Below are 576,716 nucleotides of genomic sequence, written 5' to 3'. Positions count from 1 at the left end.
TTTGCAGCCGGCACCCACGATCAGCTGGCAGCATTTCCAGATGCCCCACGAGTATGTCCCGAAGATGTCCCGAGCATGTCCCGTAGATGTCCCGAAGATGTCCCGAAGATGTCCCGAAGATGTCCCGAAGATGTCCCGAAGATGTCCCGAAGATGTCCCGAAGATGTCCCGAGCATGTCCCGAGCATGTCCCGAAGATGTCCCGAAGATGTCCCGAAGATGTCCCGACCATGTCCCGAAGATGTCCCGAAGATGTCCCGAAGATATCCCGAAGATGTCCCGAAGATGTCCCGAAGATGTCCCGAAGATGTCCCGAAGATGTCCCGAAGATGTCCCGAAGATGTCCCGAAGATGTCCCGAGCATGTCCCGAAGATGTCCCGAAGATGTCCCGAAGATGTCCCGAAGATGTCCCGAAGATGTCCCGAAGATGTCCCGAGCATGTCCCGAGCATGTCCCGAAGATATCCCGAAGATGTCCCGAAGATGTCCCGAAGATGTCCCGAAGATGTCCCGAAGATGTCCCGAAGATGTCCCGAAGATGTCCCGAGCATGTCCCGAAGATGTCCCGAGCATGTCCCGAGCATGTCCCGAAGATGTCCCGAAGATGTCCCGAAGATGTCCCGAAGATGTTCCGAAGATGTCCCGAAGATGTCCTGAAGTTGTCCCGAAGATGTCCCGAAGATGTCCCGAAGATGTCCCGAAGATGTCCCGAAGATGTCCCGAAGATGTCCCGAAGGTGTCCCGAAGATGTCCCGAAGATGTCCCGAAGATGTCCCGAAGATGTCCCGAAGATGTCCCGAAGATGTCCCGAGCATGTCCCGAGCATGTCCCGAAGATGTCCCGAAGATGTCCCGAAGATGTCCCGAAGATGTCCCGAACATGTCCCGAGCATGTCTCGAAGATGTCCCGAAGATGTCCCGAAGATGTCCCGAAGTGTCCCGAAGGTGTCCCGAAGATATCCCGAAGATGTCCCGAAGATGTCCCGAAGATGTCCCGAAGATGTTCCGAAGATGTCCCGAAGATGTCCCGAAGATGTCCCGAAGATGTCCCGAAGATGTCCCGAAGATGTCCCGAAGATGTCCCGAACATGTCCCGAGCATGTCTCGAAGATGTCCCGAAGATGTCCCGAAGATGTCCCGAAGATGTTCCGAAGATGTCCCGAAGATGTCCCGAAGATGTCCCGAAGATGTCCCGAAGATGTCCCGAAGATGTCCCGAGCATGTCCCGAAGATGTCCCGAGCATGTCCCGAGCATGTCCCGAAGATGTCCCGAAGATGTCCCGAAGATGTCCCGAAGATGTTCCGAAGATGTCCCGAAGATGTCCTGAAGATGTCCCGAAGATGTCCCGAAGATGTCCCGAAGATGTCCCGAAGATGTCCCGAAGATGTCCCGAAGATGTCCCGAAGATGTCCCGAAGATGTCCCGAAGATGTCCCGAACATGTCCCGAACATGTCCCGAGCATGTCTCGAAGATGTCCCGAAGATGTCCCGAAGATGTCCCGAAGATGTTCCGAAGATGTCCCGAAGATGTCCCGAAGATGTCCCGAAGATGTCCCGAAGATGTCCCGAAGACATCTTCGGGACATCTTCGGGACATCTTCGGGACATCTTCGGGACATCTTCGGGACATCTTCGGAACATCTTCGGGACATCTTCGGGACATCTTCGGGACATCTTCGGGATATCTTCGGGACACCTTCGGGACACTTCGGGACATCTTCGGGACATCTTCGGGACATCTTCGAGACATCTTCGGGACATCTTCGGGACATCTTCGGGACATCTTCGGGATATCTTCGGGACATGCTCGGGACATGTTCGGGACATCTTCGGGACATCTTCGGGACATCTTCGGGACATCTTCGGGACATCTTCGGGATATCTTCGGGACATCTTCGGGACATCTTCGGAACATCTTCGGGACATCTTCGGGACATCTTCGGGACATCTTCGAGACATGCTCGGGACATGTTCGGGACATCTTCGGGACATCTTCGGGACATCTTCGGGACATCTTCGGGACATCTTCGGGACATCTTCGGGACATCTTCGGAACATCTTCGGGACATCTTCGGGACATCTTCGGGACATCTTCGGGACATCTTCGGGATATCTTCGGGACACCTTCGGGACACTTCGGGACATCTTCGGGACATCTTCGGGACATCTTCGAGACATGCTCGGGACATGTTCGGGACATGTTCGGGACATCTTCGGGACATCTTCGGGACATCTTCGGGACATGCTCGGGACATGCTCGGGACATCTTCGGGACATCTTCGGGACATCTTCGGGACATCTTCGGGACATCTTCGGGACATCTTCGGGACACCTTCGGGACATCTTCGGGACATCTTCGGGACATCTTCGGGACATCTTCGGGACATCTTCGGGACATCTTCGAGACATGCTCGGGACATGCTCGGGACATCTTCGGGACATTTTCGGGACATCTTCGGGACATCTTCGGGACATGCTCGGGACATGCTCGGGACATCTTCGGGACATCTTCGGGACATCTTCGGAACATCTTCGGGACATCTTCGGGACATCTTCGGGACATCTTCGGGACATCTTCGGGACATCTTCGGAACATCTTCGGGACATCTTCGGGACATCTTCGGGACATACTCGTGGGGCATCTGGAAATGCTGCCAGCTGATCGTGGGTGCCGGCTGCAAATTAGTAATATCGTTTAGTTTTCAACTCACAAAAGTGTACCCTTTGCCGAAAAAAAAATGAATTTTCAAAAATTTACTCTAAATCCATCGAAATGAGACATCAAAAGAAAGATAACTTTAAGGTCAATCTAGGAATGAAATTCAAAAGTTTAATTTAGACCTTCAAATAGAGTAATACCTACCCTTTTTTACACAAATATCTATAGCCAAAACAAATCACTTTTATACTGGTTATAGCGATTTTTCCACCCTTAAAATCTTTTCGGAAAACCTTATGCTAACACTAAAATTAATATTAATTAAAATTCCTTAAGCCTAAACTCCAATATTGATTGCAGTTTCCTGTGCGTTGAAGAATTCGAGCATTTTACACACGAGCGAAGGAATGCAAGCAACTTAAGATAATTTAAACAAGAAACAATGTGGCAGAGTTACGACATTAGGAGTTGTTAGGTTGTTAGCACGCTATCAACATTACGTATTTCAAAATAAGCAGCTTATCATAATTGTTCACGATTAGGCTTACTACTACCTAGTTGTGCAGCTATTTTATATGCTTACAAAGCTAAATTGAGAAAACAATGCACAATTAATTAAGTCTTGCATGCCGGGTATATACAGAGGGTCTAACAAGACTTTTAGGTCACGAAAAGGTACATACTAACGATATGAAAAGGATTTGGAGGCGGGCTATTTACAACTGATATTGGTCAGCAATGTAAATAATTGTATACAGAATCAAAATGTTATCCAATGAATATGTTTATGAAGGGGCTTGATAGCGACTTAATAATGATGTTAGGTTGTCCATTTTTGAAATAAATAAAAAAAAAAAAAACATTTAAAATGAAAACTTCAAGTCAAAAGAAATTACCTTAATCCTGTTTTCCTTAAAAGTACCAAAGCGCACCATCTCGAATGGTTGCCCACATCTTAGAACAGGCTATTGAACATCTTAAAACCTTTTTCGCCTTATAAGATGCACAATTACAAAATTGCATGAATGTGGGGGCTAGTATGGTGGATTAGTGGATTATGTAAACGAGCCAGAGCAGATCTGGAAATCTGCAAGGTATCTTTGCATCTAGAACTGAAAGAGCCAACTAAGTGTGTGGTGACTTGAACTTGCTAGAAAGATGACACTCTCACTATAGCCTCACTAGTCGCCTAAACACGATAAGACTGTGTGTAAAATTTAAATGAATTTATGTCGTTAATGCAAATTGGTTGTAGCCTTGTAGTAGGCATATTATGTGCAACCAAGTAACGTGTTAAGAACTTTGTCTGGACCTGGGCTGTACTTTTGAAGACAAACGACAAAAATAGTCGTGTGATATTTTTTGTTTTTGTTTTATATGAGAGATTCATAGATGCCTTTTGATGAAGTCGTGCATTTCTAAAAAAAAGAAGAACTTTCAGTTTATAAGTTGTCATAAAATAGGTGCAACTATTAACTACCCAACTAACAATTTTACTTCCACAAGGTTAGGATCTTTAATTTCTTGCAGCTAATATCTCTAAAGGGCTTGTATTTAGTTTGTGAATCGAAAATTCAAACTTCCGAGGCTTAACTTTCGTTAACCGCTTCCTAGAAACCTAGTGCAAGTGGAATTTAAAAATTTCTACAAGCATTAATGAAAACATTTCGTTTAAATTCCAATATGGCCACATGAAATTCCATTGTAGAAGCACAAGAAATAAAAGCCAATAACTGACTTCTTTTAAATGGCTTTGCAAAAGAAATTGTATTAGAACTGCTTACAAAATCTTTATGAATGCTATGTATTTTTTTTATCCAATTCGAAAATTATTAGACTCAAAAATTACTTAGGTAGGTTTTTTAGTATGGTAGAAGTACCTACAACTTATACAATTGCCTTAAATGCATTTATTATTATAATTCTATATTACCAAAATAATGTCAATAGTATATGAGTCGTGATATTCATTTAAAAAAAAAAAATTACGTTGAATTTCAAATAAACCGCAGTTAAACTGTTTTGCCTTTTTAAACAAATATTCCACAAAATAAATGTGTTATAGTTACTCCATTCTAATATTTGAATTAAAAAATTGTTTAATATCACTTTCAAATATAACGACTTACACAATTGTATGTTTTGCATCTCTGTGTGAGAAAAAAAGAAGTTCAATTTCCGGCGCATGCGCGAAAAGCTTTTAGTTTTATATGTTTGCCTTAGCGAAGTTAGGGGATATTTATTTATATTTGTAGAAGTCCTTTAAGTACAAGCAAAACATTGTAAAAAGCATTTAATTTTATAAGTTTGCCTAAGCGAAGTTAGGCTCCCTAATTTTATTTCTAGAAGCCCTGTGAAAGTGAGTACAAGCTAAATTTTTTAAACTGTCAGGCAAACTCATGAGAATAAGAAATATTTGGATAAGTGCCATTAAGGTGACCATTTTTGGTTTTTTTTTATTCATTGTTATAAAGAAATAAATGAAAAAGTGAATCTTTTCATATCGGTAATTGGTTTAAAATAGTGATATTAAAAATGGTTTACTGACCAATTCGGAGTTCATATTCAAGTAAGTGGAGAAGAAAGGAAAACAAGATTTTAATCTTTTCCACTTATTAAAATATAAAATAGTGATGAACATTTTAGATTTTTTATCTAAGTTCAAGTTAATTCTCTAATTTTTAAGAAAAAGCCAAAAGCCCAAAAAAATTTAAGATTTTTTTTCTGCTTCGGAAAAATGGGGCTTGACGGCATCCGGGTGAAACCTCTAAAGTTTAAAAAAAACCGAATTGAGTAACAAGTTATTCTCTTTCATCTTCTCAATAATGACATGGTTTGACAATCAGTATATAATATTATTTAGTCTTTATTAAATAATTTTTTACAAGATAAAAAAAAACAGAAAATAACCAAAAATAATAACTTTGAAAAAAAAAACACAAATGGTCACCATATTCAACTCATCAGGAAGTTAAATCGAAGCCCTTAGGAAGCTCTGGTTTCAACTAGTCCAAATTTGAAACTCTTTTATTATATACCTGTAGGCCGATGGGTAAAGTACCGGACTATCAATCAGGATGTACGTGGTTCAAATCCAGCAAAATGCGTCAAGTAAGTAAGAAGTTTTTTTCTCAATATAATTGTGTTTGGAAATTTAATTTCAGAAGCAAAACTTGTTGGATAGAAAACAAAGAAGAAAATAAAAAAATAAAATGTAATAGGTAAAAAAAAAAAAAAAAAAAATTAAATGAAAAAAAAAATATTTTTTTTTTCTTTATTCTATTTAAGATATACCTCGTTTAGACTTTCACAATCCTTCGACAAGTCTACTCAGAGCTTCTAAATAAAAATAAAAGCCTGCAACAATAATACACATTTTCAAATTTCAAATGTTGGTTGTTTCTATAAGGCATTAAAGACATGTTATGAGTCTCTCCAATTAACTTGCATATATGACTCTTCTAAGGCCTATCAAGCTTCTCGGGTGGGCCAGATGAGCTTCTCTATGGTCGTATACAAGCAATATTTCTAAAATCGAAACAGCTTCGTTAGACCCTTGTGAAAGTAAAATTGTTAGTTGGGTAAGGCCCTTCATTTCTGGACAATGAAATCTTTTCCCATATTAAGATTTCGATTACAGAGGAAAAAGTAATCGAAAATTTAGGAGAATTCGAAAGAGACCGCTATGTGAACATTGGCACCCCCAAATATAATTTTTTTTTTCAAACCTGAATGGTTTTTTTGCCCAAGGTTAGTCAAGGATAGCCCAACATTTTTTTTGCTTGTCAACCGCTTACCAACCGCTTAAAATCAAAATTTTTTTTTTTTTTTTTGAGAAAAAATTGTTTTTTTTTACACTACTTCTCAATGAACCATGGTTATTCCAACTAATTCCTTCACTGTCAAAATAGACAATACAAAGTCTTCAATATTCCGAAAAAAAGTTACACATAAACCTTAGTGTACACATGTACCTTACTAAAAATTCCAAGATTTTTTTTTTTCAAAAATTCGAACTCTTGTCGTTTGTCCACCTTGAGTCCACCCTGCGTTTAGGAGATATTAAAAATACAAAATTAGCACTGAAAAATTCGATTTTTTTTTTTTTTTTTCAATTTTATTTAAGCCCTATCTTGTACAAAAAAATCTAAATTGCATAGAAAATAGGCACAGTGGTATGTGTAACTTTTGTGTGGACTTTTAAATTATTTAGTGCAAATTTTTTATTTTGAATATTTCTTGAACATAGAATGGAAAAACTATAATCTTAAGAGTATACCAAGAACTCGAACCAGACAAACGAAATGCAATTGGTTTTATACGTCTTTCTCAAAATTTGTGCGTTTTAGACGATTTTTTATTTTTCAGACTTCCTATTATAAACAAATGAATTTGCTCTAAAATATTTTTTTAAGTTTGGACAAACGGAAATTTTGTGTGGACAAACATGGACAAAAAAAAAAACTAATTAGACTAGCTTGACTCAAAAATTTTTAGGTCGCAGGAGATTTACCTTGACCAAATTGAAGTAAAATGTAAAAAAAAATAAATGTTGCTTCTACTTATGTATTTTGAAACCAAAACAGTGAAGGAATTTGTTGGAATAGCCAAAGTTGATTGAGAAAAAAGTGTAAAAAGGACAATTTTTAAACTGAAAAAAAAAAAAAAAAAATTTTGATTTTTAGGAGGTTGGTAATTTGAAAAAAAGTTTTTACTCACATAATTTTTGAACCAAGATTTTGCTAACGAAAAAACTGTGGGGCTACCCTGAGCTTACCTTGGGCAAATGAACCACGGATTTTTACACTCATGATATTTTCACAAGAAAAAAAAAATCAGAATTTTTTGGTTTCTGAAATGAAAAAAAAAAAAATAATAATTTGTATATCTTTGCAAAAAATATGTTAGGGCTATTGTGGACTAACATTGCACAAACGAATCACAGTGCAAAATCAACAATTTTTACACTGAACAAAAAAAAAAATATTATTTTTTGTGTTTTTTTTCCTGGGCTGACCTTGGGTTATCAGATTAGGCAGGTTTGAAAAAAAAAAATTGGAATTTGGGGGTGCCAACTTCACATTAACCAAATTGATCCTTTGCTCAGCAAAATTAATTTTTAAAATCCTTTTATAACTTTCATCGTACAATTTTTTTATAATTTAGTACGAGATCTACATAAGTTTATTTTTATCCTTGTCCGATTTCAAACTTAAATTTAAGATATTCAGGGTTACTTCCATTATTTCTTGGCCTTATTTATTTATTTATTTATTTAGTAGGTACCGTTCTGAAAAATGAAATAAGCCCAAATTTAAAATTTGGTGTTATTTCATTTGGCATTATTTCAAGTGACTAGCTCAGTTATTTGGTGACGTGAAATAGCTAATTCTAAATAAAATAACACCAAATTTCAAATTTTGCTCAATATCATGCTCTTTGATTGCACAGTTACTTGCATAAAATCACACTCCTCCTTTAACTCTATTACAGCTCTAAACTGAAGAACGTCTATTTTCTGATTTTCTTATATTAGTCAGTCAAAAGAGTTTATGGCTCAATCGTATGAACAAATTAACGGTTAAAATGCCAACATTTGCCAACTGTAATTAATGACCAAACGCCTGACAATCAAACTACTACTAGATGGCGACATTAAAACCATGCAATAGTCAAACCTATTTCATGGATCAATGAATGATTTATTATTACATTCAACTTCGACTGACTGCACTCGTGGTGGTGGTGATTCCAGTGTGAAAAATTATCTTAAGCTAGATCAGCTAAGTGGACGCTGCTGATGCTGTACTATTTTGTACACACATCTAAAACAGGTGCATAGTAGACTGTCAGCAGTATCTATATAATTTGAGAGAGCAGCGCCAGACAGGCTTTGCATAAAATTATACAATTCCAGGAAACTATTTATGTGGCCCAGATGCCATGGTTTTAAAACTAAAGACCAGTGGTGTATTATTAACCAACCGCCCGAAGCTGGTTAGAAATTACCAACCATAATTCATGACCATTACATATAATTTAACACTTTGCGATCAGTATTAGTGATCTTTAATGGCTAGCTATTAGGTATGGGTGTTGGCTTGGAACGGAGAGATGCGAGGATTTATAAGACATTAGCAAGGATAAAAAATCCATGCATTTTCTATATGAAGTTGAGTTGACTTTCCACTATAAACAAAAATGCTTTGAGGCATGCTTGTAGAGTCCCATTCTTTAAGGAACTTTTAGAACCGAAACAGAACTCTTAGATTTGGTTGCGAAAAGAATGGACTGTCCTTCCGAAGAACCTATTTGTTTCAATCTTAAGCAACAAAAATGTTAATTTGTTAACTTAATTTCCATAAAACACAAGTTCTTAACTTTTTAAAGGGGAAAGTCCATAATTAAACAGTTTTATCAAAACATTGCCAATATACGCAGACTTTTCTTGTCAAGGATTTGTTCTTTGTTTCTTGTACGGAAGAACATTTTGCAGTTCGTCTACTTCTGCACATTCCCACCAACTTCACCCTCAACTTCCTCTATTTGTTTTATGCTCTGATGAATTCATGACATAGTGCATTTTTTTTTTTATTGCGATAACGGGTAAATTACCCGCGCTTAGACTCAAGGCACCGAACGGGACCACCACGTACATGATGTGTGTTTATATGTAACATTTGACCAATGGCTAAGAAAAACGAAGGACGACAACATTGTTGGTTCTACGAAATGTTTTGGAAGTTCTTTGGTTCTCGCTCGCAATGAACCTCTATACAACACTCACGCCCCCTGCTGAGTGCGCTGAGATGAGGTAATGTCACGCGATAATTCATGTTCTCAGTCTCCGGAGTCCTTATGATATGGCTGCACAAAATATACTTATTTTAGGTATACATAAGGGTAAATATGGTTGGTTTGCTTTAATGGCAGCAGCGGAAGGAAATTTCGTTTTATGATTTATTATCCTTTGTCCTGGTGCACAAGCATACGACAATGTCTGGGATGTGGACTGAAGGAATTTACTCCCACTTCGTCTAACTAGTTTTTTTTCTCACTCTTTTAGATGGTTTGGTATAGTATTTTTGGGCTTCCTGTTCGGACTCTGTTGGAGCGAAGATTTATTTTTAGTTTTGAATATTATGAACTTTTTTTTTTTGTTATAGGAATAGATATGCTTTAATTAATGCTATCCTTGACCGGATGCTCTTCGGTGACGAATATTTTAAATATTTTGTCTTCTTTATCTTTTACAAAATACCATGTCTACAAACTTTAAAATGTGTCTTTTTTTGTATGATAAATCAGGAGGAATTTCTGATATTTATTTAGTGAAATAGACAACGTAATATTAGCAAAAAACACGGTGGGACACTGAAAATACACTCGACGAATTACATATTGTAGGTTGTTCGTATGGTCGAATAATGCATACAAATATTTTTGTTATGTTTTTGGAACGCTCCATTTTTTTTTTTTTAATTTACAAAAAACCATTTTTACAGACTTTACGATGTAATCTACCAATATCTCAGTCATTTTTTTAACAATTCTCAATATGTTATATGTTTTTGGAAAGAAGATTTCCAGACCTTTTGAATGATGTATATAAGTCTATTTTTTAAACAAATTAAGTGTAGGTTTTTATCCCATAAATCTTGAAAAAGTGATTTTTTTCTAAATTTTTTCAACTTTACCCAATTTCTTTTGCAAAATAAAACAAACAAAAAAATAAAGTAAGGTTATATTCTGAAAGAATATACATTTAGGCACAAATTGGCTTATTTTTTTTAATTTGACCAAAACTGCGGAATCTATGCTACTTTTTCGTAAATAGAAAATGTGGCTTTTCATGATGTGAATTGCAAGGTGCACAATAGGGTGTTCGTTATTTTAAAATAACTAGAATTTCTATGCTCCCAGGATCATATATGGTTGAAAATAAACTAATTTTTTAATTTTTTGGCATTAAACGTGTAAAGAGCGATTTTTGAAAAAGTCTGAAAAAAATGATTTTTTTAACAAGCTAAATCTCTAAAATTATATAACAATTAAAAATCTGAAAAATGTTCACATGATAGCTACACTTATTAAATTTGAGCCTGTAAAGTTTAAAATTTTTTGAACAAATGGTTTGGCTGGAATTTAAAATTGATCAAACAAGGTCCAAGAAACCCCATGTTATTCCCATAAGAAACTTCAACCGCTTGGCGGCACGGGTTAGAATTAAGTTAGAGACTTGAAACTTGGGGAATATTTTTTTTAGTTTATTTTCAACCATATAAGATCCTAGGAGCATAGAAATTCTAGTTATTTTAAAATAACGAACACCCTACATATTGTGCACCTTGCAATTCACATCATGAAAACCCACATTTTCTATTTACGAAAAAGTAGTATAAATTCCGCAGTTTTGGTCAAAAAAAAAAAAAAAAATAAGCCAATTTGTGCCTAAATATATATTCTTTCAGAATATAACCTTACTTTAATTTTTTTGTTGTTTTATTTTGCAAAAGAAATTGGGTAAAGTTGAAAAAATTGAGAAAAAAATCACTTTTTCAAGATTTATGGGATAAAAACCTACACTTGATTTGTTTAAACAATAGACTTATATACATCATTCAAAAGGTCTGGAAATCTTCTTTCCAAAAACATATAACATATTGAGAATTGTTAAAAAAATGACTGAGATATTGGTAGATTACATCGTAAAGTCTGTAAAAATGGAAGAATAATTCTGATTTTATTTATTATTAATTTTGCAAGAAATTTAAAAACGTGTTTTTAAAGTTGTTTTTCAAGTTACTAAAACGAATTTGAATGGTTTTATTCCCAAAAGAAGTATGTTATTTATTTTATTTCTTGAATAACAAAGAACTTTTGAACTTTTTTTTTGAAAATTGCTGAAGCGTAATAAAAAATTGGAAACTTATTGCAATTGGTACCTTTGTCGTTTTGAAAAATTAGTTTTCCACAAATTCAAGCAAATTTTGAGAAAATTCGTTAATACTTTTTAAAAGAATCATTAAATAAAAATAATATTTTAATTCAAAAACTGATATTTTAGAAAATTTGTCTTAAATTTTAAGTTAAGGTTACTATAAAATTTTTTACAAGATAATTTCATTGAAATCGGTTAAACCGGTTACGAAAAAATTGGTTTTGTGACGGGTACCGTTAATAAAACGGTAAAATTGTATTTTTGTTTAAAAAGTGAGAAGTTATGTACCACAGCACCTACTTGTTTAGTTTCTTTAATCAAAAAAAAACCTTTTCCATTTTGGTCATGACAAATACCTTTAATTTTGATTTTAAAAAAACAACTACAATTTTTCCTATAGTGAATCTTTCAAAACCCTTAACAACCAAGTTTGAAATTGAGACAAACACATAGTCACAAAAATTTGCAAAATCCATATTTTTTGTCACGTTCTCCATCATCGGAATCATAACTCATCAAATAAAAAATTTTAGAAAATTGAAAAAAAAAAACCAAAAGGGAAAAATAATTATGAGATATAGCTTTTAAACTGCATTTATTTGGTTGCAACTAAAAAGTTATTTTAAAAGGGTATGGTTTTTTTTGTATGGGAGCTGGCTCCCACACCAATAACGATGAGTGATGAGTCATATGTCATTGAAAAGGTATTTTTGCCTTGATCAATTGTTTATATGGCGAAAGTTTCAATTCGCTGCGGGAAAGAAGTTATAGAATTAAATGTCGAACAGGGTAAGAATAGGCAATAGTCGAAGAAACGGCCGTCGAGTTACTAAACTTATAAAATTAAGGGTTCAAATCAAGGGGCACGGTAGTGCCCAGCCAAGTTCTCTAGCAACTTTGGCACTACACCCTTATTTACAGGAAACAACTCAGGCCATTTTCGACCCCCCTCTAACTTCTACACCAAAGATGCTAGAAATTTCAAACTCACTACATTTGTTGAGCTGGTCGAAACCAAACACCTCACAAAATTTCAGCCTCCTACGATGAGTAGTTACTGAGATATAGGGCTTCAAAAATCGCAAAAACCGTAACTGACTCACTGACTCACTGATTCACTGACTCACTGACTCACTGACAGATCATCAAAATTATGGAGTACTTCCCGATGTCGTAGAAACTTGAAATTTTACACGGTGATAGGACTTGTGGTGTATACAAAGGAAAAAATCGAAAATTTGAGATTTTCAATTCAGGGGGCGTGGCATCCGCCCATTTCCGCTGAATTTTCACCAAATATTATAGAGCACTTCTGATAGTCGTAGAATCTTGAAACTTGGTAGAATGGTAGAGCTGGTAGTTAATACAAAGGAAAAAATTTAAAATTTGAGAATTTCAGCCAGGGGGCGTGGCAACCGCCCATTTCCGCTGAATTTTCATAAATTATTATAGAGCACTTCTGATTGTCGTAGAATCTTGAAATTTGGTAGAATAGTAGAGCTGGTAGTTTATACAAAGGAAAAAATTTAAAATTTGAGAATTTCAGCCAGGGGGCGTGGCATCCGCCCATTTCCGCTGAATTTTCACCAAATATTATAGAGCACTTCTGATAGTCGTAAAATCTTGAAACTTGGTAGAATGGTAGAGCTGGTAGTTTATACAAAGGAAAAAATTTAAAATTTGAGAATTTCAGCCAGGGGGCGTGGCAACCGCCCATTTCCGCTGAATTTTCATAAATTATTATAGAGCACTTCTGATTGTCGTAGAATCTTGAAATTTGGTAGAATAGTAGAGCTGGTAGTTTATACAAAGGAATAAATTTAAAATTTGAGAATTTCAGCCAGGGGGCGTGGCAACCGCCCATTTCCGCTGAATTTTCATAAATTATTATAGAGCACTTCTGATTGTCGTAGAATCTTGAAATTTGGTAGAATGGTAGAGCTGGTAGTTTATACAAAGGAAAAAATTTTAAATTTGAGAATTTCAGCCAGGGGGCGTGGCAACCGGCATTCCCGCTGAATTTTCATCAAATATTATAGAGCACTTCTGATTGTCGTAGAATCTTGAAATTTGGTAGAATGTTGGAGCTGGTAGTTTACACAAAGGAAAAAATTTAAAGTTTGAGAATTTCAGGCAGGGGGCGTGGCAACCACCCATTTTCACTGAATTTTCATCAAATGTAGAGATTTTATATTCTACAGCCATACCTTGCAAAAAGTAGTGAAATCACAACAAAAACATTACTGTTAAAAAAAGAGCCAAGTTCTCCTATGTTGAAATTATGCTGGCACAAAAAGTACTGAGATGTAAAAGTGTACCAAGTTCTAAAGTTTGGGTTCAAACTCGTATCAATAAAATTTTGATTGTTTACTTGGCAATTTTTGAAATAACTTTAAAAATCGATAATTAAGAAAAATTGTCAAGAGAACAATCAAAATTTTATTGATACGAATTTGAACCCAAACTTTAGAACTTGGTACACTTTTACATCTCAGTACTTTTTGTGCCAGCATAATTTCAACATAGGAGAACTTGGCTCTTTTTTTAACAGTAATGTTTTTGTTGTGATTGATGTAACATGAAAGATAAGTTAGTAGAAAAAATGAAATAAATTTGAAACTTCTATGTGGCAACCCTTGTAGTATGATCAAATAAGAAAATTTTTCAAATGCCAAACAAAAGCCTAAATAATGAAAAAAAATTAATAATATAATATAAAGAATATAGGATTACAAATAATATTTTTAGTTTTTCTTAGCATTTCCTCAGGGTTGCCGAGTACTTGCCCGTTTGAGGTGGCACCCAACATTTTTATGATAGAAGAGAATGTCTCAAAAAAGATTTTTAGAATTGTTTTTTTTTTATTGAATAAGGTTTCCATATAAAAGCATACAACCTACATTCCTGAGGGATATTCACGATCAAGGTCAAAAAGTCATTTTTGGGAACACTCTAGGACTCTGAATAAATATTAATATAAAAGATCTACACCATTTCCGGGAACGTTTATCTACGTCTAGTTCTATTTTTGTAACATTTGATCATAAATTTTTTATTGTAAAACAAAGTTAAATTTTCAATAATAGGTAGTCCTCTAAATTTTCCACCTCATGATTTTGACCCATAAGCTTACATAGACTACTTCCACTTTCAAGTGTTTACTTTAAACATGCGTAATGTTAGACAATTTTCACATTCCGTTATCCTAAAAGTATCACTTCTTACCGCAATAATTCTACCAATTTATCAAATCTTCAACTGTATACCCATTATTATAGACTAGCAACTATCATCTTAGCTATATCATTCTGGCGCCATCCAAAAGACATCGATTACTTAGAAATACACCTAACGTGTATATGAAACTCATTTACACCTTGAAGAAAAAATAAAATGCACGACTGGGTCGCACGAACTTGCTCTTAGAGTTAAAGTTGCTTAAATTTTTAAGACTTTTTATATAGAAATTTGGAAAAAAATGAAATAAAATCTGAATTCATATTGCCCTCCAAAGTAAGTATGCAGTTTTGATTGATATATTAAGATGCATTTTTAGAAAAAAAAATTTTCAAAATCGTTAGAGCCGTTTTTTAAAAAACTAATTTTTTATAAATAATTTTTTGGAAAAAAAGTTTTAAAATAAAATTGGTATGCTATTTTTTAGAAATTACTAATCAACATCTTACAACAAAATTTCAAAAAAATTCAATGTCCCGTTTCCGAAAATTTGATTTTTCAAAAAAAAAATTTTCAAATTTTTTTTAAAAACCCAAAAATTAATTTTTTGGAAATTTAATTCTTGGTTCATACTTAAATTATATAAATACTTCTTCACAAAAAGTTTCGTTGAAATCGAATAAGCAGTTTCGGAGATAATCGGATTTGAAAAAAAACGGTTCTATGGCAGGTACCGTTAATAATGATTTTTAAACAAAAAATTTTTCATTAGAAGATAGACCTTAGCTTAAAACTACTACTTGAATTTTTTAAACAAAATCGTTGGAGCCGTTTTTGAGATATTTCAATTTTACTAAAATCGGTATATGACAAGTACCGTTATTTTTGGTCCAAAAAAATTAATTCCAAAAACCCCTCTGGAGAGTCGCCAAATAACGCTACATAACAAGTTTGACATCAATCGGTCTGTTTTATATTTTAAGTTTTTATTTAGTTCAATATTACATTTATTATAATCTTAATTATCTGGGCTTAATTTATAAGTGATGTTAACCTTAAGGATGCCGGACAGAGAGAGAGATCCCTGTTTGACATTTATTAAGAAGAAGATTAATTTCATTGATAGTAATTGTTATACATAAGAGTTGCCAGCATTTATATTTATGTTGAATATAACATCCTCCCAGCTTTAAATTCAGTTTATATACAATATTTTTTTTATATATATATATACATAATTCATAAGATAATTTAATTCATTTTGTTTGCTTTTAATTCAAGATTTTTAATTCATGATTTTAAAACTTATTTTGTTTTACTTTTTATAATAATTTACAATTTTCTTAGTTCTATTACTTCTTCGTAGTTGTACAGGGTTATTTTTAAAATTGCTGGTTCTTTGTATATTCTTAGATGCTATATTATTTTTTGAATAAGATAAATCAGTACCATTTTTATTTGTACCTTTTGCAGCATAAGACTTAGAAATGTTTGTGTACAAATAACTAAACTTCGGCTTGTTATAAATTTTTTTCAATTGATTTACATGAACCACTTTATATTGAAAAACAATTTTTACTATGTATCTAACAGTACTTAAGATTTTGCTTACAATACATGGTAACCACTTCTTTGATTCATTTATGTGGTTTTTATATAAACAATCCTCCCCAACTTAATATTTTTTAAAATTAATTTTTTCCAAAGTCTTATACTTTAAAGGTTTTGATTTTTTATACATTAAATTCTTTTTTCTGTTTTTATAATCCAAATTATTATTTTTACATAAATTGTCAATTAATATTTTAGGCTTATAAGAAAAGACTAGATCAGATGGAGTTTCACTAGACATCGAATTTGGAGTATTTCGATGATTAAATAAAAACAAATCGACCTTTTCTTGCAGTGATAAATTTGCTTTCGAGCTCAACAAAAACTTTTTTAAAACGCTTTTTACAATTCGCACGTGTCGTTCCGCTACCCCGTTTGATTGTGGGTGATAAACTGGACTGTGGGTTAATTTGATTTTGTTATTTGAGCAAAATTTTTTAAATTCAAAGGATGCAAAAGGAGGTCCATTGTCAGTGACAATCTCAGCAGGGAATCCAAATATTGAAAATAAATAATGATTGAGTTTATCGATTAAGTTTTTGGCGGAGGTTCCATTCATTATAACAACAATCAAATAGCGACTAAATACATCTACACCTAAAAGTAGAGTCTTACCTCCAAAATAAAAAAAATCTAAGTGTACTCTTTCGAATGGATAAGTACAACTGGGCCAACTGGAAAAAACTTTTTCTTTAGGAACAACAGCAGTAGTCTGACAAATTTCACAACATGCAACAAATTCTTTTATATCAATATCAATTTTCGGCCACCAAACGTATGACCGACACATTTTTTTCATTATAACTACTCCATTATGGTTACTATGGATTGATTTAAGCACCTGCATTCTTAATTTTGATGGAATGACAATTCTTGCCCTGTAAAATATACAACCATTTTCTAAACTAAGCTGATTTTTGAATGCAGCAAAAACTTTTAACTGTGGATTCACTTGTTTTGGCTAACCAGTTTTAATAAATTCATATATTTGAGAAAGTTCTACATCTTTTTTAATCTCAGCTTCAAAAAAATTTATTGAATTTATGCAAATCGTTTCAACATCCGTAGCACTTGAAACTGGAAGACGCGATAAAGCATCAACATATGCTAGTTCTCTAGCAGGCTTATGTTTGATTGAATAACAAAAAGTCGAAAGCGTTATCGACCATCTTTGTAATCTTGCCACAGCTACCGAAGGAGTGGCCCTTTTTGGATTAAATATCTCTTTTAAGGCCTGGTTGTCGGTGTATATTTCAAAGTGTTTACCATAAATATACTTAAAAAAACTTTTTCACAGCAAACATAACTGCCAATGCTTCTCTATGTAACTGTGAGTAATTTTTTTCAGATTCACTTAGAGTACTACTTGCAAATAACACCGGTTTTTCTACTCCATCAACGACATGCAAAAGTACTGCTGCAACGCCATATGGACTTGCATCTGTACTTATTATAATAGGTTTATCCTTATCATATAGTTCCAGAACATTATTTTCTACGATAAGTTCTTTGGATCTAGCAAACTCTTCCTGACAACTTTTACTCCAAACCAATTTAGCATTTTTTTGTAACAAATTGTACATGTTTCTTAATTTCCCCGACAGATCAGGTATAAACCTTCGATAATAATTTAAAAGCCCTAAATATGATTGAAGCTCTTTAACGTTTGTAGGACAAGGAGCTTTTGTAATGGCCTCCACCTCATTTTTCTCAATAATATGACCTAGATACTCGACTGTAGGTTTTAAAAATACGCATTTAGCTAAATTTATTCTGACTTTATGATCATCTAACCTTTTAAGAACTTTAAACAGTTTCTCTTTACATTTTACAACAGACTCTGCTCCAATAACGACGTCATCAATAAATGCCTACACCCCTTCAATGCCTTCTAAAATTCTATCAATCACCGATTGAAATATTGAAGGAGCGCATGAAACTCCAAACGGCAACCTAGTATATTGCAAAAGGCCCTGATCTGTGTTAATAGTCAAGAGTTTTCTCGACTCTGGAGTTAAGACTAGCTGTTGGAAGGCTCCAGCCATATCCAACACACAATAAACTGAACAGTTTGGCAGATTCGCGAAAATATCTTCCACATTATTCAATGGATAATGCGATGAAAGAACATACATAGCATCTTAAGGACTTTAAATTGAATATTTAGGGCAAAGAAAGACTCAAAGTACTACAAAAGACTTAGAAAATTTCAATCTTTGAGTAAAAAGTTACCAGGGGCTCATAAATCCCAGAAAACAGTAGGTATACTGATATTTTTGAAAATATAAAATTGTGGTCTAGCATCTTAAGGACTTTAAATTGAATATTTAGGGCAAAGAAAGACTCAAAGTACTACAAAAGACTTAGAAAATTTCAATCTTTGAGTAAAAAGTTACCAGGGGCTCATAAATCTCAGAAAACAGTAGGTTTTTGGATAATATAAAATTGTGGTCTAGCATCTTAAGGACTTTAAATTGAATATTTAGGGCAAAGAAAGACTCAAAGTACTACAAAAGACTTAGAAAATTTCAATCTTTGAGTAAAAAGTTACCAGGGGCTCATAAATCCCAGAAAACAGTAGGTATACTGATATTTTTGAAAATATAAAATTGTGGTCTAGCATCTTAAGGACTTTAAATTGAATATTTAGGGCAAAGAAAGACTCAAAGTACTACAAAAGACTTAGAAAATTTCAATCTTTGAGTAAAAAGTTACCAGGGGCTCATAAATCCCAGGAAACAGTAGGTATACTGATATTTTTGAAAATATAAAATTGTGGTCTAGCATCTTAAGGACTTTAAATTGAATATTTAGGGCAAAGAAAGACTCAAAGTACTACAAAAGACTTAGAAAATTTCAATATTTGAGTAAAAAGTTACCAGGGGCTCATAAATCCCAGAAAACAGTAGGTATACTGATATTTTTGAAAATATAAAATTGTGGTCTAGCATCTTAAGGACTTTAAATTGAATATTTAGGGCAAAGAAAGACTCAAAGTACTACAAAAGACTTAGAAAATTTCAATCTTTGAGTAAAAAGTTACCAGGGGCTCATAAATCCCAGAAAACAGTAGGTATACTGATATTTTTGAAAATATAAAATTGTGGTCTAGCATCTTAAGGACTTTAAATTGAATATTTAGGGCAAAGAAAGACTCAAAGTACTACAAAAGACTTAGAAAATTTCAATCTTTGAGTAAAAAGTTACCAGGGGCTCATAAATCCCAGAAAACAGTAGGTATACTGATATTTTTGAAAATATAAAATTGTGGTCTAGCATCTTAAGGACTTTAAATTGAATATTTAGGGCAAAGAAAGACTCAAAGTACTACAAAAGACTTAGAAAATTTCAATCTTTGAGTAAAAAGTTACCAGGGGCTCATAAATCTCAGAAAACAGTAGGTTTTTGGATAATATAAAATTGTGGTCTAGCATCTTAAGGACTTTAAATTGAAAATTTAGGGCAAAGAAAGACTCAAAGTACTACAAAAGACTTAGAAAATTTCAATCTTTGAGTAAAAAGTTACCAGGGGCTCATAAATCCCAGAAAACAGTAGGTATACTGATATTTTTGAAAATATAAAATTGTGGTCTAGCATCTTAAGGACTTTAAATTGAATATTTAGGGCAAAGAAAGACTCAAAGTACTACAAAAGACTTAGAAAATTTCAATCTTTGAGTAAAAAGTTACCAGGGGCTCATAAATCCCAGAAAACAGTAGGTATACTGATATTTTTGAAAATATAAAATTGTGGTCTAGCATCTTAAGGACTTTAAATTGAATATTTAGGGCAAAGAAAGACTCAAAGTACTACAAAAGACTTAGAAAATTTCAATCTTTGAGTAAAAAGTTACCAGGGGCTCATAAATCCCAGAAAACAGTAGGTATACTGATATTTTTGAAAATATAAAATTGTGGTCTAGCATCTTAAGGACTTTAAATTGAATATTTAGGGCAAAGAAAGACTCAAAGTACTACAAAAGACTTAGAAAATTTCAATCTTTGAGTAAAAAGTTACCAGGGGCTCATAAATCCCAGAAAACAGTAGGTATACTGATATTTTTGAAAATATAAAATTGTGGTCTAGCATCTTAAGGACTTTAAATTGAATATTTAGGGCAAAGAAAGACTCAAAGTACTACAAAAGACTTAGAAAATTTCAATCTTTGAGTAAAAAGTTACCAGGGGCTCATAAATCCCAGAAAACAGTAGGTATACTGATATTTTTGAAAATATAAAATTGTGGTCTAGCATCTTAAGGACTTTAAATTGAATATTTATAGCAAAGAAAGACTCAAAGTACTACAAAAGACTTAGAAAATTTCAATCTTTGAGTAAAAAGTTACCAGGGGCTCATAAATCCCAGAAAACAGTAGGTATACTGATATTTTTGAAAATATAAAATTGTGGTCTAGCATCTTAAGGACTTTAAATTGAATATTTAGGGCAAAGAAAGACTCAAAGTACTACAAAAGACTCAGAAAATTTCAATCTTTGAGTAAAAAGTTACCAGGGGCTCATAAATCCCAGAAAACAGTAGGTATACTGATATTTTTGAAAATATAAAATTGTGGTCTAGCATCTTAAGGACTTTAAATTGAATATTTAGGGCAAAGAAAGACTCAAAGTACTACAAAAGACTTAGAAAATTTCAATCTTTGAGTAAAAAGTTACCAGGGGCTCATAAATCCCAGAAAACAGTAGGTATACTGATATTTTTGAAAATATAAAATTGTGGTCTAGCATCTTAAGGACTTTAAATTGAATATTTAGGGCAAAGAAAGACTCAAAGTACTACAAAAGACTTAGAAAATTTCAATCTTTGAGTAAAAAGTTACCAGGGGCTCATAAATCCCAGAAAACAGTAGGTATACTGATATTTTTGAAAATATAAAATTGTGGTCTAGCATCTTAATTACTTTAAATTGAATATTTAGGGCAAAGAAAGACTCAAAGTACTACAAAAGACTTAGAAAATTTCAATCTTTGAGTAAAAAGTTACCAGGGGCTCATAAATCCCAGAAAACAGTAGGTATACTGATATTTATGAAAATATAAAATTGTGGTCTAGCATCTTAAGGACTTTAAATTGAATATTTAGGGCAAAGAAAGACTCAAAGTACTACAAAAGACTTAGAAAATTTCAATCTTTGAGTAAAAAGTTACCAGGGGCTCATAAATCCCAGAAAACAGTAGGTATACTGATATTTTTGAAAATATAAAATTGTGGTCTAGCATCTTAAGGACTTTAAATTGAATATTTAGGGCAAAGAAAGACTCAAAGTACTACAAAAGACTTAGAAAATTTCAATCTTTGAGTAAAAAGTTACCAGGGGCTCATAAATCCCAGAAAACAGTAGGTATACTGATATTTTTGAAAATATAAAATTGTGGTCTAGCATCTTAAGGACTTTAAATTGAATATTTATAGCAAAGAAAGACTCAAAGTACTACAAAAGACTTAGAAAATTTCAATCTTTGAGTAAAAAGTTACCAGGGGCTCATAAATCCCAGAAAACAGTAGGTATACTGATATTTTTGAAAATATAAAATTGTGGTCTAGCATCTTAAGGACTTTAAATTGAATATTTAGGGCAAAGAAAGACTCAAAGTACTACAAAAGACTCAGAAAATTTCAATCTTTGAGTAAAAAGTTACCAGGGGCTCATAAATCCCAGAAAACAGTAGGTATACTGATATTTTTGATAATATAAAATTGTGGTATAGCATCTTAAGGACTTTAAATTGAATATTTAGGGCAAAGAAAGACTCAAAGTACTACAAAAGACTTAGAAAATTTCAATTTTTGAGTAAAAAGTTACCAGGGGCTCATAAATCCCAGAAAACAGTAGGTATACTGATATTTATGAAAATATAAAATTGTGGTCTAGCATCTTAAGGACTTTAAATTGAATATTTAGGGCAAAGAAAGACTCAAAGTACTACAAAAGACTTAGAAAATTTCAATCTTTGAGTAAAAAGTTACCAGGGGCTCATAAATCCCAGAAAACAGTAGGTATACTGATATTTTTGAAAATATAAAATTGTGGTCTAGCATCTTAAGGACTTTAAATTGAATATTTAGGGCAAAGAAAGACTCAAAGTACTACAAAAGACTTAGAAAATTTCAATCTTTGAGTAAAAAGTTACCAGGGGCTCATAAATCTCAGAAAACAGTAGGTTTTTGGATAATATAAAATTGTGGTCTAGCATCTTAAGGACTTTAAATTGAATATTTAGGGCAAAGAAAGACTCAAAGTACTACAAAAGACTTAGAAAATTTCAATCTTTGAGTAAAAGGTTACCAGGGGCTCATAAATCCCAGAAAACAGTAGGTATACTGATATTTTTGAAAATATAAAATTGTGGTCTAGCATCTTAAGGACTTTAAATTGAATATTTAGGGCAAAGAAAGACTCAAAGTACTACAAAAGACTTAGAAAATTTCAATCTTTGAGTAAAAAGTTACCAGGGGCTCATAAATCCCAGAAAACAGTAGGTATACTGATATTTTTGAAAATATAAAATTGTGGTCTAGCATCTTAAGGACTTTAAATTGAATATTTAGGGCAAAGAAAGACTCAAAGTACTACAAAAGACTTAGAAAATTTCAATCTTTGAGTAAAAAGTTACCAGGGGCTCATAAATCCCAGAAAACAGTAGGTATACTGATATTTTTGAAAATATAAAATTGTGGTCTAGCATCTTAAGGACTTTAAATTGAATATTTAGGGCAAAGAAAGACTCAAAGTACTACAAAAGACTTAGAAAATTTCAATCTTTGAGTAAAAAGTTACCAGGGGCTCATAAATCCCAGAAAACAGTAGGTATACTGATATTTTTGAAAATATAAAATTGTGGTCTAGCATCTTAAGGACTTTAAATTGAATATTTAGGGCAAAGAAAGACTCAAAGTACTACAAAAGACTTAGAAAATTTCAATCTTTGAGTAAAAAGTTACCAGGGGCTCATAAATCCCAGAAAACAGTAGGTATACTGATATTTTTGAAAATATAAAATTGTGGTCTAGCATCTTAAGGACTTTAAATTGAATATTTAGGGCAAAGAAAGACTCAAAGTACTACAAAAGACTTAGAAAATTTCAATCTTTGAGTAAAAAGTTACAAGGGGCTCTTAAATCTCAGAAAACAGTAGGTATACTGATATTTTTGATAATATAAAATTGTGGTCTAGCATCTTAAGGACTTTAAATTGAATATTTAGGGCAAAGAAAGACTCAAAGTACTACAAAAGACTTAGAAAATTTCAATTTTTGAGTAAAAAGTTACCAGGGGCTCATAAATCCCAGAAAACAGTAGGTATACTGATATTTATGAAAATATAAAATTGTGGTCTAGCATCTTAAGGACTTTAAATTGAATATTTAGGGCAAAGAAAGACTCAAAGTACTACAAAAGACTTAGAAAATTTCAATCTTTGAGTAAAAAGTTACCAGGGGCTCATAAATCCCAGAAAACAGTAGGTATACTGATATTTTTGAAAATATAAAATTGTGGTCTAGCATCTTAAGGACTTTAAATTGAATATTTAGGGCAAAGAAAGACTCAAAGTACTACAAAAGACTTAGAAAATTTCAATCTTTGAGTAAAAAGTTACCAGGGGCTCATAAATCTCAGAAAACAGTAGGTTTTTGGATAATATAAAATTGTGGTCTAGCATCTTAAGGACTTTAAATTGAATATTTAGGGCAAAGAAAGACTCAAAGTACTACAAAAGACTTAGAAAATTTCAATCTTTGAGTAAAAAGTTACCAGGGGCTCATAAATCCCAGAAAACAGTAGGTATACTGATATTTTTGAAAATATAAAATTGTGGTCTAGCATCTTAAGGACTTTAAATTGAATATTTAGGGCAAAGAAAGACTCAAAGTACTACAAAAGACTTAGAAAATTTCAATCTTTGAGTAAAAGGTTACCAGGGGCTCATAAATCCCAGAAAACAGTAGGTATACTGATATTTTTGAAAATATAAAATTGTGGTCTAGCATCTTAAGGACTTTAAATTGAATATTTAGGGCAAAGAAAGACTCAAAGTACTACAAAAGACTTAGAAAATTTCAATCTTTGAGTAAAAAGTTACCAGGGGCTCATAAATCCCAGAAAACAGTAGGTATACTGATATTTTTGAAAATATAAAATTGTGGTCTAGCATCTTAAGGACTTTAAATTGAATATTTAGGGCAAAGAAAGACTCAAAGTATTACAAAAGACTTAGAAAATTTCAATCTTTGAGTAAAAAGTTACCAGGGGCTCATAAATCTCAGAAAACAGTAGGTTTTTGGATAATATAAAATTGTGGTCTAGCATCTTAAGGACTTTAAATTGAATATTTAGGGCAAAGAAAGACTCAAAGTACTACAAAAGACTTAGAAAATTTCAATCTTTGAGTAAAAAGTTACCAGGGGCTCATAAATCCCAGAAAACAGTAGGTATACTGATATTTTTGAAAATATAAAATTGTGGTCTAGCATCTTAAGGACTTTAAATTGAATATTTAGGGCAAAGAAAGACTCAAAGTACTACAAAAGACTTAGAAAATTTCAATCTTTGAGTAAAAAGTTACCAGGGGCTCATAAATCCCAGAAAACAGTAGGTATACTGATATTTTTGAAAATATAAAATTGTGGTCTAGCATCTTAAGGACTTTAAATTGAATATTTAGGGCAAAGAAAGACTCAAAGTACTACAAAAGACTTAGAAAATTTCAATCTTTGAGTAAAAAGTTACCAGGGGCTCATAAATCCCAGAAAACAGTAGGTATACTGATATTTTTGAAAATATAAAATTGTGGTCTAGCATCTTAAGGACTTTAAATTGAATATTTAGGGCAAAGAAAGACTCAAAGTACTACAAAAGACTTAGAAAATTTCAATCTTTGAGTAAAAAGTTACCAGGGGCTCATAAATCCCAGAAAACAGTAGGTATACTGATATTTTTGAAAATATAAAATTGTGGTCTAGCATCTTAAGGACTTTAAATTGAATATTTAGGGCAAAGAAAGACTCAAAGTACTACAAAAGACTTAGAAAATTTCAATCTTTGAGTAAAAAGTTACCAGGGGCTCATAAATCCCAGAAAACAGTAGGTATACTGATATTTTTGAAAATATAAAATTGTGGTCTAGCATCTTAAGGACTTTAAATTGAATATTTAGGGCAAAGAAAGACTCAAAGTACTACAAAAGACTTAGAAAATTTCAATCTTTGAGTAAAAAGTTACCAGGGGCTCATAAATCCCAGAAAACAGTAGGTATACTGATATTTTTGAAAATATAAAATTGTGGTCTAGCATCTTAAGGACTTTAAATTGAATATTTAGGGCAAAGAAAGACTCAAAGTACTACAAAAGACTTAGAAAATTTCAATCTTTGAGTAAAAAGTTACCAGGGGCTCATAAATCCCAGAAAACAGTAGGTATACTGATATTTTTGAAAATATAAAATTGTGGTCTAGCATCTTAAGGACTTTAAATTGAATATTTAGGGCAAAGAAAGACTCAAAGTACTACAAAAGACTTAGAAAATTTCAATCTTTGAGTAAAAAGTTACAAGGGGCTCTTAAATCTCAGAAAACAGTAGGTATACTGATATTTTTGATAATATAAAATTGTGGTCTAGCATCTTAAGGACTTTAAATTGAATATTTAGGGCAAAGAAAGACTCAAAGTACTACAAAAGACTTAGAAAATTTCAATTTTTGAGTAAAAAGTTACCAGGGGCTCATAAATCCCAGAAAACAGTAGGTATACTGATATTTATGAAAATATAAAATTGTGGTCTAGCATCTTAAGGACTTTAAATTGAATATTTAGGGCAAAGAAAGACTCAAAGTACTACAAAAGACTTAGAAAATTTCAATCTTTGAGTAAAAAGTTACCAGGGGCTCATAAATCCCAGAAAACAGTAGGTATACTGATATTTTTGAAAATATAAAATTGTGGTCTAGCATCTTAAGGACTTTAAATTGAATATTTAGGGCAAAGAAAGACTCAAAGTACTACAAAAGACTTAGAAAATTTCAATCTTTGAGTAAAAAGTTACCAGGGGCTCATAAATCTCAGAAAACAGTAGGTTTTTGGATAATATAAAATTGTGGTCTAGCATCTTAAGGACTTTAAATTGAATATTTAGGGCAAAGAAAGACTCAAAGTACTACAAAAGACTTAGAAAATTTCAATCTTTGAGTAAAAAGTTACCAGGGGCTCATAAATCCCAGAAAACAGTAGGTATACTGATATTTTTGAAAATATAAAATTGTGGTCTAGCATCTTAAGGACTTTAAATTGAATATTTAGGGCAAAGAAAGACTCAAAGTACTACAAAAGACTTAGAAAGTTTCAATCTTTGAGTAAAAAGTTACCAGGGGCTCATAAATCCCAGAAAACAGTAGGTATACTGATATTTTTGAAAATATAAAATTGTGGTCTAGCATCTTAAGGACTTTAAATTGAATATTTAGGGCAAAGAAAGACTCAAAGTACTACAAAAGACTTAGAAAATTTCAATCTTTGAGTAAAAAGTTACCAGGGGCTCATAAATCCCAGAAAACAGTAGGTATACTGATATTTTTGAAAATATAAAATTGTGGTCTAGCATCTTAAGGACTTTAAATTGAATATTTAGGGCAAAGAAAGACTCAAAGTATTACAAAAGACTTAGAAAATTTCAATCTTTGAGTAAAAAGTTACCAGGGGCTCATAAATCTCAGAAAACAGTAGGTTTTTGGATAATATAAAATTGTGGTCTAGCATCTTAAGGACTTTAAATTGAATATTTAGGGCAAAGAAAGACTCAAAGTACTACAAAAGACTTAGAAAATTTCAATCTTTGAGTAAAAAGTTACCAGGGGCTCATAAATCCCAGAAAACAGTAGGTATACTGATATTTATGAAAATATAAAATTGTGGTCTAGCATCTTAAGGACTTTAAATTGAATATTTAGGGCAAAGAAAGACTCAAAGTACTACAAAAGACTTAGAAAATTTCAATCTTTGAGTAAAAAGTTACCAGGGGCTCATAAATCCCAGAAAACAGTAGGTATACTGATATTTTTGAAAATATAAAATTGTGGTCTAGCATCTTAAGGACTTTAAATTGAATATTTAGGGCAAAGAAAGACTCAAAGTACTACAAAAGACTTAGAAAATTTCAATCTTTGAGTAAAAAGTTACCAGGGGCTCATAAATCCCAGAAAACAGTAGGTATACTGATATTTTTGAAAATATAAAATTGTGGTCTAGCATCTTAAGGACTTTAAATTGAATATTTAGGGCAAAGAAAGACTCAAAGTACTACAAAAGACTTAGAAAATTTCAATCTTTGAGTAAAAAGTTACCAGGGGCTCATAAATCTCAGAAAACAGTAGGTTTTTGGATAATATAAAATTGTGGTCTAGCATCTTAAGGACTTTAAATTGAATATTTAGGGCAAAGAAAGACTCAAAGTACTACAAAAGACTTAGAAAATTTCAATCTTTGAGTAAAAAGTTACCAGGGGCTCATAAATCCCAGAAAACAGTAGGTATACTGATATTTTTGAAAATATAAAATTGTGGTCTAGCATCTTAAGGACTTTAAATTGAATATTTAGGGCAAAGAAAGACTCAAAGTACTACAAAAGACTTAGAAAATTTCAATCTTTGAGTAAAAAGTTACCAGGGGCTCATAAATCCCAGAAAACAGTAGGTATACTGATATTTTTGAAAATATAAAATTGTGGTCTAGCATCTTAAGGACTTTAAATTGAATATTTAGGGCAAAGAAAGACTCAAAGTACTACAAAAGACTTAGAAAATTTCAATCTTTGAGTAAAAAGTTACCAGGGGCTCATAAATCCCAGAAAACAGAAGGTATACTGATATTTATGAAAATATAAAATTGTGGTCTAGCATCTTAAGGACTTTAAATTGAATATTTAGGGCAAAGAAAGACTCAAAGTACTACAAAAGGCTTAGAAAATTTCAATCTTTGAGTAAAAAGTTACCAGGGGCTCATAAATCCCAGAAAACAGTAGGTATACTGATATTTTTGAAAATATAAAATTGTGGTCTAGCATCTTAAGGACTTTAAATTGAATATTTAGGGCAAAGAAAGACTCAAAGTACTACAAAAGACTTAGAAAATTTCAATCTTTGAGTAAAAAGTTACCAGGGGCTCATAAATCCCAGAAAACAGTAGGTATACTGATATTTTTGAAAATATAAAATTGTGGTCTAGCATCTTAAGGACTTTAAATTGAATATTTAGGGCAAAGAAAGACTCAAAGTACTACAAAAGACTTAGAAAATTTCAATCTTTGAGTAAAAAGTTACCAGGGGCTCATAAATCTCAGAAAACAGTAGGTATACTGATATTTTTGAAAATATAAAATTGTGGTCTAGCATCTTAAGGACTTTAAATTGAATATTTAGGGCAAAGAAAGACTCAAAGTACTACAAAAGACTTAGAAAATTTCAATCTTTGAGTAAAAAGTTACCAGGGGCTCATAAATCCCAGAAAACAGTAGGTATACTGATATTTTTGAAAATATAAAATTGTGGTCTAGCATCTTAAGGACTTTAAATTGAATATTTAGGGCAAAGAAAGACTCAAAGTACTACAAAAGACTTAGAAAATTTCAATCTTTGAGTAAAAAGTTACCAGGGGCTCATAAATCCCAGAAAACAGTAGGTATACTGATATTTTTGAAAATATAAAATTGTGGTCTAGCATCTTAAGGACTTTAAATTGAATATTTAGGGCAAAGAAAGACTCAAAGTACTACAAAAGACTTAGAAAATTTCAATCTTTGAGTAAAAAGTTACCAGGGGCTCATAAATCCCAGAAAACAGTAGGTATACTGATATTTTTGAAAATATAAAATTGTGGTCTAGCATCTTAAGGACTTTAAATTGAATATTTAGGGCAAAGAAAGACTCAAAGTACTACAAAAGACTTAGAAAATTTCAATCTTTGAGTAAAAAGTTACCAGGGGCTCATAAATCCCAGAAAACAGTAGGTATACTGATATTTTTGAAAATATAAAATTGTGGTCTAGCATCTTAAGGACTTTAAATTGAATATTTAGGGCAAAGAAAGACTCAAAGTACTACAAAAGACTTAGAAAATTTCAATCTTTGAGTAAAAAGTTACCAGGGGCTCATAAATCCCAGAAAACAGTAGGTATACTGATATTTTTGAAAATATAAAATTGTGGTCTAGCATCTTAAGGACTTTAAATTGAATATTTAGGGCAAAGAAAGACTCAAAGTACTACAAAAGACTTAGAAAATTTCAATCTTTGAGTAAAAAGTTACCAGGGGCTCATAAATCCCAGAAAACAGTACTGCCGTACTAAGCAAAAAGGGCGCATGAGCCAAAAATTAAAAATTGAGTTAAAGGCATATTTGACATCTTGAAACAATGCCTCATTTATATGTAAACTAAAAACAGCGCATTTCCAATTCCAAGTGGCTCAAAATAGTTAATGAAGATGAGCTCAACAATATTACTCCGCTGTATTCCTCAATAGAAAAATGCATTTATTACTAACTCTAAAAATTAAAAAAAAAATTTAGACACGCATTTGGGAAGCTTGAACAATATATAATTATTGTGTAGGCTAAAAATTATAATTTTCCTACTACAAGTTGCTTAAAATCATTTTTAAATTGAGCACAATTACAATTCTCAACATTTTTCCTTGTCAGTAAAATGCATTTATCTCAAAACTACAAAAATGGATATGCGCCCTTTTTGCTTAGCACGGCAGAGTAGGTATACTGATATTTTTGAAAATATAAAATTGTGGTCTAGCATCTTAAGGACTTTAAATTGAATATTTAGGGCAAAGAAAGACTCAAAGTACTACAAAAGACTTAGAAAATTTCAATCTTTGAGTAAAAAGTTACAAGGGGCTCTTAAATCTCAGAAAACAGTAGGTATACTGATATTTTTGATAATATAAAATTGTGGTCTAGCATCTTAAGGACTTTAAATTGAATATTTAGGGCAAAGAAAGACTCAAAGTACTACAAAAGACTTAGAAAATTTCAATTTTTGAGTAAAAAGTTACCAGGGGCTCATAAATCCCAGAAAACAGTAGGTATACTGATATTTATGAAAATATAAAATTGTGGTCTAGCATCTTAAGGACTTTAAATTGAATATTTAGGGCAAAGAAAGACTCAAAGTACTACAAAAGACTTAGAAAATTTCAATCTTTGAGTAAAAAGTTACCAGGGGCTCATAAATCCCAGAAAACAGTAGGTATACTGATATTTTTGAAAATATAAAATTGTGGTCTAGCATCTTAAGGACTTTAAATTGAATATTTAGGGCAAAGAAAGACTCAAAGTACTACAAAAGACTTAGAAAATTTCAATCTTTGAGTAAAAAGTTACCAGGGGCTCATAAATCCCAGAAAACAGTAGGTTTTTGGATAATATAAAATTGTGGTCTAGCATCTTAAGGACTTTAAATTGAATATTTAGGGCAAAGAAAGACTCAAAGTACTACAAAAGACTTAGAAAATTTCAATCTTTGAGTAAAAGGTTACCAGGGGCTCATAAATCCCAGAAAACAGTAGGTATACTGATATTTTTGAAAATATAAAATTGTGGTCTAGCATCTTAAGGACTTTAAATTGAATATTTAGGGCAAAGAAAGACTCAAAGTACTACAAAAGACTTAGAAAATTTCAATCTTTGAGTAAAAAGTTACCAGGGGCTCATAAATCCCAGGAAACAGTAGGTATACTGATATTTTTGAAAATATAAAATTGTGGTCTAGCATCTTAAGGACTTTAAATTGAATATTTAGGGCAAAGAAAGACTCAAAGTACTACAAAAGACTTAGAAAATTTCAATCTTTGAGTAAAAAGTTACCAGGGGCTCATAAATCCCAGAAAACAGTAGGTATACTGATATTTTTGAAAATATAAAATTGTGGTCTAGCATCTTAAGGACTTTAAATTGAATATTTAGGGCAAAGAAAGACTCAAAGTATTACAAAAGACTTAGAAAATTTCAATCTTTGAGTAAAAAGTTACCAGGGGCTCATAAATCTCAGAAAACAGTAGGTTTTTGGATAATATAAAATTGTGGTCTAGCATCTTAAGGACTTTAAATTGAATATTTAGGGCAAAGAAAGACTCAAAGTACTACAAAAGACTTAGAAAATTTCAATCTTTGAGTAAAAAGTTACCAGGGGCTCATAAATCCCAGAAAACAGTAGGTATACTGATATTTTTGAAAATATAAAATTGTGGTCTAGCATCTTAAGGACTTTAAATTGAATATTTAGGGCAAAGAAAGACTCAAAGTACTACAAAAGACTTAGAAAATTTCAATCTTTGAGTAAAAAGTTACCAGGGGCTCATAAATCCCAGAAAACAGTAGGTATACTGATATTTTTGAAAATATAAAATTGTGGTCTAGCATCTTAAGGACTTTAAATTGAATATTTAGGGCAAAGAAAGACTCAAAGTACTACAAAAGACTTAGAAAATTTCAATCTTTGAGTAAAAAGTTACCAGGGGCTCATAAATCCCAGAAAACAGTAGGTATACTGATATTTATGAAAATATAAAATTGTGGTCTAGCATCTTAAGGACTTTAAATTGAATATTTAGGGCAAAGAAAGACTCAAAGTACTACAAAAGACTTAGAAAATTTCAATCTTTGAGTAAAAAGTTACCAGGGGCTCATAAATCCCAGAAAACAGTAGGTATACTGATATTTTTGAAAATATAAAATTGTGGTCTAGCATCTTAAGGACTTTAAATTGAATATTTAGGGCAAAGAAAGACTCAAAGTACTACAAAAGACTTAGAAAATTTCAATCTTTGAGTAAAAAGTTACCAGGGGCTCATAAATCCCAGAAAACAGTAGGTATACTGATATTTTTGAAAATATAAAATTGTGGTCTAGCATCTTAAGGACTTTAAATTGAATATTTAGGGCAAAGAAAGACTCAAAGTACTACAAAAGACTTAGAAAATTTCAATCTTTGAGTAAAAAGTTACCAGGGGCTCATAAATCCCAGAAAACAGTAGGTATACTGATATTTTTGAAAATATAAAATTGTGGTCTAGCATCTTAAGGAATTTAAATTGAATATTTAGGGCAAAGAAAGACTCAAAGTACTACAAAAGACTTAGAAAATTTCAATCTTTGAGTAAAAAGTTACCAGGGGCTCATAAATCCCAGAAAACAGTAGGTATACTGATATTTTTGAAAATATAAAATTGTGGTCTAGCATCTTAAGGACTTTAAATTGAATATTTAGGGCAAAGAAAGACTCAAAGTACTACAAAAGACTTAGAAAATTTCAATCTTTGAGTAAAAGGTTACCAGGGGCTCATAAATCCCAGAAAACAGTAGGTATACTGATATTTTTGAAAATATAAAATTGTGGTCTAGCATCTTAAGGACTTTAAATTGAATATTTAGGGCAAAGAAAGACTCAAAGTACTACAAAAGACTTAGAAAATTTCAATCTTTGAGTAAAAAGTTACCAGGGGCTCATAAATCCCAGAAAACAGTAGGTATACTGATATTTTTGAAAATATAAAATTGTGGTCTAGCATCTTAAGGACTTTAAATTGAATATTTAGGGCAAAGAAAGACTCAAAGTACTACAAAAGACTTAGAAAATTTCAATCTTTGAGTAAAAAGTTACCAGGGGCTCATAAATCCCAGAAAACAGTAGGTATACTGATATTTTTGAAAATATAAAATTGTGGTCTAGCATCTTAAGGACTTTAAATTGAATATTTAGGGCAAAGAAAGACTCAAAGTACTACAAAAGACTTAGAAAATTTCAATCTTTGAGTAAAAAGTTACCAGGGGCTCATAAATCCCAGAAAACAGTAGGTATACTGATATTTTTGAAAATATAAAATTGTGGTCTAGCATCTTAAGGACTTTAAATTGAATATTTAGGGCAAAGAAAGACTCAAAGTACTACAAAAGACTTAGAAAATTTCAATCTTTGAGTAAAAAGTTACCAGGGGCTCATAAATCCCAGAAAACAGTAGGTATACTGATATTTTTGAAAATATAAAATTGTGGTCTAGCATCTTAAGGACTTTAAATTGAATATTTAGGGCAAAGAAAGACTCAAAGTACTACAAAAGACTTAGAAAATTTCAATCTTTGAGTAAAAGGTTACCAGGGGCTCATAAATCCCAGAAAACAGTAGGTATACTGATATTTTTGAAAATATAAAATTGTGGTCTAGCATCTTAAGGACTTTAAATTGAATATTTAGGGCAAAGAAAGACTCAAAGTACTACAAAAGACTTAGAAAATTTCAATCTTTGAGTAAAAAGTTACCAGGGGCTCATAAATCCCAGAAAACAGTAGGTATACTGATATTTTTGAAAATATAAAATTGTGGTCTAGCATCTTAAGGACTTTAAATTGAATATTTAGGGCAAAGAAAGACTCAAAGTATTACAAAAGACTTAGAAAATTTCAATCTTTGAGTAAAAAGTAACCAGGGGCTCATAAATCTCAGAAAACAGTAGGTTTTTGGATAATATAAAATTGTGGTCTAGCATCTTAAGGACTTTAAATTGAATATTTAGGGCAAAGAAAGACTCAAAGTACTACAAAAGACTTAGAAAATTTCAATCATTGAGTAAAAAGTTACCAGGGGCTCATAAATCCCAGAAAACAGTAGGTATACTGATATTTTTGAAAATATAAAATTGTGGTCTAGCATCTTAAGGACTTTAAATTGAATATTTAGGGCAAAGAAAGACTCAAAGTACTACAAAAGACTTAGAAAATTTCAATCTTTGAGTAAAAAGTTACCAGGGGCTCATAAATCCCAGAAAACAGTAGGTATACTGATATTTTTGAAAATATAAAATTGTGGTCTAGCATCTTAAGGACTTTAAATTGAATATTTAGGGCAAAGAAAGACTCAAAGTACTACAAAAGACTTAGAAAATTTCAATCTTTGAGTAAAAAGTTACCAGGGGCTCATAAATCCCAGAAAACAGTAGGTATACTGATATTTATGAAAATATAAAATTGTGGTCTAGCATCTTAAGGACTTTAAATTGAATATTTAGGGCAAAGAAAGACTCAAAGTACTACAAAAGACTTAGAAAATTTCAATCTTTGAGTAAAAAGTTACCAGGGGCTCATAAATCCCAGAAAACAGTAGGTATACTGATATTTTTGAAAATATAAAATTGTGGTCTAGCATCTTAAGGACTTTAAATTGAATATTTAGGGCAAAGAAAGACTCAAAGTACTACAAAAGACTTAGAAAATTTCAATCTTTGAGTAAAAAGTTACCAGGGGCTCATAAATCCCAGAAAACAGTAGGTATACTGATATTTTTGAAAATATAAAATTGTGGTCTAGCATCTTAAGGACTTTAAATTGAATATTTAGGGCAAAGAAAGACTCAAAGTACTACAAAAGACTTAGAAAATTTCAATCTTTGAGTAAAAAGTTACCAGGGGCTCATAAATCCCAGAAAACAGTAGGTATACTGATATTTTTGAAAATATAAAATTGTGGTCTAGCATCTTAAGGACTTTAAATTGAATATTTAGGGCAAAGAAAGACTCAAAGTACTACAAAAGACTTAGAAAATTTCAATCTTTGAGTAAAAAGTTACCAGGGGCTCATAAATCCCAGAAAACAGTAGGTATACTGATATTTTTGAAAATATAAAATTGTGGTCTAGCATCTTAAGGACTTTAAATTGAATATTTAGGGCAAAGAAAGACTCAAAGTACTACAAAAGACTTAGAAAATTTCAATCTTTGAGTAAAAAGTTACCAGGGGCTCATAAATCCCAGAAAACAGTAGGTATACTGATATTTTTGAAAATATAAAATTGTGGTCTAGCATCTTAAGGACTTTAAATTGAATATTTAGGGCAAAGAAAGACTCAAAGTACTACAAAAGACTTAGAAAATTTCAATCTTTGAGTAAAAAGTTACCAGGGGCTCATAAATCCCAGAAAACAGTAGGTATACTGATATTTTTGAAAATATAAAATTGTGGTCTAGCATCTTAAGGACTTTAAATTGAATATTTAGGGCAAAGAAAGACTCAAAGTACTACAAAAGACTTAGAAAATTTCAATCTTTGAGTAAAAAGTTACCAGGGGCTCATAAATCCCAGAAAACAGTAGGTATACTGATATTTTTGAAAATATAAAATTGTGGTCTAGCATCTTAAGGACTTTAAATTGAATATTTAGGGCAAAGAAAGACTCAAAGTACTACAAAAGACTTAGAAAATTTCAATCTTTGAGTAAAAAGTTACCAGGGGCTCATAAATCCCAGAAAACAGTAGGTATACTGATATTTTTGAAAATATAAAATTGTGGTCTAGCATCTTAAGGACTTTAAATTGAATATTTAGGGCAAAGAAAGACTCAAAGTATTACAAAAGACTTAGAAAATTTCAATCTTTGAGTAAAAAGTTACCAGGGGCTCATAAATCTCAGAAAACAGTAGGTATACTGATATTTTTGAAAATATAAAATTGTGGTCTAGCATCTTAAGGACTTTAAATTGAATATTTAGGGCAAAGAAAGACTCAAAGTACTACAAAAGACTTAGAAAATTTCAATCTTTGAGTAAAAAGTTACCAGGGGCTCATAAATCCCAGAAAACAGTAGGTATACTGATATTTATGAAAATATAAAATTGTGGTCTAGCATCTTAAGGACTTTAAATTGAATATTTAGGGCAAAGAAAGACGAAAGACTCAAAGTACTACAAAAGACTTAGAAAATTTCAATCTTTGAGTAAAAAGTTACCAGGGGCTCATAAATCCCAGAAAACAGTAGGTATACTGATATTTTTGAAAATATAAAATTGTGGTCTAGCATCTTAAGGACTTTAAATTGAATATTTAGGGCAAAGAAAGACTCAAAGTATTACAAAAGACTTAGAAAATTTCAATCTTTGAGTAAAAAGTTACCAGGGGCTCATAAATCTCAGAAAACAGTAGGTTTTTGGATAATATAAAATTGTGGTCTAGCATCTTAAGGACTTTAAATTGAATATTTAGGGCAAAAAAAGACTCAAAGTACTACAAAAGACTTAGAAAATTTCAATCTTTGAGTAAAAAGTTACCAGGGGCTCATAAATCCCAGAAAACAGTAGGTATACTGATATTTTTGAAAATATAAAATTGTGGTCTAGCATCTTAAGGACTTTAAATTGAATATTTAGGGCAAAGAAAGACTCAAAGTACTACAAAAGACTTAGAAAATTTCAATCTTTGAGTAAAAAGTTACCAGGGGCTCATAAATCCCAGAAAACAGTAGGTATACTGATATTTTTGAAAATATAAAATTGTGGTCTAGCATCTTAAGGACTTTAAATTGAATATTTAGGGCAAAGAAAGACTCAAAGTATTACAAAAGACTTAGAAAATTTCAATCTTTGAGTAAAAAGTTACCAGGGGCTCATAAATCTCAGAAAACAGTAGGTATACTGATATTTTTGAAAATATAAAATTGTGGTCTAGCATCTTAAGGACTTTAAATTGAATATTTAGGGCAAAGAAAGACTCAAAGTACTACAAAAGACTTAGAAAATTTCAATCTTTGAGTAAAAAGTTACCAGGGGCTCATAAATCCCAGAAAACAGTAGGTAGGTATACTGATATTTATGAAAATATAAAATTAAGGTCTAGCATCTTAAGGACTTTAAATTGAATATTTAGGGCAAAGAAAGACTCAAAGTACTACAAAAGACTTAGAAAATTTCAATCTTTGAGTAAAAAGTTACCAGGGGCTCATAAATCCCAGAAAACAGTAGGTATACTGATATTTTTGAAAATATAAAATTGTGGTCTAGCATCTTAAGGACTTTAAATTGAATATTTAGGGCAAAGAAAGACTCAAAGTACTACAAAAGACTTAGAAAATTTCAATCTTTGAGTAAAAAGTTACCAGGGGCTCATAAATCCCAGAAAACAGTAGGTATACTGATATTTTTGAAAATATAAAATTGTGGTCTAGCATCTTAAGGACTTTAAATTGAATATTTAGGGCAAAGAAAGACTCAAAGTATTACAAAAGACTTAGAAAATTTCAATCTTTGAGTAAAAAGTTACCAGGGGCTCATAAATCTCAGAAAACAGTAGGTTTTTGGATAATATAAAATTGTGGTCTAGCATCTTAAGGACTTTAAATTGAATATTTAGGGCAAAAAAAGACTCAAAGTACTACAAAAGACTTAGAAAATTTCAATCTTTGAGTAAAAAGTTACCAGGGGCTCATAAATCCCAGAAAACAGTAGGTATACTGATATTTTTGAAAATATAAAATTGTGGTCTAGCATCTTAAGGACTTTAAATTGAATATTTAGGGCAAAGAAAGACTCAAAGTACTACAAAAGACTTAGAAAATTTCAATCTTTGAGTAAAAAGTTACCAGGGGCTCATAAATCCCAGAAAACAGTAGGTATACTGATATTTTTGAAAATATAAAATTGTGGTCTAGCATCTTAAGGACTTTAAATTGAATATTTAGGGCAAAGAAAGACTCAAAGTACTACAAAAGACTTAGAAAATTTCAATCTTTGAGTAAAAAGTTACCAGGGGCTCATAAATCCCAGAAAACAGTAGGTATACTGATATTTTTGAAAATATAAAATTGTGGTCTAGCATCTTAAGGACTTTAAATTGAATATTTAGGGCAAAGAAAGACTCAAGTATTACAAAAGACTTAGAAAATTTCAATCTTTGAGTAAAAAGTTACCAGGGGCTCATAAATCTCAGAAAACAGTAGGTATAGGTACTGATATTGATAAAGGTTTATTTACAAAAAAAATTTAAAAAAATCGTGATTTTACCTGCAAAAGAAGATTTTTTTAATAGTTTTACTTCCAAAAGAAGACATAATTCAATTATACTTCCAAAAGCAGATATACCGACTTTTTAATAAGGAATTTTCAATATAAAGACTTAAGATATATTTAGTTTGAAAACTTTAAATTTATTAAAATCTTGTAAGGAATAAATTTGTAGAAGATTTTTTTGCTCTATATCTTCTGTATTACGAAGTACAGGTTTTTGGCATTTTACTCAAAACTACCTTCAGGTCAGATAGCTGGTTTTGGAAATCACCTCCTCAATTGACGAGCAACTTAAATTAGTTTGAACAGTTTTCGTTTTGTTTGCTTAACAACACCTCCTGTGTGCGTACGAGACTGGTGGGGCGTTTTGTAAACTGGGGCGTATTGTATGGTTTTACCCTATGCTATTTATTTTATTTCTTGAATAACAAAGAATTTTTGGATTTTTTCTTGAAAATTGCTGAAGCGCTCCAGCAAAAATAAAAAAAAATGTAAAACAAATTTGAAAAGAAATTAATCCAAAAACTGATATTTTTGAAAATTTTTCTTAATTTTTTTAAGTTAAGGTTACTCGAACATTTTTTACGGTTGCCGTTAATAACTGTTTAAAAATAGTAATTTTGTTTAAAAAGTGGGAAATTATGTACAGCAGTACCTACTTGTACACATTTATAATCAAAACAACCTTTTCCATTTTGGTCAGCTTATCACAAATACCTACCTTTAATTTTGATCCTGTAGGGAATCTTTCAAAAACCCTTAACAACCACGTTTGAAATTGAGACATACACTACACATAGACAACAGAATTGCAAAATCCATTTTTGTCCCGATCTCCATCATCGTAATGTCTCATAACTCATTGTTAACTCGACTTCGATTTTTGTACAAAACTATAGTAAAAATCAAATACCCACATAAAGCACTTATTCCCAATTTTTTCAAACTCCATTAGAACATTGAAATTTTAAGGGGGGAAATCCCTGTGGACGACACCTTTTTCAATATTTTTTTATGAAAAACTGAAAGCACTTATTGAAATTTGGAAAAAGACAAGATATTACTGACATTACTAAGTATTGAAAAAATTTTTTTTGAAATGAAAAAATAACAAAATGGCGGTTCTGGAGCCTTTCAAAGTTGACGCCTCTAGTTTACGCCTGGCAATGCACAGGTCCAGGAAATCATCTTAAATCAAAAAGGAAATTTTTTCCGTTAAATGATATTAGTACGCATTGCATGAACCTAAATTCATTTTTTTTTTAATGAAAAATAAAAATTAAACGAAAAAAAAACATGTTTTTTTTACAAAGAAGTAGTTAAAAAAAATATTTACTGTACAAATTTTATTCAACTTTTAGGTTCATGTTGTGGCCAATGATTTAAGGAGTAATTTGCTTCAAATTTCAAGTTGATAGCTTCATTAGTTTTTGAGTTACATTGCACGGCGAGGAAAACAACTAGTTTCGAAAAAAATGCGTTTAAAGTTTTCGTTTTCGTACTATGGTAGGTTCGGAGCGCATTGGTATCGGGACTATCTAGGCACTTTTGAGGCTTCATTTAAGGCTAACACCACTAAAAATAGTTTCTTCGGTTGATAAATAAATTTATTACGCAAAAAAAAATAATGCAAAAATAAAAAATTCCAGAGGGATTTCCCCCCTTAAAATTTTGTATGCGATTTGTATTGACAGATTTTTCAATTTTAATGGAGACTTTAAATTTAATGAGGTGTGAAAAAATTGGGCCTTAATGTATAAATTTTGTTAAGCCTTTTCATTAAATTTCAAATAAAAAATGTTAGAAAATTGAAAAAAAAAACAAAACCAAAAGGGAAAAATAATTATGAGAGGTAGCTTTTAAACTGCATTTATTTGGTTGCAAATAAAAAGTTATTTTAAAAGGACAATCTGGGAGCTGGCCCTCAGACCAATAATGATGAGTCATATGTCATTGAAAAGGCATTTTCACCTTGATCAATTGTTTATTTGGTGACAAGTTTCAATTCGCTGTGGGAAAAAAGCTATAGAATTAAATGTCGAACAGGGTAAGAAGAGGCAAAAGTCGGAGAAACGGCCGTCGAGTTACTAATCTTATAAAATTAAGGGTTCAAATTGAATTCACATGAAAGATAAGTTAATAGAAAAAATTAAATAAATTTGAAACTTCTATGTGGCAACCCTTGTAGTATGATCAAATAAGAAAATTTTTCAAATGCCAAACAAAAGTATAAATAATGAAAAAAAATTAATAATATAATATAAAGAATATAGGATTACAAATAATATTTTTAGTTTTTCTTAGCATTTCCTCAGGGTTGCAGAGTACTTGCCCGTTTGAGGTGGCACCCAACATTTTTATGATAGAAGAGAATGTCTCAAAAAAGATTTTTAGAATTGTTTTTTTTTTTTATTGAATAAGGTTTCCATATAAAAGCATACAACCTACATTCCTGAGGGATATTCACGATCAAGGTCAAAAAGTCATTTTTGGGAACACTCTAGAACTCTGAATAAATATTAATATAAAAGATCTACACCATTTCAGGAAACGTTTATCTACGTCTACGTCTAGTTCTTTTTTTTGTAACATTTGAGCATGAAATTTATTTTGTAGAAAAAAGTTAAATTTTCAATAATACGGTCCTCTAAATTTTCCACCTCATGATTTTGACCCATAAGCTTACATTGACTACTTCCACTTTCAAGTGTTTACTTTAAACATGCGTAATGTTAGACAATTTTCACATTCCGTTATCCTAAAAGTATCACTTCTTACCGCAATAATTCTACCAATATATCAAATCTTCAACTGTATACCTACTATTATAGACAAGCAACTATCATCTTAGCTATATCATTCTGGCGCCATCCAAAAGACATCGATTACGTAGACTGCACCTAACGCGTATATATGAAACTCATTTACACCTTGAAAAAAATATATTCATGTTTGGTTATAGTTGGGATGCAAATCTGATCCAAGAAGATTTATCACTACTTTCTCTTTAAATTGGTACCACCTTTAAGATTCAAGAGTGTAGTAATGTCTGAAGTCTGTGATAGTTTATCCCAGGATAAGTTGGTGTTAAAGGCATTGAGTGTTTTGTTAAATGGCAGCTATAGCAATTGAATTGACTTGACAAAGTGGTCGTGATTATAGACGACACAGTTTGATTTCAAACCGAAACATTGAACAAGTTTTTGGATTCATGAGATTTCTCTGCCAAATCAAGTGGTGACATTTTTTTTTTTAATTAGAAATAAAAAAGAGAAGTTATAGGATCAAATGTATTTTTTTACATTTTTGCTTTTGCAAATGAAATTTTCAACCTGCACAAATACATGTTCAATTTATCAGATAGATCTGTTTGATTACCAACTTTTTTTTTGAAAATTGTTTTCGATTATCATTTTGTAACTTAATTGGGAATTTTTCAAGTTTTTGTACTTTATCAAGAGGTCACGAACGAGGAACTAAAAAGACACTTTAGTCCCCAAGAAACTCTTGATAGCGGGTATGTTTCCTTAAAAATATTTAAGAACTAGACATTAGGTACTTTGTTCCATTAAGTGAGAATTTTTGTGAGTTAAAACGAAGTACCTTAATCTTGATCGGAGTTATTTTCTATTATTTTAGTGCTCCAGTTATGCAAATATATTTTTTATTTGTTCGTAATTTTATTCTTCCATTACCGGGTTGTGTGCCGCACTTCCCATTCTTTTGCGGTTTTCTTATTTTATCTGCAGGTAACCGGTAAATAACAAGAAAGGACGACAATTTTTTGCCAAGATAACAATCAAAACAGGAACACTTGAGAACTGAAAATAATACCTCTTAACCAGTAGGTACATAAGTTGTAAGGAAACACGTGTGTGCAGTTGCCAGCACACACAGTATTGTTGTCACTGATCTTATCTTCAGTTAGTAAAGAGTTGAAATGAAATGAATTTAAGGAAGTGACTTCTTCTGCTAAAATGAGTTATTTTAGTTGTAAATGATTAGGGGAATATGATTTAACTGTAAAATGTACATAATAAAGGATCAAATAAAAAGCAGTTTGAGTGGAATTTTGTTGAACATAAATTGACGTTTAATAATTTATCAGCCCTGCAATCTTCCAATTTTGAATTTCATGCAAATTTGAATTCTGAAAACAATTGAGAATATGAATAAATTTGTATAAAAGATTATCACAACAACTGATTCATATAACACTAATCTCACTAAAATTTGATGATCTTAATAAAAATATAAATTTCACGATATACCTAACGACCTTAAAAACAAATCATGTCCCATGCGACATCACCCATTAGACAATTCCCAAGACACTTCTAATAAGACATGTAACAATGTCTCATGAGATATTTCCTGTGAGACATGTCCAATGAGACATATCCCATGACACAGACACATGTCCCTTGAGCCATGTCCCATGAGACATATCCCATGAGCCATGTCTCAGGGGACATGTCTCATGGGACATTTCTAATGAGACATGCCCGATGAGATATGTCATGTTCTCTTTCTTAAATCCTGAAGTTCATGACTTAAAGTGCAAGTTGAGCGGGAATTTCATACTCGTACTTTCTGCTGTTGAATCGCCTGTGTCTTATGCAAAGCAGCCGCTTACAATCCTGATCGGGGATCTGCGCGATGAAGTATTCCTAATTTTGTGCTCACTAGGAAAAATTCCTTGTCATTATTCCTTTCATTTACTAACATGAATTTATTCCAAAAACATTTCTGTTAATATTCGTACTAGAATATTATATAGTAGTAGAGTAACTAAAGCAAATTATTAGGGAACCCGGCCGAACAGCTCTGATTTTGACGATTTTTTTTTCAAACGTATGTAATTAAAAATACTTTAAAGTCTATAGATTAAAAATTGTCGATGTTGCCGTATTGTTTTTTTAAATTAAAATTAAATTTTTTTTGAACAAAACAATTTTTTTGCTTAAATTTCATAAAACAAATGATAGCAAAACATTCTCTAGGTAAACTTAAGGAAAAAAAATATAAAGGAGTAAGGAACAATCTTCCATCGTTTGAGCGATAAATGCAATTTTCTAACATTCTGACCTGAAACACAAAACAAATATTTTGTAAACAAAAAAAAATTTTTCAAATAAAATATGAATTTATTTAAAAAAAATTGTTGGCCAGAAATATTATTAGTTGAATTCCGAATCAGAAAAGGTAATATATATGACACTTTTGAAAAATAATTTAAAAATTACTACAATTTCAATTGGTTTTTGGATAAAAACTGAATTTTTGCATTGAAATAATTGAATTTCTCAAAGACTTTGGCAAATAAGAATTTAAAACTTTTGCTTTTTAACTTTCAACAATAAGGGCTATTCAATGAATAAAAAAAAACTTTTTATTCAAATGTTGAACTTTAAAAAAAAAATAAGTTACATTTTTTTCAAAACGTCTATTAAAAAAAGTTCTTCGAAAATGAAATACTTTTTATATTTTTTCATAAACCGTAATACATATTGACATTTCCTTTTATAATTTCAAATCATAATAAATGTGGCCAAGAAAATTTGAAAAATAAATGCATTTTATATTACGAAAAAGTTTTAACAACGACATGTTAAAATTTTGTCAATAATTTTTTTTTGTCAAAAATCTGAGTTCAGTTACCATTCTTTCAAAAGCAGTTAATTCAATTAACTTAATTTTAAGCCCCCCCCCCCCCCAAGCCTCCAAAATCATGTTACTATTTAGCTGATTTCATCATAATCTACATGATTAACTGAAACTTCTTCGTAAATCGTAGAGATTTAGAGGCAGCTCAAATGATCGAGCCCCCTCCAAATTATAAAATAGTTGTTTGTGTTTCTTTGAGTAAGTGCCTTAGTTGACGTTGAGGTTTGGGATTTTCAGGATTTTAGTCCAATTCAGAATTCTTCAATTAATTTGTTTGTTGTTTTGACGTCGAATTACATCACCGTTAAATTTAGCAAAGCTTCTTATGCCATCACGTCGTATTTTATTGTCTTGAGTATATTACTTTTTTTCAAAAATAATATTTTTCTCAAAGATATTGGAAATACAAATTGTTTATATCTCAATATCTTAGAGCCGTTTGCTGAAACGAAACTTAAGGATTTAAGTTCTACATAAATTCTTATGAGACAGTTTACGCAGAGGAAAAAGCAGAGAATAAGAGTTTAGGTTTTACTTAAAATTTTAAGTTTCGTTTCAGCAAATGGCCCTTAGTGGTCAACAAACTAATGGTTTATTTAAGCAAATTCCAGTTTGTGCTTCTGATTTATATTAAAAAAGGAACATATTATTAAAAAATATATCGCATTAAACATCAAAAGAATTTAATTGAAAATTAGTTTTTGAGACTTTTACGTTCTGCATTTCACTTTTTGAGCATTCACTTGCGTTGCCGATAGTGAAATTAGGAGTTCTACATTTTTTCGCTCATTTCGATTTTCTGATCGAATTCAATTCGCTTTGTTTCTGCTTGTGAACTTGGTATCTTTTTCAATGAATCTCTAATTTTTGGACAAAATTTTATCAAAACTTATATTTTTATTGTTTTGTAATGTTTATTTGTTGTTAATTTAATACAAAATACATAAAACACATAAGGCATGAAATATCATGCCTCTGCGTTGGCAACCTCATTCGCTTTACACTTTATCTAATTCATTTTTCTTTGAAAATTTGCAATAATATCGCCCATGTTCTGCATTTCACTTACCTACAAGTCTCGCAAAATGTGACTTCTTATTTTTTCTATTAAATTCTGCTTTTTTTCAATAAAGTTGCCAATAAAATTGCATCCATGTTCAAAGTAGCAGTAATTTAACTTTAGAAACAAAATAAAAATGGATGATCCTTCAGTTTTGACAGCTCGAAGCATTTTCGAAGTTTTCGAAATCGATCGAAGATCAATTTCACGTGAAATTGAAAAGTGATGCCAGTTCACTTTCGGTCGAATTGCGGAAATATGGGCATTTATACTGAAAAAAGTGATGAGTATTAAGGTGGAGCGATTTTATTTTAATTTTTTATTTTCGAATTGGCATAGTAATAAAAAGTTGCGCCATTTATAAATGAAAAAAACTGTATACTTAAAATTTTTAAATAATTTCATTTTGAGGTGCCCCAAGTCCTCTGAATTCTTAAAAAGGGGACTTTTTGACCTTTAATTAGTCTATATAGAGGAATAATAAAGAGGGGAATAATAAAGTTCAATTTATTTTCTTTTTAATTCATTTTTCACTGAGTGTGAAACTTGAAAAAAATAAGTTACTTGACTTTTTTAAATATATTTTTTAGAAAAAAGTCTTACGAAAAGTATGAACATCGAAATTTAAGAATTCTAGATTTTCAACTAACCGCACCTTTGTTAAGATTTTTGATTGAAATCTCAATTAAAAGTGAAGTAAAACATATTTTTTAGATGATTCAAACTCAGTTAAATACGAATTTAAAAGAAAATCTATACTGAACTTTATTTTTTCCCATTTAATTTAAAGGTCAAAAAGTTGCCTTTTTAAGCATTCAGAGGGCTTGGGGCACCTCTTTGTTGGTTTATAAATGGCGCAACTTTTTATTACTATGCCGAATCGAAAATAAAAAACAAAAATAAAATCACTCCACCTTAATGAGTATAGCTCAAAAACTAGACGTGATAGGAGTAAATCTGTAAACAGTTTTGAATTCAGCACATGAAACAGTTCGAACGAAAAAGTGTTTTTTTTTAAAGATTACACCTTGCTGTTTGTGTAAAATGTTTGGGATACAAGAACTTGGAAAAATAGCTACTTTGAATGTGAAAGGAAACAATAGTACGAAGTTGTCGGGAGCAGTAAAATGCTACTATACGACTTTCAGTACCGCAGCACAGCGCTTTTCTCTCGATCAAAGATGAATAAAAAAAGAGACAAATTTGTAGTACATTTACCTTATCAAAAATGTTAAAAAAATTTTCAGCCCCCCCCCCCAAATTTTTTTCTGGATACGCCACTGGGCAACACCGGCAATTTTTAACCTATAGACTTTAAAGTATTTTCAATTACTGACGTTTAAAAAAAAAGATCATCAAAATCTAAGCTGTTTGGCCGGGTTCCCTAATATTCCCAATTTTTGAGCTTAGTTACTCCACTATAGGTAAAAATACAAATATAAAAAAAACCTTACAGCATTATGTAAGTACCTCGATTTAAATTTAACCAACTTAATTCCGCCAAAGTCTCAACACGATTGAGATGAAAAATGACTACGATATAATTAACGTTTCAACCTCGCTGAATAGAAAAAAAAAAAAGTATCCTTAAGCCATCAAACCTACCAAGTAGACCTCTCGTGAATACAAAACTGGTTTCCAAAGCCAAGTCAATGTGCGCCCAGCTAATTTTATCATTCCCTCTAAGCAGCAAAAATACCCTCAAGCTATATCAACCATGATCAAAGATGGATTTTCCATTTTATTGTTGCCCACTTGTGCCCACATTTGTAAAGAACCTTAGCCCACAATATAACCAACTATACGACAACTCACAATCGTAGCTAAACATTAAGTCCAATACCGGTCCATCGGATGTGACCGCGCTAACTAAAAATATAATTAGCAATCACAAATGTTGTGGCCTTTTGGAAATGAAGTTACTCGTTGTTTTGTATGGCCTCTGATATCGCTGGGAGCTTTATTGCCACTCTATGATCACCATGGGGGAGCACTGGAATCCCGAATCCATATGCCTACACTCTCTTCCCGGCAGCAACGCAACGTTCAAACTCCACCAGAATTGTCGGTGATTTTCTCTATGAGATTGGATAGATATCCGACAGATTGCAATTTGTTGCCGATATACGATCGTAAAACATCGAAATTTGTTGTTTGTTGTTGTTGTTGTAGGTAAGTTTTGCTGCAGAAAGGCTGGATCATAACGAGCTTAGCAATATCGTAAAGCAAACGCTTAGCAAATGTTTGCGATAGAAATGTGCCACAAAGAGGTGGATTAATAGGTGGGCGGTTAGCGGTTGAGAGATTACTACTCTAAGACGGCCAAGTTATGTGGCCCGAAACGAAGCCGAACGGGAATAGGTGGTAATGTTAGTTGGGCGAGGAATGATCAGTGAGTGATGTCTTATTGGGTGGGACGTTGATGTATAATCATGTTGTTAGTGAACCTCTATATAGACTGTCTATGGATACCGTATGGTACCTTACCTTGTTCGTGAACAATTTTATAGGCTCAGGTGTTGTTTGAATAGCAAACAACAAAGAAAGACTAATTATAGAGCAAGTTGAAGTATAAACCTTTGCAAGATTGTTTTCAGTCAAATAAACATTTCAAAATTTTATAATTTTTTCAAGCTTGAATAAAGTACATGATAGAAAGTAGGTATTGATCATGGCAACGAAGCTTTGAGATTTTTGAAGTTATACTTCTTTTGTCGCGTTGTCCTGGATTAAAATTTATTCGGCCATTTTGAAGCTTTAAAGACGTAGATTTGTGTCGCAGATCTGAGTCGAAGATTAAATTCATAGATATACACTAGAGTCCATACACTAGAGTCCTGGATTTAAGTCACAGATTTGAGTGATAAGTTTGAGTCACAGATTTGAGTGGCAGACTTGAGTGGCAGATATGAGTAGCAGATTCAAGTCACAAAATCGGAATCGGGTCGAAGATTTGAGTCAAACACTTGAGTCGCAAACTTGAGTTGCAGCTCGCAGATCTAAGTCGTATGTTTCAGTAGCAGATATCAGTCACAGAACTGAGTGGCAGATTTTACTACATAGAATCGCAAATTTGGGTACAAGATTTGAGTCAAAGACTTAAGTTGCAGATTTGAATTACAGATTTGATTTGAGTTGCAGATTTGCAGATTTGGGTCACTGATTTGAGTAACAGATCTGAGATGCAGATTTGAGTTGCAGATTTGAGTTACAGATTTGAGTCGCAGATTTTACTCGTAGATTTGAGTTGAAGATTTGAGTCTCAGATCTAAGTAACAGATTTGAGTAACAGATTCGAGTGGTAGATTTGAGTTGCAGATTAGAGCCCCAAAGCTCAGGAGAACAAAATAGTTGCATTGCAGGTTGAACCCACAGAAATGAGATTCCACCTAAAAATATTCCAACTCCTAAGACAAAAAAAAAGTGGTTGTCTTTGAAGTCGGTTTACGAACGATAATTTTACGTCAATTTTACGATAACGTCATAAGAAAACAGGTTGTGTGCTTTTGTTAACAAAAAAAATCACTTCCATCACTCAAAAATCCATTTTTTTATATAACAACCTGTAATAAATTGTATACCTACCATCTGAAAGCCTATTATTTCAACTCAATATACTTATATCGATCATGCCCATTCGTCATCCACAAAAAGAGCAAACATTTTTTGAACCCAATGAGTTTTCATCAAAAAAAAAAAAAAAAAAACAAAAATATCAATCTTTTTTATCTTATCACGCCATTAAATTATTTTTTTTCTATGACAACCTATATTTAATTTTATACCATAAAATAGCTTATTATTTCACCTTTAATTTGAGGCTTTAATCATATTTCTTCTATGCCTACGAAAAAAGTTAGAATTTTTTAAAGCCAACCATGTCGAAATTTCAAACTTAGAATACAGGTGTTTTGAGGTATTTCTGGAGTTTTTTAATTTAACATTGTGTAGCTTGTTGTAAATGTACCGTTATGTGTGAATAATCAAATGAAAGGAACTATTATCAGCATGCTCAATAAAGTTAAATTAAAATTTGTATCCGCTCTAGGTCAAAAGAAAGAAAGTGTTGAAAAATAGAACTTTATTTTACCGTTATCTTAAAACTATGACTATAAAATTGATTCAAATTTTGCACAAATATAGTCCTGTTTATTATCTATCTAGGGTAAAAATTGCATTCATTTATCTGTTGAAGAAAAAAAGATAAAAATGAAAAAACGGTTAAAAAAGGTCAAAAAACTTGGGACAAAAAAAAAAAACTTATTTTTCCCGTTATTCGGTCAAAAATCATTTTAACCGCGTAAGCATGCGCACGGTCATAGACTATATGTTCTATAAGTTTGAGATTTCTTAAGGCTGCGAAAAATTTATAAAAATAAAAACACATCCCAAAAATACCCCAAATAAAAATAGGTGTTTTTCAAAAATTCATATTTGGCAACGCAGGGATTTGAAAAAATCCGTATCAGACCGTTAACTTTGTTTTTTATTATCTTTTGAATGACGTTCTTCAAATTGTCAAAAAAAATTCAATACCTATAATCATTACTTTGTCAAAGGTCTACCTCATGTTTTAGTTTTAAAAACACATTTATAACTTGATTTTTAAATTTTTTAGAATTTTTTCAATACTACCGTCAGCGTTACAATAAATTTATCTATTATTTAGAAAATAGCCACTTTTTTTCAATTTTATTTTACCTATATTTACCCTATTAAATGACGGAATTTCTAAAATTCCTTCAATTTTATTCAAGATTTTTGTATCTTTCAAGTGTTGGGGGAAAATGTCGTCACTTTTTCATGGATGCTGCCATGGTTCATCGATTTATAAGACGTTATCACGTCAAAAATGCAAAAAATTGCATTTCAATCAGCCTACGACATTTTAAATATGCAAGATTTTTTTTGGAAAAAAAAAATGACAGAATATGTACCTACCTATACTATATGTATAAATTGGACTAGAATGCATTTTTATTAAAATATCAGTTAAGATATCAAATGTCACTACAAAATTCCACCTGCAGCTCAATTCGACCACAAAACTCATGAAAAAGAGTGAATTTAAAAGAACCAAAAAAATAAACCTAAACCATTTATAACCGTCGTTTTATCTTTCGCATTCGTGTTGACTTGAAGAAGATAATGATCGCATATTATTCTTCGTCCACTTAATGAATCATAATTTTCTCCACCAACTCCATTAATATTATTTTTTTTTTTGTGGTTTAATGAGCCACGCCCTCCCCCAAAAATATATAAAGACGAAACCAGAGGGTGTCCCTTTTTAATCGTTGGTAAAAGAACAAAATAATATATATAAAAAAAAAAAAAAAATGTGGTCATTTGTAATGATTATTCACCACCGGACTCACCACCCGCCATAAGCGGATATACGTCACCAATTAATTACATCGTCTAATTAATAATTTGAATTCTTAATTTATTCATATGCCGCGACGCATTTTGTCGGTTGGTCGGCTTCTCGGTTTGTCCAGTCCATTCGGTGTACCTCAAAGTAATGAGTTTTCTTTTGTATTCTTTATTTTCAACCTCATCTCAAACAGAGAGACAGCAAGCAAGCACCCTTCTCTGCATTAAAATTAAGACTCATCATCAGTGTTTTGTATCTTTTTTTGGTTTGGCATGCAGGCAAGCATATAAGTGAAATATTTTAACGCCTATAAAAGCGAACGCATTAGGGGGTTTAAGTTATCTATAAAAGAAAATGATATACACAATTGTGATTGAGGTGGCATGGCGTTTAGGGTATAATTAACACATAAGTGTGGGTTTGGGTAGAGAATAATAATATTTATGTTTAGAAATGCCATAATGTGTCTGTGAATTCAAATTAGAAAAAATAGTACTGTTTTGCCGACAAACATAAGGCTCTTCGTTTGGTTGTGTATTCTTACTGTTAGACGAATAAAAAGATGCACATTAAAATAAGATGATGTCAACTTTAAATCCCACCCACTTTAAAATACGTTTTCCGCTTAAAATAAGTGGAACCCGCTTAAAAAAAAACCGACAAAATAAAAATTTTAGTTGCAGTTGATAATACTAATTTCCAACCGTGAGAAAGACTGATGGTTAAGCACTCGCTTATATCTACGGAGAAAAAATACCACTAAAAACAAGCGGATTCCACGTTAAATTAAGCGGATTTATGAATGGTTTTTGGCCAATATGACTTTCTTTTTAAATTAAGAGGACAAATCTTCTTTATTTCTTGAATGCACACATTTAAAAGAAATTCACTTAATTTAAGCGGAAAATCTATTTACTTTAATTTAAAAAAAAATGGCAGCCACTAGGGATCGAATTTACAACAGTTAAGTCACTAAGCGAGTGTTTTACCATCAGCCTATCTCACTGTTGGAAATAAGTATAAGCTGAAGGGCTGCCAGAAATCATGATTTAGAATGATTTTCATGTTTTTTAAACTAAAATCATGTTTTAATGTTTTCGTGCCCAAAATCATGTTTTTTTTTTTAATCCAAGAGAAAAATCTTTATAACCTTTTTGTAAACCAACAATCTTTTTCATTAGATGAACTGTTATTTTTAATGGGGGTTATCATGAATAAAAATTTCCCTCGAAATGTTTCCCATGTTTAAAATATGGGAGCGAAAATGATCATAAAAAGTTTCCATCGGAATTTATTGGTATCGGCAATCAATTTTCCAGGGGAATTTAGACATAATTTCTTACGATTTTTTGCTCCCTGGAAATAAATTCCGAGGGAGATTCAGGATCGCACAAAAAATTCCGAGGGAAAAAAATATTCCGAGGGAAACAAAATTCCCCTCGAAATTCACGATAGGGCCCAATAAGTCATTCAATACCTACATAAAGTATATATATATGAAATTAACCTTAAATGAGTACAAATTATAAACTAATTAACGTTTTCAAGTTTTATTTCTGCCATTTTTTTAATTTAAGTTATAATTACAATGGCCACCTTTTGAAAAAAAAGTGGGTAAATTACAAAAGCAAATAATTATTTTTTCCTTCAAAGGGCAATTTTTCCCGAAAAAAAACTATAAACGTTTTGAAGCCAAGATCTAAGAATTCTCCATCATAAAATGAGTTTGATAATTTTCACTTTAAGAATTTTTGCAAAAAGTACCCTGTGTAGTTATACCTCTGATACTTTATACTATTTTCTAAAATGAACTCGAAATAATTTGTTTTATTCCCCCCTAGTCACGATGTGGTTGTTCATTTTCTTTCAAATTTTGCTTTTATTTATAAATCATGTTTTTTGAACTGAAATCATGTTTAATATATTGTTTTTTAATTTTCGAAATGGCAGCACTGAGCTGAAGTCTGACAATAATTTTTACAGAATTAAAGCGAATTCCATTTATTTTAAGCGGAAATCGTATTATTTTAAGAGGAGGGATTTCAAGTGGACGTCATATTACATTTTTTTAAGGTGCCCTTGTTTCTCCGTGTAGTGACCCAACAGTGGTAGGATCAATCCCCAGTGGCTGCCAGTTTTTTTTTTTATTAGAATGTTTCCACACAAAAAAGATGATTTTCCGCTTAAATTAAGTGGATTTCCTTAAAATGTTCGCATTCAAGAAATTAAGAAGATTTGTTTGCTTAATTTAAGACGGAGATCATCTTGGCCAAAAACCATGCTGAAATCCTGGCTTTTCTTGGGTCAGTTGTATAAAAAAAAACTTTGGATTTCTTCAGTATGTACAATTCGATGGCGGAAAGCAAGGTCCCTTAACAAATAATTGGGAGTTAGAAAAATTTCGTTTATGTATTGCAGGTATTATCAGTCCGCATTTCAAGTTATTCTTCATCAAAAATTAACCTTTCTATAATTTAAAAAAATATGTACTCTATCCATCACAGTTAAACAACGTTAAATTGCTTTAAACCAAATCTATACACAATAATTTACCTTCCTCATTGTCACACTAAAAAAAAAAAACCATATGTGCCATTCCAAATCATTGATACCATTTTTTTTTTTCCCAAGTTTACAAACAATTACTAAGTAAATTTATAACCGCCAACACATTTCAAATGACCGTATCAAATAAGTTGCCTTATATCATTCATTCTCTCTCTTAGCCATATTCAGTGAGTTTAATTAATTTGATAATTTGTCTTCGACTTTAACTGTGAAATTTGTAATGCAACCACGTGAGTCAGAGAAGTCTGCTGAATTAGCCTCAGAGAGACCCACACACTGCATAGGCAGGCACACACTCAACAACGATCAACAACACAACTGATCAACCGATGATAACATTAATAAACGACCATGTTCACCAGTCGTGAAGACATGTTACACCACTATCGGACCGTCACATCTTCGTTTCTCTTAGATGTGTTCATTCAAATGGATTTTTGTTGCGGTCACCACTCACCAAAAGCGTTAGTAGCGTTGTTGTCGTCGTCAGCGTCGTCGTCGTCATTGCAAAGGCACGCTTTGCCATGCCTCACTGACCTTATATTCAAGCATTATAATAATCAGCACACAGCCACCACATTGCATTTGGTTGGTCATTATGTTACTGTCATGTGTGTCAAGCATTTGCATCAAATAGAGAACATTTCACTTTTTCTTTGGTTTCGGTTTATTTTAAATGAAATTTATCGAAATAGAAGTTTATCTTAATTTAAATCAATTTAGAGCAGAAAAATGTATTTGAATTTAATTTTGTAATAAAATTTAGAGTGCAAGATAAGCTAATTTATTGTTAAACTCCGACGCAGAGTTTTCGTTAAGATTTTTGTGTTTACTTTGATCACAAACCGATGATATGTAATTAGTAAAATTTTTTTGTAAATTGAAAAATATAAAGAAATTCAGAAGAAATGATATGTGCAAGATAAAGACGGTGGTTAGCATTCACTATCTGTACTCTAAATGCCATCTCTACATGGAGAAAAAAGACCCAACTATAAACAAGCGGAATCCACATTCAATTAAGCGGATTTCCGCGTGTTTTTTGCAAAGATAACTTCCGTCTTAAATTTAGAGGGCAGATCTTCTTAATTATTTGAATGCGCAAATTTCAAAGAAATCCACTTAATTTAAGCGGAAATCCATTTCATTTTTATGTGGAAACATTTTAATTTAAAACTGCTACTATGAACTGCAACTCAAGCTGTAGTCTGTTTATAAATATTTAAATTTAGATTTTTTTAAATTAACAGAATTTAAGCGGATTCCACTTATTTTAAGCGGAAATCGTATTGTTTTAAGAGGGTGAGATTTAAGGTGGACATTATCTATTTTGAGGTTGAACTTTTTTTTCTCCGTGTAGCAATAGAAGGCCCAATAACTCTCATCAAAATCAAAGGCTCCAATATCAAGCAACCGTAATATGGACTGAGCCAATGCTATTCAGATAAATATTTTTGAGTAGCAGACGCATCCATCTTCTAAATGTAAAAACCTCGTCTGCTTATTGTGATTAAATCCAGAGCTGTTAATCCTTTCACTCTATATATCATATCAACGTGCATATGACGGTGGTAAAAGTGTATTAACTAGCTATATGTCGCCCTGTTAAATGCTCAAAAATCGCATGTTGCTATCTTCATCAACATGTCACATACATATTTGTATGTTAGGAAACTAAATGTTGCCTATCTCTATGCTTTCGAACCGAGCTACTTATTGTTAGATATACGTTTGCCTTGCTTTTTGGCTGCATGTTGCCCAAATCCAATCCAGCTACTTTAAAGTTAACATACAGCATGACGCGTAGCTTAGCTACATGTCGCCTAGCCCACATGTGACCAAGTTTTCATATATTTGCATGTTGCCAAACCGTATGTTTTATGCTTGCCTATCTACATGTTTCCAATTGAATCCAAGCTGGCTGCATGTTTCCTATACATGCATGTCTCACACCTCGCCTAGCAGTGGTGACATGGCAACAACAGTTTCAACACTTTTTGCTTTTTGGAGATGCATTCTAAACCCAACTTTTAAACTTAACATTCAAAGTACAAGATAGTAATAAAATCATAATAAAGCATCTCTCAACTGACAGCAATATCCTAGTTTCTCGCATATCTAAAAATAAAGTACTCTAGGGGATTTGTACATATATTAAAATATGTTATCGAATTAATGCACACATAATTCAAAACCTCAACTATTTCGAATGCCGACACCATAACTCGCAAAACGTTAAAGAGCTCTCGCATTGAACAAGTGCAGCAGACAAGAGAGAAAGAGCTCTCTGTGGCAGCATGTCATCCACTGAACACACATGTCGTCACGCGTTCTATAATAGAAAACAGGGCAACTCTAAAGGACAGAAGAACAGTGAATTGCAGCTTGTATTTGTGTGTTCCAAGTTAAATTACCGAGGCACTAGGCGATGAAATGTGGACATGAACATAGAAACAAAACAAAACTGTGCGTAGGTTTCACCCACCATATAGAAAGACATACCTACACCAAACATATGCATGCACCATGCATTCTCGCTCCTGTACATTAAGCGTTGTTCTAATTTCATACAAAACGCGAGATTTGTGTGTTTCTGGTGGCAGAAATTTATTTGGACGACACGCACACAAGACCCAACATGACAATGGTTTGACGTTATTTTTTGGGAGAAATTTTGCAGGTGAATATAGCAGCTAGTCTGAGTTGGTGGTATTATATAGTTTGGTCATCCAGGTGACGGATGGTGAACACGCTGAACGATGCTGTACAAATTATGTGTCCAATAAAGAGAGATACGTGAATAAATTGCCCCAAAAACAGCATCCGAAATGGTTCAATGAACATTGTTCAACCATACATCCAGAACAGGACAGGAGATAGCAGAAAAAGGTCTTTTAAAATTAATTGGACTCATTTAGACAGTTTTCCTAAGTTCTCTCTTAAAGTCATTAGTATAGAGAACTTTATGTGCCTAAATTACAACTTTGGGCATGGAATAATTTTTGCTTTATTTTTGTGTTAGACAATTCCCTAAAAAAAAACCTAGAGTTATTTGGGGTAAGATTGCGTAGTGGGTAAGAGCGCGCACTGCTTATTTCTCGAGTTGTGTCAAAAAAAAAAATTAAAACGAAAAAAGTGACGATCTTCGCGAGTGTGTGCCCAGCTCCATTTTATTTTAAAAGAGGGTTGAAAAAAACCCGGCTAAAAAAAAAAGTTCTGCTGGAAAAGTGTGTGGCGTTCGGCGTGGCAGCATTAGATACCGAGAGTAGCATATAGATTAGATTTTTATTTCGTAATAACATTTTTTCAACAAAGCCTACGACCGCACGTTTTACATTCAGAGATTTGAAATACATTTTCTTACTACTGAAACATTATTTATAAAAAGAATAAATTAAATAGTTTAATGAATTTATTTACTTGAGGGAAAAATAGGATTTAAAACCCTCATCGAGAGAGTAGCATATATTTTTGAATAGTGCATATTTATATTGGATTTTAGTCAAAAATTTGTTAGACTTTAATTTATTTTATTATAAATTTGATAAATAGAAAAAAAAGTACCTTTGTGGGTTAAACCGCTCAGTTCTTTTGTGGGTAAGAGCGCGCACTTCTCCCCATATTAAACTTTTCTTTTTTTAATTTTATTAACACTACATAGGTATAATTTTTAAACTTGAATCTTGAGAAACGAAGGCTGTTATTTATGAATTCCAAAAAAGAAAGGCTCTGATTTAATTAGAAACATTTTTTGTTTGTTTTGTTTTATAAATAAAGTTTAAGTTTTTGTATATGACATTAATTTTTTTTTTCTTTAATATTTTCATTCATATTATTGAAAACTTGGAACTTTTGAAAGAAAGTTTTGTTATCTTAAGTTTTTAGAAATTTAGTTGCCGTAAACTGTCAAGATTCCTATAAAAATTATGTGCACGCTCTTACCCAAGAGTTTGCGCGATCTTACCCTGACTTAGCGGCAAGAGTGCGCACTTTGACTTCATATGGTTTTTGTTTTGAATCATATGAAATAATTAAACTAAAAAACTTTTTTTGTGTTTTCTTGTTAACAAAATATAGGTTTATCAAATGCAAAAAACTTTATGCTGATATCTCTTACAGAATCTTCACAATTTTGCCTTAAAGTGAAAAGTGCGCGCACTTACCCCAACCGACTCTATTCCTCCTCTCAGTTGAGTATTTAACTTAATCCTTAAGGTGAATTTAGCCATTTTTTAAGTTTTATTTCATTAAATTTTTCGGTAAGTAGGTAAGTGTACCGCCAAATACTATGTTTCTTCGAAATAACGATAGCTCCAGTTATATTAAGAAATCGATAAATATCACAGGCTCAGTATAGGTGTCACGAACTAGGTCAATTTAAACATTATCCAAAGTTTGCCCAAAAGTACCATCCCTTGCTTCGATTTATATTAAATTTATATGGAATAAATTTTGGCAGTTCCAATCAATATCAATGGTTGACCCTGTATGTATTACTGCGGTAAGTATCACAGACTAATAAATAATTATATAATGAACATATCACTGATATGTCTGGTACGTATTTTGGGTTATCCCAGTATCTTTCTAAAATTGCTTCCGTAAGTATTTCGAATTGCTCGGAAAGTATCACGGATTTTTCTATTATCATGGATCACTCTCTTAGACAACATGAATTTGTCCAAAAAATAGCGGATTTATTCGGTAAGTATTTTGGAGCAATAGTTTGCAATGGAAAAGGTATCACAAGTTTCTCCGGTAAATATTAACATCTTTATTGTATACATTGTATATCACAGATTTTTGATAGCGAGTGCCTGTTATACATTCGATTTAGTGAATGATCAATTTAGGAAATGTACGTATCACAGGTTGTACAGATAGATATAAAGACTGAAGAGTTGCTTTGGTAATTATCATAGCTTGCTCATGCTCTATTATAAACATAATAAATAACAATATGTATCACTATATTTTTTGAAATAAAGATCACGAATTGAAAATTAGTAGCTTAGATTACGCCAAAAAGTACCGTGACTGGCCCGCCCACATTTTAAATGTGAGTGTATTATTTATCCAGCTTGTACTACATATCACGTGTTTTCTACGTTTATTTTGAAAACTGCTGTCGTGCAAGTATCTGTGATCACAGATTGTTTCGATATGACTGTTACGGGTTATGTTTGTATCCAGTTGACGAGTTTTTATTTACTAGTTTTGTTTATTACGGATTGAACAATTGGATATTACGAATTTGTTTGGAATGTAAAATAATATTATAAATATACAAATATTCACAGCGTAGGGTCACGGATTAATGCAGTTTTGTGAACCTCTAATTACTCCAATAGATATTATAGATTACTCTGGTATTAATGAACATTTGACAGATTGAAATAGAATTTATCAAAGTTCTCCTCCTCGATAAATACAACAATGTTTCAAAGGTCATTATTACGACTCCAGTACGTATCACAGATTTCTTCAAACAAAAAAAAATGAAAGATTGCTTCTGTAAGTATTGAAGCAATCCTTTATTAATAGCCAGTTATTTCGATACATTCCTAAGTTGCTAAATTAATAAACCCAGGCTCGGATTATATCACCTATTGCACCAGTAGTATCACAGATCGCTTCAAAAAGAACCCCGGCTCATCCGGTGATAATCAAAAGTTTTCTCTCAATTTGCCTAAGTATTTCTCTGGATTGTGCTATAACTTCCAATGCAGTATGTTTCACTGTGAAAATATTTACAATAATGAGTAGGTACCTACACATCCGGATATTTCGTAAACATAATGGTGTTTTTCACAGATTGCTTTAGTAGGTACGTATCACAATACATTCTGTCCAAGCTATGGTTATTATCATAGATTCGGTAGGAATCACATATTATAATATAATTATCTCATGGTTTGCTCGTATTTTACGATATGTATAATAGATTAGCCAAGTTTATAGATATCACAGACTGCTCAGAGTAATTTGGATTGTAAGTATCACAGATAGGTCCGTTATAAAATATCATTGATCTTTGTGATAAATAATGTAAAAAATTTCAGCTGAGAATCGTGGACTCCCTGATTTGGTCATGTATCGTACAAAAAATGAGATATCGGGTTTCTCAGAAAGGTATCACAGATTGCATTGTTAAATATTAAAGCTTTCCCTTAGTAGCCTTTTATATATTCTATAGTGTTGCTAAGGTCAGCATCACGAATTCAGTAAGTATCACATATCACAAGCTACTCAGAAGAATATTACCGATTGCTTCGGTAAGTATCAGTGTTATACTCGGTAATACATAAAGTGTGAATTGTTTTGACATATATCACAGAATATCCAGTATTATTCAACTATGTATCACAGATTTTTCTAATGATGTCATGGGTTGGCCCGCCATATATCACGGAGTTATCTGCTAGTATCATGGCTCATGGGTAACCTTAAGTATATCCAGAATATCCACGGATTGTGTTTTATACGTCACACTGTAAATAGTAGGAAGTATCACAATATAAGGATTTTGTAAAAAATATTTTATATTTCACTGCAGGTTTTATCATTATCTGCTTTAATAAATTCTTCTGTTTAATGTGCTATAGGTCTTTTCTAATGATATTGTTTATACAATAGTAGTTATTTACTTTTATTTTAAAAGGGTCAAGGAAGAAGGAACAGTTATCTGCTTTAATGTTCATTTTTTAAACATGTTTTCATTCATAGTAACTTCACATTGGGCGCCATTTTCAATTTTTCTCTTGTTTTCAAAGATCTTTGTTCGGAAAATTTCAGAATCTAAATTAATTCAATACCTGGTGAAATTTTTCTTTGCATTTAATCCTTGAAGCAAGCTATATCAAGCCTTCCATAAATGAGCACCATTATTTAAGCAAACAAATTACCCTCAAGCCATATCGTATAAACGAAGGTAAGTAAATTCGAAAAATTACACAGAAATGAATGTCTACAAATTTTACTTCTTACTGAAGTTACCGCAGAATGTATCTCAATTTTGATGCCAGGAGATGCAAATGCGTTAGCCACACACGAAGTTTCATGCCACAATAATGGTAGAACTGCAACTTTTGCCAACTCATGGTGCATTCTCTACTATAGCCCACCTTAATGGATATGTTTTTTTTTGTACCCTTCGTACCGCATTTGAAATCCCCAGATTACGTAATTAAAGCGAAATCGTTCGATTAAATGGTGAATGTGCCTTGAGGTCAGTTTTAGTTAGCTATAATACAACTTTGAAACAGCCTGTGGGAAACGACTTCAACTTGCAGCAAAAAAAAAACAACTCCTCGCAAAAATTGTCTATTTTTACGTGACGAGAGTGAATTTCAATCGACTGCAACTTAAAGTTCACTGCAAGATGGCAGGGAAATGGAGCAGTATTACCTTCTACTCAGGTTCTAGCAATTAACATACTAATTGCGACCTGATGCAACTCCAGATACAGATATCAATGCGATGAAATAATACCGAGATAACGAAGAATAGCTTAAACTTCATGGTGTAGACATTATTTTCCACCAAAGAATCTGTGGTGCATCGCATCAGCTGCGAGACATTGAGTAAGTACCGCAGAAACTTCATTTCAAAAAGCAAAGTGTAGTAGGGAACGGAAAAGACTTACCGCAGAGACTGCGAATCCAGACGAAAGGAGCAGATTTTAGAAGAAGAAACATCCTTGTGGCGCTGCAGCGATGAGAACTAGTATCTCTGTGTAAAGTTGTGATTTTGATTTGCAGTACTGGAATAGATTTATTGTGCGCGTCCGACACGGTGCAGAGTTCTGTTCGTTTGCTTGGATGATGATGGTGGGATCACCTGCAGGTGTTCAGCAGGAAAATTGTTTGGTTAATCAAATGGGAAATGTTATGGCATAAATTTGAGGGTAATCGCTCTAAGGTGTTGGGAATTATAGTGCTTAGTTTTTGCCAACGGTGCGAATGATTCTATTTTGTTATTTTTCAATTTTAAATTTTGTGATGGCAAAAAATTTCTGATGGTAATTTGATCAATTTATTTAACGAAATTATAACTTCTATAAGAAAATTGATTCTAAAAAAAGGCTTCATAGAAACTCTAAGCTATAAATGCGTGTGTTTGTTGAGTGTCAATATTAAAAGACGAAATTTAATTTGGGTCTAAAAAACCAAAAACTTTAAAGTATTTAATCCACTTCGTTTTTCGTTATCTGACTGTTTGTATACTTTTCCTTATAAACAGTAGTTTTGGTTAAGGCGAAATTCCTTTACCGTTACTGACACACTTACTCTTTCAAGTGAATTTTTAAAAAGTGAATTTTTGATATACTCTGTTCAAAAATTATGACAAAAAAAAACTTTTTTTTTCAAATTACCAACCTCTTAGTTTTTTTCAGTGTAAAAATTGTACTTTTTACACTGTTTGTCAATAAACCATGGAATTTGTTGGTTAATTAGAGAAATGTGTAGGAAGGACAATTTTTACACTGAAAAAAAAAATTGATTTTTAAGAGGTTGGTTATCTGAAAAAAGTTTATTTGTCATAATTTTTGAACTATGAGTGGGCTAACGAAAAAAAGTGATGGAATTGGTTGGAATTGACATGGTTAGTTAAGAAAGGTTAAAAAAGTTCTATTTAAATCAATTTTAATTTTGAAAAAGTTTGGATATGATTTTTACACTAGAAAAAATATTTGTGTTTTTTTGTTTTTATGGTAAAATAAATCAAATCAACTTAAGCTTCTTAACAGGAATGTTATATCCACACCATTAATCAAGTAAAAATTCCAAGTCAAATAAAATTTGATGCGCAGTGCCCACACTAGTGGATTTATTCTTTCCAAATTATAAATTTAAAAGGTCACTGTGGTGTATGTGTACTATTTTTTTTTTTTTTTTTCTAAAAAATTAATGAAACTAGTTGACCTTTTTAACCAACTATAGTTGGGATGACGAAAATAAATGGTGATTTAGCCTGCGCTAACCTTAGCCAAACGAACCACAGTGATAAATACACTGCACAAAAAAAATATTATTTGTGGTTTTTGAGGTGAATAAAAAATATTGCTTCTATAATTTTTAAACTAAAGGTAGGATAGCGAAAATTTAAATTGGGCTATCCTGGGTTAATTTTAACCCTTTGAGGCACACCTCTTTTTTGCGAATTTGGTTTATACTTTTTCATGGCGCTAGAACTTTTTTCGGTCTCACTATTTTATGGAGAATCATATATGAAATTGATGTAGAATTTTCCGAGGAATTCGAATACTGTATTCACAATACAAAAAGACACTTTTCTGTGACCACTTTTCATTTTCGTAATGCCAAATTCGCACCCGTGTGATGACAGAATGTTAAGCAAACAAACCACGGTTTAAAACTAACGTTTTTTTTTACAGGAAAAAAAAATCATATTTTTTTCGGTTTCTGATATGAAAAAAAAAGATTTTTATTGTATCTGTTGAAAAAAATGGTGGAATAAAGAAAAACAAAAGGCTTTCCTGAGCTAACGTGGGACAAACGAACCACAGTGCAAAACCAAAAATGTTTACACCACAAAAAAAAAAATAATTTTCTGTAATAATTTTTGAGGTGAAAAAAAATTATTCTTTTATAATTTTAGAACTACCCAACTGGCACAACAGCTTCTATAAATTGAGATCTCGCAGGTACTACTTTTTATACAGCTTGTATTGAGCTTGCTTCATAATTTAATTGTTTATAGAAGTTCGAACTTGTTTAACAACTTCTAATAAGTTGTTAAAATACTGTTGAAGAAACTTAAACGAAAAAAGCTTTTTTTCGGAAAAGCCTGCTTAATGAATTTATAGAAGCTTTACAGAAATTACCAAGTTTAGTATTTGATTTTTGGTTTTGATATTGAATAATCTAGCTTGGATACTTTTTGGTTTTGACATTGAATAATTTAGCTCAGACATTTTTTTTTACATTTCTGCTATTTGAATTGATTAAGTTTTGGATTTCATTAATGAATTATTATCAAAATTATTAAAATTATTATCAACAGATATACTAAAAACTAATGGAATAATATATATAATTTCAGGTCAAAAGATAAAATTCATGATTTAAAATCAAATTAACAACCAGTTAAAAAAGAATTCTTTTTTGTTTTTGTAGTTTTTTTTTTTTTTAATTTCGATAAGACATGTATTAAAAAGCTATACAAGCTCTTCCGAAGCTATCTGTCAAATCTCAAAGCTTCGGTAGAGCTTCGGTAAAGCTTCGTTTAAGATCCTTATAGAGGGTCAAACTTGTATAACGTGCCCAACAACCTTACTAAAGTTTAAAAGAAGCTGAAATGTAGCTTTTGTAATACCTTAATCGAAGCTGAAATGTTAGTTGGGTAAGGGTGGGATAGCGGACAAAAATCTTGAGCTATCCTGAGTTAATCTTGAGCAATCGAACCAGGCAGAATCCATTGGAAAGCACAAAAGTACATAAAACCATGTAGGTATCCCATTCTCTACACCTACAAAAATTATTATAGACTTATTTTATTCGCAAGTCACAGCTTAAAGACAAGAGTTTTAATAAACTTCTTAAGGGTTAGCTTAAAGTTTGGGACCCATCGCATATTTTTATTTCCCAAAAAAAAAAACGCTTTCTGCTTTGCTTCTTTTAAAACTCCTTTTTTTGACAGGTACCTACCTATTTTAAAATCGTCATACCTTTTTTTCGTGTAAAGGTACGGCCCTTATTTCCTATCAATTTTGACATTTTTAATCCGAAAATCAAGAATATTACAAAATGTTATATTCTTTCCAAAAGTCATGTCTTTTGCACATTTATTTCCACCATCAATTCCGCCCACAGTCAACCTTTTCATTTGTTAATCCAATAATTGCTTTTTAGTTGTGCACTGCTGAAAAAGAAATGCTAGCAAAAATATCCTTGCCTTCAAACGCAGTGCAATATCGCATTACAGCCCACGGCAAGAAAAAGCAAAATAAGAATCCACCAACATTTTCGCATATAAAAATAGATCGTTCTCCCTTTAATACTATATCCCCCCTCTGCCTCCATGCATGATTAATAGCCAACTCACTGGCTCATTTGTGAAGCGATTAACTTTTATGCACATGTCTAATGTACACCCCAGCTTCACCCACACACTCTCCTCGTACTCTCCTTCCAAGATATTCCATCCTGGATGATGAAGCCCTGGAACAGATGAAAATCGCTAGAAATAATAATTACCATGAAGCTCATTAATATCACTCGTAGAGAGGGTACACATATAGGATTTTTGTGTGCGTTCCTGGTTTTTCTACATACAAGTACATTGGCAGATGCAATGAGTTTCCTCATTTTTTTGACAGAACATATAAACTATGAAGAGTGTTGGTGTAGGAGGTGGATATTATGGTGGGGACTATGGTGGAAACTAATGCTCAACGCACTGTCTCATATATATCTCAAGGCGTTGATAATTGATGAAGTAATCTAGCAAGCAACGCATTTTATCTCTTGAATCGCGGTTTATAAACTTTGACATTGAACATGAGAATATGGTTAAACGTCAACGTCACAACTGTCACTTGGGTCATTTTTCACACTCTTTTGCATTTTAGTTAGGGCTTCAAACTGAGTTTGAGACTAAGCATTTGGTGAGTTGTTGATGATTCCACTCTATACTCAGACTGACGAAGATTTTCTTCACTTCACGGCTCCATCGGCTGCCTTTACCACACTGACAGTTGTCTGACAGTTGACAGTTCTCGTCTCATTGTGCGGTTAATTAATGACGCAATCGAAAAATTTACTTTTTCGGCCTCTATTTTTACTCTTTTTTTTTTTGGGGGGGGGAGGGGGAAGTGTTGCTGATTGTGCAACATCACCACAATTAATGGAAGGAAATTGTTTCGTTCTCGAGGAAGAGGTAGAAGAAGAAGCGAGGAAGGCAGGTAGTTGGATTCAAGTTAAAAAAATAAAGTCTATAGTTACATGTAGTTCGCCCATCGTCAAAACAGCATTCATTTGCTCACCAAATTGGTCGTCCGTTCCGTATATATATATAGTCGTTTGTTGTTGGTGTCGGATGTGCAGAGGACATACATTATGGTTGTGTCGAGAAGATACTATCGTGCCCATCACTTTGCCACACAATCCACATCTAGTCGACAGGCTTTGATTAATGGACTTCCAGTTCGCATTTGGTTGGTATACCGACCCTATACCCGGGGCCCCGAATGTGTGGTTTTACCAAGTGGAACATAATATAACCAAGAGGGAGCGCAAAGGCATACAAAGCTGGCTTTTCAAGAGATATACCCAGGGCATTGATGACGACGACGATGACTAGGATGACGACAAAAATGGAGACAACGGTCTATGACTTTATTTGCGAAACCAAGGCGCTTTGTAACATTCGAGCAACAAATGAAAAGTTCTTTTTTTTCGGTTCAATTTCAGACTTCATTTGGGATTCTGAGATATTTTTTTTCCCTAATGAGTCATGAAATCAAAAAACTTTTCAATTTTTTATTATATTTTTGTTTTGGGAAATCGCAAAGAGTGTTGTTGTCTTATGGAAAACCATTGCGCGCCGACATACACAAAGTGAGAAGACACTATAAAGCAGACATGGGCCATAAGGTATTTGCTTATTTTGCGAAGGCAACCAACCGCTGCCTTTAACCACTCAACTTATAACTTAGATCGCAGCTCTCAGCTCTCAGCCAGAGCATCTCATATGCATTGGACGTGCTATTAATCACAACGATTTTGACACCACAATTAAAATCGCTCGTGACATTATGGCAATAGGAAAGGAAGATTATTATAGAAGAAGGGAAGGAAGTCGATGCCAAAGATGGTTGGATGTTGTGAAGATGACGATGGGCGGCTGGAAGGTATAGTTAAATATAGAGTCGCAAAGGTAGAAGTGGGCTATGATTGCTAAGTTCAGTGTTCGGAAAGTTTCTCTATCATTTTGTTTGATTCGACAAGCTATTATAGTTTGTATACGTTTAGTTTAAGGCTTACTTACGCAAATCATCCATTTTGGAAAAAAAGGAGGTCTCCTTAAGGCTATCTGGAAGTGTTTAGAAGAAGCCTTGTAAATATAAGTTAAAGAAGACCTTTATAAGACCTGTTTGAACCGTTCTAAAGAAGCGTTCTATTTTCAAGTGACAGAAGGCTTTCATAAGACCTGTTCCAAGAGGTTCTTGTAAGTATGCAATGTTTTTCACCAATAAATATGCAAAGCTTTTATCCTGTAGATATGCAATGTTTGTAACGCTTTAGAAAAAAACATTGCATTTTTATGTGAGGTTTCAATTAGCTCCCTTTTTCCACTCATCTTTAATATTCGAGTATGGTCTACTGATAAGGTGCTGGCTTGGTATGAAGAGAGAAAGAAAATAAAAAAAATTAAATACAATTCAATTAATTCTTTTTTTTTATGCATTTTCTACAACATTTTCTACAACACCTACAACAACTTCTATAAGGCCTTATTATAACATCCTACGCAAGTAATCCGGTTTGTGCATTAGATAAACCCTCTGCAGAAAGACCTCTGTAAGGACATTTTTAGCTGTTTGTCCCAAGCTATTAACTTGTGGATTACCTGTAAGGGAAAGTCCTATGCAATTTCGGTAAAATGCGCCAAAATGATTTGTATAAGATCTGTCCTTCTTCTAATACAAACCAAAAAATAGCTTGCATTGACCCTTATGAAAGCTAAATTGTTACTTGGGTTGGGGAGTCCTGCCGTCGCACAGTGGTGCCATTGGTCGTTTTTGGCGTCAAAATTCATTTGCACGGCCATTTCTGGACGAAATGCTATGAAATTTGGTATACTGAATGATAATAGTATTGAGAATAAGAAAAAGCTGCCAACTTTTTTTGTATTCAAAATGGCGGCTCCAAAATGGCAGAAAGAATGGGCGTTAAAATAGAATTTTCATTTTCAAAACAGTATATAATCTAGAAATTATGCTAAATTCATAACAAAAAGGTGTCAGATCTTAGATTTAGAATTCATAGATTCATATTCTTTGAAAAAAAATTTTGAAAACAAAGTCCAAAAAATGCCAAAATAGTAAAACACACTTTAAGACCCCTTATTACGCTATTGTTTTTGTAATTAGCACAATTTTGAGATCTTTTCTAATTATGTTTCATAAGAAAATTGATAATAATGCGGATATATGGTTGCCAACTATGTTTTTAAGTAAATATTAGAAAACATAATATAATGAAAAGTTTAAAAACTGAGAATTAATTTTTTCTGTGAACCAAAATATACTTTTGTAATAGATTTTAATGTTCTTAATTCAAATCTGAAGTCGAAAAAAAAACTACGACGTCACGTTTTTGAGATATAAGTAGTTCAATATTAATTTTTATCTACGAAACGTGACGTCATAGATTTTTTTCGACTTCAGATTTGAATTTAGAACATTAAAATGTACATTACTATAAATAGGTTTCGGTTAAGGTTTGCGATTTATTTTTTTAAATCAAAAATAAAGGCTATCGGTTGAGATTTATTTTTTATTTTTTTAAATATCTCTCAATGGTTGAGATTTTTACAAAAAAAAAATAAATGGGAAGGGTAAACCTTTAACCGTTTTTGCAGAAAATAAATCAAAAATGTTTAATTCAAAGGAAAAAGTCGAATATGTCAAAAATGTCTTTATTTTGCAAAAATAAATATGAAAAGAATGTTTTTTCTTAGTTTATGCTTTAAGTTCAACTAAAAATATACTCTCAAAGTTCTTTGACCCAAGATAATATGATAAAGATGAAAAATAAAATATCCTTTATACTGTGATTTGAGTCGCTGCGCTGTTACGACCAATGCAATTTCGAATATTTCAGGAGACCGATGTTCTTATTGATAAATTTGCAGATGAGATTTATTTTTTTCTCTCAGCGATAAATCTCACTGTTTGACCGAAACATAAAAAAATACAAAATAAAGGTTTCTCTCAGACCTTGACCGAAATTTTTCTTTTTTAAAAATAAAGGTTATTTTATGATCTTTATTGAAAATGACAACAAATAAGTGTTATTTAAGAACCTTTCAAAAGGTTGAGATTTATTTCTGATCTCTGCAAGAAAGTAAGAACTTGTACGTAGATATGGGGAACTTTTTTTTGTCTCAGGGCAACCCTTATTAGATCTTGTGGTTGTCTATCGAATGCATTTTAAAAATCAGTCAGCATAATTTGCAAATTCGTTTAGGAATCACGATTTTATTTCATTCTAATTCTTTAAGTTTAACCTCAACCTGTGAAATATTAAGCGTGTGCTAAGTTAGCATTCTGGATAAAAAAAAAACGTAAATGTGCCGACAACCGACAACGAAAAGTAACCGAAATTGTCATCCAACTACATGAGAAAAAATACGAACGCAGTGAGCATGTTACTCGTTTAAGGTTGCTTTAAGTAGGGAAGTGTGGATTTGAACCTAGACCTCTAGCGTGAAAGTCCAACACACTTACCATTGACCCAAAGGCATCGTTAAGTTGTCTCTTAACATGAACCCCAGTTAAAAAACGCGATTTCAAAGAGAAGCCATTGCGGTTAATCTGTCATCTTTGTCAGATGTACACCGCTGACGTCCAGTTTTTTTTTTTTCCTTTGCACACAATCTTCAGTAACTTTTAACCACCTGTAAATTTTTTACACGCTAAATCGATTTAAATTGATCTTATTCTTTCCCTATATTCCAACGGTTTTTCGAATTTTTTCAAAATTCCGAGAAAATCGGTTTTGAAAGTTGGGGTAAATTTTTTTTTCGAAAAATCCCCGAATCTTTGAACGCTCCTGGAAGCTAAACCGCTTGAGAGCAATTTTTGGGAGTGATGCCAAATGATAGCTTGTGTCATGGGCCTACGCTTTGCACATTGTCAGATTTTTAAAAAATCGCCTTCCCTGTTAAACCGCCACATCATGCCTATTTTTTCAGAATCGTGCCTATTTTTTTTTTACTTTTAAGTTCTCCCGGTTTGAGAACGCGTGGACCTACAGGGATGGGAGTTGTACCCATGTAGGTTAGATTCCCCGCTACCTTTTGGCATACAATTTTTTTTTTCATTTTCTTAAAAATTCCGAGATATAGGCGTTGGAAGTTGGGGGCGCTCACTTTCTGCTCACCTCACTTTCAGCTCACTTGCCATATGGAAATTACAACATGCAACCTGCCACATGCAACTTGCCACATGAAACATGTGTGTTTTATGTTTGCCGTACTGCGGCGTACTGCATTTTTAAATACTAAAGTACTGCTTACTCTAAAGGTGAACAGACAGCCCTGCTACCCAGTGTGATCGCGTCATAATCCCTTTGACATTCTTGTCAAAAAGTAAATTTTCATACCCACCCCCCCATAAGAAGTATAACTTAAAAAATTTAAGCTCACTGGCATTAGAAAATTCTTTAATTACTTTAAGTTTTAAGACATTTTAACAAAACCTTACAATACTTCCGTTCTTCATTAGTGATTGCAATAGACAACAACTATGCTAACCAATAATTCTGTCAAACTCATCGTGATTAATTGAACTTCTAATCAATTCATTCATTACCTCATGCCACTAATCATATTGATTAGGTCTATAGGTTTCAAGAAATAGGGGATCAACTTAAAGCAGATGTCAGTTTGGTTTTATGAAAATTGAAAATACTCCCCCTTTTTCAAGTAGGTATTACATCAAAAAAAAATTTGCCTGTCATGTTGGTTAAATTTTGGATGACTGCCCTTTGCTTATCACAAAATGACTCGACTTGATATTTATACGAACGTAACGATTGACCTGGTTTTCCATCCAAACTGTTCTATGTGCCATCTGCTTTGAGGGTTCAAAAACATATACATACACAGCACACCCATCAGGACAGCCATGAGGAAGCATATATTCTTCTGCCAAATCGACCAAAATGACTTGACGTTTTTATCGGAAAAAATGAAAGTGGGTGAGTTAGAAGAGCCGCCCCCAACCGGATATTAGCTTATATTCGTTGTTGTAATGCCAACGTATTCGATTTTTATTAATGGCAGTCAACTTAAACTAATACAAATTAGGCTCACATGAATTTTGGGGTTTGAATTGCCTTACCTCATGTAGAAAATTTCAAAGTCTTTCTCACCCCCTTAGTACTTCCGGAAAATGCATGTTTTCATAAAAGCTAAATTCAAGGATGATTGTTATGATGACGTCAGAGCGAGGAACAAAGAGAACGCATCATCGAGGTTTTGTTGTCATCACCATATGCAATCGGCTAATCCATCAATCTGGCAGCGCTCGAACGGAATACAAAAGTCAGCCTCGGTCGGCTTTATCTGATAGATAGATATTCTCGAACGGGACGGATGAATTGCAATTATATTTTCGCACCTCGTTGAAATCGTCGCGTCATTCATCGCCATCGTACATCGTTCGGCGGAGGAATGGATACGATGTCAGTAGAATGCAAATCAGATGACGAAATTAGCTCTGCATTGGAAATTGAAGTTGAAGAGGATTTATTGCGTGCTGACAGATCGAGTGACAATTTCAATTCTTCACAAGAGTAGGTCCAAACAAGTAAAATCACAGAAGTGAGAAAGAGATAGAGAGACAGTAGGCTCGGGGGAAGGAACTTTGGACAATTTCAAGGAGAGTATTTTACGTTTTTATTCAAGTTATAAATAGAAATGTGTTGATTTTTTTTAATGCGAAAGATAACTATCTATTAGTGGAATATTTAGATAAGCTCTTATGAGTGTAGTCTCTTAATTAATATCTATAAAAATAATATTATAATTGTCATTGACAAGGGAGACGTTTTTTTTTTTATTTTGCTCCTTCCGGTAAGCGGCATGATGAATTTGATTTTTTTTAATTACAAAAAGTGTAAATATTTCAGCGTACAGTTCTAGGCAGGTGTCACGTGCTCTTTAAGACGTTTCATGAGAAATTTACGTCTTCAGCGCAGCGCAAGGCAAGTAGTGAGCTTCACATACGAAGATCAAAGATAGTCTGTTTTAGTCAGAATCATTGAAACGTTAAACAATTTTCATTGAAAAAAAAAATGTAAACTTTGATGGTGTTAAGAATGAAGCTTCTTTTCTACTGCATTTTTAAATACTAAAGTACTGCCAACTCTAAAGGTGAAACGACAGCCCTGCTGCCCAATGGCGATCGCGTCATAATCCCTTTGACATTCTTGTCAAAAAGTAAATTTTCATGGCTCACCGCAGCAAAAACAAGTATAACTTCAAAAATTTTGACTTCTGATGCTTTCAGCACCGTTAATACTATCGGAAAAGTGTATCAAACTTAATAAAACAAAACCCTTGTTGTCAAGTGTACTTCATGAGCTTTACCTGAAAACATGATATATTATAGACTGTTAACGTTTTATTACATGATGGATATCTTCTTAACGATGAGCTTCTTCAAAATTGGAGGATCTACAAGTTTTTGGTGAAATACTTTTCCAAAACCTATATCGCTTGAATGTTACGTGTGTATATGATATTTTCGACATTTGTCCCTGAAAAACTTATGACTTGTTGGTTTAAAGTTCAACTATTGAATAATTATATATAGAAGTGACACCGGGAAAAACATCCGCTATGTTTGAGGAATGGCGCCACAGTCGCTTTAGGATTGTGTATTGCATGTGGCAAGTTACATGTGGCAAGTTGCATGTGGCAAGTTGCATGTGGTAATTTCCATGTGGCAAGTTGCCAGGGTTGCATAAAGCTCACATTTCAGCTCAGCTCACAGCTCAGCTCACAGCTCAGCTCAAATTTGAGCTAGGTACCATAGCTTAACTCATTTGAGCTGAGCTGAAAGTGAGCGCCCCAACTTCCAACGCCTTTATCTCAGAATTTTGAAAAAAAAAAATTTTTGATGCCAAAAGGTAGCGGGGACTTTAACCTACATTTAGGTACAATTCCCATCCCTGTAGGTCCACGCGTTCTCAAACCGGGAGAACTTAAAAGTAAAAAAAAATAGGCGCGATTCTGAAAAAAAAGGCATGATGTGGTGGTTTAACATGGAAGGCTATTTTTTAAAAATCTGATAATGTGCAAAGCGTAGGCCCATGACACAAGCTATCATTTGGCATCAGTCCTAAAAATTGCTCTAAAGCGGTTTAGCTTCCAGGAGCGTTTAAAGATTCGGGGATTTTTCGAAAAAAAAATTTACCCAAACTTTCAAAACCGATTTTCTCGGAATTTTGAAAAAAGTCGAAAACCGGATTGTACCGGAATTTTTTTTTTTTTATGATAAAAAAAGAAATATTTTACTAAAAAAATAGAAATATATTTACTATCAAAAACACTAAGAGAAAAGAGCACGAAAAATTATCTGTCCTATTTATAAAAATATCTATGTGTTAAAATAATTCCATTAATAACTAGAACCAAACATCTTAAGCTATGGTGTTTTATAAAAGTTTAAAATATCTTCATATTTCATTCATTATACTTTCCAAATAAAAATCAATGTATCCTCTCACCCATCACAGCTCAGCTCAGCTCACTTTACCTTAGCTCACCCAACAGCTCAGCTCAGCTCTCCGACAGCTCAGCTCAACCATCAGCTCAGCTCACTTTCAGCTTAGCTCAAATGAAATCTGAGCTATGGTACATAGCTCAAAAGTGAGCTAGCTCAAAATTTGAGCTGAGCTGCGAGCTGAGCTCAGCTCACTTTTGAGCTTTGTAGCAACCCTGCAAGTTCCATATTGCTACTACTAGTGCTGAAGCACACACAATTCTCATAAAATTACCATATCGCACATTTTATGCGCAATTCATTTACTTTAGTTAAGCATATACCGTACGAAATATTAATGTGATTAATTACCAAATCTGAAAATTCTTTTTGAAATAATATAATACAGTAGAAAAATCGCTTTTCGTTTTTTTTTCTTCCTCTTGACTTAACGCTTTAGGATCAATTTTTTTATTTAAAAATTAAAAATGAATATCAAAGGAGTTAAGTCAACTTACACCCTTAGTACCATACAATTAAAAAAAATTTTGACTTAAACCCTTTGTACCGAATCATTTCTAACGGAAGGAGATACGCTAGAGCTATGGCGATAGGACCAAACGAAAGAGAAAAAAAACTGACTGAAGTCCAATAAAAATCCGAAAATCGATTTTTTTGACTTAACAACCCGGCATCAAAGATTTTATCTCAAAAGTTCAATCACTCAGAACAGAAAAACTATTTGATGTACAAATAGGTAACTTTGCAGATTGATTTCCGTTTGTATCCTGGCAGGATTGGCGTAACAGGGTGCAATAGGTAGAATTTTTTAAGGTACCGTAAAACGAAGTTTTTTTGCCACTGCATGAATAACTTTGTCCCACAGATCAAAAACGTTTGATGCTTAGGAATTATGCATTTTGGATATCAAAATGGACACATTGCAATTTTTTTCGTATTTAGGCTCAATAACTGTAATGTTGCACAGCATACCTAAATATTGAGGGCTCAAAAAATTGACAACTTACATGGGCTTTCTCCTGCCAGGGCCCTACTTCATAAAAATTGACAAGTGCAACAGGTGACAATTTTGTAAATGACAACTTGAATATTGCCTTAATCCTGTCCCACAAAAATATTGAAAAATCTGCAGGATTGTTGGGAAATCTGCGACAATTAGCTAGATTTGGGATCATAAAAAGAAAATTGTCATGACAATGACAATGAATTGTCAGGGAATTTTTAAAATTGTCTCGAAAATATGAAGTGACAATTTTTCTAAACACCAAAGTTTTCATCACACTTGAGTTTGTTTAATTTTAGACGCTCGCAAATTTACAATTTACCTACTGCTCTTTCTTTAATTTAATTGGATCAGTATCAGTAAGTAAACAATTGAGTAGGTTGGTCGTTTAGTAGAAAAATATACAACGTTGAACTTTCCGTATCTAGACTTCTAAATATATCCAACTTCATGTAACAAAAACTATAATGGATAATTCGCGTGCCACAAAATCACCCTCTATCTTCGAGGTGATGCCAAACAATTTACACCTGATGCTCACGCTATCACAACAATTTTCTTCATCTCCTCTGTGCACTAACACTACACCTATGTATGGAAACTCTTTCTGTCATCGCAAAGTCTGGACCGATTTTTCTTAAGCTCATCCTCTTATAATCGATTCGATATGGTGTTGGATCTTCCATGCGATGTAGCCATTAAAAGTAGGCTACACGCGCTTAAGCGCCTGTCTAAAAATTATGTTACTCACACTTGCAGAGAGGCCTAAGTGGGTTTTTCGAGATTTTCACTGAATGAATTGTTACCTTTAAGAAGATGAAGATAGAAAATTTGGCACGCAACTATTCTATAAATAGTGACGAATATTTTTAGTCTAAATGACAGCTTCCATCCTGGTTTATCATCACGTTCTCATAAGTTTACACTAACACCAGGCTGGCTGCAACATACACACGCAATCTTTTCCAAACCGTAAAGTTCCACAAAAAGGATAAATTTTCACGGAAGTCCCACGATAAATTTGGATCTTAATTAGAAGAAAGAAAAGTTGGCCTAAAGCAGCATAGATTTTTATTACGTAATGCAAGAATTGCGTGTATAATAGCCAAGTCATCAAGACAATCACACTGCACCACATGGGTTTTCCTTTCGAATGCTGGTGCGGCGCGATGTGCGGTGGCGTGGCGTTTATCTCGGACTAGCGCCACAGATCAACCTACAAACAACATGCCATGTTAATGCATTGTCTATCACCGCTAAAGTCCAGCTTTAGGTGGCAGCGGTATTGAATCTCTCTCTATGTACTATAGAAAGACCATAGACTACGATGACGATGGAACCGATATCCCAATCACGGCATATGGCAGTTTGGCGATGTTAGCTAGGCTATCATAGGTTTTGTATTTTATAGCACAATTCCACCGGTGAAGACAATAATGTACAGTGGGGTAGTTTTATCTTAAAGTTGGAAAAATGTTTTAATATTATCGTCAGGAAAATGGCATTTAAATTGCAGTTCAAAGCTCTGAAAGTTTAACCATCAAATATTTTACATGATTAAGTGAGTGTGAATTATATGAAAAAAAAAACTCATTTCTGATGCCGTAATGATATATTGCACTTGATTCCTTTAACACACAAATTTATTGTACATATCAAAGGCTGTAACGGTAATGCTTTAAGTCAGTTTTTCACTACTTTACAGTGCTGTCTTCTACAGAAGTGAGAAATATGAAAACAAATTTAAGTAGCATTTTGTCTGTAATTTTGTTCCACTGTGTATGAGCGTGACAGACGGCGCGTAGTGGACGCGGTGCGAAAGAACATGCAAACTTTTGTTGTTGTTAATGTTACGGCTACGATCCTAGTCAATGTGAATTACAATATTGTGGCGCACGTAACTTTAGAAAAAAAAAAAAAAAAAAAAACTCAAATAAAGAGTAACAACTAGGTATGGGGCAACTGGTCGTTCATGGCCATTTAATCGATCGACGCATGCGCCAATGTTTTGATCTGCTATTTCAAAATTACATGAAAAATATTAAACAAAAAAAAATAGTTTTTTGTTTGTTTCAGTGTGGGCTCAATGAGACAGGTTTGTGAAAGATATGAGCACGTTTTTTTGGTGATCATAGTTAAAACATAGAGCATGGAATATTATTTTGTGTGGATGTTGATAACTTCGGCAGCAGCGGTGCCTTTTTTATTTGAAAAATTTGTGTTGCTGATAGGCGTTATTTGAAAAGTCTATTTAACAATTCCTGAAGAGCTATTTACTTGCTAAAATTAAATTCAAAAGAAATATAATTGAATAATGTACATAATGTACATTCGAAAGGCTATGTAATAGAAATGAAATGTTACCACTTATCAATAATAATGTTGAATAAATAAAGGCGACATGGCGATATGGCGACAAGGCGACATGGCGATATGGCGACAAGGCGACATGGCGACATGGCGACATGGAAATATCTTATTATACATATAAACTATTGGAAAAAATTAAAAAATTCCAAATTTTTGGGCAAATTTCAACAGGCCGTAATTTCGAAAGAAATGGTCGTACAAGAAATCGACAAAGAAGGAAATTGTAGCTCCAAGTGTCTTGTTTTTGGATTAGAACTTTAAAAATTTTTAACCTCTGCGGTTTTTGAGTGATCGTAGAAAAACCAGCAACAAAAAAATTTTCAAAATTTTTTTAGTTTTTTTTTTTGGTCTACGGGCGTGGAAAATTTTTTTTTTGCTTAAGAACTATAAGGATCGGATGCTTTGTTCATTTAGCTTTAAGTTGGTTTTTTGAACACCTCGATACGTCCACTTCTCGCCGAGATGTCGGTCTTCAAATGGAAAAAGATCCTTTTGTCTTTGATTATCGATATTTCAGCAACCAATGATCGCACAGAAAGTTAAAGATGGGTTTCAAGAACTTCAATGAATTTTCCTTAACGACTAGCCATTGCTTTTCCGAAAAAAAAATTTTTCTTACTGTCACATGAATTTGAAAATGCAACAAAAAAAGGACTTTTGGTGGTTTTTTGGATAATCGAGCGCTAGATCGAAAATATTGAGGAAACCACTAATGTTAAGTATGCCTTTTACAGTTCAATATGGCCACAAAAACCCTACAAAAAATCAAATTAATCCAGCCAGCCGTTTTTTTGTTTCACTCGATCGAATTTTTGAAAAAATTAAAGGATCACGTTTTTTTCTCTGAAAAGCTCAATTTTTTTTCTCATTTTTAATGAGAAAAAAAATTGTTTTTCCTAGCTTTTTCCACATTTTTGGTCCAGAAATTTAAATTTAAAAGAAAAAAAATGAAAAAAAAAAAAATTTCAAAAACTAAAATTTTTTGAATTTTTGTTCTCTTGAAAAGTTTAAGAGAAAAAAATTTTATTTTTTGAAATTTTTTGTTTTTTTTTTTTGAAAATTTTTTTTTTTCCACGCCCGTAGACAAAAAAAAAAACTAAACAAATTTGGAAAATTTTTTTGTTCCTGGTTTTTCTACGATCACTCAAAAACCGCAGAGGTTAAAAATCTTTAAAGTTCTAATCCAAAAACAAGACACTTGGAGCTACAATTTCCTTCTTTATCGATTTCTTGTACGACCATTTCTCTCGAAGTTACGGCCTGTTGAAATTTGCCCAAAAATTTGGAATTTTTTTTTTTGATCCCTTAATTTTTTCCAGTAGTGTATGTAAATATAGATTTAAAATTATATAAAAATTGAGTTAACTTTAATTTTATATAATCTCTTTCATTCAATTTTACCTGTACTATCAATAAGAATTAATTCTGAATGTACACTGTACAGCGATTCATGGATTAAATAAATAACAAATTACATGGGAACTGCTTAGTATTAAAAGCAGCTCTGAACTCCTATTTCAATAGAGAAATAGTAGTTAAAAGCAAGTGTAATTACTAAGCAGTAGATAAATGGCCGCAAAGGAACGCAAGAAGTAAAAAATATTGTAGTAATAACATTAATAAAATGTTCCAGAATAAAATGATGCATTTAAGAAATGTTTTTCTTTTACAGTAAAAAAATTAATTCAATTGTCACAAATTTAAATATCATGACATTTTGCGAGTAACATCCGCTGTTCATTGCCTTCGCAGGTAGTTTAAGTTGTTTAGCTCCTACAGGCATTTAGGTGAATAAACTTTGATATTGCAAGGAGGCGAACTCAATCTAAAATGACGTTGTTGTTTACGAATGCAAAGTGTTTTTTTCTGCGTTGTCCGAATGTGGGAACACCACACCGTGCTTCGAAATATATTTATTTGGAGAGGATCACACTTATCTCCATCGGGGATCAGTTAACATTTTTTGTTTTTTCTTATTTTTTTTTTGTTTTGTTTTAAAATGTATTTGTTACTTAGATTTGCAAACTTTTTTCACACTGCAACTGCATTATAGGCTGAAGTGTAACGACTTTATTTTGCATGTCTTGGCGTAACGTGGGAGCTTGAACGATCAATCGTATGACTAATAGAAAGGTTGAAGGAACTTTTTTATTTGCATGACATGTTGGAAGTTGTTTTGAAACTTTAACTGTTGACAGTTGTTGTTGATGGACGTGGCGGTTAAAAAGTAGGTTTGAAAATTTTTGGGCGCCAAAAGTAAAACAGTACCCATATATCAATTTTTTTGTGGAATTTAACATTGAACGTTGGCGCTATAGCAAGAACTAAAAAGTACAGAAACTCCTTCTTTTACTGAACTGTTCAAATCTACGAAAAAATTCACTTTTACGAACGCAACCATTAAATGACCTGAGCAAAAGTATTTACAAAATATAATTTTTAATAATTTCTTAATTTAAATTTTTTAATTGAAATAATTTTTATTGTAAAAAATGTAAATTTGTCAATATTATGAATAACTCGATTTTTCATAGTTGATTTTATTTTTTTGAGAAATTTAATTAACTATTTTTTGAAATTAATTAATACATTATTGCATTCATGATGAATTTTTGGTCGAATCAACAAGAAAAATTTTATTGTTTTCAATTTAATTAGTAACATGTTATTTCAGAACAAGTTTTTCGTTACCGCCTATCGCATCAATAACACATATATATAAATAATATGTAGATAAATACCTCATTAACTGTTCTTTTGCATTTCAATGAAATGGAGTTTACACTATAGATAAAATATATTTCTTTTTTTTTTTTTCATATCAAAAAGAAAAAAAAAACAAAAAATTACCAAAGGATTACAATGTGAAAATAAATACATAAAGCAGCAACATTCCGATGAAATATTGTGGAATTAATGCACACACTTTACGATTTGTACCACATCTGCTCTGTTGCCACTGTTGTCTGTTGGTTAAAAGTGTTGCCAGAAAGAAACATTTTAATCTGAAATTAATTTTAGAAAGGCCGTACTTTATGTTAAATTTATTTAAAAGAGGCATTAAGAAACATTAATATTTTCAGAGTACAATTTTTCTGGTAATTTATCAAAGACATAAAATTCAATTTTAGAGAGATTTATACATTGAATCAGCTTTAAATAGTGTTATTTAAAAATTTAAGATTTGAAGCAATGAATAGTCAGACAAAAAACATCTGCTAGAATTTAAGGTTAGATTAATACAAAAAAAAAACTTTTAATCTAAAATTTAATTTGAAAATCAAAACTATAACAACATTAAAATAATATAAATAATAATAATAATAATAATTAAAATTAGGTTATAATATAAAAAGAAGATTTTTCAAAAATGCTGTTTTTTTTATTCTTTTTTAACCTGTGGAGAATCGACAAAAAATTCAACTTATTTGACATCAACCTTTCATTAAAAAAAAGTTACACATACGCCACAGTGACTCTCTCAGTTACACAAAAAATGCACAAAATGTACGCTGCTTAATTATAAAAACGTACCTTTTCTGTATATAATTCAATTTGACTGGTAGAGTTTTTGGGAAAATCGAAATATTATCAGGGATCAAAATCAAAATTGTTATTTTATTTTCTCAAAAACAGCTATATTCATTTTGATTAAAAAAAATAAGTCTATGTTTTGAAATAAAAAAAATTGTTTTTGAATCATTGTTGATGGTGACGTTTTGTTGATTTATAACTTTCTAATAAACGAATAAACTTATTCCAACAATCATTATTGTTTGTTTAAATCACTTTAATGAAAAAACTTAGAAAAATTATAAATTTTGTAGTAGAGTAACTAAAGCAAATTATTAGGGAACCCGGCCGAACAGCTCTGATTTTGACGATTTTTTTTTTCAAACGTAGGTAATTAAAAATACTTTAAAGTCTATAGATTAAAAATTGCCGGTGTTGCCGTATTGTTTTTTAAAATTAAAATTAAATTTTTTTTTAACAAAACCATTTTTTTTTGCTTAAATTTCATAAAACAAATGATAGCAAAAGATTCTCTAGGTAATTTAAGGAAAATATATAAAAGGCAGTAAGGGACAATCTTCCATCTTTCAAGCGATAAATGCAATTTTCTAACATTCTGACCTCAATCACAAAAAAAATATTTTGAAAACAACGGCAACACCTACAATATTTTAAAATACATTTTTGAAAAGCCAGAAGCTCATTCTTATCTCTTAAATTTAAATCCACTAAATTTGATCAAGACTTTTTGAAAAAATGGTCCTCAAACTCAGAATTAAAAAAAAAATGTTACTAGAAAAATTTAAAATGATTTTTTTCCAAACTTTTTCTAATAAAATATGAATTTATTTAAAAAAAATGTTTGGCCATAAATATTATCAGTTGAATTTCGAAGCAAAAAAGGTAAAATATATCACACTTTTGAAAAAAAATGAAAAATTACTTCAATTTCAATGGTTTTTTTTTTTTATTAAAACTGAATTTTTGCATTGAAATAATTAATTTTCTCAAAGACTGTGGTAAATAGGAACTTTAAATTTTTGCTATTTAACTTTCAACAGTAAGGGTTATTAAATGAATAAAAAATAATTTTATGTTTAGATGTTGAACTTTAAAAAAAAAATAAGTTACATTTTTTTTCAAAACTTTTATTAAAAAAAGTTCTTCGAAAATAAAATACTTTTTAATTTGTTTCATAAACCGTAATACATATTGACATTTCCTTTTGTAATTTGAAATCATAATAAATGCGGACAAAAAAATTTTAAAATAAATGCATTTTATATTACGACCAAGTTTAAAAAACGACATGTTAAAATTTTTTCAATAATTTTTTTTTTTTAAATCTGAGTTCAATTACCATTATTTCAAAAGCCGTTCATTCAATTAACTTAATTTTAATTTAACATATATGACTAAGCTTCTAGCTTTTAAAAAATGTATATTTGAATATTGTAGGTGTTGCCGTTGTGTTCAAATATTTTTTTTTGTGTTTGAAGTCAATTAATAAGAAAATTGCATCTATCGCTTGAACTATGGAAGATTGTCCCTCACTCCCATATATTTTTTTTCCTTGAATTTCCTAGACAATATTTTGGCATCAGTTAATTTATGAAATTTAAGAAAAATTTTTGAAAAAAATTTGTTTTTGTTCACAAAAATCTTCAATTAAATTTAAAAAATCAAAACGGCAACACCAGCAATTTTTAATCTATAGACTTTAAAGTATTTTTAATTACCGACGTTTGAAAAAAAAGATCATCAAAATCTAAGCTGTTCGGCCGGGTTCCCTAATATTTCCAATTTTTGAGCTTTAATTACTCCACTATTGTATTAAAATAAAATTGGATTTAAAAAAAAAAACAATTAAACATTTTTTTTTTTGAAGATAATACATTCTTTTCAGTGGCAAACCAATTATTAGATACTTATTAAAAAATGGTATCCGTCATACCTATATCAATTTTGGAAAAGTGTAATTTTCTCAAAAACGACTCCTACGATTTTGATCAAAAAATACAAGTATTAGTTTTTCAAAAATCGTTATTAACGGTACCGCTCATAGAACAGATTTTTTAAATCTCCTAAGCTATTTGCTAAATTTCAACAAAAGTTTTTAAACAAAAACACTGACATAGCTAGTTTTTATATACCTAAATTAAAAGTGAAATTAAAAAAAATAAATTTTGGACTTTTAAAAACACTTTGAAATATAGAATTTTCGAAAACGAAACATTGAATTTTTTGAAATTTTGGTTTAAGATGTTCCCAAGTAACAATTTTACTTGCATAAGGTCCATTTTGTTCGATTCGGCAAGCTATAGTTTGTATAGGTTTAGTTTAAGGCTTACTTACGCAAGTCATCCATTTTGGAAAGAAAGGAGGTCTCCTTCAGGCTATCTAGAAGTGTTAAGAAGAAGCCTTGTAAATATCAGTAAAAGAAGAATTTTATAAGACCTGTTTGAACCGTTCTAAAGAAGCCTTGTATTTTCAAGTGACAGAAGGCCTTATTATAACATTCTACGCAAGTAATCCGGTTTGTTCATTAGATAAACCCTCTGCAGGAAGACCTCCGTAAGGCCATTTTAAGCTGTTTGTCACAAGCTATTAGCTTGTGGATTACCTGTGAAGGAAAGTCCTATGCAATTTCGGTAAAATGCGCCAAAATGATTTGTATTAGACCTGTCCTTCTTGTTATGAAAGCCAAAAAATAGGTTGAAAGCTAAATTGTTACTTGGGTTAATTAATAGTTGCTACAAAATGGCATACCAACTTTATTTTAAAATTTTTTTCTCTAAAAGTGGTTTATAAAAAATTAGTTTAACAATTTAAAAAAAAATTTGTTTTCTAAAAATAAAAGAAATTGAACTGCATACCTACTGTTTTTGGAGCTCAATTTCATTTAAAGAGTTACTTTTTTATTAAAAGAACGAAATTTTTTATTTTCATATAAATTTACCAAATTTGTAAAAAAAAAAGACTTAAAATTTTTCGTAATTTGAATTCTAAGAGCAAGTAAGTCCAACCCAGTCGTGCATTTTATTTAAGCTTGATTTTTAGTTAAGGTTTTTTTTGTAAAAAAAACTTGTATCCGGGCCCAGTCTTTATATGTAGGTACTAGGTACCTATAGCAAAAACCTTTACCAATAGAACAAAACAAAAAATATAACAAGTTAGTCTAAGTTAATTTTAATTAGAATTTTAAGTAATAGCTTGTACAAGGCTTACATAAATACAAAATGAATACATACAAAAAATAATTTTCATAAAATAAAGTTACACATACGCCATAGTGAAACTTTAAGTTAATTTAACTCTGAAATCGACTCTCTTTAAAAAATGACATAATATCATATTTAATTCCAATTTATTTGACATGGTAACACTTAATTCACAACAACTTGAAATTCATTAAAAATTCAAGCATTAATAATGTTTGTGGGATTCTTCAACCAATATTCCGTACAGATAGGTAGTTTGCGAATTCGCGCGCCAATTGTAAAATGCATTCGCTGAGTCTGTTGTTATTCTGGCCAAAAAAGCTTACCAATAACCACCAAAAACCCCCATTTTGGAATGCGTTCTGTCACAATTCAATTTAATTCACATTTCGTGTAAACTAGCACTTTACATATACTCGTACGTAAATTTTTTTTTTTTATTATTTAATTTTTAAATCCTATCCCCATATACACACCAACGACGAACGTCCTTAACCGTTTTGTGTGATACCCGAAACTCCCCCTTTGGAGTTTCAATTGCTGTTTGTATACAATAATTCAGCTTTGGCTGGAGAGCTGGAACTTGAATTGGAATTGGAACTGGGAGGAGGAAAAAATTTTAAAATAAAATTTCAAAATTATTTATTCCGTACACAGGCGTTATTTATTGATGAACCACTATGTGGGTACCGCAACCTCAACCTGTTTCTACCACCAAAGACTCCCGATGCCAGTCAGTCGTCTGTTTCTGTCCTTATACCGGATTGGGACTAGCAGCAATATAAACAATAATAACAACAACAACATTGTATTTATTTATTAAAACAAATTCGAAAAACTGATGTTGTGCCTGTCTGAGTGGAGCCTTTAGAATTTGTTGAGGCGTGAACGATAGCTAAGTGACAGACTATAATGGGACATGGATTTTTCATTATTTTATTATTTTTTTATTTTATTTTTTTTTTTTTACAATTTTATTCCATATATTCAATAAAAACAATGGTTATGGGCTTAATATTGTTTTAATTTATTTCGTAGCTTGTTTTGAATTCTAGATTAAATATCGTCCCGTCTACGGTCTACCTATGGGAGTTTTACACCTGGATGAAGTTAGAATATCATGGATGGAATTTTTAAATAAAATAAAAAATATTTTCTACAATTTTCTTTGTTGAAAGTTGGACAACCTGTCACATTTGTCACCTCGTCAGCATGCAAAAATGGCTGAACTGAAATGAAAACACACAACAAAAAAAAAAAAAAATGAAAAAAAACGTTGGGTGTCGTTGCATCGCGTGTAAGATGTCAAAAATTTATCGCTCAACTGAGAGAGAATAGAGTTAATTCAACATGAAAGGTCATGTTAGCGCGCTCACCTATCCAAATCGCGTTGTGTATTTCATTTTATATACCTATGTTGCAACAGCAGTTGGATGATGTTAAATAGATACACGGATAAAAATTTCATAAAAGGTAATTTATCAGCCTGTAGGCCTTTTGAACGGAATTATACTCTCTAAAAAAATGCTAAGACGCATATTATAATATAACATTAGTCTACAAATGTGCGATAACGGAGACAAAGACAGCCCCGGTTTTGAGGGTACCTACTTAGGTATTCAAGACCAATTTATATTGTAATGCCGAATTTCACGATTTGATTTCAGCCTGAAACTATACCGACTTGGACTTCTCTATAGTCAACTGCGGACTACGTTCATACGAGTCGACTAACGCAGAAAAGTTTCGCCACATTGCTGAAATAATTTTCAGTAAATAAAACTGGTCGGCAACGAAAATACAGCTAGAACCAAACCATACTTTTCTAAAGGACTTTTTTATGCTGAGTCCGAATCCGAAGTCAAAATTTCCTTGCCACGTCACGTTTTTGAAATACTTGAATATAAACAGGTCAAAAACGCGTTTTTTTGGGTACATTTGACGTCAAATTACACCACTGTAAAATATTTGTATGCAAATCTTCTTATGCAATTTCAAAACGCAATATTTTACTGTCCTTACTATATTTTACATTTTTTCAAAATTAATTTGTTTCTCAAAGATATTGCAAAAAGAAATTTATGATATCTCAAAACCTTAGTACATATCATAATGAATGTTTTTTTTTTTTATCCAAATTCCAGTTTGCTACTTCTGATTTGGATTTTAAAAAGCAACATTTTTAGGAAAAATGTATTTTTTCGATTAAACATCAAAAAGAACTTCATTGAAAATTAGTTTTTGAGAATATTAATAGTGAAAATAGAGATGAGTATAGCTCAAAAACCAGGCGTGATAGAACAAAACTGTAAACAGTTTTGAATTCAGCACACTAAAGTCAATTAAAATCACCTTACAATGTTCCTGCTCCCGACTTTCTTTTTATTTTTGCCGACCAGTGTAAGTGGTCAACTTTTGTACAACTTCACAATATGTAGGTTATAACCAGCGTACAAGCAAGAAACTTCCAACGAATCCCTATTTCTCAAATAATGATAAGTAGTTTAGACGCTATGATGACATGAATTGAAACTAAGCAATTTCTACACAGATTGTTATAAAGCTCCTATTTTTGACATAGAAAAGCAAAAAATAAGTTAATACTTTATGCAATCTGTTACCAGTTACCACAGGCACTAAATCAAATGCGTCTGTGGATTGAGGCATTCATGCTATAGGAAATAAAATGCACGACTGGGTCGCACGAACTTGCTCTTGGAGTTAAAGTTGCTTAAATTTTTAAGACTTTTTATATAGAAATTTGGAAAAAAAAAAATAAAATTCGTTTAAAAAAAAAATAAAATAAAATAAAATAAAATCTGAAATTAAATTGCCCTCCAAAACAAGTATGCAGTTTTGATTCATATATTAACGTGCATTTTTAGAAAAAAAAAATTCAAAATCGTTAGAGCCGTTTTTTAAAAAAACAATTTTTTATAAATAATTTTTTGGAAAAAAAGTTTTAAAATAAAATTGTAATGCCATTTGGTAGAAATTACTAATCAACATCTAAAAACAAAATTTCAAAAAAATTCAATGTCACGTTTTCGAAAATTTGATTTTTCAAAAAAAAAATTTCAAAATTTTTTTAAAAATCCAAAAATAATTTTTTTGGAAACTTTATTTTTTGGTTTACATTTACATTATAAAAATGCTTCTTCACAAAAAGTTTCGTTGAAATCGAAGAAGCACTTTCGGAGATAATCAGATTTGAAAAAAAAACGGTTCTATGGCAGGTTCCGTTAATAATGATTTTCAAAAAATTTTTTTTCATTGAAATATAGACCTTAGCCTAAAACTAACATTTGAATTTTTTAAACAAAATCGTTGGAGCCGTTTTCGAGATATTTCAATTTTACTAAAATCGATATATGACAAGTACCGTTATTTTTGGTCCAAAAAAATTAATTCCAAAAACCCCTCTGGAGAGTCGCCAAATAACGCTACATACCAAGTTTGACATTAATCGGTCTATCCGTTTAGGCTGTAGCTCCTTATACAGACAGACAGACAGACAGACGGACTTCCGGGACCCACTTTTTTGGCATTGTCTACCATCATGATGTCATAGAAAAATGTTATCTCAACTTTTTTTTTTTGGACGAATGCATAACTTGATATATAGTACCTATATCGCAAGTAAAAATGACAGATCATCAGTCCTTATTTACAGAATGTAGAATGTGCACTTCTGTTAATTTATCCGACTCACTTTAATTGGATAACTTGAGCTGTTTAACCCCCCGTTAATAATAAAAACCTCGATTTAAAGCTGCCAGACTTTTGAATTTGAAATGTACATTGATCAGACGGCAAAAGAGCGATCAAGCCTCTATACATTTTTCGAGATTTTGTAAATAAATAGTTTAAGCACCGGATAATTATTGGCAGAGTAAATGGAAGGTTTACTTTATGATGTTGCCAGCCTTTCATATTCTTGAACTCCATACCTTGTTCAAATGATCACAAATGTTTTAAAGTCGAACTTCAAATACGGGTAGCTTATAGCCGAACCTCGTGACCTCGCATTGCGATGCACTATCGAGGGCTCAATCATTCTCAAATCTAATTCATACCATACATTCTAAAATAATAAAGCCAGTGTCCAAGAAAGAAAGTCTCCAATTTTATACAAATATTGTGATAATCTTGAAGAAAGATGCTTACAACTAGAGGATTATAGCTCTCTTTAAAATCTTTTGCCAAATTCTGGAAGAAGAAATACTGAAGAAGCTTAGATTACCTAAATGTTACAAAAGAAGTCTAATTCTTGGCACGCAGCTTGGCTTTCAGGAAGGAATTTTGTGATTGCCTTCATCAGGTACACAAAGTAGGTACATTTTTCCTTCCTTCTTCTAGAAATTCTTGCTACTCGATAATTGCAAGTCTAAATTTAAGGACATTATACCCTAAGATATGTATGGAGAAGGACATGCCTGTGCCAACTGTGTCCCATATTATGCTTTTTGAGCCAGACTTGCTAACATACATCTCATCATATCAACTATCAAAAGCACCATTCGTATAGCAGCCCAGAACGTCAAGATTGACATCGAACTTGTGTGCTGCAATAAACCTACAATAAAACCAGGATGAGAAGTATGAACATACACAAACAATATATCAAAGCCTGAAGTCATACAAATCTTGAATATAATCTCAAAGCTTCCACCGGGACTATCACGAGCCAAGTAAATTTGTAGTACCCCGTTGTTTAATAATTATTGTCTGGCTTTAAATCCAGGTTCACCACCTAGACAACATTTTCAGGGTCAGAGCCGGTTTTAGGGGGGGGCAGCCTGGGCCGTCGCCCAGGGGCGCAAGAATTGAGGGGCGCCGCAGGCGCCCCGAACTTTTACAAAAGTTATATAAATAACGAAGTCTTTCCAATCGATGTTTTATTTCTTTTTCTATTTTACATTTTCAACGGCGCTCGTATTGTTTGTCCTAAACTTTTTGAAGAATGAAGGCGCCCCCCAATTTTGGGTTAATTTATTTAGCTTCCGGAAGGACAATGGTGTCCAAAATCTTCGTTCATCTTTGAAGAACAAGGCGCCCCAATTTCTTTTGAAAGACTAAAGCAATCCTAATATTCCTCCTACCAATTTAATTTTTGCAAAGGTGCCCCTATAATAATGAATAAGGAAAGAGAAGGGAGACGGACAGAATCCCGAAATTAAAAATCCAGAAAGCCCAAAATCCAGAAAACCCTTAATTCCGAAAACACAAAATCCCGAAAACCCACAATCCCAAAATCCCAAAATCCCGAAAACCCAAAATCCAGAAATGCCAAAAATTGACAGCTTCTCCATTTCTCATAAAAACTACGTTTGTGTGTGAGAATAAAAAAATAGGTCTATTCGTTGTTCCCCCCTCCAGGGCACTCTAAGTCATTTCAATTAACTGTGAAAAAAATCAGAGTTTCTCGGGTTTTCATTTTACATCGAACACCTCAGAGCTTTAGTTTCATCAGCGAACATCGAACACAGAGGAAATAACTCTGGTTGAAAAAGGAGCTACAAAAAACGCTTGACAACGAATTCGGAGCGACCCAGAGTGCCCTAGAGCTCACAACGAACAAACCTTATACTTATAAAGGTATGTTGTTTTCGATTGGCCGTCCGGAAGCGCCTGGAATCATTAAGAAGCGTGCTGCAAGTTTTTTATTCTCCTAGTGAAAAAACAAAAACAAAATATTTGATTTTTCACCAATACAGATATTAAATTTTAGAATTGGGTGGAAGCGATTCAAAGTTTTTTATTGGATTTCATGAATGAGTGAATCATTTTTGAAAAAATATTGTTCAAATAAAACCAACTGTACCTAATCTTTAAATGTATTTAAACAAAAAAGTCAGAGATAAAGGTAGTCTTGTCAATTGAGCCTAAATGACATGAATAATTAATTTTTTTTTTCAAGTTAACCTTTTTAAGTTAATACACTGCACATTTTTAATAAATGCATTAACAAGTATATGAGAGGTAAGACATAATCTGCTATTGCTTTTTTTCGTGATTTTAAAAAATTGTTTTTAGATGAATTTTTTTTTAGAGGCGCCACTTGCAATCTTGCCCAGGGGCGCCGGTAGTGCTTAAACCGGCACTGTTCAGGGTTACTGCCCCATGCAAGGAGTTCGTAAAGCCTCCTAAAACAAAAGGTATCATTGTCTAAATAAAGTGCATCTCAGCCGTTCGGACTCAGCAGTGATTTGTAGGTCTCGTCCATTGTTGCAAACTTATAACCGCACACAGAAATGGTTGAGAGTTGTAACCCTTGTTTCATCATAGAGTTTTTGTGTGCTCAAAGCAATTTTTGAATTCCACTGAATTCATTCCTGGAGCGGGGAAAGAGTAATCTCAACGAAATGATCAAGATAATTAAGTAGGTACAGTTTATCTATCTGAGACTCTATACAAAATGATTAAGGTGACAATATTTTAGACGGATAATCTTTCATATCATATAAACATCAAGTATCATAACTTTTTCTCTTTATCATCGGTAGTCATGATCTCGAATAGGAGTACAAGTCTTCCGCTCAGTTCTTCATCTCAAGGCTCCATACGAGAGGTTTGTCGGATTGACGTCAGATTACGTCAGCACTCAGCAGGCCTCGCGTTAGTATTGGGGCCGGCCACTTTTTCTCGATTGTTTTAGAACATGAGTCGTAGGCTATTGCTTTTTCGAACTGGGTTCTCATGACCTTTTATTTATGACAGTTCAATGACAGTTTCAGCTTAGTAACCGTTAATATCATAACAACAACGATACTGAAGGTTATTTAAAAAAAAAAATTTAAGGACCTGAAATATTTTCTAGTTTTGAATAGTTCCCATAGACATAAGGTACAAGGGCTTTCTAATTTACTTTGATATTCATAATAATAGGAGTATCGTTAGTGTTCACTAATTTTTGAAGTTATGTAGCATAAAGTCTGAGCTTTGAGCTGTATTATGTTTTTTCACTATATGTTATGAAAAAAGTTTCCAGAAAAATTTTCTTACTTCACACACCAATTATTTTAATTTTAAAAAATTGTCTACTTTAAATTTTTTTCAGTGCATAAGCTCAATGCTATTTGTCGCCAGTCACACTCAACACACAGTGCTTCTTATTGAAATTGCCAAAGGAATAAAATTATCAAATTTATGCATTTCACAATTCCAAGGTGGCAAGGACTACCGATCGATATACACGTTCTCTATATAATACCTATTCCAAAAAGTCTGTTCACTGTTGTATAGGAGGTATGGATGCATTGAGCCATTCCATCGTCATCGTCTTGGTCGTCGTCGTCTGTCTAAAACACTACAATCTTGCTTATACATCCAAGGGAATCCAAAACGCACTGACAGATGCAGCAAGAAATTGCCCACTCGTCCGACTTTGCCATTCGTATATATACACCAAAACCGACGGACGACGAAACTTGCATAGAGCCCACTAAACCCACCATAAATATAAATTTACAGCCAATGTACCTGACACCACCGCGCAAACAGAGGCACAGGCACAAACCCAAGCCATTTTCTCGCTGGACACCAAGAAGAGGCAGCAGAATAGCTTGGTGCCAGTTTCAATCTTTAAGTCCATGTGTCGCCCCCTCGCGCATATCGTGCTTAACTCGCCAAGGAAGAAAAAAAAAACATTATAGAAAGCGTGTTTTTGTCTTAAGGCGACATTCGAATTGGTCTCTGGACGTTGGCGGCACTGGCGACAGCAGCAGCCACTATCGCATAGATACATCGCTAACTAACAAACTACGGCAGCTAAAAAAAAAGCAGTTGGGGCCCACTTTGCATATCCCGAACAAGTGCGGAACCGAAACCAAACCTTTGCTATAGCTTGTTGATTTGCGGCCCATAAATGATATGCAAATATTTCGAGCGGAACCGCAGTGCATTTGTAGCATTAAATGTAGACCAGCTAAAGGGTTCATGGTACCTTCTATTCTAGAGCACTACTATTACTAGATCTTGGGCGATTATCCACTATACGAGAGTAGTCAACGAACGTTCGACGACTCGGTGAGGTGCGCCTATTATGCAACTGATTCTCTAAGGAAACCCGGGAACAGGTTCCTCGGTTTTACGACTTCCACTTTGGATTAGGCGGGACCGCCGCGGCTCCGCATCAGGCAGTCTTTTTCTCTGTCTCTCGGTGGCCATCATCAGCACGCAGATACTTTGTGCATTTTTTTTTTTTTTTCGAATCTATTATCTCGATTGGTTGGCCATTTTGGGGAATTTGGAAAATTACTCCCGGCTGCTGCAAGAGTAAAATGCACTCACCCTAATATTTGGCATAGATGTGGATCGGGGAATATCCATTGCATCTCATTAAAATGGTTTTGGCCAGTCTTTATAGTTGGGGCCATAACAACGGAAAAAGAAAAATAGAGGAGGTAAGTTCTCGCTGGGGGAATATGAACCGCAACTTCAGAGTGTTACGGCTCAAGGCTACTACTGGTGAGCCTTTGTTTGTTCGCTACATAGAGAAAAAGACCCTTGCCGAAGTCGATATTATATTATTTGGAAAGTTTTCATAGGACCTTATTTTTTTGTGGTTTAGAAGGCACATGGCTCGATAGAGATAATCGTTCTATGTTTTGGATCGCAGATGGTTCCGACTGAAAATAGCTTGGCTTAGAAATGAGCGGCGGTGGAATGCCTTGAGTGGGCGGAAATTATGTTGAAAGTTTTATGTGAGAGACTAAAATTGCAGGAGCTCGCGGATAACATTTTAGTTTTTGTAGCGCGCGAAGGATAATTTTGTGTGTGTGTGTGCCACTTTGGAATTATTGGGAGAGTATACCCTAAATGATATTGGCGATATATAGTTTTGTGGTAAAAATTCCTTAAGTATCAGTTCTTAGGTGGGTTTGGTTTTCTTCTTTTTGGTCTTTTTTTTTTCTAAAGCTGATAGACAAAAAGAAATTTTGTATCATCAGCTATGCCACAAGGTGATGCTATTCGGTTTAACGACAGTGATGTAGGCAAAAAGCGATTTGGTTTCCATCGCAGTTTGTGCGGTTTTAGTTGAAAATGATTATTATTGAAAATGTATATTCACACCAGAATACATTGTGTGATGGTACATAAAGTTGATGGTTTTTAGGAGGGGTTTTTTTTATTAGGATGTTTTCTAAGTTTTATGAGAAAATTTTTATAGATCATATGCATAAATGTGGTGGAACTATTTAGAAGTACATATTACGAAATGTGACTTTCTTTGAAAAAAGAACAATAAAAAGCAAGCATTCTGGCAGGAAAATATGGAAATACATTTTTAACGTTTATTGTAGAACTTCTGGATAACGCAATAAATAATATTTTTTTTTCTAAGAAGGAAGTAATTTTATTTACATATTTTGAATTTTTGATAAATTTTATTATCAAACTGAGATCGAATGCTTCGATTAGACTATACCTAAATATGAAAAGAAGCGACACCTGTTGTTTTAGTTTATTTTTTTGTTTTTGTAATATTTTTAAAATAAATAGAATTTAAAAATCTGAAGAAACTTTAGTTAACCCGGCCGAACAGCTCCGATTTCGATTATCTTTTTTTTTTAAACGTCGGTTATTAAAAATACTTTAAAGTCTATAGGTTAAAAATTGCCGATGTTGCCGTATTGTTTTTTTTTTTAAATTAAATTAATTTTTTTTTTACAAAACCATTTTTTTTTTGCTTAAATTTCATAAAATAAATGATAACAAAAGACTAAAAGACAATCTTCCATCGTTTAAGTGATAAATGCAATTTTATCACAAGCTGACTTCAAACACAAAAAAAAAATATTTTGAACACAACGGCAACACCCACAATATTTACATACACGTTTTTTAAAAAGCCAGAATCTTATTTCTGTATGTAAAATTCTAAATAAATTTAATGAAGAGTTTTTGAAAGAATGGTCATCAACTCAAAATTTTGGAAAAAATAACCGTTATTAAAAAAATTTAAATGGTTTTTTTTTCAAACTTTTTCGAAGTAAAATATGAATTTATTTGAAAATAATTTTTGGATATAAATGCTATCAGTTGAATTCCGAAGAGGAAAAGGAAATATATATTACAGTTTTCAAAAAAAAAAAATTAAAAATGACTTCAAATTCATTGGATATTTTTGACAAAAACTAAATTTTTGCATTGAAATAATGGATTTTCTCAAAGCCTTTGGCAAACACGAACTTTAAACTTTTGCTATTTTACTTTCAACAATAAGGGCTATTGAATGAATAAAAAATGACCTTATATTTAAATGTTGAACTTTAAAAAAAAAAAATTTTTTAATTTTTTTCAAAATTTCTTTTAAAAAAAGTTCTTCGGAAATTTTTTTTATAAACTGTAATACATATTAAATAAATTTTACATTTCCTTTTATAATTTCAAATCATAATAAATGTGGCCATTAAAATTTGAAAAATTAATGCATTTTATATAACGAAAAATTTTTAAAAACATGTTAAAATTTTTTCAATAATTTTTTTTTTTTTTCAAAATCTGAGTTTAATTACCATTTTCTCAAAAACCCTTTCTTCAATTTACTTAATTTTATTTTTACAAATATGAATAAGCTTCTAGCTTTTTAAAAATGTATATTTTAATATTCTAGGTGTTGCCGTTGTGTTCAAATATTTTTTTTTGTGTTTGAAGTAAATTTGTGAGAAAATTGCATTTATCGCCTTAACGATGGAAGATTGTCCTTCACTGCCATATATGTAGTTGTTTTATTTTAATTGCCTAGACAATCTTTTGGCATTATTAAATTTATGAAATTTAAGTAAAATTTTTGAAAAAAAATTATACATCTTTATTTCTTTAATGGTCTTTTGTACGCTCATAACACCTTCACCAATAAAAACTAAATGCATCTCTGTCTGACTCCACTTTGAAGTTCATCTGAAAACCTGCCTTCATACAAAACATTGTTTAATGATGCTTGGACGATTAGTTCCCTTTTTCATTCTCTGGGGAAGCTTTCGGTGACACAGAAAACCAGACTTGCTCTTCTTAAGTGCTTTGCTTTGTTACTTCAGGCAAGTCAGCAAGTAGTATCAGTTGCAGCGAAAGTTTCTTTATTATTCTATAGCCAGTGTTGTGATAACGCTTTCCACGTAACGCACTTCAATTAAGGCTAGGCGCACACATGCGATTTTCAGTCGTTGCTACTAAAAAATCGCAGTCGCAACAACATATAGACCTATCTTTCTATATGTTTTTGGGACCGCTGAATCCGAATTTCAAGTCCGTTTGGCCCTGTCACCCTCCAGTTTTGAGTAATATGCAAAAAACTCAAAAAAAGGTAGTTTTTGGGGTCTTTTTTACACTTTTCTCAAAACTGGAGGGTGACCGGGCAAAACGGACTTGAAATTCGTATTCAGCGGTCCCAAAAACATATAGAAAGATAGGTCTGGTTTCTGGTTCATGGCACTTTTTTTTTTTTTGTGCCGGTGTAATTATTCCAAGTGTCGCACGTGCGGACAGGTGCATTATTTTCTGTATAATATATCCTTATGTACAGCAAAAAAAAATCGCGAAAAATAGAACCGGGTCCATTTTTTTAAACTTTGCGATTTTAAAATCGCAAGTCTGTGCGCTCTCATTTAAAATAATGTGCTTCATTTTTTGCGTCTAAAAAATCGAGTGGTTGAAAATCGCATGTGTGCGCATGATTTGGCCTCTTTGCGACTGCTACTTTTTAGTCGTTTTCGATTTAGTCGCAAGTGTGTGCACAACTATACTGGTCTATTTGTTCCATTTTAATTTGCGACAATCGCGTCGCCAAAAAAATGGGACAATTTTCAATTTTTAAATCGCGGCTATATTTTAGAAGCATGTGTGTTCACCGGCATTGAAATCCGTGTGATCCATTTTTGCGACTAAATAATCGCGCGACTGAAATCGCATGTGTGCGCCTAGCCTAACTTCCCTCGTCTTCAAGTTTGGATTTCAGATCGCTCCTCCCTTCTCCAAACATTTTTGTTTTCTTCGTTGATTTTTTCCATCGCTCACAGCAAAGCACTGGCACTTCCTTGTATCCGATGAACTATTCATTCAGCTCCTGATGGGAAAAACATTTTTCACAGAACTGCAAGCGATTTGGATGCAGCTGAGTTCTGAGATACTGATTGTTCTAATTTTGAAATTAAAGATTAAAGTAGTACAATGTAACGAGTTGGTGACTAATACTTGCCAAATCCCAACCATGGTACTTCACTAAGCCCAAAGATGTTCGTATTTAATTGCATGAAGTCTCTCTCAAGTTGCAGAAATTTGGCTTTGTGAAGTAGGTATTTCATTCCAGCAATTTACTATGTTAAAGACAACAAATAACCTTATCAGGCACGACTTGCTGGTTCCCAACTCTTGGAACTTCATCAAAACCGCTGAACAGAAGTTGGCCATATTGGGAAATCCTGATACTGAATACTTGGCTTAATATTCCAAAATATACATATTACTTACATTACCTATTCCTTAAAAATAATATTATTCATAAAACTGCCCGATTTATTTCAAAAAAAATTAAATTTAAATTTCACTTTCCTTTACGCCAATCACTCAATATTTATTGCCACAACACCATTAACATCGCCACCGTTGTATCTGAAGCCTCAGCAAATATATAAAAAAAAAAACACCACAAACACACACACATAAAAACTTCAAATGGAAACAAAGCCCAATAACCAGTCATAAAAATAAATCATAAAAACCAATATAACCTCCATGACTCGCTAGCTATAAATCAATAGCTTCCACGGCAGAAGCCATAGCTTTGGTTGTTTCAAATGTAAACATCAACCAACCTCCTAACCCCATATAAAACACCTTACCAACTTACTATACTCTTGGAAAAACCCTTTTCTCCTCGTCCGCTCCGTGCCGATTGGCAAACTATATTGGCAGGTTTCGTTCATAATTTTCAAAGTTTTTTTTTTATTTCGGAACGGAAGTGGTTCCAGTTGATTATTGGCAATATTTTTCAAAAAACCCCTTTCGTCCTTCTTCAAAAAAAACTTTGTGGATTGGGTATTGGGTGCCTTTGTTTATTTACACCATCATCAGACTTGCTGCTGGCAGTTCCTTGAAAATCGAACCCGAACGTCTTGGATTTGATTTTCTGAACTGTTAACTGTCAAGTTTAACAGCACGTCGTATATATATATGTATTGTATAGGTAACTGCCACTTGCACAACAACATCAAAAGCGAAGGACTTGACAAGTCAAACGGGAAGGCAATAAGGATCGGTTCAGTTGGGTTCGGTTGGGTTCCGATTTTCTTGGCATTAAATATGCATATTCCGAATGGAAGGACTTACAAGAGTGTGTTCAGTGCACCGGTAAACATGCGGTGCGCCCGTCCTGTTCGACTCATAAATAAACAACATGTTGGTAAGTTTGTTGTGGAGGTTCCTGTGTACATCAATACCCTACGTATAGAGGAGTTCTCTCCTACTTCGTGTTGTTGCAAGAAAAGGCTTCTTTTGCAGGACGATATTGATAGTTTGTTTACGCTGCACATAAAATATTCCATCTTGATGGTCGTGAGGGTAATAGGAGCACTTTCTCAAGTCGTTTATCATTCATATCGACGAGATGGTTTGAGGTGAGTTGAAAAGTGAAGCTTTAACGAAGGATTATAAAGTCCTTCTTTCGTTCTTATTCAAGAGTGTAAAGGCATTTTTCTGTTTCTGGGTGAATGTATTAAAAGTGATGTATCTACAATAAATCTTTCAGTCTGCATTGAACCATTTTCACACACATATAAGATTATAGAAGAGTCTTGGCGGGATATGGTAAACCATCGACTAAGCAGTCTCTATATCTCTATTTCTGTGAGGTATAAACCTGCTTACAAAAAGAATCTAGGTGAATTCAAAAATGATTTGATTCAGGATTGGTTATCAAGAGGATAATAAATGTTTTTTTCCGCTACGACCGTTGTAGGATATAAATAGACAACTACACTGGATGGAAGGAGAAGTAGGGTGGTGCCAGTCATTCAGGCAGGATAATATTGATGATGGCCTGTTTCTATTAAATTATTCTGTTTTCATTTTTTCTATTTTTTTTTTATTATTTAAATGGAAAAAAGGAAGAGATACTTTTTTTTATGGATATGTTATCTATGAATTAATGAAGAAAATGACATGGAAGAATAGAATTATTTAAAATATATAGTGAATACAATAAATTTTGAACTGTAAGATAAGATACATTAATCATTAAATGAATCTATATTCAGGATGATAAAGAGAAGATATTTTCAAAAAAAAAAAAATATTAGAATTGATTGTTGTACCGGAAAATAAAATCATTTGTCAAATCAAATCTTTAAAAAAATTGGCTTCCTGGAGGAAAGTCTTAATCTTAAAAAAAGGAAGAAGTAAGGTCTTTAAATTAAAAAAAAAAAAAACATGATTTTAATAAGGGTTTTTTTTTTGGTTGAGTTAATAATTCTAGTTACAAGAGCCAATTCATGATCCTCGAATGAAGAATGAACCTCTCTAAACGGTAATCAGACCCAATTAAGATATATGATAACGATTTCAGGGTTTCCATCTTAAACTTGCTTACTATGCTCAAAATTCTTCATCTGGAAAATCAGTTTGAAGACAGGGTCATCAGTATTTTTCTCTCAAAAATTTTAAGCTATATGGCTGTCTTGGAGATCAGAAAGCTGTAAGGCGATAACCGGTCAGAAAAGCTACTTTGCAAATCAGGCTTGATTCGCTTCTTTTCTTCAATAACGAGGTTAAGACAGTGCAAAAGCATAGTTGGCTTATATGAGCTTCGACTTGGACAAAGTCCAGCTCCAATGCTCGTTTTAGATTTATAAGAGAATTAAAAATAAGACAGAGATAATTAATGTAAACAACGCAGTATTCAGGAGATTGTCTCAAATGAATAGAAAGATCACTTTTGGGTCGAGTTTTTATGACCTTTTATCATTTTGGGTTGTTGTACTAAGGTGAATCTTTTTGAAATGGAATCAGTGAGCTAGGGTACGTTCTTATAAATTTTTTTTTTATAAAAAAAAATTATGCATTTCAAGTTATTTTAACCCTCTACTGCATGAATTATGAACGAAGTGATATAAAATTTTTTTTTACAATTTTTTAGTTTTATTACGGGTTGAAAAAAGGTATTACCTACATAGAAATTTTTATTTTTTTACATATATATATATTTTTAGAAACATAAACCATATATGGGTTAGTATGCAGTAAGGCGATTTTCTGCAGAAAATGAATAACCCATATATGGTTTAGTATGCATTCAAGGTATGTTTTTATTACAATGGACTTTTCTAATTCATGGAATTTATTCAAACTCTTTGTTTTATCATTGTAGCAGAAGAACACATTCCAATTTCTACACATTGAGTACGTCTTCATTCCGTAAATTTTACATATTTTGGCGTTTTTTTTTTTTGCAATTCAGGGATATGGTCGATTTTTCCAGTTCGCACAGAATTCAACGACTTTTGCCCTTGGTTGATGTTGTGAGTGAATTGAAGTTTCGGGATAAGATGGGGATGGACTTCCGTGACTTGTATAACTCCCTCACCTTTGTTCAGTTCCATCTCTGCTTTGATCACCTGCCAAAGTTGAAGGTCGTCCTCTTTTTCCTGACGTTGTAGGCTTTAAAGATTTACATAAGTGCTCGGAGATGGCTTGTTTGATGTTAAAAAGAGCCAGGATCTGAAGCTAGATCGTCATCACTTCGAAAGCCATCACCAGTTATAGCATTTACACACTTATTTTTTCTATAGAAAGTCTTCGAATTCGTTTTACAAAAAAAAAAATAAAATCCCACAAAATTGTATTTTTTTTTTTTTTTTATAATTGCAATTGTATTACTATTTTATAAAAGCCATTCAAAGTTGAATTAAAAATGATTGAGGATTTTCCAAAAAAATTTAAAAATCTTAAAAAAAAGTGTATGGGTGGTAACCCTAAAAATGGGCTAGCCATTCGAAATTTAGGCTATGAACGAATATTTTTGTATCAGTAGGATTTGCTCCAAATTTCAAGTCTCTAGCCCTTTTGGTTGATTTAATGACACCTTTTTGCCATTTTGCCCCATTGTGCGATGGTAACTTGATGGTTGTTCAAAGCTTTAAGGTGATGTCTTGATGAAACTTCATGGGCGCGCACAGTGTATATAGACGTTTCGTTAACTGTTATGCCTTGTCTGTGTGCGTATTCAATTTGCATGTGTCCTGGAAGATGCTGATAGCGGTCCCTAGCTATTTTTGATTGTCAATCGTGAAATCCTTGTAAAGCTTAATACTAAGCTGGACTACTTCATTATCCGAGTAGCTGGATATGGTTTTAAAAAATTATTTCTGAAATGCGGAATGTGAACAAAACTGTATGTTGCTAAGAAAAAGTCCATAATGTTGATAATGTCCTCAGTTGAGTTGGTATAGTTGAACTGTCGTTTAATCATGATGCAGCAGACAAAATTGTAGACTTGAGTGTTCAAAAATTCAAATTTAATAATTCAGTATTTCTGTCTTTTTTGTTTGTTCTCCTTCTCAAAAAAGATTACTTTAAGTACCTGATAGGAACATGGTACACTTTGTAACTATTTAAAATTTATCTAAATATTAAATCAATGTCTGATATCATGGGATTTACTTTTTTTGCCTAAAGGATGCTATCAACACACCATCACACTAATCTCCTTTACACTTACGCACCTTAATAAACATCCAGCAACAAAAAAAAAAAAGTTCTCCCCTTTAAGAAAAAAAAAATCCTCATCCCACACATTTGTATCATTTCCCAATCGCTTTTAAAAAATCAAAATCTCTGTTTAGAGCCGGATCTTTGGATGCTTATGTTGCATGCAAATTGAGCATCACAAAAAAAACCCTTTAGCATCATTCTACAACCTCATCTCTATACTCTACCTTCAGTGTGTCACAACTCACAAGATGTAGGTACAAAAAACAATCCCCACCTGATTGTTATCTTTTGCTGATGCTATACGAGCCTCTAAAAAAGGATTTGCCTACCTTCTTTATAATTTTTTCTTCTTTTTTTTTTTGTCTTGTTCAGGAACCAACGCAATAAATCACACCTATCTAAAGCCCACCCCATATGTGTATGTGCAACATTCTCTCTGGTCTCTTCTGTGGTATAAACTTGTACATTCTACAAAGGAAGCATTATGATAAAGCCTCACCTCTCATCGTTCGTCGTGCATATCATCAGCCGGCTTTTGCTAACATCATTGGGGAGGGGTTTTATGCAAAAACGAACCATTTTCAGCCTTGGCCTGGCATCACAGGTGTATCTCTCATCTCTACGTCCGATAAGGCAAGACCACCGCATCTTAACATTAAAATGACATTTAATGCGTATTAAGAAAACCTACACGCTTCTTACGTCTTGACGAGTCTTATAAACGGACAAAAGGCATTTTTTTTTTTTCGTGAATAACAACAACAACAACAAATTTAATTTTTAAGAAAGTGTCATTTACCATGATAAGATGACATTCGAATGAGATCCAAAATGGGTGTGTATGCGATAAATAGTTGACCAGAGAGCTCTTGTTGTTAGCTGTTAGAGGTGTGTGCAATAAGTCACAGAGAATGCAAATCCTTACTTAAAAATGTCACAGTCACAGGTCTGCCCGGAATGACGGAAAGATTTTCAACAAAAATATACATCAAAAGTTGAAATGTTGAAGTCCTGGCGTAAAAAATCTATGCCAGGGGCTTGACATACCCTCGACAAATAAAGTTTTCCCCTCAAATGGACGAAAGACTAAACATTTCTGACATATTAAATGACTAAGTCTTTGAACTGTCAAAACAGAAATCTACTACTTTTTTTGAACCTTTACTGTCATACTAAAGAACAAAAGAAATCCCCCTCTTCAAGCTACGCGCCTGCTTATCATTGTTGAAATAACAAAAATTAACCCACACGTTGCGTTGTATACCTTTGAGATTAAAAGACTCCTTTTAACACCTCGTCCACACTACCTGACATGTTGTTCAGCACAATGTTCGGAATTCAGTTCAATTCGATTCAAATTCTGTCAAGTCCAGGTGTAAAGATTGTATACTAGGGGCTTTGCAAACCCTCATGAGCTAAACAACACCTCTTCCTCAGAGACGAAATACATTTTTTTTTAGTTTCTGACAGTTAATTTGATTTGACAGTTCATTGCAACTCACCAATCTACTACTTTTTCTACCTTTACTGTCATACTAAATAACAAAAGAAATCCGCCTCTTCAAGCTACGCGCCTGCTGCCATTGTTGAAAAGACGAAATCCTTTTTTAATTTTTGACAGTTAATTTGATTTGACAGTTCATTGCAACTCACCAATCTACTACTTTTTTGAACCTTTACTGTCATACTTAGGAATAAAAGAAATCCCCCTCTTCAAGCTACGCGCCTGCTTGTCATTGTTGAAAAGACACAAATTAACCCACACGTAGCATTGTATACCTTTGAGATTAAAAGACTCCTTTTAACACCTCGTCCACACTATCTCACACATGTTGTTCAGCACAATGTTCGGAATTCAATTCAATTCAATTCAAATGTCTGTCAAGTTCTGGCGTAAAGATTGTATACTGGGGGCCTTGCAAACCCCTAATGAGTTAAACAACACCCCTTCCCTTCGAAGTACAATTTTTTTTAGTTTCTGACAGTTAATTTGATTTGACAGTTCATTGCAACTCACCAATCTACTACTTTTTCTACCTTTAATGTCATACTAAATAACAAAAGAAATGCCCTTCTTCAAGCTACGCGCCTGCTTATCATTGTTGAAAAGACAAAAATTAACCTACACGTAGCATTGTATACCTTTGATATTAAAAAGACTCCTTTTAACACCTCGTCCACACTATCTCACACATGTTGTTCAGCACAATGTTCGGAATTCAGTTCAATTCAATTCAAATGTCTGTCATCGCGTTGCGGTACACAACACAACTGTCAGGTATTCGTGATGACAGTAATTCGATCGTTGGCGCATGATATGGCGGCGGGTGAGTCTACTGCTAGAGTGTGTGTGTGTAATTGAAAGGATTAATTGTTTTAGTGGATCGATCGAGTGAATCTCGACTCGAGTACATCTTGACTAATGACAAGCGAGCCCAGATGTGACATATCAGTTGCTGTACGATTGTGGCCAATGAATGCGCGCGCCTTAAGCCGATTATTACGTCCGTCGATGATGATGGTGATGATGACTGGGGACTGCGACGATGCGGTTACGGGGCCAAAAGCCAGATGACACATTAAGCGGTGTGCGTGTTCAACGATATCGGTAATACTCTTGTCGAAATCATATGCGGTGATTCACGCGTTGATTGTCCTTTCACGAAAATGAAAAAAAAAGGGGGAGCACTCAAAGCGGATCTATTGACAGCCGGGAGACCGGTGCCAGACAACAACTAAGTATTTCAGAATGGATTTAACTAATTCTTGTTTTTTTACTTATTTTAACGATTATGTGTACTGACGCCGCTATGCTGCCGCAGCCGTTACCGCTGCCGCCGCCGTAGTAGTCGTCGTCGACTGCTAAATATGGAGCTCTAAGTGTGTTCAATCACAAACAAATTGGCTTGAAGAAAAATGTAGAAACATTCTTCATCATGATGATGAAGCAGTCTCGCTATTGACTTGACATCAGGTGAAGACTGGCTGACTGATGGGTGCATTAAGTCAGAAACAGAAGGCGGTTTTAGAATGCAATAAATGGAGTCAAGTCAAGAAAAATTATGTGCGCGCTAGGTGTATTGAATTGCAACGATGGCAAATTGATTATTATTGTTGATTGGAATTTGACACACCTTGTGTTGTGTGTGTTGTGATTGTGATGCATAATGATGTATAAATGGAATATAAATGTAAATTTCTGACCATAAACGGTTGCTAGCTTTTGACAGTAAAAAATAAAAAAAAAAAAAAACAATCAGATTGTACTAAATTGTAGGTATTTTAACTATACTGGCGATTGTTGAGCAAGTTGTTTTGAATTTGTTGCAAATTTTATTATAAGAAAAAAAGAGTAATAAAACTATCAGTTTTTATCATGTCGCATCACAGCGCAAAGGTATACATAGTTAGAATGGAATTTAAATTGATATTAATAAAGTATGGCGATCGGCCTTGTTCAGATTTTATATAGTGATCAATCGTGGCGTGTTTTGCTGATAGCCGTGTCAATTATGTCAATCATTTGTTGTTAAAAGACAACGCATGCATGAAATTTTGAAAATGAATTTTCGATTAAGTTGTTAATTATTTTATTGATAAACTTGGTATCGCTCCTTTTGAAACAAAAGCCTATGTAAGTTATTTAGTTATTAAACGATACCTTAAATTCATATGATATAAATTTCTGTACAGTTTGGCAAACTCTACAATGTTCACGTTGAATGCCGATAGATTTAAGAAATCTTTAATCTGCAAAAAAGCTAAAGAATGACAGATTTTGACAAGTAGTTTTTTACCAGTCCGGCAACTCTCATTGGCATAAAACCTCAACATGCTATCGAAGCTCTTGAAAATAAAGTATTCGAAAAGATCACTGCAAAGCTATTTCAATACCGAATGATCGTCATTTAGAGAGTGAATTAGCTATGTGCAATTGACTATAGATTTTAGTCAAAGATATACACTCAGTCACAAAAGTAAGTATACACCCCTAACTTTGTTTAACCAAGACCGCCAAAACAAAAAAAATTAACACATTTTCGAAAAAAATTTAAATGTGTTTTATTTCATTAATCATTGCCTACATATGTATTTACAAAAAAAAATTGTCAAATAAACAATACTAACTGAAAAACTGACAAAAAACTAAACACAGTACAAAATTTCGCATTACAAAAGTAAGTATATACAGAGAAGAAAAAACTATGAAAATCGATGTTAAAAGTATAAAAACATAAATTTTTTTGGGAATTAATACATTTTACCCCCTAGACTTGACGATAGGTCAAACTCACTTGAAGGCATTGATTTTACTAGATTTTTTGCAACATTTGGGCCGAATCTTATTCACTCTTCCTATAAGACTCGTTTCAGCTAATCCTTTGAATGCTTCCTTACTTTTCTCACCAAAGGGTCTCACAGATGCACTCAAAAAGACCGAGTTTTGCTTAGGATCGTTACCTTTATTGAAGATAATCAATCCATTTTAGCCTAATTATTCGACACTCTGGTACAGGTTTATCTATAAAATATCTAAAAAAGAATACCCATCCATTGTTTGCTCAAGGAGACCAAGTAACCCACACCAAAAGCTATAAGCAAAAACCCCCATACCATAAACGAATCACTGTTTTTACCAGTACCAGCATTTTGATAGGATTTTGTTACTTTTGTATCTTTCTCCAAATTTTACCAGGTCCATCTGAGTAGTACACTTTGTCTTACGTGCATATGAGTTATGGATGTGGCAAAATTTCTAGAAAACCGAGAAAAGAAGTAGATCCGTAGTAGCAATTTTCTGAAAATTTAACCTTAAATAAAAAAAATACATAAAACCAAGAAAAAGACATAGAATACTGTGCAATAGCTTTTTTGCTTTTCGATTTAAGTAGTTTTCGCGAATACTTTTTGTGAAATAAAATTTCAAAGTCAAAACTTTGAAAAAAATTGTCAAATTTGATGTTGAAGTTATTTTTTTTTTTCCAAATTTGCTTTGTAAGGGGGGACTTTTTTTAAAAAACCTTATAGCCGCATCAATTTTAATTGGAAAAAATTAATAATAAATTAGATTAAAAAAAATTTTATAAAAAAAAAAAGTAAAAAACAAAAGCACTAACTTTACATAACAAATCACCCTGTTCCACGAAACTTCTTATAATAAACTAAAAAAAAAAAAAACAACTTTGAAAAAGAAAAAACATTGTTTATAAGTAATCAGTGCATGATTGTCCAAAAAAGAATGATTTTGTAATTTATTTTAATAAAAACAAAAAAGCACTTTCTTTAAAAAAACATTTTTTGAAGTTCAAAATTTCATTAAAAATATTTAGCAAAAGTGTTTATATGGGCTTATAGAGTAACTACTTATCATGCTTTCTCCATTTTTAGACTTGCTAAATATTTGCCTAAAAAGAAGATTTTGAGAAAAAACTTTAAGATGCGTTTCAAAAAATTCATTATTTTCTTTCATTCAATTTTTAAAAATAAGAAATTTTGTTTTAATGTTTTTTTTTTTTCAGAAGAATAGTAATTTACATAGATAAAAGTATGTAAATTACTATTCTTCGAGAAATTTGTATTTTATTTTTTTTCTCAAATAATTTTGAGTTTTAACAAAAAAAACAAAAGAACACCTTTTTTTAATACTTATTAAAAACTGAATTTTTGCTCTAAAACCGCATGAATAAACAAAAATCAAAGACTTTGAACATAATAAATATGCTCATCTCATCAATTTTAATGTTAAGTTTAGAACTCGTGATCTTTTTTCCCATAACTTTAGTTTAAAAAATAACCTTTATATCACCACACAATATGGGGCTGCCCCACTGTGAGTCGTGTCCCTTCGTTTCGTTTGTGTCGCGTACATTTTACAAAAAACGGCTATTTATACATAACCAAAAAATTCAAACTTTTGATTTGATAACTTAATTTTGTATTGCTTAGTTGCATTTTGCAATAATATGTAGTTACAAAACTAGTTAGCTACTCTCATAACTTGAACTTAATTTCAATTAATGCTTTTAATTGCATTTAGTGGATTTGCCCAGCTTCCATTTCTATTTCAAACAGATAATAAAAATCACTGATTCAGCAAAAAAAAAAAAAAAATTCGAAGGATATCTCAAAGACTCTCCCCCTTTTAAAACAAAACCTCATATCGCAGTTCGTTGACATTTCCCATACTCGTTTATTATAAAAGAACCCATAAACCATGTCAAAATCATGATAAAAATCCATTATCTAAGCATTTCTCAATTAATTTTCTAAAGACTTAATGTCCCAGATCGATTTTACCTTATTATCGGGAAATTCATTAACCATTAATTTATCTATCTTCTGTAGGTAGAATCCTCGCCCAACTTAAATCCAAAACCATAACTTGGACAGATAAAACTAAATCTCAACTTTAGCCCAATGAAACGGAAATGATATATAAATACAGTAAAATGCTTGGTGGTTCTAAGGATAGGCATCAGAAAACCAGCATCAGACATTATATGCGGAATCTTCTTCTTCTTCTGCTGCTGCTATAGAATAATAAACAACAGTTTCTCTTATCCTCTCTCGTCCTAAAACAGAAACTGAAACCGAAACTGACTTGGCCATCATATTTTCCAATTAGAGACGACTTCATCCGTGATAGTGAAGGAAATCCGCTTTCTATATAGTATCTAAATGGTCGACGGACTGTTCGGGCGGACGTCCTTCCGTGTGCGGGTTCTTCCGTCTAAACTATAATCTCATCTCACCTCTCGCTTATATACGACTCGAAAGGACATTTCGCTTAAAAGCTATACAATGTCTCTCTCTCTCCCCAAAAAAACCTATGTCGATGATGGTGTTCCATGAGATCGGATGGACGGGACGTCTCTACATCCTAGATAGGTACATATAGCTGCACTGCGACAATGCGTCCGAAGGGAAATTTGTTTTACTTGTACGGCCGGTAGGTTAATTGGCCGTAAATTAGTACTGAAGTCGATAAGATAAATTTGGTCACTTTTAGAATCGTCGTCGTCCGTCGTCGTGGTCTGGTCGTGTCGGGGTGCAGTAATCTCTCTCAGTAAGATGAACAGAAACAAGGACAAAAAAAAAAATGAAATCTCAGCTTATCCTTACTACTGTAGGATTATGGCAATATCCTTTCCAATCGAATAGCAGGCGTGTAATAGATAGGCAAATTAAAAATAAAAGAAACAAGAAAAAACAAAAATGAAACAGAATACCCAAGCAATGTTGTGCAAGAAGACGCTACCAGAGGAGAAGTAAGAAGGTATCACAAAGAGCATTGTAATCACCGCTTTTACACATGCCATTTAATTTATCTCGTTTGTTGAGCTACAAGATACTCCTGTTGTAACTGAGAGGAGACGACCGGATCGTCTGATCCGACGGACGACCGACACGACGCTTTGATTCGAGGCAATTATTGGAAGCGATTCACAATGCAATTTCGTGACGGTCGGTGATGGTGGTGATGATGGCAAGGATGGAGGAGAGAATTGATACAATCCTTCTTTTAACTTCTTGGAATGGTTGGTATATGACGGAGACGGTTTGTTATTTTTTGTTTTTTTTTCTTTACCTATTCTCTGTTTTGTTTTTGTTTTTTTTTTCTGTCTGAAGTCTGCCACAAAAGCTATATACAACAGCCTTGGATAGACAGATCGACAAATTAATTAATTAATTGCCTTAGAGCACGTTTTGGGTTATTGTGTTGTTGTTGTTGTTATTGTTGTTCTGCATCATCCATGGCCGACCAAATCGAACCGACACTCCTACCGGCGGCGTATATTAAGTCTATGTTAATTAATATGACTCCTATTTGAGTCTCAATTGGCATTGAAGTTTGTAATCAGAGGGTACTTTATGTGTATAAAAGGCCATCGGGAATATTAAAGCTTTTCTGACAACTAAGTGGGTGGATTTTATAATTTTAATTGGATAAGGTGTCAAAAGAAGTAACATACAAATATGTAGGTATGTAAGGTTTATGGTTTGTGATTTGTTATTATATTGGGTGATCAGTGGCGTATCCAGAAAAAAATTTGGAGGGGGCTAGAAAATTTTTCAAACATTTTTTAGAGGGGTACGAAAAATTTTTCTCTCTATTTTATTCACCTTTGATCGAGAGTGAAGCGCTGTGCTGCGATACTGAAAGTGGTATAGTAGCATTTAACTGCTCTCGACGTCGACAGCTTCGTACTGCTGTCTCCTGTTTTTAAAGTTCTTGTTCCGCAATTCGACCGAAAGTGAATTGAAATCACTTTTAGATTTCACGTGAAATAAAATATCATATTCTTCATTTGGATCAATTTCAAAAACTTCGAAATTGCTTCGAACTGTCATAGCTGAAGGATCATCCTTTTTAATTTTGTTTCTGAAGTTAAATTATTACTGCTGGATGCAATTTTATCGGCAATTTTAATGAAAAAAAAAGAAGAATTCAAGAGAAAAAATAAGGAGACACAAATAAGTTATGATAATATTTTGTCTAAAAATTATAGATTCATTAAAAAAGGCACCAAATTTACAAACAGAAATAATGTGAATTGAATTCGATGAGAAAATCTAAATGAGTGAAAAATGCAGAAAGTGAAAGCCTAGAAACTAATTTTCCATTAAATTATTTTAGATGTTTAATTCGAAATATATATTTTTTCGTAATATGTTGCTTTTATAATCCGAATTCGAAGTCCAAACTGGCATTTGCTGAAAGAAACCATTAGTTACATATGTTGACCACTAAGATTTTGAGATATCAAATATTTCTATTTCCAATAGCTTTGAGAAGTATATAATTTTTGAAAAAAGTGTTTATCGAGATTGCATAAGAACTTTTGCAAAATTACACGGTGATGATATTCGACGTACGTATTATATTAAAAAGTGATCTGAAGAATTTCGAATTGGACTTAAATCCGAAAAAAACCACCCAACCCCCAGCTACAGCTAAGGCTCTTACTCAAACAAACACAAATAGCCGTTTCAGAACTTGGAGGGGGCTCGAGCATGTGAGCTGCCTCTAAATCTATAAGATTTACGAACAAGTTTCAGTGAAGCATATACATTACAATGAAATTATGTAAAAAATAACATGATCTGGAAGGCTTGGGGGGGGCTTGAGCCCCCTGAGCCCCCCCCTCAATACGCCACTGTGGGTGATATGCATAAAAAAAGTAAATGCTTTTACTAGAGAGTTTTCAAGTATATACCTACTATTTTTGATATGCATAAAAATCAAGTAAATGCTGAAAATTAAGTATTTACTATCAATCATAGTAACTACTTTTTTGGATGAACTTTTTCAGTAAATACTTTATTCCGTATGCATAAAAACTAGTAAGTACTTTTTTACTTTAGGAATTACTAGATTTTTTCAAGGTTACAAAATACCAACTTGTAAATCTCATAGCATATACTTTTTTTATTTTAACACCGTATATGAAGCCGTGGAAATAATGAATAGGAGTATTAAGTCACATTTGAGGCAATCGGTTCTTGATATTTATTAAAATAGGGTTGTTAATTTTTTTTTCCAAAGGGCAGAATTTGTACGTATTAAATTCCCAAAAAGTCTATAAAAATCGAAGACCGGGTTTTGAATCAAATTATAAACAACTTTATCGTTTTGAAAGGGAAAATGTGAATTGGTTAAGTGAACACTTTATTGGTAAGTAATTTCCAGTAAAATAAAAATACTGATCAGCAAGGTTTTTGCCACAAGAGGTAATTCATTACAAACAAAGAAGAAGAGCTTCCTTCTTTAAAAACCTCGTTAAATATTTCCGATATCTGTTTGATTACCCGCGATATCTTAAGATGAAATAAATCTTTAGCTCAAAGACAGCACTGGTCAACCAAAATTTTCTTTTTTTTTGCCACAGTAACTAAAATATACCTTTCTGAAGGTTTTGGGGTTCTGAGGTCGAATCCGAAACCTGAAAAATTCTATTATCCTCCGTTCTTGAAATATTACCGTTATAAAAATGTTTTTTTTTGTATAACGGTAGTATATATATTTCAAAAACGGATGCTGATAGAATTTTCCTGATTTCGGATTCAACCTCAGCACACCAAAAACCTTCAGAAAAGTATATTTTGGTTATTGTGGCAAAAATCTTGTTGATCAGTGACTTAGAGCGGAATTCATAGTCGTTACTTAAGTTAAGATTTTTTTCAACTTGAGCATTGACTTGAGAAAATATTTTTCTCAATCAAACTCTAAAAGCAATTTGACTAATTTACGTAAACTCTCATCTAAAAATGTATTTTTTTTTTAAATTCGGTATCGATTTGATTTTGTGTTTGACGCGATTTAACGATATAACATTACCTAAAGGAAAAAAAATGATAGCGAATAATTAAAAAAATATTTATTTTAGATGACAGTTTAATCAAATCAGTCAAATTTCATTGTGAGTTTGATTGAGAAAAATATTTTCTCAAGTCAATGCTCAAGTTGAGAAAAATCTTAACTTGAGTAACAATTATGAACTTCGCCCTTATAAACTTTAAATAAAGTTAAGTTTGTTTTTGACTAATTAACTTAAACTTAAGAAATCTCGGGCAATAAAAAACATATCGGAAAGATTTAAACAGCTTTTGGAAAAAAAAATATAGAACCGTTAGAAATTTGTTAGTAATAAATTACCTCACATAAAAATATAGCATTAAAAACGGCCAAAATTACGTTTTTGGTCATTTTATAACGGTAATATTTGAAAAACAGAGGCAAATCAATTTTTTCTGACTTCAGATTCGAGTTCACTCAAAAAACCTTCAAAAATTACTTTGGTTCGTGTGGTTCTTCGTTTAGTGTCGCCCCAGTTTCAGATTTGTATTCATTAATAAATATTTTTATAGCTTCCGCCTTAGCTTTTTTAATAGAGGGTTGCTGTGACTTACTCATAAGTACATTATGCACTTTTAAAATTCGCACAAAAGCTAAGTGCATTTGGCTTATTGACAAACCTTTCGTATTGCTACTCATCTCTACTGCTGATTTACTTTTGACTCACAAAATAGCACGAACAGATGTTCACAAACTAAAATTTAGAAACAGTAAAGGAGATGGGGCAAAATTATATGGGACCTGGGCCATGAGCGTACATTAATGAGACTAGTCTCAAAATGTAGCTGGAGGTTAGTATATTCAATCTAATTTTTTTTTCAAATCGTAAGTCAGGGTCTTGAGATGCAAGGCTCCAAAGTTCGTTCTAATAACCCTTACTTGTCCCTTTTACATGCACATATCATGAGAGCTACATGAGATATATTTATTGATGTTTTTGATGTGAAATGAAAGGTTGTTAATTACTATGTAGTTAAAGACTAACCTTTTAAACAATATAAAATACATATTACACAAAACGAAGAAAGAAAATCGATTGATGTTCGAAATTAATGGCATTTATTTTCAAATTAAATATGCTTGCAATCGACACGTACGCATGTGTAGTTATTAAACTGTTTTAATTTTGTAGAATGCGATTAGAACCGGTTTAGAAGCTTGTTTATCTGACCAAATTATGTTATGTTGGGAAAAAAGTTTTACTTTTCTTTATTAGTTCGCCGTTTCTTTGTTTTGTGTAATATGTATTATATTGTTTAAAAGGCACTAAAACAACCTTCAACCTTTCATTTGACATCAAAAACATCAATAAACCACTTGTAGTTCTCATGATATTTGCATATAAAAGGGAGAAGTATGGGTTATCAGAACGTACTTTGGAGCCTTGTATCTCAAGACCCTGACTTACGATTTGAAAAAAAATTCATAGATTGAATATACTAACCTCCAGCTACATTTTGAGACTAGTCTCATTAATGTACGCTCATGGCCCAAAAACGCCCCATCTCCTTTATAATGGATTAAACCGTAAAACTTCCAAAACAATTTATTTGTAAACACCAAACGAATACAAATAATCTAAAAAAAAGTATTTACTATAATTTTTGGGTGAATTCTAGTATTTACTTGGATGAATTCAGTATATACTAAAAGTATTTGCCTGCTAGCAGGTACTTTTTTTATGCATACGAAATTAAGTATATACTATGAATTTTACCTTTTACTAGAATTTATAGTATTTACTTTCATCTTTTACTTTAAGTAAGTACTACTTTAAGTAGATACTAAATTCATCCAAGTAAATACTAGAATTCACCCAAAAATGATAGTAAATTTTTTTTTTTTAGATGATTGGTATTCGTTTCGAATTTAAGCCTGGTACGTATGCTGCTGAAGCGATACGAAAATTTTCTTACAAAAAAAAGCACAACCAAATTGAACGTAATTCTTAGCTATGCCCGCACATTTGGAAAAATTAAAATCATTTGTCACTAGTATTTAATTGTCCAGGTCATTTTACTTGCTAAAAAAAAAATTTTTTGACTTTGGAGACCTAGACAAATTTTCGTTTAGCTTTAGCAGCGTACTAGGGCTTACAAATAAATTGTTCTGAAAGTTTTACTGTGTAATCCAATACAAATTTTTACTGTTTCTTAAATTTGAGTTTGTGATGTGAACATCTGTTCGTGCTTTTTTTGTGAGTCAAAAGTGAACTTAACAGCAGCATAAAAAAATGGAACTTGAGATAACAATCAGATATTACATGATGGCTCTAACGATTTTCTTTAAAAAATTTAATATTGAAAATATGGACCATAATTAACGGTATTTCCCATAGAACCGTTTTCTAGTAAACGACACCACCAATTTCAATAAAAAAAATATGAACAAAAACTTTTTAGTGGCCTTAATATTAAAATAAAACAAAATTTTCAATAAAAACATTTTTGGATTAAAAAAAGATCGAAATTTTGTAGGAAAAATTTATTTTGAAAACGACTCAATGATTTTATTGAAATTTTATTTTTATTTATCAATTAATATATCTTCTTTTTAATGGAATACCATTTTTATTTTTAAAAAATTTTGAGAACATTTTTATACGAAAAAAAACTTCTTTTTAAAAAAGCGGCTCTAGATTTAAAATTCTTTGTGATGCATTAAAAAAAAAACGTTATTTAACTTTAAGGGGTTATATCTAGTTGTAAGTGCAAAAAAAACCTTCTTTTTTGTTAATTTTTTGTAAAGAGGCATTTAATTATATAAACCTAAAGAATACATATCCCTATAGCAAATTTAATGTATAAAAAGAATTCGCTGTGGATTTAAAAAAATATTGGGTTCCGTTATTTTTGTTGTAGATCTCCTAGACGACCTCCAAAAAAAATGTGTCTGGCGGTGGGCACGATTACTCCGGAACGGCTGGACCGATCGGCTTGAAATTTTTACTGAATTTTCTTTGATACTTTTGTCAGGTAATGAACGAAGGAAAAAGGTTTTTGACAATAATTGGATCTTTTATGCCATTTTAAAGTGTAAATTTTCGTGAAAAAAAAACGATTTTTGTCTTTGAGAAGCCGACTGCATTTGTCTATCCTGAAAATGAATATTTAAGATTTTTCAATTTTGGGTGATTTGTATCAGAGATATCTTGCTCACCGCCAGACAGCTTTTTTTGGAGGTCGGTCGTCTAGGAGATCTACTACAAAAATAACGGAACCCAATATTTTTCTAAATACACAGCGAATTATTTTTATACATTAAATTTGCTAAATGTGCATGTATTCTTTATGTTTGTATAATGAAATGCCTCTTCACAAAAAATCCGCAAAAAAGAACGTTTTTTCGCACTTACAACTAGATATAACCCCTTAAACCAAATTTTATATTATTTTAAAGTTTTTTATTTATATTTTTAAAAATAATCTTTTATGAATTTGTAAAAAGCTTTAATATTTCAAGCTACTTTTGACATAAGAGCAAGTACGTGCGACACAGTTTTGCATTTTTTGCGAATTCCTTAAAATATATTATTCATGGCTAGTAAAGTTAATATACTGTTGGCAATTCAAATATGATTCAGAGTTGAAATTATCTCAACAGTTTTGAAACTTTACATTACTTAAAATAAAAACTTATTGAAAAAAAAAAATTACTATTCATTTACAATAATGACTTATTGATAAAGTTTTTTTTAATTTAACTCTGAGCCCGATAATCGATCATTCTAAACTTTTTGGTAATTGATACATAAAAATTCTGCCATTTCGACAAATATTAACAACCATCCATTTTTAAGAAATACCATGAAAAGATAATATGACTCCAGACTGCTATTTACAAGTTTCACGGCTTCATAATTGCGGTTTTAAAACAAAAAAGTATATACTATCAATTTTACAAGTTGGTATTTTGTAACCTTGAAAAAATCTAGTAATTCCTAAAGAAATAAAGTACTTACTAGTTTTTATGCATATGGAATAAAGTATTTACTGAAAAAGTTCATCCAAAAAAGTAGTAAATACTTAATTTTCAGAATTTACTTGATTTGTATGCATATGAAAAATAGTATATACCTACTTGGAGATTCTCTAGTAAAAGCATTTACTATTTTTTATGCATATCACCCATTGTTGTGAAGTATTCACCGGTTATATTGAATACCCTATTTTTAATAACCGATTAATTCTTTCCCAAAAACTTGAGGCCACGATTTTGTCCGCAGATGTCATCTCAATTGACTATCTGCCTTATTTAAACCGACAAAGCCACTTGTACACTAGTTTTCCAAGGCAAGAGTCCCTTTTAGAAATTGACATCCCTTAAAAATAGTTTTGCGAGGTTTTTCTTTGTTTTTAATAGTCAAGACGTTAATTAAGGCTAGAAAATAAATTAAAAATTTTTTTTTTAAATCGTTAGAGGTTTTTTTATACTTTTTTCTATAAATTCAAATTTTCAAACATTTTTCAAAAAAAAAATATGCATAATTTGACACATTTCAATAAAAAAAGTTTGAAATATTTTTAAAAATCCCCAAAAAAAAAAATTAGAAACTCAACCGCTACTATATAAAAATTTTCATTGAAATCTGGGAAATGGCCAAAATACTATTTAGTGCCTAAAAAGTTGTCCCTTTGGACAGTGAATTTTGAAAAAATAAAATATGTACATTTTTATCAATATATTTTCATATATTTTAGTTGAAATAGAATGGTTATACTATAATGTTTAATTTATTATAAAATAACATTTGCACCGATATGTTTGGAATGATATTTCTATTTTTATGACAGTTTACTTTCTTGCAAATTTCTGTTTTATTTGTACAAATATGTAGGGTAAAAGCGGGTGAGATGGCATACCTTTTTTGTTTTTGTCATATTTTACAAAGTAAACCACATTTCATATTTCTAACAATGCAAAAATGTTCTATATTCAATATCCAACGTATTATTTGGTTTACAGAATTTTATATTTTAAACTTATATTTTTAAATTCATATAGAAAAAAAGTTTAAAAAAAACCATCTCCCCCTATAGGGTGGGTGAGATGGCGCATGAGTTTGTTTTAGGTTTCTATTGCCAAATTCATTGCACAAATGGTTGAACGATGTGAAGGAGTCAAGCACCAATGCATGCCATATAATAGATTGCAACTAGTCGTGTTTTTCATAAAATTTGAGCTTGGCTGAATTACTTAAAAAAAATATTTTGAGGGTGATATGGCACATGCTAATACTATACTCAATTGAAAAATTCTTGTACGGAATGCGCCATTTCACCCGCAAAAAACTGCGCCATCTCACCTTTTTTCGCATAATTAATATTCGTAAGCACCCATAAAAAGCAGATAGAACTAGAGCTCAGATTTTACGCGCAATCCATAACTTATACTCTCTTGTTTGTATTGGTGTATCAAGGGCATCTAAGATCCCAACGACTCACAAAATATCGGAACAAAAAAAAGAGTGAAAAAAAAAATTCGAAAAAAATCATCACATGATTTGCTTTCAAATTTTTTTTATTTTTTGTATCAAAGACAAAGAAACGAATACTGGCTACTTCGATTTAAAATATTCAAAGAAAGCTAAAAATATTTTTCATACATTTTTAGAGCAATAAATGTAAAAGATATTTAAAGTGCGCCATCTTCCCCGCCGCGCCATCTCACCCGCTTTTACCCTACTTTTTCTTCAAGAAAAATGAAATTAAAAAAAAAGGGAAAACTTTTTAGGCACTAAATAGTATTTTGGTCTAAATAACTAAATTTAGGAGAAAGTCAGAAATCTAGTATAAATGGTTATATGACATGTACCTACTATTACTCTTGATAATGGCCCAAATATTTTTTTTTTTATTTTAAAAGTGAATGAGCCGAAGTCCACAAATTTTTTTTTATGAAAGTCATTAAGTACCTGCAGTTGTTTTTGAGAAAAATAAGTTTTTGTATTTTGTAGAAACTTCAGTTTGGGTTTGGATTGTACCTCGAGATAGAGAAATACTGACAGACAGAATTGCAGGACCCCCTTTTTTCGCATTGTTTATCTGGGATATTTCTCAAAAATAAAATTTAACACCCCAATTATATCATTTTGCAAACATTTCTAAGAAAAAACATTTAAGAAAAATTCCCAAGTAAAACAATTAAATTTAATCCTTAAAATTTAAACCAAATTCTAGAACTTGGGACACTTTTTTTGTATATATGTATCAGTGCTTTCTCAGGCCGACTTATTTATTCAAACAAAAGTTAATTGGCTGTTGTTCTAAATAATGAAGGCGCTTATTGTACCAAAAAGAGAAACATACAAAATTTCCAAAAAAAAAAGTGGTAAGTAAATGAGACCTAAAAAATATATAAGCTACTTCGATAAAAACCTCAAAAATTGAGCAAAATAAACCAAAAATATGTATTTTATCGTAGGTATGTGAGTGCAATCTAGTCAACTTCTCTGCGCTCTACTCCCAAAACGGTTCATTTTACAAAAAAATGTTGTAGACATATGTTGTACGACCTCCGAGCAATAGGTCACGAGATATTTGCGAAAAAATGATTTTTGTGACCTTTTGACCTTTATAGCTTTTGAAGCCGACACGATATCAATGTGTATTTTTCACATCTTCATTACAACTCCGTACTAAAATTGTATACCAAAATTCAGCCGACTAGGAATTTTTCCGCAGATAAAACCTCAAATTACTGGACTATATTCAAATTTCTTGTGAACCCTTAAAGCCTAACGTATTTTTTGGGTATTTAACCCTCTGTCGGCATACGGGTGCGAATTTGGCAGGACAAAAATAAAAAGTGGCCACATAAAAGTGTCTTTATAAGGGTGAAAAAAAACATTTTTTTGGAATTGTGAATACAATATTCGAATTCCTCGGAAAATTCTACATCAATTTAATATATGATTCTTTATAAGAGAGTGAGACCAAAAAAAGTTCTAGCGACATGAAAAAGTATAAACCAAATTTGCAAAAAAGAGGTGTGCCTACATAGGGTTAATGCACAGCAAAATAAAAATAACTATAGCGTAGGCTTACATTTAATATTCCCAAATCAATGTCTTTTTGTTTCAACTCTGAGTAAGATCCCAAAACAATCCTTATCGAATCGACTTACACAATATTATCACAACTACATAAATACAATAGGGGAAGGTGGCCTAAAATGGCCCCCCTAAGGAAAATGTCCTATATCTCGAAAAACAGTAGCATTCAAACTTAATTGCTATAGGTCGTTTCAAATCAAAAGTCCCATGGAAAATTGAGCAAAAATAAAAAAAAACTCATTCGCTTACTGGAAGGAAGCATTTATGAGGCATCTGAACTTTTTCTAAAATTACGATAAAATAATGAAGAACAGGGGTCGAACTACGGCATACGTTCGTTAACGTATTGACGCTTTATGTCTCTATCATTTTCTTCTGATTAAATAGAGAGAGCAATAGTCAAAACGTTAACCAGGCAGGTGGCCATGGCACAGAGGAATAAGTAGATGACTTCAGAGCCAGACATCGTGGGTTCAAGCCCAACGGTCGGCTCAGAAGTTTTTTCTAAATCGCCAGCTTAACTGAAGCCACCTGTGCGATAATATGAGACAATTTTCAACTATGTCTCCTCCTCTGTGCCACGTAGTTCTATGTTATATGTTCCTTCTTTGTATCTATCTGTCCTTCTCTTTGTCACTGTCTGGTGTTGTCTCAGCCAAATGGCCTCAGTTGCCGCGCTGATAAGTGTCAGTAGTTCGTACATTCATGTACGAAGTACTATGCATATAATAATAATAATAATAATAACGTTAACCAACGTGTGCCGTAGTTCGACCCCAGTTCTTGATATCCCTATTTTAATTAATTGATCCGTCTGTGAGATTCACTGGGTTAGCCTCAGAAAGCGGAGGCGGCAAGTCTCCCGGGCTTGCATCACTCCATATCCGCAGACAAAACCAAAATACATACAATTATTTAATTATTTATCATTTGAAGGCAGTTGGAATAACTTTTCCGAAGATATTGTTATAGGACTAGATGAAGATGGACCAGAAATGTCCAGTTTATAATAACGAAGAATTATGTCCAGTTTATATGATAGCAATTCATAACTTAAAATTCTATTCACATCTTTTCATTTGTATAATTGGGCAGTAAATATCTTATTTTTATTTTTCAATTATTTTGGAGTCGTCACCATAGAAATCATTAATAAACAAATTCAGATTTTTCGTTTGTTTATTTTTTTCTCTAGCATTTCTTTCATTCAAACAAGCATGATTTGTTGTTATTTTTGAGTTGATTTGTCGCAATAAGCCAATAAAATTGAGTTTTTTGTTTATTTGCTCTCAATTTTATTGGAAGGGAGAAAATAAACTCAGAGTCAGGACTTTTGATTTGAAACGACCTATATATACTTTTCAAAGTTTAATATATTACTCTCACTTTTTTTTCATTTGCGAGTTGAAAAAGTTCCAAAAAGTATTTAATTTTTTTAATTTTCAAGACGTCTACAAATTTCACTGATCGGGTAAAATGGCACACTGTCCAAACATACGTGATTTTAAATGCAAAATTGAGTCAAAGGGCTTCTTTTCCATTTTCTTGGAACAAGTGGTGCTTAATCCCCCCAGATCTTTAATCGAGTCATTCAAAACCCAGTTCATGTTGGTTGCTCGTCTCGTTTTTGTAGTTTTTGCAACTTTGAGTGTTTTGGATGCTTTTTTCCCGGTTTTTGACGGAATCAAGGGCTTTCCTCAGCCCAGGACTTCCTCTCTGTACATCGTTCATAAATAGCAACTATTTTTAGGTACTTTAAAAAAATGAAAATGTGAAAAAAAAATTTAAAATGACATGTGAAATAGGTACGCCATTTTACCCGAGCACTAAGTAAGCCATTTTGCCCATTTTGAGTTTTTTCGATTTAATTTTTACACCAAAAAATTTAAAATCGTTTTAAACCAACTTATTTCAGTAAATTAATAAGAAATACTTCATGCGTACACACATTAACTACTTTTTCCAAAATACAATGTTTTTTATACTTTTTTTTTGCAAAAAAAATTTCACAAAATTTTAACGAGTGTACTTTTTGATGTGGATAGAGACAGTTTGACCTGTCAAATTTCAAAAAATGGCTTGAAGTTCCTGAAATTTCGTATATGTTGGTTTTGCCAGATAAACTAAAGAATCGCGTTCATAAAACTTTCTAATTATTTTCGATTCTACGATTTCTAGCAAGGGGGCCATTTTACCTTAGGGTGCCATTTTAGGCCACTTTCCCCTACATACCTACATAACTTTTGTATCCTAACCTGACCATTAATTTCATTGATAAAATAAAATATGGAGAAAAAATAATTGATCCAAAGCTGAATTCTATAAAAACAAATTCGATTAAGCTATCTATTATGGAATTTATATACATATAAAAAAGAAGATAACAAAAAAAAAAAAAAAAAAAATAGAACAAAACTTAGCCTGCCAATAAATATTTGATTTATTCATACGAAGCACCCAATTCCATAGTCTTATCGAGTATCCAATATCCATCCTGAATTTTTCCCATTTATTTTCCGCTTTATTGGCACAAATCCCTTAATTTACTACCTAACGTCCATATAGTCTCTATACCCTATTGATCATCTTTTCTCTATTTTGCAGGTGAAAAATACCATTAAAACTTTATAAAAGTCTAAGTCTTTGAAGAAGGTATACTTGTTCCGATAATAATCTCATACATAGAATCAACCTGCCACCACTAAGCTTATAGTAAAAAACTTCAAATGGACGACCATCCAACGACGCGTTGGAAGAACACAAAATTTCTTGTGATATTATTAAGAAATTTTTATATGAGTTAAACTAACACTGACTTCTTCATCAATATACTTTTATGGACCATCAGCATTTTTCAAAAAAAAAAGAATTAAAAATTTAAAGAAAAGGGTATCTTTTGAATCTTCTTTGAGTTGATGCGGGAGCGTGTGGGGTTAATTTATTGGTGTTTTATTCAAATATTTGATGGTAATCGGATGCACCCAAACTAATCGCCACATTGATTAACATACCCTCTGAAATATTGTATATAGGTTCATCTTCTTAACGCGCTTTTACAGTTTGTATAGCTACCATCTATTAAAAGGCCGAAAACATACTCTTGGTGACGGAATGGTTAAGTTATTGAACGTTTTAAGAAAATGCATCACAATGATAATGGATATTAAAATGGACCCGGTAACGGCTTTGGGTGATTAAAAGAATTTTATATATGAAAAATGTGAAAGCTTTCTTGCTACCAGATTACTACTTTTGGTCTTTTGGTGGGAAGGTTTAAGCTAATATTGTTTAGACTAGAAACTAGATGAATGAAGAAAAACTCATAATTTATAGTTGAACGTTAACACCTAGGTTTGGGGCAACCTTCAGTAGCTATTGGAAGATTATCCTGCTTTATTGTTAGGGAAATTTAAATGTGTGGGACTAATTTTTTTAAGGTTTTTTTTTTTTTAATATAAAGGTCTTACGTCTTAATAAGTGACAAAAATTTGAAAAGTCTTTGTTTGGTTAAAAAAAAAATTAAAAGATGTCATATAGGAGGAATTCTTATGGTTTCTTTAAAATTTAATTTTTATACTTATTCGTATTTAAGCCGATTTTAAATTATTTATGGTTACGGCTTTGGCCAGAAATGTACATATTTTAGGGGTTTTTAAAAGTCTTCAGTCAAAACATGATAGAAAGTATTAAGAAATTATATGAAAAAAAAAAGAATTTGGTAGATATGAATTTTTTATTTGAAAAATTTAACTTAAAATTATGCTGATTTTGTTTTTATTCTATTTGATAAAGTTATTCCTTAATATTATTTCTAAATAATTGATGATTTTTTATCACCAAAAAAATTTCTGGATATTTATTTTAACTTAAATTTCCAGAATTGTTTAAAACAAATTTCAAAAGTTTCAAAATCGGATTGGTTCCGAAATAATTATCTTAGATAATTCACTAAGACTAAGTCCCTTACTTTGGTGGAATTAAGACAATTTCTTAGAAATTGTAGATAATTAAATGGGTTGGGGTCAAAATTCTGCCGGGGTCAAAATTCTTTTGTCAAAATTCTGCTTTCAAAATTCTGCTTTACAAAATTCTGCTTTCAAAATTCTGCTTTCAAAATTCTGCTTTTCAAAATTCTGTTTTTCAAAATTCTGTTTTTCAAAATTCTGCTTTTCATAATTCTGCTTTTCAAAATTCTGCAAAAAATTAAAAAAGGGTTTGGAAAATGTTAAAAAGCGCGCGCTTTTAAACATTTTCCAAACCCTTTTTTAATTTTTTGAATAATTCTGAAAAACCATTTTTTTGAAAAATTATCTGCTTATTTGATTACTTACCTACATAATTTGTCATTTTTTAAATGCGAATTAATTTTTGTTTTATAAATGAATGAATTTGAAAATATTAAGAAAAGGTTTTTAATATTAAACATTTCCGAAAATAACTAAAAATTTATTAATTTATCAAATAAAGATGAATATTCAAAAATTTGAATAAGAAAAGGAATGTACAACATCGGTTCCAATAAGTATACATATTTTATTTGAAAGAAAGTCAGTATATGCATTTCAAAAAATATTTGCGACACTTAAATAAAAAAATTTAGGAAAGTACCAATGTTGAATTACATTAATGAGGTGTATTTTTCTTTAACCAGAGCATATGCTATAAAAAAAAAACAGAATTAGCAGAATTTTTTTGTTCAAATATAATGCTGGCAGAATTTTGAAAAGCAGAATTTTAAAAAGCAGAATTTTGAAAAACAGAATAGAAAAAAAGCAGAATTTTGAAAAACAGAATTTTCGCTGAAAAAACAGAATTTTGAAAAGCAGAATTTTGAAGCCAGAATTTTGACCCGATCCCTAATTAAATGTTGATTTTATGCGCAATCCCTGGTTTTTGAGTTGATAACACAGGTCTACAAGAAATATTACTGTTAGAAGATGTAAAAAATCTACTTTTGAGGTTATGCTTTATGTGAAGAAAATTTTTTGTATATATAAATTATAACGGTTTCTATAAGAATTATTTTCGTTCTTTCAAAATCTTTTTTAATCTTTTCGATATCTTTTTTATTGTTCGAGTTTTGAGCTTATTGTAATGTATCAAACAGATTTCACGTTTTCATCTCCTTTTTGATAAAAACACACTTACTTCATTCCAAAATTTCTCGGGCAGTAAAAAAGATATTGCAAAGATTTAAACACTTTTTGAAAGAAGGAAAATAGTTTTTATAGAAACCGTTATGATTTATATTTAAAATAAAATCTTCAAATAAGGGCATAACATCAAAAGTGGAAAAAAACGTTTTTTTTGCATTTTCTAACAGTAATATTTCCAAAACGGAAGCTGATAGGATATTTTTGACTTCAGATTTGAGTTCAACACACCGAAAACCTTCATAAAAGTATATTTTGGTTAAAGTGGGAAAAATCTTTTTAACTTCAAAATAAGTCCAAAAACAATTTTTTTTGAACTTTCTAACGGTAATATTTCAAAAACGAGAGCTGATAGGATATTTCTGATTCCAGATTCGAGTTCAGCACACCGAAAACCTACAGAAAACTATATCTTAGTTTTGGCACCAAAACGAAAATTTAATTTTGTTGACCAGTGTAATAAATGCAGGTTATCGACCAAAATTTGAAGCCATTAAAAAATTTAATTTGGATGGTATGGATATATACTTGTAGATTTTTAAACTTCATACAATTAGTTTTTATACCTTGGTATTCAATAGTTTTTTCCTGTTCCAAATTCCGCTACAAATCTGATTTCTTGTATTAAAAGGAATTTTTAAAAAAAAAAAATTCAAAATCGTTAGAGCGGTTTTTTAAAAAAATATTTTTTTATATTATGTACCTATACCTAAAAATGTTCTAATATTTTTCAAAAAAAAAAGTTGGTCTGCCATTTTGGAGAAATATTGAATTTACTTACAAAAAATAAATTTTAAATTTTTTCAACCTTCCGTTTTCAAAAAATTGATTTGTAAAAAAAAAATTGAAATATTTTTTTAAAATCAAAAATGTGTTTTTGAAAATTTTCTTAAATGTTCATAAATTACCTTTACTTAAACGCTTTTGTATAAAAATTTTCGTTGAAATCGAGTTAGTCTTGTACTAGATATTCAAAAACCCAAAAAAAAAAATAATTTTTTTGGAATGGTACCTGTCATATACCAATTTTGGAAAAGTTTAATTTTCTCAAAAACGGCTTTTGCGATTTTGATAAAAAAATCATCAATTTTTTTTAAACCCGTTATTAACTGTACCTCCCATAGAACCTTATTTTTTAAATCAGATTTTCTTCTAAACGATTTGCTTATTTTCAGCGATTTTTTTTTACACAAAATAACATCAAAAATAAAATTTTGAAAAAAAATTTGAATTTTTTTTTTGAAAAAGTGAATTTTCGAAAACAGAACATTGAATTTTTTTGAAATTTTAGTTTTAGGTGTTGATTTATAATTGTCAAAAAAATGGCATAGCAACTTTATTTTAAGACTTTTTTTTCAAAAAATTATTTATAAAAAATTTGTTTTTTAAAAAACGGCTCCAACGATTTTGAAAATTATTTTTCGAAAAATGCACATATAAAAAAGAAATTAAACTGTATCGTTTTTTTGGAGCTCAATTTGGTTTAAGATTTTGTTTTTTGTGTTTTTTTTTTTTTTTTTTATTTATGTTTTATTCATATGTAGGTATAGGTAGGTACACAATACATTTACCAAATTTGTATAAAAATGCCTTAACAATTTTAGTAATTTGAATTCTAAGAGCAAGTACGTGTAACCCAGTCGTGCATTTTATTTTTTTATTTTTTTAAACAGTCATAAGTGTAGCCTATTTATTCTTTATTGAAAACCTTGCGAATAAAAATTCTTTTGTAACTAAATTCTTTTGTAAAAAAAAAAATGTTACACATACACCACAGTGACCACTATGACTCTAATTAAAACCAATGGCCGGGAAAACTACTCTACTGTTTGTTTTTTTTTTTTTTTTTTTCAAGCTCATCATCGGTATATTTTCACCACAAGGTTTTATATGATATAAATATTAAAATGTGTGGTCCCAAAATGTTTGTATTTAAAGTAGAAAAACTTACACTTACCTAAATTAAATTCGGGTTGCAAATCATGATTTTATTTAAGTTTTCGCACTTATTTGAGGACTATTCACGTTATAAGCGAAACATCAAAAACTTTTATTCCTTTAAAACAAGAGCTTTTGAAATAATTAAAAAATAAATAAATCATTATTACGACATGGATACAATTTTTAAAGTAAAGTAGATAATAAAGAGTTACAGCTTAGTGATTTTAAATTTCATTTCTATTTCCTGGTCCATATTACCCGACAGGCCTTCTTTGGCCACAGTTGTTTAAATAAAAAATATTTTCTCTTAATCAAAATACATTAATTTTCTTCAAGAAAAAAAGTCAGAAATATTAAAATTGCCAAATCAATGATTCAAAGAATATTCAAATGATATGCATTTTTCCTTATGAAAACCATCACAAAGTTACGAAAAACTTTATTTCTACCACAAGTTGCTTTCCTTTCCAATTCATTTTATTCATATCAACCTTTGTTGCAGCATAAACTCTCCCTACAATTCTTTTGGTAATTTCTTTTTTTTATTTGTATTCTTTTATTTTTTTGCCAATATCAGGAATCCCAAGCGGTTCCTCTTGACTGCACTTGAACAAGCGAGGTCCATTTAGAAACTTTTCTTTCTTTCTTTCTTTCTTATAATAACCAAACAAAACAAAACTTTTAATGGTTTCTAGATAAAATATGGATTCCCAGCATTATGGTAATGCATCATTGTTGGGAGCCAGTACAAAAATAATGTTTATGTAGAAAAACTATACATATAACAAACCCGCTAGCAAACGGGGCAAATAACAATAAAAGAATAAACAAAAAAAAAATATAAAACGATATACATATTTTGGACCTTTCCCGTGAGCTACTTCATTGGCATAGCGATATATCTTTCTCCAAATAACCAGGCAAGAGAAGCCACAACTGCTGTACAGAGTCCACTCGAATCGGTGCTATGAAACAAGATGAAAAAGCTATTTCCTCGTCAGAGTTCGTCGTCGTCATCATCTTCTTCTTTTTCCATCGTCATCATCATCATCATCGGCATCATAGTTGGTAATCTCCTGGTATGGACTCTACTGACTGGACAAACAATTCATCAAACGGACAAAGCTGAAAGCTAGTCGAGGATCTTGAGATTAGAGAATAGCGGTCTTTAAGTTTTTTTTTTCTTTTTCAATCCGTCCGATCCGTCGCGTCTTCTTAACCAAAAACAATCCGATTTGGTAAATAGAAAGTAGAATCCCGCCTCTCTCCTTTGCCATCAAAAAACGGGCGCACGGCGAAGAACTTCCATATTCGCCCACAATTGATGGCGTATATCGAATTTATGAGATCGCTTTTTATCGATAAACGATCGTTCCGGATAACATTTGATACTCTCTCGGCGAAAGGAGATACTCTAGCTGCTGCCCTGCAAGAAATAATAAATAATAGTTAGATCCGCCAGAATGGCGGCGGCGCGGCGGCGCGGCGGCGCGGCGACCGACAGACGCGACGCAATAGTGGTAGCGTACAAACCTGGCCTCCTTTATAGAACTTAAGGTGCATGCTGATGGTGAATGCTGCTGGATGTAAAGTCCACCGCAATGGGCCGACCAGGGATTCAAAAGCGGTTGAATTTGTTGCGGCCGGATTGTGGTATCCTGGTGGATGCGACGACAATCGTGTTTACGGAAGATACGCTATATAAGCTATTTTGCTTCTGGTATTGAATAACGACGAGCGGGCATCAAGCGGGGAGCGCTTAAGATGTCAGAGATTAAAGAGATGCCCGAGAACGATGATGATGAATGGAATCGGATTTAGTTGCAACTTGCTAAAAATTGTGTGTATGTATATATTTGTGTCCGTCCGTGGAGCAAAATTGTAACGACTGAATGAGAGTGCGGTTTTCAAAAGAAGCCTCAAAGGCTTTTAAACTGTTTTCTTTATAAAGAATCACCTTAAAATCACTGTGTGGTCTTTAAAAAAAAGGATGAATTATTAGTTTTATCATATTTAGAACATGAAGATAAGAAACCAGATACGATAGCAATATTTTACTATAGAAAGTAGATCGATTTTATTTTGTTGATATTTTATGTTTGAAAACGATTTTAAGTATTTTTTGTAAGAATCCGGAATTAGGTATAATTTGAATCAATTTTTTATTTGTTCTCTAGAAAGCCTAGGAAAAACTATCACTCGAAAATCAAAGAACTTATTTAAACGAAATTTTAGACAGTTTACGACAAATTTTCAGAGAACTTCATCTTTCTTTTTTTGCATTACCAACGCACCGTGATATTAAACGTGGTTCGGTTTTACCTTTATTTTGAGTTTAAAAACCATTTCGTGTGAGCGTTTCATTCCAGTCTTAAGCCTAGTACGCAGCTGAAGCGAAACGAAAAATTTTGAAAAATACAAATAAAAAAATTCAAGAAAAAATATCAGAAAATAAGTTTTAGAGCAAAAACAAAACAAATTTAATTTCGTTCAAGATTTCGCTAACGAAATTTTGTATGGAAAATTTCGGTAACGAAATTTTGTATGGAAAATTTCGTTTCGCTTCAGCTACGTTCTAGGCTTTACAAAGCACTTGAAAAATTACAACCATTAATTCTCTAAGGTCCAATTTATTCACTCTCCATTAGATATACTTATTTAAAATCCCCATTAAAAATTAAAAATCTGTCAAATTACATGACATCACATGTCATATCACACTTCTAAAATTTCCCGTTTTTAATGGAGGTTTAAAGTTTAATGGAGTGTGAATAAATTGGCCCTTATTCAATCACAAAACTTCAAGATCATAAACATGAAGATCTATTGCATTGTTTAAGTGAGATTTAGCTTGTAAGGATCCTTGAGTATACTCGTCAAGTAGAAGGTTTGGAAATAGAACTAAGCCTGAAAATGGGGTTATGATGCTCAACGATTAAAAAAAAGAATAAATTTCTCCTGTCAAATATCAGGCAAAAGTTCCGAATGCGAAACAAATTGACACATTTGCTAATAAAAATATCAACTTCGTAAGAACAAATTACTTCTTCAAAACAATCTTCAATGAATTCTTCGACACAACCTGCTCTGGCAAGGTCTTGGAGATTTCCGTTCAGGGTGTCCAATTATGGGGTTGGTTATGTTGGCCTTTAGCCCCGATCAATGATGTCCAATAAAAGTAAGTTCTATTCATAAGAGGATGAACGCAATGGAAGGCATATTTTGGCTATTTTGAGGACCGAACGAAAGTGTGGGTTCATTTCTAGCTAAATGGCGTTCCGTTTGGGTGGCTTTGACTTTCTTGACAGCTATCGTTCGAGAGATGAATTTGCACAGGATGTTAATTAATCGTCGGGCGTAGAACAAAAGTTCTCGCAATCACTTGCAGGCGGTTGTTCTCACGTCAGGATTCTATAGAGGAAATGGTCTGGTTTTGATCCTTCAGCAACTGCAAATCTAAGGAATTTCATTGTAGATTTGCGATTCTGCTGCTGCAAAACTTCTTGAGCATCCCGAGTATCAGCTGTTACAGAGCTTACTTACATATATCGTCGGCGTAAAGCAAAATTGTTCTAAGTCCACTTTTTACCGAAAATGAATGCAGTTTTACTAATTCGAGGGTGCTCTTTCCGAATTTGAAAACCGTTTTTGTCAAAAAATTTTCATTCCGCAGATAATATAATTTAATGGGACATAGAACAATAAAAACAGGGAAGTAGCCTTTTGAAAACGAGCCCGAGTATTCTTAGTTGTTCTAATCATCATATTTTGTTCTAAGTCCACTTTTTATTTAAGGAAAAAACGTACTTGTATAGGAATTGTTCTATGTCCAATTTTAGGTTTTTACTTTTAAAAAATATTTAAAAATAGTATGCATCTACTAAAGAGGTAAACTTGTATATTTTATTCAAGAGAAAAGAACAAACTTTACAAAAAACATAGCTTGAATGGCGAACGAGCAGAAAAATGTCGCTTTACACCAATTTGAAACTTAAAAATCGTCCCCTGTAAAATTAGCTTTTTGTGACTTAGAACAATTTTGCTTTACGACGACGATATGTTGTTGAGAAAAGAGCCTATAATAATGGAAGTCTTGTTCCGATATCCGGTTTGAATGGGTTGATTATTCCGGCAATATAATTTGGCATGCTTAGGTTCGGACTGTACAACTGGATCATTTGCAGGGTAAGTTTTGTTCAATATTGCCTTTTCCGTGTGAGGTAGTAGGATCGTTTTGATAGCAGCTTCAACTATATCAAAGAAGGCTGATTTAGCGGAAGGGTTCGGTATAAAGTCATCTTCAAAGTGAGTTGAGAATTGTTCTGCTTTTTCCTGCAATGTTATTGCTTCACCTTCGTTGGTCCTCTGGAAGGCATCAGGTCAAGATATTATTAATGGTGTCTGTTATGCAACTTTTTTTTTTGTTAGTGTCGAATGGAGATACGGATGTTGGTGCATGAACAATTCGTCCGAATTATTTCTCACGTAAAGAAAAACTTTATTCTGATTTTTTTACAAAAAAAAAAAATTCCACATACGCCACAGTGACCCGCTTTTTGGAATGCAATTATTTTGATCTACCTTCATCTATCTTTGTGGGACAGAAGACTTTCCTCCAGCACTGATAAGGTTGATAGTTGATCATGTTACTATACCGTACTTAAATCAATGTAAGCCCATTGTGAATTTGAAATACTGTACCTAAATAGATTTGGACATGGCTCTAGCCTTCATTATATTGGCCATTCCATTTTAAATTTTAAGATATTTTGACGCTTCTTATAAGGTACTAGCTGACCCGGCGGGCTTCGTTCCGCATTTTTCTAGTATTTATATCAATTTTTGGCTTTGTAATGTGTTAACCTTTTCCAATACAAAAAAAAAATCGGGCCACATATTGATATATGGAGCACAAACATACAATTGTATAAAGTATTAAAAAAAGCAAACCATTTGTTTGACAGCTATTATAATTTTAATTGGGGTGTGCACTAAGTTTTGTTAATATTATAATTAAGGTAGAGCAACATAAATCTTTAGCGGAAAGCAAAATGGTGCTATGTCCTTAACAGATCCTATGGAGTTATAATAATTTTGCTTTCCAGGGGATATGTATGTTGTATGCATGCCACTGTTTTTTTCTGGTATTAGCACGGGTTTTTTGCGTCAAATAGTAAAAAAATGTTTTTAAAAACAAAATCTTATATGTCTCGAACTCCTCTGAATCACTTGCAATCGCTACTAAAATTCTATTTGTGGCTATTTAGGAAATCCAAAAAGAAGCGATCTTTTTTTGTAAATTGTAAAAAAACCGACTAAAAATGAAAAGATTCCGTCTTAATTCTATGCATAGTCTAAATATTAAAATATTTTCTTAAAAAGATTAAATCATTTTAAATTAATGTGGAAATTGTATTAATAAATTGGTAATTGAAACAACTTAAACAAATTTTAAGTTTCAGTCTATCATACCAATTTTCAACTGTGAGATAGCTTAGTGGTAAACAATTTTAATTGAGGAAATAACATTTTAAAGAGTTTAATCATGTTTGCCTTGAATATGAGCTCTTTGAACCCCAAATATTGAATTTGCTCAGCAGCGCCACGTACCAGGCCCAACTATAAAACAAAACCTTTCCGAATGAACCTTATCAAACGCAAACAATTTCATAAAAGTCTATACGGCCGTTCGGACTCCAAATATGGAGTTTAACTATAACTTGACAACAGCGTCAAGGTCTTTCGAACTCCAAATATGGAATATTTGCCTATAATTTGACAACAGCGCTACCTACCGAATACAATTAGAATGGATGGACCTTATCACACAAACGAACTTTGACAAAAATCTGTCAAGTCTTTCGGACTGCAAAAATATGAAATTTGTCTATACATACTTCGGCAACAGCGCCACCTACCGGGTTCAATTTATGAAACAAAACATGTTTCGAATGAATTTTATCAGACACAAAAAATTTCACAAAAATCTTTCCAGCTCGTTCAAAATATGCAATTTTCCTAAAACTTGACAACAGTGCCAACTACTGGGTCCAATCATGAAACAAAACTTGTCTCGAATGAACCTTGTCATAACACAAAATTTCACAAAAATCTGTCCAGTCATTCGACCCCACCTATGGAATTTGCCTACACTGAGGGAAAAACCGCAACGTAAAATGTAATACGTTCAACGTTGATTTAATGTTGAAAAAACTAACATAAAACATCTTTAAATTAAAATTGAAACAAGGTAAGAATTTTTTTTATTTTATTTATTTTTTTTTATTTATTATTACCCTTATTTTCAACAGCGAGATAGCACGTTGCTAAAGCATTCGTCTGGAGATCCAAGAGTTGTAGGTTCGATCCCCAGTGGCTGCCAATTTTTTCTTTTTTTTTTATAAATTGATGCATTTTTTCCAAGTTGAAACAACTTTGGTTTAAAGATGTTTTATAACGGCAAACCACTTTAAACTAAAGATGTTCACTCCGAAAAATAGTTGAATCAACGTGGTTTTCGTTGATTTTAAGTTGTTTTTTCCATCAGTGTATAACTTGAAAACAGCGCCACCTACCGGATCAAATTATAAAACAAAACCTGTAAGGGATAGATCTTATCACATACACAAAATTTCAGAAAAATCTGTCTAGTCGTTTAGGAGAAGGGTCACAAACAAACGCACAGGATACAAACCATAACTCTGATTGATGACACCTTGCATAATGGTGTCATACACATACTTTTGTTGATCTCTTAACTTCGGCACATTGGTTTGCACAAATACTTTTAATTTATTCAACGTATGTAATTGTATTGCCTTTCGCGTAGTATTTCTGATCAAATACATCTTGGTCTGCACGATTTGGAACAACCAATCCTAACTGTGCCAATGCTTTACTCGCAATACATTTTATTGTGCAGTCCATAGGTATGTGGATTTAATGTCACAAGGCGAATAATTTTATTTGTTTCACTCAAAATCAGGCTTTTTTAATTATTTTGAAAGCTTTACAAACTTAGCTTAGTTAAAATTTTTAAAAAGCGAGAGTGTTTTTTTACTCGTACAAATTGACAGCTATGTAAAGATGCGAGAAAAGGTATTATTTTTTTTTATACAAACCATCTGCATATTAATACCTTTCAAACAAAAAAAAATTACCAAAATCGCACCAGCCAAACGCGAGTTTATCGGCCACACACACTAAACGAACTCATTTTTATATATAAGATATCTTGTTGAGGAAGCAATCTTTTTTCCTGAAACTTGGTGGATCTCGAGGGCTCATGATAAAGTTGATGTTCTAGAAGTTTCACAAAAAAATAATCAAATGTTGCTTAGTTATACAATTACAAAGACGGTAACGCAGAAGACATGAACGGCTCCTCTCCGTTACCGTCCTTATATGGTAATAATTTAGCTACTTTTCATTAGTTTTTCATGAAACTTCTAAAACATCAACTTTATCATGAGCCCTTGAGATCCATCAATTTTCAACGAGATATACCTACTGGAAACAAGCGTCAATATGTCCTTTCCGTTACTTTGCAATGGCCCATATCTATTGTAACGTTTTATTCAGGGTTCAGAATAAAACTTATTTCGTTTACTTAATTTCCACCTTTACTTTCCATTCAATGAATGAAATGAAAAACTAAATTTTTTCAAGAAAACGTTCCAAAGCCAATCATATTAATATATTTAATTTTTGTATGGATGTTCCATTCTTTCTTATCCAGCAAAAATGATGTCACACATCTTGAATTGAACTTCTTCAAACAAGTTTGTGTTCCGTGAATTGTTATTTATAACAAAATTTTATTTGCCTAATTATATAGTCCAGACAAATCCACGCATTATTAATGAACTGCAACTGTTGGAAATTTATTCCGTGATACTTATACTAACTACCTGCTGCAAAAGTCATTCACTTTTCATTCAACAAAATTAACAAAATCAACCCCATTATAAAATACATACATACACTGACTTGACTTTCATTCAACAACAAACTGATTCAAACCAATTCCAATAACAACGATAATAATTACAAAAACAACAAAATCATTCTAAACCCCAGCTGTCTAACCCCAATCAACAGACAGACGACCATAACACCAAGTGCAAAAGTACTTCCTCGTGACAACGACCGCTTCAAGAACACACAAAAATGGGGAACAAAACAAAAAATAAAAAAAATACCTACCAACAACAACAAGGAAAAGTGTATATTCAGCAACAGAGAAGGAATCCCTTGCAAAAAAAAAAAAACCTTGAATTAGCCGTCACTGGTGGTGAGCTTGAGCCAGCCATATCGCCATTGATAGCGGAATACCTACATTAGAAAAATACAACACCAAATCCCAGACGAAGAACGACCGAAGACATGACGACACAATATGGAATGGATGTATCTTTTACATCCAAAAGATACATTTCCATGAAACAAACATGTCAAACAAAAAAACCTAAGTGGGCACGCGCCGTATTTGTCTGCGACGAAGCGACGATAGTGATAGATTAGATTATAAAGACTTTCCACAATTCCAGTTTCTCTCATGATACTTATTGAAAAAGAGTGAATTTACTCTCTTAAACTGAAGTTTATGCTCTTATTTAAGTTGGAAAATGGAATATAAATTAGAAATATTACAGATTTTTATATTTTGAAGTTAATGAATGTTTGTTGAAGTTTGATAAGAAGAATGAAGTGGAAGTCTACTTGACTCTCTTTACTTAAGTGTCAAGTGTTTTTTTTTTGTATAGCATTAAAGATAGATTTATCATTATGCATACATAAAAAATTTATTTTTATGATAAGAAATAAAAACATACACCCACAACATTTTTCCATGCGATGCGATTTCATGACCATATTTGCCTGGACCAATTTCCAAGGATTAAAATTATAATTAATTTTATTTTAAGTTTTATTTCCTTTGGTTTTACCTACGTTTCTACGTATAGTGGCCGTCACTATTTTTTAACTATTTTCTCTATATGAATTTTTAAAAAAAATTAATTAGTGTTTTCAACCTTTTTTTATGTTACAGTTGGCAATCCTCTTGCTGCCATTTGTGCTTTTTTACTGATTCGTCATCGTTTTTATAATTACAAATTCTAATATGATATAATTATTTTTTTTTTTGTTATATTTTTTAAGGACACTTGGCAGTCCTTTATATTTTGACGTATTTTTATGTTAGTCTTAATATGCCTTATTAGGTAGGTATATACAGGGTGTCCCACAGTCACCGCCCCAAACGAAAACCATGGATTCCTGAGGTCATTTTAAGTCGAAAAACTTAAGAGGTAATTTTCTCGTTTTCGACCCGTTTTCGAGTTATGACGGTTTTTATAATTTTTGCTCCCTTTTCCTTTAACTGTCTTTATCTTTCCCAAACTACGTCTGATTTGAAAGATTTTGTTTACAACCAATCAAGAATTTATTACAGTTTAAGTTTGTTCAGAAGTTTTTTGGTCTTCTATAGACCAATTTTTCAATTTGGAAAAGCTGCAATATTTAGATATATTAGAATTAGGACTAAATCTTAAATCCGTTAAATATTTTCAAACTTCTTCAAAAGACGAACGACTATCATGTATATCACTGACAACTCCTCGGAGACCTCTAAACCATTCATATCAAATAAGTTGTCAAGTGTCAAAATTATTTCAAGGTTTCTGCAATATGGTTTTAAAATTCACAATTCACTTTATGCTCATTCATCTGTGCTCAATAATTTGGGAGGCCTAATGAGTTTATAGCTGTAACCAGGAAGTGCAAGAAAATCTCGCCCTTATATTTTTAAAAGGGACCAATGTTCATCATAGATTACATTCGTACCACCAAACTGCCTCTTTTAAGAGCGGGCACAATGTTTAGGCACATTTACAAAGTGTAATTTCAGCAACTAAAGTTTTTGCGTTTTCACAAACTTGACTAAAATACTCAACGGATCGTTAGTTTTCAACATATGGGTGTTTTTTTTTTCTATCAATTTAATGGGAGACATTAAATCAAAATTTCTGTACTTTGAATTAGTTTACCGACCGAATTTGAATTTAAGTTTTTAGGACACGAGCAGCTTTAATGAATATTTCTTGCTCCCGATTTTTTCGCGCCAAATTTTTGCCGCCTAGCCAAATGCTCACCTTTTTGCAAATACTTTGCTATAGACCTGCTAACAAAAATGCTGAATTCATTCCGAAGTCAGGTTAACTCAAAAAAAAAAAAAAAATCATGTGTGCAATTCACTCTTGGTAGAAGTGAAACCTTAAAAAATCATTTTTCTTGAAAAAAAAAAAATATAAAAAAACTACAAATTTTTTATACCAGCTGAAAGCTTATTGTCCAAGCTCAAAATATATATATCGATCAAGTCTATGAGGCATCTACAAAAAGAGCTAGAATTGTTTAAACTCGATATAATTTCATCAAAAAAAGCAAAAAAACATTTATTTTTATTTTCTCATGCTATTAATTCAATTTTTTTGTTTGACAACCTATACAAAATTTTATACCATGTAAAAGCTTATTGTTTCACCTTGTATAATGATGTATAAATCTTATTTCAAAGATGTCTACAAGAGAAGTTAGAATTTTTTAAAGTCAACCATGTCGAATTTCCAGACTGAGATTACAGTACTTCCTACACTGGTAGCTGGTCATCGCCAACAGATCTCCACAGGTGTTTTGAGGTATTTTTAATTTTTTTTTTTTTTCAATTTAAGATTGTGTAACTTGTAGCGCACGTACTGTCATGTGTGATATATCAAATAAAAGGTTATGTTATCAGCATGCGTATTAAAGTTAAATCAAATTTGTATATGCACTAGATCAAAAGATATAACGTTTGTTGGAAAAGAACATCTTTTTACCGTTATCTCCGTATTTTTTTCATAATGAAAATATGCCCCAATGAAACAAGGCCCCATCGAAATGAAAAAATGCTCCAAAAATAAATGAAATAAAGTCCCAACTTGTTTTGAACTTTTTTAGAAAAATGAATAAGACCCTAATTTTTCTTTTTCATAGTTAATTTATTTTTGGTAATGAAATATCACCCCAAACCAACAGAATCATATTTAAGGACGGAACTTTTAGAATTATTGTTCCTCAAGGATGTTTCAAACTGTTGTTGTGTTTTTTTTTTTCGGTTATTCTGTTACTTATTAATGCTTTTTTCAATGATCCCTGATGGTTTACTGCACGATGTTTACATTAAAAGGCATTAGAAAGTAACAGAATAGTTGAAAAACTCGCATGATTTTTTCAGCTTTTCTGTTACTTACTAATGCTTTTCAATGTAAAGATATTGCTGCAAACCAACAGAGAGTCCACAATTTGCGGTACTTTGCCAATTCTGGGTCCTTGATAAGCGGAATTTTACAACAGTTTTTTTGAAAGATAATTTAGTATATAGCATATTTATGTAAATTATGAAAAATGAAATAAAGCCCCAAATTGTTTTTAAAATAAAATGAAAGTAAGCCACAAAATAAGTGTTGGGCAGTTGGGCTCTAATTTCATGGGGGCCTTATTTCGTAATGAAATTATGCCCCAAAAGAAAAATGAAACAAGGCCCCAAAAAATGAAATAACACCCCCAAAAATTGAGAAATTTCGTTGTTGTTGTTGTTTTGTGTGTATTTTTTTGGGGCCTTATTTCATTTTTTTATTGGCGCCTAATTTCCTGGGGCCTAATTTCGCGGAGCCACATAATGGCACTGTCTGATAGTCTCTTCATCTTTTTGTATCACAAATTTCTTACTTGTAAGTTGTTAATCACTATACCATAATTATTTCTCATCTGTCAAAAAATTCTTTTCCAAAAAAGGATTAGGTACCTATGTAATGCAATGTAATTAATTCACAATAGACAATACCTAGGTATCATAGAAATTAATAAAAATAAACCATTTTCTTTTCAGCAGTTTGAGAAAAAAAAAATTCAAACTTCATTATTACTGAATTTTTCAAAGACCTAGTTCATCTCAAAAATATTCAAATATTATATTATGATTTCATCTCATCTAACATCTGCGTCTGACCATCAATCTTCATCCATTCCAATTCCAATCAAAACAAAAATTGTGTTTCTGTTTATCATCAAAATTCCGCCATCATCAAACATGTTTTGTTCGAACATTTTACAGTTAACAACAATTCCATTATCAACTCAATTTCAGTTTGTTTACAAAAATAAACTCTCATTCCAATTGGATCTTTTCCAATATTTCCATGAAAATATTCCAATAACAAAATACAATCCACTTCCAAAAGAGATGTGGACAAACTCCTTTCCATAAAAGTGCTCTAAAGTGCACATAAACAATAGCTCTCTCCGAACATAAACAACCCTCAAACAAAATATTCCGGTTGCATTGATGCTGTCCATGTCCAGTAAAGTTGAGAACCAGCAGAGAAGTTGCAAACAAGTCTCTCAAAATTTTGAGTGCTCAATTTGTTATTGTTTGATAGCGAAACGCTAGCGCTACTGGAATTTGCTCTTTCTCATTCCCAGGCCGGTAACACAATTTTCCAAGAGTGTCTTGTCTGGTCTGCCGCCCCCGCTGAGCTAGCGCGCATCAACAACAACAACAACAACACGATCCATACTCTCGCTACTCGCTCTGTTTCTTGTTGGGTTGATGTTCGATGGCGCAAAGTACATGGAATCAGTTTATTGTGAATTCTATTCGGTGTCGGGCCTGTGTCGCTACAAGAGCGTATCGCGTGCAAAGGAACAATAATATCTCACACAAGGAATAGAATATAGATAGATACACAGAAAGTATCTATATCTCCTTTATATACACCCATAATATCTCTCTATCACGGGATACTAAATTAAATTGGTTCCTTATTTTTATATGCATTCTTCTTTTGTAAAAAAAAGGAATTTAGAAAACAAAAAAAAAGGTTGTTATTAGAAATTGTTATTTCCTTTTTTGTAAAACGATGATGAACTCCATTCAATAGTTTCCCCCAATTCTTTTTTTTTACTCACAATTTATAATTCACATTCACATAAATCGTTTATATATTTAACGATTATTTCGAACTCGGTTGGTTTCTTTTTTGTTTTGGGTTTGTTTGTTTGCCTCCCTCATTATTATTATTGTGAATCTTATCGAATCACCAAATCGACGAATATTGTCCTTGTTATTGGAAGTGATAAATTAACGACGAAAATTTATTTTAACTCTTCTGAATCGGGTTAAAATAAAAATACAAAAAGAATACAAAAAAAAATACAAAGTGAAATTAATTCAAAAAGAATTTTGTATTTTATCGAAAAAGAAGAGAGATATGCGAGTGAAAATGTGAAGTTTTAAAAGCAAATCGATGTCCTGCGATAAGGAAAGTGAATAAGAAATTATTTATTTATTGTTTTTTCTTTCTTTGAATGGTGAAATCAATTATTGTGAATTTTTTGTGAAAACAAGAAAAAAAAGTTTATTATTGTGAATACAATTTAAAGCATTTTTGGATTAAAATTAAAAAAAAAATATTTAGTGTTTGGTGTTTATTTCTTCATCATCAATTTCAATTTATTATCACCAGCAGATGCAAATTGTAACGGATTATTATGGAGTAATATCACATTTTAGTAGCTGCCAGAGGATTTTTTATTGATAAAAAGGTTTGAATATGATTTATTAATCATTTATAATATCTTTGATTGTGAATTTTGAATGGTTTTGATTGGAACACAATTTAATGGAGTGTCTCAGGGGAGATTACTAGTTCACTACTTTTTATTTTTAAGTCGAGAAAAGCTGAATCAAGAAAAAATTTTAATGGATCGATCAAAATTATGCGTCTTAGAAGGGTTAAACAGTATCTAACTGATAAACTTACTTTCGTACCTTAGAGGAAGATATTTTGGCCTTATTCCAGAATCAATTGAACTTCTATTAATTTTATTAAGCTAGGTAGATAGGTACTCTTTTGTAGTGAACAGAGGAAAATGCTTAACAAGGAAAGTAAGAAGTTTTTGAAGTGAAAACTTCTTTAGTATCGTAGTGATTTGAAACAAGATGAAACGAAAAAGCGATACGAAAAATCAATTGATCATAACTTTTTTTGTTTTAATAGATAGATGAATGAAATTTATACAGTAGATAGGTAATTAAATAAATTATGATTGTGCAAAATTTCAATTAATTTTATATTCAAAATTCTGAGATAACGATGAAAAGATGTTCTTTTTCTAAACAAGTTATATCTTTTGATCTAGAGCACATAACAAATTTATTTAAATTTAATACGCATGCTGATAATATTACCTTTCATTTAATATATCACACATAACGGTACGTGCTCTACAAGTTATATAATCTTTAATTGAAAAACTTGAAAAATACCTTAAAACACCTTTGTTGCCGATGACCAGCCAACAGTAGAGGAAGTTCCGTAATCTCAGTTTGAAATTTCGATATGGTTGGCTTTAAAAAATTCTTACTTTTTTTGTAGGCATGGTAGAAATATGATTGAAGCGTCATATAAAAGGTGAAATAATAATAATATCAAATTTATTATATGTAGTCTTTTAAAAAATGGATTTAATGGCATTAGAAGAGAAAAGAGATTGATTGTTTTGCTTTTTTTATGAAAACTAATTGGGTTAAAAAAATATTGAAAAGACATGGTCGATATTACTATTTTGAGCTGAAACAATAAGCTTTCAGATGGTATAAAATTTATTATAGGTTGTCTTATAAAAAAAAAGTGATGGAATAAAAAAAAAGTTATATTTTTTCGATTTTTTTAAAATGATTTTTAAGGTTTAACTTCAACCACGTGTGAATTGCACACATGATTTTTTTTTTAATTTAATACTTACTCTACTACTTTTCTTTTTTACATCAATGAACTGAGTACGGAGTTCTTAAAAAACTGAATTGTTAAATTAAGTTTTTACATTTAATATTTTTTTTTTTTTTAATTAAATTATTCCACGCTTCTTTATAAAAAAATCAATAAATCGAAAAAGAAAAAATTAATAGCATGCTCAAGTATCTACTTGTTGTTTTATTAAAAATAAAAAAAAAAATAATTCGATTTGTTCTAGGACCAAATTTTTCTTATTTATAGCAATTAAAACTATATCGCTCATGTACTTGAACACTGTCATAACTCAAAAAAATCGATCTATTATTATCGTTTTTGTATGTAAAAAATTAGTTTCCAAAACAATTCTATTTCTCCGTCAAATTTTAAAATTTAGAAATAATTAAAGATTACTTTATTCCAATAATTTCTGCAATAATAACTCAAAATTCGTGATATTTAAGTAATGTGTATTCAGGGGCTGCGCTACACCAAAATGAGGCGTGTGCGAGAGTAAATTTGCGGGGCCCCTAGGAAAATGATTTTGGACTATCATTTTGAAAAAAGGATCAAATATTCCGTCCAAGTTAAATTAAATTGTTATAATAAACTTATAGGTGTTTTATTTCAATGTAGATGAAAAACAAAATGCACGACTCGATCTCACGAACTTGTTCTTAAATTTCAAATTGCTTTAATTGTTTAAACTTTTTATATAAATAAGATTTGTAAAATATACGTATGTAGATATCAGAAAAAAAATTAATTCGTTCTTCAACGAATTTTTTTTATCCATACAAAGTATTTTTAAAATCATTACAATACAAGGAAAAATTAGATAAAAGGTGTTATGCAAATGTTATTAAATAGGAATTAATGACTCAGTGATGTCAAAATAAAGGTTATAACATCTTCTTTTAAAATTGAGAGGTCTGCCGGATCGAAGCTTGGCATTTCACCCTCAAGCCTGTGGGAACGTTAGAAGTGAAAAAAGCTCCTAACTTTAAACAGGCTGCATGACCTAAGTTCCAATTTCTGACTTGAAAGACCTCTGGTTTTCAAAAGTAGACATTATTAGCTTTAATTCGAGATTAAATTTGCCTTTTTACTCCATAAGTTCAACGGGGCGCAGGGTATTAGATGAGACTTTTTCCTGAATTATTCGTAGTTTTGCATATACTTTGGGTCGTTGTTAACAATCTATCAAGCTTTTTCCAAAACACCGTTTTGTATTTTAATGCTAATTCCTTAACTGTCGACCAACATACCAAAAACGCACTTCCATCGCTTCTAACCTTAAAGCAAGCTGCTACTCCATCATCAGGTCGAATATGAAAAAGTATTCGACCTGATGATGGAGTAGCAGCTCCGAAACGCGTCGTCGTCACAAAAAATATAAAGAGTTGTAAATTTTTAAAATTAAAACTTAAAATAAATAAATATTTATATAAAATAATTGTGTAACTGTTTATTATATTTTATTTAAACACTTAAAATGATGGTTACATATTGTACTAACAATCCTATTAATTTGATCTTTTTTATCACAAACTGCACAATTATTTTTCATACTTTTACTTTTGCACCTCACTCCTTCAAAATATTAATTTGTATGAAAATTCAATAAAAACATAAGGAAGCTCTCTAAGGCCCATTTGCTGAAACGAAACTTAAATATTAAAGTGAAACACAAAGCTCTAAGTTCTGCATAGCGGTTTGCACGAACTTCGAACTGTGTCATAAATTCCTCTAAGTTAAACATAACTTAGGGGGAAGAAATAGTAGAACATAAGCAGTTTATGTTCTACCTAAGCAAATTTTATTAAGAAATTAATAGGGAACATGTGTTGAAAATGCCATTGGGTCTAAAATAGCGCTATATAGATTATTTAAAATTAAGTTTAACTTACATCCAAACATATTTTCCATATTAAATTTCCATATAATGCAAACTTTTTTCAGGTTGTTTTTGGAGCTCATAGTTTTGACATTTCTTCCAACCTATTTCATTCCTTAAGCTTTATGTGACAGATTTATTTTTTGTCTTGCGTCAAACACAAATTTTTATTATTTTGTTATATTGATCTTTTTTCCAAAAAAAAACTTGAAGAACCTTTACCACGCACTTCAACATTTAACCAAATTATTATATTTAATAAAAGAAAAATTCAAAACACATGAAAAATAATTTAATTTAAAATTAATTTGACATTATTTGACATTTGAATTGAAAATCTCAGGGATTTCTCGCATGAAAGTAAATCATTGATAGGTTGAACATAAATATTTTTTAGCAACTTGGAATAAACTAAGTATTCTTTAAGAGCTATGTTCGACCTAGCTATGATTTAAATTTATGATCCGTATGAGCAAATGGGCCTAAGTTTTTCATGAAAATTCAATATTCCATGGTATACCTATATAATTCATTTTTTGATTATTTTTGATTCTTATACGATGTATAAAATATATATGCGGTTAAAAAAATGCAAAAAATTTTCAATGTGGTGCAATGGTACCATTTCAAAAGTGTTCTTTCTCGCCAAAAAAAACACCCTTTGAGCTGAAATTTTTTGATGGACATATTTTATTATTTTTTTCTATGGTATATGAAACGTCCACACAAAATTTTATCAACCTACCACTTTATTCAAGGAGTACTTGGTAATATTCTGACTCTAGCTCTTTGAGTAAAAGACAATTCATAAAGAGTCCAATAACTTTTTACATGATGGCCAAGACATTTTGGTTCTAATTTTATTTGATCGGGCGTTAACAAATACCTCGAAATCATGTATCATACCAATAAAAATGTTTTATTACTTATATTATGATATGCAATAAAGCAAGTGCAACACAGAAAAAGTCTTGTATCTACCCTCCCGGATGGAATACAAGGTGGCCCAATATCTCAAAATAACACTTATATTGAGTATTACCAACGATGTTAATTTCATGCTTTTATCACAAAGTGCACGATTGAACTCTTTTTCAATACTAAGCCGCCTCACTATTGAGCAAAATTGTTCATTTAAAACGGGAAAAGTTTGGCGGATTGTGAATCCCTCCGTATTTTGAAACATCAATGATTCCGCAAAATGTGTTCGAATACGGGATTTCGAAAAGCGAAAATTCAAAAATTCCACTTAATAAGATTGTCCTTTTTAATCATTTTTCAGGAGATCAACAAATTGGCGACGGAAAACAGGGGTCGAATCACCGCACACGATTACAATCATACGTTAACTTTTTGACTATTGCTCTCCCTATTTAATCAGCAGAAAAAGAAAGGGACACATAGCAACCATACGTTAACGAATGTATGCAGTAGTTCGACCCCAGAAAAGTTCTAAGTCCTAAGTTTAAATTGGTACAAAGTGTGAAAAATCAGTCTATATAAATTGCGAGCGTTAGCGAGAAAACAATTTTTTTACAGGAAATAAAGTTTACCCATTCTCAAGCTCTATACAAAAAATTATTTCATCCAAATTTACAAAATTGAAAAGTAAAAAAAAGAGAAAAAAGTTTTTATCACTGAGATTTTGTAAGAAAAAATGTATACATTTCATTATGTTTTAAATTAAATTGGGAATCTTAGAGCAAACATTTTAGATAATTCAAGGTGCAAACTAAATATGTGCTTCACTTTAGAAAAAAAAAGTTAGAAAATAATCTTAAATTGTTTAATTTTCTTTTTCTATCGAGTGGAAACAAGCCAATTTCAATTATTTATTTTTGTTTGATTATTATAAATAAAGAAAAGAGACATGGTTTTTCGGATTTTATTATTACCGAGACATTTTCATTTGGCGCCCGCGGGGCCGTGTGCGGGGACACACTCCGCACACCCCTTCCGCCGCCTCTGTGTGTATTTTTTTTTTACCTTTTATTACTGAGTCTATTTATCTTCTTGAAATCCTTTTTACCTCTCTCAAAATTTAACAAAATTTAGAAATTTTTTTTTTTTAAGTGTTAATAAATTATTTCTTCAAAATGGCATACCATCTTTTTTTTAATGTTTAAAAATTTGTATAGTACCTACCTATAAAAAAAAAAAATTTTTTTAAAATGCCCTAACGATTTTCAATTTTTCTTTCCTGTTCATTCATTATGTGGACATTTTTGTTACATTATTGAAAATGCTTTAATATAATAAAATAATAATTTTCTTTAAGATAAGGCCTACTCTTTAAGACCTACCATAAAAGCAAGTACGTGCTACCCAGTCGTGCACTTTATTTTTTTATGATTTAATATGTATGTACTACATAAAATGTCCCTAACCAATTCCAATATGAAAAAAATTCTGTAACTTCTTCCTCAGAAGAGCTTCCCTAAGTTCTGCAGCAAAATCTTCAAATGGAACTGACCCATTTTATTATTCAGAAAGCCTTGTTTTTTAGTGGTAAAAATTTTTTTTAAATATTTTTTGAATTATTTTAAAATACAACAAGCGGCTAAAAAAGAAGCAAGTTTTTTAAACTTTTCCGTTTAAATAACATTCCTTAAACTGCCAATAGCTTTTGAGCCATTTGAATATTTTTAATATCATTTTTCTATAGTTTCTCAAGCTGAAAATTTTCCAAAAATGATGCAGAAACTTAGACCAACTGTGCTTGTGAGCAAAAAAATGTAGATTCAGAAAATAACGATTTTTAGGAAATAAGGAAAAAGAGCAATTTCTTAAAAAGGCAATATTTAAATCTTAGCTTCAAATTAGTTCCTTCAATTTGACTGCTTGGAAGACTATTAGACAGAAATAATTCATCACAATTTTTCGGAGAAGAAGGGGGAGGTGTTTGACCTCTGTATGAATGTTAACCGGTCAACAATTAGGTACATAATTCGTGTCGATTATTTTTTTTTTTTATCTGAAATTCAACCCTTATAATTTTTTTTAAATTAAATTAAGCTCATATGCTTTCCAAATTTCCCATCCAAATCATCAAATATGTAAATTAAAGTTTGGTTTAAAATAATTACTGAACCGAATCTAGTCTAGCTTTTAGGCTTTTTTCCGACTAAAGGGTAGGTATTTTAATTTTGTTACCAAAATGATCAACCGCGCAAACACAACATATTGAAAAGTCGAACGAGGGTGTTAGATAAATAGATTTTAAAATACAAAAAACAGATAGAAAGTGTGTCGTTTAAATCTGCTCAAAATAACTACATTCACTTAAAATACTTTTGTATGCATAATTATGCAAAATAAAAATAAAAGGGATGATTATGCAATAAACCCTATGCCAACAACACACCGCTCTATAAATTTTATAAATGTAGCATCCACACCAGACAAATAAGAACGTTGTTAAAGGAATTAGTGCGTGGTGCTTGAGCTTGAGCTGCATATTAGGTACATATAGTTGCTAAAATTTTTAAGGGTGGTATCGTCGGTCGTTCGGTGTGTATCTGTATAATGGTTGGTTTTTACAAATGAATAGATTTTTCATTTTCTCGACACACACACACAAGGAAAAAACACAAAAATTACAAACAAATTTTTCTTTCTTGGTTTTGTTTTATTATTCACAGAGAAACACGAAAATTATCTAGTTTACCCCCTTTTTTTTTTGGTTGTGTGTAGAAAACTCAGTTAGAAAAGATATCAAAAATCAACCGAAATGAAAACATTAAACTCGGGTAATGAAGTGTATCTAACAGGGGTTACCTTCTTTAAACACCCCTCCCCCGCATTTATTGTACCGCATATAGCATCACCCTTTTCTTTTTCGAAATAGACGTTCGTTTACGGCTCGTGCTCGGCAACGGTATGGGAATTATTTCAGAGGGTTCTTCTTGTGTTAAAGGGTTTATAATCTTAAATGTATAGGTATTTGTTTGTGTGTGTGTGTGTATGAATTTTCATTTTATATCTCTTTGGTATAAAATATAAAACTCAACGAACCAAACCATTAGATACATCAGAAACCATAGAGACAGATAGATATATCCCTACTTTCGCCAAATAGCTCTTGAGATGAAAAGACAAGCGCATCAAATTTTGGGGGGCATTGATTTTTTTTTTGTACTCTTATTTTTTGTAGAGAAATTTCTGATTTAAATATTCAGTGAACCCGGATAATTGCTCCCCGTGTGAATATTGTCCCCAGGAGAAACCTTGATTTTATACAGTTGGTAAAAGTTATAGCTGAAAAGAAGAGAATCTTGTCGAAAAATTGTGTTATGGTTGCCAGACTTCATTGGTTTTATTTCGCTGAAAAAAATCAATAAAATAAAATAAAATAAAATAAAATAAAATAAAATAAAATAAAATAAAATAAAATAAAATAGAATAAAATAAAATAAAATAAAATAAAATAAAATAAAATAAAATAAAATAAAATAAAATAAAATAAAATAAAATAAAATAAAATAAAATAAAATAAAATAAAATAAAACAAAACAAAATAAAATAAAATAAAATAAAATAAAATAAAATAAAATAAAATAAAATAAAATAAAATAAAATAAAATCAAATCAAATAAAATAAAATAAAATAAAATAAAATAAAATAAAATAAAATAAAATAAAATAAAATAAAATAGAATAAAATAAAATAAAATACAATAAAATAAAATAAAATAAAATAAAATAAAATAAAATAAAATAAAATAAAATCAAATCAAATCAAATAAAATAAAATGAAATAAAATAAAATAAAATAAAATAAAATAAAATAAAATAAAATAAAATAAAATAAAATAAAATAAAATAAAATAAAATAAAATAAAATAAAATAAAATAAAATAAAATAAAATAAAATAAAATAAAATAAAATAAAATAGAATAAAATAAAATAAAATACAATAAAATAAAATAAAATAAAATAAAATAAAATAAAATAAAATAAAATAAAATAAAATAAAATAAAATAAAAAAAAAATAAAATAAAATAAAATAACAAGTAGTGGAATTATTTCTTACTGCCAGAAGTTTTAGACTTTAAACAAAAAGGTTAAAATATGTTCTATTACCTTTTAATAGTCTTTAGGTTTATTGGATTAAAAAATAGTTTAATTAAAACTTTGACATTTTTAAACTTGTGAATAATTTCTTGCAAAGAACAAAATCTGACCCACTGTACATTTAAATTTTATTTAGTTATTATGAGTGGGTTTAAATGGGATTTTATATATTTGATGAACTTATGAAAGATATGCATGGGAAAGATGCATCCAAAAGTCTATTAAATTATGAACATTAGATGAGCTAAATAAGCCGTTAATAAAATCCCATGAATAACCTTAACATGGGTGATGAAAATTTTGAGAACTTTTTTTTTTTTCATTCTCAGTTGGTGGCGGCAGCTGGTATTCGAATGTTTATGATTATGACATTTATAATGGTAATCTTGTTAATATGTGCATATACACAAATAACACACATGAAAGAAAGATCCGAATTATTGATTGACCAAACTGAATTTGCCTTTTTTACTATTTTTGTTTCTTTAGGTAATCTTTTTAATCTTCTCAAGAATAGAAGAAAAAGGGTTAACTACTATTTTTTAAGATTCTAATTTGGAATTGACCGGTTTTTTTTTTTTTTGTTAATTCCATTTCTAAATCATGGTGGTCATAATACGTATCTAATGGTCATTCATTATTATGTTTGTACCTTGTTTGGAATAGATTGATGATATTTGATATCAAAAATTTTCGCGCCATAATTAAGAAATGTATCTCAGGTTTTATTTTTATTTTTTTTTTGTTCTGATGAATGTTTTTTTTTTTTTTTTTGTTGGTTTGAATCGTAAAATCAAATAAAAATAACATAAAAACACTATTCGAAAAGGAATGAGTGTGAGAGAAGAATACATATTTTTCGTAGAATTAGGATGAAATGTGATTTAACATTGACAGCTAACAAGAGGCGGCAGTTTGGTAATTTGACAGACTTTTGATAGATTGTGATCTTGTTTTGTTTGTTTTTCGGTTTTATTATAAATTATATTAAAGGCACTATAGAGTTTTGTTTTTTAAATACCAACATGTCTTAATGAGATGTGAGATGAATAAAAAAAAATATATTTTATTTCTTGCTTACCTAAATTTATTTATAGTAGGTAGGTAGGAAGTTTTTTTGTTTCATATTTAATGAGGACAGTTAAATATTTTAGAGGCAACTTAATTATTGGCTTACAAATTTTATATTGAATTTGATTTTAAAGTTAGTTTAACCGAAATTCTTCTCCTTCTTTTTGAGGATTTTTATAACACCGACAATGTTTTGAATGGAGTAGAACTATAAAAAAAATTGCAAAAACATCTCCTTAAACCCCCAAACGTAGAATGGCATTTGACTAATTCTACAACAAAGAATATATAGAATTAATTTTTTATAAAAAAGAGGTTGTCTGTAAAGCCGGTTTACGGACGATTATTTTACGTGATAACGTCGTAAGAAAACAGGTTGTGTGCTTTTAAAATGAGCCATTTGAAGGATTTATTTATTTCAAACAATCATAATTTACAAGAAAAAGCTAAAAAAAATACCTTTTTTCTTTTCTCATTATATTAATTTTTTTTTAATTTTAAAAGCTCACAAAAAAAATTATACCATCAAAAAGCCAAATATTTCTTCTAAATAATAAAACCATTTTTAATTTTTTACAATGAGCAAAAAGTATTAAAATAATTTATTTAAAACAATCATTTTCATCAAAAAAAGCAAAGAAAACATGTAAATTTATCTTCTCACGCTATTAAATCCATTTTTTTTAACAAAATATAAAATATAAAATTTTTTACACCATCTGAAAGCTTATTGTCTTAGCTAAAAATATATATATAGATCAAGTCTATGAGACTTCTACAAAAAGAGCTAGAATTTTTTAAACTCGATGAAATTTCATCAAAAAACATTTATTTTTATTTTCTCATGCTATTAAATTAATTTTTTTCCTAACAACCTATAAAAAATTTTATACCATGTAAAAGCTTATTGTTTCACCTTTCAAATGATCAATCTCAAATGATCAAAGATGCCCGAGTCGAACATTTGGCACTATTTAAATCCTATTTAAAACCCAAATATTCTTTGTTTAGATTCAATAGGTCATAAATATCACTAAATTTCTAAAGGAAATAACCTCTACTTAAGACCTCAAATAGTCGGTTATCGGAAAAAATCCCATTTTGGGTAGTTACTTAGGACCAAAAAAAATATGATTAAATCCTTTTTAAAACCTCAATATTCTACAAAAACTCATTAAGTCCTATATATTCTACATATTTTCAAAAATTCGATAGGCCCTTCTTTTCTTTCTAGGGTCTATAAATTCTTACTAGGTCACACAAATTCTAATTTAAATATAAATAATGTTCAAAAATGAATATAAAAAATGTATATTAGATATCATGAAAATCTGAAGATATGATTTAGTCCATTTGTTACTATCAAGTAGTTGTTGTTTTGCAAAGATTATAATGGAATTGACGGAAAACAGCAAGCCTGACTGCAAGTATGGAAACATACGAAAATTTAAAATTGCTTACTAAATTTGTTTTTATTAGTTTTTCATAAAAAAAAATGAAATTTCTACAAATTCAGTTCAAAACTTCAGTGAGCTTTAAATTTGATTAAAAAAACAGAAAGATGTTTCTTAAATAAATTTACCAACAAGTCCAGTCATGTAAAAACAAATAAAATGCATGACTGGGTCACACTTCTTGTAGATCAAAATACGTATATTAGTTAACCATTCAAATGTAAAATTTTAATAAGTTACCTACATAAATCATTTCTCTACTTTTTTTTAAACAAAATTCTTTTAACAATATGGATAAGAGCCGACCTCAGTGACGTTTTTTTTATTTTTACAAAAATACTATATTTCTGCTATCCGTATTTTTTGAGAAAAACTAAGAAGAACCCAAGTTTTTTTAAATTTACCGCCAGCATAACCTTTACTAAATTAAATCACAATCATTAGAACCGAACCAAACAAAAACAAAATCATTCGTACCAAATTTGAAGAAAATCCGTCCACCCGTTATGGCTGTTTTTCATGTACATATGGACGCACCGACACGCAACGAACTTACAAACTGACAAACACACCGACGGACGTAATTATGAAAACGACTTTTTTTGTTTTTTTTTTTACTTGTTTTAGAGCCATTATATTAGAATCCCGGAATTTTTCAATATTTTAACAATTTATTTAACGAAGGTATAAGAAAAATCTGGCCGCCTTATTAAGTAGGCACACTCGTTCTTTACTTACTTTATTTTTTTTTACTAAAATATAATTTTTATTTTCATTCACTTCATTTCACTTCACTTCTACATTTCAAATTTCACTTCCACTTTTTTCTTTGCATTTTATTTCACCGTGGTTTTTTTCACTCAATCAAAAAAAAAAAAAAAATAGCCGATACCGACCGTACTCGCCGAATTACCTATTTCGAATGCACTTTAAAGTCACAAGTGCACGAGACAATGGTCAAGTTTGTTGCATGTCTGAACTTGTATTTTTAGGACATAGCTAAAATTTTGAGTTTTAATAGTCTTAAGAGTTTGAAAAGTACACATTTTAAGAAGAACATTTAGTACTTAAAAAGTGTTTGGTGTTTTAATAGTCTCAAACTAGCTTCAAAAGTGTAAGTGGTATCTACCGAGCTTTAAGAGCTTTTTAAGTACATAGTAAGGTCTAAAAATTCTAGACACAAATAGAATATTAAGGATTAAACAAGTCTTTTCAGTTTTAAAAGCCGTTAAATATATGTCGTCAAGGTTTCTAAGAAGATACTGAGTATAGTAAGTATACAAAGTTCATATTTAGGTTTATTTTAAGATGAAAACTACTTAAATAGATTCTATTAAGCAGTTTGAGATCAAAATTCGTACATAAAGTTCGACTCGGGTGCCTACAAGAGAAGTTAGAATTTTTTAAAGTCAACCATGTGGAATTTCCAGACTGAGATTACGGTACCTTCCACACTGGTGGCTGTTCATGGCGCAACAGATCTCCACTGGTGGTATGATGTTTTTCGCAAGTTTCTTGATTTAACATTGTGTGGCTTGTAGTTAGTCTAGCGTTATGTGTGATATACCAATTGAAAGGTAATTGTATCAGGATGATCATAAATGTTTAATCAAATGTCTATCTGCTCTTGGTAAAAAGTTATAACCTGTTGAATTCTAAAATTTTATTTTACCGTTATCTCAAAATTGTGTTTACGAAAATGATTGAAATTTCACACACATGTAGTCGTAATCATGGTCTATCATTACTCCATATATAATATTCCTCTATCCATTAAAGAAAAAAAGGTAAAAATAAAAAACGATGAAAATCGGTTAAAAACGGCCAAAAAACCTGTTTTTTTTTAATTTATTTTTCTCCGTATTCAGTCAAAACTCTTTTAACGATTCCAATTTTTGGCACATATGTATATGCCCTACATGTCCCATATAACTTGAGATTTTTGAACGCTCCAAAAAAAGCTAATAATCAAAAACTACACAAAAATACCCCTAAAAAAGTATGTATTTTTCAAAAATTCATATTTCGAAACGCAGAGTGTTGGAAAAAATCCGTATGAGACGCCTAATTTTTTTCCTTCATCTTTCACCTGGCACCTTTAGAATTGTCAAAAATAATTTCCCCTACCCATAATCAACATTTTGTCATACCCACAACACCTGATCAACGTTCAAACAAAACGTTATAGCGGAGTTCCAGAATTTTTTTATTAGAATTTTTTCTTAAATGCAGTTATCCTTAAATCAGTCTCCTCTATCTATAACAAAAAGAATCAACTCTCTACAACCACACGTTTAGATTTTAGCCCAAATTTCATCTTTCCGTTTTACCCCTGTTTACCCTATTAAATGACGGAATTTTTAAAAATCCTTCATTTGGATTAGGCTTTAGATTATTATCTTTCAAATAAGCTTTAGAAGATTTTTGTATCTCTAATAGTTAATTTTTAATTTAAATTTTTTGCCGCACTGCGAAAGTGCGAGAGTGTAACGCTAGAAAATGGCGTCACTTTTTTGTGGTGGCTGCCATGGTTCATCGATTTATAAGACGTTATCACGTCAAAAAAAAAATCAAAATTAAAAAAAAAAACATGTTAAAAATAATTCATAGGACCGTTTCCATAAAATAAATTAAAAAAAAAAATTAAATATGTAGGTATTTAAAAAAAAATCCAAAAATATTTTTTTGAAAAGTTTAATACTACAGCTACTCAAACGCTTCTGCATGAGATTTCGTCAAAATCAGTTTAGTCATTTTGGAGAAAATCAGAAGTCAAGAAAGCTGTCCTATGACAAAAAAGTTCAAAAAATAGTTAAACTGGCAAAAATTTGCTGAATTTCTTCCAGTTATCCAGAATTAAGTCTAGTCAAAAATGGTGTTTCAAACAGATTCTACCGGAATAGCTATAGTTGAAAATAGGCTATTATAATTTCGATTTAACTGTGCAGTTGGAATTTAACTTGTAACATTTAAAAGAAATCATAGTCTTTTAAATCCGTGGTTCTAATAGGTCAATATTTGGAAATGGCCAAATACGACCACTAGTGGCACTAAACGGCAAACTAAGTACTTAATTTCATGATTGAATTCTGCGCCTCGACTTGTGAAAACGCATAGGTAACACTTTCCCCTTTTCTACAGTTTACAACTGTTTGCATAGACTTCGATTATCTGATATTTTAAAGTTTCCCCTGCTTAAGTTCGAAATATAAAAATGTCATATTCACAGTAATTTATCTGAAAACAGCAAATAACTGTTTTATTTATAGACCTCGTATTAATTTCTGCAAATATATGGCGGTAGTATTTTTCCATCATTTATTGCACATTTAATTAAAATCAAAATATCACGAATTGAAGTTGGTGTCTCTTGGACTTTTGGAGAGACAAATTTGAAATGACAGGTTGGTTATGGTTGGTGTTGAGTTGATATCCGCGACATGTTTGTCTCTTCGTCTTTTTTTTTTTTTCTGCTATGAATTTGACGTGAAACTCGTTCAAGATTAGTAGTTGATAGGATTTTTTTTAAAACTTCTTCGTCTTCTTTAATTTGTAATTTTCTCAGTGAAATCAAAGTGCGAATGAAAAACGGACAAATGGTTTACCGCAAAACAAAAGTCACGGTGTAAATTAATGCATGAGGATTGAGGAATGGTGTGTCGCTGGTAAAGTCGCCCAGCTGCAGCTGCGTGTTAAAGCATAACCGGCAAAGGCAGTGGCATGCGAACGAAGCAGGCGCCAATAAATCAATTATAATTCCACGAGCGTTAAAGTAATTTGCACGTAATGTTTTTTTTTTTTCTTCATCATTTTCTAGCCACATTATAAAGCATACCAAAAATAACAAAAAAAAAAATAAAAAACTTAAAGTATTTTATGTATGATGAATATTTTTATTGTAGAAAATTAAATTGTAAAGCTGTTGGTGTAAACACAACCGTTTGGATAGTTTTTTAATTCCTTATTTAGTTTATAGTTTGATATCAATTGCATGGTGTGGCCTGGCCAGATAGAGCGACTGAAACTGAGGTGGCGGCGGTTTTATTAAGTCGATTTGAAACGACCATGAATATTATATGCACTCAAATGTAAACTACACACGATAGGAAAAGGTATACCAACTTTTAATGTGGGGAGCTTTGATATTTAAATGATTAATTGACACTTTTGTGGACAGTGTGTTGTGAGAATGATATTTCTACTAGAGGAACGCGAGTGCATTGGTATGTTTTTTTATGTTGGGGATTTATAATTTTTTTTATCTAATAATTTTTAATAGTTTTTTTTTTTTTTTTACTGAACTGGTCACGACAGATCAATTATAGAAGCAATATAAAGGAATCGCGCGAGACTATTGATGTCGGTTTTATGAAGAATGACGGGAATTTATATTTTGTCATTTTTTGATGAATCGGGCGACACTTTGATTGTGACAGAAAAAGATAGATATTTTGATTACACACAATGTAGAAACATACGATGCACGGTGAATAAATGTACTTAGAGTATGAGAATTTAAAATGCAACTACGTACACTCCAAATCATTTGATTTATTACAAATTTCATATTGTAGGAACTTCCGGTGGTGTTTACAACAAGTAGGTAATTAATTAATTGTTATGTATTTTCATAACAAAAAATATTGTTTTACATTACAATCAGTTATTACAGTTTTAATGCATTAAAAAAAAAAACAACATTTCTTCAGAAATCTGCAAAAAAATGACAAACGCATTTCCTCTTTTACCTACATTTTATTTTTCTGATGACTATTTGTAAAATAGGTAGTTTTCAAAATAGACTTTTTCCAATATTTCAAAGGTGTAAAAACTTCACTTGCTAACTAAAAACTTCTCCAGAAAATGAAAGTTTAATGAAATGAAAATACTCTGACATGACATAAATCTTATGATTATTTTATAGAAATGAATTTAAAGTTACGAGAAATGTGTAGTTTTTTTTTTTTTTAAGTGGCTTTGTTTTTCAAAATTTAAAAAATGACTAATTATGTACATTCTTTCTTAACAAATTATAGTTCGACACATAAAAATAAAATTAAAAAAAAAAAAATTTGAACCCGATTTCAAATAAATTGATTTTTCAAAAAAAAAATTTTGAAATATTTTTCCAATGCTAAGAGTTTTGAAAAATGTTTAGGCATTTTAATAGCCGTTTTTTATTATCCCACTGCATCCATATAGATCATTAATTAACACGTATTACAACAACTACTTGAGATGAAAAGCAAAATCACAATTCATGATCCTGATGAAAAGCAAGATCTCATGTATAGTTGTTGTTATATGTACATGTTAATATTAATGATCTATGTATATTAGACTGATTCAAAAAAAATGTTTTTTTTGTCCAAAGCATTAGGGTCAATATGGGTAAATGTAAACAGGGGTAAATGAGAACATGGCTCATAACAAGTTTCAGTTAAATCTTTTTGATGCATACATAAGTACAAATCGCGGACGCATGTATTTTTTAACTTATACGTCAAACTCATTGCTGTCAAGAGATAATTCATTCGACGAGCGTATTTTCCGTGAAAGATAATTTTTTAAAGTGTCAAACAAGTCGTTAGTCTTTCAGAAGTATTAAAAATTTTTGCAGATTCAATTAAGTCAGTACAATTTGCAAATACTTTTTAGTTTCGAATTTTGATGTAGATTCTATGTGAAACAAACAAATTTTAAAATACAGGACATTTATGTCGATTTGCATGTGTTTACATTTACCCCAGAATATTTTTCATGATGGGAAAATGTAAACAACGTATTCTGGGGGTAAATGTAAACATATATTTTTGCTGAAATTATTGGTTTTAATAAAAATAAATAGACCAGTGCCAATAATTTTTGAAAATAAAAAAATTATTAGCAGCATATGGGTGGTGGGAAAATTTAGGATAAATGGTATATGAAAGGGGAAAAATAAATTGCCCACAAAAAAATTGGTGGAAAGGGGGTGGGTGGGCGAAAAAGTGGGGTGGGTGTTAAAAATCATGGTTTTTTACGATTTCTGTCAAAACTAGACGTCCTATCGAAAAAAGTCAAATGCAAAAGTTGTAGGTAGTATAAATGTCTTCAACTTTTACTCAAACAATTTTTTTCTATAACCTCAAAAATATTGAAAAAAATGCAAAAATACGATTTTTTTATTTTTTATTTTTATCTTTAACAAAAATAGTTGGATTTTAACAAAACTTGGTTAAAAATTACTTTGTTATGTTTTCTATCTATTAAAAATGTTTTTTAAGCAAAAAGTTAATTTTTGGATTTTTGACGAATATAAACTATACTTTTGTTTTAGAAAATATTGAGAATAATTGAAAAAAAAAAAACAAAAAAACGATTTTTAAAATTGATTTTTCCGTAAACGGCAGTAATATTGGCGAGAAATAATTTTCCATAGAAACCAAATTATACTTTTCTAATGGTCATTGACCTTTTCAATTTGAATCAAGCACTAGAATAGCTCCAACGTGCAAAGTTTTTGAGATATTGAATTTTGAACGTCCCAAACACTATTTTTCTGATTTTTAGCATGCTAATATGTCAAAAACGTGATGTGATAGAATTTTTCTGACTTCAGATTCGAGCTCAGCACACAAAAAACCATTAGAAAAATATACTTTGATTTCTATAAAAAAAAACTTTTTGACTAGTGAAATCGAACAGGGCAGAAAAAATCGAATGCCTTGTGCTTGTGCAATAAATTCGAATTATTCATTTTTTCAACTAAAAATTTATTTTAATTAATTTTTCGAGTCGGTTTTTTTAAAATTTTATAAATGCAATTTTGTAGAGCGTTCAATTTTATACAAGAAAATGATTAAATGTAGCCTTTTTGATGAATCATTAAAAAGTTATAAAATTCCAAACTCAAAAACACAATCTTTCCCATGTAAATCATATGGGAAATAGAAATTTGCGATGCGGCGGTACTTAATGTTAATATTAAGAGCTGTTACACTTACAGTATGTTTTTATCGTCATTTCCAACAATATTTTCGGTAATGCTTTGAACAAAAATACATTTTTTTTTTTGAATCAGTTTTAATGTATATGAATCAAGTAGGATAATAAAAAACGGCTAATGTAACGTCTACTCTGACGTTTTTTTTTTTTTATAAAAATTTAAGTCAAAGTCAAAAATCAAGAAAACGGTTTTATGAGAGGTTTCATGTAGTTCCAAACACATTTATTTGCTGGTGCCCATAGGTTTTTTTAGCCAAAATCATTTTTTTGAACCAAAATCGTTTTTGAGAAAAACACGTATTTTCTATCATCATAATAATCTAGATTCAGATTTCTTTATACAAAAAAAAAATTTTAAATAAAACATGCTTTATCCATTTACAAAAACAAAACATTTTGTTTGATATGTCTTAAAACTTCAAACAATTTGTTTCCATTAGTTTCTTTTACCAAAAAAAACCTATGTTAAACCATAATCAAGTGAATTAAACAAAATGTTTTTTGTTTTTTTTTTTTTTTTTCTTGGAGAAGATGAAAAAACCTAGAAATTATTCACAAAACGTGATAGTTTGAAGAAAGATGAGAAAACTCTCACGATTCATTTCGTAAAACAGTTGGATGAACAATTTTTTGGGGCCAAAAACCATAAAAACACTTGAATTCAACCTTTTTCGTGATCATGAATAAATTTTTTTTTCTTCTTCTTTCTTTCTTCATCTTCTTCCTCTTTTGTATCTAAAGATAGAAAAGATATATTCATATAGTTTTCCAAAGTGAATTTACCCCTGGCAATGAAAATAATGTTAAAGATGAAAGAAAGGATGAGTGAAAGATGAACAATCAGAATTGGAATTGAGTAGAGTGTCTGGTATAACCCCCTTTGGAGCCCAATTATCGCCTGAGTACTGTATGTAATTTACATAGATAAGGGCTCATTATTTCGACACTTTATATATCTTCGTATATCGTGAGTTCTCTTTTGTATACTGTTTTGGCCTAACGCCATAAAGTCTCGAGAGGAGTAGATACCTAGTTGATGTGTGATGATGAAGAACTTCTACTTATGTTTTCAATTTTTTTTTTTATTTAGCTACCGGGTTTTGGTAATAACGAACGAAAAACCATATTCCACGGAACTGTTAAAGTAGATAGAAAAAAAAAAGATACTTGATTTCCATATGCGCTTGTAGCGCCTTATTTTCAAGGGCTTAATCTTTCAGGTAATAGCTTTTTGGTCAAGATGACCAAGCCGACTGGCAAACTGTATGAAGATATTCACAAAGGAGGTAGGTAGGTAATGTACCTACACATAACATCTTTACCTACGTTTAGTATACGAATTTAAATTTCCCATAAAGTCGATTGTGCTATTTCTTTGAAGTATCTTTTCGTATCTTTCGCTATGAAAGGTTATAATAGTATCTAAAGGGTCTGTACAAGAGAGAGTTATAAAAAATGTTAATCGTTTTGTTGCCCCATGTTGGGGCAAAAATGATTGAGATGTTCGGAACTTTATTATCGGCAAAAAAGGAAGGAAATACTGAGACACTTTGAGGTGTGGGGGAGGTTAAAATTGAATTATAGTGCGCCATGGACATAATAAAAGTAGGTATCTTTGTAGACTCAATTTAGGACATCCGATTCCAATTTGTTGGTTGCTTTTTATCAAAGGTTGTCATAATGATTCGTTTTTTTTTCTTATATTTTTGGGGAGGAAAAAGCTGAGGAGAAACTAAAATAGAAGACTTTATTTTTAAGGACGAAGAAGGCAGGATTTTTGTCGTCTTTTAAGCTAAAGAAGTTTATGGTATTTTGGACTTCTTAAGTGTTGTAAACATTTTTTAAAGTATTTCCAATAAATTGAATTTTTTTTTCAGGCAATCAATAATTTTAGTACTTTTGAGTTTCAATTCTTAAAGTTCAATAAATAGAAATGACTATATTTAGTCACTTGTCCCAATAAATCAAATAGCCTTTATTTGTCATCTTTTTTTATAATAATAAAGTAAACAAACAACACTGATAAGTTTGGTTCGAAACAATCGAATCTTGTCGAACAACACTAGTTAAAAAAACTTCCTCCATTTTCAATTAAATTGCAAAGAAAAAAAAAAGAAGAAAAAATCTTCCATCATTTCTCAGTTCAAATTCATTATCTCTTTCAATTAATTACAAAAAGAAGAAGAAGAGAAAAAAAAATGATTTTAATTATCAGTAAAACGCACATTTCCTGGTGTACTGGTTCAAACATATAGAAAAGAAAAATTTTTGCATTGCAAAACTTTTTAATTCAACTTATAACTTTATGAATCTACATACAATTATTATTATTTATTGTGTACAAGGAACACACCGGTCGTTCGGTCATTTCTCTAGGCAATTTTGCAATCTGCAAATCTCAAATTGAAGGCATTTTATATAGATACTATACAAAAAGCAAAACTGTCAATCAATTGCAGAGCAATTCAATAACAAATAAACAATCAGAGTTTTTCTTTTCTTTTTTTATTTGTATTCTTTTCTTCTGTAAAAAAATGTCCTCATTTCAGTATCAAGTACATATACATATAGGAGGAAAATGGAGGAAAATATAATAGAAAAGTCTCTCTAGAATTCAGACCCAGACTGAGTATTGCACAAATGCAATAGATAATCCCAACCCGACCAAACGGCAATCCGAGAAATGACTATCGGCCGGCATCAGTATGTTTTTGTGGAGTGGAATTGAATTGATTATGATTATGCACTTTATGACAGTGGACAAGGAGTATAAAATCAAGAGATTTGCAGCAACCAGAAGAGGGTTAAAATAATTTAATAAATTATGCGTGATTTTTTTTATATCAGTTTGAGCTTGATGAGAAACAGACTGGAATTTTTCCAAACTTCGAAAATAATTTCAATCTGCTATTACATTCAAGATTCAAAATATACTTTTCTGAAGGTTTTTGAAATATTAACGTTACCTATATAAAAAAAAATTTATTTTAAATTTTATAACGGTAATATTTCAAGAACGGATGCTAATAGAATTTTTCTGATTTCGGATCCGAGCTTAGCACCCCAAAAACCTTCAGAAAATTTTATTTTGATTTTTCTTACAAAAAAAAAAAAGTTAAATTTGGTTGACCTGTGCTATTTTTGAGCCGAGGTCATATGTCATACCTATATCTTAAGATATCTCGGGTAATAAAAGAGATATCGGAAAGATTTACAGAGTTTTTGGAAGAAGGAAACTTGTTCTTATTGGCCACCGTCACAAATTTCTTTGTAATGAATTATTACACATAAAAACATAACCTCGAAAACAGCGACTTTATAACGGTAGGTAATATCTCAAGAACGGAGGCCAATCACACTTTCAACACCCCAAAAACCTTCAGAAAAGTATATTTTAGTTCTTGTGGCAAAAACCTTGTTGACAAATGTAATAAACATTGAAAAAATATAACTCTGTTAAAATCAAATTGAACTTCATTTCATTTTAATAAAAAAAAAAATTCTTCTAAGAACGTGCATTCTTATTGAAATAAAAAGATGTAACAAAAATAAAAGGATGTTCACTTAAATTTAAACAATTTTTTTTTTTTCTTTTCTTTTGGACAACTTTGTTTAGGTGCAAGAATCTGAGAAAATTTGTCTGCTTTTTTTAGACGGCAGTCTTCTTGGCATAAAACCATGTAGAAATCCGCTTAATTTAATACAGATTCCATTTAATTTTACTATGTCTTCTTTCTCCGTAAAAGAACAGTTTTCTTGGTTTTTGACATTCGCATAAATGACTTAGGTAACCGATTTCCACGAATATTTTTATGAAAAAAAAAAATTATTTTAACAAAAATAATCATTTTTTTCCAAGCGGAATGAAGTTTTTAGTTTAGTTTTTAAGGTATTTCCCTTTTAATGGGGTACCCACTAATTTTTGACAATATATCGAAACAGACAAATTAGGTAGGTACCTATTGTGTACAGTGTATATCAATGCATTTTGTAAACAATTGCAAAATCTCAAAAACTATCCCTCATCTAAAATGTCATTTATGCCAACAGATTCATATTCAAAAACTCAATTTCAATTAATTTTAATTTTGAACATAGGAAAATCTAGTTTAGCCAATTATTATTTTCCTATATATGTAGTTTACAAAATTATAAATTGTTCATGCCACCGAATCATTAATCGATGACAATCAAAACTAAATAAATAAATACTATCGTTGGCAATCGCATTTGTGTTTTATTCTGTGTCTCCTCATATACATACTTATTAGTTATTACCCTCTCGTTTGCACGCACCCATGTCATCAATTAATCTATCTATGACTTATTTGACGAATGCACGGATCGATTTTAAGTGAATTTTAAAAGATACACACGCAATAAAATGAAGCAAAAACTAATAAAAATAAAAAGAAAGAAATACAGTACAAACCCAAACATTTGGATATGGTCAGAAAAAATTTCTACATAAAAAGTCGCTAAGTTCATATAAACTCAGCGAAAAGCGTACAATCAAACAAGGATTAGATATAATGTAAAGCTTATAAGTACAAAAGTCTTAAAAACCATTATAATAGACCCTTAACTAATTTTCGCTCAATTTCTATAAACTTAGCGAAAAATCTAAAATAATTAAAGTTAAAACAAACAACAATTTTCTATTTCTTACTTTCAATGAACAACAAATTTAAAACATACTTTTCAATGGAATTGAAGCAGAGCAATTCGCTCATTTAATATAAACTTAGCGAAACAGAAGAAAATCAACGAAATCTAAACTAATTTCTTTAACAGTTCGAAACTGAAAGGTTTGACTAGAAAGATTCTACTGTACAATAAAAAATAAAATGCCTTTTGCAGTTATGCTCTGCATGATTTTGTATGAATAATATTTTTACATGACTTTACGGTTAAATGCTTGAAGTATTTTTATACCTATATTTTTTCAATATGATTGCGGTTAAAAAAAATGCGTGGTATGGTAATAATTATTACAGGCGTGCTATTAGTGGGTAGGTTAGGTTATAGATGGATTTTCTAAGAATTATTTTTTATGTTTATTCAATGTGTGCATTATAATATCCGTCTTGTTAATAGCTTCAGGCAATACTATCCGAAACCTACACTCATTTACGCAAAAAAAAAAACAATGAAGTAAAAAAAAGGTGAATTATACATTGCCTTCAGCTCAAACATCAAATCACTCGTCGAAGAATATTTGAAAATCAATCTTGTACGAATCAATTGATTTCCATTAATAAATTCACCTGGAGATATGGCTAGTTAGCTAGCAGCACTATTATTCGGCACTCCCCTTATTCGAGAGAGAGAGATATGAAAATATTTGTTTCGACTTATTTTTTTTTGTATCATTTTGTGTCAATTTTTTTTTTGTTTTGTTTTCCTTTGTCGCTTAAATAAACATACCTGTAGTATTCAAGACTGTCGATCTGAGCGACAGATCAACTCAGTCGCATAATAATAGAGGTGTTTTTTTTTTTGTATTTTGTTGTTGTTGTTTTTGTATATGTAAGGCAATTCTGGAAGAAGGTCAGGTTTAGTGGTATGCAACTCAGATATAATTATTATTACAAATGCTGACAATGATGTAGCAAAATGTCGAAGAACGAAAATTGTATACTGAATGATTTATGAGTTAAATCTTGACGTACATAAAAACGACCCACATAAGTTTTATGAATAAGAAAAATATAAAAACTAATGACGTTTGACATACTGTAAAGGGGCACATAAACCTAGTTTTTGATGATAACTGCTCTGCCACGGAGACATTTTTTTACGATTTGAATTGTTTGGGAGAAATTTTAAGGATGCAGTAATTTTTTTGATAATTTTTTTTCCTCAGAAAATTCTTATCAAGTAATATTTTTTAATAAAATAACTTCCATCTGACTAAAGAATAAAAAAAAAACTAATTTTTCACTAGAGTAACTTTTACTTGATAAAAATTATCTACAAAATATTTTTTTAATGACTTGAAAATTTCCAAGACAAAAACCTCAAAATTCACATTTTTTTAACGACTTTTCGCTTCACTTTCTTTTTTAAGTGTTTCTCGGTAAATCATAATTCTTATTTTTTTTTTATGAAAATTATAATTATTTTTTTTAGTCATAAAAAAACAATAAAAACGTAGACAGAAAAACAAAAAAAAAAATCAACGGTAATAAAATAACAAAAAAAAAAACATGTCATATTTAATTCATGTCCTGTCCATGTCCTTTTTTTTTGTTGTTGTTTTCTTCTTCTTTTATTTCCTAATGGATTACACTTACCCAATTGTTGTATTAGGCAAAAAGGCCACAAAATAAATGTGATTGTGCACTGCAACTAGAAAATTAATGGGGTGCGACGTGATGGAACTGCATATTATACGAGCCAAGCATATATACAAAACATAAAGACATATGAAAAAAAATATCATATCCGCTATAGAAACAATGCCCCATAGGAAAACCTATGAAAATCCTTTTTTGTAATAATTTTCCTTTTGACCCTAACAGACAAAAAAAAATCTTTTATGATATTTTTTTTTTTAATATTTTCGATATGGACTTTCCCTATTCACAAATAATAATAAAAAAAAAGGAAACAGAGAAAGTTATTGTAATTATTATTTTTGGTATTTTTTTTTATTATTGTAGTAAAATTCTCCAAGGGGCGTATGTCAGTTATTAGGAGTGCAACGAACGGGTCAATTGTGGACTTTTCATATTTTTAATAAAGGCCGTTACTAATCGGGGCGACGAAATTTTTATATGAAGAATGTAGACAAAAAAACAATCATCAATTGAAAATGTACAAAATTCTCCACAGTTCAGTTTATTTGTCGTATAAATATCGTTTTAATTCCGTTTGTTGATTAAACAGTAACTCAGAAAAGGGTACAAATTTAAAGAAAAACAAAATCAAAACTATCACAAATATTTTTTTATGCACAACAAAAATGTGTTCAAGCTTTTAGAAAATACAATTTTTACAAAAAAAAGCGGCAAATTAACGACAAATTAAAAAATAGTCGTTGGTCTAGAAAAAAAAAACTCTTTTTTAAAAGATTTTTACTCAGTTTTCGTCAAGTTAGCATCACATTAAGGAATTCCAAAAAATTGATTGACAAACTTTTTACTATCACACAAAATTCGCGACAGATTAGCGGCAAATTTTAAACCAACCTTATACCGAATGACAAGGTACAAAATATTACAACTCATGAAGTTTTTATAAAATAATATAACAATGAAGAGCTTTTCGGAAATCATAACCAAAAACACCTACATATGTAATTACAGAAAAAAATTAGCGACAAATTAACAGCAAATTATGTATAACCTTAAATCTGAAATAACCAACTTTTAAGAAGATTATTATGTTGTTTGTGTCAAACTATCAAAATTTAATAATTCAGTAAAAAAAAATAAGTCGCTTTTATCCACCTTAGTTTAATTTAGTTCAATTTTCTGAGTAACGCAGAAAACTTTTAAGAAAAATAACACAAAAATAAAGATAAATTAGCGGCAAATTATCGACAAATTTTGAAATGACTGACAGTTGCGTAAATCCGTTAAAAAACCTATTTGTATTATGACAAAAAGTCAAGCCTATTTTTTAACGACCTTTGGGCGTTTTCATATTCAGTTCCGCTCCTGTGCGTATCCAATTGGGATATTAAGGCTTTGATATAATCGTTGATTCTATCTATCAATATTTTTGTACCCTCTTTTAAGTGATGATGTGCATTTTTTGGTTGTCCTTTCATGATGATGTTTTTTGTTTTCGTTATTAGGAAAATCCCTTCCCTTGACATTGATAGTGAGAATATTGTTTGAGGACGAGGACCATACTCGTGTGTGACGTATATTTTTTGAAGGTTAAATTTAATTGATTTAGGGTGTTCGTATATAAAAAAAAAATTACAAAAATCTAAAATGCACCCATGCGATGAGTAAGGGTATATTGTTTGTAATTGTTTAAAAAAGTAGAAAGTAAAAAAAAAAACCCTCCAAATAACTACAAATTAAATTCGATTGATCATGGGGATTATGTGGTTTTTTCCTCATATATAACGATACATTTATATGTGCGTGTATAGAGAGAAAGATTATGTATGCCAGTCATTGTGATGGGAGACACACAGTCTTTGATCAAATCATTCGGGGAAGTGTGAAAATAAAAAAAAAATATAAAAAAAGGGAATGAGAGGAAGCGTAAAAAAATGTCACGCTTCATGACAGGATGTGTTATGTCTTGTGTGTGTCGTGTCGGCATAGAAACGAATATGTTTGCTATTAAATAAGAAAAAAAATAAATAAAACAAAAAACCAGAAACCAGAAACAAACTTTTAGGGGATTTATCAGCTTTTTTTTCAATGCGGAATTCTAAATTTAATTTACAAAAAAAAAAAAAAATCCAATGAAATCATTTCTACTTAAAAATCTTTTGATTTATATTGGTTTTGGTTTTACAAATGGAGAGTTTTTTTTTTTAGTTCATAGACAGAACTTTCATCTAGTTTGTGTGTCTTCTTTTCTTGTTAATTTGATTAATTTAAATTGTAAAATCATGTTTAAGAATTTTTTTTTATTTTGTTGGATATTTGTTAAACCAGAAATACATATAAACTAATTTTGAGATAAATTGACAAATAAGTTGATTTGATGCAAGCATACAAGTGGTAAAAAATGGTTTGGAAAAACTACCTATACATTTTATATTTATATTTTGTCTGTTTTTAATTTTTTGAAACTGTGTTAAAAGTTGTACAAAAAATTACTGACACTTCTTGACATATTCGTTTTGTACATCAGATATTTTTTTACTCACCTAAAGTCGCTACATTATGTTCCAAAATATGAACAAAATTGAAAAATATTTTCATAACTTCTATAAGGTTTTATAAAAGCAAAATTGTTGGTTGGGTTGAGCGACTTCTCTTCATTTATAATTTTGATATTTTGTGTTCCCTAGGGTGGGTCAAAGAAATCGAAATTCTTTTTACTTGCGATATAGGTACTATAGGGCAAGTTTAGGATTCGTAAAAAAAATCGAACTCGAGATAACAATTTTACATGACATTACGATGATGGAGAATGCCAAAAAAGTGGGTCCGGCAATTCTGTCTGTCTGTCTGTCTGTCTGTCTGTGTGTCTGTCTCTATCTGGAGCTGCAGCCTAAACGAGTGAAGTGATTTTCTTCAAACTTGGTAGTTAGCAGTTTTTGGTGATTCCCTAGAGGGAAAATTGAAATTTTTTTTTATGACCAAAACTAACGGTACCTGCCATATAACGGAAATAGAAAAGTTAATTTTTTTCAAAAACGGCTCTAAAGATTTTGATTAAAATTTTTGTGTGTAGTACTACACATAAGAGCCAACTTTCTAAATAAAAAAAATATTTTTTGTACCGTTATTAACGGTACCTGTCATAGAACGGGTTTTTTCATTTCTGAATATCTCGTACAACATTAACCCGATTTAAATTAAAATTTTTATACAAACGTGTGTAAGTAAAGATAATATTAAAAATTTAGAAAATTTTCAAAAAACGCATTTTTGGTTTTTTTAAAAATATTTCAAAATTTTTTTTTGAAAAATCAATTTTTTGAAAACGGATGTAAATTAATTATTTCTTCAAAATGGCATACCAACTTTTTTTTTGAAAAATGTTAAAAAATTTTTATACATAAAAAATTATTTTTTTAAAAAACGGCTCCTACAATTTTCGAAAATTTTTTTCTAAAAATACCTTTTTATACAAGAAATAAAATGGCATATTTGTTTTTTGTTTTAAGATAATTTAAAACGGAGTTTAATTAATTATAAAAACAGATTTAATTTTTTTATACTACTTATAAAATTTCTTCAAAATATCAAATTTTAAATTTCTTGAATAAAATGCTTTAACATTATAGTTTTTTTTAGCATAAGAGCAAGTACGTGCGACCCCAGTCGTGCAATTTATTTTTTTTTGACTTTGTACTTTACTAAATCGCAATGCAAGAAAATAAGATAATCTTTTTTATCAAAAAACAAAACCGACTTTCATGGATCAAAACTGGGTTTTATGGTTTTTCTAATAGTTCCTATGGCTATAACTGAACAAAATTGAAATAGGACCACATTGCAGCCACCAGCTTTCCTATACAAAAAGAATTATCAAAATTGGTTCACTCAGTCCAAAGTAAAAAAAAAAAAAAAAAAAAAAAAATACAGGCGAATTGAATACCTCCTGCTTTTTGGAAGTCGGTAAAAACTGTTGAAATCAGTGGGCATTAGTTTGGATACGAATATCTTCTATACCTACGGTTAAATCAATCAATTTGATGTCAAGAAATAATTATTTGTAGAACGTTTAAGCCCCTACAAGAATATATCTTGCTAATTTGAAAATAATGATTTTTTAGTGAATTGGAAAATTTTTAGGGTTGGGGTCAAAATTCTGCCGGGGTCAAAATTCTTTTGTCAAAATTCTGCTTTCAAAATTCTGCTTTACAAAATTCTGCTTTCAAAATTCTCCTTTTCAAAATTCTGTTTTTCAAAATTCTGTTTTTCAAAATTCTGCTTTTCATAATTCTGCTTTTCAAAATTCTGCAAAAAAATAAAAAAGGGTTTGGAAAATGTTAAAAAGCGCGCGCTTTTTAACATTTTCCAAGCCCTTTTTTAATTTTTTGCAGAATTCTGTAAAATCATCTTTTTGAAAAATTATCTGCTTATTTGATTACTTACCTACATAATTTGTCATTTTTTAAATGCGAATTAATTTCTGTTTTATAAATGAATACATTTGAAAATATTAAGAAAAGGTTTTTAATATTAAACATTTCCGAAAATAACTAAAAATTTATAAATTTATCAAATAAAGATGAATATTCAAAATTTGAATAAGAAAAGGAATATACAACATCGGTTCCAATTAGCATACATATTTTATTTGAAAGAAATTCAGTATATGCATTTCAAAAAATATTTGCGACACTTAAATAAAAAAATTTAGGAAAGTACCAATGTTGAATTACATTAATGAGGTGTATTTTTCTTTAGCCAGCGCATATGCTATAAAAAAAAAAACAGAATTAGCAGAATTTTTTTGTTCAAATATAATGCTGGCAGAATTTTGAAAAGCAGAATTTTAAAAAGCAGAATTTTGAAAAACAGAATAGAAAAAAAGCAGAATTTTGAAAAACAGAATTTTCGCTGAAAAAGCAGAATTTTGAAAAGCAGAATTTTGAAGCCAGAATTTTGACCCGATCCCAAATTTTTAAAAGTAAAAAATATTTTTATAATTTTTTAAAAAATTTTGACCTCGAATATCTTTAGAATAATTAGATTAATGAAAAAAGTTAATAAGACCTTTTTTGTGGAACAATCTATTTCGTACAAGAATATGTCTTGCACGTTCCATTATTTATTATAATTTTTCAATTTGTTACAAAATTAAGAACAAAAAAGAACAAAAAAGAACAAAAAGGCTTCTTAATGAGCAAATAATTTTATTCATCCCAATTTAACTACTAAACTCGAGTTCGAAATTAAATAAAATGCACGACTGGGTCGCACGTACTTGTTCTTGTAGTTCAAAGCATCTTTATCTTAAATATCTATTGGAAATTTAAGATTTTGTGGAGAAAAAAAAAAATAAAAACAAAAAAAAAAAATCGAAAGTTAAAAAAATTCAATTTTTTAAATATTTTTTGAAAAACTTTTTTTTTAAATTTTTTTTTACATTTTACACTTCAAAACCTATGATGTCTGTAAATTTTGAAAAAATTGACTTATGCTTTGATGAAATATATGAACTTAAAAAACATGTCAATTTTTGAAAAATGGCAACGCCATATTTCCGCTTTCGGCATTTTTTTTGAAAAACTAAAAATGCAGTTTTGTTAGAATCAATAAGAGAACTGCGCACACCAAATTTAAACGAAATCGTTAGAGCCGTTTTCGAGAAATTTGAAATACCTCGAAAACGTTATATGGGAGATATGCGTTAAATTGGAGATATTAAAAAAATAAAAAAAACTAACGCACAGACCGACGGACGGCATGACGAAAACCATTTTTTTGATCTTCTCCATCATCGTAATGTTGGTTTTGATTAAAACCTCGATTTTTTTTTCTACACGAAACCAATACTTGCCCTATAGAGAAGTAAAAAAAACTTCACTAAAAAGTCAAAATTGGACGAAATTTACGGAAGCTTTGATTCATAATCAAGTCCGAGAAATGTTTTTCTCTCAAACCCATAGCCTTAAGATTATTCCAACGATAAAAGCTTTATAAATTTAAAATTTCAATACGAGTGTGTTATAAAATTAACTTAAAACTTGTTAGCTTTTCTGTTTGTTACCTTAGTTCATAGTTTCGTACAAAAAAAAAAAAAAATACACTTTAAAGAAACATGAACTACAAAATATTATCTATTCATTTTGGTTATTCTCGAATTCTTCTGAAATTTCCTAAACTTTTTCCTGTTTAAATGGTAAAATCAATTTCTTCCGAATTCCAATAAAACTGTCACCATTCGTGCAGAAAAAAATATTTATGTTTATCACTACTTCCCCCACAACTTTGACATTAAACGTATGTATTGGCAAAAAAAAACAAAAAAAAAAAAAGAGTACCGTCGTAGAAGGCGTCTTACATGCTGTGAACATGCGATTTTTCTTTTTTTTTGGAATTCGACGAATACGTTGGCGACAAAATACAAAAATCGAAATAATTTACTGGGTCGAGTCGAGTCAGTTTCGGTTTACTCAAAGGAAATCCAATTGTCGTAATCACTTTACCATCACCCCGCCATGTTGTCATGATTATTTTGGTTTTTTTTTTTTTTTTTGAAGGTCCAAAAAAATCCCAAAAATATATCAATGTATCTGGAGCATTATATGAGATTAAAAAAATGTGTTTTTATCTGGATGACAATTTCAGAGTTATTTAAAGTTGATATGGCAGCTGCTGCTGGCTACACCACACAAAGTGAAAGATAATAATGTAAACAGATCTTTAGATCTTTGAAAAAAAAGAGTCATCTTAACGAATCAAGTAGACAAAACAATAATTAATGAACACTGGAGAGTATTCTTGAGAAGTTATACCTACCGAAAAAAAAAAAATAAATAGACAGAAACACATGCTGGGTCTGAAATGCGTGATCTCTCCCTATGACGTCCTACATGACTGTCTATTCCCTTTTTAAATATCTACAATATCTACAGCTTGGTCAGTGTGAATGAAATCTATCATACTATCGGAGAAAATGATCGGGTGTCTAGTTCAACTCACAGTCCAACCTGCTGTGGTAGTGTCTTTATTCGAGAAGATTGAGATGGATTGGTCCGAAGATAGATATGGGTTTGGGGTTCTAAACAACATGTAGGTACATTTCTACTTGGAAAAAGGGAAAACATCTTTCCGATCTTTTCAGTATTGTTTAGATTTTTTTTTTATTTTTTATCATATTTCACTCAGTTTTTTTTTTGTAAAAAAACTGTTAGTTTTAAATTGACCGTTAGAATAAAAGAAAATTGTTTTTTTAGTTGATAAATTACACTGATGGTAAAAAATTATGATGTGTTTGAAACAAGCGTGAGACTATTTTTTTTTTGTTTCTAGAAGATCATTATCTTAACAAAGATTTTAAAATGATATGTTGTGACATTTTTATAGATTGTACAATGGTGACAATGACTGACGCTTTTGTGTGTCAGACCTCTCATTGAGTGATAAATTGTTCCAATTGGATATTTTACATATTTATCTGATATTTAAGATTCCACGTATAAAGACATCTGCCCGTTTCCGTTCAAGATTTGTTGTTGGACAATTTATTAGCTAAACTCAAGAATTTTATATTAATGATGTATAATAAGAATTTGAATTGAAATTGAAAAAGTGTGAAAGGAAAGTCAAAATTTGATAAGGCTTTGAGAAGTTACCATTCGAGACCTTGAAGTCGGTGTAATTTGATACATTTAATATGATAAATGTTCGATTGTGAACATTCCTGACCCAAATCTGATTAAAACATAATTATAAAACGATTTTAAGAAGGTTTGTGCTGCTTTATCACGAATTGCTTCTAATTCTTGATCAAGTTGTAAATACCAATCATTTGTAAACTAACCCAACTTTCGAGCGAAATAGGAGCAATCTTTATCTTCCTTCTTCGTTGTATTAGAAATTTCGTTTAAAAAAGTTCAATTAAATAAACTTTATTCGCATTTTCTTTATGTAGACCAAATAATAACAGTTTAATATTTACACTAAAAAATTGTAAAATTTAACAAACAACACTGGTCTGCAAAGAAATCTTCCTTTTAATTTAAACTATACTTTTCTAAAGGATTTTTGTGTGCCGATTCCGAATCCAAAGTCAAAATTGGCCTAGCACTTCACGTTTTTAGGATATTCCCGTTAGAAATCTGGAAAACCAATTTTTTTTTTTTGCTGTTTTCGAAGCAATATTTTGGCGTAATGTAAACTTTTTCAACTAAATTTGTCACGATTTATAAAAAAACTTATTTTTTTCTTTCAAACTTAGTTTCAATCACCTCAATATCTCTTTTCTTATTCGAGATATCTTAATTTAAGTAAGTTAAGTAGGTTTGCATATCTTACCATAAAGAAACTGATCATTAAAAATTCATATTTCTTTCTTCCAAAAACAAAAGTATACTTCTCTAATAGGTTTTAGTATGCTGATTTTGATCCGAATTCAAAAAATTTCGATCAGCTCCTGTTTTTGAGATATAGTAGTTTTTTTTTGAGATTTTCTAACCAAAAAACTTGATTTTGTGATTCTCTAACGCGTATATCTCAAAATCTTGATTTGCTAGATTCTTTTTTACCTCGGATTCGAACTCAGCACACCAAAAACCGTAAGAAAAGTATACTTTTGTTCTTAGAAGAAACAAATGTTAAGATTTAGAAGACAGTGTATGGAATGGTTTATCACAAATAAGATATTTCTAAATAAAAATAAACTTTACTTTCAATTTCAACAATTAAAAAGTTGGGTGCCACAGGGTTCTTCTTTAACTTCGATTTATATACTCTTACTCATAAAAATGACCTTCTAATTCAAACTTCTTATCCTTTCAATTATTTCACTAATGAACCAAGGAGGGTATTAGGTACAATTTTCTATTTGCAAATCAAATTCACCCTCTGAAAATCAAATGCTTGAAACTTGAAAGTTGAAATGTGACTGTAAGCTCCCTGAACATAAATTTACTTTGTTTTTGGTAGGTATTAAAAATTCCAATAGGTACCAACAAATAATGAGAAAAAAGAAAACCATAATTATTAAGCTTTCAGCACTTGAGATCATAATCATTTAATGATGTGTCGAAAATCAACTCTACTCTTTTATATCCTCCATACATCCTCCTCTTCAATAGCCTTTAATCAAACAAAAAAAAAAAGAACACAATTTTCATGTTATTTTTGTTTCTCTTTCATAAATTTTGTTAAAACCGAATATTTCCACGAAATCGAAGCCACCTTTACCAGACATTGCGGCTTTTTATTATGATAAGAGGCTGGAATTTTTGGTTCATTGTTTAACAAAAAAAAAAAAAAAGGAGTCAGGCACAAGAAACGAGGGCGCACACAAAATTAGTAGTGTTGGTCAGCGATGGATAAATCTCGATAAGAAGAACTCTTGTAATTTGAGAAGATTCACACCTCAATGCTCAACGTGTGGATAATAATGGACCGATAATCTTTTTGACTGAGTTTGCTCACATTACATCCTCGTGTCCAGCGGGATATCGTTTCAGAAATTATATCAAATATCACGACTCACGACAAAAAGTGTGAAGAAATCTTTAACATTTAACTAACTCATTGGGTGGTTGCTTGCGTTTGGTCCCAAGAACTAAATTATTTGTATCTTTTTCCAAAACTGAATTCAATGATTTTGGTTAAATTTTTGTATCTTTTCCTTAAGACTATAATTTTTTTTTATTTTTGTTAATGAAAATGGAAGAATTTATGGTTACATTGTTATGACACCTATTACAGGAAACCAAACAAAAAAAAAAGGAAAAAAATCTGTCAAGGAATGCAGTAGTTGTAAACATTGTATTTGAATGTTATGGTTACAATTTATTGCTCCCGAAGAAGAAATCCAAAAAGAGACAAAAAAAAAATCAAAATTGTTAAGAAAACTTCATAAAAATGTAACGTATTCATTGAAGTGAAGTGCTATAAAAATTCATCACATCATGCTGACATTTATATATCCCAAAAATACTTTGTTGAATTTCAAATAGTGTGGTAGATAGGTAGGATTCTTATTTTTGGAATGAAGGTTTTTTTTTATAAGATATATGATGTGTAATTATTATGAGAAAGTAATTCTTGTATTTCATTTTGATTTGATTTCATATTCATGATGTGTATGAGTTGTAAATTTTAATAAAGATGTTTTCAACCCATTCTTGCAATAAATTTTTTGAATTTACATTTTTTTTTACAATTTATGGATATTTGCTTTAACGGTTGCTGAACAAAAGAAACACAAAATTTAAAGACTACCTATAGTCGCCAATAAATACATAGGTATTCAAAAACAAAATAAAAAAAAATATATTCTCTTTTGAAGGACTTCAATTAAATCATGTTTATTGTTATTATTATTATTATTACGAAAAAAAAAATACAATTCAAATTGAAATATTGATTCCTTTTCTAAAAATTGCATTTTAAAGTTTATTTTTCCGTTTTCAACTCGTTTTGATACTTTTTAATATTCTTTGTATCTATAACATGTTTTACATTTTACAATAAGTTTTCTGTCAATATTTAATGCATTTCTAACATAAAATATTGCAAAAAATATAAAAAAAAAACATGAGAATTTAAGGATAAAATATGTATTAAATATTCAATAGGGGAAGTGGGGGCAAGACCGCCCCTTTAGTGTTGAACCGTCTTAAAAACCAATAAAAAACATCTTTTAATTAAAATAAAGTGTTTATTCATTAACTTTAATGTGTTTTGTAGGAAATCTTATCATTAAAAAAAAATTTTAAAATACTGAACAAAAGATAATACGTTTAAAAAAATAAAACATCTAACAAAAAACCGCCCTATCAACTTCTGTTGATAATAAAACCGTTTCAAAACAAAACAATTTTCATACCCTGTGAGCCTAACTCGAGTTTTATGAGCTATAGTGCAAGAACCGTGCCTTGTACAAAAAAAAACTGTTGAGGTATAAAATGTAGATAATTTAAAGTTCTACATTTTTGCCACAGCACTTTTTTCGACTTAAATTATAAAAAAAAAAGTTATGATAAATACAAGGGTTTTTTGCTCCGAAAAACCCTGTTTTGTTGAGTTCAAACTGTAATATTTTTGAAGTTATACTTCTTATGGGAGGGTGAGTATGAAAATTTACTTTTTGACAAGAATGTCAAAGGGATTATGACGCGATCACCCTGGGTAGCAGGGCTGTCGTTTCACCTTTAGAGTAGGCAGTACTTTAGTATTTAAAAATGCAGTACGCCGCAGTACGGCAAACATAAAACACACAACACGTTGCAAGTTACATGTTTCATGTGGCAAGTTGCATGTGGCAAGTTGTATGTGGCAAGTTGCTTGTGGCAAGTTGCATGTGGCAAGTCTCGTGTGGCAAGTTGTATGTGGCAAGTTGCGTGTGGTAAGTTGCATGTGGCAAGTTGCGTGTGGCAAGTTGCATGTGGGAAGTTGCATGTGACAAGTTGCATGTGGTAATTTCCATGTGGCAAGTTGCCAGGGTTGCAAAAAGCTCACATTTCAGCTCAGCTCACAGCTCAGCTCAAATTTGAGCTAGCTCACTTTTGAGCTAGGTACCATAGCTCAGCACATTTGAGCTGATCTGAAAGTGAGCGCCCCCAACTTCCAACGCCTATATCTCGGAATTTTGAAGAAAATGAAAAAAAAATTTTTTGATGCCAAAAGGTAGCGGGGACTCTAACCTACATTTGGGTACAACTCTCATCCCTGTAGGTCCACGCGTTCTTAAACCGGGAGAACTTAAAAGTAAAAAAAAAAGTAGGCACGATTCTGAAAAAATAGGCATGATGTGGCGGTTTAACATGGAAGGCGATTTTTTAAAAATCTGATAATGTGCAAAGCGTAGGCCCATGACACAAGCTATCATTTGGCATCACTCCCAAAAATTGCTCTCAAGCGGTTTAGCTTCTAGCAGCGTTCAAAGATTCGGGGATTTTTCGAAAAAAAATTTTACCCCAACTTTCAAAGGCGATTTTCTCGGAATTTTGAAAAAAATCGAAAAACCGGATTATACCACTATCGGGTAGCTGAGAATATAAGCTTTCATATGGCACCACTCCCCTGTCTCTAGATCAAAGCGTTCGAACGCCTACATCGTGAAATTTTTAAGAAAATGAAAACAATTTTTTTGATGCCAAAAGGTAGCGGGGACTCTAACCTACATTTGGGTACAACTCTCATCCCTGTAGGTCCACGCGTTCTTAAACCGGGAGAACTTAAAAGTAAAAAAAAAAGTAGGCACGATTCTGAAAAAATAGGCATGATGTGGCGGTTTAACATGGAAGGCGATTTTTTAAAAATCTGATAATGTGCAAAGCGTAGGCCCATGACACAAGCTATCATTTGGCATCACTCCCAAAAATTGTTCTCAAGCGGTTTAGCTTCTAGGAGCGTTCAAAGATTCGGGGATTTTTCGAAAAAAAATTTTACCCCAACTTTCAAAGGCGATTTTCTCGGAATTTTGAAAAAAATCGAAAAACCGGATTATACCACTATCGGGTAGCTGAGAATATAAGCTTTCATATGGCACCACTCCCCTGTCTCTAGATCAAAGCGTTCGAACGCCTACATCGCGAAATTTTTAAGAAAATGAAAACAATTGTTTTGATGCCAAAAGGTAGCGGGGACTCTAACCTACATTTGGGTACAACTCTCATCCCTGTAGGTCCACGCGTTCTTAAACCGAGAGAACTTAAAAGTAAAAAAAAAGTAGGCACGATTCTGAAAAAATAGCCATGATGTGGCGGTTTAACATGGAAGGCGATTTTTTAAAAATCTGACAATGTGCAAAGCGTAGGCCCATGACACAAGCTATCATTTGGCATCACTCCCAAAAATTGCTCTCAAGCGGTTTAGCTTCCAGGAGCGTTCAAAGATTCGGGGATTTTTCGAAAAAAAAATTTACCCCAACTTTCAAACGCGATTTTCTCGGAATTTTGAAAAAAGTCGAAAAACCGGATTGTACCGGAATTTTTTTTTATGATAAAAAAAGAAATATTTTAGTAGAAAAATAGAAATATATTTACTATTAAATTAACCAAGAAAAAAGATCACGAAAAATTATCTGTTTTATTTATAAAAATATCAATGTGTTAAAATAATTCCGTTAATAACTAGAACCAAACATCTTAAGCTATGGTGTTTTATAAAAGTTTAAAATATCTTCATATTTCATTATACTTTCCAAATAAAAATCAATGTATCCCCTCACCCATCACAGCTCAGCTCAGCTCACTTTATATTAGCTCACCCAACAGCTCAGCTCACCGACAGCTCAGCTCACCCAACAGCTCAGCTCAACCATCAGCTTAGCTCACTTTCAGCTCAACTCAAATGAGCTGAGCTATGGTACATAGCTCAAAAGTGAGCTAGCTCAAAATTTGAGCTCAGCTGTGAGCTGAGCTCAGCTAACTTTTGAGCTTTGTAGCAACCCTGCAAGTTCCATATTGCTACTACTAGTGCTGAAGCACACACAATTCTCATAAAATTACCATATCGCACATTTTATGCGCAATTAAACGTTAAACCGTACGTTCTGAACCGCACAACATGAGTAAATTTCACAGAATAAATTGAAAACTACATGGACGTAAGGAGGATGAAAGAATTAATTTATTGTTCACTTGATAAAAATGTAAAAAAACTAAGTGTGGATTAATTACTTCATAATAGAAATTAAAAATATCAAATGAAATTCATTTACATATACTGAATGAGAAGTATAACTTCAGTCGCGTGTACATGTGTACACACACTCTTTTTTTTATCTAACTTCAACTTTGGAAACTTTTATACTTTTTTGAAAACTGCAATTCCGGGACAAGTTTTAAAAGTAATAAACCAGAGTCACACAATACAAATTTTTTTTGGTCTTGTTGCTCTGAAATAAAAGTAAGAAATTGAGTTTTTATGAAACTCGGAACTGTTAATTAATTTGCAAAAAAATGGCGTGTGAAATAAAAAATATTTTTATTAGTTAATTGTTTTTTATTGTTAGGCAATGTTTAAGTAAACGATTTGTAAAAAACAAAAATCAATTATAGGCAGAGGAAGTAAAATACTGTTGAAAAGTAGGGTTTTTTCGAAATTTCACAAGAACTGTAAGTATTTGGGATGAACAAGTTACCAAATTCTGAGAGATCTTAAGTTAGCCTATCAGACCATTTCGTTTAATCCATTACTTTTTAGACATCCTGTATATGCAACAAAATAATAAATAAAAAAAATATGCAAACAAATTAATTTAACTTTTCAATAAATAAAGAATTTCAATATGAACTAGTTTGGCTACAGTTATTTGTGTAAGCAGTTATTTTTGTATAATAAAAATACCATCAGAGTGAATTACTTTTACCATAAATATTGAAAATAGTAGGTATCAAATAATGCCTCAAGCTCCCATTTGACAAAAAATTGAAAAAAAAAACAAAAATTTCGATTTAATTTTTCTTTTTTCTTCTTAAATTTCCTTTTTTATTTTTATTTTTTCTGAATATGAATATAAAAACAGCATTATAATGAAGAAAACAAAACAAAAATCAGCCAAAACGTTTAAGACGTTCTCGAGTTTTTGCCAAAATTACGCACGACAGTTTTTGTAAAAGACAGATTTACTTGAAAACTGGAAATTGCTCTGCTGACTTCAAAAGCAAATTAAAAAAAAAAAAATATTTTTCAGATGAGTATCAATATATCTATCATAATTTCATAGTCACAACCCAAGCACAAATTTCGTGTTGACCTGTGTAATCGATCTTACCATTTATTTTATATTAAAAGCCCTGCTAATTTAATATTTTTTCATACAACATAGTACAAAAACCGTCTTGCCCCCATATAGACGGTCTTTCCCCCACTTCCCCTATATGAAGTAGATCTATTTTCAGATTTAAAGATTTATCTTAATTAATAAATAACTTCCAATTAATTTTATTAATTTATTTCGAAAATCTTAAAAAGTCATGAATAAGATTTTCTAGTTAAAGTTTTTATGTTCCTTGGACTGATTTCCTCCAAAATCAGTATTTTCCATCAAAAAAGTTTTTAAGCATTATGATATATCCGTTATATTTATTTTGAATTCAAAAGAACTTTAAACTTTGTGATATGTTCTCTCCAGAGAGTAAATACCAAATAAAATTCACTTAGAGAAAATTATTGAAATTCTTTCTCATTCTTGGAATATTTAAATATAAAAACTAAACTGAATTCGTTTACGAGTATACCTAGCATAGCTACCTAGATCTACCTACTTATTTCATTTAATATTAATTAGTTTTTCTTTAAAGATTTCTCTCTCATTTTTTATTATTTTTCCTCTTTTGTATGTGATGGACCACCCGTGTGTGCATTTGGATGCCAACAAAATTAAAAACAAAATTAAATTTGTCATTTCCCATTTATATAAAGAATATTACCTACAGACCTACATTAAATTTAATAGCACTCAAGTCTCGGACATCATCGTGCGTTGCCTTCAAAATTTCTCATCATCAGTTAGCCCAACATTGCGCATCTTCTACTCTCTTATAAGATACCTACAATGAATGAATAATAAATAAATCTCATCTTTTTTTTCTCTACTGATGTAAAAAAAAAACAGTCGATCTAACCTATATAATACTCTATGCTGTTTTAGGTCAAAAAGAGTGCACGATAAACAACAACTTGTAGCATGACAAAAGTACAATCTATCTACAAGTTGAATGAAAAAAAAAAACGCATTTTTATTACGTGTCGGTCGCATCCGAACATCGAAGTGATTTATGCACTTTTTGTGCCTGACATTTTTGAGATTACAAAAAAATGCTCTAAGTTGAATAAATAATACGATTCCCATTTTCTTAAGTGACAAACAACAGATAAAACGTCTTTTAAACCTGCCAAAAAAAAAATACTAAACAGCCTTAAGTAATGGATGGTACATTAATCAATTTGACAAATACATTCAGTTTAAGTTAAATTGTTTGTCAGCTTTTTATTATGTCGGTCGTGCCGCTACACAGTGCCGCCGATGAAGATGAAGTTTATTGGACATTATTTATCTGTGAGATAGAAATGGTTTGTTTTGTAAGTTTGAAATAGTTAAAACAAAAATTCAGTGAACTTTGGATGAACTTTGTGAATTAAATGATCAAGTTGCATGACTGATAAATAATTTTTTGCTTTTTAATAATTAGCACAAGTCAAAAAATACTCTTTAAAACTGTTGAAATTTAGTCTTACGCTTTGATTTATGTACCTATTAAGTGTTTGTGATTTGGAAGTCTTCCGGTTTTCAGTTAGGGTGAAGTTACGGTGCAATAACAATGCAGTTTTTAAAAAACTAGTGGTATCGAAAAAAAAAAAATTCTGGATCTACAAAAATGATCATTGTGTTCAACAAAAAATTATAGGTTTTTGAAATTTATATGGATTCTTCTGATCTTGCAGATATGCACTCAAAGCTTCAGTTTTGGAATGCATCATTATTAAAAAAAAAACTGGATTTTAACTGGACTTTAACTTCCCAATGGCCCAACCATATAGCTCCGTGAAAGTCATAACTGCGACCTTAAAATTTTTGAACCAAACTTGTCTAATTCATTTGTCCACCATTTGTCCATATTTTTCCACTCAAAATGTTCGTTTATCCACCCTTCCAAAAAAAATTTAGAGCAAATTCTTTTTTTTTATATAGGAAGTCTGAAAAATGAAAAATCGTCTTAAACGCTCAAATTTTGAGATAGGCGTATAAGACCAGAACAGCAATCGTTTTGCCACCTCGAGTTCTATATACATTACAAATTTTATCGTTATTCAAATCTCCGTTTAGGAGATATTCAAAAAATCAAATTTTCAAAATTTCCAAAAAAAAGTACGCATACACCACAGTGTAACTTCTGAAAATTACAAAATTCATAAAATCCCCAAAAAGTACTTATTTTCAAAAATTCAAATTTCTGTCGTTTGTCCACCTCAAGTTCTTTACGTTTACCAAAAATCGTCGTTTGTGAACAAACGACAGATAATTGAATTTTTGAAAAAAAGTTGTTTTTTTTTTGGGTTTTGATGGGACTTTATTTTCGACTTTTTTTTTTATTTTTCAGACTTCCTATAAAAAAAAAGAATTTTTTATAAAATTTTTTTGAAGGGTAAACAAACGAATATTTTGGGACATGGACAAACGGTGACCAAACGAATTAGACAAGTTTGGTTCAAAAACTTTGAGGTCGGAGTTCTGGCTTCACGGAGCTCCCATACTAGAACCCTCAAGACTTGAGTATATCATACATACAATTTAAAGACCTATCCAAAAATACCAATTATTTGGCTATTTCTCATACCAAAATTGCTGGGGACTCTAAAAACCTTTTTTTAAAATAATTCAACGACTACGTTCCTAAAATCGATCGGAATGTTTTTTTGTAAATAAAGAAACATAATCAGAAAATTGTGGCTATCCCATAGATTTGCAAATCTTCGGCTTAAAATCTTTGATCTTTTTGAGCTGATGTTAGAGTATGGAATGTGCCTTATTAGAAATGTGTACTCATTTTTTAAAATAAACTATTTTTTTTTTTATTTTTTCTTTACAAAGCACACATTTTTTTTTTTTGTTTTTTTTTTTTTCTATAATGTCTCAACATTAAAAATGCATGTCCCAACCTACCAACAACCGCCATAGTCTGTGTAATCTTTATTTTATTCCATTCAAAATCCAACACCACACCTGTAATATTGAAAAAAGGAGAATTACTAAATCAAATCACGCTTTCCTTGTTCAATTGAATTTATTAAATAAATAATCAATCGGATGTTTTTTTTTTTTTTTTTTTTAAACCATAATAAATTTGCGATAATGTGATTCGTTCCACGACAAATGACAGAGAGAGAATCAAGCAGGTACAATGTAAAGCTATAGAATAGAGTACCTATGATATTTATAACCACCCCAAACCTTCTAATCCCCTATATAAAATATTGTTGGTGTGGTTTTTTTTAAAAGTAACTCACAACAATTTTACAACAACAGAAGTCAAGAAAATAAAGTAAAGAACAAAAAAAAAAAAAAAACACAAGTTTCGTGATTAATAATGGAACGAACGTGATTGGAATTCATTCTGAGCTCATAATAAATATACTTTAAACCAGGAGAAAAAGGTATAGATACTTATAGTATGTCAAACGATTATAGGTGAAGATGGGCGACAGCTCTACAACCATGCCTAGGAAACATAGCTACTAAAATACTAAGCTACTTCTTCAAGTATATTATCATCATCTAGAGAGAGAACGGAAAATACCCTCTGGAGTATTTTATTTGTGAGCCTAGTTAACCTCCTGACACACCTTAGAATCGAGGCATTAAACGTTCAAGCTTTTCCATACATCCCAGAGAGAGTGAGAGAGAACAATGAAGTCACAATAAACTGATTGTAGTCATGCCACAGTAACATCATGGCACCTACTTAGAATAGGGTTTATTAATATACAAATATTTTTTTCTTTTTTTTTTCTTATTTAGGTTCCTACAAAAAAAGTATCTACACAGACAAGCTAGAGACATGAAAAGCATTATTATTATTATTTTTTTTTTTTTAGATAATGGTGTCTTGGTTTTTTTTTTGGTTCCTTCTCGTCTTCTTCCAGAGGCTGCTCTGGGTGAGAGAGTTTAACAATAGGCGGGTTATCAGGCTTTGTCGGTGGCAGAGATTAAAAGATACACTTTATGAAATATGTATTTTACGTTTTTTTTTTTTTTTTTTTTATTTTTTTGACTTAGTTATAATTTAAGAGATTTTTTGTTTAAGATAGACTATATCTCTCTGAGAAATGTAAAAAAAAAACATTTGCTACTGGTTAAAAAGAGATTTGTTTAAGATGATTGTTTGTAATTGATGCACATAATCAATGAATCACTTTTAACCTAAAAAAAAAACATTTTGCATTTGCATATGGAAAAGGTTATTTTTTGTTCAACTAAAAATAGGTACCTAATAGTTGAACAAAAATTTAAAAAAAAACTCAAAAAGCAATAAATGAAATGGCTTAGTCAAATGTGAGTTAATCGTTCACACAGAATTTCTATGTAGGTACAAATTTTGGCAAAACAATTTATCAACACTTGGTAGGGTCAAAATTTACAATGCTATTTTTTAATTACATCACTGCCTCTCTCTAAAATACTAAAATAACTTTCGAAAATTTGCGAAAATTTTAGAAAATTACTTACTTTATTAAGCTTTCAAAAATTAAATGCTCCAATTTTCTAAAGATACTTCATTAAATATTCAATCAAAAATCAGGGTTATAAAAATATCAATTGAAAAAAAAAAATGCATTTGAAATAAAAACAAAAAAATATTTACTGAAAATTCAAATTTTTTATATTAAAAAACAAAAAAAAAAAAAAAAAATTATTTCAACTGAAAAAAATTAGCATTAAAAAAAAATATTTAAAAATAAAAAAGTTTTGCATTAAAAAAAAAAAAAAAAACAATGTTATTGCAACTGAAAAATATTTGCATTGAAAATAAAATTTTTATTGGAAAAAAAATCAATGCAATTGTATATTTTTTTTTTTTAATATTCGACGAATTTCTTAAAATTTTGGTTTTCGACCATACATTAGTTATCTCAACTATATAATATTAAATCACTGATTTACTTTACGTAATTGATATCCTTCGTCGGTGTAAAAGGTTCAGCTTCGTCGTTGGTCCACCTCGAGTTCTTTACGTATACCAAAAATCGTCGTTTGTCCACCCTACGTTAAGGAGATATTCAGAAAACTAAATTTGTACTAAAAAATTCAAAGTCCCATAAAATCCCTAAACATTACTTTTTTTTCAAAAATTCAATTTTTTTTTATTATTTATCTACCTCGAGTTCTTTACGTATACCAAAAATCCTAAACGTAAGCTAGACAAAAGACGATTTTTGGTTTGTATCCATTTCTCGAGGTGAACAAGCTATGGCCGATTGAATTAAAAAAAAAAATAAATAAATAATTTTGGGGATTTAAGAAAAAATTATATTTTGTGTGAGAGTTGCTAGAAACAAAAAATAATCCAGTCAAATAAGAGTTTCACCTCGGAATGAATGCTAATAGAAATTTTTTTTTGCTCAATACCTTCGTTTTGGCATTCTATAACATACCTCAAAAGTCTAGAAAAATCTCATGTCCGCAAGTCGCGATTTTCAAGGTCAAAGCGCGTAATGGAGATTTTCAAAATTAACAATAATAGTGCTTCTTGCAAATCAATTTTCGAAATTTTTATGGGACATCCTTTCATTTTGTTCTTCCTCCCTTAAATATAAATTTTGTAAAATTTGGTCCAGTTTAAACACGCTGGTCGCTACCACAATTCAAAGTTTTGAAAAATGCACCAATTTTTTTTTTTTTTTCTCAGAAAATTTTAAAATATGTAATCAAAATTAAGTACTTTATATTAAATCTTTAACTGTTTTGAAAGAAATTTTGATAAAAATACAGCGGAATAAAAATTAAGTTTAATTTTGAATATTGTTGAATTTGACATTTTTTTTTGTGTTAATCTGTAGAATAACTAACTGAGTGATCTTTCTTAATTGAAAAATTCAATGATTTTATCTGATCGTTTATGAGCCTTATATCTTTATTCGACAGACAGTTAACTGACTGCTTATTAGAAGATTGAAAAATCGGGTCTTAAACGTACTTTGTATTGGAACAAAAAAAATTTTGTTGAAATTGATCTTTTTTTTTTTACTTAAATCTTTAGTAAATGGTAGCGACCCCTAAATTTTAATATTAAAATCGGAAAACAATGCAATGCAAAAAGCATTCATATCTATGACAAAATGGTATTTTTTGAGAAAAGGGGAAATTTTGGGATATGCACTAAAAAAACCTTCTGGTACAATCTTGGAATTAGTGCTAATAGGCTAATTTTTTTGTTTATAAAATTTTTCGCCTCAATGCTCGACTTCTTTTTATTTAATTAGGTAAAGTTCCTTAAAATAACAGTTGAATTAGATGATCATTTTCTAATTAGTTGTTCACTCCAATTATTTTTTCAGTATTACCATATTCTTCATTTTATTTGTAGGTACTCATAGTGTTTTCTTTAATTCGACACTTTCTCATCTTGATCCCCATTTTTTTTTTCGTGCTGCTCCTGTCATTAAAAATTACCATTACCTTGTATTTTCTTGAGTTAAAAATAATCGAATGTGACTTTTAATTTTCCCTCTTCCAAAAAAAAAAGGGAAAGTAAGTAAAAAGAAACATCAAAATTGCAAATTTAATTTGATACAAAAAAAAGGATCAAAAACATTGGAATTACACTCAACCGCACTCAACAAAAAAGATGTCAATACAAAAACTAATAAAACCAAAATAACATTGCGCACTGGAAACAAAGCACTCGGTTTTTTGATGACACTTCCCACAATTTTTGCTAAAACCAACCCGTGCCTATACATATTAAGACAGATTATAATAATTGCAAAAAAAAAAAATAATTCCATCTCTTGGAATTTGAGTCCAAGTTAAGGAATGTTATATATAACACAGAAATTGCCCCTGAATAGAAATCTTCAAAATGTTTAGTCCCTATTATATAGCCTTAAGGCTTTGTTGACAATGGTAACATCTAATAAAACCATTGTACAATAGTAACCATGTCCGTCGGCCGTCCTATGAAATAAACGATTTTATGGTCCTCTCTAACCAAACCGAAAAAATTTATTTAAAGAATTCTGTATTTCTGAATGTGAACATAAGAACCATATCACACCGCATTGTGTATAACATTTGTATAGGTATGCCATTTGCCATTACAAAATCGACACTAGGGAAACCTTTCATTGTTGTAATATTATAACGACTGTTGTAGTCATGACAGGACACAGGACACATGTGGTATAAAGTCCAAATACTCGTCTACGTCCTATATCCAATTTTAAGCTTTCACATTTTATTCTTCTCTTTTCTTCTTCTCTTTTTTGGTATCAAGCGGTATGATGTTATTTTTACTGACCACAAAATTTAATGAATATTATCTTGATTCTTCTTGATCCTTAAAATGACAATCATGTGTGTGTGTATTACACACATGTATTGTATACATTGGGTAATCCCAGGTTTAGTATGTGGATTTTATATGTTTGAAGCAAAAAGGATATAGAGGGGGCCCAAATATTTCACCACCCTCGTCTTTTAATGGCTTTTACCTGTCACAATACGCCTATGAAAGTGTAATTTTCTACGAACAAAAATCGCATTACGAACAAAAAAATATACGACGACTACGATGACGATGAAGAAGAATAAGAAAAAAAGAGGGATGTTGCTGGAATAATAGATGAAGCCTCATCGCTTATATAGAAAACCAACAACAAACCATACAATGCCAATCACCCAACATACATTATATATCTTTACCTTTGGATAAATAAAAATCATAATAAAAAAAAAAGGAATAAGTACTCCCGTGTGCGTTAGAGGGTTGAATTGCCTGCGGCATAAACAGTGGTAAGCAAAAATATTCATTCGCTCTGGTAGGTTTTAAAACATGCATAAGGACATCCACTGTAAAGCCGTTGTGTAAGAGACGTGCACTGTACACATCGGGTTTTTCGGTTAGACGGATTCGCTTCTGGGGCCTGTTTCAGAGCTAAGTACAATCAAGTACAGCAGCTTCTCCTACTAAAACACCATTAAACCATATTAGTTCTGGTCCAGATAGTGCAAATGTTGAAAAAAGTGTTTCGAGAAGTCCAATAGGCTACACCAATTAATATTTAAAGCCGTTGATGTAGTTGATGTAACAGATGTATTAAGCTGTGAAATAGGCCCATGAATAGGCTCCGGAGTCAGCTGTCATATAGACGACTTCTATCTATATCATTCACATTCCATCATGCCAGTGCTATTGAATTTAGGCCCAATAACTCTAATCAAAATTAATTCAAGAAAGGACAAGAACGAATGATATTTACCGAAATTCTTTTGAGTAAGTGATTTCCACATCAAGTTTTCTGCTGAACGAATTCGTTTGAAAATATTGAAAATATTTCAATGCTATTAAGCAATGGTTTCAATAACTTTTATCAACCACAAAGTGCAAAAGTGAGCGATATTCACACATACCTTTTTGAGCAAAAGACTTGCTCATCGGATCCTCTGTTGAACGGAGTCGGCTAAGGCTCTACGTTGCCGTTACCAAGCTAACGCGGCTATCCGATTAAGGTTGGTTTAGACCAACAGTTTTTTTCAACCAATACTATCAGTGACCAAAGTTTATATCTTCCTTGGCCAGAACCACAATTAACCATTCCACAAACAAATGTTATGGGTTGGTTACGATTAGGGTGGGTCAAAAAAAAATCGAAATTCTCTTTTTTGATTTTGTACTCAGATTTCTAGACACCTCTAGAATATACACACCAAATATGAGCTCTTTATATTAATGAGAAGGTCCTCCACTTTGCAATTTTCCATTTTTACATCAAGCTTCTACTAAAAAAAAATCATTTTTTTATAAATCGACTTTTTAGCAAATTTTTTTTTTATATTCTTGTAGGAAATTGAACTTTCTACGAAAAAGGCCGTATACACTTTTTTTGTTTATCTAACCGTTTAATATGAGGTCCAAAAATCCAGAAAATCTGTAAAAATTCGCTTTTTGTTCTTAATTTTGTAACAAATTGAAAAATTATAATAATCAAATGTGCAAGACATATTCTTGTAGGAAATAGATTGTTCCACAAAAAAGGTCTTAGTAACTTTTTTCATTTATCTAACCATTCTAAAGATATTCGAGGTCAAAGTTAAAAAAAATTATAAAAACATTTTTTACTTTTAAAATTTTCTAATTTACTGAAAATTCATTATTTTTAAATTATTCTTGTAGTAAACGTTCTATAAAAAATTTCTTGACATCAAATTGATTGCTTTAACCGTTTAGAAGATAACCAAATCGGAATGCGTACGAGTCTACTATTGAAATCAGTCTGCAAATGGAACAATCCGATAAAAACTTCGTTTCCAATTACAGGCCAATAGGTCCTTTCAATAAAACCAGCAAAAATATATGAAGAAGTTATACAAAAGATGCCATAGAAATTCGGTTGGGAATCACTTCCCTCTGCTTTTTCTCTTCTGCTACTACATTTCTGCGCGATATTTCTGAAGAATTCAACAATCATTGTTCCTACGACTGTTGGATGTTTTTTGGATGTTCAGAAAGTATTCGCGCAACGTATACCACTAATCCATTATCTTAATCAGCTGAGACTTCTTTCGCAAACAATATTTAATATTTTTATCGGTCTCTTAGAAACTTCTTCGTACAAAAACCTGCAAACTGGCTATAGTGAACAAAGTCGGGATTATTAAAACCTGTCGCTAAGTCTAACTTCATTTTTCTCGGATCCGCGGAAAGTATAGGCCAAGTTCACAGAGTCTACCAATCAATACCACCAAATCAGAAAACTTCTCTGTACCGTAATCTCAGTTTGGAATTTCGACATGGTTGGCTTTAAAAAATTCTAACTTTTTTTCTAGGCATCGCAGAAATAAGATTGAAACGTCATATGAAAGGTGAAATAATGAGCTTTCACATGATATAAAATTTTGTATAGGTTGTCATTGAAAAAAATTGATTCAATAGAGCGAAAAGATAAAATTATATGTTTTTTTTTTTTTTGCTTTTTTTGATGAAAATTGATCGAGTTCAAAAAATGTCTAATAGACATGATCTATATATAATATATTTATATACAGCTGAAGCAATAAGCTTTCAGGTGGTATAAAATTTATTATAGGTTGTTATATCAAAAAAAAAATGGATTTTTGGGTAATGGAAGTGATTTTTTCACTTTTTTTTCATAAGAAATTATTGTTTTTAATAAATTATTTCAATACTTTTGCGCATTGTAAAAATTTCAAAATGGTTCTATTCCTTAGAAGAATATTTGGCGTTTTAATGGTATAATTTTTTTTGTTAGCTTTTAAAATAAAAAAATGAATTTAATGAGAAAATAAAAAAGGTAATTCTTTTAGCTTTTTCTTGTAAATTATGATTGTTTGAAATAAATAAACGCTTAAATTGACTCAAGCACACAACCTGTTTTCTAACCACTTTATCACGTAAAATCATCGTCCGTAAACCGGCTTTACAGACAACCTAATTTTTTTTTTTTTATTAATAGTAGGTAGGTATCCGCAAAAATAAAAAAAAATGGTCGTAATTTTTTTCACCACAACTGTTCATTTATATCAAGAAACAACAGATTCACAGAACTCCATATTAAAGAATTGCGACTTAAGCTTTAAATACGAAACTTAAATCAGCACACAGAAATTCATTCCGAACAAAAATTCAAAAAAAAAAAAAAAATTTCTTGCAACAAAAGATTTGCCAACCCAGAAGAAGAAAGTAAGCAAAAAAAAAAAAAAACACCACTGAGGGTGATATTAAAAGACCTCTGGGGGTAAAGCTTAAGGGGAGTTGAAAAGGAAATAATAATGGAAGTGTCAACCCCATAATCTGAAATCACACAAAATAAAAATTTCTGTTAAAATCCTTGCAGGCATTCATTCATTTCGTATATAAATTTTATTCTTATTTCATTTCATTCCAGTTTTTACTCTGTTTTGTTGTCTCTCTTTCCTCTTTCTTTTTCCCAAACCCTATGAGAGTATTCAGACTAAAAATAAACCAATCTAATATTTACTTCACCACCCCCTGGTGGGTTATTTGTAATTTAACTTAAGAAGATGAAATCATGCAAAATGGAATGAGAGATGGGATGCGAAGGCGGGCGGCCGGCGGCGGGTTGTCTTTTTCCAACCAGCAAAACAGCCAGTAGTTGATTCCAACCCCTCTATGCAACAACCCTCTTTAGAAATTTAGTCTTATTGTGTATAAATGCACATTCTCTATCTTTAAGATGACAAAGAAAAGAAAAAAAAGTCGACTGAAGAAAATCCCATCTATAAGAAAAAATGCGTAACCAAATCAATTTGTAATTTGCAATTGAAGTTGAAGATCCTTTTTAAGCTTTGTCACCCGGCATTTTCTTTTCCTGGGGATTTCAAAATTTAATAAACTGTTCATTTGAAGTTTTTTTTTGTGAATTTCTAAATAATATAACCCCATTGCAAATTGGACAGAAAACCCAAATTTAATAAGAAAAAAGGTACACCGCATTTTATCCCAAATTATGTCATACACGCTTCAACAGTTGATTATACCTATCCTTTTTAATTTTACATTTTGTTTGTCCTCTTTTTGCGAGATATTCGTTTGAAGTTGCAGTTATCAGTGAAGAAGAGTACCTACCTTATTTTGATTTTCCCCGAGTCCAGAGCTACCAGAAAGGAAGTCAGATATAAAATCAAGAAAAAGTGCAAAAAGTATAGGCCCTAAAATGCAACCCTGTGGGACACCTTCATTCGTATTAAACTAATTTAATAAATTATTATTAGAATGTCTTTTCAATTTTTTAAAATTTTTATATTTTTATATATGTTTTCCTAAATAACAGATGATGTCCTAATATTGGTTAGAGAAAGCGAAAAAAAATATAGCTAAATCTATCAAAAAAATGTGTTTGAACGGATGTTTTTTGCTCATTTCCTAATTTCTTTCTTGCGGATTATCCTTAATCTAATCTAAAATGAAATATCTGTTATTTTTTTATCCCCGCATATTTTTATTCTTCATTGATTTTGAAGATCGAAAACAATAGAATTGCTGGTACCTATGTAATATTCCTTGATAGAGAAAAAAAGGGAACAAAAATTGGTTGACATATGGTTCTATTCAGAGATAGCTCATGGTGAATTATTATTTCAATTCGAGTTTTTTTTTCTGCGGTCGTAAGTATCTAACTTCTGTTCGGGAAGAAAAAAACGCCTCTCTCTTTTACTGGGGCAGCTGTTTATCCGGTCTTTCGTCGTCTCGTAGTTCTATAATAGCCTAAAGGATTTTTTTTTTGTTGTGTATTTCATTTCTATCAATGGCATCCTTTTAATTCCGATTATAATCAATGCCTGTTATCTTTAATTTTGTGGTTTTGACATAGCAGGGGTGAAATTCTAATTATTATGATTTTGGGATAAAATAAGCAGTTGGTTGGGGATTAATATGTTATCTGTCATATACGGGCAATTTGTATGCATGCCGAATAAATACAATATTGTTATTATTATTTTTTTTTCTTTAATGTAAATGTTGATTTTTTTTTATATGGAATAATATTTGGCATGATTTTTGATTGTTTTTGTTTTTTGCCTTAAAGCAAACAGGGGAGGGTACCTATCTTTAGAATGTTTTATAGTGAACTATTAAATTTGTAATAATGTGTGTCACCTTGACATATTTATAGCTGTTTGTTTCTAGTTCGTAAACATTTAAATTGCCTTCGTTTGTAATAAATTTAGTTTTTGAATTTAATGACTTTTGTAAACCGAAATAAATAGAAATTTTGTCTTAAAAAAATTTTGATAGGTAATTTGTCTGGGATATGACAGAGTGAATTCGTATTCCCTATCAATAAAATAGAATCAGTGCAAAGGATAGATTAATGTCTCGGTCTCAATATGACTAAACAAAGTGTTGCCACTGTCTATTACTGTTTTTTTTTTTTTTCAAAGTCAAGTCAAGTTTTTTCGGAACATAATTATGAAATAAAATCAAACATTTAATAAGAAGAAAAAAAAATTGGAATTTCAGTTTTATTTCAATACAAGTAATTTGAATCGTTTATTGACTAAAATAAGTTTTTCTTCATTTAAGTACCTAGTACAAAAACCTAATTTATTGTTTTCTTTATTTTCAGGTATGTACCCAAAATGGCGAATTAAAAAATCAATTATTGTGCGGTAAGCTTTGATTTGAGTGTGGTTTTATTTTACAATTCCAAATAAAAGTTTTTAAAAGAAAAAGTTGGATATAGAATTATTGTTGTTGTAAAATAGAGCAATCTTATTATACGTTAAAAAATGACTGATAGGTATGTACCTACATTAGGGTGGGTCAAAAAAAAAATGGATTTTTTTTTTTTTTTTGATTTTGTACTGAAAATTTTGTAATGAAAAAAGTTATTAAGACTTTTCTTATGGAGCAATTTGTTTCCTACAAGAATATGTCTTGCGCGTTTGATTATAATAATTTTTTTAATTTGTAACAAAATTAAGAACAAAAAACGAGTTTTTAAAGATTTTATCGATTTTTGGACCTCAAATATCTATTAAACGGTTAGATAAACGAAAAAAGTGTGTTGGGCGTTTTTTGTAGAGCGTTCAATTCTCTACAAGAATATGTAAATAAAGTTGCTAGAAAGTCGATTTATAAAAAAATGAATTTTTTAAAGTAGAAGCTTGATATAAAAATGGAAAATTGCGAAGCGGAGGACCTTCCCATTAATTTAAAGAGCTCATATTTAGTGTGTATATTCTAGAGGTGTCTAGTAATCGATTTTTCGGAGTACAAAATCAAAAAAAAATTGGATTTTTCAGCCTGTTACAATTTTTTTTTTCTTTCTTTGACATTTTTGCTGTCTATTCTTTGTGGATAACTATACTCATTTTGACTTGGAATTTTAAAATTTTCAACTTTGTTTTGTTCTTGTGTTGCCATCGTTTCCTTACTTCAAATTTTCAGTTATATATTCCAATTCCAATGATTTTAACGAAGTGTGGATTAAAAAAAAAAAACTGTTTTAGAAATGTTTTTTTTTTTGTAGAATTCAACGTGTTTTTTTTTTTTGCACAAATGATGGAAAATAAAAATGCAAATTGCGAAAAAAGTTGTATGGTTACTTCTTATGTTTTCAGTAACATGACGAATGACATAAGATCTCATGCCTTTTACAGTTGAGTCTTTAGTTCAAACAAGTTCTCGACTAATTTGAGTTAAATATCCGATTTTCCGAACCAGTTTTTGATATTTGTATGGAAAATAGAAAAAAATTTTGTACAATTGTAACAAGTTTTTCGAAAACACTTAATTCAACATTACTTACTCGAGTCTAAGCTTAGAGACAGGAATTAAATTCTAGATATTTATGAATGTATATCTTAGTATTGTAGGTGTTAGGTACCGTTCTGCTCAAATTTCTTGTTTTAATTTTGAAGTCGATTTATGACAAAATTACTTAGCTGAAATTGCTCAGAAACGGCTCCAACGATTTTGTTTAAAAAAATCAAATTTTTTTTAGAAAAATCAAAATTTCGAAATCGTGACATTGAATTTTTTTGAAATTTTGTTTTTAGATGTTGATTAGTGATTTCTACAGAATGGCATACCAATTTTATTTTAAAACTTTTTTTCCAAAAAATTATTTACAAAAAATTTGTTTTTTAAAAAACGGCTCTAACGATTTTGAATTTTTTTTCTAAAAATGCATGTTAACATATCAATCAAAACTGATTTGATTTCAGATGTTGTTTTATTTTTTTGAAAAACGAATTTTATTTAAAAAAATTTTTTTTTGGTTTTATATGCCTACATTTCCCAATTTTGTATATAAAAAGTCTTAAAAATTTAAGCAACTTGAACCCTAAAAGCAAGTTCGTGCGACCCAGTCGTGCATTTTATTTTTTAAAGATTAATGATTCTTATCTGGGATCCTTGTCTCCAGATTGATTTTTAGAATTTGATATTTTTCTCTATCAATTAACGAGTTATTATTCTAGTACCCAGAACCAAGTGATGTTCAATTTTTGACACTTCTCAAGCTTTGTTTCGTACAAAACACTCACTTCTGATACTTTTTTCTCGTAAATGCAGTTTACACTTTACAATCATTATAAAATAGGTATATCCCACAAAAACACACAATTTTTCGACAACAGTAATTAAATCATTTTCAAATCGAGACCCCCTTTCACCCTTCCCAATTTGTAATGACTTTTTAATTAATGATCCAATTAACACAACATTTTATAAACACTCATTCTCTGGATGTCAATTATTTCGACTTTTTTTGTTAAAATATTTTCCGAATCCACTCTAAATTAATATCAAATTCATGCAAATACATTATTATTATTTCCACTTTAGATCTTTATACAAAAAAAAAATAAAAATAATAATAATAAATATAATACAAACTATTTTTCGTGGTTAAACCACATAAATGAAAATTAATATTCCCATGCAAACAAAATATAGAAAATATATTTCTCATAATTTACTAAAAAAAAAAAACTACAAAATATAAAATGACATTATCAACCAAATTAACCTGAAATTAATTTAATTGCAAACTGAATGAGTTCACCTCAAATTTATTGATGAAACAAAACATACATAAAAAATAACCGACAAAATATTATTCAGATGGCCAAAGCCATACCACCACATTTTTATATAAAATAATAATATCTCATTTACAATAAATTATTATATTTTTTACCATAGAAAGACTCTATAGTAGTTGTTGTTGTTGTTATTGTTTTAAGAGTTTTTAAATAGTATAATTTAGTGAAATAACAATTATTGAAAAATAATTGTTCAACTCGACCGCCTTCGGGCGATATACGAGAATGTACGCCAACAACAAAACGGCAACAGTTGATGAGTGCAATTAAAAAAGAGAAATTGTATGTCGAACATGAAATACGGATACACGAGTTATTTTATTATATTTCCATTTGGCCTCAGCTGCAGAATTGCATTTTGCAGATATTAAAATGTAGACAGAGGTAGGTAGTACTTCACAATCACAATATTATTTTCAGTGCAAATCATTAAGTTCGATACATTTTTTTTTTGTTTTTTTCATTTTTTGATATCGGAAAGGGTTTGAGGTCTTTATTGTACGTATAGAGTACATTTACATTGAGCCAACCCATATCGAAATTAATAATGAACTTTTCCAAATGGAAAATTTGTGGCTGGCCTAAGGTAAAATAAAAATCGAGATTGCATTCAATTAATGAAGGTATTTAATTAATATATCTCAAAAACTTCATAATAATTATTTTACTTTTTTTTGTTTGGTTCATTTTGTTTGAGTACTCTGAAAAATTCCTTGTTTGCAAAAAAAAAAAAAAATGTGTAGGTATATTGTTACGTTTGTCGTTGTGTGTCGGTTTGGTAGATATTGGTCGTTCTGTCGGTATCCCAAGGATACGAAAAATGTAATATATTTTTTGTTGTTATATGTTCCAGATACAAGTTTTCTGGTTGTGAATGCGTTCATTACGGGATTGCCTACGCATACATTAATTCGAAAGTCAGAATAAAAAAAAAAAAATATAAACCATCGACGACAGACTACAAAAAAAATTCCATTTTGGACCAATTTTCAATGATTTTTAATTTTTTTTTTTGTCAGTTGGTTTTATGGAGATATAGACCGTTCGTTGCTTTTGTGTGGGTATATGGTAACAGATAATCGAGAATTACGGTGTTTTTTTTTTTTTTTTTCAAACACATACAATCAATGTTTATGTAGGGGGGGTTTATTGTATGAGAAAATAAATTTATTGGATTAATTACGTTTAAGGTCGTACGTGGATGTCAGTTGCAAATACTTTTAGGTTACTACCAGGGCTGGCTATAGAATCTAATTGATGTTAATATAGGGCGCGATGTGAATGAATAATTCATGAAATATGGTAAAAAAAAGTTACCAATATTTTAATAAAATATTATTGAAATTTTTTTTTCTATTCGTTTTTTTGACTGTTCTTTCTTATATTTAGCAATATTTTTTGAAAATGATCTTTAAAAATTGACTACTCAATGTATAAATGAGTATGCACTCAGCTCAAAAATGTATTTATTCATATCCATAAATTACTGGAACGACAAAAGGTTGGGATTGTTTAATGTACTGAAAACTGTACTGAATTATATAAAAAACTTTAAGTGAACATTGTACTTAATAAACACAAGTTAGAAATTCGCATGTGGTCGATTAATATTTTATACTAAATGTTTTCATCCCATAAACGATAGCAAAAAAGATTTTTTGAAAATTGTTCTAAACATTGTACTGAATAAAACCTAGCCAGAAATTCCCATATAGTCGATTAAAACTGTAAAATGTACATCTCATAAAATGAACATCTCCCAAAAATGTATTAACTTACTGAAAGTACTAGTTGTGATTGGTGAATGTTGAAAATTGTACTGAATTAAATAAAAAAATTGTAATGAACATTGTACTGAATAAACACAATACAGAAATTCGCATGTTTTATAATATATGTATTCATCCCTTAAACTACAGCAACGATAGAAGATTTTATTGAATAAATGTTGAAAATTGTACTGAACACTGTACTGGATAACCAAAAGTCTGAAATTCCCATGTAGTCGATTAAAACTGTAAAATGCACATCCCATAAAATATTGAAAGGATGAATGGTTTTAATGAATAAATGTTGATAATTGTAATACAATAATTGAAAATTCTATTGAACATTGTACTGAATAAGGACAAGTGTGAGAGATTTCAATGGAATCAATAAAACTGTAATACTACAAAAATATTTCTTGGGTAAGTGTACACTAAAAAACAATAATTGCAAAAATTACGAAATACTTTTCTACAAGATTTGAAATAATGGTGATTAATTGTAATAAATGCACTGCAAGCAGAGCAAACCTGTGTCAGAATTGTGTACTTACAAACGTCTTTAATCAGTACCTACATCATGTACCTGAGTACCTCAGAAGGTAACCATTTAATTATGTATGGATGACAATATTGAGTACTTAAGGTTCTGTACTAAGTACTGAATATTGTGCTGAGCACCTCAAGCTGCAATTGTTGAATATTTATGCATTGAGTCTTTATCTGCATATATTAAAAACTCGTTTGCCAACACAGGATAACTGAATAATTAAGTCGTTAAAAACAATGTTCATTTGTGTGCTGTACCCATTTTGTTTAGTACGTTTCTAGTACAATATTTTTTAGAACGTACGATATTGTTCTCAAGTTACAACAAGTATGACTAAACTACAAAGAATAGACTAATTTAGTGGCAACCAATAAAAATAGGATTGCCACATAGAAGTTCCTATTTAAAATAAAATATATATTTTTTTTTGCTTATAGAACTAAGTACTATTCTCCCAAATACAAAAAAAAAAAAAAAATAGGTTATAATAAATACTTAAACACTACTGTACAGTACATAGTAATACCGATTACTATTCGATCCGAATTAAGTGCTCTAGTTGCTATATCGATGATTTGAAACCTTGATCTTGAACAAAAAATAATTCTTTATACAAACCAGTTTTTTTTGTTAAGCCTTTAATATCTTTTGAATGAAATCACAAATAATATTTAACTTCTTTTATTGGCCTAACCAACAATTGTAATGAACTAATCCATTCACACTGAGACCTTATTTATCCCATGATAAGTTATATGAGCTTAAGACACTTATACAGATGAAGAAAGACGTTAACAGAGATAATAAAAATTCGTTTGACAGACAACAGCTTATTTTGCTGAATGAAAAATAAAAGGAATAAAATAAAACGAAATTATATGCAAATAAATAATTTACTTAATGACATTTCTGTCAGAAAATGTTTCAGTCATTTATAAGTACCTAGAGTGACCATCATAGGTAGATAAATGAGGGAAATTGAAATTATGTACTATGAAAGGAAAATAATGAGAAAGATTGTTGGGAATGCTTTTTAGAACGTGAAATAGAAATTCAAATTTAATTTCCAATTAATTTGAACAGACCTCCGATTTGATTGGAGCAAATTTTTAATATCTTTTAAATTTATTTGTTCTTGAAATTAAGAAAATTATTTTTTTTTTACATAAGTAAATCGTGTTTACAGTAAAATTTCGGTCAAAATAAAGTTCAGTTACCTTCAAAAGTGTTTGCCTAAAAAAAAGTTTAAAAAAAAATACAAAACAAACGGTCACCCTAATTAGATTAACAAAAAAGATCTAAATGATAAATTTGCTCTCTGTCCATCACTTTCAATTTATTTAAAATAAAATACAAAATCATTATTTTACCTCTATGTATATTGTATACATTAAAATAAATAACCCTTATTATCTTTGTTTTTGCAGAATAGTCGTGCTTTGTTTTGATTAATTTTATTTCATGTAAAAAAAAAGGACTTATTTTCGTTCAGATTGTGTCATCATTGTGTCAGATTAAAATGATTTAGCACGTTTGCGAAATAAATCAAAAAGCTACCAATATAAAGAGAGGTAGAAGTTATGTAGTATAGAGATACACAAACTGGTGTTAAATCAAAAGGTGGGAAAATAAACACAGAAATTGATCCAAAAGTATCTCTGCAAGAGGACCAACACAGAAAATAAAAGCACAGAAGGAGGCTGTAATGATTTTTATGAAATAAAAAAGACAAAGAAATGAGATAAAAAAAAAAGAATTTTCAAAGTAATTAAATGCGCCTACAGGCGATTTTGTATCAAATTGAAAGCCAGGGTTGGATTTGGACTTAATGGTGTTCAAAATAAAATTGAAATTGGGGCTTATACATACATAGCTTCAAATAACTATTCTTTTTAAATTTTAACATTTTGTAATTTATGGAAATTTAATATACATATTAGGTACTATTCGAAAATTAGGCTCTGAGAAACCAGAATTGCGACCTCAAATTTTTTGAACCAAACTTGTCTAATTCGTTTGTCCACCGTTTGATCATGTTTGTCCACCAAAAATTTTTGTTTGTCCACCCTTCAAAAAAAAATTTAGAGCAAATTCATTTTTGTATGTAGGAAGTCTGAAAAATGAAAAATCGTCTAAAACGCTCAAATTTTTAGATAGATGTAGGTATAAAACCAACTGCAATCGTTTTTCACCTCGAGTTCTATATAAATTATACATACCAAATATTATCGTTTTTTACCCCCCGTTTAGGAGCAATTCAAAAAACAAATTTTGTACTGAAAAAATTGAAATTCCTATAAAATCCCCAAAAATCATTTTTTTTTTTCAAAAAATCATACTGCTGTCGTGTGTCCACCTCGAGTTCTTTACGTATACCAAAAATCATCGTTTGTTTAGAAGATATTCAAAAAAACAAAATTTGTATTGAAAATTCAAAGTCCCCTAAAATCCCCAAAAAATATTTTTTTTTTCAGGAATTCCAATTTTTCAGTGCAAAATTTGTTTTTTTTTTTTTTTTAATTAAAAACGATTGCAGTTGGTTTTATACTTCTATCTAAAAATTTGAGCATTTTTGACGATTTTTCATTTTTCAGAATTCCTATAAAAAAAAAGAATTTGCTCTAAAATTTTTTTAAAGGGTGTAAAAGGGAAAATTTTGGGTTAACAAACATGGACAAACGAATTATACAAGTTATACGGAGCTTGAAAATTAGGTGCTTTGTAGGGTCACATTCATAACACTGGTTTACAAAATAAAACTTTTTTTTTGTTGCCGGAACCAAAATATACTTTTCTGAAGGTTTTCGGTGTGCTGAACTCGAATCCGAAGTCAAAAAAATTCTAGCAGCTCGCGTTTTTGAAATATTACCGTTAGAAAATGCAAAAAAAACGTTTTTTGACTACTTCGGACGTTTTTTTTTTCATGTAAGAAAATTTTTTAAAATTAAAATTCAGAAAAGTATATTTTGGTTCCGGCAACAGAACCCTTGTTAACCAGTGTAATACATTTTTAATATAAGGTTGTACCTATTAAAAACCCATTTCACCAATTTTTAAAGTTGAAAATTACGATTGAAATTGTCACACCCGTAACAATGGATACGCCCTTAAATTGTATTGCAATACAAACATTTTTTCAAAGAGTATCAACAAAAATTAACGTTTTTAAACAAAGCATGTTTTAGAGGTATGCATGTTCATACCTAGTTAAAAACAAAAAAAAAATAAACAGAGGTATTTTCGCTTGATATAAGTGTTAAAAATTTTTCAGAGAGAATTTAGAAAATTTATAATGCTTTTTATATTAATTTTATTCAATACATTGATTTTTTAAAATCAAAAATAAAAAAAAAAAACATTTTCGGCTTTGTAAAATCGTATTTTGAGTTTTTTTTTTTTTTAATATGGTCATATTCATAAAACTTCCATTTTGATGATTCATTCTATTGTAATAACCTTCATGACTGGGTCTCTCTTACTTGCTCATATAGTACCTATAAGTTTCTTAATTTTTGAAAACTTTTGTATTGAAAAATTTTGTTAAAGATAATTTGTTTTATTTTTTTTTACAAAAAATTTTCTCTTCAAAGTAAAAAAAAAATTGTACAAAAAGTTGGTTCTATTTGTTTTTTAAAACTAAATGTATAATGACAAAAAATATTAAAAAGGTTGGTAGGTATACAAAAATTAATATTTTTCAGAAATCCATGTAAATAAGCAAACTTGTATGTTTTGAAAATTGTGTTACCTCCTACTTAAAAGTTACTTTAAAAAAATTTTGTTGCAATCACTTAAGTGATTCGTGAGAAAATTAGAAATTTAAAAATTTGTTGCTATAAAAGATGCCATTAATATTGATTTAAAAAAAAAAAAAAAAGTTTTTCTGCCAGAAGATAGACCTTATTTAAATAAGCTTATATGAATTTTGTTTTAGTTTTTATCATAACCGTATTAATAGTTAAGAAAATTCAAGTTTTCCAAAAGCCTTATTTTCGTCCTTTGGAGTGTCACAATTCCCAAACAATTTCCAATGAAGATTCAAGATTGGAAAATAGATTTCGAAATAAAATGTACGTCAAGCTGTTAAACAATCAATCAAGATTGGCTTAACTTCGATTTTTTAATTGGAAAAAAGTGAAAACTGCTCCCCTAATATAAAAAAAATATCCTCAACTACTAAACTACTAGACCTAAGCTACAAAATAAACTTGAAACTGCCTCTTTCTATCATTCCTTATAAGTAAAGAAAAATTGTTTAACATAAAATTTAAAGAAAATCATTGAAAATCCTACAAAAAAAAATAAAACAACAAATTGTATTTAACTTAATCCTTTAAGCCTCATCTTGGCCCATAATGTATTCGACATATGATAGGTATACACACACAAATTTAATGCAAACGCCTTGGATTACCCTCTCAATGACCCTCTATTTGTCCTCCATTATAGTACATTTCATATACATCTACTCATACTACACTATAACACACTCAAATGCACTTGCCATCATTATTGACAATATTATATAGATATCAATCCCCAATAACACTGTTTTGTGTTCGAAAGGATACTTTTCCACACATTGAACTCGCACTCTCGTATATCTTCTTATTCACTCTCTCTTACTCTCTCTCTCTCTCTCTATCTATCTCTTAAGAACTTAACAATGTGTAGCGGTAAGCTGCTTATTCCACTTGATTACTTTGCATACAAACACGCGACTCTAGCCTAACCGACACACTAGGCAAGGAGTACGAGTATCTCAACATAAACCCTATTTCATACATCAGAAAGTGCACTCTGTGAGTACACACAGATGTGTACTGTACACACATGGAGCTCTAAAGATACCCACTCAAGACCGTCCGAACAAACCTAGCTGTATGTGCATAAAGATATCAGTTGACTATTAATATGAGGGTTGCAGGGTTCAGCACTTTTGACTGACGGGCTGTCTACTTGCCTTTAGGGCACCTTTGATGGATTGCCTTGGCTTCAAATTTTTTTATTTGGATTATTATTTCCAAAAAAAAAAAAATACAAAAAAAAAGCACGAACACACCACACCACCGATATTTCCAGGGGGGTTAGAAGCCTAAATATCAATAAAAAAGGGTGACAAATGTCGTCTATCAGTCAAAACCCATATTATATATGTTTGCATATAGAAAAAAGGGGGCGCAATTTCTATTTCCAGACAGGCAGACATAGATGAAAAAAAAAATCGAATAAACAATATAACAACAATCTCTCTAGGATCAAAAAGGCGCATTTCTTTTTCGAATCAAACCATCCATATCGTTCACAAGAAAGAAAAACACTTCATGAGGAACAAAAATAAACACCCACCCTGTAACAGGCGCTCACAAAGCGCCCCCAACCCAACACCACCATCAAAACTGCTGTCTTTTGTAAAAAGCTATAAGGTCTTTAAAAAAAAAAAAACAAAACAATCCAGACTACAAAAATATTGTATTCGAGCCAATGTAACGGTTATTACTCGTTGACACATTATCGCCACTTTCTCAAGTGACAATTTCAATTGCTGCCGCACATTTTCGTTGTTGCTCTGTTCAATGTAGGTTGTTGGAGGAGGAAAAGTGAATGCGAGAGAGTATAGTAGGTGGCGCTGTTGGCTGTTTATAGATATTTGTATCTTTTACTTCCCATATATGACTTTTATTTTTATAAAGACGGCAATTTTATCACCCAAACTTCTTGTGCATGCAATATTCGATTTCGACAGACAACTAAAAAGATACACAATCGACCCTTTATTAGTTTGAAGTCTATCTTTCTTTTGTTAAAGAGTGTTTGTTGTATATTGTGTATCTTTTTTTTCTCTCTCGATGTATCTTTTAGATAATTTTATTTTATTTTATTGTTTGTGAACTTGTTTTGTCAAATTGTCTGGTCGTGGGCTTATTATATTATTTTTTTTGCACAAACATAGCTGGTTTTTTGACACTTTTCAAAAGGAATTAATCTCAATCAGGAGTGAGAAAGGCAAACTGTCAAAGATTGTATCTTTTTATTTCCTTTTGGCTTATAAATTATTTCTTTTCTGTTTTGTATTTGGGTTTGCCTTATCCTGTCTTTTATTTGTTTGTTTGTTTTATTTAAGCTTTAAGCAATGAATTTTTTTTATAGTGTGAAAAAGTTGACACACAGGAGAGTAACAAAAAAAAAAAAAACAAATAAATAAAAAAAGAAAATCTCATTTTTGAGTGACAGAGTGGCGATGGAATGAATTAAGATTGTTGTCTGTTGAGATAAAAACAATAACAACAACAATAGCAAAAAAATCGAAATGGGACACAAATCAATCGAATAGAGGATTGAACGATAAATTGGCAGGCAATTTGCTGTTGAAAGTTTTGTTGTTTTTTTTTATTTGTTTTAATGCTTAAATTGAGTTTGTAATATTATAAGCAGGAAATAAGTATCTAAAGATTAAAAAAGATAGGGGAAGGTGGCCTAAAATGGCCCCCCTAAGGAAAATGTCCCATATCTCGAAAAAATGTTAATATACTTTTCAAAGTTTAATATATTACTCTCACATTTTTTTTGCTTTGCGAGTCAAAAAAAATTTCAAAAAGTATTTAAATTTATTAATTTTCAAGACGTCTACAAATTTCACTGAACAAATTTACCCGGGTAAAATGGCTCCAAAAATACGTGATTTTAATTGAAAAATCGAGTCAAAGGGCTTCATTTCTATTTTCTTGAAACAAGAGGTGCTTAATCCCCCAGATCTTTTTATATACGAGTCATTTAAAACATTGTTCATGTTGGTTGCTCGTCTCCTTACTGTAGTTTTTGCAACGTCGAATGTTTTGGATGCTTTTTTTTCCAGATTTTGGGCGGAGTCAAGGACTTTCCTTAGTCTAGGGCTTTCGCTCTGTAGATCGTTTATATTAAGCAATCATTTTCACTATAAAAAAAAATGAAAATGTGAAAGTAAGTATAAAATGGTGTGCCATTTTACCCGAGTACTAAGTAGGCCATTTTGCCCATTTTGGGTTTTTTGAATTTAAACTTTGTACCAAAAAAAACTAAAATCGTTTTAAGCCAACTTAATTCAATAAATTTATAAGAAATATTCATGCATTAATTTTTTTTTCCAAAATACAATGTTTTTTTATATTTTTTTTTGCAAAAAAAAATTCACACAATTTTAACGAGTGTACTTTTTTGATGTGGTTTGAGCCAGATGGACCTGTCAAATTTCAAATAATGGCTTGAAGTTGCTAAAATTTCGTATATGTCGATTCTACGATTTCTAGCAAGGGTGCCATTTAACCTTAGGGTGCCATTTTAATCCACTTTCCCCTACGTGGATGACTAATTCACAAAAAAATAAAACTTTTGTTTTAAGTCAGTTTCTAATTTTATAATTTTTATTGAGACTTTAAAAAATGTTGAATATTTAGAAAAAAAAAAATCAAAAAGGATTAACTAACATATTTTTTTTTTTTGTATCTTTTCAGGTAAAGGCATATTTTTCTAACTTTCACGTAAGTATTCTAAATCTATTTGTTATCTAAATGAAATTTAAATAAAATCCCCATTAGGTACCTATACTCATGTGCAATTTTTTATTGCATGCAACATTTTAATACAAAAAAACTGGTTCTATATTTTTTTTTTTTTTAATAATAAGCCTTTCCGTGTATATCCATTACAAATTCAAATTAAAATCAAAAGTTCAAACCTTTTTTTATGTCAACAATTAGAGATATCAGTTGTGTTTTTTTATGAGAATAAAAACTTGCATTGGTAATAATTAAATGCATGAATGCTACTGTGCATATGGCAAACTACTGACACTCTTTTGTCCATAATAGATAGTTTCATTCAATTTTTTTTAAATTCTTTTTCTTGTTTTCTTATTCATTTTGTTTTTTATATAAAAATGCAATGGCGCCTATTTGTTATAGCTATGAGCTTTGACCGATTGTTTAATTGTTTATGAAAATATGTACAAACAGATTTTAATTAAATGCTTTGGCAGCAAAGACAAAGACAATCTAGATATGTTTTTTTTTTTTTTTTAAATATTTTTTTGTGTCTATAAAAGCCAATTAGTAGGAATTTCTGAGTTATGCGATCAAAATGATATTTTATTATGAATGGTTGTCTGTCTTTTTCCATAAAATGCATTGATTTAATTATTATTTTGAAAAGTTTATGATTCGTGTTTAAATGCATGATTGAAAGGGATTTTATATAGGCTAATGGGGTTTATCTTTTGAAAATGTTCATTTAAATTTTATTATTTAAAATGTTCATTTTTACAAAGTAAAGATAAATACAACCCACTTCTTTTTTATTTGCGTGAACAGTACATTTTTTTTATATTCTAGAATCTAGACATACAAATTAAGGAAGATGAAAATTTGGCATAGATTCAAATAGATAGTTGAACTTTTTATCAAACTGAAAAGCTGAAAAAATATTTATAACATACCTTTCTAAATAAGAGGAGTAATATTGACAGAAATAAGTTTATAATTTTTCTTTAATCTTCTGAATGAGGACAATTTACTGTCTCTTCAAAAAAAAAAAAAAAAAAAAAATAAAACACCCTTACATCCAAAATTATTTTATGAAAACTCTTTATACTTGCTTTCTATCCCAAATGCAACATTTTTACCATATTTCATTAGGGTGACTCATCAATAAAAAAAAAAAAACATGATATTCTCATAGACACTTCATGATTCTTGCTTCTAATCTCGAAAGTAACATAATTGCTAAATTTAAATTCAATTAATGTTACTGAGTTTTTGCAAAAGACCAAAATTTTCTCTACACATCAAAAAAGAATGGAAAATCCTGGAAAATTCTTCGGAAAATGTGGTACCTAACTCAAATTAATCGAGCACTCAGGCCCAATTTATTCACTCTCCATTATTTTTAAAGGCTCCATTAAAAATTATAAAACTGTCAAATCGCATACAAATTTTAAAATTTCCCTTTTTTAATGGCGACTTTAAATTTAATGGAGTGTGAATAAATTGGACCTTAATTATTCAATTCGAATGTTTTTGAAAAAAAAAAAATTAATTTTTTGAGAAAATCGAAATTCAAGCTAGCAGAACACGAATTTGTATGGAAAATGAGATTTTTTTTGAAAATCTCGGAAAATTCTTCGGAAAATGGAGCACTTAATTGAAATTAGTTGAACATTCAATTATTTAAGTCCAATTTTCTCAAAAAAAAGTGGAATTTAAAAAAAAAAAACCAAAACCAAGTTAACAGAACATGAATTTGTATCGAAAATGAAAATATATATATTTTTTTTAATGGAATATCTCGGAAAATTCTTCGGAAAATGGGGTACTTAACTTAAATTAGTCAAGCACTTAATTATTCAAGATAGTTAAATTTTTTTTTTTCGAAAATCGGAGAAAAAAAAATTAGGTATTTTTTGATAAAAAAAAGTTGGAAATTTTTTTTTATTCGTAGAGCACTTAATAAGCACCTTAATATTATACCAAACAGTAGACCAAGTCTATCTGTATTTATAAAAATACACAAAATTAATCAATCCCTCGTGGTCTGTTTACTTAAAAAGTCTAAAACTAACCAATTATTAGGGGAAAGTGGCCTAAAATGGCACCCCAAGGTAAAATGGCCCCCTTGTTAGAAATCGTAGAATCGAACATAATTAGAAAGTTTTATGAACGCGATTCTTATGTTAATCTGGCAAAATCGACATATACAAAGTTTTAGCAACTTCAAGCCATTATTTAAAATTCGACAGGTCAAACTGTCTCTAACCACCTCAAAAAGTACACTCGTTATAATTTTATGAATTTTTTTTTTGCAAAAAAAAAGTATAAAAACATTGAATTTTGGAAAAAGAAGTAAATATACGTATGTATGAAGTATTTCTTAATAATTTAATGTAATAAGTTGGCTTAGAACGATTTTAGATTTTTGGTATAAAACTTAAATTCAAAAAACCCAAAATGGTCAAAATGGCCTACTTAGTAGGTACTAGTGTACAGTGAAATTTGTAGACGTCTTGAAAATTAAAAAATTTAAATACTTTTTGGAATTTTTTTAACTCGCAAAGAACAAAAATGTGAGAGTAATACATATATATACATATATATAATATAATATTAAACTTTCATAAGTATAAAGCATTTAAGTTTGAATGTTACTTTTTTTCGAGATATGGGACATTTTCCTTAGGGGGGCAATTTTAGGCCACCTTCCCCTACGATTTTATCGAATTTTAAAAACTTGCTTTCAACTACAAAAGTCCAAATATAGAAAAACTGATCATTTTTGAAAAGGTACATTCCTGTCGTTTCTTGACTTTATTTTATTAGTACAAAGTTTGGACGTACTGGCTTCCTACACGAAATGGCCCTTTATTAAGTAAAAAAAAATTAAAATCCTCAATTTTTGAACTTTTTTTTTTCATTGATTTTAGGTTAGAATTTTAGTCAAAAATAATTTTTAATTTTTTTTACCATCTTAACTTGATAGAAAATTTAATTTGCTATGAAAAGTGTATTTGAACCATTTCAAAGTTAGGCTTGGTTTTCGAGTTAGGTAATTTAAAAAAAACTGAAAACCGACCAGTGTTGCCGTTTTCTCAGAAATGCACCAATGGATTTAGTAGCACTTTTGGCTGGAGTATTCTTTTATGCCAAGGAATCATAATCAGCAATAAAAACGAATTTGTTCCATTCAAAAGGGGTTATTCAATAGACTAATACTGCTACATTTTAAAAAGACTTTTTGTAATAAAAATTATTTCCTGCGGAAACCTTTTATAACTTAATTTTTTTTTCACTATGAAAACTCAAAACTTTTGCAGCTTTCGTTCTTAAGTCACTTTTAAGAGATCAGTATAGATTTCCCTAGAAAATTATTTGGAATAACCAAAAGTTCATAAAATCTGCCCACAGAAAATTTATCAATATTTCGCCTTTCTCAGTTGGCGTAAGAAAAGTTGGATCATTAAGAAGAGAGTTCCGGCATATACCTACATATTTTTTTTTTTTTTAATATTCTAGATAGATTTCTAAATGTTATTGCTAGATTTAAAATTTCTAAAAATAAGATCTTCCTTTTTCAAGAATCACGAGAGCTGAGTCACCATGTCATTCCCTCACGCTTTTCAATATTATTAGGTACTTCCCATATGGAGTTACCATACCACAAGTTGAATCACAACCATGTGAATACATTCAACTCCTTTGTTCAATGCCTTGCACAATCTTCCTCCATATCGACCATATGAGTGACACCATCTTCAACTTCATCTCGTAAACCATCAAAATTGATTTTTGCTTCATTTGACATTTGCATCAAGTCCGTCATCTTAATTAGCGTCAAAATGTGTAATGGGTAATGGGTGTCTCTGTCTATACTTTAAAGTAATATAAATGAAGACGACGAAGAAGATGCAGCACAGGCACACACCCCATATCATCAGCCAGTTGGCCAGCGTCATAATTATCAGCATCGTATTTCATTCTATCCAAAAGACCCACATAATGCATACGCACATACAAGTGGTATGTTTTCTGTTTGTTCAAGTGAATTATGTTGGTGCTTATTGTATAAGGCTCAGGAGCATATAGCCCGCATTTATGGTAAATTGATACTTTGTCAGCGATTAGTCCGGTCCATATGTAAATACATTATGAGTCAGTTCGTTTCAGTTGGCCTTGAATATTGAATGCGTATAGCATGACAACAAATCGTTCAATTAAGACAAACGCACATACACATTGTTGAAAAATTCATAGAATATTCATAATATGTGAGGAGATACAAATCGGCACGTGGTTGCCACTTTTGATTATTTGATATTGAGTTGTTTAATTTGTAAAATGGTCCAACGTTCCTACGTCTGTCTTTAAGGCCCAATTTATTCACACTCCATTGAAATTAAAGTCTCCATTTAAAACGGGAAATTTAAAAATTTGTATGTAAATTGACAGATTTTTTATTTTTAATGAGAATTTTAAATATAATGGAGAGTGAATAAATTGAGCCTAAGCCTCTTTTATACTAAATACTTTTAAAACTGGGAACTTTGATCGCTATGTTCATCTGTTCCATCATAGCTTCTAAGTTGCTTATTATAATTTGAAAACTGAGGTATCGTTAGAAGCTTCTCGCTCGTCTGCTTGTTATAAGCTTTATTATCAAATTGAATATAGCGCCCTCTAGACGAAAAATCATGAACTATTTTTTTTTTTTTTGTAATATTCAGGACACTGTAAATATTTTACCACTAGATTACAACTCCAAAATAATTAAAATAATAAAAAATAAGTTAAAAAACAAGACTTCTCAAAAATCGAGATATTTTGGTATTATGTTTTCTTATAGTGGCAACCATATTTATTGGTGGCTTACACTGAAACTATGATTGCTGACAGATACATCATTTCTCCACTAATAGATTTATGTCGAAACGTTTCGAATCGAATTAAAATTGAATAGAAAATAACAGAACAAAAAAAAAAAAAAAGATATAATATCTGATATTAATACCGCTCTTGTTCTACATGATGATACTTGAGCATCCATATCGATATGCTCCTCAATTTTTTCTGTGCTATGGAGAATCGGGATTGGTTTCACTTATAAGCTGGTTTGAGCTTACAACTTCAAAGAATGAGGACACATTATGTTGAATATGCGTTGGGATGACAATTAACCGGGAACGACATTGATTGGGATGAACGGGAACGACACCATCAACGACGATGAGGACAAATCGAAATGCGTGTTTCATGTTGGATTTTGATGTTTATTTTAATTTTTATTTTTTTGTCTTGTATGGGATAGAATTGTGCCATATTGAATGACAAGAGGGGGGTGATTATTCTATTTGTATGTCTTAATTTCGTTAACGAATCTAAAAATAGTTGAGATAAGTTGACGAAAGATGTGTAAGGTTTTTTAGAAAGGATTATTTTGGGATTATAAGTCTCTGGAGACATTATAGGGGAAATCAGTAGAAGAAGACTGTTTTTTAATTTAGTTTTGTGAAGCTGCATTCATTGCATTTTATTGTAGTTATGTTAATATCAATCGATAAGAAAATCTGGTATGAGATAAAAAAAAACAGTCGCAAGGTCAATCTGATCATATTTCAATAATTTGGTTAAATCTCCAAAACTAAGAAACTTCTTGAGGGTTTCAGGATTTTCATCAGTTCCTGCAGATCTGAAAGAGTTTGCGGATAAATAATCAAAATTTCCAATCCTAAGTGCCAAAGGAGTCTTTAAATATTAGAAAATGTTCAAGAATTTCCAGAAGAATCCAAAACTTATAAAAGTCTTAACATTCCACCTTACAAACCTAAACTTTAGGGGAACATCAAAAATACTTAAATTACCTGTGCAATAATAAATCACAATAAAATGTGTCACTGAAATGCCTCTTCTCACAAGAAATTGAATATAACGACAAAGCAATACTCTTAAGTGCTTAATACCTAAAAAACACATACAAAATTAAATTATTTGCATAATTTACAAATTTAAATGCAGCTCCTTGAAAAATGAAACAAATAAAAAAAAAAACAAAAAACGAAAACAAAGATTAAGATAAACTGCCCTTTAATTCCAAACCCAATATTCTCTTTCGTATTGCAGTTTTGCATTTCAATCTTCCTTCCAATTTACTCTCTAATTAGATGTGTATCTCTCTTTTCCATCTGCCGCAATTTTTCTTACGTCCGTCTGTGTCGTTTGTTTCAATATATATATTTTTTTCTTATTTTGCTTCTTTTTAGGACTACCAACAACAGGCTTTTCAAATAAAAAATCTGTATAAAGTACAATGCCAGGATTAAATGACAAAACACAAAGACACCAAAAAGTACTCTCAACGAATGGAAAAGGATAAAACACAAAAAAAAAAAAAAATTGAAAGCAACAGCAAATCTTTTAAGAATGATGTGTCAAATGCATTTATTTCCGCATTAACATTCCAAGTGAGCATTTGATGCTTTGCCAAAAAAATTAAATCGCACTTATAAATAGAAAAAAAAAAAAATTATCCTCATCATCCTGAAAGCAGGACCGAACTTAGAATGAAGGCGTTATAGGTGCCTTATTCAGGAGGCAGTTTTGTGGGGGCGACAATAAGAAAATATATTTTTTAACATAATTTTTTACAATAAATAAATGTTAAGTTATTTAAATAAGTATCTGAAACTATTATGACAGTATAACAGTTTTGTTAATACGGGCCTGGAGGACTTGGAGTGTACTTGAAGGATTCGCATTTTGTTCCCAAATCACAAGAAAATCACTGATTTTTACATGCTTTTTGTTTTGAGAACTGTTATAACTGTTATAAAGTTATATATCTCATAGTAAAATCTTCTTAATCTTAGTCTTATAGGTACACATGACCCCATTTATTTAGCATAAAACAAACACGTCTAGAAATATGTCAATTTATAACAGTTATAACAGTTGTACGGCTCCTGTTTAAGTAACACGTTAAAAGATTTTAACGTAAAAATGTTTTCTAGCTGAAAAATTCGGTCATCTAAGGATGTTTTAGAACTGTTATATCTACACAACTGTTATAGATAACTGTTATACAAATACTTTTAACATGCATTTTCATAAAATAATCTCTTAAAAATTAACCTTCCCTTAAATCAGGTAGACAGTAAAGCATATTAAACTTGTCAATCCATCCCTGCTTGCATCATACTGTCGAAGATCTTTCAGAATCGCTCACAGATATGTGTTATACATTCATACAATTCAACCATTATTATAAAAAATCAAATAACATCTACTTATCCCATTACGTAATATGCTACGTGGTATTATTATATTTCACATTATTATCTTCATTCCGAGACAGAACGGGTAATACTATTGGGTATAACAAAAGGACGACCTGCAAACACTTGTCCCCTGGATGACAGGCTGCAATCCTTTTGCTGCAGCATTCGGTTTCTATAGAGCAAATTGTCACACAAGAAAAGACAAAAGACCTGAAATAACCATGCCAAATGGTTTTTCTTTGCTGCTTCTTTTTTTTTACCATCTCTCGAATATAAATATATCCAGAATGAGAAAGTGATATAAAAAGATGCAATAAAATTACAAAAAAAAAATAAAATTTATAAGATACAAACGAGAGATTCCTTTTCATTCGTTTTGCTTCCGAGGCGGTATCCATTAAACGTGAGGGTATTTCACTGTGCAAAAAATTTGAACATTTTTGTACATGTAGGAACAGCCGGTTTGTCTGTGCTGACGCATCAGAATCGTCTGCCGCGTTGCTTGTTACTGATCACAAGCGGTAGATATACAGATACTTCAAGAAGATACATTTTTGCAAAAAAACATAAATAAATAAATTATTTCAAACGTGTTGCTAATTAAGTAAATTTACTTTGCCTGGTCATCAGTTGTTGCTCTGCCATCGTTTTATCTAAAAAAAAAATCACACTTAGGGTAGGGCCTCTAATCCTAGTAGCAGCGCTCACAGAGAATATTATCGGCACTGCATTCATGCATCCATAGCGTAAAATTCCAATCTAGTTCGGTGTGTTATCCCTGTCGCTTGTCTTTGCCTTTTTGCTTCTTTTTTCATTAAAAGAACAATGAATGCGTATAAATCTTAAACCACAAGTCAAACTGGTATAAAGTTTTAATCTAGCGATCAGACGAGACAACTTTCTCACCAAATTGTGCGAACATAATATTGAGAATTTCAACAGCTGTGAAATTCAATGTCATATACCATTTTTAGGTAGTCTTTAATTTGCATTTTAAGACCATTCTACATAATGAAACATACATAATTGGAATGGATGGAAATGCTTTAATTGGAAAATAAAAAAATACTAGGAAAAAAAATCAATAAATAATAATAATTTTAATATTTTACAAGAGGAAAATGTTACGCATACACCACAGTGAACTTATCTATTTTAATTTCTACTTTAAAATTGTTGTCACTCATTTTTTTTAACTTTCTTATTATCAAATTAGTTAAGGAGATACAAGTAGTCTTAAAGACAATTTTTAAACATAAAAGAAGTGTTCAATATCTTTCCGATAACTTGATAGAATTAAAAATGCGAAGATCCGAGGAAGCTTACATGCTAAAAAAAAAACCATCTCGCAAAAAAAAGATCAAAATGGATTCAGTTGGTGTTGTCTGAGTAAGAACACTGTCAATTAGTTGTTAAAAATTATTTTCAAAAAACACATTTTTGGATTTTAAATTTCAATTTTTTTTGAAATATTAATATTTTGACAACGGGTTTGAAATCGTTTTTCAATATTAATTAATTACGTCTTCAATAGACATGCCATACCAATTTTGGTTTTTTTGAAAAATGTTAGAAAATTTGAATATTCCTATTTCCTTTATTTTTGAATGACATAATTAGGTTTTTTAACTTTTTTTTCACTTTTTAAATAAAATGCACGACTGGGTCGCACGTACTTGCTCTTGTATTATATCTATTGGAAATTTAAGATTTTGTTTAGTGTCGAGAAAAAAAAAATCAAAAAAAAAATCGAAAGTTTAAAAATTAAATTAAAAATTTTTCTTTTCAAAAATGTTTTTAAAAATATTTTTTTTCTTTACATTTTAAGCCTGAACTACATCAAAACACAAAGTCAAAAAAGTACGAAAAAGTAAACAAAGCTCAAAATATAAAAATCACATGTATATTTACCTGACATCTATTGGAAAAAAATTAACTAAAAAAGCTCTTTTGTTTTTGAAGTTTTGAAATTTCAAATAAAAAAAAATTGAAAAAGTAAACAAATTACAGTCAACTCCATCTAAGTGGAATTGTCACAGGACATGAAAATTGGTTCGAGTTAGAGGGAAATTCGACTAAGAGGAATCTATTTAATCTTTTTGCTGCAGGCGGTTTCATTAAAAACGGTTAAAAAAATTGATTTAGAGGAAAATTTGACCTAAAGGAAGTACGACTTATAGGGAATCGACTGTATTTGAAATTTCAATTGTTTGTCAAAAGAGCTTTTTTCTCGCAAAATGACAGGAACTATGTGATCGAAGAGCTACCTTACGGAAAGGATATAAAATATTGTTTGAGTGTATTTGTTTTTAAAACTTTGTGAAAATTGAAAGCTTGGTCTTGTTCAAGCTTTTTGAATGGAATACTTTTTTAAAATGAAAGAGAGATATACAAACAAGCTACTAGGGGGAAGAAGAAAAAACATCATGTTTACTTTTTTGTACTTTTTTGACTTTGTTTTTTTTTTTTGTAGTTCAGGCTTTATACTTCAAAATGATGTCTGTAAATTTTTAATAAAATTGACTTATGCTTTGATGAAATATATGAACATAAAAAATATGTCAATTTTTGAAAAACGGCAACGCCATATTTCCGTTCTCCGCATTTTTTGAGAAAACTAATAACGCAGTTTTGTTAGAATCAATAAGTCTATTATGTATACAAAATTTAATCAAAATCGTTTTAGCCGTTTTCGAGAAAATAGTAATAGTAAAAAGTAATAGTGTTTTAATTAATTTAATGTGACTCTAAAATTCAACTGACACAAGGCAATAAACATTCAAAGAATTGATTTTTTAAGTAAAAATTTTGAATTAAAAAATTCAAAAAAATTCTTTAATTTTGCTAAGTTTTAACATTAAAGTTAATATACCGTTATTGTACCTACATACAATAACGGTTCAAAAACTTATTTATATTTACTATTTTTAAAATTGGACCCATTTTTCTACACCACACGTGTTTTTTAGTGAAAATCTTTAGAGCTTTTAAAAAAAATTTGAATTTCTCACCCAAAATCCTAAACCACCACTTTGTGGTGGTGGTGGTATTATTGTTTCAATAATAATCATTTTTATCAAAAAAAACGAAACCTACTGGGTCGAAACTGGGTTTTTCTTATAGTTTCTATAGAAAGAACTGAAATGGGACCAATACAAAAAGAATTATCAAAATTGGTTCACCCAGTCCCAAGTTATGAGGTAAAAAACTTTTAATTTCGTGCTTAACTAATATAATGCTTTTTCAATGAAAATTTGTATAAAAAGTCGTTTATTTTGGATTTAAAAACAAAAATACTTTTTTACTGAAAACTGACTGAATAATTTGTTTTATTTGGTTTTTGTATTTTGTATATTTTTGAGTTGAATAATAAATTTGTTCAAAGTCATCAATCAATTTTGTTTTTCTAAAAGTTTTGAAAATTTCAATATTGATTTAATTTACATAGAAAATTACAATAAACAAATAACTAAAAAAAAAAAACATTTAAAAAATTATTTTTAAAAATTATATTTCTTAAATTTTATAATAACCACATTTCTAACTCATTTTTTTGTCTCATTCTTCAATAATTCATTAAATTTTCCTTAAACTAGTTTCCTTATGAAATTCACCTCTGTTCAAAAGTCTTTATTTTTGTATTTCTATCTAAAAGTGAAAGACATATGGACTAACTTACGCGCGTATAGAAAAATTTATGGGCTCAATCAACTGCAAATGTTTATTTTATCACGAGATACCGATATACTTTGTTGATGAAGACTATGATGATGATGATGCTGTGTTTAACATTGGCATTGGCAATGGTGTAAGAAGCCAGAAGCCTCTTTCCGTTCTTTTCTTGATCGTTTGTTAATTTAATTTTATTAAAAGCGTGCATATTATCCAGCAAATTGCCGAGAGAATTCAGGATTGCATCTTAATAAATTCTTCTTATATAAAATCCCATCATGGGTCGTTTAACCAAATGGGCCTCTGTGCAGATATAATAGCTTTTCAAGTAATTTTACGATTGCTAGGCTGGATGTTTTTTCTAAACGTTTATTTCTTTTTTTTTTTTGTGTATTAATTTCTACGCTCGCGATAATTGAATGATTAAGAGCACATTTGCAACATTAAAAAAAAAAGACTCTCCTTGTGTCGGTAGGTTTGTCCATCGTCGTCGTTGTTGAATGGTATAACCAGAACCAACAACATTTTACTATCATCATGGTTGTCGTCGTCCCGTCCTTAGTCGTCCAGTCGAAAAGTAAATATTTATCCATTAAACAGAACGTGCGCTTATATTTGAAGCCAATTCTCATGTCTAGTCCCTTTGCGAGACTAAGGTGTTTACATTTTAACCATCCACCATAAAAAGCGAGGGGTGGAAACAGTGTGTTTTTTTTTTTTAATTTTATTAATCACAAAAAATAAATGTCCAATAAACTTAACTTATATCCCATTATCAATTTTGATTGTTATTTAGGTGCTTAAGTATTTTTTCTGTTTGAATAAAACGTCATGTGCGGCTTTTCCCGACACGGCTGACCGTTTAAGCGCACGTTTACAGTGGGGCAATTTAACAGAAATAATAACATAAATTTAACAAATTTTTTTTTAGGAATTTTAACCATCATGACAAGGTCATTTTAGGTCAGATTTAACATGACTTTTGATTAGATTGAAAATTACTTCAAAAATTTTCAATTCCAAAACCGGAACCTAAATCTTCTTTTTCTTAACAAATTCTAAGAAAAAATTTTATTTTGATCATTTTATGTCATATTTCATTTACAAACACTCCACTGTCAAACATCGGCGGCTCTAGCAAAAGCAATGATTAATAGCGCCATCTCTTCAATTTCCTTATCAACTTGAGGAGGTTTTGAGAAAATAAATAAATTATCATTCAACTTGGCTTATCACTCATCACTCACACTCGACACTGGATGGAATTGTTTGTGCAAATGCCTGAAAGGTTAGATAGATGAATGAATCGAATCGATTTTTTTTTCAGTTTGAAGAAGATCTCAAGTGGTATTCAATCATTATTGTGTGCCAGATTTCTGACACTTTTCGTTCAAAAAAAATATAAAAATAAATAAAATTTAAGATATCAGTTCCTGAAAAGACGGTAAATAGAAAAGGTACTTGTTCATATGAGTGATGATTGTCTAAGCGCCGCTATATAGATATGCTCTACCGTTTACCGCCTCCACCATATACCACCTGGGGACATGTCAATAAAAAAAAAAAATAGATAAATCATAAACAAATATAAATAATATTTTATTTGAACAAGACAGAGAATTATTTTTAGGGTTTTGATTGTTTATTTTAGAAGAAATAAAAATAAATACAATACAAAAAAAAAACTTATAAATGTGGAACATTGTTTATGGGAAGGGTACAAAGTACAATGGCTTTTAAGATATTTTAGTATTAATAGGGAAATCCTTAAACCACAAAGAAGTTTTAAAAAAAAGAGATAGAAAAATGTTCCTTTGTTAACTTTTTTTCAAGAAATCTTGGATTTTTTTTAGCATTTTCAAAAATAGTCCTTTGACTATAGTTGGAATCAAAATCCCGAAAACCGAAAATCCTGACATTCAGCAATTTAGAATATCCCTAAAATCGAAAATTCACAAACCAAAACCCAAAATTCCGAAAACTCAAAATCACGAATGGGATCCCGAACTCACGAACGGGATCCCAAAAAATTATATAAAATGAAACATTTGCTCAAATTTTTCATTTTATTGATTTTTTCAGGATTTCGGGATTCCATTCGGTATTTTTGGTTTTTCGGATTTTGGGTTTACGGGATTATGAGCTTTCGGGTTTTCGGATTGTCTGAATTTTGGGTTTTCTAGATTTTAGACTTTTGGCGTTTTGGGTTTTTGGAATTTCGGTTTTCAAGATCTTGGCCCCAACCCTTTTTCATTTTTTATAATTTTTCCAGATTTCGATTCCGGAAAAATACCCTGAAGTTAAGAGGTAAATGCGTTCAATGAAGTTTCAGTGAACAGAAAATTTTAAAGTATTTTTTAACTTTTTTTTTTGTTTTATTTTCGGGATTTTAACCTTTCCGGATTTTGAGTATTCCGGATTCTGGGTTTTCGGAATTTTGGATATCCTGGATTTTGAGTTTTTGAGATTTTGGATTTTCGTGATTTCGGGGTTTTTGTATTTTTGATTCTTTTTCAGGATTGTGTTCGCTTCACATTTGACTGTCCCTATAAATGAATATCCAAAATCCACAAAACCAAAAATCACAAGAACGCGAAATTCCAAAAACCTAAAATCCCGTATGGTATTCCGAAAAATTATATAAAGTGAAAAGTTTGCGCAAATTTTTCATTTTAGAGAATTTTTCAGGCTTTCGGAATTCCATTCGGTATTTTTGTTTTTCCGGATTTTGGGTTTTCGGGATTATGAGCTTTTGGGTTTTCGGATTGTCTGGATTTTTGGTTTTCTAGATTTTAGATTTTAGACTTTCGGCATTTTGGGTTTTTGGGATTCGATTTTCAAGATTTTGGCCCCAACCCTTTTTCATTTTATATAATTTTTCAAGATTTCGATTCCGAAAAAATACCCTGAAGTTAAGAGGTAAAGGCGTTCAATGAAGTTTCAGTTAACAGAGTATTTTTTACTATTTTTTTTGTTTTTTTTTTCGGGATTTTAACCTTTCCGGATTTTGAGTTTTACGGATTTTGAGTATTCCGGATTCTGAGTTTTCGGAATTTTGGATATCCTGGATTTTGAGTTTTTGAGATTTTCGTGATTTCGTTTTTTTTTTGAATTTTTGATTCTTTTTTTCCGAATTCTGGGTTTTCTGGATTCAGAATTTCAGGATTGTGTTCGCTTCACATTTGACTGTCCTTTTAAATGAAATTCTAACGAAAAATCTATGGAGTTAGGTGTTGGGGTAGGATATTTTGAAAAACTGGATTGAAAAGTTACAGTTTCGGGCAGTTTTTTTTTTTAGAAATTAAAAAATTTAGACAGAAATCCGAAAACTAATTTATAGAAAATTCAAAATTCCAAGAACCCAAAATTCGGGATTTCCGGATAAGTTTTTTTTTGGAATTCCAAATTTTCGAGTGTTTTGATTTTCTTAAGTTTCTATGTAATTTTTTGGAAGCTTGGCCTTTCTGTTCTTTCCCAAAAGACTAAACATGACGCAAACTGAGATAGGAGTAAATATTTCCCGTCAAGAAATAATTTGATTGATTTTATCATCATCTAATGGTATTATTTAAGGATTGCATATATCCTTATCTTGTGATTTGTAGTTTTCACATAAAATTCTTTTTAACATCAAAACACAAAAATATTTGCCTCTGATTCTCAAACGCAAAATAATTCAAATACCACATAGCTAGAACTCAAAAAAAAAAAAAAAAAAAAATCCAAGCTATTCCTTTCTGAAATATCTTCATTTTAAAAACGAAATTAAAAACACACACTTTTTTTTTAGTTGGCTTTTTAAATACAAAAAGTGTAATCCCAAAAAAACCCTTTCCTTTTTGGAAATAAAAAAATAAATTAAAACTGCAAAAAAAGAAAAAATTGGAATGTGTTCATTCAACAGAAATTTCACATTCCTCTTGAAATTCTCCGACAATTTATCACGAATATTCAACCTCGTAAAAACTCAAAGCCTTTTTTTTTTATATACCTACTAGCTTGCTATGAAAACCCAGGCCAGGGCCAACACCGTACCAAACCTATACTAACGTATAGTCGTAAGTTCTATCCTCTTTTTCGTATCTCTAATTCCGGTTGAGTTGAAAATTCCTGACACAGTTTTGCATGCATCAGCAAAAATTTTGCTATAAAAATCAAAACGGATTCCAGAAATGAATGTGATGGGCTTGAAAAAAAAAACTTTATAAAACACATAAAAAAATGAAAAAAGGATTCAACGCATTTGAACCTCGATTATTCTGAATGACTTTGGCTAGCGGTAGTGATATTGGTTGGTGGCTGGTGGTTATGGCAATGAGCCAGCAAGACTGACTGACTGAAAATTGATGATGAACAATTTCTAAAGTATTGTTTTTACTGTGATTGTTTTTCACAAGGATATCCGTTTTTGGTTAAAAATTTGATTATAACTGAATATTGTTGGGGTAAAAACTAGAACAATAATCTTTTGGCGCGAGATTTAAAATGAAAAAAATTGAATGAATTTACCATGTTTTCAATGCAATGACCAAGTTGTGATACAAAAAAAAAAAAAAAAAAAAAAAACACATTCCCAGTAATTCTATATCTTGTTCTGTGAATTAATAAAACCACAAAAACAATAAAATTTATATCGCAACATAGCGCCAATGCCATGGACTGAAATGAAATCGAATACGAACAGCAAACAATTTGTTGAGAGTGTATGTTGTTTGTGGTTATAAATATTTCAATGCAAAACACTCTCCTAGAAACTTGGTTTTGGTTTAGACAGACTAATGTCTGCGGGTCATTTAAACACCATCGAGGAGAGATTTCTCTCTCTCAAAACACAGGTGGTGGTATAAGTTTGCAATTTGTTGCAAATGAATGTAGTTGAATATAAGTAAGCTACTGCACTAAAACAAGTTGTATCTAGTATCCAAAGAATGATTTAAAACGAATAGAAGGCCATGGCAGAGGGCAAAAACGTAATCAATGTCGATTTAAGTGGACTTTAAAAGAGGTTTGTGGGATCTATGTGGTTGAATTATTATTTGTCCTTGAACAAATTTAAACTACACAGGATGACTCCTACTTAAAATAAATAAATTGTACAACGGAATTGCATGTTCTTGATATTAAAGTTAATAATACAAAATAAAGCAAAACTTAGCCATTGAAAGTTGTCATTTTAAGAAAAAAAAATAAATGTTAATGATGTAATTAAATTTTATTTATTATTTTCAATTAAAAACAAAATTATAAAAAAAACGAAATTTTAGAAAACCTGAAAAATCGTCAAAAATTGATTATTTTCCAAAAATTTGATTATTTTTCATAAATTGGATTGTTTTTCAAAAATTTGATTGGTTTTCAAAAATTTGATTTAGTAGAGTGTTGCCGTATTGTTTTTTAAAATTAAAATTAAATTTTTTTTTAACAAAACCATTTTTTTGCTTAAATTTCATAAGACAAATGATAGCAAAAGATTCTCTAAGTAATTTAAGGAAAATATATAAAAGGCAGTAAGGGACAATCTTCCATCGTTTAAGCGATAAATGCAATTTTCTAACATTCTGACCTCAAACACAAAAAAAATATTTTGAAAACAACGGCAACACCTACAATATTTTAAAATACATTTTTAAAAAGCCAGAAGCTCATTCTTATCTCTTAAATTTAAATCCACTAAATTTAATCAAGACTTTTTGAACAAATGGTCCTCAAACTCAGAATTAAAAAAAAAAATGTTATTAGAAAAATTTCAAATGACTTTTTTCCAAACTTTTTCTAATAAAATATGAATTTATTTAAAAAAAATGTTTGGCCATAAATATTATCAGTTGAATTTCGAAGCAAAAAAGGTAAAATATATCAAACTTTTGAAAAAAAAAAAATGAAAAATTACTTCAATTTCAATGGTTTTTTTTATTAAAACTGAATTTTTGCATTGAAATAATTAATTTTCTCAAAGACTGTGGTAAATAGGGGTTATTAAATGAATAAAAAATAATTTTATGTTTAGATGTTGAACTTTAAAAAAAAAATAAGTTACATTTTTTTTTCAAAACTTTTATTAAAAAAAGTTCTTCGAAAATGAAATACTTTTTAATTTTTTTCATAAACCGTAATACATATTGACATTTCCTTTTATAATTTGAAATCATAATAAATGCGGCCAAAAAAATTTGAAAATAATTGCATTTTATATTACGACCAAGTTTAAAAAACGACATGTTAAAATTTTTTCAATAATTTTTTTTTTCAAAAATCTGAGTTCAATTACCATTCTTTCAAAAGCCGTTTATTCAATTAACTTAATTTTAATTTTACATATATGACTAAGCTTCTAGCTTTTAAAAAATGTATATTTGAATATTGTAGGTGTTGCCGTTGTGTTCAAATATTTTTTTTTGTGTTTGAAGTCAATTAATAAGAAAATTGCATCTATCGCTTGAACTATGGAAGATTGTTCCTCACTCCCATATATTTTTTTTCCTTGAATTTCCTAGAAAATCTTTTGGCATCAATTAATTTATGAAATTTAAGAAAAATTTTTGAAAAAAATTTGTTTTTGTTCACAAAAAACTTCAATTAAATTAAAAAAATCAAAACGGCAACACCGGCAATTTTTAATCTATAGACTTTAAAGTATTTTTAATTACCGACGTTTGAAAAAAAAGATCATCAAAATCTAAGCTGTTCGGCCGGGTTAACTAATATTGCCAATTTTTGAGCTTTAGTTACTCCACTAATTGTTTTTCAAAAATTTGACTGTTTTTCAAAAATTTGACAGTTTTACTTAATTTTTTGTTTAAAAATTGGAATACATATTGGTTATACGAATAAAACTTAAGTTTATAAAACCAGTTGTCATATTGCAAATGCAAACAAGATGACACCCAAAAACGTAAAAACTGTTATAACTCGAGAATGAAAACCGATAAGCAATTATGTTTATCGAATAAGAATCCGATCAAGCCAACTATCATAGCACATGCATATCATCACAGGACAACTCATCACGAACATCCCATCATGAGAAAAGTCATCACAACGTAAAATTATTTGAATGCTCTTCTGTTGTCTTTTAAAATTAATAAAAGGATATTTTCTCTTATTTTTGACAATTTGCCGATAGCTTTAAATACAAATCTTTGATTTGTAAATAGCAACGGAATGCAACACAAGCAACAATTTATTAATTTTTGAAAAGCTTTTTAAAAATACAAAAAAAAAGTTAAATCTTACTCAAATACGGAACTAAAATCGGTTGTGATATAAAATTAGCCATGTTTTCGTTAGATTTTGACAATCGAGTTTGTTGTTGCAAATTTTGGCCTTCTATTTAAAGCCTCAACTACATTCACCACTTTTTACAAAAGTAAAAATATTTTTTCCTCACTTTTTGTGAAAAAGAATGTACCTACAAATGTTTATGACAAAAAAAAAAAACTAGGGTTTTTGCATTCTTTTTTTAAGTTTTCTATTCGTAAAAACTATAAAAAAAATACTTTTGACTCTTGTACTTTTTCACTTTTCGAGCCAATTAATTGAGCTTAACTCACTTCAATGCATCTTACACCTATTTTAACATGATTTTTAGAACTCCTTGTCGTTTAAGGCCAACCCAATATTAGATCTCGAGTGGTAGTCTTGTGAATGCTACTTTTTATGTTTTTTTTAGTTGTAACCGTTACTTAGTTCCCTAACTCTCATCTTTTTGGAGTTTCTCATTGATATCAAGAACTTCTTCCAGATAAGACTATTGAAAAACAATACCCCCACCACCTGTTAATAAATTTGCTGTCATCTACGAAAACCTGATATTCAGAATTGTAAATTAATACTGTTGGATTTATTTCCTGAGCATTTTTCGTTCTTTAAGTGGCCATTTTCAAGGTAAGCAGCACTCTTTTTTACGTTGACATGTCGCAGTTCCTGACCAGTCCGGCTTACATCAGAAGGCTTGACAGATACTTCTTCCAGCTCTGCGTTACATGCTTTCCCTAATTTAATTAATAAACACCGCTTGGACTTTACCACTTCACAATAAAGTTTCCTTGTCACGTTGGTAGTTTTGTTCAGCAGTTCCTACCATTGAATTCACTTTCAATAGATAAGTTTTTACTGAAAACAGCACTCTCCACTCCTCATTTTGAAGTCTTTTGATAGCCATCTACAATTTGGGAAGCTTATAAAATGACAATATTCCAAATGATCGCTGAAAATCGAATTATTTAAACGTTACCAAAGAACTTTTCCGCCAGAATGGTTCTTTTTCCATTTTTACAAAGCTTTTTTCAATTTCTTATACTTTTGTCTTAACATCTAAGAAACCTATTTTTTCAGTGTCTTCATCATCTCCTCCAGTTCATATCTAAAACTGTTCATAACTCAAGCGTTACTACCCGCGACTTTAAATTTTTATACTCATTTCGTGTAAGCTCTTAGAATAAGTACAGCCATAAGCCGTAAGCCGATCATTTTTAAGCGTTTAAGCAACAGTACCATGAATAGCTGTGGTATTACCGGGGTAGCGTCTATTATATAAAAAAAACTACTTTCGTAACGCTCGAAATTTTTCGAATATTTTCACAAGCTTACGGCACTGTTATGCTCCTATCTTCATTTACTGGTCTTCTTTTACTTTACCTACTGTAATCTCCAGTCTTCCTACTCAAGGACTTGCATGCCATCTTCATGAAAAGCTCTTAACTTTCATAAAAATTTAACAAACATAGAGCGTTATTCAATCACACCAAAAATTTTCCTGGTGAAATTCCCACCACAATAATGAAAATCCATTAAAAAATACAATATGCCTTCCTTTCAAGCATCACAAACTAAAAAAATAAAAACAAACCGGAAGTAGAAATGACAAATATCAACAAAAATAATGATTTCCCACAAAATTGAAGAAAAACAAGGTGTTTTGTGCGTTACAGCTTAAGATTTCTATGCCCCGTGTGACAGGCAAACATCCTCATTTCTGGCCCCAGCAAAGTAAAAAAAGTAAACGCATCACCGATCACCTTTTATACATTATTATATGTTTATTTTCCTTCTCTGTGTATTTGAAGATTCAAGATGCCTGCATCTTGAAGCCTCTTAAAAGAAAAAAAAAGATGCAAACATGCATTTCGATTGGATTAGGTTGTCAGAGTTTAGCTCTATCAGCAGACAAAAACAACGACGTGCCTCATGCTACCGGAATGTACGCGAGTACCTATAGAAATATTTATTGTGTGCCATTGATGTAGACAGAGACACCTTCCGGTGCGGTGTGGTGCGGCGGCCGAGCGGTAAATTTAGACGAGACGCACCTTCCATCAGTGTTCAATGGTGACAATTTATTTTTCTTAGACTTGGTGATTTTATTTTTTTTTTGTTATTTTCTTCTTTGTTCTGTCTTAAAAAAGCCGCTTTAACTTCAAACGATCGGGATCAGACCTTCAGACCTCCTTGGAAAGAAAAAAAAAAAAAAAAAGACCAGATGATGAATTCATTAAAAATAATATAGGTACGATCACTTGCGCAGCATGTTAATTCGTTTTCAGTGAATGAAAAAATATCGGATGTTAACTCAATAAGTCGCTGCTAGAAATGGCTATTTCCACACCTAGGAGGTTTCGATATATCACTATGTATTTGACAGTCAGCAGCTAACTTGTATTGGAATTGGTCGAGAGGTGAATATTGAAGTTATTCCAGGAAAAAGTGAAAGCATTTAGGTATACTTCGGTTAGAGACAATATTTATTCAGTTGTTGCATTGCAACGAAGCAGAGAATTTAGTTAAATATTTGGAAATTGTAACTTTGGGTAGGGTATAAGAAAATAGACAATAAAAAGGCTTATTTAAAAGTCAAAGCATGTGTTTGTGGCATTAAAACTACCTAATTGTAGGCTTTTATGGTTTCAATGGAAAATGAGAAAAAAATGGGAAAAACTTTGTTTAACTTCAAAGACAAATAGATTACTTGTATGAAATTGATGGGTAAAGATATGATTACCTTAGCTGCTCAGCAAATAGAAGATTAAAGCGCTTACATAAGCCATTAGCAGAATTTCAAAAAGAACTAGTTTAAGTAGGTGATGGACATTTCGAGGATTTACTGGAACAAAAACCTTTTAAATATTGAATAAATCTGTTTTAGAAAACTTTATCAACAAAAAACTTTTTTTACTTTGAAATAACTCAGGAAAATCTAAGGAAGTTCTTTAAAAATATTCAGAACGAGAAAATTTTTCATTACATTCATTTATTTTAAAATATTAAAGAAATAAAACTTTTATAAAAATTAAATCAACCCCTTGGCGAAGCAATTTTGTTCTTACAATAACCATTTCAAGAAAAAACGTTAAATAATTTCAAACATGAAGAATTCTTGAAAGTTGGGAATGCAATGAATATTTCTTCAGATTGAAAGTGCAAGACATAAAAGAGCCTCAAAATCAGAAGTTATAATTCTTAAGACTCGGTAAGTGACTATTAATCTATAATTTGTTGTTATGTTCTTGCGATACAAGTCAGTAACAAAATATTTGTGATAGCTAGTTAAGATTGTATCGTCGAAGGTTTTTACAAACAATTTGGGTAAAATTTAGAAAAACAACTCCCTGCAGTTTTAATTGATAATAATTATTTTTGATGCCTGCTTTTTGGTGCTCCAGTGTTTTCAATTTCAATTTTTGTTGTCATTTTCTTAGCATTTTTGTTTTTTTCGTATAAATACTCTGCTATTTTTTTAATAATAAGGCGCTATAAAAATTGGCTCAATCTTTGTCAGCAAAATAACTAGAGCATTTGACAGCTAAAAAACACCCCAGCAAAACTAAAACTTTTCTGACCAGTGATCAGAGATGATGGTACCCCTCCGAGTTCGGTGTCAAAATTCGGTAACATAGAACTTTATTATTGTTCTCATAATCTGCTCTTGGTACTCAAAATGCATAATTTAAATCTGTTTAAAAATATTTTTTTGAGTTTTTTTTGAGAAAATTCTGCCAGTTAAGTCTCATGAACTGCTTTCTCAAGCTTGGGAGCCATTGTTGTCCTAGTGCTCTAGCTATTTCAGTTCTAGAATATTCTCTTAAAAAAAAACTATTTAACCAAAAGAAAGTACACAGGACTGCCAAAATAAGATGGGTTTGTGTTCAAATCCAGCCTCCAATACCTAGGCCTTGCCTTTTCAAAGAGTTGTCGTGTCAAAAGTTTTCCTTAGTTTTTATATTTACTTAACATTATTTTTGCAGTTTAAATCTTCAACTTAAGAAAACTGTCCGTTCTTCATCCTTATTTCCATTTTGAAAATTGTGGTTTTAAGATTTTAAAGTTTAATTTTTATGCGTAAAATTTTATTTATAATGTATTTGTTATAAAAAAATAGACGAATTATACTGAGTTCCAGTAGTAGAATTTTTTGAGTAGTAGAATTTCTATGCAGGGTGCAGTTTTACTACGTCAATGATTTTGTTGTGCTTTCTATTAAAATATAGTCTGGACGTCTTACGTCTATTGAAATATGTATGATCGATTTGGTTGCAAGTTCGATCGTCAGAGGACAATTCACTGACGCAGAAATCTGTGGTTGTTAAGCACAACGTTCTAACTAGTTGCAAAGGCGATAAGCCTGATACCTACCCTTTCTCTTTCTTCTGTCGTACTGTCATATCAAACAAATTTTCAACTTCCAATTTGAGCATAGAAGTTATCCAAGAAATTCATTATTGTCATTTTTTGGACATTGCTTTGCTTAAAGATGTTTGCGAGGAGCTAGTAGAAGCTTTCTTTGAAGAAGTCATCTTTTTCTTCTGTAGCGGCTTGTTCGTCAATAATCCTTATATGGAAGAACTTGAACTTGACCCGAACTGAAGTAATTTTTTCACTCGGGAATTTATTTTTAATCAATCTCTAAACGAAAATATGATTCAAGCTACCATTGAAAGGCTTTTCCCAGTCGCAATATTCCACCCATTTTTGCCATGGTAATCCTGAAAGTCTGTTTCGTAGTCATTTATAGAGGGCTTCTAGAAGGGGCTTTTCCTCCTTGCGTGGTTTAAATAATGTGTTCACGTTGCGAGTATATAAACGAAAATCGATGTTCGATTTTTGTATTCGGAGATGAACGTACACAAGTTTCAGGCCGAAATTTCCATCGACCATCTAGTTGCACCAATAAAAGGTGACCTGTATATACTTACACTGTTCCAAAACTACATACGACTTTGCGCACAATGGCACCTTTTAAAGTTTCACCTATTATAGCTTGGAACTGGCTTGATATCTTTTTAATTTCCTTCATCTTTTGTCTTCAACAATTCTCTGCTGTTTTGTATGTGGTTCTACTATGTTGTAATAACTAATCATTGAAATGGATTTCAGCTATTTAAAGTCTAAATTAATCGGCCTTATCACGAATTCCATTCATATCGAAAATTTTCTACGATTCCCGAAAAACAATCACGGAATCCGTTCATAGTGGAAAATTTCATACAAATCGTCACTTCAATCGAATTTTGTGATTGTTTTTTTTTTTTTTCGGGAATCGTAGAAAATTTCCGACACGAAAGGAATTCGTGATAAGGCCGAATGCTGAAATATCTCACGGTAATGCATAAAGATTACGGTCACTGTTGTAGTAGATCCCAGTTGCGTTATCAAAGCAGAACTGTTAGGTAAGGTTTGGTAAATAGGGTAATGCACAAGCAGAACTGTTGAGTTTCATAGCTCTTTGACAAGTCTCATTGGTCTTTATTAGAAAAACTGATTTTTCTAACCATGTTTGATTTAGACTCTCTTGATTTTGTGAAAACTTAAACAATATCGAATCGAGTTAAAAGAATTTTTATAACAGATTCAGATAAACTAACAGATGCAAATGGTTGAACTTAACTGCACGAACAGTGCAGTATAAGTGCTCTTTTAGCTTTGAAGTGCCAGAAAGTCTCAAATTTCTCGACTTATTGAACTTTTGTTTGGCAAAATCTACATTACCTACTATTATCGAATAAAAATTCACGACCGTCATAGTAAAAGTCTTACCATTTCGGTAATAATTTTTAACACGTTTGCCAGGTTAATTTAACCTTGTTGACAGTTGTTAAAAACCATGTATGTTTGAACTGAAAATTAAAATGGCTCAAAATTCTAACAAGAGTCTTAAGGCGACTAAGTTTAAAAGCCTACATCATCAATTAAAATTATTCTATTTTTAAGAAAAAACCAATTTATCTTAACCCGAATTGAAACAAATGTCATTCTTTTCTAACTTTTATTAAAATTAAAACATTTATCTCGAATTAAACAGCAAAAGAACTTTATATTGTCAATCTTATCCAATCTAACTTGAAGTCATAAAAATGTTTCATTAACATTTTTTTCCTTTTGCATACAAAAAAAAAAAAACAGAATCTTCATTTGCAAAATATTGCAGCCATTTCCCATAAATCATCCTAAGCTATATTTTTTTCCTCATCAAGAATTCGGGACTTATTTTTTTCTTCTGTCATTTTTAACTCCCAAAAACAATATAATAACTTAAGGTTGCCTAAACAGTAAGAGTGTCTTATCTCACCGACAGGAGCTATACAGGACATACCTTCCTTCCTTTCTTCAATATAATAAAAAGAATTATATCCCAAAAGTAAAATACCGCTTAAATACCTACACAAAAAAAGGAACAAGTATTCAAAAAAAAAGGTAATAAAAGATCCTACAACCTGAAAATAAGATAAAACAAAAAAAATGAAATAAAAAAAAATATTATTATAAATGTCTTTCTCCTGCGCGTGAATAAAAAGAAATAAGTAGGAAGAGAATTATAACTGCGTTGCGCTCTCTACACGAAATAAAATCACATCTCATATTTCTATATGACAGGATAAAAGGACTTCACATAGGTACCCATTGTTTCCCCCCCAAAATCTCCTCAAGTTTATATTGTTTTGTTGTTGTTGTTGATATAACTCTTATACGCGCTGTGCTACTTCTTCTTCCTTTGTCATTTATATTTTTATTTCGGTTTTTGCACTTATTTTCCTCAAGAGAGTTCAACATTCGTAACACGGCACACGGGGCCCATTGTTATTATTATATGAGAGAAGATTCAAAAAGTCTGGATGATGAAGATTTCTTCCAGAGTTTCCCCAATTTATTTCTGCTGTTTAAACCACCACAGGAAGAACAGTATATACAACACTCCTCTCTCAGTCTATGGCCTCGAAATATATAAACAAACACTCATGTCACAAAATTTCTTTAGATACTCCTGTGACTTAATAGGCTCTTGCGGCCCTTCAGCACACCAGTATCCAGAAGTTGTTTCCTCCTTCAAAGACCCAAAAAAAGAATAAACCGAAAAAAAAACCCAACCCAAAACATTATACCTATGTCATTTTGATGAAGAGCACGGATAAGCAGGCCCGCAAATCTTGTTAAGATACGCCTAATTCCGTTGCGTTGTGGATGGCGTGGCGTGCGTATTCAATGGAGACTCAATTCGAGGCCCCTGACTCACTTCACAGTTGTGTAGTGGTCTCTCTCTTCTGTTGATGCAGCCAGCACACGTGTAATCTCTTGAACGGATCTAATTCGTGTCCGAGTGTTGTTTTGTGTATTACGCGCGGTATTCCAAATGCCGAATGCCGCCACCGTTACCACTGTATAGTTTTTGTTTAGCCTAATGTCAGTGAAATGAATTCATTTATGGGCATTGTTATCGCATAAGTAGCTGCTGCACGATTGTTGCTGCCAGCCACTGCTGTTGGCCATATCGCTATATGTGTGCTCCTCTCTTGCTCTTGACAGCAGCCGGCAGCGGTGGTGGCTGGCGCGTTATAACGTTGCAAGAACTTCTTTAGAATTTATCCGGGGGAATAGCCAGAGCCAGCATCAGCCCAGAGCAGAGCAGAGTAACAAGTCTCACAAATGGAGTTGCAAATGTTTGTTTTGTGTTTTTGTATTACTTCCTTCCTCTCCTTGTATATTCCTTGAAAAAGAGAGATGAAGTCACCTCCAGTTAAAATTTATGTGCCTTAGATAAGATGTCGGCGCAACACAGGAGCTCTTCAAACATGGTCAGGCCATTGTTTTGTCTATATAGTAGATAGTGTTTTGTTTTGTTTTTTTTTTTTTTTCTATTTGACCAGAAAATGAGAAATGGCATCTGTGCGGATAGGTACATAACAATCCTGTATAGATATATTTTCTGTTTTTATACTTAAAATTATTCACAATTATTTATAGTTTTAAACTTTCACTAGGCGGCTGCTTGGACTGGCCAGGCCCAAACAACACGGCACAGCTGCTGGTCTATCTATAAAAGGACACTTAGTTTTAGTCTAATTGAATTTTCGAGTCCATGTCCATAGATGTCGAAGTGTCTACAACTGCATCTATTTACAATGATTTATGGTGAATTTCACCAGGAGGCAAAGCATTAGCTGTATTTGAAATGTGTTGTAACTGAATAACAATTAATTCTTGTTCATAAAATCATTTAGAAATTATTATATAGAAGTGATAGATAGTTTCCAGCGCCAAATTTCAAAATATATTTTATTTTTGGCAATCAGATGTCCTAAAACAAAATTGCCAAAGGCAATGGAGTTTGTCGTAGATAATTTCTTCGGCACAAAGCCAAAACCGCGGATATGCATTTTTTCGACTTTTCACTTTAATGCGTCATTTAATTTGTTATCTGCCCCTCTATTCCATCTGTTGCCTACGAGCGTAAACTATCAATGTCGAGTTTTCATGAGTTTCCAAAACCTTGAAGGTCTTTTTTTCAAAACTAAAATTTTGCAGATTCGTGGATTTACTTTATGCCCACGGTTTGTTTTCCAAAAATTTACCTTTTTAAATTGTACTAATCTCCTAATAAAGTTCCTCATATAACAAAGAATTTTTAGGGCCAATTTATTGAGCCTCCATTAAATTTTGAAATTTATCGCTTAAGTTAACTTTAAACGTTAAACTATTGTCGCCTTTAAGTATACATCATTAAAAATTCATTAAATTTACTCTTCTTTAGTTAAAGTCCTTACTTTTAATGGAAACTTTAAATTTAAAACTCTGTTAAAAATATCCTAGGGATTTTTTATTTTGTTTGAAAAATAATCTGTCAAAAGCTACAATTTTGTCAAATCAAATAGATTTGAATTGGAAGAAAAACGAAAAAACTATGACCCGTAAGTATTTTGCAGCTGAAAACGCCAGAAAATGCAAGAGATTAACGATATACCAGTGGTAACCAAAGAATGCTACAACCTACAATTGAAACCATGAGAAGAAGAAGGAGTTAAGTGAAATTTTTAATTTTTTCCATCGGTGTCAAATAACAACTTAAATTTAAGTGTTATCGGCATTCATCTCGTGTCATTGGTTTAGAAGTAAGCTTTATATCTCTTCTTCACACAAATGCATGTGTGTATACCTACAAAAAATTCTAGTCTGGACTTTTTTCATAATTGTGATGTTTTTTTAATAATTCTTTAGCTCATTTGACATTTTTCAAATAAAATAATAATTCAAATAAAAAAAATTAATGAAATGACATTTGACACTAATGGATAGTGAATAAATAGAAATTCTGTTTAAAACCTCCATTAGCTCTTAAAATCCCTCTTAAAAGGTCGAATTTGGTGTTTTAACTAAAACTACTTTTAAATTTAATGCTCAATTAGTTAATGATGCCAAACTTCAAAAAATCCTTAAAAGAGACTGAATTAAACGAAATTGGTTTTTAATTTTAAAATTCCCTTTTTTAATGGCGATTTAAGTTTAATGGAGATTAATGATTTTTTTTATCATGTATCGAATCAAAATTTATTAAAGAATAGCAATAAACGACTAATCTGAACAGAAAAGCCTGCGACTGAAAGCTGAGTAAATAAGCAACAAACGCTAGAACAACTTTTTTGGGTCACTCCAGATGTTTAAGTGCAATGTATTAAAACATTTTAAAAAAATCGAGTTTTTAAAGAAAATTTCTGAAAAAAAAAAACTTTATTACTGAAGGAAAAAAATCAAAATCTATCGAATCCTCATAGTTTTAAACTTTTTATGTTCAAAAAACTTTCTGGCAAATATAATTTTCTTCAAGATTCCTATCGATATGTAGGTATCCTTTCAAAAAAAAAATTGAAATTTAAATATTGTAAAAAACTTGAAAAAAAAAACTATTCAAAAAAGAGAAAAAAAAACAAAATTTTTGATGTTTTTTTACTAAATGGTCTGTTTTTATCATTTGAGCATTTATAGATATTGAACATGTAAAGGAGAAAAGAAGATACTTTATCTTTCAACATAATGGTCACAAAAATTGAATACGGCTAAAATTGGATAAAATATGGACTTTCAAAATCTACTGCTTTTGGAAATTTAATTATCTACAAAAAATTACTTAATAAAAATTTTCAAATTCGGCTTGCTTTTCAAGTTATAGACAAAAACTCAAAAAGTAACAGAAAAAGTCGAAAATATTGATCGTTACAAAAATGGTCATATCTTTATAGGTAATTAATCCATAGATTTTAAAGAAAATTATCTTTTTATCTTTGCCAAAAAGTTTGCTGAACATAAAAAATTTTAAACTATAAGGATTCGATAGATTTTGATTTTTTCTTTCAGTAATAAAGTTTTTTTTCTTTCCTTAAAGACTCGATTTTTTTTTTAAATTTTAATACATTGCACTTAAATATGAAACATCTGGAGTGACCCAGAAAAGTTGTTCTAGCGTATGTTGCTTATTTACTCAGCTTTCAATCGCAATTAGTCGTTTATTACTCAAGATATAGCCCGAATACTAAGTAGACTAGAAAAAACAACGACAAAAAACTTTGAAATATTTATCATATCTTGAAAACGTATCCATCGTAATTTTTTTTAAAGTGATTCCCGAGTCCCTGAGGGCAAAGTACGTAAGTAGGTAAAAAAAATGGGATTGAGTGTCCATTTTGGCTGTAAACCAGTGTTATTGAAGAACAACTTAATTTTTTTTTTTGTCGTCAGTGTTAATAAACAGAAAACCAAAATCCTTTAAAATAAGAATTAAAAATTTTTAAATTTCTTTGGTTTCTTGTGTATGTTTAAGCTTTTGCAAAAACAAGAACAAAAACAAAACGCTAACAAATAAACAAAATATAAATAAAATTTGTTTAAAGTCCTTTTCTTAATTTTTTTTTTTTTTTTGGTTATACAAAAAAGGGATTTTTTTTTTCACGGTGTCACTTCTATATATAATTATTCAATGGTTTTAGTTAATCTCTTTTGCGAGATTCACTGAAGTCCTAACTTAACATTTTGTTAGTAACTTCCACCTTATATCATTAAATTTGTATTAAATTTAGACTTAAAATTCGGCTTTGACTTGATTGATGACGAAATTAATTCTTCTGGAGTCTGGATACTGTCAAAAATATAAGATTATTTTTAAAAATTATAACATTTATTAGGAAACAAGAGTAGAAATGAATAATTAATTGTTCTTCTTTCATTATAAATCGCACAACTTTATTTCAAAACGAACTACATTATAACACAAGTCTTGGGCGTTTACACTCCCAATTATACAACATCGATCTGTGCCAAACCATGAACCCATTTTATCCCAATTATAAAGAAAGCTTCTGCAGAACAGAGGCGCCTCTGTGTAGATCTGTGATCACTTTTTAATATCCAATCTCCAAATTCAAACGATTATAATCACAGAGGGCTTTCATGTGCAGATTAAACGATTCAAAAAAAAAACCTTTATATTACTTTGAACAACCGATTCCCAGAAACAATAAATCTCAATCAAAGTAATAATTTTCTTCTTCTTAAAAAAAAAAATGAAATAAAATTATCTCCACACCATCAGGAAGATTGCGCTCCGATTGGGATATGAAATGATTTTGTATGATTTTTTATTTGGTTTTTTTTTTGAGTACGAGAATGAGTTATTCTTCGATGAATCATCCTAATTGGATTGCTGGTTTCAACCTTTCTTACCCTCCCCTTCTTATCTTCTCCTCCTAAAATAATCGATCGTTTTTGATGCTGCACTCTATAATTTTCCAATATAAATAATAAAGAGTCACGGTTTTGGGGGATATGACTTGGGTTTGGTGTTCTGAATGGTGATGGTGGTGTAGCACGTCTCGCGGTAGAGTGAATGAACAAAACGACACTGTCTACTGTCTGCTCAAATAAAGGATCAACTCTGGATTCTGGGATATGAAGAACAAAATTGAAAAAAAAGAAGAAAAACACTCAAAAAAAGATTTCTTGACAGTAAAATAACACACACAGACAATCCGAGAGACTCGAACAAAACTCTACTCAAACAGAATCTTTTTATTATTTATCCAACGAGGACGAAAAGGAACAAAAAAAGAAAAAAAAAACAAAAATCTTGAACTTCATGATGGTGGAGCAGTATTTTTTTTATTTTTGTTTGGAATTGGCACTGCACCAGCACAGAGGAAGGAATCATCTCCTCCAAATCCAAATCACAAACAAAAGAAACGAAAATTCAAGAAAAAGTATAAAGTGCTCCTCGGGCATGATTTGGCTTGGCGTGGCATGTCGGTCGTGGCGTCGTCGTCGTCGGATATCTCTTTCGAGAAAGGTAAACAAATCCGAATCTAGAAAATATTTTTTTTTATTTTTTATTTTTTTTTTGTTTGTATCCTTTTTCTCCTGGCAATGTCGCTTCTCGGTACATTAAATTGAATAAGAAGTATGAGTGTTTTTTTGATACCGCCCGGTGAACCATCATTAGGGTCTAATGTAAGGACTTGTCGTCCCGTGAAACAAATGAGATTTTGGACAGCTTCACAATCATGGTTCGTGTTTTCTATCGGGACTGTGTCCGATCCTGGGGCATGTTTGGACTTTTGATAAATGTGATAATTATTACCGTTTTTGGCATTCCGGACAAGTGTTTGCATCCCAGTTTCGCGGGCAGCCAAATTGGATGCCGATGGGGACTTGCAAAAAAAAAAAAAAGAAGAAAATAAAGTAAACTTTTTCCTCATCCCAAAATGATGTCCTTCTTCTCATTTCGGCCAAACTCTTCTTGTCTTTCTCCTCTCTTTTCTCTCTCTCTAGGGATGGATTCATTATGTGATCTGAATAATTTAATGAGTTAAAGAGGGATTTTGGGTTTTCTGCTTTTTTTTTGGGGAGAACCTTCTGGCGCATTATAAATGAATGCATAATGAACGAAAGGAATTACAAAAGCATCGCCCGAAAAAATAAAAAAAAAAAGAACACAATTTTTTTTGTCGGTATAAGGATTTCCAATGTTGAAGAAAGTAAAATATTTGTTTAATGTTTCACGAGTTTCTTTTTTTTTCTTTTGTATTTTGTTTTTTTTTTTTCCTTTTTTTTCTTCGTGAAGAAGGATCGAAAGGATTAGCGTGTGCGTGTGTATTATAGTGTAGAGGTATATTGACACTTTTAAGTGGTATAAAGACCGTGAGGCTTCAGAAGATTAATGTTTATTGATTTTAAGACGGTGAGATTGTTCAACAAAAAAAAAAAAACTTCAAAAATTATTGACCGCCAACGATTATATTCAAATATAGTAGGTATATGTTACGATGTGTGCATAAAGAGTTGTTAAGTGGTGGTATTTATTCTTGATTTTTTATTTTTTTTTTTTTTTTTTTGTGAAAAAAAAGGTTAATTGATGCTCGTGAACTGAGTATTTGCATGTCTGAGATATGCCGGTAAAATTGATTCCAATGTGTGAATTGGAAGAAATTAAATATTCATCGGCAATAAAAAAAAAGAGGAAAAAAATTGTTAATTCAGTATTATAGTCGCTGAAATCTTGAGTTTGTTTCCAATTATTTGTAAAATGTACCTATGAAATATAAAACTTAATGAAATTTATAAAGATGAGAAACAAAATCTATGTTTTGACAAAATGTTCTATCACGACATGTTTTGTCACAATTTCTTTTAGAAAAGTGACAAAAAGTTGTAACGTATGTATTTAGTTTTAAAATATATAAATTAAAGACTATACAGCAACTGTTGAAATGTAACTAAATATCTTCTAAATTTTTCGACTTTGAAGCAATCAATTTATAATGATTTTCAACATAAAATGCTGCTAGTTCATTCTTCAATAAATTGTTTTCTATATGAAAAGGCATATAGCTAATTTCTGGACTTCTGAAAAAAAAAAAAATGTTTGTGAAATATAATCATGTGACACATGTTTTTGGGTTATTTTTTTTTTATGTTGAATTTAATAACCTAAAAATAAAGTCAATACGATTGCTCTAAAAAAAGTTATGGCTGATTAAAAACAATTGGGCTTCGTGAAGCTAAAACTACGACCTCAAAATTTTTTAACCAAACTTGTCTAATTTCTTTGTCCACGCAAAATTTTCTTTTAAAAAAATTTTAAGGAAATTCTTTTTTTTTTTTTATAGGAAGTCCAAATATTATCGTTTTTCCACCCTCCGTTTAAAAGCAATTCAAAAAACAAATTTTGCACTGAAAAATTGAAATTCCCCTAAAATCCCCAAAAATAAATTTTGTTGAAAAATTCAAACTACTGTCGTTTTTCCAACTCGAGTTTTTTACATATACCAAAAATCATCGTTTGTGGGTGGCTGTGGCTGTTTAGGAGATATTAAAAAAAAAAAAACAATTTTTTTATAGTAACTCTCATACAAAATATATTTTTTTCTAAATTAATCAAAAAAAATATTTTTTTTTTTAATTCAAACGGCCATCGTGATGATGATTTTTGGTATATGTAATGAACCCGACAGCAGTTTGAAAAAAAAAAAAAAATGATTTTTGGGGATTTTAGGGATATTTCAATTTTTCTAAAAAATTATCTTGAGTGAAAGGGTATTTTTTTAAAAGATGATGAAATTCGGAATTAGCACCACAAAAACTGGGAAAAAATGGTTCCCCATTTAAAATTGGTAGAAATGTTTCATTTATAAGAGAAACCAAGAATCTTAGCAGTCTATAAAAATATTTCAGTATAAAGGGTGTTTTTTTTTTCTGAAATAAGGAAAAAATGTTGATAAATCCAATAAAATCAATGGGATAAATGGTTTCCCTATGAAATTTATGAAAAAAGTTGTCTTTGTCATGGGAATTATGAATAAAATAAGTCTAATTTTTTTTATGCGAAAGGGTGTTTTTTTTTTAGGTGTAGTGAAAATGTAGGTTTATTGAAAAAATTAAGTAATAATAATGGTACCCTATTCAAATTCAGTAATTATGTTACTTTTTAAATTGGAAGTAAGAATCTAAAATGTCTATGAGATTATCAAGGTTAAAAGGGTGTTTTTTTTATTGAAAAAAAAAAAAAAATTAGTGTGTCACAATAATGAAATTTAAAATAGAAATCAATTACAATGAGTTTTTGTAAAATAATTTTAGGTAAAAGGGTGTTTTTTCTCGTGCTTGTTCTGTTGATCTATTTACCTCGTATAAATACCTGAAGGTGCATACAAAATTGAACAAACATTGTCTTTAAAAAAAACTCTTACCTGTTATAAGGAGACATTTAGTAGTATAATTCATAATTCTGATCTCTGATAATGGCCGATAAATGGGGCATTCCATGAAAAAAAAAAAACTGTACCTAATCCTTTTTTTAAGTTGAAAGTTTGAACTCTTCAGAAAATTTTACTACAAAACTAAGTCAGGAATAAGTTACTTCATCCATTATGAGTAGCAGTTTTTTCTTCTAATCTTTTAAAACTTAAACAAAATTTAACTTCATGATATCGACAGCATATCTTCACTATTCGCTTATTCAGCAACTTTTTCCAATTTTTTTTTCTTTTCAACTCAACTTGTTCTTGAATACCTTACCAGTCACCCCTATAATAAATCAAATCAGTTGTCAACAGATAAAGATTATCCCACAAGAAAATAATTAACTCGAAAAAGGTTCATGATTTTGATAAATTTTCAAAAACAAAACAAAAAAATTGAATTGAAAATCCTTAAACAACCTAATTTCTATTAAAATTTCTTAAAATATGTTCTCATTTTGATGATAAACCAAAAAAAACCACTCCAAAAAAACACATTCCACCCTAGCCTCTTTTTGACAGAGATACAAAACTCAATTAATCAAAAATCCTTTCATCTTCAATTCTCTTTTTAAAACTTAAAAGAGTGATATAAAATTATATTCTCCTCAACCCCTCTCGATGTGTATACCTTCCAAAAAACGACCACAATCCTTAAGAGAACGGGGGATGGGGGAGATAAGATATAAAATGAAAAATGAGAGTTCACTTAATCTATCAAAAGACGAAGCCTTCACGTCTACCACCCAGCCTATAACTCAGCCTATAAATTACATTTAAAAAACTTTTTTATCTGCTTATAAAATACTTTATATCCCGTCGATCTGAAAAGTCTTGAACGAGATAATGAAAACGATTTTCAAAAAGAAAAAGGGATTAATTGGTCCCTTTTTTTGTTCTTGCTATTGCTTCGGTCGTGTTGAAGATCTTATTTTATAGTTCAAGGACCAAGGACATTATTTCGTTATAAATTTTTTTGTTCTTTTTCGAAAAGTTTTGTCCTGTTCCATTAAAATTTTGCAACAAATTTCCCGTTGACATGTTTACGATATTTTATCATGTTTTATTTTTCTCTTTTTTTTCAGACAGTGTTTGTATACAACAAGGACATCAAACAGAATACAAGGACATTTTGGGGATTGCCCCAAGAATATATCTATCTCTACTCCCACACCAGCTATAAAGTTAAAAGAAAAGTAGCACTTCCGAACGAAGAGAGTGTTCTTAAACGAAAGTCACACAGGACGTGTTTGAGACTTTCAACAAACAACAAAAAAAAAAGGATACAAGCTAAAAAAATAAAAATATTGGAAAAAGAAAACTGATCCTTCCCAATTGAATTCATACTGTTTCTTCCCTCCTTTTTCTTCGAACGAAGTATAAAATAAAGTTTGAACATTTTTGGTTTTGGACTTTTGCACAAACACATTTCATCCTGTGGCGTTTGTTCAAAGAGCTTCCGTTTCGTTGTTGGTGTGTATTTATCCTATCCTTGGCGCGATATAATAGAGAAAGGACATGATAAATTGAGAGTCTCATAAAAATTTCAACTAAGAATTTATGTAATGTGTTGTTGGTTACAAGACGTCTAAACACACCAAGGACAAGTATAGTACCAACAAGAAAAAAACGATACAACACCCTCTCGCTGCCGCCGGTCATATCCTTTCTGACTACTTCTTCGGTCTTTTCTTGGTCTTGACATCGTCTATATCGTCTACATCGCCGCGTGTGAGTTTCTTTTTAGCCCCAGCCAAGACTAACACTTTGCGTGTGTCTGTGTGTGTATAAGTTATTTTTATTTCACATTCAGTTATATCCGCCATGATAGTCCTCATCGTCGTGTCCTTATAAAATATTCAGTAAAAAATTTTTTTCGTCTGAAGTTGAAAAATTGCAAAGAGGATATATCTCGTTTGGGAATTGCACACCGTCAAGTGCACCGCGCGTATTCTCTGTCACGGTCAACTTGGAGGAAAGTAACCTAAATAATTGAACACATCTACATCAAGAGGGAATACTCTTCTTCTTCAGACAGAGAAAAAAAAAAAGGACTATTCTGTATATCTGTGTGGCTTGGATAAATAGAAAATGCCATTAGCCATTCTTGCTTTGGCTGGAATCAGCGGTCATTCGGTTCGTAGTTGAATAGTAGTCTCGATTTCTTCCTTTTTGTTCGTCCTTACTTAGTGTGTCGTATAGTCGGTGTATGTGTGTGTGTCGTCGTCATACTATTTGTATATGGATGTAGGTCTGAAGACGGATATAGAGTTTAAAATGCGGAAAAATTCGAATGTTAAGTGTTGTGCGATAAACGATTTGGAAATGTCTCAATATCGGTTGAATTTAACGAGGATACATGTCGGTCGGTCGAAACGACGATATCCTGCGCTTGGATTAAGCCAAATTTTATTGGTTTTCTGGATATATTGTTGCTTGGCTGTTACTGTAAATGGTGAGTTGTTTTTTTTTTCTTCTATTTTTTTAAATTTAGTTTTATAGAATGGCTTAAACTATAAAGTCTGAATATATAGTAGTTACACTAACACATACATAAAGTTTAGTAGATTTAATGGAGTTTTTTGGAGACAGCATTTGTCTGGATTACTGGAACAAGTGCTTTTGTAGCTTTTCAGCTATATGTAAACGTATAGAATGTTAGGACCTTAGGACTAACTGAAATTTATTGAGTGTGTGTTTAAGCACTGAGTCAAGCTAGAAAATGAGAAAGAGATAGAGGTATATATCTTTTTAGTTCTCAATATTTAAGGTGAAACTTATATAAAATTTTTACTTTTAAAAACTTCAAATTTAAAACAATGTGATATTTTATCTTTTTTTTTTAATAACATAGGTACAGTTATGTTGGTACCACTGAAACGATAAACGATTTAGGGGGGGGGGGGGGGGTGACACATTTTCAACTTTTCACAATTTTCTTTAATAAGTTGACATTAAAAAAAAAAATCACGAAAAAAATAGAAAGGCAAAGGACAAATAAAAATTCGTGACTTTTGACGTCAGTCTTTTGAAGTTTCAGTTGTATGAGCACATTTATGAATTTTGAGTGTAAATTATATTCGATTTATTTTTGTTAAAGTTCAAATATAAATAAGAGATTTACCGAATGCCTGTTGATTTCAGGAAGGAAATAATTTGCTTTAAAAAACGCCTAAAATGCAAAATCCTGAAAATTCATCCACAAAGACAATCCAGATCTGATTTTTGTTGATCATTCTAGGTTGACAACCGTTAAATGGAAAAAAAAGTGGATGCCGCAATTCTGTTTTGTGTGTCTATCTTTCTGTATAAAGCTCGAACTACAGCTTGAACCACTGGCACTGATACGATTTTCTTTCCTAGATTGAGGGAAAATTGAAATTTTTTTCAACTAAAACTAACGGTTTTTGTCATATAACCAAAATAGAATAGTTAAATTTTCAAAAAGGCCTTTCTTTAAAGAAAAATTTATAGGTAGGGTGAAAAACTACTAAAACAATATTTCTTGAACCATTATTTTCATTTATTTCTAAATATCTCGGAAACGGCTTGGTTGAGTTTAATGAAAATGTCTATGCAAAAGCCTTTAAGTTATTTAATTTTAAAATTTTCAAAAAAAAAATTTCTTAAAAAATATTTCAAAATCAATTTTTTTGAAAACGGGTCGATGAATTTTTCCGAAATTTCGTTTTTAAGTGCAAGAGTTTTTGGCTAAAATCCTGTTTTTGGTGGTGTTCGTGGACGAGCTAAGCAGTTTTATTGGTATCAAATCAAAAGTAAAACGCACTTTCATAGCATTGAAATTAGAAGAAGATGGTACTACCTTTAATTTGACTTCCATATCGTATTCTAACTCTATGAGATGCACAATGCACTTTACCACGCCAATCGTGCCAGGATGCGGACGGGAAGACCTGTGTTTTTTTTTTTTGAAGTGAAAACTTCTTTAGTATCGTAGTGATTTGAAACAAGATGAAACGAAAACGCGACACGACTTCAACTTGTTACAACTTTTTTGTTTTAATAGATAGATGAATGAAATTTGTACTGTAGATAGGTAATTAAATTATAATTGTACAAAATTTCAATTAATTTCATATTCAAAACTCGGAGATAACGGTAAAAAGATGTTCTTTTCCAACACACGTTATATCTTTTGATCTAGTGCACATACAAATTTGATTTAACTTTAATACGCATGCTGATAACATAACCTTTTATTTGATATATCACACATAACATTACGTGCTCTACAAATTACACAATCTTAAATTGAAAAAAAATTTAAAAATACCTTAAAACACCTGTGGAGATCTGTTGGCGATGACCAGCTACCAGTGTAGGAAGTACCGTAATCTCAGTCTGGAAATTCGACATGGTTGACTTTAAAAAATTCTAACTTCTCTTGTAGACATCTTTGAAGTAAGATTTATACATCATTATACAAGGTGAAACAATAAGCTTTCACATGGTATAAAATTTTTTATAGGTTGTCAAACAAAAAAATTGAATTAATAGCATGAGAACATAAAAATAAATGTTTTTTTTGCTTTTTTTTGATGAAATTTCATCGAGTTTAAAAAATTCTAGCTCTTTTTGTAGATGTCTCATACACCTGATCGATATATATATTTTGAGCTAACACAATAAGCTTTCAGATGGTGTAAAAATTTGTATAGGTTGTAAAGGAAAAAATGACTTAAATAGTGTGAGAAGATAAAAATACGTGTTTTTTTCGCTTTTTTTGCTGGAAATTTATCGAGTTCAAAAAACTCTAGCTCTTTTTGTAGATGTCTCATAGACTTGATCGATATATATATTTTGAGCTAAGCTTTCAGATTATATAAAATGTATCTAGGTTGTCATATAAAAACCATGGATTTGAAGGTGATAGAATAAAAATAGGTAGATTTTTTCTATTTTTTTTTTTGCAATAAAAATGATTTTTTAAGGTTTCACTTCTACCAAGTGTTAATTGCACACATGATTTTTTTTTTTTTTTGTAAGGGGAACATTATATACAATATTGTCTCAAACTATCTACTATTCGATAGCTCAGATTAACTTGCCGGACACGACCCCTCCTCCAAGAAAGCAAAGTTAAACTCGGGTAAAGAAGAATATACGAACTCTTTTCAATTATCAATTTTAATTTTATCCTTCATTTGTGTCAAAAAGGTCTTAATCACTATGTTCATATTGATATTACCATAGCGAAATAAAACGGTATATCACAAGTTTGGGAGGTGGTCTAAGGTTTTTTAACAGTGCTCAAAAGTTTTATGCCAAATAAAAACATTATTTTCGACATTTTACAACTTTTAAAATTGAACAACTGCTCATAGATAAAATATTTAAAAATTACGTTTAAACGAAAACCGATATTTTTACTTGCGATATAGGTTCTATATATCAAGTTATGCATTCGTACAAAAAAAAAGTTAAGATAGCATTTTTCCATGACATTACGATGGTATTTTGGACCAAAAATAACGGTACTTGTCATATACCGATTTTAGTAAAATTTAAATATCTCAAAAACGGCTCCAACGATTTTGTTTAAAAAATTCAAATATAAGTTTAAATACAAGGTCTATCTTTTAATACAATTTTTTTTTTGAAAATCATTATTATCGGTACCTGCCATACAATGTTTTTTTTTTTTTTTTTCAAATCCGATTATCTCCGAAAGTGCTTATTCGATTTCAACGAAACTTTTTGTAAAGAAGCATTTATATGATTCAAGTATAAGCCAAAAATAAAATATCGAACAAAATTTTTGGATTTTTAAAAAAATTTTGAAATTTTTTTTTTGAAAAATCAAATTTTCAAAAACCGGATATTGAATTTTTTTGAAATTTTGGTTTTAGATGTTGATTAGTGATTTCTACAAAATGGCATACCAATTTTATTTTAAAACTTTTTTTCAAAAAAATTATAAAAAATTAGTTTTTTAAAAAACGGCTCTAACGATTTTGAAAATTTGTTGTCCAAAAATGCATCTTAATATGTATATCAATCAAAACTGCATACTTGTTTTGAAGGGCAATCTGATTTCAGATTTTATTTTATTTTTTTAAAAAACGAGTTTTATTTTTTTTTTCCAAATTTCTATATAAAAAGTCTTAAAAATTTAAGCAACTTTAACTCTAAGAGCAAGTTCGTGCGACCTAGTCGTGCATTTTATTTGACTTAGTATGAATAGATGAATAAGTTTCGAGAACTTGAGGAAATTTATTCTAAATTATAAAACAAAATTTTGTACCAGTTTTCAGCCCCTATGCAGGTTTTGTTTAAACTTAAAAAAAGATCCCAAACTAACTGTACTAAGGAGCAAAAAATTGGATGAACACATTAAAATGCTGACATTTTCCCCATCTGAAAGGCTTTTTCAACGAAAGATTTAATAAAATGGAACCTTTATTTTAATTAAAATGTATTATAATCTACCCTTACTGTAGTATTTTTTTTTTTGTTTTTATTTTTAAGTTTTATTCAAAATATATTGAAAAATGGCCAATGAAAAAAACCAATGGTTTAACTTTTCCAAGTTCAATCATTTTTAGGTCTTAAATAAACAAATTAAATAATAAAAAAAAACCCTAAAAAAAAAAACGAAAAAAAAAATTCAACCATTTAGTTATCAAAAATTAAACCTTTTTCTTGCTCTGTTTGTTTTATCCTTTATAAATTTTTCTAACCCTTTGAAACCTTACTCAAACTTATTATTAATAATATTCATCTATCATTTCCAATCTTTTATATGAGATCAATTTGTATTAACATATGAGTGTATCCTTTTCATACCAAATTCACTATTTGAAAAGTAAAAAAAAAAAAAAAAAAAAAATACAAACGGACAAGGACATTATTTGTGCATGAATAAACTATTTCATAAATAAATTTCTAAGTTTTTTTTCTTTTTCTAGATTTTTTTTTGTTGTTTGTTCTCCTATTTTTGCAAATCGAATTTCAACTTCAAAGTATTTTTTGCTTATGAAGTAAATGTATCTTTATTTATGCTCTTGTATATTTATTCATATTTTATCTAAATATGAAATATGGACGACACACCATACCACCAAAAAAAACCGGATGTTAGAAAAAAGTAGAAGAAGAGCAAAAAAAACCTCCCCAAACTTACATAAAAGGACGATTTTATGCTCCGTTTCACATACGAAATGTCGTAAATTTGTGAATTTAACATAGAGAGAGCCAAAGAACGGACGGACGGTATTTTAATATGTAGGAGGAAGTAACAAAAAAAAAAAAAACCAAAGAAAGGGCAAAAAGCGGGTGGTAGATTTCCCATCGAACATCAATGTAAAAATGTGTATGTGCGCTTTGGTAATTTCAAATAAAGCTCCTTCTAACCATGTGCAAAGCAGCATTTTCATTTCTCTGTGAAATTTTTGAAAGATCCTGGATGTTGGTGACCCTGTGTCTCGATGTGTATATGTGCGGTCTGTGTGTAGGTTACTCCCACTACGACGGTCTGTGTGTCTGAATAATATGGTCGTCCTGGGAATTCTAGGAAATATTTTCTCATTTAGTTCCTACTATACTACACTCTTTTTCGTCTGGTTTAATATACAATTTCCTTACATTAGATACTCGTACTTATTCTCATACTTTACTTCTTGCTGGATGTTGTATATGGTAGATACTTCGTTTATATGTGCGGCTAACTAGCATGTAGCATATCACATCCTTGTAGGTATAGTAAAAAATTAAAGTGATATATTTTGGGATTCGGATACTTTTCATATAGTACACGTATTTGTGTCTAGCATACGAAAATATACACTTTTTTTGTGTATGGTAATTTGAAAATGTATATTTTCCTTATGATTTTCTCAAAAGGTTTTTTTTTTTTTTTTGTACATATAAAATTGTATCTATTTTTATGAGAAACAGTATTTCTTTCAATGCAATTGCTTCTATTTTTGTATTTTTGTTTTTTTTTTCTTTTTTTTTTATGATCATTTTTGGGTTTCAAGATCTAGTTTAGTTGATAAAAGATATAAAATGTATATTATGTTTTTTTGTGGTATGACCGCTGATGAACTAATGAACAATAAATAGAGCTATATTATGACTTTTATGAAGATACTTATTTTTTTTTTTTTTGATTTAGATACAAATAGACTTTGAATCAAAGAGAATATGTTTGGAAGTTTTATGGGTAAATTAGAGATGATTATTTGAGTGTTATATTCCCATATTGATAGATTAATAGATGAATACTGAGCTTTTGATGAAGGACATTTTTTTTTTATTTGATTTGATTATTTTTGAGACCGACTTTTAAAAACTTTCAGAAAGACGACAGCTTTTTATCGTTTACGATCCCTTACATGATTTCTTTAGCTATCTACCTTGATTGATCTTGACCTTTGAAAATTCGGTGTTCTTTGCCGTCTCCAATCTGATACTCCAGTCAAAGCGTCGGAAAAAAGGGCCTCACCTTGCGATGAGAGGCACTGTCTGTTTTTATTTCATGGATCGATGGGGGTATATTTAAAAGGCTTAAACCCAATTTCTCACCACCTGATCATTCTTTTTAGCGGAGTTATTCACAAAAATGCATTTTTTGGGATATTTTACTTCTAAGCTAATATCTTTGCTCCAGATTGTCGTAGACCAAAAAATAAACATACATTCTCTTCCTTATAATATTTTCTATTGTTGTATGTAATTTCATTGTATTTGAGTGAGTAAATATAAAATGGCAGCCATTTAAAGTCAAATTCTTGCTGTTAAAAAACACATTTTTGTCATTATTTCGAAAAAAGCTTATATCATGATTGACATTTTTCTAACCTATTTTGTAGTCCTATTCATGTCCTGCATTTTACAGAAAAAATCAGTTCTTTATCATCAAAGATGGCCGAGCAATCGATAAGTGAACGCATGCAAAACCGGTGCGAAAACACCCAAAAATATCATTTTTTGGGAATAACTCGGCTTCAGAATGTCCTACGACAAAAAATAAAGCTATTGATTGTTCGTTACAACATTTTCTATCAATTTAGTGCACATTCTTTTTGTTGAAACAAATAAAAAATAAGTAATATTAAGTCAAAGTCGTTTTTTTGTTTAGCAAACTCTTGCCTTATTATTTTGCAAACGGTGCAAGTATTGGCTAAGAAAATAAAATATTATTGTAGTCCTTTAAATTATCTACAATTCAAAAAAAAATTTAGCTTTCTACGACCCACGGGAGCCGAGTTATTAAAATTTTAAGAAAGCATTAATCCGTACGAAAATTCAAAAAAATTTCCCTTGTTTATGATTCGAATACTAGTTCTCTGTGAGAGGGGTTGTTTTCATTGTTTCTTGTTATAAGAGAATTTGTCTTATGTTTGTTCGTTGGTCATTTGGACCTTTTTTAAAAAATTAATTACTCGGCTCGTGTGGGTCGTAGAGAGCTAATTTTTTTTTTAAATTGTAGATAATTTAAAGGACTACAATAATATTTTATTTTCTTAGCCATTACTCGCACCGTTTGCAAAATAATAAGGCAAGAGTTTGCTAAACAAAAAAACGACTTTGACTTAATATTACTTATTTTTTATTTGTTTCAACAAAAAGAATGTGCACTAAATTGATAGAAAATGTTGTAACGAACAATCAATAGCTTTATTTTTTGTCGTAGGACATTCTGAAGCCGAGTTATTCCCAAAAAATGATATTTTTGGGTGTTTTCGCACCGGTTTTGCATGCGTTCACTTATCGATTGCTCGGCCATCTTTGATGATAAAGAACTGATTTTTTCTGTAAAATGCAGGACATGAATAGGACTACAAAATAGGTTAGAAAAATGTCAATCATGATATAAGCTTTTTTCGAAATAATGACAAAAATGTGTTTTTTAACAGCAAGAATTTGACTTTAAATGGCTGCCATTTTATATTTACTCACTCAAATACAATGAAATTACATACAACGATAGAAAATATTATAAGGAAGAGAATGTATGTTTATTTTTTGGTCTACGACAATCTGGAGCAAAGATATTAGCTTAGAAGTAAAATATCCCAAAAAATGCATTTTTGTGAATAACTCCGCTAAAAAGAATGATCAGGTGGTGAGAAATTGGGTTTAAGCCTTTTAAATATACCCCCATCGATCCATGAAATAAAAACAGACAGTGCCTCTCATCGCAAGGTCAAATGACGCTTTGACTGGAGTATGATGGGGGTTGCATTATTTTTTTTCCAATCACTTGAAGATATCAAATATCTCCTAAACGTAGGGTGGACAAATGACGATTTTTGGAATAAGTACGTAAACAACTCGAGGTGAACAAATGACAGAATTTTGAATTTTTGAAAAAAGTAATTTTTGGGGATTTTTTGGGACTTTTAATTTTTCAGTACAAAATATGTTTTTTTGAATATCTCGATGTGGACAAACGATTGCCGTTTGAATTATTGAAAAAAAAAAAAATATTTTTGGGGATTTTGAAATTTCCAGTAGATAGGTACACTGTAGTGTATGCGTAATTTTGTATGGGAATTTAAAAATTTTTTTTTTTCTTTGATTTTCTCCTAAACGTAGGGTTTTTTTGTTTTTCTCCTAAATGATGATTTTTGGTTTGCATCTATTTTTTCGAGGTGGACAAATGATGGCCGTTTGAATTAAAAAAAAAAAAAAAAAAAAAACATTTTTGGGGATCTTAGAAAAAAATATATTTTGTATCAGAGTTGCTATAAAAAATTGTTTTTTTTTTTTTAATATCTCCTAAACGGAGTGTAGACGAACGATAGTTTTAGGTAGGTATATGTAAGTGAACTTACTACAGCGATTAAAATTTTTGAAAAAATTGTTTTTTTTTGTGGTTTTAAGGGAATTTCACTTTTTCGGTGCAAAATTTGTTTTTCGAATTCCTCCTAAACGGAGGGTGAAAAAACGATAATATTTGCATGGTATGAATTAATTCAGCTTGTTTTGTCTTTTGTAAATCAATACCTAACTACTTCTAAAAATACAAATTCGGTTCGGAAAGGGTACAAAAATTAAATAATATGAAAAATTACCTAATAAAAAAAAAAAATCTCGGTTATTTATAAAATATTCTCAACAATGTTATACCATTTTGAAAAGAGAATTGAACACACCAACTTTTAAGGCAACTTGCCGAAACATTGTAGTGCATTTTTTTTACACTATGGCTCATTGAAATAGAGTCATGTAAAATTTTTTAGTACTAAGTTGGGTAAAAAAGTAATATTTTCTTTAAAACTGATACAGCTGAGTTAAAATTTTTGAATGCATTTGATAGCAGGGTTATTCAAGGTTCCGTAACAAAAGAAAAAATTGAGAAAACTTATGATTTGTAGCCCTAAAACATGAAAAACAGGGTGACTATTTTTTTCGAATACCCGCATAACTCACAAAATATATTGCTGCGATTTTTTAAATTATTTTTCTGAAAACTGTCACCACCTACCCTATTTACCGTTTTACGTTGACTTTTGGGACACCCTGTATAGAACTTGAGGTTGGTTTTATAGGTCTCAAAATTTGAGCGTTTTAGACGATTTTTAATTTTTCAGATTTCATATGCCTATAGGTATTACCTACCTATAAAAAAAAAGAATTTGATCTAAAATTTTTTGAAGGTTGGACAAACGAAAATTTTGATTTGACAAACATGGACAAACGAATTAGAAAAGTTTAGTTCAAAAATGATGAGGTCGCTTCACATGAGCCCAAGTATAGGGGCATTTAAGAGAGAAAACTCATTTAAAAAAATCTGTCATCTTTGTCTTAGCCGACACTCTCCAGTTTCCCTGAATCGTCTGCAATATTTTTCCTTCTTATAAACCTGAAGAACACATAATATTTTTACTTGCGATATAGGGCAAGTTTAGGATTAGTAAAAAAAATCGAACTCGAGATAAAATGACATTACGATGATGGAGAATGCCAAAAAATTGGTTCCGGAAATTCTGTCTGTCTGTCCGTCTGTAAGTACCTCGAACTACAGCCTAAACTACTGGAGCGATTTTCTTCAAACCTGGTAGTTAACAGTTTTGAGTGATTCCCTAGAGGAGAAACTAATCCTAGAAACCTAACGGTACCTGTCATATAACGGAAATAGAAAAGTTTACTTGATTGAAATTTTTGTGAAAAAAAAAATTTTTTTCTACCGTTATTAACGGTACCTGCCATAGAGCGGTTTTTTTAATTTATATCTCCTAAACAACAAAGCCGATTTCAGCCAAATTATTTATACAGAAACGTTAAAATAATTATTATATTACTATTATTTAAAAAAAAAAACTTTCAAAAAATATATTTTTGGATTTTTAAAAAATATTTCAATTTTTTTTTTTTTTTGAAAACTGGTTGATGAATTTTTCTGAAATTTCTTTTTAATGTGTTGAATAATATTTTCTTCAAAATGGCATACCAACTTTTTTTTAAAAATGTTAAAAAAATTTAAAGGTACATAAAATATAATTTAAAAAAAAACGGCTCTAACGATTTTCGAAATTTTTTTTCTAAAAATTCTTTTTTATACAAAAAATACTTGGTTTTGTGAAAAAGTCATTTAAAACGTTGTTTAATTAATTGTAAAAACAGATTTTATTTTTTTTTTACACTACCTACTTATTTTTACTACAATTTTTTAATTTTACCTAAAAAGCTTCTTTTTTTTACTATAAGAGAGAGTTCGTGCGATCCCAGTAGTGAATTTTGTTTAAATAATCACTTCCAATTCCAGACTCTGAAAATAAAATATTTTCTGCAAGTTCGTAATAAAGATTTAAAAACTGAGTAGTAGACCTAGAACCAGAATTTATTTTCCATTTGCCTTGCTCTAATTTCCTTGTTAATGTACCTATACTATGCATTAAATATGTCTAACTTTTCATCTTAAAATAATACATATTTAAATGATTAATTTCATTGTTCTCGCCTCACACGAACCATTGTTAATTTAATTACATCTCAATGACATTGAACATCGAATGTAAAGAAGTGTTGTTTTTACACCAAATACAAATACCCACATAACCATCATTTCCATTCTTGTTTAACAACTCTCTACCTCATTGAACACACATACATAAGAAAAAGCAAAAAATCTTATACCTATTTCTATTAAATCGATTGTTCCATTAAACATATAAGAGAGCGGGACTCAAAGGGGAAAAGCAAACAAAGAAAAATTAAATGGAAAACCGAAGATTTATCCCATCGCCATCTCCACTATAACATCAAATCCCAATCAATTAGATTAAATTAATTGAAATATCCCTGGCAAGAGAGCGTGACAAATAGAAAAAAAAAATATGAGAGAATGAGAAAGGGAGATGTACCAATTAATCCTTACCGCAGAATAGAAAAGACTTAAACTGGACCTGAATCTGGTTGTGGTTGCGGCTGTGTGGTGGCAATGGCAGGGCCCAACGTCCATCAATATGGTCAATCATTCTTCTAATCCTACTTCATGGAACAACGAACCGCTTCCACTCATTCTCTATCCTCCTCGTCCTCTGTCCGGGTTACGTTATTGCATGCCAGATTATTTCTGAATAACAAGATGAATTTCACTTCAGCGTTTTTATTCGTTTCGTAAAAGCGTCTCTCATTTTGTGTGGCATATCGGAGAATCATCGCACAAATTCGTTTGTGCGTATCCTTTTTTGTGGGAACTTTTACCCCAGAAGAAAAATATATACACGAAACAAAATCAATATCAACTTTTTTTTTTCTACTACTCTCTCATCATTCTCATCGAAGTTGTAGAAGTCGTTCTCGTTGAGAGGGAGATCAATGAAAATCTAATCAGAATCGACGTGATAAGTCCTCTTCAATTTTGATATGTTGCAAATGTCAGGAATATACGACTATACAACAACTACTCTCGATAGAAATACGATTGGAGATAGCAATCTCGCATTGACATTTCAATTTTCTCTCGTCTCAGCTTTTCGACTGGCATGGCAATATTTATGTATGTATGGCGAATGGAAAATACCTCCATCGACTGATACCGCATGGATGAAGAAGATATAACTCTCCTCTTTTGCATGCAATTGAAAGTTTGAAATGACGGGAATGAAGGACATACAGAAAGAAAAAAAAAACAGGATAAAACATCAAGGCTTTTTTTTCGAAAAAAAAAAAAAAAAATAGAGGAAATTCATGTCCTGAAGCAAGAACGGTGTTAGTGGCGGTTCGGATCACATAACCGTTCGTAATAAATTTCTTCAAAAAAACATAGAGGTACCTTCACATCCATCTCCACAATGGAACGGATTCTCTATGATGGAAAAGGTTATTTCTCTATTTTTTTGTACGTCATCATTTTTGGGTCTAGATGATATTGAAAAAGTTGAAAAAGTTGACGATGTCTGCTTGTTGTTTTTGTTGTTTGTGGCGGTTATGTTCACTGATGGAATACAAAAATAAAGCAAAAAACAAACATGCCATATGAAAATATCCTGGATGAATCTATCATCAAAAATGCACCTGGCCACCACAAAGAAGATTCAAAAAAAAAAAAAAAAAAGCCTCTTTTTGATCCTTGCAACAAACCATCAGATTGGTATTCAAATTTGAAAAAGTTTTTATCTTCAGCAGACGTGAAGCTGTCTGTGTTCTCAGCGGTCAATGAATATTAATTTTGAATAATTTGAAGAATGAAGAGTTGCTTCTGTATAGGTGAGATTTTTTTTTGATATTATTCTAGCAATAGGCAGTGAAACTTTGTGCTAAACGGTTTTAATGAATTTGTAATTCATATTGAAGTTGAAGGACTAAAGTTCTATCAGATATTTCTACATGTTTACTGCATTAGGTTTTTTTTTTCCTTAACTAAACTTTAAGTCGAGTTGTTCTTATTAAAAGTTTTGAACTTGGTGAATTTTAAGCCTTAATTTTTACTTACGATCTTTCAGAGTTTAAATATTTTAAGAAGTTCTTTTTAGTCCTTTTCTGTGGACAAAAACAAGCTTACAAAAAAATAAATAAAAAGTGTGTTCATCTAAATTAAAATGTATTATTTGGTAAGATTTAAAGAAATAGTTCCGAAAAAAATAGGTCTCCGAAGTCCGTCTGCCTGTTAGTCTGCCTGTTAGTCTGTATGTCAGACAGGATGTCTGTCAGGTTTTTTTAAATTATTTTTTTTTTACCCAAAATAACGGTACCTGTCATATACCTATACTGCTTTTGGAAAAGTTTTACTGTCTCAAAAAAACGGCTTATACGATTTTGATCAAAAAATTCAAGTATTATTTTTTAGACATTGTCTTTCTCTTAAGAAAAAAGTTTTTTTTTTTTCGAAAATCGTTGTTAACGATACCAACCATAGAACCATTTTTTACTTGCGATACCTATATATACAATATATCAAGTTATGCATTCCTACAAAAAAAAAAAGTTGAGATAACATTTTTCCATGACATTACGATGGTAGACAATGCCAAAAAAGTGGGTCCCGGAAGTCCGTCAGTCTGTCTGTCAGTCTGTCTGTCAGTCTGTCTGTCGGTCTGTCTGTATAAGGAGCTACAGCCTAAACGGAATACAGCCTAAACGGAATTTTGGAATTAATTTTTTTTGACCAAAAATAACGGAACTTGTCTTATACCGATTTTAGTAAAATTGAAATATCTCAAAAACGGCTCTAACGATTTCGTTTAAAAAAATTCAAATGTTAGTTTTAAGCTAAGGTCTATCTTTCAATGAAAAAAATTTTTTTGAAAATCATTATTAAGGGTACCTGCCATAGAACCGTTTTTTTTTTCAAATCCGATTATCTCCGAAACTGCTCATTCGATTTCAACGAAACTTTTTGTGAAAAAGCATAAAATTTCCAAAAAAATAATTTTTGGATTTTAAAAAAAATTTTGAAAATTTTTTTTTTTTAAATCAGATTTTCGAAAACGGGAATTTGAATTTTTTTGAAATTTTGTTTTAAGATGTTGATTAGTGATTTCTACAAAATGGCATACCAATTTTATTTTAAAACTTTTTTTCCAAAAAATTATTTATAAAAAATTTGTTTTTTTTTTTTTAAAACGGCTCTAACGATTTTGAAAATTTTTTTTCTGAAAATGCATGTTAATATATTAATCAAAACTGCATACTTGTCTTGGAGGGCAATTTAATTTCAGATTTTATTTTATTTTGTTTTTTTAAACGAATTTTATTTTTTTTCCAAATTTCTATATAAAAAGTCTTAAAAATTTAAGCAACTTTAACTCTAAGAGCAAGTTTGTGCGACCCAGTCGTGTATTTTATTTTTTTTTCGAGTCGACGAAATTTTTTAAACGAAATCACTTGGATTTATTTTCATGAATCAAAAATAAAAATTTGAAAAAATTTATTTTTGGATTAAAAAAATTTTTTTTTTGAAAAATAAGATTTACGAAAACAATATTGTGATTTCATTGGCTTTTTGGGATGATTTTACAGTCCCTTCGAAAAAAAAAACACCCTTTCACCGAAATTTTTTTGTATGAAAACTCTTTATTCTTGCTTTCTATCCCAAATTCAATGTTTTCACCAAATTTCATTAGGGTGACCCATCGTATTTGTTTTCACTCAAAAAACCACCATGATATTTTTATAGACACTTAAGATTCTTGTTTCTAATCTTAAAAGTTAAATAATTGCTAAATTTCAATAGGGTACCACTAATATTACTCTAGTATCACAAACTTTATCAAATATACCCATATTTTCTCTACACCTAAAAAAACACCCTTTCACATGAAAAAAATTTATTCCTAATTCTCATGGAAAAGAAAACATTTTTAATAAATTTTGTAAGGGTAACTTTTATACCATTGATTTTATCGGATTTTCCCTATTTCCCCCCAAAAAAAAAAACACCCTTTAACCTAAAATATTTATATAGACTGTTTAGGTTCTTGGTTTCTGTTATAAATTAAATATTTTTACCAATTTTCTTTGGTGTAACAATTTTTTTCCCAGTTTTTGTGGTACCTAATAATTCCGAATTTCATAATTTCTAAAAAAAAAAACACCCTTTCACTACACTTTCAATTTTGTACACTTTATAGATTCTTAATTCATATACCAACCAAAACTTTTTCATAATGTTTTAAAAATGAATAAAATATAAGTCAACTGTTATGATACCTTTCTCACATATAACTCAGCCCATCAAAAAAAACACCCTTTTACCAAAAATATTTTTAAGAACTTGTTGAATCCTTTGTCCTTGCTTTATCATAATCCCGAATTTCATCAGTGTAACATGTCTTTTACATGGGTTTCGGTTATATTTTATCTGTTGAGGTAAAAAAACAAGCACCCTTGTTTTTAGTCATCAATAACTTTTCTCAAAGCAATCGTATTGACTTTATTTTTATGTCATTAAATTCAGCATAAAAAAAATACCTTACAAATATGTGTTATATGATGATATTTCACAAACAATTTTTTTTTCACCATATTTTTGAGCTTCACCCCCTGCCTCTTGTCCGCGAAAAAACACCCTTCCATCCACCTTTTTTTATCCTTGGTTCTTATCCCAAAAGCAAGCTTTTTGCCAAGTTTCATGAGTGTAACAATTTTTTATTTTTTAAATGCCTATTTTACCTGTAGGTTGGTACTAAAAAACAAATCTTAAAATCATGTCATCCAATTTTTCAGACACTCTTTTACATCTACAAAAAAAAAAAAAAAAATAGCCCAAGTCCAATATCGAAGTTATTCATCATCAAGTCTCACATAATTGACAGATGTCAAAACATTAATCTGTAAAAACATTTTGTGCTTTATCAACATTTTTTTTTCCAATTTTCTTTACAATCATATTTTTCTCTCTCATTCTGTCTCTCTCTCTTCTGCACTCAAAACTAATTTCCAATTCAATATTAAGTATATCCATCTCTCTGATGCAGACTGACATCTCATCAACCACAAGAGTGTTGATTATTTCAGTTCAAAGGCACTCTCGCTGGCCCCAAACGAAAAGAGGGTAATATAATTAAATCAATTCATTGGCGCAAGCACAAATAAATCGCCCCTGGGATTGATATAGAAATGGAAAAAAGTAAAAACCAAAGATAGAAAAAAAAAAAAAAATGATAGAAAAAGAAGTGGTAAAATAGGAAAATACAAACTTATATTCCCTAATGATAGATATGGGAATGTCATGCCTTATGCCTTCTATAATAGTGCTCTATAAGCTCTTGTATAACTGTGGTGTACTAAGGGATATAGTGAGACTTATAAATCGAACATACACACGGGAAACATTAATCCCCATCGAATCAAATCCAATTAAACAGTGTGCGAGTCAGCCATTATTTTTATTAAGAATAAAGACCGACCGGACCGTTTGGTCTTCAATGCTCTTTTTGAGGATAGGGCCTTTTACCACTCTATAGCCTTGGGCTTGAACTGCTCCTCTATTATAACTGGAACTTTTGTTTACAAAAGAAATTGTGTAGCTTGTCAATTTGTGAAGAACGATAAGGATAATATTTGTTGTGTTGGGTTGTGTTTTGTGTGTTGGATTGTGGGTCTCGTTTCATAAATATGAACTCCATATTCCATATGTACCGTTAGTTAGGGTTATAATTATTATTTTCCATGAAATAACTACATGAAAAGCTGAACGAAAACAAACACATGTATATTCCCTGAAGAGTTTTTTCTGGGGTTAGAGTATAGATGGACATGGGCATTGGGCAGAGGCATGGGCATTAATTAACATGAAGCAAAAGTTATGTAAAGAAATATTTCTCCAAAGCTATATCCACAATAGAGAGAATGAACTAACAAGGTTTTAAAAGAAAAGAACGAAATGAAGTCTGGGTTTAGGAGGCATGTCAAATTAGAACAGAATTCAAAACATGAAAATGCAAAAGGCTGACCATTGAAAATTGGGAAAAGGCGTAGGCAAAAGTTCCGACTTTAGATGTTTTGAAATTATTGTTGGAAACATATTAAAATTAGAAATGCATATCATATAGAATATAGGCATGCTGAAGGTAAAATTAATTTTTTTTTTTGTGTTAATGGAAGATTGTGTTGGTATACTTTTATACCTGTCGCAGAAATCTAATCCATGTTGAAACTTATTTTCCCTTGTTTGAGTTGAAATATTGTATCAGAAATGTGTTTTAAGGTATTATTTTAAATGACCTATGTTTTTATGAGAACCACCTAGGCTTTATGTTCAAGATTGAGTTTTGCTGTAGGTATTCTTTAGATTCTTTATAGTTTCTTCATATGGTAATCTCCCATTAACTTAAATTCTGTGTAGCTTTGTTTTAGCTTTTATATGCGTTTCAAATTTTATAATGTTTATGTCAATGGCAAACATCTGCAGTCGAAGTCTAACCAGAAAATTTTTGTCTTCAATTTTACATCATGTTGAACTTTTCAATGTTATAAATTTTGAATTTTGTCCAGGTAAATGTTTCTTATTTTTGATGTTAACCCAGAGGGCCAAAAACTTAAACAGCATGTAAAAACTATTAGCTTTGGAGAAATTTGACATCAAAAACATCAATATACCTCTTGTAGCTCTCATGATATTTGCATGTAAAAGTGACAAGTAAGGGTTACACTGGTCGGCAACGAAAATGGATCTTGAACCAAACCATACTTTTCTATAGGACTTTTATGTGCTGATTTCGAATCTGAAGTCAAAATTTCACTGGCACGTCAAGTTTTCGAAATATTTGAATATTAACAGGTCAAAAACGCGTTTTTGTGGTACTTTTTGCGTTGAATTTCATCACCGTTAAATTTTTTTCGCAAAACTACTTATGCAATATTCAAAAGCCATATTTTATCGTCTTAAATACATTTATTTTTATTTTCAAAATTATTTTTTTCTAAAAGATATTTGGTATAGAAAGGTATGATATCTCAAAATCTTGGTGGTTAAGGTAACTTATGGTTTTTGAAGCAGATTTGAAGGAAATTTCAGTTAAAAAAATAGCAAAATATTATGGAAAAATAATATTTTTAGATCAAATGTCAAAAAACATTTCATTTAAAATTAGTTTTTTTGACTTTATAGCTAAAATTGTAATGAGCAGAGCTCAAAAACTAGGCGTGATGGAAAAAATCTGTAAACTGTTTTGAATTCAGCACACTCAAGTTTATTAAAATCACCTTACAGAGTTCTTGCTCCCGACTTTTTTTGTTTTTTTGCCGACCAGTGTTATTAGAACGAACTTTGGAGCCTTGCATCTCAAGACCCTGAATTACGATTTGAAAAAAAAAAAAAAAATCATAGATTGAATATACTAACCTCCAGCTACATTTTGAGACTAGTCTCATTAATGTACGCTAATGGCCCAGGTCCCATATAATTTTGCCCCATCTCTTTTTGATTTATGTTTTTTTAATGTTAATGACCCCAAATAACCTTACCGAAATAGTTTTGTTTCCGTTAAATATTCATAAACGAAGTAAGTTCTTTTTTGCTCAAAAAAAGTTTGTTAAAAATCATCAAAAAATACAGTTTAATTAAAGGCTGATAGATAACAGTTTTTAAGCTTTATTTTTAAACAATTATAAAAAATTGTACTATTAGAGGCCAATGCAAACAAATTGATTTCATTGTTTGGCTAGCGATATAAAAAAAAACATTATGAGTCACTGTGGTGTATGTGTAACATTTTTTTTTTATTGAAACTATTTAATAATTATTTCAATTTTTTTCTTAGATGACAAAGTAAAGAAATAAAATCATCATGGCTTACTTTTACAGAAGTAAAAAATTTTTAATGATTTTTAATTATTTCAAATTAAAATAAATATCGATAAAAAAATTTTAATTGCAAAGAAAAATATTTTGCATTAAAAAAATGTAGGTAATGGAAATAAAAATTTTCTGCAGTGAAAAAAAAAATTCAATGCTTAATGTAAGCATTAAATATTTTTACTTGCGATATTCTAGGTACTATATATCAAGTTATGCATTCGTACAAAAAAAAAGTTGAGATAACATTTTTCCATGACATTACGATGGTAGACAATGCCAAAAAAGTGGGTCCCGGAAGTCCGTCTGTCTGTCTGCTGTCATTCTGTCTGTATAAGGAACTAGAGCCTAAACGGATTAACCGATTGACTCCAAACTTGCTATGTAGCAGTTTTTGGAGACTCTCCAGAGGGTTTTTGGGAATTAATTTTTTTGGACCAAAAATAACGGTACCTGTCATACAAAAATTTCGGAAAAGTTTAATTTCACTTAAACGGCTCCAACGATTTTGTAAAAAAAATTTTAATGTTAGTTTTTAAACGAGGTCTATCTTTTGAAGAAAAAAAAAATTTTTAAATCATTATTAACGGTACCTGCCATAGAACCGCTTTTTTCAAATCTGATTTTCTGCAAAACTGCCAATTGTATACAAAAGCATTTATATACTTAAAATATAAGCCAAAAATAAAATTTTGAAAAAAATAATTTTTGGATTTTTAAAAAAAATTTGAAATTTTTTTTTTTGAAAAATCAAATTTTCGAAAACGGGACATTGAATTTTTTTTGAAATTTTGTTTTTAGATGTTGATTAGTGATTTCTACAAAATGGCATACCAATTGTATTTTAAAACTTTTTTTTCAAAAAAAATATTTATAAAAAATTAGTTTTTTTAAAAAACGGCTCTAACAATTTTGAAATTTTTTTTTTCTAAAAATACACCTTAATATATCAAATAAAACTGCGTTTTTGTTTTGTGGGGCGATTTGATTTAAAATATTGTTTTTATTTTTTTGAAAAATGAATTTTATTTTTTTGAAAAATGAATTTTATTTTTTTTATACACCTACATTTCCCAAGTTTCTATATAAAAAGTCTTAAAAACTTAAGCAACTTGAACTCTAAGAGCAAGTTTGTGCGACCCAGTCGTGCATTTTACCTATTTTATACCGCATGTGTTTAAATTTTTCATAAAATATTTTTTTTTTTTTTTAATTTAAAAATTTGTTTAATTAAAAGGTGCAATAGTTATGACAACTTTTAACTTCTTATGTAGTTAGTCACTTATTGTAGAAAATTAAAAAAAAAAATAAATTTATAAAACACATCCATTAGTGTTTTTGGTGAACGAAAAAAATATTTTATAAACTGGTTGCGATAGAAATTTTTTTCTATTTGGTTTTAAAATAGTAATAAGCGTAGCTATCAACCATTTCAGGCTTATCCATTTTTAACCGGACACTCTGTAAATAAAAATTCATGTAAAAGTTGCATGGAATTCTTTATAAAATAACATGATTCACTATTAAATTAAAAACTCTCACTTTTCAAATCAACATGAACCAATGTCAAGTTAATGCTAGTTATCATGTTGAATTTATGTGAAAATCTTCAAAATACAAACCTTGCCATAACAAAAGAAGTGTTGACTTTTTTCTCTAAGTTTATTTACTCCTTAAAAAAAAAAAACCCATTAAGATCCAAATATTGACAAATTAAAATGATTTTGACCAAAATTTCTCTTTTTTACACTATTGACTCTAAAATTATGCAAGATATTATTATAAGCCTTCAGTATTGCCAACATTTCATCCATAACAATGCAATCAAATCTTTTTTAAATAATTTCAATGGGTACATTTTGAAACTCTTAAATTGCTTTGTTTTTACTTCTGATTCTTTACAAAGTATTTTAAACTGATATCCATTGTTAGAAGAATCGTGTTTCTGGAAAAAAAAATTAATCATTTCATACTTTAAAGGCAAAAAAACATCAGACAATACAAAACAAAAACCTCAATATTGATGCCCAGGTTAGAAACCTTTTCCACTAGGTATTGTAAATAAAAATCAAAGTACGTTAATTTATGAAGCAATACTTACATACATTCAAAACCACAAATGAACCTTTAACCTTCTATTTATCATCCATTACAAGCCTATATGCTATGCATTGCCTATTTTTTGATGAAAAAAAAAAACCAATTACAAGTTACATAAAAGCCCAAAAAAAATATTCATTACAAAACTCACATAAACGTTTTTTTTTGGAAAAAAAAGGTTTCACATTTCAGAGAAAAACACAAAACAAAAATTACTTCTTCTTCAAGGTCTTTTGTGTAAACAATTTTTCAAATTTAACTTCTAAAAAAGGGCTCGTGAACAAAGTTAAAAAAAAAAAGAAAAAAAATGTAAGGTCTCTCATTGAATTACCTTCGAGCATTCAAATTTTGATTGACACCTCTTATGTCGTAAAAATCAAACAAAGCGAATTAACTTTTCTAATACAATCATTGGCTGTTGAGATGTGATGTGCTTCAAATTCAATATTATACAGTCACTCAAATATTCGATATACCTACACGTCTGACGTCTTAGAAGTAATTTCAAATGTCAAATTTTTATATTTCCGTATATTGACACAAACGGACGGTTCTCCATCTTGAACTTGCACCAATTAACCGTGAACCTTCTATAAGTGGCCCGTTGTGTATATTCAACATTTTTCGTAACCACTTAGTGATTCAAAAAAAAAAATAAAGACTATTGAAGACCGTGAAGAAAAAATGCCTGACATAAATTACCATGCTGCAACTAATTGCTTCAACACATCCAGCGACACCAACCCCGAGGCTTGAAACGGTTAGACGTGCAGCAGCAGTGGCATAGTGTTGCATTTTTAACTGCTTCAATTCTAATAGCTGTCATTTTTCTCACATGAACTTGACAGCCAGCTTCTTTAAAAACGGGTCGCCTTTTGACGAATGGATGGTATTTGGAGAAAATGGAGTGAAAAACGTTACACCTGTGCTGGTTGACACTTCAGCAGCGGGCAGATTGGTGAAATTAACATTACTTCGTGTTAGCGTTGTGCGCGTCACCCATCACTCTGACTGACATATCACTGTCATAATTCTTCGCGTTCGCGTCCAGCATCATTCGCATCGGTTCGGTACGAAGGCAACAACAACAACAACAACGAAAATACTTATGCCTCGGATTGATGTGGCGGCATTCTTGATAGCTGCGACAAGCGACTGACATATGACACATAGGTGGCAAAAGAAACAAAAAAAAAATAAGAGAAAAGAGTTCGCACTGACTCAACTATCATCGTTGACGTTGTATCTTCTGTGTGTTGTTTGCCAGCGGCACCTTGACTTTGACTTGTAGCCTTATAATGCTGTTCGCTTCGAATTGGACTTTGTTGGGCTGTTTTGTGCTTGTTGCAAGAGTTGCAAGAGGCCAACAATTTATCACCTTTTATGGAGCACAAATGAGTTTGCTTGCCACATGTCGAGCAGGTTAGCAACTAGCAAGAGTCCACGGCACAAATGTAGCACTTGTGAGATCGATGCACGTTTTTTGGGTGCACCTCACAAGACCCAGACCGGATTCTGGATGGTGTAGATAAATTTTAGCTTGAAAGTGATAAAATCTCTTCATGCGTTCTTATATGTATGGAAGGAATTTCACGCGACCGGAATAGAATATTGTTATAAGGCAGAAGTTAGTATTTAAAGGCTCAAGGGCAACATACTAATAAAGTATACCCAGTAACTAGAAAACGGGTATAACATAGACATATAGGAAAGGTTGTTTTAGGACTGGCTTTTTTATAAACATGTTGCTGGAGCATGTTGTTAAGCTAGATAAAAGGGTTTTTGCTTTGAAAATATATACATCTTGTTGTTCTTTAAATTATAATTGCATGACATGTGGATTGTGTTTTGTGATGAATCTCTGTATATGGTTTGGAAGGAATTTCCTTGTGTGATACAAGTTTTTTTTTTTTTTGTTGAAAAATTCGTTTTGGCATTTGTTGTTCTTTTCATACCTATTTGAGACTTGGTTTGTTTATAGAAGTGTGGACAAAATCACGATAATTACTTTTGATAATTTTGCGTTGAAATGAATCTTTCTTAGAATTAAGAGCATAAAAAGAATAATAGAAATTCTGTATTGACGTATGTATCTGCAGAAATAAATCTATTTCAAACGATTTAACGAATTTTGGAGCTAAAAACGATATGAAAGCCTGGTATTTAAATTGGAACGGGTGTGACACAGTTACATCATTTTTAGTTCCCGCCTTGCGTACTAATCACTTAATAGGGTATTCATTAGATTCACGTTTTCAGTTGTTAATATATTTTTTAAATAACATTTTGCAACTCTGTTTTTCAACGTCAGAAACTCTATAGATAAAAATGTAACGGGTGTGACGTTAGAAAGTTTTTTTGAATGAATGATTTTTTAATGAAAAGTTGTGAATATCGTATTCAATAAAAAGAAGATTTTATTGTTTTTCCACTAAGCATATATTTGAAAGAAATTTATAGAAAATTATGTTTTTATACCAATTCAAAAATGTAACGGGTGTGACATTCTTTTGTCAAAAATCAAAATCTTAAAACAATAAATAATATAATTTATAAAGGTCAGATTCTGAGAATAAATCAAAATAATGGACTCGAAATTTTTTTGAAAATTATTTTTCAATATTAGATAAAAATGTGTGTCCATCGACAATACAGTTAATATAGGGTTTTTAAAATAATGCTTGCGTTGAAAGCTTTTATAATGTTATTTTTTCCCATCTTTTGCTCAAAAATGCACGACTGGGGTCACACGTACTTGGTCTATTAGTTTTTATAATTAATTACTCACCGTTTTAAATGATCTTTTACACAAAACCAAGTATGCCATTTCATTACTTGTATATAACAGAATTTTTAGAAAAAAAAATTCGAAAATCTTTAGAGCCGTTTAAAAAAAAAAATAATTTTTTATATATAAAAATTTTCCAACATTTTTCAAAAAAAAGTCGGTATGCCATTTTTAAGAAAATATTATTCAACACATAAAAACGAAGTTTCAATAAAATTCATCAACCCATTTTAAAAAAAATTGATTTTCAAAAAAAAAAAATATTTTTTAATAATCCAAAAATGTGTTTTTTGAAAATTTTATAAAATTTGTAATTATATAACGTTCATTTTAACGTTTCTGTATAAACATTTTGGTTGAAATCTGCTTTGTCGTTTACGAGAAATTCATAAATTAAAAAAACCGTTCTATTGCAGGTACTGTAACGTTACAACGAATATTTTTTTTTATTTCAAAAAAAGCTCTTTTGTAAAAAATTTTATTCAAAATCATTTGAGCTTTTTTTGAAATAAATTCACTTTTCTATTTCCGTTATATGACAGGTACCGTTAATTTTGGTCCTAAACCAAAATTTCAATTTATTATCTAGGCCTTTTTTGTCATTCGCCATTATTGTAATTGTTATCTTGAGTTCGATTTTTTTTACGAATCCTAAACTTGCCCTATAGTACTTAAATACATAAAACGAATATCCGATATAGCGAATTTCGATATAACGAACGGTATTTATGAAGTGAAAACTTCTTTAGTATCGTAGTGATTTGAAACAAGATGAAACGAAAACGCGACACGACTTGAACTTGTTATAACTTTTTTGTTTTAATAGATATGTAGATGAATGAAATTTGTACTGAAGATAGGTAATTAAATAAATTATAATTGTACAAAATTTCAATTAATTTCATATTCAAAATTCGGAGATAACGGTAAAAAGATGTTCTTTTCCAACACACGTTATATCTTTTGATCTAGTGCACATACAAATTTGATTTAACTTTAATACGCATGCTGATAACATAACCTTTTATTTGATATATCACACATAACGTTACGTGCTCTACAAGTTACACAATCTTAAATTGAAAAAATTGATAAATACTTCAAAACACCTGTGGAGATCTGTTGCCGATGACCAGCCACCAGTGTAGGAAGTACCGTAATTTCAGTTTCAAAATTCGACATAGTTGGCTTTAAAAAATTCTTACTTTTTTTGTAGGCATGGTAGAAATGTGATTGATACGTCATATAAAAAGTGAAATAAGCTTTCAGATGATATAAAATTTACTATAGGGTGGATTTAAAGGTGATAGAATACAAAAAGGTAGACTTTTTCGATTTTTTTTTTTTTGCAAGAAAAATGATTTTTTAAGGTTTCACTTCTACCACGTGTGAATTGCACACATGATTTTTTTTGTTTAAGATTAAACATTAACATCTCAAAATAACTTTTTTTCATTGCGTCGTTATAGTTTGATATGAAGTTATTGACATGTTTACTTTAGATCTCAACTTAAAGTGGGACAAAGTCGTTCATTGATTTATTTTCTTTAAATAATTTTGTTAAAAATAGCAGAACCATTTAATATCATATAAGCTGTGAAAAACGTATTTATAAATAAATTTACCAATCAATTATTGGATTTTTTTAAATGAAAATTCGATCGAGTGAATGAAAATCGAACATTATATCATTCGTTATACTGGACCTCCACTGTATATAGCAAGAATAAAAATTATATAAATATGAAATTATTAAATTAAAAAGGAAAAGTATTTAAACACCATCAATTAATTTCTTATACGTTCACTTTAATTTTTTGCCTGTTAGTGGTCAACTTGCGTTGAATCACACTAAAGTCAAACATTCAAATAAGGTTTTTTTATTACAAAATACGTTAATATGACTTTCCTTGCATTTGATTACTTACTCCTTAATATAAACACAGCTTGAAACACTATTTTTCCTAGAAGCTTTTAACAATTTCAAGTTAAAACTAATCTGTAATAGTGACAACCACTTTGAATTGTATTTGAAAAAAACGATCCATTAGAATGCATTTTTTAAACTATACCTCCACTAACAATAAAAATCCATCAATTTGTTTACCGAAAATCCGGTCATTTACACTCCCTCGCTCGCACATCAAAAAGGGGGATGACCTATGTATGTGTCCCACGAAAAACTAATAGAGCTACAACACACAACTTGCACCAAGTTAAAAAATAAAAAAAATTGAAAAATCTGTCTACATCAGTCTGGGCCAATAAACTTGTCACTTTGTTGCCTTTTTTGCATCTGCTTTTATGTGAGTATTGGTGCATGTACTTGTGTGACACTGTCTGTCTAGTATCAAGGCAAAATGTTACTCAACCGCTAAAACTATTGTTTGACTTTGTTTCATTTTTTTCTCTATGTTGGCCGTCGTCGCGCGGTTGCTATTGTTTTTCTTATTCGTTCTTCATAAAAAAAAGGGAACTTTCCTCCACAATTGTTTAAACATATTTATTTATTTTATTGCTTGGTTTTTATAGTTGTTTCTCTATTTCTATGAATTTTTTGTTTTCTTTTTCTTTTTGCAACACACTATCGAAGCATGAACGACATGTACATTGGCGCGTAAGTAATATGAATCGGTCGCGAAACTATACAAATAGGTACAACGCTCGTTTGATACTTTTGCTTTCATTTTTTTTTTTCCTCGAGAGCATTCACTTTACTTTCTCACAGGGTGACATATATTTGGACTTTTACTTTAGAAAATGTTGCTCGTCTTTCATTATGTTGTTGAAAATTTTCCTAATTTTGATTACAGTCTGAAAAATAATACATATTTTATTCATAATACTTACTGCAGACAGATATTGTGAATTGTAAAATAATAGAAATCTATTTGAGTAATAATAAAACTAAGAGCTAGCTTCTTCTCTATCAATAATTTGAAAACCTAATATACATAAAGTTTGATACAGTTCATTGATATATAAAATTTAAGCGTTTATATTGAAATTGACTAAAATCCGGAGATTTTCACAGCCCCAGAAAACCCTATACACAAAAAATTTAAATAAAAAAAAAACAACACTAATAGTTCCAAAACTGAAAATTTCCTCTGAAAACCAAAACTGACCGAAATTCGATAAAAATAAAAATTTATTTTTGGCTAAAAAAAATTAAACTTTTAAACCAGCAATTCCTTAAGCAGAATATAAACAAAAATCTTGTGACACCAAATTCTTATAAAGCGAAGTCTTAAATTTTGAGCAACAAGAAATGCAAAAAGTCAAAATTTTGAAAAAAAAAATAATGTAAAAAAAAAGTTTTGTGTAATTTTTCAAGAACTCGATTTTGGATTTTCTGTTTTCGCATAGTATTCGTACTCTTTCAAAGAGTTTTCTTTCAAAATAAAGTCTTATTGGAGTTTCGGGTGTGCTACATGTTGGTTATTCTAAATTTTTGATATTCTGGATTTCGGGTTGTGTTGTATTTTCTTAAATTTTGGGCCTAATATATCGTTGGCTTATAGTGAAAACCTGCTAAATTTCAGATAGCTCCACATTTAAATGATTTTTTTAATTGATTAAAAACAACAAAAGTCCTGAAAATTTATCCAAAACATCTGAAATGGCAAAATGTGCGAAAAGTCACGAAATTAAAAAAAAAAAACCAAGATTGTAATTATTGAAAAAAAAAAAACCGAACCCAAAATCTTTACTGAACTCAAAATCTTTACCAAACACAAAATCTTCTAACTGCAAAGTTCCAAAAAGCTTTAATTTCGAAATTGAAATTTTGAAAAAAACTAAAATTTTTATCACAAACATTTTTTGTATAAGTTTTTGGTATTTCGATTTTGGAATTTTCGGGATTGTTGATCTCCTAAAATTGGGATTAGATTTTTCTTTGGTATTATGGATTTGAGGTTTGAGGTTAATAATGATAAAAAAAAATTTAGAAACGTAGGTAAACTGTATATAAAAACCACGTAAATCTCCTAACTCTTCAATGTAGAAATTGTTATGGAAAATTACCTAAATGTTTTCAAACTTTTGAAATCCAACCTTTGTTAAAACAAGGTTTCAAAATTTTAAACACCAGAAAGCCAAAAGTCTCGAAACGTCAGTATTTTAAGCCCAAGTTAACATTAAAATCCAATATATTAATAGGAAACTCCCAAAAATGTTAAGCCTTAAAGACTTGGACACCCAAAATTTTCTGCTTTCGAGATTTTGTGGTATTCGTGTCAGGGATTTTCATTATGAAGATTTTAAATCTGTGAATTTAAACTTTGGGGATTCATGTTGTCAAGACTTCAGATTTTAGGTTTAAAGCTCTATGGCCCAATTTATTCACTCTTCATTATATTTAAAGTCCCAATTAAAAATTAAATCTGTCAAATTACATAAAAATTTTAAAATTTCCCGTTTTTAATGGAGACTTTAAGTTAAATGGAGTGTGAATAAATAGGCGCTAGGATTTTTAGTGTTAAGATTTTAATTTAAGGGATTTTCATTCTGAAAATTTTAAGACTATGTTGATACCAATGTATTTTGAGGGACTTAAATTTGGAAATGTTGTTTTTGCAATTTTAATACCAAATTTTTTTAGGTTTTCTGAAATATGGGTTTTCGGTTTTGGGCCTTTTTTTTTGCCTAATTCTAACCTTGGAACTAGAGAAAGTTTTGGCGATATTTTTTCCAGGAGATAACCACCCTGTTAAGCACTTTCTCGCTGCTACTATCGTTACCCTCTTCAATGTGCAGCATTAATGTTGATCTATTCCCTCAACCATATGCATCCCTTTGGGTATTTATTGTTCGTGATGGTTGGTGAATTGTGGTTGCTTCTAGCGTTTTATAACCCTCAAACTCAAACATTAGACTGCAATACACGAAAAAAAAAACAACACAAAAACTGACAAAAAAAAACTCTATAAGATTAATAGTGCCACTTTGTGAAATGCATTTTTGACCCCCAAATAACTTTCAACCTCACACTTCAGTTTAATCCATAGAAAATACCCTTTTTTTTTTTTTCTTTTACAAATGGCATGTGTCACTCAAAAGCAAATATGAATAAATATTCCCCCGGATTGAAGCTCAAACGAAAAAAAAAAAAAAACGAATAAAAATGCAAACTACGCGCGATATATCCTTGAAAATACATATATAAATATGTGTGCGATTGTGTATTGTATTTTCGATGTCCTCTCTCCAGTTGAAATCTATGAGGCTTTGGAAAAGCTTTGGTTATGTATCTATATAAATCTCCCTCTAAATGCGCTGTCATGCATAACAAATTTCCAACCGCGTTTTAGGTATATATTTATTTTTTTGGTTGTATCCCTTTTTTTTTTGGTAGATCAGATTTGTTTTTTTTTTTTTACCAATTTTTTGTACCTTTCACTTTCTATAGAATGTCAAGAGTTGGGGACAACCCAAATCAAGCCGCCAGAGAGTTAAAGGTTGGCAGTCTTCTGTCTATATAACTTTTTTTTTCTCCTTCTTTCGGCAAGAAAAAAATAAATATATTTACCGCCACAAAACTGTTTCGCATCGTGCAGACAAGTGCTAAACTACACCTTTTAAGGATTTCATTCGGTCGTTTCGTTGCTTCCTTATGATCCTAAAATTACCTTTGAAAAAGTTTTTCCTTCCAACCTAAAAATAGAATGTTCTCCTTCAGTATACTCCCGCGAGGAGTTAAAACCCTATGAGTAGGTAGGATAGGAATGAGCAAAAAAAAAAAAAAAATAAGGACGATTTCTAACAGACAGTTACCCCAAGACAGTTGTTATGTTGTGGCCTCAGATATTCATGATTGGCAATGGGGATTCGCGTCAAACTTTCTTTCATTCCCCAACCCTCGAAAAGAAGTAAGCTTAGGGAAAAATACCATCCTTCGACGCTTCGTTGCTTAGATGAATGTTGGGAAAGCAAAAAAAAAAAAAAAAGTATACTTATAGGAGCCCCAAAAGGTATGCTCTACCTAAATCCCCACCGCCACCGCCGACTCTATTCAAGACTCGAATACATTTTCTAAATTGGATTCAGCTTGTGCCATGTTACAATGCTTATTCTGAAATTATAGGAGTCACTAGGGGGAACCCCGAGGAAAAAGCAGGACACAAAACCAAAAAAAACTTCTAGTTCAGGTTAAAGTATATTTATTTTTCAACTGCGACGTGTTTTCTCATTCTTTTTGCTTGAATGAAAGTTGTACGCAAGTAAAATCATCATCCCCCTTCTTATACCTGCCAACCTTTATAAGAAAAAAAAATAGGGAGGCAACGCCCTTTTACGAGTATCAGGAGGTTTTAACCTTTTGTATGAAGAAAAGTTTATTCCAACATGAATTTGTGTTGTTTGGTATGAGTGTGTGTTTGTGTGCGTGAATAGCATTCACAATCATGCACTTGAATTTGAACTTTAGAAAAGGTTTTTTTTTGTAATCCTTAAAGACATGACGAAATTTAGAAGCTCAAAATGCTTTTGCTTCCAACAAAAATTAAGTGGATGGAGAGAATGATGAGTGTTATTATTATAATTTTTTTTTTTTTGAAAAATGGAAATGAAAATATTCAATTTGGTTAATACGAATAGAAAGCGGTGCGAACAATGATGCATATTTTTTTTTTCAAATGAAATTGCTACCATTTATCAGAAAAATACCAGCACACACCTTGGTTAAAAAATGAGAAAAGTATGCAACAATTTTTTTTTATTATTATTATTTCCTTAGGTACCTACAGAAATATATATTATTTTATTTTTTCTTTAAAATGAAGGCAATAAGAATTATTGTAATGGTTCTTATCATAAAATTTAATCTTCTGAATCGGAGCATTTATGAAATAGGTGTACATGTATGGAAGTTCCACTCTGTTGATTTGAATTTAAAGGATGCTGAAGTCAAATTCGAGAAGTTATTAAATTTATTTTCGTTTCAGCAGAATTATTTTTGATCGTTCAAAATTTTAAAAGTTATTGCGGCTTCCACCTGAATAGAATTAATATTTTATTTTTCTTAACTGATTTGTTGTTAATCAACAAAAGTCTAGTGAAAGGAAATCTTTCTATTACCTTCTTTGTATTTCATCTGAAATAAGGGCATTTTTCGAATGTAAATAGCTTGCCACGTACATATCTGACAAATTTTTGATTTAACTTAGTTTTTGGCCCCTGTATATGTATTTTAGAAGAAATACAGATTTTTACATTTCAATACACTGTTTAAAGAAAAAAAACGAAATATATTTTATATTTTTCTTTTGGACCTATACGTTTTGTAGGGCATATTGAATATATTACAACTGCATACTTTATTTTTCAAAATATCTCCAAAATCTGGATTTAGGGATGAAAATCGGTTAACGAGTGTGCATTACGAGTGTACCCAGATCTAACCACAAGGGTACAGGGGCACCGTGATGAACTTAGTCTCCAAGCTTAAACCTTTTTAGAGGCTTGAACAGAGGTTGAACGAAATATCTACTATTTTAAGCGTCTTATCTTTGAACCAAAGCAATATAATAGGTAGCTTTTCCGACCAGCTTCTGTTTGATCATTCGTTATTTAGTGTTCGAAAACTGACTAATGTAATCCAATCGGCTGCGTGATTTTCTGGCCAAAACTCATGGTCTTACCTTGAAGGTTTTTGTTTTATAGAAATTGATCTTTGTGAAGAAAATATAAAAGAATGATTACTGCGCTACTGATGCCCAATTCTATCCACTTCTACAGCTATTGACATTTTAAAATATCTCGGTAATGAACTTAGATTGTTGTATGACATAGTGCTGCTTATCCCAGAAACTTATTGTTGAACGAGCACACTTGGCAGAAACATTTCTGTCCGTGAATATCAGTATTGACCACAAAAGGTTTAAAATCTCCAACAAAAACATTAACACCTTTTTTGTTGCTTATCTATCACATAAAGTTCCTTACGAAATGTTTTAATTTTATCTTGGATTCGGTAAATTTATTAAAGCTAAGAACCATTTTTTTTTTCTGAATATTGTTTACATGAAAACGAATAGTTGAAACCAACACCTGAACTTCACTATCAAGTAAAATTCAATTTCAATGATACTTTTACCAATTTTAATGAACTCAACTCAAAATTATACTCTTGAGACAACATCTGTTTGGTATAGATTCCTTAATGAATTCTTAATTATTAACAATCAATAAAACATGATTATATTCATTTGAAGATAGAGAAAATAACCCTTGGTATATAGATCTTCTATTCAAATCCTTGCATAAAATCAAACTAAAATTCAATTCCCCATAAAACCACTGAAGCGCATACAACAACCAAAACCACAATTCAATCAAAAGCTTTAAATAAATTATTTTGTTTTTTTCAACAAAACACCATCCTTTTTCATTCAAACAAAACTACTTTTCGGTTAAATTAAACAATAATAATACAAAAGGACTCTTTGAAGCGTGCCAAAAACACAAATTCAATTCAAGACTCTTACACTTTCTCTCTCTCTCTATCAGTCTCTTTATAATATAATAATCCTACTCAAGTTTTTGTGCCGCTATACAACACATATCATCTGAGGAAACACTTGAGCCCAAAAATGTCGTATTCACTCTCCTCATAAATGTCCTGTGAAGATGAAGAAGAGAAAAAAAACTAAATAATTAATTAATCATGAATCAGTTTTTGGTTGTCTTGGTTTCGGTCTATTGAACCAAAAAAATTAAATTTTGAAACTTCGATTGCATTCTTCTTCAGATGGTACATCTTCATCCCTTTTGAACCCTCAATTTGCAAATCCTTTTTGCAATTTTCATAGCATTTCCATTCAATCACTTTCAAGGATACCAAATTGAAAATTCCACAACCATCATCATGCAATACACCATTCACTCACTCACTCAAGGTGCTGCACCAAATCGAATTACGTCAGAGATAAGGATAAGACTCTAGACATTGCTGGCTGAAGCCGACAGATGAGTCTCTCCGATCAAACGCAAAAGCAAAAGGACCCTGCGGTTATAATAGATTATTATTATTTGCGAGTGGGAAAACATCAAAGAGAAAATCACGCTAGACGCAAGCAAGGAACTGCTCTTATTCCAAAAAGATCCAAAAAGATAGATGAAGACATTAAGGAAGAACGAAAAACGAAGATGAAAAAAACCTTTATGAGAAAATGATGGAATAAAGTTCCATTTCCCCATCTCTTGAGCCTTTAATATGATTTCCTCATCGCGTCTTATATCCTTTAAATATGTTTTTGGTTTTTCCATGGATTTTTCGTTTCGTTTAACTAACCGACAATACCATGCGTCGAGAATGTCTTCGTCTGCGTCATCTTCTTGCTAAAGATTGAAGCAATATTATAAATGTATGAGCGTTAAGGTACTTAGGAAATCTTCTCACATACAGCACCCAAAGAGTATCTTTCCTGCTGGTTTTCTTCTACTCTTTCGAATGAAGGTAAGGGTGTACCGTTCCATCAGAATGCTTGCGTGTCCTTTCCATGATGAGTTGTGGTGTAATAGTGGGAGAGAAGGCCAACAACATATACGAATAAGAAATGAGCTTCAAGGCTTCAGGGGGCATAAGAGCGTTTATCGCTGCTTGAAGCCACACTGACAGCCAGGGTCGTGCGGGTGCATTAAAGAAAATAGAAAAGATAGGTAATAGGCTTGAGTGCTTGATGGGATGGATGATGTTGTTGTTGTTGTTTTCGTCCTTTTTTGTTATTTCAACTGGGTTATACTTCAGTGACAGTGAGGTGGATGGATATGAAATTTTTCCCAAATGGTATGAGGTATTATTTTTGTTGTTTTAAATTGCCTTAAGGTATATTGTATTATGTATTATGAAACACTCCAGTATACTGGTCACCTTTTGGAAACAAATGAAAAACGCCTGTCAGACACATTTTGCCTTTGGACAGAATGGGGAGATATGCTCTGTAAAGTAATTGGATTACGGTGATGGCCTTCAGGTAAAATTTATGTGTAATTTTGAGATATAGGTGAGGTGTTTTTAAGATACTACCTCTTATAATACCTTCTACACTATACTTTACTGAGGTTGATGAAGATTGACTTAATGTTAACTGCTTATGATGCATTTTGAAGAGTGTTGTGATTTGTGTATATGTGTTTTTGGGGAATAATCAGAAAATAAGTTATTTCGACGTCATAATGCAAAACTTGACAGTTGTTAGAGGTGTTATCTTTTGTGTTTATCTGACAGTTTTCTCAAAAATTTGTCAGATTTAATTTTTGAGAGACATTTTCACTAGTTTTTCTTATCCAGAAATATGTATAATAATCTTTCATGATAAATTTTGACTGGCATTTTTGTTATTCTTCTTAGTTTCGAATATTGAAAATTTTAACTTAATCTCTAGGTTCATAGAAACAGACTTGTTTTTGATATTTTGTAGGTATGAGCTACTTGCTTGTGATAATTTTCTTCCTCATTCAAGTTTTTGATCTTTTCCCTTGTTGCCTTCTAATAGAGGCTTCTTGAATCTTGAAAGTCTACAATTTTCCATTGTTCTTGATCTTAATCAAGCTTTCTCAAATGTTTAAAACCAAATGCTAGCTACATTAAATCTAGAATTGCATTAGGCGATGCGACTTATTTAACAGCATCCTTGAAAGAATAATGCAGAACACTCTAACGTCAACAAGAGAAAGGCACCATCTTTAAAAGTCCGTGCAGCTGTAGCGCATTTATAAGCATTGATGCAGCAAAAATGGGCGTAAAGGTCAATGAAGTAAAATCCAAGTATATGCTGTTCTCAGAAAAGGCCAGTCAACAGCGACGTATTGGACAAAACTTCCAGGTTGCAAAGAACTTCTTCGACCCAGGTTTAAACACAGACAACAACCAACCGCTGCTATAGTTTGGTTTGAGATAGAAATTGACCAGCAAAGCCCTATCTTAAACAACTAAGGTGGCCCTATACAAGGCTCTTATCATCGCAGTCTTGGGGCCCAATGCCGCAAGAGTGAGTTTTTCTCATTTACACTCAATTCACACTCATTACCTGCACAAAAAAAAACAGAGGCATCTTTTTTAGTCCTTTTTTCGGTTATCTTGTAACCCCGCTTAGACCTGAAGGTCCCAACTAACTATTTTGCTTCTATAAAGCTTTATAGAAGCAAAAGAAGCATGTATAAAGCTTTACAGAAGCAAAATTTTTAGTCGGGGTACGGCTACGAAATCAGCATGGAATTGTACTGCACAAGTGTAAATATGGAATGAGTAAAGTTATTTGAGGTTTCAAAGCTCTTAAGGTAAAAAAAACGCATAAGGTTTCAAATATACAGGGTGTCCCAAAATTTAACGTCGAAACGAAAACGGTTTTCTTCAAAACTCATGCAACTGAGTTAAAATTTTTTATTGCATTTGTTAGGGGGAATATTCAAGGTTCCGTAGTAAAAGAAAAAATTAAGAAAACTTAAGATTTGTATTCACGGCATATGAAAGACCGTCACAGGGTGACCTTTTTTCGATTTTTTTCGAAAGTCCATAACTCACAAAATAGGATAAGATTTTTTTTTTATTATTTTTCATATAACTGTGTTCACTTATCCTATCTACCGTTTTTGTTTCGACGTTAAATTTTGGGATACCTTGTATAAAAAGTAGCTCATATTCGATTTCGAGATAGGCCAAAATGAATACAGATATTCTTAATTAATCATATTAATGATCCAAAACACGAATTAAAGTTCATAAGCCCATACATGTGAATCATAAATCTAAAACAATATTATCCCTTAATTTGTTGTTCATCCACCTACATTTTGTTCATTTTCTAAAAATCTCATTCCACAAACCATACTATCCTATCTCTTTGTATATCTTTTAAACTAATTTACAACTTCCGATAGCACCAGGAACAAAAACTATACCTATCTATAATATAAAAAACTTTTCCAATTTATGACTTTCAAAAAAACACCCCAAAGGCATATCATCTTTTAATTCTTGTAAAATATGCCAACCCACACTCAGTATACTCCCTCATGGATGCCAACAACAAAAAAAAAAAAAATGTCAAAATTTGTGCAAAATCGTTTTTGAAATATCTGATAATTTCGCCAAAGGCATTTATTTTCTTTTTCGTTTCGCCTCATTTTTTTCTGTTGTTGTTTTCTTTCGCGCTGCTTTTAATCATCATCATACCCTCATAAAAAGCTACACCCCCAAAAAATTTATTCTAATGATATCTCATCCCCTTCAATATGGTCACCCACACCATAACACAAAACATAATCCCCCTCTACCGCAATGTTGTTAGCGATTAATTTTGCCAGATATCAGAAATTTTCGTTTCGTTTTTTTTTTTTTTTCTTTTTTGCTTAGCATATTATCCTTGCTGGCAGGATATCATCAGCTAAAAGTTCTCTTCTCTCTACCTACCGTTAAGATTATGAGGGGTAAACACAACAACAAGACAGGAAATTGTTATATCTCGCTATGCTTTTGTAGAAAACTCACATACACTTTCACATAGAATTTTTGCCCCGCAGCGAAAAAGCTCGGTATTTATCCTTTTCCAGGCAATAAAATATGATGTTGTAGTCGTGTTCCATTTCATCCTCCACCTTCACCATCACATTAGTTCAAATTCAATCTCTTGTCTCGAATAGAAAATTAATCCACACCAACAACGTGCAACTAGCAGCAGGAGCAGCAGCAAAGGACGAAAAGAGAAGGAGCAAAATTAATCGAATTAATATCGAAACAAATCAAGAGGAAAATTTCATAATAATTCACCCTGAGAGCAAGATAAAGTTTTTGCTTCCTTCTTCCGGGTCGAAACCTCTAGATTTTTTTTTTATCTAAACCAAGTTTTCTAAAACCAGTTTCCTGTAGGAATATATTGTTAATTATACTTTTTCTTTACGTTGTGGTTTGATATGGAAATAAAGTCCTTTTGCCTTGAGGATAGTCAGAAAGACTATTTTACCTTTTACACACAAACACACATTCATATATAATCACCCCTTTTTAAAGGACATTTGTTCGCAAATGACCGTTGCTGCTATAGAAAACAATAAAAGTCTTTGCAAAAACTGAGCCACCCTTAAATTTTTTGCTGTCTGCATCTATAACTGTTTCCAACACAACACGCAGTAGTAATTAGTCAAACCCTTCGGTTAGGCTAAAGAAACGTGAGTTAGGGCGTCATCAGGGTTTCAGTATTATCTAAAGAAAAAAAAAAAAGTGTGTGTGATGCTATAACAGCCCATTTAGACACATCGTAAAAGGGGTGGTATGTGGGTGTTTTTGGCCATCTGAAATACTTGGACATGGACTATGTTGTAGACCCTATTGGCAATTTTATCTCATTCTTTCTCTCCTCTTCCTGTGTTCTATTTGTGTCGACCAAAACCGAGACCAAACCAGACCACGTAGAAGCAATAGTCCTTTTCCGCAGTTGTAATTGACACGTCGTAAATCATTTGCTGATATTAAATCGATGATGCCACGCAATAACAAAAGCAAAGAAGGAAAAAGGAAATAACTGGACTAAAAAAAATAAAGTAAAAAAAATAATTGAAAAGGAAAGAAACAATAGAACAAAAAGCTTTTTCTCAGTGGCGTACGTTGAGTAGCCGGGGCCCCGGGGCAAGACTAAATTTTGGGGCCCCTTTGATATTTGGGGGCCCCTTAGATACAAAAAAAAAAGTACGTATAAACCATACATTTTTTTTTGTATGGCTTATTTATTTTTAGGTTTATTTTAATGTTTTAATATGTTCGTAATGCACTTTGCTATACTTACTTAAAATTTCTATCATAAAAGTAGTAAATACTTGTACTAGGGGCCCCCAAAATAAATATTTAGAGACCACTAAAATAAAAATTTGTTTAACTTAGAATTGATAGTTCTTGGGGCCTCTGTTCTGAAGTAATATGTACATGTACACATTTGATTTTCCAACAGCAAACATAGTTTATTTCTTTTGGGGCCCGTGAAAAATTATTTTTGGGGCCTCAAAATTAAGTGCTTAGAGGCCCCTAAAATATAATTTAATTTTTTTGGAGCCAAGAATTAATAGGTATTGGGGCTTATAATCTGAAGTAATATTCGGAATGCCACCAATAACGTAATGTTTTTATTTTGGGCCCTGATGTATTTATGTTGGGGCCCCTGAATTGATATTTAATTTTCCATTTGATTTTTTTGAACCACTGAAGTAATAGCTTTTGAGCATCCTCAAATAATATTTGTCAGATGAATAATTTTGGGCTCTTTAGTTATAGATTTTGGGGCCCCCAAATTAATATTTGATTGCCTCTCAACTAACGGGGTTCCTGAAAAATTATTTTTTGGAACCCTTCATATAATATTTTTGGAGCCCCGAAGTCATATTTTTTGGGGCTCCTAAAGTAATATTTAGTAATCCATCAACAAATGTAATTTATTTTAAGAAAACAGTTTTTTTTAATTTAATTTTTTTTGACGCTCTGAAGTAAAGGCTTTTGGGGCCCCTGGCCTGAATTTGTTTGCTTTTTTGGGGCCCCTAATGTATTATTTGTGGTTACAAAGATTTTTCATGTAATATTTTTTGGGGCCCTGAGATAAAATTATAATTTTTCTTTTAAAAAAGCAGTTTATTTTTTTGGGGCCCCTGGGGTAACCTTTTTATTAAATCAATATAAATATTGAGTGGCTACCAATGACGAATGATACTGAATGACATAATTTGTCTCCCTTGTATCCGAAGTGATTCAAATACATTTTAATTTACTTCGTAACTCAATTTTTGCTAACAGTTTCCTTCTCTGCATTTTCTCCAAAGGGGGCCCTGGGGTCGGTTGGGGGCCCCGGGGCGCCGCCCCTCTTGCCCCAAGGGAGTGTACGCCCCTGCTTTTTCTATTATGATATGGTTTAGGGTGACCATTTGCGAAGAATATGGTAATATTTTAGAGTAAAAGGATTTCACAAAACAGACAAATCTGGGAGTCAGAAAACTTTTATTAGTTTCCGTTTTTGAAATGAATGAATTACCGAATAACCCTTTTTTTCTGAATTCGGATTCGAGTTAAGCACCTTTAAAACCTTCAAAAAAGTATATTTTGGTTCCGAATACCAAAAAATAGTCTAATTTGTAGACCAGTGTATTTACTTGTATTTTAATTATTTATTTTGTTTACAATTTTTTTCAATAAAGCTTACACTGAGCTTTAAAAAATATTTTGTTTTGTGTTATATTTTCTAGTGAGAAAGACTGTTTTAATGAGTTTAATGAGAATTGGAAAAAGTTTCAGTAATGTGAATCCCTCCAAAGTCCGAAAACGTTTTGTCTTAGGTAACACTGATCTGCAAAATTTATCTTTTTTTTTTCTCCTTCAAATAAATTTTTTGAAATTATGAAAGATTTGAATTTTTTTTTAATCTTAATCTGGTTTCAGAAAAATTCTAGCACGTACCATTTTTTTTAAAATGATTTTTTAAATACCTAAAAAACCTAAAAAACGTGACGTGCTAGGCCAATTCTGACTTTAAATTCTGAATCAGCATACAAAAATCCTTTAGAAAAGTATAGTTTTATTAGAAGGAGGATTTCCTTGCAGACCAGTGTAATTAGTTCACATTATCAAGGGACTACTATATCACTTCTTAAAGGAATTTCAGTAGTTCCCAATGAAAATAAAAATATAAAATTTATTTTATAATTAATTTAAAACGTTTTTAAATGAATTTACCTGTAAACGAAGTTCGCCATTTTTTTAAGAAATAAATACTCAAAATAAAAAAAAGGAATTTCGAAAAAATCATCGGTCCATTTAAAAAAAAAAATCATTTCTCAAAAAAAAAAAAAGAAAAAATTTTGAATTAGTGAAAAAAACCGAAAGTGTGTTTCTTATTTATTCCTTTATAAGAAATTCTGAATTTAAAATAAAAAAAAACCCGTTCTATGGCAGGTCAAAAAAAATGTATTCCAAAATTTGGGTTTTATATGCATCATCACACACAAAAAAAAAGGGCAGTGCTGGGTTGAAATAACGGGACAAAAGTTGTTGGACACTCAATACTACTATTTTTTTCTAAGGTGTTTTTACTACAGGAACTCAGAAATCACTTTAAAAAAAATGTATGGACAGGTTTTCGAGAAATGATTTTCCAAATTTTGTTGGGCTACATCTTGAGCAATAAATGACTAATCTGAAGAACTGGCACCTGAAAACTGAATAAATAAACAAGAAACACTTGAATCACTTTTTTGGTCCAATAAACGAAAACATTTGTTAAAAAATCAATTTTTTTTTTTCAAAGAAAAATTTCGAATTCTCGTTTTTTTCTGTTTTCTGACAGATTACAATATACTTTTCTCTAAAATCTATGGATAATTTATCATAATAAGTGCCTCTCGCTTAAGTGCCTAACCCGCATAAGTGCCTTTGTTTTTTAAGAACCAAAATTTTAAGGATTTTTTCATATAAAATTAATCTTTTAAGTACCTTTCGCTTAACTGCCTTCCCCGCTTAATTGCCTGGCTTTTCAAATACTTAGAATTGAATTTACTTGCAAAAAACTCTTTTAAGTACACATTTGAAACAAGTTTGAACTGCAAGAAAAACTTCGGTTTCTAAACCGCTTTAAAATTCAAAAATTCATCTAAAAGTAGAAATTAACTAGTTAGCTATTTTAAACTTTCAAAGTAATTTTGTTTTGTGAAGATTATGTTTTTAGTAATCAAACGCTTTTTTTTTTTTAATTATTAAATAATTATAGAGATAAGTGCATATGAGCACTTAAGCGGGTTCTTGAAAGTACCTTACCCGCTTTAGTGCCTATCTAAATGGGGCATTTAAGGTGAGGTACTTATCCGGGTTTTACTGTATGACCATTTTTGTAACGATAAAAAAAATAGACTCTTTTTGTTGCTTTTCGAGTTTTTGTCTTTTAATATGAGTTTTAAGGTTTTCGCGGTTGTTAAGACATGACATTATTAGGGTTTTTCGGATTATCCGCGTTATATATATGTAAATATAAAGTGAGTTCACTACTGTACTCACCCCGAACGTTTCGCTTCAAATTGCAATGAGCGTGGTCACCGGGAAACTGCCAGCGAGATGTTATTAGCGATTTTGGCTACGCAAGTTGTAGCGGGGCGTAGGAGGTTCCTTGTTTTGTTGCAGGCTTGCAAGTTGGGAGCAAACCGTACTCACTGTATCCTTGTTGGTGTGAAGCGGCAATTGTATGGAACGTGACGAGTTTATTAAGGGGTCCCACGTACGAGAAAGCTTAAAACTGTCGTCCCGATTGAAATTTTGATGTCGTTTTATTTCAATCGCTTCACGAACCAGGCGCGGTATATAGTGAGGCTCTTTTGCTAGAACCTTAGCTTGATCGAAATGGATCCAGTGGTGTTCATCTGGATGATCGAGTATATGCTCACATATGGCAGACTTTTCCCTTTGTTTTTTGCTAACAGCGCTAATGTGCTCTTTCAGGCGTGTAGCAATACTCCTCTGAGTTTGTCCTACATATGAAGAACCGCAACTGCATGGTACTGCATATACTCCGGGTGTTTCGAGGGGAAATTGATCTTTTGGTGATTTTAGGTAGCTTATCACCTTTTTGGGTGGTAAAAATATGGATTTTACACCATATCTCTTTAAGATTTTTCCCACTCTGTCGGTTACACCCTTTACATAAGGCAGGAAAGCTTTTTTGTCGAGTTGGCACTCTTTCTTTTCCTGTGAAGAAGATGGCTTCCACGATCTTTGCTTTTTACTATAGCCATTCGCTTCTAGGACTTCGTTTGTCTGTAATTTGTTGTAATTTGTCTTTTAACTTTAAAAGGAAGCCGAATTAGAAAAATCAATCAATAAAATTTTGATTGTTCTCTTGACAATTTTTCTTTTAATTACCGATTTTTAAATTATTTCAAAAATTGCCAAGTAAACAATCAAAATTTTATTGATACGAATTTGAACCCAAACTTTAGAACTTGGTACACTTTTACATCTCAGTACTTTTTGTGCCAGCATAATTTCAACATAGGAGAACTTGGCTCCTTTTTTAACAGTAATGTTTTTGTTGTGATTTCACTACTTTTTGCAAGGTATGGCTGTAGAATAATTGAAAATCTATATATTTGATGAAAATTCAGTGAAAATGGGAGGTTGTCACGCCCCCTGGCTGAAATTCTCAAACTTTAAATTTTTTCCTTTGTATAAACTACCATCTCAATCTCTACCATTCTACCAAATTTCAAGATTCTACGATAATAAGAAGTGCTCTATAATATTTGATGATAATTCAGCGGATATGGGCGGATGCCACGCCCCCTGAATTGAAAATCTCAAATTTTCGATTTTTCCCTTTGTATACACCACAAGCCCTATCACCGTGTAAAATTTCAAGTTTCTACGTTAACGGGAAGTTCTCCATAATTTTGATGATCTGTCAGTGAGTGAGTGAGTGAGTAAGTGAGTCAGTCAGTCAGTTACGGTTTTTGCGATTTTTGAAGCCCTATATCTCAGAAACTACTCATCGTAAAAGGCTGAAATTTTGTGAGGAGTTTGGGAATATTTCATAAATAACCGAGATAAAATTTTTTTTCTTAAGAAATCTGACTTTTTTTTAGGTAATTTTTCCATATTATTTAAGTTTTTGTGTTCTGAAAGGTTCTGAAAGGGTACAAAACTTAAAAAATATGGACAAATTACCTAATAAAAAAGTCGGATTTCTTAAGACAAAAAATTTTATCTCGGTTATTTATGGAATATTCTCAACAATGTTATACCATTTTGAAAAGAGAATTGAACATACCAACTTTTTAGGCAACTTGCCGAAACATCGTAGTGCATATTTTTTACACTACGGCTCATTGAATTAGAGTCATGTAAAATTTTTTAGTACTAAGGCCCATTTGCTGAAACGAGTCTTAAATATTTATGTGAAACATAAACCCTTAAGTTCTACATTACGGTTTGCACGAACTTCAAACTGTGTCATAAATTCCTCTAAGTTTAACATAACTTAGGGGGAAGAAATAGTAGAACTTAAGCTGTTATGTTCTACCTAGGCACTTTTATTTTATGAAAAAAGCAAGAATGTCGCTCAAAAATTGGTGTCGGTAGTACAAAGGACATGAATTATTATCAATTTAATAAAAATAAACTTACATTCATTAACTTAAACCATCCACAGATGGTACAATTTACACCACAGTTTTTTGTATGAGGCACTATTTTGCTGTCATATTTCATTGACTAATTTTGACACACCAGCACATTTACACACACACACGAATAATTTTTGTTTAACCAATTAACACTTATTTTTGGCTCAAATATACTTTTTTACACTTTTATTCCGCAAGATAAAGACACAAACTTGAAAATTTAACGATATTGTTGTATATTAATTGCTAAATTGCTCAAAATCTATTTAAATTATTTGACGTTTCTATTGATTTGACTTTTGAATTTGAAGTTCTCAGCGATTTATATCATGAAAGTAAATCATTGCTAGGTTAAACATAAATATTTTTTAGCAACTTAGAATAAACTAAGTAAAACACAAGAGTTATGTTCGACCTAGCTAAGATGAGAATTTATGACTAGTATGAGCAAATGGGCCTAAGTTGGGTAAAAAATTAATATTTGCTTTAAAACTGATGCAGCTGAGTTAAAATTTTTGAATGCATTTGATAGCAGGGTTATTCAAAGTTCCGTAACAAAAGAAAAAAATGAGAAAAATTAAGATTTGTAGTCACGGCACATGAAAAACCGTCACAGGGTGACCATTTTTTCGACTTTTTTTCAAATGTCCATAACTCACAAAATATATGGCTGCGATTTTTTTTATTATTTTTCTGATAACTGTCACCACCTACCCTATCTACCGTTTTCGTTTCGACGTTAACTTTTGGGAAACCCTGTATAATCTTTAATTGAAAAACTTGCAAAATACCTCAAACCACCTCCTTCAGCAGTAGAGGAAGTACCGTATTCCAGTTTGAAATTTCGACATGGTTGGCTTTAAAAAATTATTACTTTTTTTGTAGGCATGGTAGAAATATGATTGAAGCGTCATATAAAAGGTGAAATAATAATGTCTTTTAAAAAATGGATTTAATGGCGTTAGAAGAGAAAAGAGATTGATTGTTTTGCTTTTTTTTATGAAAATTAATTGGGTCTAGCTCTTTTTGTAGATATTGTATAGACATGGTCGATATAAATATTTTGAGCTGAAACAATAAGCTTTCAGATGGTATAAAATTTATTGTAGGTTGTCATATAAAAAAAGTGATGGAAAAAAAAAAAGTTATATTTTTTCGATTTTTTTAAAATGATTTTTAAGGTTTCACTTCAACCACGTGTGAATTGCACACATGATTTTTTTTTTTTTAAATAATATATTTTTACTGACTTCCCTAAAATATTTGATAAGTTTGATATTTTTTTTTTATTCTGAAATACCTTTTCTTACAAAGCCTCTAAAAGAATACAAAATTCGTCATCACTCTACTATTCTACAGTCTACACCACACATTTGTAAGGCTACTGTAAAAATTCAAATAAAAATAAATTTACTTTGCTTCTAAAAAAAAACTAACAACATTAAACTACCAATAAATTGTATTATATTCTAACGGCATTCGACACGTATCCTTACACACCAATTAACTTTGCTTGAATTAAACTCCGTTCTAATAATAATATTTCATTTGCCTGATCCCCAGCCAACTTCGACAACGACCTCGATAGACCCAACCAAACCAAACCAACTTACCGACCAAAAAACAACACAAACAACAAAAATTTTACAAACTAAAACGACCAATTTAGATACAACAACGTAAAAATTTGCATCTAAACAGGATTGGCTTTTGGTCTTTCGGTGTTTCATTATGGCGACAAGTTAATAACGCTGGTGAACGCAAATTATGCTTCATAAATGGACTACAAGAAAGAAAAAAAAAAATTAAAGCATTTGGTTAACTGACTTGGCTGGCGCCCACTTTTCGCAACTTACTCCTACTTCATCGACTTACGACGACCGACAAAAACGACGACGACACACCATAGTGGGATTCAAGGAGGAATTCCAAATTCCTTGGTTGTTGTATAGAACTGGAGCAGTGCGCCCGAAGCAATTAACTGCAGTGCCACCCGGATTTTTTTTTTTTTTTGTTATTTATTAAACAGAAGATATACTCTCGTAGGTACTTTATCTAAGGGCAATTTATGGAGGTCTCAAAAAAAAAACTTGTATCAAGGCTAACACGATATTTGACAATTTTCTTAAATACATTAAGGAGTTTGAAAGAAAAAAATGCTAAATTCGCAAGTTTCAATAGTTTTTTGGTAAAATCTTCAATTTTGTGAAAAATAATAAAATTTGGCCCCAAAAAAATTTTGTCCAAAAATATATCTCAAATGTCTACCTTTTCACTCTTGAGAGCTATTACATGCGACCATGTTGTCAACTTTCTTTTTTTTTTGTATCTTTCAATATCTATAAACTTTGTGGCATAAAAAAGTGATCGATTTTGGCACTGGAGACAGATGACAAGAACTGCATGGGCGCAAATGAGTTCATAATTTAATCACCAACGCTGTCGAGGTCTTGAAATTGATGGGAAGTGCTTAAGTTAAGATTTTTTTATGCACATATTTTTTTTTAAACGACCTATAAAAGTAGACCAAATGAACTAAACAGATTGCAAATAGTTCAGTTTAAGAGATTGTTGTTGTTGTGGTGAGATAAACTTTCTTCTATATGATATTGAGTATGAATGAGTTGAGTAGTAGGCGACATTAATTACCGTAAACATTTTTTTACTGTTATAAAACTTGAAAGGCTTGGCCTGTTATGCTATTTATCAACTTGGGAAAGGCTAATTTTATGGTGATGCTGTGTGGAGTTTGAAGAATATTTTTAAAGTAAAGTGCAACATACGCAGAAGTAAAAATAAACTCTTGTTAAGTGATACAAAACTAAATTTTCTTGAAATTCGTTAACACGTCATTAAAATTTCTTAATTGCAATTCACTAAAAATCGACTTAAACGGTCTTAATTCAAATATACTTCGATCAGATATCTACTTAAATCCCAAAACGATTGAATTACTCTTTTTAACATGGATTTCAGCTGTTGTAATTTGAACTTTTCGATTAGGACCCATTTTCACGAATGAACTTTGCAAAGTATTTTTTGGTGTCAAAAAAGTATTTTGCATTGAATTTATGATAGACCAGGGTCGATCATTTTTGAAACCAAAAAAAATCATAGTAGAATTAAACCCATTGGAAAATTAGGTGCATATGATGAAAATTAAAGGAAAAATAAATTACGGTCGAGCCGAGTTCGGGAAGTGGGTGGGTTGAGTTTTTAATGGTAAAAAATGGTATATCTCGATTTCCGGCAAAACTACAAGTCCTATACAAAGAAGTTGTAGGACAAAGTTGTAGGTAATAAAAAGATCTACAACTTTTTTATCAACAATTTGTTCACATAACCTCAAAATTTATGTGAAAAATTAAAAAAACCGAGTTTTTGGTTTTTTATTTTTATCTTTTTCAAAAACAAAAATTTTTCTACGAAATTTGGTGAAAACTTACCTTATTATATTCCAAATACACTGTAATTTATTTGATTTAAAATATTTATTTTTTAACCTTTTTTTTTACTTAATACCAAAAAAACACCCTAATTTTCAATCGAAAATTCACGTGTAAAAATATCAGCTTTTTTCAAAAAATCGGTGGGTATCTTGTTCGTTAAAATCTCTTCTTTTCAATAGTGTAAACAAAAATTTACATTAGTATACCATAGTACATGTTCTCGGTAAAAGCAAAAAGCAAAAAGCTTTAATTCGAAAATTTTTTTATCATTATTTAAAATTTTGGACTATTTATTAAAATTTACACTTAAATTACTCAAAAACCGTAACATTAATCAATATTACATGAAATCCTACGTTTTTTGAGTAATTAAAGTGTAAATTTGAATAAATAGAATAAATTTTTCGAATTCCAGCTTTTTTCATATTTTGCATTTTACTAAAACATGTTCTATAGTATACTAATGTAAATTTTTTTTTACACCATCAGAAAATAGACATTTTAACAAACGAAATGCCCATCGACTTTTTGAAAAAAGCTGATATTTTGACACGTGAATTTTCGATTGAAAATTAGAGTGTTTTTTTGGTATTAAGTCAAAATAAGGTGAACAAATTTATATTTTAAATCAAATAAATTACAGTGTATTTGGGACATAATAAGGTAAGTTTTCACCAAATTTCGTAGAAAAATGTTTGTTTTTGAAAAAGATAAAAATAAAAAACCAAAAACTCGATTTTTTGAATTTTTCACATAAATTTTGAGGTTATGTGAAGAAATTGTCAATACATAAGTTGTAGATCTTTTTATTGCCTACAACTTTGTGCTACAACTTCTTTGTATAGGACTTGTAGTTTTGCCGGAAATCGAGATATACCATTTTTTACCATTAAAAACTCAACCCACCCACTTCCCGAACTCGGCTCGCCCGTAATTTATTTTTCCTTTAATTTTCATCATATTCACCTCCTTTTCCAATGGGTTTCATCCTACTATAATTTTTTTGTACTTTTTAATGTTTTTGAAGGCATCGGCACTGGTCTATGAAGTTAAAATTATTGCAAATATTCTCTCAAAAACCCAAAAATCAAGATGGCAGTACTTTGTGATTTGAACTTGAATAGAGAAAAGGACCTGATTTCCCTAGCACATTCAACAGTCTGAAGATATACCCACAACTTAATCAATTTTTGAAATGTCTCACAAATTGATTAAAATAAAATGAAAATTATGAACTGAAGATTGATGTTTTTCACAAAAACTCCTGTAGTGGAATAACTTAGACAGTTTTATTAAAATTATAAGCAATTTTTATTCTACCAATTCCATAGTCCCTTTGGGTAGTGCGGAGGGGAGAGGTGACTTGTGAGCTTCTTAGTCTGACACTCTGACAGAAAGATAAATCGGTGGCGGTCAGATAAGACACACTTGAAAAATGATTATAACTCCGAAAAGAGAGAGAGAAAGAAAGTCGTTGAAAAGTGATAACACGTCTAAAGCCTACCATCGAACGAAAACCTCCCTCCTTTATCAGACTTTAACCACTGTATTATACCATAACACTGTACGCGTCGCATTTGCCATCCCAACCCATCTCAACGTTAGACTGTCATTTATCTTCCTGAGGCCGCCTTAATTATTTCTTCCTCCCAAACCAACTTTATACCGTTTTTCTAGACGTTGTGGAGTTTCTCGGCTGACAAAGTATTTTGTTATTATTCTTTCCTTGATCCCTTGCTCTGGAGATGGGTTGGAGTATAGAAAGTGCGAAGTATGTGCAGTGTATGTGGTGAAAAAAAAAAAAATCTAAAATGGACATTTTTTTCTTCCTTTTTTATCTAGGACTAGGATTCACTAGGGATTTTCCATATTTTCCTTTTATTTTTTTTTTTTTTTGTTTTATCTTTGTCTTCTCCCTCGTTTCTTTGCGAGACAAATCATGAAAAGCGCGAATGTTAATTTGTTACGTGCTTAGCAAGGTTTTTTTCCTTTTCTTTCTTTTTTTTTTGTCATGTAAGTATATACAGTAGCCGCCAAAAATAATGACCTGTCAAGCTCACCTGAAATGAACGATTAATTACTTTCTTCCGTTCTCTTTTGATCTGAAATTCTTGTGCGCGCTTGTTGCTATAAGGCTGCGGGCGCGTGAGATCCTTTATGATATATAAACATAAAAGGGAAGGATAAATCAAAATCTTGATTTATCCCAAAGGCTTTGGTTGTGGAGAGAATAAAAATACAAACACTCCCCCAGAGTATCCATATCCGGATCCTTATTAGAATTATTTTTTTGTTTTTTTTTGTATTTTCATTAATTTGTGCAAGGAATTCAACTTGATATGGGGTTGATTTGTTGTTGTTGTAGTGTATGACTAGGTTTTTAAGGGAAGCTATATAGAAAATGTGTTTATTCAGGGATTCTAATTAAGCTACTTCCTACAGGAAAGTTGTGGAATGAAAACAAAAACAACAAACAAAAAATTACAGTTGACATACAAACAAAAAGGAAAAAAATTAAATGAATTATCATGGATAAGTATGTTGTTATCTAAAATTTTCTCTTCCTTTCGACTTTCGGTGCGTTTTAGCATAAAATTTGTCTAACTTCCGTTATGGATATCAAATGAGTTTAGACTTATCATTTCAGAGTTTAATTTACATATTAACAAGGCAAAAAGGTAACAAGAAGTTTTTTGCTTAATCTTATAGCGACCAAGATTTGTACATAACTTTTGAGTTAGAAGTTTGACAACAACTTTTTATACACATACAAACACACACAAACATATTCCAAAATAATATATACGTTCGATAAAAAATGGGAGTTTTGTGAACTTTGGGGTATGTTTTTGATAAGAAACTTTTTGAAAAGTTTCCATGATTAATTAGTATTAAGATTAATTCTTCTAAGAAATTCAATACTTCGAGAATGAAAAATTAGGTCTTTCTACACATTAAGTTAATGAGAAATTTGGGGGCCGGCGGTTGAGTAGTATAAGATATGAAACCATGTTATGGAAAGGTTAGATTATTTAATTCGATTTTTTTAATTTTAAGTTTTACAGTTTGTCTGGTTGTCTGTAAAATCCTTTTACGGAAGAAAATTTTACGTCGTAAGAAAACGGGTAATTTTATTTTCGATAAAAAATTTAAAAAAAAAATGTCAGCAAATTTATTAGGATAGGTATATGTGAGTAATTTTACTTACAAATTTTCGAATTTTCTAAGGAGGATTCCACAAACTGCCATGGTGATTATTTTTATACCTATGTTTAGGCTTAACTTGTTTCTCATAATTATATTATTATCTAACAAATCAAAATATTTGCTTAAATTAATTATTATTATGTTTACTTAATTTTGTTCTCTTTTTTTTTCAGGTACGTACGAAATATTCGAATTTGAGAAAATAATTATCTGGTAAGCTTTATTTTGAATTAGCTAGAAAATAAAAAAAAGTATTGGTAAATTTCTATATTCTTCCTTCTTAAAACCTCTTATACAAAACTGTTCACATACATATAGTTTTGTCCTGCCATGTTACAAAATTTTTTTAATGTTTGTGAAATTTTCAAATCAGTTTTTAGATGATTATTACAAGTCATTCGTTTAAAAATAAATTCTGGTTTAACTATGTTAAAAATCAGTGAAAAAATTATTGGCAGTAATTTCTATTTGACAACATGGTACCTTCTTGTATCTTGTGGCACTTTTTGAAATAAAAAAAAATGTTTTTATAAAAAAAACCGGTACGAATAATATTTAGTCGAGGAGAGCCATCGATAGATATTTTATTAGAAATATTTCCTGCTCAAAAACTTTTTTATTAGAGAAAGAAGTCAAAATAAAATTTAATTTATTGAGATTTAATTTAATTTATCAAAAATTAAAAAAAAAATAAATTTTATTTTAGTAAGTATTAATTTATTTATAATGAACTCTATATGCTTTGAATTTTATTATTTTTATCAAAAGCATTTGATTAGATGTTCTAACAAACCTTGATGCTTAGATAAATTAAATTCAATAGCATAGCAAATATGTAAACTAATGCATTTACAACTATTCCATTAAAATCCTCTATTTTTTAAAACTTAAAAGCTTTGAAGCTTTTTTGACACTAATGACAAAAAAATATGACTTATCCAATGACTTATTAAATTCAAAGCATAAAAACACATGTGCGTATGGCCTACAAAAAAATCAAATCCAAAACTCATTTAACACGAATATGCATCCATATACACATTTAACACACTAAAAACAAATACGATACACTATAATATACACCCTCTTCCTGTCAGTTTGTGTTGGCGCATCACAAAATCTAATTCTATTGCACACATTATTTTCAAAAAAATACCTCTCACACTCAACTCATAAATAAATAACGAATGTGTAGATACAAATTTCTAAAACAAAAAAAAAAAACAAAAATAAAGCAAAACACAACCATCCAATTTGCATTTATCAAAATATATCAAAACGCACAAAGAGAGGCAGAAATATTTCTGTGTCAAAATTCAACTATAAAATAAAACCAATTTCCATCCGCACAGAGAATATAATTGCCATTAAGGCGAAAAGGCTAATTAAACATTTTAAATGTATACTCAATTTAATTTATACGAACATCGTAGTCCGCTACAAAACGTAACTTATGTATTCAAATTCATTTTAAAAATTCATCCCTAATGCTGCCTGCCTCCTCAAATAAATAAAATAAACTTGAAGCATTAGGTACTTGTTGTATATATGTATATTTAAATTGAAGTGGAGGAGGGCTATGTCGATATGGTGTTCTAGAGAATTTATATTTCAGGAGTTTGTTTTTTGCTGAATCATAATTTTAAAGTAGGCTACTAGAGTCTCTAGGTCTTGCTGACAACATGACTTTAAGACTTATAGATGGTTTATTTTCAAGGAATAATGTGTATTTTTGAATCCTTCAAAAAATCAGAAAAGAAAAATTTTCTTCTACACAAATTCTAGAGAAAAAAAATGTTACTCATACACCACAGTGACCCCTTAAAAACATTAACCCTGAGCTTTGTGGATTAAATTTTTTTCTGAATTCTCCTAATTTACCTTAATAAAAAACAGATAATCCATGCCACACACTCAAATTTCAGTTGCTGCTACCGTGCTCCGCGCTACCAGCATCCAACTGCAACAGTTCACAGTTCTTCAACTTGATACAATTCCTGGACTTTGGCCAATATTATAAAGAAGTGGCGGCATTTGTTTGGGTGGGCCACTCAACTTAGCTTGTTTTATTTTATTGCTAATCCAAATCATTAAATTATAGGACTGACAATAACAAACACAAGAGAGAAAAAAAAAGCTTAAACCTCATGGGATTGTGTGTCATAATTTGTTACAACCATGTGGAGATTTGGAGTCTAATTTTGTTTTTTTCCTTTATTTTCTTGCCCGATGATTTATGGTTTCACTAGAAAACAAAAAAAAAAAAAAAGATTAAAAGGGGTAAAGTCGATGAATTCTCTAAATTGGGACAAATTGCTTGTGAATTGAGAATTTATTTTCGAATAAAAAATAACTAATAAATCTGTCGAGAGAGAGAGAAAGATAGGAAATGGAAGTCATTTTCTTTATATGTTTTTGGAAAATGAATGAATTTTAAACAAAAGTAGAAAATCTGATTTGATTGATTTTCATGTTTTTTCTTTAAAAAGAATTTATAGGGAAAATCTATATAAAATATTTGTTTGAACTTTTGTTTGTTATATATTTTCGAAGCTTACCAGTGGCATAATATAAAGTGACAGATTACAAATTTAAATGTGTTAGCTGTCAACGTTAATAAACAAACAAAAATGTTAACATTTTTTTCCATTTTCTTTCTTTTCAAATTTTTGAATGAAAAATTAATTTGGTTTTGAGAATTCATAAAATTGACAAATTTATTGAATTGGATTTAAAAAGGTGGGTTGAAGATAAATTTGAATATTTTAATAACGAATGGGTTGGTAAGGGGTTTTTGAATTCAATTAAGAAAACAAGTTGTCATAAATAATTTCAACGAATTCACTCCAAAATACTACCTAGTTGTATATTTTTGAGTGTTTGGAGAATTTTCAAAAATGTATTTTGGTACATTTAATCCATAAAAACAAGCCTTTTAGATCGGCTAGTGGCAGATTTCTTTCTCGACTGGTAACCAGTCAATAAATAGAAGGTGGTTAATGAATATATTTATAGCATAAATTTGATTCTGCTGTCATATATCAGAGTCGTTTTCGAAAAAAAGTAGAGTTTTAAAAATGATTATGGAATTTAAAAAAATGGGATTTTTTGGAATTAGTATTACCTACTTTATGCGCTTGTAACTCAAGAACGATTTTATAAAAAAAAAAAAGGATAATATTTTTTGGAGATTTCTGCTTATTTATACCATAAAGGATACAAAAAATCAAAATTTCTACAGATATTTCAAATGATCGTATATTTTCGTTAAAAAAAGGTCATATTTGAGTTGTTTAAAATGCGATTTGAATTAAGTATAAAGTCTTTTTTTTTTTATTTATTTAATGTGGACCTGGACAGTGTTTAAATTTATAAAATTTATAAAATTCAATGCAAGAGCTGAAAAAAAAAACAATATTCGAACGTAATAAATATATCCGGTCATAAAGTCTGAAAAAACTTATTGTCAAAAATTGATTTTTGAAATGTAAAATTTAACTTTTCTTATTTAATCCATATTTTTTTTTAATTTTGTTTTTTTTTTTTTTTTAGAATCACCAAAAAATCTTTACTACTTAGTCTGAACCAAATTACATTACATTACATTACATATTAATCTAATCAGAAGATAAATCTACGGACTAGACACACACTACAGCTTCGGAAACTTAGTCCATTTTGCTGATACAGCACAAGACATTAATACAACAAAGAGAAAGACAAAGAAAGAAAGAACAACAGAAACACATATAACACATAACTACGTGGCACAGAGGGGGAGACATCGTTGACAATTGTCTCATGTTATCGCACAGGTGGCTTCAGTTAAGCTGGCGATTTAGAAAAAACTTCTGAGTCGACCGTTGGGTTCGAACCCACGATGTCTGGCTCTGAAGTCATCTACTCATTCCTCTGTGCCATGGCCACCTGCGTGAACCAAATAGCTTCAAGGGTTTGAGTCAAAATTGCGAGATCACATTTTTTCGCATTCTCCAAAACTTTATGTTTCTTTTTTTTATTTTTAAAGCCCAAAACCTCAATGAGAATTTTTTTCGAAAGGTATAATCTTTACTTACACGCAGAAAAATAATGGACCTACCGAGAAGTGGGTTAAATAAAATGTGTTAAAAATAACGTAGTCTCTGTTAAAAACTACGTAGTTCTCGTTGCTAAAATCAACGAAGTCGCCTCGGTAAAGTTAAATTGTTTAAAATTACCATTTAAGGAGGTTATTTTAACCGATAAACTTGTTTATATTGATCAAAAAATTGGTTAAAATTTAAGATTTTATTAAAATTTAACCGAGAAAGTGCGTAAGATTAAACAATTTTTAATAACCGAGTCGACTCGTGTAATTTTAACCGGGGTTAGTTTGTAGGTGCTATATTAACAATCTTCTCTGTTAATTTTACACGAGTTTTACCTTGTTTTTAACCGATCATTTTTCTCCGTGTAGGTACCTATATTAATTAAATTGAAGGTAAGTATGAAAACAAAAAAAAAAATTGAATTCCCATTGACTAGAAATATTGTAAAGTTCAAGTATTTATTCACTTATAAGAAAATTACTTTTTCCAAACCTACTAACATCAAAGTTCGACTCAAGATAATAATACAAGCCTCCATCTACCCCCACAAATTGTATTATATTCCCACACGAATATGATTTGTTTTATTACCGCAAAGCCACTTGTTTAATCAAAAGCTCATTGTGCACTTAAGAAAATGGATTATACATAATAATCTTGATGCTCACAAACAGGGTGACCCAATTTAAATGATATCTTCGTAAATTCGAATAATTCAGACTTGATGGCTTGTCAAAGATAAAATAGTATTTTTCTTTTTCTTTTGATTGAAATATGTAGTATATTTTCGAGTACTCTATATGAATAAATGAAATTGCATTTGCAATAGCTTATCGCTAAGTTCATTAAGGTTAATTAAAAAAAAAAAAAAAAAAAAACAAAATTGTGAATTCCTTGTTAATTTAGTGTAACACTTCGAAAATTTGTTCACACAATTCAATGACAATCAATTAACTTAATTATTCATTTTAAAAACAATCAATTTTTTAAAACGCTCGCAACGGAACCACCTTGTATAAAAAAATATTCTACAAATTGACCATGTGCAAATGAAAAGCAGTCTCTTTAATCTCCCTGGTCTAGATAGATCTGGCGCCACCAGAAACACTAGCGACAACAGACAACGACGACGACGGTAAAACAAAAACTCAACAAAGCTAACCATGGATCATTTTTCACTTGCCTTTGACAGGGTCGTGAGATCTCTATAATCAAAGTGTTAATATTAGGAAGGCAACAGTACAACAGTGCACTAGCTTTGAGTAAAAATGCTTTTTTTTAAGATTTAATGAAAACGTTCGTTTTGCGTTCGCCATGAAAGTATAATAATAGTTGCGATGGAAAATCAAAATATGAGTTGCATGTGTTATTTTTTTTTTCAAAATAGGTGACATTTAAATAATGTCTGAAGTAATTTGACCAGCTTTAATATTATCGATCTATGAAGCTGTGAAATGATAAATTTGACTTCACTTTAACGACTTTTTCAAATGTCCAAATATGACAAAAAGAAAACTAAATAAATTTTCATGATTTGTCTATGATTGGTTTAAGGTTTTCAAGTTTCGATAAATAAAAGTTTTCAAAAAGAGTTAAATTTTGAAAAACAAAATTTCATACCGTTTTTGGATATTTTTTTAGATTTATCTAAATTTTAAACTGTATTTTCGATAGCTTTTCTAAACTGATCTCAAGTATAAGAAAACATTTTTTTTTAAACAAAGTAAACTTAATTTTTTTGTAGAGAATTAAATGAAGTTTTTAAATATATCCTTGATTTTTTTTAAAGTGATCCGTTGTTCAGGTATTGATAGTCAAAGTCAAGAGTATGATTTTTGGTTTGTTGACTGATTTTGCCGTTTATAAAAATCTTACAGGTTTGAAACAAAATTAATCTTAAAGCTAAATAAATTGCCTTTCTAAAAATAATAAATAATTTTATCTGAAAAAAATTTCTCACTTTTTTAAAAGAAAAAAACCAAAAACATTGGAACTGTTCAAAAAATAATGAGTTTTCAGTGAACTGGAAAATTTTTACAAATATAAAATGTTCTTATAATTTTTTTTAACTTTGACCTCGAATATCTTTAGAATGGTTAGATTAATGAAAAAAGTTATTAAGTCCATTTTTGTGGAGCAATTAATTTCCAACAAGAATATGTCTTGCGCGTTTGATTATTATAATTTTTCAATTTGTTACAAAATTAAGAACAAAAAACAAATTTTTAAAGATTTTCTCGATTTTTGGACCTCAAATATGTATTCAACGGTTAGATAAACGAAAAAAGTGTATAAGGCCTTTTTTGTAGAGCGTTCAATTTCCTACAAGAATATGAAAAGAAATTTGATAAAAAGTCAATTAATAAAAAAAATAATTTTTTTTTAGTAGAAGCTTGATGTAAAAATGGAAAATTGCAAAGCGGAGGACCTTCCCATTAATATAAAGAGCTCATATTTGGTGTGTATATTCTAGAGGTGTCTAGCAATCGATTTTTCGGAGTACCAAATAAAAAAAAAAAGAATTTCAATTTTTTTGACCCACCCTAATGTACCTAGTGTAAAATACGTTTAAATTAAAGATGAAAAATCTTTGAAAAATTTTAAATTGTTATCAGACTTATTATCTAGTTGAAAAATAGTGGCTGGAGGATTATGTTATGACTTGACCAGTAATATAAGGAAAGCAACATGGACTAAGTGGCTGGAAAACTAATCCGAAAAATAGTTAAATCAAAGCGATTTTTTTTTTTGTTAATATGAACAATTACCTTCTTTAATGTAAACATATCACACAGCAGCGCTGCAAGTATGAAAAAGTGGATTTCGTTTCAAAGACCATTTCCTAAAGAAAAGTAATGAAAACCTCTCAACTAAGAATACACAAAATATGGCAATTTTTTTTTACTATAAATGGGGCCTCCAAAATGGCTGACAGAATAAGCGTTTAGATAAATACAATTTTCTTTTTCAAAACAGTTTAGTTTACTTAAATAAAAAAAATTATAAAATTTGAAAACAAAGCTCAAAAATTGCAAAATGCTAGGTATTTCTTTACTTTTCATTATAAAAAATTAATATATAAAAAAATATTAATTTAAAAAAAAAAATATAAATACGCAGCAAAACTGAATATTTAATGTGTCGTTGAGCGGAAAAAAATGGACGGGCTATTGATTTTTGGGGCACTACTGAAGACCGTAGTGAGCTGGCTAAGCTTTTACCTAATAAATACATTTTCAGTTGTATGAAGGTACACTTTCTGATAAAACAATGAAATAAGCATCGTTTGGTATTGTTGACTTTAATTTTGTCTATTTTTTTCCCGGTGAGATATAGAAATTGCTAGCTTTAAATATTTTTCTTGTAGGCGCATAAATGCATAAGTGTGCCTCTGAGCTCAGCTATGTATACGATCATGTCAAATCGCTTTTAAACACTGACTAATCATGCAATTTACCGTAGTTTATAGTAAAAAACATTAAATACAGCTTTACCATGTATGACCTGTAACAAAATACACTTGATTGAGATCATGATCATGAACCGCTCTCAAGCTCATATAACACTGGCATAAACATAAGAAGTGGTAATAAAAATGTAAATTCAAAGATCCATAGATACCGCATACTCACACATAACACAATAATAATTGTATCTGATAGATTAACTTTGTCGATATTATAATTTTAAAAGCTTTCCGAAAAGAATTCGTCATTCTCGTGCATTTAATGTCCAAAAAAAAGAATGTCAACGGGATCATAAAATCCAAAAGATACATTTGTATCTAATGGAAAGAGTTTCCCTTATCTTAAAAAAAAATAAACCAACACGATTTAGAACTTTAAAATCCAAAAAAAGAAAAAAACATCATATATAACTATCGTTGTGTCGGTCGTCGTCGCTACCATAAAAATCTAACACGCAGTGTCATAAAAAAACCAAAAACCAACAAAAAAAAAACTGAAAAAAATCAGGATGATCTACGCAATAAAATGAGTGCAGCCACAAAGTGGATACGATATGGTGTACCATTTATGCATATTTGAATGAGATAACACGCCTCCACCCTCATATTTTTCTACTATCACAGAAGATGCACTTCAAAAATGTATCTTTTGTGCTTTGTACCGTTTGCTCTTTTCATCGGCAGGCGACCCAAATTTTGTCTAACACTCAATTAGGATTTTTTTTTTTTTGTCTACAACTTTAGAGATACATTTTATCTATCTAGTTTTCAATGCGCTTCGATGTTGTCGTATAAATTCATTTTGAATATGGGGGAAGGGGATCCCTTTTTAATATGGTATAGATAAAAGAGAAAAAAGTGTGAAGGTGAAGTGTAGTTCTTTTCTCTTAACATTTATTTTTAAATTTTTTAAGTGCGACGACGATGAAGAACGCTGATGATTGTGGGTGTGAGAAGTTCTCGTCCTCACTCATTAATATAACCTGAATTTGAAATTCTATTATTTTGTTTCCATAAAAAAGAATGAAAATACCAGCACACCTTTCCGACATATAGAAGATATCCACTTTGAAAATAGGTACTCACGAAAATGTATACTTTTTGAAGGCGCTTATGTCAGATACAATTAAGTAATGAAGTTTAAAGTTACTTTGGCAGGCAGCAGCGTAGGCAGGGGGTCCATTTCAAATATATACAAAATAAATACATATATAACACGCCTTTCCTACTGTGTTGTGTTCCTTAGATTTTTTTTTTGTTTAGTCTTCATCTATTTTGACATTGAATAGGATGAGAAGAAAAGAAGAAGATGGGTTTTGAAGGTGCTTTAGGATTGATTTTCCTTTCAATATCTTGTTCCAGTTTTTCTTTTCTTTTTTTTTATAATTTGAAATGACAGAACAAATGAAAACAAGATGGAAAAATGCCTTTAAGCAGGTTAAATATATGTAGGTATATGTAGAAGATGTGAGTTTTTTTTTTTTTTTTGTAAACAAAGAAAAGATGAAGGTAAATATTTCAAACAAACAAGCTTTTTGTGTATACAAATGTTGTAGACATACAGAGCTCATCGTTTGTTTAATTAACAAAAGCTTTAAGACTATAAACTTTGACACAAAAGATAACTGTATACAAATTTTCTTTTTATTCTATATAAGATATGTGTCTGTAAACAGTTTTTTTTTTGTTTTGAAATCTTTTGAATTTTCATTTTTTCAATTTTTGAAAGAAAACAAAATAAATGTTATCTACCATTGATTTCGAAAAAGCAAAGCGTAGGTTGCTTTGACTTTTTGTTTAACAAAAAATTATAACAACAAACATAAAAATCCTCATTTTTTTTTTTAATTTTTCTATTGTGACAAAGTTCACATGATTATAGTAATTTTAAATCGAAACTTATTAAATTTTTTTATTTATTTGACAAAAATAAATGGTTTTTTTCCTCTTATTCGGATAATTGAAATTAAATATTTGGGACAAAGTCTAAATCTGAAGAAAGGAGCAATAATAAAATAGCCTGACCCTAAAAGCCATTTAAAGGTAAAATAAAGAAAATAACTTCGAACTGATTCTATTCTGTTAATACAGACTCCTTTAATAACTTTCAATATTTTGAACCGTTTTAGCATATTCTTATAATGGGGACAATAAGCAATCTCGTGGATAGCGTGAAAGTAACAGAAAGCTTAAACTTGTTAACTCTCTATAACCCAGATTTTTTGAGTTAACTTGAAAATACTATTCCCTTATTCAGCGTTTATACAATTTCAGGAATTTGCAAAAACTAACATCGCAACTAGATTTCTCACCGCCAAAATATGGGTCATAGAGAAAAATGTACCAGAATAAAAGTTGTAAAAAGTAAAATTATTATCAACAAGTTTTTTCTTTAATCATTTGTGTCAAAAATCCAAAAAAAAGCCAAGTTATTCAAAAAATGGTGACGCAGTCTCAAGAATTTCCCGAAAAACTTTAAACTTTCAGTGACCTCTTCTTCTACCGTTCTATAAAGAAAATTTCACTATTAACCCTTTCGGTACCAGCGTTACTCCCATGTAACATATCTTTAAAAATTCGTAAAAAAATATTCCATTAAATAATTTTTTAGGTTTCGATGGCTTAATTGAAAGATAATAATGCCTAATTACTGGATTAGTACAAAAAGGGGCTGAAATCCACATTTTTTTTTTGCAAAAATTTTTTTTTTTCTATATCGTCATAATTTTGAAAAAAAGATATAAAAAATGTTAATCCAGAAAGTGTTTTGTGTTTTGGCTTAGAAGAAGTAGCATACATTATTGTTCTCAGTTGTCCGACTTTTTTTGGTGATCATATGCAGTGTATGTTACTTACATGTAACATGAGAATAACACATTAGTTTTGCTATTTATTATTTTGGAACATAACTTTTTGCTATTCATAATTCTTAGTTGTGATATTTTTGACACGACAGCATTTCTTAATATTGATTTTCATAGCTTGGGTTCGAAAGGGTTACATTTTTTTCCTTTTCAAATTTATTTTTTGTACATTCCGGCTGCGACTCCAAAATTTTTGAACCAAGCTTTTATTTGTCTAAAGTTTGTCCATATTTGTCTATTCGGGACAACAATTTTGAGAAGCATTTTTTTTTTTTTTGAATAGGAAGTCCAAAACATCCAATTCAGAGAATTTAGAATTTTTCAGTACAAAATTCGTTTTCTTAATATTTCAAAAACGTAGCGTCAAACAAACGAAAGTTTTGAGTGGCCAAACGGTGGACAGATGAATTAGGCCCAGTTTTGGTTCAAAAAATCGCAGTTCTGAAGAAACTGTCCTTTGGGATACCAAGGAAAAACCATACATTTTGTATTTAAGATTTAACAATGATGAATGATAATGAAAGAGTTGAGCCTTAGATTATTGTGTGTAGACACTTGGGTTCAAGTCTATTTTGGACCATGTTTTTTGAGAAATATTCTACAATAAATCATGCTGTTGATTGTAAATGACATTTCTACAGTAAAAAAAAATGATTCAAAAATCATTAAAATGCAGTATAGTTTAATTTCGAAAGCTGCTGTACACTCACCGAAATCCATGGTTTTGCCGAGGAAAATAAAGTAAAACTCAGCTAAAATGATAGGACAAGCTCTTTCCAAATACAATATTGTTGATACCTAATTTAACTTGTGAACTTGAAATAATTTGATAAAACAAAATGAATTATGTATGTACTCACAAAAAAATAATTTCTTAACTCTGACTTAAATAGCTTTTACAAAGTTATAGCAAATATCGGCTTAATTTTGTTATCGCTTTTATAATAGTCGCTTATTTTTATAAAAAAAAAAATCAGCATATATTTTTTTACCATTTTCACGTTTAACAATTAAATTTCCATGTTCAATCTTTTTTAGTTCGTTAGAGCATATTCCACTCTAAAAATAAAAAACAAAAACCTCATTTTTTCACCTCTCAATTAACATGGTTGACTTAACATTCTGTGGCAATTAACTCATTAAACATTATATCGCCACTACACAATCTCCATGTCAACCATACTCTGGACGTCTATATTAAAAGCCTTACAGCAAGGTAGAGGTATACACCTCAGTACCAAGTGCCCATAGCGCACAATGTTCAGCGTTCAGTGTTCATGCTTTATAATTGGCATTGATTCGCTTCCCCATCATCTCCGGCACTCTTCGAAAATTGTTATCGTGTCGCCTTTTGATAGTTTAATGTGCACGAAGGTCAAAGATCCTAGTTGCTACCACTACCAACAACAACTACAATTACTGGCAATGGAAAGATTTTAACCTAACCTATAAATAGCAAAAAAAGAGGTAGAAGAAAAGGTGCGTTTTGCACCACACAGAGCTCACAATACTCGCTCATTTCCTTCAAGTTGTGTATATGAGCAAAAGTTGGTATCGTAGCCCACCTAGAAGGATTATTTTTACCTCACCTCCTTCTTGCTTCATGCAACACGTACCAAACGTCTGTGAATATACATATCTCTATTTGTGTGTACTGCTCCTGAATAGAATAGAAAAAGGGGGCCTGGTTGATTTGGAACCTATCACCGACTGATTAAGCACTACGAACACGTCCTTCAGCAGTCTTATATACCGCTCCATCACCAACTTGCGAATAATGAAAGGAGGCATGGTTGTAAGTTTGCCGTTCAACTTTATATGAGGATATACAAAACCAAATCCTTTGGCTTGATGAATTGTGTGGTGGTAGTGACACAGTCTCCTTGGTATTGCTATATACGCCTTCGAGTTGTTGAAGAGCTTAATTAGCATGCCTTGATTACCTTGTAATTACACCGAAACGACAGAGAATTTTTAATTAATATTTTGTCTCCATCACTACCGCCCTAAGCTGTTTTCTTCCTTTGCCACCGTCATGCTCCCTATCTTACTCTCTCTATAAAGCAAGCAGGTGCCTCATATCGAGCCCCGAACACATAATAAGGTCGTCAAGATCTGACAAAGTTATACACAAACTTTCAATATGTGGTCCACAATGACCTTTCTCTTCCCTCATTTTCATTTTCATGTCTCTGTATGTGCCTTTAAGTTCCAACGCATACTTTTTCAGAAAAAAAATTTTTTTCAATGAATTTACGACTTGAGGCTGAATCATAAAAAATCCATCGATGTACGACACGTAGGCTTGGAGCTTCTCATGGGCCGCGCGCGTTACCACAAAGGCTTTTGTTTGGTTTATTTTTCTGTTTACGTTCAACGTCATTTCGTCATATTTACGAGCGTTTCAAACAGACGCGTATCTTTATGGCTATATGGCAAGCGTTATAGAGCTCAATAAAGTAGAAACGAAAGTCATTCTCATCACAAAAAGGCAGTAAGAGAGAGAGAGAGAGAGAAGCGGGAGAGGCAGGATGACTTGTCTGGAAGTATATATCTATAGCCACTTGACGTATAGTTAACCCAGCCAGCCAGGCATATACCGTTTTGCGTGAATGGAATTTTTAATGTGAAAATAATTAAAAAATATGTAGGTACACCACCTAGCAGCTAGCCTGAATGGCAAAGGACTCTTTGAGCCCTCTTGGTTGTTGTTGTGTGTTGGTTTCAGAGTCAAATTCAGATGCATATATAAAGCTTGTGAGGAGCTATAGACGAAGAAGACGCGCAACGACATTTTGTGAAGCTGATGTTTATGAGTGGGTCCCCGATGCGATTCGATGGATGGATCGATGTTTCAGATTGTTCCCCTGGATATTATTGTGTTGTGGGTAGAATATTGGCACACCATCACAACGTCAGAGGTGAGTTTGCCTACGTAGACTGTTTTTTTTTTTTCTACTTTTTTGTATTTTTTTCTTTATCAAAACTCCTCCATAGACCATTTCGATGAATTGGCGATTTTTCATTCTTGGAAGTGAGTTCAGTTAAAGCCATATACGAAGTTCCATCGCACAGCTTGAAACTAGCTCGAAATAATTGATTGTTCGCGCCCGCTCATGTGCTTATAAGCGCCAGTGGGTGAGTTAAATAAGTATTATCATGAAGATGGTATAACATCTCATAACCACCTTAGCCATAATCTTCTTCTTCATCATCTTTTTAAGTTGCAATATCTTACTCTAATGGTTGGGTAAAGATTCATAGAAAAAATTAAGAACAAGAAATTTTGATAAAATCTGACAAAAAATAGTTTTAGGACCTCGGGCTAAAAACTTTGAACATGAGTTTGGCTTTTTTAATTAACATATAAGTTTATAAGCCCATTGAGCTTATAAACTCTTTGAATTTATCTAAAATAATCGAAAAAACTCCTGAAATTTAATGAGGTCTCAAAATTTTTAAGATGAATCACAAATTGTTTTTAAGACCACAAATCAATTGTAAATTCACACTATAGCTAAGTCAAAACGTTCTATAAAATTCTTGTAAAATTTTGATATTTTGACCAAGGTCTTATGACCCATTCAGATAAGTAAAAAAAAATTCATTTTGATCTGCCCTCACATTTTCCTTAACTTTTTTTTAAACCTCTGGAAATAGTTTTTAGAATGTTTTAGAAGATGTTAAAGTATTACGACTTTTTTTGTACTAGCTTTATGACCCAAAATTTTGATCTGTGCAAAAAGTTCAAAAGGTTTATCGCAAGCATTTGTGGTCGTGTCTCTGTGACATTTTTAACGCAAGGAAATCAAATGAAAATGAAGTTAAAAAAAAAAAAAAAAAACATTAAAAAAGCCCTGTGGGTCTTGAAATTTTTGGTAAAAAAAGTACTTTTGGCTATTATTGAAATAAATAAATCTTTACGTCTCAAGAATTCCGAAAGAATTTTAGATTGTGTTCTTAACATTTCACAAGGCTCTAAATTTCTTTTTCATGAACTTTTCTTAGAAAAACAAAGTAATGGCAAAAGACGATTCTTCTTATAATTCTGTAGCAATTTTACTTGAAGAAAGTAATGATCGAAGTTTAATCTCTAAGACCCTAAACCGTTTTTATTACATTAAAAATTCTGTTTAAAATGTTCAGAAAATTTGTGTTGAAGAGCTATATGGGTCTCTGAGTTTAAAATATGTTAGCTTAAAATTCTATGTGCCAAAGCCAAAATTACTACAGAAGTGCTTTTCTTAAGACCATGAGCCACCAAAAAACTACAAAAAATGTTAATTTTTCTTTAAAAAAAAATGTATCTACAGGTCTCGCGATTTTGAAAGACTAACTGCACTAGGAAAAAATATAAAATATTAACTTTGAGGTCCTAAAACCTGGAAAGATCTTTACTCTGGGGTCTGATAACCGCGAATAATTTAAAATATGTATAAATCAGCAATAGAAATGTTATTTAATGTTTAGTTTTGGGTCTCAAAATTCAAAAAGCATTAACCTCTGGGTCATATGACCTTTTATTATTATTTTTACCACAAAGTTTAAAAAATTCTAAGTATTTAATGACTTCAAAGTGTTCTATTTTTTTAACCTCTTGAAACGTTACGTTGCTTTTCTTTAAATGAGCAAGTACCTTAAACCAAGTTGTGTTCTTTAATTTTCTATAAAATTTGAAAGTTCACCACGATTGTGGCGCGCGATATATGCGCCAATAACCAATTCATTATGGAAGTCGCAGATTATTATTTTTTTTTTTCTTCTAAGGTGATTGGTGGTGGTGGTTGTGGTTCGCGCCTTGTAATCCTAGGATTCATACACAGAGCAAATTTATATCTCGAATAAAAAGAGCAATGTGATTTTCTTGGAAAAACTTGTGTGGGAGATCGAAGAGGATGAGTTTCTTATTTTTAGATAAGTTTTTTTTTTACCTTTTTTTTCGAAAGATTCAATTTGGAAGTTTTATTGCATCTTTGTGGTTTGATTGCTTGTTCTCACGATGATGCTCTCTTGCTGTGCCGAATGGACGCTGTGTGATTTTTATTTGAGTCAATTAATTTAAAAGACCTTCTTCACCTTTGTAGATATATGTACTCGTATGTTTGTATTATTATACCCGAATGGTCTTAGAGCAGATGGTTTGCAATATTACTATAGGTAGAACCTGAGTGCTTTATTGAATAATCGATTTATATAAAGATAATGGAAAATGAGAGTTTTATTGAAGAAGTGTAGGTACATAGTAGTATTAAGATGGTCGGAAATTGTTATTGAAATATTGTTGAAGTTACAATATCTAATCAGATTCACCTTTTGGATAGGAAACTCATGAGAATCCCCACTGATAGGGAAATAAATGGGCATAAATGGAATTTTGATTCCAACGATGGGGATTCCAAATATAGAAATTATTTTCGAGTGTATTTTTAGTTTGCCGGTTGAGGAAAACAAGTTTATACGAAAAACAACTTTTTAAGGATTCAAAATCAAAGAAATATCAAAAACTTAAGTTCGTCCGGGCTCAAATATTTATTTTTTTTTAATTTTAAAATAAAAAAATGGCGGTCGCGAGCATCGATTTTACTCAAAAAATTCCTACTATTGAGTTTTCAACTGTTAAAGAATATTAATAATGGATTTTCAAAAATTTAGTTTTTTTTTCAAAATATTCTTTAGAAAATCCATCACATTTCTAATAAGAAAAAAAAATATGGACACCAAGTGCCGTAATACCTTTCGTATAAATTTAAAACCAGAAAATTTCGAAAATCTTGTCTAAAAAATTGCTTATGTGTAGGTTTTCGATGTATTTTTTTAAAACTTATTTGTTGTTGTTTTTTCAAGCATAGGTACTTAGTATTCGAGTTGTATCTTGAGTATTAAATGATCAATCTGAACAAAAAACCGGCACCTGAAAGCTGAATTCTGGCCTTCTGGGTCACTTCAGATATTTAAAAAAAAATTTCGACCTCATTTGTTACTTTTCAAGCTTTTGTCTATAACTTGAAAAGTAAGCCGAATTTGAAATGATAAATATTTAAGCAGATTTTGAGAGTTATTTTATCAATTCCAACAACAATTCAACTTTCAAAAATGTAAATATCTATTTTTATTTTTATAGATAATAAATTATAAATTATTTCGGTTTGAACAAAATTTTTTGAAAACACATTATTTATATTTTTTTTTATTTAAATAAACTCAAAAATAGACTTAACTTGTATATAAAATCAAATCTCGCAAACTTTAAATATAACTTTAAAAATCTGAAATTATTCTGATAGTATTCTTGAGTCCAGAGAAAATCCTTCAAATAAAAAAAAAAAAAAAACAATTGTAGTTCACAATTCTCTGCGTCCATCATATCATCCGTAAAGAAACTATCTCAAACCTTTTAAGAAAATTCTCATTTAAATACCAATATCAATTTTAAATGATTATTCACACCACCCATAAGTGCTGATAAAAAAAAAATATTAATATTCGATCCCCTCTAAAAAAGCATTTAATTTTAAATAAAAATAAAAAATAAAATCAACAAACAAACTACCCGCCACTTTATTAATGGCAAATAAAAAGTCATCCAATAAAATACATAAATTGTCTGATAACACATTAACAGATAGTAAATATAAGTATAAAAAAACTATAAGAGTTGTCAGCATCTCAGTAAAAAAAAAAAAGCAACTCACATGTCCCAACTCATTCATATTTAATGTTCTCAACTGAAAGTGTAAAGTGCTTTCCATTTGGTTATGGCTGGTGACCTCCATTTAAAAGGAACAGCCACTCAAAGACCGGCTCCCAGAGAACTGAAAGTAATTTCAAAACCGAAAACTTAATGGGCCCCTATTTTAAATGGCGCTCCTTCTTCCATTAGCCTAAGCAAGTGGATGTACAAAAAGACAATCCTTTAGGTGGTCGATATTCAATGGATGTGTATAGAAGTAGGTATTTTCAAAACAGATGCTTACTTAAAGTATCTATCTCCCCCACGTAGATATCTAGCATCCACTCATATCCAAGAGGGAGCTATTAAAGTCAATCAAAACATTTCATCGCCTCGTTGTTTCTTGTTTATTTTAAATATTCAAATCGGTTTGAAGTCTGAAAGTATCTTATCATATGAAGCCTTAAAATTAAGTGAAAGCGCCCGATATGCGCAGTCAGTTTTGACAATAATTCAAGCTTTGACCCTATCCAGTGGTAGAGGAAAGAATTTAAGTCTAAGAGCCAGTGATTTCATACCCTGAATTTTTGACGTGATAACGTCTTATAAATCGATAAACCATGGCAGCATCCACGAAAAAGTGACGCCATTTTCTTCCGTTCCACTTGAAATTTTTAGCAGTGCGGCAAAATGTTCAATTAAAAATAAACTATTAGAGATACAAAAATCTTCTACAGCTTATTTGAAAGATAATAACCTAAAGTTGAATAAATTTGAAGGATTTTAAAAATTCCGTCATTTAATAGGGTAAATAGGGGTAAAACAAAATTTTCTATTTTCTAAACGCGCCGTTGTAGAAAGTTGATTTCTTTTTTAATCGATAGATAAATTTATTTTAAAGTTCACGGTAGTACAGAAAAAATCTAAAAAATTTTGAAACCAAGTTATAAATGATTTTTTAAAACTAAAACATGAGGTAGATCTTTGACAAAGTGGGTACTGATTATAGGTAGGCAAATCTTTTTTTTGACGATTTGACGAACCTCATTCAAAAGATAATAAAAAACAAAAATGGGGGTTTGATACAGATTTTTTTTTTAAGTCTGCGTTTCGAAATATGAATTTTTGAAAAACACCAATTTTTGTTTAGGTATATTTTTGGGTAGGTTTTTATTTTTATAAATTTTTCGTAGCGTTCAAACTTATAGTCTATGACCGTGCGCATGTTTGGGAAAAAAAATTGGTATTTTAAAATGATTTTTGACTGAATAACGGGAAAAACAAGTTGTTTTGTCCCAAGTTTTTTGACCGTTTTCAAAGGTTTTTTGTTTTTATCTTTTTTTCCTTCAACAGATAAATTAATGAAATTTATACTTTATGTATAAATAATAGGCAGGACTATATTTGTGCAAAATTTTAATCAATTTGTAGTCACAATTTTGAGATAACAGTAAAATATAGTTCTATTTTTCAACACGTTATTTCTTTTGATCACAAATTTAATAACACTTTATTGAGCATGCTGATAATATTATTTTTCATTTGATATATCACACATAACGGTACATTTACTACCAGAAATACCTCAAAATACCTGTGGAGATCTGTAGTTGCCCATGACTAGACCCATGACCATTGTGGAAAGTACCGTATTCTCAGTTTGAAATTTCGGCATGGTTGGCTTTAAAAATTCTAACTTTTTTTTTTGGGCATCGCAGAAATATGATTGAAGCGTCATATGAAAGGTGAAATAATAAGCTTTCCTATAATATAAAATCAAATATAGATTGTCCTAGAAAAAAGTTAATTTAATGTCAAGAGAAGATAAAAAAGATTGATATTTTTTCTTTTTTTGATGAAAACTGTTTGGTGAACGACCACGACCTGTTTTCTTATGATGTTATCACGTAAAATTATCGTCCATAAACTGACTTCACAGACAACTACTTTTTTTCAGAATAATTCAGAATGTCAAAAATCATTAAAAGTAGGAAACAAGGGTTGCCAAGTCGTCAAAATTATAAAACTTCTTAGCTCCTAACCATTTTTTTTCTTCAAAGTAGGTATTCACAAAAGCTTGAGTAAGGTAGCAACCTGTTGATTCTTGGAGCCCCCAATCAAGTTTTTAATCTTAATAGCTATACCTCCATAAATCCACCACTGTACTAGGGATTAAAATTCACCTTAAATTTCATAGTATCAATGCACGTCTCGTCAGTTTTATTGTGACCTTTTTAATCTCAAATAAAATACTTAATTTTATTGACGAAATTATTCACTTGATACCTTCAATGTTAAATAAACATAAACAATCCGAATTTGATAACCTCTCTTGTGGGTTTAAAATTTTTGTTTTTTGTTATAGCATAGGTATCATTGAACTTGTGGTCCATATAACAGTTAAGTGGTACTCCCAGCTCATACACAAGTTATATTGTAAATAAATACCTATAAAACCATCATCAATGAGTTTTTATCCTTGGGATTTATTATTGGTTGATTTGAGTCTTGAGTCAACTTAATCGTAAATTTTTCATTGACACTAATTGATTTTTACTTTTTTCTCTTTCTTCTTCTAAAATCTATTTTAGTCGTGTATTTTGTAGATATACGACTTTTCATCAAAGATGACCGAAATTTTCCTTTTTTTTTGCCTTGTGTCCGGGCGGGGTCCATCTTCTTAAATATAAGAAGCTTATGGTTATCGAATAGGATGGCAATCAAATGTTGAAGAAAGTCGATAAAATACTGTTTCAAGGATTTGTGTGTTTTCTGAGAGTAAGAGGGGTAAGAAAGGGGGGGGGGGGAATAAAATGATTCTTAAGGATACTTTGTTCTACCTTAGGAATTTTATTTTTGCTCCTTCTACCTAAAGAGGATATAATAAAATGCCTACCTATTCACTTTTTCGTTTCGAATTTATTTATGGTTGCTGTTCTGTTGTATTATTATAGGGGAGGTGTTTTTTCTTCTTACTCATGGAGACCAAAGTCAATGATAATTTTCTTCACAATTCAACTTGAATTAAGGTGGGGTGGAAAGTTAGACTTCCCACTCTGACTTTTTACGTGGAGTGTTTCAATTTTTATGCGAACGTTGTGAAAATATTTTTGCCAACTCTTTTATGACATTTATTTATTTCTATAGAATTTATGTGAAAAAAAAAAAAATAAAAATATAGGGAAAAGGTGATTTGATATAGGATTATTGTTTGACTTGTATAATGCCTTCAATTTATTTCGATTTCAATAAAAACAATAAGGTGCGTGGAGTTATTGTTTTTTTTTTTTTTTCTTTTTTATTACAACACGTTTGGAAATTTATATCTAGGATTTTGGATTTGGAAGAATTTGTTTTAATGTTTTCAATCATTTGGAAGAATCGCACGATTAAATGATTTTATTTTTTTTTTATTTTATTTTTCTATTTTTTTAATGAAAAAAATAGAATTATTTGGTCTTTAAAATCGAATTGTAAACTTATTATTTTCTTAAGTAGGTACATCATTTCAAAATGGAGTCTTCTAAAATGTGATTAAGTTAGTTTTCGAGTGGATAGAAAAATGCTGAATTAAAGTTTTCTAAAAATGTTTTGCAATTGATCATTCCTTATCCAAATGTTTTTTTTTTTTTGATAAAATATACCAAAGATTTAATTTTTTGTCAGCATTCTGTTTATTTCGATCATCAGGGAATTTATTTATCAAATTAACTTAATTCCTCTTTGACTAAATAAATTTAGTTGAATTTATTTTTGCAATATATTTTAGAAAAAATAAATAAAAACAAGCTTTTCAGTTTTAACACATAATTTTATATAATTTCTTTCGTAAATTTTATTGAATACATAAAACTAAATTTTGATTTGTTTCTTTTTCTTTCCAGGTACGTACAAAATCATAATTTTATGACATGAAAATACTTTAAGTGGTAAGCTCAAAATATCTAGGTACTTAATAATATAAATTTATTTACTTATAAAATCCAACTCACTTTGGTACGTGCATGATAATTAATTTTTATGTAAAAAAAAAAAAAAACTAAAAAGAAAAACAATGTTTAAAACTCCATCCACCAAAAAAAAAATCAAAACAAAATTTATAAAATCAAAAATTTCTCTTTGTTGATATTTTTGGATAAAATAAACCAATTACAATTATGATACCTGTTTAAAAAAAATTTTTACCTAAAGAACATAATTTGCTTTCCATGTCTACTTTCAATTTTTGAATTGGTTTCGTGTCGAAAATTTTTTTTGAGGCTTTAATCAAAACCAACATTACGATGATGGAGAAGTCCGAAAAAGTGGGCCTCGCAATTCCGTCCGTCCGTCTGTGCATCTGTGCGTCCATCTGTATATTCTTGTAGGGGCTTAAACGTTCTACAAAAAATTCCTTGGCATTAAATTGATTGCTTTAACCGTTTAGAAGATATTCATATCCAAATCGCAATGCATACGGGTCATAAGAAAACTATTGAAATCAGTGAGCATTGGTTTGGATACGAATATCTTCTAAACAGTTAAAGCAATCAATTTGATTCCAAGGAATTTTTTGTAGAACGTTTAAGCCCCTACAAGAATATATCTTGTTAATTTGAAAATAATGAAGTTTCAGTGAATTGGAAATTTTTTAAAAATATAAAATGTTTTTATATTTTTTTTTTAACTTTGACCTCGAATATCTTTAGAATGGTTAGATTAATGAAAAAAGTTAACAAGACCTTTTTTGTGGAGCAATCAACAAGAATATGTCTTGCGCGTTTGATTATTATAATTTTTCAATTTGTTACAAAATTAAGAACAAAAAACGAATTTTTAAAGATTTTCTCGATTTTTGGACCTCAAATATCTATTCAACGGTTAGATAAACGAAAAAAGTGTATAAGGCCTTTTTTGTAGAGCGTTCAATTTCCTACAAGAATATGAAAAGAAATTTGCTAAAAAGTCAATTAATAAAAAAAATATTTTTTTTTAGTAGAAGCTTGATGTAAAAATGGAAAATTGCAAAGCGGAGGACCTTCCCATTAATATAAAGAGCTCATATTTGGTGTGTATATTCTAGAGGGGTCTAGCAATCGATTTTACGTAGTACCAAATCAAAAAAAAATTTCGATTTTTTTGACCCACCCTAGTGTGTAATGATTTAAGCTATTCTAACAAAACTGCATTTTTTGTTTTGTGGAAATATGGCGTTGCCATTTTTGTTTTTTCCAAAACGGACATTTTGGCTATTAACGTATATTTCGTTGATGGATTTGATGATTTTAAAAAATGTTTTTTTTTCAAAGAATTTTTTTTTTCATTTTTTTTTCTGGACCTATTTTCAAACCTTCATTAAAAGTTTCAACTGTCGATTTTAACCAACTATGTAACAACTCAAAGTCAACCTTTTATGGTGGTCTAGCTTTGAGATACACGCTCTTAAAATACTTTTCGAATTTGTTTAGAGGGGTTTGCAAATTCTCGCAAATGATGTGCGTTAATGTTCAGCAATTTTTATTTGCGATAGGTATAGGTACTATATTCTATCAAGTTATGCATTCGTAAAAAAAAAAGTTGAAATAACATTTTTCCATGACATTACGATGGTAGGACCCAAAAAAGTGGGTCCCGGAAGTCCGTCTGTTTGTCTGTCTGTCTGTCAATCGGTCGGTCGGTCAGTCTGTCTGTCTGTCTGTATAAGGAGCTACAGCCTAAACAGATGGACCGGTTAATGTCAAACTTGGTATGTAGCGTTATTTGGCGACTCTCCAGAGGGATTTTTGGAATTAATTTTTTTGGATCAAAAATAACGGTACTTGTCATGTACCGATTTTAGTAAAATTGAAATATCTCTAAAACGGCTCCAACGATTTTGTTTAAAAAATTAGAATCTTAGTTTTAAGACAAGGTTTATCTTCTAATGAAAACATTTTTTTTGAAAATCATTAACGGTACCTGCCATAGAACCGTTTTTTCAAATCCGATTATCTCCGAAACTGCTTATTCGATTTCAATGAAACTTTTTGTGAAGAAGCATTCATATAATTTAAATTTTGAAAAAAATAATTTTTGGGTTTTAAAAAAATTTTTTTTTGAAAAATCAAATTTTCAAAAACGGGACATTAATTTTTTTTTGAAATTTTGTATTTAGATGTTGATCAGTGATTTCTACAAAATGGCATACCAATTTTATTTTAAAACATTTTTTCCAAAAAATTATTTATAAAAAATTGTTTTTTTTTTTTTTAAAGGCGATAACGATTTTGAACATTTTTTTTTCTAAAAATGCATCTTAATATATCAATCAGATTTCAGATTTTTTATTATTTTTTTTGTAAACGAATTTTATTTTTTTTTTTTCTGTACCCATATAGTAGGTACCTACAATTTCAAAATTTCAATATAAAAACCCAGTCGTGCATTTTATTTACTAATGTTTACAGTGCCGCGAATTGGGATTTCCTGAAACTTTGGTAACTTGAGCGTTCACGCTCACAAAAAGCCGTTCAATCAATTTAAGATTAATATTTATAAAGTGTGATTATAACAAGAAATAATATCAGATTTTTTAATATATCCAATAGTCGTCGTATTATAAAATAATATTGTTAGAATGCAATCAGTTATAGTTGGTTTACACAGTGTTCATTAAATATTTTTTACCATCTCCAAAAAACGAGCTTATTTCTATATCAACAAGAAATTTACTAAAAAAAACTGTCTTCTTTTAAAATATTGAAAACTAAACCAAATAAATTTACGTTGCAAAATGGAGTCAAAAATACTTTTTGTCACTTAAATTAATGAGAATCAACAAGAACGAATAAAATCACTGACCCGAATTACCTTGTTTTTTGTTATTTAAAATATATCGTCGATGCAATCCAATTTTCAAAATTAGGCTAACGATTTTGTTATTTCTCATTTTATTCTCTATTCCAGACTCCTTTTCAAAAAATGGGAAACAAAACATAAACACACAACATAAAACAACAAATTTATTAAATTTTACTCTAACTTTGACATAAATATTATGATTGTGTCTATTTTGTGGAAAGAGAAATAAAAGATTTTGTTTTATTTTTAATAAAGACACAAATTGCTAAATTCTGTCAAATAGATTTAAACAGTTTATGATTTGAGACTTTCGTGTTTTGCCAGTTATTTGTAAGTTATATTACCTATAGTATGAAAAAAATTTCTTTAAAAAAACATCAAACATGTTTTTTTTTTCAAAATTATGATAGGTATTAGGATTGCATCTGCAGGTTATTTAAAATTTAGATTTCATTTTTGTATTTGTTTTTTTTTTTTTTTTGAGAAAACTGAAATTTATGGTTTCTTTTTTACTTCATGATTTGTCATATCTGCTGCCCATAACTTAAATAGACTATAACCTCCTACCACCTTTTTATTTTTGTCTAGATTTGGAAATTGATGATTCCATTGCTTGTCTCATAAAACCCCAAATTGGCCATTAATCATCGAGATTGCATCAGACTAAAAAAAAAAAAGATCATTGCCCGTCTTAAACAAAAAAAAAAAAAACACACAAATAAAAAAATATTAAAAAATGAATTTTCTTCAGAATATTTTTGTATAATATCTCGCTTGAAGAGTGTTCTCTTCATGGAATTATATTGTGATCGCGCACGCCTCACAAATGATAACCTCATGCGTGACCCAATCCATAATCAGCTGGTTGTCCGCTAGATGATTAAAAATTTATTATTATTTATGGATACCCCGTATATGGGTGTTCACTGTTCATCAGTGTTTTTTTTTTTTTTTTACGATTATAAAACTGACGTGCTTGACGCGCTTTTCAATATATCGCCTCGGTTTTCAGAGTATTGTTCAGCGTTCACAATTGAATATTGATGATGAAAGCGAGAATGCGTGTGTGTGGTATAGTGAAAAAGAAGTCTTCATCCTTTCGTTGCAGTTGTCGTGATTGTATTAACAGGATAAGGGGGTGTAAAGGGGGGCAGTAAGTAAGTAAGAATAATTGATCAATCACGCATATCATGACACTGGCTGCGTTTAATTGACTTTAAATTTATGTTTTTTTTTTTATTAAATATTTTCTTCGAACAAACATTCTCGATTTGAGTATGTTTATACTTTTATGGTTTTATCATTTAATTTTTTTATTTTTTAAAGGTATAAAATGAGGGGAATTATGATTGCTGATGGATGATGGGGGTATTTGTTTGATTGATGCATAATCATTGAATGATTAATTGTGTGTATGTGTGTGCTTCGTGATTCTGTTTATTGTAGGAGATGAGTTCTTTTTAATATTTATATATTTTTTTTTTTTAACTTGTACACCGCGTGTGTGTGATATAAAAATTCATGGAGGTAATAAAAAATATATTATGGTCAATGGACTATGTTATAATATGCAACAGGGTCATGCATTTTATTGTTTATACTTATTTTAATGCCAGGGAGTATAGATAGAATGGAATGAATATTCTATAAAGATAAGTAATTTATAAAAAGTATAATAATAATTCCTGACTACTTGTAAAAATGTTGAAGGGAGTTGTATTTTGCTTGCAAATTACATTGAATTATGTTTGGTTTAGACAACATGGAACTGTTTTTAAAAGGCTTCGTTGATCCAAATAGGTACTTTAAGAAGATTTTTTTTTTCACTGTAAGTCATGAAATAACTTTTTAGAACCAAGAAACTGTTAAAGACCAGTGCCAATAATAAAAAAAAATTTTTTCTAGCAACAGATGGGTGTTTGAAAAATTTAGGATAAATGGTGTATAAAAGAGGAAAAATTTCCCACAAACAAATTGGGTTAAAGGGGGTGGGTGGGCAAAAAAGTGGGGTGGGTGTCAAAAATCGTGTTTTTTTTACGATTTCTGGCAAAAGTAGACCTCCTATCGAAAAAATCAAATGCAAAAGTTGTAGATACTAAAAATGTCTACAACTTTTACTCTTAGCATTTTTTTATTATAACCTCAAAAATATTGAGAAAAATGCAAAAATAAGATTTTTTGTTTTTTTTTTTTTTTATTTTTATCTTTTACAAAAATAGATGAATTTCAACCAAACCTGTTTTATAATTACTTTGTTTTTTAACTTTTTTAAATGTTTTTTGAGCAAAAAGTAAATTTTTGGATTTTTGACGAATTTAATATATAAAAATAACATTTTTTCAATCAAAAAAGTTACGGAAAAAAAATTTTGATTTTTTAAAAGTTTGGAATGCAGTTATTTAGATATTTAAGATTATGAAGAAAACCTTTACTTTTGTTTTAGAAAATATTGAGAAAATTGAAAAAAAAAGAAATATTTTTTCATATGAACCCAAATTATTATAATTTTCTAATGGCTTTTGACCTTCTTAATTTGAACCTAGCATTATAATGGCTTTAACGTACAAAGTTTTTGAGATATAGAATTTTGAAGTTCGAAAAAGATTATTTTTTTTGTCATGTTTTGGTACTGGTCGTTTGAACTCGAAATTTTTGTACAATTCTAGATTTTCTTGAAATTAATTTTTTATCAGCCTTTTTTTGATTGTATTGAATTCAAATTCGCAATATTAGAACCTTCTTTTGCCACTTCCACGAGCTCATCTGACAAATAGAGGTTTTTTCGGGTAAAATCACAGGTTTCATAAATCAAATTACAGCTTTCACCGGTTAATCAAAAGACACTTTTAAACAAATTTTATTGATCGCTACAGGATTGTAAAAATATCAATTGAAAAAGAAAAAAAATGCATTTGAAATTTGAAAAAATAAATGCAAATAAAACAGTTTTGCTTGTTTACTGCAACTGAAAAAAAAAAAAAATTGCATTAAAAAAAAATTTATGGAAACTGAAAAATTTTTGAAAAAATATTTAGGTAGGTACTGCAAATAAAAAAAAAATTGCATTACAAAAAAAATGTTATTCCAAATGAAAAATATTTGCATTGAAAACCAATTTTTTTATTGCAAACAAAAATATTTTACATTAAAAAAAAATAGAAAATTTTCTGCATTAAAAAAAATCAATGCAAAATATGTGCATTAAAATTTTTTTAAATATTCGTCAAATTTCTTACCATTTTGGCTGTTTGACCATACATTAGCTATTTCAATTATATAATATTGAACAACCAAAATTGTAAGAAATATTTTTTTTCAGTTGCAATAAATATTTATTTTTTTTAATGCAAAAATTTTGTATTTGCAATAAATATTTTCTTTTTAATTTGTAATGGAAAGCAAATGCATTAAAAAAAAATGATTTTTTCCAACCCTTGTTTAGAGCAAATCGCGTATTTGAAATGTACGGGCACGCAGTATTTTAAAGTGATCAGTGTGACCATTATTTACACAATACCTAATAAAGAAATATAAAAAGCACTTGGTGCTTAAAAAATGCATTCAAACATTATAAACAGTATAAAAACCTTTAAACCAAATTAATTCTTTAAGGCTTTTAAAGTTTAAAAATATTGTTTTAATATTAAAGTTTATCAAAAACAAAATTATTTGACTTTATATAATTTTCAAATTGCTTTGTTCCACAAAACAGAGCAAATTCCCAAGAGTCACATGCCCATCTATCATACTTCATATACATTCCATTAATCCTTCCATTCCATAAATTGCCCAAAAGTCAGTTAATAATAATAATACAACCCAGCCAATCTTTCACAATGACATCCATTCATAAACGCTATATGGTGGACAACTTTCATTATGCCTTGCTATTTATCTCTATAGCAAAATCTAGCCTCTTTCTTCCACAAAGGACGCCCAACAATTGTCAGCTAATGGAGTAGTAGCACACACTAATCCAACAAAACTGAACGCAATTTATCAGAGAGAAACGAAAAGATTCAACATCAACATCATAAGAACGCACAAGAATACCCTCAAGGACTTGCTTCTTGATTGCATATACAATAGAGATTTATACTAAAAACCTCAGCCCAACATATCATTCTTGCATGATTATTGTAGATGAATTGCCCGGAAGACATTCCTTCACATCACAAAATCATCAACCAAACCAAACCTAACCAAACCAAAACCTAAATGCCAAATACACACAACAAGTCTCATGTCCAATCCAGAGGCAATGGCATCGAAAATTTCAATTGAATGCCAATGGAATATAATGACCGCACCATCATCATCATAACCACATCTACATATATATGAATGAGGCTCACTTTTTTGCTTGGACAGAGATCACTCCTTTCTGGCTTCTAGATTCCTTTTGTTGGGTATATCATGGGTTCCTTCTTATTTTTTTTTTTTTTAGAAGGAACGAAGCCTTAAGTATTTTTGTAGGGTTTGAACGATAAAGGAGTATAGAAACGGGACAATAGAAAATCCCAGAATAATAATAACAAATAATGTGACAAAGCTATAAAAGCAAACACATAATTTCCAGATCCTTATGTTCGCTGCCTCAAGGAATATGGGAAATATGAAAAAATAATTCCGGTGCTGGGGTTTAAATATTTTGAATTTTGCGAGAGCTTAGTTAAACGGTTTATTTGCTCAAACCATTTTTTTTCTGAAAAGTTGATTTAATCCAAACAAAAAAAACTGTTATTAGTTGATGAAGAAGTTTTAAGACTCATTTGGGGTTTTTAAAGCACAAAATATTTTTGTTTAGTTAAATACTCGACTTCCTAGAATTTTTTTCATACAAAAGGTTAGTATAACCGTTAAATTAAAACTAAGTAAAATTTTCGAAAAACACATTTTTAAGAGTTTTTGTTTTTAATTCAAGTTTTTTTAAACTGTTTTTGAAAACGGGCCAATGAATTTGGTCAAACATTTTTTTTTTTCAAGTCGAATTATATTTTCCTTTGAATGGTTTACCTAATACATTTTTTCGAACAAATGAAAAAAAAGGAGAAGTTTTACAAAATTATATTTAAAAAAAAAAAACGGCTCCAAATTAAAAAAAAAATATTTTTTTCTAAAAATAAAAAAAAATAATGGCATGCTTTTTCAAACATAAAAATCATTTACATAATTTTTTTTTATTTTAAAAACGAATTTTATAATATTGTTTTTTAATTTAAAATTTGTAATCATTTTTTGAAAAGCTTTATACAGCAGTTTTTGGTAGTTTTAGTAGTTTAAGTTTTAGTACGATTAGGACCAACTTTTTTTTGCGCCCCTGATGTATCATTTAGTGGTCACGACTCACGAGGTACGAGTCACAAATAGACATCAAATTCCTTACCCTTAATCTTTCAACAAATTTTTAAAAAAAGTAGGCTAACAATTTTTTAAAAATTAAAATTTTTGCTTAAAACAAAATTGGAATTTTGTTTAAAAAAAATCAAGTTTTCGAAAATGGGAATTTGATTTCTTTTTTTTTTTTAATTTTTGTTTTAGGTGTTCATTAATAATTACTACAAAATGGCAAACCATCTGTATTCAAAAACCTGCTTTTCAAAAAATTCAAAAAACGTATTTAGAAAAAAATAGTTTTTGTAGTTAAAGTTTTTTTTTTTTTTTTTTTTTTTTTTTTTTTTTTTTTTTTTTTGTTCTAAAATAGAAGGAGGTTAAAGTCATTTTGTCTTTACAAATTGCATGATTAACTCAAGAATAAGACAATTTGCGTTTTATGCACTTTAAGATTTTTCAATAAAAAAAAATTACTCATACGCCACAGTAACCTTCTTAGTTAAACAGAAACAGATCATGAAACCTAAAAAAATGCCTCAATAACTTCCTGATTGTTAGACAGAAATAAATAATTGAGAACTTACTTTAATGACAACCATGGATACATCCTGAAAAAAAAATTTAAACTTCATCCAAACAACAATAAATCAACCCTCTTTTATTACTAAAGTCATCATAATTATAATTAAATTTGATATAAAAAATTCTTAATCAAAACATAACTAATTTTCTTCATTTTTGTTTCCATTTAATTAAGAAAAAGCAAACATATTTATGAATTCCAAAAGATACAAATTAGCATTTTACATAGTAAGAAAAAAAAATTAATATCTCAAAAGACGACAATTTACTGAGAGCCACTAAATTAGAAACAACATTTTTTTTTTTAATAATAACAAATCAACTTGGAAGTCCTTGAAATAACTTAGTTTAATTTTTTTTTCCTTTTTCCTGTGACTTCATTGTTAGTTACAAAAAAAAAAATAAATAAACAAGTGTATCCTAATAATTTTTTTTTTTTTTTTTGCGAAATGAAAATTCTTCAATGTTTACCCAAGAGCTTCTTCGAAATCTAAATCAAACAAAAAAAAAAAAACTACACTGAAAAAAAATATAAAAATAAAATGGTTGTCAAAATATCAACACATATGACGAAATGTAGGTAATCCTTTTCAAACGTATTAGGATAAACTTTATAAATTTTGCAACATTTTCAATACTTTAACTCCAATATTTTTTCTCAGTGTAAATACATATTTGAATATCTTATTAGTTTTTCAGCTGGGGTTCTTCCCTAATGACTTTCGATTTCGAGCATCTTCTCTTCTCTGCGGTATCGTTCTATCTTATGTTTGGCGAAATTTATTGAAAAGAAAATTAAAATTTTCCCAGAAATTTTGCCTCCCCTCCCCCCTCCACAAAAGAAGCAACAAAAAAGAAAATAAAAGAAAACCCCAACCTTTTCGCTCGTTCGCGTAGGAGTTTTGTTAGAAGAAAATATGCGGGTTTTGTAGTAGATATTATATTTCAAAATAAACCATCTTTTTGATTGCGTTGTTATTGGCTACAGACCTTTATGGCTTTTTGTCCTTCTTTAAGGCAATAGAGATGGCGGCAAAAATTGGTTGGTGGTGGAGCTGGGTGGTGGAATAAAGGACTAATAATTAATTTTTTTTTTATTATTCTTTACTGAATTTTGAATAAAATTCCGCGTAGCATAACGTTTTGAAAACGAAAACGCAATGCCTCGAGAAAGTTAAAAAAAAATGAATGAAAAAATAAGCTCTCCAATAATAAAAGGTAGAAGGAAGATCCTATCGAAATGGAGAGGGAATACACACCAACAACAACGAGATGGAAGAAGTAAAAAAAAATCCTCTTACCCAAAGGAAATTAATTTTGAGAGCTGAAACAAGTCATGTCGTCGGGTTTTTTTTTTGGTTGCATGCCCATCCCCTTTCCTCAGCATTGGATTAGTAAGGATAGAATGATGATGGGATGCCTCTCGCTAGAAGATACAATTTTTTGGGATAATATTTACAGGCTCTACACAATAACTGAAGGATTTCAATTTCTGGTGGTATTTCCTTGTTCGTTCTATTTTTTTTATTTTTTTTTTCAAATTGTTTTTTTTTTTATTCCGTGTTCAAATGGAATTGAAAAAAAAAGTCAGATGCAAAGTCAAGCGGATGGAAGAGCGGACACAGAAAGAGAGTTGGTTGGTACACAAGAAGGAACACGTGCTCTCTGTCAAAGGCACAAGCTGCCATTTCCACAACACACAGAAAATAGTCCAGATTCCATTCTCGAAATACCTTGGGGATGTGATATTATACACATGCGAGTGTGCGTGAGTTTTGGTGGATGTGTGTTTTGGTTTTTTTTTTTTCAGTCCAATTTCTAGGGAATCTTATATTTTCGTATCATAAAGCCGAATTCCACTGATGCTATCTTTTTTTTCATTTTGTATACAATTTTTTTTTTGTTGAAAATATTTTTGCCTTAGGTCGTCGCATCCGGTTTTATATGGCTGAGAAACTTTTTTATAATTTTTTTCTTTAGGGATGTTGAAAAGTTGGACACTTGAAGTTTCGTTTTTTTCTTCTTTTTTCTATTTCTGGGGTTTTTCTAGAGTTGCGATTAGAGAGATTAGAGACTTTTTTTTCTTCAGTGAGTTTTATTCGGTAGAATTGATTCGATTATATACGAGTATATCTAGGTTTTGGACTCAAAATGATGTATGTATTCAACTGAAAAAAAAAAAAATATTTTGAAGAATTTTTTAGATATTATGTAAGTTTAGAGTAAAGTTTTACAATCATGATAAAGAATTTGTTCATTTATTAAAAAATAAAAGAGGCGTGATTTAATTGAAAGGAATTGAACTTTTTTTTTTTTTTTTCTTATCAAAAAAGTTTCAAATAACTGCAGGTTATATTTTGAAGTGTGTGCGAGTATTATTTAAAAGTTTTGATCCCAAAGTGAAATTATTTTGCAAAAACATATGTGCTGAGGAGGTCTAAGTTTTTTTTCAAAAGAAAGTGAGAAGTCTTAAAGGAAATAAAACTTATTTATTTGAGACCGCTTTAGGGCTTTTGTAAGGGATGGTAGAACTTTAGTTTAGGAGAAGGGATAAGAGTCACTTATCTCTTGGAATATTGTTTTATTTTTTAAATCTTTAACGATTCTTAAATATTCAATATTTTAGTAGACTCGCATTTGAAATTGGCGAAATAAAATGGATTACAATCTTCATAAGGCTGAAATAGTTTCTTTAGTTAAAGATTCAATCAGCGCAACTGGTATTAGTCTATAATCTCGTCATAGAAAGACCTACCCTCATAGAACTATCTTAGTTTTTCATTTGATGTCTTAATCCGTTTCTTTTCTTCATCAGGGGGTGAAAGCGATAGACGAATGGTTGGAGCTTTTCACGTGAATTATGAAAAAAGGAACAAGGCCCAAATAGTTTTTAAATTAATATGAAATTAAGCCCCAAAACTAATGATAGGGCCTTATTTCATTGGGGCCTTGTTTCATAATGAATTTTTGCCCCAAAAAAATAAACGAAATAAGGTCCCAAAAAAATACAATCACACTCCAAAATTTGACAAATTTCGTTATTGTTGTTGTTGTTTTGTGTGTTTTTTTTTTGCCGTATTTCCCGAAACCTAATTTTTTGGAGACAAAAAAAAAACTATCTAAATTTTAATTTTCAAATTGAAAAGAAACAGATTATAACTCAATTTGCTTGTTGTCTAATCACATTAATTTTATTTTCTAACTGAAAAAATGCCTGTTTCATATTTCAATGAACATCATCATCATCATCCATCTGCCCTTAAATTAATTTCTTTAAATTGACTTTGCAAAGATATGAATCTAAATTTCTGTGCTTAACAAAAAATCATCTTCAGTAAAAAGTAATATTTTTAGCAACGGAAATGTTTATAAGTGAGTTTTTTTGACTAATGTATCCGTTTTCAGAGGGAATTTTGGATAAAACAGAGAAGAGCAAATAGCGGACAAAAAAATTACTAATAGACTGTCACAGTCTGTTTTACCACACAAAAAGAACAGTAAATATACACGGCCATTGCCAGTCAAAACGACCCTTTAATATCTCCATTTAATTAACTTCATTACTTCGCTATGGTTCCCTAATGTTTTACTGTTCAGGATACAGCAACATGTTTATATAGCTTATTCCGCCGATTCTCGCTCGGTCATTATCCTTGTTTATCAAAAGTTATTAGCAGAACCTATAGCCAACAAAAGTCCAAAGAAGTTATGTGTCGCATAGTCGTCGTCGTCGTGTCGGTGGCGGCAATGTTGTTATAAAGTCCATACAGGGATGAAGGAAAAGAAACAAATTTATTATAGATATATCCTGATAACATTAAAAGCAAACTGACATCGTAAAATATTCACCACAAGTTATGATGGTCCGAAGAGGGAGCTCTGGAAATATACATATAGGAGCACTATAAATGTACAAACGACAATGAAGACTTTCAAAGGACAAAGCAGCAAGTTCAAGTTATAGGTTAGGTTTTGAGTTTGACAATTCCCATTAGAATTTAACGACCATCATCGCGCACGGGTTAAAAACGCTATATAAATGAAACAAGTTCGGCTTGAGGGAAAAACAAAAAAGGATTTCAAAGGGAAACAAAAACAAAGGAAATAACACACATCGAGGTCCTTCTTGGACAAAACTATAAAAACAAAAAAAACTTTGTTAAAAGAGCAAAAAATATTAGCTTCTTCGGATTCGATTGCGTTTCGCTATTTGATATGTTGTGGATGGCTGGGCTTTCCCCCTTTCGCTTTTTTCCCTCGAGGGGGTTATATAGAAATGGTTTTTGAAAAGTTTGCGTGCAATTTGAGTGTACACAATGCACTTATCGATTGTGAAAAAGGTCAACAAGCCGTGAAGCAAACAAAGTTCTGCTTCTATACGAATAGCACTCTTCTATTTTAATGCAACTTCAAGGAAGCAATATTTATGGGCCATGATTTTTTTTTTTGCTATACCTATGCATTATAAGGGAAGGACTGTGATCGGTGAATAGTTACTGGTTACTTTGAACAAAAAAAAAATTAATATTTCGAAAGAATAACTATAGTACATATGAAAAAGTCTTCCTGAGTTCAGATGTTATGAACATACTCAATTTATGAAAATATGAAAAAGAGTAGGGTATGACTTTTTAAATTTGTTTTGACATTGATTAAGTAAGAATATGAAGTTTAATCTATATTTTCTGGAAAAAGTTTAACAATTTTTGCTAAGGGAAGGTAAAAAATAACAGGTTCTTGCTTTCAAGTGCTTTACGCCTTTAAAAGTTATGGCTACAACATGTGTATGAAATTTAAAGTAACCGACTAAGATTAAGATTATTAGTTTACAAATAAAAAGTAAAAAAAGTGCTTGGACATTTATACTGCCGTTACATTCGTATAGATTTTAACTCAGAAAACTCGAAAATAATGTCTAAAAAAATGTTTATGTATAGGTTTTCGAGATATGATTTCTCAAAGTTTTTGTCGTTGTTTTTTTTTAAAGAAAAGTATTAATCTATCTAAACAGAAGAATCCCCACCTGAAAGCTGAGTTAAACAGCAAGAAATACTAGAATAACTCTTTTAAGTCACTTTAGACGTTTAAGTCCAATCATCAAAATATTTTTTTAGAAATTGATTTAAAAGAAATTTTTGACAAAAATAAAATTAGGTATCGCTCAAAGAATATATCAAAATCTTTCGAATCTTCATAGTTTTAAATTTCTTTTTACAGTCATAAAAATATGGCAATCCTTGCAACGGTAAAAAAAATTCGACTATTTTTGTTATTTTTCGAATTTTTTTTTCTATTGAACATGTAATGGAGAAAAGATGATAGTTTTTCTTTTCACATGATGGTCAAGAAAATTAAATGCAGTTAAAATTGGATAAAATATGGTCATTAAAAATATACTGTTTTTCTGTCTTTTTACAATTTTCACCTGATTTTTCAGTGAAAGAAATTTATTTATTCATCGTTAAGGTTTCAATTGAAATAAAAATATTCTAGATAGTGAACCAATTCAAAGCATTTATTTAAAATAGTAACTGAATTATCAAATAGAACTGGACTACACATTCAAATAAGAAGGTCACTATGGCGTATACGTAATTTTTTATTTAATGCAAAACTTCTCTAAATGGCTTAGTGTTTTTTTTTTGTTACGGTAGGCATATAACTACGGCTAAAGCATTACATAACAATTTCAGATATGAATATTGTCCTGTTTCATATTTTTCAGACCGTTTTTGAACTTATTTTTTATTTTAATATTTTTAATTATTTTTCATAAAGTTAGCAAAAGTTTTGAATTTAACTTCGAAAAGACACCATATTTCCATGTTCGATTTCATGCGATTAAAATAGCCATTAACCAGTGGATGAGCAAAACAAATCCCGCGATTAAGATCCCTCATTATAAGATGTTAACGACTTGATGAACATGCATACATTTTTACAACAACGCTCTTAACCCAATCGAACTATAAAGCTCTTTTTGTTTGAAGGTCAACGAATGAACTTCAAATTGTTCCAAAGCATCTATCGCAACTCATTTTTTTCTGGAAGAAAAAACGTAAAATAACTCCTAGCTAGCATTTATTTTTGGATTCTATGTAGGATTTTTACTGAAAACCCAATTGTATTCAGTACATAATCTTGGCTAGAATTTACTAAGCAACTTGGTGTTATGAATACATTTCAATTTTTGTTAATCTTGTTTCGTTTGATGAAATTATTAACATTAATCAGTACAAAGTTTAAGTCACATAATATATTAAAATCTGTGTTCAGTACATAAAAGCTTGTATTGTACAGTACATTTACATAATGTTTGTATTGAGAACCTTAATTTCTGTCCTCGGTACATAAAGTCTGTTAGGTATACTTTTAGGCTTGTATTCAGTACACAGTTCTCTATTGAGTACCTAAATCATAATTATTTGTCTGTACGATTTATGGTTTCCTCTCAAAAAAAACCAAAACTATTCACTTTTCTGGTAACACTAAAATTTAAAATTTATTGGAAAATTGATCGATTTTCTATTGACCTTTTAAGCCAGGTTCTCGCCCAAGTCTATATCATTCTGAACCTAAGATTTCATTTGTTGCTTTTATAATTATTACTCTTGTCAATTATAGAAAGGTTATCTTTGAAAATCAAATTCAAAAGTTCAATTTTAAGACTGATTAAAGGTCTACCAACATCATCATCATGGGCGGACGCGCGCCTTTTGACCTTTTTTGAAATTACCATTTTCCAAAAATTATAAAAGGGCATGTCAATTATTTGTTTCCCCCAATAAACTCATTAATCTTTTTCCAAAAAAAAAACCCACAATTTAACAAAATCTCAGCCAATCATTCACCCAAATCAATCAAAATATGTAGTATAAAATAGAACCCAACCTTAACAAGTTGCAAATTTATTCATTTAACTTGATGCAGGAGGGACTGGATTGTTGTCTCAAAGGTTAAACGTCATTTTGTTACCATAACCAAAACGATATTCGAATAACTCAATTTGCTTTAAACGAATTTTCCCGTCAGAGCGGTTTGAGGGAATTCGCTCTCTCCCTCTAACTAAATTGCCAGACAATAGACTATTTTAAAGTCTTCAATTAGCTCCACGTGATAGGGAAGGATAAGTACACTCTGATGTCACACGCACATCCTCTTTCTAATGCCAGACATGTTAACCACCCATTGCATATCGCCAACTCGATTAGTTGACATTAGGCACATCCTTACTTTTATACTCGACTTGAAACATGCATTGTGTACATGCTAAAATGCATGTACCATCACAAAGTTATAGATACTTTTGAATCTACATATACGATAGATAGATAGAATAGATACGTACTTAGGCACTTTGTACTTAAAATAAAATTTGAGGTGAGTCTCATTTGGTATGCGTGCGTGGTCTGTAATTACAGAGAGTGAACCTTCACTATAATATAACTGCTGCGCGCTTGCTTCTCTAGTCTGAATGTAGTTAAAACTTGCTTAAATGTCATGTTGTTTGCGTCGCTTGTCTAGGCTCTGTGGGAATAGGACGATATAGCTTAGGCTAATATATTCATTCATATACGAGTATATCCTCTCTGCTTAGCTCCAGTGTTTAGTGAATGTACTGGCTGCTGATACACTACTCAATCCACTAGCAAAGGTTCCAACGTTGTTTCCTTAATAGAGGAGGAATATAATGTGTGTGACAAGCTATTTGTTGCAGTATATCAAAAGCTTTATAACTTCCCATACTACTCGTATAGCAAATTGTCGAAGAGCGACACAACGCCAATGTGATGGCGACATTTTCCAAAACGACGCACGGCACAACCAACAGCAGCGAAACCAAAGTCGAAATGCATCGCAATCCTGGTGGTTGCCTCAACGTTGCATCAAAATTGCAAGAGTTTCGTTTCGTTTTGAGAGAAAAAAGAAGAGGAAGTGCTGCTCGGCTATTTGATTTACATATTTTTCCCTCCAAGAAGGATATATATTTTGTTCATACTTGTGTATCAATGAATGAGTTATGTATATGTGCTAAAGTGTAATCATGCATAGTAAATTGACAGAGGTTATACTTATTCAACGCAGACTTTGTTCATCAAGTCTTAAATTGAATTTTCTCGAATTTTACGATGGGGAGGTGGTGTTTTTTTTTGTCTGTTGTCTGTTTCGAAAGCGTCCTTTTCAAAGATGGAGTGTGAATAAGTGACAGATTTGGGGAAAATTTAATTTAATGCAAGGAGTGCAGGTTATATAAATTAGTTTTTCTTTGAAATAGAGTCTTGTATGCACATTTCATACAAAAAAGAATCAAGCTCGAAGAAGTATTTATTAGAACAAGAAATTGCAGTAAAATTTTCGAAATTATTTTTGAATTTTATTCTCAGAGTTTTAGACTTGAAGTGTATACATTTCAGAAAAAAATCGGGTCTCCATGATCCAATATGACTTCCCTTTCCATTCGGACATATTCAATGCACTTTCAGAAATATATCTTTCTGAAAATGTAATGTATTGACAATTTTCATCAAAAAAAAGCAAGAAAATCAAACTTCTTTTTCTGCCATTGTTTCGATTGTTTTATATGAAAACCTATAATAAATTTCATATTATCTAAAAGCTGATTATTTCAGCTTTAATATGACTCTCCAATCATATCTGTACGATGCCTACAAAAAAATTAAGAATTTTTTAAAGCCAACCATGTCGAAATTTCAAATTGAGATTACGCTACTTTCTACACTGGTGACAGCTCATCGGCAACTACAGATCTCCACAGGTGTTTTGTGGTATTTTTATGGTTTTTCAATTTAAGATTGTGTAGCTTGTAGTAAATGTACCGTTATGTCTGATATATCAAATGAAAAGCTGTATTATCAGCATGCTCATTGCTCAATAAAGTTAAATCTGCTGTAGTCTGTAGATCAAAAGATAAAGGTAACGTGTCAAAAAAAGAACACTATTTTACCGTTATCTCAAAATTGTGTACTCGAAATTGATTGAAATTTTGTACATAATTCCTGCTTATTATCTATTTAAAGTATAAATTTTATTTATTAACCCTCTGTCGGCACACGGGTGCGAATTTGTCAGGACAAAAATGAAAAGTGGTCCCAGAAAAGTGTCTTTATAAGGGTGAAAATACATTTTTTTTTTAATTATGAAGACAGTATTCGAATTCCTCGTAAAATTCTACATCAATTTCATATATCATTCTCTATTATAAAGTGAGACCGCAAAAAGTTCTAGCGCCATGAAAAAGTATAAACCAAATTCGCAAAAAAGAGGTGTGCCTATAGAGGGTTAATGTGTTAAAGAAAAAAGACCAAAAAATAAAAAACGGTTAAAAATGGCAAAAAAACTTGTTTTTTTTTTCGTTATTCAGTCAAAAATCATTTTAAAATTCCAATTTTGCACATTCAAAATGTCCTATAATTTTGAGATTTTTTGAAAGCTTCAAAAAATTTCTAAAAATAAAAAACCAACCAAAAATACCCCCTAAAAAAACCAAGAGACTTGAAATAAAATCCGTATCAGACCCCTAACTTTTTTTTTCATTATATTTCGAATTATATTTTCAAATCCTCAAAAAAAAATTTCCCCTATCTATAATCACTACTTTTTCAAAGGTCTAGAACATGTTTTAGTTTTAAAAAACCGTTCATAACTTGGTTTTGAAATTTTCTAGAATTTTTTCAATACCTTTGTCAGCCTATAACAATAAATTTATCTATCGATTAAAAAAAAATTCAAATTCATACAACGTCGCAATTTCGTTTTACCCCTACTTACCCTATATACTGATTGAATTTTTAAAAATTCATCGAACTGACAGACTTCTTCGAACTGATTTTTTTGACATCATAAATACTGGTTTAATAGTTTTTCTGTCTAAGTTCATTATTTAAAGACATTCGTTATTACTGAATTTATATATAAGAACAAAATCATTTAAAATGCTGACAAAGAAAAAGTAATAAAAACGAAATTTTGTTTTTCTTTTTATTCATATTTTATCGATCAATAAAACCCATTTTCGACTTCGTTAGAATCTCAAAAATCATATTCCATCATATATCACGTCTTCATTTTAATGTCTCAATTTTCAAGAAAACAATTTCAATCTAATTTGTTATAACGTATACCTACTTCCCATTCTCATCCTTTTTTTTTCAACCCTCTCTCCCTTCCATCAAACTAAAGCCTTTTTTTTGTCCTATTATAGAAAAGACAAGCAACGGATTGTCAAAATGAAGGCACTCCCAATCATAAATAAGGAAGAAAAAAAAATAAATCTCAAGACATACATACATCCTTCAACTATCTCTCCCACTCGAAAAAAAAACCCCAACTCCATTATTCCCATATTATCAAGACAAAAGGGTAAAAATAAAAAAAAAAAAAAGGATTTTCATCATAAAATAAAAACAAAGTAAAAAAAAAAAAAATTGCACGTCATTTTGTTTAAAAATGAAACACTTTGTTATAATAGAATACCATGAGTGGAGGAGCAAGTAGATGTTATACATATAGAATAACAAATATAGGGCTTCTTTATAGAGAAGAAAAGATCTATCTTTGTCGAGTATCTCAAAAAGGATATTATAGAGCAAAAACAAAATTCCAGTTGAATCAGCTACATTTTTTGTACTATTTTTTTTTTTTTTTTCAATGGAAGAAGATGAAGGTTTAATTTCACATTCAAATCAATAAAAATAAAATAAAAATCACGTTTATATCTTTCAGGAAGGTTAATTTTCTTTTTTATATTTTTTTTTTTTTTTTTTTTTTTTGAGAGAGAGAAAATGTATCATGGAAAAATAAATTGATTGATTTCTAGGAATAAAAAAAACTTCAAAAAATCCTTCTTTTTGTCTTCTTTCACTTGAATTCGTATATCTTTATTGATATCAAATTGAAAAGGAAACAAGTTTTTCATTAAAAAGTAAATAATAAAAGAAACTTTCAAAGAAAATATCTATCCCACACAACTCAACTTGTAAGTCTATTTTTATATAAATCCAATTTTAATGGAATTTTTAAGTCACATGTTATCGGTGTTCAAAATACATTCAACGACGACAACGATCTCGACAAATGACTACAAATGTCATTTTGGCTTGGGTCCCTAAATCTACAACTTCCCTTCTACCTATGATGGCTTTCCCCAAAAGAGTAGATATATATTTTCACCTCTCTAAAACATTGACAGGTTTTTTTTTTGTTCGTGTATCCCTAAAATAATCGGATCCATACAGACAAAAATGCTGTATTTCAATCTTTCAGCTGTCAATATGGAGAAAGGAAAAAAACAAATACAAATTGCCATTTTCACTCCCATTTAAAGTGACACATTTGGAAATAGGAATCTCGCACCAAATATAAATGAATATAGATTGAGTCTGAGAGTCAAATATATATTATAAAGATGTGTTACACAAAAAAGCTAGCAACCAATGGAAACAAATTTGGACTGTCACTGATTAATTAATGACATTTTAAATCTGAAAAATAGGTGCCTTAGAGGAAAGGAAAATATAGCATCATCAACTAAAGCTTGTTTATTTGGCAATTCATACTAATAGAGACTATTTTCTTATGGAATAGAAAATTCAAAACTGTAAAAATAAAGCGATTTGGCAAATTGGTTCGTTGTAAATTACTTTTTTCTTTAAAAATATAGTTCACATTCAGTTTCATCCAACATAAATTTGAAATACTTTAAGAAACCATTAGTCATGTAGACTGTTAGGGATCAAAATAATGTGGGTTGCTACACCGAAAAAAAAAACCAATATCAATTTAACATTTTTTAAATATCAAATTAACATTTTCTAAATATCAGCCAAAAATGCTCTATAAAATGTGTTTTATGATATTTAAAATGTTAAAACAACATTTTTATTATCAGGATGATATTTAAATGTCACATTTTGGAAATTTTGTTTGATATTTTATTATCATTTTTTCATATCAATTTCTCATTCCAAATTATTGAAAAAAATTATATAAAAAATTTTTAATGTGTACTAATTTAAAGGCGCTTTGTGTTTTTTCGAAGTAAAATGTATGATTTACTGAGAAAATTTGATCGGCACTAAAATTTTACTTCACATAGTTTCGGAGAAAATAACAAAACATTTATATCACCTATAACTATAATAGGAAAAATAATATCACCATTATTTTGTAAAGAATATTCCCTTTCAGTAATGTTTTGAAAAAAGAAAGAAAATTCTTAAAATATTAAAAATAATACAAATGAAAAGGAAAGAAATAGGTTTCATTATAATAAACTAAAACGTAAAATCTAGTCAACATTGATATTTTAATTGTAAAAGTGAAATTTTCACTATCCACTTTAACTTAAAAAAATGTTAAAATGATATTTTAATTGTCAAAGTGAAATTTTCACTATCCCACCTGAAATTAAAAAATGTCAAAATGATATGATAAAATATCAAAATTGATATTTTAATTGTTGGACGACTTTTGTCACTGAAAAATGTTAATTTGATAGCTGTTATTATCAAATTTTTTTTTCGGTGTAGTGGTGCAGTGAATGTAGTGCTTGACCTAGAGGTGTGGGTTCGAATTCCTTTTTTTTTTCTTTTATTTTCTTTTAATTTTGGCCATTCCAATGCTTTTTCTGTTATTCTGAAATAGGAAGAATTTTATTTTAATTGAAAAAGAACACATTTTTTTAAGTTAATATATCGATCCGACGTATCTCCGCATATCAGCGAAGCACTTTACCAGTAGACCATGCTCGAACATTAAAGATCAGTGGAAAATAGGGAGCTAATTGATACCATATTGAAATGCAATGCTTTTTTCGAATGCACTAGAAACACTGCATACTTTTAAGAAAAAAAACATTGCATACTTACAAGAAGAAAATATTGCATACTTAAAAGATAAAAACATTGCATACCTTCTGAAGGTGCAGGCCTTCTGTCACTGGAAAACACGAGGCTTCCTATGAACGGTTCAAAAAGGTCTTAAAAAGGCCTTCTTTAACTTAATTTACAACGCTTCCTGTAAACACTTCTTGGAAGTCTTAAGGAGACCTCCTTTTTTTCCAAAATGGTTGACTTGATAAATTAACACTTTCTAATTTATCTCGGACATTTATAATAATTTCACCGCGTGCTTATTGTGTTACAACTGAGCGACAATTTTTTGTTCACACTGTTCGCTTATGGAACTCTCTTCCTCTTGGGGTGAGAAGGCTTTGTTTTGGTGGCGGTTTTGATTTGGATCTTTTCATATACTTGGCTGGCAACAATTATATGCGTTAGGGCTACTTAAAACAATAATAATTAAATTAATTAAATTTTTGTTTTTATTGCTAAAATTTAACTATTTACTATTTTATTGTAATCTTTGTAAATGTTAGTTAAATCGATTAATAAAATATCAAATATAAAAAAAAAAAAATTGTTTAATCAAGCCTTAAACCAAACCTATACAAACTATAGTTTGTCGAATCGAAAAAATTGGACCTTATTCAAGCCAAATTGTTACTTGGGTATACAGGGTGTCCCACAGTCACTGCCCCCAAAAAAATAACCATGGATTCTTGATGTAATTTTAAGTCGAAAAACTTAAGAGGTAATTTTCTCGTTTTCAAGTTATGACTGTTTTTCCCTTAACTAGCTTCATCTTTGCCAAAGTACGTCTGATTCGAAAGATTTTTTTTTACAACCAATCAAGAAGTTATTACAGTTTTAGATTGTCCCAAAACTTTTTTTTCTGTGGGCAACCGTTTCTTCGTAATTTTGCATCAAACCCAATTTTCTTCTTTTTTTAAATTGTTTTTTTTTTTTTTTTTCACTTAAGCTATAACGTTTTGTTTGCACGTTGTACACGTGTTGGGGCTATGAAAAAATTATGATTTTGGGTAAAGGAAATTTTTTTTGACAATAATTCTAAAGATGCCAAGTGGAAGATGAGGGAAAAAAAATTAGGCGTCTGAAACGGATTTTTTTTTCAAACACTCTGCGTTACGAAATATGATTTTTTTAAAAACACCTATTTTTTAGGGGTATTTTTGGGTAGTTTTTTATTTTTAGTATTTTTTTGGAGAGTTCAAAAAATCTGAAACTTATAGGACATGTAGGCCTTGGCTATGCGCATACATGTGGAGTTCTAAAATGGTTTTTGACTGAATAACAGGAAAAATAAGTTTTTTTAAAAACAGGTTTTTTGACCGTTTTTAACCGATTTTCATCGTTTTTGATTTTTATCTTTTTTTCTTCACTAGATAGAGAAATACAGCATATGAAGGGTTGATAGAATATAACGAGGACTATGTGTGTGCAATTTCAATCATATTTGTAAACACAATTTTGAGATAACGGTAAATTAAAGTGTTGGAATTCAACAGGTTATAACTTTTGATCTAGAGCACATAGAACATTTGATTAAACTTTATTGAGCATCCTGATAATATTATCTTTCATTTGGTATATCACACATGATCGTACATTCACTACAAGCTACACAATGTTAAATTAAGAAACTTGCGAAAACACTCAAAACACCAGTGCAGATCTGTTGCGCCAGAACAGTCACCAGTGTAGGAAGTACAGTAATTTGAGTATGGAATTTCGACATGGTTGGCTTTAAAAAATCCTAACTTTTCTTTTAGGCATCACAGAAATAAGATTGAAGCTTCATGTGAAAGGTGAAATAATAAACTTTCGCATGATATAAAACTTAATATAGGTTTTCATTGAAAAAAATTGATTCCATAGCAAGAGAACATAAAAATAAATGTTTTTTTGCTCTTTTTGATGAAAATAGATTGAGTTCAAAAAATTCTAGCTCTTTCTGTAGATGTCTCATAGACCTTATATATATATATATATTTTGAGCTAAGACAATAAGCTTTCAGATGGTATAAAATTTTTTATAGGTTGTCATTAAAAATAAATTGATTCAATAGCGTGCGAAGATAAAATTATAGGTTTTTTTGCTTTTTTTGATGAAAATGATTGTTTTCAATAAATTATTTTTATACTTGGCTTTTAAATTGCATAATTTTTTAAAAACAAAATTAATATGAGAAAATAAAAAAGATATTTTTTTTTAGCTTTTTCTTGTAAATTATGATTGTTTGAAATAAGTAAACGCTTCAATTGACTCATTTTAAACAAAAGCACACAACCTGTTTTCTGACGACGTTATCACGTAAAATCATCGTCCGTAAACCGGCTTTACAGACAACCTCTTTTTTCTTAAAAAGTTTTTAAGTTTTTTTTTTCATAAAAAAGACTACTGAAAGTATTAAAAAAAATAAACAAACTGAGTGAATTAAAAAAAAAATTAATAAATACAAAATTAATTCAATAAAATTAAAAACTTTTGTGGTTTAGAAAAGAACAAAAAGATAAAGCTCAGAAAAAGGTGAAATTCATTTAAATTAATTTTGTAATTAAAAACTATTTTTTTTATTGCACTGTTTATGTTTAAAATGTAAGAGCATTTTACGCCTTTTAAACAGATAGAGAAAATTCCTAACGTCTGATCCTCTCGAAGACAGAGATAACAGGAAACTATGGTTTGCAGTTTCTGGACCAATATTTTTCTATGTTAATCTTTATACAAGTTTAAAAGTTTAACTCAGTTATTATTAGCTAAATAAAATTTTGCAAAGTAAACACAAAAAAAAATGTTTTCTAAAGATAAAAAAATTTTTTTATTTTTAATAACTGTACCTACACATTATTGACCTACTACTTAATTATTTGCAGATGTTTCTGAAACCTTTATTTTCGTTCTTGTTTTATAAAACTTAATTTTTTATCACTGGTCAACAGTGCTTTTGTTGACTAAGTATATACGTCACTGAGTTCTATGAAGTTCTTTTTCTGGTATCGAAATAAATATTCGGAACTAAATTCGAAATTAAGTAATGTTAGTAGTGGCAGATAAATTCAACCAAATTAAAATTCGGTTATGCCAACTTGTGTAATTTTTCGCTCTGTTCTTGTAACAATTTCTGGCCATTAGATTTGCTTCTTCTTTCTACTAACCTGCGGTTAATGGTCAATAATGAAGTTCTTCCTATATTTGTGATGTCAATCAACTCTACAGTAAATTAAAAAAAAGCTCCCACTTCGTCTTTTATCTTCATTCAAAAACTCACTTTACTCGCTTTCCTGATTAAATATGCCTGAGAAACCAAGTACTTAAGTGTTTTTTTTTTTTTCCTTTGAAATAAAAACTAAAACCCTCTTCAATTAATTTTAGTTTTGTTTCAACTTGATTCCTTAAAAATCCTATAGCAACCATTTATTTTCCCTACTTTGAATGCTTCATTGCATTTATTTTCTTATATCTTGCAAAACCATTTCGTACAAAAGTTCCCAAAGTTGTATCCCTCTTTTTTTTTAAATCCCTTTTAATCAGTTTTCGGAAAAAATGCAAAAAGTAGAAAAAAAATATCCTGCCATTGAATTTCCTTACCGTATCTAAATCTACCTCTCAAGACATGTTCTTTATTATATTTCACTTGCCTTCCAATTTACTAATCTTTTATTCCATCCTTATACCAGTCACAGAGATAGAGAGTGAGTTATGTTAATTGAAATTGTCGTATAACTTTTAAGAGTAAATTTTTATTCCATTTCCTTTTTTTTTTTCTTTACAAAAATAAAAAATAAAAAACTTTATATTCACAACACTTTAATTTATTTTCTATGTTTGTTTTTTTTTTTTCTATTTCTACAATTTTAGCTCAATACCGTTCACCACGTATAACCGAACATCCAAGTGATTTAGTAGTGAAAAAAAGTGATCCGGCCACACTGAATTGCAAAGTTGAGGGCAAACCCGAACCGACAATCGAATGGTTTAAGGTAAATTATTACAATCCTTTTGAATTTTTTTTTTTTTTCGATTTTATTTAGTACCTATAGTTCCCCCCATCAACCTTTACATATAAGGTAGACCATTCCCTCCGCATATCCTTTATTCATTCCACCCAAAAAAAAAAAAAGGTCATCATCATCGTCGTCTAGTAGTAGTAGGTATATTGGATATTAGCAATAGCATACTCTCTGCTGAAGGGATGTAGCACGTTCGGTAAGGGTCGTGCTAAAACATCTATCGAACCGAATCGAACGAGGAGAATGTTCAAATAAAATGATCCACAGATGAACAAAAAAAAACACAAAAAAAAAACAACAAAATAAGTGAACAGTAAACCGATGAACCGGAAAATTGTATTTTCAGCTTTTCATCCACCTATAGAGTCGTCCTAGATATATAGAAACAGGGGGATGAACAAAAAAAAAAACTTCCAATTGCTAAAACACAGACTTCGTAAAAAACCTGAGTTTGATACCATAGAAAGGACAACTTTTTCTATCCAATAAAAAAAAAATAACAGAAAAAAAAGGAAGAACTACAATTGAGTCTGGTGGATACCACAAAAACACCCACTACACCTCACGCCTACTACTACCTATCCTTTCCTATCCTATTTTTTTTTTCCTAGATAGAAAAAAAAATACAAAAATCCTAGTGAGAAGAAAAAAAAATTAACTCTAATAAATCTTTTCCTCCACTTCGTTAATTTTATTATTTTTTTCTTTTACTTTGTTTTATTTTTTACTAACGTTTTTTTTTTGTTTTTTCTTCTTGTTATATGTTTTTTTTTTGTGACGTCTTGTTCTGTGGGATCCTGATGATGTTTTATAACAAAACAATATTGAAACAACCTTAAACCTGGTCGTGGCCACCACTTTCGGAAATCATCATCAACATCATCTGTGGATTTTTTGTTAAAACAAAAAAAAAATAAATAAAAAACCAAAAAAAAAAAAACAAATAACTATCCACCAGGATGGCGAACCTGTCAAGACGAACGAAAAAAAATCACATCGTGTCCTTCTGGAGAATGGAGCCTTATTCTTTTACAGAACGGTACACAGTAAAAAGGAACAAGATGGCGGTGTTTATTGGTGTGTGGCGAAAAATCTTGTTGGCAAGGCCGTTAGTCGAAATGCTACGTTACAAATAGCAGGTGAGTTTTAAACTAATTTTTGCTATTGTTTTTTTGTAAAAAATTATGATGATAGATTTTTTGTTGTATAAGACAGTAAAAGTCGCCAAAGAGGAGCTGGTTTGTTGTGTAAGAAAATTTAAACAATAAATTGACTTTAATTTCTTGTGTGATGGCAAAAGAAAAACTTAAGTAATAAAAATTACCAAAATGGGATCACGTTTCAAATCTATTTAACTTATCTAATTATAAAAAAAATATATAAAACAGTTCAGACCGAAGTTTTGAAAACAGTAAAAATAACTATTAAAAATAACTGAAACCCATTTGTTAAACTGACATTTTTTTATCGAAGTTGCTTTATCTAAACTACCAATGCTTGGTTTTCAATCGTCACATACGAATAGGTTTGTAAGAGAACACAAAATAAGTTAAATTCTTTTTATTTCCGTACAAAATTACGCTAGTTTTTTTGGACAACAAGTGCCGTTATACTTTTCATATAGATTTAAGCCCAGGAAACTCGAAAATCTTATCTAAAATAATGTTTATTTAAAGGTTTTCGAGATATGATTTTTCAAAGTTTTTTGTCGTTTTTTTTTTATCATACTTAGTATTCGGGCTATAATCTTGAGTTATAAACGATCAATCTGAAAAGAAAACCCACACCTGAAAGCTGAATAAATTAGCAACAAACACTGGAATAACTTTTTTGGGACACTTCAGATGTTTAAGTGCAATGTATGAAAACATTTAAAAAAAATCGATTTTTGAATTTTTTCAAAAAAAAAAAAAAAAGTTCTCACTGAATTAAAAAATCTAAATCTTTCGAATACTCATAGTTTTATATTTTTTATGTGTAGTACACTTTCAAAGATAACAAGATGATTTTTTTTTTAAATCTATGGATAAGTTATAAAGATATGATAATTTTTGTAAAGAACTCTTTTTTGTTACTTTTTGTGTTTTTGTCTACTAACTTGAAAAGGAAGCCAAATTCGAACATTTTTTTAAAGTAATTTTTTAAAGTAATTTTGAAAATTAAATTATTGTAAAAAAACATAAACTATTTAAAAAAGATAAAAAATTACATTTTTGATGTTTTTATTAAATAATCTATTTTTATCCTTTGAGCATTTATAAATATTAAATATTTAACTGAGAAAAAAAAATACTTTATCTTTCAAGATAATGATCAGGAAAATAATTAAATACTGCTTAAATTGAATTAAATATGGACTTTCAAAATCTACTATTTTTTGAGCCTAGTGAAGTTTTTGAGTTCTAACTGAAGCCTAGTGAAGGCTACCCCATTTTTTTTGTTTTTTGTTTTTCAATGATATTCTAACAAGCATTTTTGATTCTTTCTTTCGATCTCAAATGTAACATAATTGCTGAAGTTTTGGTTTTCTGTGGACTCTTTAGAGTTCTGATGTCAAATTCGATGGATTTGGAGAAAATTTTTGAAAATTCCGAATTTTTAGACAAGGGGTACTCCTTGGATAATTTTCGAAAATCTTAAAAAAATAAATTTGTATTTTTTTTAACTGAATGCATAGGATTCTATATTATGGTACCATTATTATTATTATTACTTATTAGTTTTTGCAGTCAATCCACATTTCCTCTACATCCCGAAAAACACCCTTTCAAATTTAAAAATATTAGACTTATTTATTTGTAATTCCCATGGCAAAGACAACATTTTTCATAAAGTTCGTAAGAGTACCATTTATGCCATTGATTTTTTATTTACCCTCTGTCGGCACACGGGTGCGAATTTGGCACGACAAAATTTAAAAAATAACAATTTTTTCAAAAAAGTTGGTGCAAAAAGTCTGTATATCTTTGGAAAACAATATTCGAATTCCTCAGAAAATTCTACATCAATTTCATACATAACAAAGTTCTAGCGACATGAAAAAGTAAAAGCCAAATCGTGTGCCTATCACGTCACAAAAAAGAGGTGTGCCTACAGAGGGTTAAAAAACACCTTTCCTGCTAAAATATTTTAATGGACTGCTTAGATTCATTTTTTTTTTTTTGTTCATATTTGAAAAACTTAACCAATTTTCATTGAAATATCATTTTTTGCACAGTTTTTAGGGTACCTACTAATTCTGAATTTCGTCTTTAAAAAAAACAACAACATTTCACCCAAAATAATTTTGCAGACTTTATTATATTCTAACCTATTCCTTATAAAAAACGAAACTTTTTCAACAAATTTAAAAAATACCTAAACAAAATTTTCCCAAAAAAACACCCTTTCAACAAAAATGTTTTTCAGAACATCTCAACAACTGACCCCAAATATTATCAAAGAAAGATATTCATAGTTTCTTTTTTTTTTGCGGTGATTTTACACAAAGTTATATAATTGAGCCCGCTGTAATCTTTATGACGACTTAAAACACACTCTAATTAAAATTTTCCTCAGTAATTTTGTTTTTTTTTCTGTGCAAAAGAAATGCTTAAATTTTTAAAGATTTAAAGTAGTTAAAAAAAAAACTTAATTTCAACAAATTCTTCAAGCGAAACCAATAAAATTTTCTCAAACCGTTTGTGGAAAAAATAAAATTTCAAACGAATACTTGTTCCAAGTTTTGTCTTTTCATGTTTTTGGCCTTCAAGTGTCTTCTTAACTACTTTTTGAAGGATTTATTTTTTTCTATCTTTATTTGACATAAAATTCTTGACAACTTGCCACCCAAGTCTACCACCCAATAAAAAAAAAACCCCATACAAAAACTTTTGTTGCGTATCTTCTTCGTCTTCTTTATAGAAGAACAAAAATAAAAGTTAAAACAAATTCCTTACTTAACATTCCTCTCGTAAATTGAACTCGTAAATCCACCCGTCGTCTTATCCCGAAAGCCGAAACAGCACATATATACACCACATATATGCAAATTGCAGAAGCCGCTACCACTTACGTTTTATATGTATAAATTTGGTACTTAATATATTTTCCCTTATCTTCCGCACTAATTGCCCGAAAGTCTCTGTGTGTGAAGGCACCATCATCATACTACACCGTCATTGAACCGCACCGCCTAGCCTTGCTGAGAAAGACGAACGACAACGATGGCGGCGGCAATGATGATGACGATGAGATCCATATGGGAAAGAGAATCCCTTCAAGGATTTCTCATATGTTTTAAAGATGGAAATGGAGAGTTGTTGGAGTTTAGGTTGTATGTTTCTGTCAGCATTTCGAACTTATGCGGAACAAATTACTCTCACAATTGTAGTCGTCGTCGTGTGTCGTCTTTTTGGCGAAGAATCGCTCCCATCACACTTGAAATCTCCAGACCCTCTAATGTATTTGTAGATTTACATTTATACTCCTACTCCAGACCTAATGCGGCGGCTAATTTTCACCTATTAAAAGTATCTATATAAATGATACTGTAGGATGGATGTGTTTCGGTGTCGGGCTGTGTTTAGAGTTCACTTCCTTGGAATTATTTTATGGCCACCATCCGAATCGGCTATAACAGCGAGGTATCTAAAAATAAAACCCAATCGAGATCGAGTGTGGTTTTGTTGGTGGAAGAATTTGGCATTCGCACATCTATACGAAACGAAGTAGAAGACCAAACGACTTCACAAATGATGGAAAGTAATTCCATTGGGAGTCATCAAACCGTCCGAAATGCCACCGCAATGAGACATACAAGAGCACATCTCACATAAAGATATAGGTGGTACTCTGTGGATACTGCCAATTGGATGCCGCTGGAATGGATTCTTCACTTTTGCAGCCCAGCAATCACCCGAAAATCCAATCTTATGGTTATTTTTAAGTCTGTCCAAGTGGGTATATATATTCTGGTGATGGTGGTGTATAGGGCTGTGAAAATACAAGATATGATCTGTCTAATGGAACTAAGTTAGTTCGGTGGTTATTATAGCGACGGAAGATATGGAACGAAGGAGGAAGAAACTGAAAGCCACAGATGAAGTAGACATTGCAATTGCATTCCCCAGGTTGTATTACAGAGAAAATGCGTGTGGCAGACGACAATTTTGGAAATGGAAATTCTTCGACAGTACTGTGCTAGGTTTTTGGGAAAATTGGAGGGTTTTCTGAAGAACAAGGCTTGATAATTAAATAATTGTTTCAGAACCGTTAGTTTCGAGATCCAATTCGGAAACGAAGTGATTGCAAGGTTATATATATTGTTTAATCCAGTATTTCTGGGCTTTTCTGTTGTATTTTTTAAGAGTAACCAACTAGTAAGCTCTGCAAGTCTTTTAGAAACTGCTAATTGAATGACTGATACCCAAAATTCAGAAAGAAAACTTGGAAAATAAATGAACTAAACTAGCAAAAAACACTCTAAGAAACGTAGAAACATATGATTCACGAAAATAACAAAATTATAACCCGTTTAAAAACATCAGTTTACAATAAGCATCAAATGCGAATCAGTGAAACTAAAAATTCAGCGTGCCTATCGATTTGGAAAATCAACCGTCTAACCCGGCTTACGAACAACCTTTATCAACAAATTGGCAGAGATTTCGAAAATCAACGCAAGATCCCAGCATTTCAGCGCAAGAGTCAGACAATCCGAAAAATTAATGGCCGAATACTTAACTCTAGGGATGACTCCAATATTTGTTGAACCCAAAAACTCAAAGAGTAACCTGAAAAAATTTACGGGGCAAGTTCGGAAGAATTGAAAAATCAACGGGCTAGTCTAGCTAATCAAACACGAAACCACAACTAAAGGACCCATAAAATTATAGGATAAACTTTTTAAGCCAATGCAAGATCTCATAAAAAAAAAAAAAAAAATAGGAAAAGCTGCTCCAAGGTTATAGCTTGTGGCGGGAAAAAAATCAGCTTCGTGAAAAGATCATTGAGAGTTACGTTCATAAGGCCTTAAGTATCTTTTATTCCAATCTTGTATAAAGTTAAGTTCAAGATTTCCTTGAAACAAAAACCAGTTCTTGCCTTCAGCCTTGTTATTGAAGAATTTCTAGGCTTTTTTCAGTAAAATGCTTGATCTATGCTTTATTCAATGCTTCCTCATCATGGGGATAAGCTTGGGCGTGGCGGAGGAAATTACGGCGAGTACTTGTCTAATGTAACTAAAAGACTCGGATAGCTAGTTAGGAACTGGGCTGCGGGGAGAGGCTTGTTGTTTGAGGCCGAGTTCTATCCTGGTATCCTGGACTAAGCGCCACCTTGTGTTAGTAAATAACATCTATATGGTTTTCCTAAGACACGTGCTAAGACCGATAGGTTTGATGCTGTTCTCCAGCAAAATCAGCTAAGAGTAAACCATTTGTTTAACACTGTGTAATGCACTTCTTCCCTAGGGAAAGGGAAAGTTCCCAAAGTTCCATGGCCGACATTTCGTCGACAATAAAACGTTAGAATAGAAGTATTATCATAATTTTAAGTTATTTTAAGACTGAAGTTATCCTAAGACGGCAAGTTGTATGTACAGCCCTTTAACGTACTGTTTAGGTTAGTGCTTTGGATCTTCAAGCCGAAAGTTTTGGGTTCAAATTCAGCTTTTTGAAAAGAACTAACAAAGTTTCCGAAAGCTTAAATTTTTCTCAATTTTTAGAAACTATCCTGCACGCTCACACTGTAAGTCCCTAGACTTTGGTTTTTATAGTGGGCTTGTTGCGTCAAAGTAGTTTTTATTTTAACCAAATAGGATGTGAACTTTATGATTGGAAAGAAAAATTTTGTTTTTAATTCAACTTATTTTTTTTTTCACCGACTACAACTGGATATTTGATTTTGTAGCTTAAAATCCATTTAATTTGGTACAAATTTTAAACCCATCACTGTGTTCATGTAATGTGTATCGTGCGTTGTCATTTCGTTCCGTTTCAAAGAGTGTGTCGAAATTGGATGTCGGGCATACTGTCACATGCATATGGCCTCAACCCATCAAATCACACAAGAAAAGGATTTGCTTTGCTGAAAAAATGTATAAAATTTTTGAAAAAAAAAAACAAAACGGTACTTTCCCTACACTTTCTTATGTACCTATATTCCATTTCTGCCAGAATCAATTGCAGTCAGAAATTTTCTGACACATGTCAGATAAATCTATTTTTGGTAAAGCTGACAGCAAGTGACACAAGGTGACAGTTGTTGAAATGCTTTGATTGACTATATGTGCCTCGCACCAAAGGGATGCGAATTTGGATACCAAGTGGCACATTGCTCACTTGTTTCAAGATATTCGAGATCAGCTGCAGGAAGTTGTACTCGCATTTCAAATAAACAAAAACAACAATCTATACGAGGGGCGACAACAACGAACGAACTATGACGGAAGACGTACGACGACGACGACGACGACGACGTGCATATGGTATTTTCCACGCTCAGCGCTGCCGCTGAAGCGCGTTAAATGTGAAAACGAAAAAAAAAATGTTTAATGCCACAGCGAAACATTCAATTTACCAGCATGACAGAGCATAGCAATTTCGCAAATAGCCTCCGTGCATAGATTTTATTTCACAGAAGAAGGAAAAAAAAAACTCAACAAGAAGAACAAAATATCTTCTCTTGTGAACAGTTTTTTTTTTGTTATTGTGAACCTATCTTTTTGTATCTTTGGGTTGTGTTTAAAGTTTTCATTTCCATGCAAAAATATTGGGAGGATAGAATTTCATCGCATGCATCCGCCCGCGCACTATATACAACTAAACTAACTGCTGGTGTGTAAGAAAATATTGTTTTGTAGGCAGAAGAAGGAGGAGGTGCAGATGAGATTCCTGTGATGCATTTTCCTTCGAGCAGCAGCAGCAGCATCATCATCATCACCCAGCTCTCTGGAAGACATAGACCGTTCGGCCTCATAGATTTCAAGCCTTTCAAACTGTCTTATTAGAGGTTGTTCGAATGCCATTAATTTCATCCCTAAGGGACTACTGTGTCTACTCTATGGATGGATGCGATGTTATGTTGTGTACCAGTTTCTTGTAACAATGTGTCGGTGATGTTGCTCTGGAATCTGACAAGTTAGTTGCACGGAATGGAAACATGATTTTTTTTTTGTTGTTGTTGTTACTGGCTTTTTGAAGTTGCATCTAAAGGCTTTTTGTATATATTTGAATTCCGTTGGTTTGGTGAAGCGAATAGCAGAATGCGATATTGTATCTTTTTTTTTTTTTTTTTTGCTAAGCTGATGCAGTGCGGTGAGTTGAAAAATATAGAATAGTGCATGTTACAAGTCATCGGTAACGAAATGCATCCAAACATAAACTATACACTCCTCTCTTTTTGAGAAAATGAAATAATTTGCCAGTGGCACTATTTTGGAAAAAGGATTTATTATCCGTAGCACGAGAAGATGCTATAATAGAAGGTTGCCATGGTGTTACGGTAAAAATGGGGGGATGATGATTGTTTCGTTTTTTCAAAAGTTGAGATTTACAGTTCGCGGAAGTTCAATTTAGCTTTGGGATGAATTTCAACCAAAAAGTCAGGTATTACGGAAATTCCTTAGATACCTACACAAAAATGTGAGGTTAAATTTAGCATTCTTTTGATGAAAATATCCAAAAAAAAAATCCAAAAAAGCAAAGAAACATCAAAGTCCTCTACTGACCTTATAGTTTTTTAATTCAAATACGAAATTTGCACAAGTAGCTATTATATTGTTGATTGTGACTTGGAAAACGTAATTAAATAAGTTCACAAACTTCAGAAGAAGAAATATTTTTTTAAATGTAAACGCAAAATATGTTGGGGAAGTGCATTTTTTCGTGAACTTTAAACCTTGAGGTACTGAAATCTTTGAATACTTTCGAGCAGTGCCTCACGATAAAAAGTTAATACTAGAATATCTTGTTGCCTTGAAGGTATCCTTTCAACGTTCGGACATTGGAAACAGGCGAAAAAAATCTTGCCATTCTTCCAAAGGTTTTATTTTTTCTCGAATTTCTGATGAGTTTTTCTATGAAAATTCTATAAAAAAACGAAACGAAAACGATAATTCGTTTTTAAAAAACCAAAAAAAAAAAAAAAATGGGCGACAGATACTTTCTTTTTTTCAAGTTTTATGAAACAAACAGTTCGTACAAACGAAAACGTTTATTTGTTCACGCGATACAGAATCTCTTTTTCAAAAACTGTTAATTTGAAAAAGGAAATTTTGTAACAAAAAAAAAAAGACAATAATTCTCTTTTAACAATGAAAACCCTAAAGAATTCGAAGTCAGAAAAATTCTTTTCAGATATTACCATGCCAAAACATCACAAAACTAGTGTTTGGACGTTTAAAATTCAATATCTCAAAAACTTTACACGTAAGAGTTATTCTAATGCTAAGTTTTAAATTAAGAAGATCAAAGGCCATTAGAAAAATATAATTTTGTTTCTATGGAAAAATTATTTCTCGCCAATATTACTGTCATTTACGGAAAAATCATTTTTTTTTTGTCAACTTTTCTCAATACTTTCTAAATTAAAAGTAAAGATTGTGTGGAAAAACTACATAATCTTAAATAAAAGGTGTTAGGTAATCTAAATAACTGCATTCCAAACTTTTCAAAAATCGAAAATTTTGTCGGTAACTTTTTTGATTGAAAAATAGGCTATTTTTTTCTAATTAAATTCGTCAAAAATCCAAATATTAAAATAGATAGAAAACATAACAAAAGCAACATAAAGCTGCTTCCTGTGGAGCTACTTTTTTTTCAAGACTCACAGGTATAGAGATTCACTGCAGCTAGATTTGAGCGACAACTATGGTTATTTGCACTCAGTCATTGCCGTCTGAAAATTTGAATTTTTTTTGACGTGATAACGTCTTATAAATCGATGAACCATGGCAGCCACCACAAAAAAGTGACGCCATTTTCTGCCGTTCCACTCTCGCACTTTTGCAGTGCTGCCAAAAATTTCAATTAAAAATTAAAAATAAACTACTAGAGATACAAAAATCTCCTATAGCTTATTTGAAATATAATAACCTAAAGCTTAATCAAAGTGAAGGATTTTTAAAAATTCCGTCATTTAATAGGGTAAACAGGGGTAAAACGGAAAAATGAAATTTGCGCTAAAATCTAAACGCGTGGTTGTAGAGAGTTAATTCTTTTTGCTATAGATAGAGGAAACTGATTTAAGGATAACTGCATTTAAGAAAAAATTTTGGAACTCCGCTATAACGTTTTGTTTGAACGTTGATCAGGTGTTGTGGGTATGACAAAATGTTGATTATGGGTAGGAAAAATTTTTTTTGACAATTCTAAAGATGCCAGATGAAAGATGAAGGGAAAAAAATTAGGGGTCTAATACGGATTTTTTTCCAACAAAAAACATGAATTTTTGAAAAATACCTACTTTTTTAGGGGTGTTTTTGGGTAATTTTTGATTTTTAGCTTTATTTTGGACCGATCAAAAAATCTCAAGTTATATAGGACATGTGGGCTGATCAATGCACATACATATGCAAAAAATTGGAATCGTTAAAAGAGTTTTGACTGAATACGGAGAAAAATAAATTTTTAAAAAACAGGTTTTTTGGCCGTTTTTAACCCATTTTCACCGTTTTTTATTTTTATCTTTTTTTCTTTAATAGATAGTAGTACAGGAAAGTTAGTAAAAAACAAGCATATTGTGGAACGAAATATAGAACGGCTGAATTTTTCAAATCTGAAAGAGGGATATTAGAAAAGCTTAAGTCCTGGTTTTCGGGACGCCACCCCCCTGGCAAAATCCGCCATTTTGGAAAACGCGAATCGCTCTATATCTCCAAAACTATTTATCCTCGAGAAATGATTATCAGACCAAAGTTCCTGGAAATTTAATTATCTTTTTCTTTGTAAATTGTAATACATTATTTTTCTGAGCGGGAAATAGTTTTGAGTTTTAGTAGTTAATAGTTTTTTATAGGTTTTTAGGGAAAAAATTCATTTAATAGCATGAGAACATAAAAATAAATGTTTTTTTTTGCTTTTTTTGATGAAATTTCATCGAGTTTAAAAAATTGTAGCTCTTTTTGTAGATGTCTCATAGACTTGATCTATATATATATATTTAGCTAAGACAATAAGCTTTTAGATGGTGTAAAAATTTGTAAAGATTGTTGAAAAAAAAAATGGATTTAATAGCGTGAGAAGATAAATGTACATGTTTTTTTTTGCTTTTTTTAATGAAATTTGATCGAGTTCAAAAAATTCTAGCTCTCTTTGTAGATGTCTAATAGGCATGATCTATATATATATTTTGAGCTAAAGCAATAGGCTTTCAGGTGTTATAAAATTTATTATAGGTTGTTGTATCAAAAAAATGAGTTTTTGTGTGAAGTGATTTTTTCACTTTTTTCATAAGAAATTATTGTTTTCAATAAATTATTTTAATACTTTTTGCTCATTGTAAAAATTTAAAAATGGTTTTATTATTCAGAAGAAATATTTGGCTTTTTAATTATATAATTTTTTTTGTGAGCTTTTAAAATAAAAAAATTAATATAATGAGAAAAGAAAAAAGGTATTTTTTTTAGCTTTTTCTTGTAAATTATGATTGTTTGAAATAAATAAACGCTTCAAATGGCTCATTTTAAAAGCACACAACCTGTTTTCTTACGACGTTATCACGTAAAATCATCGTCCGTAAACCAGCTTTACAGACAACCTCTTTTCTCTTAAAAATAGTAGGTATCGTTACCTATCGTACATTTCAGAATGCAAAAACCTCTTTTTGATACAAACTGTATGGCATGTTATTGAAGCATAGCATAACACATTACAACATCTGCTTTTGTTGAGCTCACTCTTATCCTTGAAATTTGTGTGGGAATTAAAAAATTCTTGTCTGTAAAACCTATTAAACAACTCATATATGATAATGTAATAAATTTTTATAATACCATCATATTACTATTCCACATGCATTTAAAATAAACATAAATTGTATGCATTATCTTTAACAATACCCATATAATTAATAGTATTAAATTTTTACTACCAATTTATACAAAATGTCTACAACGTATAGGTACTAAAATTCTAAATTGCACATCTGAATAAAGTATCTTTAACTTTTATATTATCTCTTCTTCCTTTTATTATTTGATTTCGTTTTTTTTTTTTTTATTTTCTTTTTCAATTAAAAAGTCGTAAGTAAGTAGTTGCCAATAAATTGCCAGAAAAGGAAATCCCAAGATCAACTTCATAATGATCTTAATGCAATCCAATGGATCAAAGAATTACATATACTTATAGAGGTATAGAGGTTTTAACGTTTAAAGTTGAAAGAAAAACAACCGACTTTGGCGCGACAACAACACCACACCGACCGGAGAAGGTTGGAAGACGAACAAAAAAAAGAAGTATCAATTTAAACAGATACATTTATTTAACCAGATGAATCAACAAGAGAGATACAATTTTGTACTGTGTTGTGTTGTGTTCTTCTATTTGCAGACTGGCTATTGCCATAAAAATCGTGCCTCAGTCAGTCAGCAGCGTGGCGATTGAAGGTCGCGCACACTTAAAGCATTTATGCAGGTTTCAAATGATGCTACCGCTGATGGAGATAGTAAGGGAGCTGGTGGCAGTTACCAGTTAAATGTGGTATCTCCAATGACACTTCATTCATAATAAAAAGTGGTTGTCTGTAAAGCCGGTTTACGGACGATGATTTTGCGTGATAACGTAATAAAACCGGTTGTGTGCTTTTGTTTGAAATGAGTCAATTGAAGCGTTTATTTATTTCAAACAATCATAAAATAATGCAAGAAAAAGCTAAAAAAAATTACCTTTTTTTCTTTCCTCATTACATTAATTTTTTTTATTTGAAAAGAATAAAGCCAATTTCAAATTTTTATAATGCGCAAAAAGTATTAAAATAATTTATTAAAAACAACCATTTCTTATGAAAAAAGTTAAAAATATCACTTCTATCACTTTTATACCATCTGAAGCCTATTATTTCAGCTCAAATTATTTATATCGCCCATGTCAGTGCGACGTCTACAAAAAGAGCAAGAATTTTTTGAAGCCAATCAGTTTTCATAAAAAAAAGCAAAATTTTCAAATTTTTTTTATCTTCTCATGCCATTTAACTAATATTTTCTTTAACAACCTTTTTTATATCATAACAAAGCTTATTATTTCACCTTTCATATGACACTTCAATCATATTTTTATTATGCCTACAAAAAAAGTTAGAGTTTTTTAAAGCCAACCATGCCGACATTTCAAACTGTTTGAGATTTTTTGAACGCTACAAAAAATTTAAAAAAATAAAAACTCACCTAAAAATACCCCAAAAAAAGTATTTCGAAACGCAGAGACTTAAAAAAAAATCTGTATCAGATCCCTTACTTTTTTTTACTATCTTTCGAACGACGTTTTTAAAATTATCAAAAAAAAAATTTCCCCTACCTATAATCACTACTTTGTCAAAGATCTCCCACATGTTTTAGTTTTAAAAACCATTTATAACTTGATTTGGAATTTTTTTTAGAATTTTTTCAACACTATTGTTAGCCTTACAATAAATGTATCTATCGATTAAAAAAATTCAACTTTCTACAACATCGCGTTTAGAAAATAGCCACTTTTATTCAATTTTGTTTTACTCCTATTTACCCTATTAAATGACGGAACTTTCTAAAATCCTTCATTTTTATTCAACTTTATTCAACTCGATTATCTTTTTATCAAGGATTATTACATAGAAAAATCCTTGATTAAAAGATGATCAAGTGTGAACAAACTGGCACTAAGGCCCAATTTATTGACTCTCCATTAAACTTAAATCGCCATTAAAAAAGGGAATTTTAAAATTAAAAATCAATTTCGTTTAATTCAGTCTCTTTTAAGGATTTTTTTGAAGTTTGGCATCATTAACTAATTGAGCATTAAATTTAAAAGTAGTTTTAGTTAAAACACCAAATTCGACCTTTTAAGGTCCAATTTATTCACACTCCATTAAATTTAAAGTCGCCATTAAAAAGATAAATTTTAAAATTTGTATGCGATTTGACAGTTTTATAATTTTTAATAGAGCCTTTAAAAATAATGGAGAGTGAATAAATTGGGCCTAAGAGGGATTTTTAGAGCTAATGGAGGTTTTAAACAGAATTTCTATTTATTCACTCTCCATTAGTGTCAAATGTCATTTCATTTATTTTTTTTATTTGAATTATTATTTTATTTGAAAAATGTCAAATGAGCTAAAGAATTATTAAAAAGTCCAGACTAGAATTTTTTGTAGGTATACACACATGCATTGTGTCTACTTCGCACAGATAATACTAGATCTACTAGATTATATTCTCCACTTCAAAACTAATCATTTTTGAGATGCTGCATAGTACATACATAACATACATAACATCGCAATGGAAGCCATGAGAAGAAGAGATATAAAGCTTATTTCTAAACCAATGACACGAGATGAATGCCGATAACACTTAAATTTAAGTTGTAATTTGCAACCGATGGAAAAAATTAAAAATTTCACTTATAACTCCTTCTTCTTCTCATGGTTTCAATTGTAGGTTGTAGCATTCTTTGGTTACCACTGGTATATCGTTAATCTCTTGCATTTTCTGGCGTTTTCAGCTGCAAAATACTTACGGGTCATAGTTTTTTGGTTTTTCTTCCAATTCAAATCTATTTGATTTGACAAAATTGTAGCTTTTGACAGATTATTTTTCAAACAAAATAAAAAATCCCTAGGATATTCTTAACAGAGTTTTAAATTTAAAGTTTCCATTAAAAGTAAGGACTTTAACTAATGAAGAGTGAATTAAATGAATTTTTAATGATGTATACTTAAAGGCGACAATAGTTTAACGAGGCCGTTAACTAAAGCGATAAATTTCAAAATTTAATGGAGGCTCAATAAATTGGCCCTAAGTGTTTAAAATCAAATATCAGTTAAATTTTATCAAGAGAAACCTTGTCTTTTTTTCAAATCGTCAAGTGTCAAGAATTAGGACACCCTTTAAACGATTAAAAGGTCAATACCATCAGTGAACGAAAAAATCGGACCAAATATTGCATCAAGGTTATCCAAATAACTTCAAAAACTGCTAGAAGTATAAATGCCTTGTTTGACAGAAATGAGTTTTAAGCCTTTAAAATCTTAAAAAAATATTCTTTCAACTGCTACCAGCTCCCTACCATGACAATGTTATTATTGCTTCAGCTGCTGGTACTCTCCTCAATAAAAATCGAAAGTAGGTAACTTGACTTATGGTTTGGCTTTAGTCGCGGCCTCTGGTATATCTACTTTATATATATTTTTCGTATACTTACAACTTTTAAGGCGACTCTTACACAGACTTAAAACGAAGATATATTGCAATGAAGGTTCATTTACGGTCGTTTTGTGTTCCACATCAGATGCATGCTCGCGCCAACATGCACTTATTATGTTAAACGACACGTGGTACGTGCTAAGAATGGCTATAACCATTCAAAAACGAGGCACGGTTTTGAATTCGACACCACAATTATTATATTGCAGAGGCGTCATCAAAAATTATAATGCTGATGGAAGGAAACCAAGAACTAAATGAGAGAGAGATGGTGTCATTTGATGGAACATGGCCAGACCGGAAATTTCCATTGCTCAGAGGGACTATCTGCGGAAGGCTTATGGTCTCCAAATGTCTGTGTACTTACCAGCTAATTGTTAAACATATGAAAGTGCGTAGGTATATATAATTTTTGTGTGTTGTCATAATTGTGGTGTTCTGTTAAACCGCTAAGGAAGAATTTTATTAATGTTTTCACAAAAAAAAAAAAAAAAACAATGAAGGCGTTTATAATAACATACCCCCAACCGACCAAATAAAAGGGTTATAATGCCTTTAAGGCGGATATGAGAAAAAATAAAAACAATAAATACGGACCGTGAGATTCACATCATTCGGTGGTGAATATTGTCTGTTATTATTATTTAAACTGTTGAAAGCCTTACAAAACATAGGTACAACTTGAAAGCATGTTTTTTTTTCAAACAGATACTCTCTGATCCCTGGTGAAAAAAAAAACGCCGCAGGTAGATAATTTGCATAAGCTATCGGGTTAAAAAAGGGAAAACCGATGATGTGGTGTTGTGATCCGTTCAAGGAAAACAACCTTTGATGAGATGACAGAAAAATTACTATGTTATTACGGAAATAAGGGTACCGTTCAGTTTAAATCCTTGAAGGGGATTTATTGATAAAAGATGCATCTTGACCATTGAACGTTGTTGTTAATTGTGTTTGGACGATTTATTTTTCATTGAAGAAGGGACCTATACTTAATAAGGTGCTAATAATAGTTTCAATGTCTTTAGTTAACAGCTACCCATCAATTCGATGACAATTTACACTTTGTTTGAAATGTCGAAGAGAAAAGTTAATTTCAAAATTTAAGTTCGTTAAGCGCTCGCTATTAATATGTTTTTGTTAAACTTATATTCAGTTGACCTCAAAAATTACATTAGTATCAAATTAATAGACCCAGTGCCAATCCGGTTTTCAGAGGGCAAAAGTTGAAAAAATTACACGGTGTAACACTCAAAATATACGCGGGCGGAGACCTATCAGGTTTTGTAGAGCTAGTCGCACTGATTACGAAACGGTATTTGAAAATCCCCTAACACCCTCAAAATCTGGAGTTACGGGCAAAAAATGGTTTTTTGGACCTTCACCCATTGAAAAAATTCTAGCTTCGTCAATTTTTTACCCAGTTTTCTGTGTGAGTAATTTTTTTTTACTAAAATTCACAGTCTGGGCAAAAATAGTATAAAATGAGTTTTAAAAAATTTTGTTCCCCTATTTTTAACTTTGAAATCGATTATTTCAAAAACTATTGGTTATATTATATTGATTTAAAAATTAGAATCAAATGTACAATTTTGCCTTTCGGAAATGGTATAATTTATTACTGTAAGTGTTGCCGTTGTTTTTTAATAATTTTTTTTTTATTTTGAAAAAAACCCCTCCCACCTAAACGGGGAGAGATAGACCCCCCTCCCAAAGAAAAAAATGTTTGTATTGAGCTCCTCTACAAATCCTGGCGCCCAAGTTATCCTACTACGTGCCGAAACAACATTTTTGTTCTATACCTAAAAGTTCGAATTTCTGTATCGGGGTTGAAATCGAAATTTTTTTTTTCTAAGCCAATTTTAAAGTGATTTTGATAAAAAATAATTCAATTGATTGGGTTATATATATTTTTATAGAATATATTTTTAAAATAGCATGTTGTTTTGAAAACATATACTTTAAATTGATGCCGAAGTTGGGCAAATGACGAAAAAAATGTAATTTTTGAACTTTGACAGCTTATAAATTCTAAGTGGTTTAACCGAGTTACATGTTTTATACATTGTTGAAAAGGTATATTTATCTTCTATCGGAAACTGTAAAAAAATGGGTAAAAAATTGACGAAGCTAGAATTTTTTCAATGGGTGAAGGTCCAAAAAAACGTTTTTTGCCCGTAACTCCAGATTTTGGGGGTGTTAGGGGATTTTCAAATACCGTTTCGTAATCAGTGCGACTAGCTCTACAAAACCTGATAGGTCTTCGCCCGCGTATATTTTGAAACCTCATTTTTGTAACACCGTGTTATTAGCAACATAAGGGTGGTGGAACAATTTAGGATAAATGGTAGGTGTATGAAAAGGGAAATATAAAACAAATTGGTGGAAAGGGGATGGGTGGGCGAAAAAGTGAGGTGGGTGTCAAAAATCGTGTTTTTTTTACAATTTCTGTATAAAGTAGACCTCCTATCGAAAAAAGTTAAATGCAAAAGTTGAAGATAGTAAAAGTGTCTATAACTTTTACTCAAACCATTTTTTTATATAACCTCAAAAATATTGAGAAAAATGCAAAAACACGATTTTTTTACTTTTATCTCTTACAAAAATAGTTGGTTAAAAATTACTTTGTTATTTTTTCTATCTATGTTATTTTTTTTTTAGCAAAAAGTTAATTTTTGGATTTTTGATGAATTTAATTTGAAAAAGTAGCCTAATTTTTCAATCAAAAATGTTACCGAAAAAATTTTTTGATTTTTGAAAAGTTTGGAATGCATTGTTTTTAGACTAAAACCTTTTATTTAAGATTATGTAGTAAAACTATACTTTTGTTTCATACAAAAATTAAGAAAAATTGAAAAAAAAGAACAAAAAACACGATTTTTAAAATCGATTTTCCGTAAATGAAAGTAATATTGGCAAGAAATATTGTTCTCTAGAAACCAAATTATTTTTTTCTAATGGCCTTTGATCTTATATAAATTAGAATCTAGCATTATAATGGCTCTTTCGTGCTAAATTTTCAAGTTATAGTACAGGAAAGTTAGTAAAAAAACAGGCATATTGTGGAACGAAATATAGGACGGCTGAATTTTTCAAATCTGAAAGAGGGGTATTAGAAAAGCTTAAGTCCTGGTTTTCGGGACGCCACCCCCTGGCGAAATCCGCCATTTTGGAAAACGCGAATCGCTCTATATCTCCAAAACTATTTGTCCTAGAGAAATGGTTATCTGACCAAAGCTCTTGGAAATTTAATAATCTTTTTCTTTGTCCTACATTATTTTTCTAAGCGGACAATAGTTTTGAGGTTATGTTGTTTTAATTTATTTTTTTTCCGGTTTTTTTAAGTTTTTATTTTTCCCGCTAATAGTAACATAATTTTTTAAACAGTTAAAGTTTTAGACCATCAAATTACCAATAATTTGGTGTATTTTTGAAAGTCATGCGATGTATGAGTCGAAAGTTATTGATCTGAAAACTATAGACTAAGTACAGGAAAGTTAGTAAATAAAACAGGCATTTTATGAAACGAAATATAGGAAGGCTGATTTTTTTAAATCTGAAATACCTAAAGGTATTGGAAAAGCTGAAGTCCTTGTTCTCGGGACGCCAACCCCATGACGAAATCCGCCATTTTGAAAAACGCGAATTGGCCTATATCTAATAAACTATTGGCTTGACCGAATAAGTTACGTAACTAAAGTTGTAGGTAATATAAATATCTTTTCTTGTGCATTCACTGTTTTTCAGCGAGGACAACACTTTTGAGGTTATGTTGTTTTATTTTTTATTTTTCGTTTTTTAAAATTTTTCTCAGTCTCTATGATAGAAACATAATTTTTTACCATGATGAAAGTTGTAGAACATCAAATTTGCATTATTTTGGTATACTTTTGAAGATTATATTATATTATATTATATATATTTTTTGCAGATGGTTTTGTTTTTTTTTTTTTATTATTAAAAAGGAGTATCATGGCAGAAAAAAGGCAAAAACTAAACAATAATTTTTTTTTGAAATTTTTTTGTTCACCTCAATAGTGTCAAAAATTTTTGCACGGTTTTAACTATTTAACGCAATTCACACACGGCCTAAAACATTATGTTTCTAACACATACTGAGAAAAATTTAAAAAAAAACGAAAAATAAGAAATAAAACAACATAACCTCAAAAGTGTTGTCCTCGCTGAAAAACAGTGAGTGTACAAGAAAAGATATTTTTATATTACCTTCAACTTTGGTAACTTATTTGGTCAAGTCAAAAGTGTAGCAGATATCTATAGACCAATTCACGTTTTTCAAAATGGCGGATTTCGCTAGGAGGTTGGCGTCCCTAGAACCAGGACTTAAGCTTTTCTAATACCCTTATTTCAGATTTGAAAAAATCAGCCTCCCTATATTTCGTTTCACAAAATGCCTGTTTTGTTTACTAACTTTCCTGTACTTAGACTATAGTTTTCAGGTCAATAATTTTCGACTCATACATCGCATGACTTTCAAAAATACACCAAATTATTGGTAATTTGATGGTCTATAACTTTAACTGTTTAAAAAATTATGTTACTATTAGCGGGAATGATAAAAACTTAAAAAAACCGAAACAAAATAAATTAAAACAACATAACCTCAAAACTATTGTCCGCTTAGAAAAATAATGTAGGACAAAGAAAAAGATTATTAAATTTCCAAGAGCTTTGGTCAGATAACCATTTCTCTAGGACAAATAGTTTTGGAGATATAGAGCGATTCGCGTTTTCCAAAATGGCGGATTTCGCCAGGGGGGTGGCGTCCCGAAAACCAGGACTTAAGCTTTTCTAATACCCCTCTTTCAGATTTGAAAAATTCAGCCGTCCTATATTTCGTTCCACGAAAAAGTCTATCTTTCCTGTACTATTATTGAATTTTTAACTTTGCAAAACACTATTTTTGTGATGTTTTGGCATGGTAATAACTTAAAAACGTGATGTGATAGAATTTTTCTGACTTTGGATTCGAGCTTAGCGCACAAAAAAACATAGAAAAATATACTTTTATTTCCATAAAAAAATCTTTTTGAATAGTGAAATCGAACAGGGCATTCGTTTTTTTCTGCCCTGTGCGATGCCGATTTCACTAGTCAAAAAGAAAAATTTTGTTTTTATATATTTTTCCGACTTCCAAAAAGGGGTTTTTATGTTTGTTCCCTCATAACTTTGGACTGATTGAACCAATTTTGATAATTCTTTTTGTATTGGAAAGCTGGTGGCTGCAATGTGGTCCCATTTCAATTTCGTTCAGTTATAGCCAATAGGAACTATGTATTAGAAAAACCATAAAATAGAAAAATGATAAAAAAGATTATATTATGTTAATTTTAACCTTCCGGAAAGTTTCTTTGTCTTAAGTCCACTTCGGAGGTTTCTTTTCGTGGAGCTGAAGTGTCTTAAGCTGTCAAGTAAGTTTGTCAGTAACAATCTTGTTTTTTAAAACTTTTTAAAAAATCAACTAAAAAGAATTAATTTTTCAATTAAAACTGCATATCAAACTTAAAAGATGAATTTTTCCACTGACAGTTCAAAGTGAAAAAAAAAATACATATAAAAGAATCAATCATCATATACAAAATATGCAAAAATCTTGAATTAGCATACAAATCCGCCTTCTGGGTGCCATTATAAACTAATGACAGAGCAGACGATAAATACCAAACCCTTTACCATTCAATATGACTCACATCACATATATCCCATTTCCATATATATATCCACTCTAAATGACATCCCGCGTTCCACAAATCACCGCTCAGCGCCATTGAACTTAATACCCCAAGCAAATAATATTCATTAAGCAAAATGACAACACTCTCGCCAGCCCCACATAAATGTTGGTTTGTTTGGTGTGTGCATTCAAGCAACAACACTTTGTCTTATACACTTTCCACGCCTAATTAATTAATAAATCCATAAAAGACTACTATACTACTACCACCCCTGGAGGACAAGCAAATTAGTACCAATCAGCAACCCAAAAAACTGCTATTTTTTTTTTTTTTTTGAAAAAAATTAAAATTAATTATTTTTACAAATTTTCCACCAAAGATGGCTGCACTTTTGTATATATTCTCTTGAAGTTCCATAAAAGTAATATAAAGAAAAAAAGAAACTTCTCTCCAAAATAAAACAAATAAATAATCCCAAAGAGTTAATGAAATCAAAACCCATAGCTTTTACAACAGGCATCCGTCCACAAATTGCACATCATCATCAAGCCATCAGCTTTATCTTTTCAAAGCTGGAGATGAGTCCCAATCCAACTCTTCGAAAACAGCATCAGAAACATTCTAAAAGTATAAAAGAAGAAGTTGCAAAAGTATCTTTTGCTCGCTGCTGTCTGCGGCATGATGATGGCGTCAGTTCCTCATCATCATCATCTGGTGAAACAAAAATGAGAGATCTCTGGAGGACTGACACAATCTGGTGTATTAAATGTGTGGACCGCCCGCGGTGGCATCAATCAACAGCAATTTAATTCAACAAAACGCTGAGTATAGAGCCCCAACAATATTTCTCAGACACAAAAGGCATTCCTCTCGTAGTAAGAAGGAGTTAAAAGTATATCTCCTCAGATGTATCCGTTCCATGGCACTGACACTGGCAGTGCATATCCGATATTGAGAGATACTTTTGTTTTATGATGCTGAGATATATGTTCTGTCGAACTGTCCGGACATCTCATCTCATGCCAGAGATCATGGTCGCTGATGGTCGTGGTGGCTGGTGAACTCGTTGTTCGTTCAAGTCATCGTCGGTCTTCGGTCGTCTTCTTGGCTAATGGGCAACAATTTAGCCAACCCACCGGCTGGGTTGCAACTGTCAGTGCAGCGCAGTTGTTTTGAATTTTCGTTTGCCTTCGTTTCGACACAGTTGGCAGCAATTTATTTCAATTTGTGAAAATCTGACGATGATTTCCATTCATTTGTGTGCCACAACGACCGATGATGATGACGAAGACGGCGACGGCCAAGAGATTCAAATACAGGTCAGTTGAATAAAAAAATTAATATAACTAGGTATTCACTGGCCCAGAAGAAAAAAGCAGCAGAAGAAGAAGGAAGCAATGCCAGGAGTCGTGGCTATAACACCGCATATGGCTGGGAAGTGCAACATCACTCCGTTCGGTCGGTGTTCCATTTGCAGATGTTGTTCACAAAAAAAAATAAAAAAAAAATAAAAAAGTGGATTTAGGGCATAAGTCGGATGAGAGTCTTCTTCCCATAACTACCATCAGGAGGTCGAAGGCAAGTTACCATCCAGATGCAAGTAACTGATAGTAAAGTGTATCTGTATTTATATGGCTGGAAGCTTTTAACTGATAGATATGGGGGTGTTGCCATTTCTTTGCAAATTCTGTCTGCTTTATTCTCTACTATATGAAAACCTAACTGATGGTTGTTTGCATCTAAAAAGATGTTGCACTGATAAAATAGGGAGGAATTCCGTTGCTGCTCTCTTCCTGAGTGCATAAATTTAATACAGTTTTATTTTATGGGAAGAATTTCATCATTTTTGGCTCGAAGAGAAATAATTCATTTGATATTGAGTTGCAAATCATGTTTGTGGTATGGTTTTCAATTTGAAATTTTAATATGATGAGAAGAGAAAGAAGAATTTCAGTTTGAACTGTACAAAATTTTTGTGCAGTCGTTATTATGGTTAGAGAGGTATATGAGAGGATTGAGAGGTATTTAGGCGATGGAAAAAATTCAATTTGATTTGGGGAAGAAGAGAAATTTTTGTTAGATGAATAAAATAGAAGGTATTATGTGAAGGTTTTGAAGTTCATTTAAAATTGATTTGTTCTGTATTTGAGTACTAGGATTTGAACAAATTGTGTTTAACTGTCCTGTAATGATACTTGTATTTGAAAAAATACAATAAAGAGGCTTGTTGTCAGTTCATAGTTCAGCTTCGGGTTAAAATTAATTTTAAAGAGTGACTTTAGAGCTAAAGCTTGGATTTTCACTAATTAAATAAAATTTAATCATGGATCAAAGATTTGAAAACTGATATTGAAACAAGTTCAGTGCTGAACTTGGTACAACAAAAATGAATTTTATTATAGAAATTCGTATAGAAGCTTCGTTGAGAAGCACGAAAAATTGGCAAAGACCTAATAAAGATTGTTGAGGAAAAAAGTTTCAAGACTTTGGAGTTGATTTCTTCCAAACGATATATCGTCTGTCTCATGAGAAAACCTCGTAACTCCCAAAATCAAAATTTTACAGGAGAGACGAAAGAGTAAACAAACAACAGAGTAGTTGGGAAGAAACGCGCTGTGCAAAATTTGAATTTAAGTCTATTTAGAGTTTTCGGAATGACCCCAAATTTTCTGGGTTGCTCCGCTGACATATTTTCTAAAGAATGGCATTCAAAAGTCATTTTTGAAAAAAGTGGAATACGAGGTTTTCTCATGAGACCGACGCTATATGTATAGCTTGAAAGGGCATCAATAGTAGATAATAAATATGAAATTTTTTTTCAAAAAACCATACCCGGAACTTGCTATCACGATTCTTATTTTCGAACTATAAAGTGTTCTTTTAAACAAAACTTTTTTCAGGGAAGTCCGATTGTCTTGGTTTAAGTTCCATTGGATGCAGAATCGAAAAATAACCTAAGATCATGTGCCATAAGCAAAGGTTGATTTTATACTATTGATGCGCTTTCAAGCCATATAGGTCTCATTCGTATCGATGCTGTTTTTTTTTGTTGGCATTCTCCTTTGACTCTGAAAAAATAAGGTTCTTTTTTTGTAAATAGTAAAATATATCTTTTTAATAGAATCTTGTTATCTCACTTTCTTCTAAACGACTGACCTGATTTCAAACAATATTTTTAAATAGAAGTGTAATATACCTATTAAAATTTTAAAAACTCAAAATAAAAAAACTTTTTTTGGATTTTCGAAATATGCAACACTTATTTTGAAAACGGGATTTTTTTTGAAATTTTGTTTATAGTGGAGTCAAATTAGCTTTATACCTCGGAATCCAGGGAAAGTCGATGCATCTGAAAAACGAGTATAGGACTGCATTATAAAAGGGTCAAATAAGAAAGTTAAAAAAAAAAATTTCACCGCTCTCGATTACAACAGTTTTTATGGACCGTTAACTGTCATTCCGTATGCAAGCGGTTAATCGGAATTGCTGTCTCATTTTAGATTTTGATCAAACTTTGTAGGGATGTTCTCTAGGACTGTAAGGAAGCAAATCCATGATGATTTAATTTTAAGTTGCGTGGTTTCCCCGCTACCCGCATTCGAACTTTTTCAGAAGGTCATTTTTATGTTATTATAACTTTGCGTCTACTAAAGATATCTTTTTGTTTGAAACGCCATTTTAAAGCTTAAGAATAGTAATTTTTGAATATATATTAAAAAATTACGTAATAATTATCCCTGAATTAAAAATAATTTTTGAAAAACTGGTAATTTTGCTGATTTCTCATGGTTTTTGACTGGCTCCAGAACCTTGGCTATTATATGTAGGAAGCTTATACTTACCAAATATTAAATATAGATATTTTTCAACAAATTACATCTAAAATGAACTCGATGGCTGTACTCCTTATGCAAAAATTTTAAGTTCAAAGTTTTGAGTTTTTTGAAAAAATATTTTTTTTATACTATGATTTTTTACGATTTGACTAAAGATAGAAACATGACACTAACAGTGTGTTAAGTTGAAACTTTTAACTTTAAGTCCTCTAAATAAAATTGTGTTATTTTCATATCTTCTTAGTGTACCGCTTGTTTGAAAATTCGCAAAAATGCTAAAAAGCCAAAATAACCCTTACTTAAGGCTATGATTGCACTATGTTTGACATAAGATAGAAGCATGAAATTAATAGTATATTTAGTTCGTACTCTTAACTTAACACACTGTAAGTTTCACATTTCTTCGTTTAGTCAAATCGTAGAAAATGACAGTATAAAAATTAGCTTTTTTAAAATACTCAATACTTTGAACTTAAAATTTTTGCATAAGGAGTACAGCCATCGAGTTCATTTTAGATGTAATTTGTTGAAAAATATCTATATTTAATATTTGGTAAGTATAAGCTTCCTACATATAATAGCCAAGGTTCTGGAGCCAGTCAAAAACCATGAGAAATCAGCAAAATTACCAGTTTTTCAAAAATTATTTTTAATTCAGGGATAATTATTACGTAATTTTTTAATATATATTCAAAAATTACTATTCTTAAGCTTTAAAATGGCGTTTCAAACAAAAAGATATCTTTAGTAGACGCAAAGTTATAATAACATAAAAATGACCTTCTGAAAAAGTTCGAATGCGGGTAGCGGGGAAACCACGCAACTTAAAATTAAATCATCATGGATTTGCTTCCTTACAGTCCTAGAGAACATCCCTACAAAGTTTGATCAAAATCTAAAATGAGACAGCAATTCCGATTAACGCTTGCATACGGAATGACAGTTAACGGTCCATAAAAACTGTTGTAATCGAGAGCGGTGAAATTTTTTTTTTTAACTTTCTTATTTGACCCTTTTATAAAGCAGTCCTATACTCGTTTTTCAGATGCATCGACTTTCCCTGGATTCCGAGATTTTACAAATTTTATGCCTAATTTGACTCGACTATTAAGTATGTCAAAATAATAATAACAATTCCATAAAAATAGCATTCAAAAATGTATTTTTATTTTAAAACAAAACGGTTCAAACGATTTTCTAAAAACTCCTTCTTATACAATTAATTTAATACCGCGTATGGAGATCTAAACAGTTCATGAGGATGTTTTTGCAATTTGTTTAATTTTTAATTTATATAAATTTCGTTTCGTTTTTAAAATTATTCTCTTTTTTATAATAATGAGCTTTTACATTTTAAGCAATTTGTTTTATATATGAGAAAATAAGTGCAAAACAGTCATGTATTTTTCTTTTTTTATTATTGGCGAAATGATAAAAAAAAACGATGCTATTTTTAAGAAAAAAAACGTTGTTTTTTGAAACCAAACGATATTTGTTGAGTTGGATTCCTTTGATATTCCAACCAAATAAATAAGTTCTCTAATTACTGTCCTTATTTGATTGACGTGTTGCTCTTTGCTCATCAGTTGATGGATAAGCGATATACCTATAAAAATTATATATACCAAATTTCAAGAAGATCGGTTGGTGTTTAGAGGTTGAGCACTTTGGTCAAGTTTTCTCACATTTTGAAATTTTTTCTTTCTTTTAAAAAAAGTGACCAAAGTGTGGAATCTCTAAATATATTGTCTTCTTAAAATTTGAAATATATATGTTTTATTTTTTATATCACTAAGACTCGGGGCGTCAGCGAAGTCAAATGAAAACCAAAATTTTGGGTAAATGAAACTCCCTAACATACATTCAAATTCAAATTTCTTTTTGTCCACATAATAGGTACATACATGTTTTTCTTAAATAATAACGAAATTATTGTTACATATTATATTTTATTTATTTTTTTTTTAAGAAAAAAATTCCAAATGTTTCTTTGTTTGATCAATTTATATGCGCAAAAAATTCTCCTTTACGTAAGTCTCCATTTTCGTTTATTCGCCTGTCTAACCTAAATTTACCATTATACCGTATTTTCAATTAAACTCATGTTCGCTGGTTTAATTTGTCATGACTAATAAAACCCATGTTAATGTGGTAAAAGAAAAAACTATATTCATCATACGATAATTAGCAAAGTTTATATCATGTCAAACATTGAATTCAATTCCCAAAACCGCATGAGAAAACTTTTCCAATTAATACCTTTACCTTACAAACCTACATATACCCTCAACGTTGTCGGAAATATAAACAAACAAAAATTAAATCCCAAAAACAAACATTATAAACAGAACTAATGTATACCTACATAAACAGCTTTATATCGAAAGCAAGTTTACTCCAGCTGATTTTGTCAAAATATCAATATACACTAAATATCCCCCCCCCCCCCCCTCCCTCTCCATTCATTTATCCTTAACGTAAATACAACTCTGGCGCTTAGTATTATAATCAAGCAAAACAAACATAAAGTATGTTTTCCATCATGAAATACATGTCCTAAGGACATTTCTCGAAAAACCATGTCGCAATTATTATTTTGGGACCTTTTTCATATCCCAATAGACCTTGTTTAGCGTTGATGGTCGTTAACGATTTTTAGATCCCTTTTGGGGGGTTTTAAGTTTCTTATTTTGATATGCGTTACCAGAATAATCAATTGAAAACCCTAAAAACGGACGTGCATTTCCCCAGCCCGGACCTATCGCACAATTAAAAATAAAGTATGCAGAAGTTTTGTACAAGTTTTGTACAGTTTTGTACAACCAAAGCCGAGTTTTGTACAAGCCCGAGTCGAACTTTATGTACGAATTTAGTACTCAATATGCTTAACAGATTCCATTCAAGTACTTTTCATTTTAAAATAAACCTAAATATGGACTTTTTAAACTTACTAGCCTCAGTAGCTCCTGAGAAACCTGCACGACTGATAAATAACGAATGTTAAAACTGAAAATACTAGTTTAATCCTAAATATTCTGTTTGTGTCCAGAATTTTTAGACCCTAATATGTACTTGTAAAGCTCTTTAAGCTTGATAGAAACTATTAACACTATTTAAGCTAGGTTTGGACTATTAAAACACCAAACAATTTTAAAGTCCTAAATATTCTTCATGTGTCGAAAATGTTTAACTCCTCAATTTGTACTCTTAAATCTAGGGTGAGGCTATCAAAACTCCAAATAGTAGTAAAGTTTTAAAAGTACAAGTTCAGTCAAGAAACAACATTGCCGTGTGCAATTCATTCGTCATTCGGCGTGTGCGGATCGGTGTCGGTTCAAATTTTGTTATGATTTATTGAAAAAACGAGGAAAAATGTGAAAAAAAATTTGTTTAAAATAAAATAAAAAATAAGTGGAAGTGATAGTGGAAGAAAATAAAATTTAATATTTAAGTGAAAAAAAAAAGATTTTCAATCTAATGGTCGGGACAAAATAAAAGAAGTCGTATGAGTGTAACAACAAAATTCTTTTACTAATTACAAATCAAATGATTTTTGAACATGAATATGCATGCATACGATTTTGGTGCTTCGCGTCTTCGGTCGGTCGGTTTGTGTCAGTGTGTCGTTCGTGCGTTCATCAATGCCTACAAGAAGCTTAACTTAACGAATGGACGAAGTTTTTGAAATTTGTACTGTAAATTGCGAATTTTTTTTTTTTTTTTTTGTAATATCTCCTTTAGAAAGTGCCTCTCATGCCTACAGTTTTTTCAAGTTATTGCAATTTTCTCGAAAACGGGTATATACGAATAGTTGAAATATGGCAACTAATTTTTTTTTTGTAAAAAAAAACCTCACTGAATTTCTACCAATTTTGTATAAAAAATAAATAGAGTTCTGATAAAATTAGAGGGTATATATTTACGGTGACGGTGAAAAATTCGTTGGATTGTTTTGAAAACATTGGTTTAAAAAAAAAATAAATAAATGAAATTGTTAATAATTTTTGTATCAAGATTTCTTAAATTATTTTATGGGAACATTTTCGTTAAAATCATTTAAGTTGTTTGCGAGGATGTCAGAAATGAAGAAATCGGTTTTATAATAGGTAAACTGTTAATAAATTCTAAAAAAAAAATTTTTCAATCAAAATAGTGAGAGCTATTTTTTAACATTTTAATTTTATTTTGTAATATTTAATTCAACATTTTTATGTCCTTAAAACTGTTGAAATTTAGCTGAATTCTTTCTTCTTTCATAATTATGTTGTTCCTTATTCGAAAAAAGTTTTTCTAACGTAACTTTTCAACCTGACAAACACAAGCTAGAACTAAACAATTGACGAAAAGATTTAAAAAACGAATGGCTTATTCGAAAAATTAGTAAAACCACTGTTTTCTTGTTTTCCGTATTTAAAATATTGAATACAAAAATCAGAGAATGTGGAAATACAGAACAATTACGGGACAAATTTTAAAATACGGGACATTTATACGCCCCGGGTTTCTTAAATAAAAACCCGGGACAAGCTATAGAAATACGGGACTGTCCCGGCTAAACCGGGACGGATGATCACCGTATATATATTATTTACCTATTTAAAATTTTACATTATTGGAATGATTCTTATAACAACTAATATGTCGGGTATTTTATTTGTTTTTACATTGCTGGACTTGTTGGTAAATTAATTTAACAAACATTAATCTTTCCGCTATTATTTTTTAAACATTCAGTGTTTTATGAGGATACAATACAGTGACACAGTATTGCAACTAATACTTTTTTTTATTGATTACGCATGAAAACTGACCTGTGAATTTTTCTTACTATGTCTGGGACCACCGCCGCGGATGAATTCTAGCTGCAAGACCCTTTAACGCAATAAAGTCGCATTTTTTTAATGAAAACTATTAAAAACAAATATTAAGTAAGCCTAGAGAGAAGAAAAGGGCCTATAGAATTTTTGGAAATATAAGTAGAATAAATAGGACTTAATGCGTTTTCGTAGAATATTTAGGTTTTAAACAGGCTTTAATGAAATTTTTTTTGGTCCTAAATAACTACCCAAAATGGGATTTTTTCCGATAACCGACTATTTGGGGTCTTAAGTAGAGGCTATTTCCTTTAGAAATCTAGTGATATTTATGACCTATTAAATCTAAACAAAGAATGTTTAGTTAATATTTAGGTTTTAAATAGTGCCAAATGTTCGACTCGGGAGCTTACAACGAAAGTTATAGGTAAGTGAAAGTACCGGGCTGGGGAAACGTTTCCCCAGCCCGGACATTTTCCAAATTGAAAACAAAATAAAAAAAAGTATGCAGAAGTTTTGTACAAGTTTTGTACAGTTTTGTACAACCAAATTCAAGTTTTGTACAAGCTTACAACGAAAGTTATAGCCAAGTGAAAGTACCGGGCTGGGGAAACGTTTCCCCAGCCCGGACATTTCTCAAAATTAAACAAAAAAAAAATTTTTTTTAATTCTACAATTATCTATGAGTTTTGTACAACAAAAATCGAGTTTTGTACAAGCTTTGTTAAATAATTAGAGCTTATTTTAGTTTACACTAAGTACACTACGTACCTTGCCAGCTATACAGTGTGATTCAGGAGTAATGTGCCAAAAAGGTAGAGCGTGTAGGTAAGATTGAGACAAGAAAAAAACTGTATGAGAAAGGGGGGTCTATTCCCCCTCGTTTAGCCGGGAGGGGCAATTTAAAAAAAAAAATGATTTATTTTGGAAAAAAAATATTAAAAATCAACGGTTTTACTTACAATAACGTGCTATGCCTTTTTGTAAAGTCAAAACCCTAGTCTTAAAAAAAAATTTAAAGAAAGCCATTTTATGGAACAGTTTTTGAAAAATTAATTTTCAAAATCAAAATTTTGAAAAAAAATTCGAAAAAAAATTTCAAACTAATTTTTTTCAAAATTTTATATAATTAAGTACTAATTTAGTTTTTAAAATTCAATGCTCTTATTTATTTTTAAACAAAAACAGAAAACCGAATTCAAAAATATCTTGTCATTTTCGAGAAATTAACAAAAAACCAAAACTACTTTTTCATTAAAAAACCTCTTTATTTTCTGTTTTTACGTGGCTGGACTTGTTGATAAATTAATTTATGAAACATTAACCATTCGCCAACTATTTTTAAAATTTTTAAACATTCAGACTTAAATAAGGATACCATAAAGTGATACAGTATTGGATTAACCCTGAATTGATCAAATTTTTTCATTGATAACACCTGAAAACTTACCTGAGAATTTTTCTTACTATGTCTGGAGTGCTCGCCGCCCATGGATTCTAGCTTTAAGGGTTTTTAGGCAATAAAATTGTTTTATTTGAATGAAAAACAATGAAATAAAACTTGCGCAAGCAGTTCAAAATAAAAAAAAAGGACCTTTAAAATCATATTCTTTGATTTTTAAAGGTTTCAAGAGAATCATTTTTTCCTAGATAACATTGGAATTCTTTTCCTTCGTATTTGCCTTTTCTTATCATCGATTTATCTTTTGGATTTACATTAGTATTTGTTATTCAAGTTTTACTAAAAAATTGCGATTTTATTGCCTTAAAGCTTTTAAAGCTAGAATCCATGGGCGGCGAGCACCCCAGACATAGTAAGAAAAATTCTCAGGTAAGTTTTCAGGTGTTATCAATGAAAAAATTTGATCAATTCAGGGTTAATCCAATACTGTATCACTTTATTGTATCCTTATTTAAGTCTGAATGTTTAAAAAATAATTGGCGAATGGTTAATGTTTCATAAATTAATTTATCAACAAGTCCAGCCACGTAAAAACAGAAAATAAAGAGGTTTTTTATGAAAAAGTAGTTTTGGTTTTTTGTTAATTTCTCGAAAATGACAAGATATTTTTGAATTCGGTTTTCTGTTTTTGTTTAAAAATAAATAAGAGCATTGAATTTTAAAAACTAAATTAGTACTTAATTATATAAAATTTTGAAAAAAATTAGTTTGAAATTTTTTTTCGAATTTTTTTTCAAAATTTTGATTTTGAAAATTAATTTTTCAAAAACTGTTCCATAAAATGGCTTTCTTTAAATTTTTTTTTAAGACTAGGGTTTTGACTTTACAAAAAGGCATAGCACGTTATTGTAAGTAAAACCGTTGATTTTTAATATTTTTTTTCCAAAATAAATCATTTTTTTTTTAAATTGCCCCTCCCGGCTAAACGAGGGGGAATAGACCCCCCTTTCTCATACAGTTTTTTTCTTGTCTCAATCTTACCTACACGCTCTACCTTTTTGGCACATTACTCCTGAATCACACTGTATAGCTGGCAAGGTACGTAGTGTACTTAGTGTAAACTAAAATAAGCTCTAATTATTTAACAAAGCTTGTACAAAACTCGATTTTTGTTGTACAAAACTGTACAAAACTCATAGATAATTGTAGAATTAAAAAAAATTTTTTTTTTGTTTAATTTTGAGAAATGTCCGGGCTGGGGAAACGTTTCCCCAGCCCGGTACTTTCACTTGGCTATAACTTTCGTTGTAAGCTTGTACAAAACTTGAATTTGGTTGTACAAAACTGTACAAAACTTGTACAAAACTTCTGCATACTTTTTTGTATTTTGTTTTCAATTTTGAAAAATGTCCGGGCTGGGGAAACGTTTCCCCAGCCCGGTACTTTCACTTGCCTATAACTTTCGTTGTAAGCTTGTACAAAACTCGGCTTTGGTTGTACAAAACTGTACAAAACTTGTACAAAACTTCTGCATACTTTATTTTTAATTGTGCGATAGGTCCGGGCTGGGGAAATGCACGTTAAAAACGGGATATAAATATTTTCTTTAAAATATCCTTCGAAATTGACAAAGGTGATTGTGACTTTTAATGTTGCTGCCATAAAAATAAAAAAAAACCGTTCTGCACGACACATTGTTGAATTTTAATTTAATGGTTGACTGAGTACCCAACTCCCCCTGGTGTGATGTGGGGGATAAAAAAAAACAAAGATATTTAAGTTAGATACTTCGTGTCCACTTTAAGATTTATTGCGTGATTTTCTTCTTTTATTTTTTACGAGAGACACAAAAAAAAGATAAATGGCCAATCTATAAAGCGCAGATAGAGGAAATTTTAAATAAACATCACTTCCAAACGTGCAAGAGATTAAGTGATGAGAAATACTAACAGAAAAGATCTGTAAGCCTGCTGCCATCATCATCATCATCAAATGTATCTTGAAGATGCGTCATCTTGAGAAGATCAAGATGCGATGATTCTGTTGCTGCTGTTGCAGCAGTAGCATCAACTAGCAAATATTGAGTGGGTGTGCTTCATGAGTTTATTTATCCACAGTCTTCTTCTCTGTTTGAAATAGGAAATGACTATTAGTAAAAGGGGGGGGGGGGGGGGGGTGGGGGGTGAATCATTTTTAGAGTTCTTGTCTCGTTAAATAGCTTTAGAAGTACCCACCTACCATTCTAGTCAAACACACAACGACAACAACACAAAAAAATAAAAGACAAACAAACAATCTCACCTAAATAACATCGCACCTGCCAACCCCATTCAGACACAAGTCGGGCCCCCCTACACACAAATCTATTAAGCCTGTCTTTTATGGGTAGAATCGTTCGTTGTCGTCGATTCTGTGTGCAACAAAACGCATTCGAATGTGAAAATTAAACACAAACATTTGAGTTCTGACATTCTGAGTGTATACTAAGTGTGTGTGTGTGCACAACGGCAAATAAAGAATATATCACACATTGCTATTAGCAAGTGGTTATAGGATGAATCTCTCCCTGCTTGAAGGGTGTCGGATCGGTCTTTCACTTTAAATTGAATTCCAACGTTTTGAGACAAAAAAACCAAAATAAAGATTGCAATCCATTATATGAATTGAATATTGCCCAAGACACTTTCTTGGAACGCATTTACAGTTTCGATGAATGCGTTTTTGATAAAAAATTGTTTATGACAGTGTTGATGCAAGCCCTGAAGGGGTCAGAAAAGAGTCACACACAACGCATGTCACACTCGAGCCCCCAAAACTTGATAGTCTACAATATTAACACATCCTCTTGGTTCGCAAAATGGTGTTTGTGTGGAGTTATTTTGTCCTTTTTACTGCCAACTCAAATAAACGACAAAATAGACAGTGGGATAGATTAGCTAAAAAATTGGATAAAAGTGCAAAAGTGCAAAAGATGTGCAAGTGAGAGGAGGGGATCTATTTCTGGCGCCTCTCCAAACATATACTCTTCAACTGCATCGCTATCAAAACATACAACACCTACACCATCATCAATTGCATCAGACTCTTTACCGAATAAACTCCCAACTACTACCACCGCTACCATCGCTGTCACCACATCCACCACTACTACCGCTGCCACTGATTTCTTTGCTGCCTCCATCACTACCCCCGCCACTACCACCGCCGCTGCTATCCACACCAAATTGTGTAACGTTGATGCTTCTTCTTCTGCTACATTACCTGCCCCCATCACCACCACCACTTATTCAACAATTTCCTACACTGATTTTAGCAACAACAATTCACCGATCGGCAAACTACCTGTCGCTATAACCTTAGAGATGCTTTATGCTGAAATGGTGCAAATCAAGAACTACCACAAGCTTCAGGTCGATGAAATGATTGCTAAAATTAATGAAGGTCAACAAAAAATCGTCACACTGGAACAAAAGGTAGACTACCTAGAACAACAACTTCTCTCAAACAGCATTGAAGTATATAATGTTCCAACTATAAACAAAGACATGTCACACATAGATTTTGCTGTTGGTATTTTTCGCGATGCGTTAAATATAAATGTAAATGAGACTGACATCGATCAATGTTTTGTGAAAAAAATTAAAAAAGGTAATTCTCTTGCGAAAGGCGATTTGAAGAGCACCAATATTCTGCATGTCAAATTTATTTCTCATCACTTGAAAGAGAAAATTATGAAAACTAAACGAGAGAAAAGGGAAAAACTAACAACTAAAATTTTTGGAGCACACGGTAAATGCGAGAATGTATACATCAACGATTGTTTAACACAACAGAGGCGTCAACTTCTTAATACTGCGCTAGCACTAAAAACTACGAAAGGAGTCAAATACGTTTGGACTAGGAATGGGAATATTTTCATAAGGAAGAATGAGGGTGATAATTCAGTAAGAATTAATTATATTTCTGATTTTGATAAAGTATGAATATTGTAAATCCTATTATTTCTTCAGTTCAAAATATTTGTGAAGTTCCAGTTTTTCGTAGTTTTATTGATAATTGTTTTTGTATACACCAAAACATCCGTAGTCTCAGGAAAAATTTCTCTAATTTCTTAGCTCACATTGAGTCACTTAAAAAATTGCCTTCTATAATTGTTTTAACAGAGATTTGGGTTTATGAGAGTGAAATGAGTCTCTATAATATACCGGGTTATGCGTTATTTAGTTGTTGTAATGAATCTTATTCGTCAGGTGGTGTTGCAGTTTATATTGATGAGAGTTTTGTACATCAATTCTCAAAAATTGAAATATGTAGCGCTGACGTTGTAAAGTTGTCGTTTTGCTATCAAAAAGAAAACTATACAATGTTGTGTTTATATAGATTGCACGGGTTTAGTAAAAGTTTGTTCATAGAAGAACTCAGTAAAATTCTTTGTATAAACAAAACTTGTAATTTAATTTTAATTGGAGATATAAATATTGACATCTTAAATGTGGCAGACAAAGATACTGAAAATTATTTGTTTCTCATGGCTTCGAATGGATTGAAGGGTATTATAAATGAGCCAACCCGCGTAACAGAATCTACAAGTACTTGCATTGACCACATTTTTTCTCGTTTTAAAGTCAACACTCAATTTAAATTTTTTGGTAGTGTTCTTGACCTGAACATAACTGATCATAAATCTATAATTTTATTCAATGAGTTAGTAAATAATCTGAGTTATACTTCAGAAACACAAACAAAAGAGCATTATATCACCGATTACTTATTACTGCAGGATATTTTGAAACATGAATTTTGGGAAGGGGTTTATTCGGGAAAGGACCCATCCACTTGTTTTGCTTTTTTTAACTCAATACTGCAAAAACATTTAGAGTCATGTACTCAAGTATCCATTAAAAAATCAAATAAAAATAAATTTCTTAAACCTTGGATGAATAAAAGTCTCCTTAAGCAGATTAAGCAAAAGAGCAAAATTAGTTTAAAGCTTAAAAAACATTCAAATAATGAAAATCTAAAAAAGTATTATCTTAAACTGTGTAAAAGTGTCAGCTCAAATATTGAAGTAACTCGTGAAAAGTACTATTCTAACTTATTCGAAAAATCGAAGGGTAATATAAAAGAAGAATGGAAAGCTGTTGACAGCATTTTAGGAAAAACAAGGAAACCTAACGTTATAGAATCTATTGTAGTCAATGATGTTTCTCTAACAGATTTAAACTGTATTTCGAACAAATTTAATGAATATTTTACAGAAATATCGAATACATTAAAGCCATCCATTAGTTCTACTGGTAACTGTAACTGTTTTATACAAAATCGCCTGGATGCTGACTACATACAACCTAATTGCTTTGCTTTTAGTCCCATCTCTTCTTTTGAAACCTACAAAACTATTTTATCTCTGAAAAACCAAAACTCTTGCACTTCAGATGGAATATCTAGTAACTTACTTAAAAAAATTGCATTTTATGTCTCTGATGTTTTAAGTTACATATTTAACTTAAGTGTTGAACAAGGTTGTTTTCCAACTCAGTTTAAGTGTGCGGAAGTTATTCCCCTCTTTAAAAAGGGTGATCGAAAAAATATGCTTAACTACCGACCTATCTCTATTCTTCCAACTTTTTCAAAAATATTTGAAAAATTAATGATCAAAAGAATTACTTCTTACCTAGATAAAAACAAATTTTTCAACGAAAATCAATTTGGTTTCCGCTCTGGTAAATCAACTGAAGATGCCATTCTTAGGCTATGTAGTCAACTTTATAGCAGCTTAAATAAAAATAAATCTACAATGGCTATTTTCATCGATATGACGAAAGCATTCGATATGGTTGACCATGAGTTATTATTAAATAAGTTGTATAATGCAGGATTTAGAGGAGTAATTTTTCAATGGTTAAAATCCTACTTGAATGAAAGAGTTCAAAAAGTTGTTGTTAACGGTACACATAGTGAAGCCCGATTTTTAAAAAGTGGAGTTCCACAGGGATCTGTACTCGGTCCTTTGTTTTTCCTTGTGTATATAAACTCAATTTTTGAGCTGCGATTGAATGGCCTTTCGACGGCATTTGCAGACGATATATCATTTACCTACCAGTCAAATTCGGAATTAAATTGTGTTTTGCAAATTGAAGAGGATCTTGAAGTACTAAGAACTTGGTTTTTTAACCACAAGTTAATTATAAGTGAAAAAACGAAGTTCATGAATTTTAAAACAACTGGTCATCGTGTTTGTAACTATAATTTATTTTTTCATGCTCCAAGCTGTAGACAATTCACATTTCCAATTCACGATTGTGGTAAACCTAATTTCCAACATAAATATTCTTGTTCCGATTCTTGTTTCAAAGTTGATTCAGTGAATAGTTTCAAATATCTGGGTGTTACAATTGATTCTAACCTTAATTGGAAAGACCATAGTAACAACATCAAAAATCATATGATGCTCATAACGAGAAAAATGTATCTTTTAAAACCATTCTGCTCTAGAAAGGTTCTAACTTCAATTTATTATGGTCTTGCACATTCTAAACTACAGTACGGGTTATCTAGCTGGGGTGGTTCCTATGCAAATACTTTTAGACCTTTATTGATTGCTCAAAAACATCTTGTTCGAATTATTTGCAACGAAAATCGCTTAACAGAAAGTTGGCCCTTATACAAGGAATTGCGAATTCTACCTATGAGACATCTTTATATTTTTAAAGTGCTAAAAGAATTTTTCAAACAAAGTGGTAATATTCCTAGTCGGAACTCGCAGTTATACAATCTTAGAATAAACAACATGCATCTTGTAAATGAACCTACTGCCCACAAAACTCATTTCTCTAACTTTTATACTGCCACAGCACCAAAATCGTTTAATAAATTACCTCTGGTTATCAGAAAAACTCAAAACTTAAACTCTTTCTTGAAAAAATTGAAAGACTGGCTTTTCACTATTGACTTAATTTCTATTGAAAACTATTGTTAAAAATTGTATAAAATTGTATCATAATATTAATATAAGTACATATGTATCATTTTGCTTCTTTTTTACGAATTATTTTGATGAATTGTTTATTTTTCTATATAATTTGTATCATTTTGCTTCTTTTTTACGAATTATTTTGATGAATTGTTTATTTTTCTACATAATTTGAATTATCACTAAAATATTTATTGAATACCTTAACTTATTGAATTATTGTTTATTATCATATTACTGATTGTCACCCCACAACAGTTTCCTATTATTGTAAAATTTAATTAAAAAATGTATCATTCAACACTAACTTTAAGTTAAAGAATGATAGCTATTATTTATTCTTTTTAACACTATTTTGTTTTGCACTATAAGTTTAAATTGTAAATGGAAAAAGAATGAATAAAAATGTTTTTCTAATTCTAATTTTCTAATTCTAAATTTTGAAGGACTTTCGCGTCGTTCTTAAGGGAGACGGACAGAATCCCGAAATCCAAAATCCAGAAAACCCAAAATCCACAAAACCCTAAATCCCGAAAACCCAAAATCCCGAATCATTTTATATAATTTTTCGGGACTTCGGGATCCCATTCGGTATTTTGGATTTTCGGGATTCTGGGTTTTCGGGACTTTGGGTTTTCGGGATTCTGGGTTTTCGGGAATTTGGGTTTTCGGGATTTTGGATTTCGGGATTTTCGTTTTCGGGATTCTGACCCCAATCCCGTTTTTAATAACTGAGAAGTCCATTTCTTCCCATATGAGATTTTGAACGATATTTAAAAAAGAGACTTTGTGTTCAAAAATAACAGTAAAAACATAGGTTCTTTGAAACTAGTAGAACTTATTTTTATTATTCACAAAGTTTTTTCAGTATTATATTTTTAACATAAGCATTTCTCAGAATATTTTTTAAATTTTGTCTACTTTTTTAAGCAAAACATCCTACTGTTAAATGATGAAATAAAAATATAAAACTGAGCAAACAAATGAACAAACAAAAACAGATGAGATACTTATTGGTATTGCAGTTTTTTTTTTTTTTTTTTGCATCATCCTTGGTGTTGTTATTGTCAAAGAGAGTATAGTTATGGTGATTTCACTTCTTGTTGTTGTTGTTTTTTTGTTATTTGTTTAACATATTTTCATTGTGTATGGTGTTGTCAACAAATGTCTCTATCATATTTTTTATTATTTTTTATGAATCAAAGGGTTTTGTTGATTTTTTATGTATTCGAAGAATTTTAGAGTTCATGTCAAGGAAGATTAATGATGTGTAATATTCATCTGTGGAAGAGAATTGATACCCTTTGGTCTGGTTTGTATTTTTGTTTGTAAAAATAAGATATTGATTGAATTGTGACTAATTTTGTAAAGGCTGAAGGAAAAGTTTTGTTGGAATTGTTGGAGATGTATTTTTTTTTTTTGCCACATTTCTGAAGATGCGTTTTATATAAAGAAGCGTAGAAGTGGTTTATTGAATCATATTTGACTAAAGATTTTATTTATGTAAAGGTAAGCTTTGGGTTATAAAATGCAGAAAAAATTTCAAAACATAGATGCATAAATTTCAATATTATTTAGTTCTAAATAAAAAAACATCTTTTTTAAATGTCTTAATCCCGAAAAAACTACGCCATTTAATTTCTTGTATAACATAGAATTTTTTTTTTAATTCTAGTTACCAATCTAAAAAATATTTTTTTTTTCAAATTAACCCTAGTTTACCGCACGCAAAATAATGCAATAACCAAACTTGGGGGTTCGCGCGAACCCCAAAGCTTTTATGCACCTGTAATTGTTCATTATCAACAATTTGATGCATTGTCTCTTTCTGTTATTGATTAAGGTGACAGTTGCGGTGTCTTTTTATGATAACACGTATATATAACAGGTATATTTTTGCCAAAATATACCTAATAAAAATTGTTGAAAATAGTCCATTTAAAGTCTTGGGGTTCGCATGAACCCCAAGTTTGGTTTGTGACTTTTTTTTCAGAAAAAAATTCCAGAAAATTATATAAAACCGCTTTTATGGAAAAAAGACAAAAAACGTAAATAAAAATGAATTTCGTTCACTGAGTTTTCATCCCAGGTCGAAAAAACGATTTAGAAAAAAGTTAAGCATGCGTTGGGGTTCGCACGAACCCCAAGTTTGGTTTGTGACTTTTTTTCAGAAAAAAATTACAAAAAATAATATAAAACCGCTTTTATGGAAAAAAGACAAAAAACGTAAACAAAAATGAATTTCGTTCACTGAGTTTTCATCCCAAGTCGAAAAAACGATTTAGAAAAAAGTTATAACCATTTAAACATGCGTTGGGGTTCGCACGAACCCCAAGTTGTAAACTAGGGTTAAAATTTTCAAAAAAAAAATCATATATGTTACGCTTAGTAAATTATTATTCGAACAAAATTCAAGAAAATTGGTAAAATATTTTTAAAAAATCCATGAGGGAAGGTTTAATCATTTTAATATTAAGGCTACCTACACTGAGGGAAAAACCGCAACGTAAAATGTAATATGTTTAACGTTGATTTAACGTTGAAAAAACTAACATGAAACTTCTTTAAAATAAAATTGAAACAACTTAAAATTTTTTTTTATTTTTGTCGGACTTCAGCTTTTGTAGCATTTTATCACCCTAATTTCCAACAGTGAGATAGCACAGTGGTAAAGCGTTCGCCTAGTGACTCAAGAGTTGTAGGTTCAATCCCCAGCGGCTGCCAATTTTTTCTTTTTTTTTTAATAAATTGATGCTTTTTTTCAAAGTTAAAACAACTTTGATTTAAAAATGTTTTATAACGGCAAACCACTTTAAACTAACGATGTTCTACTTTGATTTTAAAATTTTCGTCTTCAACGCAAAACCATTCCGAAAAATAGTTGAATCAACGTGGTTTTCGTTGATTTTAAGTTGTTTTTTCCCTCAGTGTACTCAGATGCTTTTGTAGAAAAAAATTTCGTTTAAATCGGTTAAGTCTTCTAGGTGAAAGTCAGAAATTAAGAAAAAGTCTTACCATTAATGGTCCAAACTTTAAAAATTGGTCCAAATTTTAATTGGACCTTTTTTATTTCTGGGCGACAAGTTTTTAGAATGCTGTGCAGCCTCCCTCTCAAATTGAATTTCTAGATCCGTGCCTGCATGTATACAACTGTAGGAATGTTTATTTTACTCGATTTTGTTAACTATTTTCTAGTGGTCGATACCAAGTTAATAACAATAATAGTAATTTATAATTATAATTTTAAGTATGTTTGTTTGTTTGTACTTTGTGGAGGAACTAGACAAATTATTAGGGAACCCTGCCGTACGGCACCGAGTTTGATGATCTTTTTTTACGTTGGTAATTAAATTTCTATTCATTGCCAATTTTGCTATATTGTTTTTTTTTTTTATTTATTTAAAATTAAGATATACAAAAAAAAACAATTTCACAAAAAAAAAACAAAAGTTCGGACCTGGGGTTGCGACTAAGTTTTTCATATAGTTTTTGGGTCGCTGAAACCGAATCCGAAGTCCGTTTTGCCCCCGTTTTGTTTTCGTGACATTTTTTGAGGTTATCTCAAAAACCTGACGTGAGATAACCTCAAAAAATGTCACGAAAACAAAAAAAAAATTTCTCTGATCTGGATATGCGAATATGTTAATCATATAGTTTTTGGATCGCTGAATCCAGATTCGAAGTCAGTTTTGCCATATCGCGTCAGGTTTCTGAGATATCCTCAAAAAAATGTCAAAACCAAAAAAAAAACAAAATTTCTTATCAGGGGTTGCGTCTAGGTTTTTCATATAGTGTTTGGGTTGCTAAAACCGAATCCGAACTCTATTTTTCCGTATCACGTCAGGTTTTTGAGATATCCTCAAAAAATGTCAGATAAGAACTTTTTTTTTTGAGATAGACATTTTTTGAGGATATTTCAAACACCTGACATGATACTCCAAAATAGAATTCGGATTCGGTTTCAGCGACCCAAAAACTTTATGAAAAACTTCGTCGCAACCCCAGATAAGAACTTTTGTTTTTTTGGTTTTGAGATTTTTTTGAGGGTATCTCAGAAACCTGACGTAAGAGGGCGAAATTGACTTGAAAATCCCCTAACACCCCCAAAATCTGGAGTTACGGGCAAAAAACGGTTTTTTAGACCTTCACCCATTGAAAAAATTCTAGCTTCGTCAATTTTGTACCAATTTACTTGATTTTAAGTATACAAATAGGATTTAGCGTCTAGATTTTTAAAAATTTATATTTAAATATTGTAGGTGTTGCCGTTGTGTTCAAATATTTTTTTTTTTTAATTTCTATTTGAAGCATATTTGTGAGAAGATAGCATCTATAGCTTAAACGATGTGAAGCTGTTCGTCACTGCCAAATAGTTTTTTTTTTTCGTTTATAACCTACACAATCTTTTCATAATTTTTTCAAGACAACCCTGTGTTGCCTTGTTTTATTCAAACTCCATAAGCATAATACAAAATTAGTTCTTAAAATATGAGGTAGGCACTTTAGCACATGTTTATTAGTTCAGAAATGTAATACATACCTACTACAAAATATTGTGTAAACGAATTACGGGATTTCATACTATCATCCATTTAACTTCGTTTACTCATAAAAATAAAAGGAATTGGATTTTCAAAACTTCTATTACTTGATTACTTTTTGGTACTTGAATAGGTTCTGTCTGTCTGTCTGTCAGTCACTTTTCTGTCAGTATGTCACCTTGTTTGCAGATGGGTCGATTCTATTCAAACTTAAAATGTAGCAGTTTTTTGGAGATTGTGCGCTGAGTGATTTTTAACCCTCTACTGCATACGAAGCCAAATATGTTTTTTTCTGTTTGTATGCACTTTTCTCTTCTCTGTCACAAAAAAAATGGTAAAGATTAAATACAATCCTCTTCTTTGTGTTTCTGAGAACCCATAGGGATAGTTTTTTTTCGTGTGTCCGATACAAAATAAAGGTGTATTTTATGATAACAGGAGAGTCGATCAGTCGTGTGCATTGAAATCGAAAGTGTAGAATATATTCATACTTTAAGTGTTAATTACTGCGTTTGTTTGGAAAGTAAAGTGGAATTAAAAATTTATTTTTGATCGATTGTCTAATTGTGTATGCTATGAACCAATTTTTATTAAAAAAAATTATTGACCTGGTCTTGGGAGGGTAAAAAGTACGGAAGCCATATTTGGCTTCGTATGCATTAAGGGATTGTAAATCTACACAAATTGTTAAATTTTTTTGTTGGAAAATTTTGTTTCTTTACATTGTTGTTTTGCTATGTTTTACTTCAGAAATGGAGCCCCTTCGCTTTTAGAGACATTTTTCTCATGTAAACCCCATTTCCAGCGGCGTAACCACAAAAATTTTAGGGGGAGGAGGGCTCACCTATAATATTTTTCAATCATTTTATTACTTTTTAGATTTTGTAAGATCTGGGAGTGGGTGAAAATGTTGGAGCAAGACTTACTTCGACAGTGGAATGTTTGTGAACACGAAAAAATATATATGTATAACGGACAAAAACAAATTGCTTTTCTCGGTTCCATGTCTTAAAATAAGCCAAATTTGAACTAATTCTTAACCTTTTGTAATGGAATGTATTTATTTTACTTTATTTTGTTTTTAAATGATAAATATTTATCTTTTGATATTTTTAGTTTTATTCTTTACATGATCTGAATAAATAAAATTAGTCAAATTTCTTACCCCTAATGTATACGAAGCCAAATTTGGCTTATAAACAAATTTTTTAAACAATTTTTTTTTAATGACAACCGTTTTGAAACAACCCAATGAACCCATGTAAAGCATTTTTTATTTTTTTCGTCCGCTAATATTAATTCATGCAGTAGAGGGTTAAAAACATTTTAATTGTAAATCAAAAATAAAATTTTCAAAAAAATAATTTTTGGATTTTTTTGAAAAAATAGAAATATTATTTTTTGAAAAATCAAAAAAACTTTCAAAAATTTAAACAACTTGAACTCTACAGTTAAGTTCGTTCTACTCAGTCGTACATTATATTAATATCAAAGAAAAAAAAAAGACATGAAGAAAATCAAGCCTTCCCACTCGTTTTTGAATTTTCATTTAAAAACCTAACCACTTCATAACATATTCTACCCACTAAACCATAACTTAAACCATGGCTAAATTAAAAACACGACATTTATTGCCAATCAAAAAAGCTACTATTTCTGCAAACCAACATACATATTTGCCCCATTCATAAAACCCGTATTTTAATTTACTTGATTTTACCAAGTCCAAGTCCCTATTTAATAATAAATACGAACCTACAACACAAATTCGCAAGTTTTCCCATTTTTATGAATTCTTCCTCACAGCTTGCATACAAAGTTTTTCAATTACGAACAAAAAAAAAAAAACAATTTATATTTTGTATACTGTACATTATACAATGTGTACACAAATAATATAAAGGAAATGCAAGCAATAAAATAAATTACAATACAACACAACACAGTTGTGGCTATTTTCTCCATCCTAATGATCCAAATATTAACATAATTTCCTTATGTCTCTGTTAACTTCTGTGTGTGATCCTTGCAAAATAATAATATTTCTTATTCACTAAGTGGTCTCTCTTCTTCTTCTTCTTTTGAATCTTTGTTCAGTCCACGCACACATCAATTTGCGGATGTTCTTTAAGCACGATTCTTCCAAATCGGGGCTTCCAAGTTCGTTCTTTCCTTCAGTGCGGAGACATTTCCGCAATAGGAATGCAAAACCTGTGTTTGTTCTGTCACTAGCTTAAACGCGCTTTAAAAAAAAAAAAAAAAAAAACTGAAAAAGGCCAGACGCACGTTTCGCGCGCGTGCCAGAAATGGTAAGTTGGTATATAGCTCTAATAAGGGATCTGCTGGGTTTATACGCAATAGCAACAATGTCGTCAAGTCTTCCAAGTTAGTTATGAAAGACAAAAAAAAAAAAATACTATACAATCTCAGAGAATTTAAATTAAAAACAAAAATTGTTGGCCCTTGTTCTTAACCGTTCCTTTCTCTTATTTTTTTTTTTTTTGCAGTTTTGCGAGATGACTTCCGAGTTCAACCAAAGGATACGCGGGTTGCTAAAGGCGAGACAGCTCTCTTGGAATGTGGACCACCAAAAGGAATTCCAGAGCCCTCACTCATCTGGATGAAGGTAAGTCGAAGTCGGCATCAGAATTGGTAGCATATTATAGCCCTTCCCCATTCATTATACAGCTTTCAAGTCCTGCGACACAAAGGGAATAGGGAATATAGCAAACAAATAAATCTGCCTTATTTCTTTAAAACAGGGGGCTACAGAGGGTACATTATTTTCTGAATGCCACTTGATGTTGTGGCCATGGACAGTATTCACCTGTTTTTCTCTCTCTCCCACACACACACAAAGATATAACCTTTCTAGGACAAAAGTCACAAAAGAATACAAGGATCTTGGCCTCAAAATCCAAACCGAAAAGCTTCACTCTTATCCACGTGTATTAAAGAAAATATTTGCGGGCGGGTTGGTGTGGTTAGTGTTTATCTTACAAGTTGTAGGGGCGGACTTCTTGCTGCTAACTTCCACACTGGGTTATATGGGGGCTTGGGAGAGTGAGAGCTGAGAGACTGTGTATCTCTGATGGATACCTTTTGAGACTTACTATGACTTAAGTGCATTCCACTTTATGTGAGCTCTCTGGCTTGGCTTTGGCTTTGGCTTGTTGGATTCGTCATGAATTATTTATGCTGCCAGTTGGAGAGAAGACTTGTTGGACGGTTGTGTTCCGTTCGGTTCGGTTTGTTGGTTACTTGGTTTTCAATCTAGGACGGACGGTGTGTAGGAGGGGTATTTCTCAGGGTTTTATATATTTTTTTTGTTTTTATCTTTAATATGGTGGCGCAGCAGCTATAGCGATATTAAAGAAGCTTTTATGGGGCCTTTACCATGTTCTTACGGTTTGTTTGACTTTTTTTTGTTTACTTGAAAAAAATGTTTTGTTTATTCGGTTCTGTATTGTTTTGAGTTGTTTGCTCTTTGCACAGTGCATATAGTCTCAGTATGTGTTTATATAAATTTTTTGTAAGATGAGATTTGGAAAATGGTAATTTTGAACAATTACACCTTTTAATGGTGTGTGGTTTTAGTGAAAATTGTTATTTGGATTTTGAGATGGTATCTTTACTAAAAAGGTAGTGGGAGTTTTCTTTTATGTTAGTTTTATTGTCTGAATGACATCATCATCAACATTGTCAAGTTTTGAGTTTGAAAGTGGCAGTGTCAGAGTTTAGCTTTTGAAAGTAATTTTTTTTTTTGTTGATGTAAGTTTTGTAAAGAAAGGAAGGGCTTTGTTTTCTTGAATAAAGAAGACATTAAAAAAAGATGTGAAGATTCTTTTTGACATAGACGTAGACCACACAGATTGAGATAGTAAAAAGTGGGTTGGGGGTCAGAAATACCTATAGAAATTCGTATTCAAATTAAGATGTAAATGAGGTATTTATCACATCTTATCATTTATTTATAGTTTGAAAGTTGAATGATGTATCCGATGGCAAAAGATTTACGAGTTTATTATTTCCTTTTGTAGGAGTGGTAGGTTTTATGTTTGTAAAGAAAAAATCAAAATTTATTATTTTGATTAAATATGCAATTGAAGGGTCCAGGGGAAAAACAGCACTAGTTCATTCCAACTCATTTCGAGAAAAACGCATTTTTTAATTTTGTTCTACATACAACTTGGTACTAAAAGCACACAATTTATTTATTTTTTCAGCAAGGCTTAAATTTGTTCTAAAAAAGTGAGATGCTATCAGATAGTGCGTAGTAATTACTACAAGACCTCATCATTAGTTTATTTTTGACAAAAAGTGTACATGTGCTGTTTTTCCCCTGAATCCTTCAATTTTAATAATGATTCCTTTGCTATCCACTTTTCTTCCACTTTAAGAAGCTTAAGTCTGTCTAAAAGTCTATTAAGGAAATTCCAAAACGGAAAATAAAGCAAATTTTGGACGTGGAATTATAATTGTCTAAGTATTACCGCAATGATATAAAATTCAAAAGTCTGGCAGGTTTATATCATGGCATTCTATACGTTCCTTACTTTGGCGGACACTTTGAGGTAGAATCAAACAAAATTAATCTCATAAATTGTAGCTAATAAAATGCTAATTTGTTGCGCAAACCAAAAATTTGTAGCTAGCATAGTTTTTGAGTTATTGAATTGTCCGCCAAAATAAGTCTGAAGTTAGCGGACAGAATCTGAAATGATTAAAATTAATGAGTTAAGTTGACCTCCAAATTTGTAGCTTTTTAAATGCTTTTCAATTCCATAAACTTGGTTTTGTAGCCTCAACAGTTTTTTTGAAATTCAAAATGCCTAAAATTGTAGCTAATTAAATGCTACTTTGTTGCGCAAAAATGCTAAATGCTAAATGAGACATTTTAAAAAAATCACTTTTTTAAGTTTTTTTTGCCATTTATTGTAGCTTTTGATTCCATTATTTTTGATATCAACTCCAATTTTGTAGCTCAAACCGTTTTTAAAATATTCAACATTTTGTTTTAAAAAGATAGCTCAAAAGTGACCTTTCAAAATCTAAAAAAAATGCGAAATTAAAAAAAAAATTTTTGCACAAATTTGAAGGACCCTAGACTAAGACGAAATCCAAAAACCTCGATTTTGTAGCTCGATTATTTTTTTTTTGTTATTCAATATTCCGCTAAAATAAGACTCAATTTCATATGTCTAAATTTTCAAAAAAGTTGAATTTTTAAATTTTTTTCTTTTATAGAAATTAAAGCTTAGCAAAACAAAATTTGTTGCGCAAAAATTAATTTTGTAGCTCCTCTCAGTCATTTTCTATTTCAATTTGAAGTATAAAAAGTGCACTTCAAAACTTATCAAGAAGCAAAATCGACTTAATTGTTCTTTTTCCTTATTTTTTTCTCAGCAAAAGTTAGTAAACAACTTCATTTCAAAATGAACAAATGCTATCAGTAATTATTGCAAACTAATTTTTAGCTCTCAAAACAGTTAATTTTGTCAGAAAATCATTCATAAATTTTGAAAAATATCTTTTTAAAAGAATTTTTGGGAATCCGGCAAATAAAAAACTTATTCTTTAATTTATAAATCAATTTTGCATACTCATGGAGGTCGTTAAATATAATCAATTTTGCCAGTATTTGAAAGCTACTTGAATCTAAAACGGCTATGTCTAACTTAGAAAAAAGTTTATGTTCCTTAAAAACGTTGAAACAAGAGCGCACATCTGGATTTAAATGGATCGAAGTAAATCAAAGCAATTCCCAAAAAGTGCTCAAAACTCTTCTTGAAATGTTCTAATCCCCCAAAATCCACAAATTACTCCAATTTTTTTTTATATTTTTGAGCATAGCTTAAGTGCTTATAGGAGTTAATTTAAGAAATCGCCTATAATAATAATAAATTTTTAGAAACCACAACACGTTTTTTTTTCTTCCTTTGAATAGATTTCTCCTTAACTCTCTTAATAAACCACCTACCGCATAAGAATGAAGAAGCTTTTTTTTTAAATTATTATCGTTATTATTATTCTTATTAAATATCATTTTTTTTCTCTCTTTCCTCTTTTTTTCTATATTTTTCTATTTTCACCCATCATCATGGTCTGGCTGAATTGGCACGTCCTCTTAACACCTATTATATTGGGAAACATAAAACGCCTGCTTTGTGCGCCGCTTTGGATCATCATCACACAACACATCATCTTCCAACATCTTCACATTTTCTTCTTCATCATCGTGTCGGTCGTCGTCATCATAATCATCAACATCATAATCGACAACACTGTATTTTCTATTCTCTTGGATGATGTGTTGGGGGACCAACCAACCAACCAACCAACCAACAAAACCCCATCCAACCACTATAATAATACTGTACATTAGGATGGAGTGCCACTGGATGACTTGAGGGGCAAGTCTTATGGAACCACATCACGTATTCGTATTGTAGATGGTGGCAATTTATTGATAAGCAATGTCGAACCAATTGACGAGGGCAACTATAAATGTATAGCACAAAATCTAGTTGGAACAAAGGAGTCAAACTATGCCAAATTAATTGTACAGGGTGAGTTCTTATAAAATACATATAAATGTAAAAAAAAAAATTCATTCACTTCATATACAATCGCTATTTCTTTGTAAACAAAAAAAAAAGAAATATTTTTTCTTTCTTTCTTAAGTTGATCTTTTAATCAGTGCTTTGAATATAGAAATAGGATTTCAACTACTATGATATGGGTCTCTCTAATATTTAGCATGATTAAGCACCGACTTCGTGAATTCACATTCGCTTAACATTATTCGAAATAATTAAGGAGTTAAAAAATGGTATCATAATTTTCCATTTCGCTATAGTCTTGACATTAGTAACGCAAAAGAACTGATAAATTCTCTAACTTTATGAAGTCTCTGGTATAAATACTTAACTTCTGTTGTCCAATCATAGTGCGGGTTGTCCCATACCTCAAGTAAAGAATCGGGGAATCAACATCAAGAAAGGTCTTCGATTTCCAATTAGCTTCATCCATCGTAGGCTTTCGAAAGGCACTTTCCCACGTAAAATATTAAAATCAAATTTATTGATTCTTTATATGCATGACAAAAAATAACAATAGTGCCAACTTTTACCTAAAAACAAAATTTGTACTGTGGAAATAACAGGTGCTTTATTTTATTTTTATAAATTTGACCGCCATTTTTAACAATTTTTCGCTTATATTTGAACCTTCTTTTAATAAACAAATTAGGAACCATCATGAAACAAATACGAACAAACCCGTTTTCCCACTGTTCTTGTTCCCACTCTTTCACATGCACATTTACAAAAAATCCAATAAATATATACAAAAAAAATAGCACGTATACGTCACAGTGTACGTTGGAAACGAACGTGAGAAAGGAGGACATTTTAGCATATGCATTTAAAAACATGCATGTACATTGTACAACCTCGGAATTATTGCTAATAGGCCAATTTTTCTGTTTTAATCTTCGTTTGAGGTATTTTTTATCTAACCTCAAAAATCTAAAAAAATCTTACGTCCGCAAGTCCCAATTTTTCAGGTCAAACCAGGATAGGTCCAGATTTAAAAAATTGTATTATATTTGTGTACCTCTAAAAAAAAGCACCCTTTTACAAAAAAAAAAAATTAAAAATTTCTTTTTTTCGTAATTCTCATGACAAAGAAAACATTAGACTGATTCAAAAAAATTTTTTTTTTTGTTCAAAGCATTGTTAAAAATATTGTTGGAAATGACGAAAAAAAAATACTGTAAAAGTTTCAGCCCTTAATGTTAACATTTAGTACCGCCGCATCGCAGATTTCTATTTCCCATACGATTTGTATGGGAAAGATTGTGTATTTGTGTTTAGAATTTTTTATCTTTTTAATGGTTCATCAAAAAGGCTTGACAAAATCATTTTCTTTTATAAAATTTTCCGCTCTACAAAAAAGCTCTTTTTAATTTTTTTGATTTACTCCCGCGTTTCGAAGTTATTCAACTTTAAAATATAAAAAGTAATTTTTTCTCATTTTTTACGATTTTTTGACGAAATTATTAGGTTTTTTCAAAAAATTTGGCAAAATTTTCGAATATTTGTATTCTATGTTGTTAATTCCTCCTTTTGTGACCTTTTTTAGTAAAATAAATTTTACTTTTTCCGTGGGCTATAGGTCTTTCTTCAATATACTTTGTTAGTACTAGTCGACGTTTCGGGTATGCTTATACCCTTCTTCAGGACTAATATTAGTGAAATATATTAAATATATTTTAACCTCTTAGGTTTCTAACTTCTTGGAAAGTTGTTTGTTTTTGTTTTTAAATTTTAATATTTCAAAATTTCAACAATTGAAGTCTTGAAAAAGACTTTCGTTTTATCAAAATTTCAAAATAATGAAGTTTAATAAATTTCTATTTGATAAGAAATTCAAATTTTTATAAAAACAAAAACAAATCTTACCTAAAAATTCTAGTCAAAAAAAGATAAGATTTAATCTAAAATACTTCTTTGGACAAACTGACTATAAATATTGCTAAGTCCCTCACAATCCGATCTCCTGTTAACAGTATTATCTGTATCTAAAATATGCAACATTTCTAGCAACATTCTCTTACTATAGTGTTTTTCTGTTTGTAAAATGTCTACATTATTGAAATCAGGTCTATGTCCTTCATCTAAACAATGTAAAGCTAACGCTGTTTTTTGGGACTGTCCGCTATTTATATCTGATCTATGACCAGCTATTCGATTCTTAAGTTTCTGCATAGAAGTGCCTACATAGACTGAAGGACAATAGTTTGTTCCATCACCTAAGCATTTTATTTTATATACAATATTCGATTTTTCATTTTTGGAAAATTCACCTTTTAAATTCGAGAACAATGAAGTTCTTAAAGTATTTGCCGATTTAAATGCTAAGCGAACGTTGTCTTTATTCATTATAGGAGCATTCAACATTCTATTGGAAAGATTTGGAATATATAAAACACTTTTGTACGAAAATTGTGTAACATTTGTTCCTAAATTTGTTTGAACCAACGGATTAAATTGTTGGTTCAATAATGTTCTTATTATATTCAAAGGAAATGAATTTGAAAGTAAAGTATCCATGATGATTTTAATGTTCTTATGACGAAAGACAATGTCACTGATATCTAAAACTCTTTTAATAAAATTTTTAGCTGTATTAATAATTACTTGTTTAGGCTGTTTGGAATTATAATTTATAAGACGACCCGAAGATGTTGGTTTTTTATACCAATCGAATATCAATTTATTATTTTTTCTTATAACCATCACATCAAGATATGGAAGTTCTCCATTTTTTTCATACTCAACAGTAAATTGAATGTTTGGATGAAACGAATTTAAAGCAGTTAAAGTAGTATTAACATGACTAGATTTCAGGATTATAAAAATGTCATCGACATATTTTGTTATTATTTTTGGCTTATCTAGAATTTTATCAAAAACGTCATCTAATAAAGCTTCCATAACAATATCTGCTAATATTGGAGAAGCTGGACTTCCCATCGGAACTCCTTGTTTCTGCTGATAAAATTTTTTATCGAATTCTAAATAATTGTTGTCAATCACACAAAAACGTAACACTTCCAAGAATTTAATTTTTGGAATTCTTGTGTGATTTTCTATGGTATTCCAACTTTTTTCAACTAATTCTAGTACTAACGGAATTGGAATGTTAGTAAATAAAGAAACTACATCAAATGAAACAAGAATGTCATCTTGTTCTAATATAATTGGAGAAACTGTTGAAATAAATGACGAAGCATTTTTAACATTATATTTTGAGTTAAGAGTTATATTATTTAAAATTTTAACTATATACTTGGATAACTCATAACAAGGAACACTGAGCGAAGAACAAATTGGCCTAAGAGGTACATTTGGCTTATGTATTTTAGGCAATCCATAAATTTTTGGACTATTTGCAACATAAGTCGTCATACATTTTTTCTCAGATTCATTAATAAATGTATTTAGGAATAAATCTTTAACAAGTTAAACTTGTTAAAGATTTATTCCTAAATACATTTATTAATGAATCTGAGAAAAAATGTATGACGACTTATGTTGCAAATAGTCCAAAAATTTATGGATTGCCTAAAATACATAAGCCAAATGTACCTCTTAGGCCAATTTGTTCTTCGCTCAGTGTTCCTTGTTATGAGTTATCCAAGTATATAGTTAAAATTTTAAATAATATAACTCTTAACTCAAAATATAATGTTAAAAATGCTTCGTCATTTATTTCAACAGTTTCTCCAATTATATTAGAACAAGATGACATTCTTGTTTCATTTGATGTAGTTTCTTTATTTACTAACATTCCAATTCCGTTAGTACTAGAATTAGTTGAAAAAAGTTGGAATACCATAGAAAATCACACAAGAATTCCAAAAATTAAATTCTTGGAAGTGTTACGTTTTTGTGTGATTGACAACAATTATTTAGAATTCGATAAAAAATTTTATCAGCAGAAACAAGGAGTTCCGATGGGAAGTCCAGCTTCTCCAATATTAGCAGATATTGTTATGGAAGCTTTATTAGATGACGTTTTTGATAAAATTCTAGATAAGCCAAAAATAATAACAAAATATGTCGATGACATTTTTATAATCCTGAAATCTAGTCATGTTAATACTACTTTAACTGCTTTAAATTCGTTTCATCCAAACATTCAATTTACTGTTGAGTATGAAAAAAATGGAGAACTTCCATATCTTGATGTGATGGTTATAAGAAAAAATAATAAATTGATATTCGATTGGTATAAAAAACCAACATCTTCGGGTCGTCTTATAAATTATAATTCCAAACAGCCTAAACAAGTAATTATTAATACAGCTAAAAATTTTATTAAAAGAGTTTTAGATATCAGTGACATTGTCTTTCGTCATAAGAACATTAAAATCATCATGGATACTTTACTTTCAAATTCATTTCCTTTGAATATAATAAGAACATTATTGAACCAACAATTTAATCCGTTGGTTCAAACAAATTTAGGAACAAATGTTACACAATTTTCGTACAAAAGTGTTTTATATATTCCAAATCTTTCCAATAGAATGTTGAATGCTCCTATAATGAATAAAGACAACGTTCGCTTAGCATTTAAATCGGCAAATACTTTAAGAACTTCATTGTTCTCGAATTTAAAAGGTGAATTTTCCAAAAATGAAAAATCGAATATTGTATATAAAATAAAATGCTTAGGTGATGGAACAAACTATTGTCCTTCAGTCTATGTAGGCACTTCTATGCAGAAACTTAAGAATCGAATAGCTGGTCATAGATCAGATATAAATAGCGGACAGTCCCAAAAAACAGCGTTAGCTTTACATTGTTTAGATGAAGGACATAGACCTGATTTCAATAATGTAGACATTTTACAAACAGAAAAACACTATAGTAAGAGAATGTTGCTAGAAATGTTGCATATTTTAGATACAGATAATACTGTTAACAGGAGATCGGATTGTGAGGGACTTAGCAATATTTATAGTCAGTTTGTCCAAAGAAGTATTTTAGATTAAATCTTATCTTTTTTTGACTAGAATTTTTAGGTAAGATTTGTTTTTGTTTTTATAAAAATTTGAATTTCTTATCAAATAGAAATTTATTAAACTTCATTATTTTGAAATTTTGATAAAACGAAAGTCTTTTTCAAGACTTCAATTGTTGAAATTTTGAAATATTAAAATTTAAAAACAAAAACAAACAACTTTCCAAGAAGTTAGAAACCTAAGAGGTTAAAATATATTTAATATATTTCACTAATATTAGTCCTGAAGAAGGGTATAAGCATACCCGAAACGTCGACTAGTACTAACAAAGTATATTGAAGAAAGACCTATAGCCCACGGAAAAAGTAAAATTTATTCTATGTTGTGTTTTGGTTTCACAGATCCTTTTATATAACTCTCAAACCCCTAATACTATCATATTAGATTTCTTCAATAAATTCGAATTATTCATTTTTTCAACTAAAAATTATTTTAATTAATTTTTCGCGTCCGTTTTTTTTAAATTTTATAAATGCAATTTTGTAGAGCGTTCAATTTTATACAAGAAAATGATTAAATCTAGCCTTTTTGATGAACCATTAAAAAGATAAAAAATTTTAAACACAAATACACAATCTTTCCCATACAAATCGTATGGGAAATAGAAATTTGCGATGCGGCGGTACTAAATGTTAACATTAAGGGCTGAAACTTTTACAGTATTTTTTTTTCGTCATTTCCAACAAAAATTTTAACAATGCTTTGAACAAAAAAAAATTTTTTTTTTTTTGAATCAGTCTAGAAAACATATTAAAAGAATTTCGTAAGGGTACCTTTTATACCCTTGACTTCAATGGACTTATCGCGGATTTTTCCTATTTCCCAAAAAAAAAACACCCTTTCACCTAAAATATTTGTATAGACTGTTTGAGTTCTTGGTTTCTGTTATAAATGAAAAATTTTTACCAATTTTCATTGGTGTAACAATTTTTCCTAGTTCTTGTGGTACTTATTCCAAATTTCATCATTTCTTAAAAAAACACCCTTTCACTAAAGATAATTTTGTACACTTTATAGATTCTTAATTCTTATATCAACCAAATCTTTTTCACCGAGTTTTAAAAATTAATAACATTTAAGTCAGCTGTTATGATACCTTTCTCACGCATAACTCAACCCATCAAAAAAACAGCCTTTCACCAAAAATATTTTGAAAAACTTTTTGAATACTTTGTCCCTGCTTTATCTTAAATCTTCATCCCGAATTTCAAACGACCCTTTGCTTTTGCAAATTGATTTAGACAATTTGTTTATTTGGTGTCAGAAAAATAACTTAGATCTTAATGTTGAAAAATGCCAAGCAATCACATATTCCCGCAAACGACTCCGTCCTCCACCACGTGACTATTTTATCAATGAATGTATTGTTTCAAGAGTAACAACCATTAAGGATTTGGGTGTAATTTGTGATAATGAACTTAACTTCAGATCCCACTATGACAATATTATATCTAGGGCTAATTCTGCTTTAGGTTTCGTCAAGCGCTGGTCTAAAGAGTTTTCTGACCCTTACGTTACGAAATCACTTTATACCACGTTTGTGAGGCCTTTACTTGAATATGCTAGCCAAGTCTGGTCCCCTTATCACCAAGTCCACATCAAGAGAATTGAAGCAGTACAGCGTAGATTCCTCCGTTTTGCCTTAAGAGGACTTCCGTGGGTTGATAATTTCAACTTGCCCCCTTATCAAGAACGTTTGCAACTCATTAACTTACAATCTTTAGAAAAACGTCGCGAAGTTGCCGATGTTATTTTCATACACCAAATTTTATGTAATGTAATTGAAAACTCCACCCTCCTCGAGCAAATTAGTTTTAACGTAAGTTCCTATTCTCTCAGAACGACCCCGCAATTTCATCAAGCTCTTCATAGAACTGATTATGGCAAAAATGAACCGATTACGAGAATGTTAAGGAATGTTAATAAAAATTGTAATATTTTTGATTGTAATAACAGCAAGATCACACAAAAAAACCTACTATATGGTATTTCATAGCCCTCTTGGACCTAAAGATTAGTAAAGATTAGTAAATAGTGAAATAGTAAAAGAGAAACTGAAACTGGACTTTTTATTTTTTTTACTGATCTAACAAGTGCATAAGCATGCTTTTTTATTTTATTTATTGTTTTTTTTTCTACACTTTTTTAATTTTTTTACTTATTTTTAAATTTTAACTTTATTTAATACTTTATTTTAATTCTTTTTCTATATGGTTGTATGTTTCCCCATGCTCCCATATAGTTACATATTTATTTTTACATTTTGTATCTGCTTGTAATAAGCAGCCCCGCTCTTATCTCGTGTTTATTTTTTTTCTTCAAAAAACTCTAATTTAAGTGCCGATATGACTAGCCACCGCAAGTGCCATCATACTCGGTGTAAATGGACCCCAGCGCGTGCGGTATCTGGGGGGGAAAGAGGCGTGGGATAATTTAATTTAATTTAATCATCAGTGTAGCATGTTTTTCTCATGGATTTTGATTATATTTAACCTGTTGAGGACAAAAAACAAGCACCCTTGTTTTTAATCGACAATAACTTTTCTTAGAGCAATCGTATTGACTTTATTTTTGTGTCATTAGATTCAACATCAAAAAATACTGTAAAAACACAAACAATTTTGTTCACTATATTTTTGACCTTCACCCCCTCCCTCTTGCCCGCGAAAAAACACCCTTCCACTCAACTTTTTTTTATAGACTTTTTTTATCCTTGGTTCTTATCCCAAAAGCCAAGTTTCATGAGTGTAACATTTTTTTTTTTTTTTCATTTCTTGATTACATGTACTTTTTACCTGTACTAAATATGCATTAACATTTTGATGCCATTTTTATGCCAAACTCTTTGAAAGCTTTTGAAATACCTAACAGATTAACATTCACCAAAATGGTTTAAGGATTATGTTCTATAATGCTTTCCAGGATTACCTTTTTCAAATAAACTTATTTCTTAAAAGAATAATTTCTTTGGTACACTCGGGCGTATACGTACTTTTTTCTATTGAATTTTGCTCTATGGATTTTTTTCAATCTGAAACCCTAGAATATATTTTTTAGTTTGTGGAATTTTAATGAGAACATGGCTCCTAATCTAAATTCATCAAAGTTTATTTTGGGAGCAATATAATTCCCAAGTAAGAATAAATAAATGTTGTCGCCTTTCGCAATTATCTGGCTTGCTCCAATTCAATTAAATTTTGTATTAACTTACCTAATCTACTTCACCCAATTTAAATTCTTAATTTTGTAGCCCAACTTGTAACAGTACACACACACACATTTAAACCACACACAGTTTGTGTAAATTTTAGTGGAAAAATGCATTGCAAGTTGTGTCTTCTTAAAAACCGATCTACCGCGCCGATACCATAATTCCATTCGAATTAATTCCAATTACTATCACCAAAAGCATCTCTCTCTACTTCTCCACCAATATTATAGAGGTTGTCAGAAATCCGCAAATAGAAAGTCCTAAAACATGAACGAAAATTCATTCCGAAGAATTGCCGCAGAAGCATCAGCCGTAGCAGCATCCTCCTAATCTGCATAAAATCCCCATAACACCAAAAGCCTGCAGTCTTCTATATAACTCAGTATCATGTTCCGGATCTCTTCGTCTATATACAAGGTTTGTCTTTGAAAGTTTCCACTTCTATAATACGTGTAAGTAGTTTTTGGGTAGGACCACACCGCTGCTGCCGCCATCGAGCAACTTTTATGTCGCGTCGTTTGTCGCCACCATATAGCCTCGAATTGTCAAATATCTTGATAATCGCGAGCATTCTAAATTCTCAGCATGAGATGGCAAACGGTAGAACGGGCGGCGGCGCAGGCTGGTATAGTTGAGGTGCATCCTCATGAGTGCGCTTAGGAACTATAATTGAATTGATGTTGCATCTCCTGAGATACTTGAACTGCGGCAATGATGTGGAAGGAGCGCAGCGTGGCAAGCGGATTCATTTGAGGCGCACACAAAGCACACACAAATTGAAAGTATCTCTTGCATTCCAGGAGATGATTTAATTACTTTTCTCACCGAATTCGATTTGTTCGATGTGTGGCAAAAACAGGAACCATCCGATGAGGATGATGACGCTCCTCGTCCGTCGTCGACGTTGCTGGATGGTTGTGAGAAATCAAATGTCATGGTGATGGTTTCCTGTGTGCACCATGTGTGCGCGCCTCTGTTTTCCATCACTCGACTCGCACTGGACAGACTTGACAGATAGACACAAAAGAGATGCAAATTGAAAACAAAAAAATAAAAAACGGAACAAAAAAAAATTGGAGTATAAACTCCTTCGTCTATTTACACTCGACCTGGTAGAGCACTTTGCATTTTGTTTGATTTGAGCGCAAAATTGGTAAAAAGTGTGTACACAGCCGGAACCAGTCTCTCCCACACACACACACACAAACATTTGATTTAACAACAACAACAACAAACCCGCCAAACTCTTTCTTTAATGGCGGCTTTCAAAGGTGAATTTTGCCAGTTTAATAACGTAAAATATTTTAAAAATTCGGCACAAATTCGGAAAAAGGGCAGAACAGCTAAAGTTTCAGTAAAATCTAAAAGCGAAAAAATACTGTATACCAAAAAAATCAGGCCGGAAGCTAAAGAAGGTCCGAAGTTCCTATCAATTCTTGTTCTGTTTAATAGTTCCTCGGAACTGATTTCATGGGTTTTAGGTATCTACTAATTTTATTAAATCGGAGACTTATGTTGATGATACGTGTTCCAAATCCACGCTACGAATGCGAATATGTTCAGTCACCAGGCAGGTGAATAGTCGAAAAAGTTAGTTTTATTTGCAGAAACTCGGATCACGAGGAATAAAGGGATCCAAACTTACTCGTCAAAATCACTCCCATTCACCAACTACGAAGCTTCAACCAGGCACCTATATCCGCTGTTTTTTTTTTTTTTTTTTAAGGTGCCCTTCACGGGATAAGATACTTTTAGTTCCTCTTTGAAGACAAAGTTCAGTAGTTAGGCAAGTGGTCATGGCTACAATTTCTTTAATTCACGGGTCGGTAACGAAAATAGAGCTTGAACCAAAACCCACTTTTCTAGAGGATTTTTGTGTGCTGAGTCAAAATTTCACTGTAAAAATTTCACGTTTTTGAAATACATAAACATGTCAAAAACGCGTTTTTTTTTAAATATTAATTTGATGTCGAATTACATCACCGTTAATTTTTTTTTGCAAAACTACTTGTGCAATCTTAAAACGAAATATTAAAACTCCCTAAAGGTATTTGGACCAAAATACTTTTTGATGCCTAATTAGGGTAAATTTTGAAAAAAAAAATGGAAATTTTTATCAATATATTTTCATGTACATATTTTAGTTGACATAGAATGGTTATACTTGAATCTATTATAAAATAACATTTGCACCGATGTTTTGAATTATATTTCTATATTTATGACAATTTAAACACAAAGTGATCAAAACCAAACAACTGCGTTACTTTACTGCAAATTTCAGTTTTATTTGTAAAATCATGTATAATTAAGTTCTCTGATATTCCTATTTGAAACTATAGGAACAACGAATGTCTTTTATGAAGTTAAATCATGGAAAAATTAATTTCAATTAATAGTTTATATCATTGTGTTACCAAAAATCAGCTTTATAACTTTAAATACCACTGCGTTACCAAGATAAACCACAATGTTACCGTGATTTGCAAACAATTTAATCCAAATTTGGGTTTCAAACTTGTAAATGTAAATAATGTTAATTTAATAACTCAATATAGTTTTTCTACTAATTTGTCCATTTTCTTTAAGAACAATGAAATTCAACCAAAGGGACAACTTTTTATGTACTAACTAGTATTTTGGCCCCATTACATTTACACCTAAAGTAACCTGCATTGCAACCAAAGTAAAGCTATATGAACTTCTTTTTCTAAATACCCAACCTGATCTCTTTGCTCAGGTGATTCCCAAGTAGCCACTTTGGAATATGTTCAGTCGCCAAGAAACTGATTAAACCTTTTAACCCTTTCCGACCCAGCGTTACTCTCATGTAACATTTTTTTTTAAATTCGTAAAAAATATTAAATTAAACAATTTTTTACGTTACGATGACTTAATTGAAAGATAATAATGCCTAGTTACTGGATTATTACAAAAAGTTAGTCAAATATCATACCTTTAATTTTTTTTATCGGTTTTTTCTTTTTTGCAAAAAAAAATTTTTTTATATATGGTCATAATTTTGAAAAAAAGATATAAAAAAAAACAAAATCATGTGTGCAGTTCACACGTGGTAGAAGTGAAACCTTAAAAAAATAATATTTCTTGCAAAAACAAATCGATAAAATCTACCTCTTTTTATCAAATCAATCCATATTTTTTAAACGACAACCTATAGTTAATTTTATATCATTTGAAAGATTATTATTTTACCTATTATATAACGCTTCAATCATATTTTTACCATGGCTCCAAAAAAAATAAGAATGTTTTAAGCCAACCATGTCGAAATTTCAAACTGAGATTACGGTACTTCCTAAACTGGTGGCTGCTCATCGGCAACACATCTCCACAGGTGGTTTGAGGTATTTTTCAATTTTTTTCAATTTAAGATTGTGTATATGTGTGTTAAATCAAATTTGTATGTGCACTAGATCAAAAGATATAACGTGTGTAGGAAAAGAACATCTTTTTACCGTTATCTCAGAATTTTGAATAGGTATGAAATTAATTGAAATTTTGTACAATTATAATTTATATAATTACCTATCTACAGTACAAATTTCATTCATCTATCTATTAAAACAAAAAAGTTATAGAAAGTTGAATGTTCGTGTCGCGTTTTCGTTTCATCTTGTTCAAATCACTAAGTTTTCATTTCAAAAAAGAATTCTGGGTTTTTCTAGAAGAAATTTTTCGAAACTTTTTGAGTAAAACATAAAAACTAACATTAGTTCACTTTTACATATATTTTAGTTTAATTTTAAGCAATCAGTTTCACTTTAGAAAACAGGTAAAATTCACCTCCATCCTGAATGTCATGCATCCATGGATGTTGAGAATGGCGACATGAAGGATCCCCAATTAAAATTTCATTTTCGAATGCACTTTGCAGTTGTTTTATGCTTTTTGGTTGTTGTTTTAGAGGGGGTCGCAGGGAGAAGGCTCCTGAATAAGTTTCTGGATCAGTTAGTGCGGGTTTTCATGTTTGTTTAGATAAATTGCCGTCCTATGAAGGAGACGACAACGACGACGAGGTGAACAGTGTGTCTCTCTGTAAAAGAATTTTTTTTGTTTTTTTTTTTATTTTTTTGTTGTTTTTTCTATATGAGAGGGAGTGGTAGGCGCCGTTTGATGATTGAAAGCTACACGGGATATATTTCATTTACTAGATATTTCCCATTTAATTTAAGTTCGTTTTTTTTTTTTGTTTAGAAAAAAAAAAAAGAGACGGGAGGTTGAATTTTTTTTTTTTTTTTTGGTTCGTTAATTAACGTTGATTAGTTCTCAGTTTTGTTTATTATTGATGTCGAATCTCGAATGGATAAGGAGTGCTCTTGTGGGTATATTTTTTGTTTTCCTATTAAGGATTGAACTTTTTTGTAAATTGAGGTGAGATGGACTAATAAACAAGTTCACTTTGAGTACCTATGTGTCGTGTGAACAGCGAGGGAGAAGTTAAAATGTTTATTTAGGTTAGTTTATATGATTTTGAATGAAAGATGCAAAACGTTTGATGAACTTTAGTCAATCGATTTTGGATATATAGAGTGACAGATGCATGATAGGTGCTTGAGATAAGGATAGAATTAATATGGGAGTAGATTTCTGTTGGTCCATTGTTACCTAAGTAATTTCTGATCTGTAGAATATTGAAAAACGGATAATTTTAAAATACAATTTGCAGTTATTTTTTGACGTGATAACATCTTATAAATCGATGAACCATGGCAACATCCATGAAAAAGTGACGCCATTTTCTCCCGTTCCACCTGAAATTTTTAGCAGTGCGGCAAAAATTAAAAACTTCACTTATTTGAAAGATAATAACCTAAAGTTGAATACGAATTAAGGATTTTTAAAAATTCTATCATTTAATAGGGTAAATAGGGGTAAAACAAAATTGCAAAAAAGTGGCTTTTTTATAAACGCGACGTTGTAGAAAGTTGAATTTTCTTCTAACCGATAAATAAATGCATTGAAAGGCTGACAATGGTATTGAAATTTTTTTTTTAAATTTCAAAATCGTTTCTTTCGTAGACCTTTGACAAATTAATGACTATAGGTAGTGGAAATTTTTTTGACAATTTAAAAAATGTCATTCAAAAGATAATAAGAAAAAAAGAGGTCGAATACGGATTTTTTTAAGCCTCTGCGTTTTGAAATATGAGTTTTTGAAAAACACCTACTTTTTTAAGAGTATTTTTGGGTGGGTTTTTATTTTTAGAAATTTTTCGTAGCGTTCAAAAAACCTCAAACTAATAAAACATATAGTTTAGTTATGTTATATTAAAAACTTCACTTATTTAAAAGATAATAACCTAAAGTTGAATACGAATGAAGGATTTTTAAAAATTTTAAATCATTTAATAGGGTAAATAGGGGTAAAACAAAATTGCAAAAAGTGGCTATTTTTAATACGCGACGTTGTAGAAAGTTGAATTTTCGTTTAACCGATAAATAAAATGCATTGAAAGGCTGACAATGGTATTGAAAATTTTTTTTAAATTTCAAAATCATGTTATAAATCGTTTCTTAAAACTAAAATATGAGGTAGACCTTTGACAAATTAATGACTATTTTTTTTTTTTTACAATTTAAAAAAATGTCATTGAAAAGATAATAAGAAAAAGAGGGATCTAATACGGATTTTTTTAAGCCTCTGCTTTGAAAAACACCTACTTTTTTAAGGGAATTTTTGGTAGCATTCAAAAAACCTCAAACTCATAGAACATATAATTTAGTTATGCGCATGAATTTGCAAAAAACTAAATGATTTTTGACGGATTAACGAGAAAAACAAGTTTTTTATCTCAAGTCTTTTGACCGTTTTTAACCGTTTTTTATTTTTATCTTTTTTTCTTTAACAGATAAATGAATGAACTATATTTTTGCAAAATTTGAATTAAAATATTTATTTTAGATGACAGTTAACTGAAATCAGTCAAATTTCATTGTGAGATTGATTGAGAAAAATATTTTCTCAAGTTAATGCTCAAATTGAGAAAATTTTTAACTTGAGTAACGACTATGAATTCCGTCCTTATTATCTTATTATTTTTTTACAAGAAAGTTGACAGACAAATAATTTTTAGATCATTTTTTTTTAACAAACGCACACAACCTGTGTTCTTATGACGTTATCAAACTAAATCATCGTCCGTAAACCGGCTTTTTTACTAAATAACAACCCAAACATCATTTTAAAAAACATAAGTTCAAAATCTAAAACTAGGTTAGTTTATGACTTTATGCCTAGAGGGCGCGGTTTGAGAGACCGTTTCATAACCCATAACTTCCGGACAAGCAAGAAACTCCTAACAATGTTTAATTTGTCAAATTATGATTATAAGATTTGAAGTTATGACGGAACATACATACTCAATTATCTAAAAACCGTTTAAATACATTGCAAATTTTTCTTTTAAAAAAATTAAATGATAAATAAATAATAATCTTCTATAGTCTTTTAAAAAATACACAAAAAATTCCTTAAATTGTATTCAGTTTAAATTTGATAAAGTTTTTCCACCCTTTAGCGAATTTACTTTACCAAACTACTGAATTGTATTTTCTGCATAACAATATCATATTAAATTTCCAACGTTAATTTAATTTCTTTTGCAGTGAAACCATACTTTAAAAAAGAACCCCAAGATAGCACAATGCTATCTGGACAAACTGTTCGTTTCCAATGTCTCGTTGGTGGTGATCCACAACCAAAAATTCTTTGGAAAAAAGATGACGGCAACATCCCAACAGCAAGGTACGTTTTTCCATTTGAAAAAAAAAAAAAAAACTAAAAACCATAAATTAAAAACGTGTTTCCTAACCTCCATCTCTCATTTTCCATTTTACATTTACACAGAGCCCGCATCCTTCAGGAGGACCTTAGTCTAGAAATAACAAATTTAACAATTGGCGACGAGGGCATTTACATCTGCGAAGCACAAAATAGCGTCGGACAAATCAGTGCACGAGCCGAACTCATTGTTCATGGTAGGTGATGTTTTTTTTTTTAGTTTTTGTTCTTCTTCCTCCTGTTATGTGTTATTTTTTTTTATATTAGCAAAAAACTCTAAAAACCATAAGAAAAAACATAGAAATGTATAATATTTTTGTTCTGTTCTTCCTTGTAGCTGCACCAAAGTTCGTGTTAAAACCACAGGACAAGAAAATCGGTCTGAATGGTGTGGCACGTTTTCAGTGTGTCGCCGATGGTAATCCACCGCCATCCGTTTTCTGGACAAAAGAAGGCTCATCCATGCTAATGTTTCCAAACAATTCCTATGGCCACTTGCATGTCTCCAATGAGGGTACATTGCAAATAAATGGCGTACAAAAGGACGATGCCGGCTATTATGTGTGCTCGGCATTTAGTGTTGTCGATTCCACGACAATTCGTGCGTTCTTACAGGTAACCAACAACTATAGAATATTATATGGATATTTCTACATAAAATTTGTATATGATTGTATATGTGCGTTAGGGATTTTATTACACTCAGAGAAAAATATCCAATTTCAACTGAATGAGATAACATAAAGTTGATAACTCAGTTAAGCAAATTAAATACCTTATCGCTAGAGAAATTCTTTTCAGTAAGTCGAAATCTATAGGCAATTTTATAAATAAAAAACTGAGCAGAAATCAAAAACTTGTGCAAGAAAAATTAAAAGAAACATCAAGAATTCACGTAAAGCAGAATTTCCTTTTTCTATAGAACTAATACCATTTTTAAAATAGCAGACATAAAATACATAATTTCATTTCGGTGGGAGACAAATGGAATGAGTGCAACAACAACAGAATTGTTTTTGCACTCATTGTTTCTGGCTGGTTTGACAAATTCAACTGGGTTTGAATTATTAATTAGTTTCCAATATTCAATGTCTCAAAACTGAAAATTATCTTTAAAATTGTATGACTTATGAAGGACAAAAATTGAAAGCTTGATCAATCCTACTCAAAGAATTCTTTGAAGTAGTCACAAAAGATTCTTCTCAAAGCTGTCTTGAAATAATGTTTTCCTAGTAGAGTTTTGAAAAGTTCTTTAGAAAGGATACTCTGCATACCCAGAGTTTTGCCTTAGACCCTGAATTTTTTTCAAGAATTTATCAGGTTGCGGTCAAAATTCTGCCGGGGTCAAAATTCTGCTTTACAAAATTCTGCTTTCAAAATTCTGCTAAATAGCAACTATTTTCACTTTAAAAAAATTAAAATGTGAAAAAAATTTAAATGACATGTGAAATAGGTATGTCATTTTACCCAAGCACTAAGTAGGCCATTTTTCCCATTTTGAGTTAATTTAATTTTTACACCAAAAAATTTTAAATCGTTTTAAACCAACTTATTTCAGTAACTTAACTTCTTTTTCCAAAATACAATGTTTTTTTATACTTTTTTTTTGCAAAGAAAATTTCACAAAATTTTAACGAGTGTACTTTTTGAGGTTTATAGAGACAGTTTGACCTGTCAAATTTCAAATAATGGCTTGAAGTTGCTGAAATTTCGTATATGTTGGTTTTGCCAGATAAAGAATCGCGTTCATAAAACTTTCTAATTATTTTCGATTCTACGATTTCTAGCAAGGGGGCCATTTTACCTTGGGGTGCCATTTTAGGCCACTTTCCCCTAATAGCATCTAAGCCACATGCTATGAAAAAAAAAAAAAAACAGAATTAGCAGAATTTTTCTGTTCAAAAATATGCTGGCAGAATTTTGAAAAGCAGAATTTTGAAAGACAAAATAGAAAAAAAGCCGAATTTTGAAAAACAGAATTTTCGTAAAAAACGCAGAATTTTGAAAAACTGAATTTTGAAGCCAGAATTTTGACCCGATCCCGAATTTCTCGTCAATGATATAAATCAAGTGTGATTGGGAAGAATTCTGGACACCGTCTACGATTATGAAGACATAATCAAATAAGAGCTTAACTGCTGCTAAACTGCTTCAACAAAATGATGATAAATACCAAAAACCAAACTGTGACACACAGATGTTTCATAACTCAAATAAAGCAAGGAAAGGGAAGTTTAGAGCAACGAGGGACAAAAGGAAGCTGCAAGGATGCAAAAAAATTCTGATTCTGATCAAAATAGTGCCAAAAAGTTTTATATAAAATTTTAAGCACCTGATTACTGAAGCATTAGAACATTAACCATCGAAAGTAACCTACTCCAGGTTATTCATGCAGTGTTTCCAGCTGTTCCTCGATAAAGAGAAAGATAAAGCAAAAAGAGAATCATCTCACAAAGTCTTTAAGGGTCCATTTCTGACACCCAACTTATAAAAAATGAAAAGAAAACTGAATTTTACACTCCAAAACAATGGCTATTATTATGTTTCTTCAATTCTATTCTAGAGATTGTATCTTGTCAAACAATTAGTTTTGCAAAAACCGAAGGTTAACTACTGGAAAGAAGCTTCACTGAAAACATCTTTGAGGTATTCGAAAAAATTTCCCGCTATTGATATCCGACGAAGAATTATACAAGGAAGACACTGCTTCTTAAGTTTGACAACACAATTGTTTTGATTGGGTACAAAACTAACTATTTGGAAGACGAAAGCGCTTGCCTTATAAAAGGCTTGTTTTCCTAAACCTTGTTTTTGACTTCAAATGGATAATTGGTAAAAGAAGATTGTCAATACTGAATTCTTTTGAAGAAACTAATATTCCGTTTGTGTGAAATGTCAACGAAAAAGAAGATGCAATAACGACTGATGTACCAGAGAGCTGCGTCCCTCATCCTAAGACCCTTAGATAGTTTAAGCGATCTTTCTAGCATTTAATTGAGACTTCGAATAATATTTAATCACTGTAGTGATGTTGGGAGCACTTTTTTAACAATTCTATTATACTACTAAACTAGGATTTCGGAGCTTGGAAAGATTCCCAGTTCGGTTTGTTATAGGGGCCTTGTTTCACGATCTTTAACTACAAATAAATTCAAAGCAGATCCATAGCGATGAGATTTCATAGTCTTTTCGCGAAATGGATTTTCCAGTTGAAGTTGTACTCCTGGTTGATTTGGACTTTTACTTACTACCAAACATCAGAATAAAAGATAAATATTCAAATGAGTTTCCGGGTAAAGAACTGAAGAAGTGTCTAATCGTTAAGATATTTTAATACTTCGTTAACGTCTGAGGGGTCTTGGTCAACCAGGTTAGTTACAGACACATAACACCTTTGAAGAAATGGAACACTTTATCAATTAACTTAAGAATAGGGTAACGGTTAGATAGAAAATCTTCAAGACTAGTCTGAAATTCTGCATAGTTTAGATTCTGTTCAAAAATATAAATTGACAATTCTCCCGGCTAACAAAATACATAAAGGAACTGTTCGGGTTATAAGATACTAGACCCGATTCTCTAACGTATGTTTTGACGTTTCAAAAAAAAAATTCTAACTTATTTGGTACAGCCTTTGAGCAAGATTTCACCCGAAATTCTAGCTTTAATAAAAGCCCAATCTAAAACCTCAAAAACAGGATTGATATAATTGGTTTAAAAAATTTTAAAATTTTTCTCTGAGTGTAGATACACAACTAGTATTTGTGAGATAAATAAATTCATTTCTCGATGAATGTGTTTGCCTGCCATGACATGGAAATGAATTCATTTATACACCAAGAATCGAGACCGAAAAAAAAAGAAGAAAAATACCCTCTCCAACCGGTGTATACGATGGAGAGATCACTGAGCTCTCTATGAATGGGAAATAGGATATCCTTCGTCATCATTGGAGTTGTCCCGGTCTCATATCATAGTACTCGTATTTATAGCCCCCAAAGACACCTCGCACATATACTCTCTTAACATATAGTCATCCCGCATCCATACTCCATAGTTTGGTTGGGATGATATGAAAATTCATTTATGCTAATGAACGAATAAAATTTCCATACTCTACCCAGGTGACGTCGGTAGATGATACTCCGCCGCCCATTATTCAAATAGGCCCATCCAACCAAACACTGCCGAAGGGTAGTGTTGCTATGTTACCATGTCGAGCGACAGGAACTCCAATGCCACGAGTCAAGTGGTACAAAGATGGTGTACCATTACAGAGTGGACACCGTTTCATGATTGTCCAGGGTGGATCGCTAAGGATTGATGGTGAGTACCTTATTTCTTTTTTTTTTTGTTTTCGCTCGTTTTCCTTTTCTGTTTATTTTTTTGTTTTTATTTTTTTTCTGTACAAGTCTCCTGTGTGACATCCTTTTGTGATGTCCTTTGTAATTGATACTATGTCAATTAAATCTCCATACAAGTGTTAACGATTTACATTTTTATATCATTTTTTTTTTGTCTCTTTGTATTTTGTTGCAGACCTACAACAAACAGATACAGGCTTGTACACATGTACCGCTTCATCGGAGAGTGGTGAAACATCGTGGTCGGCTACTTTAACGGTGAGTACTTTTATTAAAATACGTTATTAAAGTGATAATAGTCTCTCTTTCGAAAACAAAATGGTTTTTGTGGTTTTTTTTAAGAACTTGAATGAAAATGTGAGACAGTAAAACATTTAGGTGTTTGGTTATAGTAACGTGTTAAGTACTCGTTACTTTCATTAATTATACTAAGCATATCCTTGCGTGTATTTTCTTTTTGCTCAAGTCAAATCACCTGCACCTCATAAACCTATCCTTGAAAATGTTCTTTTTTTTATTTATATTTTCATCCTTAAAGGTTTCACTATTGTTATTTTGTCTATCTTTCGTCAGCAAATAAAAACCCAAAATGAGTAATAAAAATTCGCATGCCATCAGTCTAGTCACTCGACAGTATACTTTCTCTTTGTCGATATATATTTTCACAATAACCCAAAAGCCAAAAAGGATTCGAAATTTATTGTTTCGTCCTTTTCATAGTGTATAGCATTTTTTTTATTGCCATGTTAAGGGCTTAATAAACACTTCAAGGCATTCAGTATACAATATTCATTTGACTTGTTATATTTTTGCACCCGAGTTGGATTAATAATGAGAGTTGTTGCAAAAGTGAAAACGTACTTTACATCAGTTTATTATTATTTATTTTTTTATAGCTTTGTTTTCTTTTTTTTTTTTAATTAAAATATGATACCTGAGTAGAATTTTTGTGAATATACTCGTATGTTGGAGTATCCTGTCGACATTGTTTTAAAAAATCCAAGGACAAATTTGCCTCTTTTTGATTGTAACTCTATAGAATATTAAAGTTTGATGCTTGAATACACATCATTACTTTAAAATTAAAAATTGCTATGTTAATAATAAATTTGTATCAAAAATTCATAATTCATACGAATAATAATAGTTTTTCCGCAAGGTAACGCTGAAAGGGATTTCTGAAATTTCAATTTTTACATTTTTCGAATACTTTGAAGAGAAAAACACCATTTTTAAGGAAAAAATTAAAAAAAACTTTTAACGAATTTGCAAAACAAAAAACCTCTTTCGCGTTACTTCGTAAATAGTTTACAAAAATTGTGTTCAAATTCAAAAGAATTTGTGCAGTAGTTTTTAAGCTAGCACCGACTTTGCAAACATGAGTGAGTTGTGGGTACATATATGCTTTAAATTTTCAGAGAGTGTATTGGTCTTCCATAATCACAAGAAAAAGTGCTGCTTAGTAACGCATTAAAAAAATTTGCATTAAAAAAAAATGTATGGCAACTGAAAAATATTCACATTAAAAAAAAATAATAATTGTAAGAAATTCGACTAATATTTAAAAAAAAAAATATTTAATGCACACATTTTTGCATTGAATTTTTACTTGCGATATAGGTACTTTATATCAAGTTATGCATTCGTACAAAAAAAAAAAGTTGAGATAACATTTTTCCATGACATTACGATGGTAGACAATTCCAAAAAAGTGGGTCCCGGAAGTCCGTCTGTCTGTCTGTCTGTCTGTCTGTCTGTCTGTCTGTGTGTCTGTCTGTGTGTCTGTCTGTCTGTCTGTCTGTCAGTCTGTCAGTCTGTCAGTCTGTCAGTCTGTCAGTCTGTCAGTCTGTCAGTCTGTCTGTCTGTATAAGGAGCTACAGCCTAAACGGATGGACCGATTGTTGTCAAACTTGTTATGTAGCGTTATTTGGCGACTCTCCAGAGGGGTTTTTGGAATTAATTTTTTTGGACCAAAAATAACGGTACTTGTCATATACCGAATTTAGTAAAATTGAAATATCTCAAAAACGGCTCTAACGATTTTGTTTAAAAAATTCAAGTAGTAGTTTTAAGCTAAGGTCTATCTTTCAATGAAAAAATTTTTGTTTAAAAATCATTATTAACGGTACCTGCCATAGAACGGTTTTTTTCAAATCCGATTATCTCCGAAACTGCTTATTCGATTTCAACGAAACTTTTTGTGAAGAAGCATTTATATAATTTAAGTATGAACCAAGAATTAAATTTCCAAAAAAATAATTTTTGGATTTTTAAAAAAAATTTGAAAATTTTTTTTTGAAAAATCAAATTTTCGGAAACGGGACATTGAATTTTTTTGAAATTTTGTTGTAAGATGTTGATTAGTAATTTCTACAAAATGGCATACCAATTTTATTTTAAAACTTTTTTTCCAAAAAATTATTTATAAAAAATTAGTTTTTTAAAAATCGGCTCTAACGATTTTGAAAATTTTTTTTTCTAAAAATGCATCTTAATATATCAATCAAAACTGCATACTTACTTTGGAGGGCAATTTGATTTCAGATTTTATTTAATTTTTTTTTTTTAAACGATATTTATTTTTTTCCAAATTTCTATATAAAAAGTCTTAAAAATTTAAGCAACTTTAACTCTAAGAGCAATTTCGTGCGACCCAGTCGTGCATTTTATTTTTTTTCAATCCAGAACATTTTTTATTTGCAGTTAATTATTTTTAATGCAAAAATTTATTTTCAATGCAAATATTTTTCAGTTGCAAAAACATTTTTTGTAATGCAAAATTTTTTATTTGCAATAAATATTTTTTTTAATGCAAATATTTTGCAGTTGCAACAAATATTTAATTTTTAATGCAATTTTTTTTTTTTGTTTAACCCTAGTTTACCGCACGCAAAATAATGCAATAACCAAACTTGGGGGTTCGCGCGAACCCCAAAGCTTTTATGCACCTCTAATTGTTCATTATCAACAATTTGTTGCATTGTCTCTTTCTTTTATTGATTAAGGTGACAGTTGCGGTGTCTTTTTATGATAACACGTATATATAACAGGTATATTTTTGCCAAAATATACTTAATAAAAATTGTTGAAAATAGTCCATTTAAAGTCTTGGGGTTCGCATGAACCCCAAGTTTGGTTTGTGACTTTTTTTCAGAAAAAAATTCCAGAAAATTATATAAAACCGCTTTTATGGAAAAAAGACAAAAAACGTAAACAAAAATGAATTCCGTTCACTGAGTTTTCATCCCAGGTCGAAAAAACAATTTAGAAAAAAGTTAAATATGCGTTGGGGTTCGCGCGAACCCCAAGTTTGGTTTGTGACTTTTTTTCGGAAAAAAATTCCAGAAAATTATATAAAACCGCTTTTATGGAAAAAAAAGACAAAAAACGTAAACAAAAATGAATTTCGTTCACTGAGTTTTCATCCCAAGTCGAAAAAAACGATTTAGAAAAAAGTTATAACCATTTAAACATGCGTTGGGGTTCGCACGAACCCCAATTTGTAAACTAGGGTTAAAATAAATATTTTTTTTTTTCATTTCAAATGCCTTTTTTTTCAATTGATATTTTTGCAACCCTGTCTTTTTTCAATGAAGCCTTTTTTCTACGAAGGAGAAAGCGAAGAAATTGGGTGCCGCAAATTCTGCTGTCTAACTGTCTGTCAGGTCTATCTGTATCTATTTTCGGCTGCATCCTAAACTACTGAAGAGATTTTCCTTGAACTCGGTAGTTAAGGGTTTTGAGTGATTCCCTAAAAGGAAAATTGAAATTTTTCTTTGTCCTAAAGTTGAAGATACTTACCATATGACCAAAATAATAAATGTTGTTTTTTTTTTTCAAAAACTGCTCTAAAGATTTTTTTAATAAAACTTAGGTATATCGCAGAAGAGGCTCATGTTTTGAACTAAAAAGAAAATATTTTTCCAACCGTTATTTGGGTTGCCATAAAACCGTTTTTTTTTTCTTATTTTATTTTCTCAACTGATTTCAATAAAAATTATTTAAAAAAAAGTAGGTTTTAAAGTTTAAAAGGGTTTAAAAATGAAATGCACTTGATGGCTCCACACAAAATTTAATAAACAAGACATTTTAGTATAAGTCAAGGAAGATCTGTCTTTTCGATACAAAATTTTGCAACATCTTGGCCACTTAAACAAAAGATGGTTGTTTTCATACATTTTTTTAAGGAATCTAAAACAAAATTTGGAAATAGTCGAAACTGAATTCAAGACTCCCACGGTTTAGATATTTAAATAATTTTTTTTTTTTTGGCCTCCCCTCCTCTTTGTAATGAAGTTTTTTATTGATATTATTTTCCCAAGGTCTTCAGTTTAGAAAATCAAAATTGCATTTATAGCCAAAAGCATATTAATTTGATTTTTCAAGTATTCAAAACCTAAAAAAAAAACTTTTTCAAAAATCTAAAGGACACTTTATAATTCAGTTGTGTACACACTGAGTAATTTCTGTCCAATAAATACCTACCTCAAATAAATAAATAACTTAAACCCACAAATCTTTTAGAAATCCATGTGTGAATCCTACAAACTTTTCACTGATTTATTACATTTTTTCTGTTTATAACAAACAAAAAAAAAAAAATATTTAAATTTGCATTTTTATTGCATCTCATAGAGTGAAATGCCTTTTCAATTTATGAAACAACCCAAAGTACCATCGCAATTCTCTGCCATAATAATAGTCGACTGTGGTGGATGCGGAATCCCAAACGCAGAAAATCCTCCCATGATAACCGCAAATACCGCCTGCGGACATATCTCAACGCCCCCGGGACATAAACTATGATTACACCTACCCATAGATAGTTTATATGGTGGTTTAATTTGCATTCGAAGTTATTGCGCACCGCTGCGTTGTTATAGCGGTGGTGCTCTAACTATGCGGTTCACAAAGTGGTTATAGTATAGGTACCATATGCGTTTTCTTTTGCATTGCAGGTCATAATGTTCGCAGAGCGTTTATTGCGCACACAGTGCGTTTTAAGTGCTGCATACCATATGTGTGTGCTTTATGACAAACACAAATTGGCACTTGTAGCACCTACATACCATCATGCGCGCACGCGCGTAGGAGTTGAATTTTTACTTCAGGACATTCAAATTTATCAGGGGCGGATTTAATTGTAAAGCGCCCTGCTGTCAACTCAAAGGAAGTTTGATTGTACAAATCATGTCAATTGCGATAATCTGTATAAGCGCAAATACATAATCTTTTTGTCAAAATATAGATATTTTTTTATATACATAGTGATCAACTATCGAACTCAATAATTTTACGAAAGACTCAACAATTAGGAAAATACATAAATAACGATTTTGATCAATATTATATATCAATCATCGATAAAAGCGATATCGATTATCGATAAAATCGATATCGATTATCGATAAAATCAATATCGATAATCGATAAAGTCGATTTCAATAAATTGATATCCTAACATTGAAATAAAAATACGAGAACCAATTCAATAACTTGGTTACTAGGAAATGACTCTCTGTCTGAAAATTGTTCTCAAGACTCAGGTGGGAGCTGATAAATCATCAAATAAAAACCTAGCAACCAAATCAAATCATAAAATATTTTTAAAGAAAATAAAAACCCAATACATATTTCAGGGTCGAGCGTTTACCAACAATCCATCCCTGAATCGATCATTGTCGAGGGAAAAACCTGAAGCGGTCTTTTCAACTCTAATCACACTAACCGATTGCTGCCATGTATGTTAAGTCGAAAGTTTAAATGGCGCCTCAATTTCAAAACGCGCAAAAAACTATCTTGCAAAGTTTTGTTACCAAATCAAAGATACAAATTAACCCAAGTGCTTATGAGCGATTTTATGACCACAAAGTCATATATAGCTAAAGATTTGTTTACGCATCTACAACATTTACCCGCAAACATGCACTTTAGCGATAACCCTTGCCGCCTCGTCTTAAAAGTAGAAGCGATTGTTGTCTTTCCTTTGCGACTTTGGTTGTGCGCACACGCGTTTATTATTATTTTTTATGAGATGCAAACTTTATCTTCATATAAACACATCATTTATTTGTTTGCTTATAATTAGCACGATGGTGTTGGAATTGTGCTCAAATAAATTTCTCTCTCATAAAGATACAAATCCAAAAAAATCGAAAAAAATAAAAGATGCCATTCACTTTAGACAGACAAAGTCAGTGCAACTGTCAACTACTATTTTTGGAATTGGCACGCATATAAAAACTCGCGTTAAAAATCGTTAAAATTCTCCGACGAAGATGCATTGCATCTGAAATTGTTGTGGTTTTGTTTTTCACAGGGCTCTTTTTTTCTCACTGACGAAGACGATGATGGTCGTGAAATCTAATTTGATCTGGCAATGAAGTTCAGTAGACGTTTTGTATGCATTTTTTTTTTGTTGGCTTATTTTTATAGGCAATTTAACACGCAGTTATTTTCCATATTATATTGCTTTTGTATATTAAACGCTGAAGAGGGTCTACACTTGCAACAAATTCTTCGAAATAGCTTTAAAGAGTTCAAAAAAGTTGTAAAAATATTTATGCCTTCCTTTCGATGTGCGGTTGGTAATTTAGAAACAATATGATTCATGGAATTCTTATAAAGTCTTGACGTTTTTAAGGGGAAAAATTGTTGCAATGACCGTGAATACAACGCTAAGTGATATTTTCGTGTGATTGGTCATTACTAAAAAACATGTTTTTTATTATTATTAACCCTTTACCGCATACTAACCCATATATGGTTTATTAACTTCATATCGATTTATTCCCGTTATATTACACCAAATGTCAAAAAGAAAAAACTTTAATAAAACTATGTCTATTTTTTATAATTAACCGGTTTTTATTATCAGTAAGAGAGTCGTGATTCTGAAATAAACTCATTGTTTCAAGAGCATGTCTAAAGTGCAAATCAGTGAATAAAAGTGTGAACTTTTCAAGTGTTTTTTTATAATAAATAAGTAAGTTGCATCCAATTAAAAATAAGTTTCGTATGAAATTATTATACTTTTATATGTTTACGAAGTTTGTTTTTTGTTTTTTAACAATTTTTGTCTTTTTTTTGCGTTTTTTTTTAAAACACCATATATGGGTTATCATGCGTTGGCGACTTACATTACTGATTTTTGTGGGAATTTTTTTTTTTTTTTTGTAAAATGAATTCGAAGACTTTCTATGGAAAAAATAAGTGTGATAATGCTAAAACTGGTGATGGCTTTCGAAGTGATGACGATCTAGCTTCAGATTCTGACCCTTTTTAAAATCAAACAAGCCATCTCCGAGCATTTTTGCAAATCTGTAACACCTACAATGTCACGAAAAAGGGGATGCCCTTCAGCTTTGGCAGGTGATCAAAGCAGAGATGGAACAAAACAAAGCTGAGGGAGTTATATACAAGTCACGTCCAGCCCCATCTAATCCCGAAATTTCAATTCACTCAAAACAACCAAGGGCAAAAGCCGTTGAATTCAATGCTAACTAAAAACATGGACCATATCCCTGAATGGCAAACAAAAACACCAATATTTCAAAATTGCGGACTGAAAACGTTTTGTGTGCGTGTAGAAAATGGAAGGTGTTCTTCTGCAACAATGATAAAAGAAAGAGTTTGAATAAATTCCATGAATAAGGAAAGTCCAATGTAATAAAAACATACTTTACAAAACATACCTTGAATGCATACTAAACCATATATGGGTTATTAATTATTTGCTGGAAATCGACTTGCTGCAAACTAACCCATATATGGTTTATGTTTCTAAAAATTTATATATATGTAAAAAAATAAAAAAAATTATGTAATACCTTTTTTCAACCCCTAATAAACCTAAAAAGTTGTTAAAAAAATTTTTATTTCATTTCGTTCATAATTCATGCAGTAGAGGGTTAACTTTAAATGGAAAATCATTACTAAAGTGAATTTTTTCCATTTTGAAATAGATTTTTAAGAATTTTCTCCAGTTAATTATACGTAAAAAAATTAATTTTCTCCAGTTTAATATATTTATTTTTAGTCGTTTTTATTGCTCTTTAGTCCAAAGCAGAGGTATTCCATAAAGAAATTAATTTCAAAATCTAGTCTAGGTGGAAAAACGATGGCCGTTTGAATTTTTGAAAAAAAAAAATTATTTTTGGGGATTTTGAAATTTTCACTGTGGTGTATTTGAATCTTTTAGTACAAAATTTGTTTTTTTTTTTTTTAAATCTCCTAAACGTAGGGTGGACAAACAATGATTTTTGGTTTGTATCCAACGATGGTCGTTTGAATCTAAATCTGGTTTCAGAAAAATTCTATCAGGTACCATTTTTGTAAAAATGATTTTTGAAAAATGTGAGTACTTTCTAAAAAATCACCCTCTTAGATTCATTTGAACTTGTATAAAATTAAAACTATTTGTCGCATTAAGCTCAAATTTAGAGGAATTATGCTTCATAATATGACCTTTCGATTGACACCAAATATGTTCTTTTACGTTTATGTTTACTCATTTTTTAAAATACTGATTGACAAAAAAAGCATAGACATTTCGAAATCATTAATTTTTTAGTAAATCCTACATGAACAAAAGCACCTTAATTAAGGAAAATGTAAAATATCAATGCCCATTATATTTAAAAAGTCAAATATGTAAAGAAAAACCAAAATAAAATACATTAAACAAAATTTTTACGTGTTTTGTAATTTTATCTACTATTTTTCTATTTAGAAATATCTTATTTGTAATAAACCATTCGATAAACTGCCTTGTAAAGCTTCAGATTTGTTTCTCCTAGAAACAACAGTACACTTTTCTTATAGTTTTTGATGTGATGAGTTAGAATCCGAAGTCAAAAAAATTCTATCACGTCAGGATTTTAAGATATTCGCATTAAAGTATCACAAAATCAAGTTTTTTTTTTATAAAATCTCAAAAAAACTAATATATCTCAAAAACCAGAGCTGACCAGAGTTCAGATTCCAAATCAGCACACTAAATTAAATTAGAAAAGTATACTTTTGTTCTAAGGAGAAAGATATATTAATTTTTAGAGATCATTTTCTTTATGGTAAGATATGCCAAACCTACTAAACTTACTCAAATTAAGATATCTCGGAGAAGAAAAGAGATATTGAGAAGATTGAAATTGAATTTGAAAGAAAAAAATAAGTTCTTTCATAAGCCGTATCAATTTTAATTGAAAAAGATTATATTATGCCAAAATATTTCTTCGAAAACAGCAAAAAAATGGGTTTTTGAGATTTTCTAACGAGAATATCTAAAAAACGTGACGTGCTAGGTCAATTCTGACTTTAGATTCGGAATCAGCATACAAAAATCCTTTAGAAAAGTATAGTTTTATTTAAAGGAGGATTTCCTTGCAGACCAGTGATATTTTTGAGTGAAAACTTCTTTAGATGAAACGAAAACGCGATACGACTTCAACTTGTTATAACTTTTTTGTTTTAATAGATAAATAAATGAAATTTGTACTGTAGATAGGTAGTTAAATAAACTATAATTGTACAAAAATTTCAATTAATTTCATATTCAAAATTCGGAGATAACGGTAAAAAGATGTTCTTTTCCAACACACGTTATATCTTTTGATCTAGTGCACATACAAAATTTGGTTTAACTTTAGTACGTATGCTGATAAAATAACCTTTTATTTGATATATCACACATAACGTTACATGCTCTACAAGTTACACAATCTTAAATTGAAAAAAATTGAAAAATACCTGAAAACACCTGTGGAGATCTGTTGGCGATGACCAGCTACCAGTGTAGGAAGTACGACATGGTTTACTTTAAAAAATTCTAACTTCTCTTGTAGACATCTTTGAAATAAGATTTATACATTATTATACAAGGTGAAACAATAAGCTTTCACATGGTATAAAATTTTTTATAGGTTATTGAACAAAAAAATTGATTTAATAGCATGAGAACATAAAAATAAATGTTTTTTTTGCTTTTTGGATGAAATTTCATCGAGTTTAAAAAATTCAAGCTCTTTTTGTAGATGTCTCATACACCTGATCGATATATATATTTTGAGACAATAAGCTTTCAGATGGTGTAAAAATTTGTATAGGTTGTTAGGGAAAAAAATGGATTTAATAGTGTGAGAAGATAAAAATACGTGTTTTTTTCGCTTTTTTTGATGGAAATTGATCGAGTTCAAACAATTCTAGCTCTTTTTGTAGATGTCTCATAGACTTGATCGATAAATATATTTTGAGCTAAGACAATAAGCTTTCAGAGGATATAAAATTTATCTAGGTTGTCATATAAAAAACATGGATTTGAAAGTGATAAAATAAAAATAGGTAGATTTTTTCTATTTTTTTTTTGCAAGAAAAATGATTTTTTAAGGTTTCACTTCTACCACGTGTGAATTGCACACATGATTTTTTTTTTAATGATTTTTAAGGTTTCACTTCAACCACGTGTGAATTGCACACATGATTTATTTTTTTTACAAAAAATATATACATACATTAGGGCCCATTAACTTTGATTTTCTGAAAATACAATTTTATTCAATCTTGAAAAATGTATACAAAAATCTAAACAAAGGGATACATTTTGCATTATCTATTCATGAATTAGTGCAATAACTTATTTATCACCAAACTCGATCGCAAACAATATTCAAATTAATATGAAAAATTCGTTTCAATGAGCTATAAATTTCTTTTATGGAATATATATATTCCAAAATTGCAAGTAAAACAAAAAAAACACCTAAATCAATCTATCAATTCCAGTTCTAAATTATTTATTCATATAGTCTATCGTCGCGTTTAAAAGTAAAAAACCATTATTCATAAACAAAAAAATTGTATCTAATATAAGAGCCTTCTCACATTAATATTAAAAAAACGAGTTTTATCCTCAATGAAAAGGACTCTAATTCAAAAAAAAAAAAAAAATGTATATTAATACGCTAATGGATAAATTCATGTTAAAAAAAAAAACAGAAAATAATGTTCTTAATATCTTTTCACTTTGGTATTAAACTTCAAGCTCCATTAAGCCTTTTTTCATATATATATTCCTAGATTTATATGTATATTCACAAAAGCCCCTCAGTTAAAAATACCATAGAAACAGTATTTATGTATGTATTTTTTTCGATGGAATATTATGCCCATCCAATGAATCACATTCACATCCTTCATCCGTCTCATCATTTTGCCGAACGCAACGTAACGCAAAAAAAAAAAAAAAAAAAAACAGACAAATTTAAAATTCAAATTTTTCGAATATAAATTCCCGCTAATTGGTCACGGCTGTGTGAAGGCTGTAAATTCGTAGCAATACTTACGTAGGCATAAAAATAATGGTGGCTTGGCCCACATCCTCCTCATCATCGTCATCGCCATTGCCATCATCATCGTCATCGTACCGGTCGTCGTCGTTGTCCAAAAACTCCCAGAGCATACACACATTATTCCACATGTGATGTTTCCAAATGGCTATAATTACCCCTTTTAACCATGGTAACTTTTGGACGCAATTTCCTCTCCCAGAAGTGTTTGTATATATCCTTTTTTTCCCTCGAGCCTGATTTTGTCGTTTAAAAAAAAAGCAAAGAAAAAAGAGGTTTTTGATCGAGTAAATTGGCCTTTAATGCCGTGCGCCCATCATTATTTTTGTCGTTGTGCGGAACTCTTCATGATGGTCTCCATACTCATCCTCCTCGGGACAACAGGATTGTCACTCAATCTTTTTTCTTGCATCCATGTCAATTTATGTCAATTTTGCTTGAGTAATTTATAACTTTTTGGGGTCCTTGCGAAAAAGACTGACTGACTGACTGTGGTGCGCGGTTTGTTCCAAAATATGTAGATAGGACACCAAAGAACCCTCTCCACACTTAGTCATTAATCAATTGACTAACATATGTCGTTCAAAGTGTGTTTTTTTAAATATTGTTGTTGTTGCTTTTCGTTTCGTTTCAGGTTGAAAAAATCAGCTCATCAGTTCTGCATCGATCTCCGGATCCGAGTACATATCCAGCACCGCCTGGTACACCAAAAGTGCTTAACGTTACGCAAAAGAGCATTACACTACGCTGGACACGAAGTCAAGAGAAGCCTGGAGCTACCAGTCCTATAATCGGGTAAGTTGTTCGGATTTTTTTTTTTTTGTTTCTTCTTATTTTTTTTCTGGTAGTTTGCTTATATAAAAGGACGTAGTTAGCAAAACATTCATGTTCAATTAACCAATATTCTGTATGGAACACTGCGAGATTGAACTTTTTTTAAGTGGTTTCTACAAGATATATAGTTGTTGTATGTACGAGTTTCGGAGTCGAGTAGAGACCTGTTACAACAACTGCGGAAGATATTTTACCAAATGATTTTGTAGCATTTTGGGAGAGAGAGAACAGATGGTCAGCTAAATAAGGACTTGTGACATTATGTGCACAAAATCACAAACAGTTCGGTATAAATGAGTTGTACAGAAATTCCAGTAGATAGAGACTTTTTCGCTTGGTAACTTAATTCGCATTTGAAATTCCTTTCAAAGAAGTCAATAGATTCAGCTACATGAATTGGTTAACAGTCTGTTTGGCAGATATGTTCTTAGGCAAACAGATAAGCAAGTTGAAAGAAAGTTGAAGATTTGTATCACCTTTCGAATTTTTGGTGGCAGAGCTGTCACATGTGACCTCTAGGCAAAGACAAAAATTGTGATTCAGTAGTTGATGAGCCATAATGAAAAACAACTCTACTTCCACTTCTGTCCCAATCCCTGCGAAAAGAAATTTCTTTTGAGTTCTTTAATAGACTTTGTGGTGAGTTACGTTGGCCTATCACAATTCTTCCCCTGGCTGAAGTAATCCACTTCGAATACCGAAATGTCAGCCAATTTAGTGAATGCAGAGAGCAGAGCTTTGACTCTTCTCTATCTCTTGCTTTTGATGCAATCCCCACAAACAAACTTACCACTGTAATCTCTTAGAAGTAAGTGGTGAGTTAAAAATTGTGACCCTCACTCTTTATTCCGTTTTTAGGTTCGCATTTGTATCAGTGAAACAGTCAGTAATTCCTTAAATATCCGATAGGAATTCAATCATATGTCCGTAATTCACGAATTTAAAAATAAATTTTAAGGTGTAAACTCCGTGGTGAACTGCAGCAGCTACAGTCATCCGATCCGTGAGTTTGAAACAGTGACCTACTACTACGATGTTATTTTTACGGGAAGAAAAAAGTTACTGGCTGATCCGGATTATACTCCTAGGCTCGATCATTTTTACGGGAAGAGGGGTAGTAAAACGCCCCTGCATCTCTTATGGATCCTATGGTAAGTTTGACCCTGGTTATAATCCAAGGTACCTACTACCAATTTCAGAAAAGTGTTACTTACGTTCCACTTTTATTCCAATTTCTGCTAAAAACTTCTGACGAACTCTGTGGTGAGTAAAAGTTCCTTACGATTTTAACTATCTGAACTAAGAAATCCTACCCCTATCATTCTGAAGAAACTCTATTTCAGTTGAAGTAGCACTGGGATGAAGAGATCTATTTCGTTTTCCTTTTCACTCACTGTTAAGTCTATCCCCAGCTCTCTGGTGAGATTTTTTTGTATGGATCGCAACTTTCAACCATACCGTTGGGAACCGAAGTGGTGAATCAACCTTATTTCATTACAAGTAAGATCATGACACACAACTCTGCGTCGCCTTGTTTCTCACTACCTGTCAATCCATCTTTAATCGATTCGTGGTGTGTTTTCAGAAGTTGACAGAAACCGACACTTAAGTCTTTGTTTTTTTTTTTTACTTCTTTCTCACTCACTGGCAAGCCACCTATCCTCAGCTGTGTGGTGAGTTTTATGATAGAAATCGCAACTTTCTGCCATACCGTTGGAGACCAGAGGCCTTATAACTCTGAGTCACCTTTTTTCTCCCTGTCAAGCGACCTCTAATCGGTTCGTGGTGAGTTACAGAAATGGTAGGAATGGAGAAATCTGCCCGAGTACTGGAGATTGAGCTAAGGCTTAAGTCTTTATTTCGAACACTTTCTCTTCAACTTTGTGGTGAGTATTCTATTAGGGATCGTTAGTTTCTACCATTCCTTTGAAAACCGAAATGGTGAAATGGTGATCTCATCAAATATAGGACAATGATTCGCCACTGGGTGTTGCCTTCTAACTCCTGTGAAGCCACCTCTTGTCAGTTCGTGGTGAGTTCCCAGAAGGTGTAGAAATAGATAAATTTGCTCGAGTACTTAAGGTGAAGGGATTTGTCTTTACTTCGACTTCTCTCTCAGTCTTTGCCCAATGACATTTCGTAATCTCCGTGGTGAGTTTTTTGATCCGTCAGGGTCCCTGAGGTAAGGGTAGGAGATGTGAAGTGTACGTTAAGTTTTTATTGGTTTTGAAAAATAGTGGAACTCCGTTTTTTTTTTGAACAGACAAATCCGTCCAGAAACTCAATTTCAATGGAAATAGAGCCTTAGATCAGTGCCTTGACTTTGTTTTCTAGTTTAACGAAGCAAACAAGGTGTGGTAGGTTTCCAGGTCATTGGTTTCCTCTTTCGATATTGACGTTGATATACTGCTCTGTTGGGGGCGAGAGATGAAAAAGAAACTGATTTCAATAGAATCGCGATTTTCGATTGACCATTTCATGTCAAGCTATTTCTCATCGATTCGTGGTGAGTTTCTAGAATTCACGGGAACCTGTATATTGCTGGTTGATAGAAAAATTCAATCTTAGCTCAGAGCTATGACTAAATGATCTTTTTCAACTTCCCCCTGAATCTCAGCACCAAGAACCTCACTCGAGCTTTATTGTAGATTCTTAGATCAGTTGAATACATCTTTATTTGGACATTTTCTTGTTAAACACACTATATTCCCCCAGGTGAACCCCATCCTAATCAATTCGTCGACTTACGTTCATTATGCAAATTCTTTCCACACACACAGGGGACCTTGCAAAAAGAGTTTGATTACATTTTCTGATGCTGCCAAAAGACCCATACACGGATATGGTTGACCATCTCCAAGAGGCTCATGAGATTTTGGTCCCAAAGGTCTCGCTGCGGCATATAGATACTCTATTATGGTGATGGTAAAGCAGCAGCCTCTTAATCAAAGACCGCAGCAGAAGCATCTCCGGCGTATAATAGATTCTCTTAACTCTCCACCAGTTCCCCCCCTTACCCCCTTTTTCGCTTTAGGGTTAATTCATTCGGAATGTGCACTGGACCGTGCGTTGGTGCGCTGGTTGGTGCCTATGCCAGAGCTACCGCACTCTCTGATGCTTCTTGTATCTTTGCAAGTATCTATTTTTTTTTTTTTACTCTCGACTCCTTAAGGCTCTTAGCATTGTGTTCATGGTCATTATACTTTATCATTTGTACATATATAGGTTATTGAATGCGAAATGTATCTGAGAATAAGATTTTCTTCTATTTTTTTTTTCTTTTCTTTTTTTTACTTCTATCTATTCGTTTGGATACTACTTGGTTTTTTTGGCCTTTCGGGAGGCGCAGCTATACGGTGGAGTATTTTAGTTCGGATCTTCAAACAGGCTGGGTTGTTGCCGCACATCGTATTCCTGATCAAACAATAACGGTAAGTTGTGTTATTTTATTTCCTTTATGTTATATAAAAATTATTCTATCGTACATTGAAACATTTGCGTGTTTTTTCGACTCAGTGAATTTGTATGTAGGTTAATTTATTTTTTAAAAAATATGCACAAGGTCTCTACAGTGGGTTGCTAGGCTAAATAGACTGGACACTGATATACATATGTACATAATTTTTTGTAGTTAATTTCTTCATCGTGGACTTTTTTTAAGTGGTAAAAGGCAATTGACAAGTGGCAATTGACAAGTGGCAATTGACAAGTGGCAATTGACAAGTGGCAATTGACAAGTGGCAATTGACAAGTGGCAATTGACAAGTGGCAATTGACAAGTGGCAATTGACAAGTGGCAATTGATAAGTTTCAATAAGCAAGTAGCAATCGAACAAGTGGCCTGTGGTGGGTGGCAAATGTCAAATAGGAAGTAGCAAAAGGTAAAGAGCCAAGTGAAATTGGTCACACAGACTTTGACAAATTGCAAATTGTAAGTGGCAATGAAAAAAGATAAAGAATCACGAAGTGTCTCAATAAGAACACTCGTTTAATTTTTCGAATAAAGACACTTATTTTTTCTTAATAAAATTTCCCCAGTGCGACGACGACGCACACTGGGGAAATTTGTATGGCAGTGCGGAAAAAAATCAATAAAAACTGAACCATTGAATCGATTTCGACGAAATTCAGGGAAGCGAGTTTGTAATTGCGTTATTGTTATTATTCATGTCCATTCACTGCTACGCCCCTTTAAAAATTTTTAGAGAGTAATAAAGAATTCAGATTTAAAATTTACTTGTACTTATAGCATTTTTTTATATTATTGGAACCACCTTAACGATTTTAACTACATTTATTGAAAAAGAATAACTCATTGTAGGTACTGTTATCGAGGTCCACATTCACGCAAAATAAAAAAACACGAATTATAGTTAAAAACGTCAAAGCAAATAATTTGATGTCAAAGACTTCTTTGTAGAACGTTTGAACCCCTACAATAATATATCTTGCTTTTTTGAAAATAATGAATTTTCAGTGAATTAGAAAATTTTTAAAATGTTTTTATAATTTTTTTTTTTAACTTTGACCTCGAATATCTTTAGAATGGTTAGATTAATAAAAAAAGTTAATAAGACCTTTTTTGTGGAACAATCTATTTCCTACAAGAATATGTGTTGCGCGTTTGATAATTATAATTTTTCAATTTATTACAAAATTAAGAACAAAAAACGAATTTTTAAAGATTTTCTGGATTTTTGGACCTCAAATATCTATTCATTGGTTAGATAAACGAAAAAAGTGTTTGAGACCTTTTTTGTAGAGCGTTCAATTTCCTACAAGAACATGTAAAGAAATTTTCAAAAAAGTTGATTTTTAAAATAATAATTTTTTTTAGTAGAAGCTTGATGTAAAAATAGAAAATTGCGGAGCGAAGGACCTTCCCATTAATATAAAGAGCTCATATTTGGTGTGTGTATTCTAAAGGTGTCTAGCAATCTATTTTTCGGAAAACAAACTAAAAAAAAAAGAATTTCGATTTTTTTGATCCACCCTATACAAATTTTTCAAGTGTTTATTCTTTTAAGACAGCTATTACTTTCTCACCTAATTCTGATTCTGATTCTTCTTAATAAAGGAAGGAGTCAGATGATCTATATTTTTTAATAATGATTTCAATTTAAATCTATCCTTGAGACATTCCATAAGCTTTCTGCTTAGATATTAGTATGAAATGCTAAAAAAAAATGCCATTTTTAATAAAATGTATAATAATAAGACGCATAATCCCTTTTCACACGTTTTTAATTTGGCACCTGCTGGCACCCAAATTTGGCCTCTATCGAAATATAATTTCATAAGAAAAAATTTTTTTAATAGTCTCTAACTGCAGGCAAATGCATATCAGGCGAAAAAACATAGAAATATCTAGGTGAAAAAATATATAGAAATAACTGAGTTTAAGTTTTTTTTTTAATTTTTCGAATGTCACAGTGAAATATGCCACAGTTGCAGCACTTTCCTATTCATGATTTAAAAATAAATGGTTTTTTCGTGTAATGAATCAACTAAGAAGAACAGTAAAACAAGAAAGATAACCCTGATTAGAAGGAGGATAACTATTTCGACTTCAACTCCGACTCCTGGAACGAGGACCAATCATTTAACTAAAAAAAAAAAATAATAATATAATTTCACGGAAAAAAGCCATTTGGTATCGTTATTCTGACTTAAAAAGTATTTTCATGATATAAAACACACCGATGCTATAAGCGTATTCGAAACGTGACGTCATAGATTTTTTTGGCTTTTGAATTTAATTAAGAATATTAAAATCTATTAGAAGCGTATATTTTGGCTCAACGAAAAAATAAATACTCACTTTTATTAAACATTCTAATTTTTCATTTTATCATTATCATGTTTTTTTAATATTTACTTTAAAACATAATTGAAAACAATACCTATAACCCCAAAGTAAACAATTTTTTTTTTTCTGAAAATAAAAGCACAGCTAAAAAAAATCCATGAAATAAGAATTCTAAAAGTGTGTTTGACTTAATTTGGAATTTTTTGGACTCTGTTTTCAGAATTCCCTCAAAGAAACTTTGACATGAAAATCAGGTTAATTTGTTTTGTAAAAAACGGGTTAGTCCACTGTAGTTATATGTGCTGAAAAAAAGTATGTTTTTTTAGCTGCGTTCCTTTGGGAATATTTATCTACTGCTTAGTACTTCAAACAACTTTGAACTACTTTTGCTATATTGAAAAAGTAGTTCAAAGCAGTTTTAAATAGTAGATAAATATTCTCAAAGGAACACGGTTATTTTTTTTATTTAATTGAAATAAAGGCGGCCTTGTAAAAATGGACACACAGCAAAAACCAAGCTTTTTTGTATATTTTCACTTGAAATTTGGTACAAATCCTTAAAATATCATTCCACACACTGTACTTCGTATACAGAATTTTGAAAATATGTAATAAAATTTAGGCATTTGGCTAAAATTCTTATTATTTTTCTTTCCAAAATAATATTTTAAAGGTTTGAATCAAATTTCAATTTAAAATATTCAAAACTGCTTGATCCGTACCGATTTTTACAAGGCGCGTACAAAAATTCCCTAACAGACGCCATTTTAAGATATTTTTTTTTATGAAAATTTTTGTAATTACACCTACAAAAATTTTCTACGACCAGCTATTTTTCAATTAAAAAAGTCCTTAGAAACTCAACTTTTTCCGACACCTTCATTGGCTCCTTAAAATATGTTACAAATTAGAATCAAACTTAACTGAAGACTGCATATTTTACCGTTCTCAAATTTTTAGTTTTGCACCTTCAATTTAGAAATTTTTTTTTGGATTCAAAATAACAACATCTGCAAAATATTTCACGTTCCAAAATCGCGAAAGATTGTTAGGGTTTAGATTAGATAGAGTGAAGGTATTGGGCACCTAAAACGTTCCATTTTTTTTCCATTCATACAATTGAGCAAAAAAAAATCAATATTTACAAACAAAGTCTATTGTTTATGCAATATCAAAACCCAAATAAACTAAAAACTCTTTGTGCAACCCACTGTATAGATAGTTTTTGTATATTTTGTTTAGTTTAGTTTTTCATTGGTATGGTATCCTTCATTTAGAATACAACTTACTTTCCGCATGACCTGCCAATACCTCGGGGCATAATTTAATGCATAAAAATATTTAGATATGCACATAATAAATTTTTGCATCTATTAGATGCATTTATATTTTGTGCTGCAACACAGTGAGGCGAAAAAGGTCCTTGTTTTGTTTTATTTTTTCTTTCTATTTTGTTTAAATTGAAATACGAGAGAAAAAGAAATAAATATATTTTATTTTTTTGAATTGCAATTTTTTATCTACCTTTGTGAATGTTTTTTATATTTATACAATTTTTTTCATCCAATCCAACAGATATCAGGATTGAAACCGGGTACTTCGTATGTGTTTCTTGTTCGTGCTGAAAATTCACACGGTCTATCAGTGCCATCTGGGCTGTCGAATGTAGCAAAAACTTTGGGCACAGATTCGGGTGTGGTGCCACCAGGAGAATTGTCAGCTGCTAGAGATGTATTGAGTGGAAAGGTGAGTTACTCGAATTGCTCCTTTATTATTATTATTTTTTCTTTTCAATTTTTTGTTATTTATTTATTGTCACTATTTTTTTCGTTACTTAAAAACAATATTTCACTGTGGTTGTAGTTGGGCAATTTTTTGTTTGAGTAGGTATTTTTCTTTGGTAAATTGGGAGATCGTGATGCTGACAAATAAAAAAAAAAAACTAACATTGTAAGAGAGAGAATAAATATTTTCTTGAGCCTTTTTTTTTGGTTTTATTTGTTTTGTGCAATATACTACTCTTGTCTTATTGATTTATGAATGCAACTTCTGTTTAAAAATGGCTTTAAGTGAAGTAACAATGTTTAAGTGGCGTAACCGAAAGGTTTGGCGTTAACATTAATCAACAAAAAAAAAGGCTCTAATGCTGTGCTACCGCACTTAGATTTAAGTCTTTAGACTCTGTGCTAGTCATAATAACAATTGAAAACAAAAAAAAATTAATAAACAAGCTGTCAAAGTTCATTTTGAAGTCAATTTTGTAATCTTTTAGGCAATTATTTAGGCTTTTTAGTAGGAATTTTTATAAGGAAAAGACACTTTATAAATTAAAAGTTTTCGGCCATTATAAACAATTACAACTAACAAATAATCATTCCATATCTTTCAGTGAATTCGAAGTTTTTGCCTAGAAATGTTCCAATATTAATCACTTACTTACGTTATAAAACTTTGTCATAAATTGTTTTAGATGTGATCGTTCACTGTGGCGTATGCGTAATTTTTTTTCAAGATTTCGATTAATAATGATGTTTGTATGGCTATCCAACAAATGCTTTTGTTAATCATTGAAAGCCATAAAATAGGGATTAGCTGACTTAACTGACATTGTTTTGCCCCTTCTATTAGATCAGAAAATTATATTGATTTCGAAATGAAGACAATCTCCGAATAAAAAAAAAATACTTCGATTGCAAATAATACAACAACCCGAACTCCTACAAACTTTTGGTTTTCAGTTATGAATAGAGTCTAAAGAGCCCTTTCTTTTGAAAATTCCGAATTTTTAGACAAGGGGTACCCCTTGGATAATTTTCGAAAATCTTAAAAAAATAAATTTGTAATTTTTTTAGCTAAATGCATAACGATGTTCTCTGTGATCTCATATTAATCTGCTAATGGAAACATTATCAAAAAAAAAAGTTTTAAAAATTTTATGAAAATTGAATTTTATTCAATTTCGTTTTTGACATGATTAACTTCAAATACTTCGATATCTGTAGTTGGTTGGCATTTGAAGTGAGTTCAAGAAAAATGCTACTTTTTTTAGAGTCAAAATACATAATTGGATTAATAAGACCGTTTGTTTTTTTAGTTATAAAAGAAAAGTATACACTAAATTAAAACAAACCAATTGCATTAGATGATAATGCATTTTGAAGTTACGTATTATTTCGCAAAAATAAATTTTTTCTGATTTCGAAACGAAAAACTGCTCATATAAAATCGGTTTAAAACAAAATACCTTTAATGTTACCCATATCTCACCTCCCAATCTGCTTCCTGTAGTATTCATATGCAAAAAACTGAAAACTCTTTAAAAAAAATGTTCAACAATTTGAATAATGTATTTAAAAACACAATTTTTTTTAAACCATTTTATGGTCTTTACTTTGGTGATTACTCATCCCTTTGATTCAGAAAAGGCGTAACATTATTCATAAACCCCTTCTGTTCCGACAAAGCATTTTTTTATTTTTAAAATCGAATTGCACCTTACGGGGCCACACATCACACAGCAATATATTATATAAGAGCTATTCAACTTACATACTACTTTGCTAGATGCCCCCACTTCACCACACATTACCACCGTTTTTTTTTTTTTTTTTTTTTTGGTCAAATCACCTAATTTCCATAACAATCTCATCAACATAATGGGAGTAATAAAAATCGCCCTCAAAACTTATACGATATCATGTAAGACACACATTCACACCGGTCGGTCGTTCGTCCGACAACAAGGATATACTCGGTATATATTCAAACTATTCCTTATTCTTCCGTCCGTCGTCGTCGGTCGTCCGTTCGTCCTGGATAAACTAAAGGAGCCAAGAATGAAAATGAATTCATGCAAAATTTCTCGTAAAACTATGATGACTGAGACTGGAGGTAGGTACAAACATTTAGAAAAAAAAAAAAAATGGAAGGAGTTTCGAGAGAATTTTAGGTCGCGTGAAGCGTCTACTTGTCGAGAATACCCCGACAGACATATCCTGCCTTGTGGTCTACTATAGTCATGCTATAATGTACCTTACCTTTTCTTTATTCCTTCTATATGAACAACGACCGACTACTACGACGACCAACGTCGTCATCGTCTTCCTTTGGAGAGCAATAAATAATGGCTCAGTGCATACGACACATCAACGGGCAATAAATTCTCATATAGAGATCGTTTTGCATATACGATGATTGAGTACCGCATGCATGGCTGAGCTAGCAGAGCACTGGCTCTGGCTTGATGACTTGGTTGCCTTGGCACTGACTGGCTTGCTTTTCCAAAGGGTAGCTGGCCATGAAAATCGTTCGGAGTAAATCATGATTGTAAGCTTGATGATGTCAGCACATATGTGTTCGCACATGTGTGTGCATCGGACATGTTTCGGGAACACCTGAGTGCAGATATTAAAGTTTGATTTTTTTTTTTTTGGTGGAAGGAACAATGTCATTGTTATATCTATCCTGCTCTAATTGAGTTTGAAATTTTATTTATGGTTACCAATTTTGTTGATTCATTTGTTATGATTTCTTCTATGTAATTGAAAAAAAAATGACTACTACCTTTGTTTTGCGATATATTGTTTTAAGAAAGCAAATATTCAATTTACCTCGACAAATTGTTAATTTTACCATGGTATATTTTTGATTTAACTGAGATAACTAGTTGATCTTACGAAAAAATACTGTCAATTTTGTCGAATAATTTGTCAAATTAGCAAATTTTTTCGTTTCAAGAGAATTTGTTAAACTGAACATATTTTAGATATTTATTTTTATCAGTTTGTGTTGATAATGTACTTCTATATTATTAAAAAAAAAAAAAAACAACTGATGATTGCCTTTTTTATTGAATAAAAAACAAAACTAGTCAATTCAACTCAAAAAATTGTTGATTTTACCACCACATCTTGTTGATTTAACTGAGATAACTAGTTGATCTTACGAGAGCATAACGTTAATTTTGTTCCAAGAGAATTTGTTAAATTGAACATTTATGTACTTTAGATATTTATCAGTTTGAGTTGATAATGTACTTCTATGTTATTAAAAACAAACAACTGATTATTGCGTTTTTATTGAATAAAAAAAAAATCTAGTCAATTTAACTAGAAAAATTGTTGATTTTACCACGCCATCTTGTTGATTTAACTGAGATAACTAATTGATCTTACAAGAGCATAACGTTAATTTTGTCGGATAATTAGCAACTTTTTTGTTCCAAGAGAATTTGTTAAATTGAACATTTATATATCAGTTTGAGTTGATAATGTACTTCTATGTTATTAAAAAAAAACAACTGATTTTTGCCTTTCTTATTAAATAGAAAAAACTAGTCAATTTAACTTGAAAAATTGTTGATTTTACCACATCATATTGTTGATTTAACTGAGATAACTAGTTGATCTTACGAAAAAATACTGTCAATTTTGTCGGATAATTTGTCAAATTAGCAAATTTTTTCGTTTCAAGAGAATTCGTTAAATATAACATATTTTAGATATTTATCAGTTTGAGTTGATAATGTACTTTTATATTATTTGAAAAAAAAAAAAACAACTGATTATTGCGTTTTTTATTGAATAAAAAAAAATCTAGTCAATTTAACTCGAAAAATTGTTGATTTTCCACGACATCTTGTTGATTTAACAGAGATAACTAGTTGATCTTACGAGTGCATAACGTAAATTTTGTCGGATAATTTGTCAAACTAGCAACTTTTTTTAATTCCACGAGAATTTGTTAAATTGAACATAATAACCCGTTGATTTTACCAAGGCAAGTCGTTGATCTTTTCTGTCTAATCCTTTGATTTAATTTTATGAAAATGAAAGAGAAATTTATACATATTTACTTGCTCAAGCCGTTTCAAGTTAAGTGCGGCAACCATAAATAAAACTTAGCGCCGCAACCGCCACGTCATTCATTTACGTTAACTTCCTGTTTAATCAACAGACATCTAATTTTCACCATCAATTGCAAACAAAAAACAGAAAAAAAAGGATACACGTTGAGTATAACCTCAAATCAAAGATAATCATTAGACTTGTAGATACTTTATAAAAGGTGCACTCGAAGAGATCCGTGTGTTTTGATACTTTACCATCGTAAGATCTGCGTGGTTCGTATACACACAATTTGTGCAACACAATATGAGCATCACAGCTTCCACTATATGCAGACAGATCTTATTCCTATGTACCTATCAACTAAACCACCTTCATTTTAAGGCCTAGGTTACACTGACAGTATAAGTAAGTTGCTGGTTGGTTGCATTGCAACAACTTGCATCTCGGCTGTATAGTTTGCATCCGTTTTGCACACGATGATTCAGTGAACTGAAAGTCTCGCTCGTTTACAACTCTGCGGTGAATTAATTTAAATATATGAAGGTGCGCGATGCCTGCCAACGATAACTTGCGACAAAAAATACAAATTTGTATTTTTTTTTTTTTTTTTTTAAATTTTTTGTTTACATCCGACATTTGAGCCAGGAGCAGGGTGTTTGTATTGCATCAGCTACACATGCAGTTTGCTTTACAACGTACCTTATACCCTGTTTCCTGGCATCGAATGGTGTCAAAAACATGACGTGTAATGTGGGTAAGTGTGGTTTTTATGATACACGATACACTCGAGAGAGTCACTTTTTGGTATGGTAGAGATGGATGCTAGAACGCTAGATAGGGCTCTTTACCATATCAGCGCGACCGTGGGTTGTTTGTTGCAAGGTAGTTACAGGCGCGACGTGTATCTAGTTGAATGGAAGTTGTAATAAGCTGGTGGCAACGTTGAATGATGATGATGGTCCCTTTCCTTAGATATATATGTATACCAGGAAGCCATAGTGGCGATTTTATATGTACGAATGTGGGATTGTGGTAATGAGAAATTCATATTTTATAGAATACACATATTTGTTGCGAGGTGTTTAATTAAATTTATATGACAACCAACAGCTTTAGATATTTATCAATTTGAGTTGATAATGAAGTATTGGAGGATATAGTAGGTTCTCATATGGTGGTATCAATGAACTGAATTTCCTACCTTTTTTGAAAATTTAGTTAAGAACTTTAATTAATTTAATAAAAAAAAATAACATCTGCAATAAGAACAAAGGATTTCTGATACAATTCTGACATCAAGTGTTCGTGAAACGGTTTCTGTTGTGGAATCAAGTTACTTAGGCTTATTTTTGAATCAGTTGAGTCAGTTGAGGCCGTGAGAGCTATAGTGGCCAAACCGAATTTGGAATTTTTTTTAATAGATACAAACTAATACTGACTTTTAAAAATATTCTGTCTTTTTTTTATTAAGAATATATCTATTGGTATTCCATTCATTTAGATATTTTCAAAAAATTATGTTTAAAACTATAAATACTATTTACATCCTTTCAAGATGTGGATGTGGAACTTCAACGACAAAATATGATAAGCTAATTAAATTCTGATCTTGACAGCATTGTTCAATGGGGAATAAGAAATCGTGTAATATTTAATGCATCAAAAACACAATGCTGCTTACTATCATTAAAACGGAACTAAGAAACTTTCCATTCTCGGTATGAGTGTAACAAACCACTTTCTGTGGAACGAACACATATTCGATGTCGCCAAAAACGCTGCGAAATGTTTAGGTTTTCTCCGAAGATGCAAGAAATTCTTCTCATCTTCTGATCTAGCTGTAATCTATAAAGCTTACATTCGACCAAAACTTGAATACAATTGTCACATCAGGGCAGGTGCTCCGATAACGTATTTGAGTTTCTTGGACAGAATACAAAAACGTGCTTTCAAAATGTTAGATGATAGATCGATAACTGAGACAATTGCGTCCCTAGACCACCGACGTAATGTGTCATGTCTCTCCTTGTTTTATCGCTATTTTTATAAACAATGTTCAGATGAAATAGCTAGTTGCATTCCTCCCCTGAAAAAATTTAACCGTAATACTCGCGCTTCTAAGAATGCTCATCAGTTTGCCCTTGAGCCCAACTTCGGACGTACCGTCAAATACAGAGATTCTTTCTTTAGCCGCAACACACGAATGTGGAATATATTACCCGCCTCTGTTTTTCCCTGCCATTTTAATGTCCAGAGCTTTAAAACTAATGTGCATCGGTTTCTCCTTTTAAATCCCTCCCTATTTTCCTGAAGCTTGCACTGTGTTTAACATATTAAGGGTATTTAACTCCCTTTAGTGCGCGTTAATTATAAAAAAAAAAGCCTTGTGCCCCTTGGGGCCTGGGCTACTCATAACTTGAAGAATAAGCACAAACTTAACCAAATTTTATTTCATGCATATAAATTGTGGAAATACTGAAGTAAATGCTTGAGCATTCCCTCTCAAAAATCTCTTCAGACGTTTACTTTCCACAGCGCAAAAATTAAAATCCAACTACACATTATATTGTTCCTTGAAATCTATGGTATACAATTATGTGTACATTAGGGCGTTCGTTATTTAGGTTTTTCTTTCGAAAATCAAGTTCCTAAGTGGAAAAATTGTTTCTAAATAATTAAAAAAAATCGTCTAATTTTTTCTGATTTTGACACTAGATGGCACCCCAAATGGGTTAAAGTTTTTTATCATTTGAAATAGGTATGCGTTGACTTATGAGCCCATTTTTTTAGATATAGACTTCAATCAAAATTAAACAACGTTTTCAAAAAGGTATAAACCATTTTTCTGGGACCAGTGGTTTAGTCAGGACATACATGTTTTTTTTTTTTGTTGTATTTTATTTTTCATGCTATTTCATATGCTTGTTTTAATAAAACATGCTTGCTTTAATATACCTAAAAAAACCATGCATGCCCTGATTAAAAACCTGGTCCTAAAAAAAGGGGTTATAACTTTCTGAAAACTTTGTTTAATGTAGGCAAAAACCTCATCAAAAAATTTTGATTGAAGTCTATATTTAAAAAAATGGCCTCATAAGTCAGCACATACCTATTTCAAATGATAAAAAACTTTAACCCTCTTGGGCCCCCATCTTGTGTCAAAATAAAAATCTGAAAAAACTAAAATTTTTGTACAAAAACTTTTAAGTAACTCTTATATTAATTTTTTTTTATTCCAAAACAATAAAAATTTTGAATTTAAAAAGAGGTTAAAATTTTATTTTTTTGAAAAATCAAATTTTTGAAAACAGAAAAATGAATTTTATCAAAACTATGTTTTTATGTGTCAATCAGTATTTTCTTTTTTAAGGCAAACCTACCAATTTTTTTATACATAAGAAAGATTAAATTTTTTTTTTTTCTTAAAATACTTCATTCTTCAAGAATTTTAATGGTATACGTACATTAGGGTGGTTATTATTCGGGAAATGTAGTTTAATAGAAAATATTGAGAAATAATTTCCCTATTTTTTTTAGATTTGCTGTGACTCTCTTCATCTCCCGGATTTAATGTGAAATTTTCATGTCTAACATTTCCTTTGATAGTAGTATAATTTATTTTATATCCATTTACGAATTGTACTGGGAAACTAAGCAGTTGAAAAAGAATCGGCAAAAAATAAAGAAATTTTTTCGCTACTTTGAACTAATTGATGTCCATCCACCGTGAAATTTATGAAACAAAAAAAACAATCGGTCCTAGCGAGGTATTTGTCGGAACGAAAATTTAACAGATTTCATACGAATCGGAGAATTTTTACCTATCGGAAGCACACCTCGAAGCATGATTCATATGAAATCGTAAAATTTTCCGCTCCGACGGAGGCGCAGGGACATAAGTCCCCGATACACAAGCCCCGAATTTTTTTCGGGCCTAATGTCCAACTTTACTGGATTATAAGTCCCGAATCGATTTCGTTATATCCCACCCTACTGAGACAGAAGTCCTAAATTTTTTTTGTCGAAAATGGGACATAAGCCCCGAATAGAATAACAACTATTTTATATACATATTTTTACTATAAATGTTCATATAGGTACTGAGTAATCAAAAAGATTATTTTTTCTTGCCATTAAATACACCCAAGTGAAATAAGGCAGCTTTTCAAAAATTGGCATAGTTCTAGTTTTCAAAAGAGAAATAAAGCCAATTTTCAACATTTGGTTTCATTTGTGCCTCGTTTGGCTTCATTTGTGCCAAATAATTTCAATATAATTTGTATATCATTCCAAATTTTCAAAGAATTAGTTATTTTTGTTCCAAACTGATGCTTGTGTTATAACTCGGTAAACCCGAAACGGAAAAAAAATTCTCACATGCGAATCGCGCCAATTTTTATTTGCACACCTCAAAATAAATTCTCCCGTGGGTTGTACAAATTAAAGAGATATGCATGTGAGAATTTTTTTCCCGCTTCACCCTGATAAGAACTCATATCGGTTATCAATCACAAATTTCAATTATTAAACTTTCACTTTATACCTACATTTGTTTATATTTTTCCACGATGGTATTTCGACTAACCAATAAATTTGCAAACTTTGCTTTCGGTCCTTATGTCCCGGGGACCTATGAAAGGTGCATATTGACTTCTTTGTGCTACATATGAATCTTGTAGTATTCAAAACTGCTGCACTCCAAAACTTATACATGGTTTAGAAAAGGTTTAGTAATTATCTTAACAATTTAAAGCAAACAATTTGTTCCACCTAGCTATTATTAAAAATTTTCAAAATCTTTTCTTTTCCTACAAAAACAATAAAACCAACAAAAAATCGCTTTCAATTACTTAGTTTCTATCATAAACGAACAACATAAATTGACAACATCAAATTCCATCATCATCTCTGTTGTTCTCTCTATTATCATATCCTTCTCCTTTCTTTTTCTTTTCATCATTTTAAATAAAATTTAATTGAAACAATTCAAGTCACAATAGGAGTAGATATATTTTTTTATATAACAAAAGTACATTCTTTTGCTTCCATCTATGAACTTAATAAGAAGTGAAAATGTACAAAATTTTCAAATAAAACATTTTCACTTTCATCAACAAAGAATACACACATTTCTTGACAAAACAAAGCACCTACAGGGGAAATTACAAAAGAAAATAAGAATCATAAGAAAATAAAAAAAAAAAATAAAATATAAAACAGACAGTCACTACCACCCTCCCTTTCTATACGCAGGAAATACGCTCGTTCGCCAGAAATCCTTCAAAAGGGCTGGTTGTTGGCTGAATGTTGACTAAAATTTCATCGATCGATATTTTCCATCAGGATAAAAACTCCTGTTTTATACCCTCCTCATTGACAAAGAATCTTTGGCGATATGCCTTGAAAAATCATCATCATCTATGTTTTCGACTCGACTCGACCTCTCTCCACATCTAATAGACAACAACTTGCAACTTGTGACTATCACTATACATGGCCCCCACACACCATCATGAGCAACCTTTATCCCATGTTTATAGAGGAACCATTGGGGGATTGCTTGCGTTATTCCTTGAAAAAGGCCACCACACTGACGTGGCAACATTACAACGATGACGACACGGGGCGACCGACGACAGTCTGAAGTCATCAAAAAGGAAAATTGTTATGACTTCTTGACAGTTCGTGTATATCTGTGCTTCCTGACAAAGTCAAAAGGTTGCAAATGAATGGAAAAAAAAAATACAAACTTCAAGAAAAGGGAGGGCATGTAGGAACATAAAAAGCAGACATGGATGAGGTTCAAGGGAGCCGTTGAATGGGAATATAAAAAAGGAAACACACGAAATCCAAAGCTTCTCCTATTCGTCGAACATGCATAATTCTGTCAGGCAGAGGGGTTGTTTGCCTTCTATTCCTCGTATGTTGTTCGTCTTGGGGGTAATCTACGATCGACGAAAGAAGAATAACGCGCAACTGGTTTATACGAACGATACGAATGAATGCTTGTTGACTCTTCGGTTGCCAACTTATTCACCGGCCTGCTAAGTATACTTTGTTAAAGGGGTGGGTTACCTCTTCCTATCCCCTCATGGCATATTTTCATTTTCATAAAATAAGGATTTTTACTATGTCCTTTGCGTATTATTATTTTTTTTCTTCGTCTCCTTACTTTACACTTCTTGTTTTATTTTCATAGATAAATTTTCCATTTCGTGCAAAAATAAATAGCGTACCGGTAAGTTTTTTTTTTTTTGCTAGCGCTGAGTATGATGGAATGGTTATTGTAAGATATTAAAAATGAAATTTCTTTACACAGATAAAAAGGGCAAACACTGGAGAACGAAAGTTTTAGGTACCTACTTCAGAATAATATGATAAATGTGTTCCTTTTGGAAGTTTCTGTTTTTCAAATGCGACAAAACAGTAATTTTTTTATTTTTTTCTCTTTGATTTTAATTTGAAAGTAATGGAAGAAATCTGAGTTTATTATGCTTAAAGAAATGTTAACATTTATTATAATGCTTCAAAGATTATAATGGCACTTTTATAATTTCATTTTAAATATAATTATATATGCATAATCCGAGAGCATAAACGGAAGCACTTTAAATTGTAAAAAAGTGCAAAGATTTTCAAAGGTTAAGGCTTTTTTAATCTGGTGAAATAATAATTTCAAGGAGGTCAACATGATTTCTAGATGCTCTTTGACCCTGGTTTACATTAAAATTGTAATAGAGAATTTTGTATTAACATTTTAAATTTTGTCAATAGAAAAAAAAAATGATACGTATACGCCAAGGTGACCGTGCGAAAAAGTAGCTAATGCAAGTCGTGCAGCTTAAACGGATATGGGTCGATTTTCTTCAAACAAAGTTTGTAGTAGTTTTAGGATATACAACAGATATTTTGGAATACAGGACAAAAAATAAAGGACCCTGTCATAAACCAATTTTAGAAAAGTATAATTTTCTCAAAAAAAAAGGTTTCAACAATTTTGTTAAAAATTAGGAAGGTCTATATTTTGATGACGATAACGGCCATATAAAGCAGTTTTTTTTTCTATTTCGAATTTCTACCATATAGCTTTAATATAAATCAAAAATAAAACTTTGAAAAACTTTGTTTTTTGGTTTAAAAATTAAAATTTTTGAAAATTAAAAATTGAGTTTTTTGATATTTTGGTTCTAATGTGTTGATGAATTAATAAATAAGTGCTATTTATTATTTAAAAATAAAGTCACATAATTAACCCTCTGTAGGCACACCTCTTTTTTGTGACACGGATGCGAATTTGGCTTCTACTTTTTCATGTCGCTAGAACTTTTTTATGTCTCATATTTTATAAAGAAAACTTGTATGAAATTAATGTAGAATTTTCCGAGGAATTCGAATATTGTTTTTACAATTAAAAAAAAAATGTATTTACACCATTATAAAGAGACTTTTTTATACCCACTTTTTTGAAAAATTGTAATTTTTTCATTTTTGTCGTGCCAAATTCGCACCCGTGTGCCGACAGAGGGTTAAGTATGGAATTTAGAACTTTTACGTAAAGGTTTTGACAATCTGTAGTTATTGCATAAAAGGATATAGGACTCAAAGTTTCCATCAAAATATAAAATGCAAGACACGAATATTTTAGTCAAAAAATTAATTTTAATGTGAAAGACTAACCTAAAGTTAGTCTTTTACATTTTTACTACTGACTTTAAACTTTACAAGAATTTCTAAACAAGTTACAATACCAGTTAATTTTAAAGAAGTTTGACGAAAGTAGCGGTATTTTTATACTGAAATAGAAAGACACCTTAAAAATCGTTTGATTCCTAAGGGCCACTTGCTGAAACGAAACTTAAATAATTTAAGTAGGTAGAACATAAATTCTTATTTCCTACTTTTTTCTCAGCGTAAACTGTCACTTAAATTCTTTGGTTTCGTTTGAGCAAACGGCTCTAAGTCTGATTAAATTCTGACTATTACTGACTATTACTCCATCAAAATTACGGGAATTTCACGTTTTTTTTAAAGATTTTTAACCTTTATGGCAGATTCAAGGTCCGTAAAATGTTTGACGATTATATCCTGTTAATAGTTATGGTCAGGGTTCCGACTTTACTTCGATCGAAGTGAAAAAAATAAAATCTACTTCCCTACTTCTCTTTTTCAGGATCTACTTCTATTCCTTGATTGAAAAATATTTTTCAAATAATAAATTTAGAGAAAGGGATTTAACTTCAATTTTAAATCTGGTCGAGGCATTGAGAAATAAGGCTCAACTGAAATCTCAAAAGATGAATGGAGGTCAATTATTCTTCGAATTCAAAACATAAATAAAGTTTATCAAAGTAATTTTGACTGATTTTGAAGAATTATTGATCAAAAATTTGTTAGATTATGCTATATTAACCGTTTTACCCCAAAGCACCGTCACAACCACTAGATGAGAAAGGTTTTTTGGAAAAGATCATAATAAAAACAGTAAAGAAAAATTATTTTGTTAAAAAATAATTTTTGTAAATAAATGTTCTGAAAGTTTAATTTTAAAATCTACTTCCGAAATTTTGGATCTACTTCACTTTTTTTTCAAATTTGCTTCGAAATTTTGTAACTGAAGTCCGAACCCTGGTCATGGTACGCTAATATGTATTTGAAACTACATTGTTTTCTTTTGTTAACAAATAACAAATCAAGTAATATTATTTAGATTCAGATTTTTTAGTTGTTTAAATTGTATGTGTTTCCCATTTTTTTTGTACGTATTTAGAATTTCGCTCAAAATTTAATTGAAAAATCCATATTAGTAAGAACCTTTTGAAAAAAAACAAAGATTTTCATTAATTTTTTTTTATTTTTCAAAGGTTGTGTTATGAGTAGTGATGGGAACTATCGAATAAAAACTATCAAACTATCGATAGTTTTAAAATATTCATTCATTCGATAGTTTTTAATCATTCATTCATTTAGTTACTATTTTCATTCGAATAGTTTTTTCATTCGATAGTTTAGTTACAATTTTCATTCAAATAGTTTTTTTTATACGATAGTTTTGTCATTAAAATAGTTTTTTTTTTTTATTTGATAGTATTTTCTTTTGAACATTATTCTTATTCGATAGTTTTCTCATTCGAATATTTTTTTGTACGATAGTTTTTTCATTCAAATAGTTTTCTTAAACGATAGTTTTTTCATTTGAATAGTTTTTTTATACGATATATTTTATTCGATAGTTTGTTCGATAGTTTTTTTTCGATAGTTTTATTCGATAGTTTGTTCGATAGTTTTATTCTATAGTTTTTATTCGAATGAATAAATGAATGAACTATTCGATAGTTCAAATCATTCAGTTACTAACTATCGATAGTTCAAATTATTCGATAGTTCCTATTGAAGTTTTTTTTTGTTTTTTATATTGTATGTTAAAAATTAGCGATCTGAGAATGAAAAATTCAATAATTTTTTTTTTAAATAAGATGATTTTCAAACAATTTTAGTAAGATTGAAGGTTTATGAATTGTCCAAAAAAAATTGCTTTTTCGCCAATTTTTTTTTTTTTCTTAAACGAGAACTTTGGACAAAACAAACGTTTGAACGTTAAATTCGAAAAATCGAACTGATGTTCTTTCACATTTCAATACCACTGTACTGAGCATAAATAACATGATGAATGATGAATTCCTCAAGTGCGTTGTCAAAAGTTCCATCGAATTGATTAAAGATTCGAATATAATATCAACAACAACAAATAACGAACAGAAAAAAAAAACAGCAACTTCAAAAATCTTGAAATTTAAATCAGTCAAATGGATGATAAAAACAGGATGCGCGGAGTAAGCACCATTCAATCTTAGACTACTTCCCATCCTTAGGAATGTCTGATACTGTCTTATATGTGTATTTGTGTTTGTATATTGAAATACCTTGTTTCAATCTCGAGGGATTTTCTTTCTTCACATAATCTCTTACCTCCATAGATACTTTCGTGTAAAAAAAATATCAAATATTCTTAAAGGACTCACTGTTTTTTTTTTTTTTTTTTGTTGTAAAATGTTTAGGATGAAAAAAAAAAAACAATAAAAACAAAGAAAATACATAAAATGTAGTCAAGTCAATAAAGAAGCTTAAACTTAGAAAGAGAGACAATTTCCTCTTCTTGTGTGTCAAATGATGCACAAAATTTCAAATTTGCTATCATTCAAGTGGAATTTTTATATACAAAAAAAAAGTATATATAGAAGAAATACCTAGACATATTCAAATTGTACAGAGAAAATCAGTAACATCCTTTTTTATTTTGCTGTTTAGAAAATTTACAAAATTGCCTTCGATAGGAAATAATGTACAGAACTGTGCAAGAAAATTTCTTAGGACTAAAAAGTCCTTTGAATTTATAAAAAATTCAAAAAAAAACAACAAAATATCTCCACAATACTGTATAAATTCTAAATACATGAACTTCTTTTTATCAAAATGCATCAAGTGCAGCGGATATTCACTTAAAATTGAGCTTAGAAGTGAATTGATTTCGTTTCACTTTGGATATTTAACGAAGAAAATCTGTTGAAGCGTAGTTAAGTTGATATTCCAAAGGATTTGCTGAACAACATCCAAAAGGAACAAAAAATACAAAAACTACAACACAAGCTGTCTTTGAAGATGTATTTTTCCAAAGATTGCAGCTGGCGGAAGATGCTTGTAAACAGAAAGTGAATATTGAACTGAGTGTCTTGAAGGCGATTAGGATAACGAGCAAGCAACTGAAAATATACTTTAAAAGAACCTTATTCATTCGTGTATAAGAGGATTGCTTAAAAAAAAAATATCCTTCAAAGGATTGTATAGTAATTGGAGAGAGAGAAAAAAAGTGGATTTGTTGCTTCTGATGAACAACTTAGAACATAACGAAGTGGAATCTTAGGATATTTCAAGGACCACAATAATACTACCTACGTAAGCCGATAAGTTAAAGTTAAGGATATAAAAAATAAAGGTCTTTAGCATCTAGATAATTGAAAATGTTTGAATATCAATTTTTTCAATTAAAAAAAATAAATAAATCCATTTAAAGAATATAAAAAAAGCAATAAAATCAAACCAATACTTAAAAAAAAAAAGAAATAACCAACCTTGTCCTCTTTTGCTTAAGTGTTTTTCCGCCACTGTTATAAAGTGAATTTCAGTGAAGCTATTTCGACCTCCGAAAGTGTATTATGTAAATTTAACTTTTCCCAACATCGATGTGCTAGATAAGGAAAAAGTTTCAAAATTGAATATCCTTTTTGAATAGCAAAAATGGTGAACTTTTATTATATTTTTTTTTTTTTTTATTTTTTCAAGCCCAAACTTCTATGAAAATAATATAAAGTTTCCTTTTTTAAATGAAATAAAAAAAATATATATTCACAAAAAAGGAGACAAAAGATACAAAGTTGAAGTGAGAAAAACAATGTTGGATAAAATTAAATGTTCAAAATATTAATGAGAAAAAGAAAATAAAAAAAGGATATTATTGCTTTGGATTGGTTGGTTAACAAAGAGAAGAAAAAGAATTGCGATTGAATTAAATATTTAAAAAAAAAAAAGTTCAAAAGTTAAATAGAGGAAACGACGCGTTTTTTTTTTGTTAATATAGTTTATTCGGACAATACTTGGAGTTTGTATTGGGTACATTAGCATAAATGGATAGGAAACTATATAAACTTTCAAATTGAAAACTTTAACTTGATGAACATTAACTTTCTTCAAAAAGTGTTATTAAAGGATAGAGCACGTCTTGCCAAATGTTACAAACTTTCTTTTATTTTGTGAAAACTTATGCTTGGGCTATTTTTTGTAAGTGGTGCAAACCCTTTCATTTTGAAAAATTAAATAATATTGATCTAACAGCAGAAACGAGCGGAAAACACTGGCAAATGTCCTGAAACATATTTCGAAAAAAGTCAAGAAACTTCCTTGCAAGAATAACGTGGAGCACTTTTATACTTTGAGACTTTTATACTTGACAAAAAATGAAAAAAAAAAAATTGCTAAATTTTTAAATAAATCCAAAACTATTTAAGAATTGTTAATATTTAAAAGCTTTTTGTATTTTAAGCAAATTTTTGAAATAGTTTGTATGTGGCAGGTTTTTGGCCATGCAAAGGTACAAAAACGGGACTTCAAATTGTCGCAGAAATCCAAATTGCAAACAATTCCCTTTGTTTGCTTGTTTAAGGTTTTATAAGCAGTGTTGGAAGAATATCAATTGATAAATCATTTTTATCAAAAAACAAAACCGACTTCCATGGATCAAAACAGGGTTTTGTGGTTTTTGTTATAGTTTCTATGGCTATCACTAAACGAAATTGAAATGGAACCACACTGCAGCCACCAGCTTTCCAATGCAAAAAGAATTATCAAAATTGGTTCACTCAGTCCAAAGTTATGCGGTAACAAACATAAAAAAAAAAAAAATTACAGACGATTTGAAGTCGGTAAAAATCAAAATGCATTTGAAATTAAAAAAAAATATTTATTGCAAATAAAAAATGTTCTACATTGAAAAAATATTCGTCGAATTTCTTACATATTTTTTGATCATACTTTAGGATCAATATTAAAGTTGAAATAGCTAATACATATAAGTATATAATATAGCCAGTAGTAGTAAGAAATTTGACGAATATTAAAAAATATAATATAACATTGTTGAGAATATTTCATAAATAACCGAGATCAAAATTTTTGACGTGATAACGTCTTATAAATCGATGAACCATGGCAGCCACCACAAAAAAGTGACGCCATTTTCTAACGTTACACTCTCGCACTTTCGCAGTGCGGCAAAAAATTTCAACTCAAAATTAAAAAAAAAACTATTAGAGATACAAAAATCTTCTATAGCTTATTTGAAAGATAATAGCCTAAAGCTTAATCCAATTGAAGGATTTTTAAAAATTCCGTCATTTAATAGGGTAAACAGCGGTAAAACGGAAAGATGAAATTTGGGCTAAAATCTAAACGCGTTGTCGTAGAGAGTTGATTCTTTTTGCCATAGATAGATGAGATTTATTTAAGAATAACTAAATTCAAGAAAAAATTCTAAAAAAATTTGAAAGTAAGCTATAACGTTTTGTTTGAACGTTGTACACGTGTTGGGGCTATGACAAAATTATGATTTTGGGTAAAGAAATTTTTTTTTGACAATTCTAAAGATGCCAGGTGAAAGGAGAGAAAAAAAATTAGGGGTGTGATACGGATTTTTTTCCAACAGTCTGCGTTTCGAAATATGAATTTTTGAAAAACACCTTGTTTTTAGGGGTATTTTTGGGTAAATTTTTGATTTTTAGCTTTTTTTTAGCGTTCAAAAAATCTCAAACTTATAGGACATGTATTGGCCTTATGCATACATGTGCAAGAACTTGGAACCGTTTAGTGAGTTTTGACTGAATAACGGAAGAAACAAGTTTTTAAAAAACACGTTTTTTGACCGTTTTTAACCGATTTTCATCGTTTTTTTTTATCTTGTTTTCTTTAATAGATACAGGAATAAAGTAAATGAAGTAATGATAGACCATGACTACGACTATATGTGTGCTCAGTTTCAATCATTTTCGTAAACACAATTTTGAGATAACGGTAAAATAAAATTTTAGAATTCAACAGGTTTTAACTTTTGACCAAGAGCAGATAGAAATTTTATTAAACTTTTATGAGCATCCTGATACAATTACCTTTCATTTGGTATATAACACATAAAGGTAGACTACTACAAGCTACACAATGTTAAATCAAGAAACTTGCGAAAAACCTCAAAACACCAGTGGAGATCTGTTCTGTTCGTAATCTCAGTCTGGAAATTCGACATGGTTGACTTTAAAAAATTCTAACTTCTCTTGTAGGCATCTTTGAAATGAGTTTGATACGTAATATGAAAGGTGAAATAATAAGCTTTAACATGGTATATATTTTGTATAGGTTGTTAAACAAAAAAATTGATTCCATAGCCTGAGAACATAAAAATAAATGTTTTTTTTCGCTTTTTTAATGAAATTTGATCGAGTTCAAAAAGTTCTATCTCTTTTTGTAGATGTCTCATAGACCTGATCGAAATATATATTTTGAGCTAAGACAATAAGCTTTCAGATGGTTTAAAATTTTGTATAGGTTTTAAGGGAAAAAAAATGGAATTAATGATGTGAGAAGATAAAAATTCATGTTTTTTTTTTACTTTTTTTGATGAAAATGATTGTTTTCAATAAATTATTTTTATACTTTTTGCGCATTGTAAAAATTTAAAAATTGTTTTATTCTTAAGAAGAAATAGTTGGCTTTTAAATTGCATAATTTTTTGTACGCTTTTTTAAATAAAAAAATTAATATATTGAGAAAATAAAAAAGGTATTTTTTTTAGCTTTTTCTTGTAAATTATGATTGTTTGAAGTAAAAAGTAAACGCTTCAATTGACTCATTTTAAACAAAAGCACATAACCTGTTTTCTGACGACGTTATCACGTAAAATCATCGTCCGTAAACCGGCTTTACAGACAACTTCTTTTTTTTAACTTTAAGATAAAATCCACTTTTACCATAAGATCAAGTACGTGCGACCCCAGTAGTGCATTTTATTTTTGATTGCAAACAAATTTTTTTTTCACCTAATATTTTTTTCAAATTTGTAATTTAAAACAAATGCATTGTAAAAAAATGATTTTTTACAACCCTATTTATAACATAGCGTTAAATTTAAATTTATCTAATATTTTTACGTTTTATGAGTCGCTACATGATTTTTTGCAAGAACCGATTTGGTTTCTAGGAAACTGAAAAGCTTTAAATTAGTGTAAATGAGTAAGACGGACTAGCTGTGTAATATGTTTGTTTCATACTGATAAAGCGAACGCGACATTTATTATGATTTTCATCAAAAATAAATGAACGATTGAATAAATTTTAAAGTATCCGGACCTTATTCTAAAGATGCCTTCCCATTTATTTCACACTTATTTCTTTTTCGTGTGGTATTTATTCTTATTAATTTATATTTCACTCGAAATAAACCATTTAATTCTGTGAATATAGAAACATTTTTAAAGTTTCTAGAATAGTTTTCACCACATAAATCATCTTCAAGACAAAAACCAAACTTTTCACTTTGAATAAATTACAAAAAAATTAGATGAATTTACTGGACGCAATGCGATGGAGCAATAAACTATTTTATTCGAAAACAAAAGAAACCCTCTGTGAAACAAGAGAGAGGGTGAAAAAAAAGGAAATTTTCAAAGGCGACTATTGAATAATTACTTGCTGAAAACAATTTACTACTTGGTTGCCTCTAAAAACTATCTCTCTGTGACTTTGAAGGCTCTATGAGAGGTTTTCAAACGGAGCGCGTAATCTTCTTCCATAATATTGTGCTACCACCAAGAGCCACCATGCCACCACTTCAGGCTGCCTCTTGCTCTTACTATAATATACTTTGATTCACTATGAATTATTCATTAAAATTATGCCGGGAGCAAGTGAGGCGCTCGGATCGGTGAGTTTGGTGTGTGGCATTTATTATTGTGAAGCGACTTAAAAAACTCCAATCAATTTGTAATTGCAATCGTCGTTCTATTTCAGTGTGTGTATGAATGTGTGTTTTTCTATTCTTACCAGCAAAAAACAAATTATAATAAACCAAGTGTCCTGCTGTGTGGTACACAGTGGAGTGCAAAAAAAAGTTCTGGAAAATGAATTTCAAAAGGTTGGTATTTTTTAGAAAATTATGAAAACCGGAAAATCACAATTCCTAAACTCAGATTTTAAAACCCTGGAATTCTGAAAAACCAAATCCCAAAATTTCGAAACTCAATTTTCTAAAATCTCACACTCCAAATCCAAATAATTTACAAAACCCAAAAGTTGAATCCCAAAAACCCGAAATTCAGGAAATCAAAATATCGAAAATTCCGGAACCCGAAATTCAAATAATTCTTAAAGCCTTAAATTAAAAAAAAAAAAAAGAAAAATGAAGTTGTTTTGTAGAAAAAATTCTTGAAAACCCCAAATTAAGCTTACCCAATTCAATTTAATTCTGAAAACCCAAAATCTAAAAAGAAACTAGAATTTAGTTTTTCAAAAAACTGGAATTCCCAAAAAAATCAAAAAAAAAAAAAACACCCACAAATCCCTAAAAATAAAAACACCCACAAAATACATGAGTGTGGATAAGTTCATAAAATAAAAATTTCCAGAATTTCAAAAACCCCGAAATCCAAAATCCAAATAATTCCCCAGCCTAAAAGTAATAAACTTAAAAAAAAAAAACACTTTCGAAGTTATTTTGTCCATTGGTCTAAAAAACTCTTAAAACCCCAAAATCTAGCTTACTCAAAATACGTGACATAAAAAAAAAGTATAATCCGGAAAACCCGAAATCTGAAAAATAGAAATCTAGAAACCTAATTTATTCAAAAACCCATATTTCCGAATTCTTAAACTAAAAAAATCCCAAGTTCAAAAGCTCCAATTTCTAACAAACTCAAAAATAAAAAAGACTTAAAATTTTGAAAACCCTAATTAAAAAAAAAATTAACTCAGAAATCAAAATTAAAAAAAAAAATAGATATTAAGAAAAACGGTTAAAAACCGAAAATCTAGAAAACCAAAATTTTTAAAAACCTCTTAAACCTAAAATCCATGAAATCTTGAAATTCAATCTTCATAATACCCAATATTTCAAAAACCCTAAAAGGGGATAATTTTTTACAGGATTGGTGCAAATATATTTTTGCACGATGCTGTAACTATTACTGCATTCATGTGTACATTATTAACCTAGATTCTGTGGCAAACAACATAATATCCTAGAGTGGCAATGTGCTGTGTAGACCAATATTTAGCTTGGCTAACCGAGTATCCTATCTCTGTGTGTGTCTATATGTATTTAGACAGCTCAGTGAGCCCAGCGCAGCGCAAGCATCCTTTCTCCATTTTGCTTCTCATTTTAATAATTTTTGTTTTTTTGATCAATGTTTATATTTCTATCATTGCAGGTGGTAGAGCTCATCGATGCGGCTGCGATTAATTCATCGGCGGTCCGCCTTGACTGGGTAATGCACGTCAGTGTGACGGAAAAATATGTTGAGGTACGTTTTTTGTTGTATTTGTAAAATATAATGATGGTTGGTTGGTTGGATGCTTTGGTTTTTGTGGTGGTTGGTTTTGAATTTTTGAGCTTCCGGCAAATTGGAGATGAAAATTGAGACCACCATCATCATCATCATCAACCATCGGACATATAGAATGAGAGAGAGAATTGTAAAATTAATTAACATTTCGTTATGATGCTTTAGGGTCTGTATGTACGATTTCGTGACATTAGTGGCAGTTCGCAGAAATACAACATCATGACGGTGCTGAATCCATCGATTGAATCGCATGTTGTTGGTAATTTAAAGAAATACACCAAGTATGAGTTCTTCCTGGCACCGTTCTATCAGAGTCTAGAGGGACAACCTAGCAATTCCAAGTTGGTGCAGACATACGAGGATGGTGAGTTCAATTTTTCTTTTTTTTTTTTTGTATTACTTTTTAATGATGTGATTTTAATTGAAATGGTACATTGAACGATGTATTTGATTTAATGAGATTCCCTTTAGGGTGTAAAACGTTGCAATAACAACATGTATTAGATCTAATTATTGTTTATTTTGTTTATGTCATGTTATTTGATGGAAATATCTTTGTTGATTAAATTCAATTTTTTTTTTTTGTAAATAGAAGTTTACCTAAATTATAGGGTCTTGTAAACGTGTCACTCACTAAATTACATTTACGTGTTACATACAAAATCACTGCAAATTTGCAACGAAATAAAATTCACATCTGCTTTGGTTTGGTTATAATGTTGGTCACTGTGGCGTATACGTGTTTTTTTTTCAAGAAACTTCAAAACTCATAATTTTTTCTATAGATAACAGTTTTTTGATTAATACTGATGGGGGAAAATGTCTCTAATATTTATATTTAATACAAAATGACAAAACAAAAAAATCATTCAGTGCACATGCAAATCAATTTTCTTGAAAAAATTGATCCTTGAATTTGTTCTGGACCTTGTGGGCACCATCATTGGATCTAGTAAATAAAGATATCCTAACGAAAAAGTCCGGAAAAGCGTTTATTTCTGTTGGTTTTAGGGCGCAGCGTTGCCGTATCCGTAAAAAATTTTAATCTTTATTTAATGATCTGTTCTGTAGACCCAATTTTTTTGTATGTACAAATTTTGCAAATTTTAATATTTTTGAAGAAACTTAAATCATGTACAGTAATAAAATAAAAATTTTGCTTTCATTATCAAATTCGGGATCAAAATTTTAACATTTAAGAAAAGTTATTTGTGGCAACTAAATTAACACTGTGAGTTGAAGCTTTCTTATGAACATTAAAATTTCCGATTTCGAATGTTGTAAAAATTTTAAAACAACATGTCAACAAAATCCCGAATTTTTTAGTTTTTGTTTCTCCAAACGAAAAATTTTGGACAGAAACGATATAGTGCGCCTAAAAGTATACTTTTTCTAATATCTATGTGCCTCTTTGATAAACTGGGTTAGATCATGCCAATCGCTTCCCTATTTTGTTTTCCCAATGTTCTGCCTTTTCTTTAGTTAGTGGAGTTACTAAAGCAAATTATTAAGGAACCCGGCCGAACAACTCTGATTTTGATGATCTTTTTTTCAAACTTCCGGTAATTAAAAATACTTTAAGGTCTATAGGTTAATAATTGCGATGTTGCCGTATTGTTTTTTTAAATTAAAATTAAATTTTTTTTAACAAAACCCTTTTTTTTTTCTTTGCTTAAATTTCATAAAATAAATTATAACAAAAGATTCTCAAGGTAATTTAAGGAAAAAATATATATGGAAGTTACTATAAAGCGATAAATGGAATTTTCTAACAAACTGACTTTAAACACAAAACAAATATTTTGAACACAACGGCAACTTTTACAATATTAAAAAACACATTTTAAAAAAGCCAGAAGCTCATTCCTATCTAAAAAATTTAAATCCACAAAATTTAATGAATAGTTTTTGAAAAAATGGTCCTTAAACTCAGAATTTTGAAAAAAAAAGTTATTAAAAAAATGTATATGGTTTTTTTTTCAAACTTTTTCGTAATAAAATATGAATTTATTTTTAAAAATATTTTGGCCATAGATATGATTAGTTAAATATATTTGATAGTTTTGAAAAAAAAAATTAAAAATTAATCCAATTTTATTGGATTATTCGCTAAAAACTGAATTTATGCATTGAAATAATTGATTATCTCAAAGACTTTGGCAAATTAGAACTTTAAAATTTTGCTATTTAACTTTCAACAATAAGGGCTATTGAATGAAGAAAAAAAAACTTTATATTTAAATGTTGAACTTAAAAAAAAATAGTTAATTTTTTTTTTCAAAACTTCTATTAAAAAAATTTCTTCGAAAATGAAATAATTTTTAATTATTTTCATAAATTTAAATAAATATTGATATTTCTTTTATAATTTCAAATCATAATAAATGTGGCCTAAAAAATTTGAAAAATAAATGCATTTTATGTTACGAAAAAGTTTTAAAAAGGACATGTTAAAATTTTTTCAATATTTTTTTTTTTTTCAAAAATCTTAGTTTTATTACCATTTTTTCAAAAATCCTTCACTCATTTTACTTAATTTTAAATTTAAAAATATTTATAAGCTTCTAGCTTTTTAAAAATGTATATTTATATGTATGTTAAAATATTTTTACTTGCTCAATAGGGCAAGTACCTATTGGTTTCGTGTCAAAAAAAAATTTGAGGTTTTAATCAAAACCAACATTACGATGATCGAGAATTCCGAAAAAGTGGGTCTCGCTATTCCGTCCGTGCGTCTGTACGTCCATCTGTACACATTTCCACAGCCTAAACGGGTGGACGGATTTTCTTCAAATTTGGTACAGATGATTTTTATGGAATTCTAAAAGTTGTTTTTTTTTTTGTTTTTTTATATCTCGCTTAGAAAGTGTACCTCCCATACAAATTTTTCAATGCAAACCAAATAACTCAAAAACGGCTCTAACGATTTTGATTAAACTTTGCAGGCGTAATATTTGAAGCAATTGTAATTAAACTGCATTTTTAGTTTTTCTCAAAAAAGTGTACCTCCCATACAAATTTTTCAAAATTTTGCCCTAAATGTCGGCTCTTCCCCAACATAAACATTCTGTACATAGTTAATACAGTAAAAATAACTAGAGCTTTCTTTCATTCCGAATACTAGAAGTTTTATGCAAAACGTTTTACAAGCTCGCTTAAAAGACCAAGATGCACTCGAAACCTTATACTATGAGTGCATATTTCGGACATGTGAACATGCATTTGCATATAAATTTCTAAAAACCAGACTTAAGACAAGAAAAATCTATCCTAGCAGCAGGCAATTTGATAAACTGCATTGTTATAGCACTTTAACCTCCCAGGTCCCAGGACAGAACATCACATGCTTACAATTTGAATACGTTTCTAAAAATACCAACCATTTTTTTGCCATCACTCACACCCAAAATCTGCTACCAGCTCTCGGACAAAATAAAATTTTTTTAATAGCTAAACTTTGAGTGAAATAAAATTTGCCGAAAATTTGAACTTCTGAAAATCAGAAAAATACCAATACCTTGAAAATCAATAGGTACCAAAAACTACATTTCTCCCTAAAATTAGTTCAAAAAGAGAGATAATATTAAAATTTAGGCACATTATTAGGTAAATGAAATGTATTAAATCCCGTTAGATCACTAACGACATTACACAATTTCAAAAACCGAAATCCACCGCCCTGACTCATTCCAAATAAATCCACTCAAATTACATTTCATTTACCCGTATGCCAGCCAACTGAAGCTTATAAAACTTTCTCATTAATAATATGTATATCCAACCTCAACAAAATGCCACAAACATTGAAATTCAATAGAAAATAAGTTGTTATAGGTTATCCCAATTCCTCTTTTCTACCAAAAAAACAAAAAAAAAAAACAGCAACAAAAAAAAACTAAATACAATGAGCCACCACTTTGCCAACAGATGATGTTGATAATAGACCCAAAGCCCATTACAATATTCCAATATACACTCCCAACCAATATCCAAATCCTTGTTTCACTTTTTCATAGCAAAAAAAAAAAAAAACAATTTCGCTTAGCAAAATATTTCGAAACAAAAAATAAACACAACAAAAAAACAAACAATTTCAACAATTTAATGATGTGCTTCGAAACAACTCTTGTTTGCAGTGCCATCCGCTCCACCGGATTCCGTCCTTACCGGGATGTTGAACCTAACAGCTGGTTGGGTACGTTGGTCACCGCCACCACCGCAACATCACAACGGCATTTTACTCGGCTACAAAATTCAGGTACGTACTATAAAGTTTTTTTTTTTCATTTTCAACATATTCACCATTTATATAAACCACAGTGGTGTTGAGGGTCAATTTACACGCCCAAAATACCACCCACTCATTAAAAAAATTTCTGAAAATAACTGCAATTAAAAAATTGTTCGTATATGTTTTGTATAGGTAACAGCAGGAAATACGGCTAAAGTCCTAGCCAATATGACACTGAACGCCACCACTACATCAGTCATGTTGAACAGCCTCACAACTGGTGCCACTTACAACGTCCGCGTGGTCGCATACACTAAAGCCGGCGAGGGACCATACTCTCAACCAGTAAGTGTTCCTCTTTATTTCATCCCTTTTAGGAGAATGAAAGAAGGACTTAACTCGAAACAAAAGCCCTCCACACAAAAATAATTCGTTTGATTTGCAGAAATCCTTGGTGATGGACCCGGCCCATCTAATCTCGCCACCACGTGCACATCCTAGTGGCTCAATGAATGGCATCACTGGTCCCAGTGGCAATGGTATTGGTGGCAGCGGTGGTATAGACGGACATGGAATGGATCCACTTGACGATATAGCCGCCACCACCCACCGGAAGTCGACGAATGTCGTCCACGAGACCTGGTTCATGGCACTTGTGATCACAATGCTGGTAGCCATACTCATCTCGGCGGCAGCTGCAATGCTCTTCTTCAAGCGCCGTCATCAGTTGACAAAGGAATTGGGCCACTTGAGTGGTAAGAAGAATTTTCGTTTGTTTGCCGGAAATTTCTTTTCTTTTTTTACTGCTCTCTGTTTTCCCCTTTTTGAAAATCTCTTCTGGTTCTAAAATTCCTTGTGTATTTGTATTTCTGCAGTTGTTAGTGCCAACGAAATCACTGCCCTGAATATCAATGGCAAGGACAGCTTGTGGATTGATAGGGGTTGGCGCAGTGCCGACACCGATAAGGATTCCGGTTTGAGTGAAACCAAATTGCTATCGAATCCGAACAGCCAGTCGAATTATACGTCGGACGGTGGAACGGACTATGCTGAAGTGGATACGCGTAACATGAGTACATTCTACAATTGTCGCAAGGTAAGTTGAGCGGAAGAATCTCTAGATTTCACTAGAAATTCTGCCTGTACCGCATACAGCAGACACTTCTTGGTCCTTGTTTTATGTTTGTTCGTTTTGCTGGAAATAATTTCTAGCTATATGTGGTTTTTTTCTTCGATTCTCTTTTATGTGTGCTATTTTTTTTTTTTTTGTATTTTTATGCAGAGTCCTGAAAATCCAACGCCATATGCGACAACAATGATCATTGGAACATCGTCCACGGAGACTTGTTTAAAGACGTCATCATCGAGCAATGACCAGGATTCGGGAACACATAGTCCGCATTCGGATGCGGCTCCACCGCAATGTTATGCGGCACAAAACAAGCATAACTATCATCAGTATCCACCAGGTAGGTTTTTTGTTTTCTTTCATTGAAAAAAAAAGGATTATCATCAATTTTTGAAAGAAGTGGAAGAAGAAAACTCGTGCACGTTTGAGAGGACAATTTTATGTTCTTTGTTTTTGGGGGATTTTAAGTTGTTTTTATTTTTATTTTTTTCTGGAGATATGCCAATGTTTTGTATCCTTTCTAGTTTTTGTTTTGTTTGTGAGGTAGGTTCGATGAAAAAAAAAAATTGGAATTTCAATCGAAATCGGAATAAAGATGTTAGAAATTTTAAAACAATAGAAGCACCAGTTCTTAAAAACTAAACTGTCTGCTGAAAAGATTTATTTTTTTAAATTTTATTTTTTCGAACTAGTGGGGGATTTAATAGTTTTTTTTTTTTAGTTTCAGAAGGTAGTAGGACAGTAATAGGATATTAGTTATATTACAATCAAGTACATTATCAATAGACAAGTAAAGTTCGTTAGACATTAGCACCTAATTTCTTAAAAGAGGAGTTAAGAATTCTTAAACGCTTCGGGAATTCTTCTTTAAGAAGGATTTAAGTTCATATTAACAAGAGTAAACACCGTTAGTGAGTTATCTGGGAGAGGGAATTAATAAGAAATATACATATAATAAAGAATGAATAGAATTCTAAAAATAAAGCTATAAATTACCGTAGACAACAAAAGTTTTTTGGAGGTTTTTGGAGTGCTGAACTCGAATCCAAAGTCAAAAATTTTCTATCAGCTCGTGTTTTCGAGATATTCTCGTTACAAATTTTTTTTTTTGGTATTTTTTAAGCACTTGTCTAGCTTACAGTGGATTTGTTTCAGAAACAAAAAAATACTTTTCCAAAGGTTTTGAGCCCAAAATCAGAATTTTTATATTAGTGGAGTAACTAAAGCTCAAAAATTGGCAATATTAGGGAACCCGGCCGAACAGCTTAGATTTTGATGATCTTTTTTTTCAAACGTCGGTAATTAAAAATACTTTAAAGTCTATAGATTAAAAATTGCCGGTGTTGCCGTTTTGATTTTTTAAATTTAATTGAAGATTTTTGTGAACAAAAACAAATTTTTTTCAAAAATTTTTCTTAAATTTCATAAATTAATTGATGCCAAAAGATTGTCTAGGAAATTCAAGGAAAAAAAATATATAGGAGTGAAGGACAATCTTCCATAGTTCAAGCGATAGATGCAATTTTCTTTTTAATTGACTTCAAACACAAAAAAAAAATATTTGAACACAACGGCAACACCTACAATATTCAAATATACATTTTTTTAAAAGCTAGAAGCTTAGTCATATATGTAAAATTAAAATTAAGTTAATTGAATGAACGGCTTTTGAAAGAATGGTAATTGAACTCAGATTTTTGAAAAAAAAAAATTATTGAAAAAATTTTAACATGTCGTTTTTTAAACTTTTTCGTAATATAAAATGCATTTATTTTCAAATTTTTTTGGCCGCATTTATTATGATTTCAAATTATAAAAGGAAATGTCAATATGTATTACGGTTTATGAAATAAATTTAAAAGTATTTCATTTTCGAAGAACTTTTTTTAATAAAAGTTTTGAAAAAAAATGTAACTTATTTTTTTTTTAAAGTTCAACATCTAAACATAAAATTATTTTTTATTCATTTAATAACCCTTACTGTTGAAAGTTAAATAGCAAAAATTTAAAGTTCCTATTTACCACAGTCTTTGAGAAAATTAATTATTTCAATGCAAAAATTCAGTTTTAATAAAAAAAAACCATTGAAATTGAAGTAATTTTTCATTTTTTTTTTTTTTTTTTCAAAAGTGTGATATATTTTACCTGCTTCGAAATTCAACTGATAATATTTATGGCCAAAATTTTTTTTTAAATAAATTTATATTTTATTAGAAAAAGTTTGGAAAAAAGTCATTTTAAATTTTTATAATAAATTTTTTTTTTTATTCTGAGTTTGAGGACCATTTTTTCAAAAAGTCTTGATTAAATTTAGTGGATTTAAATTTAAGAGATAAGAATGAGCATCTGGCCTTTTAAAAATGTATTTTAAAAAATTGTAGGTGTTGTCGTTGTTTTCAAAATATTTTTTTTTGTGTTTGAGGTCAGAATGTTAGAAAATTGCATTTATCGCTTAAACGATGGAAGATTATCCCTTGCTGCCTTTTATATATTTTCCTTAAATTACCTAGAGAATCTTTTGCTATCATTTGTTTTATAAAATTTAAAAAAAAAAATGGTTTTGTCAAAAAAAAATTTAATTTTAATTTAAAAAAAAAAACAATACGGCAACACCGGCAATTTTTAATCTATAGACTTTAAAGTATTTTTAATTACCTAAGTTTGAAAAAAAAAATCGTCAAAATCAGAGCTGTTCGGCCGGGTTCCCTAATAATTTGCTTTAGTTACTCTACTACACATATAAGCTATTGAGTTTTCGAGATATTTCCCTTATAAAAACTCAATAATCGATTTTTTTCTATCTAGTTTTTATGTACATGTTTCGCTAGCTTATAGTGGTTTTGTTGCAGAAAATCAAGAAACTTTCCAATCTAAGGAGATAATTACAAACCATCTCCTTCGAAATGAACACATAAATACGGTTGCCAAAAACTCGGTTAAATATTAAGGTTTTCTCTGAAGATGCGAACGGTTTTTTCTCTCTGGCTTTTGATTAACATTTTTCCAAAGCGTCCCTCTTTTTAAATACCTCCCTATTCTCCTAAAGCTCGAATTGTATAAAACATAGGGTAGTCTAACCTCTTAAGTGCACACAGATAAAAAAAAAATAAATTGAATGGAACTACAACTGGAGATTTATTAAAGTATTCAGTGAAATGTTTTTGACTGTTTTCGTCGTTTTTTCGTTTTAGTTTAAGACCGTTTAAGCGCCAAAGCAATCAAGCTTTGCTGTGCTTCAGAAGATGGTTGCCCTTTAACCATTACTCATTTTATACCCTTTTTAACGTTTTTAAAATGATTTAAATTTTTCTGGTCGGCTATTAACAGTGTGCATTAAATTATTAACATTTCATATGTGTAGGTCTAACTTCTTTGACTGACTGCCAAAAAAGATATTTGTAGGTACATAGGTTAGCAAAGTCGAAACATGCAAAAATTCACTTCTGGAGGAACTTTTTCTGACCTCTATCTATTTTTGATGGTCGCTTTAAGAAGTCGGATCCAGGAATTTTTTAAAGTTTTTTAGGTGAATACCTATTTGTTTCCTACACCAAACAACTGATTTTGAAATTATTTCAAAAAAAATTGTTAACAATTTAGATCTTTACAACACAGCATTTAAAGTTTGGTGCTTTGAATACATTTCAGCGTTACCACTTGCAGAAAAAAAGTGGAAATAGAGATTTGAAGAAAAAATGGAAGTAGATTGAGAAAAATCGAAGTAGATTTCAAAATATCCTTTTCTTTATAAAAAATCTAATAAAAAATAATAATTCTATCAAATTTATTTAAGTTAAATAATTAATTAGTAAAAACAACTAATTCTAAAAAATTGAATTCTTTCAAACTACATATTTTCGGTATAAATATATTTTAATATATTATTTTATAACAAGTTTTAGTCAAATATTTGGTTTTCAGAAAAAAAGAAGTAGATTTGTTCTAAATCCAATTTTTACCAAAAATGAGTTAATGATGCAGTTTTACTAATTTGAGAGTGCTCTTTCCGAATTTGAAAACTGTTTTTGTCAAAAAAATTTCACTCCGCAGATAATAAAATTTAATGGGTCATAGAACAATAAAAAAAGGGAAGTAGCCTTTTGAAAATGAGCCCGAGTATTCTTGATTGTTCTAAGTCCACTTTTTATTTAAGGAAAACACGTACTTTTATAGGAATTGTTCTATGTCCAATTTTGGGTTTTTAGTTTTAAAAAATATTTAAAAATAGTATGCACCTACTATTGAGGTAAACTTGTATAATTTATTCGAGAGAAAAGAACAAACTTTGTAAAAAACAAAACTTATATGGCAAACGAGCAGAAAATTGTCATATTAAACTAATTTGAAAATTAAAAATCGTGCCGTGTAAAATTAGCTTATTGTGACTTAGAACAATTTTGTTTTACGGCGACGATATGTTGATAGCTTGAAGTAGATTATAACATAGATTTTAAAATGAAGTAGATTTCGATATTTTTGTGATGGTGCGAAGTAGAAAGTAGATTTTAATTTTTTTTTTTTTGAAAAAATATATCTACATCAATTGACGTAAAGTGCATACAGTGGTAGCACTGTCGAAACTTAAAAAAAAAAAAAATTTCTAGAATTTTGCCGACATCTGTCTTCTGAAGACGTAACGAGCGCACGAAAAAAATTATTCATCTAAGAAGATTTCTGCATGGTATTTATTTAAGAAGACTTCCGTCTTAAATTAAGCGGAAAAGCTTTCTTAATTTCTTGAATGTGCTAATTTAAAAGAATCCTTTGCATTAAAAGGAGGAATCTTTTTATTTTTATGAGAAAACATTTTAACTAAAAAAATTGGCAGCCACTTGAGATCGATCCTAAAACTCTTGAGTCACTAGACGAGTGTTTTAGGGCGATTTTTTTCACTTCAAGTTGAAAACAACTCAAGGATTTTTATTTTCAACTTGAGAATTCGATTTTATTCACTGAAAGTTGACGGTTTTAGCTTTCAGTTTTCAATTTTCAGTTTTGATTTTCTCAACTTCCGAAAATATCAGAAATTTGCCAAGTAAACTTGAGATTTTAATTTAACATGTAATTTTTTAGTTTTATTTTTGTGTCAAATGTTTTTAAATTAAAAAGTAAAAACATAAAAATTTTTGTTGTCTTCTGAAAAATTGACCTAGTACCTAGTAGTTTTTTGGTTACCAAATGTATAATGAAAATGAAGAAACTGATGAGCCTTGTGTTTTAAAGGATGTCAAAACAACATCATGCCAAAATCGTGTCGGGACCCTTTTTTATTTTGTTAAAATAAAAGTATTTTCGAAAAAGAAATGCAATCGCATAATTTTTTTTAAACACATTATAATGTATCTAGGTTTGTATTTAGTTGGAAAATTTAAAATAGATAAAAAATGATGTGTGTTCCAAAAACGCATGTTTTATCTTGTTGCTTTTTTTTTCTCCCTTAAAAACATTTGCTTCGTGGTTTCTTTTCGTGCTCTCAAAAAGTCTAGTTTTTCTAGTGCAAATGAGTTCCAAGTTTCCGCCGAGACTACATTGGTTTGATGTAAAATATGTGCAGCTTATCACGTATATGAGACCATTAATTTAAAAAAAACTTTTGATATTTTACAACTTTAGGATTGAAACAAGGGAGTTAAGAAAAAAATGATTGAATTAAACAAATTTTCAAATTGTAATTTAAATTTCGTTTTCCCAAAGTTGGTTGATATTGAATAAAATGGTATATATCCTAAAAATGAAATGAATAAAATTACAATGATTAAAAAGACTTACAAAACTTTCCAAACTTGCATTTAAAATCGGAAGATAAAATAATTTGAACCTTAACAAACAGGGTTCTATATGGAATAAAAAGAGTCCAAAGCTGTTCAAAACAATTATGTTTTAAAATCCGAAATTAGGTTGGGTTGCATTTTAGAGACGAAATCGGATAATTTTATAGGGGGATAGGGGGGAAAAAGTAGTAATCTACACTGAACCAAATCCTTACGTAAGTACAACAAAAAAATTCGTTGAGCCAACGAAAATTTAATTAATTTTCAGCCGATGAAAAATTTAATTGGCTCAACGAAATGGCTTTTATACGTTAATGAAGAACTTCATCAATTCGTCGCCCTAGTATTGAAGTGCCGTATACGCCATTTTTACATTTTTGGGAAATCGCATTTAAATGTTCGGAAGATAATTGCGATAGAACTAACCGCTGGTATTTTTTGATATTTTAGTATGATATATTATTAAAATGTGTCTTTTATATACATGTTATTGGACATCTGCAATTCGTTTAGTTTTCAAAATATTTAAATTTTTGTCCAAAATGAGTTTGCCGTATACGCCATGAAAATCAGAAGTTTCTTTTATTCATAAACACGTACGTCAAAAAAAAAATCATAACGTACGTCAAAACAATTCTCAAAATTTTCTTGCATTGCATGAAAAATTTGACGTAAATGCCAAAATGCAATTTGGCGTATACGGCACTCCAATACTAGGGCGACGAATTAACAAAAACTTTCGTATTTTAATGAAATTTTTCATAAAAATTTTTGATCGAGAATTAATGAATTTTTACATCACTTTACGAAATTTTTCCATCAATTAACGTAAAATTTAATTAAAACTTTCGTAAGCTAACGAAGTTTTTCGTAAATTTTATGAATATTTTAATTAAATTACGAAAAAATATCCGTTAGCTAACGAAACTTTTCGTTGTATTAATTATTTTTTTAGTAGATTATTCTTACATTCTTTTCGTAGAATTACGAATTTTTTCGTTAATTTAATATTTAATTGGACTTGTTAAATCATTGATTTAATGTAGCTTTTTATGGCTTTTAGTCCAAACAAAAAATTGGCGTTTGTCCCGTTGGAACTCACTTGGACTCATCAGTTGACTGACTTATTGTGAGACACCTTGTCAATACGCAAATATTGTTAATATTCAGCTCAACTTACATATATGAGAACTATATCCAGCAAGATTAAATTTTTCATCATTAAAACAGAAATGCCCCCAAGTGTACGTTTTTTTTTTTTTGTAAGGCAACGATTTTTTTTCGTTAACTGATGTATTTTTTCATAAGCCGATGAAGAATTTTCATAAGACAATTATTTATTTTCCTAATTTTATGAAGATTTTCGTTAGTTAATGTTGAATTTCATAAGTTAATGAATTTTTTCGTTACTTAATTAAAACTTTGATAAAGAAAGCTAAAAATTCTTATTTTTATTCTTTAAAATGAGCATGAAATGTTTCGTTAAGTGATGAATCTTTTCATTAAATTGGATTTTTTGGCACTAGATAGGGAGAAAAAGTGTATGAAACGTTTTCATTAATTGATGAAGGTTTTCATATTACGAAAAATTACATATTTTCGTTGAGCCAACGAAAGTTTCGTTGGGCCAACGAAAATGTAGTGTATGAAACGATTTTCGTAATTTTACGAAATTTATTATTTTCAGTGTAAATGAAAACTCAATAAATTAAAACATTTCCTACTAAATTTTGATAAAGAAAGCTAAAGGATTTTTACTCAATCTAACTGTGGTTGACACAGCTCTATTTCTTTCCTTAAGTTCAGTTACCAGACGGGAACTTATGTTAAGAGTTAAAAGGGTTTTAATTCCTTTTTTTGTTTAATCAGTCATTGCTCCAAAAAGGGTATATTTCTCGTCGTCAGACAAAAGTGAAGTTCTAAGGTACCTATATATAGTTTTTGTTACCCAACTATCTCAAATTGTACATGATTCGATTTCACCCACTTACAACCAAAACTATACAGAAGCACTCAAAAAGCTTCAAAAAGGCATTACGATCTGAAACCACTTTTGTATACATAAAATTTAAAATTCCACAGAGAGTACTCTAAAGTATAATCAATAGGGAATTACTGTTTTTCAAATTAGATTTTTTTTTCTGTTCATTTTTTTGTTTTCATTCAGGGATTTGTTTAAGTACTTTGGTTTCTATTTAACTTTGAACGCAGTGGGAATTAGGATAAGCCATTTGGTTAGTTAGTTAGTTCGTTTTATTTTATTTTTTTATTATTTCTATCTACGAATGTACATTTGAACAAGTTAAACCACAAAGTAGATTTCTTTTCAAAACTAACAGAGAGAGAATTGTTTTGTATTTTTTTTATCGGTTTTTTAGAATTTTCACTCCCACCACCGGATCATCCACCGCCAGTACCACAAAATATTTGCTATCAACCTGGTAGCCCACAATCCAGTAGAAAGAGTTCAAAATCTGGTGGATCTGGAATGTCCACACATCAAAGGTAAGATAGATAAACCAACATTTTTCAAAAATTCGAATTGTCTAGTATTTTTGTTTCGGTTTTGTGTTGAAATGTTTTTTTTTTTTTTTTTGATTTTTATTTTACTTTTGTTTTACTTGGGAAAAAAAAACAGTGCTCTCAATTCATCAATTCACAGTAGTTCCTCTGGTGGATTCTCAACATGGGGTGTAGCGCCACAAAATCAACATTGCGGACCTGCTGCTAGCAATGCTGGTGGAGTTAATCGTCAAGAGAACTACTATAATAATCCTCTGCCATGTGTTGGAGTTGTTGGACATCCAGGTGGTCAAAGTCGATATCAGATTACACCAACGGGACAACATCCACCACCCTTGCCACCATACTATCCACCTGGACAAGTTCCGGCTGGGATGCCAACGAGAAATATACATATCCATTATCCACCACCGAGACATGCTGTCTCGGATTATCAGCCAACGGGGACACAAAATTCAAGGTGCTCGAATGGAAGGTAAGTGTAGATTGACAAATTTAAATATGTAATGTAATCTGGGACAAAGTTAATGAAGGTATTAAAAGAGTGAGGAAAAAAAGAGAAAACAAAAAAGATTACTGTAATCGTTGAAAGTAGGTAACTCAAAATGATGAGAATCAACAAGAACGAACTATATTTCGAGTATTTGAATTATGTATGAAATTTTGTTTTGTGAGCGGAAGATAGTCTCAGATAATTTGACTTGCACTCTGAAGAGCATTTGCTGTTCCTATTTGAATCCGAAATGTTATTTGTTGGCCAAGGGCCCAAATTCATTTTTGTCTAAGATTTCTTCTAAAATCACTAAATTTGATTTCTGCACGAAATTTCTTCTCGCTAACCGAAAACCTTATCTGAATTCTATTTCTTATTGAAATATAAGTTGTCAATTGAAGCCCGAAAGAATGGTGAATATCCCAATATTATTTGTTAAATTTCGAAATTTCGGGCAATTGCCAAAAACAGTTCTATTTGTGTCCGTTTGAAAACCAGAGAATTTTTTTTCAATTTTATTTGAGTCGAATATTTCCGCTGACTGCTTCATCTTGTGAATGTGATAGTTCTATTTGAAACCGAAAATTTGGCTGACGAACCGAAATTTTCATGTTTCCCCGAAACATCAACTGACTTTCGGACTCAATTTTGCTGTGATCGAAATTTCAGTTAAAGACCTGAAAAACTCCCAATTTTATCTGTAACCAAAATTTCGGTTCATTGCCGGATCCAAATTTTTTGAGCCTCCCAATTTTATTTGTGACCAAAATTTCGACTGATAAAAAGATCCTATTCTAATTGGACTGAGAATTCAGTAAACGAACGGAGATTCTTCCAGTATTAATTGTGACCGAAATATCGGCTGACTTTTAGAACCAATTATGATAGTGATCGGAATTTCGTTTGAATAATTAAATTTGTAATTGTGATAATTCTATTTCTGGCCGAAAATTCAGTTGACGTTCGGAAAATCTCTCAAATTTATTTGTACTCGAAATTTTGGTTCACTACCGTATTGAGTTTTATGTGTGCCAGAAATTTTGGTTAACGAATCAGGCGCCTCTCATTTTTACTTACAATGGAAATTTTAGCTGTTTTGCTTGATGCAATTCTACTTGTGACTAAAAATCGATTAAAAGGCCTCCGGACTCAGAATCGAAGATTCGTTTTATAAATTGTATTATTTTGCAATAAAAAGTAGCTTTTTGATTAACTTTTTCTTGTTGGAACAATTAAAGAAGGTATTTTGTCATATGGTTGAAATTATATTGATTTTTTCATATAACAACACATTTAAAAATGTATTAGAAAATGAGTAATTTTGATTTGTTTTTCACGAAATGATTATTCAATAAGAGGGCCAAAAACTGAAAAATCCGCTTAGACGATATTCTAATTTTATTCATTACCTTTAAATTGACATATATATCATATGTTTTTTCCACTTCAGTTTCTCACAAACTATGCAAGAAAAAAGTAGTTTTGGGCTATTTTGCAAAAACTGTTACTGAAATATTAAAATAAGGTATGAGCAAAATTAAAAAAATTAAAATGTGGCTAGACCATATTTTAGATGAAATGTCAATCATTCATTAGAAAGTTAGTTTTTTTGTAATAAGTTTTCTGTGGACCTCACAAACTGTGCAGAAGTTTTCCAAATTTTCTCGTTTTTCTCAAAATTTTGTACGGAGGCCTTTTAACGAACGGAGGAGATCCTTATTATATGCTACCGGCTGATTGGACCCAAATTTGGGGTTGACAGCAAAAAATCTCCCAATTTTGTATGTATCTAAATTTCGGTTGATTTCCGGACTTATTTTTAATTCTGATGGAAAATTCGGTTGACGGCCGAAAAATCCGATCAACTCAAAATGCCGGCTGATTGGCGAACCCGAATCCATTTGTAACCTAAAATTCTGATCCAATTGTATTTGTGGCAGATATTTCGGCTCTCGAAGAACTTACCCAGTTCTGTTATTGACCGCAATTTCGATTCTAGGCCGGAGGAACTGCTAGTCTTATTTGTGTCCGAAATTTCGTCTGATTTTCGAATCCCATAAAATTTGTTATCAAAATTTCGGTTGATGCCCGGAGAATCTTTAAAATTTATTTCAGCCCAAAACTTCGTAATAATTCTATTGCGACTTTAATTTGGGTTGAAGACCAAAGCATCTCCACTTTTTTGTATTTATCACTGGGAACTCGGTTGACGAACGGTCATTTTATTTTCGCCAGAATTTTATTTGTGCTATATTTAATGCTTAATTTCGGTTGACTGCTGAAATCCTGACCGAATTCTATTTGTGATTGAATTTTCGGTTGCTGGCTGAAAAAGCTTCCAAAATCTTCAAGATCTTACCTAATTCTATTTATGACCGAAATTTCAGTTTCACTTTGTAGTAGGTTTTCGGCTGATTGCCGAAAACCTACTATTTTTGAAAATCTCAAAGTTTCTACCTAATTCTATTTAGATGACCAAAATTTCAGTTGTTCTTTAAGGTAAATTTTCTGCTGAAATTTCGGTTAAAGAGCGGAAAATCTCCTTATTTTATTTTATTCCTAAACTCGATCTGATGACCAAATTCCCCTATCAAATTCTGTTGACGACCGAATAATCTTTCAATTTTGCTTGACTGTTTTGACAAATTTGTTTGTGATCGGAATTCCGCCAGACCAAATAATTTAATCTCCGAGAACTCTATCCCAACATTATTTGCGACCGAAATATCACTTGACAGCTTAAGGACCTTATCTCAATACAAACTAATTGGCTCCGAAAATTTCTACGGACTTTGCCCCAATTTTCGCAAAATACAAAATGGTACATTCAATATTTAATACAATTTTATATTCCTTTTTTCAGATCCTGCAACAGCTGTGATGCCCTATCATCCCCAGGACAACCCCTGCCACCGCCATCCTCCACCGAATGGTATCAGCCCCTGCACAGCAACAATTCAAATCCCCACCAGCCTCCCATCTATACATGTTCCTCAGAGTGTTCCGATCATTCAACCCGAAACGACCGACACTCCCATCACAATAATCATCATTTGATGCATTCATCACATCACTCCCAACACTCCCAGCCCATGACACACAGTCACACCAGCCATCACAGTCATCATTCATCATCGAATCATCGGGATCATCAAAATGACACAATGCGGTCGGACAGCAGCCAGGAGAATAACCCCGGCAAAGTCTACATGATGAATCGATGCCAGGCGGCATTCCCCGAAAACGAGGAATCCGAACGAGATCGAATGTTGAAGCAATGTTCATACGACACAACCGATGTAGAGCATCGAAACTGCAGTGATTGTTGCAGTAGTTCTCGAGAAGGCGACACATGTTCATGCAGTGAAGGTTCCTGTCTATATGCTGAGGCTGGTGAACCTGGTCCACCACCGCCAACAATAACAGCACAGCAACAACAGCAGCAGCAACTAGCTATGGCAAAGTAGGTCCTTAAAATTAAGCATGCAACTGCCATCATCCTCCTCCTCCCCCAAAATGAGACTTAATTGTGTAGGGTAAGCATTAATTTCTATAGATTATAAGATTCTTCGATGACAAAAGAGGAAACGATATAATAACGACAAAGATAAAAAAAAAACTAAAAAAACACAATCAGAAGGTAATAATTTCTTCATTTCCGCTTTCAAAATGATAAATAACTGCTATTCTCAACTATGGGCATTGGGCACACACAATCACTAGTTGAAAGAAAAAAAAAAAAAAACTTTGGTGAATAAAACTTCCTCCCGCCCAAACGCCAACCAACTAGCGCCATAACTAACTTTTTGAATTTAAATACATAATTTATTTGGCGCAAAACCCTTTTATCCTGCGGAACTTTATTGTTCTCCTTGTTTTTTCTTCCACTCTTTTCATATTAAGTGAATTCAAAATGAGTTGTTCCTCATTTTAACCATCACCACAACGAACGTTATTCGGAACTATACCATGGCCGACAGAGGATATACAACATGGACGACGAATTCTTGAAATTCGCGTGACAAATTCACATTTTGTTGATTCAACCTTTACAGCTACCCAGGCTAATGTTGTAGCCCGGCCCCCATCATCATGATGGCAAAAATATTATCGTGAAAGTTTTAGTAGCTTTGTAAACAATTTTTTAACTTGATAACGTTTGTGGATAAGAGAAAACGGGTTTAAGGTATTTTTTTTTTGTTTTGTGTTTTCTAATTTATGAATAAGGACGGCTTTTGTTTTCGTAAAATAGTGTTTTTGAGGTACATAAACGAATTGATTGTTTTGGTTGTCAAAACGAGCGAACACACAACAACAGGTGAAGGCTTTTGTTCGTTTGTTTTTTGTTGTAAAGAATGGCTAGGTACCTAAACGAATTTATATATAGCATGTGATAAGAGCAATTTTTGAAGAAAAAAACCCATTTAAGAGGGAGTTCATAAATTAGGTCCTTGTAAATTATTAAATTGAAGGAAAATACTTTGTTTTTTTTTTGTTTTTAAATAATAGATTTAAAGTCCTTTCCCTGTAAAAAGTAACAATTTTTTGGACATGTATTAAGGATAGATTTATGAGAATAACAGAACATTTTATGGGATCATCTGAATGAAGAACTCATTTGGCCAGGTTTAAAATATGTATGAGATTTTATTTGTATTGTTTTAGTTAATCTGACAACGAGGTGTTAACGTTTAGACGTTGCGATATTTATTGTTGTAAAACATTTTAATTTTTTAAGCTGATCTTCTAATGGAGGTCTAGCTACCACTGATGAAAATTAATAGTCGGTTAATTTATAAATTTTTATATTTACGAATCGACAACACAACTTATCAGATCGACCGAAAAGTACCTACTTCGTGGATCATTGTTTAATATGTACACAAATCATTAGAATCATTCATCATTCGTGAGTTAATTTTTCTACTGACCAACAATAAGCATTGGAAGAGATTGATTTTTAATTTTCAATGTGCATTGACTACTGAAATGGCAGTTCGCTCTTTTGAGACATTCGATAATAATCGATACTTTAACAGTAATTAAACATTCAGTGTTTGTACTTTTTTTAGAATTTTTAGAAAAATGACATTTTTACATTCAAATTTTGACATTCAAAAATTTTGCCGTATTATCAAATTAAGAACTCAGATAAAAGAAATTACATTTCATATAAGAAAATCAGTATTGACAAGTGAATAGTTCGTCTGAGATTAAAATATCGATATTTCTTCTTAAATCGATATATTTTCTGTTATCGATTTTAATTTCAAAATTTTTGCCCAATGTCATCGATAGATTAAGTGTTTTATATTTTTTTGTGATGTTTAAAGGATAATGCGTGAGGTGATATTTGTCTATATGTCAATCCAGCTACATTCTTAAAGTTAGCAAAACAAATGTTTAAATGTAGACCGATTAAAATGTCAGTTTATATCGATTTTTTAATGGAGTATATAGCTGTTTTAGTACATTTTTTTAAACTGAATAATTAAAAATACAACAAAAATATCCAATTTTAAATTATCGTATGCAATATTTTTTTTTTTATATCTCAACGAACTTATGCAAAATTGATTTTTTACAGAATTGATAATTTTCATAAATATGTATCCATCATTCGGGGTATTTTTACCTCCGAATTGCGAATTCGAACTCCTCTAAAAAAAAAAACGGAGAACAAAATATCAGCTAATATTAAGTGCTATCTGCGTACTAGGCTTAATAAAAGAATGGAAAGAGTCCCAAAAAAAATTTATTTTTATTACACGACCCCTACTCATGTCTGTCAGTTTAACCTTCAACAAGAAAAAAGAATCGAAAGTGTCCATAAAAGAATGTCATAGTGGGAGAGAAAGGGAGGTTAGCATAAAAGTTAGTGGCACATACATTTTTTTTAATACCTACTGTTCTCACCTAAAGTATGTATGAACTTTATAGATTCCTAATTTCTTTGTCAAATACGATTTTTTTTAACTCATAACGATGGTTTAAAAACTCAAAGCTTACAGCTTTACAAGCTATTGAGGTTAAAACATCAATACATTTCACGTCTCCAGCATGTTAGAAATAAAACTTAAAACACATCAAGTTTCTTTAATTTCAATAAATTTTAAACCCAATCAGTTCTCTTATAACTTAAAGAATTTTTAATTGATATCTTCTCAAAAACATTACTTTTTTGCATAAAAATAAACTCTCCCCCGAAAAATAAAAAAGAAGTTCAAATTCAGGTGCAGAAATTATAATGGCATTTAAATGAGAAACTGTCTGGTCCATAGAGTATCCATCCCTAACAGTTTTCTCCTTCTTGTCGAACAAACCAAAAAAAAAAAAACTAAGATCATTATAGACAAAAAACTAGACGACTACTATTCAAAAAATCGTTTTCTGTTCAAGGAGCACATAGTTCACAGTTTCAGATGCATTCCTTCAATTTCTCATACAAAAAAAAGATGAACTAAAAAAAAAAACAAATTTTAAGAAGAATCTCCATTGCTGCATCATAGCCGTTTCGCTCTTGGTCCTCCATATAACGAGAACACAACCAAACAAAAACTCATTTAATGTTTTCCTGTTTTTCATCCGCCGTCGCCGCCGCCGCTGGCCGCTGGCCGCACTACGCTACTACATTATACGACTTTGTCGAGAGGACTTTTTAATGATATTTTCTGAAAATTAAAAATATAAAAAAAAAAAATGTACTAGACTATTTGTACATACTATATAGACATAGAGCAATCCAAAGCGAATAGACAAGTCCATTTTCTATATTAAGAGAAAGAAAGACACACGTACGTGCTATTTTTTGGTTTTAACTAGAAAATTTGTAATCTGTATCTGGAAGTTCTTTTAGAGTAAATTACAACAAAAAGTAGTAGAAAAAAAAATATAATAATAAAAACACAAAAAAGAACCATTCAATTGGAATCACAAAGAAAAAGATGGCAAATTACAACAGGGACACGTTCTATCGTTAAATTTTCAAAACAATGTAAGGATAATCACCATCACATCAGGAACTACGACATACTATACAATACGAACAAAAAAAAAAAAAAAACAAAGGAAATATAAAAATTAAGCTCGTTGGTCGTCCTCGGAAACTTGAAAAAGAGTGAACAAATTACACCCTCATCACGCAGTTAAGTGACTTCAACTGTCTATACCTATACTACGAGTATTCTACTACTATAGGTATTCCTGATGGTTGGCTATCGATTCAATCAGTGCCGGTCTGAGGGTAGTTATTTGATCAATATTTTTGTTTAAACTTCTAATTCTGTTTGAAAGTATTTAGTTTGTCACTTAATGAACTCAAAAACTCCTTTAGCTTAGTTTTTTTTAGTACTTTAGTAAATTGAACTAGAAGAAGACTAATTTTGTTAAGTATTTTAACTTGCAAATATACTTGGAGTTAAATACTGCAGTTTGTAGCTATCTTTTTACTGTACATTCAATAAAAGCAATTCAGTGGCTAAAAAGTAATTTACTTTAGTATTTCTTTAATTGTGGTTTTAGTCTTTCAGTAAGTAGAGAGTCTACAAGTTACACAATCTTAAATGGAAAAACTTGAAAAATACCTTAACATCTGTGGAGATCTGTTCCCGATGACCAAATACAAGTGTAGGAAGTACCAACCGTAATCTTAGTTTGAAATTTCGATATGGTTGGTTTTAAAAAATTCTTCCTTTTTTTTAGGCATGGTAGAAATATGAATGAAGCATCATATTAAAGGTTAAATAATAAACTTTCAGATGATATAAAATTATTATAGGTTGTCATTTAAAAAAATGGATTTATTGCTGTTAGAAGCGAAAAAAGATTGACTTTCTTGCTTTTTTGATAAAACTGATTGGGTCCAAAAAATTCTAGCTCTTTTTGTAGATGTTGTATAGACATGGTCGATATAAATATTTTGAGCTGAAACAATATGCTTTCAGAAGACACAAGATTTATTACTTAATTAATTTAAAGGTGATGAAATAAGAAAAGGCAGATTTTTTCGATTTTTTTTTTGTAAGAAAAATGGTTTTTTAAGGTTTCACTTCTACCACGTGTGAATTTCACACATAATATTTTTGTTTTTAATTGTGACCAAATGACCTATAAATCTATACAAAAACACACACATTCTGAGTGGAGGTAAGTCACTGCTATACATGCAATGGCAAACAAATCAGTACGAAAAAATACATTAAAATGGCTGCAGTCAATTGACCTAATGGCTTAAAAATTAAAATACATAGGAACCTCAATGTAAAAGACTTCCTGAAGCCCTTTTAAGAGCCATTATAAATAAAAAATACTGAACCTTATGAACTTTGACCCAGTTAACTGTTTTCATTTGATGTACATAGGTACAGTAAAAATATAAACACTTACTGCTGATTGCAGATTTTTTAGTTAAGTTATTTTCTTACAGTATTAACTTGCGTTAAAAACGAAATCAGTTAACAGCGATTGACGTAACTGCGTTAGCAATTAATATTAACTATTTCAATAAATGTAGGTACAGTCAAAATATTAATTTTGCAGTTAAAGCGTTTTTTTCACAGTTTTAAATTGCAGTCTAAAGTAAATTCAATTAACTGCGAAGTGACTGCAATACCAAATTAACTTTTGCAACCAGATTTAACATACGGCATTAATGCTTTCATTTAATGTACACTTAAACATTGTACTTCGCTGCAGTTAAAATTGCTGTCAGTTTACTGCACTGAAATGACTACATTATTATTTGATTTAATTCTACCACAGCCAGTAAAAATACTGCAGTTAATTACTTACTGAATTCATTGGTAGTACAATTAAAATACATTTAAGTACTCTATGGGCACAGGGACAGCTAATTTTTCGCAGCTTTTAATTACGGTCAAAACTTATCGTTGCATTCTCTTAGAGCCAGTTAAAAAAATACTGCAGTTAATAACATTTAAATCAGTTTACTGGTTTTTTTTTAACTGTAAAATGTCGAAATATCACTACTTTCTGTTAACTGCTTATTTTGCGATCAAAGAAAGTTCATGGCACTATTGAGCTGCAGTCAACATTTAAAGCAGTTAACTGCAGTACTAATTGATTGTATTTTTTACAAGGATACTGCTTGAACTTAACTGTACGGAGTTAGTGATTTTTAATAACTTTTACACACCTTTTAAATTCTGTTTCGTCAAAATGTGTCGCCCCTTTTCGCCTTGTTCACTAAATGCTCCAATTTTCCAATTCATCCACCAATACTGCTGGTATTTATTTCTGGTGTAGTATGTTGTTGGAAATGTCTGGGTGTAGAAATACAGACAGTCCCAGTGGTGGCACACGCTGTCTACCCCCAAACTAATTTAAAACGTTTTTTAAACAATTAAGGGATGTGAATGGATATTCAAATAGAAACAAAAACAAAAAGTGACGAAAGTAAATACCAGCCACCTACAACACACAACACTTTACCCATCATCATCATGTTGTCTGAAATTAGTTTGCATGCAGTTTTTTTTTAATGTAAGTATAACGCAAAACGGTTTTTAACCCCCAAGGCAATTTTTTTGTGTTGTTGTTGTTTAAAGGCAAACGATAAGGGTTAGAAAACAACCCAAAGAACACACTTTGACAGTTAATTGGAAAACAATATAAATACAGAAAAAAAAAGTAGAAACACACGCATGCAATGCCGCGTGACGCGACTGCTATATAGATAGAGTGTAATTCAACACCCTTGAGGCACACAGGTCAAATTTGAACTTAAAAATAAAAAAAAAAAAAAAAACTGTGTTTGTAACCCTCTCGTTGACTAATGAGGTGAACAAATGCATGAAACTGTTGCTAAATGGAGGGTGGATCCGAATTCACAATGGAAAAGGGTTGAAAAAAAAAAAAGAAATGTCCACTAATTGCATAGTGAATTTGGTTACCGGGTCGGGTATGGCTATACACAATTGCACAAACAACAGAAAAAAAAAAACGCGCGAAATGTTAAATTTGAATGAATGTAATTATTGTTTCAGTTTTTTTTTTTGTTTCTTCTTCTGTTTAACAAAACAGTCAGCATGGTGTTTTTAATGTTTAAAGAGTTTTCTATTAATAGCAGGAAGACCATCCCTTTTCCGGTTGTTGTACCTATAACCCTTTATACTTTTTTTTCTATGTTGGCATAACCGTTTTTCAAATACGAAACACTTCTAATGCTGTTTCTTTTTTTTTTGTTTTATTTTTGTTGGTGTTGCGAAAGTCAAGCAGAAGAAACGGAAGAACCTTTTGAACATTTTTTTTTTCGTTTTTTGAAAGTGGGATACTTCTTAGAAGTGCTATAACGTTTAGTTTTGATTGGTAAACTTCAAAAGGGTTAAAGCCAAAAACAAAAAAAAAATATATAATTAAGGGTTTTTGTTATATTGGCTCGTGTTTAGCTATAATGATCAAAGTCCTTTTTTTAATAAAGAATCCTTCGATATCAAATTATATTGGGGAGGCAAGTATAAAAGAAATTTAAGTACTCAATAGAGGATTTGAATATTTACAAGGTTCAATCATTCGTGACAAAAGAACATGAACCTAAGGGATAGTTGCTATCATAGCCAGTATTACGTTGTCTAATTTACAAGTAAAATATGGCCAATAAATGTATTCCAAAAGTGGCATTGGAAATAATCTGTGGTATTTTCAAGGCTTAATAAAATCATTTTAAAGCTTGACCGGGGTGTGGCCAAGTACCAAATCAACGAATAAAAATGACCCTGGTCTAATTCAAACAAATCCAAAAGTTTGACACATTTGAATGCGTATTTTTTTTCCCCAAAACATCCTGAATTTAATAGAATCCTAAAATAGACTTCAAAAGAAATTGTATCCCGACAGAAAAAAATAACAAAAAACCTATTTCAAGCTCTATCACAACCATTGTATTTTTTTTATTTCCCAGTTAGTAGTTTACCTTCCAGTTGAATATAAAAAAAACTCTCCAAGCCCATGAAAAAACATTTGTTTTCCCATGAATAGTGTTTGTCGAGGTACTATATCCGGTCTATTTCATCTTTATGACCTTTTTCCTAGTTTTTCATATTAATTTTTATGATCCTTCGACATGGAATCTATAAATCGGGTAGATATACAACGTGCGAACTAGCAGAGATATAACAAGTACACATAGGTACAAAAAAAGAACACAAAAGAATTCTTCCAATTGGTCAAATCAACAGGATTTTTTTTTGCAACACTATACTCGTATAGTGACTATCCTTGTTTTAGATATTTGACTTTATAGGCGAAGTCAAAATTCTCATATAAATTTTACCCAGGACTGAGGCTATATAGAATTTTCGATTTGGAAGAAATCGCGGTTTTCAATTTTTTTTTTTCTGTAACAAACCTGAATTGGTTTTGTCTGTATTCTGACTAAATGTAACCATATCCTATATAAAGTCTCATATTGCAACATGAAAAAACAAAAGCAATCTTTTATACTTCTACCTTCTCTTTGACTATTATAGAGCTTTGGCTTTGTTCAAATGAAAAATGACTCAACTCTCAAGGCAATAAAAGTGAGAACATAACGTTTGAGTTTTTTTTTTTTTTTTTTCTTCCAAAATGGAGATAGATAGATGACATAGGTACACACATTCAAGCCCCTTAAAAGCTACATAATATTGAGGAATTTTAGGGCTGTTGACCAGTGAAGCATACAGGGCATAGAGGCAAAAAAAATTGCCCTCGACCGTTCGTTCATCCATCCACTAAGAGTGTTTCTGTTTGGGGAGGGGGGTTTAACTATCTATCATCCCTTAGCTTTGCAATATTTCGTCGAAATTGAAATGAAATAAAATTTTATTATTTATTTCTCCATTTCGATGATAAATTGAGGAAAGAGAAATCACTTGGGTAGATCTATGAGGAGGAATGGAGGAAAAACGCAATTCTCAAACTTTGAATGTTTTGACCTATATTTTTACTTGGGGTTTTGTTTGACTATGATTGCTTTTATTATACCAACAACCCCAACTCCGACCGACACGACGACTATTCGAAACGTTTATACGAATGCTATAATTGCGTAAAATATTCGATTAACATTTGTTTCCGGTTCTGTTTGAGTTTTTTTTTTTTTTTTGTGGGGGGGAGGAAGAGGTTTGGGTACAGGATAGTGTTATAGAGAAACGCGTGGTATAGTACCTAATAGTGTGTTTAGCGAACCGAATGAATTGAGGGTTGATTTTATTGCCAATTGGTTATGGATAATGGACTTTAAGGGTGTCCTTAAAGGAAGAGACTATGGATGTTTTTGTGTAGTATTAATACGTTAAGTGAATCGCAATATTTTCATCCATTGTTATTAAACGATACAATCTTTTCGAAAGTTCAACAATTCAACTTCAGAATGAGAGGTAATCTGTTATTTTGGGACCGTTTCAAATCCTTGAAAATATATATTCGCCAAATTTTTTTTTTATCCTTTGATTATTGCCCATTAAAATAACGTCTTTAAATGAAAAAAAAAAGCATAAATGACTTTTCTTGAAAAAAAACTATTGCAATCACTGGTTGTGATTTTGTTAAATGTAATTTAAAAACAACAGCAAAAAGAAGTTATAATAAAGAATTTACTTGTTCAAATACTAACCAAAAAAAAAAAAGTTCGACAACTGCCATTTTTAAATGAGAAAAAAATTGAAAAAAAAATAAATTAAAATAAATTCCAGAAAAAAACAGGGTAAACTTTTTTTAAAAATTTAAATTAAATATTTACCTTAAGAAAAAAATGAAGAAAATTAAAAAAAATAAGGAATAAAAGTTTTTTTTTTAAATATAAATTTTCTAAGTCAAGAAAAATAATATTGTTCACACACAAAAATACGTACTGAGACAACTCTTAAAATTAAGACGAAAAATAAAAATAAAGCAAAAAAAAATAAGACAAAAAATTAAATTAAAGTGTAAAAATGCATTTTGCAGCAATCACCATAACTAAAACTAAATTAAAATCAAATGTATATACAAATATATTTAAAGTTGCAATGAATTACAAAAAAAAAAAAAAAAAAAACAAATAAACAAAATAACACAAAACGGTTAGTGGTTTAATTTTAATTTTTTATTGCAAAAATTTGGAAATTAATGTAAATGTAAAATAAAAAAAAAACATTGTAAATTTAAAAAACAAAGCAAGTGTGTGGAGATAAAGGAAAAGCTTTTTAGTAAAATTGAGAAGATTTTCTTTGATACACCATTTTTTTTTTTTTTTTGTTTTAAAGAATTTTAATTTAATTTTTTTTTTTTTTTTGTTTTAAAGTCAGCAAAAAAAACATGTTTTTAATTTATCTTAAAATTTTGAAGAAATAATTTGCTCAATTAACAACTGCTATTGAAATTATCTGAATTTTTGACAAAATCTTATAACGTGTAGAATGTTAATCTTATGAAAAAATAAGAATTTGAGCATATAAAAATGATATATCATTTAATAAGCAATCAAAGACGCTATAGTTAGAGCCTAAAATAGCCTCATTAAACCTAATGGTTTACAAGATATTTCTTTGCAAACATAGAAGATTTAAAAAATAGTAGGCTGTACAAAAGTTGAGGGCATTCTTATTATATTGCATGTTGGCTTATTAACCTTAAGGAAGTACAATTTTACGATCTTAAAAATATACTCGATCCACCATTTTGATTAAAAGAGGTAAAACTTACAACTGAATTGATAGAACTCCATTTTATGGAAATTAAATTTGAGACAAACTTCCAAGTTGTTCAACACGATTCGAATTGTTCGCCTTTGAAGAGATCAGAGAATCCTGTAGATGTGGAACAATGCTTTTAGGGGGCTCGGAAGATTATTTTTGCGCTAATAATCAAGATGTATCAATAACGTTTTGTCGAAATACGAAATAACAAGTTGGTACTTTTTCTTCTTCGAAAAGAACAAACCTTTTGGCTAAACTTGCATCAAATTTTTTGTTTCCCATTCGAAGTTCTATTTCTCACCTAAAATTCTAAACTAACGGTTAGCCGGCTTACCACAAATCGATAAGATTGAAAACCTTGCTCGGAAGAATGCTTGCTTTCACCTTGTTCACTTTTTCTCGTCTCCACTTCCTTTAGCGTATCTTCGATCATATAGAGGTCATCTGCCAAGATGGCTTCCCCTGGATCTATGGCTGCTATCAGAAGAACGTCTCTGTTCCCCACATTTCTCTGAAGCTTAAGGCACAGAAGTACTTTTTGATTATCCCGTCTTAAGAGCTTATTAACAGCATACTTGGGTCGCTAAAATTTACGGCCCAAATTTTTCGTCTCAATACGAATTGATAGACAACCTTTAATATTTTCTAATCCATACAATATATTATTTAAATTACAATTTGAATCAATATAATTTTCAATTTTTAAAACTTTGAAATCAGCAAAATAATTACATTTTCAAAAAATACAAAAATTTAAGCGATTCGCAAAAAAAGTGAAAACTTCAAAACAATAAGACATTAGTCATGATTTTATTCTATTTTTCTGTCTCCACATAACTTGCCATTGCAAATACTACAACAAAAGATGTATCTATCGAATATCATTAAACAACGATTATTTAAAAAAAAAAATGTAACAAACTATTCTAATCCATTATTTTTTAATTTAGAAAAAAAATAAAAAAATTATTTAATCCTAGTGTAGTAGATCCCAGTGTATATGTAAACATTTTCATTTTTAATTTTGTTAAAAAAAAAAAAAAGAAATTGTTTTTAAAATTTTATCAAACAAGCATGAAAAAAAAATCCTACTTCTAAGAACATTAAAACTATAATGTACCTGTGATATAACATATTTCATTTATTATTAACATTATTATGTTTTTTTTTTTGTGTCACAAAAATTATGTAAAACAAAAAAAAAAATAACAAAACTTCAAACTCACTCAGAAAGAAAATATGAAAAAAAAAGTTTTAGTTTTGTGTTTTGTGATAGGCGATAAAATTAAAAAAAAAAAAAAAAAAAAAAACTATTTAAGTCATTAATATTTATAATTTTGTGTGAATCTTATTCTTTGTTTATTTTTAACAATTTACTCTTCAAATTCTAAAAAAAAAAACATTTTTCACTTTCACTATATAGAATATAAGTTAAATAACAAAAAAAAATAATTGTTTTCGTTAAAAAGAAATTAATTTGTTGCATAGTATTTAAAAATAACTTTATGATTTATCATTAACATTAAGCTTAAATAAAACAAAAAAATAAAACAAAATCTAGCTAACTAATATTATGTATTTAGAGTAGATATTATTAAAAAAAAATTCAATTTTTCTGTAAATAATGTAAACATTTGTAATAATACCTAATTTAATGTTTAAATTTTATATTTAAGAAAAACTGTAAACAATTTTCAACAAAAAAAAAACTTGTAAATAATAGTAAAAAGAAATAAATTACTTATTAATTTGTCATTGATGACAATTCTTTAATAGCAATAGAAAATAAATACATATATAACTCATTGTAGAAATTTATACGTATCTGGTATTGAAACCTAAAAACCAAAACAAACAAAAATGCATAAACAATTCATGAAAATAAATTTTTAGAAACAACCACACACAAGAACAAAAATTTAAAAAAATAATATTAAATTTTAAGATCATTGTGAGAAAAATTATTTGGTACTATAAATTCAAAATAATAAATTTAATGTAATTTAAAAAAAAAAATAAATATTTAAATGAAGAAAAATTAAAAAAACTAGTTATTCAAAAATTAATAAATTTAATATTAAAAAGAAAGAAAAAAAAAATAAATATATATATGTAAATCATATAATAAAATATTACAGACTGTATAATTTTTATTTAAATTAGAATATAACGAAATAAAATGCCATTTATATAGCGAATAAAAAAAATGATTTAAAAATTAAAAAAGAAAATAAAACATTTGTATAATAATTTGTAAAATTATTAAAAATGCATAAAATAAACGAAAAATTTTACATACAAATCGTTGAAGTCTATACTTTTGACCTTGAATCTTATAGATATTCCTGGAAGATATAAAGCTATGTTCAATCATTCAAATAAAGTGAGTACCTACCTGCGAATTAATTATCTAGAACTGTCTCTACAAAAAGGGAGAACTATCTTACACTCAAAATTGAAAATGTTAAAATTTTCAAAAAAAAAAAAATCCGAAGATTTTTATTTTCATCAGTTCGGATTTTGGAAGCAGTTATGTTTGGTCCAAAACCTCCAAAAAAGTTTTGAATTAAAGAAATTAGTTCTTAGTCAACAGGTATTTTCTTTTTTTGCATTTTCTTCAAAAATTCTTGCCTAAAAGAATTACGTACATCCTAGAGACATCGGAGCATATTCATGGTAGTTTTTAGACCCCAGTTTATCTTAGACTGTAATTTGAATAGGATAAACTCCAGTCTTTCTTAGAAGCAGCTTAGACAGTGTGTATGAATATGGACCATCAAAGGAAAGGTCTCTTTAAGCTTTATTCAGAACTGCCAACCAAAAGTTTCTTGGTAATCTGATTGCTGAGTAATTTGCAATCAAATTTTTTTTCTTTTACTTTCGGAAGCATGTATTTTCGGATCGAATTCCCGACAAAAATTTTAAGATATGAGTTCACAGTGAACAGGCTCATGCACTCAGATTAAAAAATTAAATTTTTTTTAAGATTTTCGAAAATTATAAAAATTTGGAATTTTCAAAAATGTTCTCTAAATCGATCGAATGAGACATCAAAAGAAAGGCCTCTTTAGACTCTATTCATAACTGAAAACCAAAAGTTTGTAGGAGTTCGGGTTGTTGAATTATTTGCAATCGAAATATTTTTTTTTTCTTTTTTCATCATAAGCAGATTTTTTCGGATCAAAGTCCCGAAACTAGTTTTGTTGAACAGATATGAGATCACAGTGAACAGGCCTATGCATTCAGCTAAAAAAATTTAAAAAAATTTTATTTAAGATTTTCGAGAATTATCCAAGGGGTACCCCTTGTCTAAAAATTCGGAGTTTTCAAAAATTTTCTCCATATCCATCGAATGAGACATCAAAAGGAAGGCCTCTTTAGACTCTATTCATAACTGAAAACCAAAAGTTTGTAGAAGTTCGGGTTGTTGAATTATTTGCAATCGAAATTTTTTTTTTTCCTTTTTTCATCAGAAGCAGATTTTTTCGGATCAAAGTCCCGAAACTAGTTTTGGTGAACAGATATGAGATCACAGTGAACAGGCCTATGGATTCAGCTAAAAAAATTAAAAAAAAATTTATTTAAGATTTTCGAGAATTATCCAAGGGATACCCCTTGTCTAAAAATTCGGAGTTTTAAAAAATTTTCTCCGAATCCATCGAATGAGACATCAAAAGAAAGGCCTCTTTAGACTCTATTCATAACTGAAAACCAAAAGTTTGTAGGAGTTCGGGTTGTTGAATTATTTGCAATCGAAATATTTTTGTTTTCTTTTTTCATCAGAAGCAGATTTTTTCGGATCAAAGTCCCGAAACTAGTTTTGGTGAACAGATATGAGATCACAGTGAACAGGCCTATGCATTCAGCTAAAAAAATTAAAAAAAAATTTATTTAAGATTTTCGAGAATTATCCAAGGGATACCCCTTGTCTAAAAATTCGGAGTTTTAAAAAATTTTCTCCGAATCCATCGAATGAGACATCAAAAGAAAGGCCTCTTTAGACTCTATTCATAACTGAAAACCAAAAGTTTGTAGGAGTTCGGGTTGTTGAATTATTTGCAATCGAAATATTTTTTTTTTCTTTTTTCATCAGAAGCAGATTTTTTCGGATCAAAGTCCCGAAACTACTTTTTGGTGAACAGATATGAGATCACAGTGAACAGGCCTATGCATTATGAAAGGCCTCTTTATACTCTATTCATAACTGAAAACCAAAAGTTTGTAGGAGTTCGGGTTGTTGAATTATTTGCAATCGAAATATTTTTTTTTTCTTTTTTCATCAGAAGCAGATTTTTTCGGATCAAAGTCCCGAAACTAGTTTTGGTGAACAGATATGAGATCACAGTGAACAGGCCTATGCATTCAGCTAAAAAAATTAAAAAAAAATTTATTTAAGATTTTCGAGAATTATCCAAGGGATACCCCTTGTCTAAAAATTCGGAGTTTTAAAAAATTTTCTCCGAATCCATCGAATGAGACATCAAAAGAAAGGCCTCTTTAGACTCTATTCATAACTGAAAACCAAAAGTTTGTAGGAGTTCGGGTTGTTGAATTATTTGCAATCGAAATATTTTTTTTTTCTTTTTTCATCAGAAGCAGATTTTTTCGGATCAAAGTCCCGAAACTACTTTTTGGTGAACAGATATGAGATCACAGTGAACAGGCCTATGCATTATAAAAGGCCTCTTTATACTCTATTCATAACTGAAAACCAAAAGTTTGTAGGAGTTTGGGTTGTTGAATTATTTGCAATCGAAATATTTTTTTTTTCTTTTTTCATCAGAAGCAGATTTTTTCGGATCAAAGTCCCGAAACTACTTTTTGGTGAACAGATATGAGATCACAGTGAACAGGCCTATGCATTCAGCTAAAAAAATTTAAAAAAAATTTATTTAAGATTTTCGAGAATTATCCAAGGGGTACCCCTTGTCTAAAAATTCGGAGTTTTCAAAAATTTTCTCCAAATCCATCGAATGAGACATCAAAAGAAAGGCCTCTTTATACTCTATTCATAACTGAAAACCAAAAGTTTGTAGGAGTTTGGGTTGTTGAATTATTTGCAATCGAAATATTTTTTTTTCCTTTTTTCATCAGAAGCAGATTTTTTCGGATCAAAGTCCCGAAACTAGTTTTGGTGAACAGATATGAGATCACAGTGAACAGGCCTATGCATTCAGCTAAAAATTTTTTTTAAGATTTTCGAGAATTATCCAAGGGGTACCCCTTGTCTAAAAATTCGGAGTTTTCAAAAATTTTCTCCGAATCCATCGAATGAGACATCAAAAGAAAGGCCTCTTTAGACTCTATTCATAACTGAAAACCAAAAGTTTGTAGAAGTTCGGGTTGTTGAATTATTTGCAATCGAAATTTTTTTTTTTCCTTTTTTCATCAGAAGCAGATTTTTTCGGATCAAAGTCCCGAAACTAGTTTTGGTGAACAGATATGAGATCACAGTGAACAGGCCTATGCATTATGAAAGGCCTCTTTATACTCTATTCATAACTGAAAACCAAAAGTTTGTAGGAGTTTGGGTTGTTGAATTATTTGCAATCGAAATATTTTTTTTTTCTTTTTTCATCAGAAGCAGATTTTTTCGGATCAAAGTCCCGAAACTAATTTTGGTGAACAGATATGAGATCACAGTGAACAGGCCTATGCATTCAGCTAAAAAAATTTAAAAAAAATTTATTTAAGATTTTCGAGAATTATCCAAGGGATACCCCTTGTCTAAAAATTCGGAGTTTTAAAAAATTTTCTCCGAATCCATCGAATGAGACATCAAAAGAAAGGCCTCTTTAGACTCTATTCATAACTGAAAACCAAAAGTTTGTAGGAGTTCGGGTTGTTGAATTATTTGCAATCGAAATATTTTTGTTTTCTTTTTTCATCAGAAGCAGATTTTTTCGGATCAAAGTCCCGAAACTAGTTTTGGTGAACAGATATGAGATCACAGTGAACAGGCCTATGCATTCAGCTAAAAAAATTTAAAAAAAATTTATTTAAGATTTTCGAGAATTATCCAAGGGGTACCCCTTGTCTAAAAATTCGGAGTTTTAAAAAATTTTCTCCGAATCCATCGAATTTTTTCATCAGAAGCAGATTTTTTCGATTTTTTTTTTAAAGATTTTCTAAAGTTATACAAGGGGTACCCCTTGTCTAAAAATTCGGAGTTTTAAAAAATTTTCTCCGAATCCATCGAATTTTTTCATCAGAGCAGATTTTTTCGATTTTTTTTTTTAAAGATTTTCGAAAGTTATCCAAGGGGTACCCTGTGTCTAAAAATTTGGAGTTTTCAAAAATTTTCTCCGAATCCATCGAATGAGACATCAAAAGAAAGGCCTCTTTAGACTCTATTCATAACTGAAAACCAAAAGTTTGTAGAAGTTCGGGTTGTTGAATTATTTGCAATCGAAATTTTTTTTTTTCCTTTTTTCATCAGAAGCAGATTTTTTCGGATCAAAGTCCCGAAACTACTTTTTGGTGAACAGATAAGAGATCACAGTGAACAGGCCTATGCATTCAGCTTAAAAAATTTAAAAAAAATTTATTTAAGATTTTCGAGAATTATCCAAGGGGTACCCCTTGTCTAAAAATTCGGAGTTTTCAAAAATTTTCTCCGAATCCATCGAATGAGACATCAAAAGAAAGGCCTCTTTAGACTCTATTCATAACTGAAAACCAAAAGTTTGTAGAAGTTCGGGTTGTTGAATTATTTGCAATCGAAATTTTTTTTTTTCCTTTTTTCATCAGAAGCAGATTTTTTCGGATCAAAGTCCCGAAACTACTTTTTGGTGAACAGATATGAGATCACAGTGAACAGGCCTATGCATTCAGCTAAAAAATTTTTTTAAGATTTTCGAGAATTATCCAAGGGGTACCCCTTGTCTAAAAATTCGGAGTTTTAAAAAATTTTCTCCGAATCCATCGAATGAGACATCAAAAGAAAGGCCTCTTTAGACTCTATTCATAACTGAAAACCAAAAGTTTGTAGAAGTTCGGGTTGTTGAATTATTTGCAATCGAAATTTTTTTTTTTCCTTTTTTCATCAGAAGCAGATTTTTTCGGATCAAAGTCCCGAAACTACTTTTTGGTGAACAGATATGAGATCACAGTGAACAGGCCTATGCATTATGAAAGGCCTCTTTATACTCTATTCATAACTGAAAACCAAAAGTTTGTAGGAGTTTGGGTTGTTGAATTATTTGCAATCGAAATATTTTTTTTTTCTTTTTTCATCAGAAGCAGATTTTTTCGGATCAAAGTCCCGAAACTACTTTTTGGTGAACAGATATGAGATCACAGTGAACAGGCCTATGCATTCAGCTTAAAAAATTTAAAAAAAATTTATTTAAGGTTTTCGAGAATTATCCAAGGGGTACCCCTTGTCTAAAAATTCGGAGTTTTAAAAAATTTTCTCCGAATCCATCGAATGAGACATCAAAAGAAAGGCCTCTTTAGACTCTATTCATAACTGAAAACCAAAAGTTTGTAGGAGTTCGGGTTGTTGAATTATTTGCAATCGAAATATTTTTGTTTTCTTTTTTCATCAGAAGCAGATTTTTTCGGATCAAAGTCCCGAAACTAGTTTTGGTGAACAGATATGAGATCACAGTGAACAGGCCTATGCATTCAGCTAAAAAAATTTAAAAAAAATTTATTTAAGATTTTCGAGAATTATCCAAGGGATACCCCTTGTCTAAAAATTCGGAGTTTTAAAAAATTTTCTCCGAATCCATCGAATGAGACATCAAAAGAAAGGCCTCTTTAGACTCTATTCATAACTGAAAACCAAAAGTTTGTAGGAGTTCGGGTTGTTTTTTTTTCCTTTTTTCATCAGAAGCAGATTTTTTCGGATCAAAGTCCCGAAACTAGTTTTGGTGAACAGATATGAGATCACAGTGAACAGGCCTATGCATTCAGCTAAAAAAATTTAAAAAAAATTTATTTAAGATTTTCGAGAATTATCCAAGGGGTACCCCTTGTCTAAAAATTCGGAGTTTTCAAAAATTTTCTCCAAATCCATCGAATGAGACATCAAAAGAAAGGCCTCTTTAGACTCTATTCATAACTGAAAACCAAAAGTTTGTAGGAGTTCGGGTTGTTGAATTATTTGTAATCGAAATATTTTTTTTTTTTCTTTTTTCATCATAAGCAGATTTTTTCGATTTTTTTTTTAAAGATTTTCGAAAGTTATCCAAGGGATACCCCTTGTCTAAAAATTCGGAGTTTTAAAAAATTTTCTCGAAATCCATCGAATGAGACATCAAAAGAAAGGCCTCTTTAGACTCTATTCATAACTGAAAACCAAAAGTTTGTAGAAGTTCGGGTTGTTTTTTTTTCCTTTTTTCATCAGAAGCAGATTTTTTCGGATCAAAGTCCCGAAACTAGTTTTGGTGAACAGATATGAGATCACAGTGAACAGGCCTATGCATTCAGCTAAAAAAATTTAAAAAAAATTTATTTAAGATTTTCGAGAATTATCCAAGGGGTACCCCTTGTCTAAAAATTCGGAGTTTTCAAAAATTTTCTCCAAATCCATCGAATGAGACATCAAAAGAAAGGCCTCTTTAGACTCTATTCATAACTGAAAACCAAAAGTTTGTAGGAGTTCGGGTTGTTGAATTATTTGCAATCGAAATATTTTTGTTTTCTTTTTTCATCAGAAGCAGATTTTTTCGGATCAAAGCCCCGAAACTAGTTTTGGTGAACAGATATGAGATCACAGTGAACAGGCCTATGCATTCAGCTAAAAAAATTTAAAAAAAATTTATTTAAGATTTTCGAGAATTATCCAAGGGGTACCCCTTGTCTAAAAATTCGGAGTTTTCAAAAATTTTCTCCAAATCCATCGAATGAGACATCAAAAGAAAGGCCTCTTTAGACTCTATTCATAACTGAAAACCAAAAGTTTGTAGGAGTTCGGGTTGTTGAATTATTTGTAATCGAAATATTTTTTTTTTTTCTTTTTTCATCATAAGCAGATTTTTTCGATTTTTTTTTTAAAGATTTTCGAAAGTTATCCAAGGGATACCCCTTGTCTAAAAATTCGGAGTTTTAAAAAATTTTCTTTAAATCCATCGAATGAGACATCAAAAGAAAGGCCTCTTTAGACTCTATTCATAACTGAAAACCAAAAGTTTGTAGAAGTTCGGGTTGTTTTTTTTTCCTTTTTTCATCAGAAGCAGATTTTTTCGGATCAAAGTCCCGAAACTAGTTTTGGTGAACAGATATGAGATCACAGTGAACAGGCCTATGCATTCAGCTAAAAAATTTTTTTAAGATTTTCGAGAATTATCCAAGGGGTACCCCTTGTCTAAAAATTCGGAGTTTTCAAAAATTTTCTCCGAATCCATCGAATGAGACATCAAAAGAAAGGCCTCTTTAGACTCTATTCATAACTGAAAACCAAAAGTTTGTAGAAGTTCGGGTTGTTTTTTTTTCCTTTTTTCATCAGAAGCAGATTTTTTCGGATCAAAGTCCCGAAACTAGTTTTGGTGAACAGATATGAGATCACAGTGAACAGGCCTATGCATTCAGCTAAAAAAATTTTTTAAGATTTTCGAGAATTATCCAAGGGGTACCCCTCGTCTAAAAATTCGGAGTTTTCAAAAATTTTCTCCGAATCCATCGAATGAGACATCAAAAGAAAGGCCTTTTTAGGCTCTATTCATAACTGAAAACCAAAAGTTTGTAGAAGTTCGGGTTGTTGAATTATTTGCAATCGAAATATATTTTTTTTTTCTTTTTTCATCAGAAGCAGATTTTTTCGGATCAAAGTCCCGAAACTAGTTTTGTTGAACAGATATGAGGTCACAGTGGACAGGAATATGCATTCAGCTAAAAAAATTACAAAAACTTTTATTTAAGATTTTCGAGAATTATCCAAGGGGTACCCTTTGTCTAAAAATTTGGAGTTTTCAAAAATTTTCTCCAAATCCATCGAATGAGACATCAAAAGAAAGGCCTCTTTAGACTCTATTCATAACTGAAAACCAAAAGTTTGTAGAAGTTCGGGTTGTTGAATTATTTGCAATCGAAATATATTTTTTTTTTTCTTTTTTCATCAGAAGCAGATTTTTTCGGATCAAAGTCCCGAAACTAGTTTTGGTGAACAGATATGAGATCACAGTGAACAAGCCTATGCATTCAGCTAAACAAATTTTTTAAGATTTTCGAGAATTATCCAAGGGGTACCCCTCGTCTAAAAATTCGGAGTTTTAAAAAATTTTCTCCGAATCCATCGAATGAGACATCAAAAGAAAGGCCTCTTTAGACTCTATTCATAACTGAAAACCAAAAGTTTGTAGAAGTTCGGGTTGTTGAATTATTTGCAATCGAAATATTTTTTTTTCTTTTTTCATCAGAATTAGATTTTTTCGATTTTTTTTAAAGATTTTCGAAAGTTATCCAAGGGGTACCCTTTGTCTAAAAATTTGGAGTTTTCAAAAATTTTCTCCAAATCCATCGAATGAGACATCAAAAGAAAGACCTCTTTAGACTCTATTCATAACTGAAAACCAAAAGTTTGTAGGAGTTCGGGTTGTTGAATTATTTGCAATCGAAATTTTTTTTTTTTTTTTTTTCATCAGAAGCAGATTTTTTCGGATCAAAGTCCCGAAACTAGTTTTGGTGAACAGATATGAGATCACAGTGAACAGGCCTATGCATTCGAAAATTATCCAAGGGGTACCCCTTGTCTAAAAATTCGGAGTTTTCAAAAATTTTCTCCGAATCCATCGAATGAGACATCAAAAGAAAGGCCTCTTTAGACTCTATTCATAACTGAAAACCAAAAGTTTGTAGAAGTTCGGGTTGTTGAATTATTTGCAATCGAAATATTTTTTTTTTGTTTTTTCATCAGAATTAGATTTTTTCGATTTTTTTTAAAGATTTTCGAAAGTTATCCAAGGGGTACCCTTTGTCTAAAAATTTGGAGTTTTCAAAAATTTTCTCCAAATCCATCGAATGGGACATCAAAAGAAAGACCTCTTTAGACTCTATTCATAACTGAAAACCAAAAGTTTGTAGGAGTTCGGGTTGTTGAATTATTTGCAATCGAAATATTTTTTTTTTTTCTTTTTTCATCAGAAGCAGATTTTTTCGGATCAAAGTCCCGAAACTAGTTTTGTTGAACAGATATGAGATCACAGTGAACAGGCCTATGCATTCAGCTTAACAAATAAAAAAAAAAATTTTAAGATTTTCGAAAATTATCCAAGGGGTACCCCTTGTCTAAAAATTCGGAGTTTTCAAAAATTTTCTCCGAATCCATCGAATGAGACATCAAAAGAAAGGCCTCTTTAGACTCTATTCATAACTGAAAACCAAAAGTTTGTAGAAGTTCGGGTTGTTGAATTATTTGCAATCGATATTTTTTTTTTTCTTTTTTCATCAGAAGCAGATTTTTTCGATTTTTTTTAAAGATTTTCGAAAGTTATCCAAGGGGTACCCTTTGTCTAAAAATTTGGATTTTTCAAAAATTTTCTCCAAATCCATCGAATGAGACATCAAAAGAAAGACCTCTTTAGACTCTATTCATAACTGAAAACCAAAAGTTTGTAGGAGTTCGGGTTGTTGAATTATTTGCAATCGAAATATTTTTTTTTTCTTTTTTCATCAGAAGCAGATTTTTTCGGATCAAAGTCCCGAAACTAGTTTTGTTGAACAGATATGAGATCACAGTGAACAGGCCTATGCATTCAGCTTAACAAATAAAAAAAAAAATTTTAAGATTTTCGAAAATTATCCAAGGGGTACCCCTTGTCTAAAAATTCGGAGTTTTCAAAAATTTTCTCCGAATCCATCGAATGAGACATCAAAAGAAAGGCCTCTTTAGACTCTATTCATAACTGAAAACCAAAAGTTTGTAGGAGTTCGGGTTGTTGAATTATTTGCAATCGAAATATATTTTTTTCTTTTTTCATCATAAGCAGATTTTTTCGATTTTTTTTTTAAGATTTTCGAAAGTTATCCAAGGGGTACCCCTTGTCTAAAAATTCGGAGTTTTAAAAAATTTTCTTCGAATCCATCGAATTTTTTCATCAGAAGCAGATTTTTTCGATTTTTTTTTAAAGATTTTCGAAAGTTATCCAAGGGGTACCCCTTGTCTAAAAATTCGGAGTTTTCAAAAATTTTCTCCGAATCCATCGAATGAGACATCAAAAGAAAGGCCTCTTTAGACTCTATTCATAACTGAAAACCAAAAGTTTGTAGGAGTTCGGGTTGTTGAATTATTTGTAATCGAAATATTTTTTTTTCTTTTTTCATCATAAGCAGATTTTTTCGATTTTTTTTTTAAGATTTTCGAAAGTTATCCAAGGGGTACCCCTTGTCTAAAAATTCGGAGTTTTAAAAAATTTTCTTCGAATCCATCGAATTTTTTCATCAGAAGCAGATTTTTTCGATTTTTTTTTAAAGATTTTCGAAAGTTATCCAAGGGGTACCCCTTGTCTAAAAATTCGGAGTTTTCAAAAATTTTCTCCGAATCCATCGAATGAGACATCAAAAGAAAGGCCTCTTTAGACTCTATTCATAACTGAAAACCAAAAGTTTGTAGAAGTTCGGGTTGTTGAATTATTTGCAATCGAAATATATTTTTTTTTCTTTTTTCATCAGAAGCAGATTTTTTCGGATCAAAGTCCCGAAACTAGTTTTGTTGAACAGATATGAGGTCACAGTGGACAGGCCTATGCATTCAGCTAAAAAAATTACAAAAACTTTTATTTAAGATTTTCGAGAATTATCCAAGGGGTACCCCTCGTCTAAAAATTCGGAGTTTTCAAAAAGAAAGGCCTCTTTAGACTCTATTCATAACTGAAAACCAAAAGTTTGTAGAAGTTCGGGTTGTTGAATTATTTGCAATCGAAATATTTTTTTTTCTTTTTTCATCAGAAGCAGATTTTTTCGGATCAAAGTCCCGAAACTAGTTTTGGTGAACAGATATGAGATCACAGTGAACAAGCCTATGCATTCAGCTAAAAAATTTTTTTAAGATTTTCGAGAATTATCCAAGGGGTACCCCTCGTCTAAAAATTCGGAGTTTTCAAAAATTTTCTCCGAATCCATCGAATGAGACATCAAAAGAAAGGCCTCTTTAGACTCTATTCATAACTGAAAACCAAAAGTTATTTTTTTTTTCTTTTTTCATCAGAATTAGATTTTTTCGATTTTTTTTAAAGATTTTCGAAAGTTATCCAAGGGGTACCCTTTGTCTAAAAATTTGGAGTTTTCAAAAATTTTCTCCAAATCCATCGAATGAGACATCAAAAGAAAGACCTTTTTAGACTCTATTCATAACTGAAAACCAAAAGTTTGTAGGAGTTCGGGTTGTTGAATTATTTGCAATCGAAATATTTTTTGTTTTCTTTTTTCATCAGAAGCAGATTTTTTCGGATCAAAGTCCCGAAACTAGTTTTGTTGAACAGATATGAGATCACAGTGAACAGGCCTATGCATTCAGCTTAACAAATAAAAACAAAAAAATTTAAGATTTTCGAAAATTATCCAAGGGGTACCCCTTGTCTAAAAATTCGGAGTTTTCAAAAATTTTCTCCGAATCCATCGAATGAGACATCAAAAGAAAGGCCTCTTTAGACTCTATTCATAACTGAAAACCAAAAGTTTGTAGAAGTTCGGGTTGTTGAATTATTTGCAATCGAAATATATTTTTTTTTTTCTTTTTTCATCAGAAGCAGATTTTTTCGGATCAAAGTCTCGAAACTAGTTTTGGTGAACAGATATGAGATCACAGTGAACAGGCCTATGCATTCAGCTTAACAAATAAAAACAAAAAAATTTAAGATTTTCGAAAATTATCCAAGGGGTACCCCTTGTCTAAAAATTCGGAGTTTTCAAAAATTTTCTCCGAATCCATCGAATGAGACATCAAAAGAAAGGCCTCTTTAGACTCTATTCATAACTGAAAACCAAAAGTTTGTAGAAGTTCGGGTTGTTGAATTATTTGCAATCGAAATATTTTTTGTTTTCTTTTTTCATCAGAAGCAGATTTTTTCGGATCAAAGTCCCGAAACTAGTTTTGTTGAACAGATATGAGATCACAGTGAACAGGCCTATGCATTCAGCTTAACAAATAAAAACAAAAAAATTTAAGATTTTCGAAAATTATCCAAGGGGTACCCCTCGTCTAAAAATTCGGAGTTTTCAAAAATTTTCTCCGAATCCATCGAATGAGACATCAAAAGAAAGGCCTCTTTAGACTCTATTCATAACTGAAAACCAAAAGTTATTTTTTTTTTCTTTTTTCATCAGAAGCAGATTTTTTCGATTTTTTTTAAAGATTTTCGAAAGTTATCCAAGGGGTACCCTTTGTCTAAAAATTTGGAGTTTTCAAAAATTTTCTCCAAATCCATCGAATGAGACATCAAAAGAAAGACCTTTTTAGACTCTATTCATAACTGAAAACCAAAAGTTTGTAGGAGTTCGGGTTGTTGAATTATTTGCAATCGAAATATTTTTTGTTTTCTTTTTTCATCAGAAGCAGATTTTTTCGGATCAAAGTCCCGAAACTAGTTTTGTTGAACAGATATGAGATCACAGTGAACAGGCCTATGCATTCAGCTTAACAAATAAAAACAAAAAAATTTAAGATTTTCGAAAATTATCCAAGGGGTACCCCTTGTCTAAAAATTCGGAGTTTTCAAAAATTTTCTCCGAATCCATCGAATGAGACATCAAAAGAAAGGCCTCTTTAGACTCTATTCATAACTGAAAACCAAAAGTTTGTAGGAGTTCGGGTTGTTGAATTATTTGTAATCGAAATATTTTTTTTCTTTTTTCATCATAAGCAGATTTTTTCGATTTTTTTTTTAAGATTTTCGAAAGTTATCCAAGGGGTACCCCTTGTCTAAAAATTCGGAGTTTTAAAAAATTTTCTCCGTATCCATCGAATTTTTTCATCAGAAGCAGATTTTTTCGATTTTTTTTTTAAAGATTTTCGAAAGTTATCCAAGGGGTACCCTTTGTCTAAAAATTTGGAGTTTTCAAAAATTTTCTCCAAATCCATCGAATGAGACATCAAAAAAAAGACCTCTTTAGACTCTATTCATAACTGAAAACCAAAAGTTATTTTTTTTTTCTTTTTTCATCAGAAGCAGATTTTTTCGATTTTTTTTAAAGATTTTCGAAAGTTATCCAAGGGGTACCCTTTGTCTAAAAATTTGGAGTTTTCAAAAATTTTCTCCAAATCCATCGAATGAGACATCAAAAGAAAGACCTTTTTAGACTCTATTCATAACTGAAAACCAAAAGTTTGTAGGAGTTCGGGTTGTTGAATTATTTGCAATCGAAATATTTTTTGTTTTCTTTTTTCATCAGAAGCAGATTTTTTCGGATCAAAGTCCCGAAACTAGTTTTGTTGAACAGATATGAGATCACAGTGAACAGGCCTATGCATTCAGCTTAACAAATAAAAACAAAAAAATTTAAGATTTTCGAAAATTATCCAAGGGGTACCCCTCGTCTAAAAATTCGGAGTTTTCAAAAATTTTCTCCGAATCCATCGAATGAGACATCAAAAGAAAGGCCTCTTTAGACTCTATTCATAACTGAAAACCAAAAGTTATTTTTTTTTTCTTTTTTCATCAGAAGCAGATTTTTTCGATTTTTTTTAAAGATTTTCGAAAGTTATCCAAGGGGTACCCTTTGTCTAAAAATTTGGAGTTTTCAAAAATTTTCTCCAAATCCATCGAATGAGACATCAAAAGAAAGACCTTTTTAGACTCTATTCATAACTGAAAACCAAAAGTTTGTAGGAGTTCGGGTTGTTGAATTATTTGCAATCGAAATATTTTTTGTTTTCTTTTTTCATCAGAAGCAGATTTTTTCGGATCAAAGTCCCGAAACTAGTTTTGTTGAACAGATATGAGATCACAGTGAACAGGCCTATGCATTCAGCTTAACAAATAAAAACAAAAAAATTTAAGATTTTCGAAAATTATCCAAGGGGTACCCCTTGTCTAAAAATTCGGAGTTTTCAAAAATTTTCTCCGAATCCATCGAATGAGACATCAAAAGAAAGGCCTCTTTAGACTCTATTCATAACTGAAAACCAAAAGTTTGTAGGAGTTCGGGTTGTTGAATTATTTGTAATCGAAATATTTTTTTTCTTTTTTCATCATAAGCAGATTTTTTCGATTTTTTTTTTAAGATTTTCGAAAGTTATCCAAGGGGTACCCCTTGTCTAAAAATTCGGAGTTTTAAAAAATTTTCTCCGTATCCATCGAATTTTTTCATCAGAAGCAGATTTTTTCGATTTTTTTTTTAAAGATTTTCGAAAGTTATCCAAGGGGTACCCTTTGTCTAAAAATTTGGAGTTTTCAAAAATTTTCTCCAAATCCATCGAATGAGACATCAAAAAAAAGACCTCTTTAGACTCTATTCATAACTGAAAACCAAAAGTTTGTAGGAGTTCGGGTTGTTGAATTATTTGCAATCGAAATATTTTTTTTTTCTTTTTTCATCAGAAGCAGATTTTTTCGGATCAAAGTCCCGAAACTAGTTTTGGTGAACAGATATGAGATCACAGTGAACAGGCCTATGCATTCAGCTAAATAAAATTAAAAAAATTTTATTTAAGATTTTCGAGAATTATCCAAGGGGTACCCCTTGTCTAAAAATTCGGAGTTTTCAAAAATTTTCTCCGAATCCATCGAATGAGACATCAAAAGAAAGGCCTCTTTAGACTCTATTCATAACTGAAAACCAAAAGTTTGTAGAAGTTCGGGTTGTTGAATTATTTGCAATCGAAACATATTTTTTTTCCTTTTTTCATCAGAAGCAGATTTTTTCTTATCAAAGTCCCGAAACTAGTTTTGGTGAACAGATATGAGATCACAGTGAACAGGCCTATGCATTCAGCTAAAAATTTTTTTTAAGATTTTCGAGAATTATCCAAGGGGTACCCCTCGTCTAAAAATTCGGAGTTTTCAAAAATTTTCTCCGAATCCATCGAATGAGACATCAAAAGAAAGGCCTCTTTAGACTCTATTCATAACTGAAAACCAAAAGTTTGTAGGAGTTCGGGTTGTTGAATTATTTGTAATCGAAATATTTTTTTTTCTTTTTTCATCATAAGCAGATTTTTTCGATTTTTTTTAAAGATTTTCGAAAGTTATCCAAGGGGTACCCTTTGTCTAAAAATTTGGAGTTTTCAAAAATTTTCTCCAAATCCATCGAATGAGACATCAAAAGAAAGACCTCTTTAGACTCTATTCATAACTGAAAACCAAAAGTTTGTAGGAGTTCGGGTTGTTGAATTATTTGCAATCGAAATATTTTTTTTTTCTTTTTTCATCAGAAGCAGATTTTTTCGGATCAAAGTCCCGAAACTAGTTTTGTTGAACAGATATGAGATCACAGTGAACAGGCCTATGCATTCAGCTTAACAAATATAAACAAAAAAATTTAAGATTTTCGAAAATTATCCAAGGGGTACCCCTTGTCTAAAAATTCGGAGTTTTCAAAAATTTTCTCCGAATCCATCGAATGAGACATCAAAAGAAAGGCCTCTTTAGACTCTATTCATAACTGAAAACCAAAAGTTTGTAGAAGTTCGGGTTGTTGAATTATTTGCAATCGAAATTTTTTTTTTTCCTTTTTTCATCAGAAGCAGATTTTTTCGGATCAAAGTCCCGAAACTAGTTTTGTTGAACAGATATGAGATCACAGTGAACAGGCCTATGCATTCAGCTTAACAAATATAAACAAAAAATTTTAAGATTTTCGAAAATTATCCAAGGGGTACCCCTTGTCTAAAAATTTGGAGTTTTCAAAAATTTTCTCCGAATCCATCGAATGAGACATCAAAAGAAAGACCTCTTTAGACTCTATTCATAACTGAAAACCAAAAGTTTGTAGGAGTTCGGGTTGTTGAATTATTTGCAATCGAAATATTTTTTTTTTTCTTTTTTCATCAGAAGCAGATTTTTTCGGATCAAAGTCCCGAAACTAGTTTTGTTGAACAGATATGAGATCACAGTGAACAGGCCTATGCATTCAGCTTAACAAATATAAACAAAAAAATTTAAGATTTTCGAAAATTATCCAAGGGGTACCCCTTGTCTAAAAATTCGGAGTTTTCAAAAATTTTCTCCGAATCCATCGAATGAGACATCAAAAGAAAGGCCTCTTTAGACTCTATTCATAACTGAAAACCAAAAGTTTGTAGAAGTTCGGGTTGTTGAATTATTTGCAATCGAAATATTTTTTTTTCTTTTTTCATCAGAATTAGATTTTTTCGATTTTTTTTAAAGATTTTCGAAAGTTATCCAAGGGGTACCCTTTGTCTAAAAATTTGGAGTTTTCAAAAATTTTCTCCAAATCCATCGAATGAGACATCAAAAGAAAGGCCTTTTTAGACTCTATTCATAACTGAAAACCAAAAGTTTGTAGGAGTTCGGGTTGTTGAATTATTTGCAATCGAAATATTTTTTTTTTCTTTTTTCATCAGAAGCAGATTTTTTCGGATCAAAGTCCCGAAACTAGTTTTGTTGAACAGATATGAGATCACAGTGAACAGGCCTATGCATTCAGCTTAACAAATAAAAAAAAAATTTTAAGATTTTCGAAAATTATCCAAGGGGTACCCCTTGTCTAAAAATTCGGAGTTTTCAAAAATTTTCTCCGAATCCATCGAATGAGACATCAAAAGAAAGGCCTCTTTAGACTCTATTCATAACTGAAAACCAAAAGTTTGTAGGAGTTCGGGTTGTTGAATTGAAGCGTTTGGATGAAGAAGGGGGTAAGTGACATTTTTTCGATTTTCGGTTTTTTCTGAAAAATAAGGATGCCTTGCGAAAACTTAAATTTCCGTCTAATCTACGTCACGCTACGATTAGTATTTTCTAATTTAGCGCTTTCATTTTTGGTATAAAGGGGTTACTTACAACTAAAAATCGTATAATATGAGTGGAAGAATGGGGTAACAGCACTTAACTCCTTTTTGGGTGAAATAAAAAAACCAAGACTTTTTCGTCCGAGAAAAAAATCGCATAATATGAGTGGAAGAATGGGGTAACAGCACTTAACTCCTTTTTGGGTGAAAAAAAAAATTAAAGGAACAAATGATGTTCATACCAAGGGAACACCACTAGTTTTATGAAAAAGCTTTATGGGAACCATGCGAACAGAAAACAACTATTCAAAATAAAAAGAAAAAAAATGAATTTTGTTACTTAACCCCTTTGTATTCTTAAAAATTCAAAATACTTATATCTAAGTTTTTTTAAATATACCGAGCTACTGTTTTGAAATAAAAGTAACATTGCTAAAAAGCTATTATTTTTCTTGTTTTATTAGTTTATTCAATTTTATTAAGATTGGAATACGAAAAAAGTTCTCAACAAAAAATTTTAAGTCCTTATATCTCGAAATGTTGCAAATGTCACTTACCCCCTTCTTCATCCAAACGCTTCAATTATTTGTAATCGAAATATTTTTTTTTCTTTTTTCATCATAAGCAGATTTTTTCGATTTTTTTTTTAAAGATTTTCGAAAGTTATCCAAGGGGTACCCCTTGTCTAAAAATTCGGAGTTTTAAAAAATTTTCTCCGAATCCATCGAATTTTTTCATCAGAAGCAGATTTTTTCGATTTTTTTTTTAAAGATTTTCGAAAGTTATCCAAGGGGTACCCTTTGTCTAAAAATTTGGAGTTTTCAAAAATTTTCTCCAAATCCATCGAATGAGACATCAAAAGAAAGGCCTCTTTAGACTCTATTCATAACTGAAAACCAAAAGTTTGTAGGAGTTTGGGTTGTTGAATTATTTGTAATCGAAATATTTTTTTTTCTTTTTTCATCATAAGCAGATTTTTTCGATTTTTTTTTAAGATTTTCGAAAGTTATCCAAGGGTACCCCTTGTCTAAAAATTCGGAGTTTTCAAAAATTTTCTCCGAATCCATCGAATGAGACATCAAAAGAAAGGCCTCTTTAGACTCTATTCATAACTGAAAACCAAAAGTTTGTAGAAGTTCGGGTTGTTGAATTATTTGCAATCGAAATTTTTTTTTTTCCTTTTTTCATCAGAAGCAGATTTTTTCGGATCAAAGTCCCGAAACTAGTTTTGGTGAACAGATATGAGATCACAGTGAACAGGCCTATGCATTCAGCTAAATAAAATTAAAAAAATTTTATTTAAGATTTTCGAGAATTATCCAAGGGGTACCCCTTGTCTAAAAATTCGGAGTTTTCAAAAATTTTCTCCGAATCCATCGAATGAGACATCAAAAGAAAGGCCTCTTTAGACTCTATTCATAACTGAAAACCAAAAGTTTGTAGAAGTTCGGGTTGTTGAATTATTTGCAATCGAAACATATTTTTTTTCCTTTTTTCATCAGAAGCAGATTTTTTCTTATCAAAGTCCCGAAACTAGTTTTGGTGAACAGATATGAGATCACAGTGAACAGGCCTATGCATTCAGCTAAAAATTTTTTTTAAGATTTTCGAGAATTATCCAAGGGGTACCCCTCGTCTAAAAATTCGGAGTTTTCAAAAATTTTCTCCGAATCCATCGAATGAGACATCAAAAGAAAGGCCTCTTTAGACTCTATTCATAACTGAAAACCAAAAGTTTGAAGAAGTTCGGGTTGTTGAATTATTTGCAATCGAAATATTTTTTTTTTCTTTTTTCATCAGAATTAGATTTTTTCGATTTTTTTTAAAGATTTTCGAAAGTTATCCAAGGGGTACCCTTTGTCTAAAAATTTGGAGTTTTCAAAAATTTTCTCCAAATCCATCGAATGAGACATCAAAAGAAAGACCTCTTTAGACTCTATTCATAACTGAAAACCAAAAGTTTGTAGGAGTTCGGGTTGTTGAATTATTTGCAATCGAAATATTTTTTTTTTTTTCTTTTTTCATCAGAAGCAGATTTTTTCGGATCAAAGTCCCGAAACTAGTTTTGTTGAACAGATATGAGATCACAGTGAACAGGCCTATGCATTCAGCTTAAGCCTCTACTGCATGAATTATGAACGAAATGAAATAAATTTTTTTTTAACAATTTTTTAGCTTTATTAGGGGTTGAAAAAAGGTATTACATAAATTTTTTTATTTTTTTACATATATATAAATTTTTAGAAACATAAACCATATATGGATTAGTATGCAGCAAGTCTATTTCCAGCAAACAATTAATAACCCATATATGGTTTAGTATGCATTCAAGGTTTTGTAAAATATGTTTTTATTACATTGGACTTTCCTTATTCATGGAATTTATTCAAACTCTTTCTTTTATCATTGTTGCAGAAGAACACCTTCCATTTTCTACATGTACACAATACGTTTTCAGTCCCCAAATTTGACATATTGGTGTTTTTGTTTGTCATTCAGGGATATGGTCGATGTTTTCAGTTAGTACTGATTTCAACGGCTTTTGCCCTTGGTTGTTGTGAGTGAATTGGAGTTTCGGGAATAGATGGGGCTGGGCTTCCGTGACTTGTATATAACTCCCTCAGCTTTGTTTTGTTCCATCTCTGCTTTGATCACCTACCAAAGCTGAAGGGCATCATCTTTTTCGTGACATTTTAGGTGTTACAGATTTGCAAAAGTGCTCGTAGATGGCTTGTTTGATGTTAAAAAGGGCCAGAATCTGAAGCTAGATCGTCATCACTTCGAAAGCCATCACCAGTTTTAGCATTTACTTTTACACACTTATTTTTTCCATAGAAAGTCTTCGAATTAATTTTACAAAAAAAAAAAAAATTCCCACAAAAATCAGTAATGTAAGTCGCCAACGCATAATAAACCATATATGGTGTTTTGGTAAAAACGCAAAAAAAAGACAAAAATTATTAAAAAAACAAAAAACAAACTACGTAAACATATAAAAGTATAATAAATTCATACGAAACTTATTTTTAATTGGATGCAACTTACTTATTTCTTATAAAGAAACACTTGAAAAGTTCACACTTTTATTCACTGATTTGCACTTTAGACATGCTCTTGAAACAATGAGCTTATTTCAGAATCACGACTCTCTTACTGGTAATAAAAACCGATTTATTATAAAAAAAATAGACGTAGTTTTATTATAGTTTTTTCTTTTTGACATTTGGTGCAATATAACGGGAATAAATCGATATGAAATCGATAAACCATATATGGATTAGTATGCGGTAGAGGGTTAACAAATAAAAAAAAAAATTTTAAGATTTTCGAAAATTATCCAAGGGGTACCTACCCCTTGTCTAAAAATTCGGAGTTTTCAAAAATTTTCTCCGAATCCATCGAATGAGACATCAAAAGAAAGGCCTCTTTAGACTCTATTCATAACTAAAAACCAAACGTTTGTAGAAGTTCGGGTTGTTGAATTATTGGAAATTGAAATATTTTTTTTTTTTTTCATTCGGAAGCATATATTTTTGAATCAAAGTTCCCAAACAAATGTTTGTTCACAGATATGAGATCTCTATGCATTCAGCCAAAAAAATTAAATTTTTTTTTTAAAGATTTTCGAAAATATCCAAGCCTGAGAAAATAAATTTTCAAAAAATTCATCCAAATCAATCGAGTAAGACATCAAAGGAAATGCCTCTTTAAGCTCTATTCATATCTGAAAACCAAAAGTTTCTTGGTGGTCTTTTGATTATTCTTTATAATAAGGTAGATACATATATTCAATATGTACGCATTGTACACCCAATATCAAAGTTCATTTATGTGAACATTTTTAACATTCTAGTAAAAATTTCTAGCAGTTATAGTTTGTTTGCAATCAAAACCTATAAAATGTTAACACAAATTTATTTTGCTATAAAATCAAGCATTTTTGTAGAAACATCTTCCTGTTTCAGATGTTTAATGCTAAATGGTCTGTCATAAGAAATTCTCGTTAAACAACAAACAAGCTTGTAGAACTATCACCTTGATTAGGTAGGTACTTGTTCTTTAATTGAGGCGTGATTTTGAAATAAATAAAACTTTAATAGGTGGCACCTACATACTTTAGAATTATGTCTTCCTATTTTTTCGTTCCACTTGAAATTGATTTGCAGGTTTAAGGTTTTAACTCCACCTAAATGTTTATAACTAAAGTCGGATAAATATCGACGGGAATGTTTTATAACTTGAAATCCAGAACAAGGTAGTTTTAGTTATTAAATTGAAACTATGAAAATGTTATGACCGTTAAGTCGTAATGTTTTATCAACAAGTTGATTTGCTTCGAAAAAAACATAAATACGAGTAAGGTGCGAATTCAATAAACTTTCATAACTTCTTTTTTTAACTTTTTTTCAGGTACCTATATATATCAACTTATCAGTTACGCACCTTAAACTTTTCTACTCCGCCCATTTATTTATCAAAATCTTTTAATGACATCAGCCTTTAATTCAATAAGGATATGCTTCTATTCCACAACTGTAATAAAAAGCAGATAGGTATGTAAATTATTAACCATATTTTGTTTGTTTTTTTATAATCAAGTTATCAATGGGGAACATTACTTCACCTGGCATAGTTAAACTATCCTTCCTTGTTTTTTTATTGAATTTGATAGTGGTTACGATTTTTCCCTATCAACATCTTCCAACTTACATTATACGTGCAACTAAGGCTGCCTTAAGAGATTAAGAGCTCATTAAAAGTCTCTTTACGATTGATGATGTTAACACTTTTATGGATCGTAAATATACTCCGCGTTGATAGCCATGTTTTAACAAAATGTGTATCACGTCCTGAGTGATTAAGTCCAGTTAATACACACTTACTAAGTGGATTGGCCTGAAAGTAGGTAGCCTTTTAGTTTTATTATAGTGTGTACATATACAAATAAATAGTCGTAAAGATATAAAATGTAATTTCGGTTATCAAATGAAAAAAAAAAAAGGTTAAGTAACCAGCTTGTTGAGATTGAGAAACGTTTAGTTAAATTAAACATACTTTGTAATAGTACAGGTAAAATAGTACATAAACTCAAGAAATAAAAAAAAAAATTGTTATACTCATGAAACTTGGCAAAAAGTTTGCTTTTGGAATAAGAACCAAGTACAAAAAAAGTCTATAGAAAAAAGTTGGGTGGAAGGGTGTTTTTTCGCGGACAAGAGGGAGGGGGTAAAGGTCAAAAATATACTGAAAAAAATTGTTTGTCGAATATCATCATATGACACATGTTTTCAAGGTATTTTTTGATGCTAATTCTAATGACATAAAAATAAAGTTAATACGATTGCTCTAAAAAAAAGTTATAGCCGATTGAAAACAAGTTTGCTTGTTTTTTGACTTCAACAGGTAAAATAAAACCGAAACCCATGGGAAAAACATGCTACACTGATGAAATTCGGGATGAAGGTTTTAAATAAAGCAGGGACAAAGGATTCATAAAGTTCTTAAAATTATTTTTGGGGAAAGGGTGTTTTTTTGATGGGTTAAGTTGTGTGTGAGGAAGGTATCATAACAGCTGACTTAAATTTTATTAATTTTTAAAACTTGGTGTAAATGTTTTGGTTGGTATAAGAATTAAGAATCTAAAAAGTGTTCAAAATTATCTTGAGTGAAAGAGTGTTTTTTTTTTAAGAAATGATGAAATTCAGAATTAGTACCACAAAAACTAGGAAAAAATTGTTACACCAATGAAATTTGGTAAAAATGTTTCATTTATAACAGAAACCAAGAACCCAAAGAGTCTATACAAATATTTTAGGTTAAAGGGTGTTTTTTTTGGGAAATAGGGAAAAATCCGCGATATGTCCGATAAAATCAATGGTATATATGGTACTCTTACGAAATTCATTAAATATGTTCTCTTTCCAATGGAAATTACGAATAATGTAAGTCTATAAAATTTTTCTATGTGAAAGGGTGTTTTTTTAGAAGTAAAGAAAATATGGGTATATTTGAAAAAGTGTGTAATACTAGAGTAATATTAGTGGTACCCTATTGAAATTTAGCAATTATGTTACTTTTAAGATAAGAAACAAGAATCTAAAGTGTCTATAAAAATATCATGGTTAAAAGGGTGTTTTTTTGAGTGAAAACAAAAATGATGGGTCACCCTAATGAAATTTGGTAAAAACATTTATTTTGGGATAGAAAGCAAGAATAAAGAGATTTTATAAAAAAAAATTTGTTGAAAGAGTGTTTTTTTTTGAAGAGACAGTAAAATCTGCAATTGGTCACAAAAAGCCAAGATTGTCGATGCATGTGAAAATTAAGATTCAAAGCTTAATACCTCATGTGGCCTAAAAAATCTTATACCTTATAGCTTTGATTAAATCCTTAACAGATTTATTTGATACGACAAAAATGATTCCCCAAATTTTCAAAAAAAAAAAAAAAGTTGTAAAAAAATTGAACAAATCATTACACAATTTTCTTCCTAATCCTCGGAACCGGAACCTCTACAAAATCGATACAAGAATTCTCATTCATTGTGAACCCAGACCCAACACCCGAACACCTTATTACGAAAAAGTTACATTTAAATAAATCAAATCAATCAGAACGAAATCGTTTTTGTGAACACTCTTCTTTTTGGTTGGTAGGTATTTTTTTTTTTTTGTATTTTATTTTCGTCCTGGGAATTCCACGTGATGAATTGTTCAAATTTGTTTGAATTTCGTTTTTTGCTCCATGATCTCTCTGCTTGCTGTCGTTATGTGTTGGAAAAGTGAATCGTTTTTATATAATTTTTTTGGGGGGCAGCATTCAAGGATATAAATTGAACAATATTTTTTTTTATACCCCAAATACAATAGATGGATGTCGAAAAGAAGATGGTGGGAGAGCGAGCGGTTGTGTAGTAACAAATTTAATTTCACGTCCTTTTTAACGACATCATCACTCAAATGTTTTATGAGGCCAATATGGGCCAGGTGGAAGATGATGGTGTTTTTTGAATTATTGATGGTAGAAAAAAAAATATATAGTTAAAAATTTTATTAATACCTATAACAACAACAAAAAAAGTCATGAAATTTTGTGGTATTGTTTGATATGTATTTGTTTTGAAAGTTATATACCAACATTGTGTTGAGTTTTATACTTTTTAACGATTTAAGGGATTGTGTTTCCATCAGAGATATTAGTGTTGCTGATTCATATTTTTTTTTTTCAAAAAGTCGCGTCGGTCGTTTCCGGTTGTAAAATACGAGTTTTTTTTATGTAAAACTTTAACTGTAGGATAATTTTGCTTTTTGGGTTTCTTTGAAATTAATGTTGTCAACAAATGGATTGTGTTGTTTTCTTTTAGGATTTTGATAAAAATAAGACCAAATTAAAAGAATGCAAATTTTAATTGTTTTAACCAGCTACCCTTTTTTATATAAAATTATTTCAACCATTGATTGAGTCCATTTTTTATTAACAGATAACTTTTTTACAATGTCAAAAATGTAATAGACTTAAGAAAGAGTATTTTGTAAGGAAAAACAAAAACATGTTAAATTCCTAAAATTTGGTCTGGGCTGTCGACCTATAACATAAGTACGGCGCGGCGCACAGTGTGTCGAGCCCATACAAAAGTTTATCATAAATACTTGCAGCTAAGTTTTTGGAGTTTTGATATTTTTTATTTGTGTGTTTATGGCAGGAATAGAAAAAAAAATTACAAATTAACAAATTGAACAACCTATAACTTTTTTTTTGTATAATTTATGAAATTAACATTTTTTGAAGAAGACACTGGTGAGCAAAATTAATTTTTTTTTATATATAAACCAAAATATATTTTTCGTAAGGTTTTTTTTCGAATACGAAGTCAGAAAAATTCTATCATATCGCGTTTTTGAAATATTCCCGTTAGAAAATCTGAAATGTCGTTTTTTAATAGTTTTTGAGGTTATGTTCTTGAACGTGGTGATTTATTTTAAATAAATTTGTGACAGTTTCTAAAAGACCTAAATGTTTTTTTTTTTTAAAGCCCGTTTAAATCTTTTGAATATCTTTTTTTTACTTTGAGAAAACTTAAGTGGAAGTCAACTTGTTTTGTTTATCTTCTCTATAAAATAAAATCGTGTGTATATTTGCGTTTCATAGCAAATCTCGAATAGTTTTTTGTCAATCGCTTTCAAATTTTGAAATGACGTTTTATTGGCATTTTCGTAACTTCTTATATCGGCGAGGTTGGTGAATACGCTATAATACACAGTAGAGTTCGGCTGGGTCAAGTAATTATATTAAAAATTTAGTATGCAGAAAAATATAATTTTTTTCTTGTTGAAAACAATATGTAAAATATTTTTAATTACATATACAGCTTTTTGTTACTTGTTTATGGTTAAAAATTATTAAAAACATCGATATTTTTATTTTTGTGATCCCCTTGAAGCTGTTTCTCAAAAAATGAATTATTTTGAGTATACTTGACTGGTAGCACATAAATGTAAATATCTCTGGTAATCGCAAACAGAAGCAGACCAGACTTTGCCAATATTAAGTATAGACCTAAGGCAAAATAATATAAAAAAATGATAGATATGATTTTCAATGTTTTTTTTTAAATTAAGTTTAAAAATTAAAAATTTTTTTTTGGCTATTTATCACAGAAATTTTAATACCGTAACATGGGGTTACTTTGCTCCGTTTTTTGCACTATTTTTAGAAAACCTCTTAAAAATGGTAGAGACATTTTTGTATCTATTTGTTTTTTTCTTTTAATTCATTGATAAGACATGAAATAATGCATTAGTTCTAAAAAAAACATTCAAATAACAGTAAAAATATTTAGTTTTTTAAGTTGAAAAGTGGGGCAAAGTAGTCCAAGGGACGGGGTTACTTTGCTCCACCTGAAGTTTTTAACTATACTGCCTGTATTTAAAGAGCTGGAGCAAAGTTAGTATTGTATTTTAATAGCCCTGGATCAAAGCTTCAAATCTGTCTGAAAAAAATTTGTAGGTACACACACAACTCTTTTTTTTACAAAAAAACAAAACAGCCTCTTTTATTTCATTAAAACTGATTATAAATAAATACGAATTTAAAGAAAAAAACAGAAAACTTCATTAATTTAACCAAAATAAGTTTAAAATAAACATGAATAACAATTTACAAACGAAAAAATAGTTCACTTTTAAAAACAATAAAAACATACATAGAATTAAAAACACATTTAATTATAAAAATAAATTGCTCCTGGGGCAAAGTAACCCCAAAACAAACAAAAAACTGCTTAGTCACATAAAAAAAATGCAATAATTATTATTTATTTATTAAACAAACAAATGACAAGCGCAGAGTAATAACAAAATAATATCATAACTAGAATATTTGTTCTTACTTTGTAAATTATCACACAACTGGTTTTACACACCAAATTTTTCACCACAAAAAAAACACGAATTTCCTACCTCAAATTCACAGGTCAACTGCTTCTTAAAAACTGCCGGCAGATGGTCCGTTGCAACACGTGGCACATGTATATATGTGTGTGTGTACATTACAGTAGCTTCGATATAGAGAATCTAACATTTCTGAGCGTGAATCAAGAAACTAACTTTTTTCGTCAGTGGCGCAAAGTTACCCCCGCCGGGGCAAAGTAACCCCATGTTACGGTAACTCATATATAATTTTATAAGTTTAAATTTTTTTTGTTGTACGTTTTACAACAACACTCAAATAAACAAAATAACATTTACAAAATTTTTCAAACATTCACCAAACGTGAAATATACGCTCTCAAAGCTTCGCATAAATTTCTCAAAATATTTTCGATTTCCGAGGTAGGTACTCATGTTTCGGATCATATTTTGAATACATAACCTGGGTTATTTTGTAAGATAAATATGTTTTCATATGAGTTGACACTTCTAAATTATATTTTAATAGCAAAAATATTAATTTTTGACAAAAAGAAAAATGATTTATCATAAGGGGACGACACACTGTGCGGCGGCGTGTACTTAATTTTAATAAAAATTTTGTTTTTCTTGAATTACCAAACTAGACAGTTTGGAAATTGCGCTATTTGTTTTTGAGTGCGGTCACAGCAAAAGTTTAAGGTTTTTAAGTCTCATTTGGAAATCTTTCAGTATATGAACGGAAGAATCCAAAGAAGGCAGAGAAATCTATACTCGCTTCGCTACAATCGTGTCAAAGAAGCTAAATTTTTCAACACAACATAAGTCCCTGTTCAACCATTGCGGTTAAAATGTGACGTTTCGTAGGTATATGGTATGGTATGAATAAAAAACGAGCTACAGTTATACTACCTATGCTATATCTTTATTACTTTGGTCCTTCAGGTAAGTATAGCTAGGCAATATATTTATTCTAAGCGCTACGTTAGGTAACCTTATTTATATAAAACCAACACATTATGTTAAAAGGTATAAAAACAAAAGTGTTCATAAAATCAAGTAAGATACCTATCTACCTTACCTTATAGGCCTTTTTATTAAATTCTTTAATTTTGAATTTTATATTTTGCTATAAAACTCTCCAGCCTTAAAAAAACAACAGACAAAAGGAAGAACCCCATGATATAATTCAAGATTGGTTCATAACCTTTTTTTTTGTCGTATGACATTGCCTAATGTTGAATCCAGACGTTGCCATTGTCATCAAGCTCCCCAAGCACACGCACCAACATTTCAAATTTCAATTATCAATGCTAGCGTTAATGTTAGTGCAAATAAAATTTAGGAATTAAAATAAAATAGAAGACAACCTACCCCCCCGCTTTACATGCTATATAATACGAGTATAGTGTAGTGATAGTCATAGTCAACTTAAATTAACGGCGTCATCTGCTCGAACAGGAGTCTTTTTTGAAGTCCTTTAAAATTAAAAGTTTAATGACACACTCATACAATAGCACAAACAAAAATATCCTCAGCTGCTGTTGTCTTTTATACTTATATTGCCTGAAAGAAATCATCCCTTTCTTCTGCCATAAACGCATTTGACTATAGTAATTAACATAAAGTTTGGGGAGAGATAAAAATAAGGGTTTTTTTTAGACATTGTGCCCTATAGCGTTCCTATAAGCAGCATAGGTAAGCTTTCAATTAAAACTGTAGCACGTAAATAATGTTAATCCATAATCGAAAGAAAATGTTGGCAATTATTTAACCATGTTAGCAGAAGCACAAACATTCTAACAAACAAACCTACCTACCTCGTAATTACAGACCCCGGCCTCTACCTTTGTACTAGGAAAGCCTATACTAGCTTTAAAGTCAGCTTTTTATGGCTCGGAAAAAGGGGTGCTCGTGCGCTTTTTATTACATGAAATCTGTGGATGCAAAATGCTCGTTAAGCTTTGTTGTCCTCCTTGCGTTATAGCTTAGGAGAGGACCGTTATTTAGGCTTTATAAATGGTTCACTATACCTGCCCTAGAGAGGGTATTTTGTTTAAGGGTGCGTGTCGCATGCTATAACGCTCTTGATATAGGTAGGTAGAAATAAATACAAAAAGTATCCTACGAAGTGGAGGAGGTTCTTATTATTGTTGATTGAGGCCTTTGCGGGGCTAAATTATTTGTCATTAAAAATGCTATTACATGTAAATAGATTGGGGAGGTACAAAAAAAAAACGTAAACAGTGTTTTATATGAATTGCAAAGGATTATTACTTTATAAAAGCGTTGACAAGATGCTTTTTAAGTCAAAGAAATAAATAAAAGTACAAGATTCCATGGCAGGATTGACTTTATATACCATTTATACAGTGATGACAAAAGCGTTCATGTTCATATGTTTTGCGTTTTTAAGAAAGCCGGGTTCGACCTAGGCCACCTGAACTTAAGCTCTGAACTTAGGAAGCACTAATTGGTCAGAACCAAATATGTAACCTAACTTTTTATGACACATCAATCAAAGCCAAAACTCATTTAGCAATATCGTCACGTGAGTTCTTATTTGTCCTATAGACCATTTTTGCTGAAAATGAGTTATAGATACCATCTTATATTTTCGACCACGCTCTTTCGATTGCTGCAATCAGAATCGTCCTATCTCTTTTAGTTTTCGAGATAAAAAAAATGATTTTGTCCTATAGACCAAATTTTTTCGATGAAATTTATGCTTATTTGTCCTATATACGTTTTTGTATGCAGTAGGACAAATACTGGCTTTATAATTATGCGAAATTTGTGCTTAAATGTCCTATATCCAATGAAGTTATATTTTTCACACAAAATGACTTACGTCCCTATATTAGCTCCGCCTAGGAAGAGGCAAAATACTCAAATTTGTAAGTCTTTGCATTGCCAAAATTATCGTTGCTTAATGCTAAGGTAACCATCTTTAATGAAAAAAAGAAGAACATCATCCATATTGTCCCGTTTCAGCGTGAACCAAATACACCGCAAATTGTGTTCAGTTTTAAAAAGAAATATACATTTTTCTTGAAATTTAAAGTATAAATTGCACAAAAGGAAATCAGGTTATGTTTAAGACATTTTAATTGAGTTGTTTCTAAACTAAAACTCTTGTATAATATTTTCGTTTACTTTTTTAAACTCAAATACAAAATTTATTGAGTTTCGATTTCAATAAAAATATTTGGTTTCCTACTTTTTCTGTTTTTGTGTCCTATATCCAATACAAATTCCACTGGAGAAAAAATTTTTAGCTTTTGTTTTTCATGCTTTCGTAACTGTATGGACAGGTGTCCTATGTCCGTTTTACTACTTTTTTTTTTAAACTCAATTAAATAAATATTGCAAAACCCTAACATGCAGATTGCTTTATGTAGGTTGGGAAAATATCTAATCTTTCAAAAAACATACAAATTACTGTGATTAGGCTCAAAAAAATAAGCAAACCACCACTTTGAAGTTTAAAAACGCTCTCCTGAAAAGTTAAGTTTTTGGTTTATAGGACAAATAAGAACTCACGTGACGATATGTCAAATTTTTTTATGGATTCGACAGTTCGTTTACCATATTTAGCACTTTACCATGGTTTACCAAGAGTCTACACCATTCCATGAATTGAATACTCCTAATACCTAGTTTGAATGTTCTCCAACAAAGCAAAACCCAAAACAAAAACTCTACAAACAGTATTTTTCTGATTTGGGAATGACTTTAAAGTAGTTGTAACCCTTAACAACGTCAAGTTATTATAAAGGCTCTCCCAAATCAACGAAGGCCGACGATTGGGCTTGTAAAGCCAGAACTAAAATTGGCGGATCGTCGGATGAAAACGGAGGGGAACAGCGCTCGCAACCGCACTCGACGGATGAAAACTTGTCGAAAATACAAAGAAAACAACAACAATTGACAGTAGCTTCCGACTCCATCCGCCAATTATGGTTCTGGCTTAAGCAATTTGTCTTTGTCTTTTTCCTTTCTATCATAACTGTTTATTAAATAAGAACAAGAAAAACCCAACCAATCAAATCAAATCAATTCTGAGGAAAACAAACGCATACTGTGGAAAACATACGCCACTCTTTTTCTCAGAATTGAAATGTCAAGTTTTTTTTTTCGACACTGACATTTGGCTTAAAAGCCCAATTAAAAACGTTGTGAACGGTCTATTTGGTTTTCGAAGTTCATCTGTGAATTTTTAGTTACACCACCAAAATATGGTATCATTTTTCATGAGGTTGAAACAGCATTTTTCGTTGTTGGGTTGTGAAAATTTGTCTTGTACAGCATCTTATGGGAGTCCACACCAAAATAAAAAAACGCAAACGGCAGCGTGTTTTTATCGTCAGTCTTTTTTGGATTGAAAAAAAGAATTTTATGTCGTTTTCTATTGACTTTTGAGATTTTTGTGTAAAATTCTCAGATTTTCCACTGCAAATAGAATATGAAATCTAGTTTTGTAATTGTGTGCGAAATCTGTGCGTATAAAAAAAATAAAACAACAACAAATGTTAAGACAAATGTCAAACAGAGGAGTGTGTGTGAAAGTGGGTGTGTTTGTATGCGTGAATCTTGATAAAAATCCAGAATCAGATTCTTGAATCTTAGATTCATTTTTTTGTCATTTTTTTGAATCTCAAGACGCAAATAGATCATGAAATCTGAGATTTGTCCACTATTTCCCCTCTTCACCCCCCCTTTCAGCTGTCAAATTCACAAATCGTCAATAGAAAACGACATTAACCGTGTTCAAGAGAATGTACTGTGCTTATGTCTCTTGAAGCACTTCTTTTTTTGCAAGATAAGTGGGATCACTTGCGCAATAATGTTTAGATTCATGAATCTTGTATATTCCTCTTCATATACATGAGATCCACATAAATTACAATCATCCATGTTGTAAAAAGCATTCACAGTAGGTAGGACATAAACAAAAAATAATAAAAGTTATACATACACACACACACACACATTAGATTATACCTATTTACCGCTAACTAGATATGTATTTAATACACATGTCTGTTCCTGGGTTTATTTTGGTTTGATTTTTTTTTTTCTTCTTTTGAAAAATCGACGAAACCAACGTCCGAATCAAAATCCATTCAATTAATCGTTATCAGCTGTTGGCCAACAATAAATTAGAAACAACAACAAATCAAAAATAATGGCAACTAAATGCAATGATAGCTTTCAAATACACAATTATTCATTTGCAGCAATTGAAGCGTTTATCCTTGAAGTAAAAAAATATCCGATCATCTACAAGGAACAATCCAAAGACATGGATATGCCATGGTCAATGATTGTAACCACGCTTTTGGAAAATGGGGCTGATTATACTCTTACTTTATCGCAAAGAATTTATTGGGGTAAGTCGTAAGCTTTAAGGCTAAAAAGCCAATTCTGGCAATTGCAGTGTTTCCATAAGCAGCTTTTTCCCAGAAATACCGAGCTCCAAAACATAACATGATCTTATCTTCAATTTTCCATCCAGAATTATTTTTATCATTGTTACCTACCTACACTACATCCTTTCTGAGGACTTTGATCTTTCTTCAGCTTTTTCTACGATTGTCGTCATTTCGAATGGTTTCAAAACTTTCTCATCTTACTGTTTCACCTTAAAGTCTTCACGTTGGCAATCGAATTGTTTCATTCCTACTGAATATAGGTGTAATTGCATTTGTTCATGGTGTCCTATAAACTGAAAAGTTAGGGAACCGAATTCTGGACAGGAGGTCAGGGAATGTCAGAAAATTTGGAAAACGGCGATCTTTGACGATAAACTCCTTGAAGATGTAAATTTATCTGAAAAAATAAAGTAGCTTAAAACGGGCAAATGGATTTGGTCGTTCATTACTTCGATGAAACTTTTCGAAAGGGGTGCGGTTTTCAAACAGTTATAAACTTCTCCAAGTGTCTATGAAGTGGACTCGCGATTGTATTTTTGGGACCTTTAAATTTTTTTAAGACCATGTTTATTACGTCTCCAATACTCACATACATCCAAAACTGGGTGTACTAAATTTCCTTTAAATATTACGGGGTTCGATACCATATTTGAGGAGCTAAAACATTTCTTCACTTAAAAGATCTTGCACAAACCCTTTTTAACAAAATATCATAATATTATTTTATATATTTATCCATACAAATAGGTGTGGAATGATAAATCTATATAATATCAACTCTAAAAACTGCTTGCAGCACCATTTGTACGTTAGATGATTAAAATATTGACACTTCAAGAAATGTTGTCATTTTTTTTGGGACAACTTTTATTAATGTTTAAAAAATAACACAATTTAAATTTTTTGTAAGAGATGTACCAATTTATAAAGGGTATTGTGTATATCGACGGTTAAACTTCATAACCTCGTAAGTCGAAAAATTAGAAAAAAATATTATTAATGCAAACAATTCAGAAAATTCAAAGCTATCTTTTGGTATATTCAGTTCAACAATGTTGTTTTGAACATTTTTCAGGAATGACGAAATTCAAAAGCTCGTATTGATAATATCCCATACAAAAACAAGAAACACAACATATTGTTTTTTGATTTCTGAAAAACTTGCAAAAACGACTTACGAGGTTATGAACTTTAACCGTCGATATGTAGTGTTAAGAAAAGAAATACTCAAAAATAATTAATTTTTATGTGTTTTTAAGCCATTTGATTTTCAGTTTATAGTTATGGAAATGTCCGGGAACGCTTTTTTTGGGTTTATTAGATGCAATGATTCGTACCTACTATTTTAATTGGTAAATGAGAAAAAAGTTTTAAAGAAATCTTATTTTGATTAAAAAAAATGCCTGGACATCAAATTTTCCACATCCATGACTTTGACCCATATGCCCTGGCCAACAGGGCCAGGGCAAATCTCTGTACGTTCCGCGGCCATGAATGAATTTGTTATTTTTTGATGTAATTAAGGTTTACATATATTGTGCAGAAGTTTTATCCTTGTGACGTACTTCAAAAACGGATAAAATGCATTTTTGCATTTAACACTTTATATACATAGATTGTCTCATTGTTATAACTTAATCGTGTATTTTAAGTGCAAAAAATGATACTCTGTCATTTTCCCTGATTCTGAAGACCTTTAACTTGAATATCCAACCACTAGAACACAAACTATAAGCATTTTAACACAACAATTTCAAGCCTATTTTGAGAGTTTCGTTGTTCAATTTTTTGTTAGTTTGAACTGTTTGAAAACTTTCGAACAAAATCTTGAAATGGTTGTCTAAAAAATCTTATATTATGAGTTCTATTGGTCGGATTTTCAAGATTTATGTCTTCAGACTCAGCGAAAATGACAGAGCATCATATTTTATGTTTCAAATAAAAATATAAATCAATTTGTCCTTCATACATTGAACAATGCATTTACAATACTAATACTGCATTATCTTGCATTCTTAATCCAATACAGCGAAACGTCCATAGTAAAAGTTTTTCCTATGTTATAATTCTTTCATTTGATACCAATTTCATTCATGGCCGCTCAACGTCCAAAATGCAAATTCTCCTTTATCAAATATGTATTGTCCTTATGTTTCTAACTTTCTGCATACACAAATTACAATGTAGTACATTTAAAATTTATCTATTTCATTTTAATTCAGAGATAAAAAGGTGTTTTCACAGACATTACGAAACAAATCTAATGAATCCAGCTGTCATTTGGCGGGAATATTGAATATATTTGATTCGAACTCCATAATTGATCAATTCGAGGCGAGTCGAAAAGGAATATTATATTGAAAAATAGTGAGCACTATGTTGTTGTCTCTAGAAGATTTGGGCGATTGCGTTTTCATTTGGGTCGTATGTTTCGACCCTTTTAACTTGTTTCTCTTGACTTTTGCACGTTACAGTACCAGCTTAGTCGAAGAAGAAGAATTAGGATTTTTTCCCTTCTTTTTTGAACAAGCTTTTACTCATGCTTCATCTCATCATTAAAAATAGGAGGTTTTTACTTTTCTTAGAGAGAATATACCGTGGATTATGGATGTGGATGCGTCACATCTTGACTAGAGACATGGTTGGAAGATATTTGGGTCAAAGTGCGCTAAGCAAAAATCCAAAATACTCTTGGTTGGATTATCTTAAATTCGTTGAACCATTCATTCAACTGGGGTAAGTTCACTATCAACAATAAAAAAAGGACACTCTGTTTAAAAATATTATTTTAGTGAAAATTCCTTCCATTATGACGCTGATTTGGATCCTTTTATTCATTTGCAAGTCTTTTCAACCGAAGAAGTAGCCAAAACGGTATATTGCGACTACATGGTTTATTGGAAACAGTCTCAAGAAGAACTGGGTGCTGATACATATTATATTTCAATCTGTGTTCATACAGTGGAAAATCTTGGTCAATTCTTACAAAATATAAATGGAACTGAAGACAAGGCAGAGGTTGCAATTCCGTCCGAAAACACTGATTCGGTTTCACCAATTTTATCTACAACACCGAATGATATGACTCCGGAGGAAGTTACAAATTTTATTGAAGAACAATTGATGTCTTATTTGACTGAAGACACGGGTTATGATGATTTCCTAAGCGGTTATATTTCAGGCGTTGAAAAACATAACGCATAGGCATTTTTTTTTTATATTTTAGACTAAGGATGGTTATGTTGATTTTGTTAAGTTTAAACAATAAGAGTTTTTTTCATTAAATTAATCCAATTTTTATAAATAAAAATTATTTTTTTTTACAATCAACTTGATTATTGTATTTGTTTGAACTTTGAAGTACAAGTCGAATTGTGTTTAGAACTATAATGTTTTTATAAGCAACATACGAACAGTTTAAAATCTCGAGTATGGAATAGTAAAAATTATAGAATTCGAACTGGGTGACAATCAACTATCACCTTAGCCGATCGTATAGCGCTAAGCTTCATGAGTACATAGTAGCCGGCGTAAGACTCCACCACGCCAAGGCTTACGCTTATGGAGGTGGCAAAATCGAATTATATGCTGCAATCGAAAAGAAAGACAACACGGATAAAATGTTGATGTAGCATGATACTTTTATATTTAGAATCCACTCTTACCTCACAAAATGACATCAGATTAAGCGTAGAATCACTCTGGCCAATCGGTGTTTCTTTGGGTTAAGAAGGCATTTAAGAAGTAAATCCATCTCTCAAAGTACCAAGGAGGACTTATAGAAGACTAATCATCCTAGTTCTGCTGTTTGGGCCTGAGGAATAGACAAGAGCGGATAAAAAACCTTCTGAGTTGCTTTGAAAGAAAGATTCTCCGCGTAATGCTCCAATCTACATCGGAACACATAAAACTTTATGTTAATCTCTAGCTTCCTTCCACCTTCGTATATTTCAAAATACATATAAAATTCTACTTTGTTAATTTCAACTGCACTTCATTAAACGCCCCAAAGTATGCAATTTCGTGATAACACTAGAGATGATAGTAATGTTCGAACTTCGAAGGCAAATGTATGACTATACCACCAACGATTATAGTTTTGGTGATAATCGTTTCGAAAATTTCTTCTTCAAACAAAATTGATTCTTAACTGGTGGAACAGAATGATGTAGCTGTGGCTGTAGCTTGTAGCGCTGTCAAAGTTAAAAAGTTTAAATTTAGTACATATATTGGTGCCAGAATACGTAGCTGTGGCTGTAGCAATGGGCACGTTCAAACAGTTAACATAAAGCTATCGGATAGCTTTTTGTTGTTGTAAACAGTGTTAAAAAATAGCAAAGAAACGAACCATTTTCTGTCAAAAAATAATCTGAAGGTATCCGAGAATTTTTGGTATACCTCAGGTATTCGAGTGATCAGCTGATAAATATTTGGCTATTTTTTATTTTGATTTCTATTCGCGCGATTATTCAGCTTGAAAATAAAATAAATTTGCAAGAATTAAAGTTAAATCGATTGTGCAAGTACTATGCAACAATAAAAAAAAAACAGGAATTTGATCAAAAGAAACAATTTCCTCTTTTCAATATTTTCATTTTTTTTTGTAGCTGCTTTGGCAAGCTATCTGGATAGCTTTTCGTTCAAAGAGATATTCCAGATACGGGTATCCCAGATAGCCTATCCGATAGCTGTTTGAACGTGCCCAATAACTAGGAAATTAGCAATGACTTTTGACGTTTCTAATCGGGTTGTTCAGTTAAATATTGCAAATCGCACATGCCATTTCGAATTCTGTTCATCTTTTCTACATTTTGAGCGAAATTATTTGACATCTTGTACCAGGGTGATTTTCTTTGCTACAAGCGAATTTGCATTCTGTTCCACCAGTAAGCCATCTACATTGAAACACAAAGTGCAATTATCGACGGAAATCATGATTTCGGATAGAGGGCCAAAACCATAGATTCCGTCGCATCCGTTATACTGACGGATTTACCTGATATACACATTGTTATGATAACCGACCCATAAACCGCATCCTTCGAGTTAATTACCTATAAAGAAGTTAACTTCTAACGCGTGTACATAAATTATACACAGAGCCGTTTTAAAAAAAAATATTTTTTTATAAATACATAATTTTATGAAAAAAAAAATGTTTTAAATAAAATTGGTGGGTACGCCATTTTGTAGCTTATGTTAAACTACACTTAACGCCAAAATTTCAAAAAAAAAAGTCACGTTTTGGAAAGTTTGACTTTTCAAATAAAAAAAAAAAAAAAACACTTTTTTTCAAGATTTTATTTTTGGGTTATATTAAAATTATATAAATGCCTTCGTTCAAAAAAATAAGTACTTCCGGAGAAAATCTGATTTAAAAAAAAAATTTATCTAACGCTAAAGACAGGGGCCCTATTTTGTAAAACGATTATCGTCGAAACTACTTCGTTTTCGATGAAATGCTTCAACTTCAACGATAATACTCTATACTCGTTAATCTTTACGACTGCCATTTACCTATCGTTGTATTACGTAATAGACCCCCAGGTACCGTAAAAGATTTTAGAAAAAAAAATTCATGAAAAGATAGACCTTCCCTAAAGACTAAAATTTGATTTTTTCAAACAAAATCTTTGGAGCCGAGAAAGGGTGTTTTCATAAACGTCTGCCTAACTTAGGCCTGCGTTAGTCGTGTTCATAAACTCAGATCTGCGATCGGACTAACTTAGTCCAACTGCAGTTTTGCTGTTCATAAACGTCAGTATGTCGTCAACATCGGGCAGATTGCGCAGCCAAAATTTTATTGCTGCAGAACTCAAGGAGAAATTTATTTGACTCTTTTTTGATTTTTTTTTGTTAATAAATGTAAATATTGTTAAAAAAAATTAAAAGCAAACATATTGATTAGGGTGGTGCAAAAAATGTTTCTTTTTTCATTTTGCGAAAAATTTAAATTTTAATGACACAGAAAATTTCGAAATCCTGTTTTTTGAGGTAATGAGTTTATATTAATTTTTTTCGTATTAGAGTGGCTCTAAAAAATGTTATCTTTCTACAGTTGCTTGAAGAATTCCAAAAAAATCAACGTGGATATTGTTTTGACCAAATTATCGAAGAAAAAAAAAATTTCCATTAGGGTGGTTCAAATTTGTTTTTTTAATTAATTAAAAAAAAAATTATTTTTCACTGCAGAGAAAGTTTGTAAAACATGGTTTATGAAATAAAATGTAAAATTGGGGTAGGTATTTTCGAATTAGGGGGCTCAGAAAAATGGTATATTTAACATTTACGCTTGGAATTCAACCAAATTCAATTTAATTAATTCAGCATGAATTTAATATTACTATAGCAAAAATGCACTTAACAAACTTTCTGTGCACTAAAAATCATTTTTTTTTTTCAAACGCATAAAAAAACTTTCTTGAACACCCTAATTAAAAATATTTTTTCCATAGATAATTTGTTTTAAATGTGAACTACTCGGTGTTTTTATTATTTTTTTTTTTAGAAGAAAGTATTTTTTTTAGCCACCCTAATGTAACACGGTTTACAAATTTTTCGTGTTATAAAAAACAATATTTTCGGGAACTGAAAAAGAAATATTTTTTTGCCTAAACAAAACTCATTCTGTGGTAATTTTTTTATATTTTTTTTCGTTTGACGTTTATGAACACTCAGTGACTGCTGAAAATTGTACCAACGCAGGCCTGCAAACATTCTGCAGAAGTGGTGTGTTCATTAATGCAGCAAAGCAGAAAGACGATTGGACTGACGCAGATTTCCGACGTTTATGAAAACACCCAAAATTCAACTTTATTAAAATCGCTATATGACAGGTACCGTTTATTTTGGTGCAAAAAAATTATTTCCAAAACCCCCTTGATGATAATCGGTCCATCCGTTTAGGCTGTAGCTCCTTATACAGACAGACCATATTTAAGTGTCTTAAAACCTGCTCGACAAAAAAATAGGGGGTGCACAAGACTGACTATAGCAATGTGCTTCCTTAATGAAAATGAAAAATTAACTACTTGTACAAATTGATTAGAATTATACGCATATTTATTTAAAAAATATAAAAGTACATTAATCTTACAAAAAAAAAAAAATTTTAAAGAGCATCAATTAAAGCAAGAATCATCAATCTCTTAACTTTAGATTTCCTAGCTGGTTCCAATGGCACAAGTTTTTCATACAACGACATAATATACTGATAATCCTTATCAATAACCGTTTCAAATGGCACAAGTTGTGACGAATTCCTTTTAGCTTGTTTTTCTTTTCTAATCACCGATGGAAGATATCGAATTTGTGGCTGTGGTTGTTGATATAAATTAGGACTGTCAACATATTTCACCAATTGTGACTCATCAATATCAGCATCTTGTTTAAACATTGCTTCGAGTCCCATTGGCAACGGTGGAGAGAAGCATCTTTGAATTTCCATACAAACGGAAATGCACATATTTTTGGCATTCATTGATTCGGAAAACTTTCTTAGCCAAAGAATGATATGATTGCCAGGATCTAGGTGGATTACTTTTGTTTCAGCTGGTAGAACTTCCAAGCGAATGTTTGAATTGATTTGTGAATCAATTTCCTGTTGGTAAGATAAGCCTCCACTGTGAATGGAATTGTAGTTAAATCATAGTAAAATGTATCTAGATCACAAGAAACTCTTACCAATGTCTAATGTGGGGATCTAAGAAACTCATAAACTCAAGCCATTGATATCTCATAAAACGTAAAATTTTGGCGCTCTTCAATCGGCTTTGACTTTGTTCTTTTATATAAATGTCAACCATCCATTTCCAAAGTTGACGAAAGCTTTGGTCTAAATAAATTGGAATTTGATTTCAAGGTTAGGCACTAGGACAATTTTACTTACTCCAATATTCAAGATTTATTAGAGCAATCTTTTGATGAGTTGGAACAACTGTATCCAATAAAGCTACAGTTATTCTTGTCCATGCAAATTCGACAAGTTCCTTACGCAAAGTTAATACTTTTTTTGACGAGAATATAATCGGGTATTTTTGGATTTCAGAAATAAAAGATTTAACAGCCAAAGGGGAATAATTGTGGATGTGATAGCGATAGCTTTCGATTGAGTTAAAAGAATTGGCTTCCATTATAACTTGGGTGGATAACATAACAGAAAAACATTAATAAAATATAAAAGTGCAACATGGAGGTGAATTTAAAAAAAAAAATTCTGATAAAACTGCAACTGAATGCAAATGCTAGACTTTCAAAATAATTGGAATTTGGAATGAAGTCGGTTAAAATTAAAATATAGAAAGATGGGTAGTTTAGATATACACTTTATATAACACACACAAATAAAGCGAGAGAGCTAAAGCTAATACAAAGCGTATGTATGTTGCAGAACGTTATCAACATGTTTCTTGAAAATTTGTACAAGTATGCGTATTTTGAATCCTTAACATTTTGATCTTTCTATTGTGAACTATCACCAGTGCTAACACTTATGTCGTTTTCCTTCACTCTATTTGGGAGTACTCCAAATTTTAACTCCTTTTTCTGGAGTGATAGTGATGGAACATAATGAGAGATTTATTTTGTAATTGTGTGTGTAGTGTGTGTGAGAAGACAAAAATGGCTCATTTCCTTGAAGAAAATAGTGATAGCAGGCGTAAGGAAAAATTTGTATGAATTGAAAAAAAAAAAAAATTGCAGTACCTAATGTTTTTTTTACTTCTAAGAGGGCAATTATTTCATGCAAATGCTTCATGGTATATTTTGATTTCGAATATTGAGATAATATCAAAAATATTAACGTCAAAAATATTAACGTCATTAGTCATTAGTCTAGTACAACAACTACACATTCCTAACTCCTCGAGTAGAAGATCATGTGTTAATTCTAGTACTAGATCTACTCATGAGTAAACTACCGACTCCAATGGAACGGGGCTACTGTCTACATGAAGTGGTAACTGGTTATTAGTTTATTGATTTCTTTTTAGAAATAATACAACAACTGTCTGGGTAAACAATTTAGATAAAGTTGATGACACATTTTGTTTACTTTCTAATCTGTCAACTTCACAAAAAACATAGGTATCACTTTTGGCTTTTTTTAAATTCTGAAAAAAAAAAAAAATCATAGGTTTTCTTGTAAAAACCAATGCGTTTTTATTTTCGTGACAATGTACGTTCAAGGGTTAAATTTTAATTACATAGGGTCTAATGGGAGGCGCTCAAACACACATTCGTTTTCAACTTTTCATTTTTTATCTGTTACGGCCATATTATTCACTCTGGATTTAGTTTGGATTTAAGTTAATTTTAAATCCAATCCATTAAATCTGAATTTCATAAATCCAAGGATTTAATTTTTTGTTCATATTATTCACTCAAAAAAAATTATTTTATTCATTTTATTTATTCAATAAATTTTGTATAATTTGCATTTATCTTTATTTTTCCTTCACAAAATAAGTGAAAAAACAACTGAACACTGTGAAAATTAATTTTACATCTGGATTTATAAAGTTAAACAGACCTCCAGAGAGCAGTTTAAATTTGTTTGGATTTAACGAGATTGGATTTAAAAAATTGGATTTAAGATTGGATTTAAGTAGTGAATATTATGAAATTGGATTTATTTTTGACATTTGACATTATTTACATCCAGATGTATTTTTTAAACTAGTGAATAATATGGCCGTTAGTGTCTGAAAAATAAGTCAAGAAGAACGTAACGTTCTAGGCTTAAAGAAATATTTTTTTTTTTAACTTTGTTGATAAGGTTTACTTATAGTACATTTTTCATTATGCATCTGATCGGTTTTTTCAACCTAATTGACACATACCCTTAGCTTGATTTAATAATTGTAAAAACAAAAATATCCCATCGGCCCAAAAGAAAATGGGATTTTTTTTATCTGGCACAGGATTTTTTTTGTCGATGAAGAACACTGGCTGAAAAATTCCTTTATTCGGTTTTCAATTTTATTTAGGAAAATGTTTTAAAAGGTGTAGAATAAACGAAAATAATGGAAGAAATAAAATTGACGGAATATAATATGATAGAAAATAATATTCATAATGGTTGTTTTTTTAATAACAAAAGAATTTTAAAGAAACACTGTTTTGCATTTTTCTCTTTTCAAACAAAATTTTAAAATGTAAAACTTCAAAATCATAAGTGTGGGTGCAAATCGGTGTAAGTCTGACTAACAGGGCTATTCTGGGCAACCTCACTGATGTCTCACAAGTCACAATAACCTCATAACTCCAGTTAAACTCGATTTTGTGACTTTTTCGTATTCTAACGAAAACCTCACAGTCACAAGAACCTCATAAGGTGTGGTGAGTTTGATTTTGTGAGGTTTTTCGAATTCTGGCGTACCCTCACAACTTGTGAGCCTCATAAAAATTGTAAAAATTGTGATCTCCTTCAGAGCAGGTCACAACTCACAAATTACTAGAATTTTGACATTTTTTATGTCCATAAAATGTTTTGAGAACAAATAATTTTAGTTTTTTTATTTGTTAGTCAATAAAAATGGAATTAGACCTAATTTTGTTGTATCTAGTCATAATCCCATATGACTTTCTTAATAATTTATATCTTTTCTGTAGGAAACTCAGGACTATCGTCACAGTAGCTTTTGCTGTATCGAAATCAAATTCTCATTGAATCTGGAAAAAAGCCTTCAATCAGGTTAAAACTATCAAGAGCAAGTGCTCTCCTAAACAGTACGAGACGAACAAAATAAGCCCAGAGTGGGCAACGTTATTTTTGACCCAGCATTAGGATTTCATGCGTGAGACTCAAACACCGTTGAAAGAAAGAATTTACAAACTAGCTGCCAGTCCAGTGGACTGGTTGGTTACAAGAAACACAAAGCTGTGGAAGACATCGATTCTGGTAAGCTATTTTTTTTTCTAGATTCTATGGTGTCTAACTAGCTTATTAAATTTATAGACAATTGTCCACCATCTGTGCTGAAGAAGCTTTCCAATAAACAAAGTAATGCTTAAAAACCTGCGTCAAGCCACCGAAGTTGGTGTCAATCGCAAACAACATAAAAAGACTATATAGCAAAACGCTTAAAAGCAGCAGCGGCAACATCATCGACAAGTGCGCATACAACAATTACAACAACTTCAGTATATCAGCCCCAAACACCAAATATAATAAACAGAGTCTAATGACGTCCGCAGTTGAAGTTCCTTAGCCTAATTGGCAATTTTTAGTCATCACAGGTAAACCCTTAATTTAGGATTTTTAGATCATACTATTTTCAAAAGCTTTATTTTTCTTAGGTTGACACAATAAATCAACAGCCCAAAATCAGCCTCCAGTTGACCACAAGATACAAATAAGGCCAATTGTCAATGATTCAGGCCTTTAAATCATTCCACACTACAACGGCCAACTCACAATCATCACCCACGGCAACAGTAGCAACATCAGCAATAGCAACAAGAAGCCAATGCCAAAGCATTAGCGTATGCACTTATGCAGCCATAATGCAACTACCAGACCATAAGCAATACCCCAAGTTCCGCAAACACTGTGTGTCTCAATTTTGTTTTTACCGATCTCAAATTCACCAAAAGATCACCAATCGCAGACTCTGTTGAAAAATTTAATTTGTTTTGATTTACAAAAATCTTTCCTAAAATCTAGAAATTAGAGATTTACATTTTTTTAGAAAAATTATTTTATTAAAACGCATCTTACAATAAAAATAACGTATGAATGCAACCAAAATCATAAATTTGAAGTGTTTTTTCTCAGATACGTGGGTTTGCGCCATCTACTAAATGGCAGGCGAACTGGAGTTCAAAAGACAAGCGTTCAAGCTCCATTTGTCTTACAAGCATATTAATATACACGACCTGGTGCAAGTGTTGATTCCTCCGTCACCGATGAGAACAGATGGAGAGTTTTTTGTATACTCTTAAAGATGGGGACACAAAAACTTTGTCACGACAGCCAAATAATATTTCTTGTTCTTTCATAAACCGCTCGCCAATTCTTAATGCAAAGAAAATGGGCTCAACATTGAGTACCTTCTCGAATACAAAGAGAATCAATTGCGTATGTGTAGTTTTGTCTTAAAATTGAAAAGAAAATATTATATATTCTTTCAATAAAAAGAATTAATTCTCAATCTTACCTCATACAGAGGATGCAACAAATACTCGAACAGTCATTAACCTTCCATCCAATCACAATATATCACAACACTATTGTCGTATACTCGCCCATTTGCAATTGCAAAAAATCACATCGAATATCTGAGCATCTAACAGGAACTCAATGACGTTTGGAAACAAATGTGCGAATGTGATTTCCCATGCAACTAATATGGCCTTGAAAGCCCAAACCAAGAAGAAATTGCCTTTTTAGATTACTCCATATTCCTGCATTAGATTGGAATGATGATTTTGTATAAGTTAATTTTGATTTGTTTTTTGGCTTACCTCATTTTTTTTTTAACAAAAGAAAATGCAGCCCCAGCAGATTTAGTAAAGAAAATCCTTTTTTTTCTAAACAGGCGGATGCGGGCGTGAATGATCCATTATACAATTCTAGTTGGTTTGATATTCCATTTTTTTTTTGTTTGCTGAAAAATATTAATTTTAAAACTTAAGGTTCATTCGAAATAATATAAACAAGGGAGAAATTACTTATTTTTTTTGGCAGTTCTAATAATTACAGCCTACTTCGGGTTGAAATTTTCGGTCTGGTAAATAAGGTGTATGGATGTTATTGTTGATGACGAAATTTGTCTACGTCGAAGGTTGTATGGTATATTCAGTTTGATAAAAAAAATAGCCATTTATTCATAAGTGAAATTGAATTACTTATATAAATAATTTGGAGGAGGTTGTAATCCATTAGTTGGAAGTGTTGTTAGATAATTTTTATATTTCCTGCATATGTGCATGAAATATGCTTGGTTATTGAGTCCGATTTGTGAGCGTGTTTTGAAGAATTCTTTGTCAACATTTATGCGTTCGTATTTAAATTCCATGTTTGCCTTTGTTTTCCAGCTTAATTCGTCTGAACGTATCAGATTCTCTGTACCAGCAAACCAGAGAGATCAAATTTTTGTAGTCCTTCATTGCCACCAAGACGGACAACCAATTTGTCGTCCTTTTTTTGACAAGATTGCGGAGTTTTGTTGCTTTGGGTGAGAACGAAATAAGTTTCGGGCTAGCGATTGGTGTTGCGGCACCTTTGCCGATACTTTAAGTCAAAGTGGCAATCTTTTCACATTCACTCTTCAGTTGATCAACCTAATATGGACGCTTTGAGAGCCATTGTTTTCCTAAAAGTAAAAATCTTCATTTACAAAAAACGGAGAAGGATTGCATTCACTTATTGTGCATGACTTGATTTAAATGCAATCAATACTACTTGCCGTTGTAATAGGTAACTCATGCCATCCGATGCCGGTGATCCAAACACTTCCAAACTTAAATCTCATCTTTTGATGAGTTTCACGTTCTTTTGAGTCTCTCTGACCGCCTGGTACAGGTTGGGGTCCATCTCGACGAATGTCTTGAACTGCGCCAAGTTTACACTTTTCTTATAAACAAGTGCAATTATATCATAAAATGCAAAAATTAAGTTGGGATTGTTAAAAAAATTATTAATTTCTTGAGAGTTTATTAATTCTAAAATATGTGAATTGAATATTGTTTTTTTTTTATCTGACAAATCAGCTGGTTGTCAAAATAAGAAACTCACCTCTATCGTGGTGAATTTGTTGTGAGGTTTCTTATGAAGTTTTTCGCAGAATACGAAATTGTGACAACCTCATAAGAAACCTCACAAAAAAAACCTCACAAAAAATTGTGACTTGTGAGCATCACAACTCCAGAATAGCCCTGTAAAAATGTGGAGTCAATCCGGGATACTCCGTAGTCCTAAAATTACTCTGGAGTAATTTTTTGTTTACACTTTTGTGGCGTGGAGGAACACAAAACCTTCAAAAGTGCAAAAATAAGTACTTAAAGGGTACTCTCATTGGAGTGAAAGAAAACGACATTAAATATTCCTAATCTTGATTTTTCTCGCAAATTGAACGGGACACCCTGTATATTTATAATAAAAAAAAAATCAAGTGTCATTTCGGCCTTACCTTTCAAGCCTGGTACGCTGCTCGTGCTAAATTTTAGCTCAGTTAAATTTCCCATACAAGTTATCGATAACTTGTATGGGATCCATTTTATCTCGGCTAAAAATTTTCGATAATTTGTATGGGAGCTAAAATTTAGCGCGAGCAGCGTACAAGGCTTCAAGCAAGAAAACGGAGCTCAGAAAAGACACTCCGACCTCAAAGCGCGTAAAACGAGGTTGCACTCACACATTTGCAACTTTTTGTGTATGAACATGAACACAAAGTCGAAGTAGATATCGTATTGAAAATACAAATACATATGCAATCGGCTCCGCGGTGATAATAATTTCCATACTAATTTGAGCCGCCGCGGCGCGCCGTGGGACCCGTTTCGTAGTCGAGGTCGGACTCACGTCGGAGCTTGAAGGGTAGCAATAGTTTGTAATTGTGAATAGATCACACTTTGTTCATTCACACAATAAACAAAACAAAAATACCACTACACTTACATAACTATATACAAATTTGTATCTGATGCTGTATAGGCTGTATATATATAGCACATTGCTTATTTACTCAACTAACGGTACAATCACTTACATAATTGCATAAAAAGATATTAAACCAACAAGCACCAGGCAACAAACAAGATAGTTCAATAATTATAAAAATATAATTTATCTTGTTTAAAGTCGCAAAATAAAATAAAAATATATCGTCTTTGTTTTAGCAAAACAAGTAAAATAATAAAAAATGTCTGCAATCACAAAATTAGATGAAACATTTTTATTAGAAGAAATCGAACAACCAGCTATGAAGCTGGACTCTTCCCAACTTGCTCGTGAAGTCAAAAAATATCCAATTCTTTACGACAACAATTTGCGTCGTGAACAAACCGCTATTTTCAATGCATGGGAAAGTGTTTGTTCCGAAATGGTACCAAGTTATTATAATATGACAGAGAATGACAAACTTGCTACAAGTAAAGTATCTTCTGATAAACTTTTTTTGAAATAAGAAAAATTTATTAATTTTCGGAATTTTGGGATAGGAAAACGCTTAAAAGATCGCTGGGGCTATATGCGATCTACATTTCGAAGAGATATTTACACTAACAACATTGATTGCCACAAAGGACTTGATTGGATACAGGAGATACAATTTTTGGTTCCAATATTAACAAGGTAAGAACAGGAAATTTAAGATAAATTTAAATTTTATCAAATTACCTAGGTACCTAGATACTTTTTTGCTAAGAAGTCGACATTCGACAATCTCAGAGAATTCACCTTCAACTTTTAAAAGTTTAATATTTACTGATAGTCGAGTCAAATTAGGCATAAAATTTGTAAAATCTCGGAATCCAGGGAAAGTCGATGCATCTGAAAAACGAGTGTAGGACTGCATTATAAAAGGGTCAAATAAGAAAGTTAAAAAAAAAATTTCACCGCTCTCGATTACAACAGTTTTTATGGACCGTTAACTGTCATTCCGTATGCAAGTGTTAATCGGAATTGCTGTCTCATTTTAGATTTTGATCAAACTTTGTAGGGATGTTCTCTAGGACTGTAAGGAAGCAAATCCATGATGATTTAATTTTAAGTTTCGTGGTTTCCCCGCTACCCGCATTCGAACTTTTTCAGAAGGTCATATTTATGTTATTATTACTTTGCGTCTACTAAAGATATCTTTTTGTTTGAAACGCCATTTTAAAGCTTAAGAATAGTAATTTTTGAATATATATTAAAAAATTACGTAATAATTATCCCTGAATTAAAAATAATTTTTCAAAAACTGGTAATTTTGCTGATTTCTCATGGTTTTTGACTGGCTCCAGAACCTTGGCTATTATATGTAGGAAGCTTTTACTTACCAAATATTAAATATAGATATTTTTCAACAATATACATCTAAAATGAACTCTATGGCTGTACTCCTTATGCAAAAATATTTTTTTTATACTATGATTTTTTACGATTTGACTAAAGATAGAAACATGAAACTAACAGTGTGTTAAGTTGAAACTTTTAACTTTAAGTCCTCTAAATAAAATTGTGTTATTTTCATATCTTCTTAGTGTACCGCTTGTTTGAAAATTCGCAAAAATGCTAAAAAGCCAAAATAACCCTTACTTAAGGCTATGATTGCACTATGTTTGACATAAGATAGAAGCATGAAATTAATAGTATATTTAGTTCGTACTCTTAACTTAACACACTGCAAGTTTCACATTTCTTCGTTTAGTCAAATCGTAGAAAATGACAGTATAAAAATTAGCTTTTTTAAAATACTCAATACTTTGAACTTAAAATTTTTGCATAAGGAGTACAGCCATCGAGTTCATTTTAGATGTAATTTGTTGAAAAATATCTATATTTAATATTTGGTAAGTATAAGCTTCCTACATATAATAGCCAAGGTTCTGGAGCCAGTCAAAAACCATGAGAAATCAGCAAAATTACCAGTTTTTCAAAAATTATTTTTAATTCAGGGATAATTATTACGTAATTTTTTAATATATATTCAAAAATTACTATTCTTAAGCTTTAAAATGGCGTTTCAAACAAAAAGATATCTTTAGTAGACGCAAAGTTATAATAACATAAAAATGACCTTCTGAAAAAGTTCGAATGCGGGTAGCGGGGAAACCACGAAACTTAAAATTAAATCATCATGGATTTGCTTCCTTACAGTCCTAGAGAACATCCCTATAAAGTTTGATCAAAATCTAAAATGAGACAGCAATTCTGATTAACGCTTGCATACGGAATGACAGTTAACGGTCCATAAAAACTGTTGTAATCGAGAGCGGTGAAATTTTTTTTTTTAACAGTCCTACACTCGTTTTTCAGATGCATCGACTTTCCCTGGATTCCGAGGTATAAAGCTAATTTGACTCCACTATGAATACACACTGAAAGGAAAAAATTGTTATTGTATGTATAGGTACCTACTATATTTGAAACCAAAAAAAATCATAGTAGAATGAAACCCATTGGAAAAGGAGGTGAATATGATAAAAATGAAAGGAAAAATAAATTACGGGCGAACCAAGTTCGGGAAGTGGGTGGGTTGAGTTTTTAATGGTAAAAAATTTTATATTGATTTCCGGCAAAACTACAAATCCTATAGAAAAAAGTTGTATTACAAAGTTGTAGGTAATAAAAAGATCTACAACTTTTGTATCAACAATTTTTTCACATAACCTCAAAATTTATGTGAAAAATTCAAAAAACCGAGTTTTTGGTTTTTTTTTTATCTTTTTCAAAAACAAAAATTTTTCTACGAAATTTGGTGAAAACTTACCTTATTATGTCCCAAATACACTGTAATTTATTTGATTTAAAATATTAATTTGTTCACCTTATTTTGGCTTAATACCAAAAAAACACCCTAATTTTCAATCGAAAATTCACGTGTCAAAATATCAGCTTTTTTCAAAAAGTCGGTGGGCATTTCGTTCGTTAAAATGTCTATTTTCTGATGGTGGAAAAAAAAATTACATTAGTATACTATAGAACATGTTCTCGTAAAATTCAAAAAATGAAAAAAGCTTGAATTGGAAAAAAATTTTTATCATTGTTTACAATTTTGGCCTATTTATTCAAATTTACACTTTAATTACTCAAAAAACGTAAGATTTCATGTAACATTCATGTTTGTATTAGAAAAGCTAATTTTCTCACTAAACACATCGCACTAGTATTACAAGACTTCAGTAACTCGAATTTTTTTTTAGCTTGAGGTGACATCATATTTTACACAATATTTATATTTATATAAGTATCTCATATTTAAAATAATTGCTGAATAGTTAATTGCATTATTTTTTATAAAGGAACTTGATAAAAAAATTATTTTCTTTATAATTTAGAACAGTTTGTAAATAAATATTTTTTCTCTGATTCAGCGAAATTTTTTTTTGAGTTACAACAGTCTTGTAATACGAGTGCGTCTTGTTTACATATTCCATAGATTGTATAGCATTATAATTATTCTCTTTCAGTTTTACCATTATTTAATTTTGTAGGTCTAAGCTTAAATATTTAACTTTTTATTAAAATTGTGTAAGCACTGCTATTTTCGTGTTCACAGCAGCTGTACATTGTTTTTGTCAACAACACTAGTCCTTAAGGGCCAAAACCACCAAATACTCAAAGATTTGGGTATTTTTCGGCTTTTTTATAATTTTTGGTTCGTCATTTGTGTTTTGATGTTCTTTGGGCCATAACTATAAGCAACTCTGTTAAAAATCAAAACTGCTGGGTTTTACGGACAGTCGTCCTCTATTTAAACGACAATGTTATTGACAGGCTACAGGTCTTTCTTTTTATTTTTCCTTGAAGTCACTGAGGTGCGTTCTTTTTCTAACAATAGTTAACTATTGTTAACTATCGTTAACTTTTGTCGTTCCTAAACTACAAAATAGTTACGATTTGTAACTATTTGACAGATGAACATCGTTCCTAAACTCGTTTTGAAGTGTCAAATAGTTACAAATCGTAACTATTTCCAACTCACCTCCATGATATGAGTTGAACATTCATGAGATTGTTGATGTGTCAAAGTATATGTTTTGTTTACAAAACAAACTCAAAGATTTTTTTTCTTTTGGAAATAAGCGGAAAAAATGAAAATAAAAAGAGAGTTTTTTAATTTTTTGATGAAAGATAATTTATTGTGAATAAAAAACAATTTTTTTTGTTATAATAATGGAAATAAAAGTATTCTCAAAAGAAATTTAGCTGGTGCTTTGACAGTCTAACAATCTCTAACAATAAATCGTTCCTAAATGATTTGTAAAAAATCCAACTATTTCTAACAATGGCACTTCAACAATAATTTTTGACATAACAACGATCGTTGACTATTGTTAGAAAAAGAACGCACCTCTGTGCTTCACCCCTATTCACTTCCCCTTCCGCATATCGCTCATTTACTTAAATACTGTCATAACTAAAAAAACTGTGTTTTGAGAAAACGAGTTTTAAATTTAGTAGGTCTGTTTAATGAAAAAATCTAGGACAGAACAGATCAGAGCAGCACAAGTTTGTGCTGTCAGAACAAGAAAGAACAGAAAAGTTCAACTTCATTTTTAACAAGATTGACAGTTGTCTAAATCAGTTGCAAAATTTTAAATTCAAAAATCATTTCTTGAAATGATTTTTAACCAAAATATATGATTTAGTAGCACTTCTAATATTCCGGTAGTTCCTTTTTTTTGTAATTAAACAAAAATTCTTAAGAAATTCACTTTTTTAAATCTTATTTTCTCTTATTTTTATCACAATCAAACAAACAGCTGACAATTACACTTTTCACTCACTTGCACTACCCCAAAAGTAGGAGCAGAAAAACTTGAACTTTTCTGTGCTGAACAAATTCATGAAACATAAAATGACAGATTGTAAAACAAGTTGGGGCTAGTTTTTTTTCATGAAACACAAAAACTTTTACTTTTCGGATGTTTTCTTTTTTGTGCGGATCAGATTCATTAAGGCCTAGTATCAATCTAATTTTGTATGTAAAAAGCTAGTTTCTAAAACAAAACGAGTGCTCCTTCTCCGTCAATTTTTAAAGTTAAGAAATGACATTTTGCTGGATTAAAGATTACTTTATTCCAATAACATCTGCGTTAATAACTCAAAACTCGTGATTTTAGAGTTATGACAATATTCAAGTAAATGAGCGATATGAGCATATTAGCATATAAGCTATTGCATAATGAGTATTCCGACCAACAAAAAATTAAATGTCTTTATAAAAGTTAATATTCAGTTAAAAATTGCAGTATTTGCGAGGGTTTTTCCAATTTTTCAAGTAGCCTTAAGAATAATGTATGTTTATTTTTTGGTCTACGACAATCTGGAGCAAAGATATTAGCTTAGAAGTAAAATATCCAAAAAAATGCATTTTTGCGAATAACTCCGCTAATAAGAATGATCAGGTGGTGAGAAATTGGGTTTAAGCCTTTTAAATATAACCCTATCGATCCATGAAATAAAAACTGACAGTGCCTCTCAGCGCAAGGTCAAATGACGCTTTGACTGGAGTAACAGGTCTACAAAATTAATTTAAAACAATTGAGGCGCTCAAATTTGTACAAAAAGTGCTGTAAAATAACTGGGTACTCATTTCGTATTTTTTAAAACCATTATCATCAAAACGAAAATCGTTAGAGATATCGATACCAACATTCATTACTCTCCGTTACTTTATCACTAGCCTTGTTTTCGTGAGAGTTATGTAGAGTTAAGCGAAAAAAAGAGAACGTTCCAAAGTCAATCTGACTACCACACTTTTTGTCTAGATGTTGCATTTATGCCAACTTATTTTTACTTGAAGAAGAGGTGAAATTATTCTCAATAAGTTTTATTTGTTGAACTCTGATAAATTGTACTCGCAGATAATCGAAGTCTCGCAAAAAAGAGCTTATATTGGCTGTCTATAGTTATTAAATTGCATACTTTCAGGTGTTTAATAAGTAGTTGGTTTTATAAAGATGTCTGCCCTTAAAATCGCATTCTTATTTTCTTTTATTGAAACTATTTTTTTTGTTGATATTTTTGACCTTTTGCAGTTTTTTTTTTTTTTGTTAAACTTTTTAAACTTCTTTTGTATGTATACTATGTATAATTTTTACCTAACTTATTTTTTTTTCAGACCTATTGAAAGATCAATCTGTACAAGAAGTCGTGCTTTGTCCAAAAACACACCAATTACAAAAATTGCAACAACTTTAAATATTTCATTCAAATCAGATACTTCTTCAATTTATATTTTCAACAAAGTAGAAGAAGAAGATCACACTTTAAGTAAATCACAAACAGCATCAAGTTTTATAAACAAACCATCTGTAACTGAATCTGATCTAATTAACAATCCATCATCAGTTGAAACTGATTTGATCAGCAACCCATCATCTTTTACAAATGAAACTGATATTTTAAACGACTCAGAATTGTTTGCAAATGAAACATTCAGCTCGATTCCAGATAATATTTTCTCTTCTGACTCAAGTATCTCTGATAAGTCAACTTTGGATACATCATCAATTTCAACAGACATTTCCGATGACGATAAATCTCATAACGATTTAATGGTTGAAACTTTCATGTCTACATTCAGTTTGGACTCAAATTTAACCCCACCCGCTGATCCAGATCAAATGTTTTTGTTGACTTTGTTGCAAAACTATCGTCTTGTTCGGGAGGAGAACAAAGAATTATTGCAACATAAGTTTTATACCTTTTTAAGGGATTAAAATGATCAAAATTTGAAATGCACTTAAAAGTTACTGCAGTTATACAATTCTAAATTGGTTTTATAATAAAAAAGAAATTTTATCGAATGCAAGTTGTTAAGATTTGGATATTGAAAGGCGACAAGACGATAGGTTGGCTTGTTAATGGTCTTCCTCTCATTAATTAAATGCTAAACTCAGAAGAAAATCAATTTCATGAGAAGACTTACTCTTTTACAGCTTTGAACTAGGTTTTAACATTTCTTATATTCACCCTTTTCAATTTATTGTTTTTCAAAGAAAACATCCCCCCAATAGTATTTCCCACTCACATTACCTCCGTTTATGTCTTTTGTTAGAAAAAGAATGTTAATATCTTTTTCAATACCTAAAAAAGGGGTTAATCTCCATACAAACTTTATACATGTACATATCTACTTTTCTTCATAGATATTTATGTACCCATTTATAGGTATTTTTTAAGAGCATACCCATGATGTGGAAATAACATTCCATCGGTGCTTAAACCTCCCCCAAAATAAACAGATGATACAGTCAGACATGAACACAATCAAAAATTGTAAAGAGTGTAATAAACGAGCTCCCCTGCTCCCAATTTTTATCACTCAATCTGGGAAATTTCAAAAAGAATTATTTTTTTGTACTGAGATTCGAAAAGCAGACGATAGACCGACCGTCTGTCTAGAAATCCTTTTGGGAGAAAAAGCTCACACGTCAAAGAGTAAATATTCGTCACTAGTCCCATAACGCATCACCCTTTTGGTACAAACAGAAAATTATAAATTTCCTCTTCTGTTGCAAGTACAAAAGCCTGCATCGTAGTGACAGTTAAAAAAAATAAATATTTAAATACATATACAAAAAAAAAAAAATTCCACACACATAAATGAACATTCCATTCATTGAATGAAGTAACAGAGGCATGAGTTGAAGGCTACACTTTTTTAGAGGAGCATTTCCATATATATCCGAAGTGACGACCGCAAACAGATGGTGTTATTGTGGTGCCGCCATTTTTGATTTTGTTCTGCCAACATTTTGTTTAATATTTTTTTTTTCTTCGTTTTCTCATGTTTTAATCAACTTTTACCCCAACACCTACTTGAACGAGGCACAACCATCAGAAGAGGAGATTGTTACACATACACCAGACACGATATGAAAGGTAAGGGTGAGTGTTGGCTTTGTTTCTAAGGGTTAAGCTGCCTCCAATTTCAACCCCAAACCACCTTTTGTGCTGCCTTAAAAACAGTGAACTTAAAAATGAAAAGTATATTCATAAAAACGAGCGACGACGATGGGAGGTAAACGGGCAACACCTGTCCCAGTGACGATGACGACGACTACAGTGACGTTTATGTGGTTACCAAGGTGATTCTCTTTCTGGTTCTGCGGATCAACGTCAGAAGCCCATGGAACGAAACGACAAGGTGTCGCGCTTTATATAAATTTGCATACAGCAAAATGTTAATTACAACTACCATCACCTCTGGGATATGAAATTGAATGGCAACCTAGAAATGCCCCTTTGAGAATTTTTAATTCCAGCAAATGGATTTTAAGTGAATTTTCATGAAGTTAAGATGAAATATCTTTAAGGGGTTTAAAAGATTTGAAACTCTTTTTTTTTTGATTTAATATACTTTATGCAAAATGTTTTACAATTAAGAATATATACATATGTTATGGATCAACTTTGAAAATATCACGGAAAAATAATGAAAATCAAGAGAAAATCAAATAAGCTTCCAATGGGATTAAAACGCTTAAAGCTCGTCAAATAATCCAGTTATAAGTTACCAAATTCTGTCTTCGTAAAACTTCTGGAAGGAGCAAAGCTGGAAAGAGTCAATTGGTACCATTGCCAAAAAATATGTATAATTATAATAAATAAAGAAAAAAATATTAAGATACAAAATTGAAGGCGGTTTACCGCAACCAAAAAAGTCAGCTGTGCCTTAAGTAAGGTATTCTAAAAATTTGTAAATTGCTTTAAATTTGTCTTAACATTTTTTTACTCCCGTTTTTCAGCGTTCGAGTAGAGATACTACCGACCATGGCGCCACTTTAGTACCAATCAGTAAATAGATGATAATGATAGATGTTACATCAGGTCGGTCACTACAAACTAAGTCCTCTCATTACAAGTGCAGTGTCACTTTTAGATGTTATTCACTGAGGCAGAACTTTGTTTGCGACGGCATTATGCCACACTTTATAAGGGCAGGATTGATATAAGCAATATTGGTAAGTCTCTTTTTGTTAAGATTATAAGTAATAATGAAACCTATTAAACTGGAAAGAGTATCCAACCAGCTACTCAAAATCAGATAAATCGAGATAGAGGCTACATCACAACACTTTGGGCAAGTTTTTCAGTACGGGGTTAATTCAGAGTTAGTAAATCAGGATTATTCAATCAAATATGAACTTCAAAATTTCATATATTTTTTGCTTCTCCTTTAACACAACTCATGTTTCTAGCTCAAATGAACAGGCTTGTTTAACACTTTGTTAATTATCTAGTCCGGATTGGCTATAACAATTTTGTACACAGAGTGTTCATTTGTTCCTTAGGATATGCAACAACAAAATAGCCCCTGAACTTAATTTCAAAATTTTAAAGAATATGGTTGGTCCATTGTACTAAAAAGCTCAAAAACATCTACTCTTTCATGACACTCTATTTCCTACGGTAATGAAATGAAAAAATATATTACGTTTTCAAAACTCAGTTTGAAATCTTGAGTTCATGTGTTTGATTCATTTTACACTCTGATAAAATATCAGTAAAAGAATTGATTTTAGCTCAATAACAAGGTCACGAAAATGCTGATACGTAAATTTAATTTAACATGGCAGTACTAGCAATGGAGTGTATTTTCCAAGAGCGAAATTTTAAATCTGTAACTCTAGAAATGTCGTGTTTGGGTTGGGTAGTACATACATGGAGAGCTTTCCAGTGATACAGACTACTATAATCATTAGATGGGAAACATCCTATATAAAAGTGCTTATTATCCATTTGTATCAATTTAAAGTTTAAATTTAAATGATCACTATGGCGTATGTGGAACATTTTTTTTTTTAATTTGTAAGAATTTTTTTCTTTTGCTAAACAAATGAATGCGGATTTTTAGCATACTGATGATAGTCTTACGGCCGATTTCTTCACAGAGTCCTAGCACTAGGACCGGTCCTAGTCCTAAAGTTAGTACTCAAATCGGTATCAACTCATTTCTTCACTCAGGTACTAAGCATTAGAACTGTCAATACAGGACCGAGTACTAGTTAGGACTCGGTACTAGCTAGCTCCTCAAAATCAGCAGGACCTGGTTATTATACCAATCGTTAGGACTCAAATCGGTACCAAATGATTTCTTCACACAAGTTCTTAGGGCTAGTACTGTCAAATTGGTACCGATTTTTGCTTAGGACGTCCTAAAAGTTAGAACCTAAAAATCGACAGTCTAGCGACGATATTATTTAAAACAGTTTGATTTTATCCATTTTGTAAAAGATTTATCTAGCAATTTTAAGATTTGGTGTCTTTTCAAATAGGTAAATTTTGATTAAAATGTTTTTTCTTATGATTTTGGCATTTGGTTTTTTGTCAGATTTCTGCATTTTGTTACATATTTGAATTTCTTTTGTGAAAAAAAAAATGGATCTAATTTTTGATGGGGATAATTTGTTTCGCGACTTCAAAAATGATGAATTGCGTCAATCAGTACGTCGCATTTACCGTATGCCTCAACGCCATACTGTCAACAATTGGGATGATATAGATTTCATTCGGCGTTTTCGGGTGTCAAAAACAACATTTCTGTTTGTACTACAATTGGTAGTACACGAATTGGAACATCCACAGACACGGTAAAAAATGTTTCAATATTACATTTTAGCATGAGATTTTTCATCCCCTTTCTATTATCAGTTCTCGTTATATAACACCTATAAATACGACATTTGGATGAATTTATCCAAATGCCAAGAACATTATTGGAACGCGAGGAAGCCGCTGCTGCATTTTACAGACTTGCCCAGTTTCCGCGAACCATCGGAGCAATCGATTGCACCCATGTGAAGATACAATCACCTGGTGGAGAATTAGTAAGATGAATTATATAATTATGTATAATTCTTTGTATTTTTCCAATCATATCGTTTTTAGAGCGAAGGTTTTCGAAATCGTAAAGGATGGTTTTCACTGAATGTGCAAACAATATCATCGGCCGATTTGAAAATTTTGAACGTTGTTGCACGTTGGGCGGGATCTGTGCACGACCAAACAATATTCCGTCATTCAAATGTCCGAGCAAGATTTGAAGGTTTGTTTGCTGAGTTTTATTAAGCAACTTGTGCTAATAAAATAAAATATTTACAAGGTGGTGAATTCGGGAATCATATATTAATCGGGGACTCGGGATACGCAAATACCCGTTATTTGGCAACTCCGTTTACAGCAAGCAATCCGGATATTCGCCAAAATCAGCGTATGCAGATTTATCAAAGACGAATCATACGTACGCGTAATGTTGTTCCTTTGTCTTCGGCTGGCGACGAACTAGTTTGAGTGATAGTTATCTCTGTGTTCGTCTCTTCGGTGCTGCAGTAATTTTCAGTTAAAATTTCCATTTCCTCAGTGGAACATTCTTTTGGTGGTGTTTTACTAGTTTCCATTGCGTTTTGCGGTGTCTGGAAGTCAGAATCATAAGATGGTAATCCAGATAGTAAATGCCCATAGTATGATCTGAGGTCCAACATTGGGCCGGTTATTTCAATTGTTGGCACAGACGACGAACCTCCGCCTGTCTGCTTGGCATTATACTTTTCCATAGCAAAATGATTTCAAAGCACTTGCATGATTTTTTTATACCGGGATATAATAGCATCCACATTACGCTGAGTAGCAACCTTCAAATAAAAAAATGTTTAAGAATTTAAACAACACACGATTACACATTTACCATTTCCTTTCTTTTCATTTTTTTCGAATTAGAAATAATATACACAACAATAACTTAAAGGTTTTGAATGAATTAATTAAATAATGCAATTGGCATGCAAGCTTTTTGAACAATATATCAATATTCGTGGAAATTTAAAAATTATCAAACAGAAAAAAAACGGGTAAATAGATTTTAAATAAGCTGAGAGGTAGAAAGCCATAGCATGAAAACATTTTATTTTTATTACAGGTTATTCAGTGGGTATTTCGCTCCCACGCACCATCATTATTGTTTTTTAATTCTTGAGTATTTTGAAAAATCACAATTTATATTTTTTTTTCTTCATATTCAATTTGTATGAAATATCAAAATAAATTATTTGAAAAGTCAAAATATTGTCAAAATCAGGGTTAGACCAGTTTTAGACGTATTAATTCTTAGTACTGCTTTGTGATTTTAGGTCGGGTCCTATAAATGTGAAGAAATGCTCAGGTACTAAGTTTTCGTTAGGACCGAGTACTAGTGCTAGGACCTGGTCTAGCTAGACCGGGTACTAGGCTGACTTAGGACTTGTGTGAAGAAATTGGCCGTTAGGTTTTCGGCTCCGAGTAGCTATTGCGGTAAAAAAATGAAAAAAAATTTCAAAAACATTTAATTTCTTTTGTCGTTAAAGTGATGAATCCTTTCTAATTTCTGCTTACATTGTTTTGATTTTGACTCGTATTAACACTGCATCCACCATTTTTAATTAAAGATTGCATTCAAATGTATTATCAAATAACTCGGTAGGTACTCCATCAGTGGCGAGACGTCGATAATTTCAAAAGGGAAGTCGATAAAAAATTAATTATCTGCGAAAGAAAATTATTTTTTATCTATTGCCTTAAACTAAACTTAACATAGGCAAGAGAATTTGTATTTGCATACTTCATCCAAAAAAGAAATTTTTACTAGAATCCATTGCACTTCCTCAAAAAAATTTAAAGTAATGACAGAACCAACATAATACAAAATAAGTCATTATAAAACATTTATTAAACAATTTTATTAAACAGAAACTCCACGCATAATGTTTGCAACAAATATTATTAAATAAATAGGTAACTAACAATAATGTTGATTATCTTAACCGCAAAAATAGGCTTTTATTATCTGTTTGCCAGGAATAATCAAATACATATCTTTTTTTTCCTTTTAAGAAATAGGTATTCAAATTAAGAACCTTCATGTAGTTTTTTCAAGCACCAAAATACCTACAAAATTACAGAGAAAAATGTCAAACAGGATTGCTTTTCGTAGGTATGAAATATTTTTTCTTTTTTTTTTTTTAAATCCTCTACAATTTTATTAAGCTCTAAAAATCAATCTGAACCCACAAATTGACTACAAAAAATTGCGTGAGAGATTAATGTCGTGACTCAAGGAAACGCATAATATTGTTCTATATTTATGTGCTTACCTCTTAAACATTATTTTCAAACAGAAACATTCAACCTCCTTATCACAGAAGCGCAGCGAGATACATACAATATCCTCCAAATAAGTCGCTGAAACACGTCTTTTTCTTTTCGTATAACAAACTGAATTTTTCAAACTGAAACCTACGACTACGACCTTCCTGTGCCTACATTTCTCTGTTTAAATATTCTGCTACTTAAACATTAAAACAAAATTTGAAGAGGCTTAGTAGCATTTTGCCGTATTTCTAAATAGTCAAATGCATTTTATCCAAACTTGAAAAAAAAAGAACCAGATACTAACTTGCAAAGCTACTTTACATTATTTGAGAGTAAACTTAAAAATACAAGTTTCTATCGCTCGATTTCTTGGCTAGGTTCTAGCTCTTAAAACTAGGTTTAAGAAGAAATTTGTATAGTTTAACTGCAATTTGAAATTCGGTTATTTAACTTTAAGAAATAGCGAATGACTTCTCAAATCAGTTACCAGCAATGCACTTGGGTTACCGGAAGTAATTTCAAAATTACATCTTTTATATTAGCTTTTTCCAGTTCCAATTATCAGCAGGATAAATAGTTCAATTAGGTAATGAATCAGTTGAAATCTTTTAAAAAAAATTAATCAAGTCACAAAAAATGTATTCCGAAGTTTCTTTTCACGTTTTCGACATTTAATTTATGTGCAATATGTACACAAATGGACTATGATGTTGACTTTAGCAATATTTAAAGCAGCCAGTTTTTTGTTCAACTCTGTTTTATCTCAATGCAGATTTAAACATTCTACTTTTTTTTTTTTTTATTAAAAAACAACATCACCGATACTCTCTCTCTCACAAGTTTGTGTATCATCCTTGACAACATAAAAGTAATATCAAGATTTTTTATTTGTTGAATTTTCGTTCGTCACTATAGGGAGGCATACATTTACGTAGTCCTCTTGAAAATCTATACACATTATCATCAAGCCATCCTTGGCTTTCACATCAACTTCTTCTGCCTTGTGTGACAGCCGATATGGATTTCAGCATAATTAAGAGTTCCATGGTACTATATTTGCAATCGATGATATTTCATGAGCTGCCTCCGCCATTCACTGTCATCATCATTATCCCCACCAGGGAAATACGACCAAAGAAAAGTTGGAATTAATTCCCAAAGTAAAAAAGTGTAGGTATATGTGTATGTGAGTGAAAATTAATTTCAGCTGATACTGGAAAAAAATGTACGTATGTAGGTAAAAGAAGGATACTCTTAGTGAGGACAAAAATGAAAAATAATAAAAAAAGAGTGGAATTTCACATCAAAAAGAAACCCCGCAGTATAATCCCTTTCTCCTTTGTACAGATGTTCAATATTTTTTCCTTCTTTATTATTCATAGGGAGGAACAAAAAAGAATCCCTTTAGTTTCTTTAATTCCTTAGCCAGCAGGAGCCAAACGACGACGACTTCCATGAACTCATTGCGAGTCTCTTCTTGTTTTTTTATGCTTTCTCTATAGCTCTATGCGGTTCACCTAGTTTTCCCACAAAAAGTCAAAGGATGTCAAATTACCCCGGTCAAAGCAAAAAACACATCCCAATTTCAGACCGCATTAATTTCCAACTTTACTGAGATGAGTTTCAACTTCCTTTTTTGGTTCCCAAAGAAACGTACAACCAACAACAACCCGACCAACCACTTTGCCACATCAAATTTTTGATAGAACATTTTTCATTTTTTGGTCGGCGGTCATTGAAAATTATTATTCAGGATGGTGAAATTGGTTAGCAGAGCAATGGAAAGAAAAAGATAAAAAGTGTTCTTCTTTTCCTTTGAGTTATTATAACATTCAAGAAAATGATGAGGAGAAATCATTTTAATTTATTGAACTTTCTACGATGCACGACTGGGCATCCAGTTATTTTGCTGGTCGTGAGTATACTTCTTAGAACTACTCTGCCAATACAATTACACTTTGAAATGGTAATGTGCATCAGAAAAAGTAATTTTGAAACTTTTAAAGTTAAGGAAGTCAAAGTTTAAAGGCAATTTGAATTATTTTATTTTATAAATTTTGTGTTTTTGTTTTTTAATTTAAAAAAAAAAAACCAAAACTGTATCAAATTACTACCACTTTTATCAAGTTTTTTTTCTTTTCTTTTAGAATTTTTCATTCCAGTGAATGCTTTTAAAGAAAGTTTTTGAACAGAGTTCAAAACTGGTGCAGTTTGTTTTAAGTTTTTTCAAGATGGAAATCTGTTTATTAACATATTTAAAAACATTTTAATTAATTTTGTTCATTTATGTTATGAAAATATTACGATGACATTGAATTTTCGTGTTAAGGTACGCAAATCGTAGATGCATATATACTTTAAAATATCAGCTTCAAAAAACATCGTATAATTGTATCTTAAAAGTGGTCTAAAATAATTCTAGGAATATAGGTACTATTGGATGTCCTTTAAGTTCTTGTCAAGTCTTAAAGTTCAAGATTAAACAATTATTGCGTCCCTTTTTAAAGATGCTTAACCCTAAGCTAAAAATTCCATATAATAGTTTCTTTTCTTTAGTGTTATTGTTATTACATTCCAAAAGTAAAGTACATACATATAGTTATTGTGCATTATCAAGAACCTTCAACTGGAGTATAGGAAGTGGAAAATTACAGCACCACAACTCAAGACCATTATTTCCTCGTACACTTTCCAAATGACCTCAGTTAAAACAAAGTCTGTTGTATATCCTCTTTTTGGCGTTGAGCTATATAACTGTGTGCATCCTTGTGACGACAGCAACGACGTTTTAAACTCCACAAAATAATAAAAAAAAAACACACCTCTTCAAAATCACAGATAGATGGAGTTGGTCGTTGTTGGTGGTTTGTTGTTGTGGTAGTCGTGGTAATTATTATCTACTTTCTCGGTTACTTGAAGAGCTCATAATTTCATTCTAGTTCCATTATGTGGTTCTCTTTTATAGCAAAGTCATGGTGAATGTCTGTTTTGCCAACTTGTTACAATGAAACGTTAAGAATACAACGACAAGAATCTAAAACAAAAAAAAAAAAACACAAAAACGGAACAAACTATACAAAGAAACGGTAAAACAATGTAGAGATAAGGACATTTTAGTAGTGATTTAGATGAAAAGAAAAATGCACTTGAATACGTAAGGATCCGGGGAAGGATAAAGTTTTGATAAGAAACAATTTTTCTTTTTTTTGTTTCGTTTTTGTTTTTTTTTTTTTGTTCTGCCCTACAGAGGGCTCTTGTAAGGAAAATTAGAAAATAATTTGTCTGTTGATAATGTAATTTTGTTCTTTTTTTTCTTGATTTAATAAATTTCATTGAATTACAAAATAATCTTATATATAAAAATGAGTTCATTTAGTGTGTGTGGCCGATAAACTCGCGTTTGGCTGGTCCGATTTTGGTAATTTGAAAGGTATTAATGTGTAGATGGTTTGTATACAAAAAAAATAATACCTTTTCTCACATCTTTACATAGCTGTTAATTTGTACGAGTAAAAAAACACTCTCACTTAAAAAAAAAAAAACTAAGCTTAATTTGTAAACAAATTTATTAGACAGGCTTTCAAAATAATTATTATCGTTTAAGGCCTGATTTTGACAACATTTGCGTATACATGTTAATAGTTCACAAATATGAATTTAATCAGATTTTGTTGTGTCATGCTGTGGATATGTATTTAGGTATGTATGCAAAAAAAGAACGATTAAATTCTATTTTTTTTGCTCAAAAGAAGTTCAATTCTGAGGAGTACCTACTTTCAACTTCGTGATGCCATTAATGATGGTAATGTTAATGATATTGGTCAGTTCACTATTTTGCTAACTTCATACACTGGTGCACACTGGGGCCTACTGTATGGGTGGCTGATGTGATATTCTTATATATAGTAAATTAAAGTTTGGTTTTGTGTACGTTCGCTAACCTGCCAAACCGGTTGTCTGATTTTCTTTAATTTTTTTTAAATAAAAGAGGAATAAGAGTAGAAAGTTTATTACAAAAAAAATTTATGATTTTTTAGGGTAAATAGGGGTAACAGTACATTGAAAAAAGAGGCTATTTTCTAAACGGTAAGTTTTAGAGATCTGAGTTTTTTAAATTGATAGATACATTTATTGTTAGTTTGGAAAAGGTAATGAAAAAATTCTAAAAAACTTCAAAATTAAGTTGTTAAGGGTTTTTTGCAGTCAAAACATGTGATATACCTTCGACAAAAGATTAATTTACAGATAGGCAAAATTTTGTACAGAAATTTGAATTACACCATTAGAAAGATACTAAAAAAAAAATAGGCGTCTCATACGGATTTTTTTCATAGACCCTGTACTTTTAAATATGAATTTTTGAAAAAAACAAGGAATTTTTAAAAAACTGCGAAAAATTTTAAATTAATAGGACATATGGGTTTTAGTTATGCGCATGCATGTGCAAATAATTGAATTTTTAAAATGATTTTTGACCGAATAACGGGAAAAACAAGTTTTTTTGTTCCAAAAACAAAAAAATTCTTACTTTTTTTGTAGGCATCGTAGAAATATCATTAAAACGTCATGTGAAAGGTGAAATAATAGGCTTTCACATGATCTAAAATTTATTATAGGTTGTTATCGAAAAAATTGATTTATAGCATGAGAAAATAAAGTATATGTTTTTTTTGTTTTTATTAAGAGACAATTAAATTGATTCTCTCCATTGCATCCATGTTGCTTACAATCAATTTTGAGAAATTCACATAACGCCATGCTTTTCATAGCGTAGGAATAGCTTGCCGAGCGAACCAGTTGAGCGAACCACGCTCATGCACATTATGGGGTAGCATATTTCCGCTGACTCGCACATGCTTTACGAAAAAATTTAACTATATGTAGGTACCAAAAAGAGAGATCAAAATATTTTCTAAAGTCGAGTAAAAATGGGCGTAAGAAAGGGCAGGCTAAATAGCATACACATTATTCAAATTTATAAAGAGCCGTTAAAGTGCGATATTGATAATAGGGTGTATTTGCAAAACGCTGATTTTTTAAAGTGCCGTAACAAGCCGTATTGAAATATTTATGGAAAAAACGTTTGAAAGAGTTAATAACTTTGCATTGTGAAATTTTGTGTGGTGCAGCATTGTAGTGCATGTAGTGAGCATTTTACTTAGGCTACTTTTTGCTAAAAGTTTAAAAGTGAATATTTTTAGACTCATTTTACGAACTTTTAAAGTTTTAATCCCCTTTTTTTTGTTCATTACAAAGTCGAAAATTGGAAATAAATACAAGAAATGGCGGAACGAAGTCCGCCGGGTCAGCTAGTAACTTATATATATGTAAATGCATGGCATCTCTGTAGCAAGACAAAATATTTTTAATACACCATAATTAACATTGAAGCTTAAGTTGGTTCATAGTTTTGCCCACATTAACCCTCTGTAGGCACACATCTTTTTTGTGACGTGATAGGCACACGGGTGCGAATTTGGTTTATACTTTTTCATGTCACTAGAACTTTTTTCGGTCACAATATTTTATAGAGAATCAAGTATGAAACTGATGTAGAATATTCCGAGGAATTCGAATATTGTATTCACAATTACGAAAAAAAATATTTTCACCCTTATAAAAAGAGACTTTTTTGTGACCACTTTTTTGAAAAATCGTAATTTTTTTATTTTTGTCCTGCCAAATTCGAACCCGTGTGCCGACAGAGGATTAACAGTGCAAAATTACAAAAAAACATTATTAAAGTTAGTTTACTGCTTACAACATTTGGAAAATAATACAAAAATTTGTTTAAACTTGTTAAATTTCAATAAAAAAAAATATTACACATTCGCCACAGTGACCACAAATTGCAATAGAAAATAATGCACTTTTTTGAACGGTTTCTGACTTTTAATAAGATATATTCGAAATATTACATAAATAAGGTGCTTTATTATCAGGAAATAGAATCACTTCTAGAACCTATGGCTTTCGCCTGTGGCGGTGGCTGTGAAACATTTTGTATATCGATCGCGTAAGCTAATGTCGTTTTCTATTGACGAATCTGAGAATGAGATTTGTGAATTTGACAGCTGAAAGGGGGGGGTGAAGAGGGGAAATAGTGGACAAATCTCAGATTTCTTGATCTATTTGCGTCTTGAGATTCAAAAAAATGACAAAAAAATGAATCTGAGATTCAAGAATCTGATTCTGGATTTTTATCAAAATTCACGCATACAAACACACGCACTTTCACACACACACCTCTGTTTGACATTTGTCTGAACATTTGTTGTTGTTTTATTTTTTTTATACGCACAGATTTCGCACACAATTACAAAACTAGATTTCATATTCTATTTGCAGTGGAAAATCTGAGAATTTTACACAAAAATCTCAAAAGTCAATAGAAAACGACAAAAGTTTAAGAATCTGTCGATTCTCGAGTGCTTACAATAAATATGACTGGCATACAAAAAATTAAAAGTGGCGTGTACAACGAACTAGGATTATGTATTTCGATGCACTGAATCCAAATTCGAAGTCCAAACGAACGGAAAGTCCAATCGACTTTTCTTTTCTTTTTTTTTTCATGCTCTTTGTATTTGTTAGGGAAAGGTTTATGTAAAAAGAAATTCTGCGTAGCGGGTGAGGGTTTCCCTAGTAAAAAATAAAAAAAAAAACTTGAAGGTCCTACCATCAAGTCTTAAGTGCGAATTGCTAATGCGAATTGCTAATGGTCGCCGAATTTGGCATTTTATTGATATGAGTGGTCGCAGAAGCTGCGAACTGTAGTACAAAAATTGAAACTATATTAAAAGTGAGGTTAAATTCGTGCGAATTTTTTGTTCGAAGCTTTGTGGAATGCGTTTTGTATATGTGGACTGCGAATTTACATTTGTTAGTTCGCAGATGGGAGTTGTTGGTCGCATACAAAATATTAAAATGAGTTTCTTTTGTAGTTTTAACTAGTTTTACGCAATATTCTATACTTAAATATGTAAATATGATCACTTATTCACTTTATTAAACAATTAAAATAATAATAAGTTGATATTTACTTTAGAAAAAGCTTTAAGAAAATTATTCGCAGACGCAGGTCGCAGCTCATATGAAGGTGCCAATCCGATCTGCTTTATGCATTACATTTGTTAAAAATAGTAGCCTACTCTGCATGATAAATGTTGACCTTTTTAATTCACTACTTAGTTGAAAATAAGCCTAGAGCCTTACCCAATTGTGAGTTATAAGTACCTCTACCTACCAACCTATGGTGTATTATACAACTCTTGGGTCACTAGGATTAGGCGAATGCCTTACCAACGTGCTTTCTCACTGTTGGAAGTTAGGGTGATAAAATGCAAAAAAAAAGCTTGAAGACAAAAATCGTTATTTCAATTTTAATTAAGAGATGTTTCATGCTAGTTTTTTCAACATTAAATCAACGATGACCATATTACTTTTTACGTTTTTACGTTTTTTCCGTCCTTTTAAGAAAATGATAAGAGATTTTAATCTTGATGAACCTGAGGCTTTTGACGAATATTCGTGTATTAAAAAAAATGGTGGAAATTGCAACATTAGAAGATAGTCAAGAAACTTCAAGTGCCTAATGAATCAAAATTTTTTAAACTTTTTATAGAAAAAGGCAAATTTCAAAAGCATTATAATAATTGAAGAAGATTATTTGTATCTTCGGGGAGTTTAAATAAACTGAAACAAAGACGCAAAGAATCAATGATTGCATTTTTAAAGTCATAACTTCATTTTGTTTATTTAAAAAAAAAAATAGTAAATACCTAGGTATATTTAGATTCCTTAAATCCAGCCTCAATTATGTTCTTCGCCAATTCCAAACAAAGTAACCATGCATTTTTAATTTCCTTTTCAAGTGAGTAGCAACGTCTTTTATTCTAAATCCACAATTGACATTGAACACGCTTCTTGCTGTCAATCGAAGACTGCAACTGCAGTTTTGTCTTCCTTCTTCATGAATCTCTTCACTCCTCACTTTCTGCTAACATTTCTGGCAACTAGGCATGTTGTAAGTTTAGTGATTCTACCCAAAGGAATTGCAACAACGAGAGAACGACTACGATGACTACAAGTACAAAGTCGACGACGACCGACGCACGTCAGCCGATTCACAGTCCCTTGTCCATTCAACAGCAACATTATTGGACAACGCAAACATTGTTGTAGTCCGGAGAAAATGACATAGCCTCGTGCTGCTGCTGCTGGCTGCCACTACCGCATTCAGCCCGGTCAGCCTGACTCTGGCTGGATCTGGAGACACAAGGAAATAGGCAGCGCAATGAAATTGTCCATTGTCCAATGTCCATTGTAGTGGCTGTTTCGTATTGTTGTTGCTGTTGTTGTTCTTGCTGTTGTAGCCATTGCGTCCAGTGGTTGACCCATTGTGCCGCTTGTCATGTAACTGGAAAATATTGTTCTGGCCAATGCTCTTGGTCTATATTGCTCGGCGTAGTGAGTTACACAATTCCATTGCCATAAGGAACTTGGCTTGGAATTAATTTTTTTTTTCTCTTCCTTCTCTTGCCTATTGGTCGCCCTTTGCAGTACTATCCCCTTGCGTTGTGTATGAATACAACGCCCACAATTGTTGTGGTCATCGTCGTCGTCATTGTCGACTTGGCATTCCCATTGTGAACCATTGTCATCGCTTACGAGCCGGCACTGTCATGGTACAGTGTGTCCCTATCCCTAAACCAAGAAACCACACCACTTCCATATACAAAAACGAATTCGGTCAGGAAAGAGAGCACAACGACCGACACGGGAACAACGAGAACAACGACGATGACGACGACGGACGTCACAAATTCCTTCTACCAGATTCGTTGTTAAAATACCAAACCGAACGACATTCGGCAACTTTCATATTTCAACTTTAGGAGCCAAGGAAGTGCTCCCAAAAGCAAGTTGTTTTATATGTTTTTGATTTTTGTTCCCAGCCGGAAGATTACATTCATATTGTGCCAACAAAACGACTTTTAGATGAAGATTTCTTTGTCATGGTCACGAAAAGATCGAAACTAAGTGAATCAAAGGTTGTTATTGATATTTTGTTGGAGAAAAGCTCTCGATTTTATTATTTGTTAATAAAGTTTACAAAAGGAGACAAGGAACTGGCGATAAATTTACTTCCTTCTTTGTGGAACGGGACGGTATGCCTTGCGTCTGGATTTTGTATCGACAATAACAACTGATTGTCGCTTAAGGAAGTTCCTCGATGGAACTTCACTTTCATCGTCAGTGACAGCTTAAGAAAAGAATTTGTATTGATAGTAAATTATTTCAATTTGTCCATTGAAAGAGAATTATTATAATTATAGATTTTTTACTTTTACCTGGTGCTGGTCCTTGCTCAGGAGAACCAGACGAAGTTCCCAATGTTCGGGTGGCACGTCCTGATACGAGGTTATAATAGCACATTGGCATTGGTTGGGGTTTATCTTCGGCTGTTATAGAAGGAGTTTGTTCAAGACGTACAGCAAGTTCGTCAACCTTATAAAATAAAAATAAAAGAAAATTAGAATTGGTAAGGGAGGATATTGAAACAACTTTAGACTAACCTCAACATCTCCCGATTTTTGTAGACTTTCAATTTCTTTCTCTCCTTGAGATTGTAAACTTCTCTCTAATTTTGCTTTAAGAATCTATAAAAATAAATGTGTGTTAATAAAGTCATAAATGCTTCGATTTTTTAAAAAGATTTTGTAAAAGATTTAAGAACTTTACGATGAAATTGATAATTTGTTCAATCTTCATGAATGTCATGGAACATTTTTTTTTAAACCCCCAGCTCTTAGAAATCTACCGAAGCAGCTTAGTAGGTTTTCGGTTGAAAACAGTTTACCAAACTTTCTTTCAAAAACTAAATGCGCATTTATGGTTGAGCTTTTATTGCCGATTTTCTTTTAACTTAGTTTTAATTAGTGGAGAAAAATGGATCATATTGTAATGTTTTATTCCGGGTTCACAATAAAACTTATTTCGTTTATTTTAACTTCCACTTATCTTTCCGTTCAAATAAGAACACACTTTATTTCAAATCAATTTACTTTTATTATTCGCTCAAACAAACACACTTTTCAATCACTTTATTTACTACTAACAATTTCCAACACTTTATTTCACTTTGTACTGTACTCTTTCACATTCAAGATTAAACTGTCTCCGGTCGGTGTCCACGCTGCCCTTTTATACCTGAAATTCGGAATTCGAGAATGTCTTCGAAGGTTCTCGTCTTTGCTTCTCGAAGCTTCCTTTCCAAGAGGGGGCGCTTCATACTTCCAGTCCAGTGGGATATTTTGGGATATTCAGCAGTCGAGGGAATTTCTTTGGATGCGTTCAGAGGGTAGTTTCTTAATTACTAAAGGTCCGTTCACATTTCTACCTTTACTGTAGCAGGTAGTGTGTTCAGACTTTTATCTTAAAAGTAGTTCGGTAATTCATCGTTACATTGCCCCCCTCTTAGGATTGTTCGTCCCGAACAACTCCATTGCTACTTTCACCATTATAACGATGTAAACGGTCACAATGAACTACCTTTAATTTGCCTCTTACCCCTCTCTGTATACGGTAAACCACGTCGTTGATTCTGGTTATTACTGTGTAAGGGCCTTCCCAGTTTTGTTGTAGCTTCGGTGATAGTCCCTTTTGTCGGTGGGGATTGTAAAACCACACAAGTTCTCCTTCTTGAAACCCTGTTGCTGTCGCTCGCGCGTCATATCTTGTTTTCATCCTGTCACTAGACGCTTTTATATTTGTCCTTGTCCGTTGGTGAATGTCAGCCAGTGTTTCTTTCAGGTTATCAACATACTCATCTATTTCCTGTGGCTCATTTGGAACACATCCGAATTTTATCTCACTTGGCAGCCGTATTGTAGAACCAAAAAGGACTTCCGATGGTGTATGTCCAGTAGAACTATGTGTTGCACTTCTATAAGCCATCAAGAATAATGGAATATGTCGATCCCAGTCTCGTTGATTATCGTTGACTACTTTTGACAGGTGTTCTTTAAGTGTCCTGTTAAATCGCTCAACCATCCCATCAGATTGTGGATGAAGCGGTGTTGTTCGCGTCTTCTTGATGCCAAGGAGTGAGCAAACCTCTTGAAAAATCTTAGATTCGAAGTTCCTTCCTTGGTCGGAATGAAGTTCCATGGGTACTCCGAACCTGCTCACCCAATGAAAGACAATCTTATCCACAACTGTTTTGGTTTCCTGGTTTGGGATGGCAAATGCCTCAGGCCACTTGCTGAAGTAATCCATCACTACGAGGATATACCGGTTTCCTTTGTTGGTTTCGGGAAAAGGACCTGCCACGTCTATTGCAATCCTCTCAAAAGGTGTGCCCACATTGTACTGATGCATCGTGCTTTGCATTTTTCTAGCTGGTCCTTTGCTAGCGGCACAAGTATCACATTTTCGGCACCACTTTTCAACGTCTTCTCTCATACGTAACCAGTAGAATTGCTGGCGTACCTTTTCCAGCGTCTTGTTGATGCCTAAATGGCCTCCAGAAGTTCCCTCGTGCATCTCTCGGAGAACATCATTAACCTTTGACTGAGGTACGATTAGTTGCATTACATAAGATTTACCATCTGCGGATTCCCACTTACGCCTGAGTAACCCTTCTTGCACATGAAGTGAGTCCCATTGTGCCCAATATGCTTTGAGATTGGGGCTTCGGTCGGAGATGTCGGCCCATTCTGGTTTCTCTTCATGTTCCTTCCATGCAAGGATGGGTTCGATGTCCGAATCTTCCTGTTGGGCCATCCTGAGTTCTTCATTACTCCAGCCGCAAATGGGATCAGCTCTCGTTCTTCTTACAGCGACAACTTCCTTTTCCTCTAGCCGTGTGCAATGCTTGCAGTCTTGCTTGCACGGGCGCCGAGATAATGCGTCTGCATTTGAATGTAGCTTTCCTCTTCGATGTTGAATCTGACATTGATACGTCTGGAGTATCTCGATCCATCTTGCTACTTGACCCTCTGGATTTTTGAAGTTCAAAAGCCAATTTAGTGCACCATGATCTGTGCGAAGAAGGAACTTCTGTCCATAGATGTACTTATGGAAGTGCTTTGTTGCCAATACCAGAGCTAGAAGTTCCCTTCTGGTCACGCAATAGTTTCTTTCTTGTTTCGAGAGTACCTTGCTGAAATAGGCAACGACCTTTTCTTCTCCGTCATGAACTTGCGATAAAACAGCACCAACTCCAACATTACTTGCATCTGCGTCAATGATGAATTGTTTGCCTGGAGTCGGATAGGCCAACACAGGAGCTTCACATAACCGTAGCTTCAGTTCCTGAAAGCTTTTCTCACACTCACCTGACCATTTAAAGGGTTTACCCTTCTCCGTAAGCTGGTGCAAGCTTTTGGCGATTCTCGCAAAATCCTTCACGAACCGTCGATAGTACGTTGCCAGACCGAGGAAACTCCGAAGTTGATGCTTGTCCTGAGGGGTTGGCCAATTCTTCACAGTGTCAACTTTTTCTGGATCAGTCATTACTCCTTGGGATGAGATGATATGCCCCAAATATTTAACCTCGGTCTTGAAAAGTGCACATATCTTTGGATTTAACTTAAGATGTGCTTCTCGTAGCCTCTGGAATACAGCCTTTAGGTTTTCACAATGGTCATCAAATGTTTTCCCGTAAACGATGACATCATCCAAATAGACTAGGCAAGATTTCCAGGTTAATCCATTTAAAACGCACTCCATTAAGCGCTCAAAAGTAGCTGGGGCATTACATAGCCCAAATGGCATGACATTGAACTGCCACAGACCATTTCCTGTGGAGAAAGCCGTCTTTTCTCGATCTTCTGGATGGATTTCTACCTGCCAGTAGCCACTCTTCAAATCCAAAGTCGAAAACCATTGTGCTCCTTCCATTGCATCTAGAGTATCGCTGATTCTTGGCAGTGGGTAGCTGTCTTTCTTCGTCACATCATTCAGCCTGCGGTAGTCGACACAAAATCGAGTGCTTCCATCCTTCTTTTTGACGAGAACTACCGGTGATGCCCAAGGGCTTTTGGAATTTTCGATCAGCCCGTCTTTCTTCATTGTCGATATCATTTCTTCAACTTCACTTTGTTTGGCCAAGGGGAGACGTCTTGCTGGTTGACGAATCGGCCTAGTGTCTCCTGTATCGATTCGATGCTGCACCAGTTGTGTTCGGCCGTATTGCCCGCTGGGTGAAGAGAAGATATCAGCATATTCATGAAGAAGCCTTCCAGCAACATTAAGCTGATGTTGACTCAAGTTGTCTGATTTGAGAATTTGAGTCTTTAGTTTCTCAGAGTTCATAGTCATCTGTGTGTCCATCTCGTTGATCTTAGTTATTGCGGACACAGATTCACATTGCCCAACAACTTCTCCTTTCTTAAGCTTGATTGGGTACGGTTTGATGTTAAGTATCCGTACAGGTACCATGTTGTTCTTTGGTGCCACAAGAGTCTTCCCGATGATGATGTTTTCGGAACTCTGCTCAACTTCTGGTTCGACCATGAGGTATCGATGGTTTCCACAGTTCCCCTTTAACTTCGTCCACACAAAAACTTCTGAAGAAGGAGGCAGGCACATGTCTTCTTTGATGACAGTTCTAATTGTTGTTGAGTTTTCGCTGCCATAGACCATTGGAATCTCTACATTTCTGTATTTCAGGACTTGATTACCGATATCCAAAATGATTCCATGCTCCTTCATAAAGTCGATTCCAATGATGCACTCGTCACATATATCTGCCACCAAAAACACATGTAAAAACTTTAGTTCTGCTATACGGATCTCAAGACGAACTTCTCCGTACACTCTTGCTGCTTCTCCTGTGGCGGTCTTCAGACGATAGCTGTTGATGTTATGTAGCCACGTCATCTTTACCAAGTCTCTTCGTACAATAGAGGCGGTGGCACCGGTGTCAATTGTAGCCACGTGTTGGTTATTGTTTATGGTTGCCTCTACTGTCAGACTTTTGTTGTCTCGTTTAGTTTGTGAGACTTGAATTGTGGTTCTGGGGCCATCGATACCAGAAACCAGCTTCTGCCCCTCGAAGTTGGTTCTTACTCGTTTCCCGAATGGGAATCAAGTTGAGGATGAGTGTTGGTTGTATCGCTTACCTGTTGTTGGGCAATATTCCTGTTTCCACAGTGCTGGCAAGCATTTCTTCTTGGTGGCAATCTGCACTGCCGCTGGAGATGTCCTGTCTTGTTACAGTTCCAGCATCGAGCAGCTCCGTCTCGCTGGTTTCTTTGGAATGCGAGTTTTTGACAAGAGCATTCCTCCACTGTAACTTCTCTTACCCGATGAACGCCTTGAGAAGCCTGTTCTGCTGCTTCCATAGTGAGTGCAAACGCTAATGCTTCAGGAAGGGAACGTTTTCCAGCTGTTCGTATCGCTCGCTGAAGATTTATATCAGATACAGCACGTACAAAGGCTTCTGTCGCAAACTGATTGATAATGTCGTCTCCTGCTGTCGGATATGCCAGATGAGCTAACCTTTCAATATCTGCTTGGAGTTGTTGCAGAGTTTCTCCTCTTTTCTGGACTCTTGTATTGAGTTGGACGCGGAAGACTTCCTGCATATGGCCATCTCCAAAGCGTTTTTCAATGACCTGGACAAGAGCGTTAAAGTTACCATTCTTTTCTGGTGGTAAAGTTTGTAACAACTCAGCAGCAGGACCTCTAAGAGCAAGAGTCAGCGCTATACATTTGTCTTCGTCATCCCAGCCATTTGTTGTGGCAGCTGCCTCAAACTGTTTCTTGTAGATCGACCAAGAACTTTGTCCATCAAAGGTTGGTGGATGCATTTCCTTCTTCTTTGAATACTCACCAGAACTTTCTCGGGCCTTAATTTTTCGAACCTTGTCCAACTCTTTAGTAATGTCTTGGAATTTCTCTTCGAACTTTGTGTCCATTGCCAACAGCTTTTCTTTGTTTTCTTCAACACGCTCGTCAAGAGCAGTGAACTTCTTCTCGAAATCACCAAGCTTTCCCTCTAAAAGATTTTTCTGTTCTTCTAGAAGATTCTTTTGCTCATCGCGATGTTCTTCTAGATGTTTCTCCATTTTTTCGAGAAGATTCTGTTGTTCACTCTTTTGCTCGGTACGTTGTTTCTCAATTTTTTCGAGAAGATTCTGTTGTTCACTCTTTTGCTCTGTTCGTTGTTGTTCCATTTGTTCTCTTTGTTCATTGCGTTGTGTCTCAATTTTTTCAAGAAGATTTTTCTGTTCATCCTTTTGTTCTTTACGTTGCTGTTCCATTTGATCTTTCTGTTCTTCAAATTTTGCAAGGAGAACAGCCATCATGGATGACATATCGGAACTAGTACTTACTCGTTCTTCTACCATTTCAACTTCGAATTGAAATGTATCCAAATCTTCGTTTTTCTGGGTTAAATAATCCTGCAGGCGAATAATGAGGTCATTTTTCGATCCAGCAGTAGGAAGACCTCGTTTAGTTAATTCCGCCTTCAGCTCAGTCAAACTTAACTGATTCAATGTCTTACCCATTTTAACTTTTCAAAACGCGAGCACTTTTACTTATTTCAAAATGTTTTACACTTTGTTTATTGTTAAAACACACGCGCACTTTTTTATTTTATTCGCGAAATTATCTGATTCGCACAAATAAATAAGTTTTATTCCACTTTTCTGACACCAATGTAATGTTTTATTCCGGGTTCACAATAAAACTTATTTCGTTTATTTTAACTTCCACTTATCTTTCCGTTCAAATAAGAACACACTTTATTTCAAATCAATTTACTTTTATTATTCGCTCAAACAAACACACTTTTCAATCACTTTATTTACTACTAACAATTTCCAACACTTTATTTCACTTTGTACTGTACTCTTTCACATTCAAGATTAAACTGTCTCCGGTCGGTGTCCACGCTGCCCTTTTATACCTGAAATTCGGAATTCGAGAATGTCTTCGAAGGTTCTCGTCTTTGCTTCTCGAAGCTTCCTTTCCAAGAGGGGGCGCTTCATACTTCCAGTCCAGTGGGATATTTTGGGATATTCAGCAGTCGAGGGAATTTCTTTGGATGCGTTCAGAGGGTAGTTTCTTAATTACTAAAGGTCCGTTCACATTTCTACCTTTACTGTAGCAGGTAGTGTGTTCAGACTTTTATCTTAAAAGTAGTTCGGTAATTCATCGTTACAATATCTATTGTATAAAATGCGAAAAAAAGTGGTTCTGTGTGTTTCCCTATATCAAGTTGCAGCGTAAACAACTGAAGCGATTTACACAAAAAAATGAGAAATTTTGTTTTTCTCAAAAACCGACTCAAACGTTTTTGATTAAAAAAAAAATACATGTAGGGGAAGTGGGGGCAAGACCGCCCCTTTAGTGTTTGATTGTCTTAAAAACCAATAAAAAACAACTTTTAATACAAATATGTAAAGTCTTTATTCATTAAATTAATTGTTTACTGAAGGAACCCTCATTAATATAAAAAGAAATATAAAATACTGAACAAAAGATAATAAGTTTTGAAAAAACATCTAACAAAAAACGGTCTTGCAAAAAAAGAAAGTTAAAATTTTTAATTTATGATGAAAAATCACAAAATTTACCGTAACTCTTAGGCATCTCAACTAAACTTGCTAAAACTTACAGACGTGATCGAATATACCAAAAGGCAAGTGTTGCCAGTTTTACTTTTTTTCATACAACATAGTACAAAAACGGTCTTGCCCCTACTTTCCCTACTATGACAAATAATGCTTTACTTTCAAAATAAAAAAATATCTGTTGGTCATTAATTAATACATAATAATATAAATAATTAATTTTATGTCTTTCTCGTAAGCAACGTTTTAATGTCATTAAAAAAAAAATTAAGAACAAACAAATACATATTTCTGGATTTAAAAAAAATTAAATTTTTTTTTGTTGATAAAATCAATTTTTACTTGCGATATAAGTACTATTTATGTATGTATATCAAGTTATGCATTCGTACAAAAAAAAGTTGAAATAACATTTTTCCATGACGTTACGATGATAGAGAATGCCAAAAAAGTGGGTCCCGGAAGTCCGCCTGTCTGTCAGTCTGTCTGTCTGTAAACGAAGCTACACCCTAAACAGATAGACCGATTAAAGTCAAACTTGGTATGTAGCGTTATTTGGCGATTCTCCAGAGGGATTTTTGGAATTAATTTTTTTGGACCAAAAATAACGGTACTTGTCATATACCGATTTTAGTAAAATTGAAATATCTCGAAAACGGCTCCAACGATTATGTTAAAAAAATCAAATGTAAGCTTTAAGATAAGGTCTATCTTTCAATAAAAAAAAAATTATTTTGAAAATCATTATTAACGGTACCTGCCATAGAACCGTTTTTTTTTTTTAAATCCGATTTACTCTGAAACTAATCATTCGATTTCAACGAAACTTTTTGTAAAAAAGCACTTATATAATTTTAATATAAGCCAAAAATAAAATTTTCAAAAAAATAATTTTTGGATTTAAAAAAATTTTTTTTTTTTGAAAAATCAAATTTTCGAGAACGGGACATGGAATTTTTTATAAATTTAGTTTTTAGATGTTGATTAGTGATTTCTACAAATTGAAATACCAATTTTTTTTTAACCTTTTTTTCAAAAAATAATTTATAAAAAATTAGTTTTTTTTAAAAACGGCCCTAACGATTTTGAAAATTATTTTTTCTAATTTTCTAAAAATGCACATAAAGATATCAAATAAAACTGCAGAGCCAACTCTGCAGGCAAAATGAGAAAATTGTTCAAAAAATGACAAAAGTGCAATTAAATTCCCCGATATTTTGTAACAAAATATTTTGAAAGACGCTTTAGCATCCACAGCTTTTTGTTTTACTTAAAACAAACTCATAAAGCACCTTTATACTTGAAAATTTTACAATTTAAGCCAATTTTTCGAAAAAGTCCTTATTTTTTAGTTCTGAAAATGAGTCTACAAAAATGTAAATATTTTGAAGATGAGCAAGTATGAGCAAAAAAGGTGAGCAGGATAAGAAAGTAGAAATAAAGGGGAACCTTGTGGCATACAAGATTCTGCTACAGCTTGCTACAGTCTGATATAAATTTAGTTTTTGAGTCACAAAAAACAGACTTTTTTAGGTTATATTTTTTAAATACTAATTTCACTTTACAAAAACAAATTGACATACACACCTGATCTACAGATATTCATTTTGATAATTAACAAAAAAAAAAGTCAAGAACATTTGTTTTCACTTAAAAAAAATTGATAAACATCAATTTGAACCTTAGCTTGAAAAATCAAAATATCATGAAAAACACCACTAATCTTTTTGAATCTTATATTTAAGCAGTGAAAAAGTGTGTTTTATTATTGTTGAATATAAACCCTACATGTGAAGCACCGGTTTTTCATCATATAATAGACTTGATTTTTTTTATTTTTGTCCACTGGTCAACGCACTGTGCGGCAATTTGATTTCAGATTTTGTTTAATTCTTTTAAAAAACGAATTTTATGTTTTTTAGCCGTAGTGGCATTATTCTACTTTCTGTCGATTACACTTTGAATACGTTCATCTTCGGCCTCCTAGCTTTAAACAATTCGGAAGCTTTAAACAATTCGCAAGTTCTCGCAGTCTTTTTTTTTTTGGCTCTCCGTCGGAAAAATTGTAACAATATGACCGTTAACGTTCAACTACTTTTATGTAATTACCTGACACTCCTAATTATCAAGGAAGGAGTAAAGAAACGTTACATCCTAAAAAAAAATCGTTACTCGTATGTTTCATACTCGTACTGAAAAAGTAACGATACAGTCGAAACATATGAGTAACGACGAGATTCCAATATCAAATCGAATATACGAAACAAAATGAATCAATTTGTCCCATCTCGTATCGCTATCGTTACTATTATAGTTTTATAGTCAAATTTAGCATTCAACGATTTACCGGCGATTTTTTTTCAGTAAGATTTTTAAAACAGAAAGAATTATCAAATTTGAAGTTTGAATTTAACGCATTTAAAATTTGTATTTACATACGAGTGGAGGTCAAAAAGTTAGCGGAATGGCAGGAAAGTTGAAGGAAATTTAAGATGTTTATATTTTTATGCATGTTTGTCATTGGTAGAAAAGTTTATGAATACCATACAAACAAATTCTTTTGTCAAGTTCTTCAAAATAGTCAGAAATTCCCGACTTCACCTTTTTTTTCGAAATTCTTTTTTCAGTTTTGTTTATAAAATATAATCAGAAAGGCCAAATCTAAGCAAAAAGGTATATGATTCCATATTCCGAACCTACATTTTTGTGGTCATCGCAAAAAGGCTCTTGAAAATTGAATCCTTGTTTTGCTAAAGCGGCTCTATATGGTTTTTGGTAGGTTAAAAAATGCATGTTTTCCAATTACACTGAGTAGGCTTTTAGATCGTACCTTGGTAACTTTATCGACTAAGTAGACTTACTACAAACTTGATCCCAAAGCCGGTTAAGTCGGAAATATTTACCGGATATGCACTACTCTTTCAAATAGTAAACAAAATATCTAACTATCTATGTACTTACATCTATTAAGTCTTCGTCTGTTGCATCATTAACAAGAAAGTCCGGTAAGCTTTGCGCAGATATGGACTTGCACTTCTCCACAATATTAACATCACTCTCATCAACTTCTTGCAACTTATAAATCATATCTCGTAGTCTGTCTTGAATGAACTTTATAACTCCAACAGTCCTCGAAGCTGCTTCATCGTTCTTTTGCTTTTCTTTGTTCATATTGCTGATTTCAAGTTTAAGCTTTTCAACAACTTCTTGATTTCTAAAAACACAATTTTTTTTACTAAATTATCAAAAATTAAGATAAAATTGAATAACTAACACTTCACTTTCCTTCATCTCTGAAAATTTAGATGTTTCCAATTCTTTGGTTAGATTTTCTCGTTGAGTTTCTAAATCAGTTTTTTCAGACTCGGCTGCATTTCGCAGATAAGTCAAACGCAACGAAGATTCTTTTTGAGATAAAAATCTTTCTAATACATTTGATGGTGAAGTAGCTCCCGTCACTTCCATGAGCTCTTTGAACAATGTCTCCATATCGGTTGTTACACTTTGTAACTGGGAATTCGGATCATCGTCATGTTCGGTTTTTCCAGTCTGTTGGTCACCAGAACTTGACCCAATACTATCTTGATGAACAAAAGTTTTAGCATCTGTAAATAGCTTACGACCAATGCGTTCAAGTTCCATTTTGCGACTTTCGACTTGCTTGCGAAAATCTAAAGCCTGACGTTCTCGAATTTTTAAAGAAGTATTTGCTTGTTGCTCTTGACGTTGCAGGATAACTTTAGCAACATCACGCATCTCAAGGGCTTCATTGTGGACTTGCTAAAAGATTTACTGATTATAAATTCATTCTGAAAACAAAGTTTAGGTACCTGAAGCCTATTTATTTCGGTCTGTTGTTCTGCCAAAGCTTCCTCTAGCTCCTTCAAAGATCTTTCGAATCTTTCAGCATCAGCCATGAGTGAAGCTTGAATGGATTTATACTTCTTCTTAATGTGTTCGGCTTCATTCCATTTCACATTTTTCCGATGAATCTCGTTTTCCAGTTGAATAACCAACTTCAATTAAAGCTTTTAAAAGAAAGAAGTTGTTAGATATAACTCATTTAACAAACCTTTCGATTTGCATCTTCTTCCAGTGTTTCTGGTGGTTTTCCTCCAACTTCCTTCGACTGATGCTCTTTGTAAGCCAACAAGTCTTCATAATGTTGAACCAGTTTATTGAAATACTTCTGTCTGACTTGGAACCTGTGTCGCAGCAAGTCTAACTGTTTACGGTTTTCAGTGATTTTTAGGTCCATCAAGAATACTGCTTCTTCGGGACTTTTAGCTCCAACGGGATACAGTGGCTTACCACCACCAGGTTCAATATCTAAATCCTTACCCATTGGTCGGTTGATGGGATTTTTCAACATCACCATTTGCGAGGTTAGATCCTTGTTCTCTTTTTTGAGAGTAGATAGAGTTTCGGAATTGATTCGACTTTGTTTTTGCCATTCTGCTGCGTTTGCTGTCTTTTGACCCTCTTTTAAAAATAAAAGATACACAAAATATGAGATTATATTGAAGTAGTTTTATTAAAAAAAAAAACTTGTTAACCTGTGAGGAGAATTCTTTTCTTAATTTCTGCAATTTTTTGATGTAAATCAACATCTTTTTCCAGTTCCATTTTTGCTGCTTTCTGCATTGAAATGCCACAGCAAAATGATGGCTTTCATGCCATAGTACTCGTTATTGATTAAACAACATTACTTTGGATACGAATGGATAAGGTTACGAATAAAATAAAATGCATGACTGGGTCGCACGAATTTGCTCTTAGAGTTAAAATATAGAAATTTGGAAAAAAAATAAAATTCGTTTAAAAAAAAATAAAATAAAATCTGAAATCAAACTGCCCTCCAAAACAAGTATGTAAGTTTTGATTGATATATTAATCGTTAAAATCGTTAGAGCCGTTTTTTAAAAAACTAATTTTTTATAAATAATTTTTTGGAAAAAAAGTTTTAAAATATAATTGGTATGCCATTTGGTAGAAATCACCAATCAACATCTAAAAACAAAATTTCAAAAACATTCAATCTCCCGTTTTCGAAAATTTGATTTTTCAAAAAAAAAAAATTTCGAAAATTTTTTAAAAATCCAAAAATTATTTTTTTGGAAATTTTATTTTTGGTTTATATTTAAATTATATAAATGCTTCTTCAGTATAGTAAAAAAATATTGTATTAAACTCCTCTACAAAATACCGTTATCAATTCTTGTCGCCTAAGAACTTTTGATTTTTATTCCAAATTGTCCCGATTAGAAATACAAAAATATGAATAACTTTTGAAAAGGAGCAGCTAGGATTTCAATTCCAAAGGATTTTGCACTTATAATCATCAACAAATACAACCCAACTTGCAGTTTTTGTCGACATTTTTGTGCAACCTATCGATGCTTCCTGCCCACCGTGCAGACAGACAGACAAACTTCTGGGACCCACTTTTTTGACATTGTCTAACATCGTAATGTCATGAAAAAAATGACTTTTTTTTTACGAATGCATAACATGATATATAGTAACTATGTATATCGCAAGTAAAAATTAAATAACTGCTGTTTCATTCATGGTCTAAGAAGTTCAATAGTTTTAAAAGTTCAATGACTTTTTTTTAAACGCTACTGTGAGAAGATGGGAATAAATAGGGACAAGTTCGGGAATTAACAAAAATCAAGACACGTTCGGGACACATTCCGGACACGTTCGGGACACGTTCAGGACACATTTGGAACACATTCGGGACACGTTTGGGACACGTTCGGGACACGTTCGGGACGCGTTTGGGACACGTTCGGGACACATTCGGGACACGTTCGGGACACGTTCGGGACATGTTCGGGGCACATTCGGGACGCGTTTGGGACACGTTCGGGACACGTTCGGGACACATTCGGGACACGTTCGGGACATGTTCGGGGCACATTCGGGACACGTTCGGGTAACATTCGAATGTTTACTTTCTAGTCAAACTACGTATCTTAAATTAATCTAAATCTTCTAAATAAAACCCAATACAGAATTACAAAAATCCATTTTTTGCGAATTCGAACACATTTTTTGTAGAATCGAATTACATAGTTGGACCCCTGAACGTATCCCGAATGTGTCCTTAACGTGTCCCGAACGTATCAAGAATATGACCCCAATGTGTCCCGAACTTATCCCTAAAGTGTCTTGAATTTTAATTGTAATGGGGTCAGCACCTCCGTTTATTCGACGTTATTCAAACTACAATCGACCTTATCCCGAATTCCATTCGGAACGGAAATTTGCTACGATTCCCGAAAATTCAATCACGGAATCTGTTGGCAATGGAAAATTTCATACAAATCGTCACTAGCGTAGAAAATATCCTATACGAATGAAATTCGTGATTAGGCCGAATAATTTAATATATGTGTAGTTTAAAACTAACTTATTGCTAACGCAAGACAACCAGAGCCACCGTCTGCATATCAATTACGATCCTATTTATGACTCAAAAACTTTCTTCAATTGATATCATATTGGTTTCTTAATTCCGAGAGGATTAACATATTCACCATGTGTGTGTTGCTGAAATGTTGTCATCACGAATGATGTCGTTCCCTTTCCAAAAATCTTTATCAAACTCCAAACACACTTCATTTCTCTTCTCCTTGTCCTTATGTCCACACCACAAACTATTGTCCTTCCCACAATTGGACGTGGTTCTCGTCCCCTTAGTTTTGTTTGCTTTTCAAAGGATCTTTCCTCTCATTTACAATGGAAACAATTGAAATCTCTATCTTCCTTCTGCAAATTTGCATTCACCAAATAACCATGGAACTGAGCTGCATAGCCAGCTCCAGCACATCTAGCTTAAGGCACTCGGAGACAAAACGACACAAAGTTGTAATTTCCCAGTTGTTACAACCCCATAAAACTGGCGAAAAACAATCGAGACTTCCAACTATTCCAATTTTTGTCCTGTCCTGCTCCAAGGCGTACTCGGATAATTTCCAACTTACAATTGCTGTAATATAAAGCTAAAGAAAGGAACCTATGTTACAAACAAAAAAAAAAAAACCCTGGTAGAGTCTAGTGCTTTGATTGATTAGTTAGTTTCCAAATGTTGACATGGTTTGCCACAAGTTTTTCTTTTAGATTTTTTTTTGTTTTTCTTGTTTGCTTTTTTGTCGTCTTTGCTTTTGTCCTTAAAATTTCTATCCATTGGTTTTTGGCTTTTCATTATGCGGCCAATGTACTTTTCATTGCATCAAGTCTCAGGCTAGGATAGCTTGAAACTTTCAACACCCCCACAAAACTATAATTCTCTCTGATTTATGATACTTGTTTTGGGCCAAAATTTATGGCCGTTGATAGATTGTGGTTAGTTGAAGTTGGAGTTGAAAATTGAGGGCTTGCCAGGGGAATAATTATCTTAAGGACTGTCATTCAAGGATTCTGTCAGAAACACCTGCCAACTAATTTTATAGATTTGAGCCAGCAAGCTCCTTGAACAGAGTCGACCTTTCCAAATGTCTGACAGTGGCAGTGCACCATTGCAATAGCCGACAGCTGCTAGCAACGTACTCTTCATCTTTGACAGACAACCTACTATTGCATCGTTGGTTAGCGGCAGGCGTCCGTCCGTCCGTCGTCGTCGTAGGTTTTGTTGGCAGTGTTCTAGGACATCAAAGTGAAACCATTCAACCAACAACGCCAGAGCGTTAGCTATCTAATCGCAGATAACTGCCATCTATTGAGCATTTCTGTGTTGGACTTTTATAGAAGTGCACAATATACAACACTCTTAGTTTCGGCCTAAATGTCAGCAGCATTTCAACTGCCAAAGGTTTTCGACCGAATATCCACGGAGCTTGGCTGTTGGTGGTGGTAGCGACTGGCGGGAAGGTGCGATGATAAACGAAATTCTGTGCACATTGCGATGGTGAAACTTTTGCCTTGCCCCAGCCTAGACCACCCCAAATGATGGAGGATATAGTTTTTTTGTTGGAAGAGCGAAAGTTATCAAGGGAAAACGTACATACATATATGTACTGTCTATCTGATGTCTGTCTGTTGGTGTCTGGAGAAAAACACAACCCATGGCATTCTTAGTCTGCCGTGAAAGGTCGTTAAGAAGCAATATTCACCCATTAAACCCTTTATACGTCCCGTAACGGAACTAAGTCCTACAACTGACGACGACCATATTAATGAACGACATGCGAAATTTTCGTTTACAACTTCCTTACGTTAAGTCAGGAGCGAACTTGATTTTGTTTGCCAAGGCTCTTGCTTCTTAACGAAGAGCATTAGTTCATGACCACCTTTTTATTCCAATTATGCAGCGCGTAATGGGTCTATTGTTGTATAGCTTGCAAAAAAGTTCAGCCTTCGACCTGTTGCAGAAGAAAATCAAACAAGAAATCGCACACATCAGTGAAATGAACGTCATTAAGAGAAATAATGATGTCCTCAAAAACTATATGACCTTCAGAGGATACAAGACAGAAGTCAAACGATAAACTGCTCTCTAGCGAAAAATTTCTCCAGTTTCAACAACGAGGTTATTATATCCGATCTAAAGGGTTTCGAAGCCATCGCCATTACAATTCAGTTTGGATACTAAGAATCCCCAAAACTCATTTGCAGCACCCACAACACATGTATATTCAAAACGCTCTTATGACAGGGGCGAACGCAGAAAAAAAATTTCGGAGAGGGGTTTCAAAAAATTAACTTACCATATTTTTTGTAATATCAACTAGCCCTGTTGTGAGTTTCACGTGTACAGTTTTTTGTTCGCCAAGAATTTAAAAAGCTATCGCAAATTTCATCGGAAGAAAATTAGCATTTTCCGCTAAACTGGTTTTTGTGACTGAGTTTTCGTGACGCGAACAACTTTTCGCCCGTAACTCACAATAGAAGAAAAGTGAAATTTTATTTTTCCGGGTGGAATCTTGTTCACGTAAAAAGCAAAGTGACTGTTGATAACTTAATTCGGAGCGAGCGGGGCATTAAGGTGGGGGGTTGACATGGGATTCAACTCTCAGAACGACTCAACGATAAAACCAAGATTTGTCAATTTTTTAACTGTATAAATGGTTTAAAAACGGAATATAGACCGCCCGACGAAAATACTCTCACCGACAACCTTCATAATGTCCTCGGTTCCTCTGTTTTGCGATAATTTGTGTACTACAAATTGCAATTCCATCTTATTAGCAATTTCCATAACTGTGCAGCAAAAAATATGCTTCCAAATTATTCTTCGTAAAGTAGTTCAATCAATGGGAAAAAAATTTGAAAATAAAGTTGTGACTTCAGCTTATTTTGGATGCAGCATTGAAGAGGGGTTTCTTCTGATTATAAATCTTAATATCTCGAAAACGACTTGTCGCACACACAATTTGTGAAGCAATAGCTAAAATCGCACTCTTTTTTAGTAAAAAATCACTTAGATTCTTCATAGATCAAAAAATTGGCTGATCACTGTTAGTGAAACTATAAATTTACATTTGTATTTTGTTAGTAAAAAATGTCTTGAGTCCATCAGTTTTTGATTTGTTTTCATCCAGGACCCACCAATCAATCCACATTCACATAGCGAAATTATAACATAATATCTACTTTATAAGACCTAAAGTTTGGGAGCAGCAGAAAATTAATGTTTTTTTTTTTTTTCTTTAAAGCAACAAATTTTTTACCTTCAGGTAGATTCAGGTGCTCTTGTAAACAAGAAAAAGAGTAAAACTTCCCAACACCAATATCAATAGATATCATCTTCTTCCCGTGAAAGCTTGTAAGGAAGCGCCTTCAAAGGATGCACCGAAGAGAGTTCAAAACCAGCAATAATAGTGATATCACTTCAAGGACATCCAGTACCAGAAGAGACCTTAGGCCATCAAACCAGGAACCGACACATTCAGGTAAATTAACAGCTCATACCGCAATAGGTATTCTATTCCAACAACCTTCACAACTGCTAACAGTAAGGTTATTTATCCAACAAGACCAGGTGAAAAGTTTTTTCAGACTGTGTACTACCTGTTGACGAAATTTACTTGCAAGTGGCCCCAGAAATTATTATTTCGATATTTTTTTCAGAATAAGTACAACTACCACAACTTTCAACCAATTTTTAACTAAAATAATTTTTTTGTTTTACTTTTTTCAGTATCGATCAGCACCCCCTTCTATATAAGATAGGAGGCTAAAAATTCAACAGTATGATACCAATAGTATGTGGAACCAACCTAGGGGGTGGTCCAACGCTCATTTGAAAATTTTATTTTTTCCTACAAGCGTGGACCACTCTACTATTTAGTCATAATTCAGTCAGTGAACTCGTTAATAACATAAAATTAACCCAAGTTCAATAACAAGATCCACTTGAAGAAGTCAGCATTACCTATGAAAATCTCCAATTTTGCCCTAATCCTTATCTCGAAAGCTATTTCCCCACCAAATGAAAAATTTAAAATACAGATGTCTATCCTCTGCAACCTCAGCAAAATATTGGAAAAACTTCTACTGTTCCAATTTTTCGGATAAAAACTTTCTTCAACGAAAATATCATAGATCTCGATTTATGCTTTACACCGCCTTTTTAAAATACTGCATGTGTAGTGTATGTGGCTTTCTCATAGAGTAGAAGAGAGTAGAAGCCTACATAACAAGCCCCAGATTTGGGGCTTCAAAATAATCTCTGTCAAATCAGAACCAGAGATACTCAAAGGAGATGGGAAACTTCTGACGTCATACTGGTTTGCCTACAAGCTGTGACGTACACTTTTGGCTAAGTATGCGTGAAAAATCGTACACTTTTGGCTAGGTATGCGTGAAAACACCGTGGCACACACAGTGTTGTTTTTTCACATTTATTCACGAATACAAAAGAAATTACAACAACACGAAATAAACAAAAGGGTTTTGGGGGGTACAACGTACGCAAGTTTCCCATCTCCTTTGGGTATCTCTGATCAGAACTCATGTTGCAGGATCAGAAATAAGATAATTAGCTACACGGAGAAAAAAGGGCACCTTAAAATAAGATGATGTGTGCATTAAATTGCACCACCTTAAAATTGCACACTTAAACTCAGTTAAATCTAATGTGAACTTCAACTTATTTTAATGTGAATTTTCGTCTGAAAAATTAAAATTTTAAAATCATAGTCACACTTTAGCTTTCGTTGCAGTTTATCATACCATCGTGCTAACAGTGGTAAGGCACTCGCCTTAGTGACCCAACAGTTGTAGGTTCGATCCTCAGTAGATGGCAGTTTTTTTTTTTATTATTAAAATGTTTCCACATAAAAATAAGATGATCTCCCGCTTAAATTGAAGTAGGAGATCATCTTATTTGCGCATTCAAGAAATTAATGTGATTTGTCACCTTAATTTAAGGTGCAAGTCATCTTTACCATGCAGAAATCCGCTTAATTTAAGGTGGGATCCGCTTAACTGTATGTGGTCTTTTTTCTCCGTGTAAGCACTGCAGGGCCCTATTTCATAAAAGTACAAGACTAATAACACGGTGTTACAAAAATGAGGTTTTAAAATATACGCGGGCGGAGACCTATCAGGTTTTGTAGAGCTAGTCGCACTGAATACGAAACGGTATTTGAAAATCCCCTAACACCCCCAAAATCTGGAGTTACGGGCAAAAAACGGTTTTTTGGACCTTCATCCATTGAAAAAATTCTAGCTTCGACAATTTTTTACCCATTTTCGATTTTTTTACAGTTTCTGATAGAAGATAAATATACTTTTTTAACAATGTATAAAACATGTAACTCGGTTAAACCACTTAGAATTTATAAGCTGTCAAAGTTCAAAAATTCAATTTTTTTTGTCATTTGCCCAACTTCGGCATCAATTTAAAGTATATGTTTTCAAAACAACATGCTATTTAAAAAATATATTCTAAAACTATATCTATTTCCCAATTGATCGAGGTATTTTTTATGAAAATCACTTCAAAATTGGCTTAGAAAAAAAAATTTTCGATTTCAACCCAGATACAGAAATTGGAACTTTTAGGTATAGAACAAAAATGTTGTTTCGGCACGTAGTAGGATAAGTTGGGCGCCAGGATTTGATGAAAGGTTTTTGTAGAGGAGCTCAATACAAACATTTTTTTTCTTTGGGAGGGGGGTCTATCTCCCCCCGTTTAGGTGGGAGGGGGCATTTTTCTAAAAAAAAATTATCAAAATAAAAAAAAATTATTAAAAAACAACGGCAACACTTACAGTAATAAATGATACCATTTCCAAAAGGCAAAATTGTGCATTTAATTCTAATTTTTAAATCAATATAATATTCCCAATAGTTTTTGAAATAATCGATTTCAAAGTTAAAAATAGGGGAAAAAAATTTTTTTAAAACTCATTTTATACTATTTTTGTCCAGACTGTGAATTTTAGTAAATAAATTACTTAAACAGAAAACTGCCTCAATTGATTCCTTATCGAACCGTGAAAACTATATGTTTCTACGTCTTCTAGTTTTTGAGAAAATTGAAAAATAAAAACAAATAAAAACAAAAAATATTTTGAAAAAAGAAAAATCTGATAAAATAATTTTTCAATTTTCCCAAAAACTAGAAGACGTAGAAACATATAGTTTTCACGGTTCGATAAGGAATCAATTGAGGCAGTTTTCTGTTTAAGTAATTTATTTACTAAAATTCACAGTCTGGACAAAAATAGTATAAAATGAGTTTTAAAAAAATTTTTTTCCCCTATTTTTAACTTTGAAATCGATTATTTCAAAAACTATTGGGAATATTATATTGATTTAAAAATTAGAATTAAATGCACAATTTTGCCTTTTGGAAATGGTATCATTTATTACTGTAAGTGTTGCCGTTGTTTTTTAATAATTTTTTTTTATTTTGATAATTTTTTTTTAGAAAAATGCCCCCTCCCACCTAAACGGGGGGAGATAGACCCCCCTCCCAAAGAAAAAAAAATGTTTGTATTGAGCTCCTCTACAAAAACCTTTCATCAAATCCTGGCGCCCAACTTATCCTACTACGTGCCGAAACAACATTTTTGTTCTATACCTAAAAGTTCCAATTTCTGTATCTGGGTTGAAATCGAAAATTTTTTTTTTCTAAGCCAATTTTGAAGTGATTTTCATAAAAAATACCTCGATCAATTGGGAAATAGATATAGTTTTAGAATATATTTTTTAAATAGCATGTTGTTTTGAAAACATATACTTTAAATTGATGCCGAAGTTGGGCAAATGACAAAAAAAATTGAATTTTTGAACTTTGACAGCTTATAAATTCTAAGTGGTTTAACCGAGTTACATGTTTTATACATTGTTAAAAAAGTATATTTATCTTCTATCAGAAACTGTAAAAAAATCGAAAATGGGTAAAAAATTGTCGAAGCTAGAATTTTTTCAATGGATGAAGGTCCAAAAAACCGTTTTTTGCCCGTAACTCCAGATTTTGGGGGTGTTAGGGGATTTTCAAATACCGTTTCGTATTCAGTGCGACTAGCTCTACAAAACCTGATAGGTCTCCGCCCGCGTATATTTTGAGTGTTACACCGTGTAATTATTTGTGAATGCAAATTTCTGTTTCATAAAGAATTCGAATAGACTAATAACTACAAGTATCGTAGACTTGTAACTACAAGCAAATTTACAAATGAGGCGAATGTTTCTGTTTCATAAAAGTATTTGCGCAAAAATTTATAAGTAATAGACTTGTAACTACAAGCGAATTTCTTACGAGAGTAGAAAGACTAATAAAGAAAAATATGGAGTCTAATTTTGGGTAATTTGCTCTTTGAATGTGCTTTATGGATAAGGTTATATAAGTTAAATGATCAAGCATTATAATCAAGAATCCTCACCAATTTTTGGGTGTTAGTGATAGAAAAAAATGTACTAGTTGTGTTGACATTCAATGGATGACATAAGGTAGTTAGAGTGAAATAACAATGCAGTCTTTTTAATTTGAATGATGTCAAAAAAGTGTTTGGTACTAAAATCAATCTTTTTTGTCTAGTGACATAGTCTTGGCTTACAAATCTGTATGTATTCAACAACCTGCAATTACCACTCAAAATAGAAGCTTTCCAGTGTAGCTATAAGCGTTTTAAAGGATATAAGTGAAACAACTTGAATACCTCCTCCTTTTTGGAAGTAGGTAAATAATGCGTTTTATTGCAATCCATATAACCTCACTATAGAGACTACTTTCCAAAAAATACCAATACCTAATTTTATAAATGCAATGAATTAACGATTAATTTGCACTAAATTTCGATATTTTCATTAGTTTTTGAATTACTTTGCACGGCGGCGGCGCGGAAAAAATGCGTTTCTAGAAAAATGCGTTTAAATTTTTCGTTACCTACTGCATTAGATTTGGAGCGCATGGGTTTGAAGACTATCTAGGAACTTTTGATACTTCATATAACGCTAAGACCACTAAAATATTTTTTTAGGTGGTAAAGAATTTTTTAAACAAAAAGTGCAAAAAGTTCCCGAGACATTTTCACCCCTCGGAAAAGTAATGAAGATTAAATTTGGTTATTTATCCTTAAAGATTAATTTACTTATAGATACATATTTACTTCATTTATGAGTTTAAGCTTTTTTGACGAAAGTTGCAAAAGATGATTTGTTTTGCCAAGTAATATTTAGTGCATCAATGTTTTAGTTCAAAGGAATTTCACAACATTTTTCCATTCAAAAATCGAACACAACAACACTGATTCATCTTTAAAGCTCAATTTCATTTGTTTGTAGCTTTTTTCTCAAGAAACATAGACTTTTCTATAGCCTAATATATTTAAACAAAATGTTAAGACCATAATCTACCAAAAACCAATTTTTAAAAATCAAGCTTTTAGCTTTTAAAGCCAATAATGTTTATTATATTTCACAAATATTCATCATAATATTTCGTCTCTCGCTGCTGCTACAGAAAGTTTGAATATTTGTTTATTATTTGTTTATTTTTGTTACCCCTAGTTACACTTGTAGTTTTTTAGAAGCAAAATAGTTTGAATTCGCCAGACTACAAATGAATGAAAATTTTTATGAAACAGAAAACTACAACTCCATACTTTATTTGTGCTTGTAACTACAAGTCTACAAGTACAACACTAATAGTTTTATGAAATAGGGCCCAGAAGTACAACAATCAACCTTTCCGATAAAGTGAAGCTAAAATCTGAAACAAAAATCAATGAGAAATAAGCTGCTTTGTTTTGAAGACTTTTCTGTTTAAAATTTTTGTTTGCTTTCTTGAATTTACAACAAGGAGGGTCGATTTTTTACTGACTATTAAAGCTTTTATCATGAGTTCTAACTATCGTCAAGATTGAGGTTTTCATGCTTAAGGATATTGACAGAGTATCAGTTGCATATTAAGAATGTGAAATAAGCCTCCTCAAATCGGATAACTTTGGCACCCATATTTGCATCCCTCCCTCGAAAAATTAGCGTCAAATGTGCTCCGATCCGACCCTGTCGTAGAAAATTCCCTTGTGCCATTTTTCGAGAGGTTATGCTACCACTAGAGCTGGTGGTTGTGGTCTTTAAAACTACCCTTATTTCGCCTGACTTTAGGCTATGGCAATAGTTACCTCCACATATACACACGAATATTTAGGATCAGACAAAACCAAACCTAACCCAGCCAGCCAGCCTTAATTGCAACTGTAATAACTCACCAAAATTGCTGCACACAAAATTCACTCTACCTCCCTCAGAACTCGCATAGAACATTATAATGTTCGAGGGGGGAGGTGGACGAACGACTTCGTCGTCATCGTCATCATCCTTCTACATTTTCAAAAGTTACGGTCGCTGTTAGAACTTGGCATTCGACGACGACGTCAAGGAGCGTAAGTAAGAGCAAACCACTTCAGTTATGAGATTGTAATAGTGTATTCGTGGGTGTTGAAGGAAAGGAAAGGAATACGCGAAGGCGTCCAACTCCACAAAAATTCTCCTTCGCTTGAGATGAGGGAAATAATTTCGCTGACGAGAAGACGAAAACGAGACCTTAACTCAGTACCTGTGTCTAGCCTATATAACGTGCATAAGAGTTTTGGTAGAGAGTCGTTAGCAACATTCCGACTCTAATGACTACCATGACTTTTATATACCAATACCAGTGTAGTGTATATACAATATGACTTAAAAAGTGATAAAAATTAAAGCCATTTTTAAAGAGATGTTGGTTTTTTGGTACAATGTTCTGGAGTATTCCACAGGAAGGATTCTATCATATCTTAGTTTAGGGGGAGGGAGGGCAGATTCATCGATTGTTGCTAGGGTAATGGGGCATAATATACGAACATGAATTTAACGAAGGGTTGTTTTTGAATGAATGCTTGAATATAATTTGATTATTTGGCTTCGTATCACAGTAAATATTGGCCAAATTGTCGATTTTCCGAAGAAAGAATAGAACAAAAAAAAAGGTCCATAGAATAGGGTTTCTTATAAATCTGAAATTGTAATTTAAGTATTTTGGGATTTTTATATTCAAAGAGATTTGTTTTGTTCATTCTTTTCTTTGAGCAACAATACAGATAAAAAAAAAAAAAAAAATTCTTTTGGGTTTATCGAAGATAAAGATTTGTTTAAAATTTAAGGTTACCGTTTTTTCATGTAGATATTAAATTAATAAGTATATTTGGATTCGGATTTAAACCAAAAAAAGGGAACATTTTGAATTTGTATGGAAATTAATATTTGAGGATTTTGTCGTATAATATGACTTGTAAATTGTTGAGCTATTCTTGAGACATATTAATGGAAGATAAGATGTAATAAGTTGCTTGAATAGGAAAAATCCATATTTTACCTGTTGGTTATTCTGAAATAACACTGTGTTACACTCAAAATATACTATTACGAAGAAATATCACATTTTGTAGAGCTAGTTGTACTGATTACGAAACGTTGTTTAAAACCTCCATAACACCCACAAAATCTGGAATTAGGCGAAAAAAAAAGGATTTTTGGACCTTCACCCATTAAATTTGTAGAAGACAGACCTTTTCAATAAAATGTATAAAACATGGGGTTCGGTTAAACCACCTAGAATTTATATTTATCCAACTTCGACATCAATTTAAAATATATGTTTTTAAAACATGTTGTTTTAAAAATTACATTCTAAAATTATATTTATTTCCAAACCGAACGAGGTGTTTTTGTGTAATATGATAACTTGCGTGCCAGAATCTGATAACGTTTTTTGTAGAGTTCAATACAATCATTTTTTACTATGGAAGGGGGAGGGGTCTATCTATCCGCCTTAGGGCGGGAAGGGCAATTTTCTGAAAAATGATAAAAAACAACGGTAAGTGTTACAGTTATAAGTGATACCATTTTTTAATTGTATATTTATTTCTAATTTGTAAATCAATATACATATGTATTTCAACCAATTGTTTTTGAAATAATCAATTTCATGTTTAAAATAACCAAAAAAAATTAAAAAAACTCATTGGATACTATTTTTTTCCAGACTGCATTTTATAACAAAACTGACTAATTTCACTGGTCTGCAAAATTTAACTTTTTTTTTCTCCTTCAAATAATTTTTTGATATTATGAAAAATTAGACTTTCCTGAATATAAATCTGGTTTCAGAAATATTCTATCAAGTACCATTTTTGTAAAAATGATTTTTGAAAAATGTGAGTAGTTTCTAAAAAATCCCCCTTTTAGATTCATTTGAACTTGTAAAAAAATTAAAACTATTTGTCGCATTGAGCTCAAATTTGCAAGACTTATTCCTCATAATATGACCTATCCATTGACATCACCACATTAATGTTTACTCATATTTAAAATACTGATTGACAAAAAAAGCAGAAATATCGAAATCCTTCACTTTTAAGTAAATCCTACATGAACAAAAAAAGAAAATGTAAAATATCGACGCTCATTATATTTAAAAAGTCAAATATGTAAAGAAAACAATAATAAAATACATTAAACAAAATTTTTACGTGTTTTGTAATTTTTTTTAATAAACCATTAGATAAACTGCCTTGTAAAGCTTCATATTTGATTCTCCTAGAAACAAAAGTATACTTTTCATATAGTTTTCGATGTGCTGAGTTAGAATCCGAAGTCAAAAAAAATTCTATCACGTCAGGATTTTGAGAATTCGCATTAGGTAAAGTATCACAAAATCAATTTTTTTTTTTAGAAAATCTCAAAAAAAAAACTACTATATCTCAAAAACCAGAGCTGACCGAAATTTTTTTAGTTCGGATTCAAAATCCGCAAACTAAAGTCCATTAGAAAAGTTTACTTTTGTTCTAGGGAGAAAGATATATTAATTTTAAGAGATCAGTTTCTCTATGGTAAGATATGCCAAACCTACTAAACTTACTTAAATTAAGATATCTCGGAGAAGAAAAGAGATATTGAGAAGATTGAAATTGAATTTAAAAGATAAAAAATAAGTTCTTTCATAAACTGTAACAATTTTAATTGAAAAAATTACATTATGCCAAAATATTTCTTCGAAAACAGCAAAAAAATGGGTTTTTGAGATTTTCTAACGGGAATATCTAAAAAACTTGACGTGCTAGGTCAATTCTGACTTCAGATTCGGAATCAGCATACAAAAATCCTTTAGAAAAGTGTAGTTTTATTTAAACTTGCAGACCAGTGTTTTTAGAAAACTGCCTCATTTCATTCTTTATCGACCAAGATCTATCTTTTCAATATTATGGAAGTAAATTGTAGCGGAAAAGCAACTGAAAAATAAAACTAAGCGCTTTCTAGTTCTTTTTTCGCAAGAACAACTTCAAAAATAGTCCAAGCGGCGACCGTCGAGTTACTTAGCTTATAAGGTTAGAGGTTAAAATTAGTGTCAAATGAAAGATAAATTGATACTGAAAATAAAAAAATAGGGTTGCCACTTCTAAAATGGGAACTTCCATGTGGCAACCCTATTTGAAAGGAAAAATTGTCACATAACTAATACATTCATATCTTTGTTGTTTGGCCAGATAAAAAAAAATTTGAAAAGCCAAACGAAAGCCAAAATAATAAAAAAAAAATAATAAAATAATATAAAGGACGTGACCCTACAAATGTGGCAACCCCATCCAAATGAAAACAACACTGACAAAAATCTTCTTTGAACAAAACAGTATAACTTTTTATGCACTAGAAAGCTAAACTAAACACTATATTTTAGATAATACTCCCTTCTATTTAAAAAATGTCGGGTGCCACCTCGCAAATGCAGACAAGTACTCGGCAACCCTACTCAAATGCTAAAAAACGCAAAAATCACTTGTTTTTTGGCCAAAGTGTATAATATTTGATCGAGTTAAAGGCTGTAAAATACATTATGTTTAGCTTAGACTCTCTTCTATCTAAAAAATGTCGGGTGCCACCCCGCAAATGTAGACAAGTACTCGGCAACCCTACTCAAATGCTAAAAAACCCAAAAATCACTTGTTTTTTGGGCAAAGTGTATAATATTTGATCGAGTTAAAGGCTATAAAATACATCCTGTATAGCTTAGACTCTCTTCTATCTAAAAAATGTCGGGTGCCAGCCCGCAAATGTAGACAAGTACTCGGCAACCCTACTCAAATGCTAAAAAACGCAGAAACCACTTGTTTTTTGGCCAAAGTGTATAATATTTGATCGAGTTAAAGGCTATAAAATACATCCTGTATAGCTTAGACTCTCTTCTATCTAAAAAATGTCGGGTGCCACCTCGCAAATGCAGACAAGTACTCGGCAACCCTACTCAAATGCTAAAAAACGCAAAAATCACTTGTTTTTTGGCCAAAGTGTATAATATTTGATCGAGTTAAAGGCTGTAAAATACATTATGTTTAGCTTAGACTCTCTTCTATCTAAAAAATGTCGGGTGCCACCCCGCAAATGTAGACAAGTACTCGGCAACCCTACTCAAATGCTAAAAAACCCAAAAATCACTTGTTTTTTGGCCAAAGTGTATAATATTTGATCGAGTTAAAGGCTGTAAAATACATCATGTTTAGCTTAGACTCTCTTCTATCTAAAAAATGTCGGGTGCCACCCCGCAAATGTATACAAGTACTCGGCAACCCTACTCAAATGCTAAAAAACCCAAAAATCACTTGTTTTTTGGCCAAAGTGTATAATATTGGATAGAGTTAAAGGCTATAAAATACATCCTGTATAGCTTAGACTCTCTTCTATCTAAAAAATGTCGGGTGCCACCCCGCAAATGTAGACAAGTACTCGGCAACCCTACTCAAATGCTAAAAAACGCAGAAACCACTTGTTTTTTGGCCAAAGTGTATAATATTTGATCGAGTTAAAGGCTGTAAAATACATCATGTTTAGCTAAGACTCTCTTCTATCTAAAAAATGTCGGGTGCCTCCCCGCAAATGCAGACAAGTACTCGGGTTGCCGAGTACTTGTCTGCATTTGTGGGGTGGCACCCGACATTTTTTAGATAGAAGAGAGTCTAAGCTAAACATAATGTATTTTACAGCCTTTAACTCGATCAAATATTATACACTTTGCCCAAAAAACAAGTGATTTTTGGGTTTTTTAGCATTTGAGTAGGGTTGCCGAGTACTTGTCTGCATTTGCGAGGTGGCACCCGACATTTTTTAGATAGAAGGGAGTCTTAGCTAAACATGATGTATTTTATAGTCTTTAACTCGATCAAATATTATACACTTTGCCCAAAAAACAAGTGATTTTTGGGTTTTTTAGCATTTGAGTAGGGTTGCCGAGTACTTGTCTACATTTGCGGGATGGCACCCGACATTTTTTAGATAGAAGAGAGTCTAAGCTAAACATAATGTATTTTACAGCCTTTAACTCGATCAAATATTATACACTTTGCCCAAAAAACAAGTGATTTTTGGGTTTTTTAGCATTTGAGTAGGGTTGCCGAGTACTTGTCTACATTTGCGGGGTGGCACCCGACATTTTTTAGATAGAAGAGAGTCTAAGCTATACAGGATGTATTTTATAGCCTTTAACTCTAGCCAATATTATACACTTTGGCCAAAAAACAAGTGATTTTTGGGTTTTTTAGCATTTGAGTAGGGTTGCCGAGTACTTGTCTACATTTGCGGGGTGGCACCCGACATTTTTTAGATAGAAGAGAGTCTTAGCTAAACATGATGTATTTTACAGCCTTTAACTCGGTCAAATATTATACACTTTGGCCAAAAAACAAGTGATTTTTGGGTTTTTTAGCATTTGAGTAGGGTTGCCGAGTACTTGTCTGCATTTGCGAGGTGGCACCCGACATTTTTTAGATAGAAGGGAGTATTATCTAAAATATGGCGTATAGTTTAGCTTTCTAGTGCATAAAAAGTTATACTGTTTTCTGCAAAGAAGATTTTTGTCAGTGTTGTATTCATTTGAATGGGGTTGCCACATTTGTAGGGTTACGTTCTTTATATTATTTTATTATTTTTTTTTAATATTTTGACTTTCGTTTGGCATTTAAAAAAAAACTTTTATCTGGCCAAATAACAAAGATATGAATGTATTAGTTATGTGACAATTTTTCCTTTCAAATAGGGTTGCCACATGGAAGTTCCCATTTTAGAAGTGGCAACCCTATTTTTTTATTTTCAGTATCAATTTATCTTTCATTTGACACCAATTTTAACCTCTAACCTTATGAGCTAAGTAACTCGACGGTCGCCTCTCCGACTAAAATATAAGCCTTAAGTGTCTAACCTTGTATACGCTTTTGAGTAAAAATGGATTGAATCCAGCAGCAGAAAAGTTTTATTCTTAGAAATCAATAAATCGTGACTGGAAAGAATTAAGTAACAGAAGTAAATGAAGAACAAAAAGAAAGATAGAGGAACAGCTCAAACCTGTGAAGTTAAGAGAATCGAAAAACCAAACCAAAATCAAATAACATTTGAAACAAATAAATAGAACAATTCTTTGTAGTCCATTTTTAGACCAGGGTCGATAATTTTTGAAACCAAAAAAAATCATAGTAGAATGAAACCCATTGGAAAAGGAGGTAAATATGATAAAAATGAAAGGAAAAATAAATTACGGGCGAACCAATTTCGGGAAGTGGGTGGGTTGAGTTTTTAATGGTAAAAAATGGTATATCTCGATTTCCGGCAAAACTAAAAATCCTATAGAAAAAAGTTGTATGGCAAAGTTGTTCACCTTATTTTGACTTAATACCAAAAAAACACCCTAATTTTCAATCGAAAATTCACATGTCAAAATATCAGCTTTTTTCAAAAAGTCGGTGGGCATTTAGTTCGTTTAAATGTCTAGCTATTTTCTGATGGTGTAAAAAAAAATTTACACTAGTATACTATAGAACATGTTCTCGTAAAATTCAAAAAATGAAAGAAGCTTGAATTCGAAAAAAAATTTTTATCATTGTTTACAATTTTGGCCTATTTATTCAAATTTACACTTTAATTACTCAAAAAACGTAATAGTCCATTGAAATGTTACAAAAATTTGACCGAACCTTGCATTTTGGGTAGGACAAGATTTTTTTGTTTTGATCTATAGGGGAGGTTAATGTGAGTATACAATCCAGTTTTCGGGGTTGAAAGCCCCCCCATTTGGCCGCCATCTTGGAAAAAAGGGTGTTAACTGTTTTTTATCGATATCTTGCGAACCGTAAGTCCCACAAAAAAATGTCTGAAGGAATTTTGTAGATAATTTATTTCTCTACAATTTTGATTAAGTTACTTTTTCTGTAAAATTGAAAATAAGAAAATTATACTTGAAAATAGATGTACATTTTCAAGAAAAAATTCTTTGAAAGGCCATAGCTTTTTTTCTACAACTTTTAGTGAAAAAATACTCATGACAGTTTTTAAAGATCATTTAATTTCCAACAATTTTATGTGCTCATTTTGCAGATTTCGTTTATATAAAGCTGCTGCAATGGTTTTACAAAAAAAAAGGTAACAAATTATTTTCGTACTTTTATATGTTTATTTTATTTTTTTTTACCTCAATACAGACTGATTCAAAAAGATATGTAGGTTGGGTTGAAACAAGAAAAAAATCAAAGTACGGGGGGTCCATTCCGTACCGTTTAGTGAGGAGGGCAATTTTCAAAAATATGTCTTACTTTTGAAAAAAATTTACTAAAAACCAACGGTTACACCCATTTTAACGTGTTATATTTTTTTGTAAAGCCGAAAACCTTTTCTTTTATATTATTTTTAATTAAACCTGTTTTATGGAATAGCTTTTCAAAAAAATAATTTTCAAAATAAAAACTTTGAAAAAAAAATACGTAAAAAATATTTTGAACTAATTTTTTTCAAAATTTTATATAATTAAGCACTAATTAAGTTTTCAAAATTCATTGCTGTAATGTGTTTTCAAACAAAAACAGAAAACCGGATGAAAAAAAGTCTTGTCGTTTTCGAGAAATTAAAAAGAAAACATAACTACTTTTTTCTAATAACCCCATTATTGTTTGTTTTTACTTTAAAAAAGTATGTAATTATTCAATAAATTTTGTATAGTTTGTATTTATTTTTATTTTTCCTTCGCAAAATACTATTCCATAAAACAGGTTTTCTTTTTTATTTCTCGAAAACGGCAAGACTTTTTTGCATCCGGTTTTCTGTTTTTGTTTGAAAACACATTACAGCAATGAATTTTGAAAACTTAATTAGTGCTTAATTATATAAAATTTTGAAAAAAAATTAGTTCAAAATATTTTTTTCGTATTTTTTTTCAAAGTTTTTATTTTGAAAATTATTTTTTTGAAAAGCTATTCCATAAAACAGGTTTAATTAAAAATAATATAAAAGAAAAGGTTTTCGGCTTTACAAAAAAATATAACACGTTAAAATGGGTGTAACCGTTGATTTTTAGTAAATTTTTTTCAAAAGTAAGACATTTTTTTTGAAAATTGCCCTCTTCACTAAACGGTACGGAATGGACCCCCCGTACTTTGATTTTTTTCTTGTTTCAACCCAACCTACATATCTTTTTGAATCAGTCTGTATTGAAGTAAAAAAAATAAAATAAACATATAAAAGTACGAAAATAATTTGTTACCTTTTTTTTTTTGTAAAACCATTGCAGCAGCTTTATATAAACGAAATCTGCAAAATGAGCACATAAAATTGTTGGAAATTAAATGATCTTTAAAAACTGTCATTAGTATTTTTTCACTATAAGTTGTAGAAAAAAAGCTATGGCCTTTCAAAGAATTTTTTCTTGAAAATGTACATCTATTTTCAAGTATAACTTTCTTATTTTCAATTTTACTGAAAAAGTAACTTAATCAAAATTGTAGAGAAATAAATTATCTACAAAATTCCTTCAGACATTTTTTTTGTGGGACTTACGGTTCGCAAGATATCGATAAAAAACAGTTAACACCCCTTTTTCCAAGATGGGGGCCAAATGGGTGGGCTTTCAACCCCGAAAACTGGATTGAATACTCACATTAACCTCCCCTACAGATCAAAACAAAAAAATCTTGTCCTACCCAAAATGCAAGGTTAATGTAACATTTCAATGGACTATAAGATTTCATGTAACATTGATAAATCTTATCAAAATATAAAACAAATACAAACCTAAAATAAAGTAAATACAAATAAACATAGAGCAAATGACAGTTTTTATAATAGTTTTGGTAACTTTTTAACAAAAAATTCCTTTTCAGGATTTGCTGGCTATCAAATGCACAATCCAGTAAAGTGACTTCGACGCCACATTTCATTCACATTGGATGTGTTCCTAGTGTCGCTTTTAAATCATAAATATTCAATGGCTATACCAGTATTTAATAAAAAGAATGATCAAAATTGGTCCAACCGTTCTCGAGTTTTGCAACAATCAATTCATTTAACAATTAATTCTAATTTTATACAAAGTAAATGTAAATAATAAATCTATATGAATTAATCCAGTCAAATAAGGGTTTTACCTCGGAATGAATGCTAATAGAAATTTTTTTTGGTCAATACCTTTGTTTTGGCATTCTATAACATACCTCAAAAGTCTAGAAAAATCTCATGTCCGCAAGTCGCAATTTTCAAGGTCAAAGCGCGAAATGGAGATTTTCAAAATTAACAAAAATAGACAATGGTATTAAATACACATATGATACATGACTTCGAGGTATTTTTTAATGCTGATTCCAAAAAATTTAAAATCTGACGTCTCTGAAAAAAAGTTACACCTGTTTTTCATCTGTCAACCCATACTACTATAACAGTTCATAGATATGAATGTTTTTTTCATTGAATTGTTTTGATTCTTAATGATAATAAATATGAAAACAAAAATTGCAAAATTTGGTCCCTCTACCATAACTTTTAAGGGTTTTTCGATAGTAAGTTTGCAACTGTTATAATAATATGGGTTGACAAGTGAAAAACAGGTATAACTTTTTTCAGAGACGTCAGATTGTCTTGATTTTAGATTGTTGGCATCAGCATTAAAAAATACCTCGAAGTCATGTATCATATGTGTATATAATACCATTGTCTATTTTTGTTAATTTTGAAAATCTCCATTTCGCGCTTTGACCTTGAAAATCGCGACTTGCGGACATGAGATTTTTCTATACTTTTGAGGTATGTTATACATAGAATGCCAAAACGAAGATATTGAGTAAAAATAATTCTATTAGCATTCATTCTGCGGTTTACCCCTTTTTTCACCTTATTTGACTGTATTAAATCGAAATATGATAACTTTTAACTTAAAAATAATTTTTTTTTAAATTATTTCCTTTAAATTCATTTTAATAGAAATTATTTAAATTAAGTTAAAAATTTTGTACTCAAGTTTCAAGCACTTAAATAAATATTGCTTATTTCTTTTTTTTCAACTTTGTGTCATCAAAATTAAGTGCATACTCTAAGTGTATACTGGATGTTATTTAAAATGATTAAGTCAGTAGTTATTTGTTAGACCTACAGTAAAACAAAGTCTCTATGACAAATCAACCCTTCTATCCTATCATCAGTGTAATCATAATATTAAAAAAAAAAAATAACCATCCAGACCATCAATTAACTTAATTAAATAATTTCAGAAAATTGCTTACGATTAAACGTTTCAATATCCTGTCTATTCGTTTTGCTTTTTAACACATTAACTTTGTTTTTTTTTTTTTTTTTTCTTCCAATAGTGCAGCATTGTTAAATGGACAACGAACTCGATAAATTCCGAACAACAAGTTCCACCGTGCCGCACCACCCTGCCCACTAAGAAGCTCATAGGACCATAAACAATACCTATACACTAACATGCATGCGATGAAATGATTGCGTGCGTGGAAACAATTTAACTTAACGTTATCACTGTGCCACCGCGTGCTGCGGCCTCCTCCTCCTGTAAATGAGATTGAGAGACGATATTTCCCATTCCACACAGCAGAACAATGCGTTTCTAGGTTGGTATCCATGTCGTCCCCATAAAGCCATCATCCTTCAGTATACTGAGTTTGAGCTCTATACAGGAAGTTGCTCGGAATGCCATTCCATAGGCCATACTATGCATAGTAAACCGGTTTGGTTTCATGCGAAAGCTCATTAAAATGTGTACTCGAACATCCAAAGGATGGGTATTTACGCAAAATCCCTCGCTTCAGTACAAGGACAATAAATTTCCAATGTGAAAGTTACACCTTTCGCACCCACCACCACCTGCAAGTTAAGTCTCTTCCTTCTCGGAGGCATTTCTGTCCTTACCCAAGGGAATCATAGAACTTCTCTAATGGTCAGCTTTAGGCTGAGTAGAACAGAATTCCACTTAAAAGGAGTGGTTTCCTGTGAACGAAAACGAAGAAACACTTTAAGGATTTTCTCCTATGGCTGTCCTCCATGCTTTGTTGAGTAAGATCTTAAATTGCACTCTTTACAATTTCCCGTGTACATATAAAAATTCTATTTTTATCGTCTGTCGTAGGTTCTCTCCACCAGTGCCCTGAGAATTTAATTGAGGACAATTCGCGGCAAAACGGATTTAATCCGCTTACAGTCATAAAGATAAAAGTGAAACTACTGTTAAGTAAAATTCCAACGTTAAGCTTATAGAGGTGGGTGAGGACTGAGGACTCTCTCTCTTTAACTTCCAACATTTACGTTACTATTAAAATAGGAAAAATTTATTGCACCTAATAAAAAGCGGATTTTGACAATTAGTTGATTTGCTAACTGATGATATGGCGAGCTATAGCGAGGTGAAGACTAAGGTTTTAACGAGTCTTTTTTTCTCTCTTCTAATTCCAATGATTACGAACATGCTAAGGAGCAGTATAAAGGTATTAAAAATGCGGAAATGTGGAATGCCACTTTGTAACAATTTAGCTTGTTTTGTTTGTTTGTTATCATGAATTCCGAACACCTCTTAAAAAAATTGAACAAACAATGATGTTAGGAGGATTTAATGGTTTCCTTAAAGCCCAAGGGGAAGAGAAATTTATTTATTTTTTTTTTTTTTGGGATAATTCTATAAAAACAAAGCTATTAGCAGGTAAAATTACCTCCGCGACAAGAAGTTTGTTAATGTTTCTTCTTTTGTATTGGTTAATGGGTGTTGTTAAAAAGAGATAAGATTTATAATTGTTTAAAAGGATACAGGATATAATATAGAATCAAAGGTGACGGAAATTTTCCTTAATTTAAATGTTTTTAGAGACATTTCTTCGTTCTTGTGCCGTAAACGTGGTCGCGAGGTGGTATTAAAAATGTTTAAATATGATAACTTCTGTCTGTAAGAGATCCCTATATACAAATGAGGAGCTGCAAAAGATTTTTCTAGGATATTTTACAAAAGGAGAATGATATCCTTAACTGTTTTCAAAAACTTTTTTCGAAAATTTGTTTCAAAATTATAAATATTTGATTGTTTGATTGATATTTGGGTTTTGAGTTGCACTGTGACCTATTAGATCTAATGTGCCCCCCTTTTAAGCTTCTCCTCTAACTTATTTGAGTATTTGGGGTTTTTTCATAGAGTGTAATTGCTTTTCGTCGGCCTGGTAGTAACCCAGGTGTTTGAATCTTTGGTGTATTAGTGCATTGCAACCGCCTAAAATGTGATCTAAATTTTTTTCTTGTATCTTAAATAAAATGAATGCAAGAAATTCTGGAGGTACATATATAGAGCTATAATTGATCTGTGAAACATTTTTTACAAAACTTACTTTAGTTCATGAGTAAGAGCTTCTCAAAGTTCTTATT

At 31.1% G+C, this 576,716-nt stretch overlaps 5 protein-coding genes and 3 long non-coding RNA genes across 14 annotated transcripts; 5 read left to right on the top strand and 3 right to left on the bottom strand.

Moving 5' to 3' along the window:
• Positions 1–136,598: 136,598 nt before the first annotated feature.
• On the top strand, positions 136,599–460,527 carry LOC129906024 (roundabout homolog 2). Of its 4 annotated transcripts, none has more exons than XM_055981648.1 (24): positions 136,599–137,345; positions 236,031–237,400; positions 332,909–333,030; positions 334,019–334,199; positions 378,209–378,327; positions 382,087–382,270; positions 397,136–397,274; positions 397,377–397,507; positions 397,648–397,925; positions 401,435–401,636; positions 401,850–401,932; positions 413,651–413,811; positions 417,200–417,281; positions 421,235–421,405; positions 442,530–442,622; positions 442,830–443,028; positions 446,801–446,922; positions 447,088–447,240; positions 447,341–447,650; positions 447,771–447,991; positions 448,178–448,364; positions 456,174–456,300; positions 456,434–456,793; positions 459,675–460,527. In XM_055981648.1, the coding sequence occupies exons 2-24, from the start codon at positions 237,187–237,189 to the stop codon at positions 460,276–460,278; spliced, it is 4,443 nt and encodes a 1,480-aa protein (XP_055837623.1). In that variant the 5' UTR covers positions 136,599–137,345; positions 236,031–237,186; the 3' UTR covers positions 460,279–460,527. The 4 variants fall into 4 exon arrangements, with proteins under 4 accessions (XP_055837623.1, XP_055837625.1, XP_055837622.1 ...); XM_055981650.1 differs by lacking the exon at positions 136,599–137,345 and adding an exon at positions 222,439–222,863 and having other exon boundaries at positions 456,461–456,793; XM_055981647.1 differs by lacking the exon at positions 136,599–137,345 and adding an exon at positions 222,440–222,863.
• Positions 460,528–503,766: 43,239 nt separating this feature from the next.
• On the top strand, positions 503,767–507,485 carry LOC129906026 (uncharacterized). The gene is made up of 3 exons (XM_055981652.1): positions 503,767–504,137; positions 506,765–506,915; positions 506,972–507,485. The coding sequence occupies exons 1-3, from the start codon at positions 503,933–503,935 to the stop codon at positions 507,381–507,383; spliced, it is 768 nt and encodes a 255-aa protein (XP_055837627.1). The 5' UTR covers positions 503,767–503,932; the 3' UTR covers positions 507,384–507,485.
• Positions 507,486–511,240: 3,755 nt separating this feature from the next.
• LOC129906025 (uncharacterized) lies at positions 511,241–512,441 on the bottom strand. Its single transcript, XM_055981651.1, has 3 exons — positions 512,068–512,441; positions 511,863–512,013; positions 511,241–511,801 (listed from the first exon to the last, which is right to left on the bottom strand). Exons 1-3 carry the CDS (start codon positions 512,330–512,332, stop codon positions 511,291–511,293), a joined length of 927 nt encoding a protein of 308 aa, XP_055837626.1. The 5' UTR covers positions 512,333–512,441; the 3' UTR covers positions 511,241–511,290.
• A 1,945-nt stretch (positions 512,442–514,386) lies between these two features.
• On the top strand, positions 514,387–515,791 carry LOC129906028 (uncharacterized). 2 transcript variants are annotated; one of them, XR_008770707.1, is made up of 4 exons: positions 514,387–514,614; positions 514,791–515,079; positions 515,137–515,417; positions 515,478–515,791. It is a non-coding gene; the product is annotated as an uncharacterized LOC129906028 (long non-coding RNA). The 2 variants fall into 2 exon arrangements; XR_008770706.1 differs by having other exon boundaries at positions 514,387–514,699.
• LOC129906027 (uncharacterized) lies at positions 514,791–517,495 on the bottom strand. Of its 2 annotated transcripts, XR_008770705.1 has the most exons (5): positions 517,029–517,495; positions 516,852–516,953; positions 516,645–516,787; positions 516,338–516,584; positions 514,791–516,274 (listed from the first exon to the last, which is right to left on the bottom strand). It is a non-coding gene; the product is annotated as an uncharacterized LOC129906027 (long non-coding RNA). The 2 variants fall into 2 exon arrangements; XR_008770704.1 differs by having other exon boundaries at positions 516,852–517,495.
• Positions 517,496–518,984: 1,489 nt separating this feature from the next.
• Positions 518,985–525,582, top strand: LOC129905361 (uncharacterized). Its single transcript, XM_055980832.1, has 3 exons — positions 518,985–519,272; positions 519,342–519,474; positions 524,954–525,582. Exons 1-3 carry the CDS (start codon positions 519,044–519,046, stop codon positions 525,552–525,554), a joined length of 963 nt encoding a protein of 320 aa, XP_055836807.1. The 5' UTR covers positions 518,985–519,043; the 3' UTR covers positions 525,555–525,582.
• A 3,982-nt stretch (positions 525,583–529,564) lies between these two features.
• Positions 529,565–530,025, top strand: LOC129918750 (uncharacterized). The gene is made up of 3 exons (XR_008772998.1): positions 529,565–529,667; positions 529,729–529,885; positions 529,943–530,025. It is a non-coding gene; the product is annotated as an uncharacterized LOC129918750 (long non-coding RNA).
• A 10,902-nt stretch (positions 530,026–540,927) lies between these two features.
• On the bottom strand, positions 540,928–553,221 carry LOC129906057 (A-kinase anchor protein 9). 2 transcript variants are annotated; one of them, XM_055981688.1, is made up of 8 exons: positions 553,109–553,221; positions 552,625–553,034; positions 552,383–552,568; positions 551,827–552,332; positions 551,514–551,766; positions 541,542–541,625; positions 541,311–541,473; positions 540,928–541,228 (listed from the first exon to the last, which is right to left on the bottom strand). In XM_055981688.1, the coding sequence occupies exons 1-8, from the start codon at positions 553,194–553,196 to the stop codon at positions 541,107–541,109; spliced, it is 1,812 nt and encodes a 603-aa protein (XP_055837663.1). In that variant the 5' UTR covers positions 553,197–553,221; the 3' UTR covers positions 540,928–541,106. The 2 variants fall into 2 exon arrangements, with proteins under 2 accessions (XP_055837663.1, XP_055837664.1); XM_055981689.1 differs by having other exon boundaries at positions 541,317–541,473.
• Positions 553,222–576,716: the final 23,495 nt, after the last annotated feature.

Source organism: Episyrphus balteatus, chromosome 1, assembly GCF_945859705.1.
Source record: "Episyrphus balteatus chromosome 1, idEpiBalt1.1, whole genome shotgun sequence".
Lineage (NCBI taxonomy): Eukaryota > Metazoa > Arthropoda > Insecta > Diptera > Syrphidae > Episyrphus > Episyrphus balteatus.
This window is presented reverse-complemented; position numbering and strand designations above follow the sequence as displayed.

Excerpts from the sequence above, each read along its gene's own strand:
- LOC129906025 (XM_055981651.1), bottom strand. The coding sequence starts at position 512,332 with ATGTTATCCACCCAAGTTATAATGGAAGCCAATTCTTTTAACTCAATC. Across the intron at positions 512,014-512,067 it reads AATAAATCTTGAATATTGGA|ACCAAAGCTTTCGTCAACTT; the intron begins GTAAGTAAAATT and ends CAATTTATTTAG. Across the intron at positions 511,802-511,862 it reads GATCCCCACATTAGACATTG|TGGAGGCTTATCTTACCAAC; the intron begins GTAAGAGTTTCT and ends TTCCATTCACAG.
- LOC129906057 (XM_055981688.1), bottom strand. The coding sequence starts at position 553,196 with ATGCAGAAAGCAGCAAAAATGGAACTGGAAAAAGATGTTGATTTACAT. Across the intron at positions 552,333-552,382 it reads CCGAAATAAATAGGCTTCAG|CAAGTCCACAATGAAGCCCT; the intron begins GTACCTAAACTT and ends TAAATCTTTTAG. Across the intron at positions 541,474-541,541 it reads AAAAATCGGGAGATGTTGAG|GTTGACGAACTTGCTGTACG; the intron begins GTTAGTCTAAAG and ends TTATTTTATAAG.
- LOC129906026 (XM_055981652.1), top strand. The coding sequence starts at position 503,933 with ATGGCAACTAAATGCAATGATAGCTTTCAAATACACAATTATTCATTT. Across the intron at positions 504,138-506,764 it reads ATCGCAAAGAATTTATTGGG|AGAGAATATACCGTGGATTA; the intron begins GTAAGTCGTAAG and ends TACTTTTCTTAG. Across the intron at positions 506,916-506,971 it reads GAACCATTCATTCAACTGGG|TGAAAATTCCTTCCATTATG; the intron begins GTAAGTTCACTA and ends ATATTATTTTAG.
- LOC129906024 (XM_055981648.1), top strand. The coding sequence starts at position 237,187 with ATGGATGTAGGTCTGAAGACGGATATAGAGTTTAAAATGCGGAAAAAT. Across the intron at positions 382,271-397,135 it reads TGCCAAATTAATTGTACAGG|TGAAACCATACTTTAAAAAA; the intron begins GTGAGTTCTTAT and ends TTTCTTTTGCAG. Across the intron at positions 446,923-447,087 it reads TACTCGGCTACAAAATTCAG|GTAACAGCAGGAAATACGGC; the intron begins GTACGTACTATA and ends TGTTTTGTATAG.
- LOC129905361 (XM_055980832.1), top strand. The coding sequence starts at position 519,044 with ATGTCTGCAATCACAAAATTAGATGAAACATTTTTATTAGAAGAAATC. Across the intron at positions 519,273-519,341 it reads GAATGACAAACTTGCTACAA|GAAAACGCTTAAAAGATCGC; the intron begins GTAAAGTATCTT and ends ATTTTGGGATAG. Across the intron at positions 519,475-524,953 it reads TTGGTTCCAATATTAACAAG|ACCTATTGAAAGATCAATCT; the intron begins GTAAGAACAGGA and ends TTTTTTTTTCAG.